General features: G+C 42.9%; 1 protein-coding gene, 1 non-coding gene and 1 pseudogene across 3 annotated transcripts; 2 read left to right on the top strand and 1 right to left on the bottom strand.

Moving 5' to 3' along the window:
* Window positions 1–67044: 67044 nt before the first annotated feature.
* On the top strand, window positions 67045–67116 carry Trnat-cgu (transfer RNA threonine (anticodon CGU)). Its single transcript has one exon. It is a non-coding gene; the product is annotated as a tRNA-Thr (tRNA).
* A 44897-nt stretch (window positions 67117–112013) lies between these two features.
* Window positions 112014–342288, bottom strand: LOC126282106 (glucose dehydrogenase [FAD, quinone]-like). 2 transcript variants are annotated; one of them, XM_049981568.1, is made up of 8 exons: window positions 342160–342288; window positions 306559–306935; window positions 289318–289576; window positions 276467–276723; window positions 225839–226041; window positions 204398–204634; window positions 134642–134890; window positions 112014–114351 (listed from the first exon to the last, which is right to left on the bottom strand). In XM_049981568.1, the coding sequence occupies exons 2-8, from the start codon at window positions 306904–306906 to the stop codon at window positions 114003–114005; spliced, it is 1902 nt and encodes a 633-aa protein (XP_049837525.1). In that variant the 5' UTR covers window positions 306907–306935; window positions 342160–342288; the 3' UTR covers window positions 112014–114002. The 2 variants fall into 2 exon arrangements, with proteins under 2 accessions (XP_049837525.1, XP_049837524.1); XM_049981567.1 differs by lacking the exon at window positions 342160–342288 and adding an exon at window positions 330197–330336.
* On the top strand, window positions 334313–334430 carry LOC126282570 (5S ribosomal RNA; annotated as a pseudogene).
* Window positions 342289–576716: the final 234428 nt, after the last annotated feature.

Raw genomic sequence — 576716 nt, forward strand, 5'->3', positions numbered from 1 at the left:
CGTCGCTGAAGACGACACGTCTCCATTTGTCCCTCCATTCACGCCAGTCGCGACACCACTGGAGGCGGGCTGCACGATGTTGGGGCGTCAGCGGAAGACGGCCTAACGGTGTGCGGGACCGTAGCCCAGCTTCATGGAGACGGTTGCGAATGGTCCTCGCCGATACCCCAGGAGCAACAGTGTCCCTAATTTGCTGGGAAGTGGCGGTGCGGTCCCCTACGGCACTGCGTAGGATCCTACGGTCTTGGCGTGCATCCGTGCGTCGCTGCGGTCCGGTCCCAGGTCGACGGGCACGTGCACCTTCCACCGACCACTGGCGACAACATCGATCTACTGTGGAGACCTCACGCCCCACGTGTTGAGCAATTCGGCGGTACGTCCACCCGGCCTCCCGCATGCCCACTATACGCCCTCGCTCAAAGTCCGTCAACTGCACATACGGCTCACGTCCACGCTGTCGCGGCATGCTACCAGTGTTAAAGACTGCGATGGAGCTCCGTATGCCACGGCAAACTGGCTGACACTGACTGCGGCGGTGCACAAATGCTGCGCAGCTAGCGCCATTCGACGGCCAACACCGCGGTTCCTGGTGTGTCCGCTGTGCCGTGCGTGTGATCATTGCTTGTACAGCCCTCTGGCAGTGTCCGGAGCAAGTATGGTGGGTCTGACACACCGGTGTCAATGTGTTCTTTTTTCCATTTCCAGGAGTGTAGATGAGTTGGCTGATAATTTGTAATTGTTGAGTAACTCCAGAATATAAGCAACCTGATTTGTTACGTATAGATATTTCACTTTTGTAATACATCTATGATTTGTTAAGAGAGCTATATGTAATTTGATATATTTCATTTATTTTGGGTTTGTGAGGTTAGATAATACTTGCTGTTTAAATCTCATCTTTTGTGATTCACTTCTGAATAATGTAATTTCAATTGTCAGATGTTTGTGAAAAGACAAACTTAACTTGCAACATAATTTTCCTAAAAAAAACCTCAGTGTTAGTAATTCACCGCCTCCCTGTCCAGGTCATTTGTTATTCAAGGAAGTTGGATTTTTCATATATGTTCTCGTTTATGAACCAAAAGGATTTCTTGTGCAGTTCAAAGTATTACAGCCAGCACTGCACATAGTTGAGCCAGTAGCTGGCAAATTTATTTTTTTGTATCATGAGAGACCAGAATATATCGCATTCCACCGTTGCTGCTTCAGAGATAAGACAATTTAATTTATTTGTTATGTGCAGAGGGACCAAAGTTATCATTTTTGTACAGGGCAAGATGATTAAGTGTCTAAGCCGCTGAATGTATATAGCAGTGATTGTATTTCTTTATTGGTACTGGGAGTTGCATTGCCCAATCAATTCGTGTAAAGTTTTGCTAACAATAACACAGAGTAAGCACATCACTTGCACTTACAACAAGCTACACGATAATTCGAGTTCAGTACCAATTCCAAAGAACAAACATTCATTCAACACAATTTTTAAAAGAACGTTACAGTTTTACACTCGTATTTACAAATCTGTTCTGTGTAATCGCATCAGAAAAAAAAAAACAGATCATAAGACTCACTTTTAACACTAGATGCTCTAAGCAAAGTAATTAGCTCCAACTGTTAGACACATACGTACAAGTCCAGTGATATGAGAAAAAATAGTCATGACAAATTTAATATAATATTCTGAGCAACTATGTGTTATACATGGAATCAGAGATACGATGCGAAATAAAACTATTTTGTTTTTGATTAACCCTTTCACAGATATCCGTAATTTCATGAATGACATTTGTTTAATCTACAATTACAATTGTTTGCACTTATTTCTGTAGTTATATGTGCTATCATAAAAAGTAATCTACGGAAATAACATTTTTCGCTACCTAATGACTGAAGAAAATTGTTTATAAAATTTAATGCTTTTGTAGAAAGATCTATGCATATAATTTATTTATACATAATTACTTTCAGTTTCTCAGCTCTTCAAATTGATCGGCAGTAAAAATTTACCAATGTCAATACTATGCAAGAACATACTGTAGCAGAACTATATTTTGAATGTCCATACGAGATGGAGCAGTGGTTAGCACACTGGACTAGCATTCGGGAGGACGACGGTTCAATCCCGTCTCCAGCCATCCTGATTTAGGTTTTCCGTGATTTCCCTAAATCGTTTCAGGCAAATGCCGGGATGGTTCCTTTGAAAGGGCACGACCGATTTCCTTTCCAATCCTTCCCTAACCCGAGCTTGCGCTCCGTCTCTAATGACCTCGTTGTCGACGAGACGTTAAACACTAACCACCACCACCACCACCACATACGAGTTGGAGTGCGCAAGGGGCTTCAGTTGGAAAACGCAAATGCAATCTGATTTACATAAGATCTACATGAAAGTATGGTTGTCACGGTTTGTATGTATCGGTCGTGTGTGAAAATTGCTGAGTTTAGAATCAGAGATTTGTAGCATTTTGTCGTTTTCCCCCCTGTTGTCTGTTTGCTGGCACATGATAACGTAATTTTGCAGAACGACGCAGCTAATGATAAGCACACACAGCAGTAGTTTCACTGATATTTACTTGTTCTACATTTCCTGTCATTAATGTTACTGCGTTTCAAATGGCACCTGTACAGTACACTATAAGCCTGTAATTTGGATTTCTTTTCCTGCTTCACACTACGTTTCGGTCATACCGCTCCTGCAAGAACCTGAGGGCATCAAATTGTATAAAGTCGCATGTTTTGTCCGTTTCCCGCACAAACGGAATATTTCAAACGATCTAATTTGTGAGCCACCAGCGATTTGTTTGGCCGTTATTTCTGAACTGTCAGTGTGCAAAATTCTCCTACTTTTGGCCATTCTTGCACATGGCCTTCCAGGGGGTGTTCTTGCTAAAACGCACTGAGGAAGGTTATTGTCAGCAGTGGCTGAAACGTCGGAGAAGTTTACACATTGGTAATGCGGTCACACGTCCAGAAGAATTTGACTGAATCTCAGTATCTTCAGAATGAAACGAAACAGGGCTGTGTTCCAGAAGTCGAGGTAATTCATATCACTAGGGTCACGGGCAGCAACCGCACGGAAAGTAATTAGCAGCAGGCTGCGAACGATTTTGTGGCGACTCCTAGACTGGTGCTGTCTGCGGAACCCTACTCAACAATAAGTGACGCCAAAACTCGTTTACTGGAGGATGGCTCAGACCTGTGTGATTGCTTTTTGTGAGTTAGGAAAACGAAATCAACCTGTACTTTTCTGTCTGTATACTACTGGCTATCATAATCCAAAAGAGTAAGCTGAATTTTACCTAAGAGATTGACATACAACCTTTTACATAGTGAAGTCAGTATCGTAGCCAAGACAGACACGAAGACAACAAGCACCACAGTAATACAACAAGCTCCGCAGGAGCTTGAAAGAATGTATGATGAGATAAAAAAATATCCAGATAGTTAGAGGAAACGAAAATTTATTTGCGATTTGGAATTGAAATTTGAAGGTAGGAAAAGGAAGCGAAGGAAAAGTAGTAGGAGACGGGATCGGGGTAAGGAGTGAAAGTGGAAGCCGTGTGGCAGAATTTTGTATAGATCTTAAGTTAATCATCAACTAACACCTTTTGAAGAACCATGTAAGAATTTTGTATACCTGGAAGAGACCTAAGACAACGGAAATACTTCACATTAATTATATAATGGTAATATACATATTTATAAATTCGATTTTAAACCATAAGACATTCCAGAGGCAAATGCGGACCCTGACGATAATTTATTTGTTGCGCACTGTAGATTAAAATGAACAAGTTGCAGAAAAGTTGGAAAGTAAGGAGATGAGACCTGCATAAATTGAGAGAATCAGAGGTTTTCGAGAGCTTCAGATGGAACATTAGACAACAATTGACTGAAACAGGGGAAAGGAATACAATGTAAGACGTTTGGGTAACTTTGAGAGATGAAAGAGGAAAGGTAGAACCAAACAAGTAAAATGGCAGGGTTTGGTAGAAGTGATGACACAAAAAATATTGAATTTAATAGATGAGGGCAGAGAATATAAAAAAGGAGCTCATGAAACAGGCGAAAAAGGAATACAGACTCCTACAACTGAGACTGACAGAGAATGTAAAATGTCAAAACAGGAATGAGTAGAGGACAAATGCAAAGCTGTAGAAACATGCATGCCTAGAGGAACTAAGAGACCTTTGGAGGAAGAACAGTTGTGTGAGTATCAAGAGCTCACATGGCAAGCCAATACTAAGCAAAGTAGGGAAAACTGAAAGATGGAAGGAATATATAAGAGAAAGAATATATACAGGAAGCAAACTTAAGAACAGTGTTATAGGAACAAAAGAGGAATAAGTGAGGATGAGATAGGAGATGTGAACCGCAAGAAGAATCTGACAGAGCTCTGAAAGACCTTAGTAGTCTGGAGTAGACGACATACTCTCAGAATTACTGGGATACCTGGAAGAGCCAGACATAAGGAAACTATTCCATCTAGTGTACAAGATAAATGAGACAGGCAAAATACTCTCAGACGTCAAGAAGAATTTAATAATTTCAGCTCCAAAGAAGGCAGATGCTGGCAGTTGTAAATAAACTGAGGTGACGAAAGTCATGTGATAGCAATATGCACAAGAGCAGATCGCGTTAGTATAAAAGAGCAGTGCACTGGTGGAGCTGTTACTTGTACCCGAGTAATTCATTGAAAAGATTTCCAACGTGATCATGGGTGTACGACGGGAATTAACAGACTCTGAACGCAGATTGGTTGTTGGAGATTGACCCATGCGACATTACATTATGGAAGGTGTTAGGGAATTCAGTATTCCGAGGTCCACACTGTCAACAGCGTGCTGATAATACCGAATTTCAGGTATTACCTCTCACCACAGTCAATGCAGTAGCTGATGGCCTTCACTTAATGACCGAGATCATCGGTGTTAACAAAGAGTTGTCAGTGCTAACAAACAAGCAACATGGTGTGAAATAGCTGCAGAAATCAGCGCAGTTTGTCCAACGAACGTGCAGCGAAATTTGGTGATAATGGATTATGGCACCAACGCGAATGCCTGGCTACCAGCACATCATCTGCAGTGACTCTCCTGGGCTCATGGCCACATTGGTTGGACCTCAGATGATTGGAAAAGCTTGGCCTTGTCGGATAGGTCCCATTTTCAGTAGGTGCGAACTGTTGGTAGAGTTCAAGTGTGTCACAGACCCCACCAAGCCACGGAGCCACGTTGTCAACAAGGCACTGTGCAAGCTGGTGGTGGCTCCATAATGATGTGGACTGTGTTTAGTTGGAATTGACTGGGTCTGCATCTACATCCATACTCCACAAGCCACCGGACGGTGTGTGGCGGAGGGTACCTTGAGGACCTCTATCGGTTCTTCCTTCTATTCCAGTCTCGTATTGTTCGTGGAAAGAAGGATTGTCGGTATGCGTCTGTGTGGGCTCTAATCTCTCTGATTTTATCCTCATGGTCTCTTCGCGAGATATACGTCGGAGGGAGCAATATACTGCTTGACTCCTCGGTGAAGGTATGTTCTCGAAACTTCAACAAAAGCCCGTACCGAGCTACTGAGCGTCTCTCCTGCAGAGCCTTCCACTGGAGTTTATGTATCATCTTCGTAACGCATTCGCGATTACTAAATGATCATGTAACGAAGCGCGCTGCTCTCCGTTGGATCTTCTCCTTCTCTTCTATCAACCCTATCTGGTACGGATCCCACACTGTTGAGCAGTATTCAAGCAGTGGGCGAACAAGCGCGATGTAACCTACTTCCTTTGTTTTCGGATTGTATTTCCTTAGGATTCTTCCAATGAATCTCAGTCTGGCATCTGCTTTACCGACGATCAACTTTATATGATCATTCCATTTTAAATCACTCCTAATGCGTACTTCCAGATAATTTATGTAATTAACTGCTTCCAGTGGCTGACCTGCTATATTGTAGCTAAATGATAAGGGATCTTTCTTTATATGTATTCGCAGCACATTACACTTGTCTACATTGAGATTCAATTGTCATTCCCTGCACCATGCATCAATTCGCTGCAGATCCTCCAGCATTTCAGTACAATTTTCCATTGTTTCAACCTCTCGATATACCACAGCATCATCCGCAAAAAGCCTCAGTGAACTTCCGATGTCATCCACAAGGTCATTTATGTATACTAGGAATAGCAACGGTCCTACGACAATCCCCTGCGGCACACCTGAAATCACTCTTACTTCGGAAGACTTCTCTGCATTGAGTATGACATGCTCCGTTCTGTTATCTAGGAACTCTCCAATCCAATCATACAATTGGTCTGATAGTCCATATGCTCTTACTTTGTTCATTAAACTCTAAAGATTCATGGTGGTGTCTGTTTGTTCTATATCGTGTCTCCCTACCACTTTTGCGCAACGACGCTCTGAGCGTGTTTTTTTAGGGAATTAACTAGTTTGAACCTGGGACCTGTTGCTGGTAAGGAGACGCCAGACCACACATGACATGTAGAATTCAGAAGAGTTCAGTGAGACTAGCGATGATACAACCGAATACTTAATGATCTCAGCGTCAGCTCCACTGCACTCCCTGTAAAAGAATCTTAATACTAACTAAATTTAGTGGAAGGGGTTCAAGGCTTTCCTATTTTTAGTTAGCTGGTAAAATAACGTCGAAAAAGCAGTTAAGTTTACCATTGGAAATTTTATTCTACTCACAAAACATCGTTTATAAATTGCACTATTGATAAAAGGAAATGTTTTAATACAGGATGGTAAAAATCAACTGCGTTCAACAAAAATGTGAACGAATATTCCCTGAATGGGTTTCCAAGTTCTACAATCGATCGAAGAATGAACTATGCCATATCACATCTATAATCTAGGTTAAATTTAAGTTTCACAAAAGAGAAAACTATCAAAATGGTCTACAGTGACCCTCAATTATCTTTAATTACTTATCTAACTTGTCGTAAATTACAGTGGCGGATGCGGCTTTTCAATAACTATATAAAAGAAAAATCATCGCGTTTCATATCTATTCTTCAAGTAGCAAATGTGAACACCATGACTTTTAATTAACGATCGACACTAGTATTACGCAAAAGGGGGGTGTAACAGATGAGACTTCTGCAGTTCTGAGTGAAGCCTTATGCGCTCAAAAATGCGGCATCGTGTGCGTTCATTACCTTGTCGGTGTTTACGCAGCGTCAGGGCAGCGGCGGGCAGCAGATCTCCGCTCACCTCGCCATCTCGGAAGCAACTCTCTCCTAACTTCTCCTTACTACAATCTACCAAAGTTGATTTAAAGAAACTATCTGGCTGAGTTTTCATCTGACCAATCAGGGTCTCAATGTTAACCTTAAGCTCCGCCTACAAAAATTCTGTCTATGCAATGAGAAACGTTATACTTTTCGTGGTGGGGCAATGTTTTTAAAGTTTGCAACGTAACAGAGACGCTAAAAAGTCTCACGCTAAAACCTACAGCTAGTGTGGAACTTTTATCGTAAGATCTATACTGTTCTTCTGGAGGGCTCTAGCTTTTAACATGTGCTGGGGGGTGGTTCTTGAGGTAACAGGGACGCGAAAAAGTCTCACGCTAAAACGTGCGGGTGGTAGTCTTAGAGGTAGGCTGCCGACGTGGGTGTCCGGTCCGTCCCTTATCTTAGGGCCTTCTAGCTTAACACGGTTTTGCTCTCGGCTTCTGCTCTCGTTTCTCCCCTCGGAACTGCATCTGCCTCATGGTGGGAAGGTACGACATGCATTTAGGCATTCTTGTGTTAGTCTGTGGTATTCCATTTGCTCACTCGTTACTCATATTACTTTGGTTAATTTAATGTCACGATTTATTCGGAGCTATGTGACATACTACTGGATTTGCTTATCATGTCAGGGTTTTCATGGAAGGTGTTGGGTTTGCCTGACACCTTACATATCAGCACCCTTCGAACTTAATTTTTGCACTGAATTTAGGCAATGATTGAATCGTTGTCTAAGTCAGTCAAAAATTTTCTAATTTATCTAAATTTTGTTGCGTACGGTTCAGCCATGTTATTCTGTTCTATGCTAGTTTGTATTACTAATTTATATTTTTATATTCTTCCACATTATAATTAAAAATGACAAGAGAAGAATATTTTTATGCTATTATTAATTTTTAATTATTTTCTATCTTTATTTAAGTGTGAAGTTTGTTTTTTAAGATGTTTGTTATCGAAAGTGAGGAGTCTTTCACATCGATTTTCTTAGGAATATTTTTTTATAAATGTCTTAATTAAGTAAAATCTATTCCTAACACATTTTCTAAATGTCATGTGCAAGTAAAAATGTTTTTGTTTCTAGACACTCGTTTCAACATTTTTACACTAAGAAATAAGAATTATTTCCAAGAATTGCTTTGACAAAGAAATATACATACATTGAGGTATTATCCTAACAAATGGTACGAATGTTAAAAAAAAGGGAAAAGATTCAACAAGATAATTTTTTATTCTTTGTTTTCATAAGGAGAAAATAAGTAAAATATAGTTATTCTTTTATTTTTTGTGAGGAGAAAATAAGTGGCATTTTGTTTCTTTATATACTGTCCATTTCAGAACTAATGACTTATTTTTATCGATAGTCTATTTTTTATTTAAGTCCATAGAAAATGACTGTTATTTTGTAGTTTATTAGCTGTCTGGTGTGCTTAACTTATTTAGTTTTTCACACGTTTCTTTTGCACAATTCCTACATCGCATAATTTGATTTCACATGTTCACACAATCCTGTGAATGTTTAAGCAAGAGGTTGGCGAATGTTTTTGCATGAAGGTGATGGACTTGAGCGAGATGGATGTGGGCAAGTATTTGATGTACAGCTTCGTTCGTCGTTCCTTGTTGGCTTTGCAAGTTGTGTGTTGCTGTGAGTGCAGAATCTCGTGGTTTACTGGCTTGTATGCATGAAAGTCATTGTTATATGTCGCTGAAAGCGGTCGTTTTTCTTTGTAATACTTCGCAGACGACTAGTTTACAGTAGGATAGGGATTTGGGAAGCTATGTCGTCTATTCTTCACCCATCTTCTTTCTTGGTCTCAATCTTGCGAATCTTCAACTTCTGTTCTTCCTGCTTTTTCTCTGCTTCTTACTTGCTTCTTGGTTCTTCTCTGGGCAGGATATGGAAATATTTATTGATAACTTGTCGCTTTGAAGCTCTCCTCCTAGTAACAGTTTGATAAATTGTTTGGGCGTGTCATTTTTACTGTGTGGAACTTTTCTTCAGTTTTGTGCTGTTTAATAGCATTAATGTGACTTTTATGCATATTTTTTGCCAGTGGTGGCTTGCCCAAGCGGTCTTCTCGTCGGGCCGTTTCTTGCTCGCTCCGCTGTGTCGGGAGCGCCCTGGGGTTTACGAGTGGCGAAAGTGGGGTGTCTTCTTGTCTGTCCATACTGACGTTAGGCGTTCCATCGTGTCTCTACAGGGGTCTGTCACTGTGCGGCTCGGAGTTCCATCCCAGCAGGGTTCCTCCTAGCGGGCAAATTTATTGCCCACTTTCTATACAAGGGCCTTCTGTTGGCTTCGCTATAGTTTCCCTTCTTTTGACGCTCCTGCTATGTAGGAATCGTGTCTTGCTAAGTACATCCTTTTCTTTCTTGATACATCTCGAGTTGCAACTTGTGGGGCGTTGCATCTCTTTCTTGCTGGAGTTTTTACCATGGTTCTTACAAAAGTTTTACTTATAATCATCTAACATATGTCTACTATCTACTTGTTTTACGCCTTCTTAAAAAGCTTTACAAATTTCGGCGCCCCTTTTCCATGTTACAATTCCAAGATATTTTGAGTCTTAATGTCTACTCCAGAATCCTCAAATTCGTTTTTTATTTTTGTGTAGTGTCGTGGTGTATGGCATTTTAGTATTTCATGCTGTTAGACTATTTACGCTTTATCCCTTCACCTTAAGCTATGGTAATATTGGTATTATTATTGAAACTACTTTCTTTTTCTCACCTTCCTCTCTCTTCATTCTTCTTTCTCCTGACGATCTTATCTGCAACATAATGTTGAAATATTGTGGTGATTATTTACCAGTAATAAAATTAATCTTCAAACTTTTTGATATGGCTCACATGGTGAAGTCCTAAGGTTTTGCCTGTTTTGGGTTCATTAGTTCCACAGCATTATCATGAGCAATTCGGCTAATTATGACAGGTCCTTTGTATGCAGCGTAAAACTTATGTATTTTGTGTTTCTGTTTGCTGGAGCGATGGTGTGTTTTTACAAATACTTTCTGGCCTACTGAGAATGTTTTTTTAATTGCTGTTCTATCTCCTCTTTCTTTTCTTTTAATGGCTGCCTTTCAGATGTTGGAGAGTGCTGTTGCTATGATTTGTTTGTGCTGTCTACGTGGTACAATAGGAAATCTAACATTTTCTCTGGTTATGTTTGGGGGTTCAATATTTTTAAGTACAGTAACTGGAGGTAGTAGTGTTGTGCTATGTGGCATTTCATTTACTACTTCTTGAAAATCTTTAAGGTATATATCCCAAGTGTTGTGTCTTTTGCCTGTATATAATCGGCATAAAGTGCCTATGTCTTTCATAGATCGTTCTGCTGGATTTACGGTAGTTTTGTACTTAGATATGTAGACGGGTTTTATTTTGTGTTGGTTTAACGTGTTCTGCCATTGCACTTATTTGTATTGTGGGCCATTATCGGAAATTATTCGTTCCACTCGACCTACTTGTCTGAGAAAATCTTGTCTAAATGCTTTACTTATAGCAAGTCCTGTTGCTCTTTTTAATGGTGTCAAGGTAACATATTTAGAAGTAAGTTCCAAAACGACAAATATGAAAATGCATCCATTTTTTGTGCGTGGGAGGGGCCCCATCAAATCTGTTGCAGCTATTTGTTTTAATCTTTTATGGATTATTGGAAACATAGGTGGTTTGGTTTGGAAAGTGACGTCTTTAGCCCTCATACATTTTTTGCATTTGACTAATACTGTTCTGATTCGTCTTTCTATATTAGGAAAATGGCTTGTTTGTTTTATTTTTAAAAAGCATTTCTTTGGTCCAAAGTGGCCATTACTTAAATGTGTATACCATATGTACTTATTAATTAGTTCATCTGGGATATAAATTAGCCATTCATTCGTTGCAACATTTCGTCTAAAAAATAAAACGTTGTTTTTTACGAGATAGTGCTGTCGAATGTCTGGAAAATCCTTACTTCTCCACTTGTGTTTGATTCCTAGTATTTCGAGATCTTTGTCCTGTTCTTTGCCTATGTTTTTCAGTACTGTCGTAATGTAGTTTTCGAAAGGTACTTGTTTCATATAGTACATTGTAAACTGGTCTTTTGCTTCTTCCAAACCTATGTTTTTTGATGCACCCTGTGGACATCGTGATAAAGCATCTGCTAATACATTCGCTGGTCCTGGTGTGTAATAGTGAAGTCAAATTCTTGTAGTATTAACATCCATGTGGCTAACCTCCCATGAGTTAGTTTGGCGGATAACAGAAATTCTAATGCTTTGTGGTCAGTATATACTTTTGTTTTTCTTCCGAATAGGAAGTATCGAAAACGTTGGAAGCCCCATACAATGGCCAATGCTTTCAGCTCAGTGACTGAATAGTTTTTCTCGCTTTTTGTGAGTACCCGACTGGCAAAGGCAATTGTCCTATATGATTTTAGCCCTGCCTGTTCGTATTCTTGGAATAACACAACTCCTAAATCTGTTTTCACGCTATCAGTGGCCATACAAAAATTTTGTGCTACATCAGGATGTGCTAAAATCGGTGCTGTTGTTAGTGCGTTTTTCACTTTTAAAAATTCTTCATTGGCTTGTTGATCCCATACCCATGGCGTGTTTTTTCCAGTCAATGCACATAGGCGTGGTGTTGCGAGAGAGTTGATCCAAATAAATTTTTTATAGAATCCGGTGAGACCTAGAAATCCTCTGAGAGTTTTCTTATTATATGGAGTACAGAATTCTTTGATTGCCGTTAGTTTTTCTGGGTCGGGCATTACCCCTTTCTCGGAAATTATGTGTCCTAGAAATTTGACCTCTTGCCTTCCAGATTTGGATTTTGTTATATTTACTGTGACCCCATGCTCTGTCATGATCTGTAAAAACTGATTTAATGTGTCGTTGTGATGTTCCCAAGAGGGTTCTGCTATAATAACATCATCAACATAACAAGTAATTTTTTGTAAAATTTCAGGACTGAGTATAGTATTAAATCCCCAAATAAACGCTGCTGATGATATGTTTAAACCAAATGGCAATCGTTTAAACTGGTAACATCTACCGAATACGATAAATGCTGTAAATTTTTTACATTCTGGGGCCAATTCTATTTGCCAGAAACTACTCCGTAAATCAATTGATGAAAATATCTTAGCACCGTGGAAGTTTTGTATCAATTACTCTAATTTTTCTGGGCGATCTGTCTCAGTGATTATGATTGTGTTGATCTGTCTGGAATCAAGCACTAACCTGATGCTCCCATCTCGTTTTTGTACAATATGGAGCGGGCTGTTATATGTGGAGGTAGCTGGTTCAATAATATCGTCATCTAACATTTTAGATATCTCCTGGAATACTTTATTCCTGTAGCTTAATGGGATTGTATAGGGTGGCACTCTAAATGGTTTGTGCTGTTTTACTTCAAACTTGTACTGAAAGTGTTTAATACTGCCAGTCTTAGGTAAAAATACCTCTGCTTTATCTCGTAAAATACCCTCTAATTCTCTTTTACTGTGTTCCGAAATACCTTGAACTTCTTGTAATTTTTCGTCGATTTCTTTATGGACTTCTAACATGAGTTGAAGCGATTCCCCCTTTTGTGCATACCGTTCTAATTCTTCATCCTCTGTATCTCGCATCATTCTTAATTGTTTATTTATAACTGGTATTTCTTCTAATTTTAGCTTTTGCTCAAAGAGAAGTGTGACATTCCCGAATGTTACGCTACCTTTCCCCATATCTATCATCGCTCGTCTCTTATTTAAAAAATCTGCACCTATAATCAAATCTACAGTTAGTTTAGGTATAATCACGAAGTTGGCTTCGATCTTTTGACCTTGGCACGAAAGAGTTAACCTTGTTTGTCTCGTAGCTTCCGCAGCATTGTTTCTAATAGGACGTCTTACTTTAATCTTACGCGTTTTCAGAACTGGTAATTCCTCATTGGCATTACACTGCATGAATAAATTTTCTGAGATCGCAGTCAGTTCACTTCCGCTATCAATTACAATATTGACTGGGATATGCTTTACCATGGCCTTCACAATTGGTTGAATTTGAAAGGGTTGGTTCTGTTCTTCTTCTTCTTGCATCAACGAATCGTCCACTGAATCATACAGTAGTCTTTTTAGGAATTTCCCTTGTGAATTCGAACTGTCTGTAGGATAAGCTTCGACTGCTACTTCTCTCTCTTTTATCTCCTCTTCTCTATTTCTTCCTTCATTTACGCTTTCTTCAACATCCTCTACTTTTTCCTCATCCTCGTTTATCTTTTCCTTTTTCGTCGCTACTTCCACATAATCGCATCTAAATGCACTAATTATCGCTTCATAACTTCATCATTATATACGTTGGGTTGTGTGCCCACTTGTAACTTATTTTCAACTTCTGTCGACTGCGCATTATCCTCATTGAATTCGCTTTCCCTGGTTTCCATCTCAAGTAGCTCTGCAATACTCATGTTTCGTCCTTTCCTCCTACATTCGTTGTGCATGCCTCTGGTAATTAATCTTCCTCGTCAGTATTCTCCCAATTAATATCGTCCCAACACGATATTGTTATTTTCTTGTCTTCGTTTTCATCTGGTCGCTGCTGATTTGTTTCTTCCTTCTTCTCTTCTCGTGATAAGATTTTTATTTCTCCGTTCAAAGTGCTGCAATTGTCCTGGGTCGGTGCGTCATTCTCTTTGGCATGGGCGCTTAGCTGTCAAATCGAACTTTTATTGGGGTTTGGTGGTCTTACCTCCACGTCTTCTATCTCTATTCGTTTTTCTTGTTCAGCTTGTTGATAGTGGTTTCTTTGTTGATAGTTTGTCGGTCTATTGGTTCTCCAGTACCCGTTCCACTTGTCGTTATTCCCTCTGTAATAGTTGTTGCCATTCCTGGGTGAATTATAGTTATTGCCATATTCTCTTCTAAATCCATAACCGGTTTTTTGTTGAAATCTACTGTCGTTTCTAGGTGCGAAGTTATCACGTGGTTCGTAATTATTGTTTCTTCGTACTGTGTCTTATGGAGTCCACTGCTTTTTGCTTTCGTTTTCACGTGCGCTTCGTCTTTTTCTTGCGTCATCTTCCGAAAATATGAACTCTAGTTCCCTTAGAATACCTTTAAATACTTCGACGTCATTGCCTCCGCGACCTACTAATGATTGCTGGTATTTCAATGGTAGCTTCATCGCCCATAATTTAATCAACTCTCCGTCACTGTATGATTTTTGTTTGCCATTACTTCGAAAAATTTCACGGGACTCTTCACCCCTGAATTTTCAAAATATGGGTTCCGTAATAATTCGTACTACATTCTGTTCTGTGCTTCGCTGGACCAATATCGTGAGAGAAACTTCTCTCTGAAATCTTCGTACGATCGGCAAGTGGCTGCAACATTCTGCATGGTTTGTGCGACTGTTCCTGACATGCGTGCACATATAAAGTCTAATTTGTATGCTTGCGTCCAGTGTTCTGGTAATCCTACTCGGAATTGATCAATGAAAGTTCGTGGATGTAATGAGTTTCCTTCTCGAAAGTGTTGGAATCTTCTGACTGTGAGGAAATGATCGTTGTCGTACTTCGTCATAGTTCCATATGAAAGTCGCGATTCTTCGCCACTTTTGTTTCTGATCATTTCTCCCGTCGTTCTTTCCGGTTGTGGTAGATCCGTTGGAAATTGTCCACTGTAACTTTCGCCTACCGTTGCGTAGTATCGTTGGAGTGGTACGCAATAATTTTCTTCCATCGGTTGTGAACGTGTAGCTGAATGCATTGCACTGTACTCTTCGCGACCTGGCTTTCCATTGTCACGTATGTTACTTTCCGTCTGTGATTGGAATCGCAAATGCGTAATATCTTCGTCAATTGCTTGTTTCTCCGGTGCTGTTACAAATACTGATATGGTTGCAGACTCTGTGCTTGTTCGATCCTGTTCACTACGCTCTTCAATGGTTTGCAACAACGCTGTTCGCAATTTCTGAAATTGTCGCTTCGTTTGCGGTTCTATTTTGACTATGCTGTTATCATATCTTTTCAGCGCTGCTTTTGTGATACGTTTGTGTAACACACTGTTTTCAACAACTTCACGCGCTGTACCTGCTGCTTGTCTAGTAATTTTGTTCATCTGTTTCTCTACTTTCTTGACTTCTCCGTGGGTGTAGTTACGTAATGTTTTGATCTCGTCCTGAATGTCGTTACGCAATGTTTGTACGTCCGCTTTTACCTTGTCAATGTCTGTTCTCAACTGATTGTGACCTGTTATTAAGTTTCCTATCACTTCTCGAGATTCTTTTGCCTCGTCTTCATTATGACTTAGGTGTAACTGAATTTTTTTGTTTTTTCTTTAATCTCACGCATTTGTCTCGTGGTTTCTGCATTCTGAATTTGAATTTGGTTCGCTATGTCTTTATTTTGCCTTGTCATGGTTTCTGTAATTTGTTGTAATAATTCTGCCAGATTGGTGGGTCCTATTGCGGTTTGTTCCGACGTCCTACACTCTGTGTTTTCGCCCAAGTGTTGGTTCGCAACCGATTGCATTGAACTGTGCTGTGAGACGTTTCTGCTCGCATTCCTTGTACTCTGTGGTGAGGGAGCTCTGATTACTTGTACTATGGGTTCTACGTATTCAAGACGCAAGTTAGAATCCTCATCGACTGTCTCTCTGCTTTCCTGCTCCTCTGTCGTATGCTGACCTAGGTTTTCTGTGCCTTGGCGCACATTATCCTCGTTATGGTGCGTTATATATCCTATTTCTCGCGATACTGCATCGTCTGTTGTGCTGTCCTCTATTCTCTGTCCATTTTCATGCTGGGTCTCTACCTCAATTTGTCAAGGTCTCGATCTGCCATTGCTAATCTTTCTGAATCCCTTATTTTCTGTTTTAAAAGCAATTCACGCGCCCTACGTCGCGTCAACATGCGCTCATACGATCACATGCGTTTCATAAACTTTTTGTTCACACGACTTGACAAACTTATTGAGTCAGAACCAACTTGTCAACGATGTATCCGCCACCTGTGCGCTTGCATTGGAGAGAAAACTTAATTCTAACAATTTTCAATATTCAAACTTAATTATGCTATTGTTTCTGCTAGAATTTTTTTTGAGTACTTTTACTACCTATGGCTGCAGCTACTGTTTTCGACTATGTATAGCTTTAGGAAAAAAAATTTTTTTCCAAAAATTTTTCAACAAGATATTTTTCTGACCTAGTTAGGCATGTGGTCGACCTTCAATCATGGTATTTTACCATCCTGGCAGGGTCGCCATTTTCTAAACATTCATGGTGGTGTCTGTTTGTTCTATATCGTGTCTCCCTACCACTTTTGCGCAACGACGCTCTGAGCGTGTTTTTTTAGGGAATTAACTAGTTTGAACCTGGGACCTGTTGCTGGTAAGGAGACGCCAGACCACACATGACATGTAGAATTCAGAAGAGTTCAGTGAGACTAGCGATGATACAACCGAATACTTAATGATCTCAGCGTCAGCTCCACTGCACTCCCTGTAAAAGAATCTTAATACTAACTAAATTTAGTGGAAGGGGTTCAAGGCTTTCCTATTTTTAGTTAGCTGGTAAAATAACGTCGAAAAAGCAGTTAAGTTTACCATTGGAAATTTTATTCTACTCACAAAACATCGTTTATAAATTGCACTATTGATAAAAGGTAATGTTTTAATACAGGATGGTAAAAACCAACTGCGTTCAACAAAAATGTGAATGAATATTCCCTGAATGGGTTTCCAAGTTCTACAATCGATCGAAGAATGACCTATGCCATATCACATCTATAATCTAGGTTAAATTTAAGTTTCACAAAAGAGAAAACTATCAAAATGGTCTACAGTGACCCTCAATTATCTTTAATTACTTATCTAACTTGTCGTAAATTACAGTGGCGGATGTGGCTTCTCAATAACTATATAAAAGAAAAATCATCGCGTTTCATATCTGTTCTTCAAGTGGCAAATGTGAACACCATGACTTTTAATTAACGATCGACACTAGTATTACGCAAAAGGGGGGTGTAACAGATGAGACTTCTGCAGTTCTGAGTGAAGCCTTATGCGCTCAAAAATGCGGCATCGCGTGCGTTCATTACCTTGTCGGTGTTTAGGCAGCTTCAGGGCAGCGGCGGGCAGCAGAGCTCCGCTCACCTCGCCATCTCGGAAGCAACTCTCTCCTAACTTCTCCTTACTACATTCTACCAAAGTTGATTTAAAAAAACTATCTGGCTGAGTTTTCATCTGACCAATCAGGGTCTCAATGTTAACCTTAAGCTCCGCCTACAAAAATTCTGTCAATCCAATAAGAAACGTTATACTTTTCGTGGTGGGGCAATGTTTTTAAAGTTTGCAACGTAACAGAGACGCTAAAAAGTCTCACGCTAAAACCTACAGCTGGTATGGTCCTTTTAGCGTTATAGTAAGATCTATACTGTTCTTCGAATGTCGTGCTCCACCTGGTGATTGGCTCGTGCTAAAGTGGGTGTAGTCTAAGCATGTAAATATGCCGAGCTGAGGAGGAAGTAGACAGAAAGAGAACAACTCACTCTTGTACTGGCGCGCCGCTAGAAAAGAACTGCGGGTCTCTACCTAAACGTTGAGACTTAAAAAATGGTTCAAATGGCTCTGAGCACTACGGGACTTAACTTCTGAGGTCATCAGTCCCCTAGAACATAGAACTACTTAAAACTAACTAACCTAAGGACAGCATACACATCCATGCCTGAGGCAGGATTCTAACCTGCGACGGTAGCGGTCGCGCGGTTCCAGACTGTAGCGCCTAGAACCGCTCAGCCACTAACGGCCGCTGAGACTTGTGTTTGTGTCCTTTGCTAGTGTACCACTTTGAGCCTGTGCCAGTCACCTTCTGAACCGTCAGCGGTATTGCTTTTAGCATCATGCACACAACGAGTGATGCGTGCGTGTACTTATTGACTTTGAGTCGGCCGTCTATACATTTGACATATTCTGTCACGCGTAGTTGTGTCATGGAGTCGTATTGGTTTAGCAGACCAGCAAACGGGTCCACCTGCACACTGTAATCCACTGGGGTTTTGGTGGCTCGGAGGGAAGTATCTGCGTTCCAAATCTGGGCACGTGACGTTAATAACAGATTGCCACCGTCTATGACTGCAGTCGCCAAGCACATTGCGATGTGCCCTCTGACCTGCAGAAGGGTGAAGTATTCCTGTTTTTGGAACCATATTTTTTCTTTATGGGGTAACAGAGTTTGAATGCTTGATACTAGCGTAGTTTTTGGCCCATATCATGGATTCACATCTATAAAGTCAGCTAAAGCAATTAGTTCTGGTAACTGTAGTGTGTTGATCCCCAGCTGATCAATTTGTTAACCGTAGAGCGCATTTCATTGAAAGCGTTTGTCAAATAAAAATGTTTGTGTGGCGTTTCTTTAGCCATTTTTTGTTGTGATGTTAAGAACGGATAAATCTATTGTTATTTAGACCACAACTCCACCCAGTGTTCTGATTAACATTACCTTTGCCATTTTATTAAAGTATTCATTGCAATTAAAAGAGTCGGACCTTTGCAGACTATTGTTGACAATTCAAGATCGCCCGATATAAATCTCGTCGAACATTCATAGGACATAACCGAGAGGTCATTTCCTACACAGAATCCTGCACCGGCAACACTTATGCAGTTATGGATGGCTCTAGAGGCAACATAGCTCAATATTTCTTCAGGGGGCCTCCAATGACGTTTTGAGTCCATGCCATATCGAGGTGCTGCACTATGACACGCTAAAAGAAGTCCGACACGATATTAGGAGGTATCCCATGACTATTGTCCCCTCAGTGTATTGACGAACTGTTAGTTTAGTAACACATGGTTGTAGGGTACTGAAGTGATTGTTTCCAGATGAGTGGAAAAACGCACAGAAGCTGACATGAGGAGGATCAATTTAGGTTATCAATTTAGATTTCGAAGGAATGAAGGAACACACGGGGCAATACTGACCCAACGAATAACTAAGAGGACAAGTTACAGAAAGGCTAATCTACATTTACAGCATTTTTCGATTTAGAGAAGGTTTTTGACAATGTTGAATGGAATACACTGTTTGAATTTCTGAAGGTACCAGAGATAAAACACAGGGAGTGAGAGGTAATTCACAACTTGTACAGAAAGCAGGCGGCAGCTATAAGAGGCGAAGGGCTTAAAAGGGAAGCGACCGAGCGAGGTCGCGCAGTGGTTAGCACACTGGACTCGCATTCGGGAGGACCACGGTTCAATCCCGTCTCCGGCCATCCTGATTTAGGTTTTCCGTGATTTCCCTAAATCGTTTCAGGCAAATGCCGGGATGGTTCCTTTGAAAGGGCACGGCCGATTTCCTTCCCAACCCTTCCCTAACCCGAGCTTGCGCTCCGTCTCTAATGACCTCGTTGTCGACGGGACGTTAAACACTAACCACCACCACCACCACCACCACCACCACCATTAAAAGGGAAGCATTGGTTTAGAAGACCGGGTTGAGCCCATCTCAGATATTATTCAATCTGCTGATTGAGTAAGCAGTAAAGGAAACTAAGGAGAAATTAGGATAGGGAGTTGAAGTTGGAGAATAAATAAAAAAATGAGATCTGACACTGAAATTCTGTCAGAGACAGCAAAGGATTTGGATAGCAGCTGGAAAGAATGACTGCGTCTTGGAATGAGATTATAAGATGAACATAAACAAAAGTAAATCAGTTTTAGTGGAATATAGTCGAAAAAACAGGTGATACTGAAAGAATTAGATTAGCATACGAACACACTAAAAGTAGAGGACGAGTTTTGTTATGTGGGCAGCACAATAACTGATGATGGACGATTTAGGGAAGACATAAAATGCAAACTGGCTATAGCAAGAAGATCATTTCTGAAAAAGAGGGTTTTGTTACATATCATATAAATTTGAGTGTCAAGAAGTATTTTCTGAAGGTATTTTTCTGGCGAGTAGCCTTATACGAAAGAATATGTAGACGGTGAACATTTCAAACAAGAAGTGAGTAAAAGCATTTGGGTTGTGATGCTGTAAAAGAATGCTGTAGGTTATGGGAGTACATCGAGTAACTAATGAGGAGATACTATATCGAACTGCGCTAAAACGAAATTTATGACACAGTTGGACTAGAGGAGTGGATCCGTTGATACGAAGCATCCTGTGACGTGAAGGAACCGTCAGTTTGGTAATGGAGGAAATGTGTGTGTGCCGAGGAGGGGGGCAGGGGGGAGTGGGCCTCGAACACAGTGAGCAGAGAATTTAATGCATGTAGGTTGCGGTAATTACGCAGAGATGAAGGATAAACTACCGCGAAGAGCCACATCAAACCCAGCCTACGGACCAAAGACTACAATGACAAAACCAGCAGTTTATCTATTATAAGTGTACTGACGGAAATTATGTACACAGTTATTTTAATTCGACATAGTAAAGTACTAGTCGTCACAAGCTCGGGACTACCATTAACAGTGGTTCACACATCCTCTCAGCTAGTATTCTGCAACAAGTTCTAGATTTCTTCTTCTTTCGTCGTTACAAAATATTCTCTGCTTATCCTTCATTAGCGACTGAGTGAGTATGGACGGCTAGTAACATGAGAGAAACAACTGAACCACTTTGTAAAGATAAAAATACCGTTAACGTTTCACGGGACGAACACTGGTTCAAAGTATAACTTTGGAGCGGTCGATGTTGAGATAATTTAAGGCGGAAAACAACCTAAACTGACTATAGAGTGGGAAGGAAGCAACCGTGGTTTGTTCGGAGGGCCGTCTCGACCTCTACAGGCAATAATCAAGAAATCTCCTAAATCATGATTGGTTTGAACTCCGCTCAAACATGTGTACCCTATGTTGAATATACAAGGGGCGATCAAAAAGTTTTCGTTTGTGGGCGATGTTGCAGTGTACCTGCAGCCCAGCGGGACTCCGATGTGGGTGTATTATCAGTGACATGTAGGAAAGGGGTTAGTGTGGTATAAAAACAGAAACATCTTGATCGCCCCTTAACTTATCCGACAAAAACTGTTATTCCAGTGGGTTCAATACCGAGTATATTAATCTTCATACAGCAATAAAATATGCAACCACCACTCTTAATTGGAGACAGTGACATGGAACCAGACCTAAGTTAAGTGCAGTCTTTTAACCTGATCATGTGCGTGAGCAGCACTATGTACAAAAACAGTACTCTAGACATAATGTTGCTACAAAAGAACTTGAAGTCTGCACACTTCACTTAAAAACAAGAGAGATTACAGCTCCAAGTATGGTAGCGATTACAGACTAATTCTCTCTCTCTTTCTCTGTCTTTCTCCCCCCCCCCCCCCGCCCTCTCTCTCTCTCTCTCTCTCTCTCTCTCTCTCTCTCACACACACACACACACACACACACACACACACACACACACACACACGCGCGACGCAATGGATCACTTGCGAGTCGCTAGTCGCTAATAGCAGCAGTAGTTTTATACATTACGGCGCGATACCATACCCAGAAAACTTTTCTGTCGACTAATAATGACATGTTCTATAGATAAAAGTAAAATTCAACATTGACTTAGTAGAGGACTTAATCTGCTATTTATATGCATATTTGTCAAAAGACAAACGGCAGACAAATGGTATCCGTTACAAGCTGTGCTCAAGTAGTCCATGATTCCGAACTATGTGATGGGTAACTGACATAAACGAAGAAACAGTTACAAACTGACAGCCGTAAATACATGTCTGAGCAACCATCAGAAATTCTACAGCCTGCATTAATAAACTTCCGGATAGTTGTCAACTCAGGACATCACCACGCCATTTTCAATGGGAATATGCAGTCTGAATTAGAAGACAAAGTGGAATGTTCACTGACCAGCCAGCCACTACAGATGAAAGGGATAACGGAAAGCCCGACTATCTGTGTCGTCCAAACTTGGCAGTTATCCCTCCAAAACTCTATGTCTCGCGTTCTTGGTTAGTCTTGCGTTATTATCCTTGCTTGTCCGCTTGTCTTTTCTTTCCTTCGCTGCCGACAATTCGTGCATCGCCCTGCACTCTGCTTCCTAGAGCACGGGTGTCTGTTTTTGACGCCACAGCCTGTGTGTAAAACAGTTGTCTGACCGGAGGTACCTCGGTGAATCGCGGGTGTTCGCTGGTCCCCGTGAGCCATACTTCTGTGCGGAAAACCAGCCAGAGATTATGTTGCCACATGGTGGCTTCTGATCTTTCAAAGATCGTAAGTTGATACTGACATAGCTCGACGTATCTGAGAAGGAGACAAAGAGAACAAGTACATTCTTCCACTGTTCTTAGAAATCTCATTTCCTGAGCTTCTATTCTACTTTTTTTGGATTCTTGTTGTTACCCATGGTCCACTTCCATAGGTAAGGTTTGATACTGCTGTTGTTTTATAAAACTTCGGCTGAGTTTCTTTCCTGGCTTTATTCTGCAAACTTTTTACGATTGTTCAACATTTGGAAGTAATTTTTTTTTTAATTTTTGGTCCCCATTATGGTTGTATTCGTAAGTAATGGCGCATCCTAGATACTAAAAATGTTTCACTTGTTACAAGATTTTATAACTGAACACTATCTTAGATCTTACTGGTAGTCAGGCCTGAAATGTCATCACTTTAGTTTTATCTGTCGATAATGTTAGGTTGTAGTCTGAGGCTGTCTGCTACAACTACAGACTCCTGTCTGAAGGTCACCTTCATTCTCTGTAATCAGAGTTAGCTCAACTGCATGTAGAATTACATCTAGTCTTGTTGTTCATATTTGTTGCCCATGTCGTATCCCGGTAATCCGACATGTTTCTGAGGCTAGACTGAGTACTGCAAGTACGTTTATATAGTCCCTGAATGGGGTACTGGTCCCTTGCTGGTAAGACTATGGTGATGGGACTGCCATCTCTGAGCTTTATCAGCCACAGCTTCTTACTCACTAAGTGAATATGGCACAGAATTTCCTGTGTATTCGATGTTAGGATTATACCGCCAATACTCGAACGTCAGAGCCTCGTCAACTTGACAGTGTGCACCACTGGCAGTTAAGGATGACAGTTGGATGAGAGGGGGCTGTATATTCCCGTCATCATCCCATTAGAACGACGTCATTAGGTGTGGTGTGCGTACTGTGAGACCTTCGGTACACACACCATCAGATTATTTGACTTGTCGCTCTAACGAAGTAGGCGAGTGTCAGCAATATGTCTCGTGGTCTTATCGTGGCGTGTTCATCTTCCGCCGTTAGGTCAGACAATAGAAATGCCACTAGCACGCTTAGAGTAGCAGATTGACGGTGACCAACTTTAAACAGAACTTGATTAATTTTCACACACATTTATTAAAATAATAAAAAGGATAGACATAACGTAACTTGATTCTGGATGCTGTTTACAATTGACAATCTGAAGTTCCTTTGGTCTTGGTACGTTAATCTTATTCTCACATATTTCTGATACTTGACAAAGTGTCTATACATTTCTCTTCGTGGCTATGTAGAGGAATATGATAATCGTATTAGGCGCAGACTGAAACTTGACTATATACTGGTACAGACTAATGCAGACTGGTACAGAATAATGAAGACTAATGCAGACTCGTACAGACTAATGCAGACTGGTACAGACAAATGCAGACTTATTAATCGTAGGTCTCTACACTCGCTATAATACCTCGTGCGTTCCTGTATCACTGCGCTAGTGTGATCCGCAAGGAGAATAGGTTCTACGTTAGCAGCAATCTGATTGGGCGCGTTACATATTAATACGCGGATCGGCGGAAGCAGAATTTGGTCCGTGTCTAAGACAGCGCCATCTCGTAGTTCGGAGACGGACGAGCGCTGCGCCTGCACACAACATTAGGTTTATCTGTAGATGATGAAATAAGCTCAACATAAGAAGTAAGGAGTGAAACGGGCTCCTGTCACATTGTGTAGCTAGTGTCACTTGCAGAGCGCGCTGTGATTTTGTAGACAGGCAAGAAACAAACAGAAAAAAGGAAGACGATTAGAAACTTTGTAAGTGTGCACAAAAGAAGAACAGTAAAAGACGCCAGTGGTCTCTCTCAGGCTCTATTCAAAGCCAGAACAGCCGATTACAACAAATGCACATGTGTCAGAATATCTAAAAGACCACCGCCTTTCGAAGGGAAAGTAATTCGTTTTTACGGCCCACCGCCGACTCGCCTCGCATTCCGAGCGCTCAGATTTCTCAGGCTGTTCCGCAATTTTCTCTCCCGTCAGCCGGCCGTAGGAGTGCTGAATAACTCGACTATACAGCGCGTTAATTAAAATCTGTTGCCTGTACATTACACGTAATTGCTACGTCATTAATTACAAAGTTAAATGCCGCCGCGGAGATTTCCTGCGGCCGGCGAAGGAAGTGTAAATAGCGGCAGAAACAAAACGAACCAGTGAGGGGCTCCGGAGCTACGGCAACCACCTTCTGCCACCCGCCCGTGGCGTCACAACACCTCCCCCGCCTCCCACACCCCCTCCCACGACACAGTTCCGCACCGCCGCCGCCGCCGTTGCCGCCGATGCTGCCCTACTCCCCGCCAGCTGCACTCCTGCTAGCAGACGTCGGCCGGCAAAAGTTTTTAATTCATTCCGGTGCCGGGGCTGGCGGGCTTTTAACCAAATTACAAGAATCGGTCCATTATTTGCGCGCATTCGAGTTCCAGACGACACTTCGCGGGCAGACGGTACCGCCTCTGCCCGTGGTGGGTTGCAGACGCCTCGGCGCTACGCCTTTCTGTGCTTCACGAGTGAACTTTGTCCTTGTTCTGGCAGAGTGAGATTGTGACAGTACGGGAAAAAAATAAGTAACTGACTAAAAATGTGGCTGCACTCCAATATTTGCCACATCATTGGGTCAGCATCCCACAAATGTCAAACTGGGTTGAGGTGTTTTACATGCGTGTATACGTCAATGATATACTTTACAGTGCAACTGTATCAACTGTATAGTATTAACACTACACGCTTTCTGTATAAGTGGTGCTCCACTAATATGGGCATAAACGAGAGTGACGACGACAATGAAACAAGCGAATAAAACACAGGTTTGAAGCCAATGATTTCGCCGCGCGGGATTAGCCGAGCAGCCTAGGGAGCTGCAGTCGTGGACTGTGCCGCTGGTCCCGGCGGAGGTTCGAGTCCTCCCTCGGGCATGGGTGTGTGTGTTTATCCTTAGGATAATTTAGGTTAAGTAGTGTGTAAGCTTAGGGACTGATGACCTTAGCAGTTAAGTCCCATAAGATTTCACACACATTTGAACACTTTTTTAGCCAATGATTTCAATGTTACATTACGCCAGAGCTACAACACTGTTAATGTCTAATGCTATGTTCCTTTCGAAACACCGTTGAAGCTTAAAATATAAAGAGCACTCAAACTGAAACGAGATAGGTGAAAAAAAAAACAAGTAAACTGTATGTCACTTCAAAAACCGCCGCTGTAACTGTTAATAGGTTCATTTACACGTTGTGAGACGAGGCGGTCAATGGCAAAATATCTGCGGTTGCTTACCGAACAAAGATTGCACCCAGGCGTGCACTTCTTTGTCCAAAGCATGTCGATGACGATGAAGGTCTTTTCTCAGGGCTTGTACTACTTTAAGCTCTGGATGATGTTATTGTCAATGTTCGTGTAGCGCAAGAAATAATTAAGATGACTTATTCTCAGTATCAATGGTGAATGCAGTTGTAAATGCAGAATACTCAATACTACTAACACGTAATGATGTTCTCTGATATGAAAGGTTGCAAATTAGAAATTGCAACACCATGAAAGTCACCTTAATTGAGCCTTGCTATTTTCAATAAAAAGGAATGTACTTTTCATAGGCGCCTTGGCCCCACACGCTTTAGTTTTCTGAAGGCCTGTAGTTATTAGAATATTATGTTTCACGTACTTTTCGTCGTTTGCAGAAGCGCAGTGCCGCTCCGCAACACGAAGCTGAAGTACTGCGTTAAAGTGCACCAAAATCTTGACGGTTACGTGAAAGGCTTTGATTGTTGTGCGAATGACGTTAACTTCTTTTCTACCGCGAGTTTAAGCAGTCTAGCTTGTCTGTGTTTAACGTATTAGACATGAATTGTAGCAAAGCTAAATGTCGCGCACATTAAAATCCGACCAGCTTCATTGTTCTGTTCATGAGAAGAGACTCTGGGCTTTTTGCGAGGTTCGCATTGAAATCTTGTTATGGCACTGATTAAAATTCTTTGAAAGCTATTTTTTATTTATAACTGAATTACAGTATTTTTTTTACGTAGTGAATCGCGTGTGACCTGATAGGTGCTGACTGGTCCAGACTAACACAAAAATTGTTTCTACTATGAAATATTAATTCACTTTCAAGTGAAACACTTAGGCAGATAATTACCAGCGAGTCAGTTCCTACTTTTAAGCCGTGTGGCGTAATGAAAAACTTAAAATTATGTTCTCGCCCGTAATGGCGTTGTTGAAACAAAATCAGCTCAATATATGGAAACTGCAGTATTATTCAGTAATAATTATGGGATGCCTTTCCCTACACTACTGAAAGGAGAACACAAGTTTACACATGTATAGACTTAATGATTATGATCATGAGAATGCTTTTTCTTACAGTATTAGTAACACACACATATCGTCAATGGCGTCCGTCTACACTCAAGAACAAAACTAAGAGTAGTTAGTTTTTTCTCTTTCTTCCTCGGCAGAGGACTGTCTATCCATTTTTATCTTTGTTCACAGATTATCCTTGAAATACATGGTTTTCGTATTAGTAGTAATTTTCATTGTTCTTTTTCTATATTATTTTACAAGCAATAATTACAACACATCGTCTTTTTGGCTTGAATCGATATTTTCGTTATCACGATTGTTTTTATATCGTCTCACTAGTTTCGTGTATTTTCGCAATAACGTCATGGGGATGGCAGAGTCTCCATAATTATAGTACTCGCATGGGAAGAGATCGGAATGTGTGGAGGATACGTAAGGGTTTCCCACTATAGCTGAAACATGTGGGCCCACCCACAAGTTGCTAAAGTTGTTTTGAGTACGTTGCAGAAGTTTGCCTCGGAAGTTTTTACTCAACTTTCACACAGACCCGATTTTTCACTTTTGGAGCCCCGAGAAAAGATATTCGTTACCACCGATTTTCTTCAGGCGAAGGGGTACATTATGGTTTTGTAAGCAATCGTAAACGTTTCTCCATTAAGGTCTTGACCGCCTTGTCCACAACAGCATAAACGTATTAACAGCTATGGCGATTTCTTCTGAAATAATAAACAGTTTACTCACTTTTTTCCAGTCTTTCTAGTTTAATTTGACTGCCGCTTATATAAAGCAACATGTGGCTCACAAGTACCAGGACCAACCCTAGCCTCTAACTTCACCACGTTGGATTCTTTTTTGCAGGGATATTTAAAAGCTTTGGTGTATTCCAGCCCTGTTAATAGTGTCGTTGCCGGCCGCGGTGGTCTCGCGGCTAAGGCGCTCAGTCCGGAACCGTGTGACTGCTACGGTCGCAGGTTTGAATCCTGCCTCGGGCATGGATGTGTGTGATGTCCTTAAGTTAGTTAGATTTAAGTAGTTCTAAGTTCTAGGGGACTGATGACCACAGATGTTAAGTCCCATACTGCTCAGAGCCACTTGAACCACTTGAATAGTGTCGTTGAACTCCGAGAATGCATTGTAGATGATTATCGATACATTCGCAACACTCCTGGGATTTCGTATCGTGTACTGGCGTTGCTGAGGAGATATGCTGAAGCACATTTTCGCATTACAGTGCGCCAATTTGGATGCACACTGTCCTTACTTCTACGTCGTAGCGGACTTAGGTACATCCTGTTTACGTGAAAGATTTTTGTGATCAGTTTATATTAAAAATGTATACTAAAACGTGTTTTTTGTTTGTTGCATGAATTCGAGGAAGTTTCCGACAAGGTGTTCCAGCAGTGTTCTCCCCGAATCAGCGTCTGGCGGTGCGGGGCACTCCATCCGATAGAGCTGACGATTGTTATCGGCGAGAACATCGCTCCACCACTGTTAAAATGCTGTGAATTTATTGTAAAAAAATGTATCACAAAGAATGTAGTAAAATTATCACAAACATGTTGTAACATGTAAAGACTTCTAGTTGAACTGCAGAACTATACAGATGTTAGCCTAACATTTATGGCTGTACGTTGTATCGTGAAAAATAAAACTCTCAGATCATCATTAAAATCCTGCTGTCGTCGAAGTCTTTATTTGGATAAGGTAGTGAAGAATTATTTTTCTTAACACTGACTTTGCTGAAGTGTCTGCAGTAACTTCAAGTTGAAAATCAATATTGAGATCTATCGTGAAATAGCGGCCTACAGAGATTGTTGAAGACATTTCTCATAATTAAACTGTGTTTTCTGAAAAGTTTCGTATCACGCAATTCACGAAATCGAAGCAGGCTGAACATTTTCACGAATTTGATTGTGGGACAGTTTTTAGTGAAAGTGCAGTAATATCAGAAAGGCAAAAAAAAGTCAGAACTTTTGAAATTGCTTTGAGATAAATAATTGACGAGCTTAATTTCCAAAAAAGTAATTAAGGTCAATTTTGATCTACGTAGTGACTAATTATCTATCTGTTACAAGCTATGTACTATAACTTTATCTTTCGTTTCTCAAGATTTTAACTAGTACACCAAATCAGATGGGACTTTCAAAACTAATTAAAGGCATAAAGCTCTGTTTAATCAAGTTATAGCGACTAAATATTTACGATAAACGGCGTTTGAACATTGGGAGTTATCGTTACGCTAAAGAGCAGTTAAGAAAATCGCTGATAGCCAGAGTTTTGCTGACTCGAGGCTGCGTTGTTTCACGTCACATTGTACAACTAGAGACGTACGGTGACGCAGTATAAGCCGCAGTTTGAACCTCTCCTTCTCTCAAGGTCAGAAAAGCGATCCTGCAAAGTTTAATCAATTCAATCCGGAATAAAGTTTCCAATCAACTATATCCCCAAGCGATGATAAAAAGATTTCGAGAGAGATTTCGTCCCACTACGACACACAAGGTCATGATTGTGTGCAGAGAAGTGTATTAAGAAAGAAGACAGATGCTTAACGTCGTAATCGAGCATTTAAAGGGGCGGGGTACCTCAACATTCACGGTAGCCATGTGGAGCATCTGTTTGTCCTTATGCGCATACCTGCAATTTCGATCCTTGGGGTCTCTGTTATAAGCTGTACATACACTCAGTTGTAATATATCAAATCGGGGAATCCACTGGTTTCCGGTTCTACGTTTAACGAGGGTCTTTGCCTCTCTCACAACCCTATAATTGCCTGTTTCGCTTGTACCCATAAAAATCACTGTATTGACAGTCATTAGCATTATTTGCTTGTTTCAGCGTACTCTCCTCACCCTTTTCGTTTGTACCTCTCAGAGTCATACACCGTCTAAAATAAAATGTTATGAAAAGTATTGCTTATATAGAAACAGCATCTGAATGCGGTTTGTTTGTGGAATGACCTCGTCTAAGGAGAACGTCTATCAGCATATGTTGGAACTCGACAGCAGCTGAAAACTAGTTTATCTTTGCGCTATATTGGTGCGCGCTTTGGCGAATATGGAACTGATTGGTTTCGGAGTGCCATATCCACCTGCATGCAGGATATCAACGACCGCACCCAACTAGCGCCCGAAAGGACAGGCACATTTTTCGCTCGGCTGTACAGGGTCGTACTGCCACGTCATGTAACTTAAGACAGGAAACTGCTTGCTTGCATCAAAACAAGCGGACAGTGTGCTGATGTTTGGACCGCCATAGACTATAAGTACGGTGGCCTTGTTGCAGCTTCCCTTGTCGCGTTAGCAGTCAGAGATGCGCCGACGGTGGTGTGCCCAACAATAACACTGGATATAGAAACGGAATCATATCGTCTTTACAGATGAGTTCTGCTTCTGTGTACAGCATCACGATGAACGAACTCATGTGCAGAGACTCCAAGACAAATGAACATTGTATTCGTCATACTCTCACAGATCTACACTCCTGAAAATGGAAAAAACAACACATTACTTGCTCCGGACACTGCGAGAGGGCTGTACAAGCAATGATCACACGCACGGCACAGCAGACACACCAGGAACCGCGGTGTTGGCCGTCGAATGGCGCTAGCTGCGCAGCATTTGGGCACCGCCGCTGTCAGTGTCAGCCAGTTTGCCGTGGCATACGGAGCTCCATCGCAGTCTTTAACACTGGTAGCATGCCGCGACAGCGTGGACGTGAACCGTATGTGCAGTTGACGGACTTTGAACGAGGGCGTATAGTGGGCATGCGGGAGGCCGGGTGGACGTACCGCCGAATTGCTCAACACGTGGGGCGTGAGGTCTCCACAGTACATCGATGTTGTCGCCAGTGGTCGGCGGAAGGTGCACGTGCCCGTCGACCTGGGACCGGACCGCAGCGACGCACGGATGCACGCCAAGACCGTAGGATCCTACGCAATGCCGTAGGGGACCGCACCGCCACTTCCCAGCAAATTAGGGACACTGTTGCTCCTGGGGTATCGGCGAGGACCATTCGCAACCGTCTCCATGAAGCTGGGCTACGGTCCCGCACACCGTTAGGCCGTCTTCCGCTCACGCCCCAACATCGTGCAGCCCGCCTCCAGTGGTGTCGCGACAGGCGTGAATGGAGGGACGAATGGAGACGTGTCGTCTTCAGCGATGAGAGTCGCTTCTGCCTTGGTGCCAATGATGGTCGTATGCGTGTTTGGCGCCGTGCAGGTGAGCGCCACAATCAGGACTGCATACGACCGAGGCACACAGGGCCAACACCCGGCATCATAGTGTGGGGAGCGATCTCCTACACTGGCCGTACACCTCTGGTGATCGTCGAGGGGACACTGAATAGTGCACGGTACATCCAAACCGTCATCGAATCCATCGCTCTACCATTCCTAGACCGGCAAGGGAACTTGCTGTTCCAACAGGACAATGCACGTCCGCATGTATCCCGTGCCACCCAACGTGCTCTAGAAGGTGTAAGTCAACTACCCTGGCCAGCAAGATCTCCGGATCTGTCCCCCATTGAGCATGTTTGGGACTGGATGAAGCGTCGTCTCACGCGGTCTGCACGTCGAGCACGAACGCTGGTCCAACTGAGGCGCCAGGTGGAAATGGCATGGCAAGCCGTTCCACAGGACTACATCCAGCATCTCTACGATCGTCTCCATGGGAGAATAGCAGCCTGCATTGCTGCGAAAGGTGGATATACACTGTACTAGTGTCGACATTGTGCATGCTCTGTTGCCTGTGTCTATGTGCCTGTGGTTCTGTCAGTGTGATCATGTGATGTATCTGACCCCAGGAATGTGTCAATAAAGTTTCCCCTTCCTGGGACCATGAATTCACGGTGTTCTTATTTCAATTTCCAGGAGTGTAATATACAGAAGAATCGAAAAGAAAATGGAAGATCGCTTGGATGACGATCAGTCTGGCTTTAGGAAAGGAAAAGGCACCAGAGAGGCAGTACTGATGTCGCGGTTGATAATGGAAGAAAGACTGAAGGTAAGTCGAGACACGTTAATAGGATTTGTCGACCTGGAAAAAGGGTTCGAGAATGTGAAATGGTGCAAGATGTTCGAAAATCTGAGAAAAATAGGGGTAAAGTATAGAGAGAGACGGGTAACCATAAGACTAGAAGATCAAGAACGAAGTGCTCGCATTAAAAAGGGTGTAAAACAGGGTTGTAATGTATCGCTCCTGCTGTTCAAGAGTGGATTAAAATTAAAGGTGAAATAGTATCAGTGATAAGATTCGCTGATGACATTCTTATCCTCAGTGAAAGATTTACAGGGTGAATGGAATGAACAATCTATACAGAATATAGATTTAGAGTTGATGAACGAATACTGCTAGATAGGTAGCAAAATAACCCATAATCGGCAGAGAAAGGGCATGAACAGCAGACTAGCACTGACAAAAAAACATTCCTTGCAGAGAGAAATCTGTCAGCATCAAACATAGGCCTCAATGTGAGGAAGAAATCTGTAAGAATTTGTATGATAGTGAAACGTGGATTGTGGGTAAACTGGAACAGAAGAGAATCGAAGCATCTGCGATATAGTGGTACAGATGAATTTTGAGACTCAGGGGGACTGATAAGGTAACGAATGAGGAGGTTCTACGCAGAATCGACGAGGAAAAGGATAAATGGAAAACATTGACATGAAGAAAGGAGAGGGATGCGCGGACGTGTGTTAAGACAGGAAGGAATAACCTCCATGCTACTAGAGGGAGTTGTGGAGGATAAAAACTGTAGACGAAGACAGGGGTTGGAATATATCCAGTAAATAATTGAGGATGTAGGTTGCAAGTGCTACAATGAGATGAGAAAGAAGAGTGATGACAAAAAAGCAGAATAAGATGTTAATGATGTGAGATTTTTTTAAATACATACAGTCGGAAAAAGAGAAGATATTTCATCATGAAGTACTAGCTATCTGAATGAGGGCTACTTTTTTCCAAGGTCCCATCGGTCGCGAAATTAAAAAAAATGTTCAAATCCGTGTGAAATCGTATGGGACTTAAGTGCTAAGGTCATCAGTGCCTAAGCTGACACACTACTTAACCTAAATCATCCTAAGGACAAACACACACCCATGCCCGAGGGAGGACTCGAACCTCCTCCGGGAACAGCCGCACAATCCATGGCTGCAGCGCCTGAGACCGCTCGGCTAATCCCGCGCTGCGCGAAGTTTAACCATTGCGAAAATCCGATGAAACTTTGCACAAATGGGTTGCGGAGTGTCTCTATCATTCCCATTGATCGTCTCACGTCGCACTTTTCAGTTCTGAGTGCACAGTGAGAAGTAAAGATGCCTAGAAGAACAGTTTCCCACCATGTGTGAAGTGTGTGCTGTCATTCGATTTCTTCATGCTCAGGAGTTCCGCCTGATTTCATGCAGGCCACATAACGTAATTTCCAGGCATGAAGAAAGTGCGGCAATGGTGCAGGAACTTTGAAGCAGGACGTAGAGACGTTCATAGTGCAGGGGTTCAGGGAAGGGAGCGGGTGTCAACCGATAGCCTTGTCCAGCGAGTGTATCAGGCGATTCGAGATAGTCGTCTATGAAGGACAATTCAGAACAAGCGAAGATGAATGTTATTATCTGGAAGCTTCCTTTGTGAGAATGTTCGGTCGCACACTGCTGCCGCAACGAAGACGTTCCTGGAGCAGTTTCGATCAGAAGTGTTTGATCACCCACCATACATCACAGATACAGCTCTCTCTGATTTACATCACTTTGCTCACAAGAAACGATGGTTATGATGACAGCATTTTGGTATGGAAAAGTAGCTGCAGACCTGTATAGAGAATTGACGGAAAACATCTTCTGTGATGGGGGTTTGGGGAAGTTGGTACAACGCTGCGACAAAAGTCCAAGTCGGAACACCTACTGTTTAGGGAATTAGCTGGAAGGTGTACTTAAATATTGCAAACAAATTTGCTTTTCACTGTGGTTACCATTTCCTGGCTGCTCGAACCTCGATAAAAAAAATAGGACTCGTACTGGGAACAAAACAGCACTGTTCACTCTATCGAAATGTATCGGTCTGTTTAAGAGGGAATCGTAAATATACATCCACTAAGAGGAATGGTCATTGAGTTTTGTACTTTCAGTAGAAAACACTTGTTTTAATTTCAGTCAGTTTAATTACTTTCGTTGTTATTTTAGTGTACTTTGTTGGACAACGTGGTGATTTCAAAGAAAATGACCAATACCGTGTTCCATATTGTGTTAAAACTTGAAGTGAGGAATAAATACTCTCAGTCAGCCAATGAACAGATAACGATGTTGCCAGAGCTCGACTGCAGTGCCGAGCATGGACGAGTGCCTTTATTTAAAGTTAAGTACTTTTATTAATGGCCTGCACTATTTATTTGAACAGGAGCACCTGTATAATGGTATACATATAACTCTGCTGTTAGTTTTATATTTTATTTGCGAGTCATAAATATTTTTACGTAATGTAAGATCTCACTGGTTGCATTTACCGTAATACAGGAAATTGGCGCGCTATGAAGCACTACTTAACGCTTTCCAGGACAGCCACTAGCAGCAATTATTATCTTCACATCACGCAGGGGTCTAGTGAAGTAGGGGATACAACCCGTCGGCTTTGACCAATGACGTGAGGATTGGCCAGAGAGCATTTATTACACAGATGAAAGAGCTGACAATACTGTTCAGAAACAAAGGAATACGAGAGACGAAAAATACGGTTGACGTATATCAAGGCAAGTAGTATTTTCACGTTAAGGATATCGCGTGTTTGTATTATATCATTTCTGTGGAAAATGAAGGGGAAAAAATGGATGGGAATATTGGTAGCTTAGAATACCTCACGTCACATTGTAAGTAGGCTGTTTAGGTTTTTTTATTGGTAACGCCGCCGCCACATAGCGCTCTGTATAAAAATCACTGGCTGTGCCGTGTGCAGTCTGTGGCTGGTTTGCATTGTTGTCTGCCATTGTAGTGTTGGGCAGCGGCAACTGGATGCTTACAGCGCGTAGCGTTGCGCAGTTGGAGGTGAGCCGCCAGCAGTGGTGGACGTGAGTAGAGAGATGGCGGAGTTTTGAAATTTGTAAGAATTGGTGTCATGAAGTGATATATATATATATTATCACTACTAAGGTAAATACATTGATTGTTCTCTATTAAAATCTTTCATTTGCTAACTATACCTATCAGTAGTTAGTGCCTTCCGTAGTTTGAATCTTTTATTTAGCTGGCAGTAGTGGCGCTCGCTGTATTGTAGTAGCTTGAGTAATGAAGATTTTTGTGAGGTAAGTGATTTGTGTAGCGTATAGGTTAATGTTAGTCAGGGCCATTCTTTCGTAGGGATTTTTGAAAGTCAGATTGCGTTGCGCTATAAACTATCGTGTGTCAGTCTAAACACAGTCGTGTATAAATTGTTCTAAGGGAACGTTTCAACATATATATATATATATATATATATATGGGTTTTATCTCGAACCTCATTCGTACTGTATTGGTTAACTACAGTTCAGCGTACGCCGATTTCTTCGTTTTCGTTAGCATTAATATCCTGTTGTTGAGATGAACTATAAAGGTCAACTAATGCACGGGATACAAATTTTACACGTGTTGTTTCTTTCGCCTCCGCTACCACTAACAGTCTGTTCTTACGTAGATAGTAGTACTACCGATGGCAGAAGGAGCTCTGAACACAATATTTGTATCCCATACTTCCGTCGACCTATACACAGGGCGTCCCAGCTATCTTGTCCATCCAAAATATCTCTGGAACAATAGCAGCTATTGGAAAACGACTTTCACCGGTATCAATGTCGGGCTGGGGCCCATGAATGAACATAATTGGAAACATTCTAAAACGAAAGCATATGTGTTTTTTAACACAAACTTATGTTTTTTTAAATGGACCTCCTATATTTTTTCTTCAGCAATCCATAGAATGACAAAGCACATACACAATGCCGTTGATTGCATCGCAATATTCCCATTACATCCCGCGATATTGAGACGCGAAGTTGACGCTTGAAACACCCGACATGCGCTGCTAGCGCGCGTCCTGAGGCTCAGGCATGAACCCCATGCTGCCCGTAATCGCGATGGTCCGAAACGAATAATACGGTCTGCTGCCATCCTTATCATAAGTATGGAGGTGTGATTACATATGTCAATCACATCGCGATTACGGGCAGCATGGGGTTCACGCCTGAGCCTCAGGACGTGCGCTAGCAGCGCATGTCGGGTGTTTCAAGCGTCAAGTTCGCGTCTCAATATCTCGGGATATAATGGGAATATTGCGATGCAATCAACGCCGTTGTGTATCTGCTTTGTCATGCTATGGATTGCTGAAGAAAAAATATAGGAGGTCCATTTAAAAAAACATAAGTTTGTGTTAAAAAACACATATGCTCTCGTTTTAGAATGTTTCCAAATATGTACATTTATGGGCCCCAGCCCTACATTGATACCGGTGAAAGTCGTTTTCCAACAGCTGTTATTGTTCCAGAGATATTTTGGGTGGACAAGATAGCTGGGACACCCTGTATACGTACACTGCTAAAGAAAACGTGGAAATGGATCTAAGTTACATTTGCAGCCAGTACCTCAGTTGAACTACGCGAAGAGGCAATAAAACGACACATATTCAATTTGTATCCCGTACTTCTCTATGGGGTCCAGGTTTTTTCGCCTTCGATGCTAATAGTATCGACTGAAACCTAGTTTTGGTCACACCAGTGACAATAGTATCCCATTCTTTAAATGAGAAATATAGCTATACACAACTTTTTATCCTGCTCTCCAGTTGACATATATAGGTAAGTCTCATCAATGTTACATATGTCGTTCTTTTCGAATGGGTAGTGCCAGTCTAAAAGTCGACTGAAGGACGGCATACAAATTTTAGTTGTGTCGGGCGTTTCGCCTTTAACATCGCTAGCACAGATTCGAAAAAATCGTACTGATACTTTTTGTATCCCGCCTGGAAGGCGGCGCGTGGGTCTGCTCCTGGAAACTGAAAGGTTGGCCGAATGAAGGAAGCGAGTAGGAACAGGTGAGGTAAAACACGTCGGTACTACGTTTAAAATTATAGATGTTTACTGTAGGCAAAAACAAGTTAATAAATCCAGAATGAGATTTTTCACTCTGCAGCGGAGTGTGCGCTGATATGAAACTTCCTGGCAGATTAAAACTGTGTGCCCGACCGAGACTCGAACTCGGGACCTTTGCCTTTCGCGGGCAAGTGCTCTACCATCTGAGCCACCGAAGCACGACTCACGCCCGGTCCTCACAGTTTTACTTCTGCCAGTATCTCGTCTCCTGCCTTCCAAACTTTACAGAAGCTCTCCTGCGAAACTTGCAGAACTAGCACTCCTGAAAGAAAGGAGTTCTTCAAGTTTCGCAGGAGAGCTTCTGTAAAGTTTGGAAGGTAGGAGACGAGATACTGGAGGAAGTAAAGCTGTGAGGACAGGGCGTGAGTCGTGCTTCGGTAGCTCAGATGGTAGAGCACTTGCCCGCGAAAGGCAATGGTCGCGAGTTCGAGTCTCGGTCGGGCACACAGTTTTAATCTGCCAGGAAGTTTCAAGTTAATAAATGGTTACACAACTTTGTAATGAGGCGTCAAGTGTCCCGGCCGTCTGCTCTTGATCACATGGGCTGCATCTGGAGCGGAGCTCGTAGATCTGCAAAGCACCGGCTAGAGCGCGCTGTCGTCGGTGTCTGTCGTAGTGTCAACTTAAGAACTTTAATACGCCGTGGCATCGTTGCTAACGATACCACAATACTAGTGCTGGGAAACGAAAGAAGAACGACAGCTACTAAATTTCTATAACGTACTGGAGCACATGAAAACATACGTAATGCTGTAATACAACAATGAAATACGTCAAAATAGTCAAATACAGTAAAAGAAAAAATTGGAAAACTGAACTTACCACACGGGAACTTCTTAAAAGAACCGAAGCTCGTCTAAAAGGACATCAACAAAAATCACATACCCACATACACAACAAACAAAACATTACGAAAACACACACACACACACACACACACACACACACACACATACACATATACATATACACACATAGACACACACACTCACCCCTCACCCCCCATCCTAATATGAAATTAGCTAACATATTTTGGACGATATATTTGCCCAACGCATTTAACAAAACACTTAAATCGGCAGTATGTTTGGGGAATAATACGCCTCCATGAATATTTGTCTAAGTGACTTTGAAGTGTGGAAATCCGGCGTTTCCCCTTCCGTACAAGAGATTTCACCGCTGACCAAAAACCCTCTATGCTATTTTGTGCAAGCCCCTGTGGATAATGATCTGAACTCAATATTGTGGTTAACTACGAAATGCTGACAACCCCTTTCCCTTAAATCCCTGTATGAAGATAAACCGTCTGAAATTACAATGGAACCCTCTGCAACGTGATCAACAATTAAGCTGACCAAAACTTCCTTCCTTCGATTGGTTACTACTTTAAACACTACATCGTCACACTCTTGACCTGAAACTACAGCCCCTCAAACCCATAATCCCACCGGAGGTTCTCCCCTCCACCCTTCCCCCTGTTGTACTTCCTTTTGCCAAAATGTGACTCGTCATTTCGACTATAACACCCCCCCCCCCCCCCCCCAACGGCCCCCTATATTTCATGTATTCCCCACGAACTTCTCTACAAAAAGAGTACCATCTACAACTATACGCTTACACGACATACATGGACACACATCCACACATGATATCTCAAACACCAACAGTACGTGTTTTTCATAATGTCTCTCAAGCGAGCTTAGATTTTTCGAACCACGTCCCTCTTCTAATGGACCACCACAACCGATCTTTGCTGCAGTGCCATAAGTCGTGATACGGCGACGGGATACACTTGTGAGGCGCATATGTTCGCCGCACTCACGACATCGAACGTACTCGGCAACGACACAACACATTTATAAAAAACAAATCGTGGCCAACGTGTCTACGCCCATAGCCTCTCTAAAATCATCCAGGTTCATCGGGAACAGATAAATCCATACCTACAAACGAAAATGAGATACTAAAAATTGTCCTAAAATAAGAAACTAATATTTCAAATTACCTCAATATCTCTAAGAATGAAATGAAGTACCAAATGATTTGCAAACAACCAATTATTTAAATAAATGCACATGAAGAATATTTTGAGCAATATGTAGCGATCTCTTTTAAAATCACATTCAGTTATTTTAATGTACAATGACAGCGCTTATCCGGAACACAGATCTGTTTTATTATCTGTGGCTGAAAGTGAAGACATTGTTATCTATGAGTAACGTATGACGTCATTGGTCATAGTCGACGGGTTGTATCTCCTGCTTCACTAGACCCACAAGCAGTTGCTCAGCACGTCGCCAGCTCCAGCAAAGGCGTAAAACATCACCCCTTTTTAGTTTAATCTTTGTACACTTGATGCAAGCCTGACTTCCCTAATTACGATGCACTTTTATAATATTGACAGTGCCATGAATGCGAAGATGGCCTAGTGTGGGTTCCGAAACGGGTCATTTTAAATAAATGTTTTGCGATCGTGACTGTTTCTTCATAAGTAATTATAACGAGTAAGCTCGATGACCATACCAACCAACTGTGTTGTTTAAAATCATGTGTTTCGTATCTCTTCGGGGACACAGCACTATCGCATAAAAGCGGAAAATAGAGCCACAAATTACAGATCAAATGGCAGCTGCGCCGTTCAAAATGCAATCAATGGAAACGTTGTGCCGATGAACGTACAAACGTAATAAGGCAGCTGAAGATGTTCGAAAGTTCGAATTGCGTCTTTTGGTACAGGTAAGTCTATGGTTACTAGGTAGAGTACACGATGGATATCACGAGCTGATGTGTTGTGAGCGATGACGTCACCGCTGACCCTCTCGCCTCGCCACTCCTCACAGAAGCTTATAGGCATATCCCATACAGTTGTTTCACTCAAACACTAGTTTGATTTCAGTCAATATTTTTCGTGTTCAAATTTAGGTAGTAACTTTGACTAGGTTTTCATAATATCATGACTTAAATCAATAAAACCTGGTGGAAGTATAAATTGCACTCTTTAATAGTGATGGCGCTAGAAAGAGTAAACTTCAAAACATCCCTGATAAAACATTATACTTTGTGAGATACACAGGGTAAAATTGCAGCACTTACAATATATTTGGAGAGTCGATTAGTATACTGTCCTTTCATAACCGCTTGTTGTTGACAGTGTGACAACAATATCTGCAGAAACCTCCGATATCCGCTTATATTTCATTCAGTGACGAACGAACGATTATAATTTGTATATGTAAAGTAACAAGTAATTTAACCCTTAACTCACAACCTAGAGTATGAATCAGTTTGATTAGAAAAAATCACTACTCTAAAAACGAAATTATGGAAAGGGTATTGCATTTATCGTTAAACAATATGAAGCCATGTGTTATACTAAACGGCAATCCTCACACATGGCTTAGGGGCGTTACAAAATGACGTCAGCCTAGAAGGTATAAACCTAGGGACTGATGCCAAGTAACAGACTTGGGGATGGACCTGAGTAGAAGAGAGACTGTGGCTGAACGTCGTGGGTGGACACTGGCCAGTGTAGAAAAATAGTGAGATAATGATCAGTTCCGGAAAATAGTGAGATAATGTACAGTTTAATATTAAATATAACGATACTCCAACAAGATTATTTTTAACTAAGTGTAACACAGCAAAAACACGTGGCGCAATAAGTAATGAAATTTTATGGTAACACTCTTGTCGTAATATAACAGTGGGGATAATAATTCATAATACACACATAATAAAATTTTTTTCATCAGCCCAGTTCCCAGAATTCCTGAAGATAGGCGTTGACTGTGGGTATTGTATCACAGACACAGTCCCTTTGACTGTTCAGAGATGTCACTAAACCCACCCAAAGATGTGAACAACCATGCATGAGCAGCGCCCATTAGACGGAGGGGGTCCGACAGCCAATCAGTTCCAGTCATTCCACCAGGAAAGAGGTACATGGCTCTTGTTGGCTGTAGTTCAACCGTGCCTAGGCAGTCAATACCGCGGTTCGATCGCGTCCGCATTGTTTCTTTGTGCCAGGAAGGGCTCTCAACAAGGAAAGTGTTCAGGCGTCTCGGAGTGAACCAATCCGATGTTGTTCGGACGTGGAGGAGATACAGAGAGACAGGAAATGTCGATGACATGCCTCTCCCAGGTCGCTCAAGGGCTACTACTGCAGTGGACGACCGCTCGGAGGAACACTGACAGCAACGCCAACATGTTGAATAATCCTTTACGTGCAGCCACAGGACTCAAACTGTGCGCAATAGGCTGCATGATGCTCAACTTCACTCCCGGCGTCCATGGCGAGGTCCATTTTTGCAACCACGACTTCATGCAGCGCGGTACAGATGGACCCAACAACATGCCGAATGGACCGCTCAGGAATGTCATCACGTTCTCTTGGCCGATGAGTGTCGCATATGCCTTCAACCAGACAATTGTCGGGGATGTGTCTGGAGGCAACCCGGTCAGGCTTAACGCCTAATACACACTGTCCAGTGAGTGTAGCGAGGTGGAGGTTCCCTGCTGTTTTGGGCTGGGATTATGTGGGGCCGACGTATGCCGCTGGTGGTCATGGAAGGCGTCGTAACGGCTCTACTAAACGTGAATGCCATTCTCCAGCCGATAGTGCAACCATATCGGGAGCATATTGGCGAGGCATTCGTCTTCATGGACGACAATTCGCGTCCCCATTGTGCACATCTTCTGAATGACGTCCTTCAGAGAAAACGACATCGCTCGACTAGAATGGCCAGCATGTTCTCCAGACATGAACCCTATCGAGCATGCTTGGGATGGTTTGAAAAGGGCTGTTTATGGACGACGTGACGCACCAACCACTCTGAGGGATCTACGCCGAATCGCCGTTGGCAGTTAAACAATCTGGACCAACAGTGCTATGACGAACTTGTGTTTAGTTTGCCACGACGAATACAGGCATGCATCAATGCAAGAGGACGTGTTACTGGGTATTAGAGGTACCGGCGTGTACAGCAATCTGGACCACTAGCTCTGAAGGTCTCACTGCATGGTGGTACAACATGCAATGTGTAGTTTTCATTAGCAATAAAAAGGGCGGAAATGATGTTTATGTCGATCTCTATTCGAATTTTCGGTACAGGTGATGCAAAACGTTTTTGCTGCGTGTACAAAGGGAATGATTGCGACTCTACCGTATTTCAATAAATTTGCCTACAAATTTACCTCAAGAAAGGATCGATGGACTTTTTCGCAGTTCAAACTCCTATTAAGGTAACAAAGAACTGATTTTATTGCTTGAATAGCAGCATAGTTCTTCAGATGGTAAATATACACTCCTGGAAATGGAAAAAAGAACACATTGACACCGGTGTGTCAGACCCACCATACTTGCTCCGGACACTGCGAGAGGGCTGTACAAGCAATGATCACACGCACGGCACAGCGGACACACCAGGAACCGCGGTGTTGGCCGTCGAATGGCGCTAGCTGCGCAGCATTTGTGCACCGCCGCCGTCAGTGTCAGCCAGTTTGCCATGGCATACGGAGCTCCATCGCAGTCTTTAACACTGGTAGCATGCCGCGACAGCGTGGACGTGAACCGTATGTGCAGTTGACGGACTTTGACGGAGGGCGTATAGTGGGCATGCGGGAGGCCGGGTGGACGTACCGCCGAATTGCTCAACACGTGGGGCGTGAGGTCTTCACAGTACATCGATGTTGTCGCCAGTGGTCGGCGGAAGGTGCACGTGCCCGTCAACCTGGGACCGGACCGCAGCGACGCACGGATGCACGCCAAGACCGTAGGATCCTACGCAGTGCCGTAGGGGACCGCACCGCCACTTCCCAGCAAATTAGGGACACTGTTGCTCCTGGGGTATCGGCGAGGACCATTCGCAACCGTCTCCATGAAGCTGGGCTACGGTCCCGCACACAGTTAGGCCGTCTTCCGCTCACGCCCCAACATCGTGCAGCCCGCCTCCAGTGGTGTCGCGACAGGCGTGAATGGAGGGACGAATTTAGACTTGTCGTCTTCAGCGATGAGAGTCGCTTCTGTCTTGGTGCCAATGATGCTCGTATGCGTGTTTGGCGCCGTGCAGGTGAGCGCCACAATCAGGACTGCATACAACCGAGACACACAGGGCCAACACCCGGCATCATGGTGTGGGGAGCGATCTCCTACACTGGCCGTACACCTCTTGTGATCGTCGAGGGGACACTGAATAGTGCACGGTACATCCAAACCGTCATCGAACCCATCGTTCTACTATTCCTAGACCGGCAAGGGAACTTGCTGTTCCAACAGGACAATGCACGTCCGCATGTATCCCGTGCCACCGAACGTGCTCTAGAAGGTGTAAGTCAACTACCCTGGCCAGCAAGATCTCCGGATCTGTCCCCCATTGAGCATGTTTTGGACTGGATGAAGCGTCGTCTCACGCGGTCTGCACGTCCAGCACGAACGCTGGTCCAACTGAGGCGCCATGTGGAAATGGCATGGAAAGCCGTTCCACAGAACTACATCCAGCATCTCTACAATCGTCTCCATGGGAGAATAGCAGCCTGCATTTCTGCGAAAGGTGGATATACACTGTACTAGTGCCGACATTGTGCATGCTCTGTTGCCTGTGTCTATGTGCCTGTGGTTCTGTCAGTGTGATCATGTGATGTATCTGACCCCAGGAATGTGTCAATAAAGTTTCCCCTTCCTGGGACAATGAATTCACGGTGTTCTTATTTCAATTTCCAGGAGTGTATATTCCCAAAAGATGGACTGGGTAATGTTAGTGAAGTTCGCATGTCTCAAAGTCTCTAAACAAATTCCGTTCGTAAATGCAGTCAGATTCAGTAATATGGATAGAGATATAAATTCCGTTGCAACTGAAGATTAACATTTTTTAACGAAATTAGAGGTAAGCATAAAATACTTGTCTTATCATAAAAGAATAAGTAGATATAAAGAAGGGGCATGTTAAACTCGTAATCCCACAAACATTATGGTAGTCCGAACTTGCAATCCCATTTTGAAACTCTTTTATTGTAACATCAAGAGAAACGATGCTGTAAATCTATATTCTTTTGCTAAAGTTTTTGTATTTCTTTTTCTATAATTTCTAACTGTTGTCACAAACTAGCATTTTTTTGCATTTACAGCATCGTTTGTTTTTATAGTTACAGTTTTTATCCGAATTTTTCTCTCATTGGTAGTCTCGTTACTACTCCATAAATTAACTCTGGAGGATGGAAGATATGGAGTTGGAAGAGCATCAGGTTACAAATTGTGTTTTGAAAAAAAAAAATTCTACAGTTCACTTTCAAATTTCTTGACCTAATAAACCTAAAACAGCAAAGTGTTTTGGGAAGACACAAGCATTGGCAACTGAAAATAAATTCGCATATTTGCAAGCATTTATAAATTTTTGTTTACATTATACATGAAACAGCTATTTCACAGCACGTCTGAATTACAACCTGTCTAGCAGTCCATGTCATGCAGTCCAGCGGCCCTGAGAGCGCTTGTTTCAGCTTATGGGCGATTGTAGTGCCAAGTCAGGAGTGATGTGGCAAGCTGGCAGAGCAAAAGTCAACTGGAGGGACCAAACAAAAGTGACGACATCAACTTGGAACCAATGCTGCTACGCTGTGGCCCGTTGCAGGCGAGGCTTGTTTTGGGGCCGAGGCCATGTATGTGTGTCCGCCTGCTTTGCTTATATTCTGCTGTGGCTGGCCCAGGGGTTGGTCGCTGTCGACTAAGGAGGGAGCAATAGTGGGGATGGGGTCTGGAGTCTGAAGGAATGAAACTTATGATATGCCAGTGGAGGTATACAGACCCTGGACAAGCCCAACAATGCCATGGAGTCGGAGAGGCAGTATGGAGGCAGCGGTTGTACTGCAACATTCAACACAAGGTCTCGCTGGCTGTAGTGTGAGACACCATTGGGCTGCAGGAGCACACAGCATTTACTTCCGTACATCCAGAGGATATGGCTGATGGAAACCAGGAAGGAATTATGTAAGAGAATTTCCTGGACGACGGGTGGCAAGTGGCGCATAGAAGTGAGTTGCGCCATTGAGTGCTGTTCTTAATTGCATCAGTGTGTGACAAAGAATTGTCTTCAAAACATAGTGGGACCTCTGTTGCATCTTCATCGATTCATTGGTGGAACAGTGCCTTGAAAAGGCACGGCGAAACTGTTGTGTATTGTAATTGTATTAAATTACTGCGCTACCGGTACTTGACTTAATGAATCACGGAGAGGACGTGATATGAGTTATTAGTTTCCTATTTATAAGTTTTAGTGAGTCCGTTGTCAATTGACATACCTTCATAGTTTATTGTGTCAGTGTCGCCTGTGTTGTCTGGTATATGATTATGGTATTGGTTGTAGTTTGGTGTTGTTGTACTATCCGGTGCGCAAGTGCTATTCTTGCAGAATTATTTCAGTGCCCTCTCTGTAAGGAACTTTGGGTAGAGAAAGGCAACATTTCTTACGTATGAGATGTATCTGATGGTATGTTATTTCATACCCTTTTTAGTTTTAATTAGTGTATTACTATGGGGCAAGAAATAATTTTTATCAAATTTCTATTGTTATATCAGAAATTAACTAATTTGCAAAATTTGGTGCAAGTGATTGCCTTGTTTTTCATGCATGTGTATGTTTCAAATTAATAAATCAAAGTACTTGGTTAGAGTAGACGCTTGCACAGCCACCAGCCAGCCTCCATTCCAGCCAAAATAGTGCGCCAAGTACAAATTGTGATTTCACGGTAAACTATTGTTTTTTCACTGAAAACTCTTCAAAAACATTCTCAGAACCGCCCAATACAATGATAACTGTAGCGTAACTGGCCACTTAATGGACTATCATCGAAAAGAACTCACACTCACGTACACAACGCTGTATTCACTCAAATACGCGACGACAACACAATAGTTTATAACAGCGGCAGGCTACTGAGCTCAGGCATAGTCGGTTGTGACGTCAGCGCCGTAGCTTACTGCTGCCCACGCACCCCTTGATCACTACCGTGTATTCCAAGAACGGTGGATAAAGTTACAAGATAGGTGACTGGTTCATGGACGTCCTCAGAAATTTGTCCAACAGGGAGTACAATTCTAAAATTGTCTCTGCTGATATAACTGATTCAGTGAGTTTGAAAACGTGTCGAACTCCAGGAACAGATGTCAATAAAAGTATAAAACACTGAATGCATTCCAAACGATTGACGATTATATACTTAGCACTATTAAGTACGTTTTTTTGACACGTAAACAGTATGCGTGTAGCAATAGTGTATACAATATATTCAAATTATTAATATCAATGTGTAAGCTAAATTTTTTATTCAAGTTTCTGAAATTTAAGCATCATATCGTTACATACAGGGCAACCAATGAGTGATGAAATGTAAACAGAAAGTATTCACAGGAAGTTTATTATATTCCAATAGTATTGAGCTAACACTGAAATTAAAACTCTGAAATATAATGATTAAGAAGGACTGAGAAAATTCTGTTGGATATCAACTAAAATCACCAACAAAGAGTGTAGAACAGGGAATAAACTTAAAATAATTATTTAAATAAAAACGTTTTAATGCAACACGTTTTTAAAACCGACTAAAAAGTATAAAACAAATTCTCGTAACCGCACACGGATTTCTAGCCCTGCATAGGTAATCTTGAAAATCTGTACTTGTGAATTTGTAACAGCTATGACAACACTTCAAAAATTTTAAACGAAAAACATGTGACGTATGCAACAGATCACTGATGTCATTTTTGTTTTGCCCCATTCAAACATTAGGTGTTAAAAATTTTCTTGCACTACAAATGATATGAACTGTTATTATTCTTACTATTATACACCACACACATCTCGCGTTTATCGTTTTAAAAGTATTTTTATAGCTATTAAAAATTATAAGCACAAATATTCATCATCATATTTTATAATTTTTTCCCTCTCTTCTATTGTAGAAAACGGCATTATTTTAAAAGGCCACAACTCATGTGAGGTATTATGTGCATTAATGATGTCACTTTGGCACCAAATTTCATTACAGCTCTGCCCAATGCGACGATGAACGTGTCACTCGACGAGAACGTCTTCACACTCTTCTTAACCACATTAAAAAAAAAGGTGCAAATGGCTCTGAGCACTATGGGACTTAACTTCTGAGATCATCAGTCCCCTAGAACTACTTAGCTAACTAACCTAAGGACATCACACACATCCATGCCCGAGGCAGGATTCGAACCTGCGACCGTAGTGGTGGCGCGGTTCCAGACTTTAGCGCCTAGAACCGCTCGGTCACACCAGCCGGCAACCACATTTAACTCCTTCTTTTGACTCCTCTGCCACAGGCGTCACAATTGCGACGTCCAGCGCTGAAATCAAGCGGTTCTCTTATTGGCGACCGAGAAAAACATTTCAGACACACAGCTGCTCAAAATCGACACTAAGAGGCCTTGGATGGTGGCATAGAGGGCTTCAGTGAAACTTCCTCTTTTCTTGGAGTGTTGAATCTTACACATTTAGCGGTCGGAAACTACATTTCATGATGTGATGAGCAACAGGGCGACGTTCAACAACTGTTGACATTGCTGACACCACTCGGACGATTCAACCCTTCTCTAAGGACTTCGTGCGACAGTAACACGATCGAATGTGATCGCACCCCTTTGGAGTGCAGCACGACTGCAACTCTTGCGCCGGTGTACGGGGTGAAACCTCTAGGAACCGTCTAAAATCAGTCGACGAAATTTGAACGCGAGCTGAAGCAGCAAAGAGTGCTTGTGCTTTTCCAGCACACCTGTTTCGCACTCTCCTGTGGAGTGATCGCAGAGGGATGTGACATTGACACATGCGTGAATAAAACAGCAAAGTGTCCTTCAAAGATCCCCAGTTCGGATATACCCTTGGTGCCACCCTCACGCCTTAGAAACGTACTTATACAGACAAAACCCATGACGAAGTCCAAGCCGCCTGCAGGCAGGCTATGCTGCCGCTCTTCAGCCGCCATGATGCTGCTATTGCCATCCGCAATGGTTGCTGAAGCCATTCGTAATCGGAGAGCATCAAAAGGGTCGCCAGAACCTTGTAGACACTTTTGAACCAAATTTCAAACTTATGGGTCAGTGGGAGAGAATTAAGTGGTTTCGAAAACGTAGCCCTTTAATTGTGTTGTGCAGTGTATAAATGTTCACACCTGCAGTATACAATGGTAATGTTACCCAGAGAGCGCTAGAGTAACTCTGCCGTGTTTTATTCTGAGAGCGCTAGAATAACTCTGCCGTGTGAGGCCGAATGCCGGTGGAATCAGCAAGTGATCAGGGGTCTTCTTCGTCCACAGTAAGTGGTAAACTTCTGTTGTGTTTCTGTTGTACAGCAAAGAGGAGGAGCACCCTAATGGAAATTGGAGGACTCATGATGGTCATGTATACTGCTACTGAATGGCGGCAGACAACCCAGTTTCCATGTAATTTTGCTTATCAAGTTCTGTAGGGTGCTTGTATTTTCTCATACTTCTGTCATGCCAGGAGGGAAGATCATACTGTGGACTTAACTGCTTTACTTATCTCCAGTTGTATTACATCTGATATTCAGCATCTGATGTAGCTTTAAGAACCTTTTCCCAACAAGGACGATTGCTAGATTACATGACTGTACGTGCAACTGCAAACGCATGCACGTTGGTAAATTCAGAGGGATTTCTTGGTTCAGTTTTGAAGTAGGGCCTGAGGACAGCCGTTGAGTAACTTTTGGAGTCAGGGAAGGGGCGCCAGTTCGTCCAGACGCTTCTTAACATATGGTCTCGTGATTGGTTCCCTCAGACCTACCCACAAGCCAAGTGCTTGTTCAAATTTTAGATGTTGAACCTTGGAATATTTTGGGGAAAGGAACCAGGCGTCGTGTCTCCTATCTTCTGTTTCTAGGAGACGCCTGGCATCTCTGGGAAGTTCGTCTTGTCGATTGGTCAGTTAACCCCTCCAATTTTTTTTTCTGTCTCTGTCCACGAAGATGAGGCTGGTTGGATTCTGTTATGAATAACATTTTCTGTGCTGGGTTCTGGTCAATATGATTCACTGTTTTTGTGCGCTCTTGGAAAGGGATTTGCGATGGAAGTTAGTTGAGATTTTCATGTTGGGAACTTCCTAGATTTTTTAAAGTCTTTTGTCTGAGCATCATGGTATTCTCGCAAGTGATAACTTTGTTATTGTTTAATCAGATGCAGATAGGAGCAGCTGTCGTTTACCTAGTCGTGATTCACCTGATGCATCGTGATATCGATTAAGTTTAGTCCTTCCTTTCGCTGTGAGTCAGAAGGCAGTTTTGATGACTCAGCCTTAACTAGAAAATGGTGATTTCTGCCTTTAGTTATTCTTTGCATGCTTGAATCTTCGTGTGTGAACACGTGATCAGTCATGTTGCGTTCCATAGTTAACCTAATTCTCGCTGATGAATTACGATTAATACTATGATAAACAGTTTTCCCTTATGAAAGTATAGTACTACGCTTTTATAAAAGTTAGATGTTCACTGAAGTAGAAGAGTATGCTCCACTTTGGGAATAAATTTCAGTGTGGGCTCAACTTACGAGGTGCTTTCAATAAGTAATGTAACACTTTTTGTCTCGGCCAATTTCGGTTGAAAAAACTCAGAATTTGTTGTGGGACATCGTGGAATATTTTCACTTCAGCCCGTATAGTTTCCTGAAGTTAAGACGGGAGGTGGGGTTATCATAGCCTTCAAAATGGCGTCTGTAATGGAGGAGCGTTCCAAGCAGAGAGCTACCATTAAGTTTCTTTTGGCGGAAAACCAAAGTATCGCAGATATTAAAAGGCGCTTTCAGAATGTCTATGGAGACATGGTAGAGAACAAAAACTCGTTGAGTCGTCGGGCGAAGCCTCTGTCATCATCGCAGCAAGGTCTCGTGCAAACCTGTCCAATATTCCGCGTGCTGGCCTGACGCACACAGCTGTGACTCCAGAAATATTGGGACGTGCGGGAATTCTAATTCGAGGTTTGACGGATCATAATCAAACACCTCGTTGCTCGACTTAGTGTCTCTGCTGGTCTGCGTACTTTGGCTCACAAAACCTCATTGGACTGTTCTTCCTCATTCGCCCTACAGCCCTCATGTCTCGCACTTTCCGACTTCCATCTCTTTGGGCCAACGAAGGATAGTCTCCGCGGGAAGCACTACGTGGATGATGGAAAGGTTATTGATGCAGAGAGCAAGATGTTGGCTCATACGTCGACCAGTAACCTAGTGGACGGCCGTCGCATTGAATGGAGATTATGTTGAAAAATAGGGTTTTGTAGTCAAAAGAATCGAAAATAACATGGTGTGTTGGAATCTCGAATAAAACTAACCTCCTTTCTGGAAAAAAAAAATATATTACTCATTGAACGTTCCTGCTAGTTTGTTAAACTTTTTCCCGATGTGCATACCAGCACGCCATTTCATCTGCAGTGGTCATTAACCTAATTTAACCGATTCCCAAGCAAATTAAAACCCCCGTTTTTTACATATATGTAAAATAGGTTCAACAACTACGAAACGGGCAGTGACGACAGGCTGCCCTGGGTAAAAGGTGACTTCAGTTAAAATGCCGGATGTAGCAGACCAGCCGTCCAAAACAACACCTAAACGCCGGGGCCCAACCGGGAGTCACTTCCCATTAGACGACAAGTCACAGCTTCTGTGCACCGAAGCAGAACGTGGCGCCGCTCTCACATACCCCAACTCGCAGGAAAATGGAACACAAACAGACCGCAGAAAACACGACAAACACCAAGCAAACATCAGTTAATATAAGTTAAGAGATCAATAAACATTATAAATGAAGAACCAATAAATGCTTTCAATAAAAGTGAGTCAAATTTTTCAGCAATATGAATGCTGTAAAACATTTAAACTAAGAACTGTACACAAATCCAATGCTGAAAATACAGTATCAGGCCTTTACACTCACATAGTTTGTCAAACAAAATTTCCTCACATGATTAAGGCCGACAATGTGTGCAAAAATGAAATGGAAATAATTTCAAGATAATATCACGTTACACTGCACTTTAATTTCGTATCATAGGTCTGCGGTGTAGCTGCCAATTGTGTATGCTTGGCATTCAGAAAATTGCAACTAGACTACGACCTACTATCTTGAATACTTCACATTTACTGCATTTTTTGGGAACCCTGATATTTTAAAGGAGGTAGTGACTGCTGGTCTTCATGTGGTCACATACCTTGCCAGCTGCTCTTACTTCAGCAACACGTAAAGTCGTGGACAAAACGAGCGAGACCCCTCGCCTTTTCGTTATGCTTTAAAGTCTGCTACACAGTATAAGAGGCAAGGCGACGAAGTGCTACCAACATACTATGCACAGGCTTGAAATTGAAGAACTATCCGAACTTGGTCAGACTGTTTTCAATCATCCTTAAGACTATACTAATGCTGATTAGTGTGTTAAACACAACACGTAAATATAAGATATAAATGAAAGATGAAACGCTAATTAATATGAACTCTATTAGTGAAAATGAATGTCAGCTTATCGAGATAACATAACTGTTTTAGTAAGACAAAGTACTCCAGATCGTTACGAATTAGCAAACTGTGTCATCGTTCAGACCAGTCACACTGGATCCTAACATAGAAGCTCACTTTTTTTACACCACCAAGGGATCAAGGGATCGCAGGAAGCGCGATACATTTCCGCTTATTATGTCTACTCGAGTTAAACGCGTTTTAAGAGGTGGGTAGACAGACAGACGGTCAAGAAAGTGAGACTAGCAGGGTTTCATTTTTACCGATTTAGGTGACGAAATCCTAACAAAGAAAATAGCTGCGACAGTTACTGAAGATGAGGGTCGCATAAATAATTCCCCCTACTCTTTATTCGAAATTTTCTAGTTGCAGTCGATGTATCAGCATATTAATCGAAGCTGCGCTTTCGAACCAAAACCCGTTTACAGGAATGCAAATAAAGTCCATTTGCCTATAAACGTGATAATTCAGATACCAGTATTAATGCCAATGTGTTTTAGAAGTGCGAGCTTTCCCATTGCTAGCTAGCTTAAGAAACACTTCGGCTAATGAATGTTTTCTCGCTGTGACGAGTCTAATGGAGAATTCGTAACATTGTAGAATACGTTTGGCAGCTATGTCGCCGTTTATTTCCTGGGGTGGTGCAGAATTATCCTACTAAATTTACTCGCTAGTAACGGTATTTTGTTATTTCGAACATTCCGAATGATTGTCACATGAGCGGCGACATAAAGGTAGAAAATTCATGTTCCTGAGTACAGAAAGCTCGATGCAACAGAAACTGCAAATCATTTTGCCATTTTAATTGCGAAATTGTTGGCATTTTCATGTCTGGGGTAATAATAGAGGGCTGTTTGCCTGGGTTGTTTGCTAGTGTAGTGAAAGGTGTTTGCTACTGCAAGGAAGGTCTGGTTTGTTTTCTGTTCTAAACTCTATGGAGGCAGATAGACTATCAGTACAGCAATTTTAAGAAATTCTCGCGCCCTCAATACGTTTTATTGCTACTTTTATTCTGTACCGGCTCCCTGTTGATGTCAATATGAAACTCTTCTAGAATTTCGTACTTGTTACTGCCTTCTTTTTCTGCTTCTGTCAATAGTTGAATTGACTTAAGTGTGGCACAGAAATATTTTTAACTGAATTTCGTTATGAATCTTCACGCATTGCTAAATCTGCATACTTTCATGGTAGGTCAGCTACAGTAATCCATTATGACCGTTCCGCGGCCGAATGCGCATAATATTTTGCTAATTCCTAACGATTTGGGGTACTTTGTGTTACTAAAACAGTTATGTTATCTCAGTAAGCTGAATTTCATTTTTATTAATACATTTCACACTAATTAGCGTTTCTTCTTTCACTTATATCTTATATTTACGTGTTGTGCTTAACATACTAATCAGAATTGCCGGCCACTGTGGCCAAGCGGTTCTAGGCGCTTCAGTCCAAAACCGAGTGACTGTTACGGTCGCAGGTTCGAATCCTTCCTCTGTCATGGATATGTGTAATGTCCTTAGGTTAGTTAGGTTTGAGTAGTTCTAAGTTCTAGGGGACTGATGACCTCAGATGTTAAGTCCCATAGTGCTCAGAGCCATTTGAACCATTTGAACTAATCAGCATTAATGTAGTCTTACGCATGATTGACAATAGTCTGACAAAGTTCGGATAGTTTTTCAGTTTCACGCCTGTGCATAGTATGTTGGTAGCACTTCGTCGCCTTGCCTGTTATGCTGTGTAGCGGCCTTTAAAGCTGTGCGAATCAGCATAACGAAAACGCGAGGGGCCTCGCTCGTTTTGTCCACGACTCTACATTAAGGCAACGAACAAACAAGTACACTCGATACAACGCAAATCGTTCAATGAAACCAAGGCACCAAAACCACTTACACCTTCGATGGCGAGCGATGTTCCAGATGGTCTCGAGGCATGGGTCTCTCCCAGAAAACAGTCACCGAAGCAATGCGTCGAGCAATGCCCGGAGTTGACATCAGGCAGGTCCCCCACAAACTCGCGCTAATCTTGTAAGGTAGACTGGCCACGCCGCTGGTGACCGAGCCCGCGTGTTTACCTCCTTCGTCCCTGCGACCACGTCCTCTCTCCTTGAAGCGAGTCCGGCCCCAACACTCCGACCGCCAAAACAGCCGCCAGATCACCACAGGGACAAATATCGTATTACAGCCGGGTAATCGATAGTCACCACGGCTCATTTCAATTCCGCAGTTTCTTTGTGCTAGAGCATAGGGCCAAACTCAATGTTCACGTGTCTTCAGCTGGCTTCACATCGAATAGTGGAGAATGATAAGCACCGTTTTGTTCAATAGGAAGGTCATGGCTACAGAAAATGCTATTTTGTATAGCAAAAGAACGTTCCAGCTACGAACGTTTAGACATTTTCAGCATTTTATAAGTCTTTTTTGTTTAAACAATGGGTCGCTTTTACTATCAACTGCAGGAAAGTGCCGAAATCGCCACAGCGTTTAGGAATCGCCATAATTACCCGTGAACACAATGACAAGCAAAATCCAGGAGTTATAGTGATTGCCAAAGTCAGTGTTTCCTGACGCGGTCAAAGGTGTAATCGGTAGAAAGTCGTGAGAATTTTATAATGAATAATAAGGCGCCTATGGACCGGTTGCTTATACACTGGCTGCAAAAAATCTCAACATCAAGAAGGAATTGTGCGGCATAAACGGAAGTTTTTCGGCGTTTTTCTAAATCTGAAAGATGATCTCCAGTCATTAAATACACGCTGTAATGGTCGTGAGCATTAGTTACCTTAGAGATTGGACGTGGTGCGTTTATTTGTGTCAAGAATTGTCTTAAGGCTTCAAAGATGACACTATGAGCACCTCACTGAGTTTGAACGAGATCGTGTAATAAGGAGCTGAATGCTTCTTCTGCTATTCTGCAGAAAGACTTGGCAGGTATGTAGATGATTGCTGGCAGCGGAGGTCTGAGTATGTACAGTCACAAAAAGACCGTGCTCCGGACGGCCACGTGGCAGTACCGAGAAGGGAGACCATAGAGCTCGGTGTTTGGCTCCGGCGCATAATAATGGATGTGCAGCAGCAATACGAGCAGCGGTTGTCACCGCAGTGTCACAAAGAACTGTTACGGTGTCAAGCGAGAACTCGTTGGAGGGCAGTGTGGAGGTCTTTTGTGTTTTCTAGTGAAATCTGGAACTACCTCGGCAGGCCGCTGTGGCCGAGTGATTCTAAGCGCTACAGTCTGGAACCGCGCGACCGCTACGGTTGCAGGTTCGAATCCTGCCTCGGGCATGGATGCTTGTGATGTCCTAAGGTTAGTTAGGTTTAAGTAGATTTAAGTTCTAGGGGACTGATGACCTCAGATGTTAAGTCCCATAATGCTCAGAGCCATTTGAACTATTTGAACTGCCTCGGTGTCAGTGATGACCGCGTGTTGATTAGAAGGAGGCCAATTGAGGGCCAACAGACAACCGGTCTATGTGCTAGACACAGTGCACCTACGCCTGGAGTTACGATCTGGGGAGCGGAGGAGGAGGAGGAGGTTAGTGTTTAACGTCCCGTCGACAACGAGGTCATTAGAGACGGAGCGCAAGCACGGATTAGGGAAGGATGCGGAAGGAAATCGGCCGTGCCCTTTCAAATGAACCATCCCGGCATTTGCCTGAAGCGATTTAGGGAAATCACGGAAAACCTAAATCAGGATGGCCGGAGACGGGATTGAACCGTCGTCCTCCCGAATGCAAGTCCAGTGTGCTAACCACTGCGCCACCTCGCTCGGTCTCTGGGGAGCGATTTCGTGGTGACAACAGGAGCACTTTCGCGGTTATCCCATTCAGCCTGACTGCAAATTTGTACGTCAACTCGGCGATTCCACTAGTTGTGCTGCAATTCGTGAACAGCATTCCGGAGGGCGTTTTCCAACGGGACAACGTTCGCCTATATACCGCTGCTATAGCCCAACATGCTCCACAGAGTGTCGACATGTTTGCTTAACCTGCTCGATCACGAGATCTGTCTCCAGTCGGGAAAATGTGGGGCATTATCGGACGATAACTCCAGCATCGTCTACAACCAACGTTAACCGTCCCTGTGTTGACCGGCTAAGTGCAACAGGCATGGAACTCCATCCCACAAACTGACCTGCATAAAACAATGCACACGCGTTTGCCTGCTTGTATGCAACATTATAACGGTTACACCGTTTATGAATGTGCCAGCAATTAACATTTGGAATGGTGTTTACGTTAATCTGTGATCTTTCAGTGTTAATCACCTATATATGTGTTCTCCAAATTTCATTACTGTACATAGAAACCCTTGGGTATCAGAAAAAATATTGAATTTAATTGATGAAAGGAGAAAATATAAAATTGCAGTAAATGAAGCACGCAAAAAGAAATACAAACGTCTCAACAATGATATCGTCAGGAAGTGCAAAATGGCAAAGCAGGGATGGCTAGAAGACAAATGTAAGGATGTAGAGGCTTATCTCACTAGGGGTAAGGTAGTTACTGCCTACAGGAAAATTAAAGAGACCTTTGGAGAAAGGAGAACCACTTGCATGAATATCAACAGCTTTGATGGAAACCCAGTTCTAAGGAAAGAAGGGAAAGCAGAAAGGTCGAAGGAGTATATACAGGGTCTATACTAGGGCGATGTACCTGAGGACAATATTATGGAAATGGAAGAGGATGTAGATTAAGATGAAATGGGATACTGCGTCAAGAGTTTGACAGAACACTGAAAGACGTGAGTCGAAACAAGGCCCCGGGAGTAGACAACATTCCTATAGAACTACTGACAGCCTCGGAAAAGCCAGTCATGACAAAACTCTACCGTCTGGTGAGCAAGATGTATGAGACAGGCGAAATACCCTCAGACTTCAAGAAGAATATAATAGTTCCAATCCCAAAGAAAGCAGGTGTTGACAGATGTGAAAATTACCGAACTATCAGTTTAATAAGTCACGGATGCAAAATACTAACGCGAATTCTTTACAGACGAAGGGAAAAACTGGTAGAAGCCGACCTCGGGGAAGATCAGTTTGGATTCCGTAGAAATATTGGAACACGTGAGGCAATACTGACCATACGACTTATCTTAGAAGGAATATTAAGGAAAGGCAAACCTACGTTTCTAGCATTTGTAGACTTAGAGAAAGTTTTTGACAATATTGACTGCAATACTCTCTTTCAAATTCTGAAGATGGCAGGGGTCAAATACAGGGAGCGAAAGGATATTTACAATTTGTTCAGAAACCAGATGGTAGTTATAAGAGTCGAGGGGCATGTAAGGGAAGCACTGGTTGGGAAGGGAGTAGACAGGGTTGTACTCTCTCACTGATCTTATTCAATCTGTATATTGAGCAAGCAGTGAAGGAAACAAAAGAAAAATGTGGAGTAGGTATTAAAAACCATAGAGAAGAAATAAAAACTTTGAGGTTCGCCGATGAAATTGTGATTCTGTCAGAGACAGCAAAGGACCTGGAAGAGCAGTTGAACGGAATGGACAGTGTCTTGAGAGGAGGGTATAAGATAAACATCAACAAAAGCAAAACGACGATAATGGAATGTAGTCGAATTAAGTTGGGTGATGCTGACGGAATTAGATAAGGGAATGAGACAGTTAAAGCTGTAAAGGAGTTTTGCTATTTGGGGAACAGAATAACTGACGATGGTTGAAGTAGAGAAGATATAAAATGTAGACTGGCAATTGCAAGGAAAGCGTTTCTGAAGAAGAGAAATTTGTTAACATCGAGTATAGATTGAAGTGTCAGGAAGTCGTTTCTGAAACTATTTGCATGGAGTGTAGCCATGAATGGAAGTGAAACGTGGACGAGAAATAGTTTAGACAAGAAGAGAATAGAAGTTATTGAAATGTGGTGCTACAGAAGAATGCTGATGATTAGATGGGTAGATCACGTAACTAATGAGGAGGTATTGAATAGAATTGGGGAGAAGACGAGCTTGTGGCACAACTTGACTAGAAGAAGGGATCAGTTGGTAGGACATGTTCTGAGGCATCGAGGGATCACCAATTTAGTATTGGAGGGCAGCATGAAGGGTAAAAATCGTAGAGGGAGACCAAGAGGTGAATACACTAAGCAGATTCAGAAGGATGTAGGGTGCAGTAGGTACTGGGAGATGAAGAAACTTGCACAGGATAGAGTAGCATGGAGAGCTGCATCAAACCAGTCTCAGGACTGAAGTCCACAACAACAACAACAATATTATTTTTGGTGTTGTCATTTTTTTCCCTTCCTCGACAAAGTTACGTGCTTCCTTTGGCTACTATCATTCACCAAAGAGCTCTTGAAACGTTTACGAAATGAATAGGGCGATGCAGCCTGTGCGCACCTGTACGGCGTAAGCTCCGCGCGCAGTGAAAGGAGCAGCTCGGAAGTGTGACGTCACCGAGAGGACCGCTGCGGGCCCGACAGCTGCCTGCGGCCGCGCCCTGAGACGCGCGTAATCCCGGCCGCCCCCGCTGTTAAGCCCCGGTAATAAGGCCGTGAATCACCATTACCCAGGGGAGGGAGGCCGTCTTTAGCGGCCAGATTCGGCAGCGCAACTGCCGGCGCCGGCGTCCGCTCGCCTGCCGCCCATTCGTCGCGATAAACGTCCGGGAATTATGAATATTACACCGGGCGCCGCGCGCCGCGCACGACAAACAACGCACTAATCCACTTTTGCGAGCGCAAAAATGTGGCGCCGCCGCCACGGGGCGTAATGCGATTACCGCGCCGCGCTGCAGGGCTGCACAAAAACGGCACGTCGATGACGCTAGCCGTGCTCCAGCCAAAGGCCGCGTCGCGCGTTTACAGATATGACCAACTTGGTGCACGCCTGAGACACGCCCTGACCGACTTTCGTAATTTGCTTTATTCGTACGTATTTATTACTGCCCCCGTTCCTAATGATCGATCCTGGATATATATATATATATATATATATATATATATATATATATATATATATATATATATATATATATATACATTATTTTGCTTGATAATAGCAGTCAACCTTTCGTGACAAACTTGTCTCTTTTATGTGGCATCAAATTTTAAAGTGTGTCTGATAACATATATTTCGTGATAAGCTCACAACCCACAAGACGATTTTCTAGAGCAGGCAGCTTACCCATTTCTCATATGACATCCCGCGAGATGTGTACAACTTCATGCACAACGGTAAGGAGAGGTCGGCTGTAGAATGGTACAGCAGTTGTCGTTGTAGGGAAACTGGATGAGATGGAAATGATTGTTGTTGTTGTGGTCTTCAGTCCTGAGACTGGTTTGATGCAGCTCTCCATGCTACTCTATCCTGTGCAAACTTCTTCATCTCCCAGTACTTGCTGCAACCTACATCCTTCTGAATCTGCTTAGTGTATTCATCTCTTCGTCTCCCTCTACGATTTTTACCCTCCACGCTGACCTCCAATGCTAAATTTGTGATCCCTTGATGCCTCAAAACATGTCCTACCAACCGGTCCCTTCTTTTTGTCAAGTTGTGCCACAAACTCCTCTTTTCCCCAATTCTATTCAATACCTCCTCATTAGTTATGTGATCTACCCATCTAATCTTCAGCATTCTTCTGTAGCACCACATTTCGAAAGCTTCTATTCTCTTCTTGTCCAAACTAGTTATTGTGCATGTTTCACTTTCATACATGGCTACACTCCATACAAATACTTTCAGAAACGACTTCCTGACCATTAAATCTATACTCGATGTTAACAAATTTCTCTTCTTCAGAAATGCTTTCCTTGCCATTGCCAGTCTACATTTTATATGCTCTCTACTTCGACCATCATCAGTTATTTTACTCCCTAAATAGCAATACTCCTTTACTAGTTTAAGTGTCTCATTTCCTAATCTAATTCCCTCAGCATCACCCGATTTAATTTGACTACATTCCATTATCCTCGTTTTGCTTTTGTTGATGTTCATCTTATATCCTCCTTTTAAGACACTGTCCATTCCGTTCAACTGCTCTTCCAAGTCCTTTGTTGTCTCTGACAGAATTACAATGTCATCGGCGAACCTCAAAGTTTTTATTTCTTCTCCGTGAATTTTAATACCTACTCCGAATTTTTCTTTTGTATCCTTTACTGCTTGCTCAATATACAGATTGAATAACATCGGGGAGAGGCTACAACCCTGTCTCACTCCCTTCCCAACCACTGCTTCCCTTTCATGTCCCTCGACTCTTATAACTGCCATCTGGTTTCTGTACAAATTGTAAATAGCCTTTCGCTCCCTGTATTTTACCCCTGCCACCTTTAGAATTTGAAAGAGAGTGTCCCAGTCAACATTGTCAAAAGCTTTCTCTATGTCAACAAATGCTAGAAACGTAGGTTTGCCTTTTCTTAATCTTTCTTCTAAGATAAGTCGTATGGTTAGTATTGCCTCACGTGTTCCAACATGACTAGTGAACATATAAATACAGTAAACAGAAGTTTTTCTTATATCTTTGTGAAGGAATTTTACAAAAGAACAAACAGCAATGAAGTCTAGCAACTAAAGTACATCGTGCAGTGCCTGGCTCCCACTGTTAATGCAAGATTGAACTGTCGAAGGCTGACTAAGACTGAAAACTGACAAAGATTGCGACTGAGACTGGTCTGTGTAGCTGCTGCCGGTCTTCTTATATTGCAGTGGTAGGGGGGGGGGGGGGGCGCTTGTAGATGGATTTGCTAAAGGTGTGGCTCAGCACGCGCGTCATTGGATCCGCCGGGTCCCATTGCGACCGGTGACTGTAGATGGATACAGGATGACTTAGACAGAACTTCTATTTGGTGCAATGAGTGGCTGCTTGCCCTGAATGTGAATTAAATGCCTAGTTGTAACGTTGGATAGCGATATGAAATGGAATGGCATGTAAGGAAGGTAGGCGGGAAGAGGAATGCTTGACTTCGGTTTTCTACAGGAATTTTGGGAAAGTGTAGCTCATCTATGAAGCACATCACATGTAGAAAACAAAATCCGACCCATTCTTATGACTGCACGTGTGTTTGGGACGTCAAAAGATCGGATTAAAGGAAGACATCGAAGCAGTCGACAGGCATGCTGTTAAATTCGTTACTGGTAACTTGGATCAACACATGTGTACTACGGAGATGTTACCTGAGTACAAATAGGTGTTCCTGGAACGAAGACTGCGTTCTTTTCGCGAAAATCTGCTAAGAAAATGTACAGAATCAGCATTTGCGGCTAACTACAGAACGATTCCAATGCCGCCAATGTACATCTTTCGGAAGGACTGCGAAGACAGGACAGAGTAGGATTCGTACGGAGGCATACAGACAGTCGTTTTTCCTAAGATACATCTCCGTGTGGAACAAGAAAGGGAGTGACTAGTTATGCTGCAAGGCACCTTCCGTCGTAGTGGTATAAGGCACCCTCAATCATGTACCATATGGTGGCTTATGGAGTATGTATGAAGATATAGATCTTCACGTAAAATACCTTCACAGAATAAAGAAAGCATTAAAATCATCAGGTAAAACAGTTTCCGCCTTATTGTACATTCAGTTCTTTTCATATCCTGCTGGCACTTCTGATCTCACACGCTTGTTTCTTTCGACATCGCCTCGTCGCACGTCGCACGACGTGCTCTGCTGCGTGTTTACGGGGAATGTTGATCAGCGGCCTAGTGCGGCCTTGACGCGAGTCACGTATTTGCTGTTACTTTCACAGTCATGTAAAAAAAGGAAATTTTCCACTGTGGTGGCGGTATGGTATACGAATTCTGACTGCAAGTAGTAACTGAACTAAAGTTTTATGCACAGGTCTCCCGTATCTCAGGAGAGCAGTCACGCTTATTATATTGATCCAGTCATTGCGCCTTCGGTGACTACGGACGTGGAAGAGTGGTGAACTGCTAGCGTCAACAGCGATAGGGGTGAACCTCTGAGCCATTGACTTATTGTGATGGTAAAATTCTTTTTATCTCTGTTCTTTTCCCGTGCGAGCCTAAGATTTCCTTTTCATTTATCAGCGCAATGTATCTCAGCACTCAATATAATAAGAATATAAGTGAGGTACTGCTAGCGTCAACAGCTCAGATTTCCTGTTTACTTCGTGTGTAGTGAAGACAGAAAAATCTAAGTTGATTGCCTCGAAAGTAAACAGAGGCTGGAGGAAATTAGTCAGTGTGGAGCTCTGCAGTCAACTGTAAGTTTCGTGTGCCACAAAATGTTTCTGGGTCGCCACCCAGTTTATTTAAAATGGGGAAGTTTTAATATAAGAACTAGATTAATCACTGAATTGGTAAGCATTACTAAAGTGTTAATATTAATAAAAAGATCCAAGTGAATACATGGAATGAGCATGTGGAAACAGTTAAAGCATAAACGTTAAATCAAATGATTCAGAGCAAGCAGGAGCTAGAGCCTCAAAAAAATGAATAAGATAATCAGACAAAAGTCTAAAAATACAAGGCCTGTCTTTTGCACTTCAGAAACTCCAGGTAGGATGTATTAAAAATAATCTTATAAAAGGAGACCGGTTTGTGTGAGAAACAGTCATCACAGTTTAACAAAGTTTATTAAAATAAAACGCCATATTAAAAATTCACAAAGTAATTTTAAACTATGATCTGTCGTTGCCTGTTATTTAATTAATTACCTCACTTACATTATTATTATACTGAGTGCTGAGATACATTGCGCTGATAAATGAAAATTAAGTTTTAGGCTCGCATGGGAAAAGTTCACATAAACAAACACGATTGACACACACAAGAACAGAGATAAAAAGAATTTTACCATCACAATAAGTCAAAGGCTCACGGGTTCATCCTTACCACTGTGATTGACTTATAGTGAATAAGAGTACTATGGAATACTATCCGACAAAGAAATTTATCTGCATCACATTGCACACGAAACTAAGGTACGCTGTCGTGAAACATCGGCAATTGCCGTGAGTATTTATGAGGAAAGCAAAATTACATAAGACTCGTGAAAATTTCTGGAACACAGATGTAAACGGTATAGACACAAGTAGCTATAAAATTTCAAGCGGAATCACTAACAAAACTTATTGAAGGTGGTATGGAAACTACACACCGTGAAATTACCACCACGTGGTATGCAAAAAGCTACACAATCTTAAAACTGAAACGAAACGAAAAGTACAGGAAATCACATACACACGAGGGAAGTTCACACACACATTCCAGTTAAAAGAGAGGTCAGATACCTGAGTTCTAAACCCGTGCTGGAATAACGAACTTCCTAACTACGAGTTCCGCTTACACAAAGCGAGGACCGGAAAAAGTTTCTACATGCAGAAAAATATACTCTGAAAAATGTAAGAATCTGACTAACTAATTTGAAACTCAACTATCAGATCAGCGTGTGCACCAATTGGAATAGTTACACACCATCACACATGAACACACTCAACAGCTTCAAATCTCTCTTAAGAGTATCGCCTTCACTCACGAAAGTTCCAGTCCCGAGGGCCGAGACCACGCTCTCCCTGCAACGAACTTCCTCCAGATAGTCGGAAGAGACCAGGGTGGTCCTTTCTGCCACCAACTGAACTACTTTCGAATGACTACTACAAGGGTACAAATCTCTTTGCCTTGACTTAGAAAGCTACGTTGGCAACACTATTGCTACCACAGCAGACAGGCGGATGCTGTTATGCTACCATATAAAGGACAAATTTAACATACACTCTCCCTCACTCGTTTATACGGATGATAAAAGCAGAATAGGAATTTGGGAGCACGAAATGTAGGTAATGTGCCTAGGTTTAGGTGCGTACTGGAGCAACTGATTCTTTAATGTAACTGTGTACTATTGAGTGGGTACAAACACGAAGTACGATACTAAATTACAAATTATTGAGCGTGACACGACGAAATACAAATTAGATACTAAGAAACGAACCTAACAGAGACGTTTCAACAGTATTAAGAGTGCAAGTAGGCTGTTTACGATTTTATATTGGTAACGCCACATAGCGCTCTGTATGAAAATCACTGGCTGTGCTGTGTGCAGTCTGTGGCTGGTTGGCATTATTTAAATATGCTCTATTGTAGTGGGCAGTTGGCTGTTAACAGCGCGCAGCATTGCACAATTGGAGGTGAGCTGCCAACAGTGGTGGATGTGGGAAGAGAAATGGCGGAGTTTTAAGAGCGAATGATCTGGACGTGTGTCCATCAGAACAGTAAATTTGCAAGACTGGATGTCATGAACTGATATATATATATTATGACTTTTGAACACTATTAAGGTAAATACATTGTTCGTTTTTTATCAAAATCTTTCATTTGCTAACTATACCTATCAGTAGTTAGTCCATTCAGTAGTTGGAATCCTTTATTTAGCTGGCAGTAGCGGCGTTCGCTGTATTGCAGTAGTTCGAGTAACGAAGATTTTTGTGAGGTAAGTGATTCATGAAAGGTATAGGTTATTGTTAGTCAGGGCCATTCTTTTGTAGGGATTTTTCAAAGTCAGATTGCGTTGCGCTAAAAATATTGTGTGTCCGTTTAGTGTTGATCAAAATGGTAAGGAGCGAAGTGTCTGAGTACGTTCAGTTCTGCTCAGCTGTTTGAAAATCAAATAATGTAAGAGGTTTATCAGCACAGTAATTCATAAATTTTTTCTGAGGGGACGCTTTAAATATTGTGAACAACGTCGACAGTATTCCAGTCCAAGACGAAGATAACCAGACGACAAGCCCTGAGAGGAACTCACAGAAGCGATTGATGAACGACAGCGATAACGAACAGCAGAGGAGCAGGTTCGATATTATGTGTTTGTGTGGAAGCAGAAAATCAGAGCCGATACCTTTCTAATGGTACAGCCAAACATAACACGAAAACTGCAGCAGCACATGCCAGATGCGGTACCGGTAAGTGGCAGAGCTCAGCATGTACAGCAAGTGTTCACTGTGTGAGCTGAATGTGATGCTGGCGTGTTTCACATCTTTGTTGAAAGCAAGGATAAGAATTTCGGTCGGCTACACTCTTTGTCTTTGGGTAAGCTGCTACATCGTGAGTCCAAAGCCATGAATAAATATGTAACAAAAATGACATCGTAAGGCACCAATGGTGTAAAAGCAGAAACTTGCTCTGAAGAAAGTGCAAACGATTTAGTTCTGGATCAGATTTTTCAGAATAATAACATGGAGGCTTGCGTTACATTGTCTGCAGAGGAAATATTGGTAATTATCCAGTGCAGCATACCTGCAATAAAAGTGAAACTTTTCACCGAACATATTCATTAAGAGAGAATATTTCGAATTGATCTGTTCCAATAAATAACAGAAAAGTCCCAATAAAGACTAAACTAAGTTTCTATATATGGAATACGATGGGAGGGGGGGAAGCTCTTTGTACAGTTTGCCTTCAATGTCTGAAGTGTTTGAGATTTATATGTGTGGTGTCTATTCTTTCGGACATGTCTGAAAGAACAGACGCATGTACCGCATATACAACGAAAGAGAAATTCTAGCTGCATACGAGAAATGCATTAGAGGCAATGGCGACATTTGGAAATGTGTGACACACCGGGAATCAAACCTAGATGCTCCGCTTCTCTAGAACAGGTTGCCCTAACCACTTCGGCACATTGACATACTGCAAACCACACTCGGTCAGATAAAACGTGAACAGTAACAGTGCACTGAAGACTAGCTGAACTGGTGTGTTTACACAGATGCTGTCCATTCCTATCCCAACTGCAGTCTAGCAATCAAAATAGCCTTGCATCAGCTCAGAGTGGTGGGAAGGGTTACTGAGTTGAAAGTCACTCTAAATGCCGTATTATTCTCTCATCGTAAAGCACTTGTTATCGAATTATATGGGAAGGTATAGCACATGTCTTGTAAACAGCACTCTGCTGGGAATAAAATGATGTTTTTTTAACTCCATGGAAGACTGCATACGTTGACAACCAGTGGTAAGATCATTGCGTAATCATGGCATCATATTAAGAGCGGACCTAAGTGTGGCTGATGTAGGGAAAAAAAGAAATATATTCAATGATAGTGATTTATTTTCCACAATGTGTAGAAAAATAAATATTAAGATAATAGTATTCCCTACAAAAACGATGTTTTCGTCATAAATGCTCTTGCTTTAGCTGAAACAGGCTTCTGACACACAGTACAAAAGGGATGGGAAGGTATTTATTTAACACAAGCAGTAATATATCTGCATGGAGGTAATAACACTCCAGTTTCTTCCCGGAACCATAATAGACACAGGCGAGCATTGTCGGAAGCTCTCAGCCACGTAGTGTTCTGATACTGCTTTCAGAAGATTTTCTGCATCATTTGCAGTAAAAATCGCATCTCCGTTCTGAAAATATCATCTACAAAATATTACCCTTCGTAAGAATCCACACTCTCACATCTGGAACAACAAACAGCACGTTCAAACCAAGGATTATGCGTTTCTTTCCAGAAACGTAACCCACCATCACAATAGATACAGACGGTTTAATCTCTGTTAGTGGTATAAAAGTATCCATTTTCACTTAGTTAGTCAGGACACTGCATAATAGCTAACGACCAAGCACCAAAGGTTGCAAGCCTCCTATCAGATGTTCTATTTTTAGAGTGAGCTAACCCAATCACCTATTTTACACGTGATGAACTGCACAACGACGCTGATTTGGGAAATGAATGTGGGCATATTTGGATTTTGAGTGATTAGAAGTATTGTACAAAAAAAGGTTTTACCCAGCACCGATACACTTTCACAGGTATGCCTCGCCGACACCCTCAGATATTCCCTACGTTTCACAGAGACTTGCTTTCAAAGCTCCCTAAATATAGTCTACCCTAAAGAGCCCAGACATCGAGAATTCTGTTCCTGTGGTAATGTCACTTCTGGTCAGTATTCTACATCTGCTTGTTAACGCAGTCCATTTGTAAACAGCTAGCACAATTGCGCTATTTTTCTGCATATGTGTATATACGTTTGTTGCACAGGGTCCCCTGGAGTCCATTGTAAATCTGGGGTAGTACTCGAAGATGGATCCACCAAGTGCCACATCTGGGATGGGAGTTGGTTTTTTTTAATGGCGGGACTGAGTGAGTAAGTGAATATTCATAATAAGCAAATTATTTCAAACTCGGTATGAGATGTTTATAAATGCATATAGTCTGGAAGACTGTAGTTCTACTGAAAAATTTGTTAATGGTGTGAGGGAGTACCATACTCAACGTTACTGTACTTAAATGAGACTGATAGACATTTAGAAACCATGCGGAAAAAAATTTATCTTACAGACATCTGATCCCATTGATATACTGGGTGACTAAGTATTGTTTAGAAACAAACGTTGTAGCTTGTAAAATGTATTAAATTATTACATGTTTTAGTGGAAATATACTGACAGTTTAAGACGGGGAAAATAGGCTGAGGGTGTGAATTCAAGTTTGTGTTAGGTTCAAATGGCTCTGAGCACTATGCGACTTAACTTCTGAGGTCATCAGTCGCCTAGAACGTAGAACTAATTAAACCTAACTAACCTAAGGACATCACACACATCCATGCCTGAGGCAGGATACGAACCTGCGACTGTAGCGGTCGCTCGGCTCCAGACTGTAGCGCCTAGAACCGCACGGCCACTCCTGCCGTCAAGTTTGTGTTAGGGAGGAGGGTATTCGACTATGTTAGCCCATGAAGTTCAGTTACCTACTCTGCCGCAGTGGTGTAATGGCTAACACATCTGCCTCGTAAGCAGGTGACCAAGGTTCAGGTCCTGGCTGTGGCACAAGTTTTAATTCATTTCTTTAGCTTCCATCGTTATTGGAGACATTTCTATTGCTGACTGTGAATAGAGTACTGAACAACATTACATCAATTTTTACATCATGTGCAGACTGTTAATTATAGCTTTTACAAGTTGTATGCTTTTAGGTTGGTTAGTACATCCAAGTGTGTGTGACAGGAGCAAGCAATTAATGCTTATTCTCCCATGTGCGGCAGGTCAGATGTTGAAGTGTGGATGCATGGACGCAATATGGTTAGTGTATACTGACAGGCGTAGTGGAGCAGTTACAGCCATTCAGAAAACATTGGGTCCTAAATAAAGTTTGTGACATGTCTGTGAGAAGAATGTTTGATGCAGAGAAAAACGAGCAACACACTGATATATGTACATATTAAGGTACCACATATAAAAGTATCTGCGCTTACAGCCTGTATACACAATCCTCTGACATACTCACATCAATGATCATACATATTGGAATTCCACATCAATCTCCATTCACTATGCGAGGTGTTTCAAAAATAACAGCTTTTTATATGGTGTTCTGAATTCCACAAATATTGCACCCAAAACTTTTTGGAGTAGGTACAGCATCTTGCCTTGAACTTTCGATGCATGCACTTATAAACTGAGTAGCTCAACAAAATCATCATCATCAACCTTATATATATATATATATATATATATATATATATATATATATATATATATATATACTTTACAATACTGTCAACAAGCGTTTTAACACCGTCTCGCCATTGACTTAGTCTATCCTCTGTAGCACATACTGCATCACGCAAAACACACGTTAGAAATACGCTCTGCAATGACTCTGACGTTGTTAATATTAATGTAGAAACACAAAACACAATGAGTATTGAAGCACTGACTCTGCTGCTTTTGAACATGGGAATGCAGAAACAGAATGCGCTTTACTAAGTTGTCAACTGATCCTCAATATACACCAGTTCGCCGCGCGGGGTAGCCGTGCGGTCTGGGGCGCTTTGTCACGGTTTGCGCGGCTTCTCCCGTCGGAGATTCGAGTCCTACCTCGGGCATGGGTGTGTGTGTTCTCCTTAGCGTAAGTTAGTTTAAGTTAAAGTAAGTGGTGTGTAAGCCTAGGGATCGATGACCTCAGCAGTTTGGTTCCATAGTCCAAACCACAAATTTCCAAAAAAATTTACGCCAGTTCCAGCTTCGTATCTCGCCATACCTTCTTAGTTTCCACTATAGCTTTAAAGTCAATGTAAGTTGATATCACAACATTAACACAGATAGACCCCTTGGTGGTTAAATGGCGAACAGGATCATTTTCTCGACAGCTCAGTATTAACTACATGGTGGACTGTTGGGTCGATATATATATATATATATATATATATATATATATATATATATATATATATATATTCCCCCTCCAAACAGAGGTGTTATCTACCAATCATCTACATGGCTGATTGGTGAAGTAAGCACATCATGTAAGTGCTGTTAGTATCTTGTAGGTTAGTATACTTCATTGGTTTATGTAAGAGAAGGGAAAGATCTGGTAAAGACGACGTAATTCTCCCGAGAAAATAAGGGTGGATTATGGTATGTATATATGAGTGTATATAAACAGATATTTCTTACTCGATTAGTGCTTGGAAAAGGTTTGGAACTGTCTACAAGAAAGCAGGAAGATCTGTGTGGGAATCGGAGTTGGTGGTAATATAGGGTTTGGTAGTTTATCTGAATGTAAATAAATCCAACTATTGAACATGAACAGAACCAGAAATCATCTACATAATCACCAGGAAACATTAACTGCCACACAAGTATCTAGGAGGGAGACAAAACGGAAGAATATTTCGGGTTCAGATTCAAATGCAAGACTTTTCTTAAGGGAGGATGTAATCCACTCAATGATAACTGACAGTTTGACTTGCGTGTAGCAGCTACAGTCCTCGGTCAACTCTCGAATAGCACGTGAGGAGGAAAAAATGTACGAGATTGGGAGTAAACAGAGAAACTCTCTGCACTGTTACAGTACCTCTTAATGTTGCGTGGTTGTATCGGATCTGCAGAGCAGCTGCACCAATGTATGATCAGACAGATAGCGCGTCACACTGTCATGGCCGTATTACGATATATACTCCTTTTGAAAAAAAAGGATTACTACTTCTCACAAAAACGATATGCATTCGACTAAGACTCTGATGACACTATGCTGCCGCCATCATATATCCAATGTAGTGATGATGTGAATACGTCAAAGGGGGCTAGGATATGTACAGAGACATACATAGATAATCATTCGATATCGATGAACTGAATGTGTTATGACTGATTTTCTTGGCTTAGACCTTGCATCTTAAAACTGGAGCAGCAAGAGTTCTTCAGAAAGCTGAAATGTACACTCTAGAAACGCAAATGGACGTTCACTGAGAGGCGACAGGTGGCGTTTTCTGAGGAATCACGTTTTATGCCCCATGGATAGTCCCTAGCTCATCTCGTCATTTTGAAATGCACAGTGGATTAACACAAGTGAGCATCTATCGCACTTAAGTATCTAACGTTCGAAACCATGTCCACCTCTACACGTACTTTTTTTTCTTTTTTGCTTGGCACCTGCAGGACAACGCAGCCTGTGAAACAATTCGCAGCATACGTGCGTGGTTCTAAGAGCACCAGGATGAGTTTACAGTTCTCCACTAGCCACCAAACATCCCCGGATTTAAACTGAAACGAGAATCTGTTGGATAACTTCGATAGGGCTGTTCGCGATTTGGATCCTGGGGAATTGTCCCCTATACCCTCACATTAAAAAAAAAAAAAAAAAAAAAAAAAAAAAAACAAAAAAAAAAAAACAAACTATATCTGGTGTAGCGATTCGTAGAGAAGATTTAGGGTATGCAGCATATAGGCAATCAATTTGCTTCTCGATATATTTGTTAAAGTGGGATATGAAATAAAGGTGGTACACTACTATACTGTACAGCTGTATATCGATGGCTGAAGCTTTAATGGAGGAAGTGTTGAAGGCGAAGGAGCGGCGTATAAAGCACGTTTTCAACTCATTACAGCACCATACACGTGTCTCACGAAATGACTAGCACGGTAAGGACATTCTTCCCATGCACAACTTATGTGTGTTTTATGTTGGTAGAAAAGTCATATTCCGGCGAAACGATACTGGCTGAAGAGACTGCATTCAGCTAAGGTTCTGATCGGAAATCCCTTATGTGAATATTGGACCTGTCTGCCTATATCAAATTAATCTTATCCTGAGCTCTGACTGGTTGAAGAATGTAGGATTAGGGTGGGTACACTGTTGGATGATCGCCCTGAATTGTAGTGTAACAGTTTCAGAAGTGCCGGTGACTATAAACCAATACTATTTCAAAATCGAACATTGGAAGATTCGTGAATGGTGCGAAGCATATTAGTTCCTCCCACATACGTCTCGTAAAATGACTGCAGCGAGTAAATTGGGGCTAATACAAAGGTTTCACTCAGATACATTTAGCAGCATAGGTTCCGTATAATACCCGATAAGTATCTTAGAGTGGGATAGGAAAGAAAGGCGATATTACTGCTGCATTCAATGGAGTCATTGTTATCGGAGAGAATGTGGAGGAATGACATACAAGGAGTTCGGATACTTTTGATCACACAGTGTATTGAATACGCGGAATAATTGCGTGCATGCGTGTGATCGTTTGTTCCATTACATTTGTAAAAAAAAGCGGAAACCAGGCACGTGCGAGTTGCACATGTTCTTGGCTTCACCTTTAAGTGCTACCAAGCGTTTAAAGGTCTATGAGGGGCTATGAAAACAAGAGCGTTAACACCGCTGTTCGGTGTTATTTTTTCTCCGATGCTTAATATGTCTTGTTGATGTCTAAACACGAGATGCACAGACACGGACGGTGCCAACCGTCACCTCCTGTGGCGCCACCTGGATCCGCACAAACTGCGCCACGCAGATTACAGAGCTGGACCGCGCCAGCTGCCTCCGTCCGTGACGTCACTGCTATTCCAGTCCGTACTGCCCTGTCGCGTCGGCTGCTATCTGCCAGCATCCGTGACGTCACTGCTATTCCAGTCCGTTCTGCCTTGTCGCGCCAGCTGCAATCTGGTAAGTGCTCCTGTTGGCTTCCTGATATCGTCTGCCCGCTCCCAAACTGGGTTCCTGTCGGAGTACAGTGTAGGTTAAACAGAGGTGTTTGCAAAGGTCACTCTCACACCCATCTGGAGTTTTGTACAGGCTCCAGACAGACCTAGCATTGAAATGCTGAAAGAAAAATTAAGTACATTGACGTGGATTTGGACTGATTTTAGCCGGCTAAAGTACAGCTATAATTTAAGACGAATCGGTCGATCATAGTACCGATAGAGCAGATTTCAGGATTTATCGGGTTTCGTTGACTTAGCTATGAAGTGTTTAATGAAGAGGCAGGCTCACTATTACAACGCATGAAACCATCGAATCCGTTAGGCAACCATCTATTATCTTAACAGCCTTTGAAGGGGATCGCCTTAAGTAGACTTCCTGCATGGATGCATTTTTGAATTGAATAGGTTCGTTCGAATAACGATCACAAGTGTCATGATACCGCGAACGCGTTCCGCGAGACGTTCTTACAGTTCCGAAAGCTGCTAAGAGTATCGCACACGGATGCTCACCTCTAGTTTCAACTGATCAGAGGAATTTCTTCTGGGGTCTCCGTAACGTTTAATAACCTTGCTATAAAGCTGTTTGTGTTGTCTCTTGTTTTTTTTTCTTTTTTAGAAAACAAGAACTAGGTTCCTGCTAACCTTTTAAAGAGACGGTATATCTCAAAATTGTGGAAATTTAATCCATCCTACTGTAATTTTATTCCCTTAAGGTGTTCTTTTGCTGCTAACCTTTTCAAAGGAATGCAAATATCGCCCTTACGATAATTGAATACATCCTAGCGCAATATTATTCCCTTGAGGGATTTATCTGCAGAAATAAGTTGCATGTATGAACCATGGGGAACCAAAACGAAAAGGGTCTCACCATCGTGTGTCAATTTCACTTTCAAAATGAATAAATTTTTCCTCTTCCATGTAAAAATCGGATCACAATGTCCGATAATTGAAGATCACGTGGTATACTCATTGCTATAAACAAGATGCACTACTTACCTTGGCTCACCTTAGATGGGAGATGGCATACGTATTAATATGCATCCGATAACGTTACAGATATATTGTGGAAACGAAGCTGAATACCAGATTCATAATCACTGGACACACTGCAGTTCCCTATAAACTAACCAGTGACAATTTCCAGTATTTGTAATGTTTCTGATTTACTACTTTGTAATTTATTAATATTGACAATACATAACAAGTCAGTAGTACCAACCAGAAACAAAATTAATTATGTTACTAAAATCCATGAGAGTCTAATCACATTTTTGTTATATGTATGTAATCGAAATATGTGACAAAACAAAATGTTAATGAGGAATGTGGTACGTGTTAGGAATAACTAAGAACTTCTTAACATTTTGTATAATTGCTGCTCCAGTGAGTGCCGATCACAAATTGGAGACGAAACGTTTGACTCAATTTCATTCCTAATAATCGATATTTTTGGAAAGTCTGCAAGTGTGTTACTCATTTAGATAATAAGACACTGTAACACTTACGTATTTATCTCATGTTAAGCACGACGTATTTCGAGAATTTGTTCTCGCTGTCATAAGCAAATATTTTCATATGTATTTTGTGTGTTGTTCTGTTTCTCTTGAAACGTAGTCGTCTATTCGAGGTTATAAGGTACCGTGTCTCCTCCATTTTGCAGAAAAACACACACACGGAAAGCATCATTCATACTCTTTGTGAAATTTCACACTGTCTTAACATCACACGAAATGCTTCTGCAAAAATTTTCAGTTGACAGTGATAATACTCAAAACACTAAGTGCTAAGTAAGAAAAAAATTCGTACCCCTGGTGCAATGTTTCATTACTCAAATCAGAAACGTTTGAGCAACGTAAAGAAAACAGAGGTGTTAGGTCGCGCTACAGGAGGCCAACTTACGAAACACGCCAAATATACGTTCGAGTAACGCAAAGGTTTCATGACGATCACAATGATCACACAACGAGGCATGAAACGGATGCGACCAGTCTTGATACCGTTACACGAACGAACCCAATAAATCAACTGATAGTATATACAAACTCCACTGTCCCGATTCTACTCTGAAAAGTGAGGGGAAAAACCTGTTGAGACTTATATCTTTCCCATCAGAAAACCTGACAGTTGTGTGAGGGCTTATCATGCAGAAGTATGATAATCCGAAAAAAAAACCTGCGGTCAGGCGTGGAAAGGCTTTGTTAATGTTACCTACAGTAAGCCATATCGTTGCCAGCGATTTTAGACACTTGATTAATCAAGTATGAAGCCAACTGCGGCCTTGGAGTCTTTTAAATCTAACGTCTCATTTCACGAAGCTAATTTCTAGGAAGAAATTCTAGCTGGTTTGCGACCCACAGATCGTCATGATGGTTAAAACGTCGCCATCTACATTCATCTCCCTAAATCAACCGGTGAATTTTTTCGAGGTAGAATGTCAATATCTCGAGTTGGATAGATTCTGGAACAGCACTTCAGTACCATAAGTCAAATGAAACATATGAGGGAGGCATATGTAACTTGTGCTCACAAAAAAGAAAATTGTACATTTTGTATGGAACATAATGCTGTGACCACATGCAAGAGATTTCAAGCACTAGCTATCGACGATCGACGGGGACGTGTTACAAAAACAAACTGTGGTTTTTGTAAATCTGTCCTGGTCACATCGCTAGCAAATTCAAGGCTCTTACTTGTAAGGTAGGCAATGCAAAGCCCAGCTTATTGTTCCATAAATCTGCTGATACAAGTTGCAGTCAGATGGTGAAGCTAGAATCTGCTCCTTGTTTCATCGGGCCATAACGGAGAAACCAGATGACAGTTCTGATACGTTGTTGGCAGCAATCGTTGTCAACATTAAGGACAGTATGGGTAAACAGCAATCTTATAGAGTGTTACTAGACAATGTGACTCAACTATCTTTTACATCTAAAGCCATGGACGATAAACTTAAGCCGATACTTTGTACACGATCATTTCCTTTGAATGGCATAAACAACAGCTTTACCATTTACAATTGTACCGTCGATATGTCTTCCAGGCTAAATTACTCTCACATTAAACCTACTTGTGCTGTTGAGGACAGTGTCAACAGTGAGTTGCCATTTAGATAGAGTGACAAGAGTTTGGAGCATTCCGTTTGGTCTGTCATTTGCTGATCCAGATTTCTAGAAACCTCACAAGAATAAATATAATTCCGGGGCAGATGTTTCCTTGGATACATTCCCACACTGACTGATACAAAATTTGGTTAGATTTTATCGGGCACGATTCCTCTAGTTCCACGCAAGGCTTTGTGGACACGAGATAAATCGCGTGAAGTATGCAGTCACCAACATACAGCTTATCACGGAAACGTATATGCCGCTTTGGTGACTCGCAAAAAAATCTCTCCGAACTGGACTATTCTAATTTTTTGACGTTATTGTGGAACAACAGCGATCGTACTTAACATTAAAAAAGTCCAGATCGAAATAATTTTATAATTTTTGACTCTGGTAGGCGGTTTTGGGCTGTAACACAATCCTCGGAGCAGAAGGTCTGAAATATATAACGTATATAATGGATCACGTGTGCCAAACTTATCCACCTTAAAGTCTAATATAAAAGCAACATCAGTTACGACATAAAATTACCCGTTACCCAGGTGGCGTGAGCAGTCGGTACACAGAGTCGACTTGCAGGGCCGAGTGGTAGAGCCGACTGGTAGCTGTCAAGAAGCGCTCACTAGCTGGCAAAGACTAAGCGACACAAAAGAGAAGTTTGTCACGTGATCCATTATAAAGACCATCAAAATACACAAATAGCGTGTACATAAGCAGAAAAACATCATGTCGTACATGAAAACATTGTACAATATTGCTTGCTATCTACCAACACATTAAATAATCTAAAAGGTCGAGCTACGTATGTAGTTGTAGCTATCTAATTGTACCTCACCATAGTGGCTAGCATAGGAGATCCATTCAGCCATGGAGAGACGAAGTTGTGCAGGACGCCAACGGCCGTCAGGGAGATGCATGTCATCTTGCACTGCCGGCCCAAGAGCAGCTTCTTACTCTGGCAGGCCGGTGTAACGACTGCTGTACTACATTCAGATCTTATGAAGTGTCGTTTCATCCTGCTCCTAGAAACAGTTCGTCAAGAAGGTCCTTTTAAGCGTATTCACCTTTAAGCGGTCTCTATGGAACGCAACAATCACATTGTAAGTAGGCAGTTTAGGTTTTTATGTTGGTAACGCCATGTAGCGCTCTATATGAAAATCACTGGCTGTGCTGTGTGCAGTCTGTGGCTGGTTTGCATTGTTGGAATTTGCTGTTGTAGTGTTGGTTAGTTGGATGTTAACAGAGAGTAGCGCTGCGCAGTTGGAGGTGAGCCGCCAGCAGTGGTGGATGTGGGGAGAGATATGGCGGAGTTTTGAGAGGTGATATGGACGTGTGTCCATCAGAGAAAGTAAATTTGTAAGACTGGATATCATGAATTGATTTTATATATATATATATATGACTTGAAAATTATTAAGGTAAATACATTGTTTGTTCTCTATCAAAATCTTTCTATGCTGACTATGCCTATCAGTAGTTAGTGCCTTCAGTAGTTAGAATCTTTTATTTAGCTGGCAGTACTGGCGCTCACCATATTGCAGTAGTTCGAGTAACGAAGATTTATGGGAGGTAAGTGATTCATGAAAGGTATAGGTTATTGTTAGGCAGGGCCAGTCTTTTGTAGCGATTATTGAAAGTCAGACTGCGTTGCGCTAAAAATATTGTGTGTCAGTTTAGTGTTGATCAGAATAAGTAAAGAGCGAAATATCTGAGTACGTTCAGTTCTGCTCAGCTGTTTAAAAATCAAATAACGTAAATATTTTCTGTCTACAGATCAATGAAACAATAATTTTATGACCTACTTTCTTAAAAAACAAAAAAAAAGGGACCACAAGTTGACATTTCCCTTCACAGGAACTGAATAAATAATTTTTTTACGATTTGATAACTTGTCTGCTAGAGTAAGTTATCGTGATGCATCACTCTAGTGTTAAGATGTGACATAGGTCTTAGTTTATGCATCTGAGCTCAGTAGATTTAAGTTAGCTTAAGATGGGGTAGGCTATATAAGAGAATGAGTTGTGGTGAATTGGAAGTAATGCAAGGGACCACAAGTTGACATTTCCCTTCACAGGAACTGAATAAATAATTTTTTTACGATTTGGTAACTTGTCTGCTAGAGTAAGTTATCGTGATGCATCACTCTAGTGTTAAGATGTGACATAGGTCTTAGACATGTCCCATGTTTTCTGTAATATTTTTTTCTGTTTGAGCTTTGTCATGTTTAGGTATAAGTTATTGCATTTGTTGCTGCTGTTTGCCAGGCATAGTGCTACTGAATTTGGTGTTACTCTGCTAAGCCAGTTTTGCTACTGACTTTTTTTTTTGTCGCAGCACATTGGCTCATATTAGCTGTTATGTTGCATTTGCTTTGCTAATTTAGATTTACTGCTCCTAGCTTCGCCAAATTGCATTTTTTTGTCATTGTTGTTTGTGTTAATTGTTTTGTGCTGCTGCATTTCCTCGCCCCTTAGTTTATGCATCTGAGCTCAGTAGATTTAAGTTAGCTTAAGATGGGGTAGGCTATATAAGAGAATGAGTTGTGGTGAATTGGAAGTAATGCAAGGGACCACAAGTTGACATTTCCCTTCACAGGAACTGAATAAATAATTTTTTTACGATTTGGTAACTTGTCTGCTAGAGTAAGTTATCGTGATGCATCACTCTAGTGTTAAGATGTGACATAGGTCTTAGACATGTCCCATGTTTTCTGTAATATTTTTTTCTGTTTGAGCTTTGTCATGTTTAGGTATAAGTTATTGCATTTGTTGCTGCTGTTTGCCAGGCATAGTGCTACTGAATTTGGTGTTACTCTGCTAAGCCAGTTTTGCTACTGACTTTTTTTTTTGTCGCAGCACATTGGCTCATATTAGCTGTTATGTTGCATTTGCTTTGCTAATTTAGATTTACTGCTCCTAGCTTCGCCAAATTGCATTTTTTTGTCATTGTTGTTTGTGTTAATTGTTTTGTGCTGCTGCATTTCCTCGCCCCTTAGTTTATGCATCTGAGCTCAGTAGATTTAAGTTAGCTTAAGATGGGGTAGGCTATATAAGAGAATGAGTTGTGGTGAATTGGAAGTAATGCATTGCGAAGTTATATGAAAAAGATTTGGGCCAAAATGAGTATTGTACAATGAGAAATAATCATTTAGAAAGAGGATATGAACAAAACAGTAGGGTTTAGGGACAACAGACATAGATAGGACTTCTTGGAAATAATGATGAATGAAGGCAGATCTCCAAGAAGTAAAGAAAGTTTTGTTTGCAAAATACTGCAGTAAAACAAACCCTGTCCTTTCCTTTTGTGTTATTCCGCTAGGTGTTCGTGTACCCTTGTGTATTTGTGTTGTTCCTGTCTTTATATGTTTATCTGATAAGAGATATGTTGTAGAATTTTTCTAATACTATGTTATTTACTTTGTAAAGATATTTAGACATTATTAATTCTGTTCTGTTTCAATGCTCATGTGTGAAATTAATGTTTCGAAAACTTTTCTCATTATTTTATTTATTTACTTGTGCCATAATGCCTGTAACACTGATGTATCTGTTTATTTCTATTCTTTTGTAAAGCCTGTACTACTACAAATGTTATCTGTGTTGTTCTGTTTAGTTAATGATGTATATTGTTCCTTTGTAACTGTATTCTTATGTTGTAAATTTATAATTGCATATACACCAGTTTTTCAAATTAAGTTTCATTGCACTGCACACGTTTCTGTTGGTCATAGTACACGCAGAATATGCACGAAAAAAAGGGGACTGTTAGCATTTGCACGTGTGTTGATAATTCAGCAAGGGACTGGTTAACAGCATTGCAGGTTCTAAGGTCAATTTAAAAAACTTTGTGAGCGCACAAGTGGTGTTTATGGACTTGCTATACTGTCCACAAGACTCTTCGATGGTGATTTTGCACCTGCACAGTCGCAACAGATGGCTGCTGGCCGTCTCTACAAGCACTGCAATGGGTCTACACCTTTGATGACTCACCAATACCATTATTTCTACAAGGACTGCAATGGGTCTGCACCTCTGGTGCCCCACCAATACTATAATCTCCACCAGGACTACAGTGGGTCATCTCTGTGATGACCTACCTACCAATAGTCTTCAACTTCGACTGACTCTGCTGTGTGTTTGCTCTGTTGTGGACCATTACCTGTCTGCATGTCAAGAGTCAGCACTGTCTTTCCATTGGAAGGACAACACTACTTCTTCAAGACTGCATGGAAATCCACTACTTCCTTGTGCATTTCCTTTTACTGCTCAGACTTTGAGAAAAAACACTGCAATTTTACTATGATGATCAGGACTGTCTTTATGGACTGTGAGAAAATTTTAGCTTTTGACCAATATTGTATCAATAAGTGTGTGTATTTGACTTCTTTGTTATTGTAATTATGAAATTCTTTTTCAAATCTGTACTGGCCACCGCCCAAAAGAATTTGTAAAATTTTTGTGGGGAGCATGTGTGCTACGTAAGTACGCTGTTTAGGTTTTTATGTTAGTAACGCCATGTAGCGCTCTATATGAAAATCACTGATTGTGCTGTGTGAAGTATGTGGCTGGTTTGCATTGTTGAAATTTGCTGTTGTAGTGTTGGGCAGTCGGATGTCAACAGCGTGTAGCGTTGCGCAGTTGGAGGTGAGCCGCCAGCAGTGGTGGATGTGGGGAGAGAGATGGCGGAGTTTTGAGAGCGGACGATCTGGACATGTGTCCATCAGAGAGAGTAAATTTGTAAGACTGGATGAACATTATTAAGGTAAATACATTGTTTGTGCTCTATCAAAATCTTTCATTTGTTGATTATGCCTATCAGTAGTTAGTGCCTTCAGTAGTTAGAATCTTTTATTTTGCTGGCAGTATTGGCGCTCACTGTATTGCAGTAGTTCGAGAAACGAAGATTTTTGTGAGGTAAGTGATTCATGAAAGGTATAGGTTATTATTAGTCAGTGCCATTCTTTTGTAGGGATTATTGAAAGTCAGATTGCGTTGCGCTAAAAATATTGTGTGTCAGTTTAGTGTTGATCAGAATAAGTAAAGAGCGAAATATCTGAGTACGTTCAGTTCTGCCATGGCCCGCACGTTCACCGGATCTGACGTCCCGGGATTTCTTTCTGTGGGGAAAGTTGAAGGATATTTGCTATCGTGATCCACCGGCAACGGCTGACAACATGAGTCAGCGCATTGTCAATGCATGTGCGAACATTACGGAAGGCGAACTACTCGCTGTTGAGAGGAATGTCGTTACATGTATTGCCAAATGCATTGAGGTTGACGGACATCATTTTGAGCATTTATTGCATTAATGTGGTATTCACAGATAATCACGCTGTACAAGCATGCGTTCTCAGAAGTGGTAAGTTCACAAAGGTACATGTATCACATTGGAACAACCAAAATAAAATGTTCAAACGTACCTACACTCCGAATTTTAAAAAAACCTACCTGTTATCAAACGTTCGTCTAAAATTGTGAGCCATATGTTTGTGACTATTACAGCGCAATCTATCACAAAACGAAAAAAGTGGTCCAACTAAAACATTCATATTCCTGTACGTACTACACGCATATTGTACGATGGTTTTGAACTTTGTCCACTGATCCTCAACACTATCTGTACTTGAGACAAAACTTTTGTGTTGAGCCGTCAGGTACACTGTAATCTGCTTTTTGTCACTTCTGCTAAACAGAAAATCTTCCTACCTTTTTTTAATATTTTTATTTACGGCTGAAATCATCGATGCAGTAACCGTTTTATGATCGCTGATTGCCTGTTCTGCATTAACTGATTCAAATAGTTCGGGTCTGTTTGTCACCAGAAGGTCTAATATGTTATCGCCACGAGTCGGTTCTCAAGAACAAATTGGCAAATAGTAAAAATTCAGTTTTTTTAAGGTGGTGGCTTGACGTTGAAACTGCTGGGAGATACAGTTTTCAACCTCCAATTAGTTTATGTATTATGTTTGAAAGCAAAGTCGTGTTTTTCTAGACTCAGTCCCACTTCTCATAACTACAATGAACTAATAATGCCCAAAACAAATTATAGTCCTAAATAACAAGCAAAACTGCGTCTAAAATTTAATAGCTTTTGTACCAAAACTGCAGTGTCCCAGTGCTTTCATTTGGAAACCACTCATAAAAGTAGAAGTAAATATTGAGATTTACGTTAAAATAACTTCAGAAGTACTCACTTTCATCTTCGTTCGTATCATCAACATGGCTACCACAAAAAAGACGCTTGTCACAATTTCCTACATTCACGTTGCACAATCTCCACGCGACAGTTGTTTTCAAAACGGAACGTGACTGCTACATTCGTAGAACTTCCTCAGTGTACCACTAACTGTGTATGTTTTGCAACAGCATCGGTGGTTTCATTCTAAAGGCAGTAGTACTTTAAAACAGAATTAATAAAATGATGATTTCAGGGAGAAACCACTGGTACTCAAAGAGTTAAATCGGCCCTGAAAATAACCATACAATTATATCCTTCCTTTTCCGACGCCCACATGTGCTCTGTCTCCAGTCGACCGGACGTCAAACCTTAACCTTCTTGTGCTCTGCCGATGGTAGTGCCAAACGCACACCGCTCTGCTCGGCCTACATGTGTGGCTGAAAATTGCAGCTTGTCTGCCATCACTGTGAACAGATCTGAGTGGGTTAAACCTCTGCACCACGCTTTGCGTCGAGAATTAATGACCGCGCGGCACGAAGCAGCGTTGTTCGCTTTCCGAGCGATCTTCATTATCTTTTATTACAAGTGTTTCGACATGCACGAGTATGGTTAAGCATCAAGTGCGAGAAGGAGTGTGCAGAACACGTGAGAATCGGTAGTTCTGCGTTCAACATTCACGTGAGCGTAATTGTCGCTGTTAATGGTTTTCGTATTGTAATATCGTGCTCGGGTAGATGCAAGGTTCCAAAGGAAAAGGACGCCAGCGCCAGAGTTTGTGCATAACGTTGCCTTTCAGAATAAAAGTGGAAAGACTTAGAGCACACGAATGAGATGGATAGGATATTTAGTAGTGACAGATAAAAGGTACATAGATAACAGTAAGAAGGAAAAATATGTACTGTATTCGAATACAAGGCAACAGAACAGAATGGCACTCTTGAGCTGTCAAGGACTGAAATGATGCAAAAAGTATAGTAAGCAAAATAAACTGATGTCTGAAAAATGGTACAGAGCTTTGCAAGAATTATTAGTTGCAGCATATAAATTTAAGAAAGTGAAACATGGAAGTGGAATGATTCTAAATGCGAAGTTTGTGAACACGTTGCTCGTACTAAGTTCAAATGGTTCTGAGCACTTTGGGACTCAACTGCTGTGGTCATTAGTCCCCTAGAACTTAGAACTACTTAAACCTAACTAACCTAAGGACATCACACACATCCATACCCGAGGCAGGATTCGAACCTGCGACCGTAGCAGTCGCACGGTTCCGGACTCGCGCCTAGAACCGCGAGACCACCGCGGCCGGCCCGTACTAAGTAGTATTATTTTTCCTCCTCCTTTCGAATTTATGAATTATGGTGACAAAATATACACTGTCCAGTGACATTAATTTGACCACTCGTCTAAATCCTGAATAACCACATTTTACAGCGCACACCACTGCGAGACGTGCAGGAACGGTCTCAGTGAAGGTCAGGAAGGTACCGACAGGGGTGTGGAACCATGAGAACTCCAGTGCTGTGGCCAGCTGCCCTAGGTTCTCCGGTTGACTATCCATGGCGCATGTGACCCTATCGAGATGCTCCCATAGATTCTCGGTTGGGTTTAAATCCGGGGAGTATGGTGGCCAGCGGAGTTCGATGAGCTCATCCTACTGCTCTTCTAAAGAAGCACGTGCACTGCGGGCTGTATAACATGCTGCATTGCCCCGCTGGCAGATGCCATCGTGCACTGCGGGCTGTATAACATGCTGCATTGCCCCGCTGGCAGATGCCGTCGTGCCGAGGAAAAACAAACTGCACATAGGGGTGGACATGGTCCCCAAGGATAGATGTATACATGTGTTGATCCATTGTGACCTCAACAAAGACGAGGTCATCCAGCGAGTACCACGAAAACATTTCCCAGATCACAATGCTCCTTCTACGGCCAGGACCCTTCCGACAATTGTTGAAGGGTTGTAAGAAGGCTGTTTAGGTTTTTATGTCGGTAACGCCACGTAGCGCTCTGTATGGAAATCACTGACTGTGCTGTTTGCAGTCTGTGGCTGGTTGGACGCATTGTTGGAATATTCGCTATTGCAGTGTTGGGCAGTTGGATGTGAACAGGACGTAGCGTTGGGCAGTTGTCGTGGGCCGCTAGCAGTGGTGGATGTGGAGAGAGATCTGCCAGAGTTTTGAGAGGTTACTATAAGCGGAGGATCTGGACGTGTGTCCGCCAGAAAAACGAAATTTGTAAAGATGGATGTCATGAGTTGATAAATATATATATATGATGACTTTTGAACACTATTAAGGTAAATAAATTGTATGTTCTCTATCAAAATCTTTCATTTGATAACTATCATTAGTTAGTGCCTTCAGTAGCTAGAATCTTTTATTTAGCTGGCAGTATTGGCGCTCGCTGTATTGCAGTAGTTCGAGTAACGAAGATTTTTGTGAGGTAAGTGATTCACGAAAGGTATAGGTTATTGTTAGTCAGGGCCATTCTTTTGTAGGCATTATTGAAAGTCAGATTGCGTTGCGCTAAAAATATTGTGTGTCAGTTTAGCGATGATAAGAATAAGTAAAGAGGAAACTGTTGAGTACATTGAGTTTCGCTGAGCAGTTTGAAAATCAAATAACGTAGAAGTTTACCAGCACAGTCATTCATAATTTTTCTAAGGGGACGTTTCAGGGTACACGCCAACGGCCATATCTCCGACGGAGCATATAGCGTCATTCATTGGAGAGGGCGACCTGTTGCCTTATGGTGGATGTCGAGTGCGGTATTTGCCAGCAAATTACAGCCATCGTCGTCAATGAACGGCAGTCAGCAAGAGTACATAAACCAGGAACTTGCAGCGGAGGTCCATAAGCAGCAACGTTCGCTGAACGATCGTAGAGGAGACACTGTTGGTAGCCTCCTTAGTTCGTCTTGGTGACCATCTACACAGCCGTCGCACGACCATCTATGGTCCGTGGTGCTACACAGTTGTCTTGGCACCGGTTCTGGATAGCGCCATTGTGCCATGCAGCGGGTACTTTAAGCCTGGCTTAGTTCCGGAAATCCAATGTTCAAGTTCTTTTGGTCGTTAGATAAAACGATACGTTTCCGACATGTGACAACGACTGCACTCTTTCCTGCGTCCCCCACGCACGTTTTATATACCTTAGTGCTACGACCTGCCATCTATCAGTGGTTATTACACGTAGATGTGGAGCCTAACGGCGGTCACAATGTGACTGGTCCCTGTTTATCTGTCCCAGTTTATGTGGTGTTCCGTCTTAAGCCTTATTGTAAGAACATATTTGGTATTATTAATAATGCGATGTTTAATCCCTTGTGTGCAGTATCCCCTTTTAATGTCTCTTTAAAATACTTCAGATAAATGTAACACATACTTAAAATTACTGTGCAGGGGAGAGAGCGTGGTAAAATATCAGGCAATAGGCACTGTGACAGTGTGCGGGCAGAGACGTGGTTGCCAGACAGCTAGACTTGCGGCTTCGTTGTAATGTTAAGCAGGTTTGCAATAAAAGGCGAGAGACCAAAGTAACAGTCTCATGTGGCGAAAATATTGCATTCTCAAATGGTAATGTAAACAGAACAATAGTGCTTGCTTCCAGCCAGCATTTATTCAGCGGAAACGCATACGAGGGAATTTCAAGAAGTAAGTTATATGTTGTTATGTCTAACCAAGTAACTATCAACGATGCATTACACTTCAAAATGACACGCAAGAGCCATTTTAACGCCCAAGCGACCCGAGGCGCTGCTTGGGGTACCAAGGTGAGAGAGATGCGTCCTACTGCAAGATTTATAAACAGTGCGTATCACTATTAGTAGCGGAAGCTGACATGGACAAAAGTTTACGAGAAAAAATAGTTGGGGGTTAGAGGTCGCCAAATGATAAGCTGTTTATGTGAAAAATGTTCTCGAACCGGCCCCGGTGATACATGTACATAACTGTCTCTGCAAAAAATCTCTGAAACGTTTTACCAATCGTTCGATACTAGTAGAATAACAATCCGCTCCTTGGTAGTGGAGACATTCGAGAACCGCTGTGTGAACGTCTTCCTCTTTGGAAAACAGCTTTCCCCCCAAATGTTCTTCCCCAGTTGCCTGGAAATCGTTCTCTGTTCGATTTCGATGGCATTTATTCCCGATTGGCATTACCCACGTCCGCACAGCTTGGTTAAATTGTTGGCATCATTTCATTATGACTCGGTGCGACATTGTATTTCGTATTATACTCCCAGAATTTTGCGGTGAGTCTGTGTGCAATTTAGATGCTTTACCGACGACAATCATATGACATTGAGAGTAAGCACGCAACTCTCCCACTTTGACAGCATTGTCAGTCATCTTAACATTAATACTTTAGGTCATGATCTTGGTGTTCCTTGGTGCTACTTTTGCAGTGTGTAGTTAATGACTCTTTCTACATGAGGAAATTGTGGGCAGAATGCTCTTGTAACTGTATGTGTAACCTGTAGAGAGCTTGTGCCTGGAGAGCCATAGTGGAGGCGACAAACGATATGGAGCTTGCAAAATTGGGGGCCATAAATGCTGAGTGCCACCAACTGGCTATGCGAGTGATTCTGGAAAACAGTGTTTAGTGGTTCTTACCTGCAGAGGGACCTCTGGCCGAAGCTCTCTTCTCCTTCTGCTTAGGGTCGGACAGAAGTGTGTCTATTCCCAAAACATTTTACATGGGCCAGGTGCCAGTCCATTGTGGAAGATGGCTGAATGGCTACAAGTGAGTCGAGGAACCTATTTAAGAGAGTCTGCTGTAAACTGAGCTTTGGAGCAAATGTTGGGAAGGTCACAAAACTCTGTGTATTCTTATGTTGGAAGCTGGGATGACAGTGACAGTGGTTAGTGTAGATATCAAGTGTAGTTAGGGCCATAACGCCCCTGACGCCAGGAAGTCGACAGTCTCATTCAGTGAATGTCACAATCATATATTTCATGTCTGGGAAGCTTACCAGCCTTGTTTCAGAAATTGGAAATGGTCAGCCCAGAAAGATTAGACCTCTCTGTAAATGAAGGACTGTGGTCCCAACTAGGTAGAAGTGTTTTGCCAGGACATGGCTATGCTTACTGTGAGAACACAGCTAGTCTAGTCTTCTTTTTTATACAAGAGAGATTTGAAGATGCCGATGGACTCCCCTCAGTATAAGCTAGGTAGAGGCTTGCTGCTCGGCATGAGGACCCCAGTACTGTGTCTGGATTGGCTACCAGACCAACAGAACAGTAAGGAGAGGAGACTGAAGGAGTGGAGCGTGGTTCGATTGGTCTGTGCAAAATGGGGGACGTTACATTTTGCTAATTCGGCTCCTGTACCGAGGCTTGGTGGAATGTGATTGTGATTATTCGAGGCACTTTGTCTTCAGGTCTTCGCCTGCGAAGAACTTCATTTCCTCCCCAAGTGGGTGAGAGATGGAGTCTGTATGCAGTCTGTATATTGTGGTGAACGAAGAGCCTGTAGCAGTTTCCAACTGTACCGACAGTGGAAATGCATATCATCTCAGACATATTGTGTGTCACGGGGTGAACTTGTTTGTCCTCAGTTGGCCGTCTGTCATTTGACAATTCCAAAAAGCACCGTTGTGCTTTTGAGTCAGATGGGTTTGGCCAAACCAGCGAATTGGTGTACCTCACACGGATATCTGCCGTGAGTTCAACACTCTGACAGCGTCTTAAGTCAAGTGGGCACCAGTCTCCCACACTATAAAACTTGAGAATATTACACCTTGTTCAGAAGGAGAAAAGCTGAATCTGCTTGAGGAGGTGGAAATTGTGAAAAATCTCTATGTTGATAAAGACAATTTGCTAAACGATCAACTGGTTAGTAGAAACCAAGTATACTATGAAACAATATTACCATTGTTTACAATGTTGCTGCAATGATACCTTTTATTTTTTATTGACAGAAATTTTTTTTGACTTGGTCATTCTGTTATGAAGTCAGAGGAATTATTTTTCAAGGGGGGCTTATTACTGACCTTATTTTCTCCTAGGTGACTTTACTTATTTGTCTGTCTATTTTTAGTAATTAAAAATATTTGTTTATTTACGACTGCTGCTCCTTATGCTGACACCCTGATGTTTGGGTTTGTTGATCTTGAATGCATGCGATGTGCATGCACTTAAAAATTTATCTATTTTACTCCGTATTACAGAGGTTTAATTTGATATTTTGAAACGATGTTCTTCGTAATATGTTACCTATTTTAAGTAGGGATACCTTAATGTATTTTTGGTTTCATGTGATTGCAATTGTTTGCGTATATGTACCTTAATTTATTTGTTTATGAAGTTTTTGTATTTCGTAAATGTGCCTAACGCCGTTCATGCACACTACGTGGACACTTCTTACCACACTGTACGTGGTGGTTGCATCCTGATCTGGCGCAGTAATATTTGTGTGCACCAAACGGACGTTGTGCCGTGTACGGCTTGTACCGCATTTATTTCATAATCATGGTCATATTCTTTGCCGCTATGGCGGATTCAGTCGGTGTGCTTAAGATAGCCGGCAGCTGTGGCCGAGTGGTTCTAGGCACTTCAGTCTGGAACCGCGCGAGCGCTACGGTCGCAGGTTCGAATCCTGCCTCGGGCATGGATGTGTGTGATGTCCTTATGTTAGTTAGATTTAAGTAGTTCCAAATTCTAGGGGACGGAAGACTTCAGATGTTAAGTCCTATAGTGCTCAGAGCCATTTGAACCATTTGAACGAAGCTTAAGATAACATGCGATAGACGCTGAAATTTTCCCACCACCTTCATGTATCTTCCTGATGATATACTGGCGGTATTCTTTCCTTTTAACTAAGTCCACTTTCCATTTCATATGTTTTCATGACGGATGGGCTACACATCCAGTTACTTTTGTGACCATTTTACTTTTATAAGGCCTACATTTTCAGATACTTTTACATAAGTTTCAGTTACTTTTAGTTCATTTTACCTGCGAGGTCGTACAAGATGGGACGATGCCCGATCCTCTACTTATTGCTAATAGATTGGTTTTTAGTTTTATAGACAATTAGATGATGCCCCAAAAGGATGAAACGTATTATTGATGTTAAACATCTTTGCAACCGAGATTGTTTCTATTCTGAAAGTTCAACTGATGTTAAGTCCGTGGTACCATGTGCTATTATATTTACAATGACTCATCATGACTTGGACATAACTGCACTGAAGATATCTACACAGTAGCTGAAATCGATTTACGATAAACAGATGAAAATGTACGAGTATGCTGCCTCGGCTATCTTGGAATCTCGTTAACACAGTCTTGGAGCACGCTATTCCTGGCGAAAGCAAACATGATTAATATTATTAAATGTTGAAATAAATCATTGTCATAGTTCGTAATCTAATGTGACCTTATGCAACAGTTTACCGCAACAATCGTAGTTTCTGAGTCACAAAGATGGAAAATGATTTTTTTGTACTATTTTAAACTATACTGTTACAAAAAGTCTGCTAAGATTCTAGGCCAAATAGCGAAGACCAAGGTCAGGAAAAATATCCAAAACTTACGTTCATCTTAAACGACTTTCCCTAATAATAATTGAACAATGCAAGTAGAAACGATCACGTAATTAATACTGACGTAAAAACTGGAGAAATGAGACAACGGTCTGTTGCACAAAGTGCGAGTTTCAAAGAAGTAACTCACGCGTTGCGTACAAAAAATTTACTGCCTTAAGTTAAGATCCATGGCCTGGTTTTTAGATTGTTGGGTCGTTGAGGCTGGTCACAGCTGCGCCACGATGCAGCTTCAGACCTACAGACCCACAATTAATGTGACTGGTGGAGATCTACATTGTTCCTATCTACCAGCCATTACCCCTCTCTTCTGACTGCCACATCGTCGAAGCCAGTTCGTGTTACCCTCCGTCACGTATCCAATGCAGGAGATAATTTACTGCAGCAGTATTATCAGGAAGTGTGCTTGTTTCCGTGCTGTAAGTCGCTGCGGGTTGGTAATCACCTGTTTCCTATCGAGGAGCGAACGGTCTTGGGAACTTCACAGGGATTTCGAAGTTATTTTACGACGCTGGCAGTCACCAACAGTGCACTATGGAAACTGCGTCATCGACAGGGGAGGGAGGGGGGGGGGGGGTGGGTGGAGGTGGCAAGAGCCATCAACTATCGACAAAGCTGTCTGCACACAACAAAGAGACCACCGGCAGCGTGCGGTTGAAGATATCGCACAACAGGCGCTAAGTACTTCACGTATAAGCCTGTCAGACCAAGAAATTAATGGCTAGATAAACAATATAGTAACAGGAAGGAACAGCAGCAGGTTGCTTCAAAAACACACAAAACGTGAGTATAGAGCAAGCAGAAAAATACTATCCGAACGTGGCCATTAAACTGGATGCTCTGTTCGATCAAATGAAGACCATTAACTGGAATACTGCGAGGCCAGGGGCTCGCATTGTAATGATTTTGCAGCAAGTCATGATACACTTTATAGAAAGGCATTCTAACGTTTATACACTTTGCGTGTGAAGCTTATATTGAGATAAATATTCCTAATGAATAACTGTCTTAAAGGGACTGTAAAATTAGAACTACAGGTGTGACATAGTTTTCTTATACAGGGTACCTTAAAATTCCCTTCGAGGACTTTTAGAGGGGAATGAGTAGACAATATTTTGAATTGGAAACCATGTCTGAAAACGCACCGTCCCCGTGCTACAGCCGTTTGGAAACATGTTCACCAGGTAGGGTGCAACAGGATTGTCGTGGGGTGGGGTGCTTACTTCGGATCTGCTGATGCCATTTGACGTCTGTCTATGACGTCTGTCTTACCTCTCTCACCTGGTTAGAGACTCCTTCACACGTCCGTGTTAGAGCAACAGGGTTGAGTACACGTTTGCAGAATACACCGACATGATCCTTCTCTATGAGTAGAACTGTAAAACAAGCTATATACTGGAACACGTCTAATAAATTAACTGTAAAAGTGGTCGTGTCACCAACGTGGTTTGAAATAGTGGATTCCATTTCCAAATATTTTCTATTCAACCCCCAATACAAAGCCTAGAAGTTTGTAAGGGGAATTTTAGAGCACCCTATATAAAGGCGAAAAAATTACATGTAAGGCGTACATGAAGCGAATTAAAATGTATTTTAGTAGTTCTCGTGTGCAGGAAGTATTAGAGAATTTGCGTAAATTGTTTGGTCACTGATTCTACTCCCACCTTGTTTAGAGGATTTGTTGAGCCAGTGTGCTACGTTACTCGCACCTGAAATTGCTCTAGAGTTCAGAGGGAACGAATGAACAAGAAGCACAAGTAGTTTGAAAAAAATAAAACTGAAGTACTGTCTTGGAGAATAAGTGATAGACAAGTTTTTTTATTTTACTATTACATTTCGATACGACACAATTACACGAACATTTCACAATGCTGTAACCCATCTCGACCAGTCAGTGGCTAATTTTAAATTAAATGCACATCCTGCCAGCGGTTTCCGTTGCATTGTTCATAATACTTGTCACTGAATAATTATTGTGGACAACGTAAAGGAAGCCGTTTGTAGAGTGTGTTTTTTATCTGAAGGCGACCACTGGCTGGTCGAAATAGGGTACGGTTTTCTGAACTGTCCATGTGGCCATGTGAGAAGATACGTTGTTTTCGTTGCGGTCTTCAGCCCAAAGACTGGTTTGATGCAACTCTCCATGCTACTCTATCTTGTACAAGCCTCTTCCTCTCCGAGTAACTATTGCAGCCTACATCCCTCTGAATCTGCATAATGAATTCATCTCTTGGTCTCCCTCTACGACTTGTACCTCCCACGCTTCCGGCAAGTATTAAATTCGTGATCCCTTGATGCCTCAGAATGTATCCTACCAAACGATCCCTTCTTTTAATCAGGTTTTATCACACATTTCTCTCCTCCCCAATTCTATTCAGTACCCCTCCTTAGTTGTGTGGTCTACCCATCTTGGCTAGCACACTGGACTCGCATTCGGGAGGACGACGGTTCAATCCCGCGTCCGGCCATCCTGATTTAAGTTTTCCGTGATTTCCCTAAATCGTTCCAGGCAAATGCCGGGATGGTTCCTTTGAAAGGACACGGCCGACTTCCTTCTTCGTCCTTCCCTAATCCGATGAGACCGACGACCTCGCTGTCTGGTCTCCTCCCCCAAAACAACCAAACCCCAACTCTACCCATCTAATCTTCAGTATTATTTTGTAGCATCACATTACAAAAGCTTCTACTCTCTTCCTGTCTAAACTGTTTACTTTCCATGTTTCACTTCCATACATGGCTACAATCCATACAAATACTTTCAGGAAGGACTTCCTGACACTAAAATCTATACTCGATGTTAACAAATCTATCTTCTTCAGAAACGCTTTCCTTGGCATTGCCAGCCTACATTTTATGTTTTTCCTATTTCGATCATCATCAGTTATTTTGCTTCGCAAATAGCAAAAATCATTTCTTTCCGCGTGCTATACGAGGTTGGAATAATAGAGAATTGTGAAGGTGGTTCGATTAACGCTCTGCCAGGCACTTAAATGTGATTTGCAGAGTATCCACATAGGTGTCATTTACTACTTTAAGTGTCTCATTTCCTAATCTAATCCTCTCAGCGTCACGTGAGTTAATTCAACTTCATTCCATTATCCTTGTTTTGCTTTTGTTGATGTTCATTTATATCCTCCTTTCAAGGTACTGTTCATTCCGTTGAAGTGCTCTTCCAAGTCCTTTGCTGTCTCGGACAGAATTACAGAGTCCTCACAAATCTCAAAGTTTTTATTTCTTCTCCATGGACTTTAATTCGTACTCCAATTGTTTCTTTTGTTTCCTTTACTGCTTGTTCAATATACAGATTGAATAACACCGGGGTTAGGCTACAACTTTGTCTCATTCCCTTCTCAACCACTGCTTCCCTTCCGTACTCTCCACTCTTACAACTGACATCTGTACAAATTGTAAACAGCCTTTTGATCCCTGTATTTTACCCCTGCCACTTTTAGAATTTGAAAGAGAATATTCGCGTTAACATTGACAAAAGCGTTCATTAAGTCTAAAAATGCTATAAACCTAGGTTTGCCTTTCCTTAAACTATCTTCCACGAGAAGCCGTTGGGTCAGTATTGCCTCGCGGGTTCCTACATTTCTCCGGATCTTCCCCAAGATCGGCTTCTACCATTTTTTCCATTCTTCTGTAAAGGAAGATATATAAAAATAAGTAACTGAAAGCAGTTAATTGCTTCGAAAAGTGGAATGGTAAGGAGTTCAGTCTTGACTCGGAATCCTCAAGTAGCACGTCCCTCCTGGCTGCGTGAGGTAGTTCTCTTTTAGAGAAAGGTGTCGCACGTTCACTGCCTGTCCGTCTTCGAAGACGTATTGCTGTTTCGTTAGTCGACTTGCTCTCAGTCTTTCTTTCACACTTACTCTGAATAATATTTCACTGTCGTTAAGGTTATCATTTTGGTTATTACTGTGGCTATTACTCTGGTTTTAATTGTGATTATTACTGTGGTTATTTTTCTATTACCGTTTTCAAGAACGTCGAAACGAAAGAATACTGAAAACTGTGTTCTCAGTGAATAGTGGGAGACTAAATACTTCTTTGAACACAATTCCCATGAAAAACCCAAGTCTTCAATATGTAAAAAAAAAAAAAACAAAAATGCTTAAGTCAAAACAAATGTAGTAATCGTGTTCGACATGCGGACGTTACCCTCGTGTCGAACGGCGCACTTTAGCGAATAAGTTGAGCAAAGGGACGGAAGGGTTGCTTGAACGGTCAAATCTTAATGAAAGAGTTTCGCTGCTTCTTGGGTGGTATGTTTAAAATTGGCAAAACGTCAAAAATGCGATGGCGTGCTTGTGAAAGAACGTGGAACAGAAATGATGTTGCTGAGCGCTTAAAACATTTGCTGTGTCACATAACACAGTAAAAAGTGACGTTCTTGATATGGGAAATAGCATGAAAAATAAACTAAACGGTTCAGTTGCAAACTGTCCCATTATTCATCGTGTGTGGACGAGAGTGCTGATTCAACAGATCTTAGGCAATTACTAATTTTTTTCACCTAATAATGGAAGACTTTTCTGTACATGAAGAGTTACTCGCTTCAGTTCCATTGCTCAGACCAACAGGTTCGGATATTTTTCACGCAGTTAAAAAGTTTGTTGACAAAATTGGTGGTTTTAAAAAGTGCTCTGCAATCGCACGGATGGTGCACTAGCTGTGGTCGGAAGCAAAAGTGGCTTCGTTCGTCAGTTAAGTAAAAACAGAATAAATTGTTTAACTTTTCATTGCATTATACATCGGGAGGCAGTATGTGGGAAAACTGTCAGAATTCTGTCCGCAGTGAATGGTGAGGCGAAAATTGCTAACGTAATACGAACAGGAAGTCGATCGCCATCTCACCGAAAATTTGAACAATTTTTGGAAGAAGATGACGCCGAATACGCATCTAGAACTGCTCGGTCACAGCGGCCAGCGCTAGCTTAAGGTCCAAGCGACATAAGCCTCCACTTGGGGCGCCAGGTTGAGAAGATCGACAGAGTCGTCACAGCTGTAAGATTTCTATACAGGCCGTATCACAGCTATAGTCCGATTAAAATTACTTGATAGTTGACGTCTGTCAATTGCCGCTACAGTGTTGCCATCTGTCACTTGCCGCTACACTGTTGCCACATAGGCTGCCAGCCACTGCTCGATTACACACTGAACAGCCGTAGAAGCTGGTACACCTGCTGAATATCGTGTAGTGCCTCCGCGAGCACCCAAAACTGCCGTAACGCAGCGTGTCATGGACTCGACTAATGTCTGATGCTGGAGGGTATTGACACCATGAACCCTGCAGGGCTGTCCATAAATCCGTAAGACTACGAGGATGTGTAGATCTCTCCTCAACAGCACATTGTCTGTCCCCAGTAGCTGAATGGTCAGCGCGACAGAATGTCAATTGTAAGGGCCTGAGTTCGATTCCCGGCTGGGTCGGAAATTTTCTCTGGATGTTCTGTTGTCCTAATCATCATCATTTCATCCCCATCGAAGTGCAAGTCACCGAAGTGGCGTCAAATCGATAGACTTTCACCCGGCGAACGGTCTACCCGACAGTAGGCCCCAGTCACACGACATTTACTTAACAGTACGTTGCAAGACATCCCACATATGCTCAATAACGTTCATGCCTGGGGAGTCTGGTGACCAGCGAAAGTACTTAAATTCAGAAGAGTGTTCCTGGAGCGACTCTGTAGCAATTCTGGACGTGTGATGCATTATCCTGCTGGAAGTGCCCAAATCCGTCGGAAAGCACCATGGACTTGAATGGGTGCAGGTGATCAAACAGGATGCTTACCTGTCAGAATCGTATCTAGTCGTATCAGGGGTACCATATCATTGCAACTGCACACCCCCCACACCATTACAGAGCCTCCACCAGCTTGAACAGTCCTCTGCTAACATGCAGGATCCATGGGTTCATCAGTTTGTCTCCATACTCGTACGCGTCCATGCGTTTGATACGATTTGAAACGAGACTCGTTCGACCAGGTAACAAGTTTCCAGTCATCAACAGTCTAATGTCGGTGTTGACGGGCCCAGGTGAGGCCTAAAGCTTTGTGCTGTGCAGTCATAAAGGTTACACTGGTGGGCCTTCGAAAGCCCATATCGATGGTGTTTCGTTGAACGGGTCGAACGCTGACAATTGTTGATGGTCCAGCATTGAAATCTGCACCAATTTGCGAATGGATTGCACTTCTGTCACATTGAACGGTTCTCTTCCGTCGCCGTTGGTTCCGTTCTTGCAGGATCTTTTTCCGGTCGCACCGATGTCTATATTGGCGGTACCCACGTGAAATAGTCGTACGGTAAAATCCCCCATTCATCGCTACCGCGGAGGAGCTGTGTCCCATCGCTCGTGCGCCAACTATAACACCAAGTTCAAACTCACTTAAATCTTGATAACCTGCCATTGTTGCAGCAGTAACCGATAAAAAAACTGCGCCCGACACTTGTTGTCTTATAAGGGCGTTGCCGACCGCAGCGTCGTATTCTTCTTGTTTTCATATCTATGTATTTGAATACTCATGCCTATACCAGTATCTTTGGTGCTTCAATGTAGCTAACACACAAACACGGCGGGTCGTTTCACAAATGCTGTTAATGTGTGATGCGGAGCAGTGTTGGAAGCGGCTGTCGCGAAGTATGATGGAAACTGGAGATGCTCTATCGACAGCTGATTTCGTATGACCAATGACTGAACTGCGGCAGATGATGCGTTGCATACCGCTGAATTGAAAGGTATGTCTTAACAAAGCCACAACCTGATGTTCAATGTATCCGAGAAAACGGCGGTCAACAGTCAGCTGCAGAACTAAAGTTACGATCGCCTTGTTCATAGCGATCAAAGCTAACATCGAGAGGAGGGGCGGCCAAGATTTCAGATCGCAAGTCATTTCCGCGGAACGAGTGCAAAAGTGCTCAGCCTCAGTTCACATTACCCACACCGCCACGCAACGCTGTCTTACCTCGAGGAGGGTGAAGAGGGGTAAATAGCACACGCGCTGCATTTAAATTTCAGTACAGGCGCACTGCACACTACTTGGTTTTATATTTCACGTTTCTCAACAACATAGATCACAAAAAAATCAAATTTTCAGTGTTATTTAAATATTTTTGGCGTGCTGAAGACATATTATAATTTTTTAATGGTATAAACTGCCGGTAGCTGGACAGACGTAGAAATTTGACAGAATTTCTCACTCAAGTTGTGATGTAATCATGAGTCATTTAGTTTCGTAATAGAGAAAAAAGGTGTTTTTCTGTCATTCCCATTCATTTTAAAGGACTGGACAGCTTTAAAGTAAAATGATTTGTCATTAAAACTGGAATTACCTTGCACATCAAACAGCTGCTTCTGCATATGCACAGGAGCGATTTCAACTGAAACGGCAAACGTTGTACAAACAAGCTTGGGAACAGCTGTAAAGTTGACAGTATCCTCAAAATCGTTAAAAAACTATCCTTGTAATTGTTTCAATGCCACAAAGAGTTTTCCAGACCTTGCATTTTCTTCAACACCAGTGAGCTTAGGAAATTGGACTGTCTTTGTCAAAATGCGATTTTCTTTTTAAATCGTCCTAGTCAAATGGAAAAGATGTTGCCTTGCTATGTCTTCCTGTGGGTAGTGTGCACTGATGTCCACTTAAAATGCGAAGTCTGCACTTCATTCCGGGTTCCTAATCCTCGTTTCTGCGCTCCTTTACCCTCATAAACCCAACACTAGCGAGTTTTAAATCGAGAAATAGTTCCATGCACGCCTCTTGACGTAACCAACATACTCTGCAGTAATATACGAGGTCTCCATACTCTTTTTTTCAATTCTATTGAAAACTGTTGCCACTGCCAATGGAATAATGTGGGCGGCTATTTGTACCATGAATTTCTTCGCGTGCTCCAGACCTGTATCTTTAGCACAAAGTACTTTTTTTATGTGGAGAACAATGAACCCCGTCTGTCGACCGTTGCAACTTTTTGCTCTTTTATTGAGAGGTTCTATGCTCTCTTTTGCATGTCGCCTCTCATTTTCATCAATTTTATTGATGTTCTATGTCACTGGACGGTGGTAACAGACCAAATAAGGTTCTTGTAACGAGAGTATTTGTTTTGAGAGCTTAAAGTACTTTGCATGTTGGGTTACTTCCCTGGGTGGCCTGTGCAAGGCGAGCATCGGAGGACGAGGGCCACTGCGTTTCCGTTTGGGGGCTGCACTTCCCCGAATTCTGAGGGGTTCGTACAATAGGCTTAAGCGACTGGCGGAATGACTGACGTCGGTCGAGTTTCGCCTGTTGTATGCAGGGCGAAACGACCTGCGAGACATCTGAGTGTCGCCGCAGTCTATGTGTTTACCAATCCGGCGCGTCCGGAACTAAGACTTCTGGCACTGACTGACTGCATCGTCCTTTTGATTCTCAGAATGCTTGTGGTCCGTGCCGTGCTGGGTGCGACTGTCTGGCGCCGGATGGCCGGTGGTCTAGGCAGGTTGTTTTCGTAGCCGGTCAAGTGGCAAGTTCAGTGTCCTCAGCTGAATAGCAGTGGCACGATTGGTCAACTTAAACTGAGGCTAGTTGACTTCATAAAGCCCTGCTCGAAATTGGAGGGAATAATCTCTATTGGCGTGAATGATGTTCTGAGGCAGAGTGGGGGAATTTTGGAATCAGAACTGAATGCAGATTCGCAGTTTTCAAGGATGATAGGGAGTTGAGTGATGTTGACTTCGCTCTTGCACTGTGTGGGCGCTGGGATTCGGGATCTGATCTTCGTCTGAGTCGGACGCTCTTGTGACTAAAGCAGCCCATACACAGCCGGCCCGGTCCGCCGACCGACCCGTCGAGAGGGTTGGCCCCGACCGGCTCCCCTGTGTGTGGGCGGTGGGCTGGCGCTCGTGTCCGAAGCTCGGGTGCGTCGTCTCCACCGGCGAGCCGCTACCTGCTACCTGCTTCCCCGACCGCCACCTGCTGAGCCGGGGCCACAGCTCAGGCCGGCCGCTTCTTCCGAGCCCACATTCCGTCACTGCGGTGTCCGACTCTATGTTATTCACTACTTCTTTCGTTGTCACTGTTTTTTATGATAACGTTGTTCGACAAAACAAAGACTTTTGGGCGTGTTTCATTAATAATGTACAGACAATGGCCATGTTTGTGGGAGACAAAAAGCGAAGGGCTACTCCAATAGGAATATGAGGAACAAAGCCTACGAAGTTCTTATAGCACTTTCTTCGGCGGAACGTAGAAGTCTCGGACAGTCTTCCAGGCTACGGGTTGAAAAAGTCTTGCAGCATACCAGAAGTCAGCGCCTACATCATCTGAAAGCTGCCTACCGACTACCTGCTAAAAATTTCAGGATTGGTAAAGTATTTTGCGGTTGCGGCATTGTAGTACTTATCAATTTTATACTGAAGTCCTCAGCAGCACTCGCGCTCGCTTTACCACAGGTCCACGTTGCTTGTTTCTCGATGTGATCCTATGTGAGCTCTCACTACTAATCGCGATGCTACAGTATAGTCGAGAGAGTAATATTTGACTGATTAGGACCTCCAGTCATTATCATCAAGCTATTGCATCAAAGAGAGTAGGAGCCCTTGTTCTCGAGCCAACTCTTATTCGCATAATAGTTCAGTATACCCTATCCTTTAACCTACTGTTTGTGTCGATAATCATTTGCCTTTATGTTCTGATGTATAATAAATCTCATTGTAATATTTAAGCCGCATAGATATGTGCAGAATCCCATTTCCTGTTGTTTATTATGATAAAGTTCTCTTTTTTTTCTCTATGAATAGATTACGATTTTTATTAAATTATTGTGAGTGTGCACTCCTTATAAAAAAATACTGACTAGCAGGGTCCACCATCATTTCCTTTCGTCACCGATGTGCGTTTAATTAATTATGTGATAGGTAAGGAGGGGGTCGAGTGCATGTCTCGTTGTCATGCAAAATTCGACAGGATTAAAGATGTACAAACTCTTCTCCACCCCGGCATCTCGCATCATTGTCAACAAAATCTTTAAATTCTTTCTGCTATGTACTGTACTGTCGTTCCCTAAAAACACGCAATACCAATCCCTTATGCGAAATGAGAGTTCTCATCACTTTCTTGTGTCATTCCCATTCGTATTGAAGGATTGTACGATAGAGCCCTGGACTGCCTCTTTTTGTGCAAACAGCCACTGGGCCTGTGAACGTCCTTCATACCGCGAACAAGTCGCGAAGGTTAAAAGGCGCTGACGTCACGATTCTGCTGAACTCAGAGAGTTGCGTCGGCCGAAGAATGCCGCACCGCAATGCTACATGAAATGTCGCGCTGTACTCGGCACTTCCCAGAAGGACCGAGCAACGTCAAGTGATATCCCGCCGGACCTTGGTCCGCCCCTGGCCCACACACGCTGCACGCATCATATGGCCAGATATGCTAGACAGCAAACTCAAGACAGAAAACTTTCAGTATCTGCGCTAAAAAAACCTGTTACTGCTCGCTATCTTTCATTGGTTACCTGAAACTGTTCTCACACGGGCTACAAGGACTGCTGCTTTAGCAATCGATAAACAGTCCTGACTGGCACTTGATAGCAGACGATACAGGCAGATTCTAGACTAAAAAAGGATGGTAGGACGTAAAATCAGAACAAGTTAAAAAGCCAAATAATGATGGAAATGATGCAGCAAAGTATAAGAATTTGAAGGAAACATTTACATCAATTAATTGAATAGAAATCATGATGAAAGTCTTCCTATTAGATGTAGAAATAAGAAAGTTTTCGTTGTATTTCACGAGGTTTGAACCTACGACATACTATATGAGAGATTTCTGCTCTAACCGCTGCGCTCTGACACCATGTTGCGTAGGTCTCTTACATTTGCGGCTTTGGTATCCTATAAACAATGACGAATCGCAGCCTTAAAAGATTCTGCTTCACATAAAGTCGTGCAGAGCTTATGTAATGTAAGTCGAACCCTGTGATTATAATAACTGTATGCATCTTGTTGAATCACATCTAGTACAGGAGGATCAGTAGTGTTAGTTAGTGGTTAGTTGAACTAGTTAGTTGGTTAGCGCTGTGCGTGAAACGCGTGTATTCCATTAGCATCGTTGTGTATGTGTGTGTTGTTTCTGTGTGGTTATCATGTGTAATGAAATACGAAATAAAACGGTCAGATCCAGGATTCGAGATTCAAACATAACAAGAAAGAAAGACGGAAATTGTGAAGTGACCAGTTGTTGTGGCAGTTTGGCAAGAGCGAACCGTTCGGGCGTGACGTTGAGCGCACTGATTGGAGGAGATCAGTTCCAGCGAGTGAAGTGTCGACTATCAAGTAATTGGACAATAGTGGTGGCCACTTGAGGTGCCAAACTGAGGAGAGCACCCAAGTGCAAGGTTTGTATACAGTGAGTATAACAACTAGTAACGAACACTGGTCCGGATGAAAGTGTACAAGGGAAATGTTTGTGTGTGTAGGCGGGAGGGGGGGGGGGGGGATGAGAGAAGGGGGAAGTAGGCGCCAAATGATGAGATGCTTGTGTGAAAATCATCTTGAGCCGCCCGCATCTCGTGGTCGTGCGGTAGCGTTCTCGCTTCCCGCGCCCGGGTTCCTGGGTTCGATTCCCTGCGGGGTCAGGGATTTTCTCTGCCTCGTGATGGCTGGGTGTTGTGTGTTGTCCTTAGGTTAGTTAGGTTTAAGTAGTTCTAAGTTCTAGGGGACTAATGATCATAGATGTTAAGTCCCATAGTGCTCAGAGCCATTTTAACCATTTTTTTGATCTTGAGCCGGTCGTGTCTGTAGGCAGTTCTAAGCCACGCTTAATGTGATTTGAAGAACGACGTCACTGGAGACGGGAAATGATTATGAGTGCTGAATCACGCTGTACTCTGTGATAATCCGATGGAAGGGTAAGGGTTTGGCGAATTCCTGGAGAACATTATCTGTCATGTGTGGTGCTAGTCCCAACAGTGAAGCACAGAGGAGGTGGTTTTGAGGTATGGCAGTGTTTTTCGTGGTCAGGTTGTGGTCCGCATGTTGAGCTTCAGAAAACGGTAAACACGGAAGGAGAGGAAGACATTTTACAGCGTTGTGTACTATATACAGAAGAGGAACATTTGTGATATGATGACTGATTGTATCGGCACGAAAATGCATCATGTCATAAGACAGCACCTATGAGACGATGTTTGATGGAACCAATGAAAAACATCTGTAATCAGTTGGAACTTTGACTTTACTCCACAGGCCAGCGTCCAACATAGCTATCAACTCCAGCTCTGATTCTTGAGACAGACTAGGCCGTCATTCCTCAACGTTCATATGCCTCAATGAAAGTGTCCCCCAGTAGAGTGCAAGCCACCATGAAGATAAAGGTTGCTATTCCCCATATTAATGTCCACTAACAGGTGCCCAGAAACTTTTGATCACATAGACCACAGCCACACTTAGCACCAAGCCACGCAATACACTGCAGTGGTTGAACAGGCCTCTGTTTGCTGGCTGTTTTATTTTAGAATTTACACTTTCACTGCATATGAAGTTGTAAAAGGTCATGTGACAACAAACCTTTGAAAAATATTGTGGTGAACATAGTGACTGATGTGCCCCGAACCGATGCGGGAAAGTGCAAAGAAAGATAATATGTTTGTTTGCACAGTCATCTTCTGCAGCTACTAATTTAAATAAATTATTATTGATTTTTAGGTCTTAAGCTGACTACAATTAACGAGTAGTTTTCGCCAGATGCGTTTCACATTTATTTACAAAGCATCTTCTGAGATCCTACCGAAAATATGATACGTAACATGCCTCTTTATTTTGGTATTTATAGGTTGAAAACAGAATTCGTTTATAACATTAACCTACAATTTACTTACAGTATTTTGTCTCTTGTGTATATATTCTAAAGTCCACGGCCTTTTTTTCTTCGTTGTTAGCCGATGTTGACGATGAAAACTTTTGTCGCACATCCACTTATTCGTAAATTCTTGTCGTTTCCGAACTAGTTTTTCTCCTTTCGCTCCATTTGCGTTTTTTTCCGTTTCATATGAGGAATGACAGTTGCAATGACGGTGCGTCGCTTAAGTTACACACGAGCAAGTACGAAATAAAGCTACATGAAAAATGCACATTCTAACAGAAAAATAAAAATAAAGAAAGGACGACGCATGAAGGAATTATCCGAATTCGGAGCTTAGTTCAAAGCGGTACTTATCAGTGATGGTCTGGGGTGCCATTTCTTTTCGTAGCAGAACTCCTTTGGTTGTACAGCGGTAGGCCGACGATATTGTTTCCTTCGTGGTAAGCCACCCTGGGGATTCCCCCCCAACAGAGAACTTTCGGAGCCTTATGGGCAGGACCATCCAACTATCTCGGGATTTTAACTATCTAACGTTCCAATTGGAAAGAATTTGGCACGATATTCGTCAGGAGGACATACAACACCTCCATCAATCAACGGCAAGCCAAATTATTATTTGCATAAGGGCCAGGGGTGGACCAACACGTTATTGACTTGCTCAATATCTGAAGCTCTTTCTCTTGAATAAATCATCCAATTTTTCTGAAATTGCAATCATTTGTTAGTTTGTAAATGAACATCAGATCTGTTTCCGTCCCATTGGGATAATTTCTTTGTGGCGCGTCGTTTTCTTTCCTGAAGTGTAGTTATAATACTTTTTAAACTGCTCTGGAAACTAGAAGCTTTTGATCGGGCAATGCTTCAAAGTAGTTGAAAATGTCGTGTAATTTGGATCGAGAAATATAAGTACCCGTCCTGTCGACCGTCAATCACATAAGTTTAGAATTACATCTTTTGATATGCAGCTCCTTGTATTGGCCGTGTTTGCAGTTAAAAATCTCAGCATGATGTGGAGTATGGAAGCGTTTGCCACACTAAAACATGACAAACTACCTGTAGTAATTAACACAAAAGTGATCCAGAAAGTTAAAGCACACCAAATGTAAAGTATATTAATAAAAAAACCAAAACCCACTGATGATGGCACAGTGGTGACGAAACATGTTTGGGTACTGAGGAAAACGGTGTTTTGCAAAACTAACGGTCTTCACATCCCAAATTTTAGAATTACAATTCACTATACATCATAACACGATGCCATTAGACGAACTTCATATGTATACTAAGCTCCTAAAGCAAGGCGTTCGTATCGCAGTAAGCAAACGATCTTTTGAATCAGGTTCCTCGGCACCCGACATGCTGCTTTTACTATGCGCAATTGTAAATTTTAGTCTGCGAGAGAAAATGTCTGTAGTTAATTGTAAACCTAGTTTCTCAAATCAACATTAATCAGACGGGCGACGTTTTATTTGCAGACAGAATTATGGGAAATTGATCAATGATGAGTTAATGAGCTTACTTGTCTCCTTATTCGACGAGACGAATGTAGTCACCCAGTACAAATATCCGGTAGTAATTACTGTCTCATTCTATACAGAATTGACATCTGACTAAGCTTCCATTTTAACGATATTACACCGTAGATTCCATGAACATTAAACAGTGCCCAGTCACTCCAGTGAATGGAAAAAATCTCAGGTCACATCCCTGTACAAGAACGGTGACGGAAGTGATCCACAAATCTACTGTGCAACCTCACTGACGCCTGACAAAAATTCATGTTTTTAACCTCTAAAATGTCTTTTCTAAATCAACAATTTTTATAATTTGGAAAAGACGCAAAATAACCTACACTGTCCTTGGTTTGCGACTGTGAAAATACGTCTATAATCTTTACCAACAGCAACCATGTAAATAAACAGTTGTCGACCTGAAGATGATATTGTGAACCATCGAAATGCGTAGCGGAAAAATAGTTAAGTGACTGTCGCAGAAACTGTTTACTGATCAACAGTCGCAGCCCTCAAAATGTCGCCCCTGAAGGACGAAATATTCATTCAGTAGTGACAATCTAAAAACAACGACACGATTGAGAAGTCGAGATTGAATTGATGGTTATTAGGGACTGCCTTCGTGAGTTTGACACGACTGCTAGCTTTTCCTAATGCCGTTCCCACACGTGACGTGTAATCGCGAGGCTCGCCAGACGTGGTCTCCGTCGCGTTGGCGCGTCTTCTGCAACGACCTGCTGCACCTCACGGAACGTGCTCCTCGTCGTGAGTTACGAACTCACCACTCTCCAGAGGTAGGCTGCAGCATCTGGCACGTGAGTCATACATTTTTCTTACGAAATAGATGCGCTCAAAATCGCTGCGTTACCTCTGTTAGCGACTGCCGAAGAAAAGCGGAGGAAATCGAGAAGACATTTCTGGACTTGTCGATGGCTTGATCAGCGAATTGCTGGTAGAGCAACACTACATAATGCTGCACAACGATCTGACATACATATTAGTAGAAGTTATTCGTAAACTCTGTTGAATCTTCATCCCATTTGGTTTTAAACTGGGTATAGTGAAAGCATAGTGTCTAACGTCAGTTCGTGCGTGCATGATATCCGTATGCTAGATGTTGCACTGACTACGTTCAATCTCAAGTACTGTATTTCATCACATAGATTTCAAATCGAGATTGGTTTCGTAGTTTCATGTGAAGAGGAAGAGGAGATTTTCTTTCGCAACTGGTCACCACCAGTGAAAAAGATATTTACCGACAGGATACAAACATGAGGCAGTCCATGAAGCCTAGAGATAGCTGTATATACACACATAAAAAAGTAGCTGTATATTCACACATCAAAAAAAGTTTTGAGTCACCTCAGTTCCGAGAGTTCCAGAACCTGTACTGAAAACTGGAATAGAGATCAACGTAAACATCATTTCCGCCCTTTTTTATTGCTAATGAAAACCACACATTGCATGTTGTACCACCATACAGCGAGACCTTCAGAGGTGGTGGTCCAGAATGCTGTGCACACCGGTGCCTCTAAAACCCTGCAGCAAGTCCTCTTTCACTGATGCATGCCTGTATTCGTGCTGACATACTATCCAAAAGTTCATCAAGGCACTGTTGGTCCAGTTTTTCCCGCTCCTCAACGGCGATTCGGCGTGGATCCCTCAGAGTGGTTGGTGGGTTACGTCGTCCATAAACTGCCCTTTTTAGTATATCGCAGGCATGTTGGATAGGGTTCATGTCTGGGAACATGTTGGCCACTCTAGTAGAGCGATGTCGTTACTCTGAAGGAAGATGTGCACGATGGAGGCGCGAATTGTCGTCCATGAAGACGAATGCCTCGCCAATATGATGTCGGCCGGAGGGTGGCATGCACGTATCGTACAACCGTTACGGCGCCTTCCAAGACCACCAGCGGTGTACGTCGGCCCCACACAATGCCACCCCCAAACATCAGGGAACCTCCACCTTGGTGCACTCGCTGGACAATGTGTCTAAGGCGTGCAGACTGACCTGGTTGCCTCCAAACACGTTTCCGACGATTGTCTGGTTGAAGGCATGTGCGACACTCGTCGGTGAAGAGAACGTGATGCCAATACTGAGCGGTCCATTCGACATTTTGTTGGGCTCATCTGTACCGCGCTGCATGGTGTCGTGGTTGTAAAGATGGACTTCGCCGTGGACGTCGGGAGTGATTTTGCGCATCATGCAGCCTATTGCGAACAGTTTGAGTCGTAGCACTACGTCCTGTGGATGCACGAAAAGCATTATTGAACACTGTGGCGTTGCTGTCAGCATTTCTTCCAGCCATAATCCGTAGGTAGCGGTCATCCACTGCCTGAGTAGCCCTTGGGTGGCCTGAGCGAGGCATGTCATCGACAGTTCCCGTCTCTCTGTCTCTCCCGCATGTCTGAACAATGTCGCTCTGATTCACTCCGAGACGCCTGGATACTTCCCTTGCTGAACGCCCTTCCTGGCACAAAGTAACAATGCGGACGCGATCGAACCGCGGTACTGACCGTCTAGGCATCGCTGAACTACAGACAACACGAGCCGTGTACCTCCTTCCTGGTGGAATGACTCGCACTGATCGGCTTCGGACCCCCTCCATCGCTACTCATGCATAGTTGTTCACAAGTTTGGGCGGGTTTAATGACATCTCTGAACAGTCAAAGGGACTGTGTCTGTGATACAATGTCCACAGTCAACGTCTATCTTCAGGAGTTCTGGGAATCTGGGTGATGCAAAACTTTTTTTGATGTGTGTGTTTTCGAGAGAGTTTCATAATACCAAAATCTTCTAGTATGTAACTAGTGTTTGCTTCCTGACATATACTGGCAGTTACGATAAGATTTCTGGCCACTGTGGGAACATTCCAGTCGGTGGCATTTGCAACAAGAACTGCTGCAAACACATTGCTTATAATAAACAGCATCGACTGCTGCAGGCAAACCGAGCGAGGCGGCGCAGTTCTTAACACTCTGGACCCGGGACCCGCCTTCGGGAGGACGATGGTTCAAACCGCGTCTGACCTTCTGATTTACATTTTCGGTGATTTCCCTAGGCAAATGCCGGGATGGTTCCTTTGAAAGGGCACGGACGACTTCCTTCCCCATCCTTTCCTAATCCGATGGGAGCGATGACCTCGCTGTTTGGTCCCCTCCCCCAAATCAACCAACTAACAAACTGTAGACAATACTTCAATAAAATTAATAAGAAAGACGTCTCTCTTTACTGTTCATAGTGATATCAGCTAAGCTACGGTCTTGACATTGGCAGCCAGCCCTCCGCATACGGTTTACTCTGTGCAGAGACTGTACCTACAAATATGAATAACTTTGAAAAACTGTATAAAAACGACGCACTTCTGATAATCAACGCTGCGCCGTAGCATAGAAACGGTATCCTTCTGTAACAAACAAATATTAACACTAAAAATATCAAATACAGGAAGCCTTTATCTAATGCCATGTGGTTCCCTGTCATTTGATTATAAAAAATCGTAGGTAAAATGACGAGTTTTTGAAAGATTCTCAATTTGCTAACGCTTCGAAACATTTTACGTTCATACCAAGTGCTGTATGAGAAAGAAAACGTACCAAGAACGTTTTTCAACTCAATAACATGGCTGCACCAAAGTTCTGCTTGGGATGTGAAAACAATCTCATTGGACACGTCTACACTTGGCAAACATTTACATGCCAGATTTTTCATATCGTGCTCAGCAGTACACTGGAATTCGACCGGAACCCACGAGAAATACGGGCCCCGCAACGGCCTTCTGAAATCACACTAGTCGTCTTGTCTACCATACTTTACGACTGCTTCGCTCCGTGTAGGGTCCACGAGAAATAAAAGTGTCAGTGATAAGGTACCCACTAAAGGTCTTATCTTTGTCGTGTGCCATGGAGAGGTTGCAAGCAGTTAAACGCTCAGTTAAGAAATACTAATCTCGTGCGAAATAGTGACTCTGTCCACGACGGAGACGGCTGCTGGCACTCTTAAGACTTTTGGTGCCACCTACTGTGACGTACGCGCCGTGGTTTATCTTTCTCGTAGACCTCGAATTCCACGCAGTCAATTCACCAATTTCATCTCCACGTGCGTTTTCACGTCGCGTGAGAGAACGGTTAACTGAGGACGTAGCTGCCAATAGGGCTCCCTTTCGGCAACATCTCACACCAATTCGTTACGGTCAGGTGCGTCATGCCCTCCAGGAAGGCGCTCTATGAAAAGCACAACCGGAGATTAGTCTCGGCGGAGAATTTCGGTGCTTGCAGGTGCGTTCGCCAGAGATCAGAAGTAATCGTGGGAAATTTCTACGTACTGAATTCCACAGGAGACATGAAGCAACACCCAGTCATTGGTTTCATGTCCAGTCGCGTCACTCACCAAGGAAACTGTGATAGCCTGATACGAAAGCCGAGTGACGGACAAGAGGGACGAAGAGGTTTAGTGGTCTGGTGAGGAAAGGTTTCGGCGGTGTCCTGTAAACTGCACACAATGAAAGATGCACACAATGAAATTTTCGCTCAGAAAAGGCCAAGAAAAGGTCGGGTGAGGTAATTTAAAAAGAAAACAGGACTTGTAATTAATTACGAATCTCTGTGGAAAACCTTCCTCAGCGTAACGGATGTCTATGTACAGAAAATCCAGACACGAAATCCAACATTCATTCCCTCCATTCAGCTATGCATGTTGCGACCATTACTGCAGAGAATCTCGGTTTATCGTATGAATGCATGCATGCATGTATGTATGTTTGTTTCAGAGAAGAACTTCAATCTTATTCCCACTGAACGCTATTGTCGAAGGTATGGGAATGGTGTCAGGTTGCTCCCTACATAATAGTTCACGCGGCCACTGTATGTGGATCCGTGGATACCCGTCACAAATTCTTTTTCATTCACCTATAATCTTCCGAAGATGGTCGTCCAGCAAGGATAATTCTCTCTGCGATTGATGGAAAAAGGATATGCAAATCACTTACTGTTTTCCTGCGGTTTCTCCGAAGAACAGTAAGACCGTTTACTGCAAAACCTCGTGAAACTAAAGGTCCGACTTCCAACTAGTGCTGTTGTTTTATTAAGCTGTAAAGATCCTCAAATGCGCAAAACTTATTTTGTTTCACGTTACATAGTGAAGTTTGTATACGAAATTTGCTATACTATCTGTGGTTGTATTAACGCCATAAAGTTTAGTAGTATGCTTACAAATCTCTGTTGAGTTCTACTTTACACTCCTAATTGTCTACAGTTTATTCAGGGTGTTACAAAAGGGTACGGCCAAACTTTCAGGAAACATTCCTCACACACAAAGAAAGAAAATATGTTATGTGGACATGTGTACGGAAACGCTTACTTTCCCTGTTAGAGCTCATTTCATTACTTCTCTTCAAATCACATTAATCATGGAATGGAAACACACAACAACACATCGTACCAGCGTGACATCAAACACTTTGTTTCAGGAAATGTTTAAAATGTCCTCCGCTGGCGAGGATACATGCATCCACCCTCCGTCGCATAGAATCCCTGATGCGCTGATGTAGCCCTGGAGAAAGGCGTATTGTAACACAGCCGTCCACAATACGAGCACAAAGAGTCTTTACATTTGGTAACGGGGTTTCGTAGACAAGAGCTTTCAAATGCCCCCATAAATGAAAGCCAAGAGGGTTGAGGTCAGGAGAGCATGGAGGCCATGGAATTGGTCCGCCTCTACCAATCCATCGGTCACCGAATCTGTTGTTGAGAAGCGTACGAACACTTCGAATAAAATGTGCAGGAGCTCCATCGTGCATGAACCACATGTTGTGTCGTACTTGTAAAGGCACATGTTTTAGCAGCACAGGTAGAGTATCCCGTATGAAATCATGATAACGTGCTCCATTGAGCGTAGGTGGAAGAACATGGGGCCCAATCAAGACATCACCAACAATGCCTGCCAGACAGTCACAGAAAATCTGTGTTGATGACGTGATTGCACAATTGCGTGTGGGTTCTCGTCAGCTGACACATGTTGATTGTGAAAATTTACAATTTGATCACATTGGAATGAAGTCTTATCCGTAAAGAGAACATTTGCACTGAAATGAGGATTGACACATTGTTGGATGAACCATTGGCAGAAGTGTACCTGTGGAGGCCAATCAGCTGCTGATAGTGCCCGCACATGCTGTAAATGGTACGGAAACAACTGGTTCTCCCGTAGCACTCTCCATACAGTGACGTGGTCAACGTTACCTTGTACAGCAGCAACTTCTCTGACGCTGACATTAGGGTTATCGTTAAGTGCACGAAGAATTGCCTCGTTCATTGCAGGTGTCCTCGTCGTTCTAGGTCTTCCCCAGTCGCGAGTCATAGGCTGGAATGTTCCGTGCTCCCTAAGACACCAATCAATTGCTTCGAACGTCTTCCTGTCGGGACACCTTCGTTCTGGAAATCTATCTCGATACAAACGTACCGCGCCACGGCTATTGCCCCGTGCTGTAAACATTGCACTGACTGCAGAACCACGTTCGTGATGAACACTAACCTGTGGATGCTACGTACTGAAGTGCTTGATACTAGTACTGTAGAGCAATGGGTAGCATGTCAACACAACCACCGAAGTCAACATTACCTTCCTTCAATTGGGCCAACTGGCGGTGAATAGAGGAAGTACATTACATACTGACGAAACTAAAATGAGCTCTAACATGGAAATCAAGCGTTTCCGGACACTTGTCCAAATAACATCTTTTCTTTATTTGTGCGTGAGGAATGTTTCCTGAAAGTTTGACCGTACCTTTTTGTAACACCCTGTATATCTAGATTGCGTAGCTACAAGTGCAGTAATTATGTCCGTATTGTAAAGTAATATTGAATAATTGTTCGGCCGGCCGGTGTGGCCGAGCAGTTCTAGGCGCTTCAGTCTGGAACCGCGCGTTCGCTACGGTCGCAGGTTCGAATCCGGCCTCGGGCATGGATGTGTGTGATGTTCTTAGGTTAATTAGGTTTAAATAGTTCTAAGTTCTAGGGGACTGATGACCTCAGATGTTAAGTCCCATAGTGCTCAGAGCCATTTTTTGAATAATTGTTCAAGCTATTTATATTGTGACTTCTGTGTATATGTGATTTGTTAATTGTAACAAGCTGTTCGCAGTATGATGAGGAGACAAGTCACGGGATAGCTATATGCATATATGCAGATGGCGGTATTATTGCGTACACAAGTTATAAAAGGGCAGTGCATTGGCGGAGCTGTCATTTTTACTCTGGTGATTCATGTGAAGAGATTACTGGCCTGAATGTAACTTCCCGACTGGAATTAACAGACTTTGAAGGCGGAAAGTAGAATGGAGCTAAACATGTGGGACATTCCATTTCAGAAATGGGAGTTCAGTATTGCGAAATCGACAGTGTCAAGAGTGTGCGGAGACTACCGAATTTCAGGCGTTACCTCTCACCTAGGACAACGCAGTGACTGACGGCCTTCTCTTAACGACCCAGGGCAGCGGCGTACTTGTAGAGTTGTCGGTGCTATCAGAGAAGCAGAACTGCGTGAAATGACCGCAGAAATCAATGTTCGGCTACAGGGAGATCTTTTGCAGCCGCCGGCCGCGGTGGCCGAGCGGTCTTAGGCGCTACAGTGTGGAACCGCGAGACTACTACGGTCGCAGGTTCGAATTCTGCCTCGGGCATGGATGTGTGTGATGTCCTTAGGTTAGTTACGTTTAAGTAGTTCTAAGTTCTAGGGGACTGATGGCCTCAGATGTTAAAGTCCATAGTGCTCAGAGCCATTTGAACCATTTAGAATATTTTGCAGCCAAACCACGATGGAATTTATATGGACAACAATGAGCCATGTCACCGGGCCACAATTGTTTGCGATTGGTTTGAACAACATTGTGCACAACTCGTCCGAAAGCTTTGGCCACCTAAACTGTATCGTATCGAGCATTTATGCGACATAATCAAGAGGTCACTTCGTGTACAAACAAAAAAAAAAAAATCTGCACCAGCAACATTTTCGCAGTTATGGACGGTTATAGAGGTTTGCGGCTCAGTATTTGCGCAGGGATTTCCAACGACTTGTTGAGTCGATGCCATGTCGAGCTGCTGCATTACGCCAGGTAAAAGAGGCACCGACACGATGTTAAGAGGTATCCCACGGCTGTTTTCACCTCAGTGTATGGTTCAATAATCTCAAGTCAAACAATAAAAAAAAAACACTTTATAGCAGAAGCAACACATGGCTGTATATCCTGTGTATCTGCTCATTAGCAGTTACAGGAGCGTCTAGGGTCGACGGAACTCATCTAGCAGTGTCCATCCACCGCTCTGGAGTCTGAAGATGACTCTTTCATAGAGTCGAAACCGGTCACTCACTCCAAGGAAAAAATATTTTAAGAAGATTGCGATCAAGACTGTTTTAAAATTTAATTTTAATGTTCAAAACACCAGTCACATATCCTTCCAGAGCGATGGACTTTGATTTTGTCTTCTTAATGTACCCGTGTAGGCAATGGCCTCTTGCAAGGTGACCGACTCCAAATGTTTATAGCATGCAGTTCCTGTCGCAATATTCTCTTACTGACAGATTTCGGAAGCGACTTTGACTCACAAGCCGTGAAACGCATATCCAGTCCCCCTATCACATCACTTTCCAGCCACAATTCTGACGTAGTGTTTCAGTGGTCACGTGTGTCACACCACTGCTTGTAAACTCGATGAACAGTCCGTCGCGAAACACCAACAAATCCAGCAACTTCACACGCCCTTTGGCCATGAGCACGTCCAAACACAATTGCCCCTTTTTGCCACTCTGTCTCGTCCTTACATTAATCCACATTTGCGTCTCACTGATAGCTACTGCCTTATGCTCCCGTAGGGGCAATGCGCGTGCAGCTGAGCACGTGGCGCGATCGCATCGACATCCGTAACTCTTAGCAATTAATCTTTGTGTCCGCACTGGGGTAAATAATTTTTTGTCCATTGACCCGTAATGACTCCAGTAAGAGAGACTTATTGTCTACGTGTGCTCTGAGTCTGTTACCTTCTTAGTCCTTATGCACCGTACATAATACATCGAATTTTTTTTTCTATCTCAGGGAACAGACTAAACTCTCTGCGTCTGATCGTACTTTACAACAGGTGCTTTCACTGCAGCACTTGTTACCAGTTCTGCGTGTCCCCAGCAGGTGACAGCATCTGCTTAAGGAAAGCTGTTTATCGCACTATAAGCATGTCTTCGAGGAATAAATTTCTGTTTGTTTTTAGTAATTTTGGACAGTAATATGTTTAGAACACGCTGTATTACGCTAATGTAGCATCCACTATGTAGTATGTCATGTTTTCACTACAGCAATAAAACGATATATTTCTTTCAATGTGGAACTGGGACTATATTGGGCCACGAAATATACTTTCGCACTCCACTGGCACTGTGTTTAGGTGTTCAATATTGAGTTTTCTGAGTATTGGACATATTTTAGTTATTTTCCAAAAATCCATCTAGTGATACATATTTTTCCATGCAGCGCTGGGCTTACATTCAGCAATGACCAGTAATTTCACATTCCAGTGACACTGTTTTCATAATTTTTAGGTTTTATTGTCGAGTTTCCTGAGTACTGTATGCGTTTAAGTTATTTTCTAACAATTCAGCACAACAACACCTTGAAATATATTTTTAAAATGTAGTTCTAGGGCAACATCTGAAAATGACCAATACTTTCATTTTCTAGTGGCATTGCTTTTGTAATTTTTGGTGTTTAATACTGTGTTTTCTGAGTATTGCACGTATTTCAGTTATTTAATAAAGTAAACAGTATTCAATTTTTTAAATTTAATACGATGGGCATTGAGTTAGTAGTGCAACACATTGATTTTTCGGCGAATTTCGCTTGAAAAAATGTCAAATTTGTTGTGAGACGTCTTCGAATATTCCCGCTTCAGCCACTGTGGTTTCAAGGAGTTCTGGAAGGCGGCGGCGCTGTACGTAGCCTTAAACATAGTGTCTGTTACGGAGGTGCGTTTCAAGCAGAGAGGTGTCACTAGCAGAAAACGAGAGCAGAGCAGATTTTCATAGTTGCACAATTTCTACGGAGACCTGAAAGTGAACAAAAGGACGGTGAGTCGCTGGGCGAGGCGTCTGTCATCATCGCAACAAGGTCGTGCAGACCTGTCCTGTATCCCACTTGCTGGACGGCTACACACCTGCTACTCTTGCATTGTTGGAACTTGTGGACATTCCCCTTCGAAATGCTGGACTGAGGAGAATCAAACGCTTCACTGCACAACTGGGCGTCTCTGTTGCCTGTGCTGACACTAATGCATACATGCATTCCGTTCACGTGTTTAAGCCAAGTATTACGCACATTTATGAGATCGGTAATGTTCAGCAGCAGCCAGGCTACATGTACATTTAACAATTAAGCGCCAGCAAGGAGCATTAGTGATAAAATCATAGGAGGCAATGTTGTGCAATCTTAGTAGGGACAAGATCCGAGTATTCGGGAGTAGGATCTTACAATCTGAGACAGTGTTGAGAGACAAACTTCCGTCACAATGTCCGCAAACGTGACATCAGATCCGCGTAGAAAAAACGCACGGTCGAGTAACCGGGGCGGCTCTAAAAGAAAGGTCGCGAGTGCGTATCTCAGCTGTTAAGGAAGATATAAAGTGAAGTTACTAGTTATCAGAAGGCCACGTGTCGTGGGCAGTGTCTATCGTTATGGAAAGTCAGAAAACGTTGTTAACGTGTGTAAAGGGTCGAATATAACTGCGTATTCCAGAGCCGCCATATTGCAAATGCTGATTCTGTGACGTGTGTAACAAAGCAATTTCTGTATTAAAACAAGTATAGTACAAACATTGTAGACAATTAACAACTGGCATCCCTAAACACTCCACTTCAGAAGGATCACCACCCACATGGAACCAGGTGACTGAGCGCTACTACTGTGCGACGAGGGACTTACTGAAGCAGTAAGACAGCAGGTTAGTGATACCGTCCAGAGAAGCTCTTCCTTCTTGCTACAGTGCCAATGAGGGTGTCGTAACAAACACATCGAACAGTTGCGGTACTCAAAGGTGTGTGCCCGCTGGGTTCCTCGCCGTCTAACAGAAGCCTATAAAGAGATGTTACTCCACAGCGTTGGAACGTGCGGACACTCTCATTCGAGGTGATGAAAGGATCACAACTAAACACCTCGCTGCACAACTGAATGTCTGTCTGATATTGATGGAGCAAGATGTTGGCTCAGATGTCGACCAGTCTCCAAGTAAGGGAGCGTAAGACCGTCGCAATGAATGGAGGTTATGGATTATGCAAAAAGATAGTGTAAAAGAGTGAGGAATAATATGGTTTATTAGAATCCTGAATAAAACCAATATGCTTTCAGAAAGAAATGTGTTGCATTACTTACTGAACGCTCCTCGTACTTTTATCTTATTTTGTCCTATAACAACGCTTTAACCACGAATATAATTTTTTCATTCATATTATCCAGCCTCAGTACTGAGGAAGCCAAGCAAGCAGCGTGACTTGGACAGCTTATTGCGGTCGGAGGCGGACGCCTACTCCCAGTCCTCGGCGAGGATGTCGGCGGCCTTGGTCCCGATGGCGATGCTGGTGGCGTCGAGCGGCCCGCTGACGATGGTGGGCATGACGGAGGCGTCGGCGACGCGCAGCCTGCTGACGCCCCTGACGCGCAGGCGGCAGTCCACGACGGCTTCCGGGTCCTCCGGGGCGCCCATGCGCGCCGTGCCCGCCGGCTGGTGCAGCGACTCGCTGAGCAGCGGCAGCGCACACCGCCAGTACGACTCGGACAGCGGCGAGTGGTCGCTGCACGCCGCCAGCGGCAGGTCGCGCACGCGCAGTTGCGCCGCGCGCGCTGCTCTGGACCGGCCCAGCTGCAGTCCGAACCTGAGGGGCAGAGAGGCAGTGGCTCGAGAGCGGTGTGTTCTAGGGTACCGTTATGTAGCACGAATGCGAAACAGCAGTGTCCGCTATTTCGTATCTATACTGCCTACAGGAAAATTAAAGAGAACCACTTGTATGAATATCAAATATGTATGGAAACCCAGTTCTAAGCAAAGAAGGGAAAGCAAAAAGGTGGAAGGAGTACATAGAGGGTCTATACAAGGGCGATGTACTTGAGGACAATATTATGGAAATGGAAGAGTATGTAGATGAAGATGAAATGGGAGATATGATACTGCGTGAAGAGTTCAACAGAGTACTGAAAGATCTAAGTCAAAACAAGGCCCCAGGGGTAGACAACATTCCGTTAGAACTACTGACGGCCTTGGGAGAGCCAGTCCTGACAAAACTCTACCGTCTGGTGAGCAAGATGTATGAGACAGGCGAAATACCCTCAGACTTCAAGAAGAATATAATAATTCCAATCCCAAAGAAAGCAAGTGTTGATAGATGTGAAAATTACCGAACTATCAGTTTAATAAGTCACGGCTGCAAAATACTAACGCGAGTTCTTGACAGACGAATGGAAAAACTGGTAGAAGCCGACCTCGGAGAAGATCAGTTTGGTTTCCGTAGAAATACTGGAACACGTGAGGCAATACTGACCCTACGACGTATCTTAGAAGCTAGATTAAGGAAAGGCAAACCTATGTTTCTAGCATTTGTAGACAGAGAAAGCTTTAGACAATGTTGACTGGAATAAAAATGGTTCAAATGGCTCTGAGCACTATGGGACTCAACTGCTGTGGTCATTAGTCCCCTAGAACTTAGAACTACTTAAACCTAACTAACCTAAGGACATCACACACATCAATGCCCGAGGCAGAATTCGAACCTGACTGGGATACTCTCTTTCAAATTCCGAAGGTGGCAGGTGTAAAATACAGGGAGCGAAAGGCTATTTACAATTTGTACATAAACCAGATAGCAGTTATAAGAGACGAGCGGCATGAAACGGAAGCAGTGGTTGGGAAGGGAGTGAGACACGGTTGTAGCTTATCCCCGATGTTATTCAATCTGTATGTTGAGCAAGCAGTGAAGGAAACAAAAGAAAAATTCGGAGTAGGTATTAAAATCCATGGAGAAGAAATGTAAACTTTGAGGTTCGCCGATGATATTGTAATTCTGTCAGAGACAGCAAAGGACTTGGTAGAGCAGTTGAACGGAATGGATAGTGTCTTGAAAGGAGGATATAATATGAACATCAACAAAAGCAAAACGAGGATAATGGGATGTAGTCGAACCAAGTTGGGTGATGCTGAGGGAATTACATTAGGAATTGAGACCCCTAAAGTATTAAAGGAGTATTGCTATTTGGGTAGCAAAATAACTGATGATGGTCGAAGTAGAGAGAATATAAAATGTAAACTGGCAATGGCAAGGAAAGCGTTTCTAAAGAAGAGAAAGTTGTTAACATCGAGTATAGATCTAAGTGTCAGGAAGTCGTTTCTTGGCGCAAAAATCTGGCTGTGATTCGTGCACGGATGGCCGAAGCGCTGCAGTCTGCCTTTGGCAGGGCAGCAGTGCGGAATGCACCCGCCGTCCCCGCTGCTGCGCGAGCGAAGTGTTTGTGTACTTCTGCCTCAGTCGAACAAACTTTCATGCCCAACTTTTAAAGGGAAGAATACTCCTATCTTTTCGAATGAATGCCCATGAACCACAGCACTGGCCGTCGAGCACTTCCTACGCGAAGACCCACGTGACGAATTGGCCGACATACACCTACTGAGCATTAGCAGCCTCGTTTACGTGAAGATGACTTCCGACGCTGCCTGCAACGATATTATCCAACGGACGCGACATGGTCTAAGATTTCGACACATGAGGGCAACGTCTGTCCTGTGTATGTGGACCAGGCAGAAGTTGGCCTTCGAAAGATCCGTGTGTTCGAACGGCCTTTCGAGGTGCATGAACAAGAAGTCATCGCGGCGCTAAGCCGTTATGAAAAATCCACAGTCACATAGCCGAAAAATGGGCACAATTTACGACGTATCCGATACTTAATGGTGTGAGATAAATCCGAATAGATCTCAAGTGGCAGGTCTCGCCATGCATCACTATAGATGGCTGCCGAGCAGTGGTGATTTATGACGGACAACCTCGAACATGTTCTGGTTGTGAAAAGAATGCCAAGTCCGTAATGAATGCATGCAACGACGCATCACACAACTATGGAACGGTGACACGAACACTGACCGAACCACAACCGCCATTCCAATCACCTATGCAGCGACACTGCACGTCCAACCCCCGCAAGACGCAGTTCGTGAGGGTCTCTCAGGGCTGATACACCCGGAGGCAGTGCCGCCCCCGAACATGATTTACAACCGGACACGCCCGCACTCGAAGTTCACAAGGATACCCCACGAGATTCTTACGGAGACCCAAGACCACATAATAGCTTTCGTACCGGAACGACGCAAATCTCTTTATTCCTCAGACATCGATATATATTGCCGGAAGAAAAAGTCGCCTAAACGCCACAAGACATCAGAATAGACCACTAAGCCACCTTCGCAGGACGCAGAGGTGGCGCAAAAATTTGACGGCGTGCATGATACATTTTTTTCTGCTGCCACGGAGACGAGTCCTTCACAAGATGGTGAGCAGTCCAACAGAGACTGTGAACAATCATATGTGCTGCTTTTTGTGGATATTTTGCATCGTGGTGGCACCATTACATCCACAACTTATTGTGAGACCTTAAAACAAGGTTTCCGTGCAATCCAAAACAAAAGGCGCATGCTGAGAAAGGGGATTGTTTTGCTCAGTGACAATGTTAGTCCAGTCGAACGCAAGAGCTGATAGGATCATTTGGCTGTGAACAACCTGGTCACCCTCTGTACAGCCCGGATCTAGCACCCACTGGCTAACGTGCGTTGCTGCATTTGAAGATGCAACTTCTTGTCAGTGACAAGATGATAATGAAGATATAGAACGACCGTGTTGCAGTGATCGTCTAATAATGTCCCAGATTTGTACGAGGATGGTATTCAAAAGTTGGTGGTGCAGCGATACGATAAGTGCCTTAATCCTGATGGGTATTTATAGAAAAGTAGATTAAAGTAGAGACTTTCAAGTGAAAATAAAATTGCCGAGAAAAATATTCTTGTTTTAATTCACTAACATGAGGAGGACTTTCGGTTGGAATGACTATGTGGCATGTTGGGGTTCTATTCCCAGTTGTTGCGAATTTTTAGACGAAGATGCATGTTCTACGAGCATTCCCGTGAAATTGAAATACTTAAGGATGTAAAAAAATAATTTACAATCCTTGTCATTAAGTAATAAGTAATTTAGAATTTATGTTTGCAATGAAAATTGGAATTTTATGTGCAATATGTAATTATAAATAAGAAGAATTGACTTGTCATACAAACTACTAATACAAGTATGTTAATTTGCATATATTTGATGAAATTGATGTTTGAATGGCGGAAAAAAGAAAAAAAATAATGGCCTTAACGAGACTCGAACCAGCGGTTATCAAACTCGAACACCACCTTTTTGTTTTCCTCATTATCTATTTAAGGCTTCAGGGAAATAGTCTGAAACTCACATTTGTTTAAAAATTTCCAATAGTTGGAAATCGAACCGGTGGTACCCATAAAGCATGCAAACATTCTAATACAGTGCCATACGGCCCATCAAAAAATCGTCCAAGTTTTAAAGAAAACTTCAAACTTGATTTTCTAAAAAAAAAAAAAAAAAAATTAAGAGGCGTGTCACACAGATTTTGGCAATTGGCAATTGAGTTCTAGCTTCAGGTACCATAAATAGGAAAAGTTACAAAAATCCGATTTTAGTGCGGCCTCCTTGTAAAATCTGACAGCCCTGTGGTCTGTAAGTTGTATAAGGAGTACTGGTGCTTCTAGGTCTTCAAAAACGAAAAATTCATAGAAACGAAACCATCAACTTTGCAAACTCTCTTCTGCATGACAGAATCATTCATTATCCAAAGTAGGCAGTTTCGTTATGTCAGTCTCCTTAACGGTATGCGTTCTCATGTTACAGTTAACACTTGTTGGGTGGAGCGACGTGTCAGTGAGCCCAAGGCAAAGAGAGAGAGGACAGAGCGAACCGAGCTGTTACCCTGTTGCGTTCCGACCAGGACTACCCTAGGCAATGTCTTTCACTTACATAAGAAAATTTATTCACTTGTGTATTATTCCCAAGACTTTAAAGGTTCCCTTTTACAACTTTCAGGAATGTCATTTAACTGTGGTCACCTCCGTAACTCAGTGGTTAGCGTGTCAGGTTGCTATGCTTGGAGGACCCGCGTTCGATTGCCTGCGATTTTTTTCATCGCGAGAGGACCTGTACGGGTTGCACTCAACCTCATGACGTCAATTGAGGAGTTAGTTGAGTGACAAGTAGCGACTGCAAGGTGAAGGAAGCTGACAATGTCCAGAAGAGGAGTGTGCCGACAACATGACCCTCCACATCGTATCGAGTGACGCCACAGGCAGAGGATGATTCAGAGATCGGTTGGTCCCGATTGGCTGCAGGATTTCTTTTTTGCTATTGCGTCAAACTGCCATACTAGCTGTGTGGAAAATGATGATTCATTGGGAAAAGACACGAGATCTGCCATAGGAGCTGGGAAGCTGTGTAACTGAATCTTTATATCAACATTAAAGGCAATCACCAAGATCGTTCGACGTTGATAAGCGAAAATATACAGATTTCATTAAAAAAGTGACAATTATTTCTACACTGCACATGCTATTGATTGAAATACAGCAACTAAAAGTTGAAGGGCATGTCGGAGTTTATTTGTGGAACCGATTACCAACTACTTCAGAAGATAAAAGCCGAATGTAAAAGTCGAGAGTCCGGTAAGTAATTTGTTTATGGATTCACAACTTAAATGTTAGCAGCGCGGGGTAGCCGCGCGGTCTAAGGTGTCTTGCCACAGTTCGCGTGGCTTCCCCCGTCGGAGATTCGAGTCCTCCCTCGCTCAGGGGTGTGTGTGTTGTCCTTAGCGTAAGTTAGTTTAAGTTAGATAAAGTAGTGTGTAAGCCTAGGGACCGATGACCTCAGCTGTTTGGTCCCACAGAAACTTACCACCACCATAAATGTTATGTATAAACGCACGATCTCGTGCCAATGTGAATCAGTAAAATCTTCTTGAATTCGCAAATGCATCAGATGGTCAGAATCTCACGTTCTTCCGACCGAAATCTCCTCGGCCATTGTCAGACGCTGAAAGATTCACGTGTTGCCGTGGCCTCATCGTTATATAGCGGCTCTGCTATCTGTGACGTGAATGGAGCTCGCTTTCTCTCCACATATGTTAATGTTTTCGTCCCGCATCCCTCTCACCTTCAAGCTCGTGGCGGTCGGATTCCAGGCTGTGTTGAGTTTCGAAACGACGTCGGATTGATGGCGTTTTCAGATATTTTTTATCTATGGCTTGTTTCATAACGGTATCCCAAAATCCGTTTGTCCTCGTATTGACAGATGTTTCGTAGGAACATAATCCACTGTCGATTTCACCGGCCGGTGTGGCCGTGCGGTTCTAGGCGCTCAGTCTGGAACCGCGTGACCGCTACGGTCGCAGGTTCGAATCCTGCCTCGGGCATGGATGTGTGTGATGTCCTTAGGTTAGTTAGGTTTAACTAGTTCTAAGATCTAGGGGACTGATGACCACAGCTGGTAAGTCCCATAGTGCTGAGAGGCATTTGAACCACTGTCGATTTCCTAAAGCGTGTTCTGTCACGGAGGATTTTTCCGCATAGCGCAGGCGCAAGCATCTTTGGTGTTGCATATTGCTTTGCTCTACACTGCGTGCTTTTTACCTAACGTAGCTACATCGACGTGATATTTTGTACACTCTAGGCTTTCTAAGCCCTAGATCGTCCTTCACAGGCCTCATGAGGTATTGTATTTTTTCTGGGGGCCTCTCTAGGAGGCGACTGATCTCTACCAACACCGTGCCAGGCAAGGGCAAATCCGGAAGTACTGTATCTAGCTTTCTTGTTTGATAGTGTTTTTCCTTAAGTCTCACCAGAAATGGCCTGTGATTCCTGGTGTTGACGGTAGGCATTTTCTCAGAAGACTCTTTGGAGGTAGGTAAATTCTAGCGGCAGGTCATAGGCTTCTGAGACGACTTCAGCAGTATGGCCTTGCCTAGGTAATATACAGTTATTACAGTCTTTAACCAGTCCATCTTTTCCTTCATCCCCTCGTGTCCATCTCCTCCAGACTCTTTCTCTGTCTACCTCCTCCACCCCTTTCTCTGTCTATCTGCTCCTCACCCGTCTCTCCCTATGCTCCTTTCCGTTCTGTCCACCTCCCTCGTCCTCCCCACCCCCCTTAATTCATCTCCTCCCTCCTCTGTTTATCCATCTCTTCCTGCTCCCTTTCTCCGTCCATTTCCTCGCCCCCTTCTCTCTCTCTGCCATCTCCTCCTTCCCACTATCCCTGCTCATCTCCTCCTTTCTTTCTCTATCTATCCCTATCAGTGTCCGTCTCCTCCATTCCACTTGCTGTCCATCCATCTCCTTCCCCCTCCCCGCTCCCATTCCCTCTCCACATTACCATGCTCACCCCAGTAAGAGGTTGGTGGTTTTAACTCCCCCCCCCCCCCCCCAATTATTTCTTTCCTAATAGTAAGCAGTATGTATCCCAGGTTTATGGATACTGACTACGAAATGTGTTGCGAATAGAAATAATAGTAAAGAAGTAATAAATTAAAACGCCACACTTGATGCAGCAATTTCTCTCGCAACTCAGTATTTAGCGTCATACCTTCTGATCTTTTCATCCTACAATGATATATATTTGCAAGTATATTCAGCGACATATGGAGATACTGTCTACGAAGCATGTCAGTAGAATTAGTAGTAAAGAAGTAATAAATTTAAAGTCTGGCATGTTGCGGCATTTTTTCGCTCATCTCAGTGTTTATAAACTCGTATCTCCTGAACTGTCTGTTGTACGATGATATAATTTTGCTGGTACATTCAGTGGCATATGCGAATACTGTCTGCAAAAGGTGTCACGAATATAATTAATAGGAAAGATGTAATAAATTAAAAGGTCGTGCTTCATATGGCCAGCTTTACTGCATGAACAGCGAAAATGTAGTAAGTGAAAAACTTTTCTCTTTTCATTATTTTGTGGTGGTTGTCAGCAAGAAAAAGTTTCGTAGAGGTTTGAAATTAAATGTGAAATTTGTTGCAGGTCATTGAGTGCTCTCATTCTCAAATATTGGATGACTGAAGTGTGGGCATTCGCGCATCGTGGGCTACAACGATTTTCGCCCCCCATCCCTTTGATAGTAAATGATTCTTTTTCAGACAGTAAATGATACGTGTGCCAAGTTTGGTTGATATCGGTCGAGTGCTTTATGAGGAGTTGTGCAACATACGTACACACATACATATTTTTTTTAATACTCTTATGTATGGACGGATCACATGCATATATATTTCTGTAAATAAAAGTAAAGAAAAATTAATACTCATTCAGCACTAATAATTTTATATTTCGGTGTTTAACTTGCTGTCGTTCCGTTATTAGTGTTAACTTCAACCTTTCTAGCGAAGCTGCGTCTCGAGCAGTGTCTTTCCGTATTTCAGGGGCTATCCAACATCTCATCACTTCTCACTTGGGGTTTACTCAACTCATTTTCTGTACCCATTAGTCTGCTCATGCCACTCAGAAGATTCTATAATTTTTCTTCATTTTCACTGAGATCAGCAATGTCAGCAGCAAATCTTGCCGTTGACATCCTTTCACCCTGAATTGTAATCCAACTCTTGAATATTTCTTTGGCTTCCGTCATTGGTTCTTCGGTGTGATTTTCTCAGAATTTTGAATGTATTACACCGTATTTACATTGTCGGACGCTTTTTCCAGGTCGAAAAATCCTATGAGCTTTTCTTGATTCATCTTCAGCCTTGCTTCCATTGTTGAGTGTAAATTCAGAACCGCCTCTCTGGTGCCTTTACCTTTCCTAAAGCCAAAGTGGTCGTCATCTAACAGATCCTCAATTTTGTTTTCTTTTCTTTTGTATTATTCTTTTCAGCAGCTTGTTTTCATGGGCCGTTATGCTGACTATGTGTTACTTTTCGCACTTATCTGCCCTCTCTATCTCGGGATTTGTGGGGGTGACATTTTTTCGAAAGACTGATGGTAAGTCATTGGTCTCATAGACTCTACACATCAAGTTAAGTAGACGTTTGGTTCACCCCAAAGACTTGAGACGTTCTGACGGAATATTATCTATCCCTTCTGCCTTAGTTTATCTCAAGCCTTCTAGAGGTCTTTTAAATTCTGGCTCTCATACTGAATCTCCTATCTTTTCCATATCGACCTCAATTTCTTCTTCTCTCACATCATCAGACAAGTCGTCCCCCAGTGTACTCTTCCCATCTATCTGCTCTCGCCTCTACATTTCACTGTGGAATCCCATTGAACTCTTAATGTTACCGCCCTTGCTTTTAATTTCCCCGAAGGTTATTTTGACTGTTCTATAGTCGGTCAGTCCATTCAACAGTAACATTTTTCGATTCCTTCACATTCTTTATGCCGCAATTTCGCCTTAGGTGCCCTGTACTTGCTATTTATTTAATTCATAAGTGATTTATATTTCTGTATTCCTGAAATTCCCTGAAATGTTTGTAATTCCTCCTTTCGTCGATCAGTTCAAATACTCCTTTTGTCACTCAGCGTCTCTTCGCAGTTACCTTCCTGTGTTTGTCTATCCAGCATCTGTGATTGCACTTTTTAGAGATGTCTATTCCTTTTCAGCTGAACTCCCAACTGTGGTGTTCCTTATCGCATTCTTAACAAACTAGTCATTCTTCAGTACTTCAGTATCTCACATTCTTCCACATTGTCCTTCTGACGATTCTCTTAAACTTCAGTCTTCTCTTCATCATTGCTATGATCTGATTCTATATCTGTGCCTGAATACGCCTTGCAATCCAATATCTGATACAGGAATTTCTGTCTGACCATGATACAATCTAGCTGGAACCCTCCAGTTTCCCCAGATCTTTTCCGTGAACACCTCCTCCTATTGTGATTTTTGAACAGTGAATTCGGTATTACCATTGCAGAACTCAATTAGTCCTTTCCCCTTTCTCATTCCAACCTCCCAATATCATATTCTCCCGTAACCCTTCGTTCTATTCCTTCCCCTACAACCGCGTTCCAATCGCCTATAATTATTAGATTTAATTCCCCTTCGAGTACTGAATTACCCATTAAGTATCCTCGTATAATTTCTCTATATCTTCATCCTCTGCTTGCGACCTCGGTATGGATATCGTAACTATTGTTGTCGGTGTTGGTTTGCTGTCTATTCTGATAAGAATAACTCTATCACCGAACTGTTCACAGTAACTCACTTTGTACCCTACTTTCCTGTTCGTAGCGAATCCCACTAGTGTTATACAATTTCCTGCAGCTGTTGAAATTATCCCATATTCGTCTGATCAGGAATCATCTTTCCATTTAACATCTTTAACCCACTACATTTAAATTGAGACTTTGCATTTTTCTTTTCACATTTACCAACTGTTTCGTTCAAACTTCTGACATCCATGCTCCGATTCGTAGAATGTTATTCCGTCGTTGGTTCTTCCGTCTTCTTCTCATGTCGCCTCTCAATTGGTAGTCCCCTCCGGGAGGTCAGAATGGGCGATTAGTGGGGAATCTTTTTGTCAATACAGAGTTCTTCGTGACACATTTTCAATTACAGGTCGTATGTCCTGGGGATACACATGTGTCTTTAATGCAGTGGTTTCCATTGCCTTCTGCATGTCTTTGGTCATGAGTGTTTCGCCTTGCAAGGGCAGTTTCTCACGTCAAGAGGAAGAGAGTGCCCAGTCCTCTATCCATTTCTCCGACCTCTTGACAAGACCTTTGGCAGAACGAGTGTGGCTTCTTATGCCGGAAGTCTTCGGCTGCCATCACTGATGATATTTATCCCAAACTTAAGCAGTGTGGTCTTTAGAGCCCAGGCCACAGGACGTTTTGATTATTAGTCAGCCACGCTACAGTTAGACCACAAGTGAACCTCAGTTATTACTTGTAGAACGGAAGATTGAAAGTATCCGAAAGTACACTGATTTAACTCATCAGCCGCTGGCCAAATTAGCGAGCCAATGGTGACCTTGTCATACATCCAATGACAACCAATGACATCTTATCCCTATGGCGATGATGAATGGAATACGGTGAAATTTGGTGTCCTCGGAGCTGCCACACGCTGATACGACCAGCATCGTACTGTACACAGAACCATGACACGCCTGAAGAGATTACTATTGTGTGGCTCCCGTGCCCAGTGTGGTCGGCGCGGCTGTCGCTGCTGCCGCATCGTTGGAAGCCACAACCATGGTGTCCGAGCTGGTAGCCCGTGGTGCTCCAAACGTCGTTGTACTGCACGTGTGGGTACTTGTCTTGCTGAGAACACGCCCATTTCCTGACGTAAAGTTCACGACTTGTCTGTAAGATTCTGTAGGGCCGAGTGAATATTATGTCTGTCCTCTCGGGCGCTAGTCGTGCCGGCCACTGAGACTGTGCATGGCGTTGAGTATGGCTCTCCTGAACACACAAATTCCATATTCGCATGACAGTCGTGGGATACCTACTAACGCAATGTAGTGCAACGCAGACTGCAGGCTTGACACACTACAATGCTGTCGAAGACGAACGCTGGCACGCGCTAGCAGATGTTTCTCCTTCTTACACGAGGCATAACACGGTCTTCACACAACAATCAACGTTCTCATGCTATTCCTGAATGAGAATCACTCTGCGTAACCTTTCCTTCTATTCAGAATGTAGACAGTGTCACTGCCATCTACTTTGTGCGGTTATGCTGAAATGCCAATGATTTGAATATGCTGATTTGACGTCTGCTGCACACCGTCTTCATGGGACTATTATCGCAATTGGCAGCAGCTGTCACAGGATAAGCCTGGATTGAAAAGAAGAAAAATCACTGTTCATCAGCAGGGAACATCTGCAAACAAAGATATCTTGACAGTGGCATGATGGGTATTTAGGGTAGTAATTGTTGCAGCATACACTCTGGTCACCTGATTAGCGATTCTCTGAATTTCATCTATTTAAACAGTTAAAGACATTTGTAGCTGGGAAACGTCTTCAGGCTAACGAAGGTGCAGCTGTAGAGACGTGAGACTCTGCCCGCGCATGGCATATAGAGCGCGCGGGCAACTGGCTCCGGCGGATCGAATCCGGGACGAGATAGGTTTCAGTCTCTTCCTTGGAAGAGTGGGAGAGAGGAGCGAGGCGCTTGCATTGTACCCCGTCCGGGACGCATTTTCAGATATTACGCGGTCAGCCGCGAATACTATTTTCGGACAAATATTTAAAAAATGCTTGCTGATGGTATTAGTGGGCATTAACACACTAAATTTCAAACAACCTGATGTCCTGCCTGTGGCCAAAAATTGTGAAGTTACTAACTGCTTGACCATTGGAGTTGTTGGAGTTGCCTATGTCATTGCCGTATTTTGTTTTTCTTTGCTTTCTCGTTTTAACACAAACAATAATTATTATTCGTTATTCATGTATTAGAACACTGCAACCATTGAAATTGGAGGTAATTTACAAGCAACTAGCTGTAACCCGTTGCTCTTATAGGCTTTTGTTTTCTCATGATAAAATTAAAAAAAAATGTTCAAATGGCTCTGAGCACTATGGGACTTAACATCTGAGGTCATCAGTCCCATAGACAGCTTAAGCCTAACTAACCTAAGGACATCACACACATCCATGCCCGAGGCAAGATTCGAACCTGCGACCGTAGTAGCTGTGCGGTTCCGAACTGCTCGGTCACAGCGGCCGGCGAATTTCAAAATGCCTATCATCCCCTTTTCAGAAGTTTATATTTATGTACTTGTCATGAGTATTGTTTCTTAAGTAACGATGTTGTAGAATTTTGCAACGGAAGTTTTTAAGACAGCTATTGTAAAACAGGAAAAGAAACGCGAACCTACGTTTATAGTATTTTTAGATTTGGAAAAGAGCTTTGACAGTGTTGACTGGAATGCACTATTTGCATTTCTGAAGGTAGCAGGGGTAAAAATACAGGGAGCGAAGAGTTATTTACGACTTGTGTAGAAAACAGTCAGCAATTATAAGCGTCGAAGGGCGTGAAAGTGAAGAAGTGGTTGAGAAAGGAATGAGACAGCTTTGTGACATATCCTCGATGTTATACAATCTGTACATGAGTACACTGTGGAGGAAAGCAAGGAGAAATTTTGAAACAGAATTAAACTGGGAGTTGTCAGTTTTGTAATGTTTGTGTTGATGACCCTGTATATATTTGACCAGAAATGCTGTTTTTCCTGCCACCTTACTTCGCTAGTTTTCATTACAGTTAACTACCACCTACATATTTCTCTTCTCAAGATTAAGTGATCTAACAGTCCGGTTGTCTGTATCTAAGCACGCAAGACGATCCATTACACTGAGGTCAGTGGTTCGTTGTTAGATTATACTGTTTCATTAAGCTGAAAAACACTGCAAAATTCTAAACATATTAATACTGTCAAGGTTACGGAAGATACGTAAGTGTGTGTGTGCGTGCGTGCGTGTGTGTGTGTGTGTGTGTGTGTGTGTGTGTGTGTGTGTGTGTGTGTTTGCGACCTTTCTTCAGCATCTAAAGAACAGATGCAAACTGATAAGCTCGAACGTCTGAATAAATGGCCAAAAATTACTTCGTCGTTGTTGTTGGATGTCTACTATAATGATAAGGGCTTTACGGATCTATTAACTTAGTCATGACAGTATTCGAGTAATTTGGAAGTGAAATCATAGAAACAGTGGCCAAGAAAAATTGAAACTGAAAAGAATCATTTTGTTTGCACATCAATCATAACTTCACTGGAGTATGGGGTAGTGCAGAGGATGTTTAGTGAACTGGAATATTGATGTTGTGCACTTGTGAAAGAGGAAAGTGACTAGTGTAGATAATAACGAGAGAAGTGGCATTCTCTGGGAATGCTGTGAAAGTGAAAAATGTAACTGGTAATACACAAATCGTTACAAAACTGCTTAGTGCAGAATTTCAAAACCTCTGGTAGGTTATGAAAGTGTGAATCATATGTCTTCCAGTTTTCAATCTAGAGTTTTTATTAATATTTTACCTTCAGCCGATTGTGTCTACGGTACCATTTGATACTTACATCTTCGCATTGACCCAACCAGTTCTGCTGTCTTAACAAAGTCTAGTGCTGTTTGGGCAAAGTTTAAAATACGCTTCGCTTCCTGCTTGTTTTTGCTTGCCTCACGACTAAACGAGAAAACGATTTCTGCTAACGCACTTTTTATACTGGAAGTTCACGCAGTTTGGGATTCTAAAGGTTGAAATCCGAGCTACGGTATCAGGATTAGCGGAAGTAACGAGCGGTGTGATAATTAGCCGACGTTCTGCGAACGCCAACACACAGCTACAGTCGAGGGTAGGGGGCTCCTCAGAGTAACTGAAAAATAAACGTAAAGTGCAGAAGTGCCGACTGAACGGCAACCATTAAAATACTGTTTGCCTCAGGGTCGAACAAGCGATGTTGCGCTGTTTTTAAACCATTCAGGAATCAACGAACAGGGACGTCATGAAGTTCTGATCTATGATCACCAGAAAATAATCTGAGAATGTAAGTCAGAAAAGCGCTCGTCACACTTCATAGTATGCAGCATCATTACAGTGAATAAAGCTTTGCGATATACCTGTGTGTTGTTTACGGTAATAATATTTTTGATAGATATATCATTCTAACAATGTGGGGTTTATATTTCCATAATTATGTAAGTACTAGGAAACGTTTGCAATGTCAGACACGGATAAATGCAAGATAATGCATGTAACAAATGGAAAGTACTCTACAGTATCTGATTACAAGATCAGTGGTGAACATTTCCAGCATTTCACTTCGTATAAGAGTCTGTTGGTAACACTAAGAAACGATATGAAATGGGACAATTAAGAAAAATCAGTATTAGAGAAGGCAAATGGAAGACAGATTTGTTGTAAGCGTTCTGATGAAATGCAGTGTGCTAAAAAACAGAATCATCCACGACTAGTCCTAGAGTATTGTTCTAATGTTTGAGTCCTTAGTGTGTAGGCATGACATCACAATCTGCTGGATGTAATTAAAGTACGTGGTGACATGAATAATCCATTTTGAACAGAAGCTATACCTACGCTAGTAAGCGTGTGTGAAGTTCCTTAATACCTTGAAACTTCCTGGCAGATAAAAACTGTGTGCCGGACCGAGACTCGAACTCGGGACCATTGCTTTTCGCGGGCAAGTGCTCTACCAACTGAGCTACCCAAGCGCGACTCACGACCCGTCCACACAGCTTCACTTCTGCGAGTACCTCGTCTCCTACTTTCCAAACTTCAAAGAAGCTCTTCTGCGAACCGTGCAGAACTAGCACTTCTGGAAGAAAGGATATTGAGAAGACATAACTTGCCCGCGAAAGGCAATGGTCCCGAGTTCGAGTCTCGGTTCGGCACACAATTTTAATCTGCCAGGAAGTTTCACATCAGCGCACACTCCGCTGCAAAGTGAAAATCTCATTCTGCTTAATACCTTAGTTTGAAGAGCTTAATCCGAAACAACTGTTATCCACCCACCACGAAATAAGATGTTAAATCAATAATGTATTAATCATAATAATGGTAGTCTTATGTCCACTTTTTGAGAATTATTTCTGAATGAATTGACTTAAATGGAACGATAGTAGACAGACTTCTAGTAGAATGCTTTAGAACAAATCTTTGAGAGATCACATGTTGGTATTGACTGTATAATGTGACTCCTGGTGTTGTAATTTTCAGTGCGAAGACTGATTTGTCGCCACTGAATGTGTCCTATCAACTGATCCGTTATTTTAGTCAAATTGTGCCACAGTCTCCATATAAGACCAGTACCACATTAGCAGTTATTCTGTCTGGCCATAAAATCTTCAGCATTCTTCTGTAGCACCACATTTCAAAAAATTTTAGTCTCTTCTAGTCTTTATCATCCAAGTTTCACTTTCTGAGAGCATTACAATCCAAATAAATGCCTTCTGGAAAGAATTTCTAACATCTAAATTTGTATTCAGAGCAATTTTTTTTTTCTTGGAATCTTTGTGTTGCTACTGATTGTGTTTTACATCCTGTCTACTTTCGCTATTATTAGTTGTTTTGTAACTCAAAGAGCAAAACTCATTACTGCAATTACTGTCTCATTTACTAATCTAATTCACTCATCATCACTTGATTTCTTTTTACTACATTCCGTTACCCTTTTTATAATCTTGTTTTCATTCATCTTTTAATATCTTTTCAACAACCCTATCCATTCCGTTCAACTGCTGTACCAAGTCCATTGCTGTCTGTGACAGAATTACACTGTTATTAGCACACTTGAAAGTTTTTATTTCCTCTCCCTAAAATTCAATTGTCATTCTAAATTTGTCTTCGGTTTCCTTTAAAGCTTGAATAACATAAAGCATAGGCAAAAACTCCGTTGTTTCTGCTTCCCTTTCATGTCCTTCGACTCTGATAACTACCATTTGGTTTCTGTATTTTATCCCTGCTACCTTCAGAATTCTAAAGACTGCATTCCCGTTAAAATTGCCAAAAGATTTCTCTAAATCTTTAAATGCTGTAAATGCATGCGCACCTTTCTTCAATTCATCTTCTTGGATCAGTATTGCCTCGGCGTTCCTACATTTCTCTTGAACCCTAAGTAATCTGACTCATGATCGGCTTCTTTCAGTTTTTTCCATTCTTCTGTAAATTATTCGTGTCGTTATTTTACAAGTATGACTTATGCACTGCTGGTTCTATAGTATTCTCAGCTGTCAGCACCTGCCGTCTTTGGAGTTGGAATTATTACGTATGACTCCTATATATGCAAATTAATAAGAAGACAACGTCTGTCTCGTTTCCACGAGCGTCAGAAATCGAAAATGAGACTTCCTCCTTGATACTATTTGTAATTGAATGGAAAGAGTAATATAGTGTAACTCTGGATGAGTTATTTGTTGAAATAGCGTCAGGTAACTATGCGCCACAAAGTTTCCTCTGAAAGAAATAGAGAAGAGTATGACTTATCTAATGACTCTCTGGTTAGTCATGATAATATTCATTGTTTCATTATTTTTATGATTTTCGTTACGATGACATTTGGGAACCAGTCTTGTACATTGTGTTATTTTACTCTATGTCCTTACATGTGTTCCTTTGAGCTTATGGTACGTATTGCAGACAGGCATCTTAATTAAAACAAAATAATAAAAGAAATTGTGATCTAGACGAAATTCTGTGCGTAAGATTGCAGGATGCCGATAACACATTAGGTATACACAGCATAAATATGGTTCTGTCTGTATTACCCACGCTCCTAGCGAATGCATTAAACTGTAGAGCAGGCTGGGGTGGCCGAGCTGTTCTAGGTGATACAGTTTGGAACCGCGCGACTGCTACGGCCGCAGGTTCGAATCCTGCCTCGGGAATGGATGTGTGTAATGTCCTTAGGTTAGTTAGGTTTAAGTAGTCCTAAGTTCTAGGGGACTGATGACCTCAGAAGTTAAGTCCCATAGTGATCTGAGCCATTTGAATCATTTTTGAAAACTGCAGAAAATATATTATTTGCGCAATAATTCTTCGGTAATGAGTTTCTCAAAATTCAGTGTGCTCCTCTTCTTTTATTTCATCTTGTAGACTGCCGGATTTGTTCATTTCCTGACTTTCGTTTGCGACCATCAGAGTCGAGTCTATGAGATCGGAGAAGAGAGTGGCATCAGCTGAAAGAATTCAAGACCAAAATTCATGATATCTCATTTGAGGCGTTGCAGCGCAGAATGAGAAATTTTAAGAGCAAGGCGTATGGAAGGACACGTAGAAGTGGATGCTACATAATAGTCGTAGTTTCACTACAAAGCGAGGGTACAAACCGCAGTCCAGTGCGCGCGCGGGCAGAGTGTTGGCGCCCAGTTTAAGTGGGCGGACTCCGAATTTTCGACTTTGTCGACTCGGATTCGTTCGTCTGCGGCTCAAGATGCCTTAATACCAGTAATGCTGGTTCTATACCTTGCTGAGTTGAAATCCCGGTCTCCATAAATCAGGTCGTTACTTATACGTATTTCGAGTGCTCCTTTAATGATCGAGTCCCAGTACGTGAGCCGGCCACGGTGGCCGAACGGTTCTAAGCGCTTCAGTCAGGAACCGCGCGACTGCTACGGTCACAAGTTCGAATCCTGCCTCGGGCATGGACGTGTGCGATGTCCTAAGGTTAGTTAGTTTTAAGTAGTTCTAAGTTCTAGGGGACTGATGACCTCAGATGTTAAGTCCCATAGTGCTCAGAGCCATTTGAACCATTTTTCCCAGTACGTGAAAGTTGACGACAGGATCTTTGTATATCAGTAACTCATGGTGTGTCACGTTCAAGATGGTGTTCAGCCACAGCTGACTTTTCTGGTTGACGCAGTCTGGTCTGACGTCTACGTTCAACGCATCTATCCTCAGCAGTGCTACACGTCTTTCAAATGTATGATTTTCAATGCTCGCACGGGATTTTATACATCCCTGGTCTCCTTAGATCAGGTTGTCCTTAATGGAACCTAGCATAATTTGCTATTGCTCTGGAGGACCTATGTTTCTTGAACAGCTTTCCAATCTTAAAGGACACACCACCAACATAGAGTAGAAAAATTATCCTCGTAGTGTTCTCCGTTTCCTCTTGAGCTTTAGTGCGAGCAGGTTGAAATGCATTACGGATCTGTTTATCAGAGTACCGATTTTGTATAAGCATAGACCGAGGATGGCTAAGCTCCGCTGATAAGCTCCCTGCATCTGAGGTAATTCTAGTCCTATGAACGAGAGTCCGTAATAGCGACTGCCTTGAGATGGGTGACAGCAGCTCGTACCTCGTAGATATAGCTCAGTGTGAGTCTGTTCACAAAACAAACTTTTAGCCAAGGAACTTCTTTTCTCCGGACCAAGACATCTAAGAAAGGGAGGTCTCCATTTTTCTCCACTTCTATGGTGAAGCAGATGGTCTGGTGAAGGGAATTAAGGTGTTCCAAAAATGCAGGATGCGTTTCTGCTCCATGTGGCCAAACTACAAAAGTGTCGTTCACAAACCACGCGAAACATTTAGGTTTCAATACCGCTGACTGAAGAGATTTTCCCTCGAAATTGTTACGCCAGGGAAGTCTCAAACAACACAAAATAACCCATGACGGACAAAGCAAGAAGAACATAAAATGCGGACTGGCTGAGGTAAAGAGGTCGTTCCTGGCCAGAAGACGTTTGCGAGAACCAAACATAGACCTTGATTTTCGGAAGAAATTTCCGAGAATGTACATTTCGACCATAGTATTGTACGGTGGTGAATTAAAGACTGTAGGAAAACAGAAGAGAATTGAAACGTTTAAGATTTGGTGCTACAGAAGACTGTTGAAAATTAGGTGGACTGATTTAGTAAGGTAAAAGGAGATTCTCGACACAAGCGCTGAAGAAAGGAACGTATGGTGGTGGTGGTGGTTAGTGTTTAACGTCCCGTCGACAACGAGGTCATTATAGACGGAGCGCAAGCTCGTGTTAGGGAAGGATTGGGAAGGAAATCAGCCGTGCCCTTTCAAAGTAACCATCCCGGCATTTGCCTGAAACGATTTAGGGAAATCACGGAAAACCTAAATCAGGATGGCCGGAGACGGGGTTGAACCGTCGTCCTCCCGAATGCGAGTCCAGTGTGCTAACCACTGGAACGTATGGATAACTCTGCCAAGGAGCAGGGACAGCATGATAGGACGTGTATTAACACATGTGGAAGTAACTTTCATGGCTGCAGAGGGAGGTGTAGAGGGTAAGAACTGTAGGGGAAGACGGAGATTGGAAAATATCCAAGAAATAATCGATGGCGCACGGTGTAAGTGTACTCTGAAATGAAGAAGTTGGTACAACAAAGGAATTCGTAACAGGCTGCATCAAACAAGTCAAAAGAGTGCAGTCACCCTTATAAAATGTCAAATCAAAAGACCTTTATTCGTCTCAATTTCCAATTTTATTTTATTTTTGCTAGAAGTTTCGAATTAAGTCGGGTGACGCTGAGGGAACTAGATTAGGAAATGAAACACTTAAAGTAGTAATTGAGTTTTGATATTTGGGGAGCAAAATAGCTGATGATGGTCGAAGTATAGGGGATATAAAATGTACACTGGCAATGGCAAGGAAAGCGTTTCTGAAGAGGAGAAATTTGTTAACACCGAGTAAAAGATTTAAGTGCCAGGAAGTCGTTTCTGAAAGTATTTGTATGTAGCGTAGAAATGTATGGAAGTGAGACATGGACTATAAATAGTTTGGACAAGGAGAGAATAGAAGCTTTCGAAATGTACTGAAGATTAGATGGGTAGATTACATAACTAATGAGGAGGTGCTGAACAGAATTGGGGAGAAGAGAAATTTGTGGCACAACTGGGCTAGAAGAAGGGCCTGGTTGGCAGGACATGTTCTGAGGCATCAAGAGATCACCAATTTAGTATTGGGGGCAGCGTGGAGGGTAAAAATCATATAGGGAGACCAAGAGATGAAGGACGTTGGGTGGAGTAGGTACTGGGAGATATAGAAGCTTACACAGGATAGAGTAGATTGAACAGCTGCATCAAACCAGTCTCTGGACTGAAGACCGCAACAACAACAAGTTTCAGCATTACGCTACAGCATCTTGAGACACCCTGACCGACATGTAGGAAGAATCTCACCTTTTGTACAAAACAAATAGAGGACAGTGACAGACACTGGCATCCGTAGACTTCTTTTTGATAACACGATTCCTTCGAACTTCCCTCACAGACTGTTAGACTGTTGGATAAGCATTTCTCTGAGAGTCGAAGGGATCGCGTTGTTAGAAAGAAGTCTACGGATACCAGTGACTGTACACTGGCTCCCATTTCGAAACTACAAGAGGTGTTATTCTTGATACAGGTGAGTCAGGTGTGTATCGCTGAAACGTAGCACAAACACAATAAAAATGTCCATTTAGACGACTGAAGGTCTTTTGATTTGACATTTTGTGTTAACAGCCGGGGTCCCGCAAACATCCTGTGTAAAAGTCCATCCTTATGGATGGACTTGTGGAGCCACTCTTGTTTTGACGACAGAAGACAAGCCAGAGGAGCTCGTTTCAGTGCCACCGCGGTGTTACATCTCTATGCGTTTGGTATGTTTGGTGATGCAATGCTTCGGTACCTGATACCCGCGAGCATGGTGTCCACGTCCCTGGGGTCTTGCAGGTAGCTGGGCTGGACGCGCGGCGGCAGCGTGGGGTCGGCGCCCCGCAGCAGCACGCGCCCCCTGCTGTAGGGCCGCAGCGGCGTCGGCGCCACCACCAGGGCGTCCCCCCTGTCCAGCAGCTCCTCCAGGCCCGACAGCGCCTCCTCCGACCAGCCCAGCTCGCGCTGTCGCTGCAGGATCCACTCCCGGTGCCGCGACTCCAGCCTGCAAACACCAACACACACACACTCATTTTACAACCGACTGAAACCTGCTACCAGTCTCTTTGTAAGGTACACTAAGAAGATGACAACAGTTTGCAAGGAAACTGAAAACTGTAGTCTTTCTGTAGCAGTCTATACCAGTCGTGGCACATGGCGTGGGTGGGGGTAGGGGGTCCTCTGTCCAGCCTGAAAACTCGGACTGTTAAGTTCCAAAGACGATGAAGTGTTGGGCCTCTCCTATTCCCTCAAACTCCTTCCCTCCTCCACCCCCATTTCAACTTAGAGAAGAGAGAGGTAGGGAGACTTTGAATGCATGGAGAAACCGTGGGAAGGAACTAGGGCATAAAATAATGTATCCTAAATTGCGAAATACCCGGTCCAGTCACATCAATGTGACCACCAGTCAAAGGCCTGTTTAGCTAACTTTTGCAGTGCGGACATACAGAAAGAGAGCCAATGAAGTTCTGGAACGTACTGCCAGGGATGTGGAGCCATGCCGATTCCAGTGCCGTGGCCAGCTGACGATCCATGAATAGATCGAGATGCTCTTTCAGACTCTCCATTGCGTTTAAATCCGGGGAGTTTGGTGGTCAGGGAAGTTAGCTCAACTCATCCTGGTGCTCTCCGAGCTATGTGCGTAGACGGCGAGCAGTTTGACAAGCTGCATTGTCTTGCACGTAGATGCCATGATACCGAGGAAAAACAGGGATGCATAATTGTGTGCCTTCACTGTGCCTTCCACAATGACGAGATCACCCAGCGAATGCCACGAAAACATTCCGCAGACCACAATGCTCCCTCTTCTGGCCTAGACACTTCCAACGATTGTTACAGGGCCGTACACGTCAACGGCCATTCGTCCGATGGAGCTCATAACGTGATTCATCTGAAAAATCAACCTGTCGCTATCCCGTGGACGTCTAGTTGTGGTGCTGGCGTGCAAATTCCAGCCTTCGCCGCTGATGAGCAGCAGTCAGCATGGGTGCATGGACCAGGTGACTGCTGCAGATGCCCTTACTTAGCAACGTTTATTGAACAGTCGTTGAGGAGGCACTGCTGGTAGTCCCTTGGTTCATTTGAGCGCCCAATTGCTCAACAGTTCCACGTCTTTTCACCATTGTCATCTATGACCCTTGGTGCACCAGAGTTGTCTTCAGTTTTGGATAGCGTCTGTTTGCTACGCACAGCAACTTTAACCGTGGCCGCTTCGGAAATGCTTCCTCCCTTGGCCTGAAGGATAATGATGATACCCTTTTGGACGTCAGATTAATCGCTCCGTTTCCGCATTAAGACAAGAAGATGCTTTACATACACTGCAGTGCTAGTGCTGCCGCCTGCCGCCTGGGAGTTGATATTGCACGTTGATGTCGGACGTACGCGTTGGTCAGATTAATGTGACTGGCCTGTGTATGAGCATAGTGAGCGACTTGAAATAAAAAGAAGTTCCAAAAATTAAAGGCCCCCAGTGAAAAGGAGCGGAAGGGGAGAGTTGTCTAAATTTTACCACTTTGGAGATTTTGTTTATTGTAGCCTACACAGTAAGCTACAAAATTATTTAAACAATGTTATCTTCAACTGCAGGGCTTTGTTCTTCGTATCTTATTTAAAGAATATACATTCTGACAACAAGAGACATCCTGCATTTAGATTTCTTAACATCTGCAAGTTGTAGAAATTGGATATGTTTTTCCTAATTTCTACCAGTGGGTTCATAAATAGTACCACCTTCACTATTTACAGGCAACTTTCCCACTACTTTCCCAACCACTGCACGCTTCGCATGGATCCACATTTTGCGTTTCACACATCCTTTTCACAGATGGAGCTGTAGTTCTAGATTTCTTCTCCTCTGCGCCGCTTAATCTTTTTTTTTTTTTTTTCTTCATGGGCAGCTCGTGAGCTAACAGGCTCCTTGCCTAGGTCTCGACATTTTGCTTAGAGCTTTCGTCATATCGTTTCCCTCGCATTCGGCGATGATTCTTCGATGAATTTCTTCAACACACTTTTCGCCTGTCATGGCTTCTATTGAAACTCCCCCTTTCGTTCTGCCATTTCGAAAGCAAGCTTTCTTACATTCGAAATATTTAAACCGAACATCATATCTTCAACTGTAAGAATATTCTTTTCAAGTTCGTTTTCTAGCTCGTTGACAAATACTTTACTGCGACTAAATAGTTTTATATTCCTGTTTGCATTTTTGTTTTATTTTCAGCATTCCTCTTAGTTGTTAGGCACATCATATATACATGTAAGTTTATTGACGCCTTGATATACATTTTGATGCACTGTTACAGCTACATACCATTCATTTGAGCTCTGCTTTCCATAACGCGTTTCTGTTTCCAAACTACAAAACAAACTAATTAGTTGATTAATAACTGAGTATAAAGGACGCAGTAGAAAATTTACCATTTCATTTGTAAACATTATGTTTCACTAATAATCCTAAACGCGCTTTTAAAAATTTTCTGGAAGCAAATTTCTCAAATTGTCCTCTGCAAATATTAGTCACTTACAGCGGTACGTCATAGGCAACTTCGCCATTTCTTCTTTGTTAATTTCCTACCAATGGATTAAAACGAACCGAGATTGTTGACTGTCTGTAAACTAAGGTTGTTTCACGTATATACATCCATAAATATCACATTATGTTGCCACTTACCTTATAATGACAACTCTCCTCATCAAGTAAATAAAAAGTTAGATGAAAACTATAACGAAATCAACGCTTTCTTCAGACGATCATTTCCTCAACATATAAAATTCAAAGCTGACAATGTAGCCCAAACAAGCAGGTAGTCTGCGCTACCTCACTAAATGTCGGATGGTGCAAGTGGTAAGAATTCTATAGTAGCGGTACAAAACCAAGTGCCGATACAATACAGGTAACTCATCCGTTATATTGTACATATAACGTAATAAGTCATTATTTGCAGAAAAAGGAGGTGACGTGATTTAGGGTGGGGAATATGGAGAACGCCAATAGGCTCTGTTCAAAATCATGCATTTAAGTGCGAGTGAATGTCAGTCCACTAAAGCCTGAGACCAGTACTTCACTCTTGGCTGTGATGTGATAAAGGAAGGGCGTGTCCTATACTTTCCACTGGAATGGCTACATATAAGTTCAATGGAAATAATATAGCAGACGCAGACTGTCTGCTTTTTATTTACCTGGTGTATTATTTGTATGTGTTCATGCAAACACTCATGGTCTAGGGATATGGTCTTTGATTTAAAACGTTTTCGATCCTGGTTTCGAACCCCGCCGCTGCTTAAATTTTGAGTAACAACCAGCGTTGGCAGCAGAAGACTTCCGGCTTAAGAAGTCACCCTCATTCTGCCAACGGCCTTGTCAACGAGGGTGGCGGAGGAGCGGACAGAGGATCAGGGCACTCTCTTGTCCTAGGGATGGGAAACTGCCCCTAAAGACGGGAGGACCAGCAATGATCAACGACATGAGGATGCAGAAGGCAATAGAAACCACTGCATTAAAGACATGTAACGTGTATCCACAGAACATGTGGTCTGTAGTTGAAGAAGTGTCTTGATGATCTCTCCATTGGCAAAAGATTCCGGAATAGTCCCCCATTCGGATCTCTGGGAGCGGACTGCCGAGAGGGAGGTTACAGTGAGAAAAAGACTGAATAATCAACGAAAGGATAACGTTCTACGAGTCGGGGCGTGGAATGTCTGAAGCTTGAACGTGGTACGGGAACCAGAAAATCAGAAAAGGGAAATGCATAGGCTCAATCTACAGTAGATATGGTAGGGGTCAGTGAAGTGAAAAGAAGACAAGGATTTCTGGTCAGATGAGTATAGGGTAGAATCAACAGCAGCAGGAAATGGTAACTGGAGTAAGATTCGTTATGAATAGGACTGTGAACAGTTTAGTGACAGCGTTGTTCTTATCAGATCGACAGCAAACCAAAACCGACAACGATAGTTCAGGTATACACGCCGACGTCGTAAGCTAAAGATGAAGAGATGGAGAAAGTGTATAAGGATACTGAAAGGGTAATATGTAAAGGGGGATAAAAATCTAATAGTCATGTGGGACTGGAATGCACTTATAGGGGAAGGAGTAGAAGAAAAGGTTACAATAGAATATGGGCTTGGGACAAGGAATGAGAGACAAGAAAGACTAATTGTGTTCTGTAGTAAATCTTAGTTCGCAATAGCGAATGCTCTGTTCAAGAATTACAAAAGTAAGAGGTATATTTGGAAAAGTATAAGGGAAGATTTCAGTTATATTACATCATGGTCAGACAGAGATTTCGAAACCAGATACTCATTTGCAAGGCGTACCCCGGAGCAGATATAGACTCAGATCACAATATAGTAGTGATGAAGAGTAGGATGAAATTTATGAACCAAATTTAAGAATCAGTACACAAAGAAATGGGATACGGAAGTACTAAGAAATGACGAGTTACTGTCGAAGTTCTCTAAGGCTATAGATACAGCAATAAGGAGTAGCTGAGTTGGCAGTAAGGCTGAAGAGAAATGGATCTGTCTAAAAAGGAAGTTGGAAAGAGATACATAGGTACAAAGAAGGTAACCGCGAAGAAATGCTTCAGTTGATCGATGAAATGTCCAGGGAAATTCAGGAATACAGAAGTACAAGTCGCTGAAAACGGAAATAAATAGGAAATGCAGGGAAGCTAAGACGAAATGAGATTAGTCAGGAAGACAAAATACACAAAGAAGTGGGATACCGAAGTAGTAAGTAAGGGTTAGATACGCTTGAAGTTCTGTAAGGCTATTGATACAGCAATAAGGAGTAGCTCAGTAGGCAGTGCAGTTGAAGAGGAATGGACACCTACAAAAAGAGCCGTTACAGAAGTTGGGAAGGGAAACGTAGATAGAAAGAAGGTAACTACGAAGGAAGCATGGATAACAGGAGAAATACTTCAATTGGTCGATGAAAGGAGGAAGTACAAGAATGTTACAGGAAACTCAGGAATACAGAAATACAAGTGGCTGAGGAATGAAATAAATAGGAAGTGGAGGGAAGCTGAGACGAAATGGCTGAAGGGAAAAGGTGAAGAAATCGAAAAAGAAATGATTGTCGGAAGGACAGACTCAAAATACAGGAAAGTCATAACAACCTCCGGCGACATTAAAAGGAAGGGTGATAACATTATGAGTGCATCGGGAATTCCACTGTTAAATGCAAAGGAGTGAACTGATAGATGGAATGAGTACATTGAAAGTATCTAAGAGGGAGAAGAGTTGTCTGATGTTATAGAAGAAGAAACAGGAGTCGATTTAGAAGAGATAGGGGTGCCAATATTAGAATTGGAATTTAAAAGAGCTTTGGACGACTGAAGATCAAATAAGGCAGGAGGGATAGATACCATTGCATCAGAATTCCTAAAATCATTGGGCTAAGTGGCAACAAAGTGACTATTCACTTTGGGGTGTAGAATGTATGAGTGTGGCGACATACCATCTGACTTTCGGAAAACATTATCCACACAATTCCGAAGACGGCAAGAACTGACAAGTGCAAGAATTATAGCACAATCAGCTTAACACCTCATGCATCCAAGTTGCTGACAAGAATAATGTACAGAAGAATTGAAACGAAAATTGAGGATGCGCTAGATGACGATGAGTTTGGCTTTAGGAAAGGTAAAGCACGAGAGAATGAAGAAAAATTACATGATCTGGTGAACTAAATGAACAGTCTAATGTGTACAGATTATGGACTGAGAGTAAATCGAAGAAAGACATAGGTAATTAGAAGTAGTAGAAATGAGAACAGCGAGAATGTTAACTTCAGGATTGATGGTCACGAAGTAGATGAACTTAAGGAATTCTGCTACCAATGACGGACGGAGCAAGGAGGATATCAACGGCAGACTAGCTATGACAAAAAAAGCCATTCCTGGTCAAGAGAAGTCTATTAATATCAAATATGGGCCTTAATTTGAGGAAGAAATTTCTGAGAATGTACGTCTGGAATATAGCATTGTATGGCAGTGAAACATGAACTGTGGGAAAAACAGGACAGAAGATAATCGAAGAAGCATTTGAGATGTTGTGCTAAAGACGAATCCTGCCTCGGACATGGATGTGTGTGATGTCCTTAGGTTAGACAGATTTAAGTATTTCTAAGTCTAGGGGACTGATGACCTTAGATGTTAAGTCTCATAGTGCTTAGAGCCATTTGAACCAACTGAAGTTATTTCTCTTCTATTTTGTATCGATCTTGTAAACAACACTTATGTAAGCGGACGGACCAGTCCACCCCTGTTTCCGAATTTTTTTCGGCTATCTACTTCTGTTCCCCAACTTACTGACTACTACGCCAGTAGCATACACCCCGTGCTCAGCTGGCTACCTGGCCGTGTGCACTAGGCACTTCCGTGTCTTGCTGTGGAGGTGGGGGCCGCGGTTGCTGGTCCAACAAGATACAGCAATTACTTATTAATTTTTTATTTATCGAGTTCCTTTCTGTACATATTCCTCCCTCTATGTTAACGTCTTTGTTCCAGACCCATGCGTCTGTATGATGCGGGTGTGACCTTCCTTATGACTGACTGACCCGGCCTTCACATATTTATATTATATCTCTATAATTATGTAAGTACACCACTTTTCATGTCTTTCCTTTCATTTTTGTATGTCAAACCCACAGTTCTCGTATGGTAGTAGCTCCTTCTCTTGTTCACAGTTGGTGGCAGCTGAAGATAAAGCGTTAGGCTTCGAAGGCGGTAGTGCAATAAATAATTACTGGCAACTGAAGCAGATTTGTTATTCTGTTAATCGTACTTCATGCCGGCCGCGGTGGTCTAGCGGTTCAGGCGCTCAGTCCGGAACCGCGCGACTGCTACGCTCGCACGTTCGAATCCTGCCTCCGGCATGGATGTGTATGATGTCCTTAGGTTAGTTAGGTTTAAGTAGTTCTAAGTTCTAGGGGACTGATGACCACAGATGTTAAGTCCCATAGTGCTCAGAGCCATGTGAACCGTACTTCATGCAGTTAGACAGCGGCGCTAGTTTGGAAACAGCTGGGAGATTATCAACTGCTACTCTTTTGGTTTTTTCGTTTTAAGCTTACTACAGTTCTTCCTTGGTCATTGTACGTTTCTACAGTTTGCTATTTATAAAGTAAAACAGTTTTCCTTCATAAACTTGGGGTACAATGTCCGCATTTGGCTGCAATGCCATACACATCTCTGCAGTGAGTTACGAATTCTTTCAAACACCATCTGATCATCTTGCAAATCTTGTCAGGACATAAAAATCGCTGGCCCAATTCTTCAGTCGTATGAAAGGGAGTGCTGTACACTTCAGTTCCAAGAAAGAAAAATCCAGAGGACTGAAAGGAGGTAACACATCCCATCCGTGCCGGGAGACCCCATCTGGGGTTGTTCAGCTGCCTAGCGCAGGTCTTTTTATTGATGCCAATTCGGAGACTTACACTTCGATTGTAATAAAACGATGATGAGGACAAAACAATATCCATTCCTTGAGAGGATCAAATCTCTGACCCGGCCGGGAATCGAACTCGGCACCCCGGCATCACCACACACACACACACACACACACACACACACACACACACACACACACAAGCATTTAATGTAACTAATGCAACATAATAATAATAACAATAATAATGGTAAAAATTGTACCATTAACTGTTATTTTATTTGTTATTTACGCTTCGTTGCTTCTAGTATGTCGTCTTTGCTAATTTCAATGAAGTGAATACAAAGTGTATATGATACATACACGACAGGAAGAGAATTGAGGCTATATAATTTTTTTTCAGTTTGTCTTTGCAACCAAAAGTGTCCATAAAAATGGAGGCGTATACTAAAATAATATTTTATTTTTGTCTTCTTCTACTAGACTGAACCACATATTATCCCATTGTCATTCACACAGCACATTTATTTATTCACGTAAGTCCACCAGTGGATGGAAGTTCACCCTCTGAAAACCGTATTGAAAATAAAATTCGAGGGGCATTCAGTAAGTAATGCACACATTTATTTCTTGACCAATTTCGGTTGAAAAAAATGCGGTGTCTCTTATGGGACGTAGTGCAATAGTTCCGCTTCAGCCACAAAGTTTCATGAAGTTCCGACAGGTGGCGGCGCTATACGTAGCTTTAAAAATGACGGCAACGGAGCGTTCCAAGCGGATAGCTGTAACTTATTTCTTATGGCGGAAAACCAGAGAACCGCAGATATTCATAGGCGCTTGCAGAATGTCTACGGAGACCTGGAAAAAGCATGGTGAGTCGTTGGGCGAGGGGTGTTTCATCATTGCAAAAAGGTCGTGCAAACCTGTTCGATGTGGCTGTCGATGTCGACAAAGAGAACACCATGTTCGTTGCTACAGAAATGCAAACTAACTTGTGCTTCTCCATGACACCGCAAGCTTCCATACAAGTCTGTACATCCGAGAGGCGCTAACAAAACTGCAGTTGACCATTCTTCCTCATGCACTCTACGGCGAGGATCTCGCACTTTCCATTTGTTGGCCCAACGAAGGATACACTCCGCGGGAAGCGGTGCTTGGATTGTGGGAAAGTTATTGACGCAGTAGGACGCTGGCTCCGACGTCGACCAGTAGAGTGGTGCCATGTGTGAGTACAGGCCTTCCCAGTAAGATGATACTAAATTCAGTGGAGGTTACGTTGAAGAACAGAGTTTTGTTGGCAAAAGAGTTGGGAATAGTATGGTGTACTGCAATCCTCAGTAAAACCAAACTGCTTTCAGAAAAATAAAATGTGTTTCGTTACTTATTCAACGCCTGTCGTAAAATGACTGGAAATAGTAAATGTGTAGCTTCAAACGCTATTATTAACTGTGAAACGTCTCTGTGAAGTCGTTTCATAGACGCTTGTCTCACTGAATTCTGTGCATTCTATTCTGTCCACCGCCTGATTGCGTTTTAATTTATTAACTCTCCCAGAAAGACTGAGCAATCAAAGTAAGGCTTATTAAATGATATTATGTTTTTGTGTTACATAGGAAGTCATGGCTTGTATTTATTACGTTTTTCCCTTCGCCCTACACTGTGTGTGCGTAAATGTGACTGAATGAGTGTTTTTACAAGTGGTTTCTGGTTTCTTTTGTGGGGGACGCTGAGTTGGTTGTCGTCTGCTAGGAGCAGGTGATGTTTGCTTCTCGTTTGCAGGGTAGCACGGGATGACCAACTTAGGATACCAGTACCTGGACGGAGAGGTTTACCCCTTTTAGTCTGAGGTTTGTTTGTCTGTCAGGTTGGTGGCGGAAGCCTACCCCTCTGGTAGCTTCCGTTGCACCGGTAGTTAGGTGAAGCTCGGTGGACAAAAGACACTCTGCAGCTAGAGGTTGTTGAGTACAGTTCGTTGTTCCTAGAGATGGCTTGTGCCTTGCCGAGCTAATTTTATTTTGTGACGGCAAAATAATTCTGCCATTGACCCATTAAAATTTCTTACATTTGTGCCTGGTTTAATGTATAATTTCTGAACAGTTTCGTTTACCAAGTGCTGAAGTTCGGCCGTTCGTAAGCGTCAGCGCGGATTCCATGTCGTATATCAAACCTTGCGAATCGCATAAACCTCTTTCCAAGTTAGTGCATGAGCATAATTGGGATAGGTATCTCTCTGAACTATTTCTGTCGTGGGTACGCAGATGGAATGATTGAATTATTGTTTTCCACTTCCCTTTCGTGTGTTTTTCCTTTTTTAATTGCGCTTTCCTACCATTTTTTGGCGAAATATTTAGTTAAATTTTCTATTCAGGCACCAGTCATTTGTATTCATAGGATGTGCATCAAATTAAGTAATGAAATAAATGTGCTACGTAAAAGATAAACTCTGCGTCCTTTATTTTTCTCATTTATGCCAGTTTTAAAATTAATTTTCTATCCCTTGTTTTATTTTAAGTTAATCTGATGAACAAAAATGGGAGGAAAAATCAATTTAATTAACAAGCTCACTGACATACGACATACAATGCTGTTCATCTCGTTAGTGTCTTTAAAAAATGCGTTCTTATAATTAAATTCTTAATTTAACGGAATTGATAATTTCCAGTTCGGTCTTTTCTCAATTGTTAGGGAGGACTTGGGTTGGTGGCGACCCTCTAATTTTTAAATTTATAATTGTCCTTGTGAGGTGGCTTAACCAGAAATTGCGCACAAGAGTTATATTTCCATTATTCTTGGTACGTAACGTATGTTGAGCCTTGATTAGGATCCGTTAACAGTTCTGCATACATACTTTACTGTAATGGTTAAACCTAACCTAAAACGTTCGCAATTTCATTCTGTTATTACTAATTAAATGAATTTCATTATATAATGAGAAAAATGTGCCTATGGCGACACATGCACCAATCGCCAGTCTCTCGCCAAGCGTAAAGTTCCAAGCGACTGGAAAAAAGCGCAGGTGACTCCTGTATGCAAGAAGAGCAAATGAACGGACTCGCAAAATTATAGACCAATATCCTGAACAACGGTTTGCTGAAGAATTCTTGAGCATATTCCAAATTCGAACGTACGCTGCCAGAAAAACGACGTTGATTTTGATCCGTTGACGGAATATGCCATCTGCGGTATGGCAGACGTACTGATGTTGGAATAATTGTTTCAGCGTCGTTCGCCAACAGATAGCGTAGTGGTATAGCTATCAGAGCGTGATCTGTCTCTACCCTTCAATAGAGAATGCCACAGCGCGGGGTAGCCGTGCGGTCTAGGGGGGTCTTGTCGCGGTTCGCGCGGCTCTCCCCCCCCCCCCCCCCCCCTCCCCCCGGCGGAGGTTAGAGTCCTACTTCAGTCCGCAACCGCGCTGCTGCTACGGTTGCAGGTTCGATTCCTGCCTCGAGCATGGATGTGTGTGATTTCCTTAGGTTAGTTAGATTTAAGTACACTCCTGGAAATGGAAAAAAGAACACATTGACACCGGTGTGTCAGACCCACCATACTTGCTCCGGACACTGCGAGAGGGCTGTACAAGCAATGATCACACGCACGGCACAGCGTACACACCAGGAACCGCGGTGTTGGCCGTCGAATGGCGCTAGCTGCGCAGCATTTGTGCACCGCCGCCGTCAGTGTCAGCCAGTTTGCTGTGGCATACGGAGCTCCATCGCAGTCTTTAACACTGGTAGCATGCCGCGACAGCGTGGACGTGAACCGTATGTGCAGTTGACGGACTTTGAGCGAGGGCGTATAGTGGGCATGCGGGAGGCCGGGTGGACGTACTGCCGAATTGCTCAACACGTGGGGCGTGAGGTCTCCACAGTACATCGATGTACAGTACATCGGACCGCAGCGACGCACGGATGCACGCCAAGACCGTAGGATCCTACGCAGTGCCGTAGGGGACCGCACCGCCACTTCCCAGCAAATTAGGGACGCTGTTGCTCCTGCGGTATCGGCGAGGACCACTCGCAACCGTCTCCATGTAGCTGGGCTACGGTCCCGCACACCGCTAGGCCGTCTTCCGCTCACGCCCCAACATCGTGCAGCCCGCCTCCAGTGGTGTCGCGACAGGTGTGAATGGAGGGACGAATGGAGACGTGTCGTCTTCAGCGATGAGAGTCGCTTCTGCCTTGGTGCCAATGATGGTCGTATGCGTGTTTGGTGCCGTGCAGGTGAGCGTCACAATCAGGACTGCATACGACCAAGGCACACAGGGCCAATACCCAGCATCATGGTGTGGGGAGCGATCTCCTACACTGGCCGTACACCTCTGGTGATTGTCGAGGGGACACTGAATAGTGCACGGTACATCCAAACCGTCATCGAACCCATCGTTCTACCATTCCTAGACCGGCAAGGGAACTTGCTGTTCCAACAGGACAATGCACGTCCGCATGTATCCCGTGCCACCCAACGTGCTCTTGAAGGTGCAAGTCAACTACCCTGACCAGCAAGATCTCCGGATCTGTCCCCCATTGAGCATGTTTGGGACTGGATGAAGCGTCGTCTCACGCGGTCTGCACGTCCAGCACGCACGCTGGTCCAACTGAGGCGCCAGGTGGAAATGGCATGGCAAGCCGTTCCATAGGACTACATCTAGCATCTCTACGATCGTCTCCATGGGAGAATAGCAGCCTGCATTGCTGCGAAATGTGGATATAAACTGTACTAGTGCCGACATTGTGCATGCTCTGTTGCCTGTGTCTATGTGCCTGTGGTTCTGTCAGTGTGATCATGTGATGTATCTGACCCCAGGAATGTGTCAATAAAGTTTCCCCTTCCTGGGACAATGAATTCACGGTGTTCTTATTTCAATTTCCAGGAGTGTAGTTCTAAGTCTAGGGGACTGATGACCTCAGATGTTAAGTCCCATAGTGCTTACAGCCATTTTCTCGTGTCCTCCATCGGGCATGGGTGTGTGTTGTGCTTAGCTTAAGTTAGTTTAAGTGAGGTTAAGTAGTGTGCAGGCTTAGGGACCGACGACCTCAGCAGACCTCAGTAAGACCTTATCGCAGATTTCCAATAGGGAATGCTCACAGAAGGCTCAGTGTCTTGCAAACGTGTTAAGCAACGAGGCAACAATGCTACGGAGACGCACTCGTGCATCCTACAGCCTACTGAGCGGCTTTGAAAAGGCTCAAATTGTGGCTTTCGGAGAACTGCCACACAAGTTGGACGTGCTTCGTCAGTTGTGCAAAGATACCGGTACCAGGGACCATGTGAACATTCTCACACCCGTAGAGGAGTTTCTGCACATACGCGTAACACTTGCGCCCGCCAGGATCATCATATCGTAAGGGCAGTAGTCGCAGATCATACAGCTACCACAGCATAGATAAGAGACCTTGTGAGCCCAGACGTTTCCACATGAACTCTTGCGAACGGGTTATTAGCATGCGACTACTAGCACGTACACCTCTAGCGCGTCTTCCACTCGCGTCACAGAATCGACGTGCGGGGCTCCATTGGTGCCATCAGAGGATTATTTGGAAGATGGAGTGGTGCGCCATGGTCTTCAGCAATGAAAGCAGATTCTGTCATCACGCAACTGATGGTCGTTTGCGCTTTAAACGTAGGAATGGTGGGCGCTGTCTCGCAGAGTGCATTCGTCCAAGACACACTGTCCATACCATAGGCCTTATGGTCTGAGGTGCAATAAGCTACAGTCCCCGTTCACCTTTGGTGTTTCTGGAGGGGACACTAAGCTGCTCTCTCTACATGCAGAACGTTGTTGCACTTGTTCTTTTACCGTTCTTGCAACAGGACGAATATGTAGTGTTCTAACAGGATAATGCTCGTCCACGCACTGCTCGTGAAATTCAGCGTGCTCTGCAAGACGTGCAGCAGCTTCCCTGGCCAGAAAGATCACCGGAGTCGTCTGGAATCGAATTGATATGGGATACAAGGGACGACAAGCAAGCCGTGCAACTCATCAGCCAACAACTCTTACAAAACTACGTGAACAGGTCGAGTGAGCGTGGCATGACGTATCCCAGGACACTATTCGCTATCTGTAGGATTGACTGGATCCCACAATCAGTGCCTGCATTGATGTCCTTGGAGGCTACACCACATACTAATATGGGTGTTTCAGCATGGATCTACGCCTGGTACCGCAGAACTACTAGTTCTATTGATCTGTAAATGTAATCATTTCATATACTCCTTACGTAAAATAAATCTTGAATGAACTGGGACCTTCTGAATGGGAGTCCGAATTTTTTCCAGCAGTGTAATTAATTTCCTTGAGGTAGATAAGTTTCTGTCTACGAATAAACACGGTCCTAGAAAGCGTCGCTCATGTGAAACTCAGCTTATGTGTTCTTTTCTTACACGATATCAGGCACCATGAATGAAGGGCAATAGGTTGATGTATGTTTCTAGACTTATGGAAAGTGTTTGCGCATACGGAAAAGGTTCGCAGAAATGTGAGTCGCTGGAGTAAAGCCAGTATTACACGCCACACCTAATGTGTACAAGTCAGATTTAGATGCCCTGTCAACCGCTGGTAGAATGGGTGACGCGACGATTTTAAGCAGACGGTTTATACACCAGGGAGAAATTGGAGCCAACATCGTTTCGCACGGGCTTTCTGCTTTTTATTGTTTTCATCAGTGGGCAGCAGAAGGTATATACGTGAGTTCTGGAGGACTATTTTCGCTGTTGTGGGAGGTATTTTACAGATTTTTCATTGAGTAATTTTTCATAACGACTTGAATAGAAGAAATGAAAATTCTCTTTTTGTATTGCCAACGAGAAAGTTCGTATTCCTAATGAAAGCTTCTTATTGTAGAATAGCAAAAGGAATAAAGAAAGAAGAGGTACGCTTAGTGAGCTATACCGAGGTGTAGGGGTGCGAACACGGTAGTTCAGCTTGTTCGGTCAGAGGGTCATCTGCCCTCTGTAACAAAAAACTGAGTCAACGGCTCAATGCTGAACTTGAAAATGTGTCATGGGACATATGCAACGAAAAAAAGGGGGTAGAATCTTTGGTTAGTAATCAAAAGTAATAGAACCCATGTTCGAAACTCGCCACGACTTAAATTTTAATCAATAACCAGCATTGGCGGCCGAAGACTTTCGGCATAAGAAATCATCCTCATTCTGCCGACGGCCTTGTCAAAGAGGGCGGAGAATCGAACAGAGGTTCTGAGCACTCTTGTCCTTCGGGTGGGAAACTGCCCCTAAAGGCAGAAGAATCAGCACTGATCAATGGCATGAGAATGCAGAAAGCAATGGAAACCACTGCATTAAAGACACATAAAGTTTACCCACAGGGCATGTGGTCCGTAAAGAAAAAAATTGTCATGATTATCTCTTCATTGGCAAAATACTCCAGAATAGTTCCCTATTCGAATCTCAGGGAGGGGACTGCCGAGGGGATGGGGGAGCATGAGAAAAACATTGAATAACCAGCGAAAGGATAACGTTGTACGAGTCGGGGTGTGGAATATCAAAAGCTTGAATGTGACAGGGAAGCTTGAAAACCTGAAAACGAAAATGCAGAGACTCAGTCTAAATGTAATACGAGTCAGTGAAGTGAATCAGAAAGAAGACAAGGATTTCTGGTCAGATGAGTATAGGGTAGAATCAACGGCAGCAGAAAATTGTAAAATGGGAGTGGAGTAGCTATGAATAAGAAGGTAGGGCGGAGAGTGTGTTACTGTGAACAGTTCACTGATAGGGTTGTTCGTATCAGAATCGACAGCAAACCAACACCGGCAACGATAGTTCAGCTGTTGATGAAGTGGTAGAGAAAGTATATGAGGATATTGAAAGGGTGGTACAGTACGCAAAGGAAGATGAAAGTCAAATAATCGTCGGGGACTGGAGTACAGTTGCAGGGGAAGGAGTAGAAGGAAAAGTTGCAGAAGAATATGGGATTGGCAGAAGGAATGAGAGAGGAGAAAGGCTAATTGAGTTATGTACTAAATCTCAGTTCTTAATAGCGAATGCTCTGTTCAAAAATCACAAGAGGAGGAGGTATACCTGGAAATGGCCGATGATACGGGAATATTTCAGTTAGATTATATCATGGTCAGACAGGGATTCCGAAATCAGATAACAGATTGTAAGGCGTACCCAGAAGCAGATACACACTCTATTTTGGTTGGTTGTTTAGGGAAGGAGACCAGACAGCGTGGACATCGGTCTCTTCGGATTAGGGAAGGAAGTCGGCCGTGCCCTTTCAGAGGAACCATCCAGGCATTTGCCTGGAGTGATTTAGGGAAATCACGGAAAACCTAAATCAGGATGGCCGGACGCGAGATTGAACCGTCGTCCTCCCGAATGGGAGTCCAGTGTCTAACCACTGCGCCACCTCGCTCGGTCACACTCAATTCACAATGTGGTAATGATGAAGAATAGGCTGAAGTTTAGATTAGTCAGGAAGAATCAATACACAAAGAAGTGGAATACGGAAGTACTAAGTAATGGCGAGAAGCGCTTGAAGTTCTGTGAGGCTATAGATACAGCAATAAGGAATAGCTCAGTTGGCAGTACAGTTGAAGAGAAATGGATCTCTCTAAAAAGGGCAATCACAGAAGTTGGAAAGAGATACATAGATACAAAGAAGGCAATACAAAGAAGGCAATACAAAGAAGGCAACTGTGAAGAAACCATAGGTAACAGAAGAAATACTACAGTTGATCGATGAAAGGAGGAAGTACAAAAATGTTCAGAGAAATTCAGGAACACCGAAATAGAAATCGCTAAAAAGTGAAGTAAATAGAAAGTGCAGGAAAACTAAGACGAAATGGGTGCATGCAAAATGTGAAGATATCGAAAAAGAAATGATAGTCAGAAGGACTGACTTAGCATAGAGGGAAGTCAAAACGACCTTCTGCGAAATTAAAACCATTGGTGGTAACATTAAGAGTGCATCGGGAATTCCCCTCTTCGAGGGGGAAATATTTGTGTGGTGTAATACAAGAACAAACAGGAATCGATTTAGAAGAGATAGGGGCTCCCGTATTAGAGTCAGAATTCAAGAGAGCTTTGCAGAACTCAAGAACAAATAATGTAGAAGACTGATGACTCAAACAAAAAAAAAAAAAAAATAAAAATAAATAAAAAAAGAAAGCCATACAGCAGAGAAAAATGTCTGTCTGATTCCCTAGAAAAACTGTATCATAATAAGGTACGTCTACAAATGTTTGATACTGACTTTACAAGTTTTACGTGAATACATACTTTCTATGTGTATGCGTATCACCTTAATTCCTGAAAGTACTGTCCGTGTTTGATTTAATTGTACCTTTTGTATTATTTCAGATTGCCAGGGCGGACATTGATGAGAGAATTGCCACAAGCATCAGAACAGCTGAGCCGACCGCGTCCAGTGAGGACTGTAAAAGGCGTTTTGCAAATTTGTGGTCGCATTACTCTGCCGAGCTGAGAAGAGAGGCTGAAAGGAGTGACACGGACGCGATAAATGTGCTTAAACAGAGTGTGTGGCGGCTCCCTCATTACTGTGTTATTTACGCGATTCCTGTCACGTAAATCGATTGAAGCTGGTCAAAACATGACACATCCATTCTGCTGAAGTTCTAAAATTCCCGTGGATATCTTTCGTTAAAAGGGGGCATATGTCCCTCCCTATACCCCTTCTTCGCAGTCGGGGTAGAACCCAATACCTTCGCCTGGCATTACGTCGTCGTTCTTCTCTTTTACTAACGACTACGGCGGCCAACATCATGGCATGCGCTGCATAAATAATTGCGTCCTTCATGCCCAAAATATTGTGAAACCATAATGCAATTTCATTATAGATGCACAACATAAAAATAACTGCCTAATAATTTTGAACCTAGACCTCTCAGAAGTTTCAGTATGAGCGGCTTTACAAAAGGGCCATCTTTCACGTTCAACGACGTAAACAAGCCCGCATTTTCGAATATGTACCTTTCGTACGCTAGTGCAAACTTACACGTTAGGTGTATCGTGCAATTTGTTTTGATGGAAGTACAGTTTATGTGCACACACACACACACACACACACACACACACACACACACACACATATATATATATATATATATATATATATATTAAATCGGACATCGCTTCATCGAACCTATATAATATATGTTTCTGAATAACAGAAACATATATAGGTTCGATCAAGCGAAGTCCGATATAATCTTAGTTTTGTTGAGGAAATTGCATTTTCTGGCGCTATATGATACATCCGTATTGTTTCCTTTGTTTTTATTACATCTTCCTTCAATTTCATGTTACAGATCAACAATTTTTGGATAAAACCTAAATTAAACATTGACAATTTCAATTTTGCTATAAATTCTGTTTACGTTTAGTTGACGAGAGCAGAATAACTAAGTAGAACAAAAATGTTCCATAGGTTACATGGTCCTTTGTATACCCCCATTTACACTCCTGGAAATTGAAATAAGAACACCGTGAATTCATTGTCCCAGGAAGGGAAAACTTTATTGACACATTCCTGGGGTCAGATACATCACATGATCACACTGACAGAACCACAGGCACATAGACACAGGCAACAGCGCATGCACAATGTCGGCACTAGTACAGTGTATACCCACCTTTCGCAGCAATGCAGGCTGCTATTCTCCCATGGAGACGATCGTAGAGATGCTGGATGTAGTCCTGTGGAACGGCTTGCCATGCCGTTTCCACCTGGCGCCTCAGTTGAACCAGCGTTCGTGCTGGACGTGCAGACCGCGTGAGACGACGCTTCATCCAGTCCCAAACATGCTCAATGGGGGACAGATCCGGAGATCTTGCTGGCCAGGGTAGTTGACTTACACCTTCAAGAGCACGTTGGGTGGCACGGGATACATGCGGACGTGCATTGTCCTGTTGGAACAGCAAGTTCCCTTGCCGGTCTAGGAATGGTAGAACGATGGGTTCGATGACGGTTTGGATGTACCGTGCACTATTCAGTGTCCCCTCGACAATCACCAGAGGTGTACGGCCAGTGTAGGAGATCGCTCCCCACACCATGATGCTGGGTGTTGGCCCTGTGTGCCTCGGTCGTATGCAGTCCTGATTGTGGCGCTCACCTGCACGGCGCCAAACACGCATACGACCATCATTGGCACCAAGGCAGAAGCGACTCTCATCGCTGAAGACGACACGTCTCCATTCGTCCCTCCATTCACGCCTGTCGCGACACCACTGGAGGCGGGCTGCACGATGTTGGGGCGTGAGCGGAAGACGGCCTAACGGTGTGCGGTACCGTAGCCCAGCTTCATGGAGACGGTTGCGAATGGTCCTCGCCGATACCCCAGGAGCAACAGTGTCCCTAATTTGCTGGGAAGTGGCGGTGCGGTCCCCTACGGCACTGCGTAGGATCCTACGGTCTTGGCGTGCATCCGTGCGTCGCTGCGGTCCGGTCCCAGGTCGACGGGCACGTGCACCTTCCGCCGACCACTGGCGACAACATCGATGTACTGTGGATACCTCACGCCCCACGTGTTGAGCAATTCGGCGGTACGCCCACCCAGCCTCCCGCATGCCCACTATACGCCCTGGCTCAAAGTCCGTCAACTGCACATACGGTTCACGTCCACGCTGTCGCGGCATACTACCAGTGTTGAAGACTGCGATGGAGCTCCGTATGCCACGGCAAACTGGCTGACACTGACGGCGGCGGTGCACAAATGCTGCGCAGCTAGAGCCATTCGACGGCCAACACCGCGGTTCCTGGTGTGTCCGCTGTGCCGTGCGTGTGATCATTGCTTGTACAGCCCTCTCGCAGTGTCCGGAGCAAGTATGGTGGGTCTGACACACCGGTGTCAATGTGTTCTTTTTTCCATTTCCAGGAGTGTAATTTCTAGACTGTTCACTGCTTCCACTTTTTAGGGGAAGATAGGAAGACACTGATCGCATATGCAAAGAAAGAGATAATAATGAGGTAACACCCGATAGGTATGCAACTCACATAACAGACAAGTAATGTGCATACGACATTAACTACCACAGACTACACTCACTTATGATAGTTTACTGTAGTTTTAGAACTCTAGCTCTAGAGTTGTCTCCTGAGGACGATGAAAGAATAAGTGGATTGTTCCCCACCGGGTGTTTTCGTCAGCCTCAAGACGTTTTGGGCATGGATGACCCTACAGTTAGCTTAGCCACCGACGGCTATAGAACACCTCTGTTTCACAGAGAGGGAGTACAACTTCAATTTTACAAATGGAAAAAGGTTACTCAGCTGTGTTGTATGAGACTGAGAGACTGAGGAACTACACCGACGAAGTATATCGCAGATCAAAGTGACATGGTGCTTGTGAATTCAATAAAGATTTACACAAAAAACTATCACCTTATAGATGTTTGTTATGGAAAAGAACTGAGCACTTGTTCCCACAGAAATAAAAATTTAATATATGCGGAAGGCACGACAACACGGCTAATCAACACTGTCGACGAAGGTACTTCCTGGACGGAAGGTGGCTCGGTAACAGCCGGGGAACAGAAGCCCGGGAGAACAACGAACTCGCCGCGTGAACTGATGTTTCAAAAGCCTCTGAGCCATCAGTCCTCTAGAAGTTAGAACTACTTAAACGTAACTAACCTAAGGACATCACACACATCAGTGCCCGAGGCAGGATTCGAACCTGCGACCGTAGCAGCAGCGTGGTTCGGGACTGAAGCACCTAGAACCGCTCGGCCACAGCGGCCGGCATATAAAAAAGAAGAACGGAACGTTCCGATATAATAAGCGTCAATGTAAATCACATACCTATATTAGGATTTAAGATCGTGGAAGAACACAGAGGTAGACTTCAGATGGAGCAAGCCAGATAATGTAATCCATAAAACTGCTTCTGATGATAAAAAAAAGAACGACTGAAGTAAATTATACAATAGAGCTCATAAGGCTAGCAGTAACATAAGTGTTACGACTGTCAAATTGTGCAAAAGGCGTCTTACTGCAGTTTCGTTAATGTTACGCTCCCATTTTTACTGGCTATTCAGACGCTGCGATAGAGCTCTAAACTTACACTCTACGTTAGCTCTCTTTTCACGTTCAGGCGTTGTCGTGCTATTCCTTTCCAGTATACGGTTTCATGTACTCGTATTTCAACATTACCACGACATTTATTCGGCCCGTTTCCTTCACTAGTACGCGACTATGTCGTCTGAATAATTTACAGAATGTTACTGTTCGATGCTCCTCTGCCTGTCCCGACTCGATTTCATGAGAATCAAATCAAATGTTACTTTTGTTCCGTTAAACTGTTACATTTGCGTCGTAACTGTCTGCCATACAGACGAACAAAATTTCATGAGAGCTTCCGCTGAAGGGTAATTTACGTCATGTAGCTGCCTTATAAGACAAACTTCGTTTATTGAGCTTAGAAGTACAGTAGTTTATTTCACAACCAAATCACTTACTAATAGTGAACACCACTAACTGCTCTGGAAGTGAAATGCAAATATGGCTTGGAAAGCTGACATCAAACTTAATTCATTGCAAAGAGAATCCCAAACATATGATACAAATGTCGTTGGTTTGAAAGAAGCTTTATCGTTGGTGAGCAGTGTTTCCACTACTGAAGCCAGAGCATTTCCCTGTGAACTCTTGAAAACAGGGGGATAGTACAGTGCGGAAAGCACTACATTTCATGGACGACATTGTTTTAGAAAAAGGGTAGATGAAAAGTTGCGCCATTAGGTACTTTTCACATTGTGAGCAAATAATCAGATGAATGTCAGGCTTCTAAGAAGCATCAAGGAACTGAACTTCGACGTCAGATCAGAAAATATAAGTTAGTAAATTCGAGGAAATTACAATTTAAAGCATAATACCCTTGGATGTTGTTGATGTGCCAATCCTCGGTTGCTATTAATGATTTTTAAGTTATGACAATTTGTATGCAACTCGATATTTCATTTGCCAGACGCGTATTGTCTCAATTTATTTAAGGAGCCACCAGTGACCTGAAGTTCAGATAAATTGTCATTTTCATAGGCAGCATTTTCAGCTTACATATTCTGTTATTGTACATCTAAGTTACAGCCCTTACCTGGACACTTAAACGGAGGTTTTTTTGTTCATATGCACCACCAATGTGTATGTACAATCATTTGTTCAATCTGCAATTCTCTTTGTTTTTTGAAAGTCTAGTAAACCCTTCAGAAAATCGAAATGAAAATAACTTAAACAAGATGTTTGAAAAGTGGCGATTGACCCTAAACAAAGATGTGCGGTCTTCCGCATGAGAAATGAAAGGAATCCCGTTACGTTTCGGATTGACGATAACTTACACAAATTTAAAACTTGTCTATTCAACTAAATTCCTAGGAATTACAAGCTTAGGAGATGCAAAAAAAAAAAAAAATCCTAAAGACGCTGCCGACATCACACTTGTCCATCCGCGAAATAGGGGAGAGTGCCACAGAAATGTGTGATAATCTTTAAAGCAAAGACGTTTTTCGAAGCTGTGAGAACTTTTCACGAAATTTCAGTTACTAGTTTCCTCCCCCAAACGTTGAAACATTTTGTTAACTCCCATAACTACATAAGGTAAATGATAATCGTAATCATTGCTTGAACGTAAAATTTGGGAGTTCATTTTTCCCACATTCTACTGGAAGAGGAATGGTAGAGAAGTAATCTGTAAGTGGTTGTATAAACCCACTGCCGTACACTTAAATGTGAATTACAGACTGGTCATGTAGATGTAGATATAGAGAAGTCCGAAAGCAACAATAATTCTCCTAGCGAATACATTTTTGTGACTGATGGTACTTACTTTTCAAGTATGACTCTTACGGTGGTATGATCTATTGTAACACGTCTAATTGTGCTGTAGAAGTAAATGCAGCTCGGAAAACACAGCAAGTAAACAATGGCAGAACATCGCAATGAATCTGCCGAAGCTACAGTGTGTGGAGAAAAGTATAGAAACCCCGCGAGAAATTGATGCTTGACCTTAAGTGTAGATTATAGCCAAGTATACAGGTGACGCTGTGTAGGCAGGTGCCAGGATGTATCAAAAAAAAAAATCATCCGATTTAAAAAAAATCGTAACTGTTATATTATTTGAGATATGTGCGTTAAAAGAGTTCTGTTGGAAAGAGCGAACTCTCAAGTTTTTCATGGTTCCCGCTAGGTAGCAGCAGTGTGCGTCCGCTTCTGTTCTAATTAAAATGGCATCGGGACAGCAGAAAGCGGTTTGCATTCAACGTTTGGCCCAGTGCGAGTCAGTAACATCTGTTCAGCGCGACTTTCGTACTAGGTATGGAGTGTACCCTCCTAAAGCACGGCACATTAGATGATGGCACGAACAATTCCAGAAAAGGTTGTTTGTAAATTTTGGAAATTTGTGGTAAGTTCCTATGGGACCAAACTGCTGCGATCATCGGTCCCTAGGCTTACACATTACTTAATCTAACTTACGCTAAGGACAACACATACACCAATGTCCGAGGGAGGACTCGAACCTCCGACGGAGGGAACCGCGCAAACCGTGACAGGACACCTAAGACCAGGCGGCTACCCCGCGTGGCTACAGGATGTTTGTGTAAAGGCAAACAGTGGGGCCGTCATCGAGTGTCTGATGCACACGTAGAACGAATCCGCCATAGCTTGACAAGAAGTTCGAAGAAATCCGTTAGCCGTGCAGCTCGACAACTCAACATGCCCCCTATGTCCGTCTGGCTTGTGTTGCGTCGACGTTTACACATGAAACCATACAAAATTCAGCTACTGCGAGCTCTTCGTGAAGATGACAAACAACAACGTATGGAGTTCTGTAATTCAGTTCCTGGCTAATGGAGGATGAAAATTTTCTTCCACGCTTAATGCTTAATGTGATAAGGCAACATTCCATTTAAATGTAAAGGTGAACCAACGTAAGTGAGAATATGGGATACGGAACAACCACACGAAGTTGTACAACATGAGAGAGTCTCTCCAAAATTTAATGTGTTTTGTGCGGTTTCACGGGAAAAGGTGTATGGTCCACTTTTCTTTGCCGAGAACACTGTTACAGGAAACACGTATCTCGATATACTCGTGAACTTTCTTTTCCCACAGTTGGAGACTGAGTCGAACGACTTCATCTACCAATAGGATGGGACATCGCCTCACTTGGATTGGGAAGAGCGGGAATTTTTAAATCAAAGAGCTGCTGAATGATGGATCGGTCACACTGGACCAAATGAGTAAGCCTTACATTACTGCCCTCCAAGGTCACCGGACCTGACTGTATGTTATTATTTTTTGTGGGGGTTTATAAAAGAATCTGTTTACGTACCTCCGTCACCAACAACAATGAATGAACTGAGACATCGCATAGCAGCAGCTGTGGATGCTGTAACTCAGGACAAGCTCGCTGCAGTATGAGAACGGTTTGAATACGGCTTTGACATATGCCATGCATCTCAAGGGGTGGCATATTGAACATCTATGAAAAGGAAGTTTTGAGTTTCCCGTTAATCAAGAAACAAAATTCATTGCATGTGTTTATTAGTTTCAGAAATATGGACGTACAAAATGGTATGATTCTCTTTGATATACCCTGTATTTGACCACTAACGGCACTTGTACAACACCCTCAGTACGTTACAAGTGTCACTCGTGGTCAGAACTGTGTGTTGTGTAGTCCTAGTTGCATCACACATGTCGGAGATAAGTGAACCATAAGATGGGAAATTGTTGGTGCTCGTATCGTAGGTGCTTCCGTAACCAAGGCAGTCACAGTGTTTGGAGTTAGAGGGGCACCGCATCGAAGATCTATACAGCATACAGGGAAAGCGGAAAACCATTATGCACCAAGGCACAACGCCCATGAAAGTCTGTGTTGAGTAATCGTGACAGACGATCGTTAAGAGGATAGTGACGCAAAATAAGAGGACGACCGCTGCAAAAGTCACCGCAGAACTCAGTGTCGCACTACCAATCCAGCCGGCCGCTGGTAGCCGAGCGGTTCTAGGCGCTTCAGTCTGGAACCGCGCGACCGCTACGGTCTCAGGTTCGAATCCTGCCTCGGGCATGGATGTGTGCGATGTCCTTATGTTAGTTAGGTTTAAGTGGTTCTAAGTTCTAGGCGACTGATGACCTGAGATGTTAAGTCCCATAGTCCTCAGAGCCATTTGAACTCACTACGAATCCTCTCAACGCCAAAACAGCTCCATAAGCGGCGAATTACGGGACGAGCTGGAACTCCGATCCAAAACTGTTAATCAGTAATGCAAATGCCCGTAATGGCAGAACGTGGTGCCAAAGCCGTAAAATCTGGACTACTTAGCAATGGAAGGAAGTAATTTGGTTCGACGAGTTTTGTTTCACACTGTTTCCAACTTCTGTCCGAGTTTACGTCTGGTGTACGTCGGCCCAATCTTACGATGCAGACTGCTCGCTGCCAAGAGCGAAATATAGCGCGGGTTCCGGTGATGATTTGAGCAGCCATATCGTGGTATTCCACAGGCCACATGGTTACTCTGCAAGGTCGTGTTACTGTCAGGGACTGTGTAGCCGTTTCGGCTGGTCGGGTCCATCCCATGGTACAATATTTTTTCTCATATGATAATGCTGTTTTCCAAGAGGACAGAGGCAAAGTTCACACAGTTCGCGTCATCCAGACTGGTTTTGTGAGCAGGAGAACGAATTCTTGAATCTCCCCTGGCCACCGCAGTTGCCAGATCTCTGCGATCGACGTCGGAGAGGAGGTTCAAAATGAGTCAGAGCACTATGGGACTTAACATCTGAAGTCATCAGTCCCCTAGAACTTAGAGCTACTTAAACCTAACTAACCTAAGGACATCACACACATCCATGCCCGAGGCAGGATTCGAACCTGTGACCGTAGCAGCAGCGCGGTTCCCTACTGAAGCGCCTAGAACCGCTCGGTCACAGTGGCCGGCTCGGAGAGGAGGGCTCGATCGATATCCACCTCCATCATCGTTGCTTGAACTTGCCACTACCTTGAAGGAAGAGTACTATAACGAACTCTTACACACGGCTGCGAAACAGCAACTGTGTAGATCTGAAGAGGTTGAAAAATCAGTCAACCAGTTGCAAACAAAGGTTTACTAGCCCTTGACCCAGGTTTATATATTTGAAAAGATATCTTCTGCAGAAGCAGTGTAGATTTACCAAGGCCCACTACTTCTGAAGAAGTTATTTTTACAAACAACGAAACCTGTGTCAAGGGCTAGTAAACCTGTGTTTGCAACTGATTGGGTGATTTTTCAGCCTCTTCAGAATAGTATACGTTTCCCTTGAAAACCATACAGGACATGTATTTATCCATCCAGAGACGACTGGAAGCTGTTTTGACAGCCAACGGACCTCCAACACCGAATTAGGCACGGTAATATGTTGTGTTTTTGGTGTTTCCGTATTTATGTCGATCCCCTGCATATATTCTGCGCATTTATTTACCTTCAGCAGGACATTGCGAAGGGTAATTTAGACAGCGATTCAGTGTGTCAACATGATTATCGATTGTGCGTACAGCTACCGGCAGCTAGCGGCCTTCTGGGTGATAGGGCACACGAGCAAACCCAGGGGAGCGAAACTAAACATGGCGCACCGAACTGTGTTTGTCTTTCCCGTCACTGAACATTGGCAGAGTTATATCACATCAGGGCAACAATTCCTTCTTCATTCGACAGCATTAGCTAATACAAATGAAACGTTAATTAGCAGCGTGTTAGGAACTCAGCTTCTCCCATCGCCCCCTCCCCCCCTCCCCCTCTTTCCCAATTTTGGCATCAGTTTACTGAGAGGTTAATGTCTCCCAAGCAGTGGTCAGTTTCTTTGTGGAGCATTCAGATGAACGTGCATTAAGCGTGACTCCATTTCGACCAACTTCATTTTAACTTTATCTTGATAACGCATTTATAGTGTAGCTAAATAACACAGGAAGCCCTGGAGCAGTTCATCGATCTCATAAGCAACATGCTTGTGAACATATGGTTATCTGTCGAGAAAGAGAGAGAGAGAGAGAGAGAGAGAGAGAGAGAGAGAGAGAGAGAGAGAGAAGAGAGAGCTGCCATTTTTACATATTTTGACTGAACGAAATTCGGATGGGTGGTCTGTCACTCTGTAAACAGCTAAGTGATTAATATCGCGACGCACAGAGTTCTCACCACTATGTCCAGAACATGCTGTTTTAAATACATTAATATACAGAGCTACAACAGTTTGTGACAAGAAACGCCTGGAATCCGAGATCAATCGTATTAAGGACTTGCCCCGAAATAGTGGCTGTGGGGTTCGAAATACACACTAAGACAAAAAGAAAAAAAAGTCACACCATGAAGGAATTAACCGAATGGGACGCAAATCACTAGATGTAATGTACGTGTGTAGAGAAGCAAATCAGTTTCATATATTTAAGAGAAAGAGCTTCACACATTGAGCAAGTCAATAATACGTTGGTCCACCTCTGGCACTTATGCGCGCTGTTATTCTACTTGATTGGTAAGAGTTGTTGGATTTCCTCCTGAGGGAATCGTGGCAGATTCTGCCCAATTGGCACGTTAGATCGTCAAAACCCCTTAATGCTCCAAATGTTCTCAGTTAGGAAGAGATCTGGAAATGCTGGCCAAGGTAGGACTTGGCAAGCAGTAAGATAAACAGGAGAAACTCTCGCTGTGTGTAGGAGGGCATTATCTTGCTGGAATGTAAGCCCACGATGGCTTGACATGAAGAGCAACAAAACAGGACGTAGAATATGGTCGACGTACCGTAGGGCCATAAGGCTGCAGTGGATGGCAACCAAAGATCACTCCAGACCATCATTCCTGGTTGTCCTTGGAAATGCGTCTATATTAATTTTGCCGGTCGTTTCTGGAACGCAAGGTGGCTAATTATTGTTGATACATACAACATATATCCATTTGTCTTTCCAATGCATTCGTCAACTCGTGGCAGCACCATACATTCACTCGGTTCTGGCTTTTGTTTAGAAGGTGGGCCACAAACTATCCTTTCGTGGAATGGTTCGCAATTTATTCTTTGAAATTTTAGTAATTTTGGCAAAAAATGGAATTCACCACATCCGAAAGGCTCCATTGTTTCCTTTTTTTGCACTTTCAAGGCTAAAATGTCCAAACTTCGTGCTTAAGGCTAGAGGAATAATGCTTTATTGTTTCTCACAATCAGACCTAGTGCACTCTGTCTTTCCACGCAACTTCCCTGGCAATGTTACTACCTGGTTATGATCACCGCAATTTGTTGCAACTATTACACCCTCGACAGTCAGATTCCAATGGTAACTTCACAGCAAAGTCTAGCACAAAGGGCAAGATCTTGTATCATGTCTATAACAAGCCTAAAAACTGATAATCTGGTATCGTCACTCAGATGACTGGCCAGCTTGAGAGGTGGCATGCCACTCTGTCACTTTAACGACAATGTCAGCCGGATTAATATCCATATTTTAGGCCATGATCTGGCGTTCTCCAGTACTACATTTGCCATGTGTGGTTTATTACTATTTTACATGAAGAAACTGTGGGCAGAATGTTCATATAACTGCATGTGGAGCCTGTAGAGAACTTGTACCTGAGGGGCGGTAGTGGAGTCGAAGGAGAACAGGGACAGTGGTGGATTGCATATCATAAATGGTGAATCCAGTGACCTGGCTGTGCGAGTGATTGTAGGAAGCAGCACTCTGTCGACTGTACCAGCAGAGGGACTCCCCTCTTTCCACTTACGGTTGGGGCAGGGGGGCGCCGGTTTGCAAAATATTTTATCTGGGCCATCGTGAAGGTGGCCAGTTGGCGGGAAGTGGGTGCAGGAAACCGCTTAAGAGAGACTGCTGCAAATGGTGGGCGGGTCATAAAACTCCGAGCATTCCCATGTTAGAAGCGGGGACAATACGATCCCCAGAGTGGGTAGACTGTAACTCCCCTGACGCCTGGAAGTCGACAGGATCTGTCAGCGAGCGACAGAAAGAAATATATCATGTATCATGAGCATGACTATCTGGGAAGCTAAACAGTCTTCTTTCAGAAATTGGAAATAGTTGGCCTGATGAGATTAGATCGCTTTGTAAATGAGGGACTGTGATCCTGTATAAGTAGTTTTTTTTTTTTTTTTTTTTTTTTTTTTTTTTTTTTTTTTTTGGCGAAACATGCCAGGCTTACAGTGAGAACGACGACTCCCTAGTCTATAATCACCTTTTTTCAGGCACAGATTGAGAGTCGCTGATTGGCTTCTCACAGGATATGCAAATTGGAGGCCTGCTCCATCAGTGTGGGAACCCGGTGCTGTGTCTGGATTGGCTACCAGGCCAATAGTACGATCAAGGGGAGAGATTCAGTGTTTAGAGGATGGTTCGATTGGCTTGTGCAATGTGGAGGCGGTTTCGTTTTTTCTAATTTGGCTCCTGTACTGAGGTTTGTCAGAAAGTGGTTGTGATTCTTTGTCTTCTCCATCATGTGGTCCACCCGTGGTGGAGAATTTCAGGTCTTTCCCTACTGGGTGAGACTTATGGTCTGTATCTTGTGCTGGACTAAGAGTCAGTGACAGTTTGCAGCTGTACCAACAGTGGAACTGCATATCATCTGAGTCATATTGTGTGTCATAATGTTGAACTTACTCATCCTGAGTCAGCCATCGGACGATTGACAATTCCAGCAAGCACTGTCATACCTGTGAGTCAAATTGGTTTGGCAAGACCAGCGACCGTGGTACCTCACACTGAAATCTGGCTAGATTTCAGGGCTCTGGTAGGGAAGTTTCCGGCATTCTGATAATTAGATCGCCAGTCCGCATAGTTTGCAAATTTTCGTGGACCCATCAGAACATTACAGCTGAAGGACGCGCCGCTCCTCGCCCACAGCGCGCTGATTTCTGCTGTCCGTCTTGAACAAGGAGAAACTATTGCTCCAGCGGCGCACGGTAAATGATACTGACAGCTCCCTGTTTTCTGGTGAACCCCAGTCTGTGGTGTACTGCGTCGTAGTTGGTTCCATTTGGACTCACGTAGACGAATTCAGATTGCGTTGGGGAGGGGGGACACCGCGCTGCACACACTGCCGCATAAGAAGATACTTTTAAACAGCCTACCAGAGCACCACTGGGCTCCTCGCTCCTTCAGAATTCGCCGTCGTTCAGCGCCACGGACGCCAACAGAAGACGGGGTCGTCATTTCGGCTCATTGCATGCACGTGTAGCCCGCAGCGCGCCTTTTTAAGAAGTCGCACACCGAGCTTCGCACAGATCTCGGGACTCTCGCACTGAGACTAAAAGGATCTAGAACGACGAGCACTTAAAAACCTGGACAGAATATAAGTAGAACAGATACCACGCGGAATCCGCACCTGTGATATATCTGCGTTTGGAGGGGGAAAAAGGAATTATTGGTGACAGCTACATCAAGACTTGATGGGGAATCAGCGACGCCAGGAAATGTGTGCTTGACTGGGATTCCCCAAGACCCTGCTTGTATTGCATTGTTTGGTACTGGGGACCTGCAAACGACGGAGACGCTTCGTTCCCGCCGTAGCCCGCAGCAGTACACAACCCCACAACAGGCCAGAGCAGTCCACTCACCCCACCGCCGCCCCACACCGAATCCAGGGTTATTGTACGCTTCGGCCACCAGTGGACCACCCGAGAACGTCTCATACCAGACGAGTGCAACCCCAAATGTTTGCGTGGTAGAGTTAGTATGGTTTGCGTGTACGTGGAGACAGTGTTTGCGCAGAAGATAAACAGATGACACCTGAGGTCTGCTTGTCGAACTGTCTGCTAGTGGACAACCAGACAGCAAACCTTTCGATAGAGACAGTGACGCAAGTGACGTATGTGTGCGATGTGTTTGTTGTTGCGGTCTTCAGTCCTAAGACTGGTTTGATGCAGCTCTCCATGCTACTCTATCCTGAGTACGATTTAGATTGAAAAATGTGAAATACCCAATAAAACATTACAATCAGGCGGTATCCTCTTCTAATTCGTTATCAGCGACCTCAAAATATTTTATACCCTAAGTTTTACTCGAATCCGCTAAATTTGTAATTTTCCTATGTCAAATTAGATCCAACATTTTGAATTTTGTAATTCCGTCATCGGATTCGTAATTACTGACCTTAAAAATCTAAAAATAACGCATTTCTGTAAACCAATTTTTCTATTGCGCCCAGGTTTTAAAGCGAGTTTGCCCACAGCGCAACGCTACTAATCTGCCAACAGATAGCAAGGGATTGTGTTTTGACCGTAAACCTGCTTTCTATAGCACTGAGCTGAAAAAGTATGAAACAGTTACTGTCAATGGTAGAAAGTAATGCTGAAGTACATCTATCTTGTAAATAGTGTAAATAAATATATTCATACGTTAACCATTTAATAATTGTTGAAGGGTCTGTGTCACCACGTTCAGCAAACGATACGGCTTTGTCAATAAGCGTCAAATGCTTTTATGAAGTCAAGAAATACTATTCTTTGTGACTGTCTTGATCCATTGCTTTTACGATGTCACGTCACCTGAGTCTTACGTAACCGAAGCTTTCAGAATCCGTAATGGTCAGCATGGAGGTGGTAATTCTATCAACTATGGTAATTCTATTAACTATAAGTTATATTTACAACTAACTGTTATCCGGGACTGTACTCGCTTATCAGCAGTTTTTTTTTATGTTGAGTGATGGTGAATAAGTAAATCGCATGCGTTCGGGTAAGAGTAGCTCATGATGTGCGTCTCTCCCTTCACCCTCGCAACGCCACGATGCGTCGCTACTGAGCAGTGCGTACAGAAGGCATGGGCAGTAGCTGCCATCTATGCATCGTGCTATTGAAGTACCTATTAATTATGCAAAGGGTAACACAGTGCAACAAACAACGTACAGTTATGGATTAAACACACTGAAGTTAGTGTAATCGTTGCATTCATTACTTTGAATCATATCACATAGCACATATCGATAAATAGAAGCAATTTCACAAATGCGATAAATATCAAAAGTAAAAAAGTAAACTTTTTTCCTAATTCACGTAATATTCTTCAAATCAATACACACTTTTTAAAGTGGCCTATGTTGCTCTTAAGGGTTCATGCTATCTCCATACCAATTTCATCGAAATGGGTTCAGTGAAGACGTATCAGGTACAGTTACTTTTGCATTTATAGAACTCAGTAACGATAGATTCTTTTCCGCTGCCCGATTTTGATTAAAAGGACCCTATACAGTGCCCCAAGCTATGCTTCAGGTACGTGTAAAGACCCCATGAAAGAGATTAGTGTGTACGGCCAATCAGCCAGATACGATGGTTTTAGATAAAACTTTAAATCACGATACTTTTTTGCTGCGAACCGATGTTGATGAAATAAAATCGATACTGTGCCCCAAGATATGCTCAAATTACCTGCAAAAACCCCATGATAGTTCACCCAGTAGTTTTGGAGAAGCGTGTTCAGATAAACTGACAGACAAGACAGTCTTCAAGAATTATCATTAGTTACAAGACGAGGCCGTGCCTTATATTATCGCAAAGGTCAAATGCCTGTTGCTGTTCCTCACCTCAATAAAATTCTTATCCAAAATAATCGCAACACTCCTCGCTTGTACATAAATGCTGCGTTATTAACTGACTTTTTTATCGGTCGAACAGAACAACAAACGTAAGTAGAAATTACTTTCCTAATGTGCTGAAAAGTATTATTTTATGTATATAGACTGAAGCGCGGAGTTAAAATTTGTACCAATGATGGGAATCGAAGGTGGGTCTCTTGTTTACTAGGCAGGTGCATTGGTCACTAGGCCACCTTGTTACAGCATTTCATACAACTGCACGGATTACCTTGACATGCGCCCCCTTCTAGATCTAAATTCCCCGTTGCACATGAAGAGAATTGCAGAGGCTCTCCGTGTTGTGGAACAGCACCTCACCGTTGAACATAAATGGGGGATCCAACCTGAAACCCAGGCACAGGTACTTATACAAATGAAATGACACAATTTCAGACATTTTACTGCTCTCATTCAGATATGATTTTATGTATACAGACTGAAGCAGAAAGTGAAAATTTGTGCCCAAGGCCCGAACCGAAACGGGCAGGAGCATTAGCCACTAAGCCACCTTGCCACAGCGCTTCACACAACTGTGCGGATTACCCTGGCACACCTCCCTTTGTTAACGCACCTGCCTAATAAGCAGGCATAGGTTCGAGTCCCGACGTTGGTAAAAATTTTCACTCGGTGCTCCAGTCTATATACATAAAATCATTTATGTATGAGACCAGTAAAGTGTCTAAAATTGTGTTATTTCATTTGTATAACTACCTGCGCCTGGGCTTCAGGCTGTATCCCCCATTTATGTTCGATGCTGTGATGCTGTTCCAGAACGTGGAGAGCCTCGGAAATTCAGTTCAGGTATAAGGGCGAATTTAGATCAAGGAGGGAGGCATAACAGAGTGATCCGTGCAGTTGTGTGAAGCGCTGAGCCAAGGTGGCTTAGTGGCTAAGGCACCTGCTTAGTAAGCAGGAGAACCTGGTTCGCTTCACATCTCTGGTACAGATTTTCACTTAACACTGCAACCTATTGTAAGTAGGCTAATTAGTTAGGTTTTTTTATTGGTAACGCCACGTAGCGCTCTGTATGAAGATCACTGGCTGTGTTGTGTGCAGTCTGTGGCTGGTTGGCATTGTTGTAATACTCGCCATTGTAGCGTTGGGCAGCTGGATGTTAACAGCGCGTAGCGTTGCGCAGTTGGAGGTGAGCCGCCAGCAGTGTCGGATGTGGGGAGAGAGATGGCGGAGTTTTGTAATTTGTAAGAATGGATGTCATGAACTGCTATATATATATTATGACTATTAAGATAAATACATTGTTTGTTCTCTGTTAAAATCTTTCATTTGCTAACTATACCTATCAGTAGTTAGTGCCTTCCGTAGTTTGAATATTTTATTTAGCTGGCAGTAGTGGCGCTCGCTGTATTGCAGTAGTTCGAGTAACGAAGATTTTTGGTGAGTTAAGTGATTTGTGAAAGGTTGATGTTAGTCAGGGCCATTTTTTTGTAGGGATTTTTGAAAGTCAGATTGCGTTGCACTAAACATAATATGTGTCAGTTTAAGCACAGTCATGTAAAATTTTTCTAAGGGGACGTTTCATTATATGTATATAATCATATCTATGTGAGACCAATAAAGTTTCTGAAATTGTGTAACTTCGAAATATTTACTAGCTGCAATTCCCGGCCTTATCCGTGAGGTTTAATATCTGCAACACAATGTGAGTGGCCTTGAGCCTTTTTGTATGGGAAACGGTAGTCGCTTTAAACCAAAGGCGTATTTGAAACACTGGGTGTCAACGGAATGCGACGAATGAATACATCTTCATCTGCGACATTAATTAAAGCCAGGTTCTCGTCTTCTGGTTCTGACTTTTGCAAATACAAAGTGTTTCGGAAATCCCTGTTACAAACGTTAAGGAATTGTAGAGGGGAGTGAATATGTAGTATTCTGAATAGCAACTCATGTCCGAAAACAGCAGTTTCTGTGCTTCAGCCGTTTGAAAGCATGTTTGTGGATAGGTTTGCAACAGGGTAGTCATAGTATTGGGGTGTGTGGGAAGGGGGGGGGGGGGGAAGGTGCAACGTTGGAGTGACTGATGTTATTTGAAGCTTATCCTATCCTTTTCAACTGGTATACGCCATTTATTTTTTCTTCATTGTTTTACGTGAATGAAGAATATATATATATATATATATATATATATATATATATATATATATATATATATATACACTACTGGGCATTAAAATTGCTACACCAAGAAGAAATGCAGATGATAAACGGGTATTCATTGGACAAATATATTATACCAGAACTGACATGTGATTACATTTTCACGCAATTTGGGTGCATAGATCCTGAGAAATCAGTACCTAGAACAACCAACTCTGGAACTCTGGCCGTAATAACGTGATACGCCTGGGCATTGAGCCAAAGAGAGCTTGGATGGCGTGTACAGGTACAGCTGCCCATGCAGCTTCAACACGATACCACAGTTCATCAAGAGTAGTGACTGGCGTATTGTGACGAGCCAGTTGCTCGGCCACCATTGACCAGACGTTTTCAATTGGTGAGAAATTTGGAGAATGTGCTGGCCAGGGCAGCAGTCGAACATTTTCTGTATTCAGAAAGAGAAGTACAGGACCTGCAACATGCGGTCGTGCATTATCCTGCTGAAAAGTAGGGTTTTGCAGGGATAGAATGAAGGGTAGAGCCACGGGTCGTAACACATCTGAAATTTAACGTCCACTGTTCAAAGTGCCGTCAATGCGAACAAGAGGTGACCGAGACGTGTAACGAATGGCACCCCATACCATCACGCCGGGTGATACGCCAGTATGGCGATGACGAATACACGCTTCCAATGTGCGTTCACCGCGATGTCGCCAAACAGCGGGTGCGACCATCATGATGCTGTAAACAGAACCTGGATTCATCCGAAAACATCACGCTTTGCCATTTGTGCACCCAGGTTCGTCGTTAAGTACACCATCGCAGGCGCTCCTGTCTGTTATGCAGCGTCAAAGGTAACCGCAGCCATGGTCTCCAAACTGATACTCGATGCTGCTGCAAACGTCATCGAACTGTTCGTGCAGATGGTTGTTGTCTTGCAAACGTCCCCATCTGTTGACTCAGGGATCGAGACGTGGCTGCACGATCCGTTACGGCCATGCGGATAAGATGCCTGTCATCTCGACTGCTAGTGATACGAGGCCGTTAGGACCCAGCACGGCGTTCCGTGTTACCCTCCTGAACCCGCCGATTCCATATTGTGCTAACAGTCATTGGATCTTGACCAACGCGAGCAGCAGTGTCGCAATACGATAAGCTGCAATCGCGATAGGCTACAATCCGATCTTTATGAAAATCGGAAACGTGATGGTACGTATTTCTCTTCCTTACACGAGGCATCACAACCATGTTTCAGCAGGCAACGCCGGTCAACTGCTTTTTGTGTATGAGAAATCGGTTAGAAACTTTCCTCATGTCAGCATGTAGTAGGTGTCGCCACTGGGGCCAACCTTGTGTGAATGCTCTGAAAAGCTAGTCATTTGCATATCATAGCATCTTCTTCCTGTCGGTTAAATTTAGCCTCGCGTCTATAGCACGTCATCTTCGTGGTGTAGCAATTTAAAATACATAGCCTATGTTCACCCAAATGTTCATTAGGGGTTCGTGTAGAAATCTGAGGTAAATTTCCCAAGAACTTCTAGGGACGTCTGATAAACCTATCCCGTTTATATATTACATACATATTTGTAAGATTACGAAATATTATGTATACCCTGGTCTTCCTCTTGTCCTGAAGGTAAGATGTGCACCACTTCATCAAGATCGGAATAAAAAATTATGAATGTTGCCAGGTGCCAAATGAATGTAGCAATGACAGAAAAGAAACGTCTACATGCTTCTGCACTTACGGTAATCTCCTCAGCTGGTATTTCCACAGGTATTATAGAGTAGTTTCCTTCTCTATCAAATACAGAAATTTCGTCTCTATTGATATTGTTAAATACTCGTACTTCGCCCACAAATAAGCATGCATGAGAAAAGTCACGAACCTTAGTGTGGGTGGTAGCTTGCTTCAGATGTTTTGTTAGGAAAGGAAGTGCCTTTGGCCAGAGTAGGGACAACTAGAACAGGAAGCGCCTGGTGGTTGCCACCTCCCTCTGCAGAACTCCAGTGTGTTGCCGTCTGGAAGGGTTTGGAGGATTGCTGTGTATGCTGTGTGTTGGAGAAGGGGGGGGGGGGGGGGGGAGAGAGTTGGGCAACGATTAACTCTGGCCAGCCCTCTCCGCTTTCCGGGGAGGCGCGGCGAGCGGCGGCAAGTTATGGCAGCGTTATTCAGAGTAATGCCCGGCGTAATCATAATACATCATCTGGGACGCGCGCGCCGCCGCCTCGCTCGGCACGAGCATTACTGCGTGTATTTATTCTCGCCGTGCTTTCACATGTATCTGTGCAGGCGATTCCATTACGACGGGCCCGCGCCACCGTCTCCAATTCGCCGGCGGCGTGGCAGTTTTAAGGCTGTTTTGTACGTTGTATGTTTTTTTAGCCGTCGAGATTTATGCGATTTACCGTAATGCCTCCATGATGAAAATTGCAGGGAAAGATCGCGTCTCTCTTTCCACCTTTTTGTCTCGTTCCGTAACTAATGTCTCGCTGCCATGAAAGCAGTAATTACAAAATATCTAACGACTTTATTCTTCGTTATAATGTGCTGGCGCATTTTTGCCAGTAGCGGTCAGTTTACTCGTTTATTCCTGCGAAACATCAAAATGGACTTTGCGGTTATACAGGAATAGGAGGCAGCTTACCGAGAAACGAAAAGTAAGCTTAAATAAATATTTCTTGCTGTTATAGATAGAGAATAAATAACGATTAAACCCTTCCCTAGCCCCATTCTGGAAAATTTCTAAACCGTGTCCAATACACATTCCATGTTGCAATACTGCAACATTCCCTCTACTAGAAATTGTTGTTGGAAACGATACTACATAGTTTTATAGCACACAGTCATAATTTTCACTCCTACTTGAAATTTAGACGTATCTGAAAATAGCCTGCAGCCGATGGCTTTGGCACAAGGGTAACACCATTTCGTCAGATCACAGAATTTAAGCACTGCCGGGCTTATTTACCACTTGGATGGGTGACCGTCCGTGACTGCCGAGTGCTGTTGGCAAGTGGGGTGCACTCATCCATTCTCTGGCCAAATGAACTAATCGACTGAGAAGTAGCGGCTCCGATCACGAAAACTGACAACGGCCGGAAGAGGGGTGTTGACCATATGCCCCTCTGTACCTGGATCCAGACCGCATATCGACTCAGGATGACACAGCGGTCGGTCGGTCTTATTGGCCCTTCGATGCCTGTTCGGGAGGAATCATAGTTATAAAAATAGCCAGAGCTTGAGGCCAGTTTTAGGGAACCAATTTGTTTGGTAGTTTAATGTTTCAATGTTTAAGAGCGAGCATTTCGTGGTATAAAATCCTTTACGAAGCTGATTTCCAATGATAATTCGTAAGTGCAGCTATCCGCAGAGCCTGGCACAACCTACCAAACACCACAATATGTCAGACAAACCGTCTCCAAACCAAGTTCCACACTTCCTTTGAAAATGCTGTCGCTCGTTTTATTTCATAGCCTTACTACGACACTTTCTTTCATCTCTTACAGACAAGCCCCTCTTGCCCACGGACACTCAGTAATGACCCTTACCTTCTGAAGATTAATAGCGTTTATAGAATGAAATTTTCACTTTACAGTGGAGTGTGCGCAGATATGAAACTCCCTCGCAGATTAAAACTGTGTGCCGCACCGAGACTCGAACTCGGTACTTTTGCCTTTCGCGGGCAAGTGCTCTACCAACTGAGCTACACAAACACGACTCACGATCCGTCCTCACAGCTTTAATTCCGCTAGTACCTCGTCTTTTACCTTCCGAACTTCCCAGAAGCTCTCCTGCGAACCTTGCAGAACTAGCACTCCAGGAAGAAACGATATTGCGGAGACATGGCTTAGCCGCAGCCTGGGGGTCGTTTCTAGAATGAAATTTTCACTCTACAGCGTTGTGTGCGCTGATATGAAACTTCTTAGCAGATTAAAGCTGTGTGCCGGACCGAGACTCGAACTCGGTACTTTTACCTTTTGCGGGCAAGTGATTTAGTAACTGAGCTACAAAAGCAGGACTCACGTGCCGTCCTCACACCTTTAATTCCGCAAGTACCTCGTCTCTTACGTTCCAAGCTTTACAGAAGCTCTCCTGCGAACATTGCAGAACTAGCACTCCTGGAAGAAAGGATATTGCGGAGACATGGCTTACCCACAACCTTGGGGTTGTTTCTAGAATACCAGGAAATTTCATATCAGCGCAAACTCCGCTGTAGAGTGAAAATTTTATCCTAGAAACAACCCCCAGGCTGTGGCTAAGCCATGTCTCCGCAATATCATTTTTTCCAGGAGTGCTAGTTGTGCAAGGTTCGCAGGAGAGCTTCTGGGAAGTTTGGAAGGTAGGAGACGAGGTACTAGCGGAATTAAAGCTGTGAGGACGGATCGTGAGTCGTGTTTGTGTAGCTCAGTTGGTAGAGCACTTGGCCGCGAAAGGCAAAAGTACCGAGCTCGAGTCTCGGTCCAGCACACAGTTTTAATCTGCTAGGAAGTTCCAATAGCGTTTATGTTTGTCAAACTCATTTTTTTGCACTGCGACACTGAATTATTTCCGAAATTCAAGTGCTTTGTTAAATTTTAAGAGTTGAAACTGGTCTGTATGTAGTTATTCACTGAGACGCCATGGGACACTGATATGCACATACACAGATGGCATTAGTGTCGCGTACATAAGGTATAAAAAGTAGTGCGTAGACGGAGCTGCCGCTTGTACTCAGGTGATTCATGTAAAAAATGTTTCCGACGAGAATTTGCAGGCTTTGAACGAGAATGGCAGTTGGAGCTACACGCATGGGACATCGTTTGGGAATTCAGTAACTCAAGATCGACTGCGTCTAGAGTGTGTCGAGAATATCAGATTTAGGCATTACCTCTCACCACGGCCAACGCAATGGCCGACGGTCTTCATTTAACGATTGAGAGCAGTCCTGCGTTGAGTTGTCAATGTTATCAGAGAAGTAACACTGCTTGAAATAAACGGAAAAACCAATATGGGAAGTGCGACGAATGTATCCATTAGGATAGTGCTGCGAAATTTGGTGTTATGGGCTATGGCTGCAGACGATCGACGCGAATGCCTTTCCTAACAGCACAACATCGGCTGCAGCGCCTCTCCTGGGCTCCTGACCATATCCATGGACCCAGCTTGTCAGCAATAGTGTAGGCTGTGGATACATGGAATGGACTGGGCCCTCTGGTCCAACTGAACCGATCATTGACTGAAAATATGTTCGGCTACTTGAAGACCATTCTCATCCATTCGTGGGCTTCATATACCCAAGCAACGACGGAATTTTTATGGATAACAATGATCTATGTCACTGGGCCAAAATTGTTTGCGATCATTTATGGCACATAATCGAGAGGTCATTCGTGTTCAGATTCCTACACCTGCAATACTTTCGCAGTTATGGACGACTACAGAGGTAGAATGGCTCAATATTTCTGCAGAGGACTTCCAACGACCTACTGAGTCTAGTCGAGTTTCTGCACTTCTCTGGGCAAAAGGATGCCCGACACGATATTAGGAGGATCATCGTATGTGGTCGAAACTTGGCAGATTTCTAATGCGTCGATGCGGAACCGACTTAGGCTGGAAATAAATTAGTTACGATTTTGGCTACCAGGTGCAAATCTGCTGCAGTACAGCATCTCCTGGACGTCTCCGATGCTAACACTGAATAAACTGAATAAAGAGGCTGTTAATACGAGGGTTGGAACTTAAATAGTAGCAACTATTTGTTCGCAACCGATACAAAAGAGTTAGATGTTTGCACCCGTCCTTCAAAGTAGTTACCAGCGTTGTGCAGAACCCGTTGCCAGCGATGTGGAAGGCGTAGTATACCGTTAGCAGAACCTGTTCTGTTGATGGTGCGAATGGAGCGGTCTACTGCCTGTCGAATCAGGCACAAGTATTTGAGTCCCATCGACCGAACAGAGCAGCCACAGATTGTACTGTATGCGTCCGCGCATTGTCGTGCAAAATGATGGGTGGGTTGCGCAGAAAGTGACGCCTCTTCTTTCGTAAAGCTCGTCGCAGGTGATGCTCCAAAACCGATCAGTAATACCGTGCATTGACGGTCTGCCGTGGAGGAACGTAATGCGTTAGGATAACAACATCACAGTCGTACACGAGAATCACCATAACTTTCACCATTCTGTGGCTATGACCCACTTTCGACTTTTGCGGTGACCCATAATGCTTTGCGAAAGAAGCGGCGACATTTTCTGCGCAACCCACCCATAATTTTGCACGAAAATGCGCGGGGACATACAGCTCAAGCTGTGGCTGCTCTGTTCGGTCGATGGGACCGGGAAGTACTGTACCATCCAGCATACTTCCCGGACTTAAGTCCTTGTCACTTTCATTTGATTCTGAAGATGAAGGAACCACTACGTGGCATTCTCTTCAGAACTGTTCCAGAGATTCGACAGGCAGTAGACCGCTCCATTCGCACCATCAACAGAACAGGCTCTGCTAACGATATACTACGCCTTCCACATCGCTGGCAACGGGTTCTACACAACGCTTGTGACCACTTTGAAGGATAGTAGCAGGTGAAACATGTAACTCTTTTGTATCGGTTGTGAATAAATAGCTGCCTCTACTTAAATTCCAACCGTCGTAATAAAATAAACATCATACCTTTCTCACTTGTTTGATGTTTTCTGCCAACATCCCGTTCCTAATCCATTACATATAGAAATGTTTCTAGACGTTTTTCTTGCATTCATAGGGTCAGATTTGCACAAAGTGGCCAAAACTGGAACTATTTTCTTCCCAGCGCAAATTGGTTCTGCTTTAACGGATTAGAATATCTAACAAGTTTCGCTCTCATACGCTAATTACAGCGCTCAGTGGACTCTGTAAGTAGCTACACTCTAATTATAACCTCCCAGTATATCTCTACTTCGCTTGATAATTTACGGTATATAGCGGTGAGTGCTTCTGCTACGGCTATCACTTACTTTCCTTTTCTTTCCTTTCCGAACGCCTGCTCGAAATATACTGGTGCAGTCACAAGTGGACTGGAGCACAGGTTCGACGCAAATTGTTAAACATTGTGCTCTGCAACAGGCAACCCCTACCTGTTCCCATGTCATCTCAACGTAATCATCAACTATGACTGCAGTGGGCATGGAATCATCAAGATCGGACCGTGCATCAATGGAAACTCGCCGTTTGGTAGAATGAATTGCACGTTCCTCGCCACACCACATTGTCGGTCATGTGTGGACACTCCGTCATCAGCGCCAAGTCTCCTTGAAACATGCACTGAACCACGGTCACAGGCAGTGGGGACCACTATTGCGGAGCGCATTCATGCCTTCATGCTTGATGTCTTCCCCAACGGCAATGGTATCTTCCAACGGGGTAACGGTACATGTCACAAGAGCAGAATCATGGTACAGTATTCTGAGGAGCATGATAGTGAAATCTCCTCCATGTCTTGGCTACCAAATTCGCCTCATCTGAGCGTGATAGAAGAAATCCGGGATGATGTCGACCGCCAGCTCCGCGCCCACAACCAACAGGCCCCTGGAGTAGACGACAGACGGTCAGCCTTGGATGAGCCAGCCCTAACAAAACCGTTCCATTTGGTGTGAAAGATGAGACAGGCATAATACCCTCAGACTTCGAAAAGAATCTAATAATTTCAATTCCAAAGAAAGCAGGTACTGACGGTTGTGAATATTACAGAACTATCAATTTAGTGAAATATGGTTGCAAAATACTAACACGGTTTCCTTACGGAAGAATTGAAAATCCCGTAGAAGCTGACCTCGGAGAAACAGTTCGGATTTCGGAGAAATGTCGGATCACGATAAGCAATAGTAAGCCTACTACTTCTCTTAGAAGACACGTTAAGGAAAGACAAACCTACGTTTATAGCATTTACTGACCTGGAGGAAGCTTTTGACAGCGTTGACTGGAATACTCTCTCTGAAATTCTGAAGGTAGCAGGGCAAAAAAACACAGGGAGTGAAAGGCTGTTTACCACTTGTACAGAATCCAGACGGCAGTTTTGAGTCGAGGAGCATGAAAGGGAAGCAGTGGTTGACAAAGGAATGAGACAGGGTTGTAGCCTGTCACCGGTGTTATTTAATCTGTACATCAGCAAGTAGTAAAGAAAACCAAAGAGAAATTTGGAGTAGGAATTAAAGTTCAGGGAGAAGAAATAAAAAGTTTGACATTTGCCAGTAACACTGTAATTTTGTCAGAGACATGAAAGGACTTGGAAAAGCAGTTGAACGGAATAGACAGGACGATATAAGATGAACATAAACAAAAGCAAATCAAATACAATGAAATGTAGTCGAACTAAATCAGGTGACGTTGAGGAAGTAAGGAAGTGAGATACTTAAAGTCAGATGCGTTTCATGGTTTCCAAGCTTGGGTAGGCTGCGACATTTACAGATCAGGACTAAGCTACACCTTGGTGTGTACTACAGCTCAGTCTGTCTTCACAACCAAGATTTCAGCAGGGGTGGGGGTGGGGAGTGGGAAGGAAATATTTCACACTAACCAAACGTTTACGTATTGTATCTCCTTTTCTTTTTTCAAAATGAACTACTAATAAATATCAAAAGCTAACTCCAATGTAAATTCCATAGGTAGCATATCTCCCAAGGTCACATTTCCGAACAGTTTACAGCAACAAATCGTAGTAAAAGGCGCGGTTTCGGAGAGATCTTTAATGCGGTGAGTGTTAGCTTCGATGCATGCTAAATATTTTTGGTATTTTCATTTCTAACTTCAGACGATCAATGTTTTGTACGCTCAAACCGCTGCATTTATGACTTCACGAGACGAAACAGTGATGTTTCCGTGACGTAACGGATATTGTACTGTGATTGGCCTACATGTCCAACCGAGCAAACGCCATGGTAATTTACACACCGTATTTATACTTGTGTATTACAAAAATATGCAATTCAACTGACAAGGGTCACACAACCACTTAGTTGCATTGTACATCGTTCTCTTAAAGTTGTGTATATTGCACATACCTTGCCGTATTAATACTGTTTTTGTTCTTGATTCATGTTCAGATCGGGTCAGGGCGCACCGAGTTCCTTCACTTTCAACCTAACCGCATGTTCTAAAAATTTTTCCTGATAAATCGCTCACTGAAATCATTAACTCGTGATATGCTGCTGCTATTCGCAACGAAGTAAGTCAGTAAGCCAAGCATAATACACCTGCAAAAAGAAACTCGCTAATAAAAGCCTTACCACAGTCAGCAAGCAAATAAACCAAAGTAACGGGATATATTTCACACAGGTTATATTTCGCGTGCTTTTTCCACTAACCATTCACGAAACTCTCGCTAAGTGGTGATACATATGTTACTCTACTCTAGTGCACCCTGGCGAGACATTTGGAAACTTATTCCAAACGGTGGATAGAGCAGCCAATAGCAGAAACAAGAAAAATTTCTAACACTCTATCAGAACAATAATACTAAACGTCAATTAATGACGCATCGAAGCGTAATGAAGATATACAGAGACAGGAATTCGATAGAAAATTTTCTATAACTCTGTTCATTCCTTTCTGATGTAAGCAGTGTTACATGAAAATTGATTGCTCGTTGGTAGGACACCCTTAGGCTGAAACCCCAGAGCCTTCGGGACGCCTATAAGATTTGAACTGTGAAGAAGCCACTCCCCCAAACCTCTGCTGCATTAGAGCAAGTGTCATTTCCAGGCGCAGCCTTGAGAGTAGCTACTACCTATGGAAAAACTTACCACGATATCACATATCAAAAGTTCCACAACAGTTCACGGGAATGATTTAAATCCGTGTGGGAAATTAAATTCTGTAATACATTTCTCTGAAATTTATTTTAATACATATTTTGAGGCAGCCTACAGCCATTAATTACGAGCCGCATCTGCTTAAGGTAACAGATACGTTTTCTTATTTGGGAAGCTAAATAACTGATGATGACGAAAGTAGAGAGAATATATAATGTAGACCGAGAATGGCAAGAAAAGCGTTTATGGAAAAGAGAAATTTGTTATCATCGACTGTAGATTCAAGTGTTAGGGAACCTTTTCTAAAAGTATTGGTGTGGCGTGCAGTCATATGTGGAAGTGAAACTCGGAGGATGAACAGTTTCAACAAGAAAAGAATAGAAGCTTTTGAAATGTGGTGACACAGAGGGAGGCTGAAGATTAGGTGGGTTGATCAAATAACTAATGAGGAGGAACAAAACAGTACTGGGGAGAAAAGAACTTTGTGGAATAAAGTGACTAGAAGAAGGAATCAGTTGATAGGACACATTTTGAGATATTAAGGGGTCATCAGTTAAGAAATGGAGGAAAGTGTGGGGCAGGGGATGGGTAAAAGTTGTAGAGGGAGACCAAGAGAAGAATACAAGAAGCACATGCAGAAGGATGTAAGTTGCTGTAGTTATTCGGAAATGACGGGGCTTGCCCTGGATAGAGTACATGGAGAGCTGCGTCAAACCAGCTTTCGGGCTGAAGTCAACAACAAGAAGATGGTTAGACGTCTGGTGCCCCTATCTCTGGGAACTTACCGAAGACTTGTCGAATCTGTGCCACGCATAATCATTGGTGTCATGTGTTTCAAAGGTGGACCAACCAACTCGCTATTGAGTGGAGTGGGCATAATGCTTTGACCCATCTGTGGGTTACAGACTATCACAGGGAGAGAGGACCTATCAGACGTAGGCCCTAACTGAGTGAGAATTATCTCAGTATTTACTTTTGTAACTCACCTTCGTTTGGAACTGAATAATGGATTTTGGATAAACCCGAAAAGAAGAGAATCAAATCGTTTGATATGTGAGTGTGTGTTTGAAGTTTATAGATGGTAAACGGAGATGTTATCAGAGCTCTTACGCACATTAAAACAAATGTGGGTAAAATCCTAAAGTTGTTGCACACATTGAGGAGGAAATCTGTACAATGACACTCATTCACTCACTCTCACCTCACTCACGTTGAGCCACACACTCACTGCATCTCACATGTCTGAAGACAACTGAGAAAGTGTGGAAGGTCCTACACCTGGAGCTACAACAGATGTAAGGCAATAGAAGAGCTAAAATAAAGACACAAGGAAATGTGACAAAAACATTGGTAAGCCCTTCACTCTGTTAACACATTAAAACACTTTTAGAATGGTTTCAACAGGAGGATATTAATACATGGATTGATCAGATAAGAAACAAGGATTTTTCTGGAGAATCGGTGTGGAATGGGATATTGGAGTATACTGACTGGAAGAAGGGACCGATAATAGGATGTATCTCAAGACACAAGGAAATAACACATTGAAGAAGCCGATAGGGAGACGAATGACAGGCTACTCCTTAGTAACCAGAAGGTCACTAAAGAGTAACAGTTGTCAGTCTACATTTGTGGAGCACCATATGAACGTGGATCTTACGCCTACAGACATAACAATGACCTACAAATTGTAACATGCAGCAACAGCCTTCACCAGCAGCTGGCTATTAAAGAAAATTACCATGCACAAGTATCCAACAAGTATCAATAGGAGAGGGAAAGCAAATATTAATAGGAATACACAGCTCTCTACTGTGGGAATCGTCTCTCTGCTCTCAAGGAACTATCAGCAGATTCAAACACACAACAGAAGTGAGTCACTCTCTCTCTCTTGTCCCCCCCCCCCCCCCACCACCACACACACACGGGGAGAGAGAGAGAGAGAGAGAGAGAGAGAGAATGTGAGGGAGCGCGCGAGGAAGGGGGCAGAGAGAGAAGCGCGCGCTCGAACACACACACACACACACACGTCCTGAGAGCCGATTGTCGACACAAAGATCGAAATTACTGCTCAGAACACACAAAACAAGATGGTGGATCAGTTTCATAGACAAAGAAAGTTGGAAACGACGAATAGTAAATGAAAACAGAAAGTGTTAATTTTTCGTTCCACCTTCATTCATAAATTTACAAGTCCCAGCAGAAGTAACATTTTCTCGCAACCAATAAATAGAAATATTTCCGAACGCAATTACAACAATCTAGTAAACAAGGTTAAGAGATAATGAAAAAGTAGTACTGACAGCAGAATGTAACATATAAATAATTGCAATTGGCTCTGAGCACTATGGGACTTAACATCTTAGGTCATCAGTCCCCTAGAACTTATAACTACTTAAACCTAACTAACCTAAGCACATCACATACATCCATGTCCGAGGAAATAATTGCACTAATATAAAACGAGCATTAACAAAGCGCAAAATAAAAATGCTTATAGTTTCGTTTTACACCAACATTTTCATCAGTAAAAGTAATGTACTGTGAAGAAATTCTCAATTAGTTGCTGATGAAAAATTGTATCACAATATCAGCAGCGCTGCAGATGACTGTCAACTACACGAACATAAGTATGTGCTACTAACGCAAATATTTAATTAAAATGTTGTGAATATAATGATCACAAGTTGTGTATACAAGTATTATCATGCAGATGCTTATCTGTTGTTCAAAATGCCGCGTGCAGTGGCCGCGCAGTTTGAGGCGACATGTCACGGATTGCGCGGCTCCCCCGCCTGAGGTTGGAGTCCTCCCTCGGGCATGGGTATGTGTGCTGTTCGTAGCTAAAGTTAATTTAAGTAGTGTTTAAGTCAAGGGACCGATGACCCTAGCAGTTTGGTCCGTTAGAAGTTCGCACACATTTGAACCTTTTTTTTCTTCAACGGTAAAATAAAATGAACACACTGATGATGGAGAAATTTCACCGAAATGTGTTTGAGTGAAAAAGGAGAATTGCCTCTCAAGGCATAATCCTCTTTCAAAACATCTTCATTTGAAAACATATAAGCTGGTCGCTGTGGTCGAGAGGTTCTTGGCGCTTCAGTCCGGAACCGCGCTGCTGCTACGGTCGCAGGTTCGAATCCTGCCTCGGGAGTGGATATGTGTGATGTCCTTAGGTTAGTTACGTTGAAGTAGTTCTAATGCTGTACCAGTGGTCTAGGGGTAGCGTCTTGGATTCATAATCAAAACGTCTTTGGTCCCGGGTTCGATCCACGCCACTGCCTAAATTTTGATAAATAATCAGCACTGGCGGCCGAAGACTTCCGGCAAAAGAAGTCAGCCTCATTCTGCCAACGGCCTTGTCAAAGAGGGCGGAGGAGCGGATAGAGGTTCAGGGGACTCTCTTGTCCTAGGGGTGGGATATTGCCCCTAAAGGTGGAAGAATCAGCAATGATCAACGACATGAGGATGCAGAAGGCAATGGAAACCACTGCATTAAAGACACGTAACGTGTATCCACAGGACATGTGGCCTGTAGTTGAAGAAGTGTCATGATGATCGCTCCATTGGCAAAAGATTCCGGAATAGTCCTCCATTCGGATCTCCGGGAGGGGACTGCCAAGGGGGAGGTTACCATGAGAAAAAGATTGAATAATCAACGAAAGGATAATGTTCTACGAGTCGGGGCATGGAATGTCAGAAGCTTGAACGTGGTAGGGAAACTAGAAAATCTGAAAAGGGAAATGCAAAGGCTCAATCTAGATATAGTAGGGGTCAGTGAAGTGAAGTGGAAGGAAGACAAGGATTTCTGGTCAGATGAGTATCGGGTAATATCAGCAGCAGCAGAAATTGATATAACAGGTGTAGGATTCGTTATGAATAGGAAGATAGGGCAGAGGGTCTGTTACTGTGAACAGTTCAGTGACCGGGTTGTTCTAATCAGAATCGACAGCAGACCAACACCGACAACCATCGTTCAGGTATACATGCCGATGTCGCAAGCTGAAGATGAACAGATAGAGAAAGTGTATGAGGATATTGAAAGGGTAATGCAGTATGTAAAGACGGACGAAAGTCTAATAGTCATGGGCGACTGGAATGCAGTTGTAGGGGAAGGAGTAGAAGAAAAGGTTACAGGAGAATATGGGCTTGGGGCAAGGAATGAAAGAGGAGAAAGACTGAGTTCTGTAACAAGTTTCAGCTAGTAATAGCGAATACCCTGTTCAAGAATCACAAGAGGAGGAGGTATACTTGGAAAAGGCCGGGAGATACGGGAAGATTTCAATTAGATTACATCATTGTCAGACAGAGATTCCGAAATCAGATACTGGATTGTACCCAGGAGCAGATATAGACTCAGATCACAATATAGTGGTGATTAAGAGTAGGCTGAAGGCATTAGTCAGGAAGAATGAATATGCTAAGAAGTGGGATACGGAAGTTCTAAGGAATGTCGAGATACGTTTGAAGTTCTCTAACGCTATAGATACAGCAATAAGGAATAGCGCAGTAGGCAACACAGTTGAAGAGGAATGGACGTCTCTAAAAAGGGCCATCACAGAAGTTGGAAAGGAAAACATAGGTACAAAGAAGGTAGCTGCGAGGAAACCATGGGTAACAGAAGAAATACTTCAGTTGATTGATGAAAGAAGGAAGTACAAACATGTTCCGGGAAAATCAGGAATACAGAAATACAAGTCGCTGAGGAATGAAATAAATAGGAAGTGCAGGGAAGCTAAGACGAAATGGCTGCAGGAAAAATGTGAAGACATCGAAAAAGATATGATTGTCGGAAGGACAGACTCAGCATACAGGAAAGTCAAAACAACCTTTGGTGACATCAAAAGCAACGGTGGTAACATTAAGAGTGCAACGGGAATTCCACTGTTAAATGCAGAGGAGAGAGTAAAAAGGTGGAAAGAATACATTGAAAGCCTCTATGAGAGTGAAGATTTGTCTGATGTGATAGAAGAAGAAACAGGAGTCGATTTAGAAGAGAGAGGGGATCCAGTATTAGAATCGGAATTTAAAATTGTTTTGGAGGACTTACGGTCAAATAAGGCAGAAGGGATAGATAGCATTCCATCAGAATTTCTAAAATCATTAGGGGAAGTGGCAACAAAACGACTATTCACGTTGGTGTGTAGAATATATGAGTCTGGCGACATACCATCTGACTTTCGGAAAAGCATCATCCACACAATTCCGAAGACGGCAAGAGCTGACAAGTGCGAGAATTATCGCACAATCAGCTTAACAGCTCATGCATCGAAGCTGATTACAAGAATAATATACAGAAGAATGGAAAAGAAAATCGAGAATGCGCTAGGTGACGATCAGTTCGGCTTTAGGAAAAGTAGGACGAGAGAGGCAATTCTGACGTTACTGCTAATAATGGAAGCAAGGCTAAAGAAAAACCAAGACACGTTAATAGGATTTGTCGACCTGGAAATAGCGTTCGACAATATAAAATGGTGCAAGCTGTTCAAGATTTTGAAAAAAAGTAGGGGTAAGCTATAGGGAGAGACAGGTCATATACAATATGTACAACAACCAAGAGGGAATAATAAGAGTGGACGATCAAGAACGAAGTGCTCGTATTAAGAAGGGAGTAAGACAAGGCTGTAGCCTTTCGCCCCTACTCTTCAATCTGTACATCGAGGAATCAATGATGGAAATAAAAGAAAGGTTCAGGAGTGGAATTAAAATACAAGGTGAAAGGATATCAATGATACGATTCGCTGATGACATTGCTATCCTGATTGGAAGTGAAGAAGAATTAAATGATCTGCTGAACGGAATGAACAGTCTAAAGAGTGCACAGTATGGTTTGAGAGTAAATCGGAGAAAGACGAAGGTAATGAGAAGTAGTAGAAATGAGAACAGCGAGAAACTTAACATAAGGATTGATGGTCACGAAGTCAATGAAGTTAAGGAATTCTGCTACCTAGGCATTTCTGGCCAAGAGAAGTCTACTAATATCAAATACCGGCCTTAATTTGAGGAAGAAATCTCTGAGGATGTACGTCTGGAGTACAGCATTGTATGGTAGTGAAACATGGACTGTTGGAAAACCGGAACAGAAGAGAATCGAAGCATTTGAGATGTGGTGCTATAGACGAATGTTGAAAATTAGGTGGACTGATAGGGTAAGTAATGAGGAGGTTCTACACAGAATCGGAGAGGAAAGGAATATGTGGAAAACACTGATAAGGAGAAGGGACAGGATGATAGGACATCTGCTAAGACATGAGGGAATGACTTCCATGGTACTAGAGGGAGCTGTAGATGGCAAAAACTGTAGAGGAAGACAGAGATTGGAATATGTCAAGCAAATAATTGAGGACTAAGGTTGCAAGTGCTACTCTGAGATGAAGAGGTTAGCACAGTAAAGGAATTCGTGGCGGGCCGCATCAAACCAGTCAGTAGACTAATGACCAAAAAAAAGTTCTAATTCTAGGGGACTGATGACCTGAGATGTTAAGTCCCATAGCGCTTACAGCCATTTGAATTTGAAAACGTACAGGGACAAAAAAAATTGCGTTAACTTCGAGACGAATATCTGTTAAAACAGACTGATCTTAAGGTAACCATCACTAATTGAAGATAGTTACCGTATCAATTACAATGCAGTACAGTAACTTGAGTTGCCTACATCGAAGGTACCGCCACTGTGACGACTTCACACTTCATCAGAATAATGGAAATGGCTATTTGTATGGGCAAGGTTTTCAGATGTAGAGAACACGAATGCCAAGTGCGCAGGAAGTAAACCACTCTAATTTAGTGGTGCAGCTAATCTGTCCTGAAATTTATTACCTCATTTAGCTGCCTTGGGTCTGTCTCGTTTGGCTGTAATGGTACGTTGTATTAACAACGTTCTTATTGCTGTGGACATGTGTGTGGCAAATCTGAAAAGTAATGGAAATTCCTGGATGGAGCAATCATATACACTTCTGGAAATTGAAATAAGAACACCGTGAGTTCATTGTCCCAGGAATGGGAAACTTTATTGACACATTCCTGGGGTCAGATACACACATGATCACACTGACAGAACCACAGGCGCATAGACACAGGCAACAGAGCATGCACAATGTCGGCACTAGTACAGTGTATATCTACCTTTCGCAGCAATGCAGGCTGCTATTCTCCCATGGAGACGATCGTAGAGATGCTGGATGTAGTCCTGTGGAACGGCTTGCCATACCATTTCCACCTGGCGCCTCAGTTGGACCAGCGTTCGTGCTGGACGTGCAGACCGCGTGAGACGACGCTTCACCCAGTCCCACACATGCTCAGTGGGGGACAGATCCGGAGATCTTGCTGGCCAGGGTAGTTGACTTACACCTTCTAGAGCACGTTGGTTGGCACGGGATACATGCGGACGTGCATTGTCCTGTTGGAACAGCAAGTTCCCTTGCCGGTCTAGGAATGGTAGAACGATGGGTTCGATGACGGTTTGGATGTACCGTGCACTATTCAGTGTCCCCTCGACGATCACCAGAGGTCTACGGCCAGTGTAGGAGATCGCTCCCCACACCATGATGCCGGGTGTTGGCCCTGTGTGCCTCGGTCGTATGCAGTCCTGATTGTGGCGCTCACCTGCACGGCGCCAAACACACATAAGACCATCATTGGCACCAAGGCAAAAGCGACTCTCAACGCTGAAGACGACACGTCTCCATTCGTCCCTCCATTCACGCCTGTCGCGACACCACTGGAGGTGGGCTGCACGATGTTGGGGCGTGAGCGGAAGACGGCCTAACGGTGTGCGGGACCGTAGCCCAGCTTCATGGAGACGGTTGCGAATGGTCCTCGCCGATACCCCTGGAGCAACAGTGTCCCTAATTTGCTGGGAAGTGACGGTGCGGTCCCCTACGGCACTGCGTAGGATCCTACGGTCTTGGCGTGCATCCGTGCGTCGCTGCGGTCCTGTCCCAGGTCGACGGGCACATGCACCTTCCGCCGACCACTGGCGACAACATCGATGTACTGTGGAGACCTCACGCCCCACGTGTTGAGCAATTCGGCGGTACGTCCACCCGGCCTCCCGCATGCCCACTATACGCCCTGGATCAAAGTCCGTCAACTGCACATACGGTTCACGTCCACGCTGTCGCGGCATGCTACCAGTGTTAAAGACTGCGATGGAGCTCCGTATGCCACGGCAAACTGGCTGACACTGACGGCGGCGGTGCACAAATGCTGCGCAGCTAGCGCCATTCGACGGCCAACACCGCGGTTCCTGGTGTGTCCGCTGTGCCGTGCGTGTGATCATTGCTTGTACAGCCCTCTCGCAGTGTCCGGAGCTAGTATGGTGGGTCTGACACACCAGTGTGTTCTTTTTTCCATTTCCAGGAGTGTATATTATTTTTCAAGTTAACATCCCTTTTTTTAAGCACATAGTAATCGCTCTGGGACGAAGGTCTTTTAAACGGCTTTTGATGCTGCATAGCCTTTTCACGCTAGAACTTACGATTTGTGGATAATTTCAACATAAAAGAAGTTTTTAATTATCATAGTGAGAAGGGCATCAGGGATACTGAGCTTCATACGTGTATCTTACGAAGCTAACTTATTAGTTACGAACAAGAGGCTCTCTTTTCATGTTATGTTATTAGAAATACGATTTTTTTTGTAAACACTTACTAATTTGATAATTTGTATACAGCATTGTCATAGATAATAAACATGAATATTGCGGTTGTCTTTTGGTTCTTCCCGTCGCGTAAGTTGACTTTTCTAAATGAATATACCCTTCATTGCCGTCTTGAATTATGCTTTGCCTATTGCTACTACGGCCTAACATGCTTAAGTAATGTATGAACTGAAGTTAAAATAAAAAAATACAACTAGAGGTTATTGAGGCCTTAGTGCTATACCACGTAATAAATGAACACTACTTTGTAAAGGATACATTTCACATTTATTTTCCTCCTTGTATTTTACATTCGTATTTCTCATTAAACTTCTCTACAACAGGTAAATGTAAATATTACGGTCAAAAGTTAGAAATTACAAGCGACTGATGACAGCCGAATATTGTCATGAGACGATTACATTCTTACGTCAAATATCATTTACGCCGAGGTTTGTAATGCTCTGCAAAGAAAATGTGTATTACAAGGATGTATTGTAAATTCATGATTATTATTTCTCGTCTTTCAGATCATTTTTATAGCTGTTTTCTTTTCATCCCCACGAGTACCCTTATCGCAACGACTGAACTTACTCCAAATACCGTCATTATTTACGACTATAAAAGTGCGAAAGTTGCACACGCAATCCCCGGCACCTAGAATAAGGAAAAGGCACACGATGTGTGGTTGTGTGTGTGAATGTTTGTGCTATTGCCGAAAAGACCTAGTGTTCGAAAACTGGCGTGAATGCTGTTTTCTGTTGCGTGTTACTGTGCACAATATACTGCGCTCCACGTATCGATCCGCTTTTGGTGAGTGCATAATAAGTCCAGTGCATAAAGAGGCAGCTGACGTGAAGACTCATCTACCTTGTTACACACACTTCGTTATCACTTTAAATACTTCGAAATAACTTTCCATAGATTGTTTCAGTGTAGAAAAACGTACTGCAAACTGTTGAACTTCAAGTAATGAACTATATGAGGTCGTGAGGCACAACGACGTAAATGAACTACATTACAGAACTTTAAATCAATGAACGCCACGACGTAGCACCGTTCGGTACTTGAAGCTATCAGATTACACTTTAATAGCTCTGACAGTGTAGCAGAATATGCAATGTGTAGTGGTGGTATATTCCACGAACGGCGAGAACCAGAATTGGCTTTCGTACAGTTCACTTCCGCATCGTTATAGCAAATACTTGAGGTTTCTCTCTTGTGCTCTCGTACTCCTTAGATTTTCTTCTCTAGAGCTTCTTCATTTCTATCACACACATGTTTTACTCATGCTAAGAATATTTCGGACATTCGGAAGTTACAGCGACTTTTCGAATTTTGATTAATCTGTTTGACGTTAATATCACTACGAACAAGGTAAGTGCTACTTATTATGGCAATGTCCTTTTTTCTCCATGCTGCATTTTGAAGGCATGTGTTTATTTTATTTGCCAAACTGCAGTGGAACTATATGGTTCCAAAATATTACGTGTAAGTTTTCAAAATTCATCTGGGTTATTAGTATGTCAGAAAAGGTCAGGGGTTGATCATTTCAGAACTCAGTAACATGAATGTTTCACACGTCTGACCTATTTCACCAATTTTATTTAATTTAAACACTGAGCCGCCCAGTAATGGAAGTGAACACTTTCACAATTAGGATTTCTTAGGTACGAGGACGTAACACCTCCGACTTTTGCGCAAAAACTCTTAAAGGTTTTTAAATAAAATAAACGTTATTAACATTCTACGTCTTTATTCTTCATGTCTACATATTTATTTCACAACGTAGTCACAGTGAGGACAAACACATTTATCCCAACGAGAAATCAGTTTGTTGATACCGTCGCTGTAGAATGTGTGACTCTGCGGAGGGAGCCACAGCCTCACATCTGCTTGCACCACTTTATCACTATCAAAGTGAAATTCTCAAAGGTGATCTTTAAGTCGTGGAATCAGGTGGAAATCGGAAATGTGCAAGTCTGGACTGTTCGGAGGATGATCGATGGTAGAGAACCCAATGTATCGTATTTTTGCATATGTCGCAGCGCTCTTGTGTGGTCTGGCATTATCATGCTCAAGGAGAGGGTGCCCCGTGTGTGCACCAACTGTTCGAATTCGAAATTCGATTGCAGTGCATTGTTTCTCACGGAACGACATAGTTACATTACACACGTCACACGCAGTATTCTGACCCCTCTAACCGCAGAGGGCGGCAAACATGTAGGCTGAAGAAGGAAGATGTAGAATGTTAATAACCACACCGTCTACAGACCACAAGTGGCCCATCGGGACCAACCGGCCTTCGTGTCATCCTCAGAGGAGGATGCGGATAGGAGGGGCATGGGGTCAGCACACCGCTCTCCCGGTCGTTATGACGGTATTCTTGACCGAAGCCGCTACTATTCAGTCGAATAGCTCCTCAATTGGCATAACGAGGCTGAGTGCACCCCGGATAATGGCAACAGCGCATGGTGGCCTGGATGGTCAACCATCCAAGCGCCGACCACGCCCGACAGCGCTGAACTTCGGTGATCTCACGGGAACCGGTGTAACCACTGCGGCAAGGCCGTTGCCCTGAATGTTAATAACGTTTGTTTTATCTAAAAAGTTTTGAGACTTACCGCATAAAAAACCAGAGACATTACATTTCAGCAAGCTCTCGTACATGGGTACTGATATTTTCATCTGAATGCTCATATTTGTAGTTGATAAAATGAAAATATTCGAACTGTGTAGATGAGTTACAACTACTGAGAGTGATAGAAATCTATAATTTCTTAATATGATAGAATAAAACAAATTTCCATTTCCTTTTATGGCCCATTGCCAGCTCACTGCAAGTTGATTATTCACAACAAATCCACCAAAGAAGTTGAAAAGTTTAAGTTCGTTAACCGAACACTTCGACTCTTTCTGGGCCTTAATATCCACAAAAATCAAGAAATTTAGTTAAATATGTCACTAAATAATGGATATTCGAGCTGAATTCATACTGTTGTTCAGTGCACGTCAAGAAACTCAGCAACATCACTGAACATTGCTGCTATATATATCTGACATCATTCGCTAGTGCTTCATGTCTTTATACCATAAAAGAATAATAGAACGCACATATAACAACTCCTTCATTATGTGTGTCGGAAATATGTAAACAACGGAGGATTCATGAATGTTTGGAGGTGATCTTGAGTAGCTTGTTCAGATTAGAAGAACAGACAGGAGTGGTTGAGATATTTCGTTTGCCACATACTGTAACAGAGGACGCATCTACAAAAAAAAAATGTTCAAACGTGTGTGAAATGTTATGGGACTTAACTGCTAAGGTCATCCGTCCCTAAGCTTACACACTACTCAACCTAAATTATCCTAAGGACAAACACACACAATCATGCCAGAGGGAGGACTCGAACCTCAGCCGGGACCAGCCGCGCTGTCCATGACTGCAGTGCCAGAGACCGCTCGGCTAATCCCGCGCGGCGACGCATCTACAACCGCAAACGCAAGTATAGCAATGCTGAAGAAACTTGCACTAAAATCTCAATTCGCCACAAGACTTTCCCTGGAATGGAAATGTTGTTGTGTGTACCTTCTCGCGAACGTTGAGAAGGACTGATGGGAGATATTTCTGCAGTACTTACAACGTAGGAAAAGTTATTGAACTTTTGGAATTCAGATCGTGGCACTGTGTTGTCACTGTCTGTTTGTGGAGGACAGGGCTTATCTTGCTGCATTCGTTACGTAATGGCTCCGCAGAAGACTGGCCATTCCCACATAGACACGTCCGATTGTTGCTTAGTCTCTATTCTTTTACAGTGCTGCACTGGTTGACACTATTCCAAGACTTTACGGTAGACAGGTTGTGAACGGTAGAGCAGAAAATGTGATTGCCCTCATCAGTGGCAGAGCTGTATCATGATACGTGTAAGTTCATCGGCACAGAATATGTGGAAGTTTCCATCGTCAGGACAGGGGCTAAGCCTTCTAACGACTCTACATGTATACTCTACAGAAACGCCCAAAAATACTTTGAATTTGCCACCACTGTGGTCAGATGAGGTATCAAACGCAGTTCTGAAAAAAAAGTGTCACAACATATAGACTGGAAAGATAATTTCGAGAATTGCAGCTGTATATAAATTGATTATTGATGGTGGAAAGTTCGAGAAGGAAACAAAATCAAATTAAAAAAAAATACAAATAAAAGAGGGAGAGGCAGATAGTGGGAAATGAAAATTGTTGGAAAGTTGCAGAAGGGACAGTGCAGTACTAGAGCATTCATTCAGTACTTGTAAATTGTAAAAACTATGGAAGGACGTAGAACATGATGTTGAATTAGAAAAATTGGATGAAGATTGTCAAAAATAATAAAAACGTATGGAAATTACAATCATTGCAACACAGACCCACATGGGAAGTCTACTGCTTCAAGTGCAAAGATCACGAAAGAGTATTAAGTATAAGAAACGGAGAAAAAAAAATGCCAGACCGCCAACGCATGACTTCTCTGCAAAAACTCCGCACGAGGTTGTTGAAAACTGTAAGTGGGTAGGTAGGTTAGGATTCTGATTTAACATCCAGGGCTCTGAAATACCAACACTGAGATTGTAATCCGGTTTCCTGAGGCAGCTAACAACACTGGTGTTACATTCGGCGCAAATATCACTATCAGGCATCGCAACTAGCACTACATATATCGTAAACTCGTCCAAAAGTACGTCTGGGACTTAAATTTGAAAGGTTTATGGTATCTTTCCTTTTTGTTTAGGGTAATGAATGACACTGGAACATTTGCCACAAACTACACTTTCATTTCGCTTGACAAGACACATTGTTATGTTAACTCACAACGTTCCATCTGCAGACTGGTTTCGTAATGAGATGTAATTACTACCATAAACGTGTGACGTCTACGTAAGGCCTTCATCTTGACACTACTTTGATCAATTTGTTGAATTTTTGTTGCTTTATAATGGACACGCGAAAATAATAAAGAAGTATCTTGAAATCGAAGTATCAAACAATTGCTTGTGAGGTAATTATTCGGAGAGCTACATTTTCATGACTAATAGTTGTGTAATACCTATGCGATAAAGCAGTTTAAAATATTCTGAAAGTGTTGTCCTATAACCTCTTTGATCTCGTCGTGGCATCCTAACGAGAGGGAAAAATTTTATAGCTCCTGTAACAGCTTTGGAAAACTATTAGCGTTGGTAGCTGCTGGCAACTGCGATGATACTACAGCGACGGCTGTTCTTAAGAGCACACATTTATTGAGGATGCCCGGAGTAGTTGGTGTTTCGTAAGTCAACTAAAGAATCATTAGTATTAAATAAATAATAGCGAGCAACGTTAACTCGTGTGCATTGTAAACAGGGAAACTGTGGAGGGAGTCTACAATTTGCCATAACTGGTAATTTATCAATGCTGCTTTATGTTACCTGACATATTTAAAAATGCGACTGACAATGGAGCCTTTTATGCTCCGAAATCAAGTCAAAATAGTCAGAAACAATAAATAATGCTGATTGGACCATTAATTATAGTTTTTGCTCTCTAAAATAAGAAATGTGTCAGCTGACGTCCCAATCTCTTGCAACGCTATCGAAGCAACAGTATACTCCTGAAGTACGAGTTAATTTTTGAGGATTAAGTAAAAGCAGTTTTAGACAGCCGTCTTCACATTTTCAATAACTGTATGTTCCTTAGGGGACAAACATGGCAAAAATTGTAGACTAAGTAGTAGCCAGAGCCTAAAATGATTTTAAAAGGCATAAGTTTCTAAGAATTAAGCTGTATGTGTTGGAATACGCTAGCAGGTTGTTGCAGCAATTTGATGGTATGGAGCTCCCACCTGTTGCCCAATGGTAATTTTTCGGCTCGACACAGTGTTTTGTGAATCTGCAGAACACAGCTTTGTAATACTGACGTCGTATGTCTTACGCAACTATTCGAAAATGAGATCGGAATCTTGAAATAAAATAAACCAATTCTTGTAAACGGCTGAGGCAGACTCTTGTAACTCGGCATTCCACTTTCTACAGTAGCCTAAGTAGTCATCTGTGACGATTAATAACTTATCTCTAGCGATTCCTTGACTAGTGTTGCAGCATTGCCTCCGGTAAAAAAAAGGAGTATAAATAGGTTATCGATACGTAACAATACAGAAGCGTGAACTGCACTCTCCGAATCGAAATAATTATGATCTTTGTCCATTTGTATAAAAGAAAATGAGCGTTTTTTGTTTCATTGTCTTCTCGATTCTGATGTTCTAGCTGACGGACGCTAGTTGTTCACGGCCTGTAATTCATACAATTATCCGTAGCAATATTAGAATTTGTTTGAATATATATGAAACTACTTGTTATAAAATGTGTGTTTGTCAGTAGCCAGTGCCTTTCCTGAATATGATTTATTTATGTAATGATTAAATGTTGCCCTGGCCATTTTTGTGTTGGCTCGTTGTTGCAGCGACGCCATTAATGATAAAATGATATAAGCTCTTTTAATAGTCATTTCATGCTAAAAGTATTAAAAAGAAGAATCTCAATAAATCGAAAACGGCGATTTGTAATATTTTCCATTTCATATTAGGCCAGAGGTATAGCTTTTTATTAACAGGAATTTCTATAAATGCTTACGCTGCCATTGCACATAGGCAGCTATCCTGGAGCATCAAGTCTCACAGAAAAAAATTAATCATTGTGTTTAATGGATTATTGCGTAATATTAAAGAAAGATTTTTAATCCACCGTGAGTAAGACGGATGTCTTCACGTTGGGATACGTATGATAATTCTGGCAATATCGCCCTGAGAAAATTTAGCCGTGGCTTTTAATAAACATAAAAGAGTATTTTCAAAACCATTTCACACAACAGGAATAACGGGACAGTTATTGTTGTATGAATTAACAGCATTTTCATAAAGTTACACGGTAGTGTGCACATTTAACTTACGCAGTCTCTCCTACAGGCTGAACATTCATTTACACCACAACAAGATTTATTGACGCCAAACTCACAGCTCTCGAAACAAGGGTTTTCTAATACCCGCTTAATTTCAGCGTAGTCTAGATTTCGTCTATGAAAAGGCAAAGCATATAAAAAACAATTCCATTACGCACTTTCACTGAATCAGGGGGCTGGCTGCATACTGCACGGAACGACTTACCTCTTGTTACATATCTTTGTCGATACATCGGTGTTATTATGTTGCCCAGTTAACGCTGAGATTTTACTTGCAATTTCTTGAGGAAGACACTGTTCTGTGGAATGTGCACGGCATGATATGTAACAAATTTACCAAGCAAATCTATCAATCATATCCTCACTAAAATTGGCATTACTTCAAAATACTTAGGCAGTTATCATGGTGAACTGAAGTAAAGATGGCAGCGACGAATCATTTGTTAGGATTGTGGTAAGAACCACTGAAAATCAGTCGAAACACCTAGAAATCATTTTGACTGTATACAACTTGAAAAGGTACATGGCAGAAATGGCTACGGGAAATGTTAACAACAGACGCGGAAGTTCGCGTTCGAAATGTAACGCTAGCAGCCGAATCAGTTAGTGTTGTGACAGTGAAGAGAACGTGATTGGCCAACTGGTGGTGGGGGCGGGGTGGGGGGAGGGAATGCTAGGTCGGACTAGCTTTGTGGTGCGTCAGTAGGTGGCGGCATCTCTGAGGTGCGGTGATTAGAAGCCTCAATATATGAGAAATCTTGAGTGCAGGTCACCTAGCAAAAGACATAGGCCGTTTGGTGGGGAAAATCCCACCGTTTGAGTGGACTTGGGAGAGTAGCGGTCATAGCTGAACTGATGTAATAAGGAATACATTAAACGAGGGAATTTGTAAACAGAAACAAGTTACATGGTTTTGGCTAAAAATGGCTCTGAGCACTATGGGACTTAATATCTGAGGTCATGTGTCCCCTAGACTTAGAACTACTTAAACCTAACTATCCTAAGGACATCACACACATCCATGCCCGAGGCAGGATTCGAACCTGTGACACTAGCAGCAGCGCGGTTCCGGACTGAAGCGCCTAGAACCGCCCGGCTACAACGGGCGGCTTAAATGGTTTTAAAGACATAAATTACATAAGTGCGTGAGTAAAGAACCTCCATAGCTAAGACATCAGATTTCCAGCTATTTAGTATACGTTTCAAGTTATTTAGTATTACATGTTTTGGATATAAAATGAGCTTTAAAAATTAATAACTTGCTAACGCCTTACGAGATTCAGATAAATCTAGCGTCAATGATTAGATCTTAGTGAGTACCATCGAATTATTATTGTATATTTTTGTGAATATGATGTATTTTAAATAACAGGCGACAATGTAAATTCAGTGCTTGATAAACTGAATTTTCTCGTAAATAAGTAATGAAACAGGGAAATTAGCGGCAGCATTAGTAAATAGACGTAATTAGAGATGTACGATTGTAATTAGTTTGTTTGATATTTATGGATGATATAATGACGCAAAACATTGCCCTTATGAACAAAAACCGCTTTTGTGGCCAAACCAAAAATGATACAGAAACAAATGCAATATGCGTCCAGATTGATGTGTAATATGATATAAAACATTAAGTTTATAGTTTATGTATGGTTTGGGAAATGTCCAATTTTAACTCACATCAGTGCGAGGCTATAAGTAACGGCGCCCATTTTACTGCGGGGGCGTTTTGTATTCGGCGGTCAGATGGAGTGGAATACGCGAACAGACCGGACGTACATCTACATCTACATGACTACTCTGCAATTCACATGCTTGGTAGAGGGTTCATCGAACCACAATCATACTATCTCTCTACTATTCCACTCCCGAACAGCGAGCGGGAAAAACGAACACCTAAACCTTTCTGTTCGAGCTCTGATTTCTCTTATTTTATTTTGATGATCATACCTACCTATGTAGGTTGGGCTCAACAAAATATTTTCGCATTCGGAAGAGAAAGTTGGTGACTGAAATTTCGTAAAAAGGTCTCGCCGCGACGAAAAACGTCTATGCTGTAATGACTTCCATCCCAACTCGTGTATCATATCTGCCACACTCTCTCCCCTATAACCTGATAATACAAAACGAGCTGCCTTTTTTTGCACCCTTTCGATGTCCTTCGTCAATCCCACCTGGTAAGGATCCCACACCGCGCAGCAATATTCTAACAGAGGACGAACGAGTGTAGTGTAAGCTGTCTCTTTAGTTGACTTGTTGCATCTTCTAAGTGTCCTGCCAATGAAACGCAACCTTTGGATCGCCTTCCCGACAATATTATCTATGTGGTCCTTCCAACTGAAGTTGTTCGTAATTTCAACACCCAGGTACTTATTTGAATTTAGAGCCTTGAGAGTTGTACTATTTATCGAGTAATCGAATTCCAACGGATTTCTTTTGGAACTCATGTGGATCATCTCACACTTTTCGTTATTTAGCGTCAACTGCCACCTGACACACCATACAGCAATCTTTTCTAAATCGCTTTGGAACTGATACTGGTCTTCGGATGACCTTACTAGACGGTAAATTACAGCATCATCTGCGAACAGTCTAAGAGAACTGCTCAGGTTGTCACCCAGGTCATTTATATAGATCAGGAACAGTAGAGGTCCCAGGACGCTTCCCTGGGGAACACCTGATATCACTTCAGTTTTACTCGATGATTTGCCGTCTATTACTACGAACTGCGACCTTCCTGACAGGAAACACGAATCCAGTCGCACAACTGAGACGATACCCCATAGCTCCGCAGCTTGATTAGAAGTCGCTTGTGAGGAATGGAGTCAAAAGCTTTCCGGAAATCTAGAAATACGGAATCAACTTGAGATCCCCTGTCGATAGCGGCCATTACTTCGTGCGAATAAAGAGCTAGCTGCGTTGCACAAGAGCTATGTTTTCTGAAGCCATGCTGATTACGTGTCAATAGATCGTTCCCTTCGAGGTGATTCATAATGTTTGAATACAGTATATGCTCCAAAACCCTACTGCAAACCGACGTCAATGATATAGGTCTGTAGTTAAATGGATTACTCCTACTACCCTTCTTGAACACTGGTGCGACCTGCGCAATTTTCCAATCTGTAGGTACAGATCTATCGGTGAGCGAGCGGTTGTATATGAGTGCTAAGTAGGGAGCTATAGTATCAGCGTAATCTGAAAGGAACCTAATCGGTATACAATCTGGGCCTGAAGACTTGCCCGTATCAAGCGATTTGAGTTGCTTCGCAACCCCTAAGGTATCTACTTCTAAGAGACTCATGCTAGCAGATGTTCGTGTTTCAAATTCTGGAATATTCCATTCGTCTTCCCTGGTGAAGGAATTTCGGAAAACTGCGTTCAATAACTCCGCTTTAGCGGCACAGTCGTCGATAACAGTACCATCGGCACTGCGCAGCGAAGGTATTGACACGTCTTGCCGCTTGTGTATTTTACATATGACCAGAATTTCTTAGGATTTTCTACCAAATTTCGAGACAATGTTTCGTTGTGGAACCTATTAAAGGCATCTCGCATCGAAGTAAGTGCCAAATTTCGCGCGTCTATAAATTTTAACCCATCTTCGGGATTTCGCGTTCTTCTGAACTTCGCATGCTTTTTTCGTTGCCTCTGCAACAGCGTTCGGACCTTTTTTGTGTACCACGGGGGATCCGTTCCATCTCTTACCAATTTATGAGGTATAAATATCTCAATTGCTGCTGCTACTATATCTTTGAATTTGAGCCACATCTCGTCTACATTCGCATAGTCAGTTCGGAAGGAATGGAAATTGTCTTTTAGGAAGGCATCTAGTGGCACTTTATCCGCTTTTTTAAATAAAATTATTTTGCGTTTGTTTCTGATGGATTTGGAAGAAATGGTATTGAGCCTAGCTACAATGACCTTTTGGTCACTAATCCCTGTATCAGTCATGATGCTCTCTATCAGCTCTGGATTGTTTGTGGCTAAGAGGTCAAGTGTGTTTTCGCAACCATTTACAATTCGCGTGGGTTCGTGGACTAACTGCTCGAAATAATTTTCGGAGAAAGCATTTCGGACAATCTCGGAAGACGTTTTCTGCCTACCACCGGTTTTGAACAAGTATTTTGGCAACATACCGAGGGTAGGTTGAAGTCCCCACCAACTATAACCGTATGAGTGGGGTATTTATGTGTTACGAGACTCAAACTTTCTCTGAACTGTTCCGCAACTGTATCATCGGAGTCTGGGGATCGGTAGAAGGAGCCAATTATTAACTTAATTCGGCTGTTAAGTATAACCTCCACCCACACCAATTCGCACGGAGTATCTACTTCGACTTCACTACAAGATAAACCACTACTGACAGACACAAACACTCCACCACCAATTCTGCCTAATCTATCTTTCCTGAACACCGTCTGAGACTTCGTAAAAATTTCTGCAGAACTTATTTCAGGCTTTAGCCAGCTTTCTGTATCTATAACGATATCAGCTTCTGTGCATTCTATTAGCGCTTGAAGCTCAGGGACTTTTCCAGAGCAACAACAACAATTTACAGCTATAATTCCGACTGTTCCTTGATCCAAGCACGTCCTGTAATTGCCAAGCACCCTTTGACATTGCAGCCCATCCCGCACTTTCCCGAGGCCTTCTAACCTAAAAAACCGCCCAGTCCACGCCACACAGCCTCCGCTACCCGCGTAGCCGCCAGCTTAGTGTAGTGAACTCCTGACCTATTCAGCAGAACCCGAAACCCCACCACCCTATGGCGCAAGTCAAGGAATTTGCAGCCAATACGGTCGCAAAACCGTCTGAGCCTCTGATTCAGACCCTCCACCCGGCTCTGCACCAAAGGTCCGCAGTCGGTTCTGTCAACGATGCTGCAGATGGTGAGCTCTGCCTTCATCTCGTAAGCAAGACCGGCAGCCTTCACCAAATCAGATAGCCGCTGGAATCCAGAGAGAATTTCCTCAGATCCAAAGCGACACACGTCATTAGTGCCGACATTTGCCACCACCTGCAGCTGGCTGCACCCTGTGCTCTTCATGGCATCAGGAAGGACCCTTTCCACATCAGGAATGATTCCTCCCGGAATGCACACGGAGTGCACACTGGATTTCTTCCTCTTTTTAGCCGCCGTATCCCTAAGGTGCCCCATTACGCGCCTAACATTGGAGCTCCCAACTACCAGTAAGCCCACCCTCTGCGATTGCCCGGACCTTGAAGGCTGAGAATGATCCTCTGAAACAGGGCAGGCAGCTGCATCTGGCTCAGCCAGAGACAGTGCCTGAAACCGGTTTGTCAGACGCACCGGGGAGGCTTTCTGATCAGCCTCCGGGGACGCCTTTCGCTGCCTGCCACGCCTTGGAACGACCTCCCAATCAACCACAGGCGAGGGCTCAGCCCCACTGCGGGCAGCAACCGGGGCAACCACAGCGGCAGACCGATCTGGGGACAGACGGGAAGAGGTTGACATCCCCGTGATACCCAAGTCCGGCTCCCCACAGTGGTGCCCATTGGCAACAGCCTCAAGCTGCGCGACCGAAGTCAGCGCCGATTGCAGCTGTGAGCGAAGGGATGCCAAGTCAGCCCTCATCCGAACACAGCAATCGCAGTCCCTGTCCATTCTAATCGATGTTGAACAACAGTTACTGAAACACGAGTCCGTGCCTAGATAACGCAAGCGAAACACGCAATGAATGTATCAACTAACCTGTACAAATGCCTAACGACTGCGCTACAGTCTGCTGAATTTACGATTACAGTAACTAAAACTCGAAATTGCACCTCCTATACGAAACTCACACGCAATTTAAATAAGAATCTACGAAGTAAACACTAAAGCGCGATGCTACAACTGTCAAATACTATAATACGCCGGAAATATATGAATTAAACAATGCAAGTACCCAAAAACACGCAAAGAAATTAATTAAACTATCTAACAAACAAGTAAGCTAGGGTTATGCGACTTGCTGCTGCAGCTGCTTATCCAACGGCGGCAGGGAGCACACTGACTGACCAACCGACACTGGCTGTTCAAACCAAAAACAGAAGACAGACGACTACGCGAATTTACACTATTCAGGTACTAAGGCGCGATGTTATAACCCTCAAATACTATAATACGCCCGAAATATATGAATTAAACAATGCAAGTACCCAAAAACACGCAAAGAAATTAATTAAACTATGTAACAAATAAGTAAGCTAGGGTTATACGACTTGCTGCTGCAGCTGCTTATCCAACGGCGCCAGGGAGCACACCTGTGGCTGTACGTCGCTTCGTGTGTGTATCAGAAATATTTTCAAAATATTTGGTCGTGGACTTGTAAAAATCTCGCGTGTTACGATCATGAGGGCTCTGAAACATTTTTAACTCGTGTGAACTTACAAGGGAAACTGCCATCCCTCAGGTTTAGTGGTAAGATGGCACATTGGGTAGCTCGTCCAAAACTGAACACAGATCATGCATGAAAACAGGAAGAATGTGTACTGGGAAGTGGTAAAAAGAAGCAAAATAGCAGCAGCGAACAGTCCAAGAATACAGATGCAACATCATGCAACATTATGTGGTCACGGTGTTGGACCGCGAAGGAATATTTTAGTTTTCTGCAACAAATTCAGTTTAAAAAAAATTAGAACATTGAGTGACGAGAACATTATTTCCTTTCAAATTCCTGTCTGCATTTATTAAACTTGTGACTGACTTCATTCACGGTTAATGCAATGCATGCGTTCGTTGGCTGCTGGGTAACGATGTAGCCAATAATTTGAAATCCAACCACGCGTTAGAGGCCGTAAGAATAGCACGTTTTCTTGCTTTTACTCAATTTCTTTATTCATTCAGATGTATATGAAGGCTCTAAAGTTATCTTTGCTGAAAGCAACTGATTAACTTCGCCATTACACACTTATTTCTCTGATAGGAATGAGCTGTAAGAGCAGTGTGAACATTCATGATCAATTTCGATACTCTAATTATTAGCGCAATGTCGCAAACTGTTAGTAAACTGCTGGTGGCTGTATTAGTGTGTCAACTCGTAAGGTGTGAATACATAAGCACATTTGAAGACTGAAAACAGAGCGTCTGGCCAAACAATGACACCACAGACTTCTTTCCCAGCAAGGCATTATACACTCCTGGAAATTGAAATAAGAACACCGTGAATTCATTGTCCCAGGAAGGGGAAACTTTATTGACACATTCCTGGGGTCAGATACATCACATGATCACACTGACAGAACCACAGGCACACAGACACAGGCAACAGAGCATGCACAATGTCGGCACTAGTACAGTGTATATCCACCTTTCGCAGCAATGCAGGCTGCTATTCTCCCATGGAGACGATCGTAGAGATGCTGGATGTAGTCCTGTGGAACGGCTTGCCATGCCATTTCCACCTGGCGCCTCAGTTACACCAGCGTTCGTGCTGGACGTGCAGACCGCGTGAGACGACGCTTCATCCAGTCCCAAACATGCTCAATGGGGGACAGATCCGGAGATCTTGCTGGCCAGGGTAGTTGACTTACACCTTCTAGAGCACGTTGGGTGGCACGGGATACATGCGGACGTGCATTGTCCTGTTGGAACAGCAATTTCCGTTGCCGGTCTAGGAATGGTAGAATGATGGGTTCCATGACGGTTTGGATGTACCGTGCACTATTCAGTGTCCCCTCGACGATCACCAGAGGTGTACGGCCAGTGTAGGAGATCGCTCCCCACACCATGATGCCGGATGTTGGCCCTGTGTGCCTCGGTCGTATGCAGTCCTGATTGTGGCGCTCACCTGCACGGCGCCAAACACGCATACGACCATCATTGGCACCAAGGCAGAAGCGACTCTCATCGCTGAAGACGACACGTCTCCATTCGTCCCTCCATTCACGCCTGTCGCGACACCACTGGAGGCGGGCTGCACGATGTTGGGGCGTGAGCGGAAGACGGCCTAACGGTGTGCGGGACCGTAGCCCAGCTTCATGAAGACGGTTGCGAATGGTCCTCGCCGATACCCCAGGAGCAACAGTGTCCCTAATTTGCTGGGAAGTGGCGGTGCGGTCCCGTACGGCACTGCGTAGGATCCTACGGTCTTGGCGTGCATCCGTGCGTCGCTGCGGTCCGGTCCCAGGTCGACGGGCACGTGCACCTTCCGCCGACCACTGGCGACAACATCGATGTACTGTGGAGACCTCACGCCCCACGTGTTGAGCAATTCGGCGGTACGTCCACCCGGCCTCCCGCATGCCCACTATACGCCCTCGCTCAAAGTCCGCCAACTGCACATACGGTTCACGTCCACGCTGTCGCGGCATGCTACCAGTGTTAAAGACTGCGATGGAGCTCCGTATGCCACAGCAAACTGACTGACACTGACGGCGGCGGTGCACAAATGCTGCGCAGCTAGCGCCATTCGACGGCCAACACCGCGGTTCCTGGTGTGTCCGCTGTGCCGTGCGTGTGATCATTGCTTGTACAGCCCTCTCGCAGTGTCCGGAGCAAGTATGGTGGGTCTGACACACCGGTGTCAATGTGTTCTTCTTTCCATTTCCAGGAGTGTAGATGTGAGAGGAGCGTCAGCTTGTTTGCCACTGATAATACTCATGGGACAGCTCACAGCTATGACCGAGGTGAAATGAAATTTACTACCCAACAGGACATGGAATTTCCAGACTGAGAGAAGATATCACGAAACTAAACATTATTCAGGAATGGTTTCAGCAGGAAAGTTCTTGACAAATCTATTCTTAATTTAGCATAGGAAAAGATGACTTTAGGAAAGGGGAATGGATAGTCCAACTAGTAATTCGACTGGTGGCTCGAAGAATACAAACTGGCCAATTAAACGTAAGAATATGATGGAAGAGAGATTGGTGATTGTAAACGATGATCATTTGTTACAGTCACTGCCTCAAGTTCCTAGACCAGCTATGATGAGCCACAGACATGCAACTATATTTGCCTGCCCTCTCACTTGAAACCACAGTTACTCCATCCTAGGGCACCTCTAATTGTCCACCTGCTAATATTTCCATTCTCTCAAAATAATAATCAACATATGGTAACTGACACTGAGATTTATCGTTAATGCAATGAGTTACAGTGGGATGGACTCACAGCCTTCATGTAATTATCAAACACGGTCGATTCCTTTTAAAGCTGTGAATTGTTATTCAATTTTTCGTTATGAATGAAAGATACAACACTGGTGTAATATTCTACAGTGTTTGTTATTTATTACACGAACCGGTTTTCTTCTGTTACGCCATCACCAGATGCAAAGATAGGTATGTGGTGCAGGGAAATTTTGTTGGATCAACGATTTTAAACTAGTGCATGTGCAAAGTATCTCCATTCCCACAGATCAAAAATGTTGATTTTAGAATTAGGGAATAAATAAGATGGACTATCCGGTAATAATGGTAATTAATAAACACATGTCCATCAGCCAACGCTTAGTACTGAATGACAACAGTTCCCTTACTTGCGACTATGCCTGAGATTGCGCCTGTGAGGTGAGTAATATTTAAAGTTGCAATAAATAAAATATACTTCACAAGCGTAAGCGTGAACGGCCATGTTTAATACTACCATAATTTGTATGTTATTGTTTTCTTTTTTAACGTGGATGGAAAGATACTGAATGTGTCACAACCCATTATTAACTAGAATCAAGTTAGCTGTGGTGCAAGTAAAAGCAGTTACGCTGATATACTTTAATTATTGCAGCTGGTGCACCTAATTTTTATATTTTCATTGAGTGTAGTTGTTGTATTTAATAGCCTCTTAATCTGAAGGACACAAAAGACTCATCACCACATCAAGTAACTTCCCAAAGTGTGGTTTTCAAAAGTAATAATAGGCATAACAGTTTCTCAATGCGGTGTAACAATTCGTTCACTGCAAGCTAATATCGTGGCAGTCGTGACACTTTACTTATCGACCAACTAATTTGTTGTTACTGACGGTGCTACTGATCCCCGTAAGTTTGCTTCGAGAGCACGATTTAGTCATTCTATTTTGCTGTCTTATAAGCTGGAATTTAGAAACTGAAACGAATTGCTTACCCGAAGAGGAAGATGCCGACGTCGGGGTAGCCAGGGGCGTCATCATCTGCGTCTTCGCCGCTCCTGATGAAGCCAGCCAGGCTGTGGTACCCAGGGGAGGACAGGGGGCCGGCTCGGTACAGCAGGTACTCGTACGCCTCTGCCATATGAAGGAACGCGTCCGAGGACTCCTTACGGCCGACGAACTCCTCCACAAGGAGTAGGCCGCGGTAGGTCACGTGGTCCTGTAAGTTGTACCTGTAACGAGGCCCCAAATACCTCACAGAAATATATGTACAAAAACGCATGGGATAGGTTTTGGGGCTCTGTTTGGAATGTGTATCTACAGGGACATGGACACAGTATTTAAAAGAAAAAAAATTGGGGACCCGTTTGGCTTCAGGAGATGTAAAAGCGCCCGAGAGACAGTCGTGTGATTGCGCTTATAATGGAATAAATAAATAAATGAATAAAAAATAAAAATGGTTCAGATGGCTCTAAACACTATGGGACTTAACATATGTGGTCATCAGTCCCCTAGAACATAGAACTACTTAAACCTGACTAACCTAAGGACATCACACACATTCATGACCGAGGCAGGATTCGAACCTGCGATTGTAGCAGCAGCACGGTTCCAGACTGAAGTGCCTAGAACCGCTCGACCACATCGGCCGACTAATGGAAGCAAGGCAAAAAAAAATAAAGATATGTTCATTCGATTTATTGACCTCGTAAGAGGTCCGTGGCTACGGAATTTATTGCTAGCGCACTCGAGCAGATGTAATTTCGATGGATTGCTCATGCGTTGCCTGCAATATGTAAGCTATAATAGAATCGCAGACCAGAGAGCTGTGTCGGCTGCAGTAGGAGCAGTGTCTGCTGCAGCAGCAGTTGTAGCAGTAGTAGTGGTACCTCGCAGTGGGCGGTTGGGGCGGTCGTGCCTGAGCGATGTAGTATGAGGTAAAAGCAGCCGCGCGCATATCTAATTTGTTACAACTAAATTTGTACTATTGTTGTATCATGCCTCTTGTAAATGTTTTTAAAATATGTTAATAATAATCTTTCTTATAAAATTAACTTTTGACAATCATTCATCTGAATTTAAAGAATTTACTGATTTCTGCAATCCATGGTCATCACAATTATCGTAAAGAAAAATATATTGTTTCTTTTTTATACATGACAAATCTAGCAGCCAGCATTTCACTGCGCTGTGCCAGAAAAATTTCTTATAGGGGCAGATATATACGAGTTATCCGGCGACTTCATTGGAGTAAGAATTTTCAATTTATTCAGAATGATCTTTCAGGGCCATGACGCAGTATTGCTGACGTCCAAATTTACCAGTTTAGATTCACAGTCAGTTAATTACTGAAAGGTTATATATGAGTCCCACTTTTTAATTGGGATGTTAGGCACGTTATTATTGCAAGGTTACGGAATAATAAACTGTTCGAAGGTTGCACTAAATGTGAATGTTATAATTATATATATAATTTTATACATATTTTTTCTGTTGGGAGGTTACAACCTAGAAAAAGAGTTCGACGACGTAAAGGATACGAGATGTTCAAAACTCACGAGTAAACTTAGAGAAAGATGGGTTATGTTCAATATGTACAAGAGCCAAGAAGGGAAAAGTGAGGAGCAAGGTCCAAGAAGTAAGTGCACGGATTAAAAAGTGTGAGACAGGCATGCACTCTTACTGCCTACTGTTACGTCTTTACATCTAGAGGAAAATACGGAAATGAAAGATAGGATTAGGAGTGGCATTAGAATTTACTGTGAAACATGATCAGTGATAAGATTCACCGATTATTTTGCTTTCCCCGCTGATAGTGAATAATAATTGCAAGAGCTGTTGAACGAAGTCCTTTGTTAAGCTCACACTATGGATTGTGCACAAAGCGAAGTAAGGTGAAAGTAATGAGGAGTAGCAGAATGAGATTATCTGTAAACTTAATATAATAATCGGGATCCAAGACCTGGATGAAATGAAGGAACTCTCTTATGTTAGAAATAAAATAACTCGTGACAGACAAAGCAAGCACGACATAAAAGGTTAGCACTGGCAAAGAGGCAAAACTTGTGTCTAATAGTATCAGACGTAGGTCATAACTAAGGACGAAATTTTTGAGGATGTGCTTCTGGAGCACAGTAGTGTACGAAAGAGAATCGCGCACTTGTGAAAAAGTGGCAAAGAAGGGAATCGAAGCGTTTGAGATTTAGTGCTTTGTAAGAAAATTACGCAGACTGATAAGGTATGGAACGAGGAGGTTCTCTACAGAATCAGCGAGGACAGGAACATGTGGAAAACATTGACAAAATAGAAGGACTTCCATAGTAATTGAGAGAGCCGTAGAGGGTGTAAACTGTACGGAAAAACAGATATTGTAATATATTCAACAAATTATTCACGATGTTGAGTGCAAGAGTTACTCTTCGAGATTGTCACAGGAGAGGTATTCTTGGCAAGCAGTGCCAAACAGTCAGAATAAGTCAAAATACTGACGACCATAGATCTTCCATATGTAAGTCTAAAAAAAACCAAAGAAAAGAAAGCGATATGCTCAACTTGTGTGTCGAATAAAGAAAGAGTCTGAAGGTTTTGTAAAAGAAGCAGAAATGTAAAGAGGGCAGTTTCTTGTATTGAAGTTAGCAGATAACAGTGGTTTTTCAGTTGAAATGAAGCAATACTTGAAACATTTATTTAACTCAGTAGAGAGTCTCGAGCAGTGGTTCCCAATATGGGGGTTATTACCTCCTAAGGGGTAAAATAAAATTTTCTGAGGGGTAAGAAAAAGAAACAATTGGATTCTGTTTCAGTCACGAGACTAAATTATTTTCAAAAGATCATTATTGTTATCACAATGTCGTAAGACTCTCATCTTAATTATGTAATCTATGAATAATTACTTTTTCTATTAGTAACATAAATGTGATGGAGATTACAGGTTCCTCACGCAGTCCACCCATCGAACAGATATGTTGTGCTTCGTACAGGATATCACTGATGATAAAAGTGAGACCATACGTCAGAAATGCTAAATATCTCAAGAAAATGTCTTCTCAAGCTGTAGATAGTACCTGCAGTAGTCCAGAAATTGCTTCATTATTCGCTAGGAAACAAATAAATTAATTAATAGACACCATGACACAGCATTAGCTATATCAGGACTACTATAGCGTTGTATACAATAAGTATAGTGTGTATATCCGAACTTGTTCTATTGTGAGTGGGGTTGTAGTGTGCAGTCAAGCAAGTGCCGCAATGAAGAGGAGTAATGCAGGGGAAGTATGTTTTGTAACAACCACTGGTCTAGAGGTACACGAGAGTGAGAAGGCGCAGTGGTTAGTACACTGGACTCGCATTCGGGAGGACGACGGCTGAAATCTGTTTCCAGTCATCCAGATTTTGCTTTTCCATGATTTCCCGAAATCACTTAAAGCGAATGCCAGGGCTGATTCTCTGAAAGACCTCGACCGATTTCCTTGCCCCTCCTTACTCAACCCCAGTTCTGTGTGTAATGGGCTGGTCCCGGCAGGGGTTCGAGTCCTCCCTCGGGCATGGGTGTGTGTGTTTATCCTGAGGATAATTTAGGTTAAGTAGTGTGTAAGCTTAGGGACTGATGACCTTAGCAGTTAAGTCCCATAAGAAATGGCTCGGAGCACCATGGGACTTAACAGCTATGGTAATCAGTCCCTTAGAACTGAGAACTACTTAAACCTAACTAACCTAAGGACATCACACAACACCCAGGCATCACGAGGCAGAGAAAATCCCTGACCCCGCTGGGAATCGAACCCGGGAACCCCATTGTTGACGGGACGTTGATCACTAATATTTATTCATTCCTTAGAGACATAATAATTGGACTCAGGATTCAAAAAGACAGAATTGATGGTGCGTATAGAAAAAGAGCACAATGAAAGTATAAAGTAGAGCACATTAGTGGTAATATAAATTGATCTTCGTTCAATTTGGTTGATTCTTACTTTGATCACAAGTTTACATGTATATTTGAAACTGCTCATTCGATTCATGACAGATGAAGCAATTGAATGACAGTCAGAAATTTTAAAAACTAGATGTAAAGAACACGTAAGACACTTGAAATATAAAAATAGCCCTTCTACTTTCACTGAACAACGAATAAAGCATGGAAATGAATCATCCAACAAGAAACAGGATACGGAAACCGTTAGAATAAACATTCACAGCAGGAAACCCTTAATATTACAAAAAAGCATTTAGACATAAAGAGCCCTTGCAATGAATAAGAAAGTAACGAAATTCCTAATCAACATCAGCAACAAATCACTGATCATGTTAAGCTCGAAAACAGTACTAAACGGACTAAATAAAGCTCGAAAGCAGTAACAAACAGACTAAATAATTAACTTAATTCCCCCTCCCCTCACTCACAAATACACACACACACACACACACACACACACACACACACACACACACACGTAACAAACAAAAGAGTATTAAACTGCATACAGACACCACGACAGGAACAGAAGATGAACGAAAGACACTGCGACGATTGGGAATATTACTAGGGGCGTTCAATAGTTTTTCTGAAGACGCGTTGGCGTTATTCAGGATTCCAACACACCATACTATTCCCAACTCTTCTGGCTACGGAACCCTGTTTTCCAACATAGTCTCCGTTCCACGTGATGGCCTTGCGCCACGTTACTGTGAGGACCTGTGTGCCCGCGTGTACGTTCTACTAGTCGACCGCGGAGCTGACTTGCTGTGTCAACAACCTTCCCATCATCACGAACTGCTTCCCGCTGAGTGCATCCTTCATTGGGCCAAGCAGTAGGAAGTTGGAATGTGCGATATCCGGGCTGTAGGGTGGATGAGGAAGAACAGTCCAATGGCGTTTTGTGAGCTCCTCTCCGGTGCGGAGACTTGCGTGAGGCCTTGCATTGTCATGGAGAAGAAGTTTATTTGCATTTCTGTGGCGACGAACACGCTGCAGTCGTTTCATCAACTTCCTGAGGGTAGCAGTTCAGAGTCGATCTTTGCGGCATGGCGAAGAGAATAAAACGGAATAATCCCTTCAGAGCCCCAGAAGGTCGTTATCATGACTTTACTGACTAAGCGTGCGGCTTTGAACACTTTCTTCGGAGGAGAGGTGGTGTGGCGCAACTCCATTTATGGCCTTTTTGTTCCAGTTCGAAGTGATGAATCCATGTTACACGGCCCGTGACTACGTTTGACAAAACATTGTCATCATCAGCCTTGTAAAGCGCAAACAATTTCGCACAGCTGGTCCTTAGTTTTTCATTACGGTCTTCTGTTACGTGGCAAGGAACCCATTGGACACACATTTTTGAGTACGCCAACTGTGAGACAAATTTGTCGGTACTGCGAACAGAGACGTCCGGCTGTGCAGCGAGGTTTTTGATTGCGATACATCGATCATCTCGAATGAGAATGTCCGCAGAACCCGTACTGTAGGAGTCAAAGCAGTGTGCTGTTGGCCAGCACTTGGGTGACCCGACAGATTTGGTCAGCCTTGTTGCGATGTTGGCAGACGCCTCACCCAACGACTCAGCGTGACTTTGTTCACTGCGAGCTCTCCGTACACATTCTGCAAGCGTCTATGCAGACCTTAGTTGCTTTGGTTTCATCAGAGGAAACTCAATGACAGCTCTCAGAATGGACGCACCTCCATTACAGACGCCATTTTGATGGCTGCGTATTGCACTGTCGCCCATCGGAACTTCGTGAAACTAAAGTAGCTAAGGCGGGAATATTCCACGATGTCGTACAAGAAATACCGCCTTTTTCAACCGAGATTGGCCGAGAAAAAAATGCATTACTTAACGAAGGCCCCTCTTATGTACAGTAGACATATCAAATCAAAATACAGTGAAAGTGAGGTGTTCAGTTGAAATATGTCCCAAAAACGCAGACTATTGGACGACTTGGTGTACAAAGATTAACTAAGTTCAATGTCCCCAGATAGTACATATGGACTCATAAGATCACAGATCGTAAATAAAACCAAATAGTAATTTAAAGTCAGGAAACTTGTGCCGCAAAGATTTGTTTCTTACGTAAGAAGACGAGAATAACACAAAACTGTAATGTAATGGCTCTGAGTACTATGGGACTTAACTTCTTAACTTCTGAGGTCATCAGTGCCAATAGAACTTAGAAATACTTAAACCTAACTAACCTACGGACATCAGACACATCCTGGCCCGAGGCAGGATTAGAACCTGCGACTGTAGCGGTCGCGCGGTTCCAGACTGCAGCGCCTAGAACCGCTCGACCACTCCGGCCGACCTGTAATGTAATAGCAAATCTGTGATTAGTGTATAACGCAGTTATTATATATATAATACAACCATGCACTACAGGCCACTGAAGAAGCTCCGCAAATAAAAAGAAGAGAAACTTTCATGGCACAATGCAAACAGCCTGTCATTTAGTCGCGTCAGACCAACCACATCTCCAAGAAGTAAGTAGGACTCAAGAAGAGATTATAAGATGCAAAGAGAATATTCATAGGCAAAATAAATCAAATAGTATCAAACATATACCTGAATTAGTCAAAGTATTCACAGATGGAACAGAAGTTACTCATGGAATGTCGGAATACCGAAAAACGAAGAGAAACGAATTGTTTGGAATATGGTGTTACAAAAGGATACTGAAAAATTGGAGGGACTAATAAGGTGAAAAATATATAGTGAGACCCAGCAAAATCGACGAGGAAAGGGTTAGTGGAAAAGGTGAGAAGAAAGACAGGATGACGGGAAAAAAGTTGTGGGAAGGTCTTATGGGACCAAATTGTTGAGGTCATCAAATGGTTCAAATGGCTCTGAGCACTATGGGACTCAACTGCTGTGGTCATCAGTCCCCTAGAACTTAGACCTACTTAAACCTAACTAACCTAAGGACATCACACACATCCATGCCAGAGGCAGGATTCGAACCTGCGACCGTAGCAGTCGCACGGTTCCGGACTGCGCTCCTAGAACCGCGAGACCACCGCGGCCGGCGCTGAGGTCATCGGTCCCTAAGCTTGCACACAACTTAATCTAACTTAAACTAACTTACGCTTAGGGCAACACACACCCATGCCCGAAGGAGGACGCGAACCTCCGACGGAGGGAGCCTCGCGGTCCATGACAAGGCACTCACACCGCTCGGCTACCCTGCGCGGTGGGATGATGGATGTGTTAAGATATTGGAGAATGATTTCAGTGACATTACAGAGAGTCATAGAGGGCAAAAACTGTTGAGGAAGGCAGATACTGAAATATATTTAACAATAATCGCTGACTTTTTGTGTGATAGCCGTGAGGAAGTCATGTGCACAGGAGAGGAAATCGTTCCGGCAACATCCAACCCGTTAGGAGACTGATGAAAAAGTGGGAAAGAGAGGCTGAGCTGTCTGTATGTGTCTATTTTTCTTAGTGTATGTGTGTGTGCGTGCGTGTGTTGTAATATTTCTGGCTCAGTCAGCCATCATATTAGGCTCCGAGAAGCTGTTCCCAGGGCAGTGGAGATGCAAGAAGTATATAGATGGCGAAATTTGGTGTGAGGTACATGTGAGAGATGTTAGATTCAGTACCATTCCCGTGAGAAAGACAGCCCACATAATGCTACTGCTCTATGATTGGCTGCTGTGTTCGGAGCAAGGGCGCCAAAACGTTAAAGTATAGTTATTATTGTTAGTTAAACTACTCATTGGAATGACTTCACGTTTTAATATAAATATCTCTCAACAGCGGACTATCAATCAGTCAGTTTAGAATTATTATAAACAATTTAAATCAAAAACAAAAGACAGACTAAATTGCAGACGAAGCACTTCGGAAGCGTTCGGGTCACCTCTTTTCTGGTATGGCGCGCGAAGTATTTCGGGCTGTTCGTCACTCTGGATTAGGCAGTCGAGATGCACAGTCATGTTGTCTGAAACAGTAAGTGCTTGCCAGTATTCAGTATTAAAAGACTCACTCCGGTAGTCATGAGGCACAGACACGTGCCACAAATAGTGTAAAGATACATTTTCGTAAACATTGTGTTTGATCATGTACTTTGCTGTATCAGAAGGTGTTGTATAAGATCTTGTAGTCGTCTCGTGTGGCTATATTAAAATACACTAGTGGCATCCCGAAGAAGTGATACATTATTTGAGAACAGAACCTCGCTAGAAGTCAGTTTCAACCTCAAGATACAGAACCTACGCCTTCGTGCTGTTTTCTGCACTGGGGTCATCAACCTGAAGATAGAAGGTTAGTGGACTATAACAGAACCTTCGTATTCCACACAGTGCAGTGGAAACAACTAGGCGCCTCACGTGTACTGCATGCACAGATCAAATGTGCCCAGTGACACGTCATCTGCAGTAATGCAGAGGAGGTAAAGGGGGATGATCGTTATTAACACCAACAATCAATTCATTCTTCCTTTATTGCCTTAGTGTGTGTGCTCGTGTGACTATGTGTGTATGTATGTGTGTGTGTGTGTGTGTGTGTGTGTGAGAGAGAGAGAGAGAGAGAGAGAGAGAGAGAGAGAGAGACAGACAGACAGAGAGCGCAAGGGGTCAGGGGGTAGGGCAGGGTGTGATGGAATGTTCGTGGCGTCTTCATTAATATAGGGCGATTCAGCTGCCCCTACCGCTGTCGTTTTATGTAGCCCACAATGTTATAGCTGGCCTTCGTAAACCACGAGCGAGATTTTCATGTTCTCTCCCTCGCTATGCGCGAACTGTTAGTCCTACAGAACAAAAATGAGCACGACCTTTTTGTAGGAAATGTAGTTAAATTTTGTACTGGTATATACGTTTTCGCTTCAGGCCACAGATTTCAAGTTATTAAAGAAAAACGTCCAAAAGTGACCTTCAAACGCACCTCCACCCCGTACTGACCCCTCACCAGTCAGAACTTCATGTATGTTGTTCCTGGCGCTTACTGCTACCACTGTACAAAAACTCAGATCAGATGAACTATTCTCCATATTCGAGCTTTTTTGGTCTCCATTGAATTGACTATTACGCCACCAGCATTGTCAACTACTGTGTTAACATCATCAATGTAAAAGCGCCTGCAAGGGTAAATAACGAAAAATGCCTTTCGTAATCATTACGCTAAAACTAATTACGTTGGCAGTTCGACCAAAACGTAGCCCTTAGAAGCGCAGTAGTTTCTTAGTCAGAAGGCTACATGAACACAATGATGTAACTGTCTGTTTTTTGGCTTTAAAATTCACAAAATTGTTTGGTAGAATTCACTCGAATGTCAGTTTTACTATTTTTAAGTGCCATAGCGTAATAAGGCCAGCCAGTGAGGACCAGAAAGGTGGTATGCGAGAAATAATTCGTGCAGTCGCAAATATTTGTACAGTGACCGTTGCCTGCTGCCCGTTTTCGCGGAGGCGGGAGGTGTGGATTCGAGCTGCTGGCAGTTAGGAACGGACATCGTTGAACAGCAGACTTCTCCTGCCTGCTGCAACGTCTGGGATGGATTCAGCGCAAATTGGCAGCGCGTGCAACGAGAGCGGGGCAGAATCGCCGCGGCTACGCTGATGACGTGCAGCGGGTCCTGACCGCGTCTTCCGTCTGCCCCGGTAACTGAGTGGTCAGAGCGACCGACTGTCAATCCAAGGGGCCCGGGTTCGATTCCCGGCTGGGTCGTAGATTTTCTCCACTTAGGGACTGGGTGTTGTGTTGTCCTAATTATCATCATTTCATCCCCATCGACGCGCAAGTCGCCGAAGTGGCGTCAAATCGAAAGACTTGCACCAGGCGAACGGTCTACCCGACGGGAGGCCCTCGTCACACGACATTTCATTATTACCGCGTCTTCCCTGAGAAACAGCTAATGCGTTACACCGGACGGTGTTTTCTTACCTCGACAGTTACTAATGACTGGTTTTTTTCTCAAGTGACTCTGGCGGAACCTGTAACATTACAGGACATATTGGGACATATTGAAGTATTCGATACTGTAGACTTTTAGGGGATGTCGATACAGATATGCAAAATGTAAAGGGAAACTTTGGTGATGTTTAAATATTGTACTGTGTCAATATTAGGACATTTTGCACAGCAAGAACAAAAATAGAATTAATGTAAATATATATTAGTGTTAGTAACCTATTTTCATTCAATTTTGTAATTATATTTCATTTTGTAAAGGAGGGACTCACTGTTTGCTGTGGCTCTGATTAGTTGTGGAAATTATCGGTTTTGAGCTAAATTATTTCGTATAATATGGACAAGATACTTTTGGAGACTCGCCAGCTAGAGAGAGGGTCTGTGAATGAGAGTTTGATGTACGCTTCTGGAACTTTCTATGGAGAAATTCTATATTATGATCGCAAAAATACGAAAACTTGTGAAAACTGTTTCATAACCTAATTTCGAAAGACGATTTGTATCAAGAAATATTGCTAAAAAGATTTATTTACGTTTTGAAACACAATTTAAATCATTTTACATATAAATAGTTGTTCTAAATCACTCAAGAAATATCCAGAATCAAATGTCAAGATATTTCTGGAAACATCGGTACAAATCTGGTGAAGGTTATCCAGAAGCTGGTAGAAAAATGTTATAAAATCTATTTGGAAATTATGCTTGTAAGAATTTATATGTACTGATCCTTTTACTTACTTTAATCTGTACTAAAATTCTGTAATGTCTAATTTAGTTTTAAGTCGTGAATTGCTATCGTATTATAAACAAAACATTGTCAAAGACTCTCATTGTTTGTAAAGATATTAATACACCTAGGAGTTGTCAGTTGCCAGTCCAGTTGGGATATGCAGTGCGGTTAGCTCTGAGAGTCAGTTGTTGAGTCTGTGAAGTCTGTCAGTTCTGTTTGTAAATAAACGTCTGTAATGAAGAATTACTTGTTGTCGTCAATATGATCTCAAGACCTTTTGCACGAAGCAGACACCTCCTAATGCAACGTTTTAATTTGGTGTTGAGGAGCTGAAATGTTATAATTTGGTGCAGAAAGTCCTGGGACGTTATAATGTGGTTGAGGAAGCTGGGATGTTATAAACTGTAATGTTGCTTGTGCGTAGTATTTCTGATACATTGTCTCATCTTGTAAGCCCTTTGTGTTTAGAACTTCTAATGTGACCAGCGGCCGCTGTGGCCGAGTGGTTCCAGGCGCTACAGTCCGGAACCGCGCCGCTGCTACGATCGCAGGTTCGAATCCTGCCTCGGGCATGGATGTGTGTGATGTCCTTAGGTTAGTTAGGTTTAAGTAGTTCTAAGTCTAGGGGACTGATGACCTCAGATGTTTAATCCCATAGTGCTTAGAGCCATTTGAACCATTTTTCTAATGGGACCACGTGCCCCAGCAGGCTGTATTAGTAGTATCAGCAACTTTATTCATCCGTAGATCTCTTTTACAAGGGTATAGGACTTGTCAAAGTATTTACTACTCTAGATAAATTTAATACACATATATTTACAGAATTCTAGTTAAAGACAATCATTAGATTTACACCTGGTATACAATACTTTTCCTACAAATAACTTATTAAATAATGTAATGCCACACTGTTCACTCATATTTCACTATCAATCACTGCAGACTCTATACACACATTGTTTCATAACACTTCACTCACTACAAACTCTCTCTCACACAGACACACACCACACACACTGGTGATCTCTGGGCCGTTTTCTGTACCGCAACTTCAGATTTGCTATCCTGAAAAACTGAGTCAGCATCCCTCCATAATGAGTGCGATGTTGCGCTCAGGTTGTGCTATGCATAGCTTGGGGGTAAGGATTTCTAGAAAGGAAAGAAGAAGGGAAAAAAAAACATGAAGTGAAGATGTTATGTGTTCCTAATTTATGCGTTCCCAATTTAAAGTGAACTCGTTGTGCTAAACTGCGGTGGTGAGCTGCCTGTCGTCATTGTGTTAATTTGTTGATTTAATGGCAGATCTTCATTGCCCTTGTTGCTGCGTGGCTATCCTACGAATGAATTAAAGTTTCCAGCAGTTATAAAAGGATCAAGGGATGCAACACGACTGAGGGCATGTTTTGAATTAATGACTGTTAGATAAGCTGAAGAGTGGTTACTGTTCATACAGTCATCTGTGTCATGAATGATGAATTCTTACCGGAGCTGTGGCTGTTTTACCTTATAGTGTTTTTTAAATGACAAGAGTGAATTTGAGTTTTTTTGTTTGCCAAAAATTTTCGAATTCGGACGTTGGTTTTGGTACATGAGTGGGCTTGCAGGTGGCTCTGAGGTCTTTCCTGTGTTAGCTAAACCGGTCTGCCCGGTTTGTTTATTCGCGCTGTTGAGCCATTGCGCCGCGTTTGTGTGCTCGCGTCATTACCTGCCCGCCAGTTGCTTGCGTGACTGGCTGCCGCGTGGCTGTGCCCACTAACGCTTGTGTCCACTCCCGCCCTGGATTTTCTCAGGTACTCACCGAAGCGTGATAAATGTGTGGTCCTGTTATGTATGCCTGTGACTGAGTTTTGTCCAGTTTGTTACCGCTTGCGTATGGCCAATCTCAGTCTCTTACAGAGGTGGCTACTTCGATTTCTACCGCCAATAGGCTGTTATATGTGGCGCCATCACGGAATCATTCCTGATGAAGCGAGTGATTATTCCACCTTAATGGTGGGACCTCAGCCTAAATTTCTATACCTTGTGACATTTTCCTGTAATGTTTTTTAAAAATTCGATGGTAGTGACTGAATCCTGAAAGGGCAAATGACTATTTCTTAATCCTATTGTGCATGGCTAATTCACCCTCACACTGCATGTCAGAATATTGTAGTTGTTCTATGGGGTTCGGGGTTGCAGTCGGTTCATGTCGACTTCTCGCCACAATATTTCGACTGGCAACCATACAGCCATGTTGAGGTGAGTGTCCGCCACTAGCGGAAATATTGTGGCAAGAAGTGAACATTATCCGGCTGCAATCCCGAAACCTCGTAGAATATTCAGTACGCCGTGAAAACTTCAAGAATCACAGTTTGGTTACTCATTGCCGTGGCCAGGAAAATTGTACGAACTTAAGTCTCATGTTTTAGGTATGCTAGTGATAATACTCTTTTAGACATGCTAGTAGTTTGCCTTTGAGATTGGCTACTTCTAGTGTTAATACTTATTAATCGTTTTACTATTTCTGTATTTCCAGTTTAGATAAATTTGGGAGAAATTGCATTTCTTTGCCTTGCAGTAGCAAAACTATTTTTAGATTGATCCTGTATAACTTGGTCATAGGCGTGGAGAAATTAGCAACTATATCACCCCGTGGGGAAATGAGCAACTATGTCACCCCGATGATTCGGTGTATTTAACTATTTTATTGTTCTGTCATATGTTCGTTTTTAAATTTTTAGAGGACTTTTATGAACTTTAATTATTTGTAAAGGGAGAACATTCATTATTTGAGCCCCGTAAGTAAGTGCAGTCTCAGCATGGCTGTGGTTCGCTGTAAATTTTATTTGCAATTTGAATTTGATACTGTCTGTGAGATACAATGTTATAGTAATTTTGGCATAAAGGGGCTGACAGAGTATCCATGTTTACTTTCCCTGAGGGCTGATATCAATTGTTGCAATTCTCACTGATTGCTTTATGAAATTTGTTATTTATTGTGGTCATTACAACCAGTTAAATTGAGTGATTGTTAATCGAGTTCTGAACTTAAATAAAGAGAGTATAGCTATGAATCCTGCTGTTCCTTTTGTTTTTCGGTTTACCTTCCATTCCAGAGCTACTTGCGCTGCATCCTGTGTCGTCTTAGATCAGAAGAAGCATAAATAAGTATTACCTTCGTTACCTCGATTTAATGTTGGTTTGCATGTATGTATCTGTAAGATACCTATGTTTTATGTTGTACTGGTGATATGCCCAGAGAGAGTATTTGCATAAAATCAGACGATCCGTCAGTTGATGGAAGGTGACTGGAGGGAGAAAAGAACGGTTGCCGTGAAATTTTCTGGGCACTGAATATTTAAGAATGAGGATTAGTACGATCCAAGGACTAAGAATTATCGGAAAAAGTGTATAATGGTGAAGTAAAGAACGTGGAATTCCAAGTGATTAAAGCTGTTTACTAGCGTAGAAGAGCTGATATGTGAGATATAAATGACGAGAGCTGAATTATGCAGAGGACTTACTGATTAACAAATAGTACTTCTGTGAACATCTAATTGCTTTATGTGCCTCTTTTTTTTTTTAAATGAAGGATCGCCTCCATACAATTATAATATGTCGGTCGTTGTGAACCAATGTTGTGGGTAACCCTAAAACATTTGTCTCACCTGGATATCCTTTCCTGTAGTGTTCAGAATTTATTCATACTATTCAAACACGGTGTTTGATTCAAGATAGTTCATCAGTCAGGAATGTCATTAATCATTTTAGTGTGTGTTCACTTAAAATCAGGAAAAGCGCCACGCTATCATAGCAAAAGCAGCGAAGGCAGAGATTTCTGCATCACACAACGTTTTAGTACGTCACGAAGTATGAGCAACGTCGTTGCATATATCTTCCGTCATCAAAAAACTTCGGCAATTTACGTAAAAAGTGAATAAAATACACTGCGTAACGAGTCCACAGTACAAGCTAACGTATAGTTCAAAGGCTACCGAAGAAACAGAAGTAAACACCAGGGCGAAATAAACTGGGCGATTTTCAATTGGCTGTGTCGTATTACGGTGTTCGAAAAGCAACAATCACAATTCATAACTTGCACGAAAACCTTCACGTCGAAAGGAACAAGTCTGTATCCAGTAATGAATTAATGACACGCAATAATGAGGTTTTGATTAGCAGAAAGTATCAGTGCCGAGGTCGCGATTGCTCTGAAGGAGCCAAAGAGAGAAAAAAATCCACTGTCCCGATGTTCCAGTCGAGTTATGGTCGGAGGCTGATGAAGGCGTAGTTGAGCGCCCCACAAACCAAACATCATCGAGTTATGGTTCTGTCAGCATTGGAATGCGGCTGGCTAGCTTATACGGCTTATTGTTCAAAATAGTTCAACCAGTTCATCAGAGAAGGTCAAATACGAGCAGATTGGCAACGGAGTATCCCTGTAGCAGTCTTCAGAAATAAGGTGTTTGAATTACCGCCCGATCATACTACTGAGCCAAGATCTTTTAACGAATAATCGACAAACGATTTGCGAAATAACCCAAATCAATATGGATCAAGTCGAATTTGTAAAAAACATGTGGCAAGACTGACGCAATCTATATTGCTCGGTTGCATGTTGAAAAACAGCGTTAATACATACATACATTAAAACTTGTTCCATAGATCGTGAATACGACATTTCGTAATGATATTGAACGTGTCATCTTAAAATAACTTTACTTTGCACAAAATAACTATTTTTTTTAATACAGTTACTACTTCATATCTAAAAATGCATCTACTGAGTAGAAGGAGTTGTCATTCAGAAATTTTTTAAATTTAGTTCTAAACATTGCATGGCTATCTGTCTGACTTTCAATCATATTTGACAAATGACCAAAGATTTTTGTGTCAGTAAAATTCACTTCTATGTGTGTCAAAGTCAGATTTAGCCCAGAATAGTGAAGATTATCCTTCCTTACAGTGTTGTAGCTATGCACTCCGCTGTTATTTTTGAAATAAGATCAGTTATTAATAACAAATACCATAATCGAATGTACGTATTGCGAAGATACTGTGAAACCCCGATTTCGTTAAATACATGACCGCTAGTTGATCTTGGGTGGGCTCCAGCTATTACAATGATTACATGCCCTTATTAATGAGTAATTTTTTCTTCATGATGAATTACCCCAAAATATGATGTAACACGAAATAAGTGAACGAAAATAGGCATAGTAGGCTAATTTACTAATATTTTTATCACAAAATTTTGCAATAACCCTAAAAGCATTAGGAGCTGAACCTAACCTTTTAGCAGATCATCAATGTTTTACTTCCAATTCCATTTCTTATCAGTGCACACAACCTGATATTTGGAATATGTTACATTAGCAACGGACTTCTGTTCGTAGTCTATATTTATCAATGGTGTTATGCCATTTACTGTACAGAATTATATATACTGAGTTTTCTCAAAATGTAATGAGAGTCCATTTGCTGGGAACCACGTAATAATTTTCTGAAAGACATTATTTACAACTTCCTCAGCTGATCGTTGTTTGTTGGGTGTGATTACTATAAGTGTATCATCAACTAAAAGAACTTTGCATCTTCATGAATAGAGTGTCAAGTAATTAATTTATTTTAAGAACAATAAGGGACCCAAAACTGAACCCTGTGGGACACCATACTTGATACCTCCCCACTTAGAGGACTCTGCTGACTTTTGCAGACTATCTGTACTGTTAATTTAAACCTTCTGCATTCTTCCAGGTAAATATGAATTAAACTATTTGTGCACTGTCCCACTCATACCACAGTACTTAAGCTTCTCTATAAGATTTCATGATTCACACAATCAAAAGGCTTTGAGGGACGACAGAAATCCTAATGGGTGACGTTTGGTTATTCAATACATTCAATATTTGAACAGTGAAAGCATGTATAGCATTTTATGATGAAAAGCCTTTCTGATAATCGAACTGACATTTTGTTAGCGCTTCATTTTTACAAATATGTGATGCTAGTCTTGAATACATTACTTTTTCGACAATTTTGGACAAAGCTGTTAGAAGTGAGATTGGGCAGTAGCTGTCAGCATCATACCTATCCCCTTTTTTATGCAGTGGTATAACAATAGTGTATTTCAGTCTATCTGGAAAAATGTCCTGTTTTAGTGAGCTACAACATATGTGGCTGAGAATCATATTTATCTTTTGGGAACAAGCTTTTAGTACTCTCTTGGAAATGCCATCAATTCCATGTGAGATTTTATTTTGAGTGAATTTATTACTATGCCAATTTCAGTAAGAGAGGTGGGTTGAATTTCAATTTTATCAAATTGCATAGGTATTGCCTCTTCCATATACTACCTTGAATTTTCTAATGAATAACCGGATCCTATTGGCTCTACAACACAAAAAATGATTATTAAAAATGTTTGCTACTTCTGACTTCTTGTTAACAACTTTTCATTGAGTCTGATAGAAATACAGTCTTAGTGCGCTTCTAGTTGCTCTGTTTCCCTTTTAACAATATTCCAGTTGTTTTAATTTTATTATCAGATGTACTAATCTCAAACATAATGCATATACTTCTGGACTTTTTAATAACTTTTCTAAACGCTGTGCAGTAGTTTTTATAATGTTTCACTGTTTTTGGGCCATTAGTCCCCCTAGCTATAAGATACTTTTCCCTTTTCTGTTTACAAGATTTTTTATCCCTTTAGTAAGCCATGGCTTTTTAGATGACTTCTTACAATTATATTTCGCTGTTTTCTTATAGAAACTTCTCAAATATACTTACAAAGGTATCATGAAATAGGTTAAATTTTAAATTTAGCATTTCGTTCCCTTTAGGCTTCATCCCAGTCTAACTGTTGCAAGCTGCCCCTTAAATGTTTGATAGTTAAATTGTTAATTTAACGCACTGCTTTGGAAAACTGTTCTGCGCTACTGCGTGGAGCTATGTCATGTGTTGTAACTACCTGTGCATCATGATCAGACAGACAATTCTTAAGAGGAAAAGTTTTTATTTTATTAAATTTCTCTTGATATATACAAACATTATCTATCAGTGTGGTGCTTTCCTGTACCACCCGAGTAGGAAAATCAATAACTGGCGTAAATAGAAAGAACTAAATAATACTTCAGCGTCAAGTTTTCTATGGGAGTCTTCCAGAAAATGTGCATTGAAATCTCCACAAACAATAATTTACTTCCCTCTGTCTGAAAGATAGCACAACAAAGAATCCAAATTTTTCAAAAATAGCTGAAAATTTCCCATTGAGGACCTATGCACGGCTACAATTATAAAAGTTAAAAGAAGAAGCTACAGCACCTCGCGTTTCTAGACCTCGAAATGGCTATCGACTGAGGGCCGCCTGACTTAGTCTGGTTACCGCTTCGAGGGCGTGCCTTTCCAAAGTGTCTAGTTAAGTGGGTACGGCTTCTGTATGTTGAACAGAGGAGCTAGGACAAAGCGGCTGTAGGGGCGTCGAACGGCTTTTCACATCACGCTAGGAACCCACCAAGAATCGGCTTCATCACTGCTGCTGTTCGTTCTTGCCATGGATGCTGACACATCAGACCTGCTCATTCCATTATCATGGACAACTTTCTATGCCGATGGTGCTTTGTCTCCAGAGCCAAACGGAAAAGTTGTACGAGTGAATTGTGAGATACGGCCTGCGGTAAAAAAAAAAGGCGAGGGGGGGGGGGGGGTGAGTACATGACATCAAATCCACGATAAGTTGGGCCCATTAACATTGACTGAGAAGATTTTCTACGAGTTACAAAATTTAAGTATCTCGCTTTGGCAGTCTCCAGTGATGACCAGCATACAGACGATGTCAAAGCAAGCCGGGATGATATGTCGAGTGACAACAGGAGTCTCCTGCGATCGTCGGATGAATATCATCTGAAGTCAAATATGTACCAGGCTGTCATCCACCCAATCGCTCTCTGCAGTACCGTTACCCAAAGAGGCAGAATGAGGACGGGGGGCCATTGAGAGGAAGATGCTTAGATGGACAAGCGGCATCACTCCAATGGAACAAGTTTCAAACGATACTATAAGGAAACAGTTTTAGGGCCACACCGCCAAATGCGAGAAAGTCTTCTGCAATGGCTTGGGCATGTGTTACGGCAGAGGACGACATTGAAGTGCCAAAAGTCATGCGACAGCGATATGCAAATGTGCAGATGTCGGTAGTATCGCTCGCACAAAGTATAAAAGGCGGAGCTGACATTTGCACTCAGGTGATTCACATGAAAAGGTTTCCTACGTGATTATGGCCGCACGACGGCACTTAATAGACTGAAAGCGGAATGACAGTTGAACTGAACCCATGGAATATCCCATTTTGGAAACCACTAGGGAACTTAATATTTTCATGTCCACAGTGTTAAGAATGTGCCGAGAATTCAGGCGTTACCTCTCACCACGGGCAACAGAGTGGCCGACGGCCTTCAAATAACGACATAGAGCAGCGCCATTTGTTCAGAGTTATCAGCATTATCGGCAAGCAACACTGTGTTGAATAACCGCGGAAATCGATAAACAGTGGGGCGAAATTTGACGTTAATGGTCTATGACAGCAGACGGCCGATGCGAGTTCCTTTGCTACACCGTCTGCAGCGTCCCTCGTGGGCTCGTGACCGTAGCTGTTGGACCCTAGACGACTGCAGAACCATGGACTGGTCAGATGAATTCCGATTCGAGTTAGGAAAAGCTGATGGTAGGATCCGGGTGCGGGAGAGACCCACAAAGCAATGGGCCCAGGTTGTCAACAAGGCAGTGTGCAATCTGGTGGTGGCCCCATAATGGCATGACCCGTGTTTACATGGAATGAACCAGGTTCACTGGTCCAACTGAACCTATCATTGATTGGAAATGGTTATGTTCAGATATTTGGAGACCATTTGTAGCCTTTTATAGTTTTCAGGTTTCGAAACAAGTATGGAATTTTTATGAATGACGTTGTGTGACCGGGTCACAATTATCCGGTAATGGTTTAAAGAACGTTCTGGATAATTTGTGCGAATTATTTGGCTACCCAGATCGCCTAACATGAATCCCATCGAACATTATGGGACATAATCTAGACGTTAGTTCGTGCGCTAAATCCTGCCCTGGCAACACTTTGGCAATTATAGACAGTTGTAGAGGCACAATGGCTCGGTACTTTTGCAGGAGACTTCCAACGATTTATCGAGTCAGTCTCACTTCTAGTTTCTGCACTATGCTGGAGCCTACACAGTGGAAATCATAGGAGAGAGAACTAAGGACTTAGCAAGACGGCGATGGACTGATGTTCTGTAAGACCTGAAGACTGTAATCCTTCATCCAGACGTGGCCCACGATTAAACAAAACAGAGGCAGAAAATCACCTGAATGATCCTGCCACCAGGCAGGACGACCGCTAAAGAATGAGAAGAATAAGAAGAAGGAAGTATAATGTTTTGTAAACTTTACAGGTGTCCACTGTTGTATACAATCATGAAACTTATTTGTGTGTCGTGAATGCAGTTTTGCCGCCAAAGTAAAACTATGTTGTGCATCATCATATTTTCGCGGCGCAAATACTGATCCATAAAATTTGGGGCTTGGAGCCGCATAAATTTGACTTTTTCTTCTAATATTTCTGCTGAATACCGTCCAGGCATCTTCAGAGTGGGCCGAGGTGACTGACGCTCCAGCACTTGCTTCGTCCTTTTAAAGCCGTGGATCGCACCATTGCTCATGCGGCCACAGACGAAAGCTGACGAGAGCAGCCTGGAGGACGAGCTTTTACACCTGAGAAGAGTGAAGCCAACGGGTACTCACGACAGCAGATACATAAGGCGCTACAAATAAAACCATCTGTGGGTCTAAGAAAATCAGAAGAAGACAAGGAAAGTTTTAAATCGATGGCTTTTCTGCCATAAGTGGGAAGCCTATCGACAAAAATAGGACGGATCCTCAGTAAGCATGAAGTAAAAGTGATTTTTCACCCTCCACCAAAGACAGCAACACAACTGGGTTGCTTTAAGGATGATTTGGTTCTTCGGAAGCCTGGGCTTTACAAGATCCCCTGTGAGTGCGGCCGTTCATGTATAGGACGGACGAGAGATACACAGAGCACCGCAGGTACAGCCGGCTCTTACACCCTACGGTGGCCGAGCACTGTATTGAGACTGGGCACTCTATGGTGTACGATAACGTCGAAATTTTAGCCTCGACTTGATCCTTCTGGGACTCAGTAGTGAAGGAAGCAATTGAAATTCGTTTGGCGATGAAGTTAATTAATAGAGATAATGGCTTAAGTTTGGACAAATCTTGGAAACCGGCAATTTCTGTAATAAAATGACAATGACATCACGACGGTGCACTTCGCATTGATACATCGATATCACCGTGTGGATCGACTGTGCAGCCATAGATCTATTTCCATGCATATGCCGTACGTCTTTGTCGCCGATTGACGTCTCTGGCGCCTTGTGTATCTGTGGCCGCATGCGCTGTGGTGCGGTCCACGGGTTTAAAAGGTCGGAGCAACTGCTGGAGGGTGAGTCACCTCGGCTCACTCTGAAGGTGGCTGGACAGTATTCAGCCGAAATATTAGAAGAAGTCAAATTTATGCGGCTGCACTCCCGAAATTTTATGGATTAAAACTTTGTTGTGTGATAACATTAACATTCTATAAATAGAGAGAGACAAAAAGGAAAGAGGTATGCTATTCAGTTATATGATGTGTTAGGGAGAAGTTTTTGACCCTGCTAAAGGACGTTCTTGAAGTGATGTAGGGAACTGCGGGACGCGAACCTCCAGTACTTGTTCAGATTTTTCCTGGTGCCAGAGTGGTGCACGTACCCGACGGGCAGGTCCTTGAGCAGGGGCACGCCCACGTCGTGCAGGTGGTCCGCAGGCCCCAGGCCGGACAGCATGAGCAGCTGCGCCGTGCCCACCGCCCCCGCTGACAGGATGACTTCCCGGGAGGCGCGCACCACGCCCACCTCGCCCTCCCTCTCGTACTGCACGCCCAGCGCCGTCATCGTCTCCGGGTCTATCAGCACCTGCACCGACACACCACTACCTAAAGCTCACGTTACAGGAATCAAAACACTCACAGAGTCGTTGTCTAACATTATATATATAGACTGTTTAGATTTACTATCTGTGAAACAGGAAATCTTCTCCGCTTCTCAGACTTCTTCCTGCATCTCCCACCCCCGGCCCCACTTGTTCTCTCTGTCTTTCTGTCTCTCTCTCTCTCTCTCTCTCTCTCTCTCTCTCTCTTTCTCTCTCTTACTCTCCCTCTCACACACACTCACATAAATGAAATAAGTTCGGGCCCAGCTGATGCACCAAAAAAGCACACAGATCCCCACCAGAAACAAACACAACGAGCAACTGAGCAGCGACGATACCATAGCATCGTTCAATGAGTATGTCAATATAAGCTCTTCTCGAAATTCGTTTTGTGTTTGACAACTTATGATACCAGGTTTTTTTTGTTTTTATTTATGGATTCTTCCGTCGCTTCTTGATAAAACAAATCCATATTGAGGGTTGAATAACACTTGGGCGCTATTTTGTTCTACTGATTTTTATTTGTATGAACTAGTTTTTGGCTTATTAGGACATCTTCAGATAACTACTGGCTATTGTTTACAAGGAGCTTGTGTTCTTACGAACCAAACACTATGGACTAAGATACAACACACTTACACACGATCTTTAGTTGTGGTATTGTCTTTGGAATTGTTAAACGGGTCTTTTGACATTTTGTTCTGTAAAACTGTCCTTTAACATAAAAATCATATTTTATGGTTTGTCAGTACCATGAATGACAACAATTAGAATTATTTAGAATACACATTTCCTTTGGTGGTTACAATTTGTTATTAGGAAATTGTGCATTAATATATACCAAATATTACATTGTTACAGTTGAGTTACAGTTAGGAACGTAAACAGATAAGGGATATTACATTATATAGGGGTGTGAATTTGTTTGCTATTGGATGACTTCGTGGTTAGTAGCAGGTTTACTTTATTGTGTGAAGTTTAAGAGTGGTAATGTGCTCAGTTGCAATTCGTCATTTAGGACCAGCTGGGGATTTAGGGCTAACTGTTTGTTAATTTCAAGTGCTTCTCGTAGGCTGAGTTTCCTGCCTTCGTTTGCTGTATGTAGCACTTCTTTGAGCACATGTTATTTGATTGATTTATTTCACTTTCTGTCTGCCTCTACAGTTTTACCCTCTACAGCTCCCCCTAATACCATGAAAGTTATTCCTTCATGTTGTAACGGGACATCCTCTTCTAGCATTACTTTTCCTCAACGGTCGATAACACTATTATTCTTCGAGTTTTGGACAGGTCAGTATTATCTCGGTTGTGTATAATCTTATACACAGTATCTTATATTCCAAGCTAAAATTTATGGAAAGGAATTACTTTTAAAACTCTTCAATTTCGATGTTATAATCGGTAATTACTAGTTCGGAATGTACAGTTAAAATTAATTTTTTGGAAACACTTTAAATTATGAACTATTGACACACTTAAAATTTCTATTATTAATTAGTACTGTTTACTATATTTATTTCTGGATTCAGTTATGAAATAATAATCGTAATTAGTAATGTAACTGAAACTAGTACAAATTCATTTGTTAAGAAAAATTGTAAACGCTTTGGAATATGGTAATTCCCGCAGAGTGTGGGAGTCGTAAGCATCTCTGATGTGATCTGGCGTGTTTTGTATTTTTATATGAACAATGTAATTCCGGCTTTGTTAATGTGACAAATCAAAATACTGTATGATATATTAAAATGAGAGAAAGTAAATTTACGTAGAAAATGCTGCAACAACAATATTCAAATTTATTTACTTCAGACCAGTTGTGAGGACCTGAGGTGAGATTTTCAGCTTCAAGAATCAGACCCCTAGAAAAGAAGAACTAGAGACACCTCACCATGACAAGCTAAGTAAACTAGAAAGTTTATTGTAATCTTCGCTCCTCTCAAATCTTCTTAAAAGACTTTGCTTATAAATTACTTGGACCAGACATTGTTTAATGTGGATAATAGATAGGAAGAAAAACAGATGTCCTACCACTCTGTTCTTCTTCTTGTCAGTGTTGCCCATATATTCCTTTAATCTCCGATTCTATGCAGAACCTTCTCCTTCCTTCTGTGCAGAACCTTCTCCTTCCGTCCCTTATCGGAAGACCCAATTTTTGTAACATTCATCTATAGCACCCCATCTCAAATGCTTCGATTCTCTTTTTTTCTGGTTTTCCCATAGGCCTAGTCCATGTTTTGCTACTACAAAATGCTACGCTCCAAACGTACATTCTCAGAAATTTCTTGCTCCGATTAAGACCTACGTTTGATACTAGTAGACTTTTCTTTGCCAGGAATGCCCTATTTGATGTTCTCCTTGCTCCGTCCGTTGTGGGTTATTTTGTTAGCTAAGTAGCAGAATTCCTTTACTTCTTAGCTATCAGTCCTAATGTTAAGATTCTCGCTGTTCTCATTTCTGCCTCTTCTAATTACTTCGTCTTTCTTCGATTTACTTTCAATCCATATTCTGTAATCAGTAGATTGTTCATTCCATTCTGCATATCGTATAATTCTTCTTCACTTTCACTGAGGATAGCAATGTCATTAGCGAATCTTATCATTAATATGAATTTTAATTCCACTCTTGAATCTTCGACAAACGGTCGGTGCGGAAGTCTGCATCTCTGTCTTATATCATTTTTAATCCTAGCGTTTCAAAAAAAATGGCTCAAATGGCTCTGAGCACTATGGGACTCAACTGCTGTGGTCATCAGTCCCCTAGAACTTAGAACTACTTAAACCTAACTAACCTAAGGACATCACACACATCCATGCCCGAGGCAGTATTCGAACCTGCGAGCGTAGCAGTCGCACGGTTCCGGACTGCGCGCCTAGAACCGCGAGACCACCGCGGCCGGCCCGAGCGTTTCGTTTATGATCTTCCACTTTTATTGTTCCTTCTTGGCTTTTGTATGTGTTGTATACTACCCATCTCTCCCTACAGCTTATCACTGTTTTCCTCAGAATTTCGAGTATCTCGCACCATTTGACATAATGGAACGCTTTTTGTGGTCGACTAATCTCATGAACATGTCTTGATGTTTCTTCAGCCCTGCTTCCATTATCAACCGTAACGATATTTTCCCGAAAGTCGAATGCGATATCACCAGACTCATACATTCCACACACCAATGTGAATGTTCGTTTTGTTGCCACTTACCACAGTTACTTTAGAAATTCTGATAGAATGTTATCCATCCCTTCTGCCTCATTTGATCGTAAGTTTTCCAATGCTCTTTTAAATTCTGATTCTAATACTGAATCCCCTATCTCTTCCCTATCGATTCCTGCTTCTTCTTCAATGACACCAGACAAGTGTTCACCCTCATAGAGGCCTTTAATGTACTCTTTTCGCTTATCCACTCTCTCCTCTGCATTTAACGGTGGCATTCCCATTGCACTCTTAATGTTACCATCCTTCTTTTTAATGTCACCGAAATTTGTTTTCACTTTTCTATATGTTGAGTCAGTCCTCACGATAATCATCTCTTTTTCTTGCACCCATTTCACCTTAGCTTCCCTGTACTTCTTGCTTATTTCATTCCTAGGCGAATTGTGTTTCTGAATTTCTCTGAACATCCTTTGTGCTTTCCATCCATCAGCTGAAATATTTCTTTTGTTACCTGTCATTTCTTCGCAATTACCTTCCTTGTACCTATGTTCTCTTTTCCAACTTTTGTGATTGCCCATTCTAGAGATGTCTATTCCCCTTCAACTGAACTGCCTTTTGAGCTACTCCTTATCGCAGTGTCTACAGCTTTAGAGAACTTCGAGTGTACTTTTTAATTCTTTAGTACTTTTGTTTCTAACCTTTTTCCTCATTGTTTGTTCCTGATTAGTATTTTAAACTTCGGCTTACTCTTCATCTCTATTTAACTGTGATATGAGTCTATATCTGCTCCTGGGTACATCTCACAATCCAATATCTGATTTCGGAATCTCTGCTCGACCATGATGGAATCTAACTGGAATCTTATCGTATCTCCCCGCCTCTCCAGGTATACCTCTTTCTCTTGTCATTCTTGAACAGAGTATTCCGTATTACTAGCTGAAATTTATTACAAAACTCAATAAGTCTTTCTCCTCACTCATTCCTAACACCAAGCCCATATTCCCCCGTAACCATTTCTTCTACTCCTTCGCCTACACCCACATTCGAATCTTCCATGACTATTAGATTTTCATCTCCCTTTACGTATCGAGTTACTAGCTTAGTATCCCTATATACTTCATCTCTTCATCTTCGGCTTGCCGACGTCGGCATGTATACGTGAACTAGCGTTGTCGGTGTTGGTGCGCTGTCGATTCTCATGAGAACAATCCTGTCACTGGACTGTTTTCAGTAACATACTCACTGTCCTACTTTCCTATTCATAACATTCCTACTTCTGTTATACCATTATCTGCTGTTGATGTCCTGTACTCGTCTGACCAAAAATCCTTGACTATTTTCCGTTTCACTTCGCTGACCCACACTATATCTAGACTGTGCCTTTGCATTTCCATTTTCAGTTTTTCTTGCTTTCCTACCACGTTTAAACTTCTGAAATTCCAGGTCCCGACTTCTTGCTTTCCTACCACTTTCAAGCTTCTGAAATTCCACCTCGCGTCTTGTAGAACGTTATCCTTTCTGTGGTTATTCAGTCTTTTTCTCACGGTAACGTTCCTTGGCATTCTCTTCCGGCATATCCCAATGGAGGCTGCTCCGGAATGTTTTGCCAATGGATAGATCACCATGACACTTTTTCAGACACATGCCACATGTCCTGTGGATACACATTATGTGTCTTTAACGCGGTGGTTTCCATTGCCTTTGCGCCCTCAGGCCATTGATCATTGCTAATTCTTCTGCCTTTAGGGATATTTTCCCATCCCAAGGGAAAGAGAGTGCCCTGAACCTCTGTCCTTCCCTACGCCCTCTTTGTCAAGGCCGTTGGCAGAATGAGAGTGACTTCTTTTGCTAGAAGTTTTCGCCCGCCAAAGCTGATGATTTTTATTAAAAAATGAAGCAGTAATGGGGCTCGAACTCGCGACCGTGGGCGTTATGATTATTAATCAAAGATTCTACCAATAGATCAATGGTTCATAACGATAGGAAGATTTAAAAGGTGCGAAAAGCATTGTATGTAATTAAACCAAAACCCAGGTCACTCTAAAGATGTACAACACGATGTGAAACGTAACCCTGTCAACCCGCCTGTGGTGACGCTAGCGGGGAATATACGAGACTAATTCGGGAAGTAAAATGGAAACCACTGTGTAAATCAAAAGTGTTTTATTTGCAACAGTTAGTTACACCTCCAGCTGTTTCTCTACGTTGTCGCCGCTCCGATTTACACATTTGTCATAGCATTGTACCAACTTTCCAATACCCTTGTCATAGAAGCAAGCCGCCTGTACTTCCTGAAAATTCTCTAAGCTGGTCTATAGCTTGTTGTCTGTGCTAGAATGTTGACTTTGTAGCTAGCAGTTCATGTGAGCAGAGATGAAACTACTATGGCAGATCAATCACTTCCCATGGAAAAAGCGCCTTCGGAGTGCGACTGAGAATTGTCATGCAGAAAGAAACGTGTGACAGTTATGTCATGTGGGTTGCATGACATGAGGCGAAATCTCACATCAGATCCTTATACTTGGTGCGTGACGCGTCTCATACTTGGCGACGTGAAGCGATTGACGAGCATACTAGAGGCACTGTGCAACACAACTGTGCAAAGCTTCATCGGATTTTCACTGTAGTTTCCATATCGCACCCCACCGGACCTTACTTTCCGAATAGCCATCGTATTTCCACACCACTGTGAGGCGTTTGTTCATAAATCTCACGCAAGTAGCACGTGTCTGTTAGGCGATGCAGTGCGGTATATTGAGCGAAAGCATTTCAAGTGAAATGGCGGAATTCAAGTGCTCTATTCGCCAAAGAGTGTTCATGTACGGTTCATAAGTGTGTATAGAATCAGCACGTGCATTAAGGGGATTATTTCAAGAGGAATTTCCTGATGTTGAGGTTCCTCATTGGAGTAAAATTCGCCGAGTGGTGAATAAATTCTGTGGAACGGGGAGTGTTCTTGACAAGAAAACATAGACAACCATATACAGTGCTCACAGAAGCAACTCTGGATAAAACTGGGTATGCTCTGGAAAGGTCAATTAGACAATCATTTCCACGTATTTTCCAGTAAATGGGAATTTCCTATGGTTCTGTTTAAACGGCTACAAAGTTACTTAAGTTAGAGCCCTATAAAATAACTGCAGTTCAGGAACTTAAACTGGATGACCCTGCTAAAAGGTTACAGTTTTATGCATCGATTTTCAATAGGGCGCATGATGGAGACATTGACTCTCACTTAAATTTCTTTCAGGACGAACCATGGTTCCACCTAAGCTGATACGTTAATTCACAAAATAACCATTACTTGATTTATGGAAAGCCTAATGTAATATACGTGGCACCTATGCCTGATAAAAAAATATGAATGTGTTGCACTATTCGAAAATTTTCTTTCAGGAAACAATTAACAGTGAGCGGCATGTGGAAAGCTTTTTGTGACCTTTTTAGACCAATTAACTGAGATATAACGTGCTTTCGCGATCTTTCAGCAGGACTCTGCGACGTCACAGACAGTCAACGACGCCAAACGACGTGTTTGAAGATAGAGTTATCATTAACAACATATGGTTTCCTCTTTCTCCTGAATTCAGCTGTTGAGAGTTTTGTCTCCTGGTGAATGTCTTAAAAGAGAAAGCGTGCGAATAAAGTCCACACACTTCAGATGAACTTAAGACCAACATTCGTCAAGAAGTTGCTGAAGTTTCTCAGATGACAGTGAGTAATTTCTTTTTAAGTGGTTATGTTATGTATACTAGAAATAACTGACGCGACTAATTGTGCTACGTTTACTGCGGACCTCCTGTCACCTGCGCCGCAAAAACTCTCGTAGTAACGACTGGTCACCGTGTTCAAGACATACACAACTTCTACTTTCGAGAAAAGGTATTTAAAAATAATGGCTCTTCGAGCAAATACTTCGACTATCTTTCAGCTGACTTGCAGTTAAGTCATCAAAAGACATACAAGCAAGCCGACATGTACAAATTCAGTTTAACAATTAATGCAATTTGAGGTGTGCAATCAAAACAAAGTAACATACGCGCATGTTGCTGCTTTTAAGTGTGAAATAGAGGAACAGGCATGAATTTTCCTGAATGAATTTTCACTCGGCTGGGGAATGTGTGTTGATTTGAAACTTTCTTGCAGATTAGAACTGTTTGCCAAACTGAGACTCAAGACTGGGACCTTCGCCTTTCACAGGTATGTGCTCTACTGTCCTTTTTCACCGTTATCATAAAAATTATAATAACTGTTTATTATGCAGCACAGAATGAGCAAAGCAACTTCATGATCCTAATTTTCGGAGAATGTAGGAGAAATGTTGAGGCACATTTTGCCTCGTATGCCGAACGTTTCCCAGAGACAGCTCGCTCTCATTCATATTTTTGTAAGGTTGTGAACGCCTTTATGTTTGATGGCAGCGTACAGTCCATCAAAAGGAAACGAAGCAAACGTCATACACCTCATACAGGAGAAACTGATGAAATAGCTGTACTAGCGGCAGTGCACCACAACCCACGGATAAGCGCCCTGAAATTACACCGCGATTTCGACATGTCCGTAGCTAGTATTGTCACAATACTGCATCGTCATATGTGTCATCCATACCAAGTGTCACTTCATCAAGAACTCCATGGTGCCAATTTCCACAACCAGGTAGTATTTTGTGAATGAGCACGTCAGCAAATGGAAGCAATCCTGACGTTCTTTGCCGATGTACTGTCTTCCGATGAGTCTACATTCACAAACCTTGGTAGCCTTAACCGGCATAACATGCCTTACTGAAGTGTAGACAATCCCCGCTGGTTACGGAAAGTTGACTATCAACCTCTTTGGTCAGTTAACGTATGGTTTGGCGTCGTCGTGAACAAACTCATTGGTCCGTATTTCATTGACTTTACATTGAATGGACGCAAATGTCGAAGGTTTTTCGAATGAGAAGTACAGATACTACCGTAGGATGTTGCTCTGGACGTTCGACAACGTACGTGTTTTCTGCATGACGGTTGCCCAGCGGATTACGAAACTGAAGCACGGGAGGCATTAAGCCATCTTTACACCGGTCGAGGATTGGGCCCGCTAGGTCGCCGGATTTGGCGTAGCTGGATTTCTATCTGTGCGGATATTTAAAAGATAAGGTGTACCAGCAAGTGCCAAAAGGCCGTAAAGACATGTTCGACTGCATCAGAAACGCCTTTGGTGACATACCTGCAGATATGCTTCTGTCCGATCATCCTGTACGATCATTTGAAAAGCGGATTACTAAGTGTACTGCGTTTGTGCATTTCCTGAGGCTGTAACTTTCCTTACCCATCGCCCAACTGTACTCCTCTCAACTGCAGCATCGCCATACACCAATCACAAACGTATTTGGATGTTCACCACGGTTTCTTTTTCTGCACACAAGAATTCAATAACAGCACACTGTTTGTAACGTGAGTCATATGTAGACGCCATTTTGACGCTGTACTACGGCTCTGCCATCTGCCAGAACGGTTCGAAACTTCGCCGGCGCACATCAAATGTGAATCACCAACAAGGACGTTTGTATATGTATATTAACGGCTTTTTTTTTAAGTGGTCGTTACTTACTGAACGGTCCTCATATGAAATACTGGCCTGTCCCCACCTTGCAGCACGGAGGTTGGGTCCCACGCGCCATTGAACATTCAAGGACCATTGAGTAACATGTCGTAAATTACGATTGAATATCCATTTATATTTCTCCAATTATAGCGCCATTTGTGATGAAACGAAGAGGATGCCTCAGACAAAACGTAGTTAGATTTTTCCGTAGAATCGTAACCTGAAATAAAAAACGGGATTCCCATCGAAGATTTCAAATTTTCCTCCGCCACCCACTCACGGGATGGAGAGGAGTGTCGAGTGTGGATTAATTCATGTCCCCTTCCGAGACAAACAGTAAATACCGGCACCCAAGTTGTTGCCGTGTTGCTTCACTTGTTCGATACAGTTTCGCACTGTCGGCTCGCGAACAACATACTGAATATCGAACTAGCTTTCCGATTCGATCGAAAATTTCCTAATAAATAGAACACAGCGTATGATTCTTAGCAGCGAGAAATATTCAAATGAGCTAAGGATGTCTTCCAGGTAATATGATTGGACCACTACTATTCAATGCACAGGGAGTTTCAAATAAGGGGTTTTTTCTATTACTTACAAAATAATATCTTAAAGGAGTTTGCACTCAAAGTGGATGATAGGAAGTATGTTGGATAAAATGGATGAGTACAGGAAATGGAAAAATATGACAATTCGAAAGAATGGAGAAGACAGTACAGAAAGCTGAACAATGAACCAAGAAAGTTATGTAACCAGGATAGAGAGGACTGGATGGGGAAACAATTTGAAGAAATAGAAGAATTGGACAATAAAGAAAAATTGGAATAAATGTACAGAACAGTAAAATCGTTAACTAGAAGAAAAGTAAGGCAAGTAATCAAAAAATGAATGTTAAATTAACATGAGAAGAAGTAAGAATGTATAGAAAAGAAGAAGGATGTTTGGGTTGATTATAGGGAACAGTTAGACCTATACAGTACATAGACTTATAACACCAGACTGGTTGTGAAAGATGAAGGGAACAAAATGAGGCAGGCCAAGTCCCAAGGTACTGAAACCGAAACTGTAGAAAACGGTTCAGGAGCTCCGGAAAAAAAAGCAATGATCTGTGACAGAATACCATCTGAAGCAAGGAAAGTCTCAGGTCCAAATTCAATAGACAGACTGAATCAGATAGTAAACAGAATTTATAACAAAGGAATTTGGCCTCAAGGTCCACTTAAGATCGTTGTCTACAGGACTATTTGTTTTATAACTCATGTTGCAAAGGCTATGACGAGTCACCCTAAGGAGATTTGAAAAAAAAATTGAGAATTATGGAGGAGAAGACCATTTCGGGTTCCGAAAGGATAAAGGAACAAGAGACTGGTTGGAAATAGCATGATTGAAATAAAAAACGACGTGTATCTTTATATTATAGAATATAAAATATTTTATAGAAGGATAATAGAGGAGATGTATACAAAGTAAGAAGTGGCATTTAAAATAGGGAATGATGAGACGGAGAAATCAGCATTGTAGGGGCTGTTAGGCAAGGATGCTCAGTGTCACCGAAGCTATTCAACATACATGGACAGGAACTGGTAGGTAAGGGCATAGAGGATGAAAAAGGCATTATAACTTGAGGAGAACGGATGAAGACTATAAGATATGTGGATGATGAAATAATGGTTGCAGCATCAGAAGAGGAGCGACAGAAGACGTTGAAGAGTGTCACGGGAAGGGGCAAGGAGTGTGGAATGAAGATAAATATAGGAAAGACAAAAGTGATGCGAATAAGGAAGAAACAAGGACCTCGACATAAAAGTTAGTATATAAAACTACTGCTCCTGGGAAGAAAACCAACATTTCGGCCACGGTTACAGTGACCTTCTTCTGGGTCTACTGGTCCAGAAAACTTTAATGTCGACTGATTCTGGTCGCGGAATCCTATTCAATTATATCTAGTAGACGTATTCGTAGATAGAAAAAAAGATAGAACAAGTAAAATGCCTTCTGTACCTGCGAAGTTTAATGGCATAGAATGGAAGTTGTACAGAAGGTATCTGTGGGAAGTTGAGCATTTGCAAAGGTGAAGCAATTACTAACACCTGGAAGAAATGAAATAGGACGGAAATATTTGCTAAATGTTATATCCAGAGTATATTGTTGCACAGCAGTAAATCACGGAAAGCTACGAAAGAAGAAGTGGAAGTAATGATAGAAATGAGTTTCCTTTAAAAGCTCCGTTTGTCATTATAATATTTCTTAATGTTTACTACTACAGTCCTTATGCTAGCAGGTCTTCAAGTATTTCATATCTAGACCTCGTGTTACCATGATGTTTATGGTTATTTTGTAATATCTATACATAATGTTATCATAATCATTTCGGTATTGTGTTTACATCACTATATTGCAAATTGTTGGTGTACACTCATTCATTACTTAATTTCTGGTCTTATACTACAGGGTGTTTCAAAAATGACCGGTATATTTGAAACGGCAATACAAACTAAACGAGCAGCGATAGAAATACACCGTTTGTTGCAATATGCTTGGGATAACAGTACATTTTCAGGCAGAAAAACTTTCGAAATTACAGTAGTTACAATTGTCAACAACAGCTGGCGCTGCGGTCTGGGAAACTCTATAGTATGATATTTTCCACATATCCACCATGCGTAGCAATAATATGGCGTAGTCTCTGAATGAAATTACCCGAAACCTTTGACAACGTGTCTGGCGAAATGGCTTCACATGCAGATGAGATGTACTGCTTCAGCTGCTCAATTGTTTCTGGATTCTGGCGGTACACCTGGTCTTTCAAGTGTCCCCACAGAAAGAAGTCACAGGGGTTCATGTCTGGCGAATAGGGAGGCCAATCCACGCCGCCTCCTGTATGTTTCGGATAGCCCAAAACAATCACACGATCATCGAAATATTCATTCAGGAAATTAAAGACGTCGGCCGTGCGATGTGGCCAGGCACCATCTTGCATAAACCACGAGGTGTTCGCAGTGTCGTCTAAGGCAGTTTGTACCGCCACAAATTCACGAAGAATGTCCAGTTAGCGTGATGCAGTAATCGTTTCGGATCTGAAAAATGGGCCAATGATTCCTTTGGAAGAAATGGCGGCCCAGACCAGTACTTTTTTAAGATGCAGGGACGATGGGACTGCAACATGGGGCTTTTCGGTTCCCCATATGCGCCAGTTCTGTTTATTGTCGAAGCCGTCCAGGTAAAAATAAGCTTCGTCAGTAAACCAAATGCTGTCCACATGCATATCGCCGTCATCAATCCTGTGCACTATATCGTTAGCGAATGTCTCTCGTGCAGCAATGGTAGCGGTGCTGAGGGGTTGCCGCGTTTGAATTTTGTATGGATAGTGGTGTAAACTCTGGCGCATGAGACGATACGTGGACGTTGGCGTCATTTGGACTGCAGCTGCAACACGGCGAACGGAAACCCGAGGCCGCTGTTGGATCACCTGCTGCACTAGCCGCGCGTTAACCTCTGTGGTTGCCGTACGCTGTCGCCCTACCTTTCCAGCACGTTCATCCGTCACGTTCCCAGTCCGTTGAAATTTTTCAAACAGATCCTTTATTGTATCGCTTTTCGGTCCTTTGGTTACATTAAACCTCCGTTGAAAACTTCGTCTTGTTGCAACAACACTGTGTTCTAGGCGGTGGAATTCCAACACCAGAAAAATCCTCTGTTCTAAGGAATAAACCATGTTGTCCACAGCACACTTGTACGTTGTGAACAGCACACGCTTACAGCAGAAAGACGACGTACAGAATGGCGCACACACAGACTGCGTTGTCTTCTATATCTTTCACATCACTTGCAGCGCCATCTGTTGTTGAAAATTGTAACTACTGTAATTTCGAAAGTTTGTCCGCCTGAAAATGTACTGTTGTCCCAAGCATATTGCAACAAACGGTGTATTTCTATCGCTGCTCGTTTACTTTTTATTGCCGTTTCAAATATACCGGTCATTTTTGAAACACCCTGTACATACCAAGAAACGAGCACAATGTTACGTTAGCACTGAGACTTCGAGCACCACGTTACATAGAGGTCACGATCTTGTGCCGTACTGATGTTGGCCTATAAAACGTGATTTGAATATGGTATTTTAAGAATGCAATATTTTAGATGTCCCCTTTGTTACCTGCATACGTTATGACATGTACTTCGTGCAGTGCTCTGTGTTCTTATCACCTGCACCTCAATTGATCTTCTATATGCTTATTCAATGGCGATATATTTTCCACATCGTACTTGCCTTGTTACTATCGCGATTGTAAGGGCAGTAGGTAGTACAGCTGATTTAGATTCATACTTTTGTAATTTTAAAAGAATGTTAATTTGAAAAAAATTAAAAGAAATATTTTTGTTATTCCAGTATACTCTGGTTTGGATACCTTGTATTATATAATTACATATTAAAATATATGTATTACATTGCTTATCGACTCCTTGGATGTACACTATGTTATCAAAAGTATCCGGACACCTGGCTGAAAATGACTTGCAAGTTCGTGGCGCCCTCCATCGGTAACGCTGGAATTCAATATGGTGCTGGCCCACCCTTAGCCTTGATGACAGCTTCCACTCTCGCAGGCATACGTTCAATCAGTTACTGGAAGGTTTCTTGGGGAGTAGCAGCCCATTCTTCACAGAGTGCTATACGGAGGAGAAGTATCGATGTCGTTCGTTGAGGCCTGGCACGAACTCAGCATTCCAAAACATCCCAAACGTGTTCTATAAGATTCACGTCAGGACTCTGTGATTGCCAGTCCCGAATTACAGTTCAGCAGTGGGAAGCAAGAAGGTGCTAAAAACATCAATGTAGGCCTGTGATGTGATAGTGCCACGCAAAAAATACAAGGGATGCAAGCCTCCTCCATGGAAAACACGACCACACCATAGCATCACCGCCTCCGAATTTTACTGTTGGCACTACACACGCTGGCAGGTGACGTTCACCGGGCATTCGCCATACCCACACCCTGCCATCGGATCGCCACATAGTGTACCGTGATCCGTCACTCCACACAACGTTTTTCCACTGTATAATTGCTCTTTACACCAAGCGAAGCGTCATTTGCCATTTACCGGCGTGATTTGTGGCTTATGAGCAGCCGCTCGACCATGAAATCTAAGTTTCCTCTCCTCCCGCCTACTGTTATAGTACTTGCAGTGGATCCTGATGTAGTTTAGAATTCCTGTGTGATAGTCTGGATAGATGTCTGTCTATTACACGTTACGACCTCTTCAACTGTAGCAGGTTCTGTCAGTCAACAGACGAGGTCGGCCTATACGCTTTTTTGCTGTACCTGTCCCTTCAGGTTTCCACTTCACTATCACACCGGTAACAGTGTATCTAAGGATGTTTAGGAACGTGGAAATCTCGCGTACAGACGTATGACCCAAGTGACACGCAACCACCTGACCACGCTCGAAGCCCGTGAGTTCAGCGGAGCGCCCTATTCTGTCCTCTCACGATATCTAATGACCACTGAGGTCACTGATATGGAGTATCTGGCAGTATGTGGCAGCACAATGCACCTAATATGAAAAACGTATTTTATTTGGGGCGTCCGGATAGCGTAACTTCCTTCTTACGCTTTATGTGTTACGGTCGCATTTCTGTATGTTTACTGCTACAGTGCCAGCTAATGATAATATGTACATCTTTGCTTTGACTTGTAATCCTCAATCTCCATTCATCTATTGTGTAGACATGAGTTTGTGCAGTCGCTGCGATATGCATGATATTTTACCTAAATCTTGTTTTATTACTGAGATACCATTCTATCATTTTCTACATGTTCCTGAAATGACGTGTTACAACTTTACACGATATATTGGACATATGATGGAGTTTTCAAATGGCTTTGAGCACTGTGAGACTTAACTGCAGTGGTCATCAGTCCCCTAGAACTTAGAACTACTTAAACCTAACTAACCTAAGGACGTCACACACATCCATGCCCGAGGCAGGATTCGAACCTTCGTCCGTAGCGGTCGCGCGGTTCCAGACTGTAGCGCCTATAACCGCTCGGCCACTCCGGCCGGGATGGAGATTTATTGAGGTGTATTCGCATAAGGTATGTTTCGTGTATCCAATTTCTAAAATAGGTAACCCACATTACTATATCTGGTCTGATTATGCTTATAATTTGCGATCGCTATGCTTTATTGATTCTATGATGGCAACTTAAATTTATCGAAACCGATAATCAGGTATAAAATTAATATTACCAATCCTGGCTGTTGAAGTTTTTGCTTCTAATTTTGAAATTACTCTAGAGCGCCCTGTTCTTGAGTGAAGTCAAATTTACACTCTTGGAAATGGAAAAAAGAACACACTGACACCGGTGTGTCAGACCCACCATACTGGCTCCGGGCACTGCGAGAGGGCTGTACAAGCAATGATCACACGCACGGCACAGCGGACACACCAGGAACCGCGGTGTTGGCCGTCGAATGGCGCTAGCTGCGCAGCATTTGTGTACCGCCGCCGTCAGTGTCAGCCAGTTTGCCGTGGCATACGGAGCTCCATCGCAGTCTTTAACACTGGTAGTATGCCGCGACAGCGTGGACGTGAACCGTATGTGCAGTTGACGGACTTTGAGCGAGGGCGTATAGTGGGCATGCGGGAGGCCGGGTGGACGTACCGCCGAATTGCTCAACACGTGGGGCGTGAGGTCTCCACAGTACATCGATGTTGTCGCCAGTGGTCGGCGGAAGGTGAACGCGCCCGTCGACCTGGGACCGGACCGCAGCGACGCACGGATGCACACCAAGACCGTAGGATCCTACGCAGTGCCGCAGGGGACCGCACCGCCACTTCCCAGCAAATTAGGGACACTGTTGCTCCTGGGGTATCGGCGAGGACCATTCGCAACCGTCTCCATGAAGCTGGGCTACGGTCCTGCACACCGTTAGACCGTCTTCCGCTCACGCCCCAACATCGTGCAGCCCGCCTCCAGTGGTGTCGTGACAGGCGTGAATGGAGGGACGAATGGAGACGTGTCGTCTTCAGCGATGAGAGTCGCTTCTGCCTTGGTGCCAATGATGGTCGTATGCGTGTTTGGCGCCGTGCAGGTGAGCGCCACAATCAGGACTGCATACGACCAAGGCACACAGGGCCAACACCCAGCATCATGGTGTGGAGAGCGATCTCCTACACTGGCCATACACCTCTGGTGATCGTCGAGGGGACACTGAATAGTGCACAGTACATCCAAACCGTCATCGAACCCATCGTTCTACCATTCCTAGACCGGGAAGGGAACTTGCTGTTCCAACAGGACAATGCACGTCCGCATGTATCCCGTGCCACCCAACGTGCTCTAGAAGGTGTAAGTCAACTACCCTGGCCAGCAAGATCTCCGGATCAGTCCCCCATAGAGCATGTTTGGGACTGGATGAAGCGTCGTCTCACGCGGTCTGCACGTCCAGCAAGAACGCTGGTCCAACTGAGGCGCCAGGTGGAAATGGCATGGCAAGCCGTTCCACAGGACTACATCCAGCATCTCTACGATCGTCTCCATGGGAGAATAGCAGCCTGCATTGCTGAGAAAGGTGGATATACACTGTACTAGTGCCGACATTGTGCATGCTCTGTTGCCTGTGTCTATGTGCCTGTGGTTCTGTCAGTGTGATCATGTGATGTATCTGACCCCAGGAATGTGTCAATAAAGTTTCCCCTTCCTGGGACAATGAATTCACGGTGTTCTTATTTCAATTTCCATGAGTGTATATAGGATTAAGAACAATGCTCAGAACAGGACACGATGGAGGGCCTCCAGTTGAAACCAGTCAGAAAACACACTAACGAGGAAGGAACGTTACTATTTCTTGCTGAATTGTGAACTTAGTTTATTTAGTTATTCTGCCAGAGAGCTACAGGGACGATTAGTAATTTTTTAATACAACTTACTTTTTTATTGCATCGTGTTGTTGATATATTTCAACAAACTGTATACAAGTGAAGCTAATCAAAGTTCTATCAATTTTGTTAGGAAGCTAGAACCATTTGAAGTTTTAGTGGATGCAACATGCTGCACACAAACGGCTCTGTTCAGTTGGAAGTACTAGCGGCGGAAGTTTCATTTAAATGTGTTGTTGAAACAGTTGGACATTTTCATGAATGCCCAACGTGTTGGCTGCTGGAACTATTCCAGCAGCATACCTCACGGCTGTTTCATTGGCACGTTGCCGTCGTTCGGCGAACATCACCGACATATCAGCGTACTCTTTGGATGTGTCTGCCGTTTTTATTCCATGTCAATACCCGAGACAGACCGAAACTCGTATCGTTTTGCATTCCGACCCGCCATCAAAACGGGATACATTCTGTGAGCCAACAGAACATGACTTCAAACAGCTCATCGAGAGAGCCTGTTGTCCCGTGACTCCAGCAACTGTACAGCTCATCCGCATGTCATTTAGAGGACACACTGAGTTGTACAATCAGGAAAATGAGCACTAGTTTCTACGTCTCACTTAAATGAACATTCTGCCACTAGAACATCCATCTCTACATAGCTAATTATGTGCTGCGTATGGCAGCCACCTCTAAAACTAAGAATTTCCCTAGGTCTCCAACTGTAATTGATATAAATTTGCTTTAATTTCTTTTGTACACATTTGGTTTATATACATGCTACATAATAAAAAAATTATGTTCTGTATAAAAAAGCCTAATTCATTTCTGTAACTCTATGGACAATAATTAAATAACCCTGTGCTCATATCTCCGCAGAAGGAGAATTGGTTTTAGATTTACCAGTCTAAATAAATTATCGGATTTTCAGTTTGTTAATTCAAGGATGCAAAATATTCACACAGTTTGGGCCCTGGAGAAATGATGGAACACGTGAGACAATACTGACCTTAATACACGTCTTAGATAGCTTAACGAAAGGGGAACCTACGTTTACAGTATTTGTAGACTTAGAGAAAGGTTTTTAAAATGTTGTCTAAAATATACTCTTTTACATTCGGAAGGTAACAGGGGTAAAATACATGGAGCAAAAGGCAATTTACAGCTTGTACAGAAACCAGACGGTAGTTATAAGAGTATAGAGGCATGAGAGGGAAGTTGTGGTTGAGAATGCGGTGAGACAGGGTTGCAGCCTATCCCGATGTCATAAAATCTCTACACTGAGCAAGCAGGGAAGGAGGGAAGGAAACAAAAGCAAAATTTAGAAAAGGAATTAATGATCAGAGAAGAAATAGAAACGTTGAGGTTTGCCAATGATGTTGAAAGAGCATTTGGGCGGAATGGACACTTCTTAAAAAGAGGATATAAGAAAAACATCAACAAAATCAAAACAAGGATAACTGAATGTAGTCGAATAAGATCAGGCGACGCTTAGGGAATTAAAATAGAAAACGAGATGGTAGAAGTAGAAGATGGGTTCTGCTATTTCGGTAATAGCACAACTGAGGATGGCCAAAGTAGGGAAGACATAAAATGTATACTGGCGGTGGCATGAAAAGGGTTTTCGAAGAAGAGAAATATGTTAACATCGGATATAGGTTTAAGTGTTAGGAAGTCTTTACTTAAGGTTTTTGTATGGTTTGTAGCCACGTACGAAAGTGAAACGTGGACGATAAACTGTTCAGTCAAGAAGGGAACAAAAACTTTTGAAATGTGATGCTACAAAGTATAGTGAAGATGAAGAGGTAGATCACGTAACCAGTGAGAAGATACTGAACAGAAATGGGGAGATAATAAATTTTAGGCATAACTTGACTAAAAGAAGGGATCGACTGATAGGACACGTTCTGAGATAGAAGCGATCATTAATTTAGTTCTAGAGGGAAGTCTTGGGGATAACAATCGTAGAGGAAGACCAAGAGATGAATATAGCAATCAGTTTTAAAAGCATGAGTTGCAAAGGTTATTCAGAGGTGAAGAGGCTTGCACAGGATAGAGTAAAATGGAGAGTTGCTTCAAACCAGTCCTCTGACTGAAGATGACAACAATTAAGTAATTCTTTCATTTATTGTTGTCTAAGTTTAGGAGAATAACACCTTAGCTGGTACAGCCTGTGTATGTAAAGGACGTAGTACGTATCATCGGGATCTCCATGAGACTGTTCGAGGGTGATAATGATGTACAAGCGTACAGAGGTTGCACCGCTAGAAAATTGTAGCGAAATGCCGGAAGATTTTCAGAGCATCGACGTACACAAATAAGTATTTTTAGGTATAATACTCCATTTATGTGGAAAAGCGCGCACACACTAACACACACACAGCGACAGCGAGAGAGAGAGAGAGAGAGAGAGAGAGAGAGAGAGAGAGAGAGAGAGAGTGCTGCTGTTTAACTCATATATTTTCCTACAGTGTATACCGTAAAATATTGGAAAATATCTTTTCTACTTCATTATCTTTCCTAGTTCACTACCTCTGCAATAAGCAATCTATGTTACGCACGTCTATTTTATATTTAAAACCAGTATCTGAGCAGTGAGTTGTATTTGTATTATCCCTTCACTATGTAGTGCAGCCATACACTAGACAGTGATTTTTATTTTTCACGTCTGAATTTGTGATCGCTATCCAGTTGAGAGACAGTGCTGAAGTTCTGAACAGAAACATGAAACTACGTCTGGTGACGAATACATAATATTTTACAATGTATAATGAAATTATAAAATAAAAGTGACATGTTATACACATTTGTGTACTAAAGTTAACAAACGTAGTGGACACTGGAAGACTGCTTACATTCCTCACTGTTTTAGATATACACTGACTGAGGACAACTTCAGATTACTTCGTATAGTACTCCAAGATTTGTTTACGGAAGGGCTTTCTCAGTGTAATCTCGATTATTTTCGATCTGAAAAGCTTTGGCAATGTGAAGCAGTGTGGGGGAACTAAACATACGGGTCTGGCCTTCGCTTGTCGGTTATAATAGAGCTATTTGAGGTCACTTATGGTACGAATAAACAATTCGATCTCTCCCTACGCCTGTGTTCGTTTATCAACGCTGCGTAGATCTATTGTACACTAACACATAGCAGTTTAATGGGCGAAAAATGGCTTACTCCTAATCTGTACGTTGTCTCCAGAACGGAAAAAAACGTTATTGTATTGTTTGAAAAGTGTTCTTTGATTCTGGTTCACGTTTCTTTTCCGTTTCCCAAGAATCTAAAATGGAAACAACTGCAAATTAAAGTATGTCAGACTTTCTTGTTAGTTACACTCCTGGAAATAGAAAAAGAACACATTGACACCGGTGTGTCAGACCCACCATACTTGCTCCGGACACTGCGAGAGGGCTCTACAAGCAATGATCACACGCACGGCACAGCGGACACACCAGGAACCGCGGTGTTGGCCGTCGAATGGCGCTAGCTGCGCAGCATTTGTGCACCGCCGCCGTCAGTGTCAGCCAGTTTGCCGTGGCATACAGAGCTCCATCGCAGTCTTTATCACTGGTAGCATGCCGCGACAGCGGGGACGTGAACCGTATGTGCAGTTGACGGTCTATGAGCGAGGGCGTATAGTGGGCATGCGGGAGGCCGGGTGGACGTACCGCCGAATTGCTCAACACGTGGGGCGTGAGGTCTCCACAGTACATCGATGTTGTCGCCAGTGGTCGGCGGAAGGTGCACGTGCCCGTCGACCTGGGACCGGACCGCAGCGACGCACGGATGCACGCCAAGACCGTAGGATCCTACGCAGTGCTGTAGGGGACCGCACCGCCACTTCCCAGCAAATTAGGGACACTGTTGCTCCTGGGGTATCGGCGAGGACCATTCGCAACCGTCTCCTTGAAGCTGGGCTACGGTCCCGCACACCGTTAGGCCGTCTTCCGCTCACGCGCCAACATCGTGCAGCCCGCCTCCAGTGGTGTCGCGACAGGCGTGAATGGAGGGACGAATGGAGACGTGTCGTCTTCAGCGATGAGAGTCGCTTCTGCCTTGGTGCCAATGATGGTCGTATGCGTGTTTGGCGCCGTGCAGGTGAGCGCCACAATCAGGACTGCATACGACCAAGGCACACAGGGCCAACACCCGGCATCATGGTGTGGGGAGCGATCTCCTACACTGGCCGTACACCTCTGGTGATCGTCGAGGGGACACTGAATAGTGCACGGTACATCCAAACCGTCATCCAACCCATCGTTCTACCATTCCTAGACCGGGAAGGGAACTTGCTGTTCCAACAGGACAATGCACGTCCGCATGTATCCCGTGCTACCCAACGTGCTCTAGAAGGTGTAAGTCAACTACCCTGGCCAGCAAGATCTCCGGATCAGTCCCTCATAGAGCATGTTTGGGACTGGATGAAGCGTCGTCTCACGCGGTCTGCACGTCCAGCAAGAACGCTGGTCCAACTGAGGCGCCAGGTGGAAATGGCATGGCAAGCCGTTCCACAGGACTACATCCAGCATCTCTACGATCGTCTTCATGGGAGAATAGCAGCCTGCATTGCTGCGAAAGGTGGATATACACTGTACTAGTGCCGACATTGTGCATGCTCTGTTGCCTGTGTCTATGTGCCTGTGGTTCTGTCAGTGTGATCATGTGATGTATCTGACCCCAGGAATGTGTCAATAAAGTTTCCCCTTCCTGGGACAATGTATTCACGGTGTTCTTATTTCAATTTCCAGGAGTGTATTCCCGCAGCTATAGCAAATTTGTTTCTGATCTGAATCTATTTATACTATTTTATTTTTATCCTTCAGTCATTTTTATGTGGTTGTTTTGCAAAGTGAAAACGTGTTTTCATTCTGAATTACTGAATGATTGTTCTGTGTTATCTGCAATTAGTTCGCATAGAAACAAGTAATTTCACTAATAGGTACTAAACCAAGCCTTCAGAGCAAAAGGTGACGACGCGGTGTTCCGTAAACGTCGAGTATTTATACATCAGAATATTAAAACACTGAACCTCACAAGCAATTGCTGTACTTGACAAATGGCCCTACTGTTTGGTTAAAGTAGTGCGAACTCGTTCTTTCGTCCGCTAAAAGCTAACGCCCATCCTCGGCTGTAATATAATTATATTTATTCTGTACAAATAACGCCTCAAATTCTCATCTCTGTTTCAGGAAACTGCCAGTGAGCGTTTCTCGTTATTACACATGTTTTATTTTACACAAATAAAACATGATGAATGTCTGAATTTAATCAGCACTGCATACATTTTTGTTTCATATAAATCCAAAAGTTATTTATTTAAGTGACTGCAATTTGTGTTTCATATTCACTACATACCACGTTCTTTCGTTCTGTTTACCTCCAGCATTTTGGTTTGTTTGCTGCTCGTATATATTGACTTTTGTTTTATTTGTATTTACTACTGTTCAACGCTGCACATTCCTTTATACAGTTATCTGTCAACGCTTTCATTTCCACAGTACAAACAGGCGCATCTACAGTCCCAGTAGTTTTCTAAGTAGATTTCCGCACGACATAAGTATTTTCTTCTTGTTTCTTCGATTGTACGTTAGTTAAACCAATAAAACCCCGATTCTTTAAAGAATCGAACACTCACGCATAGAACAGATTCAAACTACTGATTACTTTACGAATGAATTAAGTCAAGCAATGTGAAAAAGTATGGAAAAGGTTTGAAATTATGTTTGAAGTCTATTGAAAGTCGCTAAGTGCTATAATTATCAAATGCCAGATGAGTATAATCTGGGTAGTGAGTATAACCTGGGTTAGTTTTAAACAAAACCTAATTTTTCACATATTTAAATGATTATGTTTTCATATCTCCTGAACTATGTGGCCTACGGTTATATAATTTTGCAGGAACATTTAGTAGTATGTGCGAATACAGTGTGAAAAATGTGTTGCGAAAGTAAATACACATAGTTTCTGACACTAACGCTGTCTTGTTGTATTAAATATTTGACATAAGACTTAACCTCTTAATGGGTAGATTATGACAATTTTATCGATTTTTAGATTAGGGCAATAACTGTGCGATTTTTGAAAATAAAATTTTTATTCTCTCTGGTAGCCGCTAGATAGACGACCTGCAACTAGAAATGTGAACCGTAACTCGTGATCCATGTACCGGAATACGCGTTTAGTAACACAATTTGTTCATCATATCGTCTTTACCCCGTCGTTGGTCTAAGAAATCTTGATAGAGTTGGAGCGTGATAATGAAAGTAGCGTTCCGTGCTCCTCAAGAATGCGTGGTATCAACCTTACTATTAAACATATAGGTAGAAGATCTAGCAGAAAAAAATTGAGGCTCCTGCTCCATATCAGATATCACCTTTGATGCCATAGCTAAATAAAACTTTTTCGTGTTTCTAGTTTCTTTTAACATATTTTAAGGAAAATATCAGCATTGTTTTACACATTTCTTTTTACAGTGTTATCACTGGCATTACCCTTACTTGAGAAGCGCTCTCAGCCTAACATTACTTTTGTTATTTAAACGAATAACAGAATCATAAGTTGATAACGATCGTATCTTCATGATAGTAAATGCAGGCTCTATAGCAAGAACAAAATTATGTACAAGAAGAGTAAACAATAAGACGAAAATGCGTTGCGAAAGATTCCGGAACAAGCAAACCAAACGAGCTCTAGGAGAAAGCATTATACTGGTCAATAGTGATTTTGTTGGCAATTAATTGACACTGAATTTAGGGTAACTTTATGGTCCTGTATTTGAATATGTCACTCGTTTTGCTAGATTGACGCTATTTATTATTGTAACAAACAATATGGGTTAAATCAAAATTCAAAATATTAATTGAGTCACATTGTGTGCACAGTCAAATGAAAATCAGAAAACATATGAAAAGGTTCACAAAAATGCAGTTTCATCGTTCGTTCAGCATGTAATAGAAGAAGATAGGACAAAACAGACAATATTTTAATAACCTTACAATTAGCATGCGGGACAACTCCGCCTGTGTGATTTTCTATTGTGTTGAACGTCAGGACGGTCACGCTGGAGATTCCAGCATTAGTCTGCCATCATGTGCTTGTCCCATCTAGTTGATATCGTTCTTCCATCACCTGAAAATCTTGATGGAATCTTTCACCTTGTTCCTCGCCTTAGACACGAAGATTGTCCGGAAATCTATCCAGAACGCTGTGACGCTGTGGAGGTAGTGAATCGTAATGCTCATATTAGCCTCCAAGGTTTTGACGTTTCTGAGCATGTTGTGCAACAGTTACTCATAATTACGCGATTTGTGGTTAGCCAAGAAATTCTTGACAACAGCGACAAAACTGCTCCAGGCAGATGCTTCAGTGCAATTCATAACCATTATCAATTCCAAATGATGTACAAGCTTCTGGATCTGAGGACAATCAAATATACCAGCTTCTAATTTTTCGTAACTGAGTTCAGGGAATGATTTGCATATATATATTTAAAACAGTCACTATTTTTGTCCAATGCTTTCACAAATTGCTTTATTAGACCAAGCGTGACATGAAGTAGTGGAAGATTGATTTTGTCCCTGTCAACTAATGGTTCTTTTAGGGTATCAGCTGCTCCTAAAGTAAAGCTAACTCTTGATGGGCATGAAATTTTTTCCCAGTGGTCATGCTTTGCTCTGCTTTCCCACTTGCAAATAAAGCAAGGGAATTTTGTGTATCCAAGCAAAATTTTAATCATTTTTAAATCAACACAGATAGGCCATTGATATCGACTATAACGAAGATTATGGAGAATCATCTGGATAGTTTCGTGTTCGTCATGAAATTTCGTCGAATGGCCAATTGGAATGCATGCACAGCAGTTACCACTATGTAGCAACACACATTTTAGGCTTATGGTTGAGCAATCGATAAAAAGCCTCCAGTCTCGAGGTTGATATTTTGGTAGACCCAGTAAACAAGTGCACCATCTTGACTGAAGTATGGAAGTAGATCTTCTTCTTTCGTCCGATAAGCTGTGATTTTAGTTCCTAGTTGTAGATAATTCTTCTCATTTAGTCTAGATACCAATTCAGAATACTGTATAGAAAGACCGAGGGCCCTTATCAAAACGTTAAGCTTTTCCTGACTGAAGAGCTGTCTTGTGGAACTTCCTTCGTATTTAGATTCAGTAGTACTAGCGTTCAAGTCTTGCAAATCATCATCATCTGAAGGAAGTAGTTTTGGCAGAGTGGTGATCACTGGTACAGGAATGTCTTCGCTATGTGGTACAGTCGCCTTGCTGATTGTAAAGGGGGATATTCCCTTTCACGCTTCTTGTAGCGATTAAACCTTTTACATTGAAAATGCAAAAGTAACAATCATTATGGTGGTTTGTAGGCTCTCGCCACACCATTGGCGCTCCAAAGTTTAAATCCCTTCGTTTACCATTAGTCCACAGTCGTAAAGACATGATACAGCTTTTGCAAACTTTATGAGGTGTCCAATGTTCATCTTGGTCTCTCAGTTTAATCCCAAAATATGCAAGGCAGGCCTGTTTCACAAAGTCAGTAATGTTCTTCCGTTGTTTTTGAGGAGTGTATTCTCCAAGAGTATAGCAGAACACACTCCTAGAAACTGTGAGACACGAGAGGGCGTCTCAAATTACTATCACGTCCCATAATCTCACCTTCTCCTCTATAACGTGTAACTTATAAGATATTACATTTGTACATACGCAGTCACAAAATACAAAATGAATAGGCACACAGAATTATGGAATTCACAACCGATTTACTGATAGTTTAGCGATTAAACGCTACATGTCAGAGATAGCCTGTATCTAAGAAACTAGAGCCAATTGGGCAAATCCGTTTTCAGATTCAGCGTACAAAATATACCAGTATACGTTCAAATATTCCTGGAAACAAGAATTTTTATTTTTTATTTTATTTTATTATTATTATTATTATTTTTTTGTAGGGCTGTGTTACGCACTGCAGGGCTTGGCAACAAAGTTTTCTGGGAGCAATCTTCTAGAGGTACGCATAAATGATTGAGAAATTAAATTTTGTGACGGGTCAAACTGCAATCACAACCACACAAGAAACACACGATAAGATCATACAAACAACGATTCGCCCCAAAAACTAACTAATCAAAACTATTTTTATTTTTACATTTTCGGACATATTTTTAACTTCTTAGCATTTCACAGACGTGATTCCAAAAGCTTTTATCTGAAAAAAGAATTTAATTTTGAACGTTGTATATAACATAGTAATTTTTCATGAGTACCGGTTATGACCTGTAGATTAAAACTGAAGAAACTGCAAACAGGTGGGAATTTAAGGAGATGGGACCTGGATAAACTGAAAGAACCAGAGGTTGTACAGAGTTTCAAGGACAGCATAAGGGAACAATTGACAGGAATGGGGGAAAGAAATACAGTAGAAGAAGAATGGGTAGCGTTGAGGGATGAAGTAGTGAAGGCAGAAGAGGATCAAGTAGGTAAAAAGACGAGGGCTAGTAGAAATCCATAGGTAACAGAAGAAATATTGAATTTAATTGATGAAAGGAGAAAATATAAAAATGCAGTAAACGAAGCAGGCAAAAAAGAATAAAAACGCCTCAAAAATAAGATCGACGGGAAGTGCAGAATAGCTAAGCAGGGATGGCTAGAGGACAAATGTAAGGATTTAGAGACTTATCTCACTAGGGGTAAAATAGATACTGCCTACAGGAAAATTAAAGTGACCTTTGGAGATAAGAGAACCACTTGTGTGTACATCAAGAGCTCAGATGGAAACCCAGTTCTAAGCAAAGAATGGAAAGCAGAAAGGTGGAAGGGTCTATACAAGGGCAATGTTCTTGAGGACAATATTATGGAAATGAAAGAGGATGTAGATGAAGATGAATTGGGAGATACGATACTGCGTGAAGAGTTTGACAGAGCACTGAAAGACCTGAGTCGAAACAAGGCCCCCGGAGTAGACAACATTCCATTAGAACTACTGACGGCCTTGGGAGAGCCAGTCCTGACAAAACTCTACCATCTGGTGAGCAAGATGTATGAAACACGCGAAATACCCCCAGACTTCAAGAAGAATATAATAGTTCCAATCCCAAAGAAAGCAGGTGTTGACAGATGTGAAAATTACCGAACAATCAGTTTAATAAGTCACGGATGCAAAATAGTAACACGAATACTTTACAGACGAATGGAAAAACTAGTAGAGGCCAACCTCGGGTAAGATCTGTTTGGATTCCGTAGAAATACTGGAACACGTAAGGCAATACTGGGCTTATGCCTTATCTTAGAAGAAAGATTTAGGAAAGGCAAAGCTACGTTTCTAGCATTTGTAGACTTAGAGAAAGCTTTTGGCAATGTTGACTGGAATACTCTCTTTCAAATTCTAAAGGTGGCAGGGCTAAAATACAGGGAGCGAAAGGCTATTTACAATTTGTACAGAAACCAGATGGCAGTTATAAGAGTCGAGGGGCATGAAATGGAAGCAGTGGTTGGGAAGGGAGTGAGACAGGGTTGTAGCCTATCCCTGATGTTATTCAATCTGTATATTGAGCAACAAAAGAAAAATTCTGAGTAGGTATTAAAATTGATGGAGAAGAAATAAAAACTTTCAGGTTCGCCGATGACATTGTAATTCTGTCAGAGACAAAAATAACTTGGAAGAGCAGTTGAATGGAATGGACAATGTATTGAAAGGAGGACATAACATGAACATAAACAAAAGCAGAACGAGGATAATGGAATGTAGTCGAATTAAGTCTGGTGGTGCTGAGGGAATTAGATTAGGAAATGAGACACTTAAAGTAGTAAAGGACTTTCGCTATTTGGGGAGCAAACTAACTGATGATGGTCGCAGTAGAGAAGATATAAAATGCAGACTGGCAATGGGAAGGAAAGCGTTTCTGAAGAAGAGAAATTTGTTAACATCGAGTATAGATTTAAGTGTCAGGAAGTGATTTCTGAAAGTATTTGTATGGAGTGTAGCCATATATGGAAGTGAAACATGGACGATAAATAGTTTGGACAAGAAGAGAACAGAAGCTTACGAAATGTGGTGCTACAGAATAATGCTGAAGATTAGATGGGTAGATCACATAACTAATGAGGAAGTATTGAATAGGATTGGGGAGAAGAGAATTTTGTGGCAGAACTTGACCACAAGAAGGGGTCGGTTGGTAGGACATGTTCTGAGGCATCAAGGGATCACCAATTTAGTATTGGAGGGCAGCGTGGAGGGTAAAAATCGTAGAGGGAGACCAAGAGATGAATACACTAAGCAGATTCAGAAGGATGTATGTTGCAGTAGGTACTGGGAGATGAAGAAGCTTGCACAGGATAGAGTAGCATGGAGAGCTGCATGAAACCAGTCTCAGGACAGAAGACCACAACAACAACACCGGTATCTCTTCGATATTCTGAAGTTGTGAAGGCCTCCTCCTGTTTCCAGAATATTCCATAAAATGAGATGCTCAACATTCTATTCGTCCCTAAGAGCGTTTCTAAAAGACGTTAATCCCAAAAATCTCTCTTAATGCTTTCGAGAAGACTGCATAGAAATCTCAGAGAACATGTAACTAGTTATTTATTCGTCCGACGAACGAATGGGAGTTGTTTCACTGCAATTAACCGACCAAAACCATTTATGGTCACTAATACCTACTCACAGTAGCGACTGAAACTGACAACCAGTTTAACCTACTAGTTGATAGCTCAGTGTCATTTGGTTGTTTATAAATGTCAGTCTTAGATGAGAAAGAATGAAATATGTCTGCAGTTCGCTTTCTTTTATTTTTACTGGTCGCTCTCATCAGATCTCCAACCCGTTACCAACGATTGTATGGCTGTCTTTCCCAAAGAGTATTTATTTCTGGTTAAAGATCTACTTGGTTAGCATGTTCTGCTGATATTGCTCCAAACGTTTTAAAGGTTCTTGTAATGTTGACCCCACAAACAGTGACGCTATATTTTCACGTCATTCGCTTCCCTCTACTACCATCACATTTATAGGAGTCTTGGAGTGTATAAGTAATACGATATCTTTTTGCTGATAGAAAACAATATTTGAACATAGTATGGTTTAAATGAAAGCAAGTCAACCATAGTTATGCTTTACCGAACACGTCTTCATATCACCACCCCCACTCTACCTCCGGATTTAAATGTCATCGAGGCTCATCAGTCGTCACACCAGCCCCAAAAATTGTAGGTTCAACGCTTACACTGTCTGAAAAAAGTGAAAAATCCAGAGGAGCAGCAGAAACGAAGTGAAACATCACGGGTTGAGAAGGTACGTGAAGTTATTTCAGTGACTGAGACAGACTGACATAGAACTTTTCAATATGAGACCGTTTATCACTCCTCCAACAGTGCGACTGCTACGGCCGCAGGTTCGAATCCTGCCTCGGGCATGGAATTGTGTGATGTCCTTAGGTTAGTTAGGTTTAAGAAGTTCTAAGTTCTAGGGGACTGATGACATCAGAAGTTAAGTCCCATATTGCTCAGAGCCATTTGAACCATTTATCACTCCGACGTTGTACCTCCTGCGGCATTGATGTATGTACTGATTCGGTTGGGAAGAATATCATAAAACCGTTGTGTATACTTCTGAGACAAGCTCACTCACAAGTGAACTAGTCATGATATCCTAGATACTGGCACTGGGGCGGAGGTGACGCCCAACTCGTCCCACAAAAGATATATCGAGGATAGATTTGGTGATACTGCTGGCCACCGGATTTCCTCAACACCACGCAGACACACCATAGGGTCACGTGTAGATGAGCATTTTCCTACTGAAAAATGGCAGGAAGGCTTGACGTACCGTTTTGCCCTCAGAGTATTTCCAGTCATCACCAATCTCGACCTGAAATCATGCCCGATGGTTCTCCACACTATGGTGCTAGGTTGACGCCACTATGCCTTTCCAAAACACTGGAAAATCGTATCCCCATGTAGCCGCCATACTCGGCGACGATAGTCGTCTGGAGTAATGCAGGACAACGATTCATCGCTGAACATAGTGCGACGTCAATCAACAGCAGTCCATGAATCCTAGTCACGACAACACTCAAATCGCAATCGATGTTTAGTGTTAACGGCAGCCTACGCATGGAATGGTACTTCTCTACTTCGCCTAGTCTTTGGTCAATGGCGAATGATGACACGGAATGTTCGAGCAAATCCATTAACTGTCTCGCAAGGTAGGTGAAGATGCGGAGGTGCTATGATGCGCTCGGTGCACTACACGGCGGTCGTCCCTTGTGATCAGACGGGGCGACCGCAACCTTGACAAGTATGTCCACCGTCATATCAACATGCAGTCCAAAATCTAGCCACTGTCGCGCCCAAAGACCCTACAAATCTCGACATTGCACGATTCGACCAGCAGCCAAAAGGAGATCGATAACAAGGTCCCTGGCAAACTGTAGCAGGTCGTACAATTGCTGTCTCATGCGAGTACGAGGCATCTCCATCACAGTGATCAGTCAACACCTGTCGCTGTTTTCGCCCATTATATAACCTACCAGGCCTGGTAACAACACTAAACCCGAACAGCACTGTCACACTAAGGCAGCTGCTGTCACATAAAATTGCAACTGTAATCATTTACGTACCCATCGATGATATGTACGTATAGGAAGTTAACCGTGATAGGGACCACGAATCGTTGTGGCCGAGCGGTTCTAGGCACTTCAGTCCGTAGCAACTGCTACGCTCGCAGGTTCGAAACCTGCCTCGGGCAAGGATGTGTATGATGCCAGCCACCGCGGCCGGCGCGATTCTGTAACTTCTACCAAAAACACATTAACGATTCCCATGGGGCCTTCAGTGGACTCATAACAGTTTCCACACAGGAAGCCGGCCGCTGTGGCCGAGCGGTTCTAGGCACTTCAATCCCGAACCGCGCTGCTACTACGGTCGCAGGTTCGAATCCTGCCTCGGGCATGGACGTGTGTGATGCCCTTAGGTTAGTTAGGTTTAAGTAGTTCTAAGTTCTAGGGGACTGATGACCTCAGGTGTTAAGTCCCATAGTGCTCAGAGCCATTTGAAACATTTTTTGGGCCACGACTTCTGGGTATCCTTTGGTCAGATAGAGTAGTTATTTTTCGATTAAGTTTACGTATCACCTTCGTCACACCGCCACCCCGTTCCTAAGGCTACCAGCGGTTGTTCTATCATCATAGCACCTAACATACGTATCACGTCACGATTTCGCAATTCTGGGTGAAATAACTCCAAACATTCCAGAATTAAATATTACCACTACTTTACCATCCCTGTCTTCCTACGTAGGAATGTCAGTGATGTATTACTCCCTCGGCCATTGGCTTCTGGTAATTTGTTTACCAAGTTGGGTTGAAATTCCTCCAGGCACCTTAGTTATGAACATGTATACCCCAAATACACAAATAAATACACCCATTTTTAAACAAAGAGTGTGATAAAACGATGCCGATAGAATTCGAGCTTTGTGGATGTTGTGTTGAGGAACAAATTGGCGATAGGAAACCCTATTTTCGAACATCGTCCAATGAGGCCAAAAGCTGTTATGTCATCCACTCGAAAGGAAAACTGAGTTTGTCCACTGATAAAACGCTAACGGAATTCCTCACAAATGGGGCTGACACCACTCAGATGACGTTTAACACTCCAAAATTAGCACAGACCTCTGTGTCGGCGTACTAACTCACGTTTGCTCCCGAAGCGGACACATACCGTTGGCCCAATTAACTTCTACGGTGTGTGACGTAACTGGGTGACGTTTCTGGACACGAATTCCTATCCTGAGTTTGTTCCTAAAAGCTCTCTGTTCAGCCTTTGAAGTTTGTTGGGCTCTTCTTGTTACACTCTGTGTATACAGAGTGTTCGAAAATTCCCGTAACAAACTTCTAGTACTTGTGGCGCGGAGTGAGTACATAATGTTTTGAATACGGACCCATGTTCGGAAACATGCCGTTTCAGTTCTACGACAGCTTCAGATCAAATGTTTAGCTCATCAGCTTCTGCTTAAGGAACTGAATTAGGCGTAACGCAGTACAGTTATTAGGAAACAATTCGAAAGGAAACATAACGAAACATCCACTTATCACTTAAGCTGATTTGCTTGTATTAACACTTGAATAGTACGTGTTTACATTACTCCAAAACAAAACATATCCCAGCATACTGTACGTACGGAACAGCATTGATGCATTACAACAGCAGCTCAATGGGGTGTCCACCATCCTTGTTACAGACATTGTACCTACGAAATATGTTCCGGTACACACTCTCTCTACCACCTGCTGTCTTTTCAGTTTGTAGTGCAGCTGCCAGAGCTCGTGCCAGTAGATTTTTCTCTGTCGCTACAGGAGTCTCGTAAATCAACCATTGCATAAGACGCCACAAGAATCAGTCCATAGGAGTTAAATAGGGTGATCGCGGCGCCACGCGGTCAGCCCATCTCGGCCTATACACTTGTCACTATAGCGTCCGTTGAGATGACTCTGAACCACACGTGAGAAGTGAGGTGGTGCAGCATCATGCTGAAAGCACATTTTCTGACGGACATTCAATGGAACAGCTTCCAAAAACGGGTCCAAGGCGTTTTGTAGAAACCTGTATGCGAAACGAGTTATCTTGAGTGGAACGGCGTATGGCCCAATCATATGACCGTCCAGAATAGCTGCCCTCACGTTAATACCAAACCGGCACTGAAACTGTATTTTCTCATTTTTAGAGTACTGAAAGGCGATCTGTTTTAACTAAAAAAAATCATTCAGCAGCCAAGATCGCAAAAAAATATTTTTTATTTAAGACAACCGGTTTCAACAGACTTTGCTTCATCTTCAGGTCTTAACAGCTTATTGTAAAAAATGTTCATTTTACGCTGAACATCATGCACAAGATGTCAGCTGGATAAAAATCAGCAACTTATAAAAGGTTTGTCATCGATAAAATATTTAAAAACGTAAAGCGTATTATAGGAATAAAACGTTCTCGGTTTTCAAGCCGCATCAATTCGAATATAATCCTCGAGCTTTCGATGACCGTCTCCGCCATCATCGTCAGGAGTTCAGTGACTGCCGGGGCTGCTACAGTTTCTCGCTTATATAGACATGATGACATCATCAGCCGTTAGTGGAGCTATTGCCTGTGGCAGCACCGATGACGTCAGGTGTCGCCAGGAGCAGGCGCCACGTTTGAAACTGCCGCTCCCTTGTCGAGCATCTGTCTTTGCTTTCTTTCGGTGTCCAACGCCCACCCCCATGCCTTGCTGAGTGTGTAGCCCTGGTCTTTGTTGAAATGGTTGTTGTTTAAACGAGTCTCAGCCGCATCCTTTATAACGGAGTCCGAATATGTAGATGCATCAGCCAACACTTTTGTATTTTCGAGCTGTATTTTATGTCCATTTTCTAGGCAATGCTCCGCTATGGCCGACTTGTCAATCTCCTTTTGTTTTATATGGCGCTTGTGCTCAGTACAACGCTCCGCAATCGTGCGAATTATTTGTCCGATGTACATGCTGCCACATTCACAGGGTACACCATACACTTCCGACACTCGAAGAGCAACATATCTCGTATCTTGGGGGCGGGCTGGAACACAGTAAAGCATGGGCAACAGGGAGATTTAAATTATCTAGGTTTGATGATGGGGTATAACAACAAGCTTGAGATAGGGGTTGTTGGTCGTCGTAACTGCCGTCTGCTTCATGTCTGCTGTGTAGCGAGCTACGTTAATTTAAGTATTAACTGTATTTTTCTTACAAGTCACTTCTTCTTCCGTGTGTTTTTGCTTTTAGGAAACTTTAATTGTCGAGTACTAGTAATAGTGTTCCATAGATTTCGTGTTTGTTTGGAATACAGTCAGAGAGAGTCCCTTTAGTCAGCCATAGTGCCAGTAGTTCTAGTGTTTGTTTTCAATACAGTCCAGATACAGGTAGTGCTGTTTTCATTGTTTTCTACAAGAAGTGGCTAGCAACCACAGTTTAGTTAACAATCAGCCGCCTTTAGTGAATTAGCAGTCTAGTTAAAAGTTGATTTACTCTCTACAGTAAATTGATTTCTTAGGATGGATAGGATGTGTGAGTGCTGTGTACGGACGCAGGAGGAGCTGGCCACTGTTCGCGAACAGCTGAACGTGATGATGGCCGCGGTCAGCTGTCTTCAGGCTGCTGCCTCGGAGTGTAGCGGCAGTGGGGAGTCTGGTGCGTCGCAAGGTACACCCCAGGTGTTACATGCTTCACCCACTGTCCCTGCTGTCGAAACATCTTCGCGGGTACCGGGCTCGGTTGGGCCACCCTCTCCCCAAGGGGAGTGGCGGGTTCGGCGGCGTTCGCGGCGCACGAGGCGGAGGGTCAATGTGGAGGCTGGCCATGTGGCATCGCCCGCTCTGCCTGTGAGTGGACATGTGGCCGCTCCTTCAGCCAGGTCCGATCAGGCACACGGGGGGAGGGGTTTATTAGTAATTGGGAGCTCCAACATTAGGCGGGTGATGGAGCCCCTTAGGAAAATACCGGAAAGGTCGGGGAAGAAAGCCAGTGTTCACTCTGTCTGCTTGCCGGGGGGTCTCATCCCAGATGTGGAGGAGGCCCTACCGGCGGTGATATAGAGCACTGGGTGAACCCGACTGCAAATTGTTGCTCATGTCGGCACCAATGACTCCTACCGTCTGGGTTCAGAGGTCATCCTCTGTTCGTACAGGCGGTTGGCGGAATTGGTGAAGGCAGAAAGCCTCGCTCGCGGGTTGGAATCAGAGCTAACTATTTGTAGTAACGTTCCCAGAACCGATCGCGGTCCTCTGGTTTGGAGCAGAGTGGAAGGCTTAAAGCAGAGGCTCAGACTATTCTGCGGAGAGCTGGGCTGCAAATTTCTCTACCTCCGCTATCGAGTGGAGAAATGTAGGGTCCCCCTGAATAGGTCAGACGTGCACTACACGCCGGAAGCAGCTACAAGGGTAGCGGAGTACGTGTGGAGTGCACATGGGGGTTTTTTAGGTTAGAGAATTCCCTCCCTAGCCCCTACAAGACGCCTCCTGAGACGCGGCAAGGTATAAGTAGGCAAAATTCAACAGGGAATAACAATATTAATGTGCTAATAGTAAACTGCAGGAGCGTCTATAGAAAGGTTCCAGAACTGCTCTCACTAATAAACGGTCACAACGCCCGTATAGTACTAGGGACAGAAAGTTGGCTGAAACCAGACGTAAACAGTAATGAAATCCTAACTTCAGATTGGAATGTGTACCGCAGAGACAGGCTGGACAGTCAAGGGGGAGGCGTATTTATAGCGATAAGAAGTGCAATAGTATCCGAGGAAATTGACGGAGATCCAAAAATGTGAAATGATTTGGGTGAAGGTCACGGTTAAAGCAGGCTAAGACATGGTAATTGGATGTCTCTATAGGCCCCCTGGCTCAGCAGCTGTTGTGGCTGAGCACCTGAAGGATAATTTGGAAAATATTTCGAGTAGATTTCTTCACCATGTTATAGTTCTGGGTGGAGATTTTAATTTGCGGGTATAGACTGGGAGACTCAAACGTTCACAACGGGTGGCAGGGACAAAGAATCCAGGGAAACTTTTTTTAAGTGCTTTATCTGAAAATTACCTTGAGCAGTTAAACAGAGAACCGATTCGTGGCGATAACATATTAGACCTTCTGGTGACAAACAGACACGAACTATTTGAAACAGTTAACGCAGAACAGGGAATCAGCGATCATAAAGCGGTTACTGCATCGATGATAGATATATTGAAAAAGATAGGAAGATTTTTCTGTTTAGCAAAAGTGACAAAAAGCAGATTACAGAGTACCTAACGGCTCAACACAAAAGTTTTGTCTCAAATACAGATAGTGTTGAGGATCAGTGGACAAAGTTCAAAACCATCGTACAATATGCGTTAGATGAATATGTGCCAAGTAAGATCGTAAGAGACGGAAAAGAGGCACCGTGGTACAACAACCGAGTTAGAAAACTGCTGCGGAAGCGAAGGGAACGTCGCAGCAAACATAAACATAGCCAAAGCCTTACAAGACAAACAAAAATTACACGAAGCGAAATGTAGTGTGAGGAGGGCTATGCGAGAGGAGTTCAGTGAATTCGAAAGTAAAGTTCTATGTACTGACTTGGCAGAAAATCCTAAGAATTTTTGTTTTATGTCAAAGCGGTAGGTGGATTAAAATAAAATGTCCAGACACTCTGTGACCAAAATGGTACTGAAACAGAGGATGAAAGACTAATGGCCGAAATACTAAATGTCTTTTTCCAGAGCTGTTTCACAGAGGAAGACTGCACTGTAGTTCCTTCTCTAGATTGTAGCACAGATGACAAAATGGTAGTTATCGAAATAGATGACAGAGGGATAGAGAAACAATTAAAATCGCTCAAAAGAGGAAAGGCCGCTGGACCTGATGGGATACCAGTTCGATTTTACACAGAGTATGCGAATGAACTTGCCCCCCTTCTTGCAGCGGTGTCTAGAAGAGGGTAGCGTTCCAAAGGATTGGAAAAGGGCACACGTCATCCCCGTTTTCAAGAAGGGCCGTCGAACAGATGTGCAGAACTATAGACCTAAATCTCTAACGTCGATCAGTTGTATAATTTTGGAACACGTATTATTTTCGAGTATAATGACTTTTCTGGAGACAAGAAATCTACTCTGTAGGAATCAGCATGGGTTTCGAAAAAGACGTTTGTGTGAAACCCAGCTCGCGCTATTCGTCCACGAGACTCAGAGGGCCATAGACACGGGTGCACAGGTAGATGCCGTGTTTCTTGACTTCCGCAAGGCGTTCGATATAGTTCCCCACAGTCGTTTAATGAACAAAGTAAGAGCATATGGACTATTAGACCAATTGTGTGATTGGATTGAAGAGTTCCTAGATAACAGAACGCAGCATATCATTCTCAATGGAGATAAGTCTTACGAAGTAAGAGTGATTTCAGGTGTGCCGCAAGGGAGTGTCATAGGAGCGTTGCTATTCACAATATACATAAATGACCTTGTGGATGACATCGGAAGTTCACTGAAGCTTTTTGCAGATGATGCTGTGGTATATCGAGAGGTTGTAACAATGGAAAATTGTACTGAAATGCAAAAGGATCTGCAGCGAACTGACGCATGGTGAAAGGGAATGGCAATTGAATCTCAATGTAGACAAGTGTAATGTGCTGCGAATGCATAGAAAGAAAGATCCCGTATCATTTAGCTACAAAATAGCAAGTCAGCAACTGGAAGCAGTTTTTCCATAAATTATCTGGGAGTACGCATAAGGAGTGATTTAAAATGGAGTGATCATATGAAGTTGATCGTCGGTAAAGCAGATGAAAGACTGAGATTCATTGGAAGAATCCTAAGGAAATGCAATCCGAAAACAAAGGAAGTAGGTTACAGTACGCTTGTTCGCCCACTGCTTGAATACTGCTCAGCAGTGTGGGATCCGTACCAGATAGGGTTGATAGAAGAGGTAGAGAAGATCGAACGGAGAGCAGCACGCTTCGTTACAGGATCATTTAGTAATCGCGAAAGCGTTACGGAGATGATAGACAAACTCCAGGAGAAGACTCTGCAGGAGAGACGCTCAGTAGCTCGGTACGGGCTTTTGTTAAAGTTTCGAGAACATACCTTCACCGAAGAGTCAAGCAGTACATTGCTCTCTCCTACTCATATCTCACGAAGAGACCGTGAGGATAAAATCAGAGTGATTAGAGGCCACACAGAAGCATACCGACAATCCTTCTTTCCACAAACAATACGAGACTGGAATAGAAGGGAGAACCAATACAGGTACTAAGGGTACCCTCCGCCACACACCGTCAGGTGGCTTGTGGAGTACGGATGTAGATGTAGATGTAGAGATACGTTCACAGGCGCAGTAATTGATAAGACCATACCTCTAAATTTGCGTTCTTCAAAAATGCCATACACAGAACTAATTCCATCCCGCTCCGTCCTCAGAACAAGGTTGAAGAAATGAAAACAATTATACAAATAGCGGTTTGATACAGGTATAATAGATAGGATGGAATTAGCGTTAGAGCACAGAAACCAACATAATCGAAAAAAGGCTAGAGTAATGCCAAACTGGTGAGGTTACGTAACAACAAATGGGTGAAAGTTGCATTCTGGATGGACACCTGGAGCAGATGATGAAGCTTTAAGCCTGGAGCAAGTGAGGTTTGGTTAGGCGGAGTTTATGAAATGAAGTGTCTAGAATGTTAAATGAAATACGTGGGGCAAAGGGGAAGGACGTGTAAAGTAAGGTTTAAAGAGCATAATAATAAGGAGATTGGGTCATCGGCAGTGGCGGAACTTCAGTAGTGAGCAGCATTCGATGGGTAACGTCACAGACAGCATGAGGATATTGCACTTTGATGATAAAGGGAAGCGCGGAGTTTTTTCGCTTCAAGACAGGAATGCATCAGCGAGTTCAATGGAAAGACAAAAGTGTCAAATGGCCATTTCTGGGCAGATTTTACCGACGTCATCCTTGGGAAGAAGCCACCAACGTATTCGAATTAGCAGCGTTAGGTTTTATGTTTTCTATTAACCATTCTACAATGACGGAAAAAGTAGCAGAACGAAAAATGACATTTCAGGAATATATTTGTAGAGGTATCATGTATAATGATTACCATAGCAAGATCACAGGTTAATGTGAACGCTAGATAAAACATTGCAAATGTGAAATGATGATAAATTAAAAACCTATGTAACCGCCAGAATGTCGAATGCAAGCATGAAAACGCGCATGTGTTGTATTGTACAGGTGCTGGATGTCAATTTGTGGGATGGAGTTCCATGCCAGTTGCATTTTGTTGGTCAATACCGGAACGGTTAATGATGTTTATGGATGACGCTGGAGATGTCGTCCGATGATGCCTGAGGCATCAAGTCGACGCTCTATAGAGCACGTTGAGTTTCAATAGCGGAATGTGAGCGAGCGTTATACTGTTAGAAAACACTCTCTGCACTGCTGTTCTTGAATGCCGGAACCAGAGACTAAATTACCAGACTGACGTATAAATTTGCAGTCAGAGTGCGTGGGATAGCCGCGAGAGTGCTCCTGCTATTGTATGAAGTCGCAACACAGACCATAAACGCGGCTGTAGGTCCAATGTGTCTAGCAAGCAGACGAGTTAGTTGCAGGTCATCAACTGGTCTCCTAATCAACGCACCGCGAAAATTGACACCGAAGCAGATCCAGCTTTCATGAGAAAATGCAACAGACCTTCCCCCCCCCCCCCCCCCACCCTCACCCTCTGCCCACCAGTGAACTTCGCTTAACACCACTGAAATTACAAATGGAATTAATTTAGCGTAAGTGGAATGTCCGCTACAGAGCGTCTGGCTCGGAGCTCTCCTTGAAGTAACTGATTCGTAACAGTTCGTGAAACCTGGCAGTCAAGGGAAGGCAGGATTCGGTTACCGTAATAAATTACTATTGGTTGCCTTTTACAATTACAGACAATTTATTCTAAACCAGTAATTGCAGACTCAACAGTAAATAAAAAATACCACACGTTATTAATGAAGGAATAAACAACTGTGTAAATAATAGTGCTTTCAGTGAGTTACAATTTGGTAACTCGCCATTAAATACAGATACAGCAGGTAATGTTTTAAAAGCAAGTCACTGTGATCTGGGCAGAAGGCCTTACACGCCAGGAATGGCAATTAATTAAGAATTTTTTAAAACTAACTGCTATTTACAAATTACAGGTATTGAAATATTAAAGGCAACTCGCCACTAACGCAGCAGAAGGCATCAGACGCCAGGAATGGCCGTAAATAAGGGTATAAGGCTTACTGCTAAAGTACAAATACCAAATTAGAATTTTAAGGCCAATGACCACAATCACGGCTGAAGGCCTTACTCACCAGGAACGGCAATAATATAAAAAATTTAGAAACCTGCTGTAAAACAGCAAATACAATAGCAAAGGTTAATTAAAAAAATCAAGCAACTGATCACCAAACGGGTCAGATAAGATGATGGTAAACTTTGTAACACAACCCTGAACATCCACTGGACACTACACTGCTAGATTTATTCCAGAAGGCGACCAGAACTATTAACTAGGCATATATAACCTTTAATGTGGGAATTACAAGGTATAATAATAAATAATAAAATAATAAAAACCAAGACCAGTACGTAAGTTCCTTAAAGGGTACTGAGGCAGACTATAGCCGCAGAGGGAGTGGACTGAAGGACCGTTACACTGAACTACTGGCCATTAGACCTCCATTTAGAGCACACATGTCTTACAAGAACCAAGGGGCCACAGACGGTGTTGTAGGAATCGACCTCTGAGAAGGTCCGGCAACAAACACTTTCGTGGGCGATGAGATAGGCATCTAAGAGTTGCATTCACTTCACAAGATGCTAACTCAGGCTAGTGGCAGTCTAACGAATGACTAATGATAATCTTGCTGAAGCTACCTGACGTCCGATAAACCAAATTCGACGATGGAACAATAAGCCAAAGCCGGAACTGGCGGCCTGCACTGCGTCCCCAGAATACTATGTGTAGAGCTCCCGGAACGAGAAAGGAATCACTACCACCAGAGTAGGAGAGTCACCAACCGGCCCCTAGGGCAGGTAACTCGGGCGTTAGCGGCCATCAGGCAAGAAAAATTACCGCTGGTTGAACTTAACAAATTGTAACAAGGTGAACGCATTAAACAGTGATAAGAAGTCAAGGAAAGCTAATAAGATGCGCCTTCCCCAAGCACTCCACTCACTGCTCTTCGTCTCGGCGACACTACGAGCAGCAACGCGAACCAAAGTCGTAGGAGAATCGTCAGATTTCACAATGGTGGAGGTTTCTCTACTTGGATTGAAATGCACTCATCTTAAAGCTTGCTTAATCCGGATTACAACGAGGTCGTACACCCTCGTGACCACAGCGCTTCCATCCGGCAGAACGCGCGTGTCCCAGCAGTCCCTGCGTGTTCTGGCACTGTGCGGACCTGGCTCCTCCCAAGTCCCCATCTAGTCCACTCACACGACCCGGAAAAACAACGACGTCACTCCCCCCCCCCCCCCCCCCCCCCAAAGATAGGGCAACAGTTATTATATCTCGACAACGGCCACTGCTGTCACTAGCGGACAGGATACGCTTGCGAAACCGATTGGCGTCAGTCAACACGAAACGAAGACAAACAACAGCAACCATGCCAACTGAACGATACCGCCTGGCCTCTAAGAGAGGGCGGAAACCTACAAACAGCACCAACGCGAGCCACAGCCCGGCTCAGGTCGTTGTGTCACTGTGGTGCCAACTGCTGCTCAGATAGCGCTGCAGATACAGTAGGTCGCGCCACAGCCATTCACCGAATACGATGGTTTTCCCTTTCGGCAGTGCCACGTGGCCGTCTGGAGCCCGGTTTTTTTGCGACCTTTCATTCTCATGATCACCGCTTCCGGAAATCATTTTCATTGGCTACATTCCTGCTAAGTATTTCTGTAATACTGCAGAAGTTCAAATTGAATAAGGTGTTAACAGTGGTGTCTTTGCCGCCTTAAAGGCATTCTTGAGTAACATCCACTCACCACGTCCATTCTCAAAGGTAACTAACGCTCACGATTGTTACAGAGTGCATTTAAGGCAAACGTGATTTGTATCCCCACAGTGGCGCTACTAGTGCCACTTTACGTGACAGGCGCGAAATTTGAATAGACATTATCTTTCAGGTATAAAAAAACTCCTAAAAACTTCCTTTTATGTATCACAGCTCCTTCTCGGTTTGCGATTTTTTTTTTTTCTCAGTGTCTACGGACGCACAAGTTACACCATAGGTGTAGTATTGATTTGCACAATTTATTGGTGCTTGACACATAAAATGTTCATAGATTTTATGATGGACAATTGCAGTGTTGTGTGTGTGTGTGTGTGTGTGTTTGAGGTTTACGGGCGCTAAACAGCGTGGTCATCAGCGCCCAAGCGCATAGAAACAGGAACACAGGCGGTGAAGGGACGAAGACGGACGCCGAACAAGGAGAACGGCTAAAAGACACAGGCCTAACGCAGTTCCAAATGCGCACATACAGAGGCAAAACAAGAGGAGAAGAAACACACTAAAAAAGGAAAGGAAACACAAGGAAAAGAGAATAGATACCGAAGTGAAAGAAGGAGGTAATCGTGACTGGCGGACCTCTTACCTAAAAACTGGGTGAGCCAGTCACCCAGCAGCACATTAAAACCTTCTCCCTAAAATCCGAGGCAACAGATTGGACAGGACACAAAACCGTAAAACCTTAACCACAGTCGCTGCGTCGTCTTGCAAAATAGAGGGCAAATCCGGTGGCAAGGAAACCACCGCCCTCTGGTCAGAGAATAAAAGACAGTCAAGTAAAATGTGGCGGACAGTAATCTGGACGCCACAAGCACTGCAGATTGGGGGGTCCTCCCGCCGGAGTAAAAAACCATGCGTGAAGGGACTGTGTCCAATGCGGAGGCGAGTGAGGAGGACCTCATCCCGCCTGTATGACTGGTAGGACGTACGCCATGGTCGCGTAGTGGCCTTTACCAGACGCAGCTTATTGTCAGAAACTGCCAACCACTCCTCTTCCCATTGATGCATAACACGAAAACGCAAAAGGGAGGTTACAGCATGGAGGGGGACGGCACATTCAACAACGTGAGGGAGGGAACATGCATCTTTGGCAGCCACATCCGCCAGTTCGTTGCCCCTAATACCCACGTGCCCCGGCACCCAGCAGAAAGAAACCACCTTCCCCTGCCGTTGCAGGTGGAGTAGGGCATCATGGATGTTCTGGACGACCGTATCCGCTGGGTACAAGTGTTGAATGGTCTGAAGGGCACTCAGGGAGTCAGAACAGATGAGGAACTTAATACTGGGAACACATCTCATCTGCTCCAATGCCCGCAGTATTGCAAATAATTCGGCATCGAGGATGGTAAACACCGCAGGAAGCCGTAACTTGACGACTCGATCAGGGAAAACAACAGCACAACCAACAGTGTCCCCCTGTTTAGAGCCATCTGTGAATACAGGTACATGGTCCGGATGCTGATTTAAAATATCGTAAAATAAGGAGGTAAAAACAAACGCCGGAGTGCAGTTCCTCCGGTTCTCCGACAAGTCTAAAAGGATGCTGGGCCTCTGGAGCAACCAGGGAGGCAGGCGAGTAAAACCTTGTCGTTGGGGGGCCACACGCTCCACACCAAGGGACTCAAGCAAATGCTTGGCACGAATCCCAAATGGTTTTGTTGCCCTGGGACGACTGGAAAAGAGACGTTCCATAGGCGGTCGGGCAACGGTAGGGTACGCAGGGGAGGTAGGACAGGCAAGGAAATGACACACCCGTCGCACCATGAGGAGTTTCCGCCGGATGGCGAGCGGCGGTTCCCCTGCCTCAGCACACAGGCTGGGGATGGGACTGGTACGGAAAGCACCAGTGGCCAGCCTGATACCCTCATGGTGTACTGCGTCAAGGATCTTCAGATACGAAGGCCTCGCTGACCCATACACGGTGCAAGCATAGTCAAGACGCGATCGGACGAAAGCCCTATAAAACTGCAGCAGACGCGCCCGATCTGCTCCCCAGGACCGATGGCTCAGACACTTCAAAATATTCAGTGCCTTCAGGGCCCGCACCTTGAGGTCTTTAAGGTGAGGCAACCACGACAACTTGGAATCAAAAGTGAGGCCCAGGAACCTCACAGTGTCTCTAAAAGGAAAGAACGGTGTCCCTCAGACGCAATTCAGGGGAGGTAAAAAGACGCCGAGAACGATTAAAATGAACACACACAGATTTGTCTGCAGAAAAGGTAAAACCCGTCTTTGCAGTCCATGCCTCTAAGCGCTTTATCGTAAGCTGTAACTGCCGACTAGCACTGACAAGACTGGAGGAAGAACAGAAAACAGCAAAATCGTCCACAAACAAGGAGCATTGGGCAGGACTCCGGATAGTGGACGTGATACTGTTAATAGCAACGGCAAAGAGGGTGACACTTAAAACGCTGCCCTGAGGAACACCATTCTCCTGCACGTACAAATCCGATAGCACATTACCAACCCGATACCGAAAGAGGCGGTGAGAAAGAAAGGACCGAATGAAGATGGGGAGACGGCCACGAAAGCCCCACTCATGGAGTTGATTGAGGATAAGGCGGCGCCAAGTAGTGTCATACGCCTTATTAATGTCAAAGAAGACCCCTAGACAATGCTGGTTACGTAGAAAGGCCTGCTGGATGGCGGCCTCAAGCAGGGTCAAGTTGTCTATAGTGGAACGACATCTCCGAAAGCCACACTGAGAGGGGCTAAGGAGCTGCCTGGTCTCGAGCAGCCAAACCAGGCGGCGGTTGACCATGCGTTCCAACGTCTTCCCAACACAGCTCGTCAAGGCAATACTCCGATAACTACTGGGATGCGTTCGGTCCTTCCCTGGTTTGAGGAGGGGAATCAAAATTGCCTCCCTCCACGAGTCAGGGTGTTGGGGTCTGCGACATTCGCATTGGAGGAATGTTCTTCTTTGATGGGTGACAGCTGCTGCCTTTTGTTTACAACTGCACTTTGAGATTGTAAAACACCAACATGAGGTCTTCCAAGAAGAGTATTACAATGCATTTTTGATGCGAGGTTTTTATTTTTGACGGTGGCTAATAGCATAGAAGCTTTAAGGCATATGGTAGGATAGGACGACATAAATATTTTTATATATGGCGGCAATTACGTATCGTGTAACGATTTATTGATTTGTTTCCTTGTTTTATATCGCTTGATGATGGAGTAACATAGTCTCGAAACATACTGCGCTAGAATGGTTCAAATGGCTCTGAGCACTATGGGACTTAACATCTGTGGTCATCAGTCCCCTAGAACTTAGAACTACTTAAACCTAACTAACCTAAGGACATCACACCATCCATGCCCGAGGTAGGATTCCAACCTGCGACCGTAGCGGTCACGCGGTTCCAGACAAGCGCCTAGAACCGCACGGCCACACCGGCCGTACTGCGCTATAAATGTCACCCATTTGACAATTGGTGGCGCTACGTTCTCCGTACCGAACATGTAATACTGTTGAAAAGCAGTTCTGTCAAAAGCTGCTGACATGGAGTTCTATATTAAATACGTGAAAGTACGTGAATGCAAACAAAAATGCAGTATAACGAAAGCAATATTCTTATAATGTGTTTAAATCGAGCACTTGGCACACGGATCTGTAAGCAGCAACAAATATGCAGACGTCCACAGAACACCATATGATGAGACCAGCTTCTATTTTACATGAAATTAAAACAAATACAGAATCATATACTCCACACAGTATTACGGATGCGAGCAGAAATCAAGCAGTATACGACTAACGTATAAGGGGCGATCAAAAAGTTGCAGTTCTAAGGCCGTACAATCCAGAACTGTAATGCTAGTCAGGCAAAATCACCGTGACCGTTGAGACAATCGTCCCACCGACACACCGACTAGAAGATATCCGTTTGATAAAACATCATGGCCGGCCGAAGTGGCCGAGCGGTTCTAGGCGCTTCAGTCTGGAACCGCGCGACCGCTATTGTCGCAGGTTCGAATCCTGCCTCGGGTATGGATGTGTGTGATGTCCTTAGGTTAGTTAGGTTTAAGTAGTTCTAAGTTCTAGGGGACTGATGACCTCAGATGTTAAGTCTCATAGTGCTCAGAGCAATTTGAAACATCTTGTCGTTCTGTGTGAAGAAGTTCGTAACTCCCTGCTACACATGCTCGTCATGCAGGAATTGTCCACCCTCCAAAGCGTTCTTGAAGCGACAGAAGGCGTGGTAATTGCATGGGGAGAGATAAGGACTATAGGGCGATTGCTCGAGTGTCATCCATTTGAGTTGGCATAACTTCTGCATTACGACATTTACAGTATGGGGACATACGATATAGTATAGCAGCAGCACCCCTTGTCGTAGTTTTCCCGGACATGATTTTCGATAGATATGCTATCTCATACACATTCTTCATTCTCCGATGCATGTCTGCCGTAGTTTATCCTACTGCAACCATGAAAAGAACAACGGTATGTTGGTCCTTTTTGGATACAATTGGTAATAACGTCACCATAGTTCACGTTTCCGCATTTAGCGCATTCACATCGGAAAGACACGAACGTCACACTAATCTCTTGCCTACATGTTGGTGCTTATACAAACTGCTCACTGAAGACGGTGCACTGAACACCTATTACATCAATATTTGCTTCATTTACAGACTAATGATTATAGCTATTATAAGTTTGTTTCGTTTGTGGGGCGCTCTCTATTACAAGTCGTATGTATGCTTTAGGTTGTTTAGTGGCTCCAAGTATGTGTGGCAAAAGCAAGCCATCAATGCTTATTTTTCCTGGCAGTAGGTCAGGTGTTGAAGTGTGGGCGCGTAGACGCAAAACGGTTGATCTATACTGACAGGCGTCCGCAGCTCTTGGTCGTGCGGTAGCGTTCTTGCTTCCCGCGCCCGGGTTCCCGGGTTCGGTTCCCAGCGGGGTCAGGGATTTTCTCCGGCTCGTGATGACTGGGTGTTGTGTAATGTCCGTAGGTTAGTTAGGTTTAAGTAGTTCTAAGTTCTAGGGGACTGATGACAGTAGATGTTAAGTCCCGTAGTGCTCAGAGCCTTTTGAACCCCTTTTATACTGACAGGCGTAGTCCACAAAATTTCGGGTCTTGTACATGCTTGTAGGAAGACTGTTCAGGACAGAAGAAAACAGCCAACACACTCATGTTTGTATGTATTAAGGTACCAAATATAAAAATACCTATTCTTGTGCCTGTTACACCAGTGGTTCCGTACCTTTCTTAGACCATTATGCATGACTGCAATCAAACATTAGCTAGTACCCCCCCCCCCCCCTTTTCCTTTAATTCCCTGCTGCCGATTGTGCCTCCCACTCCCCCCCCCCCCCACCCAATCTTCAGGATCTTGCTGTAGTAAGAAAGAGTTTTCTTTAAAATGATGGAAGATGAACGATATTTAGTTTATGTGTAGGCGGGAGGGGACTGGGTGGGTGGGTTAGAATGAATGACTAAGGAATTCGTGGTATATCGGAAGTGCTACCCACAACTTCTTCTCAGATAAGAAAGCTCACTGTACACAGTGAGGATACACACTTGTTACAATACCTACGTCCACTTCAAATGGCTCTAAGCACTATGGGACTTAAGATCTGAGATCATCAGTCCCCTACACTTAGAACGACTTAAACCCAACTAACCTAAGGACATCACACACATCCATGCCCGAGGCAAGATTCGAACCTGCGGCCGTAGCAGCAGCGCGGTTCTGAACTGAAGCGCCTAGAAGCACTCGGCCACAGCGGCTGGCACATACTTCCACTGCCTCAATCTTTTCCATTGTCGCGCTTGCTTAACCTGCATACTGCAAATCCATTTAAAACTTTCAAGGTCAAAATGTGTGCACTACACTTACTGTTCGCAAATCACTTGATTGATGCACTTCTGGATGGGCAGAAATTGGAAGACTTCAACTGTTAATGCTATGGGTCTGATCAGAACCACTATTAGTAATAATAATAATAATACTGTGTATAATACTGTAGTAGGCCTTATGTAGTCACTGCTATGTTGTACTGTCAATCAGTTCACTTATCTGCTACGAAGCAAGTAATGATGAAATTTCTGGACTACCACAGGTACTATCTACAACTTGGAGCAGACATTTTCTTGATATATTTAGCATTTTTTACGTATATGGCTTACTTTCATCATCAGCGATGTTCGGAACAAAGTACAACATATCTGTGTGTGTGTGTGTGTGTGCAGTGGGTGGAGTATGTGAGGAACCTGTAACCTCCGTCGCATTAAAGCTTCCAAACGATAACTTGTATAATTACTTTTAGAGTTTTACAAAACTGTGATAGTAGTAATGAGCTTTTGAAAAGTATTTAGTTTGATGACTGAAACAGAATCGAATCGTTTAGTCTTTACCCCTAAGAAAATTTCATTTTACGTGTCAGGAGCAGTTATTGACAGGCTGGGAACCACTGCGTTACACCCTGTACACCCGCATGGTAATCGCGCTACGTTGCATATACCAGGGCATTCCGAAAAGTAAAGATACAATGGGTCGCTGTCCTTAAATAGAACATTTATTTAGAAAACGTCAGTTACATCTTATAACTGGATTATTTGTTATTTTTCGACATAATCACTCCCGTTATCCAAACATTTGTTAAGTCGGTGCACAAGCTTTTGTATCCCACAGTCATAGAAGGTTGCCACCTGTTGTTGGAACCACATTTCAACTTCATCTTTGATGTCTTCATCGTCGTGATTTTCCACCAAGATCAGGTAACGGTAGACATGTAAGTCGGTGGGCGCAAGGTTCGGGTTGTATGGCGAATGGACCAATATGTCCCATTTGAATTGTTTGAGTAGTGCATTGGGTACGAGAGCTCTGTGAGGCCGAGCGTTGTCATGAAGCAAGCGGACTCCACTTGTCAGCATTCCCCTGCGTTTGTTTTGAATTGCCCTTCGAAGACGTTTCAAAGTCTGGCAATATGCAGCAGCATTAATTGTCGTTCCAGGAGTCATAAATTCAACAGAAGCCATGATTTTCTTCGCTGAAATCGACGTTTTGCATTTCTTGGCTTTTGGTGAATTCGAATGACGCCATTGATTGTTGCTTGGATTCAGGTGTATGGTGGTAAATCCACGTCTCGTCACCTGTCACAGTGTGATCAGGGAACGTATCACCTGCTTCAGCATAGCGTGTGAGGAAGTCGAGTGCAAAGCCCATCCCTTTCTTTTTGTGTTCTTCCGTTAACAGTTTTGGAACCCAGCGCGCACACAATTTCCGGTACCCTAACTTGACAGTCACAACATCATCAAGAGTTGTCGTTGACACATCCGGTATGACCTGATGCAATTCTTTCAATGTGAGACGTCTATTGGCACGAATTGCTTCCTCCGTTCGCCGAAGAAGGGCATCAGAGATCACAGGTGGAAGACCTGTTCTTTGTTCGTTATGAACATCGGTCCTACCTTCAGAGAAATGACGACACCATTTCGTTACATTTTGTGGAGTCATAATGTTCCCATAAACAGAAACAATTTCTTTGTGAATATCCGCTGGTCGCTGACCTTTTGCATGAAGAAAACGTATGACGGAGCTCACTTCGCATTTGGCGGGATTCTGAATCGGCGCAGCCATTTTAAACACGACCTACTCCAACCAGAAGCAACGTTCAACTCCCGAAGCTCGTGAATGAGTCGTTCAAATGAACGCTTCACTCCAGTGAAGTGTGAACTAACCACTCAGTTTCAATGAACTGGTACTTCAAACTCTTCACAGGTAGCACACTCCACACTTTTTTCTAGTTCACTCACTCTCTTCCCCTCTTCCTCTCCCACTACATCGGCGCTACATCACTCACCCTCCCTTTACTTCAGTCCTCCCTCTACTGCCTGTCGACGAATCGCGCCGTGTTTGTTGGGAAAGATAGGTTTACGAGGGGCTGGGGAGGTGAGTTGTTTGGGTTGTTTGGGGAAGGAGACCAGACAGCGAGGTCATCGGCGTGGGGAGGTGAGGGGCGAGGGGAAAGCAGCGTCAGTTGCTTCCTGCAGTGCTGACATCATTACCCGTAACTATTTTTGCAGTTAAACTTCGCGTCTACAGGTAGCCTACCGTTGGGAGCGCTTGCAGACAAGTGAATATTAAAGATACAAACGTAGAGGCTGGCTGTGTGAGCACGCACAGCCAACATGAAAATAAATGTGTGTTAATAACAATGAAAGAGGGATTTTACCTGGAATCGTACCAATGGCTACAGGTGACACTTTACGTGTTGAATCTGGAGGGTTATTATTCTCAACAAAAATAAAATCTACAGGAAAACTTCTGAATAATTACTTAACTTAGGTATATAGACTTTGTGACAGTGGTAAACATACTCATTCTATTTTGGATTAAATTTTAAAAGCAACATAAAATTGGACTGCATTTCGTTGGTAGTCCTAGTTTTCAGTCCATGAATACAACAAATAATGTTTCTTTTGACAGATAAAGACTTTTTTGGGAGCTTCATGAGAAAATGTCGAGCAAGATTAAATGCAATACTTTCTTTATATGTGAGAGGCTTCTCTGTTTATCTTTCCTTTGTCCCCTTCGACAATGCTCTATTTAACTCAGACGCTATAAGAGCGCAAAACGTTGCTTACACTTTACTGCATAGTTCGGCCATCTGTTGGTAAAATTAAAGTATTACGAAGCTTTATTCTACGAGCGAGGCGAAGTGAACGTAGCCGCAGCTGAGCGGCGAACTGGGCAACTTCGCCAGGCTTCCGTACTTCACGAATGAACTACTTCATTTGAACGCTTCGCGGCAAAGCTCGAAATGAATGAATTAGTTCACGGGAATGAACGAGTTCGACCCATCTCTATGCCGAACGACCGCGAGGAGAAAGCTAACGTTTCAAGGTTAACACCAGTGTTGCCAACTTGCTCGCCAAAACTCTTCTGTTCCTCTGGCGTCCGGTGTATCTTTACTTTCCGAAACACCTTCGTATACTACAGCAACGCCCTCTGCGGAAACTTTTTGATCGCTGCTTATACGTACAGTACAGTTTAAAGCGGGCAGCTCATACAAGAAGTCGTAATCAGGAACACAATGCGTTGAAACCAACTGCTTTTTACTACGAAAGTAATCCAGACATGGAAGACTTTAAATCACCGAACAGGAAAACGTGATGATGGACTGATAAACTTGCAGCGCCCCAAGTGGCGCGGCAGCGAAATGGGGTCGTGTTAGCGGCAGTCCAGGGCTGTGAGCTCTTACCTTGGTGACTTGGGCGTTCTTGAGCACGTGCAGATTGTGGCGCGGCTTGCGCAGGAAGGCCCTGGCGGCGTTCCACCTGGTGCCGTTGCGCACGGTGCCGGGGAGCAGCCCGAAGCCCAGGACGCCGCCGCCTCCGGCCGGCCACGCGTTCAGGTCCTCCACCAGCGACTGGTTGAGCTCCGACACCGCCTCCAGCAGCGCGCCCAGCAGCGGCTCCTCCTCTGCGAACGACTCCACTGCCAGCTCGCCGCCCACACCTGTGCGTATCGGTGTCACCCACTAGTCCCACAACTCAGATAGACTACGATGTATGACATATAGTACGAGGGTGAGTCAAATGGAAACCTTAAATATTTTTTAAAATGTTACTTACTGTGCAGAAGTGGTACAAAGCTGTATCACTTTTCAACATAATCTCTCCCACGCTCAATGTAAGTCGTCCAGCGCTTACAAAGTGCATAAATCGCTTTAGAAAAAAATTCTTCTGGTAAATACCAATTTGTCCATTTTATTTGGACTGTTGAGCTCCGTGGCCGTGGATAATGATATTTCACTATATAAATACAGTAACCAGCCACTTTTTAATGCGTTTTATTTATGCCATATGCATTTCGGGTTTGCACCTATCTTCAGCTGGCAACAGACCTGGAAATACTCGCAAATCTCGAAATAATGCAGTACACTGTTGTGCAGACACACAAAAACCTCGTAAATTGTCAAAATAATGCATGTTCAAAATGGCTCTGAGCAGTATGGGACTAAACATCTTAGGTCATCAGCCCCCTAGAACTTAGAACTACTTAAACCTAACTAACCTAAGGACATCACACACATCCATGCCCGAAGCAGGATTCGAATCTGCGACCGTAGGGGTCGCGCGGTTCTAGACTGAAGCCCCTAGAACCGCTCGGCCACTCTGGCCGGCATAAAGCATGCAAAACGCTCTGAAAACACGATTACTAATTGTAAACTGCTGAAAATAATGCATTATACAGCCTACAGACATTCAAACTGCTCGTAAATCACCGAAATAATGCATGTATAACGCTCTGCAAACATACTCGCTAACTGTAAACCGCCGAAATAATGAATTGCTCAGCCTACAGACCTGTTCACAAAATAATGCAGTACACTAACGTAAAGACGAGCAAACAACTCGTAAATTGTCAAAATAATGTCTGTAAAGCATTACGCAAATATGCTCACTAATTATAACTATGGAAATAATGCATTGCCCAGCCCACAGACATGTTCACAAAATAATGCAACAGACACGTTCACTACACATAAAATTGGCGAAATAATGCAAATGTAACATACTGCAAACACGCCCACAACGCTTAAACAGCCGAAATAATGCAGTGTAAACCACTCATTGCATGTAAAAACGCTTTGGAACTATCGTTAAGAAATTCAACTGCGACATATCAGCAAACTATTCCCTACAGAAGCACCAAGGCGTGCACACTGGGGTAGCGTGGGCACATCGCTCCGGGCTGTGAGTTGCCTTCAGCTGAGCATGTGTTCACCTAATTACCGTTGCTGGCACAATGATGCATAGCCTTTGTACCTGCGGTCCAGCAAAGACCTAATTGCTGAGCAACTCGCCGTCACACGTACAGCTAAAAATTTCTCAATGTTATACTGACATCGCATGTGTATGTAAATAAGATGCAGTATAACAATCTTTTCTTATACTTATCAGAATGACACAGGATTCATTGTTCCTAGCGATCCTAATGAGATAACCATCCAACAAACGAGATGCGTCTGCCATTGCATACTTGTTTACCCAGCCTCTGCACTTTCCTGCTGGTCCAGTGTAGGCATAATTGCCAAGAGAGAGATGTCTGCATAGCGACTCTCCCACACAGGCGCAGATAAAAGGGTCTCAGTGTTATACTGATGTCTCACGTCTGTGTAAACAACAGCGAAGTTTCCCTGTGGATGTGCTAGAAAAATCTACTGGAGATCGTGACATTATGGTTTCAACAAGCGCCTCTGAAATGGTAAACATCGTCACCGCTATGTAGAGGTCCCATGTGCCAGCACAAAGGATGTCTTGTGAATGAATGGAGCATTCTGATTGGCTCTTACAAACTGTTGCTGCTGTCGATGCGGGGGCACCGTCCACCATTCTTTTCTGTAGACGAGACTTTCATCAGCAAAACTATTTTGTGTAGATCGCCATATTGCACTGACAGTTAAACCCGGCAAAAGTGGTCTACAGATCGTCAAACATGGAAAGAAACTTTCTTAACTACACTGCTCTGTCACGAGCATGGAAGCTGTAATATTACAGCGTGACCGATCTCCTACCTGACTGTATATCACATCATACCATGTCGATGTAGAAAATATGCAATTCGTATCCTGCGCCATACAAAATCACCTCTTCTGCATCAGACACATAGTTATCGATCGCCAGACACTCGTACATATACTGTGAAGACAGATAGCATAAGTACATGAACCGTATATACTCCTCGCAGCACTAGACATTTCACGGGAGGTCGGGTGGTCATCCACTGCAGCCAACAGTCACAAGTCATTCGCCCCAACACACATACTAGTTGACACATAATAATAGCACCCTCAGCGGACTTACGTTACTCTCTGAACTGTTGTACAAAGGCTGGGTCGGTTCTCCTCGGCACACAGACGTTACTGTTCCTGGCCCCGACCTGCTTGCTTGCTTGCTTGCTTCTACACCCATCTCTAGACTCTGGGATTACAAGACGTATGTAAGTTCAGATGATTGGCCAGAATATCATTCCGTTTTCGCGATAGTGCTCGATATCAAGCACATAGCAATATCACTTTCATTGCAGTTTCACTTATGCAGCATAATTCCGAAGATGTAGACTGAAAAATATTTCTCTAGAAACTAAAAACTCTAGCGAGGGGGACGTTCTGTAAACCACTGAGTAATTAGAAACTTATCTGATCTGTGAAGACCTTTACGTGAAAACTCGAAAAAAAAAACCAGAGGAAACTGGTATTTCCACTCGCGAATATCGATGTAGGTGATATAACAGATTCAGGAAAATTGAGGATGTATTTCATGTCTTCTGGTAAGCGAAGAAGAATTCTTGTACTTGGGAACGAGTATGCGACAATAAAAGGAAAACGAGAAAACGTTGACATGGAAGCATCGGGAGCCAGGGAAACAGTCATTGTTTTCGTCGTAACAGCATTTTTCTGTATTTCTTGTGACGCACACGAGATGATTGCTGTCGTTGATGCTTTTCTGGAAAAACAGAGAACCATCTGCGTCTAAGGTTACTTGCATCAGCATTAAAGGATGAGGGAGAGTGGATGGAATGGTCGGTTGAAACAGAGTTGTAATGAGGTACGATTTAATAGCAAACTAATGATACGCTCTAGAGAGAGTGGGAGATGTCGGTGCAGGTCATTTGACCACTTTTTTCCGACGTTCTGTCAGGATGCGACAGTCATGTGGCATAGCTGGCGTTCGACTTGTATACAACTACCTGTTCTCTGTGTGAAATAAAATATGGCGTTTCAGTCTTCGATCGAAGATGCCATATTTTATTTAATGAACGATCGCGGAATTCCCATTGAGACAATCTGTTCTCTGTGTTTCTTACAGCACTGTCTACTTGCGATCCTTAACAGCAAATCTCTGTCATCAGAGGACTTCCATCTCATGTGTGATGAAATGTGGCCATCCTGTTTGGATACATTCCTCTAAACGAACGAAGATTTACGAGATGTATTCCACTTCCCTGTCGCATCTTGGGCATAAAATCGAGACTTCAGCTCCTTAAGTAAGACGATTCTAAGTTAGCGATAGTTTTTATGAGGCGCTGCAATCCCCATGTATACATCTTCTTGACAGATTTACTGTCTACAGAGTTAATTGAGGAATGATGTGTAATTTCACATGTCAAACGCCGCTGCTATGCGTTTATTTGTTTCCTTGTAAGAGGTATTCTTCGTTACTAAGGATTATTTTATGTAGTACTATTTTATATAGCATAATTTATGAACCGCGATCGAATGTGAACAGTGGGCGCTAAACATCTCTGGAGAGCTATATTCTGCTTGTATCACACAGAACCGATATTTTAAGGAAGTAGTTTATTCGTTTTAGAGTTTGTTACCAAAGTTTATCGTAGATAAACCTGCAAGAAGCTGTACGTCATGCACTGGAATATATTTCTTACATTCGAATACTAACAACGTTGCATTCCACACAACTAATAGGTCGGAAACTGAAGCGATCTAACATTATAACCTGTTTTAAGTGCAGAACCCTGTAGCCTTAGGAGTGCATGTGTTTATGTTCCTGATTCCAGACACTAGAACAATACTTCAGAATTTATAGCGTAGCTGATTTACATAAAGTGCTTCAAATCTGCTAGTATACACCGATAAGGGGTGCTAACCTCCTCAATATACGCGCATCTGGAAAAATCTTGTGCGCTTTTATGGGTGCTGACTCGGCAAGCTCCATTCATTCACGAGACGCGGGATGTAGCAGTCTACTCCTGGTCAGCTGCAGATTGAATCGGTAAGAGCGCTGAAGGGTGGGTTGGTCAAAGACAGTGCGAGGGAGTCTTTCAGTCTCCAACTTTATCCTAAGAATGCCCTGTGACTCCCATCTGCATAGAAACAGATCGTAAATTACGCACTATACTCGAGGTGCTAGAAATATGTAGATCTCTGTCTGTAATACTTTGATGATGTATATATTCGTGAATTAACTATGAAAGGACATAATACAGTCATATATCTACATTCGCAATGGTACTTGCAAAATAGAGTAGGTAGGGTTTACTGATGATACTGAAATTGGGTGGCATGCTGACGCATCATTGGTCAGTGCTGAAATTACTGTAAAGTTGCTAACATTGTTTGCACTATCAATGATTATTATTATTATAGTACATCCACGGGGTCTTTTTCATCCCATCCATCAACTTTTATGCTGTTGATGACTGAAATGGCTTGTTTGAAATGGGAAAGAGTCTTGGTGGAGGGGCAATACCTTCTAGGGCTGGTTAGCACCGAAAACGTGATCATGTACATGATTGCAATATGAGGAATCAATTGAAAGGGAACACAGAGTCATCAGCTTTCCTGTTTCTGTGACAGACGAGTTTAAATGCAGAGATCCTCAATCACCTTTGGACAGGAGTTTGGTAATGTTCCACAACACCACAAAACTCATCCAATTTACTGATTTTGTAGCTGTCTTTTATTTAAAATCATCCAGTGTGCGTCTGTGTGTTATTGTAGCAGCAGCAACGACATGCTTTACACAGTACGATGTCTAGTGTTCTGTGAGAGGCAATGGATCATAACGTTTTAATGTCAGTTTAGAACCTGACACAGACCTCAAAGTCGCAGCAGTAAAAACAAAATGTATGGCACTGTACAAAGAATGTTATAGCAGAAAAAAAAAGTTTCAAACAATGACACGGGGAGCCTCACTTTCGACTGACAGTGGGATACACTCATCCTCCTACAGTAAGGGAGTTGAAGCTTTGCACACTGAACTGTGCAAGCGACTTCGATCACTGGACACCTACTCCAATGAAACAGTGCCTGTATATTTAATAGCATCGCCACATGTGCTCGATGCCGGCATGTAGATGGTATTTGTTTTCAATATATGGGAAGAGAGAGATGCAGTAAAAATTTTGTCGAATTCTCTATCCGATGAAGTTAGCAGAGCTTTTATGGTTCATAATTTTTTTCTGTTGGATGGCACGCAATAACGACGATAGAATGTTGGGTTGATAGACGTGAATGGACCCTGAGGGACACGGATCTGCTTTGGATTGCAGTACCTGTATGAGGTTGAGTTTTCCTAATTTTCCCGATAAGAAACACCGCCGTAACTGTTTGTACTGTCTTTGTACTACCTAATGTTTCAGGAGTGGGTTTCCTTTGGTGCGGACCTTGCACATTGTACACTGTTGGCGGAGCTATAACAACATGTTCCCATTTCCATCGAATGGTTAAAACATGGTCCTGTCGCACTAACTCAACCTGTTTCTACATGGGTTGAAGAATGTGGCAGATGTAGCTCTCTCCGACTTCTGCTCACTTCCAACTTAAACTGGAACGATCACATGCGCAAAGCTTCAAGGTGACAGCTCAGAGTCTGCGGGGCAGTTGCAAGATGCATAGGGACTATCTATTTTCACTGTAGCAGATAGGTTCGAAAAAGATGATTCACTCTGAGATATTATTCACTAACGGCAGTAATCATTAAAAAACTTCTTCATAAGATGCAATGCAGGTATATAGTCGAATAGAAAGACTGGATTCCAAATTACAGACGTCATTTCTACTGGAAAGCATAGCAAGAGACCTGAAAAGTTACGGTACTTTTCTTACGAGCTCAATGAACACGCCATCTACTGTTTGTGATTCTTCTCAATCAACCATCGCCTATAACCCAGTGGATATATCATAGTACCTCTGACATGGCAACGAGACAGAATGTATTGCAAATACTGGAGAAATATCTAGCGGAGGCAAGAGGGAGTTGCAGATACCGGCTTAAGTTGAAGCACTTTCTAAATTCGGTAATTTTACTAAGAGCTTTAACCTTTCAGCTTCGTGTACCTACACTGTTCATCTGATAACATACACTCTGCTGAACCCTATTAGACTGTCAGCGAGAGTGCACTGCCAGTTCCTGCTACTAATAAGGCGAGTACACTGTTCGCTTGTTACATATTTAAACGAGCTTCAAACAGGAGCGACTTATTTTCGGTTATCTGTGTAGTTACTAGTTTATTTTTGTAATTTCTTGCGTGAAATGAAATGACCGTTTGGCGTCACTGGCCGGCAAGCCCCTTACGGGACAGGTCCAGCCGCCTTGGTGCAGGTCTTATTACGTTCGATGCCACATCGGCGACCTGCGCGGCACATGGGGATGAAATGATGATGAAGACAACACAACACCCAGTCCCTGAGCGGAGAAAATCCCCGACCCAGCTGGGAATCGAACCCGGGCCCGCAGGATGGCAACCCATCACGCTGACCACTCAGCTATCGGGGCGGACATTTCTTGCGTGTTCAAGTGGTTACTAGGCACAACCTTTTATTTCAATAACAGTGTAGTGTCCAGTACCGCTGTTACTGTTGACTGTTGTATCGACCCTCATATCGTACAGGCTTTTCTTTGTTTGGTTAGAACAGCTCAGTGTTGGTTAGACCATCAGTGAGAGAGCGCTTCATTTCTCGCTGCTAATAAGGCGAGTACACTGTTTGTTTGTTGCATATTTTTACGAGCTTCAAACAGGAACGACTGCAGTAATGCATAGGAACTGTGACTGTTGTGTACAGATGCGAGCCGAGTTGGTAACCCTTCACTCACAGCTCCAGGCTGCATGGCTTCTGTCACACAGTATGAGGCTGCTGCTAATGGGCGTCACTGTGGAAGATCGAACACAGGGATGTGAGGGAGGTAGAGCACGTCCCACATGTCCTCCGATCGGTCCACTGCTGTGACTGCCCTGGGTACTGCCTGCACTGAGGTTGACCCCTCACCCCTCATAAGCTGGAACAACATGCTCGTGGCGTACCAGCATGTGCACATTGGGGCCTCTGTAGGGAATGGTTCACTTGTAGGTCGCGGTTGAAATTCTTAACGTTAGTTCGAAAGCGATTTTACATGCAATGAATGTTTTACACTGCAATATTTCGGCTGTTTAAGCGTTGTGAGCGTGTTTGCAGGGCGTTATACACACATTATTTCGCCAATTTTACACTTAGTGAATGTGTCTGTTGCATTACTTTGTGAACATACTTGTGGAATGTGCAATGAATTATTTTGACAGTTACAATTAGTGAGCGTGTTTGCATAGCGCTTTACAGGCATTATTTTGACAATTTACGATTTGTTTGTGTATCTGCGCATCAGTGCGCTGCATTTTTTTGGCGATTTACGAGTAGTTTTCAGGTCTGTAGGCTATTTACTGTAACCACCAGCACACCAGGACGAGTACACTCTTTCCTCTCCCTAGAAGCTGGACACAGACTGAGTTCTTTTCCCGCCATATTCCCCAGACTGCCATGGGACGACAGCGCCGTCTGGTGGCAGTACTGTGTACTACGTAAGTAGGACTCCAGACTTCATGGTGAACCCTCTGGGCGGCGCTACTGCCTACGACAATTCGAACTGTTTAAAGAAACACTGCATGCACAATAAAGACTTATGTCCATTATATCCAGTAGCCCAGCACAGGCTGCGTCCTTTCCTACTAATTCCAAGGAAGAGATGGTGGTCAGATGACTTATGTTAGTGGAGACAGCCCAAGTGATCTATCTTCCCGCCACTTTCATAGTTCATTGGAGGTAGCCCAGGTATCCTTTTTTCCACCACCATTTGAATTTTGTGACATTTTCTGGGTGAGGGTGAGGGAGGGTTGGGGAGGCTGGAGGGGAGAGGGTTAGGTTAGTGGACGTAGTCCAATTGACCTATTTTCCCGCCAAAATTTGAACTTCCCGCCATGACATCATTGCTACATTGTCACTTCTATCGCCGCCATCTTGAATAAATTTATCAACAATGCAGAGTGTAGCCATATGAAGGTTGTCCCCCTGCTGAGGTGATCTCATAAATTCTCGATTGGGTTAGATCCAGGTAGTTTGGTGGGCAGTAGAGAATGGTTAGCTCATTCTGGTGGTCGTCAAACCTTGCATGCGTACTGAAAACTGTGTGAACAGTTACTTAGTCCTGCCGGTAGAAGCCGGCCGGAGTGGCCGAGCGGTTCTAGGCGCTTCAGTCTGGAACCTGTGACCGCTACGGTTGCAGGTTCGAATCCTGCCTCGAGCACGGATGTGTGTTATGTCCTTAGGTTAGTTAGGTTTAAGTAGTTCTAAGTTCTAGGCGACTGATGACCTCAGATGTTAAGTCCCATAGTGCTCAGAGGCATTTGAACCATTTGAACCTGCCGGTAGATGCCATCGTGTCAAGGAATAACAAACTGCCTGTAGAGATGGACATGATCTACAAGGACAGTTTCATACTTGTGTTGATCCATTGTGCATTCCAGAACATCACCTGGGGGAAGTCTCGAAATCGTTTCCCAGATCATAAAGCTCCCTTCTTCGGCCTGGTCACTTCCGATGATTGTTGTAGAGCTTTCGCTTTAAGACGTTTCACGTTGTACACGTCAGCAGCCCTGTGTCCTATGGAGCATAAGATGTGATTCATCTGAAAAAGGCTACCTGTCGCAAGCAAGTGGATGTTCAGATGGCATCCTAATTCCTACCTTCGTCACCGATGAACAGCAGTTATCACGGTTGTACGAACCAGGCGCCTGCAGTGGACGGAACGTTCGCTGAACGGTCCTGAACCCTTTGGTTCATTTGGGCGATCAGTTTCTCAACGGTCGCATTTCTATTCGCTCGTACAGATCTCCACAGCCATCGTTCACCTCTGTTATCTATGGCTCGAGGTGCACTACTGTTGTCCAAGCCCCGGTTCTGGATAGCTCTCTTTTGCCATGCTCTGTATTCTTTAATGACGGTGGCACGAGAACTGTTTACCACATTCATCCGTTTCAGATATGGTTCCACCTTTGGCCCAAAAGCGAATCATCATGTTCTTTTGGACATCAGATAAACCGATCAGTTTCTGTATTATGACAGCGGCTGCAATTTTTTCTGCGTGCCTGGTAGTGCTGCCAGCAGCCGTCTGTGAATGGTTATTGAACGTTGACGTCGGATAGAGATGGTGGTGCATTAATGTGAGTGGACCGTGCAGTATTGCCACAGTTTTTTTGGAGGATGGGTCTGCTCTGGGCACTTCCATATTCGAGGGCAATAACAGCTGTTTCCACAGGTGTGCACGCATACATTCCTGGTGTGAGGAACGTGCAGGCTGCCGTTCGCACCTCGACTGCCCCAGTTAACTGTCCCACCTCAATACCACAGAAAATGTCACGGAATTTTGGGGACGTAAGATGAAAGCTAATATTTAATTCCCTGCAATTTTGTAGCTCTTACCGTTTATCAGAGGCTTCACTTCGATACGTGCTCCCTGGAAAAGAGTTGATAAAGGTGGTATTAAACAGTATTAGTGAGATGTATCTGGGCGTGTATCATTTTTTGGTCGGACTGCTCATAGCTGCAAGCGTTTACAACACTTCATTAACTCGACACATACACTAGTGCCTTTAATAGAAAAAAGTTTATAGAATTCTACATGTAGTTATTTACTCGCTTATTGGCACTTTTCATCAATACATAAGCACCAGTTTCCATCTTTTCCACTTTGGTAATCTTAATTTTTGTAACTGTTCCCATGTCGGTCATCGCCGTCCTTTTTAGGGTTTCGTGCCTCAATCGGTAGAAACAGAGTCCATAGGGTTCAAATGGCTCTGATCATTATGGGACTTAATATCTGAGGTCATCAATCCCCTAGAACTTAGAACTACTTAAACCTAAGTACCTTAGGACATCACACACTGGGACCGAGCGAGGTGGCGCAGTGGTTAGCACACTGGACTCGCATTCGGGAGGACGACGGTTCAATCCCGTCTCCAGCCATCCTGATTTAGGTTTTCCGTGATTTCCCTAAATCGTTTCAGGCAAATGCCGGGATGGTTCCTTTGAAAGGGCACGGCCGATTTCCCTCCCCATCCTTCCCGAACCCCAGCTTGTGCTCCGTCTCTAATAACCTCGTTGTCGACGGGACGTTAAAAAAAAACACTAACCTATCTAACATCACATACATCCATGCCCGAGGCAGGATTCGAACCTGCGACCGTGGCGGTCGCGCTGTTCCAGACTGAAGGGCCTAGAACCATTCGGCCACAGGGGCCGGCACAGTCCTTAGGGAATAGCTTTGTTGTTTACCTGTCTGCCCGACTGTTAAAAGCACTTTTTCTCTGGGATGTTTCCGGTTCCAATTTATATCACATACTGAGGTCTATGATTCCTTGGTGACGTAAAATTTTGTAATGCAATCACAACATACGGACTTTTAATACTAGCAAACTTACCCCTCAACACTTATAGGGTACTTCCCGTTGGCCTAGAATCATGAAACTGGCAGAAAGGAAGGTTTCACGGCGAAACCAAAGAATAAAATCCTAAAACTGTAAATCTGTAGTTGTACCACACGAAAAAATTTCATTTATCATTTGTTATCCACCATCAAAATTGACACTGAAAAAGTCAGTAGTTCTGCATTCAGGCAGATTGTGTCGCAGTGGTAAAAGTCAATAATCAGGCAAGGAATGACTTCATTGCTCATATGAGACGTTTCGGAATTTATCCACCATCAGATACACAGGAGCGATTGCTGCACGTACACTCCTGGAAATGGAAAAAAGAACACATTGACACCGGTGTGTCAGACCCACCATACTTGCTCCGGACACTGCGAGAGGGCTGTACAAGCAATGATCACACGCACGGCACAGCGGACACACCAGGAACCGCGGTGTTGGCCGTCGAATGGCGCTAGCTGCGCAGCATTTGTGCACCGCCGCCGTCAGTGTCAGCCAGTTTGCCGTGGCATACGGAGCTCCATCGCAGTCTTTAACACTGGTAGCATGCCGCGACAGCGTGGACGTGAACCGTATGTGCAGTTGACGGACTTTGAGCGAGGGCATATAGTGGGCATGCGGGAGGCCGGGTGGACGTACCGCCGAATTGTTCAACACGTGGGGCGTGAGGTCTCCACAGTACATCGATGTTGTCGCCAGTGGTCGGCGGAAGGTGCACGTACCCGTCGACCTGGGACCGGACCGCAGCGACGCACGGATGCACGCCAAGACCGTAGGATCCTACGCAGTGGCGTAGGGGACCGCACCGCCACTTCCCAGCAAATTAGGGACACTGTTGCTCCTGGGGTATCGGCGAGGACCATTCGCAACCGTCTCCATGAAGCTGGGCTGCGGTCCCGCACACCGTTAGGGCGTCTTCCGCTCACGCCCCAACATCGTGCAGCCCGCCTCCAGTGGTGTCGCGACAGGCGTGAATGGAGGGACGAATGGAGACGTGTCGTCTTCAGCGATGAGAGTCGCTTCTGCCTTGGTGCCAGTGATGGTCGTATGTGTGTTTGGCGCCGTGCAGGTGAGCGCCACAATCAGGACTGCATACGACCGAGGCACACAGGGCCAACACCCGGCATCATGGTGTGGGGAGCGATCTCCTACACTGGCCATACACCTCTGGTGAAGGTCGAGGGGACACTGAATAGTGCACGGTACATCCAAACCGTGATGGAACCCATCGTTCTACCATTCCTAGACCGGCAAGGGAACTTGCTGTTCCAACAGGACAATGCACGTCCGCATGTATCGCGTACCACCCAACGTGCTCTAGAAGGTGTAAGTCAACTATCCTGGCCAGCAAGATCTCCGGATCTGTCCCCCATTGAGCATGTTTGGGACTGGATGAAGCGTCGTCTCACGCGGTCTGCACGTCCAGCGCGAACGCTGGTCCAACTGAGGCGCCAGGTGGAAATGGCATGGCAAGCCGTTCCACAGGACTACATCCAGCATCTCTACGATCGTCTCCATGGGAGAATAGCAGCCTGCATTGCTGCGAAAGGTGGATATACACTGTACTAGTGCCGACATTGTGCATGCTCTGTTGCCTGTGTCTATGTGCCTGTGGTTCTGTCAGTGTGATCATGTGATGTATCTGCCCCCAGGAATGTGTCAATAAAGTTTCCCCTTCCTGGGACAATGAATTCACGGTGTTCTTATTTCAATTTCCAGGAGTGTATATTTGTCCAATGAATACCCGTTTATCATCTGCATGTCTTCTTGGTGTAGCAATTTTAATGGTCAGTAGTGTACAAGCTAGTAAGGGTTATATTCCTGTGCCTGAGCCAGCCGGCTACTTGCCGTGGTGGTCGCCGGCGGCGTCTGCGGGCTGGTAGTCCTCGACGTCCTTGAAGGCGCGCAGCATGTGCTCGGCGGCCCAGTGCTGGCAGCCCTCCGGCTGCGCCCAGCGGTCGAAGTCCCTGCGGCTGGCGCGGTGGTAGAGGCCGGGCCCCACCGTGCTGCTACCGCCCAGCACGCGCGCCCGTGACCACGGGCAGCCGTGGTCGCCGTACGCCTCGCACGACCCGCGCTCTGGGTCGGTGCGCAGCTGCCAGTCCATCTGCGTACACAGTCGCGCCACGCGTCTTATTTATACACAGAGTCCGCCAGAAAAATGTATACATCCCTTTTTAGGTTCTATCGAGGTATCAATATTGTCGTTTATTTATTTATTTTTATTTATTTATTTATTTATTGTTACGCGGGACTAAATTAAGTAGAAGTCTCCATGGTCATGGAACGGGTCAATACATGAAATTATAACACGATTGTAGAAACAGATAAAATGAAATATAAGAAACATATTCAGGCGACAAGCCCAAGTTTCAACACTGTAACACTGAAATTTGCTTAGTTTTTTTTGCTGTTTCAGGAACTCCTCGACAGAATAGAAGGAGTGAGCCATGAGGAAACTCTTCAGTATAGACTTAACAGTGTTTGGGCTACTGCTAACATTTTTGAGTTCTTGTGGTAGCTTATTGAAAACGGATGCAGCAGAATACTGCACTCCTTTCTGCACAAGAGTCTACGAAGTGCATTCCACATGCAGATTTGATTTCTGCCTAGTAGTAACTGAGTAAAAGCTGCTAACTCTTGGGAATAAGCTAATATTGCTAACAACAAACGACATTAAAGGAAATATACAGGGTGAGTCACCTAACGTTACCGCTGGATATCTTCCGTAAACCACATCAAATACTGACGAATCGATTCCACAGACCGAACGTGAGGAGAGGGGGCTACTGTAATTGGTTAATACAAACCATGAAAAAATGCACGGAAGTATGTTTTTTAACACAAACCTACGTTTTTTAAAATGGAACCCCGTTAGTTTTGTTAGCACATCTGAACATATAAACAAATACGCAATCAGTGCCGTTTGTTGCATTGTAAAATGTTCATTACATCCGGAGATATTGTAACCTAAAGTTGACGCTTGAGTACCACTCCTGTGTGTATCGGAGAGCACTGAATTACGTAGGGATCCAAAGGGAACGATGATGAACCTTAGGTACAGAAGAGACTGCAACAGCACATTACGTCCACATGCTAACACCTTTTTATTGGTCTTTTTCACTGACGCACATGTACATTACCATGAGGGGTGAGGTACACGTACACACGTGGTTTCCGTTTCCAATTACGGAGTGGAATAGAGTGTGTCCCGACATGTCAGGCCAATAGATGTTCAATGTGGTAGCCATCATTTGCTGCACACAATTACAATCTCTGCCGTAATGAATGTCGTACACGCCGCAGTGCATCTGGTGTAACGTCACCGCACGCTGCCAAAATACGTTATTTCATATCCTCTGTGGTTGTAGGCACATCACGGTACACATTCTCCTTCAACGTACCCCACAGAAAGAAGTCGAGAGGTGTATGATCAGGAGAACGGGCTGGCCAATTTGCGGGTCCTCCACGTCCTATGAAACGCCCATCGAACATCCTGTCAAGGGTCAGCCTAGTGTTAATTGCGTAATGTGCAGGTGCACCATCATGCTGATACCACATACGTTGACGCGTTTCCAGTGGGACATTTTTGAGCAACATTGGCAGATAATTCTGTAAAAAGTCGATGTATGTTGCAGTGCTCTCCGATACACACGATCGAACAGCGGAGGAGTGGTACTCAAGCGTCAACTTTGGGTTACAATATCTCCGGATGCAATTAACATTTTACAATGCAACAAACGGCACTGATTAGGTATTTGTTTATATGTTCAGATGTGCTAACAAAACTGACGGGGTTCCATTTAAAAAAAAAGTAGTTTTGTGTTAAAGAACATACTTCCGTGCATTTTTTCATGGTTTGTATTAACCAATTACAGTAGCCCCTCTACCTACGTTCGGTCTGTGGAATGGGTTCGTCAGTATTTGATGTGGTTTACGAAATATATCCAGCGGTAACGTTAGGTGACTCACCCTGTATACTGTGAGGGCAATGCCAGAATTCCCAGACTATTGCATAGGGGTCGACAAGAAGTCCTCGAACTTACACCACATATAGCTCGAACACCCCGTTTTTCAGCAAAAAATACCCTTTTTGAATCAGAAGAATCACCCCAAAAGATAATACCATACGACATAAGCGTATAAAAATATGCGAAGTAGACTACTTTTCGTGTTGAACTGTCACTTATTTCAGATACTGTTCTAATGGTAAATACGGCAGCATTTAGTTTCTGAACAAGATCCTGAACATTGGGCTTCCCATGACAGCTTACTATCTATCCGAACGCCTAGGAACTTCAACTGTTCCTTCTCGCTTATAATATGCCCATTCTGTCTGATCAAAATATCGCTTCTTGTTGAATTGTGAGTTAGAAACTGTAAAAACTGAGTCTTACTGTGATTTAGCATCAAATTATTTTCGACAAGCCACGAACTTATTACATGAACTACATTACTTGATACTGTTTCAATATTACACACAAGATCCTTCACTACCAAGCTGGTGCCATCAGCAAACAGAAATATTTTTGAACCACCCGTACTACTAGAAGGCATATCATTTATATAAATAAGAAACAGCAGTGGCCCCAGCACCGACCCTTGGGGAACGCCCCGCTTAACAGTTCCTCATTGGGACTGAACATCACTACCACTCTCAATATTGCGGAGAATTAACTTCTGCTTTCTGTTCTTAAAGTAAGAGGCGAACCAATTGTAAGCTACTCCATTTACTCCATAATGGACAACTTCTGCGGTAATATTTTGTGGTCAACACAGTCAAAAGCCTTAGTTAAATCAAAGAAAACACCTAGCGTTCGATTTGTGTTACGAGTGTGTTATAGTACGGTCTTTGGCTCAACAGATGTTAGTTTTTTCATCTCGGTAATGAGAAAACAAGATACCTGGAGCACGCTTGACACTTGAGCAACGAAAATGTATGGCGAAGTGGTTTTTCAAGTTTGGTAATGTCGTCGAAGTGCAACGTCAGTGGAGATGGGAGTTTTAACAGAACCGCTAACCCACCTAACCAATTGAACGCATCATTGGCAAGTTTGAATTGAATGGAACCATTTGTCATTTTCACAAAGGAAGATCAGAAAGACAGCATACAGCTACAAGTCCTGCTTCGTAGGCTCTCGTGTTGGAAACGTTTGTTAATTCTCAACAGAAGTGTGCTACGCAAAGTGTACGTGAAGTGGGGATTAGTAGTACAAGCGTATGAAGAATTCTGAAAGCTGCAAAGTTGAAAGTTTACATTCCAAGATTACTGCACGTGATTAATGATGGCGATCCTGATGCCGAATTCAATTTTTCAAATGGTATCAGCAAATGTTAACTGATGACGAAGAATTTGTGACAGAGGTAATGGGGAGTGACGAGGCACAATTTAAACTTAATGGAGCCGTAAATCGGCATAAAAATATGTACTGAGCACCGGAAAACCCGCGTGTTTATGTGGATAAAGCGGTCAATCTACTAGGAGTTCACGTGTGCTATGGACTATCATCTAGGGGCTTAGTAGGACCCTTTTTCTTTGATGCTACTGTCACTGAGTAACTGTACCTTGAAATGTTACGCACATCAATTTTGGCAGGTATACACCGCTTTATGGAGCTGATGAAGAGGTCTTCCACCAACAGGACGGGGCGCCCCCACGCTACCCCCTAGCCATACGAACTTTCCTGGATGACAATTTTCCGGCACATTGGATTGGACGTAGAGGGCCCACTGAGTTCCCTCCACGGTCGCCAGATCTAACACCTGTGGACTTTTACTTGTGGGGATCTGTAAACGATAACTATTGACGTTAGCCTCCCACGCTGGAGGAACTTTGCCAGAAGATTACAGCTACATGCGCTGCGATCTCCGCTGTAACTCTGACTGACGTAACTGCGGCGACCCCTCGTCGTTGTGTTATGTGTATAGCCGCCAACGGTGAACATTTTGAACATTTAAAGTTACCATGTGCTAAACTGAAGGATGTACAACATGTGTCATCAATTACTAATGTAAAATAAACACATAAGTAGAACTTGTCGTTCCTTAAAGTGTGTATACATTTTTATGGCGGACTCTGTATTTACTAGCTGAGTACTCGGCATTGACCAGGTACATATTTATTCCAATCTTCTCTTAGGTATCTCCTGTTTCCCCATCCCCTCCACTCCACTCTCTGTCCATCTCTTCTGGTCCTCTCTCTCCATCGGCTCCTCTCCCCTCTATCCATTTGATTCCTTTCCCCACTGTCCGTCTTTCTCCTCCTCATCCTACTACCTCCCCCCCGCCCCCTCTGAGACCATCTCCTTCTTCGCTGTCCCTTTGTCCATCTCCTCTTCCTCCTCACGCTGTCAATCTCCTCTTCCCTTCTCTTTCTGTTCATCCCCTCCTCTTCCCTTCCTTTGCTCATCTCTTCCTTTCCCCTCTATCTGTTGATCTCCTCCCTTTCTGTCTATTTCTCTTCTCTCTGTCTCCTCCTCCCTCTGTGGCCATCTCCTCCCTTCTGCTTCCTCTTTCCATTTCCTCATTCCCCTTTTTTCTCCACGTTATCACCGCTGTTGATCTCCTCCTCTTCCCCTTGTATTTGCTCCTCTCCTCTGTCTCCCCCCTCCTGAATCCGTCTCCTCTTTCACCCTATTTTCAGTTCCTCCTTCCCATTCTTTCTCCATCTTGTCACCCCCATCCCAAAAGAGGTGGCCGGTTCATACTGTCAAAATGCTCGTATTTCTTTCTGGATTGTAAGTGGTATGTGAACCAAGTTAGGTGAAATCGATACAGGGGTTTAGAAGAAGTGTTTTTGCTATCTAAGGGTTTGCTGGAATACGCATGTGTCACTACTTTCACATATACATAACACATTTCACACATATTTGAACGCATGTTTATATCTTCAGCAAATTTCGCGCTGCAGATTAATGTTTAAGCAGCTCAATGTTTATCACGTTATATCTCCAGACCTATGCGTCGTGCAGTTACATATTTTTGCAAGAACATTCTGTGGTGTATGTGAATACCGCCTGTGAAACCAAATTAGTAGTGAAGAAGTAATAAATTGAAAGGGCATGCCTGATGTGACACTTTTTCATGAACGGTGAAACTGTACTAAGCCATAAACTTTTCTCATTTCATCGTTTTGTGGCCTGGGTTGGGGGGGGGGGGGGGGGGGTGCGAATTGGGGTGTCAGACGGAGAAGGTCTTGTATCGTAAAGGTTTTAAGTTATGGTATGGTGACAAGTTAGTTGCAAGTCGCTAAGAGCTCTCATTCTCAAATACTTGATGAATATAATCTATTTGCGCGGTGTGAGCTACTGTCCATTTTCACTGCCACTCCCACCCCATAGAGAGCTTTTTACCCCACAGAGGTTCTTTCCAGACAGTAACCGATATGTGTACCAAATTTTGTTGAAACCAAATCGGCGGTTTAGAGAAGATACGGAATTTGTGTATGAGTAGCGTTCAACAAGAAATGCCAGAAGTTTGTTGTGGGACACCCTGGAGCATTCCGGTTTCGTGAAGTCCCAGTAATTGGTGGCCCTATAAGTAGCCTTCAAAATGGCGTCTGTAACGGAGGTGCGTTCCAAACAGATCTGTTATTGAGTTTCTTTTGACAGCGCATCAGAGTATGGAAGACATTCATAATTGCTTGCAGAATGTCTGTGGAGACCTGGAAATGAAGAAAAGCGCGGTGAGTCGTTGGACGCGGCGTCTGTCATCGTCGAAACCTGGCCGATCGTCCTCGTGCCGGTCGGCCGCACACAGCTGTGACGCTCTCATTCGTAGTGATCGACGGATCACAGTGAAACACCTCGCTGCTCGACTGACGTCTCTGTTGGCAGTGCTGACACGGCTGGTGTATACAGACGACTAACTGCTGGGTATATATTAGAATAATCACCAGTATAACAACGGAGTTCGCTTCAATTTTTTTCTCAGGAACGCCCCTACAGTGTAGGCGTTGACCACGAGGAAATCCTTCAGTCTTGTGCTAGTTTGCTAAAAGTAGATGCAGCCTCTGCCAGGCACTTAAATGTGATTTGCAGAGTATCCATGTAGATGTAGATACTGTATGCCTTTCTATACAAGATTCTAGGAGGTGCGAGCCAAATGCAGACAGGATTTCTCCCTAACATTAATATAGTGAAATCTGCTAGTTCTTGGGAGTAATAACAGCAAGTGTCATTATAGAAAATATATATTGAGATAGTTCAGAGTCAGAATTCCCAGACTCCTGAAGGGGAGCAGACAAGAAGTTCGTGAACTTACAACGTATATGCCCCAAACTACCCTGTTCTGCGCCAAAAATTCCCTTTGTATACGGGAAGATTTACCCCAAAATATAATTCAAATGGTTCAAATGGCTCTGAGCACTATGGGACTTAACTACTGTGGTCATCAGTCCCCTAGGCGCGCCTAGAACCGCTATATAATTCCATGTATCATAATTAAAGTAGACCTATTTTCGTAGTGGTCTATCACTTACTGCAGGTACAGTTCTAAGGGTAAAGATATAACAGCATACAGATTTTGAACAACCTCCTGAACATTACTATCACTTAATGCAGATACTGTTCTCAGGGTAACTATGTAACAGCATACAGTTTTTGAACAACCTCCTGAACATTACAGATTACACTCTATCTCAACATCTCAACATATAGGAATTTAGATTGTTCAGAGTCAGTAACTGGATGCCCATTCTGCGAGTCTAAAAAATAAAAAATAAAAGGCAAAGCGTGGCTGTCCGTGTGTCGAACGGCTGGCGCTTTCTGAACGGTATAAACAGAATGTGGAAATATTTCGGTGTGTCAGCGACAGAGATTTCCTAATTTTATAATTTTTTGTACAGAATATACCGGTATTTACGTCAATGAAGTATGACATATTTTCCCCAGCAACTAGATTTCATATATGAAGTGTTATTTAATATCCTACTGGTTGCAGGTGGGAAAAAGTTAAAATTGGACTGGTGGAACAAGCGGTTGCTACGAGTGTTGGGGAATCATGTTATCGTAACACTAGGGAAATACATGTACGTATTAGGTGTTTTTTCTTATGGCCTGCGAACTACATTTTCTGCATTGACTGTGCACATACGCTAGTTGAAAGGTCTGTGGTGCCTTCTGTTGGCCGTTTATGCAACTTGTTGGAATACGTTCAGATTTTCTTTCAATATTTATGCGTGTGGAAACACTGGCCATGAAAGTATAGTAACACAATGAAAATTTTTGGACCGTAAAACCTTCGTGAACGACGGTGATGGTCAACAGAGCACTGTAGTCTTTTGAAATACTATTTGTTGCCTGAGGAGCAGTATTAAGAGGTGTTATGGTGGGGCACGAAGCACACATATGTGAAGTCTTGTGGAGTACTCAACAGTAGTGTTTTTTATTTTACAACTTAACAGAGAAATAGAATCCATTTCGTATCCCAGGAAAAATTGGCCATTCAATCTGGTAGATGAAATTCTCGCATCTCTGCTGTTTTATCTCTGTCAGGAAGATGTGGACCAAGTTTTAGACCATGTTCTCATCCGAAGTAATATATTGTCCCATAAAATCAGTTTGATTCGTTTATAAATGTTTCAAATATCGCCAAGAAATTATAATTAATATTTCATTTCAGTTAGAATTCAAAAAATGAAGGATCGTTGTTACACAGAACCATGTGAAGACGAGGATTCCGTTTCTCGACGATACACTACTCGCAACCACAACGAGCAGGGTATCTGTGGACAGGCCACACAAACGTGTGGCTCCCGAAAGCTGCAGCAGCGTTTTCAGTAGCTGTAGAGGCTACAGACTCGATGATTGTCTCATCTGACCTTGTAACATCAGCCAAAAAGGGCTTGCTCTGCTGGCACTGTGTACCACTGAAAACTAAAACCGTTATTTTCCAGAGAGCATCTAGCACTACTGTGTGGTTAAATGATGATGGCACCCTCTCGGGCAAAATGTTCCTGAGGTTATCTTTTTCCCCATTCAGCTTCCTGAATAGGAATTATTCTAGAGCATGTTTTCATCACGAAGTAAAAACTCATTCTAGGTGGTTAGAGTGCGGGATCTTAGATCCCTTATCTGGGAATTTGTGAAGTTCAGTGGTATATTCAACCGGACATTTGGTCAAGTCCATGCAGGGTTATAAATACAAAAGCAGATGGGGGTTATGTGGGAGTAATAAGGAATAAGAAAATACTAAAGCGGGGAGGGTACTGTGAACAGCACACTGCACGCATTATCATAGCCAAGAGGGAGCCAGGAAGCCAAGATTCATCATATCAGTACAAATTTATGTACCAACTGGCTTCACAGACGATGAAAAGACGGAAAGAATGTACGATGAAAGAAATTATTCGTATAATTAAGGGAGAGAAAAATTTAACCCTAATGGGAGATTGGAATGCGGTAAAAGAAAAGGGAAGACGAGGAGAAATAGTAGGAGAACATAGGCTTGGGACAAAGAATGAAAGAGGGTGTCGGGTGACAGAATTTTGCACAGAGAAATTTTAGGAAGCAAGAAAGCAGGTATTATACATGGAAGGTTTCAGATTGATCGTACAATGATGAGACACTGACGTCGAAACCAGATTTTAAACTGCAGTATTTTTCCAGAGGCATATGTGGACTCCGGTTGTAATTTACTGACTATGAACTGCAGACAGTTACTGAGGAAAGAGTAGAAACGCAGAAAACGAAGAAGATTGGACCTTGATGAACTGAAGGAGCGAGAGGTTGCTGAGAATGTCAGAAGGAGCACTGGACAATGTTGAACTGACACAATCACATTACGAATTTCGAGGATAGGCTCTCCCCAATCAGTGTGTACAATAATTTTAATAATTAACTGCTGTGAACACGACTCAAGAGGTAAACAGTAATATAGTGAGAGGCGTCCACCACAAACGTACAACGACTAGCCTGGTGCCTCAGAGTTCCAAGCAGCAGCCTCCAGATGGCCCTCGCTAATTGGGACCTCTTCCCGCTTGCACGCCACGTCCATCAGGGCGTCGCCAGCCGCCAGGGAGTGCGCTGTCAGCTGGGGACTACTTTGCTTCCGTCTAGTATTGGTGGAGATGGGGATCCTTCCACCAACAGGCGGAAAAGATGAGGCAAGGCGGACACTTAATTGAGTTAAGCGCCTATGGGCAGCTCACTAGGGTACCACGCCTACTCGTCATCATCAATTTTCTCGGAGTTCACGTTACGTCGCACTTTTTGACCAGAAACGAAAATGACAGTAATGGGAGCGCCAGATGGCCAAGAGTTTCGAAAAAATAGCACGACGGCACGAATCGAACCAGACGTGAGCCATTCATGCTAGCGCAGTTTCCCAGCAGCAATCGACACTCTGGAAGCTGTATAGAGCAGTAATTGGAGCGTTGTGGAGGCCGAATTCCTATGTGACAACACTTTTCTCTTTTCATTATTTTCAGATTTTACGGTACTTATGCTGCATATAAACCGAAATAGTGCTCAGTATATTGTTCTGCCACATTTCCGTTGCTGAGGTAGCTAACGCGCGACTGTGTAGTGGCGCACGGTGTGGAGGTAAGCTGATTCGAATCCTGGCGATGTATGAAATTTTCAGTGCCAGTATTGTGCTGGAAAGGGCAGGAGAGTTGATAGCGTAAAGTTCCTGGTCACAGTCCTCGCGCCAACGTCCTGGGCTACACTTGTCGAGACTATTAGGCTATGTGCCGGCACCAGCTTTCAGAATCTCCCTTCTCTACAAAAACCCAACCATGTATGTATATATGGCATGAAAGGGAAAGGCACTCGGAAATTTGAGATTGAAATTATGTTTCCAAGATGAATTGTAATTCAAGTGTAGAGAATTTCGTTGTGCGTTGTTTGTTCCCAAACTGTCCATTGAGGAAGAACCTTTTATGAACGTAAACCACATTTGCTTTCCTACAGAAATTTCAGCGGCATTTGTAGCATGTGGTAGATGCTGACAATTACTGCTTCTCCTGTTTTTATGAAGAATATCATTCAAAGACGTGTCAGTCATTAATTGAAAAATAATAAATGTATCTAATTTTATATCCGAAGTGAAACGTCCCCTTAGAAAAACTATACAAGACTGAGCTTAAACTGACACACAATATTTTTTTAGCGCAACGCAACCTGACTTTCAAAAATCCCTACAAAAGAATGGCCCTGACTAACATTAACCTATGCCTTTCACAAATCACTTACCTCACAAAAATCTTGTTCACTCGGACTACTGCAATACAGCGAGCGCCACTACTGCCAGCTAAATAAAAGATTCAAACTATGGAAGGCATTAACTACTGATAGGTATAGTTAGCGAATGAAAGATTTTGATAGAGAACAAACAATGTATTTACCTCAGTAGTGTTTAAAAGTCATAATGTATATAGCAGTTCATGACATCCAATCTTACAAATTTCAAAACTCCGCCATCTCTCTCCCCACATCCACCACTGCTGGCGGCTCACCTCCAACTGCGCAACGCTACGCGCTGTTAACATCCAGCTGTCCAACACTACAATGGCAGACAACAATGCAAACCAGCCACTGACTGCACACAGCACAGCCAGTGATTTTCATACAGAGCGCTATGTGGCGTTACCAATAAAAAACCTAAACAGCCTACTTACAGAAGTTCTTGTATAGGCTCGACCATCTCTTTATGCAAATTTATTTGCAATCTCAGGTTTTCCTTTGCATTCTGTTTCCATGCTTTTTATGAAAATATTAATGCAGACAATATATTGAGCATTATTTCTGTTTATTTTCAATGTAAGTAACGTAACAACTGAAAATAAAAATGTTGTTGTATAGAGACTCGACCCCTTTACACTCGGTTACACTGTCACGTATTGTTTCCACCCCGCCAGCTGCTGACAGGAAATTACGCCAACATAAATGACTCATGCGTCTCCCGACACGCTCCAAAAACGCAATTTTTTTCGAAACACTCGAACTTCCGGAGCTCCCAGTTCTGTCGCTTATAAATTTCTGCATATAGCATAAATTTTGGAAAAATCGGTGAAGACGAGTAGGCGCGTTCCTCTCGTCAGTACAGTCTATGCAGTTACCCTGCCGAGCACAGTTCAACCGAGTTCCGCTTTGAACACCACATTCCGACTTGGCCGTCGGTATTTACGGTGACCTAGGGTAGCTAAGGAAATGTGTACTTTCAGTTTTAGTGAGAAAACTATAGACTTGCAACAGACAGCCGTTATTTAACTTCCATCTACTACATCTGTACACATTCTACGGAAGACACCGTGCGGTAGTGGTGGAAGGTACCCTGTAGCACAACTAACCATTTTCTTTCCAGTTCCACTTGCAAATAGAGCGAGGTAAAAACGATGATTTCTCGTATCTTATCTCCGTGATCCAAAAGCGAAATATGTGACGGTGGCAGTAGAAACGTTCTGCAGTCAGCTTCAAATGTCAGTTTGTAAGCGTACTGTCATACCGCTGGCTTGGTTGCAAAGTATCTTTGCGGGCAGCGCGGTTTGCAGAATCGAGCCCAGGACATGGAACTGTTACGTATGTGCAGCTCTGCATGTGAGAGGCACTGTTATTATTGAAGTTTAAGTATTGCTGCAAGTGCTATTACAGTAAAGTGATGAAATATGGAAGTGATTCAGAGGAAGGTGCGTAATGATGTAATTAAAAATAAGCGGTGCCACCGATAACGTATTTGTGTATTCTCACGTTGCGTATCGCACAGCATCAATCATCTGCGCCGTACTCGGTCTCGCAGATGAACTAATGTGAATCAGTAATATTATTTACCACAAAAGAGTGCAATCAAGTTCCAGTATCTTGTAGCGAGCATGAGAACGTGCGTTCGGTTATCACGTTTCCGCAAATCAACAATCAACCGCGCTGCGACCCTTACGTGTACGCTCTTACAATTGAGAACTGTGAACTGTAAATTTTACTTTGTGAACAGTGTTACGTTATTACTAGCGCCGAGGAGGACTGGTACCAAATATCTGTGTAAGCGTGACAAGCTTAAGAACTTTCGTTCTATCATTCGGCTTCCGCATCATCAACAATCACCCGCGTCGTGTCGGTTACACGTACGCTCGTCAGAATGATATTGTGGACTGGTAACCATCCATCAATTAGGATAAACACTTATGACTGAGAACGTAAATAGTGCAACCTGCTATTTTCTTTTATCGTCTCAGAATATAGTTGTTCATACCAGACTTAGAACAGTGTTGTATTTTAACGTTGAGTGGCTCCCCTAAACCTACTTGCATAATTCGATGGATAATTTCAGGCAAGCCAGCAACAATGTGCAGCAGGATATCAGGTACGTGGTGTGGTAAGGGGGCACGGTCTGAAGTGAGAAACCAATTTAACTGTCCCCCACCTATTTGTGCCCCCGGGCGTGTTACAGGTTCTGCAAATATCCCCAAAAAGAACGACACCTTCCCTCCAATGATTCCCAACTGATTTCCCGAAGCATCTCCGTAAAATTTGCGTGTTGTTCGAACCTGCCGCTAATGAGTCTAGCACCCCGCCTTTGAATTGCTTCGACGACTTCCTGTAATCCAACCTGGTACGGATCCCAAACACTCGAGTAGCACCAAAGAATAGGTCGCACTAACATTCTATATGCTGCTCCTTTAAACATGAAACACACTTTCCTAGAATTCACCCAATAAAGCGAAGTTAACAATTAGCCTTCCCTGCGACAATCCTACCATGCTCAATCCACTTCATATCGCTTTGCAACTTCACGCTCAGATATTTAAACGACTGACTGCGTCAGGAAGGACACTAATAATGCTGTATTCGAACATTATGGGTGTGTTTTCCTACTCATCCGCATTGACTTACAGATTTCTTCATTAAGAGATAGCTGCTATTGATCACAGCAGCCAGGAAATTTGTCGAAGTCGTCTTGTATCCTCCTACAATCACACAACTTCGACACCTTCCCCTGCGCTACAGCATCATCAGGAAACAACCGTAGATTGCTGCCCCCCGTGTCCGCCAGATCATTTATGTATGTAGAAAATAATAGCGGCGCTATCACACTTCCCTCAGACACTACTTACGATACCTTTGTCTCTGTATTAGATACAGGACACAAGTGCCATTCATCAAACTGTTAGCAAAGTCACCTCAATTTCTGTAACAGGCTCTTAATAAATATTATTGGTTATTTCTTATTGTGTTGCTTCATTACTGTTCTAGTGCCGCCCTGTCAAGCTGGTGTATAATGTGAAAACACTTGCGTGAAATCTGTCATCCACTTTATTGACCCATGCAAGAATTAAATTTTCTGTTACCGTTGATGTTAGGGGTGAATAGTAAAATCTATTTACAATATCCCAACATAAAAAACAAAGGAAAGAACTTGCAATGAGAGCAGCTCTCGAAACGCATCGTGTGACTGGTGACCTTGTCATGAGTTTTACGAGCTCGAGCCAAAGTTTAATGCTTCGCAGATAATTTACAAGTATCACCGCGCCTCCAAGTAGGGATGGCTATTATCACTGAAACATCCAGTTACCGGTTGTACCTTTTTTGTTTTCTGCACGCCACGTTGACCTAACTGCTGAAATCGCTCTGAATAACCTGTTTATGAAATAACCGATCATCGTTTTTTTAAAAAAATGTCTATTATATCCTATAATAATCGTAGAAATCGAACAAAAACTGAAAAATTTTGACTCTCTCAGTTTCAAGATACATACAATAAAAATATTAAATTAAATAGGCAAATAAAATTAAACAAAGTCCGTCCAACAAATGCTGCTTTTCTCTAAAGTCCCTCCATGGATTCCCATATGAGTCCCGAAGCATCTGCGTAATACAAGCGTGTTGTTTGAACCTGTCAGTAACATAGCAGTCCGGCTCTGAATTGTTTCGATGTCTTCCTTTAATCCGTCCCGGTACGGATCACAAACACTCGAGTAGATTTCAAGAACAGTCGTACTAACGCCCTATATGCGGTCTCCTTTACGGATCTGCCACAATTTCTTAGAATTCTCCCAATAAACCGAAGTCGAGTATTCGCCTTCCCTACTGCAATACCCACATGCTCGTTCCATTCCATATCGCTTTGCAGCGCTACTCCCAGGTATTTGAACGACAGGTAGGACACTACTGATGCTGTATCCGGACATTACGAGTTTGATTTTCCTACTCATCCGCATTAATTATATTCTTCTACATTTAGAGCTACTTACATTCATGACACCAACTGGAAATTTTGTCTCACCGACGACACCTTCCAGTACAGCATAGCATCATCGGTAAGCAACAGTAGATTGTTCCGCACCCAGTCCACGAAACCATTTATTTATATAGAGATAATAGCTGACCTATCACCCTTCCCTGGGACACTCCTGGTACCCTTGTCCATGATGAATACTCACCGTCGAGAACAATGTATTGGGTTTATAACTTAAGAGACTGTAGAAGTTTCCAAATCTATTAAAAACTGTGGTAAAAATTGAGGTAATTAAGTATAAAATTCATTTTTTTCTAAACATGAAGTTTAAAATATAACATTTCATTTGTTTTTCATAAATTAAATAAATTCTAGAGTTTCATACACCCGTGAGTATGGTATGTATGCTGTGAAAAATTCATCGAAGAGTCTCTCTAACTTATGAAGAAAAGTGTACCTATAGCAACAAATGCAGTCATAAGTAAGTGAAAAAATGATGAAATTTCGCACGTAAAAAAATTATTTTGTTATGTTTTCGAACTTCCACTGCAATGGGTGTGAATCCTGAATCCTTCGTGGTGATGCTGACAAAGTTTTATGAATTTATTTGTAAAATTATAGACACTGGAAATTAAAGTGTCCTGAGTGTGAGGTGATTCATATGAGTTCCAAAAGAAATCCGTTGGAATTCGATTAGTCGATAAATAGTACAATTCTCATGGCTGTCAATTCAACTAAGTACCTGGGTGTTAAAATTACGAACAACTTCAGTTGGAAGGACCACATAGATAATATTGTGGGGAAGGCGAGCCAAAGGTTGTGTTTCATTGGCAGGACACTTACAAGATGCAACAAGTCCACTAAAGAGACAGCTTACACTACACTCGTTCGTCCTCTGTTAGAATATTGCTGCGCGGTGTGGGATCCTTACCACGTGGGACTGAAAGGGTGCAAAAAAGGGCAGCTCGTTTTGTATTATCACGTAATAGGGGAGAGAGTGTGGCAGATATGATACAGGAGTTGGGATGGAAGCCATTACAGCAAAGACGTTTTTCGTCGCGGCGAGACCTTTTTACGAAATTTCAGTCACCAACTTTCTCTTTCGAATGCGAAAATATTTTGTTGAGCCCAACCTACATAGGTAGGAATGATCATCAAAATAAAATAAGAGAAATCAGAGCACGAACAGAAATGTTTATGTGTTCGTTTTTCCCGCGCGCTGTTCGGGAGTGGAATGGTAGGGAGTATGATTGTGGTTCGATGAACCCTCTGCCAAGCACTTAAATGTGAATTGCAGACTAATCATGTACGAGGTGCATTCAAGTTCTAAGGCCTCCGATTTTTTTTCTCCGCACTGGAAAGAGATGGAAACATGCGCACTGTTTTAAAATGAGGCTGCGTTCATTGTCAATACGCCCCAGAGATGGCAGCACCGTACGGCAGAGATGGAATTTTACCGCCAGCGGCGAGAATGAGAACTGTTTTAAATACTTAAAATGACGACGTTTTCCTTACTTCAACAGCGTACAATCGTTTTCTGAATTTGCGTGGTGTGAAACCAATTGAAATTCATCGACAGTTGAAGGAGACATGTGGTGATGGAGTTATGGATGTGTCGAAAGTGCCTTCGTGGGTGCGACAGTTTAATGAAGGCAGAACATTGTATGACAACAAACCGAAACAACCTCGGCCTCGCACAAGCCGGTCTGACGACATGATCGAGAAAGTGGAGAGAATTGTTTTGGGGGATCGCCGAATGACTGTTGCACAGATCGCCTCCGGAGTTGGCATTTCTGTGGGTTCTGTGCACACAATCCTGCATGACGACCTGAAAATTCGAAAAGTGTCATCCAGGTGGGTGCCACGAATGCTGACGGGCGACCACATGGCTGCACGTGTGGCATGTTGCCAAGCAATGTCGATGCGCAACGACAGCATGAATGGGACTTTCTTTTCGTTGGTTGTGACAATGGATGAGACGTGGATGCCATTTTTCAATCCAAAAACAAAGCGCCAGTCAGCTCAATGGAAGCACACAGATTCACCGCCACCAAAAAAAATTCGGGTAACCGCCAGTGCTGAAAAAATAATAGTGTCCATGTTCTGGGACAGCGAGGGTGTAATCCTTACCTGTTGCGTTCCAGAGGGCACTACGGTAACAGGTGCATCCTACGAAAATGTTTTGAAGAACAAATTCCTTCCTGCACTGCAACAAAAACGTCCGGGAAGGGCTCCGTGTGTGCTGTTTCACCAAGACAACGCACCCGCACATCGAGCTAACGTTACGCAACAGTTTCTTCGTGATAACAACTTTGAAGTGACTCCTCATGCTCCCTACTCACCTGACCTGGCTCCTAGTGACTTTTGGCTTTTTCCAACAATGAAAGACACTCTCCGTGGCCGCACATTCACCGGCTGTGCTGCTATTGTCTCAGCTATTTTCCAGTGGTCAGAACAGACTCCTAAAGAAGCTTCGCCGCTGCCATGGAATCATGGCGTCAGCGTTGTGAAAAATGTGTACGTCTGCAGGGCGATTACGTCGAGAAGTAACGCCAGTTTCATCGATTTCGGGTGAGTAGTTAATTAGAAAAAAAAAACATCGGAGGCCTTAGAACTTGAATGCACCTCGTAGATGTAGAGATGCCTCTCCTGCTGCAAGTCGGCCCGTTTGACGTCCTACCCGCTTTAAGACGTCAGGGAATAACTTGCATGGCACCAGTGGGAGCTTTAGGGGGCAAAATCGAAGACAGAGATCGGAATACATCCAGCAAGTAACTGAGGTCGTAGGTTGCAAGTGCTGCTCTGAACTGAAGAGGTTGGTATAGGAGAGAAATGTGCGGCGTGTTGCTTCATATCAGTCAAAAGACCGAGGTCTCAAAAAATAAAAAAATAAAAAGAATCTTCGAAGTAAAATTCTACCTGCGTGGCGTGCAGCCTGGGGAAGAGCCTCGGGACGTCGGCCTCGGGCTGCGGGTCGCCGCCCGCGTCCAGCAGCAGCACGCTCCAGGCGGGGCTGTGGTCGGCCAGCCTGGCGGCGAGGGCGCTGCCCGCGGCGCCGCCGCCCACCACCAGCCAGTCGTACTCCTCCTGCAGCCGGCCCGCCGCCCACGCATCCGCTGGGTAGCTGCGGCGCTCCGCCTCGTCCGGAGCCGCCGTCATCTGCACCAGCGCCGACAGCAGAGCCGAGTACACCACCGCGTGCACGCCATACGAGGCGCACGGCGCCGCCGCCGCCGCCGCCGCCGCAGTCGCGTTCAGCACCTCCATCGCCGTCCGGAACGAGAGCCGCTCAGCACCTAGCGGTAACCCAGGCAGTAGGACCGTTCGTATTTATAAAAATAGAGGGAATCCGATACATCGATATTTAATTAATGTCATTATCGGTTCTCGGTATATCAAAACAGCGTCGACATGTCAATCGCAGAAACATCGACCTACAAGGGCGTTTGAAAAGTCTGAGCAAACGTAAAAACTACTTATACAGGGTGAGTCACCTAACATTACCGCTGGATATATTTCGTAAACCACATCAAATACTGACGAATCGATTCGACAGACCGAACGTGAGGAGAGGGGCTAGTGTAATTGGTTAATACAAACCATTAAAAAAATGCACGAAGTATGTTTTTGAACACAAACCTAAGTTTTTTAAATGGAACCCCGTTAGTTTTCTTAGCACATCTGGATATATAAACAAATACGCAATCAGTGCCGTTTGTTGCATTGTAAAATGTTCATTAGATCCGGAGATATTGTAACCTAAAATTGACGCTTGAGTACTACTCCTCCGCTGTTCGATCGTGTGTATCGGAGAGCACTGAATTACGTAGGGATCCAAAGGGAACGATGATGGACCTTAGGTACAGAAGAGACTGGAACAACACATTACGTCCACATGCTAACACCTTTTTATTGGTCTTTTCACTGACGCACATGTACATTACCATGAGGGGTGAGGTACACGTACACACGTGGTTTCCATTTTCAATCACGGAGTGGAATAGAGTGTGTCCTGACATGTCAGGCCAATAGATGTTCAATGTGGTGGCCATCATTTGCTGCACACAATTGTAATCTCAGGCTTAATGAATGTCGTACACGCCGCAGTACATCTGGTGTAATGTCGCCGCAGGCTGTCACAATAGGTTTTTTTCATTTCCTCTGGGGTTGTAGGCACATCACGGTACATATCCTCCCTTAACGTACTCCACAGAAAGAAGTCCATAGGTGTAAGATCAGGAGAACGGGCTGGCCAATTTATGCGTCCTCCACGTCCTATGAAACGTCCATCAAACATCCTGTCATGGGTCAGCCTAGTGTTAATCGCGGAATGTGCAGGTGCACCATCATGCTGATACCACATACGTCGACGCGTTTCCAGTGGGACATTTTCGAGCAACGTTGGCAGATCATTCAGTAGAAACGCGATGTATGTTGCAGCTGTTTGGACCCCTGCAATGAAGTGAGGACGAATGAGGTGGTCGCCAATGATTTCACACCATACATTTACAGTCCACGGTCGCTGTCGCTCTACCTGTCTGAGCCAGCGAGAATTGTCCACGGACCAGTAATGTATGTTCCGTAGATTCACTGCCCCGTGGTTTGTGAATCCCCCTTCATCTGTAAACAGGTAGAACTGCAACGCATTCTCTGTTAATGCCCATTGACAGAATTGCACTCGATGATTAAAGTCATAACCAAGTAATAGCTGATGTAGCGACACATGAAACGGGTGAAAGCGATGACGATGCAGTATGCGCACGACACTACTTTGACTCAGTCCACCGGCTCTCGCAATGTCCCGTGTACTCATGTGTGGGTTCATGGCAATATCAGCTAACACACCAACTGCACCCGCTTCTCCTGTGACGGGCCTGTTACGGACCCGTTTGCGTGCTACGACCATACCTGTTGCTCACAGTTGGCGGTAGATGTTTTGCAATGTTCGGCACGTTGGATGCTCTCTGTCCGGGTACCGTTCTGCATACACCCTGCAGGCTTCAGCTGCATTTCGTCGACACTCGCCATATATGAGTATCACCTCCGCCTTTTCAGGGTTCGAATACACCATGGTCACAGTTCCTATAACACTGCACTATCACACACGTCTGGTAACACGGTGTACTACAGTTGGTCTGCATGCGGAGACGAATGCAGAATAACAATAGCAGCAAGCGCTACATGCGGACACTGCGACAGCTAGACCAAACCACAACAGTGCACTACAGCCGCACTCGTAAACACGGTCGTCATCGTAAACATGGCCCTGCAGATGCTGCTCACCGACCGTGGCCTGTGTTTGTTACAAAACGCAACTGAACGTCGGAGGTTTCAAGCGTCAACTTTAGGTTACAATATCTCCGGATGTAATTAACATTTTACAATGCAATAAACGGCACCGATTACGTATTTGTTTATATGTTCAGGTGTACTAACAAAACTAACGGGGTCCCATTTTAAAAAAAAGTAGGTTTGTGTTAAAAAACATACTTCCGTGCATTTTTTTATTGTTTGTATTAAACAATTACACTAGCCCCTCTCCTCACGTTCGGTCTGTGGAATCTCTTCGTCAGTATTTGATGTGGTTTACGAAATATATGCAGCGGTAACGTTAGGTGACTCACCCTGTATATACTAATATGCAGGGTTTTACAAAAAGGTACGGCCAAACTTTCAGGAAACATTCCTCACACACAAATAAAGAAAAGATGTAATGTGGTCATGTGTCCGGAAACGCTTAATTTCCATGTTAGAGCTCATTTTAGTTTCGTCAGTATGTACTCTACTTCCTCTATTCACCGCCAGTTGAAGGATGGTAATGTTGACTTCGGTGCTTGTGTTGACATGCGACTCATTGCTCTACAGTACTAGCATCAAGCACTTCAGTACGTAGTATCAACAGGTTAGTGTCCATCACGGACGTGGTTTTGCAGTCACTGAAATGTTTACAAATGCGGAGTTGCCAGATGCCCATTCGATGTATGGATTAGCACGAGGCAATAGCCATGGCGCGGTACGTTTGTATCGAGACAGATTTCCAGAACAAAGGTGTTCCGACAGGAAGACGTTCGAAGCAATTGATCGGCGTCTTAGGGAACACGGAACATTCCAGCCTATGACTCGCGACTGGGGAAGACCTAGAACGACGAGGACATCTGCAATGGACGAGGCAATTCTTCGTGCAGTTGACGATAACCCTAATGTCAGCGTCAGAGAAGATGCTGCTGTACAAGGTAACGTTGACCACGTCACTGTATGGAGAGTTCTATGGGAGAACCAGTTGTTTCCGTACCATGTACAGCGTGTGCAGGCACTATCAGCAGCTGATTGGCCTCCACGGGTACACTTCTGCGAATGGTTCATCCAACAATGTGTCAATCCCCATTTCAGTGCAAATGTTCTCTTTACGGATGAGGCTTCATTCCAACGTGATCAAATTGTAAATTTTCACAATCAACATCTGTGGGCTGACGAGAATGCGCACGCAATTGTGCAATCATCAACACAGATTTTCTGTGAACGTTTGGGCAGGCATTGTTGGTGATGTCTTGATTGGGCCCCATGTTCTTGCACCTACGCTCAATGGAGCACGTTATCATGATTTCATACGGGATACTCTACCTGTGCTGCTAGAACATGTGCCTTAACAAGTACGACACAACATGTGGTTCATGCACGATGGAGCTCCTGCACATTTCAGTCGAAGTGTTTGTACGCTTCTCAACAAAAGATTCGGTGACCGATGGATTGATAGAGGCGGACCAATTCCATGGCCTCCACGCTCTCCTGACCTCAACCCTCTTGAATTTCATTTATGGGGGCATTTGAAAGCTCTTGCCTACTCAACCGCGGTACCAAATGTAGAGACTCTTCGTGCTCGTATTGTGGACGGCTGTGATACAATATGCCATTCTCCAGGGCTGCATCAGCGCATCAGGGATTCAATGCGACGGAGGGTGGATGCATGTATAATCGCTAACGGAGGACATTTTGAACATTTCCTGTAACAAAGTGTTTGAAGTCACGCTGGTACGTTCTGTTGCTGTGAAACGTCCCCTTAGAAAAATTGTACACGACTGTGGTTAAACTGACACACAATAGTTTTTAGCGCAACGCAATCTGACTTTCAAAAATCCCTACAAAAGAATGGCCCTGACTGACATTAACCTATACGTTTCACAAATCACTTACCTCACAAAAATCTTCGTTACTCAAGCTACTGCAATACAGCGAGCGCCGCTACTGCCAGCTAACTAAAAGATTCAAACTACGGAAGTCACTAACTACTGATAGGCACAGTTAGCAAATGAAAGATTTTAATAGAGAACAAACAATGTATTTACCTTAGTAGTCATAATATATATATCAGTTCATCACACCAATCCTTACAAATTTCAAAACTCCACCATCTCTCTCTCCACGTCCACCACAGCTGGCGGCTCACCTCCAACTGCGCAACGCTACCCGCTGTTAGCATCCAGCTGCCGCTGCCCAACACTACAATGGCAGACAACAATGCAAACCAGCCACAGACTGCACACGGCACAGCCAGTGATTTTTCATACAGAGCGCTACGTGGTGTTGGCGTTACCAATAAAAATACTTAAACAGCCTACTTACAGCTGTGTGTTTCGATTCCATGTGATTTGAAGTAATAAAATGACCTCTAACATAGAAAGTAAGCGTTTCCGGACACATGTCCACATAACATATTTTCTTTCTTTGTGTATGAGGAATGTTTCCTGAAAGTTTGGCCGTACCTTTTTGTGACACCCTGTATATACTAAGATGTTACATACTAAAGATGGTATATACTAAGATGATACCATCTTAGTATATATGTAGTTAAGGCTCACCGACCACTTGACCATCTTCTTCTTCTGTGCGAATGCACAAACAGAGCCCGAACTCTTACGGGAATCGGCAACGCGCCGCAAGTAATAAGCATAATGGGCAGGGGCACTACGAATGTAGTGCGGGACAATACGTTGAGAATGTGGGTTTAGCGGGAGGCGTGACAGAGACAAATCCCTGCAGTCGCGCTATCCTCTGTATCCTCGGTGGCTCAGACGCCGGAACGGTAGCTCAGCGTGTTCGCCGGCACGGTAGCTCAGCGTGTTCGGTCAGAGGTTTAACTACTCTCTGTAATAAAAAAACTGACTGAACGGATCAACGAAGAACCTAAATGGGTGTCATCGGGCTTCCGCCCCCAATAAATTCCACGAGCAATATAGAGCAAAACGAGATCATAAAAAAAATGCGTGTTCGGCCAGAGAGCCGGTTGGCCTCTGTAATAAAAAAAAACTGAGTGGAAGGATCAACCACCGAACTTGAACAGGATGTCTAGCGACGTCCGCAACGACCGAACACAACGATCAACAGTGAACAAAATTTTAAAAAAAAGATGGATAGAGCGTCTGCCATGTAAGCAGGAGATCCCGGGTTCGAGCCGCTGTCGGGGCACAGATTATCATCTGTACCCGTTGACGTATGCCAACGCCTGTAAGCAGCTAAGGGTGTTCATTTCATTGTAAAAAGTACTTACGTTTTTGGGGTAAACATTTTTTATTTTTCGACACCGTCTCCTTTTAGACTTATACACTTCGTCCAACGCTGTTCTAGTTTGTTGATTCCTTCCGAATAATAGGAATTGTCCATGTCAGCAAAATAGCTACAGGTTGCTGCAATCACCTCCTTGTTTGAATGAAATCTATGTCCCGCCAGCCATTTCTTCAAATTGGGGAACAAATAGTAGTCCGAGAGAGCCAAGTCTGGAGAATAGGGGGGATGTGAAACGAGTTGGAACCCTATTTCCATGTCCATTATAGCTATCCGGGCTGTTATGCCGTGGCTCTAGCAAGCCAGTGGGTGTGTTGGACCTTCCATCGAGCTACAGACCCCCTTGAAGATGTCTCCCGCAGACGGGGACGAAACGTTGGGAAACAACACAGAATTCATCAACCGACCACGGCATAACAGCCCGGATAACTATAATGGGGATGACATTCCCGGCCGTGAGAGTCTACAACCCTGTTTCCATTAATTTTGCTACCACAACTGCTGAGGTGTGTGCTGCTGCACTGTCGAGATGAAAAAGGACTCTTTTGCTATCCAAACACCGGCGTTTTTCTTGCAGCTCGTTTTTCAAACGGTCCAATAACGATGAATAATATGTACCTGTAATAGTTTTATCCTTTTCCAGATAAGCGATAAGGATTATCCATTGCGAATTCCAAAAGACTGTCGCCGTAACCTTTCCGGCCGAAGGAATGGTCTTCGCCTTTTTTGGTGCAGATTCTCCCTTTATGTAGATATTTCTTTGGTCTTAGGAGTGTAGTAATGTATCCATGTTTCATACACAGTGACGAAACGACGTTTTAAGTCCTGCGGATTCTTCCTGAACAGCTGCAAACCATCCTTGCAACACTTCACCCGTTTCCGTTTTTGGTCGAGCGTGGCAATCGCGGAACCCATCTTGCAGATAGCTTTCTCATGTTGAAATGTTTAGGCAAAATATTATTTACCCTTTCATTCGAGATGCCCACAGCACTAGCAACCTCACGCACCTTAACTCTGCAGTCGTCCATCACCATATCATGGATTTTATCAATGATTTCTGGAGTTGTAACCTCCACAGGGCGTCCAGAACGTTCAGAATCACTTGTCCCCATGTGGCCGCCTAGAAAATTTTAAAACTACTTATAAACTGTTCTAATCGATGGTGCAGTGTCACCGTAATGTTTATGAAGCTTCTCTTTAGTTTCCTGAGGCATTTTGCCTTTCATTAAGTAATGTTTAATCACCACACGAAATTCTTTTTCGTCCATTTTTTGACGATCACTCGACTTCCTTGATTGACACGTATGCCAAACACAAAGAAATAGACCAATATGGCTGAAACTTCGTGTGCGTTCTTTTCAAAGATGCTACTAACTAAACATGACAACGATACGCGCCAGTGGTGCAATCTCTCGGACATTACTCCGACTTGAAACTTCCTGGCAGATTAAAACTGTGTGCCCGACCGAGACTCGAACTCGGGACCTTCGCCTTTCGCGGGCAAGTGCTCTACCAACTGAGCTACCGAAGCACGACTCACGTCCGGTACTCACAGCTTTACTTCTGCCAGTATCCGTCTCCTACCTTCCAAACTTTACAGAAGCTCTTCTGTAAAGTTTGGAAGGTAGGAGACGGATACTGGCAGAAGTAAAGCTGTGAGTACCGGACGTGAGTCGTGCTTCGGTAGCTCAGTTGGTAGAGCACTTGCCCGCGAAAGGCGAAGGTCCCGAGTTCGAGTCTCGGTCGGACACACAGTTTTAATCTGCCAGGAAGTTTCATATCAGCGCACACTCCGCTGCAGAGTGAAAATCTCATTCTGGAAACATCCCCCAGGCTGTGGCTAAGCCATGTCTCCGCAGTATCCTTTCTTTCAGGAGTGCTAGTTCTGCAAGGTTCGCAGAAGAGCTTCTGTAAAGTTTGGAAGGTAGGAGACGGATACTGGCAGAAGTAAAGCTGTGAGTACCGGACGTGAGTCGTGTTTCGGTAGCTCAGTTGGTAGAGCACTTGCCCGCGAAAGGCGAAGGTCCCGAGTTCGAGTCTCGGTCGGGCACACAGTTTTAATCTGCCAGGAAGTTTCATATCAGCGCACACTCCGCTGCAGAGTGAAAATCTCATTCTGATTACTCCGACTTTTCAAACGCCCCTCGTATATGCTACTAAAAATATCGACTTAACATAATAAATATACTGCCAGGTTTAGAGCTGTATATTTAAGCATTAATTTATTAGTAGGTATTCTGTACATCAACATGTTAGAAGCCATTGTATTCTTCTTAGAGCAAGAATTGAAAGGAAAACGATGCATGCTCACGCTTGACGATAACCACTTTGTTAACAATGATAACTGCATGTAAGTGATAAAATAAAAGGTGTCCGACGGGTCCGTCGTTCAGTTTCGTCACATATCTGATTAGTTCCGAACACTTCATGACGACTTCCCTGTTTACTTCATGTCTGCCAACACCAGCAACCTAGCAGTTGTAGTGTCAAAATTCCGTCGTCAAGATAAACGTTACAGTTATGTTGGTAACGCCGAGCGCCTATTATGTCCCCTCACGTCTCCTCCCATCGCAGAGACCAATCTTGTCATTTAGATTTTTGTTCATCATTTTGAGCATCTGGTTTTGAAGAATGCCAGTGCGAAGAAATAGCACACTAGTTGTCTTAAAAATTGATGTGCCATTTTTTCACATCGCAAATCTAGGTACTCCATTCACAACGTCAACCCATCCCCCTTCTCCTCCCCAGTGCAATCGGACTTCCACTTTTGTGTCACTTATATTTGCTTCACGTAGTCAAAGAACATGATTGACGTGATGAAAGCTCAAAAAATAGTAAGACTCCTTCACACAGTGACAGTAAAATCATGTTATACTACAATTTCAATTCTACTACAAACGTAATATAAAATAAAAATATTGGCAATCGATATTGCCGTTTAGATGTCGATATATCGTCGAAAAATTTATTTTATATGCCGATATTTTATCGATATGTATCTATATACAGATATATTGAAATTTTATCAGCTACCCTGTCAGGCAGTGCCACAGAATCATTCGCCAAATTCTACTCGCAGTATTACCTTTACGAGAAATCGAGATCTAGCAATGAAATGTATACTCTTGAGCCAATATAATACGAGCACCTGCTTAAGGGGCTTTTCCGGTGGCTAGATTAAAAAAATTGCGTTTTTTGCCTCATAGTCTAAGGTAACCCGGCCGTGAATCAGCTTCAAAAAACCGATTTTTTGTTTTTCATCTAGTGAAGATACTGATTATTCACATATCGCTGTGCGATCTTTAATAATTGCATTATGTTTTGTACTGATTGGGACTTTCTGGGAGGATGACAGGGCAGGTGTAGGCGGAATTCTGCGTTCCCTATAATCCCCCCACTGGTGGGACAAGAAGCGTGTCGCCCACACGCTTGAGGCTTCCTGTCGCTGAATACACCTTCTCGAGATGTTCCCAGAATTTTTCGTATGGGCCAACAGAGTCGCGTGACAGCCGGCCGAGCGGGCCATTTTCTGGCCGGTGGTACGTTAGCCAAGTTTCTGTTGCGTGCCGGGCTGTTTTTCGGATGGCTTCTGAGGACATTGAGAAACAGAGTTGGGCATTTACTGAAACCGCCATATTTTCTCACATTGTATGGCAAACGAGCGGCTTTGCGCACAGTAAATATGCAGCCAACAAGGAAACAGAGCACCACCTACTGTCAGATTCTGTTTACAGCAATACGACGAGCGCGAACTGGAAAATTTAGGCAAGCTTTCCCCAAAAAGCAGTGTGAAAAAAGAAATTGCCGAGATGGCAAACCCGAGGACTGGCTCTCACCGGGTGTGAGAACAGAGCAAAGGGAACTGAGTAGGCGAAGAGGCAGGTTGCTGAGAGTTCCTGTCTGGTGCCGCAGAGCCATTTCTTTACTGCAGAGGTTACCCTTGGTGTTCAGTCCAGTCTGGTTTGTCTTGTTGCTGTTACGGGTAAGTGTAGCGAGTAGTGTCTGCGCTGCTAGTAGTCTGCGCAGCTCTCAACCATCGAGTGCTTCCCGCAACTTGCGTTGTTGGTACTTGGTTCATATTTTGTATTGAGAAGATTGTGCTCCCAGTTTCACCAGTACTGGTGCATTGCAAGCTGCCCAGGTTTTGATAAGAAGTTTGTCCAAGAATTTAACAGTCTTTCAAATAGCTTTCAGGAGCCTTCTGTTTTTGAATATTAATTCCGAAGTTAGTTTTAGTTAATTTCTCCGAGTAATTGTGATTCATCATTGTACTTCATGCTCAGTGATTTTAATTGGTTGAGGGAAGATCTCATGTTTGGCAAGACTTGATGTGTAAATCAAATTAATTTTAGTCAGTAAATTCATATTTTTTAATTATTTTATTTTTAATTATTATTTTCATTCGAGCTGCCCTACAACTACGCTGAACAGGCCAGACCGAAATCGGTAAATATGATGTACACTGTACATGTGCAGAGAAACAATTTATTACAATTTCAGAAAATTTTTTTGATTTATTCAAGACAAAGAGCTTCACAAATTGACCAAGTCAATAATGCATTGATCCACCTCTGATCATTATCCAACCTGTTGGCATTTATTGACTTCGTTGTTGTCCTGAGGAATATCGTACCACATTCTGACTAACTGGTGCATTATATCCTTAAAATCTCAAACTGGCTGGAGAGCCCTGCCCATAATGCTTCAAACGTTTTCAATTTGTGAGAGATCCAGCGACCATGCTGCACAAGGTAGGATTTGGTAAGCATGAAGACAAGCAGTAGAAACTCTCGGCATGTGCGGGAGGGCTTATGTTGCAAAAAAATAAGACCAGGATGGTTTGTCGTGAAGGGAAACCAAATGCAGCGTGAAGTATTGTCGAAGTAGCACTGTGTAGTAAGGGTGGCGTGGATGACAACCAAACGGGTCCCGCTATGAAAAGAAATGGCGCCCCAGAACGTCACCGCTTGTTGTCGGACCGTGTGGCAGTCAGGTTAGTATTCCACCACTGTCCGGTGCGTCTCCAGATACGTCTTCGGCCTGGAACCTCATTCACTGGAGTCTTCAGTAGTGAGTCCTGCTTCGAATCGAATTTTTATTTCATAGCATGAACCATGTGGTTGACATCCATGGCACGCTTACATCACAGCGGCACGTCGACGATATTCTACGCCCCATTTTGTTGCTCTTCACGGCAAGCCATCGTGAGTTTGCATTGAGCAAGATAACACCCGCCCACACACGACGAGAATTTCTACTGCTTGTCTTCGTGCTTGCCAAATAGTAACTTGGCCAGTAAGGTGCCGGATCTCTCCCCAATTGAAAACGTTTGGCTCATAAAGGGCAAGGCCCTTCAAGACGAAGGTATTTTGACGATCGAACACTCCAATTGGACAGAATTCGGCACGATATGCCTCAGGAGGACATACAACAACACTGTCACCCAATGCCAGGCCGAATAACTACTTGTATAAGGGCTAGAGGTGGATCAAAGTGTTATTAAATTTTACTTATGTCAATCTCTTTCTCTTTAAATCATTCAATTTTTCTGAAACTGTAATCATTTGTTTGTTTGTACATTTGCGTTACATGTGCCGATTTCCGTCTCATTCGGATTATCCCTTCGTAGTGCTTAGTTTTTCTTACCTTACATTGTATTTACTGTGCACTTTCGAGAAATTGTGTGCAGTCATTCTTTTTACTGAATTCCCTGATGCGACCACGGCCCTAGACTATGAAGAGTTGAACAGAATTAGTGCGGTTGCAAGTTAGGTTCAAGGGCGATTTTGGAGCCGTATTTTAGGTAATATTATAATTAAATGTTTCCCTGAGCCACTGAAGTCTCTTTTTATTATCTACGATAATGATCGAAGCAGACGAAATGAATGAAAATTTGTACTGCGGCCGGGACTTTTTTTTTTGAAATCTCATTTTGTCTGCTTTCGTTCGTTGCATCTGCTCGGGACGGCCGTCGTAATAAACCGGTTTAAGTTGATCGATTAACTCAGTTTTTTTTTATTACAGAGGGTAGCTAACCCTCTGACCGAACACACTGAGCTACCGCGAGGTGGCGGGACTCGAATCCGGGTCTTCTTGCTTGCTAGGGAGAAATGCTAACCATTACACCACCGCAGTACGATGGTCAACGTTGCTGCAGGAAGTACCTAAGCTGAGATATTATAAGATCTATAAGATCGCAAAGACAGAGACAGAGAGAGAGAGAGAGAGAGAAAACGACGTCTCATTACGTCCAACGCAGGTGTGCTTGCCAATATCGGAGAGCCCTGGCAGTAGGAATAATATGTAAGGGAAAAATAAATTGAAGTTTGTGTTGGGGAGGGCACTGAGCTTAGGTACTTCGTGCAGCAATGTTGATCATGGTACTGTCATGGTGTAACGGTTTGCATTTCTGCCTAGCAAGTAAGAAGACCCGGGTTTGAATCCCTGCCGCGGCACAAGTTTTAGTTCATTTTGTGTGCTTCGATCATTAGGTAAAATTTTACTTACGTTTGATTGTCGCTAAGTAACAGTTAGGCATCAAAGGTTAATAGTTGTTCGCTTCTTCCAACACTGAAGTCATTAGAGACTTAACGTTATAAATGATAGTGATGCAAATAAGGATGTGGTATCGTTCAGATATTCATTTTAAGTTTCTTAGGACTATCCTTAAAGACTTAAACATTAAAGAGCCGCTTTCTAATCGAATCTCAGTTCAGTGTTATAATCGCTGCTTTTCCTCGCCCAGTAGTAAACGAATACCCAAACCATCTAAACAAACTCACTATTAGGTTATATGAATCCGTGATGTCTTTTCTTTAATCAAGTACTCTGAGAAATGAGTACGAATTTGTGAGTAATATACATGGTGCTTGTAATTAAACTTTCGTTACTTGAGCCAGTGTAGGCAGAAAACTCTTAACCATATGGGTTGCCAACTTCATAGCGATGATATTGACTGTGCGCTGCAGGACTCGTTGGGTTAGTAGAGTTAATGTCATGACTTGCCATTAGGCACCGGTACTGGTATAGGAACGTACGGTTGGAACACGAGTATCATTCTCCATTACATTTGCAGACAGTCAGTGCGGGCCTGGACAAGCTGAGCAGGGCTTTACTTCTAAAGCTGTTTCAGCAAAACAACAGCAATGGCGCTGCTGCTCTTTGTATCGACACATTGAGGAAATATGGAGAGGTTCACTTTCCGCACCGGGTTGAGGAGCGTGATTAGGAAGCTCGAATAAACTAAGGATTTGGGAATTGCTCCCGGGAGACACCGACGACTAGTTACTCTAGAAATTTGCTGAAGAAGTTGCCACCGCCGTGAATACTGGACGCAATGTGCGATTTCGAAGCAGTGCACGAGCTGTGTCGCTGTAGTTGAATGTTCGACAAGTGCTGCGAGCAACTGTGAAATGGCATCCTTACAAACTTCACGTTACACCTAATTTTGCCACTTGATGCAAACTTTCGAGCAAATTTTGCTCTCAGTTTCTTGAAGGGGTTGAAGTTGCCGACATGTTGCCTTGGTACATTTTGTGGATTGGTGAAGTACATTTTATACTCACTGGGACAGTGAAGACAAACGGTTGTCGCTTTTGGGGATCGTCACCGCCAACGAACGTTCATGAGGATCCTCTGCATAATGAACGCGTCCCCATATGGTATGGGTTTACGGCTCAGTTGATGACTGGTCCAATTTTTCTTGAGGAACGCTGATACCAAGGACATACATCCTGAACGGCACACGTTACTGTGAGATGCTTCGACAACACGTGATCCCTGCTGTACAGGATGGAGAAGAGTAGAACTCAGCTACACTCCTGGAAATGGAAAAAAGAACACATTGACACCGGTCTGTCAGACCCACCATACTTGCTCCGGACACTGCGAGAGGGCTGTACAAGCAATGATCACACGCACGGCACAGCGGACACACCAGGAACCGCGGTGTTGGCCGTCGAATGGCGCTAGCTGCGCAGCATTTGTGCACCGCCGCCGTCAGTGTCAGCCAGTTTGCCGTGGCATACAGAGCTCCATCGCAGTCTTTAACACTGGTAGCATGCCGCGACAGCGTGGACGTGAACCGTATGTGCAGTTGACGGACTTTGAGCGAGGGCGTATAGTGGGCATGCGGGAGGCCGGGTGGACGTACCGCCGAATTGCTCAACACGTGGGGCGTGAGGTCTCCACAGTACATCGATGTTGTCGCCAGTGGTCGGCGGAAGGTGCACGTGCCCGTCGACCTGGGACCGGACCGCAGCGACCCACGGATGCTCGCCAAGACCGTAGGATCCTACGCAGTGGCGTAGGGGACCGCACCGCCACTTCCCAGCAAATTAGGGACACTGTTGCTCCTGGGGTATCGGCGAGGACCATTCGCAACCGTCTCCATGAAACTGGGCTACGGTCTCGCACACCGTTAGGCCGTCTTCCGCTCACGCCCCAACATCGTGCAGCCCGCCTCCAGTGGTGTCGCGACAGGCGTGAATGGAGGGACGAATGGAGACGTGTCGTCTTCAGCGATGAGAGTCGCTTCTGCCTTGGTGCCAATGATGGTCGTATGCGTGTTTGGCGCCGTGCAGGTGAGCGCCACAATCAGGACTGCATACGACCGAGGCACACAGGGCTAACACCCGGCATCATGGTGTGGGGAGCGATCTCCTACACTGGCCGTACACCTCTGGTGATCGTCGAGGGGACACTGAATAGTGCACGGTACATCCAAACCGTCATCGAACCCATCGTTCTACCATTCCTAGACCGGCAAGGGAACTTGCTGTTCCAACAGGACAATGCACGTCCACATGTATCCCGTGCCACCCAACGTGCTCTAGAAGGTGTTAAGTCAACTACCCTGGCCAGCAAGATCTCCGGATCTGTCCCCCATTGAGCATGTTTGGGACTGGGTGAAGCGTCGTCTCACACGGTCTGCACGTCCAGCACGAACGCTGGTCCAACTGAAGCGCCAGGTGGAAATGGCATGGCAAGCCGTTCCACAGGACTACATCCAGCATCTGTACGATCGTCTCCGTGGGAGAATAGCAGCCTGCATTGCTGCGAAAGTTGGATATACACTGTACTAGTGCCGACATTGTGCATGCTCTGTTGCCTGTGTCTATGTTCCTGTGTTTCTGTCAGTGTGATCATGTGATGTATCTGACCCCAGGAATGTGTCAATAAAGTTTTCCCTTCCTGGGACAATGAATTCACGGTGTTCTTATTTCAATTTCCAGGAGTGTATTTTGCTATTTTGATGCACTATTGACCTCCACCTCACATTGCTCGTGAGGTTACTCTGTTACTCCGTAACACAGTAGGAGAAAACCGAATCATTGGCCGATCGTTGCAAACTGCGTGGCCAGCAAGATCACCATGTCTGAACCCGTTTGGTATCTGGCTGTGAGGTTATCAAAAGGACAGGGTTTGTCATAGGAATACTAACACACGATCGAGGTTGAAGATAAGCATAGCGATGGAGACAGAGATCATACCACGTGAGATGTTTCGAGCAGCAATAGAGCAATCTGTAGGGCGGTTCCAGGCTGTAGCGGATGAAATTGGTTGTCACTTACGACATTTTAACAAGGATTCTAGGACCTTGATCAACGAATTAAAAGTTGCGAATGTATTCACTTTGTTCGCCAGATTTGCCATCTTCCGACTTACGCTTATTCACACACCTAAAGAAATTCGTGGGTGGTTCAAAATGTTTCAAATTGCTCTAAGCGCTATGGGACTTAATAGCTGAGGTCATCAGTCCCCTAGAACTTAGAACTGCTTAAACCTAACTAACCTAAGCACATCACACACGTCCATGACCGAGGCAGGATTCGAACCTGCGACCGTAGACGTCACGCGGTTCCAGACTGAAGCGCCTAGAACCGCTCGGTATAGCTGCCGGCGGAACTTCAATATGATGTGTAACAAAAAAATGTTACTCTCTCATGTGGAAATTAAAACGTAATTCTTTCAATGGTTTATCCGTTATTTCTCTTCCGACTGTACTTACAAAAGTTTCCACGAAGTTTCATTGCCTTATCGTCACTTGTTTACCATGGGTACCCAAGTAGCGAACGTTTAATAATTATAACCACCCTGTGAAACGTCCCCGCACAATGTGTGGTATATTGATCTAAATGATACAGTTCATGGTTTTTTCGAGGCACTGTAATTTTAGTTCTCTTCACATTATGAAATGCTTCCCGGAAATTCAATATCAAAGATGGGCAATACAGCTGCCCATACTTGTTCGTTTTATGCAACCCGCACTATGTCTGTATTAGGAACGGTATAAAGACAGGCGACAGCCACGTAATAGGTACCTACATCTACGTATACATCCATACTCCGCAAGCCTCCTAACGGTGTGTGGCGGAGGGTACTCTGAGTATCTCTATCGGTTCTCCCTTCTATTCCAGTCTCGTATTGTTCGTGGAAAGAAAGACTGCCGGTATGCTACTGTCTGGGCTCTAATCTCTCTGATTTTATCCTCATGGTCTCTTCGCGAGAAATACGTAGGAGGGAGCAATATACTGCTTGACTCTTCGGCGAAGGTATGTTCTCGAAACTTTAACAAAAGCCCGTACCGAGCTACTGAGTGTCTCTCCTGCAGAGTCTTCCACTGGAGTTTATCTATCATCTCCGTAACGCTTTCGCGATTATTAAATCATCCTGTAGCAGTATTCAAGCAGTGGGCGAACAAGCGTGCTGTAACCTACTTCCTTTGTTTTCGGATTGCATTTCCTTAGGATTCTTCCAATGAATCTCAGTCTGGAATCTGCTTTACCGACAATCAACTTTATATGATCATTCCATTTTAAATCACTCCTAATGCGTACTCCCAGATAATTTATGGAATTAACTGCTTCCAGTTGCTGACCTGCTATTTTGTAGCTAAATGATAAGGGATCTATCTTTCTATGTATTCGCAGCACATTACACTTGTCTACATTGAGATTCAATTGCCATTCCCTGCACCATGTCTCAATTCGCTGGAGATCCTCCTCTATTTCAGTACAATTTTCCATTCTTACAACCTCTCGATGCACCACAGCATCATGTGCAAAAAGACTCAGTGAACTTCCGATGTTGTCCACAAGGTCATTTATGTATATTGTGAATAGCAACGGTCCTATGACACTCCCCTGCGGCACACCTGAAATCACTCTCCCTCGGAAGACTTCTCTTCATTGAGAATGATATGCTGCGTTCTGTTATCTAGGAACTCTTCAATCCAATCACACAATTGGTCTGATAGTCCATATGCTCTTACTTTGTTCATTAAACGACTGTGGGGAACTATATCGAACGCCTTGCGGAAGTCAAGAAACACGGCATCTACATGTGAACCCCTGACTATGGCCCTGTGAGTCTCGTGGACGAATAGCGCGAGCTGGGTTTCACACAACCGTCTTTTTCGAAACCCATGCTGATTCCTACAGAGTAGATTTCTAGTCTCCAGAAAAGTCATTATACTGGAACGTAATACGTGTTCCAAAATTCTACAACTGATGGACGTTAGAGATATAGGTCTATAGTTCAGCACATCTGTTCGACGTCACTTCTTGAAAACGGGGATGACCTGTGCCCTTTTCCAAACCTTTGGGACGCTACGCTCTTCTAGAGACATACGGTACACCGCTGCAACAAGGGGGGCAAGTTCCTTCGCGTACTCTGTGTAAAATCGAAGTGGTATCCCATCAGGTCCAGCGGCCTTTCCCCTTTTGAGCTATTTTAATTGTTTCTCTATCCCTCTGTCGTCTATTTCTATGTCTACCATTTTGTCATCTGTGCGACAATATAGAGAAGGAACTACAGTGCAGTCTTCCTCTGTAAAACAGCTTTCAAAAAAGACATTTAGTATTTCGGCCTTTGGTCTGTCATACTCTGTTTCAGTACCATTTTGGTCACAGTGTGTCTGGACATGTTGTTTTGATCCACCTAGTTCCCTCTCTTAACTTTGGGCGACTTAGCAAACGGAATCATGCTATAACAAATGCAAGTGGGGATTGGTCATGAGTTACACGATATTTTTGGACCAAGGCATATCTTACTTCTGCCATACAAATCCAAGTGTCTTCAATCGTTCTTTATGTAATTAGCGGTGCATTCATTATAGGTTTTTTTAGTCTCTGTAAGTTTATTCCGTTTATAGTACTTAATTCAGAAATGCCTCCTTTCAGCATTGGAAATAACTAAATTAAGAGAAGATATGAAAATGGGGAGCACTGTAGTAACAATTTTCAGGTATATAACCTCTGTACTATTTACTAAAAATTAAGTACTATAAACGGAATAGACTTTCAGGGAAATCCAAAACCTGTTTTCACTAAACCGCTAATTAAACAAAGAACGATTGGAGACATTTGGATTAGTATGGAAGAAGTAAGGCACATCTTGGTACAAAAATACCTTGCTACTCATTCCCAATCCTCACTTGAAGTTTTTACAATACGATTCCGTTTTCTAGCAGTCGCCCATATCAGTGATAGGCAACTTGTATCAATTTATGGATGCCATTCTTATTGCATGGATGAGGAACTTCAGCTGATATAAATGAGAAAAAGTACCACTACAGCTGTATTTTGAGAATGTCTTTTTCTATCACACGACTAGTTTCGGCGACACATTACCGCCATCCTCAGACCCTGTTTACCAAAGAACAATTACAAACGCCAGTATATGAAAACTAGACAACTATAAAGCAACGAACACATTAAATTGTGGTACTCTATTGTATTAATTAAAGCAACCTTAAGGTAATATTTCACGCAGTACCAATAGAGCACATAAGTCAATTCCTTTCTCTCTCTTTTTTTGTGTTTTTTTTTTTGGCTCTAGTCCAGAAATCAAAAATATATAAGCGTATGAAACATAAACACGGAATAAACCTGAATCACAGCCACAAAACACATGACTGTCATCATATGTAAACACAATGGAAATCTAGAAAGGCAGCTTTCGCTCCTTTCAAACTAAATCATTAGAAAAATACAATGTACAACGGTATAAATTTGACAACTGGTCCCAAAGATCAGACATGATCCAATAAAAAATGTTCATTGACGTTTAAAGTATGCCAAAGGCATAAACGTGATGAAAGAACCTAAAAGTAGAAGTGAAACAAACCTGGTAGAGGCTAACCACAGACCCATTGCAGGTGTACATGAACCACACAATTATGTGACAATCTGTCTCCAAGAACTGATAAGGCCTTCCTCTCAAAGCCCTTGATAACTGCGTACCCTTAAATAACCAAATACACCCGACCTCAAATATTTATGTTCTCTACTACCCCATTGTGTGATAAAAACAAACACCTAACCGCAAGAAACAGAACTAAACAACCCACTTCAAACAGTGTATTTCTCCATAGTAAAACCATCGTAGAAATAAAACCCCGGAACCTGAAAATACTTTTAAATACCTACAATCTAACTGCTATAACCTCATTGTCTCAGGGTTCGGCAAAGGTGCCTAAGACAATTTGGCACCCTCTAATGTCTTGTATCGTTTACTTTGCTGTCGCCTATCTGGATACTGTACTTGATACAGATGTAGTACAGGTTGCTTAAACGAATCCGCAAAGGCAACTGAATCATCCTGTATAGTAACGTAAAACCCTTACACAGTGCGATATGTTGGTCGAATTGATATCAGTTCACGGATTTTAGCTTTTCTTTGGATTATCAAAAACGTCATACAAATTTCCTTGTCAAAGATGTATAGATATACACTACCTCAAAAATTCTTACAAACCTTAGAACACCTACAATTGTCGCAAGAGTCAGAAAATGAGACGTGTGAAATAAACTAGAAAAGTTATGCACGACGGTGTACAAAGTATCAATAGGTAACTCACACAGAACATCTTCGTTCTTCCCAGGAAAGTCGATCACACCCACGCGCTGATTAACTACGAGCGTAAAAGGGAGCTCACGAAACCTGCATCGACAGAAAATTGCGAAGTATACGCTTCTCGCAGATAATTAGGGTATCAGAAAATAACAAACAAGAGCAGTGCTTCTCCCGGCTGTCGTTACATGATACCGCTGCCGGGCACAAGTTTAGGCTTAAGTTTCCGGAGCGCAGCAAAAAGAACGCGCCGAAAGAAGCGGGAAGGAGGACAAGGAGAAGCACGGCGAGGCGATGCGGGTCGGAGCGACATCCAACACCGGCGCCTCGCAACTTTTTCTCCATTTCGAGGCGCATCCCTCGCGGCTGCGGTTCTCTCTTGTTTCGGCGCCTAAACTAGATCTAGCAGTCCAGCCCCACCCCGTCTGTCGTCCCCACCCTTCTGACAGCGGCTCACGTGGCGAGCCGACGGAGGTGCCCTACAAAGACCTTCTGCCAGGGGCGGGCAACAACGTGCGGCAAGTTGGCTCTCTAGACTAGGCGGCCTATTATAGTCTGGCGGTAAACTCTTAGCGGAGGAAGTGGTTTTTCCCGGAACACCCCTGCAGCTACAGTACAGGATCCACAAAAATCATTTTCCCGTTACCTGTCTAGCGGCTTACTGCTGCGTGAGGTCATTTGCATCGATGCTGTTTGTGTGATTATACTCATAGTTCCCAGCCTCAGTTACTTAGGTTAGTATACGGAATGTTTCAAAAAGAATGAGCTGATTATAAAACTCCATATTTATTGATAAAAACAACTACAAACACGAGATAAGCCGCAAAATACAAAATGTTGAAGTATTAGCTACGCTATGTTATAAAATTGTAATTGACACCAGTTCATCAAATTAAGTAACTTGTAAGCATTCATTTCACTACACACATTTCTGTTGGTCATAGTATGTGCACAATATGTGAGAAGTTGGGACTGTTAGTGTTTGCATGTGTGTTAATAATTCTGCAAGGGACTGGTTAACAGCACTACTGGTTCTAAGGACAGTTCCAAAAACTTTCTGAATGCACAAGTGGTGGTGGTTTATGGACTTCCTATATTGTCCGCAAGACTCTTTGATGGTGATTGTGCACCTGCACAGTCGCAAACAGATGGCTGCTGGCCTACTCTAGAAGGACTACAGTGGGTCTGAATATTTGATGACCCACCAATACCATTATTTGTACAAGGACTGCGGTGGGTCTGCACCTCTGGTGGCCTACCAATACCATAATCTCTACTAGGACTACAGTGGGTGTGCTCTGTGATGACCTACCTAATAATATTCTTTAAAACTTCGACTGACTCTGCGATGGGTTTGCTCTGTTGTGGCCCATTACCTGTCTGCATGTCAGCACTGTCTTTCTGTTGGAAGGACAACACTACTTCTTCAAGACTGCATGGAAATCCACTACTTTCGTGTTCATTCTCTTTTACTGCTCAGACTTTGAGAAAAAAAAGCACTGCAATATTACTGTCATGAATGATTAGGACTGTCTTTATGGACTGTGAGAAAATTATAGCTTTTGACCAACGTTGTATCAATAAGTGTGTGCATATGATTTCTTTGTTATTGTAATTATGAAAAAAATTTCAAATCTGTATTGGCCACTGCCCAAAACAATTTGTAAAATTTTTTGTGGGGAGCATGGGGGCTATATAAGTAGGCTGTTTAGGTTTTTAGGTTGGTAACGCCACGTAGCGCTCCGTATGAAAATCAATGACTGTGCTGTGTGAAGGCTCTGGTTGATTTGCATTGTTGGAGTATATGCTATTGTAGTGTTGGGCAGTTGGATGTTAACAGCGCGTAGCGTTGCGCAGTTGGAGGTGAGCCGCCATCAGTGGTGGATGTGGAGAGAGAAATGACGGAGTTTTGAGAGCGGATGATCTTGACGTGTGTCCATCAGAGACAGTAAATTTGTAGGATTGGATGTCATGAACTGCTATAGATATTATGACTTTTGAACACTATTAAGGTAAATACATTGTTTGTTCTCTATCAAAATCTTTCATTTGCTAACTATGCCTATCAGTAGTTAGTGCCTTCAGTAGTTAGAATCTTTTACTTAGCTGGCAGTAGTGGCGCTCGCTGTATTGCAGTAGGTAAGTGATTTGTGAAAGGTATAGGTTAATGTTAGTCAGGGCCATTCTTTTGTAGGAATTATTGACAGTCAGATTGCGTTGCGCTAAAAATAGTGTGTGTCAGTTAGTGTTGATCAGAATAGGTAAAGAGCGAAATGTCGGAGTACGTTTAGTTCTGCTCAGGTGTTTGAAAATCAAATAGTGTAAGAGGTTTGTCAGCACAGTAATTCATTAAGTTTTCTAAGGGGACGTTTCACTATTACAAGTGGTATGTTATTACAGCAGCACGAACATTTATTCGATAACTAAGTTCGCCATAAATTTTTCACAGTATATCTGCTTTTATGGAAGTTATTTCTCTACTTCACAAAATAAAGGGAAGATGAACGCACTTTCCTTCACATATCCCCACAAGAAAAAATTTGCCTAGAGTCATATCTGGCGATCTTGGAGGTCAATGATGCAGGGCAGTAGTGTCTTCCGTGCGCCTTATCCAGCGTTGAGGCAGTGTCACTGAGAGACTGACGTACTTTGTTGTACCGGTACGATGGAGTTCCATTGTTTTGGAAATGAAGTCATTGGACTCCTCCTGAAGTTGTGGAAAAAGCCAATTCTTCAACATATGAAGACAGCTCATTCCAGTCACTGTGTTTTCTCTTTTTGCGAGAAATGGCACAAAAGGCGTTCACTTTAGGTGATTCTCTCTCGTTCTCAGTAGTATCTTGAGCATTGTCCCTCTATGCGCACTTTATATCGGTTTACTTTACCACTAACATAAAAAGTTGCTTCGTCACTGAAAATTAACCGTTGTAAATATGTATTTTCTTCCATGTTCCTCAGCAGAGAATTGTTGAAGCAAAACAGTTTCCTTTCTCAAAAACCCGAAGATCTTGCACTAAATGTACTCTCCATGATTTATCGACCAAAAACTCCTTAAAACTCGCCAGACAGTGGTGTGAGGCATTGCCAGTTCTCTGTGCTGTGAGTAGATTTTCGGGGACTCCGCTCAAAGTTTTGCCCAGTTCTTTCCACCATGTCAACAGATGTGCGAGGCTGACTTGGACTCTACCTTTACACAAGCACTTAGTATCTTCAAATTGTGGATACCAACGACGAATGTTTTTGGGTGCAGGCGGGTCTTATTACCGTCCAAAATTGGGTAATTCTTTTTGAAACACTCTGTATTTAGTGATATACACGATTGTTATAATTAAACTTTCGCTGTTTTCCGTCATTGTTGGCTGTGATATCTCCTGGTGTTTCAGTCGCTCAAATCGGAAAGTCTTCGCACATTTGCTCAAATCGAAGTCTTCGTCCATTTTGTACACCTTTTTCTTTGAGGACAGTTACGTCCAATATGTTTCTGTTTATTACTGGTGATTGCGGGAGTGTATGTTAAATGCCATCAACAGTGTCATATGTCCTCACATTATGAGACGTTGCAGAGGCGTTCTGAATTCAGTCCGGGACATTAACCCAATATCTAGTGGTCAGGAAGTTAACGCTATCACCTTTCCTACCGGTCGAAAACTAGCGGTTAAAATTTTTTCCACTACCAGCATTCGAACCGAATACTTTCGATTCGAGAGCGATAGGCTGTGCAAACGGATTTGGTCTTGATTATAAGGCCCGTGTTATCCGTAACCTTCTTACTGTTTCGAGCTGTATAAACTTCTTGTTCTAATTTTCCAACGATATTACATGGTGATATAAAGGGAAGAAGAACGGAAATTTTTACATCTGTTACTGTCTTAATCACTATTAACTAAATTATATGGTTAAGCAGCGATTGAGTCAACACATGCTGCATATTTTATGGCAAAGAACAAGTGTTTACAGCTGTCTTGGGATAATTGTCTAATAGGTAGGAACAATATTTCAGACTTCTCATTGGGTCTATAGTGTCAACTTCTGTATTGATATATCTATTACACGCCATACTGGTTGATTTCTGGGCACTTACTCAGAATAAGTGAGCTAATCAGTGACAATCTACCGCAGTATCCCTTTTATATTACTACCGTACCTGTTACAGAAGCTGGTGTTAGGAACGGTCGTAAACTTGATCCACCTCTTGAAAGTGATAAACGGAACAGAGCTCTCACTGAAACTGTTTACCGCACTGCTGCTTGGACCCCTTCTGAATGAAGCATCATTTAGCTCAGCAGGTACACGTGGTTCAGAATCTTATCTGCAAACCTCTTGGCGTATTCCACGTATCTAGTTGTGACAGATACATTCCTTATCTGCGGCCATTCCTCTTTCCACTTCATAACGCAATAGGCCACGTTTCTTCATACGTAGGCGTTAAATAACAGTTGAAAGGATATTGCAGTATTCTGTCTCTTCGACGGTACCTATGTATCAATCATCTGTACTGGAACGAAGAACGCGCTCGTTAAATTTAGTAATGTTATAGGCGTGATAACAGATCACGATCACACTATTCTAATTCCGGTTGTTTAAGAAATAATAGTAGCCAGCATTTGTTCACAATGGGGAGAAGACGCGGTGGGACATAATATGCATGAAGAAGGAGAATAATTATCAACCTGGCATACAAAGACGACTTTTTAATACTATATACACACTGATATAGTTCAATTTTATGTTAGTATTCTTTGTAAAATGTTTCTGAGTAAATACATATCATCTGTGAGCTGCGATTCGGTAAAAAAAAAAAAAAGGGTTCAAATGGATCTGAGCACTATGGACTTAACATCTTAGGTTATCAGTCCCCTAGAACTTAAACTACTTAAACCTAACTAACCTAAGCACATCACACACATCCATGCCCGAGGCAGGATGCGACCGTAGCAGTCACGCGGTTCCGGACTGAAGCGCCTAGAACCGCACAGCCACCGCGGCCGGCGCGATTCTGTAACTTCTACCAAAACACATTAACGATTCCCATGGGGCCTTCAGTGGACTCATAACAGTTTCCACACAGGAAGCCGGCCGCTGTGGCCGAGCGGTTCTAGGCACTTCAATCCCGAACCGCGCTGCTACTACGGTCGCAGGTTCGAATCCTGCCTCGGGCATGGATGTGTGTGATGTCCTTAGGTTATTTAGGTTTAAGTAGCTCTAAGTCTAGAGGACTGATGACCTCAGCTATTAAGTCCCACAGCGCTTAGAGCCATTTGAAACATTTTGAACCACCCACGAATTTCTTTAGGTGTGTGAATAAGCGGAAGTCGGAAGACGGCAAATCTGGCGAACAAAGTGAATACATTCGCAGCTTTTAATTCGTTGATCAAGGTCCTAGAATTTTTGTTAAAATGTCAGATGTATGTGAGTTCTTAAGGGACCAAACTGCAGAGGTAATCGGTCCCTAGACTTACACACTACTTAAACTAACGGACTGCTCAGTCTGTGTCGCCTGGCCACTAAGAGCTGTTGCAGGACGATTGATTCACGAATCCAGTTATATGACTCCTTACGTGTATAGCGATTTTACGACTAAGACGAGTGGGGCCTGAAGATGACATCAATGTAATGCCGAAACTGGTAGCACATACAAGTTCATAAAGTAAAATAAACTTCTACAAATCATGCGGCTATTGGTAAATTATTGCATTAAGGAGAGAAAACACTGGCACTACCTTTATGGTTAATGAAATCGACTTTGTCACATTTTGCTACAGGACTACGGGTTTCTACGGATTGTTTCTGTTGACTTTGTGTTTTCAGCAAGTGATAAATCCATCCTTTATCTCGTTCGCACCAACAAATCGGCGAGCGCAAACCATGAGCCAGATTATCCGTGATAAAGTTAAAAAGTAGTTCAGAAACACTTTTCACTGTATATGAGACTGTTACGGATACAACATCTTGCACGTATTCTGGTAGTTGGTTCTTAATGTATAATGTACGGCAGTCTTGCTTCAGGTAGGCCTATGCCCTCGGCTATACCATCCGCCTATAAGCTTTGATTTAGGAGCATCATGTTCAATACTTTCCCGGTGTTTTAGACTTTGGTTGCAAGCTTTGCGAGATTCTTCGTTACTGTTATCTCCAAGAGAAGTTATCCACAAGTAAGTTCAGTTGCACACTTTTTAAGTGTAGAAAATGGAAAGAGTAGCATCATTAAACATACGACAACTTCGAACCAATTGCTGTTTTCGTAAACTGTTCAAAATCCCAAACCTCTCTACACACTGTGTCATGGCATAAATGTACGTAACACTTCCGAACGTGATACGTTCACTGGAAGAGGACGCTAATATCGGTGGATGTGTTAGCCATTCTTCTTTCCTTTCACTTGCATTTACACGGACAACAGAAAAACCACAATGCAGCATTACTCTGGAGAAACAATATAGTACCACACGCGACTCAATACCCTCTCGACACACCACGCGGGTGAACGAAATCAGGGTCTGCGTTAGCATTTCAAAACCGTCCATGGCCATCGGTGACGGTGCAAAGGATATTTGTCAACGATTGGTAAAGACTACGTACAAAACACTGATATTGCCTAGAACCAAGCTCAATAAGCAACTGGACATAATTAGTTAGTTTGTGCTTCATGAAACACCAGATTGTTTGTAAATTTCGTGTTTTCGCCACAAAAACTAACTGTGTGATGCTGTTCTAAACTGCTACTTTGAATTAGGCAACAGGTCTGCAATTAAAAACAAGTCATTTTCGAGCGTACACTCTTACATTCCTTGAGAATGGATCTCTGCATATCGCATCTCTTTCTCGATTTTAATATATGGGTGATATTAGTTGAGAATCATCAGAATTCAAGACAGATAGGCACTAATATTTTAAGCTTTGTCGATTTCGAATTCACTGGAGAAGCACTGGAGTGGCATTCGCCTGGAGTGAAACTTTGGATAGCCATAGCCAGAATATTCAAACTGGCCTTGACGCAGTGGTAACATCGGTTCCCGTCAATTCACCCAAGTTAAGCGCTGTCGGGCTGGGCCAGCACTTGGATGGGCGACCATCTGCCGAGCGATGTTGGCAAGCGGGGTGCACTCAGCTCTTGGGAGGAAAACTGAGGAGCCACTTGATTAATAAGTAGCAGCTCCGGTCTCTTAAACTGACATACGGCTGGGAGAGCGGTGTGCTGACCACATGCCTCTCCATATCCGAATCCAGTGAAGTCTGTGGGTTCAAGGATGACCCGGCTGCCGGTTGGTACCCTTGCGCCTTCTAAGGCCTGTTCGGACGGCGTTTAGTTTTTTATTTTTATTTCAGACATTACCGAACACTACAGACGTGGAGCACAGAATGCTACAACAGCATGGGAGAATACTATTCAGTTCAGAAACGATCGCCGGCCGCGGTGACCGAGCGGTTGTAGGCGCTTCAGTCCGGAACCGCAGGTACGAGTCCTGCCTCGAACTTGAGTGTGTGTGATGTCCTTAGGTTAGTCAGGTTTAAATAGTTCTAAGTTCTATGGGACTGATGACCTCAGCTGTTAAGTCCCATAGTGCTCAGAGCCATTTGAACCATGAGAAAGGACCAACAGATTCCAGTTATTTAATGGTACCGAAGCTGACTTTCGATAAACTCTGGAAGCCATAAATATTACGAAAGTGTGTGTATGTATGTATGTATGTGTGTGTGTGTGTGTGCGTGCGTGTGTGTGTGTGTGTTGTGTGTGTGTGTGTGTGTGTGTGTGTGTGTGTGTGTGTGTGTGTTCCATATCTCTTCCTAACCCTTGGAACGATTTCAAGCAAACTAGGTACAAATATCCTTTAGTGTCGGGTAACGATTGCTGTGGGGGTGAAAACCACCTGCCTATCATAGTTAAGGGCAGATGACGCCATAAAATATGAGATGCGTGAAGAACTGCCGCATTGTGAATGACGTTTAAAGTTATTAGCTCTTTGCTACTAACTCTATTCCCAACACACTTAGCAGACAGTATCCACATAAGCCTATGAATGTACCTACGCAAATACGTCGTTGTACGGCAGATAGTTCAAGACATATGCCGTTATTAACACTGAGGCGCGTGAAAAAGATGTCGTTTCATGTATGAAGTTATAATATATTTATTCTTTGCTACTGAGACTCTCGTATAGTCAAATCAACCTAAGGAAATCCCTAATACCTGCCAGCTCTTTTAACGGCTTTCAAATGTAAACGGCTGTAGGTGAACAAATAGCCGCCTATAGAGTTATGAGCCAACGGCCTTTCCGCAGTGGTAACACTGGTTCTCGTCAGATCACCGAAGTTAAGCGCTGTCGGGCTGAACTAGAACTTCTATGGGTGACCATCCGGTCTGCCGAGCGCTGTTGGCAAGCGGGGTGCACCCAGCCCTTGTGAGGCAAACTGAGGAGCTACTTGATCGAGAAGTAGCGGCTCTGGTCTAGTAAACTGACAAAACGGCTGGGAGAGCGATGTGCTGACCACATACCCCTCCGTATCCGCATCCATTGACACCTGTGGACTGAGGATGACACGGCTGCCGGTCGGTAACGTTGGGCCTTCATGACCTGTTAGGACGGAGTATAGAGCTATGAGGAGCGTTACCATGGAGACGTTTAGAAAATCGCTCTGTAGCTTCTGGACATGTAACTACAAATATTGTTTATAATCAAGTTCTGAGTTGAATAAACATTACAGAGAATTTGGATACTTAAAACACCCCCGTTTTGTCCTTTATTGGGTTTTGTGTGATTTATCGAAGCCACCAAAAAATTATTATGATTATATGACCGTGTGCTTAATGGATGAGAGGCTATCGGTTTTTCTGCTGTGGTTTCGGGTTGTTCTGAGACGGAATAGTTAATGATTGAAAGTTTGTCTATTACCAAAGACCATAAAGGTTTGCAATGTAGAAACTACTACCCTCACCTTACACGTTTAATTACGGTTATATCTTTTATTGGTTACTGATTTTAAGTACTTTGTCACACGCAATGATGGTGGTTAACATTCACAACAATCCTCACTGCAATCCATGGTTGTCGCTGGCCGACGCGGTTGACGCGAAACACGTGATTCGACACTTATCACTTTTGGTGTCGCATCACTCGCGAATCGGTATCGATGAGGGTCAACCCCACGACGATTAGGGGGACGCGCTCACTCGTCATATTCCGGTGAATTTACCGTTTCCTACTCACTCGACCACCACTTTTGCCCGTCTCTCCAGTACTACTGCTCACTCAACACTCGTCTCACTGCCTCCTGCAGCGCTCGACAATCGACTCCTGTCTGCTATCGACCTGGGTGTCGGATACTAATATCTATGTTCGTGGAATCACGGATTCCTTACATACTGTAGTTACATATCTGTACATTACGCACATTTCTTTGTTTGTCGTTTTCATAATTCCAAAGGTGTTTTCATCAATATATTGAACTGAAATTTTTTCGGTATTGGGCTATAGACGAAGCTCGTTTTCCGTTTTCGTTTATAGCAGAAAATTGGCAAACGAATACCATGGCAGTGCCAGGTTTGTCAGGCAGCTATTTAATAATATTGTCAGCGGATAGTTATAGTAACTAACATACAATGGGGGAGTTAGTTTGTTTTGCATAAGTCGTGAGTCATATTTGTCATAACTCGTTATGATACAATAAATACGATTATATATTAAAGATATATTCTCTACGTTTACAGAGTTTTACGTTTTGGGCACGCCGTAATTGGATTTTTACTGTAATTTCAATCTGCAATAAAATTTAATATAGGCATCTTAACCGCATACGGATATTATCTTCTTTTTGGAGACGTGGTTCGTCTAATCTAATTAAATGCTTTAGGCGCACCACATTTTCAGGGACATAAAAGCAACTCAGGAACGACGGAAAATACAAAAAAATTAAGATATTATCTGTTCAGAAATTTGTGGTGTAAAAAGTGGTGTCAAGCAGAAATTATTTCATTTTGTTTTTGAAACTGTTTTCCTTACCTGCCAGCACCTGTAAAGGGAAGTGGTTAAATATCTTTGTGACTTTGTATTGTGCTCTTATTCCGTTAAAGAGAGAGACTATTTCCTTCTAGTGTTACGCTACAGTTATTCTCAGATTGTTCCTGATTTTTCACAGCAAACTTCATCAGAGAGTATATTGTGAGGTTGTTGCTCATATGCTTAGTTTTTCCAACATTTCTCTACATGAAGCTCCAGAATTAGCACCAGTCATTGTCGCTACATTATGTTTCCATACATTGAATTCTTGGCGTCTATATGTCGAACTGTACGAGAAAAGTACTCCATATGTAAATCAGTAAAGGAATTATGTAAAGTAAGGTAACTTCCTGATGCTTTCATCACAAAAAACTAGCAGTTATTCTTGGAGAAAATAACGAACACAAGAGTTTCAAACCATGTTCGATATGTGATTTCGATTTCAAGTACTAAGCAATACGGACGTCCAGTAATGTAGATTTTTCAGTTGTAGATATTTCCGTAACTAATTGCTCTGTTGTTGTTGATGATGATATCTCCTGTCCTAAAGGCAATTTAAGAAATGGTTTTTTGTCTTTTCTTTCTAAAGATAATGAATCTGCAGAGAAGCAGTGAATAATTTTTCTGAAAATCTAATTTATTGTTTCTTGTGTTGTCGCCATTCTATTAGAATTAGCTGTGGTACTCTTGTCATGACCGAAGGGCACTGTACAGGGTGTCCGGAAAAAAGGTTCCAATATTGACAGAGGAATTAGTAGGCATCTAAGGAAGAAAGAATGTGCCTATAAACATTGGTCGTAAGTCTCATATCTTCGGAGTCACGTCTTACGTGTTTACGAGGAGCATATCTTGCACAACGATCAGTTTAGCACGAGACAAATGAGGAAACAGCATACACGTTAGACGTTCGTGCAACAAAACGTGTTTGCGTTGGTGCCAAGCAAGCACCAAACACAGGAACACGTACCTATTCCACAGAATACTAAATTGCGTTGTGTATCGGTCGGTTAACGTCATTTGCACCTGGAGTACCCATGGTGTTCATACGGAGATCAGTTTGTGATGACATAGCAATACATTACCGTAATTTCCTTCGGGTCCGTCACTGGACGTACAGCTCGCAATGGAGGTCTACTACTCAACACAGGAGATGGCAGACATAGTCTTCTGCTACGGGCAAGCCTATGGAAATGTAACTTATATGTTGCCACATATCGTCGACGCCGTACACCGTCTGTAAAGATGTTGAATATCTTGTTCCAGCGACTTTCAGAAAGAGGATCCTTTGCACCACGAACACGGAATCATGGAAGACCTTTAACGACTCGCACACCTGATATGGGGCAACGGGGATCAGAACATGTGGAGGACAACCCTGGAACGAGTGTCCGAAGAATAGCTACATTGGAAGGTATTGCCAGGTCTGTCGCCTGGACGGGCCACCTTGAACAACATCTGGAGCGAGTACTAGCTCTGCTGCTACACGATCGGCCTGCCAGATGTTTCTCCAGATGTGCGCTCATGATGTGCAGTTCACTGGGAAGGTGTTTTTTAAGTTGTTCACTGATGAAGCGGCTTGGCGGGAGGAGGAATCGTAAATTAGCATAGTACGCACATCTAGGCCTACCTGTATGCCAGCTCGCACTCACTTACAGACAAACGACACAAGCACATATTTAATATCAACGTTTGGACAAGCATCCACGGTGAAAGCTTGTCGGGTCCCTACACAACACACTGAAGGTGCTATCGTTACTTCCTTCAGAACGAATGACATGTGTTGCTGGAGAATGTACATGAACGACTGAGAACGTGGTCACGCATGACGGGGCAGCGGCCTATTTTCAACTTCGGGTGAAGCGACACGTGACACGACTCATTCAGGAGCGACTTATTAGTCGGGGAGGGTCAGTACCTCGGCGTGCCCGTTCCCTTGACCTTAACCTCGTGGAGTCTTGCTTGTGGTAAGATGTAAAGACCTTGGTGTATGCTGTTCCAATAAATGATGTGGATACACTACGAAAACGCGTGTACGTACTTGTAACATTCTAACGAATGCGTGATTCCATGAAACGTAGGATTCAAGGATGAATTGCAATAGATGGCAGTCAAATGGAGCAAATGTTGTGGAAAGTAAGGCAGAGACATGGGATCAGTCACAGTAACAGTAGTAGGCCATAACTCCCAAGCTATGAGATCTACGACCAATGGTTGTAGGAACATTTTTTGTCCCTTTGTTGCTTACTATATCCCCTGTAAATATTGGAACATTTTTTTCAGATACCCTGCATATAGGGTGTCTAGAGTGTCTCTTTGACTATGACTTTTTGTGCAGGAGCAGAAAAAAATTATGTAGCAATTGTTTTTAGCTGTCAGGGGCATATTAACCAGCTTGATAGGCTTTTTGTTCTTTAATATACTGATCAGTCTTTTTGTTCGTTAATACACTGATCACCCAGAACATTATAAACACCGACCTACTATCAATACAAACCCATCCAGGCGATAGCGAAGTCACCTGGCGAGGAATGACAGCTAGTGAGACATATGCACGGTGCGTGTACTATCAGTGAGTGTGCTCTTCGTAGAATGGGAAGGCGCGCCATCTACCTTAGTTTGACCGATGGCAGATTATAATGGCCCGGAGGCTTGCCACAGCTGGCCGTTGTGGCCGAGCGGTTCTAGGCGCTTTAGTCTGGAACTGCCCGACCGCTACGGTCGCAGGTTTGAATCCTGCCTCGGGCATGGATGTGTGTGACGTCCTTAGGTTAGCTAGGTTTAAGTAGTTCTAAGTTCTAGGGGACTGATGACCTTAGATATTAAGTCCTATAGTGCTCAGAGCCATTTGAATCATTTTTAGGCTTGCCACAAAGAATTTCGGAAGCTGCACGACATATCGGATGGTCGAGCCTTACTGTAGTGAGTGTCTTCATAAGGTAGCGAAACCATGGTGAACACACGTCCAGACGTCGTGATGTTCGGCGCCTCCTCTCACTACAGATGTAAGTCGTCGTAGGCTGAGCAGACTGGTAAAACAGAACAAGCGGCGAACTGTGGCGGAACTAACATCAGACTTTAATGCTGGTCAGAGTACAAGTGCACAAGTGCTCCCAACACTCCTCATGATGTACTTTCGCAGCCGACGACGCATGCATGTGCCAATTAAACGGCTGTGATGTGGGATCTGAGTGGGATACTGTCAAGTGGGGGGGGGGGGGGGGGGGTGCCTCAGGGATCAGTGTTGGGGCCTCTCCTGTTCCTTATTTATATAAATGATGTACCCTTTAGTATTATAGGTAACTCTAAAATATTTCTGTTTGCTGATAACACTAGCTTGGTAGTAAAGGATGTTGTGTGCAACATTGACTCGGTTTCAAGTAGTGCAGTACATGACCTCAGTTCATGGGTTGTAGAAAATAAACTAACCTTAAATCACAGTAAGACTCAGTTTTTACCGTTCCTAACACACAATTCAACAAAACCTGACGTTTTAATCTCACAGAACGGGCATATGATTGGTGAAACTGAACAGTTCAAATTCCTAGGTGTTCAGATAGATAGTAAGCTGTCGTGGAAAGCCAACGTTCAGGATCTTGTTCAAAGACTTAATAATGCCATTTTCACTTTTCGAACGGTATCTAAAGTGAGTGATATTTCTACTTTGCTTATTTTAATTCACTTATGTCGTATGGTATTATGTTTTGGGGTAACTCTTCCCATTCTAGAAGGATATTATTGACTCAGAAACGGGCGGTTCGGGCAATAAGTGGTGTGAGTTCACGAACCTCTTGTCGATCTCTTTTCACGAGTCTGGGTATTTTGACATTGGCCTCGCAATATGTATATTCCTTGTTGTCGTTTCTTGTTACCAATATTAGTTTATTTCTAACAATAAGCAGCTTTCACTCGGTTAATACTCGGCAAAAATCAAACCTCCATTTGGATCGGACTTCCTTAACTCTTGTGCAAAAAGGTGTTCAGTATACTGCTGCATCCATTTTTCAATAAGCTGCCACTCGAATTCAAAAATCTTAGCAGTAACCCACGCGCTTTCAAATTGAAACTGAAGAGTTTCTTCATGGGTCACTCCTATTCTGTCGAGGAGTTCCTGGAAAAATTAAGCTGATTTTCATTGTATTGCTGATAGCGTTTGCTTAAACTTATGGACTGATTTTCTTTCAGGTTCATAAACATTTATTTTTATCTGTTATTACTTTTTATGTTGTAACTTCATGTACTGACACGTTCCATGACCTTGGAGATTTGCTCCTCAATTTGGTGCTACGGAACTTGACATTTAAATAAAAAATAAAGTAAAAACGACGACATCGGTAACTAGTACTAAAATTAGGACGTGACCATCGGCACTGGATGTTAGCGCAGTGGCAGAGCGTTGCGTGGTCTGATGAATACCGATATCATGCCGATAGGAGAGCGCGAATCCGTCTTCCAGAGGAACAGCTGCTTGATACCTGTTCTGCGGGACGGAATCAGGCTGGCGGCGGCTCAGTTGTTCTCTAGGGAACAATTATTCCCGGGTCCAGCAAGGCACCATGACGGCCAAGGACTATCGTACGCTGACTCCAGACCACGTGAACCGCTTCATAACGATCATGTTTCCCGACGGCACTGGCATTTTTCAACAAGATAATGCGCCATGCCACAAGGACAGAAGTGTGATGGACTGGTTGGAGGAACACAGTGGCGACTTCCATCTGATGTGCTGACAACCCTCCCCCCTCCCCCCCCAACTCGCCAGATCAGAACCTGATCGAACAATCGCCATATCAGAACCTGATCGAACACATCCGGGATGTGACTGAACGTGGGGTCAAAGCTCATCGTTCTCTCCCCCCTTCCCCCCAGAATTTACAAGAATTACGTGACTTGTGTGTGCAGATGTGGTGTCGACTCCCTCCAGCGACCTGCCAAGGTCTCACTGCTTCCTTGCCACGAAGCGTGGCTGCTGTTATTCGTGCCAAAGGTGAACATGCCGCTTATTAGGTAGATGGTCATAACGTTCTGGCTACTAAAAGTATTATTTATTACGTAATACAATTCCTCTCCTCATGAAATGTTCAAAAACTTATCACAATGTAGCATTCTCGTACTTATGATGTTAAAAACATAACACAATACTGGAACTTCCCGGCAGATTAAAACTGTGCCGGGCCGAGACTCGAACCCGGACCTTTGCCTTTCGTGGGCAAGTGCTCTACCATCTGAGCTACCCAAGCACGACTCACGCTATGCTATGCTGTGAGGACGGGGCGTGAGTCGTGCTTGGGTAGCTCAGATGGTAGAGCACTTGCCCACGAAAGGCAAAGGTCCCGGGTTCGAGTCTCGGCCCGGCACACAGTTTTAATCTGCCGGGAAGTTCCAGTATTGTGTTATGTTTTTAACAACATCATAAGTACGAGAATGCTACATTGTGATAAGTTTTTGAACACTCTGTACAGCACACAGCGCAGGTGCTAGTGATAACGTAGCTCGCACACTTTTTGTAATGCTTCTTAAGGATCAAAATTAAGAAAACGCAGCCAGTCTTGTTAATGTTACCGTTGACAACTAATCAACATTTGCTTGATACATTTTTATTTTGCTTCTACACAAAAATATATTTGGGGTGCCCAACCATAAACTGGACAGCCTTCATACCACGTATAGCAAGAACAGGAGATGTCGTAATATCGAACCCTGGGAAATTCCACCAACAATTTGTCCCCTGTCAGAAGAACATTTGTGATGAAAATAAGATCAACTACTTACGATAACAGATCGCTTCCTGTCAATAAAACATGAAGTGAACCATACGTATAACACGTTGATTGTATCAGACTGAAATGTAATTGAGAACAAACGTATATTTGTGGCGAGGTGAAACTACTTTCATATACTGAATTACATCTTGCTCATTTTTTGTTTTAGAGAATTTCGGGGCACCGAGGAAATCCATACCACATTGTATCCACTTAGTCTGAGAAATACAATACACAGTTGTGCTTAAAAGTAGGCTCACAATTTTGTAAGGAAATTTAATTAAAAATAAAAGAGGGACAAATGAACGAAGAAGCGTTCGTCGATACGGCAGCGATGCTGTTAGATCGCGTACCTGAGTATCGCCTTCGGGATGGCGGACGATTGTGTATTCAGGTCGCCCGCTGTGTCGGTGAGGTTATCGCACGGAGCGGACCAAGTGAGCTCGCTCTGTGCGGCGTGCTCTGCCTCCTTACAAAACTGAGCCCTCGTCATACCGGACCGCTGATAAGCGCTATCAGGAGGAGCCATTCGGTGGCGTTCTCACCAACTGTGAAGCGCGCTGCGTTTTTCGCTTTCTGGCGCCACTTCGTAAGATAAGACTCGCCAGACAGAGCTGTTCTGACGGAGTACAACTAGACATTCGCCGTTCCATGTTCAGGGCGCTCAGTGCCTCTATGATAGAAGAACAGCGCAGCACTAAAGAAACTTGTTTCTCTGTTTCTCATCGAGCAAAGAGGAGCCTTGTGTATGATACTTGGCGCTTAGTCTCGACGCACAGAGTTCTAGCACCTGTTCGGCCGTCACTACATAGGCTACTGTTGGGATTAATATAACAAGTCTACAGTCTCTTCCCTTCGCATTCATTGTCCAATTGAATGGTGAAGGCAACAGAAAAACAGTTTCATATATCCGGTGAGAGACCAATCTTGAATTTTTTTCGGATTATGCCATAGAAAAAACATTCAAAGGAGTTAGTCACACAATTTTTTAAATATAAAAATTAGTCAATTTATGTATTGACAACGATCTACAGGCAAATTGCGTTTAATTAAGCCGCTACAAATATGTCAACACCCTGCAGGTTTATGCCTATCAGCTATTATTCAATGACATAATGTTGGTCTACAAATATTGTGTTACAAACTGATTCAGGTACAGACTTTTCCACCTCTCCTACCTTGATTGGCTGAAATAAGACAGTGGGTAACTTACTCTAATTTGGCGGGTTAAAAAAAGAAAAGAATATGAGCACACCTGAGGAATTTGAAAACATTACGAAAGTGTTTCCTATTTAGTTAGATTTCATTAGATGCATCGCAATAAATTTAATGATAACTGTGTTTTCCTTTGTGAAATCGAGGTTTCCAGTTCCAGATCACATACCAGAAATTAATTTCTATATGATTTGTATTTATGAAAGAAGAAAATATAAAAATGCAGTAAACGAAGGTGAAAGAGTATAGGGCGTCTAAGAATGAAACTGATAGCAAGTGCAAAATGGATAAGCAGGAATGGCAAGAGGTGAAATGCAAGGATCTAGAGTAGTGTATAACTGGGGGAAAGATAGATACCACCTATAGAAAAATTGAAGTGACCTTTGGAGGAAAGAGAAACAGCTGTAGGAATATCAAGAGCTCAGATGGAAAATCTGTACGAAGAAAGTTGAAAGGTCGAAGAACCTCTCTACTCTTCTTCGTCCTTTCGACTTTGATTTGTATAGATAATGTGCTATACTGTGGCGCTTTTACATCCGTGACAGAACCTGCCAAAGTTGCACCCCTTCCCCCCCCCCCCCCCCCCTCCTCCCACCCTTCATTGTTATAAGCGAAGCAAGCTCGTTGTTATGTCACTGAAGTCGGGTTTAGCAGCTGTTTCATAGTCCATCGACAACACATTTACCAAACAGTCGTGCGCATCAAAAATGACATTACTAATTAATACCCAAACAGCTCTGTCCATGACCATGAAAGAAGGCCTATACTGAACTTACATTCACCAAGAAAGAATGAACATAAAACTCAAACACCATTTTCTACAATAAATTACCAAAGGAGATTAAAGAAATTGCTAAAACAAACTTATTCAAAAAGGCAGTTAAAAAGTACCTGTTAACCCAAATATTCTATGTACTGAAGGATTACTGAGATAACAAAGAGTAGGGCTTTGGTACAAAATGTAATACAAGCAATAATAAGGATAATAAGACTTCTAATATTCCACATAATACTTTCACACTATACTTTTTCCGTTTTCTTTCCTTTTCTGGAAAAACTTACTTTCAAAGCTATACAGTGGATAATAATAACACTTTATCCTCTTTATGAACTCAACTTGGTGAGTGGCCAGCGCGACAGAATGGCAATCCTAAGAGCACAGGTTTGATTTTCCGGCTGGGTCGGAGATATTCTCCGCTCAGGAACTGGGTGTTGCGTTGTCCTAATCATCATCATTTCATCCTCATCGACTCGCAAGTCGCCGAAGTGGCGTCGAATCGAAAGACTTGTACCCGGCGAGCGGTCTACCCGACGGGAGGCCCTGGTGACACTACATTTTTTTAAATCAGTTCAACATCTCACTCATTATACAGGGATGCTGACTCAGTTTTTCAAGGTAGCAGATGGAAAATTGTGGTGCTTAGAATGGAATCAGCTGATAGCATGTGTAGTGTGTGTACTGTTATGAAGCAATGTGTGTACGGCACGGGCGATGCATGCAGTGACAATATATGTGCTCGCTTTCGTTGTTGAACACGTGGACAGAAGTGACAGTTGCTGTTCAACAACGAAAACGAGTACATATAGTGTACTATAACGTGGAATTAGATGTAAAGATGAAAATATGAGTATTACTGCACGCAATAAGCTTTCTGACGCTTTCACATTAAGTGCTCCGTTTCAGACAGTTTATATCGCCGTTTATTAACAGGATGATCATACAACATATCGACAACCACTGGACATGAAAATGGCCCGTAAAGCTGAAATTGGCTAATCGTGCAAGGTATAATAAGCTGAACACTTACGAAAAACAACCGAAGTGGAAAACTTCAAAACGTCATTTAATTAAATTTTGTATTGAGCGAATGGACTTCCACCAAACAGTGTATGCAGTAGTGGGATTTGGAGTGGAAATTTTTCTGGGAATGAACTTGGTTCGAGAAAAAGTCAATTTCTTTATTGGGATTTGAAAATAAGTTTGTCTTATGAGAGAAATAGAGAGGAAATAAAAATTTTGTATGATGAACTAGCGTTGGAGGAGAAGATTTCAGAGAATGATGTATGGCACTTCACTGTAGCAGCATCTGGCCAGCATAATGATTTAGTAAATAAACTAAACTAAACTCCGTCCGAACAGGCCTTGGAAGGAGCAACGCACCGACCGGCCGCCGTATCATCCTCAGCCCCCAGGCATCATTGGATGCGGATATGGAGGGGCATATGGCCTGTAGACCGCTCTCCCAGCCGTACGTCAGTTTACGAGACCAGAGCCGCTACATCTCAATCAAGTATCTCCTCAGTTAGCCTCACAAGGGTTGAGTGCACTCCGCTTGTCAACAGCGCTCGGCAGCCCGGTTGGTCACCCATCCAAGTGTCAGCCCAGCCCGACAGCGCTTAGCTTACGGTCATCTGATGGGAACATGTGTTACCAATGCGGCAAGGCCGTTGGCGATTTAGTAAAGAAGACAGAGGAATTGGCTGTAAATGATGTAACTGCAGGTGAAAAATGGTCAACAAAGCTTGAGGATAGTGAAAAGTTAAAACCAGTACAGTGAAAGTAATTAATCAAAGCGTTAAAACAAAATCAGCAAGTTTTTTGGAATGGCCTGGATTTATCGCAGAATACAAATGAAAACTTAAAAATGAAAGGTAATGAAAACAGCACAAAATGTTTCACAAAATTCGATGTTCTATACATTTGAACACTACACAACAAGTACTAGCAGGAATCGATAAAACGTTGATGTGGGGATTGTTGAGGTCAGACAGCAGCTTTAACAAACATATTACATCAGTCAGGAACGCAAATAGTGATATTCAGTTAGTGTTACATGTGAGGAAATGAAATCAACATTTGAAGCAGAAGGAGATCGACTACGAAATACTGAGCAGCTGTTAGCAACATTTTCTGGAGTGAGGAACTTAAGTACCCTGGACTTCACTGCAGATTACAGGTAGATGTCATTAGTGGCTGAATCTAGAAAATATGCTGCCTTTTTATTTGAAGAGGAAAATTTTCAGTTTAAGGTGCTGCCTATTGGCTTAGACGTGTCAGTCTCAGAGTTTGCATGAACTCTCGCCCAAGCACTTGGGATGGAGATTCTAGAAAGAATAATTTTATATGCAACTGAACATCGATAAAGGGAAGAGATTTTTTATGTTGAAAATTATGTGCACTATAGATAGTGAGATTGGTTCCAGAAGCACATCCATCAAGAGAAGACATTAACTGTATAACAATCGGTGTCAGACTGTAGCAGCAATGGTAATATTTAATTGTAGTGACTCTGGTAGATATGTTCCTGGCTTCCAATATCGTTGTGAGTATTTGATGATCTATAGAAAAATTTAAGCGATTAATTGTCAATGCACTTTAGCAATGTGTGCAAAATAATTTTACCGCTGAAAGTCCAAGAAGGAAGAGGTGGATGATGCTTGGATACCGGCGTCATCAGTAATTCGGCGAGTAAATTCGATAAGAGCCAATCATAATGCTCGATTCATTCACATCCTTTGTTCTGGGATGTGGGAGCCTCTACGTAGCTGTGAGAACATTTGCGTATGTTGAGAGCAGGAAGGGTATCACGTGATGGAGTGGGTATCACATTACTTCCGGGAGGAAGACTGCATTTCGACGCTATTGCGTGTTATTTTCGTATAGAGGTTCTGTTAGGGCAAGAATTTCCGTGCATACAAGCTGAGACAACACGAGAACTCCTACAAAAGCACACGTTACGTACTTCTGAGAGACTATACAGTTTACTAGAGTTCGACTTGGTTATTATTTTATGTAGCAATGTGACTTTAGTATAACATTGAGAACGGTTCTAGATACGCTTGCGATGGTAAGTAGCTACGCGCGACGAATCATCAGTCAAACGTCACGCATGGTCCGTTAGAATTGCTAAGGAGAAAGCAGCTTGTTCTGTTCTAGAATGGATTTGTGCAGAGTCTTCGCCGGACCGCAGTTAGAGTGAGGGTAGTGACGAACCCCCCACGCGCGTGGCCCTGTTTGGAGTCTGTAAATAAGTCTTCGCTGTCGTTCGATCGCGTCATCCATGGCACCTAAATGCAACTTTCACCTGCGTTCGGCGGCAGCTCACGGTTGCGCTCCCGGCCGATCACGTCAGCGTGTGTATCTAAGTGAACACGTACCTGGATAGGAATTTGTCAGAAATTATGTATGAATGAGATATCGCCGCTTCATGCTTGCGGGACCTGGGCGGGGCCTGTGCGTGGTTTGACAGCTGACAGCCGCGCCACTTCGTTGGGGTTGCCTGTGCGCTCTACCGGTCAGGGATTGGCGGAGGGTGCTAGCGCGTGTTGATGGCATTATTTTGCGAGCTGGTCTGTAGGCTGTGCTATGCGTTATTTGGACATTTTACAGGTATTGAGAGTGTCTCCACATCACTGTGCTGCATTATTTAGGAGGAGACTGCACGTCTGTACGTAAATTATTTGGGTAAATTACGAATTGTTTGCATGTCTGGAGAGCGTTATATGGGTGTAGTTTACAGATCCATGGGCTGTGTGGCGTGACCCCAAGCATGTCTTTTGTATCAGTGTGATAAATAAAATGTTCCAAAATAATAGAGTGCACTCCTTCCTTACTGCACCCAGCAGCCCACCGCAGCCTGAGTCATTTCGCGCCGTTTTCCCCCTACAGACTACCATCTGGGTTTCTATGACGTAGAATCACGTGACTAATGCAGTAGCTAATAGGAGTGCAGCGTTCCAGGAGCGGGGGATGCTACGTCATGAATGAATGAACACTGCGCTCCTAGTGGGAAAATGTGAAAATTCTCATTTCATAATTGAATATCGAAATGGTACATTCAGTAACTGAATATCATTAAAATTGAAATGCTCTTAAGTACTTAGGTATTTCATACGTTAGATGCGCGATGTGGGTGTTATATTCGTTAGGATATTTCCAGAAGACTATCTTTGGCGCCTGTGGGCTCTACACGCACGACACACCACACTGTAGATGCGTGAGAGAGTAAGCATTACAGCATATCTCTCTCTCTCTCTCTCTCTCTCTCTCAGCTCTTAACCACAGGTGTGGCGTTTGTTTGACGTACTGCGAGCGACGATCTTGGATTACGTAATGGGATCGTGCAGTGGCCGTGTCCTAGAGCACATGGCGAACAAAATGTATGCAGCGATCTTGAATAGTGGTACTTGCGTCATTACCCGACTTCACGGTAGTGCCATCTGACGGCGATGAAATGTACTAAGACAGCTGGGCTCTGGACTCAGTGGTGAACACACATGCGTGAAATTGTTTAAATAATAAAAATATGTACTTTTCTCCCACAAATCCTTAGAAGGAGCTGGGGTTTGGCCGACTGAGGCTAGTACAAGTGTCCTTTCTTTCACGCCATTTTCTTAGATGAGCAGCGCAACGCCAAATGACCTTTGTTTACCGCCAAAATTCAAACTTGGCTGCAGTTCATAGGAAGAAGTGGTGGTCGGGTGAGTTGGGTTTGTGGAGGTTGCCCAAGTGACATATCTTCCCACGATTTTCTTTGCTTAGTACAGATAACCGGGATGTGGTGCATTATCCTGTTGGAATTTGAACTTCCCGCCATTTTTTTTGGGGGGGGGGATGGGGGCATGGCACTTTCCCACCAAGATTTGAACATCCCGCTAAAATCCACCATCATTACTGGCGTCACAGCCGCCATCGTGGATGACGTCATTAACACCATCTTGGATAACGGTAAAAACACCCTTGTCCTAATACTATTGTGGTGGGGATGACCGGTGCATCTTCATCCATTGTTTCTTTAATTAGCTTTGGCTCATGTCTAGAAAATGCATCTATTGGGAACTGAAACAAGTCGACCTGTAAGTGTCATTGCCGGTCTCATTACTTTGTTTTCCTTTATGAATGTTAGCAGTGACGAAGGTTCTGCTTCAATGTCCCTGGTTCTAACAGTGATAGGTAAACAGTTTGCTGGATTGAAGACTCCATATTGAATTAACAAAACAGCAAGTAAAAAATTACTGAAAGTACATGAAATTACTGTGTTACAACGTAAACCAACACTATTTCCATACTAAGGCACTAACTGGTGAGTGGCATCCAGGCGTGATAAAAAAAATGGTTCAAATGGCTCTGAACCTTATGGGACTTAACTTCTGAGGTCATCAGTCCCCTAGAACTTAGAACTGCTTAAACCTAACTAACCTAAGGACATCACCCACACCCATGCCCAAGGCAGGATTCGAACATGCGACCGTAGCGGTCGCGCTGTTCCAGACTGTAGCGCCTAGATCCGCTCGGCCATCCCCGGCCGGCAGGCGTGATCAATAATTCCTATAGCGACAGGCCTAACGGTAGTTATGGCTCTACGTTTGCAAAACGTTAGCAACATCAGCAGTCCAAAAGTAGCTAGAAACTACATTGGAGACAGTGCTTCAGCTTGAAGTAAAGCCTCCATTTTACGTGCACCTTGGGACACTCCAGTACCAAATTCAAGATAATGTTGATACTATTACCTAAAACCATTACGTCTATACATCGGAATAAAAGTATCGATACCATCAGTATCGTATCAGGTTGACAAATTTTTATGAATTTATAATTTTTTTCTTTCTTTTTCTGATATGGAACGACTTCTTTGGAATACAAGACAAAGTTTTAAAATTTGTGGAACAAAGATATCTATGTGTACAAAACTGATTACTTTTTGTATATTTTTAAGCTTTTTGTCAACACCAAAGGACTTATTTAAATAGAAAGCGATAAATGGGAACCATTCTATTGCTGCATGAACAGTGCTACGATTCTGGTGGATAATGTACAGGTAAATATGACTCACGAAAATTCCCTGTGCTGTTGTATGATGATAGAAATTATAATTAAACACAAGATCTATCATGAAGTTCATAAATATCTTAGTAAACGAGAAATAACAAGCTCGTGGAAAACTTCCTGACATAAACACTCATCAGATTTACTGAAAGAAGACGAATTCACAAGTGCGCCATCCAATCCGCTTCCCATGTCCTCAGTTTGCAACAATTTTGAAGCGCTGGGACACCCCCCCCCCCCCCCCCCCCATGCGATGAGCTGCTATGTCACCGTTAATGTGGAAGGAATCTTCCTACAGTTGCTGCACGGAGAAAGGGGCATCAAGGTTCCTAGTCATTTAGTACTTCCGAGCAGGAAAAGATCGTTGAAAAGTATTGTTCCATTAAGTTATTAACCTCTTCCTTTAGGTACACGTAGTTCATTTATATTTGAGTACTTGAGTCACTTCTGATCACAAGCATCTGGATACCAGTTATTAGACAGTAATGTGGGGTGTGTCCACTCCTTCGCTGGGGACACTTTCAATGAAGTCTGGGGAGGAATGGCAGCCCACTCTTTCTCAAGAGCCGAAACCGGGAAACATAGAGATATTGGAGGCTTGGGTCTGGAACAAACTGAACATTTTGACTCATCCCAAAGACGTTCCACTGGTTTCAGGTTAGGGCTCTGGACTGACCACTCCATTTCAGGAATGCAACTGTCCACAAACTATTGCCTCACTGATGCTGCTTAAGGACAGTGTGCATTGTCATGCTAATTGTTTATAACAACAAAGCTATGTCAAGAGAGTAAAATACACGTAAAGTCGCTCTCTCCCTAAACATAAAAGCACAGCATAAATTTTATTTGTGAGTTTATTAATTTATGTTCGTAATAATCCCTGTAACCTTTCAAAGCATGCGCCACTATCCGGAGGATGTAACCAATAACGCAGTCTGATGTTAGTGTAACGAATTGTTTGCACAAATATTGCCATTTTTCTCTGAACACTTAAGAATTCGAGAATAATATGAGTTGTGTAATGAATTTTGACTAGTAATCAAAAATCCCTAGGTCCCGATTTCGAACCTCGTCATTATTAACATTTTCAAAAATTTTTAAAAATGATATCTCCATTGACAAAAGTCCCCTTTTTCGATCGCCGGGAAGGGACTGCAAAGGGGGACATGACCATGAGAAAAAGTCTGAATAACGAACGAAAATGTAAAGTTCTACCAATCGGAGAGTGGAATGTTAGAAGTATCAACATGGTAGGAAAGATGGAAAATCTGAAAAGGGAAACGCGTCGGCTCAATATATAATAGGGGTCAGTGAAGTGGAATGGAAAGAAGAGGAAGACTTCTGGTCAGAGGAGTATAGCGTGTATAAACAGAAGCAGAATATAGTATAACGGGAGCAGGATTCGTTGTGAATAGGAGAGCACAGAGTGAGCTGCTGAGAACATTTCATTGACAGGATTTTTCTCATCAGATTCGACAGCAAACCAGCGATAGTATATGTACACATGCTAAAGTAAATGATGAAGAGACACGGAAAGTGTATAAGGTTATGGAACGGGTAATTCAGTACGTAAACGGAGATGGAAATCTGATAGTCATGGGAGATTGATAGGGGTTGTAGGGGAAGGAGTAGAAGGAAGTGTTATTGGAGAATATGTTCTTGGAATTAGAAGTGAGAGAAGAGAAGGACTAACTGAGTTCTGCAATAAATTTGAGCTAGTAACAGCGAGTAGTCTGTTCAAGAATCAAAAGAGGAGGATCTATATTTGAAAAAGACCTACATATACGGAAATATTCCAGTTGGATTACATCAAGGTGAGACAGAGATTTCGAAGTCAGTTATTTGATTAGAGACTAGCTAGGAAGTACCAGGGCGCAAAGAACTGGGACAGTGCGGAACGGAGAGGTATGCTTGACGGTCTCTGAAGCTATAGATAGTGCGACAATGAACAGCTCACTAGGCAGTTCAGTTGAAGAGGAATGTACATCTCAAAAAAAACAAAGAGGAGTTGGAAACAAAAACATGAAAGGAAGGTAACTGCTCAGAACCATGGGAACCAAAAGAGACGCTTCAGCTGACAGGCGAAAGAAAACAAAAATGTGCTCGGAAATTCAGGAATACAAGTCAATTAGGAAGGAAATAAATAGCAAGTGTAATGAAGCTAAGTCCAAATGGCTACAAGAAAAATGTGAAAATATCGAAAAAGAAATGGTTGTCGGAAGGACTGACTCGGTATACAGAAAAGTCGAAACAGCCTTCGGTGAAATTAAAAACAAGTACGGTGACATCAAGAGTGAAATGAAAATTCCACTGTTAAATGCAGAGGAGACAGTGGATAGATGGGAACAGTACACTAAGCGGCGATGTATCATCATACTTTGGAAAAACATCGTCCACACAGTTCCGAAGACAGCAATAATCGGCCAGAGCGAAACTTATCGCACAGTCAGCTTAACAGCTCATGCATCCAAGATTTTGGCGAGAGTAATATACAAAATAATGAAAAAGAAAATTGAAGATCTGTTACATACCTATCAGTTTGGCTTTAGGAAAGGTAAAGGCACCAGAGAGGAACTTCTGACGTTGCAGTTGTTAATAGAAGCAAGGCAGAAGGAAATCAAGGATCTGTCGACATGAAAAAAGCGTTCGACAACGTAAGATGGTGAAAGATGTTCAAAATTCTGAGAAAACTAGGGTAAGCTATAGGAGAAGACGGATAATTCACTACATATATGAGAACCAAAAGAGAAAATGAATACTGGGAGAGCAAGAACGAAGTACTCGTATTAAAAACGGTGTAAGACAGGGATGTAGTATTTCACCCCTACGGTTCAATCTATACATAGAAGAAGCAAAGCTGGAAATAAATGAGAGGTTCAAGAGTGGGATTAAAATTCAGAGCGAAAGGATATCAATGGGTTCTCTGACAACATTGCTATCCTCATTGAAAGTGAAAAAGAATTACAAGATGTATTGAATGTAATGAACAGTCTAGTCTAATGAGTAAAGAATGTGGACTGAGAGAAAATCGAATAAAAACGAAAGCGGTGAGAAGTAACTGAAATGAGAACAGAGAAGAACTTAACATTAGATGAAGTTAAGGAATACCACTACCTAGGAAGCAATATAACCCATGGCGGACGCTGCAAGGAGGACACAAAAAGCAGACTAGCACAAAAAAAAGAGCATTCCTGGCCAAGAGAAATCTACTGGTATCAAACATAGATCTTAATTTGAGGAAGAAATTTCTGAGGATGCTCCTTTGAGTACAGCAATGTGTGGTAATTAAAAACGGATTGCGGGAAAAACCGGAACAAAAGAGAATCTAAGCGTCTGAGATGTGGTTCTACAGAAGAATATTAAAAAATTCAGTGTACTAAAAGGTAAGGAATGAGGAGGTTCTCCACAGAATCGACGAGGAAAGGGGTATGTGGTAGACCGTAAAAGTTATAGAGGAAGACAAAGTTTAGAATACATCCAGCAAATAATTGGGAAAAAGATTTGCACAGGAGAGAAATTCGTGGCAAGCATTATCAAACCAGTCTGAAAATAGGAGACTCCAGGCAAAAAAAAAAAAAAAAAGTTATTTCAGAAGTTTAACTATACAGAAATGTAGAATATGTGTTAAAAGGAAACGAAGTATTTATCGTCCTTGTACGATAGCTGCAGTAGCTAGTGAGAGACTTTTTTTATCGAAACAACTTTGAGAGAAATAGTATGTGGCAATCTGTTCTTGGTGTTAATAGTACGTGTCCTGTGTAGAACCGTGAGCATTCTGTGATGATCCATGGAATAGGCATGGACCAATATTTATAGTGTGGCTATATATGGAGATACTGTAGGACGAAGTGTGACACTATGGGATAAATCGTGACAATAAAGGAATGAGGAAGGATGTGTAAATTACTTATTTGACACTAAACTTCGTTGTCACAACAACTATTCAGTTAAGTCGTATTTACTTGTAAAGAGCAGTTTCTCGATAACAGGTTGCGTTCACATTCTGAAACTAAAGAATTAAAGAGAGTGTAAACAACTGATTTCCTTCATTAACTATCTTCACAATCCTTTATTACAAAATATTTTGTCACTAGTATAAAGTTTCATTACGAGCATGCCGTCTCCGTCATTGCAGTAAACTACGAGAGTCAGTCAATAAGTAATGCTCCACATATATTTAAAAAGCCGTTAATATACATAGACAAACGTCCTTGTTGGTGCTTCACATTTGATGTGCGCCGGCGAAGTTTCGAACCGTTCTGGCAGATGGCAGATCCGTAGTACAGCGTCAAAGTAGCGTCTATATACGACTCACTTTACAGACAGTGTGCTCTTATTGAAGTCTTGTGTGCAGAAAAAGAAACCGTGGTGAACATTCAAATACGTTTGTGTGCAGTGTATGGCGATGCTGCAGTTGATAGGAGTACAGTTGGGCGATGGGTAAAGAAAGTTACAGCCTCAGGAAATGCAGAAACGCAGCTCCATGATCAGCCACGCTCGGGGTGCCCTGTCACAGTCATTGCCCCAGACATGTTGAATCGTGCGGATGCAAATCACAACTCGACACTTGGCTCTGCAGTTGCCGGTCAGCATTGGAAGTGCGTCTGCAATTATCGAGACTCTCGGATATTCGAAGAGGTGCTCACGACTGGTTCTACGAATCCTCACAGAGGATCACAAGATTAAAAGAAAGGCCATTTCATCTGAATTTTTGGAGCCTTCTGAGACCGACAGAGAGGCTTTTCTGTCACGGATCGTTACTGGGGACGAAAGCTGGATGCACCACTTTGAGCCGGAAACAAAAAAGTAGTCCATGGAGTGGTATCATCCTCATTCACCCCAAAAGAAGAAATTCAAGACATCTCCCTCTGCCGCAAAAATCATGGTGACAGTCTTCTGGGATTGTGATGGCGACATTCTCGTGGATGTGATGCCAAGAGGGTCAACTGTCAATTCAGAGGCATACGTTAAGACTCTGAATAAACTCAACAACCGTCCGTTTCTGACGTGTTTGATCGGACAAGAAGCCAGCAGAAATCTTGCTCCAACACGGTAATGCACGCCCACATACAAGTCTGAGAACCCGGGAAAACTTCGGCAAATTGGGTTGGACATCATTGCCTCACCCAACCTGCAGTCCAGACCTGGCACCCTCAGACTTCCATCACTTTGGGGTGCTTAAAGATTCTCTACGGGGAACACACTGAAGCTGCCGAGAGCGTCAGTCACGCAGTGAAAACAAGGCTACTCCTACAGGACAAGAGATTTTACCAGCAGGGAATACATGCTTTTCCACAACGTTGGCGTACGCCCATAGAAAGTGATGGAGACTAAGTAGAAAAAAAAATAGGACACGGACAATACATGTTGATGCATAGCGTCAGCAAGTTCTGACACTTAACAGTAAAATTGTGCAGAGGAAAAAAAAGTGGGGGATTACTTATTGAACGACCCTTGTATTCATGTTAGTCAGATTCTGCCTCTTAACAATAAATATGTGCAGGAAAAAAGAAATGTGGGGCATTACTGAACGAACCTCATGTTCCGTTTAGTAAGTGCACTTCATTATCTGCTATTAAAATTTTTATATCCGCCTGGTAGTTGACTTCTCCATCACATAACAGGCTCGCGGTGCGGGCAGCCGTCCCACCAGGGGGGCCTATGTAAATAGCGCTCATAAACACGGAGATATGACCTCGACCGTTTACCACGGAGTTACGCGTCGCCTCTATAACGTATGGGGACGCCAAACTCGCCGACAGGTAGCGTACTGTCTCAGCAGAGAGCGCTATTGTCAGGGCACTATTATACTACGCCAAGTCAGGCAGTGTCGCGCAGATATCAATCCACGCCATGCTACTGGCGGACCTTGCGAAGTCAGTTACACCCTACGTCTCAAGTCGTCAGCGCTGTCCGGCCGCATCAGTAGTTCAGTTCCAGCAGTACCAGCAGTTTCGTCTAAATGCTGCATGCCGCCAGGCCTTGACCATTTCGTCCTGGCCATCACACGACGGTTGCATCGGGCCAGTAATGTCCCAGATCTTCACGCCGCCTTCTACCACGTTGTGAAGACATATCACAGACAACGTCATAAGGAAGACATTTGTGCTGCGTGGATATTCATCCGATGACATTATAATTGGGTTTTATTTTATTAATAAAGTTTTCTTTTAAAGTGTCTTCGATTAATACTAAGGAAGAACATATGTCTATATTTATTAGTTCATGAATAGCATTTTAATGTGGATGTATAATGGTGTGAATGACTATTGTACTTATTGTTGTTGTTGTTGTGGTCTTCAGTCCTGACTCTGGTTTGATGCAGCTTTCCATGCTGCTCTATTCTGTGCAACTTTTTTCATCTCCAAGTAACTAGTACAGCCTACATCCTTCTGAATGTGCTTAGTTTATTCATCTCTTAGTCTCCCTCTACGACTTTTACCCTCCACGCTGCCCTCCAATCCCTAGTTATGTGATCTACCCATCTGATCTTCAACATTCTTTTGTAGCACCACATTTCGAAAGCTTCTATCCTCTTCTTGTCCAAACTATTTATCGTCAATGTTTCACTTCCATACATGGCTATACTCCACGCAAATGCTTTCAGAAACGACTTCCTGTCACTTAAATCTGTACTTGATGTTAACAAATTTCTCTTCTTCAGAAACGCTTTCCTTGCCATTGCCAGTCTACATTTTATATCCTCTTTACTTTGACCATCATTAGTTATTTTGCTCCCCAAATAGAAAAAACTCATTTACTACTTTAAGCGTCACATTTCCTCATCTAATTCCCTCAGCATCACCAGACTTAATTCGACTACATTCCATTATCTTCGTTTTGCTTTTTTGATGTTCATCTTATATCCTCCTTTCAAGACACTGTCCATTCCGGTCAACTGCTCTTCCAGGTCCTCTGCTGCCTCTGACAGAATCACAATGCCATCGGCAAACCTCAAAGTTTTAGTTTCTTCTCGGGGATTTTAATTCCTACTCCAAATTTTTCTTTTGTTTCCTTTACTGCTTGCTCAGTACATAGATTGAATAACATCGGGGATAAGCTACATCCCTGTCTCACTTCCTTCCAAACAACTGCTTCCCTTTCATGTCCCTCGACTCTTACAATTGCCATTTGGGTTCTGTACAAATTGTAAATAGTCTTTCGCTCCCTGTATTTGTCCCCTGCCACCTTCAGAATTTGAAAGAGAGTATTCCAGTCAATATTGTCAAAAGCTTTCTCAAAGTCTATAAATGCTAGAACCGTAGGTTTGACTGTCCTTAATCTATCTCCTAATATAAGTCGTAGGGTCAGTGTTGCTTCATGTGTTCAAGCATTTTCCAGCAATCCAAACTGATCTTCGCCAAGGTCGGCTTCTATCAGTTTTTCTATTCTTCTATAAAGAATTCGTGTCATTATTATGCAGCTGTGACTTATTAAACTGACAGTTCGGTAGTTTTCGCACGTGTCAACACCTTTCTTTAGGATTGGAATTACTATATTCTTCTTGAAGTCTGAGGGTACTTCGCCTGTCTCGTGCATCTTGCTCACCAGATGGTAGATTTTTGTTAGGGCTGGCTCCCCCAGATTAAGTACTTGTAAGGGAATGTTGTATACTGCTGGGGCCCTGTTTCGACTGATGTTTTTCAGCGCTCTGTCGAATTCTTCACCTTTCTGCTTTCCCTCCTCTGCCTAGAACTAGTTTTACATCTTACAAGTAGTTCTGTTTTCCCGAAAGGTCTCCTTAAATTTCCTGTAGGCAGTATCTATCTTACTCTTAGTCATATATACCTCTACATCCTTTCTTATTACGTTAGTAAATTGTTGTATGATTCAGTGGTGGAACAAAACTCGTCTTCTGCTCTTTGTAGGTCTTCTATGTGTAATAGCCGTAAAAACTTAATTGCAAAAATTCAGTACTGAAATTTCGTTTTATCCCGGTTTTGGTTCGAATGATGTATTCAAAGCCATATTTTCAATAATTTTACAAAGCCAAGAGGGTTGAGGCCAGGAGAGCGTGGAGGCCAAGGAATTGGTCCGCCTCTGCCAATCCATCGGTCACCGAATCTGTTGTTGAGAAGCGTACGTACACTTCGACTGAAATGTGCAGAAGCTCCATCGTGCATGAACCACATGTTGTGTCGTACTTGTAAAGGCACATGTTGTAGCAGCACAGGTAGAGTATCCCGTATGAAATCATGGCGGTGAATCGAGGAAATACAGTACATACTGACGAAACTAAAATGTGCTCTAACATGGAAATTAAGCGTTTCTGGACACATGTCCACATAACATCTTTTCTTTATTTGTGTGTGAGGAATGTTTCCTGAAAGTTTGGCCGTACCTTTTTGTAACACCCTGTATATTCGTCTGCCGTACGCGATACACAGTGATATCAAATCCATGCACATTCAGCGTTTTTTCAAGCACAATAAGAGGACCACGCCATAACCACGAGAAATCTCCATACCGTCGCACCATCACCTCCGTGCTTCAGTGTTGGCACTTCAAGTTATGGCAGGTAACGTTCTCGAGGTATCCGCCAAACGCGAAACCTTCCATAGGATTCCCACACGGTGTAACGTGCTTCATCACTCCAAATCTCTCATTACCAGTCATCCACTGTCCAGTGGAGTTGTTCATTAGAGTCTCGGTTGGCAGTAAGTTCAGAAATTTGTGGCGTATTGAAGAGTTACACGACCATTGTAACTCCTTATTTTGTAATTCCCTACTCACAGTCATTGTGTCTGCTGGTAGCAGTTTTGAACTCACGACAGATTCCTTCCGGTGATTTCCTGTGATTTTTCACAGTCACCCTCTGCATTGCCTTACGATCCCTGTTCGTCAGTACATGAGGTGTGCCTCCTCTTGGTCTAGCTGTGGTTATTTCTTCGCGTTTCCACACCTGACTTACAGTAACAGTAATCGATTTGGATAGTCTTAGAAGAGTTGAATTGTCCCTGTTGACATTCGTGCTAACCTTACTTCGATATCTAGTCCGTGTTGGAAGTCACTGAGCTCTCCTGACAGACCCATTTTGCTCTTGCTGTTTCTAACACTCCCCTCCTTCCTTTGTACTAGTGGGTCGGCCTCCAGTGTTAATTGCGGACTAATCTAGCTGTATGGATACTTTCTATCGGATCTGCAAGATCTGATAAGTGCGACAATTATCGCACAGTCAGCTTAACAACTCGTACATCTAACAATATGCAGAAGAATGGTAAAGAAAATGGAGGAGATATTAGATGAGGAACATGAGCCGTGCATGGTGCGTATTCCCGTCATGTGTTTAACGTACTTCCACCTCACTACGTTAAATTACTACTGTCACTGAGTTGCTGGTTTGCTCGACTGCTATTACTTCCCGGTCGTTGTCTGTCGTGAGCTAGTTCGGGTCGCGAGTTCGGGCTGCAGTCAGTTGGAACGCGTCTGGAGCGCAGTCCGGACCTGCTAGTCAGGGAGTTGCAATGTGGTACTTGTGCAGTTGGGTTGGAGCAGCAGTAAGGTATGCGTCGACATGGCTCGCCTGACATTGCCACCACGCATCACTTGAGCTGGGCCACAGTCTTGGTGGACTTCCGGTCGGTCGTCCTACTGGACGACGCGTTTTGGCTCGCCGATCGTTCAAGAGTCGGCTGTGTGTGCATCGACTCCCGATTTGTCTTCGTGCGTGCTTGGTTACTGTTGGGTATCATTCAGGTCATCGTGCAAGTGTTTGTCAGGTTGTGTGTGTAGTAGGCGTTATTTCCACTGACGACTGTTTTAGATGTTGTCGGCATTCTAAGAGGAGTCGGTCGGTTGCTGCAGGCCAGGGCAGTTATCTCCGCACACGCTGCAGTCGGCTGGGTCCGCTGGCGGTCCCTGCGGTCCCTGCACAGTCTCGGAATGTGTGTGGAGCTATCTGATCGCTGTTCGCTTCGTGGTTCACCGACCCAGGACGTCAAAGTTGAGGAGGGGTTTCAACTATCCAAGCCACGTTCATTCATGTTGTGTGTTTCATTTCAGTGGTTCGATGTTGGGGAGGTTTTCCTGTGAACGACACCGAGTGTTCCTATTGCTGAAATTTAGCCGCCATGCGGTGCAATTAACTATATTGGTTGGCTACAATTCGAGTGGACCAGCGAAATTTTCTGCATTGTGGCCATTACTGTTCCGGCTACCTGCCCTGGCCACTAACGTAGTTTCATGCAGCGTTCTTTCCTCACCTGTTGTTTGTGTCCAACGTGGTGTGTAATTTTGACAGCTAATACATATTTCATTGTGGATAATCGCGTTCGTAACCTTTTGTGTTTGAGTTCACATGTACTGATTGGTGGCAAGCAAGTCGTTGTGGCGATCGGTCCGTGGATGTCCCCTGGCTGGATTCCGACGGATCAAGTATAGTTGGGCTCACCACCTGTCTCCCCTAAGTGAGCGAGGGCAGACCGACCTCCTTGGATGCTTCTGAGTGCCGTTTCTTTATTGTCCTTCTCACCGGTGTTTAATTGTCTGATTATAATGTATCATAGCCAATGGTTTAAAAATTCTAGTTTATACTGGACTTTATGTATTTTGAATTTTGGAAAATCAATGGTGGGCCTTAAGCCGCTTAAAACCTTATTCTTGAAATTAACCTTTAAGCAAAAACATTACGGCCTTCCACCTTAAAAGATTATGCTAATATACTTTAAAATTTTCAAATTTAATTGTGGCCTTCAGCCGCTTGTATTGCACCTTCCATATGTTTGATCTGTCTACCTTTGCCTTGAGGCTTTCCAGCCTAGCTGTGACACCATATGTATTTTAATTATTTTATTTCGTATTTTAACTGCGTTTTCTTTTTGCGAATTTTAAGATTTCTTGTTTGGAGGCCTTTAGCCGTGAAATAATTGCCCTTTGAAACTCATAGAAGTTCGGTTATGTGCAGTTTTGGTGTAAAGGTGTTACTAAATTACAATAAATTACAATTCTGAGTGAACCTGACCGACACCTTATTTGGCCCTTTCCACAATCCTAATCACCTGTTCTGCCCTGCGGGATTAGCGGGCGTCTCAGAACAGTTTGGCTCTATAAAAGGTAAAGGCACCAGAGAGGCTATTCTCAAGTTGCGTTTGATAACTGAAGCAAGGCTAAAGAAAAATCAAGACATATGCAGTGGATTTGTTGACCTGGAAAAAGCGTTCCACAATGTAAAATGGAGTAAGATGTTCGAAATTCTGCGAAAAGTACGGGTGAGCTATAGGGAGAGACGAGTGATGCACAGTATGTACAAGAGCCAAGAGGTGTGGAAAATCAAGAACGAAGTGCTCAGATTAAGAAGGATGTAAGACAGACATTTAGTGTTTCGCCCATACTGTTCAACCTGTACATCGAAGAAGCAATGATGAAAATAAGGTTCAAGATTAGAATTAAAATTAAGGGTGAAAGGATATCAATGATACGATCCGCTGATCACATTGCTGTGCTGAGTGAAAGAGAAGAAGAATTACACGATTGCTGAATGGAATTAACAATCTAATGAATACAGAATACAGACTGAGATTTAATGGAAGAAAGACAAAAGTGACAGAAATGAGAAGAGCGAGAACTTAACATGAGGAGTGGTGGTCACGAAGTACATGAAGTTATGGAATTGTGCTATCTAGGCAAGAGAATAATCAATGACGGCCGGAGCAAAGAGGACATCAAAAGAAGAATAGCGCTGGCAAAAAGTCTACTAGTATCAATAATAGGCCTAATATGAGGAATTTCTGAGAATGTATGTTTTGAGCACAGTGTTGTATGGTAGTGAAACATAGACTGTGGGAAAACCGAAACAGAAGAGAATCGAAGCATTTGAGATCTGGTGCTAGACGAATGTTGAAGAATTAGGTGGGCTGATAAGGTAAGGAAGGAGAAGGTTCTGCTCAGAATCGGAGAGGAAAGGAATATGTAGAAAACACTGATAAGGAGAAGGAACAGAATGATAGGGCGTCTATTAAGACATCAGGGAATGACTTGCACGGTATTAGAGGGAGCCGTAGAGGGCAAAAACTGTAGAGGAAGACAGAGATTGGAATACATCCAGCAAATAACTGAGGACGTAAGTTGCAAGAGCTACTCTGAGATGGAGAGGAATTCGTGATGGGCCGCATAAAAAAAGCAACTTACTATTACTGTCATAAGTTGCTGAAACCTTATGTTTTCATTACAGATTGTACTTGATATATTGTGTTTACTTCTGTGTGCCTATTCTGTCCACTGTTATGGACATTAGTGTCAGTTTCTGGTGTCAGGGGGACAGGGGCTTTTATTTGACTTCGAGATCAGGCTTTCCATAGGTCCGGACACTGTTGGCTTCTTTCTCTGTTGTATAAGCATAGATCATTATCGACACTGTAGCAGGAGGTATGTTGATCATACGTGGGGTTCGTCTGAGAAGAAGAACAGAAGCAAAAGTTGACAATGAGAATAGTCAGTTTGTTTGCAGCATTTCATTTTCCTAATGCTTACCGCAACAGCGCCACAGTAGATTGTACATTGTACGGTACATTTCACCGACCATTGCAGCACTAGGGGGAGGGGGGGGGGGGGGTAACAGCACGACTTCCTGTTTCTCTGCAGATGCAAAGTTATATTGCATCACAACAATGGATGCACGAAAAATACAAAGCACGTGCTGAACTAATGTCTTGGAGGTGTTTCAGGGCGCTCAGTCCCAGATGCCGAAAACAAATTTTTCGTGGCGGTTTTTCACGGGGCGGTCGCGTTGTTTTTGCGTAATTCTGAGATAAACTGAGCACTTCATTTTAATGCGCTGGCTGGCCGGCCAGCAGCGCCAACAATCCACTCCGGCGGCCCACGGACTCCCTATTTACGAGCTGCACGGAACGTTGGCCATCCGGGCCGGGCGCCGCGCAGCCGTATCTTACAGCCAAATTAAATTACAGTCGGAGGAAGCGCGGCGAAGAGTGGAAGGGAAGACGTCCGAGCGGGCCGACTCCATACATCTCCGGGGGCTCCTTGGAATTGCTAAATAAACAGATCCGGCCAGCCAACAAGGCGCGGCGCGCGAGGCCAGCGACAAATGGCGCGGAAGTTACCCGTCTTGTGATACGCCTGCAGGCGGAGGCGGATGCACAACGCCGAGTGCAGCGCCAGCAGTCACGTCACCGGCCGAAGAGCGACGGCAGCTGCCGAAGCCACCCGACGATCTCCGCTGGCAGCCGAACTAGGCATGGGAAAACGCTACCGGTTAAAACCGTTACCGGTATTTTAGCTTAAATAAACGCTAATTTTCGGTATTTGTTTGGTCTCGGTTATAACAGGAGTTGTTATTTTTTACTAATAATTGAGTAAAAAACTCGAAACATCGATTAGCCATAGCAGCAGTGCTAAAATTTTTCGTTCTTAAATGAAAATGTTTTAAAAGATAAGTATTAAAATCTGCATTTGTTTGAAATATTCCGTTGTTATACAAACTGGAAAAAGGAATCAGTGCTGTTTCAATGACGTCAGAGACAGAAACGAGCAATAAACGACACGTGGCGTAAGAAATTGTACACCACTGCTGAGACAATAGTGTTCCTGTTGCCGTGTGTCGCGGCTTAAGGTATGCCTGTACGAGCAATGTGCAAAACATGAACGTCTATAGTGCAGTTTCTTGCTGTCGTGGCCAGGCTTCCGTTACACTGCAGGTTGGCACCACAGGAAATATTTTCACGAAGTGAGGTAGCAACGAAGCACAATAGCAATGAAGTACAATGCTTCATTTGTTTTAAAAGATTAAACATTTGTCTCCCATTTTTTTGAAATAACAAAAGAGGAAAGAAATGAGGGCCACAGTAATAAATCAACAACTTAACAACAGTTCATTAGTAGTATACAATGAAAGCAGAAAATAGCTGATCTATTGCCTGTACCTACACAATATGCATTTATCTACATGTAGCTCTTGAAAATGGGCAAATTAACACGAAAAACAGAGTTCTTCAACCTCACTTTTCACCCTGTAGTACTGACTATTCGTAATGTGTAAATAGTGGTATGATCCCCGATTACAACATGATTTTTGAAAAGAGTTTAAAAAATTACAATCAGTGGAAGAATACAGGTGGTTTTGTGGTATTCGTCTACTTATAACTTTGCGAAAAAAGCAGCGAATGGTGAACGCACTAAGTTTTCTTTTATTTGCCAATTTAATTTAATATTCTGATTCTACGTATCTTGAAACTGAGGAAGTCAAAATGTTTCAATCTTTGTTTGATTTATACGTTTATAACAAGAAATAACAGGAACGGAAATCGAAAATCGATTAATTGAGTAACCGGTTACGTTGGGAGGTTTAAGCAGCCAGTTCTAATTTGCGTGGAAAGAAAGCCGATATAACCTAAAAGTGGTTGTTTCAACTTTAACCCCCGTGCCTAGGCTAGTCACTTGCCGGGGCGGTCATCGTTGCAACAATCTCACTGTTAAAAGCATTTTCTGAAAAAAAACGATTTTGGTATTTTTGTGGCTATTATTTCTGCAGACATCGAACAAAGATTGAAAAATTTTAAGACTCACTCGAAATCTTGCACTGTATGTTTCATGATTCCTAGTCAAAATATCGAACAAAATAGGTAAATAAAAGACAACTTAGCCCATATACTATTCGCTGTTTTTCTCGAAAAGTAATGAGGTGTTGAATACTACAAAAAATTGCCAGTGTTCTCCTATTGATGTCAAATTTTTTGAAATTCTGCTCAAAAAAACATGTTGTAAAGGAGGATCGTACAACTATTTGGCCATTACGAGTAGTCTATGTAATGGGTGAAAACTGAGATAGGAGAACAATATTTTCCGTGTTATGTCGTCCATTTTCAAGGGCTCCAAACAGATAATTGTGTACTATGTAGACACATTCAGCAGATACGTTGCCTTCTATTTCCTTTATAAACAATGAATGAATTGTTAACTTTTTAATTTATTACTGTTCCTTAATTTCCTTTCTCTTTTATTATTTAAGAGAAATGACAGACAAATTATAAGCTTTTGTGTGAAATTTGTAGCGTTTTTTGTCTTTAATTATTTTGAATGGAAACACATTTTGCTGTCGAACATATGTATTTATTTATTTTTAACTCGAAACTGAATACAACTGTTTTTTTAATGACATAACTGGAAACGCTCCTTCAAAAAATTCAAATGAATAATTTGGGTGCTAGGCAAAATAGAATATTTAGTATGAACAATAGCTTGACATCACTTAAAATCTCAGTAATGGATTAATCCATTGGGAAATATTTACTGTCCAATGTTTTCATAATATGGGGATCTGCATCTCCACTCCTTTGATTAGATCGTTCAAAGATGATACCAATCCTTCAGAAGCCACAGAACTCCCTACCAAAGGTAAATATTTGAAGGCAACAAATGAGAAGCCTGACATGCACATTCCACTCTGAACCCAAGAAACGAAAGGATCACTGCTTCTGTACTGAAAAGAACAACATGTACGTTATTATCTCATCGATGCTGTAATGGTTGTTATTGATATAGTGCTGATTGCTTTTTCTGTTTTCTATGATTACCCAATATTTCAAAGCAATGGAAATTTCAAATAAATATTATCCTACTTCTTTTTAAAAAAGTTACATTTAGCAACCAAAAAGTTTATCTCCACTACTATGAGCAATTAATGTACCGGTTTTCAGCTAATTATTAGTAAAAAAAGACCTGTTATAGGAGAGACCAAATACCGAAAACACCGATTATTGAGAGTATTTGTTTTAACCGTTCTGTTCTTTCCATCGTTGGCACTGCTCTTGGGGACGGGCCGATGTTACTAGTATGAATACGTGTCGCTACTTTCGTTTATATACCTGTGATAAGGAGAAAAACAGTAACATGTAACTGCATCTTTGATTAGAATTAGTTCTTGAACAGTTTATTTCGTTCGTCCTCGGAACTTCTATGGCGTTGTGCGAAGTCTCAGCAGCAGCAGCAGCAGCGGCTACAATGCACACACTTTATCGCTCCCTGGTGGTACGTGGCAGAAGCAGAGGCAGTTGTTCACGCGGCGTTAATGCTGCACGCGAAATTAAGTGTTCCCATCCCAAGTGGCAGCAGCCAGCGGTAACCAATAATACACAAGGCAGAATACTCCATGGGAAACAAATGAAACACAGTTAAGAACTGGCATTCCGAACAGTGATGAACACACCAGTACGGCTCGGAATGGTGAGTTATGGCTATGTAGTTCCGGTAAATCTAAACGTCTCCATGTCGTCCGAGGATTATAAGACTTCTGCAAGTAAGATAGTGGATATTATTAACTATACCATGAAACTGTATGAGAGAAAGACGAAGTTGGGTGAAAACATACCAACTTTTATTCTCTTTTTGATGTATTCTTTCACGTATTTCACTATTCGTGTTCTCTTGTCTTACCGCTAACAGATTCGATGAATTACCCGTTTATAATTGTGCTCTGTCTCGTTCCACGTCAACAATATTCAGAAAACTCATCATTCGGAGAAGAATAACTCGTATGATGCAATTAAGCTAAAGTAGGTAAAAGTTCTCGTTCTTGTCCTAGGTGGTACAATCGAAGCCGACCGACCGCCGATGGCTTCATCGGACGCGATGTGGAGGGGCATGCGGTTTATCGGGTTTCTTGACCTTGGAACCACTACTAATCAATCGAGTAGCTCCTCAGTTGGCCTCACGAGGCTGAGAGCACAAAGATGATGAAGAGATTGAAAGAATGTTTGCTTAGGGTAAAGAATTTATGTTGATCCTTACGGGAGATAACTGATTTGTCATGGTTATTGGAGTTCAATAGTAGGAACAGTAGAAAGAGGGGAAATTACAGTGAGCATGAACTGGGGAAAAGGAATAAAAGAGGAAGTCACCTTTTGTATTTCTCACAGAGCCGATTTTTAATCGCTTCTAACTCCTGGTTTAAGAATCGTGAAAGAAGACTGAGTACAAGTACACACTGGAAGGTTTCAGATGCATTACGTAATCGTATGATAGAGTTTTAGAACCCAGATTTTATATACTAAAATATTTCCAGAGGAAGCTGTGGACTGATCGTACTTTATTGGTTGCGAAATGCAAATTAAAACATAAAATTGCAAAACTTTAGGAAATTAATACAGTGGCACATCGATAAGTTAAAAGAAGTAGAGGTAAAGGAGAATCTCAAAGGGAGCGATAGACAACGACTGCCTGAAACAGGAGAAAGGTGTTATCTCGAAGACCAGTGGGTATCTTTGAGAGATGAAATAGTAAAGGCAGCAAGGTGTTAAAGTGGGACAATATAAACTCTTGGATAACACACGAGAAATTAAATGTAATTGACAAATGGGGAAATATAAAAGTGCATCAGATGGTGATGTCAAGATGTAATACTGCCGTCTAAAACTGAGGTTGGCAGAAAGTACAAAATGGGAAAGTATGAATGGCCAGTGGAAAATGCAAGGTTGTAGAAACATCCATGCAAAAGAAAGATACTACATATAAGAAAACTAAATTAAAAAATTTTTGTGGAGGAAACAAACGCAGCTGTACGAATTTCATGAGATAAGATAGCAATCTAGAACGAAGCAAGGAAGGCTGGAAGGTGAATGGAATATATAGGAGAGCTATACAAGCGATCCTGCGACTTTAGAAGACAGACTGAAGAAAGGTGGTGCGTGGAGTGCCAGAATTCTAAATGTGTTATGAAACCTTACTTACTTACTTACACTGGCCACACAAACCACAGCTGGTCCTGGGCCTCACTCATTCCAGCCTTCCACACCTTCTTGTCAGCTGCCTCATCATCTTCCAGATACAGTATCTGCATATCTCTCACGGTGTTATCGTTCCACCTCGTTCTCGGCGCTCCTGGTAGTCTCTTTCCTTCGGCTTCTCCATCCACCACTGCCTTTACTACAGTGTTCTTCCCTCTCCTCCTTACATATCCGTACCACCTGAGTCTTTTAGTTTTCACACTCGTTACTCTTTCTGGTAGTGTGTATAATTGTCTGAGTCCTCTGTTTCTCCTTATTCTCCACTGCTCATTTTCCTTCGCTGGCCCATATATTTTTCTCAGTACTTTATTCCAAAAGTCATGAGTTTTTTTGGTCAGGGTCCGTGTCTCGCTTGCGTAGCACACTGTTAGCTTGATAATGGTCTGATACATTCTTATTTTTGTCTGCCTGGATAGTAACTTAGATCTTGTGTTATGTACAGCTCCTATACGTCATCCACCCGCTTGAATTCTCGTGTTCTATAAGGTTTTGTTGGTGACTGTGTCTGCCTACTGTATTGTAAGCTTCCTGATTGTTAGGTGGTTTGGCCCTGAATGAGATTTTCTTCCAGTTACCATGAACTTTGTTTTATTTTCATTTATACTTATATATATTTTCTTAGCTTCTTCCACGAGTACAGTTCTCATTTTCTCAAGGTTTCCCATGCTCATTTCTATCACCACAGTATCATCTGCAAAAGTCAGGATATTTATCTTAATCCCTATGGTGACTGCTGCAGATTATTGTGTTGCCCTCCTCAGTATGTTGTTGAGTGACAAATTGAATGGCGTTGATGATATAATACCTCCCTGTCTCAAATGTTTCTGAGAACTCCCCCTGTACTTTCATTCTACTCTTTGATTCCATCACACACATTATGTTTAGCTCCAGGACATCTTATGAAACCCTGAGAATCTAAAAAGGAAAAGCAGAGGCGCAATATATTGGTGGTCAGTGAAAAGAAATGAAAAGAAGATACGGATTTTTGGTCAATGAATATAGTGTAATATCAGCAACAGCGGAAATGGTATTACGGGAATAGGATTTGTTACAAATAGGAAGGTAGAGTAGAAAGCGTATTACAGTGAACATCTGAGTGACAGGATCCAATTTGTCATAACCAAAAGCAAACCATGCCAAACAACAAGAGTTCAGTTGTAATTGGCGATGTCAAAGGCAGCAAAGGACATCACTGGGTAGCTCAGTATGTAAAAGGGGAAGACAAGATAACCATAGGAGATTGGTAGGCAGTAGCAGGGAAATAAATACAAGACAGAGTTACGGGGCTGTATGGGCTTTGTATTAGGAAGACTAATGGCATTCTACAATAAATTTCAGATATTAATAACGAATAAATATTTCAAAAATCTAAAGAGGAAGGAGTGTACTAGGGGAAGAACTGGAGACGTGGAAAGATTCCAGCTCGATCACACCATTGTCTGATAGAGATTCTTAAATCAGAAATTTGTATTCTAAGATGTACGCAGGATCAGATGTAGACTCAAACCACAATTTGTTACTGCAGTTCGCCACCAGGCACTCAGTTCAAGAGGGATCCACTTAGGCTGCAGGTGCAGCTGAAATTTACGCAAAAACCAGATAGGTACAGTTCAAGCGAAATGTTTGCTTCACTCTCAAATGGAGCATCATTTAAAGATTCACTGACGGCAAGAGGGGTGATGCAGAGTCCCAAAGGTCTGAGGGCACTTGAATGAAGCCCAGGCATTCCTGTTACAAACAAGCACGTTTATTGTTGCATTGCCACCTCCTTGAAGTCTCAAAAATGCATAAGAACACTTGAAGCAATTTCTAGTGGTGTACAGTCCGCCAGAGAGCGAGCAGCCGACGATGGAACGTACCACGAGAAGGGGCCAGTGTCATGCGGAATTTTCTAGGTTACATGCCAGCCACCGCAGGATAGGAAAATTTTGCCACCTTGAGCGAAGACTGGGTGGTGTGGTTGCACATTGTTGATCATTCATTTGGACAGATTTCAGACGGAGCCTGTAAACGACACAGATGATACAATGGGAAATTCAGCATCGTAGAGGACACAGTGGTGCTCTGTTCACAAAACTACTAAGTAGGACCAGCTGTGAGATCACTTAGACGGGGAATGACATTGATCAATCGGAGTGAGAGGGAGGAGAAGAGATCGGTTGGGCAGTAACTGTTCAGTAAGTAGAGGAGAATTGTGACATCCTCTGTATCGCGCCGTTTGCGCCACTGATCCTCAACCGAGAAATCTAGAGCAGCTGGCCATGGCGCTGGTGTCGGAATGGCTTCAAAACTTTTTCGGTACGTTCCACAACCTCACTGACTCTTTACCTGTACGTCTCGTAGCTGTACCTCTCCAAAATTTCGTTATTCAGGCTTGTAACAGGTGGTCACAATAACAAAAGCGGTCACACTAACTCACTGGACAGTGTATAAACGATCCAGACTATACACGAATGTCTGAAAGCTGAATCTAGTGGAGCATCTCGACGGATGATTCACGTAGACTGTTGATCCTCCCAGAGAAAAGCATCTTAGAATACTCATTAGCAATGTCGCTCATTTTCTGAGTATCACTTCAGTGATATGTACTCGCAGTGCAAAAAGTTTTGTCAGTGATTTCGTGGTTCCAGATTTTCATGGGTTGGCACTCACGATTCCATTTAGTGTCTCGCCCGAAGCCAGTGGAGAGCATTTGGACTGCCTCTTCACATGCTGGTCTTCGGGATTTGATGAGTTTCCAAGGCAGCGATAGGAAATTTACTTGAAGAAACTAGCTAGTGTAGGGAGCTGACCTCGACGAAAATGGGCTGGACAGATTTTTGTATGGTATGGATAGCTAGCATGTACTTATGTATCCGACAGTGACACTCTTGGTTCTTGTTATGCAAGAACCAAGGTACCCCTGAGGACCGGCAACCCATATTACATCACAGAGGATGAGGTTGTCTATTTCCAAGGCGTACGAAAAGCACCGCCGGCTGGAGTGGCCGTGCGGTTCTAGGCGCTACAGTCTGGAACCTAGCGACCGCTACGGTCGCAGGTTCGAATCCTGCCTCGGGCATAAATGTGTGTGATGTCCTTAGGTTAGTTAGGTTTAATTAGTTCTAAGTTCTAGGCGACTGATGACCTCAGAAGTTAAGTCGCATAGTGCTCAGAGCCATTTGAACCATTTTTGAACCAAAAGCACCATGGAAAACATCGGCTATTTACATACAAGATAATGGAAACAGACATTCCTGCAGGGGGAGCTCCATTCACGACCTGCAGGAAGTATCACTACGCCAAAACCTGATTGGCTGAAGACAGCTATTTAGGAGCTAGAACCAGTCCTGAAGTTTAGTTCACTCTGGATGCCAACCTCGTGCACTTCGACCACTGAAGATTACGTCTTCGTCTCCGAATTGGACTCTTACTAGTGTGTTACCACGAACCTTTGTGGAAAATTAGAAGTGAACTTTTTTTGCCTCAATTAGGAGAATTTTAATTGCATCGTTATTGTTACTTTTTGTTTGTTGTTCAGTCATCTACCTTGCGAACTTAACATCAGTAAAAGTTGTGTTTGTGAAGAATTGCGAATTGTCAGTCACAACAGTTCTCATAGCTGCATTCAAATAGACAACACCGTTCCTCATATGAGCGCTGCAAAGGCAAACAAATCCGAAATATCCTGCAGCACAGGTTATAAACCCGAGGGATGCTACTGGAGAACTGATGTATATGCTGTCCACCGCATGTGCTACCCGTCAGCTAGCACACCAGGTTCACTCCTGTTTGCACCTCCTCAGCTGTGATGGAAAGGTGTTTACGGCATGTCAGTATTCTGCCTAATGTGACACCATGGTATTTTGGTTTAGTTGTATTTGACCGTGCGAAGAGGGCCGAACTGGCGGATGACCTTCCCGACGCTAGGCTATTAGAGCGGTGGAAAAGACGTATTTTGTATTTTAGAAAAAGGTTTAAATCGTCTTAAAGTATTCACAGAGGTTAATGAGGCTGTTTGTTAGGCTTTCTTCGGATTTAGAAAGATCTTCGCTATGGTATGAAATTGCAATGTCATATGCATACTGGAATTTCCGGAGGTCAAGTTCGCCAAGTGTGCAGTGCAGAAACTGAATAACACAGGAGGAACAACAGAGCATCGTGGCTCCTCTTTTCGCTTTGGTGTACCTTAAACTGCCGATTGCTCAACACGTTGCTGACTACGTTACCTCGAGTTTTACAATGTGCTATTTTCAGAAATTTCAACATTAGGCCCTTGAGCTCCGCCGTGTCATAGCTTGCTGCCAGGTCAATGAAAACTACCCATAGGATTAATGAACTCTAGCGTATAGTCGAAATAGCATGGATCCGTCATTCAAGGTCAGTTAGTTCGATGCTCTGCTGAGTTTGAGACAACGTGCAATAAATTTGGCATCTTGTATTCCGCCATACACCCGATAAGTAAAATTTAGTTTTTTGCTCTGCTTCTTGTTGTTACAATTTTAACGGCCAATAGCGTATGTGTTATGTTATTTGTCTTTAATATGTAACAGCATGGCATGTCCGAAACCCTTGAAAAAGCGATCGGCGGAAGAGTATAGCTTCTCCGAATTTTCACTGTGCAGGGGGGCGTGCGCTGGAGTGAAACTTCTTAGCAGATTAAAACTATGTACTAGACCGTGACTACAAAGTGGACCTTTGTCTTTCGTGGGCAAGTGCACTACCAAGTGACCTAACCGAGCACGACTGACAAACCGTCCGCAGAGCTTTAATACCGCCAGCGCTACCCCTCCTACCTTCCACATTTCACAGAAGCTTTCCTTCCTAACTTACAGTACTACCACTCCTGGAAGAGGGAATATTGCAGAGACATGGCTTAGCCACAGACTGCGGGATTTTTTCCAGAATTAAATATTCAGTCTGTGGCGTAGTATGCGCTGATATGAAACTTCTAGGAAGACTAAAACTGTATGTCAGAACGGGACCCTGTAGTATCCTTTCTTCCGGTAGTGCTTGTCCTGCACGTTAGGCAGGAGAACTTCTGTGAAGTTTCGAACGTCGGAAATAAAGTACTGGTGGATGTGCAGCTGTGTGAGTAAGCTGTTAAGTCGTTATCGGGAAGCTTGGTAGAGCACTTGCCCGCGAAAGGCAACTGTCTCGGGTTAGAATCCCGGTCTTGCACACAGTTTTGGGAGGTTTGTTCCGAAAGTAATGCCTCCTATTTTTCTGTGATGACATTGGATATCCGCGCCAGATGTCATTTGTGTAGTGCTAATGCTTGAACCTTCCTCTTTCATTTGCAGGTGGTTCCGTTTCTCTGCGGCATTTTGCGCCAGCGGAGGAGTGTTCCAAAACAATCTTATATGGAGGCGCGTAAAAGCAGCGATGTGTGAATTCCTCTCTGCTGAAGGAATTGCTAAAGATGCATGGAGACGATAGAATAGATGTGAGCAACGTGAGGCGATGGGTACGGCATTTTCAAGGGGCGAAAACGGTGTGCACAACATGCCATGGACCGGTCGATCCTGTACAGCTGTCATCCCTCACAATGAAGAGCGTCTTGATCAACTCATCCGTGCTGATTTTCGGATAACGACCAGAGATTTGTGTGCAAAGCTGAATGTCGGCAGTACTGCCTTGGAAACAATGTTGGAACATATTGGTTATCGCAAAGTCTGTGTGAGAAGGGTCACACAGATGCTTAGAGAAGAGCAAAAAACTCGTCGAATGGGAATTTTTCGGGACCTGCTGGACCAATATGAATCTGAAGGCAGTGGTGGATACAGAAAAACCTCAATGAGGAGGCGCTGAAGATATCTTGAGATACCTTTACTTTTATCGTAATAAAAAATAATCAAGCCACATGCAAAGTTTAAGAAAGTTTTATTTGAACTGATTATACACATACATTCGACAATGCCATCTTATAATATAAAAAAGTTGGAACTGTGGTTCTCGTCCTTAAATAATGTATTCTATGCGCCTATTTTTCTCGGCAGTTTGATTAATTACGTCGTCAATAGGACAGTCAATGTCAGGGTGAGTGTTTAACAGAGGTAAGTCATCATGTCGATCCTCATTCATTGTCGACCTCAACTATGTCTGCAATGTTGAAAAACTTCTTTCTACTGTAGCAATAGATGCAGGTAGACAAGCAAATACTTTGTACAGTGTGTGCAAATTAGGATAGTCAGATCTAGGACAAACAGACAACGCTTGCATAACAGAATCACTATAATTAAGGGCATTTCTGCTCGTTTGCTTGTATTGAAGGATCTCTTCCATTAGTCTCTTTTTAATCTTCAAAGAACGGGTGGCAATGCGGGCGGCCCTGCAAGGGGAGGGGTGGTCTCCGAGCCCCCCCCCCCCCCCCCCCCCCCTCTCCCATATGTATCCGCCACTGGCTGAAGGTGACAATTTTCTGAATAGCATCTTCGCCGGAGATAAAACGTTGTGTCACTACTACAGGGTCCAGAGACAGTACATGGAAAGGTGACGTGCTATTTCTCTACCAAAGAAGACACAACCGTCCGGAGGTAAAGCGGTGTGTCCAGTCTTCTGGCACAGCCAGGGTGTGGTTCTTTTGGATGTCCTGGAGCAAGGAGGAACGGTCAGTACAGCACGCTACAAGACGGCATTGACTAAGCTGAAAGTCCGAATTTCCAGAGTAAGGCCAGTGAAAAAGAACAACTTTCACGTAAAACATGATAACGCCAGGCCCTACACCAGTTTTGCGACCAAGCAACTCATTGCAAAATTCGGTTGGACCCTCTTACCACATCCACCGTATGGTCGCGATTTAGTGGCTTCAGGCTTGCATCTCTTTGGGCCTTTGAAAGGTGAATTACGTGGCGAACGTTTTCAAGACTGGCATGGAGTTGTGAAAGTTGTAAGGAAGTGGTTAGCCTCAACTGTTCCGATTTTTACAGGCGAGGCAAGTAGGCTTTGGTTCATCGTTGGCAAAAGTGCATAACGAATGGTGGTGACTATGTGTAAAAATGACAGTCTGTACCTGAAATATTGCTCTATTTATCTGTGCTGTTGTGATTTATGTACCTCTTGCAGTTTCCATGAATAAAAATAGTAGGCTTTACTTTCGTAACGATCCTTGTAATCTGCCAGTAAGTCGTAAGCCCCCCACCCCCATCAGCTCCAACAACAATGGCACGAGTTCTGTCTGCTGCTCTGACAAGCAGTGTGACTTGTCTCCTGTCGCTGCCACCTACGCTAGTTCGCTTACAAGGGTGGTCTACTCAGCAGCCCCGCCCCGCGCGCCTGCGGAGAATTGGGAGAGTGGCACTCATTACGGACGCTACCTCCAGCGCCCACCTCCAGCTGAACCCCCAGCATCGCGTGTGTCCCCGCTTTTCCGCGCACTCGCTCTCTTTGTGACTCTCCGGGCACGCTCGCCCACACTACACAGGAGTGCTTCAGAAAGATAAAAACTGTGCCGCCAAAAAAAGGAAAAAAAAGGGAAAGTTACAATGGCGTTCCCCCCGTCGCAGGTTGTGCTGAGTCGAGCCCTCCTGTGGAACCGAGAGCTGACCACTCGTCCCGTTATTAAATCCAGTTTTGCACGCTGCTTCACCAGCTCGGCTTTGCCGCACTCCAAATATTCGTTTGCGCCGTCCACCCGAGTGCTGTGCGTCAGTTTCCATTTCTGTTCGGGGTTCCGACCGTACAGCAGTTACTGCAATTCTCCACCCCTCTCCCACCCCACTCCCTGGTTCTACCCCCTCCCCAAATCCACTCCAAATTTTTTTTCTGCTCTTCATCTGCACTTCATAACCATACCTTTCCTCTCGTCGAAATGAAAATTGTTTGATCACGTTTCATGAGTCACAGAATTTAATCTCGCCGTGAATGCTGAATGTGAGCGGCATGCCACAGACATAGCAGTGTAAAACAAATAGAATGGTGAACTTTAAGGGGTCACCGATTGTTAACAATGTTTACGGAAACATCGTTAACCATACCTCTTCTTCCTCTTTCTCCTTTGTTCGTAAGCTGAGCCTATTTCCCTCGATATCCTTCAATCTACTTCGACGTTGTCACTCCATCTTTTCCCTGGACGGCCTATATTTCTTCGTCATACTGATGGAAGATAATCCTAAACCGAATACAGAAGAGCATCGAATATCGGAAACAATTGAACATCGGTAGTGACCTGCGTAACATTTGTGACATTTAGAGCCGTGAATGCGACTGTGCGCTGAAAAGTATAGCCCACTATCTTCTATGTGCAAACTCTTGGTGCTTTTTAAATGAAACACACTTTATAAACATTCTACACTTTTATTCTTGGCGTCTTCGTATTTATTTCCCAACATAGCCATCATTGCGACGAACACTTTTTCCCGACGAGAGGCCAGTTTGTTGATACTGTCACTGCAAAAAAATGGGTGTGAAATATTATGGGACTTAACTGCGAAGGTCATCAGTCCCTAAGCTTACACACTACATAACCTAAATTATCCTAAGGACAAACACACACACCCATACCCGAGGGAGGACTCGAACCTCCGCCGGGACCAGCCGCACAGTCGCGTGGACCGCTCGGCTAATTCCGCGCGGCTGTCACTGCAGAATGTTTGACAATCTCAGCTCTCCTCGCACTGCTTCGTCACTGTGAAAGTGAAGTTGTCGAAGGTGTTCCTTAAGTTTTGGGAACAGTGTGGACTGCATGGAGGAGGAGCTATGTCAGTAAACACAAGGAGTAGAATTGCTGCACATGTTTCAGCACTTGCATGTGTTCTGGTATTATCGTGCTGGAGGAGAGGATGCTCCATGTGACGAAATCAAATTCGGAAATGGTTGCAGCGTTCAGTTTCTCGCGCATTGACATAGTTACGTTACACACCGTGATATTATACGCTGCAATTCGGAGCCCTCTCGGCGACATAGGACTGCAAATATGTAGTCTTGAATAATGAGGCTATAGAATGTTAACAACGTTTTTTTTAGCTTTAAGAGTTTTCATATAAAAGATTGGATGGCATTACTTTTCACCACGCCCTCGTACTGAATTTCCAATCAGAGCATTCTATTATGTAATGCACGGTGCAACTGAGGTCATTAGTAAGAATAGATTGCTGAATACGACTAAAGAAAGATACATCTGTTGGTTTTCACGTGGCCACAAAGTTTCGTGGCCGCCTTCGTTTAGCTGACGTGGCAGAGACGCAGTGATACTACACACTGATTGGCTACTGGCGTGCTGCAACTTTATAAATTCATTACTTTTCATTTGGTAAATATGCCGCAAAATAGGAATTTGAATACGTGGAAATGGTCTCTAATCAGTGTAGTCATTATCACTTCATAATGACTATACTGATGAGAGACTAATGAAAATAATCTGACTGTTCTATTTGAAACATAAGAAAATTAATGAACAACTCGAATCACCTTGTGCATTGCCGTGTTATCAAGAATGATGCCCGACGAGTGAATTTCTCGCTGAAGTTTCAAGTGTTGACGACAACCATTCAAAATATGGCTCTAAGCACAATGGGACTTAACATCTGGGGTCAACAGTCCCCTAGACTACGTAAACCTAACTAACCTAAGAACATCACACACATAAATGCCCGAGGCAGGATTAGAACCTGCGAAAGTAGCAGTAGCGTGGTTCTGGATTGTAGCCCCCTAGAACCGCTCGGCCACAGCGGCCGGCACAGCCAGTCAGATTGTGTATTGGCTAGCTAGGCGGACTGAGTTAAGAGTTACTGGCAACTAATAAACGTATATTTAGTGCTGTGAGTCAATGAGAAGTGCAGACTTAGTACATACTAGAAAGTTGAATGTATTATTTATTTGTGTATGAGAAGTACATTAATTACATGTATGGATAAATTTACGCGTGGATGTGTAAATCACCTATCCATGTGAACACACGACAATGGTCTTTAACCCTCCCATGCAAACAGAGGGATGTTTTAAATTTGACTTGTGTATCTGTGTATCTGTCTGTGACATCGTAGATGACAAAAAAAGTCCGATTTTAATGCCTTTTTTAATTTGAAAGCTCGTTTAATGGGGATGGTTCTTACCTATGTTCCATGAAAATCTATTCAGCCATTCAAATTCCATCAGCCAAATTAATTAAAAATGTTTCCCGCCGCGAGCTCTCTTGATATACGCTACGTAATACGTAAAAGCTACATAAATATACGTAGTATGAAATTGTGTAGCTCAAAAAGATCCAAATAAAAACCCTCAACAAAATATGTTTACGTCTTACGACCAATAATGATGATTTTTGTCTTTTGAAGTCGCCAATTTCAGCAGTTATCAAACAGAAAAATGGTGATGGTGACTCAACTGTAAAAGAAAAACATGTGCTCTCGCAGACATTTTTGTAGTTCTTTCTACAATTCAGTACTAACTTAAATGATTTTGCCCTAATAGTTTGGGCAGCCTATTGCAAGAGAGCGCAACGGCAGCACATAATCCTGCAACCTGATTTAGAATTATCGCCATTGCTTATTGCTTACGTTACCTAAATTAGCTAAATATACATTACAGTATAGTCAATGAATAAATGCATAACTTAGAACTAGAAGCAGGTTAAGTTGAAAAAGGGGAACAAAATATAAGAAAAAGAAAAAATTGAAATAATAATTTCAGGTTGAAACTTAAAACCGCACGTATGATACTGCATTGCCAAAACCTTGCAATCGTAATAACATTTACGAAAATACATATATTGTCAGAATCCGCAGACTGCGCCGAGGCAACATCTCGCGTCACAATTTCGTGTTTCGTCTCGGAAAGTACTTGTGTGAGTGTGGGGATAGTGTGTCGATCGTACTGTCTAGTAGTAAAACAGAAAGTTTAAAAAGCATGAAATGAAACTAAAATAACGTTAAAAAAGATACAAAAAACCTATAAAAGTAAAAATAAATAATATGTGTATCCCCTATAATATAACCGCTAAATACACTATGTGATCAAAAGTATCCGGACACCCGCAAAAACATATTAGGTGCAATGTGCTGCCACCTGCTGCAAGGTACTCCATATCAGCGATCTCAATAGTTGTTAGACATCGTGAGAGGGCAGAATGGGGCGCTCCGCGGAACTCACGGATCTCGAACGTGGTTAGGTGATAGGCTGTCACTTGCGTCCTAGGTCTACTGTTTCCGATGTGATGGTGAAGTAGAAAGAATACAGGCCGACCTCTTCTGTTTCCTGACGGAGACCGTCGACAGTTGATGAGGGTCGAAATATGTAATAGGTAGACATCTATCCAGATCATCGCACAGGAATTCCAGACTGCATCAGGATCCACTGCAAGTATTATAACAGTTTGGCGGGAAGTAAGAAAATTTGGATTTCATGGTCGAGCGGCTATTCGTAAGCCACACATGACGCCGGTATATGCCAAACGACCCCTAGCTTGGTGGAAGAAGCTTAAACATTGGGCGACTGAACAGGGGAAAAACGTTATGTGGAGTGACGAAACACGGTACACAATGTGGCGATCCGATGGCAGGATGTGGGCGTGGCTAATGCCCGGTGAACGTCAGCTGCCAGCGTGTGTAGTGCCAATAGTAAAATTCGTAGGTGTTGGTGTTAGGGTGTGGTCGTGTTTTTCGTGGAGGGGGCTTGCACCCCTTGTTCTTTTGCATGCACTATCAGAACATAGGCCTACATTGATGTTTTAAGCACCTTCTTGCTTCCCACTTTTGAAGAGCAATTCGGGGATGGCGATTACATCTTTCAACACGATCGATCACCTGTTCATTATGCACGGCCTGTGGCGAAGTGGTTACACAACAATAACATCCATGTAATAGACTGGCGTGCGCAGAGTCCTGACCTGAATCCTATAGAAACACCGACTTCGTGCCTGTCCTCACCGACTGACACCGATACCGCTCCTCAGTGCAGAACTCCGCGAAGAATGGGCTGCCATTCCCAAGAAACTTTCCAGCACCTGACCGAACGTATGTCTGCGAGAGTTGAAGCTGTCATCAAGGCTAAGGATGGGCGTTACCGATGGAGGGCGCCACGTGTAAGTTATTTTCAGCCAGGTGTCCCAATACTTTTGATCACATAGTGTATTTCCATAGCAACTTTCGTCCCCTAACAAATATTTCTTTATATCTAACCGTGAAGTGAAATACTAATTTTTATAAATTTAATTTTTTTTAGTGTAACGAAATATTTTCTTAAAAATTTTCATCCCCTACTGCACTCCCTTAGGGACTGAATTTCCAGAAATACACACAGACACACACACACACACACACACACACACACACACACACACACACACATATAAATTTCTAAACGGGAAGTCAAATACTAGTTGTCACTGATGTAACGTTAAAAATCCTGTAGTAGGTCTTTAGTAATTACTTATTCGCAAAAAATTTCACCCACTAATTTGAATTTCCAAAAAATGCTGAAACATGTAATTTTTGTCTTCTGAGTGAGAAACCAAATACTAGTTTTCGTAAACCTAGCTTAGAGATTCCCTGAATAACGACACTTACAAAACGTTTTATCCCCTATTTCACCGTCTCAGGTGTGGAATTTAGGACAGTCCTTCCTGAAATGATGCCTACAGTATGAGCTCCACGCACTCTCCAAACTTCAATTTCCATTCTTAGCCGCTCGGTTAGAGGCGCCGTGTCACGGATTCCGCGGCCGCTCCCGCCAGAGTTTCGATTCCTCCCTCGGGCATGGGTGTGTGTGTTGTCCTTAGCGTAAGTTAGTTTAAGTTAGATTAAGTAGTGTGTAAGCCTAGGGACCGATGACCTCACCAGTTTGGTCTCGTAGGAACTTACCACAAATTTCCAATATTTCCCATTCTTAGCGGTTTGTGCTGCACGATGATGTGTCAGTCAGTCAGTCAGGACATTGCCTTTTATGCATTAAAGATTTGTTTTTGGTTCAAAGATGCGATTTTTTCCAGTGAAGTATCGCAACTGTTGTTCTAACCACTCCACCGCCGTCTGAAGGCAGCGAGAAGGTATTTCATTGGATATTCGTCTTCAGTAAGGTCGTTGCAAGGGTCTTAGTAATCGGCAGCACTGGCAATCATTTCGCCATCCATCTGGTTGATTTCAAGAGTCTTTTCACAAATCAAACTGTTCTATTGTACGTTTGTCGGATACACTAAGAGCAAAGCGTTTGCGTTTGGTCACCACTGAGAACCGCACAAAAACAGCTAGAAGTGCAACGAGCATATGTTCAGACGTCGAAGAAGAACAACATTAATGACGGCTGTTAGGGAGAGGGAATCTGCTTAATTAGGCAGCAATAGCACCAGGGTCTCTTCGACCTGGTGTGCGGGCAAATCGGAAGTGTACATGGGAATAACGATCCAAATGCAATTTGGAGGACTGTGGGAAAATAAAATTTTGAATTTTGAGGCCTGTTATCAGGTTTAACTATAAGTAATTTGTAAGTTTTTCACCTAAACGGCTTTCTATCATGATATCATAATTACTTACAAAAGTCGACTGCAAAAATGCAAAAAAGTATAAGTAGAACAACACACAAAATTTGCTACTCCAAAGTCCATTCACAAATGAATCTGAAGTCTTAGAACATATTCTTTCTTTTCTATATCGCTTATATATTTGAAGCACAGGGTATATTCCGTTGAGCTGCGGGAGTCGCCAGAGGAACATCTGTGAATGTACAGTGAAACGCAGTGTTATTCTGTAGCGACGGGCACTCGAACAATCTGCTTTACTCTTGGATCTTTATTTGTATTTTTTGTATTGAATTAGATTTTTCAGTTGACTGATGTTCGAGTTTAAGGAAATAAAAAGTTGTTGACTACTTCGTAGTATGTCTTTAGCAGACAGAGACAAGCTGACAGAGATAAGCTGTAGTTGGTTAAAGTCGTGACCCCGACGGGACTGAATTCCATTTTAAGCGAGCAGATGCAGCAACGTTCGGTATCGTCGAGGGCAGAGCCGGCACGTCCGCGCGACACACTGCGTACTACGGATTGGCCCGACGCTTTGTTGAATCACACCGAAGATCTATGATGCGATATTCAAAACAAGGAAAATGCAGCGTTGAACTTTTCTATTGCGTCAAGGAACTGCCATTCGGCGGACAACACTAACAAGACGAAGATACGCCTAACGTAGTTTATTCCTGATAAACCTAAATTATGGCTTGCAATGCTCAATCTGACTTTCCAGCACCACGCATTGTAAACGAAGATACCAAATTTATGATCACTGTCACAGCGCTCGACAGTAAAACAGCAACTATCAGCACAGATATAATACTCCGCCCGCCAGCCACGAAGAAGTATACGCGTTTTAAACAGTTACTGCTTGAGCGACTACTCGTACGTCGGCCAGTGGAACAACGTAGCCAAGAAGCACTGAATGGTGAAAAGGGATAAAGATAAGTTGCCTTCGGAATCCTGGTGGCAGCTGCGAAGCTTAGTCGACGATACCGAGTTGCCAGATACGACACTGCAATATGTATGACGCGCACAGTTGCCAGAGGCAGTTAGAACGTTTGTGGCGCTTTCCGACGAACATAATATTTCATCTTTGCCCTCACTAGCTGACAAAGTCTATGCCTCGTTAGATGCAGGGTATAAGTCGCCTGTGACGTTTGAACGCAGCCATACAGACCTTCAGGAAGCTACAGCGATACAGCGGCGCCAACAAACGGACGTTACTCATCAACTAGACGACCTACGAAATCACATTGATGACTTGCGGCGACAGATATCACGTTGCTCGGAACCACATACAAGGCGACGCGATGCACAACAGCCTGTACTCAACCAAATGGCACAGTGATCGGCGCTATGCGCCCCTGGTCGCGAGTTCGAGCACCAGCGCCTACCAATGCGAGTTGAGAGCGTTGACGGGCAACTACTGGTGAGTAGACTTTCTTCCTTGCCCTCGCTATCCCACTGACTTTTTGTCACAGACGTTAAATCCGGCCGCTCTTACCTGCTCGACTCAGGCTCGGACGTCAGTGCATCGCCTGTTAGAAGTTGCGATGTGAAGGTTCCTCCATCTCAATCAAAGCTCACTGCAGCAAACCAGGCTTCAATAATGAGTTATGGAAAATGTCAGGTAGACGTAGACCTTGGTTTCCAAGATAGTTTACCATGGACTTCCGTGATTGCTGATGTGGCAGACGCAATATTTGGTGCGGATTTCTTGTTTTATTGTACAGTTGAAGTAGATACTGGATCATTAAGCATCCATCGGGGTAAGCAGTGCATTAAAGGCACCCTTGGACGAGGTACTCTGCCTTCGTTTGATGACAGACGGGGAGTGACGCCACACGTAGCAAACTGCGAATACGTTCCTTGTACGCAGAAGTTAAGCACAACGTGGTCCATACATCAGGACTACACCCGGTCAACCAGTATCTCAGCGTCCGCGCCTGTTAGCTGCCATTCGTTTCAATGCAGCGAAGGTAGAATTCGAAGGACCCTTCCGCTCGGGAGTCGTACGTAGATCCGACAGCCCGTGACCATCTCCACTTCATCTAGTAAAGAAGAAAGGCGAGATCTGGAGACTCAGTACCCGTCCTATTCCCGATCGCTATCCGATACCACATATTAGGAGTTTTACGTACAGGCTGGCAGATGCTACCATGTTTAGTATCATTGACTGCCGGAAAGCATCTCACCACATACCCGGAGCGCCTGCTGATGTAGCAAAGAAGGCCGTCACGACACATTGACGCACATGGCATTTCGGCGACGTCAGTTGCCGTTCTTGAGATACTCAGTGTACATATTTACTTAGATTACTAGATTTACTAGATGACTTAGATTTTTCAGTTGATTTGCGTTTGAGCTTAAGGAAATAAAACGTTATTGGTTAACGTCTTCTTTGTATCACTTCAGGAGACGGAGATAAGTTATAGTTGGCTAAAGACTATCTTCTATCTAATCTAATTCTAGGTCTACTAGCAATAATGCTTCTACAGTGAAAAAAATTAATACAACAATATGCAGGTTCCCTGTTAACACACTGACCTCACTACAATTGTTTCTGAAATTAGTTCCCAAATTTCCCATCGGTAGCGCCACTAGTCGTTCGTATTAAATTATTTTATTTAGCATTAAATTTGCTTATGCACCCTTATATTTTCTTTTATGCCCTTCTTTAATTACTTTATAGTGCTTTTATTCCCACCCAGAGATCTACCTCAAGATATGCTTGTCATTAGCTGATTAGCTCAAGTTCTGACATGACGTCTGCACTTGTTGTTTGTTTTCCTTATACCATTTTTATCCAGGCACTTCGAACCACATGTAAGCATTCCGGAGCTCATTTGATTTAAATGGATTCATTACAGTATTACATACTGTCCCAGAATTTTCTTAGTATCACAGCAATCTGCTACAAGCAGCTTACTTTTGCCACTCGCAAATAATGCAGTATTTATAAATATGTACCATTTACGAGCTTTAAATTTTTAAAAACTTTAAGCTTTTCGTTCTTAAATTTAAATTTTATATTTTTCTGTACAGCGTTATGAAAAAGGATACTAGGTGCCTGAAACCGGTAAAGGAAATAAACTTTCTTTTGTGCTGCTGGTTGCTGATTATTAAAATAAGTACAACAATGTTCGTGAAAATCGTTTTAAAATACAGGTTTTCGTTTATGAGTGTTTTGGATAACCAATTTTAGCAATGACAATTACATTTTTTTTATATGGACCACATGTATCATGAACTTCCATAGGCAGGATCATTGTTCTCACGCAATCTTGCCCATCAGGCATCAGAGGTGGTCGGGTGTAGTAGGTGGTCGAGACTTCAGAGGGCTGTCTTGGGTCGGTTAGTAGAGAAGGAATTGCTAGGTTCGCCATCCCTCGTGAGGTAGCGATGAACACGAAACAGTCAAATAACACAAAATTCGCAACAAACCGTGCTTAAAATTTCTTGCTGAAAGAACATGATTGTCAACTATATACAACGGTATTTGTATTGCCCTAACTCACTATCCTAACCTACTTTCTGGAATCGCAGGCATAATGTATGTGGTGTCTGATCTTTCGGACATATACGAAACAACAGACATATTTTGATCCTGCAGCCTTCATGAACAAAGACACAAAGGAATTAATGACATAAGCAGCTAGTGGGCACTGAGTTAAATCAGTGGGGGAAGTTGAAAACTTGTGACGGACAAGGATTCTAACCTGAGTCTCCTACTTCCTAGGCGGATGCGCTGACCGCTGCATTATTCGGACACAATGGTCACTGGAACTGCACGGTTTACTCCAGCACGCCTCACATCAGTCTCAGATTTTCAGCTTACTAACACACTACTGATGTAGTGCCCTACGCCCATTATCCTCATTACTTGCAGCATTTCCCTCATTTCCATAAGAGTTAAGTAGTTCTAAGTTCTAGGGGACTGATGACCACAGCAGTTGAGTCCCATAGTGCTCAGAGGCATTTGAACAATTTTTTTTTTGCTTCTGCAAAAGCTAAACAAGGCCCTCCCATCTGAATTTGTTTAATTTCTATGTATACATTTACAGCTGTGACATGATATTTGACTGAGTGTGGCACTTCGAAGTATTAGAACATAATTTCTATCGGAAATCACTAAAATTGTCATATCTTACAAACTTAATTACTTTCTTTTTATCCCTACCCCATTTATTCGACCTACCGTTGGGGACAACACATCATCAAAACTAGTTTATCGGCTAAGAAATGGATAGCTGATTACCACCATACATACAATTCCCGACCGATTTAGGACTCTGCCAGATAGAATTCGTGTTATGAGTGGCTGCTTGGTTGTGCCACTACAAATTGTTCTGCCTGTTGGCATGTTCAGGATTGAACCTATGACCCTGTCTCCTTTGCTTTGTACGACTGAAATGTTATTGTTATTCTTGATATTGTGATCACCGTTCATATTATGTTAGCTGTGATTATCTTCACGATTTTTATATTTGCGTTGTCATTATGATGATTATTGTTGAGACGAAGAATAAGGATTGGGGTTAATGTAAAGAACACACGCGAAGTGTGGCACAACTTGATGTGTCATTTGTCATTCCCCGACAAGTATAATTATTTAATAACTAATTAATCATGAGTCAACTGACAGTTATTAAGATTATTGCAAAGTTCATACAAATAGCTGAGATTTTTAAATGAAATTCAAAGTATATAAGGAAATTTGAACTATACATACAATTACAAATAGTACTCAAAAATGTTAATTGTGCAACACGGTCGTGGCCCGACTACAAACAATTAATTAAATAAACCTTCGGCGGCACTCCGTCCCCGCAACTGGATGACAACTATGAACTAATCCCACAAGAGGACTTGAGTGTAAATTCAACATACATCAAATAAAAAACATTAAGATGCCTACGTCTCCACTGGTTATTTCGCTCTCATTTAGATAAGATACGGCCAAGCTGCCCAAAGACTACCCACATGTAAAACCGAAACAACAGTAGTACTTCACTGACTGGCCTCAAACTTTTTCTACCTAAATCACATTTTAAGCCAACTTAACGCTGTTATTATCATTGTGTAAGATTGGAAATAAATAAACACTCAGATATCGATAGTAACAATCTGAGGGTGAAACGTGGGAACGCGATGCTAAGTAGTGTCGATCGAGAGCTAGGAGATAGAAGGCGTGTCACGCTGTCCTCACGCCGGTGATGGCAGATCTTACGACAGTCAAGGCCTTATTTCAAGGCCTGAAATATATATGTAGGGTGTCCCAGCTATCTTGTCCACCCAAAATATCTCTGGAACAATAATAACTATTGGAAAAGGACTTTCACCGGTATCAATGTACGGCTGGGCCCCATGAATGTACATATTTGGAAACATTCTAAAACGAAAGCACATGTATTTTTTAACACAAACTTATGTTTTTTTAAATGGACCTCCTATATTTTTTATTCAGCAATCCATAGCATGACAAAGCACATACACAATGGCGTTGATTGCATCTCAATATTCACATTACATCCTGAGATATTAAGACTCGAAGTTGACGCTTGAAACACCCGACATGCGCTGCTAGCGCACGTCCTGAGGCTCAGGCGTGAACCCCATGGTGCCCGTAATCGCGATGTGATTGACGTGTGTAATCACACCTCCATACCTATCAAGAGGTCCGAAACGAATAATGCGGTCTGCTGCCATCCTGCATTAACGTCGTACATTCCAGCAGGTATTTATCCCATAGGCTAGGGGTGATGCGGTTCTGTGACATATCTGTGTACCGCAACGTTATTCACAAAGTTAACTCCACTTATCGTTAATCCGTTACTAAAAAGGTACTGCCGTTCAACTTAAAACTTTACTTTACTGTAGACTAGCGCAAATGACAGTTAATCATTCACTTGAAATAGTAAAATTCGTGTTGATGGTTTTAGTGATATGAGAAAGTGGACTAAATGTTTTACCGTTGTTAAGGTAAAAATATTTTGATTTGGGAAGTTCAGGTAGGACATAGAAGATGAATGTAAACATATTTAACCAGTTAGTTTTATTATCACATAATTATCAATGTTATGTTTATCTAATGCGTTAAATGACAAATTGTTGCAAACAAATGTTTCTTAACATCACTGGGTAAAATGGCCCTTTGTAGAAACTTCCACTGTGACACCAGAACTACATATTAAACATAGCGTTTACATCTCATGCTCAAAGTGATGCCCATTGGCTTGCATACGTAGGGTCACTCTGCGGATGAAGGATGCCCTACTTCGTGCTGCTGTTTCCTCTTTGATGGCTGTACAAGCATCAATAATGCGTTGCTTCATGTCCTCTGGTGTTGTTGGTTCATGTTGGTAAACAGCATCCTTCACTGCTCCAAGAAGAAAATAACCCAGTGGTGTAAGGTCCGGAGATCGGCAGGCCACCGAAATGGGCCATCTCGTCCAATCCACCTACCAGGGAACTTACCGTTCAGAAGTCGTCGTGTTCGTAAGGCGTTATGTGCAGAACATCCGTCATGCTGATACCACATGAGCATTCTCCGGTTCTCAGGTACGGTGTCCAAGAGAACAGGAAGATTGTGTCGTATAAATCTGGAGTATTGTCTGCCATTTTGGATGCCATGTATAAAGAAAGGTCCGATAATGGTATCTCCAATAATCCCACACCAAACATTAACTTTCCACGGACGTTGATGCTCTACCTGACGGAGCCATTTTGGATTGTCTACGGACCAATAATGCATATTCCTCATATTGACAATTCCTTTGTTGGAGAATGACGCCTCGTCGGTAAAGAGAACATTTGCAAAAAAATTTGGATTAGTCAGAAGGTTTTGCTGAGCCACCGACAAAATGTTACCCTATTGCGGAAGTAATTTCCATGAAGATCCTGGTGTAAAAGAACATGGTAAGGATGAAATTTATGACGTTTCAGAATACGCTGTGCACTTGATTTCGACACACCAACTTCACGTTCAGTTTAACGTGTGCTGATTTGAGGATTCACATCTATGGAAGCGAGCACAACAACTTCAGCACGTTCATTTGTGCGTGTTCTAGGACGATGTCGAGGTCTTGGATTTAAGCTTCCCGTTTCACGTAGACGAGATGTGAGACTACCAAACATCCGGCGCGAAGGCGATGGCTTGTCAGGGAATCGTCTTCTGTACAGTCGTTCTGTGCGAACAGCATTTCGTCCACCTACAACAGGGTACAGTACAGGTATGTAGAGTAGGGTAGAAAACAGACATATTAACTTAATAATCACAATGTTCGCTAACAGTACTATCAACAAACAAGCAATCTCATAACGTATTTCCCGTCAACGTACATTCACCATAGATCAGCAGCATTTCTACCAGATCTTCATGTGTGTACATGATACTTTACAGTATAAGTTCCCCAACACAACGTTTATGCACAATGTGTACTAACTCCGTGCCGTCACTAGATTACTCTGATGCACGACTACACTGGCAAGCGGTGTACTGCACGTCAAAGCAACAACAAATGGGATGCTCGGAGGGTGGTGGAGTACAGGAATTTGCATGGGTCGCAAATCATAAACAAGGCACAACGGGTCATATAACGCATTAGATAAACCTTATTTTGGGTGTGCAGGATAAATAAGACAACGTGACGGGTGTACACCGATCGGTACTGGTTCTTATTCTGTACGTAGATACGTAAAACGTGCACGAGGGAAACCATTATGTGCTTATGAGAGTTGATGGCAGTAGACCGCATTATTCGTTTCGAACCTCTTGATAAGTATGGAGGTGTGATTACACACGTCAATAACATCGCGATTACGGGCACCATGGGGTTCACACCTGAGCCTCAAGACGTGCGCTAGCAGCGCATGTCGGGTGTTTCAAGCGTCAACTTCGAGTCTTAATATCTCAGGATGTAATGTGAATATTGAGATGCAATCAACGGCATTGTGTATGTGCTTTGTGATGCTATGGATTGCTGAAGAAAAAATATAGGAGGTCCATTTAAAAAAAAAAACATAAGTTTGTGTTAAAAAAAACACATATGCTTTCGTTTTAGAATGTTTCCAAATATGTACATTCATGGGCCCCAGCCCTACATTGATACCGGTGAAAGTCGTTTTCCAATAGCTGTTATTGTTCTAGAGATATTTTGGGTGGACAAGATAGCTGAGACACCATGTATATTATGGCTCAGTACCTTTCCACTCCACACCGGTTCCCTACCGCATTTCAGATGGAAATATGACATGATCTAATGACACCTTTGGTGCCGATTCCAGACGATCGCTTCGATGGTTTCTTTTTCCCATCCATAAGCCTCGAGGTACCTCACGGAAATGCGATTACCGCCTCTTGATGTCACCAAACAGCAACACAAAGATCTTTACCCGGCTGCTGGCTACGTGGCTTAAACTGACAGCTCGGTTTACCCCATCAGATTCTTTGGGAGGTGCCAATAACATACGCACAGCCCACTGTCACTATTGGTATATAATCGCTCTTACTAAAGCTCGTCATATGCTTGGACTCTTGGCAGTTTTTGACTTCATCAGGCGTTCGATCGGGTCGATCACGACTACCTGGAAGGGGTGTTCCGCAGTATTGGTTATATTGACACTAATGTTGACGTCGTAATGCGTCTCCTTCGTGGAGGTACGTCTCGTGTACTCTACAACGGCCGCCTCACTTCTCCCATTTCGATCCATCGTGTGACAGGCTGCCTGCTCTCTGCACTGTTTTAGGCTTTCACCATGGAACCGTTGCTCTGCGGCCTCCGTCAAAGCCTCTACGGAATGTCTCTCGGTGACCATGTATTCAGCTGTACCGCTTATGCAGACGATATCATCGTATTTCGTAGCGGCGCTGAGGCCAGGGAGTCACTGGGATGGTTACTATCTACGCTGAAGCTTCTTGTAGCCGCGTTAACGTCTGCAAATCTAGTTCCATGAGTGTAGGTGCGGGGTTTCCTGCGGACAGTGCTGCTCGTTTGCGTGTAGCTGATACTATCCAATGCTTGAGACTCGATTTCGCAAGTGAACTGCTGCGAACCATAGCCCTCAACTGTCGGCGCCTACTTTTCCAACTACGAGCTGGGCCCTTAGATCACTGTTTACGAGCACTTGATCATCTGCAACGGACACAATATGTCACGTATATTAAGCGTCACTTATCCCTCCATTATTTGCCGTAAGCTAAAGATCTGGTACTGACAACCTCTAAGAGGCCTCAACCCAAACTGATTTTCATCCAGTTGGTCCTCATCTAATACTCGCACTTTCCATTCAACAATACCTGAGAAGATTTTACCCACAACGCTGATTAAAGAGATACATCTGTAGTTGTTACAATCTTTTCTGTTTCCATGTTTAAAGATTGGTGTGATTACTGCTTTTGTCCAGTCTGATGGAACCTGTTCCGACTCCCAGGCCACTTCAATTATCCTGTGTAGCCATTTAAGACCTGACATTCCACTATATTTGATGAGTTCCGACTTAATTTCATCCACCCCAGCTGCTTTATTGCACTGCAATCTATTGACCATTTTCTCCACTTCCTCAAATGTGATCCTATTTCCATCATCATTCCTATCCCATTCTACCTCGAAATCTGAAACATTACTGATCGTATTTTCACCTACATTGAGCAACTCTTCAAAATATTCCTTCCATCTGCCCAAGGCACCCACAAGATTCACCAGCAGTTTCCCTGACCTGTCCAAAATACGTGTCATTTCCTTCTTACATCCCTTTCGAAGTCTGCTAATTACACTCCTGAATGTTTTTCCAGCAGCTTCACCCATAGTCTCCAACCTGTTTCCAAAGTCTTCCCAAGATTTCTTCTTGGATGCTGCAATTATTTGTTTGGCTTTGTTTCTTTCTTCAACATAACTTTCTCTGTCTACCTGAGTTCTAGTATGTAGCCATTTTTGATACGCCTTCTTTTTCCTTTTACAGGCTGCCTTGACTGTGTCATTCCACCAAGCTGTTTGCTTCTTCCTACTTTTACACAGTACTGTTCCAAGAGATTCTTTAGCCACTTCTAGTACTGTGTCCCTGTACCTTGTCCATTCCTTTTCAAATGACTGTAATTGACTACATTCAACTAACTGGTACCTTTCTGAGATCGCTGTTATGTACTTGTGCCTGATTTCCTTATCCTGAAGTTTCTCCACTCTTATCCTCCTACATATGGACCTGACCACCTGCACTTTCGGCCTCACAATCCCAATTTCACTGCAGATTAAATAATGATCAGTGTCATCAAAGAATCCCATGAATACACGTGTGTCCCTCACAGCCTTCCTGAATTCCTGATCTGTTATTATATAGTCAAAGACAGATCTGGTTCCCCTGCCTTCCCAAGTATACCGGTGAATGTTCTTATGTTTTAAAAAGGAGTTTGTGATTACTAAGCCCATACTGGCACAGAAATCCAAGAGTTGTTTCCCGTTCCTGTTGGCCTCAATATTGTCTCCAAATTTAGCCATAACTTTTTGATACCCTTCTGTTCGATTTCCAATCCTGGCGTTAAAATCACCCATGAGCAGAACACTGTCCTTGTCTTTCACTCTAGCAACTACATCACTGAGTGTCTCATAAAAACTATCCATCTTATCTTGATCTGTCCCTTCACAATGCGAATATACTGACACAATCCTAATTTTCTTGCTAGACACTGTCAAATCTATCCACATCAGTCGTTCGTTTACATACGTTATTGCAACTACGCTGGGTTCCATTTCTTTCCTGATGTACAGCCCTACACCCCATTGTGCTATTCCTGCTTTGACTCCTGACAGGTAGACCTTGTATTCTCCCACTTCCTCTTCTTTCTCACCCCTAAACCGAATGTCACTTACAGCTAAAACGTCCAGCCCCATCTTACTTGCAGTCTCTGCCAGCTCTACCTTCTTCCCAGAGTAGCCCCCATTGATTTTAATAGCTCCCCATCTCATTACCATTTGTTTGCTAAGTCGTATCTTAGGAGTCCTTGGTTTGTCAGTTAGAGGTGGGACTCCGTCGCCTCCAAAGGTCCGAGGCTCTGATTGCTGCCAGCATCATATTTAAAGTACCAGGGAAACAGGTTGCTAGCCTTACTTGCCCTGAGTCCCATTAGGTAATACCCCTAACGGTTGAGGGACTAACCGGTGGATTTGGTAATTTTTGCCGTATGAGCTCAAAGGTGACCACGACTCAGAATATGTCCGAGATGCCCTGCCTTATTCCAAAGTAACTGGTACCCCGACTGTCGGGACCACTTACTTGGCCACTCATACGTTGCCCGTGGTTCATGTACTAGGACATGACTACAGGAACCCATTCCATGAAAGAGAGAGTATGTGAGAATATTGATAGGATAATAAATAAAGGGCGATGAAAATATAATAGTTATGAGGGACTGGAATGCAGTTGTAGGGAAAGATTAAAAGTTATAGTTAAATTCTTTTATCTTGGCGGCTCGCGCATGCCCGCCCAGACGCGGGAGATTGCTGTGTTGCCAGTTGCACACGACGCACGAGCCAATAGAAGCAGCGCCATAGTATGGCATAGCTCGCAAGCTTACGTTTAGTGGGGAGTGCGCAGTACACGAAGTACAGCCACCACGGTCGCATTAACCCTTTCGCTGCTCCAAAGACGTGCTCCCTGCATTACGCACTGTGCGCGATTTTGTCACTGCACTGCTCGCCTGTGCAGACACATGGTGTTCCGACTGCTTTGACATTCTTATCATTCGATTCCACAAAAACTATTTGGCCCGAAAATTAGATTTTTACACATTTTCTTGACTGATACCTTCCCCCCATAAATGACATAATTTTATTTCGATGTTCAACGCAGTTATTATGCAGCATTAAATATAGTAAACCATTGCACGAAATTTTGAAGAGTTTGCAGAGGTAAATGTCCATAGAGTATACTTTCCGTATGGTCGATTTTAGTTGCCACAATGTTGAGAATGAAATTTGGACAAGGTACCTAAATTTCATATAAAATTTCCTATATAACAATATCTCATTTAAGTATCACATATGTGTCGTATGTAATATAGAGAAATATTCCAAATTTCGCAACTGTAACAAAGTGCAAAGAAGGTAACTGCGAGAAAACCACGGGTATTAGAAGAAATACTTCAGTTGATCGATGGAAGAAGCATGAGCATGTTCTGGGAAAGTCAGGAATACAGAAATAGAAGTCACTGTGGAATGAAATAAATAGGAAGTGCAGGGAGGATTAGACGAAATTGTTGCATGAAAATGTGAAGAAATCGAAAAATAAGTGACTCTCGGAAGGAGTGACTCGGGATATAGGAAAGTCAAAACAACATTCGGTCAAACTAAAAGCAAGGGTGATAACATTAAGAGTGCAACGGGAAATCTACTGTTAAATGCAGAGGAGACAGCAGATGGGTGGAAAGAGTACATTGGAAGCCTCTATGAGTGGGAAGATATGTCTGATGTGATAGAATAAGAAATAGGAGTCGATTAAGAACAGATAGGGGATCCAGTATTAGAATCAGAATTTAAGATAACATTGGTAGACTTTTGAGCAAATAAGGCGGACGGGATAGACAAAATTCCATCAGAATTTCTAAAATAACAGTGGGAAGTGGCAACAAAACGACTATTCACGTTGATGTGTTAGAACGTGTGAGTCTGGTGACATACCATCTGATTTTCGGAACAATATCATCCACATAATTCTGAAGACTGTAAGAGCTTGCAAGTGCGAGAATTGTCGCACAATCAGCTTAACAGCTCATGCATCCAAGTTGCTAACAAGAATAATATACAGAAGAATGGAAAAGAAAACGGAGGCTGTGCTAGATGACGGGCTGTTTGGTCTTAGGAAAGGGAAACGTACCCGAGAGGCAATTCTGACGTTGCAGTTGGTAATGGAAGCAGGACTAAAGAAAAATCAATACACATTCATAGGGTTTGTCGACCTTGGAAAAGCATTCGACAATGTAAAATGGTGCAAGATGTTCGACATCCTGAGAAAAACAGTGGTAGGCTATAGGGAGAGACGGGATATATACAGGAAGTACATGAGCCAAGAGGGAATAATAAGAGTGGACAACCGAGAACGAAGTACTCGGATTAAATAGGGTATAGTCTTTCCTCCCTGCTGTTCATTCTGTACATCGAAGACGCAATGATGGAAATAAAAGAAAGGTTTAGGAGTGGAATTAAAATTCAAGGTGAAAGGGTATCAATGATAGGATTCGCTGATGACATTGCTATCCTGAGTAACAGTGAAGGAGAACTATATTATCTGGCATATCGAACGAACAGTCTAATGAATACCGAATATGGACTGAGAGTAAATCGAAGAAAGACGAAAGTAATGAGAAGCAGCAAAAATAAGAACAGCGAGAAAATTAAAGTCAGGATTAAGGGTCACGAAGTAGATGAAGTCAAGGAATTCTGCTACCTAGGCACCAAAATGAACAATGTTAGATGGAGCAAGGAGGACATCAAAAGCAGACTCGCTGCGGCAAAAAAGGCATTTCTGGCCAAGAGAAGTCTACTAATATCAAATACCGGCCTTAATTTGAGGAAGAAATTTCTGAGAATGTGTGTTTGGAGCACAGCATTGTAGGTACTGAAGCAAGGACTGTGCGGAAAACTGAACAGAAGAAAATCGAAGCATTTGGGATGTGGTGCTACAGAAGAATGTTGAAAATTAGGTGGACTGACAAGGTAAGGAATGAGGAGGTTCTACGCAGAATCAGAGAGGAAAGGAATATCTGGAAAACACTGACAAGGAGAAGGGTCATGATGATAGGACATAAGACATCAGAGAATGACTTTGATGGTACTAGAGGGAGCTGCAGAGGGCAAAAAGTGCAGAGGAAGACAGAGATGGGAATACATCCAGCAAATAATTGAGGACTAGTGTGTCAGTGCTACTTTGAGATGAAGAGATTGGCACAGAAGAGGAATCCAAGGCGGACTGCATGAAACCAGTCGGAAGACATGGATAAAAAAAAAAGTTAAGATCCAGGGTATCACACCTTGCAGCTGTTCACACTGATGGGCTCTCGTTTGCCAGTAATTGACGAAAAAATTTCAGAATTTCGCGTGATACTTAGTAATGCTAAAAAGAGTCATATTGTGGTTGTTGTCATTTTGTGAGTTGCAGTGGACAGGATAATAGTTTCACGTGCAGAAGGTTGTGGGTACAAATCTCGTCAGATGCAGGAAGTTTTTCTTAGTTTTAATTCCTTATCGATACAACTTTAATCAAAAACGTAATACAGTTTTTGATTTATATTCCTTTGTAACATTATTTTAATCACCGTATGAACTTTTCCATTTCTAAAATTGTTTCATATCATTCTTTTTCCACTACTTTGTGTATATGAATTAAATTATATTTATGTATTATGATATTCAATTATTTGAAAATTCCGATCCATCAGTTAAATATCAAAAGACGAATCACTTTGTTTTTACTGACTGTGCAGTGGTGTGAAAAATGTATTTTTTGTTACCAGGTGTCCAATTGTCTTTTGTAGGTAAATGTCTTACAGATATTTAAAACATAACCTAAATACCTACTGCATATAGACAGAATAACGCACATGCAGATTTAAAAGAAAGAAGGGTTTATAAGTAAAACGAAATTCAAGCAAAATTAGAAATAGGTATAATGAAGTCAACAACGTGGACAAAAAACAGAATGATTAAATAAATTAAATCTAAATTAATACATAACATGATAGGAACACATGAACAAAGATTTCAAGTGGATAAAGAATAATAGGAAGAAAAATGAGAGGAAATGAAGACGTTGATATTATCAAAAAATTATCTGATAAAGGAATGGAAATGAAAAATTGCATTTCAGTCAATTAAATGAGTAAAAATGATGATCAAAGTCATTTCGATACAGATTTAAATGTTAAAAAATAACTGCACTGTACTAGATTCAGACCCACAACTTCCCGCAAGTGAACTTACGCAACCAGAGAATATCATGCAAATTTTTTAACGCTACAGAGAGTCACACAAAATTCCGAAATTTTTTCGTCTATTACACGCAGACGAGTGCCACCAGGGTAAATGGCTTATCCTACATATCCATAGAGGTGGTTTCAAGAAGTCGATCCCATCACTGGCGACCTCTCTTTTTTAATTTCAGTTATTACCTTACTGAAAATGCTATAGTCAAGCAATAATAAGTACACCATAGTTCAGTTTGTTATAAAAACAGTCTCTGAGTTCTTGAGTGACTTTTGCGCTACGCTACAGTAGAAATCGAAACTACTTAAAAATAACTCTATCTGCAGTGTGTCTACGTGCAAAATATTGTAAACCACGCTATCCAACTGTGAGAGATTCTAATACACGTAACACAGGACAGCTTTTTTCAAAAAGTATAAATTTACTGGAAATGACTACTGCCCCGCCGACATTCTTACCGCTGAAGCGTGCCGGTTTTTTGACCTTTTACATTTTTTTTTCTCCACTCATTTTTATATTGAGTCAATCCCTGAAACAGAAAGTACAGTTTTGTTAATATAAATGAAATAAATACGCATAAATTTTTAAAGAGTTCTCTAACGTGCACCAATTACAGCGTATCCTGTATCGCACGAACTGAAAATACTCAGTGGCATACGCGTTTCGTCCGATACGGTATAAATAAATTTAATAAATCTGAATTTTAAAGTAAATTTAATCTTTAAATCAAACTCGTTAGAGAAGTTCGGGTTCGATTATTGCTAAATGAAAGAATAGTTAAGGCTAATGAAAGGTAGCTGACACCAGACGGGATAATTATACCCGACAAACCGTAAATTTTAACTGTTCTCTCATGTCAATGTTGGACATTAAGTCTTTCTACAAGTCTATTAAATATTTCATTGATTGGGGTTGAGGAACTAGGTAATATAACTCCACGCATACTCTATACAAGCACTTTACTATATAAAGATAGCTACACCGCCATACCTTTCTGTTAATAAGATCAGTGCGTATCAGAGACCAACGACAGAATAAGTATTAGTGAGAGGTAGACATTAGTGGTAATGTATTACATTACTTTATGATAACCAGCGAGTAAAGTAAACAATAGCTCGGAGCCCTAAATTATCATTGCAGTATAGTATTCTGGTTTCTCCTGCTCCAAGAAGAGATAATCGCAAAGCGCGCATTCCTAAATGTGAACTACAACCTGTATACAGGGTTGGGACCGACTGCCACTGTGGTTACTGCAGGGTAATTTTAGATTTCGTGTGACACAGTAGATGTTGCGCTCTGTAACTGTTATGTTTTATATTGTTGTTGCATGCTTTGTTGTAAACTAAGCGGCGTTCCTATCCTTAAACTTTCGTCTCTGTTGAATGTGAACGTGAACAATGCAAGTAGTATGATTACGTAAACGCTGTCTAATAGGAAGAATTACCAAATAGCTGACATCTTGTAGCTATATTGTAATTAACTTTTACCAAAAATAGTTAGATAACCTAAAACTGTATGCTAACGAAAATTTCCTGTGAAATTCTGAACCGTGCAGTGCAGTTAACAATACTACAATGTGCGACGTCACAGTAAGTGACCTACAGTTCCAGCATACGAAAACCGAGCGAGGCGGCGCAGTGGTTAGCACAATGGACTCACATTCGGGAAGAGGACGATTCAAACCAGTGTCTGGCCACCTTGATTGAGGTTTCCCATCATTTCCCTAAATCGCTTCAAGTAAATGCTGGGATGATTCCTTCGAAAGGGCATGGCCGACTTCCTTTCCCAGCCTATGACCTATGACGTCGCTGTTTGGTCCCGTCCCCCCAAATCAACCAACCAACACACAAAACTAACGGACTAAAAATTGGACCACCTGGCAGATTAAAACTGTGTGCTACAGCACGACTCAAACTCGGCTCATTTACCCTTCGCGGCCAATGCTTTACCGACATTTTTTTATCTCATCTTGTTCTATACAGTTCGTTGAATTTGTTCAGGGTGGACATCCGAAGACGCCCGTTTAGGTTCTTCGTTGACCTGTTCACTCAGTTTTTTTGTTGCAGTGGGTAACTGACCCTCTGACACACGGTGAGTTACCGTGCCCACGAAAATTCATGGCGGACCGGGACACCGAGTGAACTGCCCACGCACGTATCGCGACTCTTCTTCACAGCTTTACTTCCGGCAGTCCCACCTTACAAACTCCACAAAAGCTCTCCTGCGAAACTTGCAAGACTAGCACTCCTGGAAGAGAGGGTATGGGGAAGACAAAGCTTAGGCATAGCCTGGAGGGTTGGGGGGGGGGGGAGGGGGAGAGGGGGGGGGGGAGACGGGGGGAGATTGGGGGAGGGGGGGGTTGCAGTATGCAATTTTCACTCTGCTGAGTGTGCACTGATATGAAACTGTCTGGAATGTTAAAACTGTGTGCTGGACCGAGACTCAAATTCAGCACCTTTGCCTTTCGCAAAACAAGTGCTCTATGGATTGAGCTACGCAAGTACGACCCACAATCCGTCCCCACAGCTTTACTTCTTGCAAGTACTACGTCTCCTGACTCATGTGACGTTTGGAAGGTAGAAGACGAGGTACTGGCCAAAGGTGCGAGTTCGAGTCTCGGACTGGCACACAGTTTTAATCTTCCAGGAAGCACACGCTCCACTGCAGAGTGATAATTTCGTTGTGGAGAACAAAAATTCTACCTAAAATTACAAATTCGGATTTTGAAGGAATAAGTGTTCTAAAATGCTTTTATTACAATACCCTGGAAATTTACATACACCAACTGACTCAACAGAATTCCAACATTAACTGTTACACAACACTATAAGGCTAAGATCGTACCGTAGTAAGATCTTTGGTGGTAACGGTGTCGCCACCTGTGGGCCACGCTGGGGGCACCTGAGCCCGGAGCTGGACAGTAGTGAACCAAGAACGAGGTAGTTCGGGAATTCTGATAAGAGCTGTGAGTTTCCGAGCAGAAAACAGGGAAAGTGTGTTGTACTCGGCCCGGTATGCGGTCTGGTCACTTGGGCACAGAAGTATGTTGGATTGCAATTGGCGCTCCTTGTTAATGTTGACGGACTGGGAAAAGAATAGTGGATTCAATCACAGCTAAACTTCCTGGAGGGGAGTCATATTCGTGTACAGCCTACAGCAGTACCCGGAGCTGTGAAATTAACGGTCCGCCAGTTTATTAACTGCAGTTACAGTGTTTGAGACATTTCACTGATCCGACCGTTACTTTAGACGATTCTGATACAGTGCTCCCAGACGGCGCCTCTGTTTAATGCTTGTGCAGTTTGTGTAATTAGTACTTCTTGAAACTTGTATTGCCCTTACGTCGTTGTAAGTGTAAATGAAATCATGTGCAGGTGACCAAGACTAGCAAGTGGGTCAAGGCTCAGTGAGTATACAAGCAATTACTATTAAAGCACTTACGTAACACGAATGGTGATGGTTCTTCGAACTGTCAAAACTTAATTGCCCAGTGTAAGTTGAGTAATGTATAAGGAGCAGGGCAAAGAAAAGTCGTCCGGACGAGTGGGTACGATTGGTCGCGAATGTATGCATGTAACAGAGAAGGGAAGGAAGTACAGTTGTTACCAACGGGATGAAACAACTACCCATACAGCCGGCCGAACTTTAGAGCACATTTACGCAATCTTCAGATCTGACAGAGTTATTAGCAGTGGCCAGTCTGGTTGTGGCCCTGGCTGGTCACCCAGGTCACCTGACCTGTCAGTGTGCGGTTGTTTTTGATGTGGGGAGCCCTCAAGTGTAGGGTGTATCGCAACATTTCGAATGAGAGTGCAGCAATTTCTGCAGTCCACATTCGATCCGCCCATGGCAACTTTCGAACCAGGCCCTAAAAGTGCCAAGACATGAGCGGTGGCCACTTTCAACATCTGCTATAGTCACCTTAATGCTGCATTTCTTTTCCTCTGCTGTGTTTCTTTGTACCCTGGAACTCTGTTCTTCTTCGGGTCAATTTTATTTGCCCCACCTTGTATTAGACGCTTTGGTAGTTCACGAAAAGTTAAATGAACTTTGATTTCTATACTCAAAGGACCGTGGACTTCTCTCGGCGGTTGTTGCTAAGCATTGTGAGCGTTTCACAGTAAACATAATACATCCAGCCCAGATTGGTTCTGTAGAATTATAATGGTTATTGGTATGCAATATGTAAGAATTCTTTTCAGATTACTTGAGCTCATGTATTGTGTCCACTGTTATGTGGCCGTGCAACTTGTACAGTGAATTGTGTGGCCTATGATGCTCTCCAGTTAGTAATATTACGTGCCACTGTAATGGTTCATCAGATGTCCGCTGCAACGACGGAATAAACAATGAGGCTGTTGGAATTTATTTCTGAATCGGTTGTATATTGTAACTGTCATATTTAACTGGTGCATCTAGGTATTTTACCAACGTTAGTTCAACTATTAGTTGAACTTAAGCTCATTTCTTAAATATTGGTGTACTGTGTTTGCTTTAACTGTAAATCATTGAGTTGTGGTTTTTTTTTTTTAAATTTAAATTCAAACTACTATTTCATACTGCAGTTCATTCTCAACTGCTTGTGATCTGAATTGTGGTAAAGCATTAAGCTGATATGCAGCAACATCTGCATTCAGTTCCTTTCGCAGACCGTGGACGATATGCATGCCAGTTCTGTATGTCTTTCCTGCGTTTATGCAAGATGTCGTACCGCTTCTATACGCATCTGGCATCTAGTGGTAATCCGCTCCACCAGCTGTGGTTTTATTTGTTGTGAAATAATAACTTTTAGGAGTGTACATACCACAAAGTAACGTTGTTTTAAGGGCCCTTGGGAAGCACTCCTATCACCAAAATAGTTTCTCATAGAGGCTTGGAGAGTAAAACTTCACACAGAATTAGTATCTTAGTGGACCTTGTGAATATTACTTCCACTAAGTTAGTGGTTTTACAGATCTTTTGCACATGTCCTACCACATGTGGATCTGTTTGACATGTTGTGTCGATGCATTACACCAGGTGCATAAAAACTGATAGAACAGTCAGTTTCTCTTTGTCGTGAGATTCCTACGGTTGGCACTTACGAAGTGGGAAACAACTGCTTCGTTTCTACAGTACTGTCGAAATAACAACTTACAAAAGGGTTGTGGAAGATATATATACTATCATCGTTTTTGGACTTAAATTATTTTTTCCCTTTATTATCATTTTAACACTTAATACAAGGTAGGGCGGCAGCGGCAATACTAAGTCGCTCTCCTACCACAGATAATACAAGCAGAACATAGGAAGACATAGGAAATACAAGCAGAACATAGGAAGACATAGAAAACCAAAGTAAAATGATGGACAAAAAACAGTAGACACACTAAGCAGGAAACATGGAGCCGTTCACAGGGGTAGGAAAATAAAAAACGTTCAGCACTGGTACACGAACACAGGCGACTGCAATGACACACGTGAACGATGGAGCAAGGGCAGTGAAACACTAAGGCACTAACACGATGGCACATAAAAAACTGATGGTGATTATCTCTGGCTCACGAATGTTCACTGCACCTGTACAAGTCCAGGGACCTACCAAAGCGGAAAAAGTGGGGAAGGGGGGAGGGTCCAGATGCCAGTGGTAGAGGAGCTGGGAGGGGGAGGAAAGAAGGTAGGGGGTAGGGGAAGTCTGGGGGAGAGGAGGGAGGGAGGAAGGGAGGAGGGAGAGAAGGGAGAGAGGGAGCCCTTGGGAAAAGACACATTTGGTGGAAGGGGAGGATCAAAGTTGGTAGGAGGAGTATATGGAGGGGATGAGGGCATCATCAGGGAGGGGGAGTTGGCGGAAACCACCTTGGGCGAGGGTATGGAGAGTGGAGAGATGGAGAGCAGGTGGGACGTGGAAATACAGGCTCGACAATAGACGGGTGTGGGAGAGGATGGGGGAGACAAGCAGGTGAGGGGGATCAAGTTTATGGAAGGTGTAGAGGATCGGTATCTGTTTGAGGAGAAAGAGGAGGTGTGGGAATGGAATGAGGTCATACAGAATCCATGTGGGGGAGGGAAGGCGGATGTGATAAGCAAGGCGAAGCACATGGTGTTCTAGGATTTGAAGGGATCTGTAGAAGGTAGAGGGGCAGAGATCCAGAAGGGATGGGCTTAGCAGAGGATAGGGCGCATGAGAGATTTATAGCTGTAGAGGATGGTGGAGGGGTCCAGTCCCCATGTGCAGCCAGAAAGGAGCTTGAGGAGATGGAGTTGGGAGTGTGCCTTGGCTTGGATAGTCCAGAGATGGAGGGTCCAGGTCAGGTGTCGGTCAAGTATGACGCCAAGGTACTTGAGGGTGGGGGTGAGGGTGATAGGATGGCCATAAATGGTGATGTAGAAGTCGAGGAGACTACAATGATCGCCTGGGTCTTGAAAGAATTGACATTGAGCAACCACTGGTTACATCAAGTGGAGAACTTCTCAAGATGGGATTGGAGAAGGTGTTGGGAGCGTTGCCGGTGGGGCTGAGGGCAAGAAAGGCTGTGTCATCGGCGTACTGGAGAAGGTGGATGGGGGGGGGGGGGGTGAAGGCAGCAGCACGTCTGCCATATATAAGAGGGGAGAGGATGAAACCTTGGGGCACACTGGCACAGGGATAGAAGGTGTAGGAATCCATGTTATGGATGGTAATATAGGAAGGACGTTGGGAAAAAAAGGACCCAATCAGACAGACGTAGTTGATAGGAAGGGCGAAGGTTTGGAGCTTGAAGAGTTGACCAGAATGCCATACACGGCCATAAGCACATTCAAGGACGATGGTGGAGAGACGGGAGTGGAGCTGTGCGGAGAGGAGATGAGTGAGGTGAAGGAGAAGGACATCGGCAGAGAAGGACGATCGAAAGCCACACTGGGTAGTGGCAAGGAGGTGGTGCTGGCGGAGGTGCTGGTGAATATGTCAGGTAACGATGGATTCCAGGACCATGCTGAAGATCGAGGTAGGGCTGATGGGACAGAAGAAGGAGACAGCAGATGGTGGTTTATCAGGCTTGAGGAACATCATGATCCTGGAGGTTTTCCACAGGTCGATGTTGTCCCACATTATATAGCTTGGCCAGGGTGGAGAGGAATGAGACAGGAGCTTCACAGAGGTGGCTATAGGTAACACGATCGTGACCGGGGATGGTGTTGCATTTCATGTGGAAGGTATTTATGATATCCTGAGTAGTGATGGGGGCATTGAGTTCATTGTGTGTAATGTTGTCCAAGTACTGGAAGCCAGGAGCAAGTGGAGGGACAGAGGTGTCAGTTCGATCGAGGATGTCTGGGAAGAGGGAGTAATCTAACTGGGGATCGTCAGGGAGGGTAAAGATATCAGAGAGGTAGGAGGCAAAGGGATTGGCCTTGATAAGGTTGTCAGTGAAGGGGTTGTCATCATGAAGGAGAGGGTAGTAGGCGGGGGGTTAGATCTGGTAAGGTGGCAGTAGGCTGACCAGTACTTGGACGAGTTGATAGCTAGGGTAGCATTAAGACGGGTGCGTGTCTGTCGCCACGCCCAGCGTTTCTTAGCTGCGAGCAAGTTTCTGATGTGTCGTAGTTGCTGGTGGCGTCGTAGTGTGCCCCAATCATGCGTGTGAAGGAAGGCATGGTAGAGATGGTGAGATTCACAGAGGAGGAGGACCGTCTGTAGGGTAAAGTGTGACGTTACGGGTGGATGGCGACAGTAGGGATGTGGGCCTGCACAGCCTCGGACAAGGTCAGCTAGAGAAAGGTGGTGGCAAGGGTAACGTCATCAGGGTGGTGGTAGGCGAAGGGGTGGCTCTCGACCTGGGTAGAGAGGGTATCCCGGTAGGCATTCCAGTCAACATGGAAATAATCATGGACATATTTCGGAGGACGGTCGATGTGAGCATCGGGACGAGGGCGACGACCATCTGAAATGGCGAGGAGGACAGGGAGATGGTCACTGCCAACAGTGTGAAGGACGTCCACCGCTATGTGGCCAAGGAGGTTAGGGGAGGAGAGGACGACATCTGGAGTGGTATTGGATTCAGGGCGGGTGTGCTGGGGAATATGAAGGAGGTTACCTTGGAGGGTGGAGATGAACCGATGACACCGCTGTAACTGTGCGGCAGAATGACTACGGATGTTGAGGCCGGCTGCAATCACGTAGGAGGAGAAGGTATTGTCAATGTGAGAAAGGGAGTCAAAAGGCAAAGGGCAGTACGGTGGACATAGATGGTGGCGCAGGTAATGGTAAGGCAGGGGAAGAAGAGACTGAGAATTAGGTGTTCTGTGGGGTCGGGAAGAAGGAGTTGGAACAAAACAGGGATCTGGAGGTGGTAGCCAATGGCTACTCCACCACGCGCTATCGGGAGAGGATTATTGGAGCAGTGGAGTAGGTAGGGTGATGTGTGTACGGTATGCTGGGCCTGAAGAAAGGTTTCGTTGAGGCAAAAGGCATCCATGTGGTGGGTTGTGAGGGTATGGAGGAGGAGGTTTTTGTTTGCAGGAAGGGAGCGGATGTTACTGAACAAGATATGGTGCTGTCGCGCCATGACAGGAATTTAGACAAGGGTGTCGAGATGGGAGAAGGTGAAGTGGGCTTGGTTATGGGAATAGGTGGAATAGGTATTAAGGTGGAAGACGGATCGAGCGGCGAGGGATATCTGCTGGAGTGTTTTGGGGCACTGGAACTGGTGAATGTTCTGGAGGACAATGGTGCCAAACCTGATGATGTCCTCAGCAGGGGGGGGGGGGGTGCAGACGAAGGGAGTTGCTAGGAGGGGTGGGGGTTTGCAGGGGGCAGACGGGGATGGTGGGGGGCTGTCAGGCCTTGCACTTCTGGGAGTAGGTAGGGTGTGGGAGGTTGCAGATCTTGCAGGAAGGAGGTGACAAGGTTGGGACACTGCCTGAGGAAGTGCTCCTGTCTGCAGTGTGGGCAGACAGGGCCCTCATGTTGGGTGTGCATTATAACGCAGGGACCTCTGGAAGCAGAGGGATTGAGGAGGGGAATGGGAGGGGTCGATTTCATATTGGCATTGGAAAAGGAGGGCACCCTTCTTCAGAAGAAGGTCGATGGAAGGGGCATGTTCATAAAACACCCGCATAAGGTGGGTGGGTCAAGCAGGGTTGAAAATCCGGCATACTTCACGTATTTCCAGGTATAGGTGTGCCTTAAGCTCTGCCAACACCTCCTCCTCCGTAATCGTCGGACTAAGCCGAGTGGTGAGGGTCGGCGGGCGACGCGGGGGTAGGGGTTGGTGGGAGGGGGACAGGGATTGAGCAGGGGTGAGGGAGGCATTGAGACCAAAGCAGGTGAGTGGGATTCTGAAGAGGATGTCAGAGTGAAGCGGGGGTGGGGGGCTAGGGGAGGTGATGAGAACGGAGTCCCGACGGGGAGCGAGGAGGGCGATGAAGGCTCCGGGATAGTGTTGGCGGAGGAGCAGGCTCAGTTTCTGGGCCTCAAGGAGTGCAGGATCAGGATGGGACAGGAAGAATTTGTAGGAGGATGGGGGGGAGGAAGAGGAGGCGGTAGAAGGAACAGGTTGGGAGACATCCATGGCATCCGGGGGGGGGGGGGGGGGAGGAGGAAGGAAGAGGCTGGGATTTTTTGGAAGCAGAGTAGATGGGCAGGCCACTAGAACTCCTGAGGATAGACGCTGACTGTGGATATTGTATCACAGACATAGTCCCTTTGTCTATTAAAAGATCGAAACAACTGTGCATGAGCAGCGCCTATTAGATGGAGGGGGTCCGACAGCCGATCAGTTCCAGTCATTCCACCCAGATGGAGATACATGGCTCGTGTTGTTTGTAGTTCAACCATGCCTAGACGGTCAATACCGTGGTTCGAAGGCGTGCGAATTGTTGTTTTGTGCCAGGAACGGTTCTCAACAGAGGGAAGTGTCCAGGCGTCTCGGACTGAACCAAAGCGATGTAGTTTGAACGTGGAGGAGACATAGATAGACAGGGACTGTCGATGACATGCCTCGTTCAGGCCGCCCAAGGGCTACTACTGCAATGGATTACTGCTACTTACGGATTATGGCTCGGTGGAACCCTGACAGCAACGCCACCATGTTGAATAATGCATATTATTCAGCAACAGGGCGTCGTGTCTGAAGGAACAGATACCATCTTTTTATATATAGTTAATGCTGACCGGCCGTTTGACTATCTTCTTCTGTGCGGATGCACAGACAGTTCCCAAACTCAAACTCATACGGGAATCGGCAAAAAGCCGCAAGTAGTGAGTATAATTGGCAGGGACACTATGAACAAAAATTTGCGAATGTGGGTTACCGGAGGCGTGCCAGAGATACGTCCCTGCAGTCGCACTATCCTCTGTGTCCTCGGTGGCTCAGATCGATCGCCGGCACGGTAGTTCAGCGTGTTCGGTCACAGGATTAGCTACCCTCTGTAACAAAAAAACTGAGTGAACAGATCAACAGAGAACCTAAATAGGTGTCTTCGAATGTGCGCCCCGAACAAATTCAACGAACAATATAGAAAAAAAGAAAAAAAAGATGGATAGAGCGTCTGCCGTAAGAAGGAGATCCCAAGTTCGAGTCCCCGTCGGGACACACATTTTCAACTGTCCCCGTTGACTTATATCAATGCCTGTATGCAGCTAGGGGTATTCATTTCGTTGTAATTAGGTATTAGATTTAGGAAATCAACTGCCACGCACCAAACTGTACCAAAATTAATGTTACAATGGCATGCTATAAAACAAGTGTTTAATAAATGTAGTGTGGAAACATTTAAGAAACTATATCAGGGAAACATTTCTCTGCTACTGTGGATCTTTGGGCTGAATTACTAGTAATATTCAGTTACTATAATCGCAACAGTGTACAGGGTTAAGAAAAAAAATGGCGCACTTGGATGTCTGCATGAGATTTCTCGTCTAGATTCAAGAAAAAAGTTTATCTAGCAAAATCAGGTTGGATACATGCTGGTAACACGTGTATGAAAACAAGAAGCTGGCAATACTGCTACATCATGCAGCGCATCAAAACGTACAGAGGAATATGAATCACGCAGCATTCCACACCAACCATCATAGGTAAGTGAGTAGACTGCTGGGACATAAAATCCCCACCCAACCTGGAGTTACGGTTCGAATCTTCGTCAGGTTCACTTTTTTCTCATTTTTATAAGTCCGTTCCCCATTTCTCGTCTCTTATAAGCAGAACATCATTTGTCACATGACAGTGGGATTCATTAAACTGCACGCATGTGTCTGTAACCGCACAGTGCACAGCCATAACTGGTCCTGTCAGCTTCATGTAGGGTAGCACACAAACATTAACGTAGGAGCTTTTGGTGCTGGCTGTATCCATTAATCAAACTGCCGCTGCTGCTTGTGCGAATGTTGCGCTGTACCCTCAAAGGCGCCGTCCCAGTGAGAATGGTTTTCGTCGCGTGGAGTACCGCCTTCGAGAAACCGGTAATTTTCGTCCGCAAGTAATGGACAGAGGTCGTCCAAGGACTACAGGTACTCCACAGAGGACGCGATTCTTGAAACTATTCACCAATCACCTCAGTGAAGTACCTGTGTTATTGCAGGGCAGTTCCAGATATCTCAAACACTGGTCGTTGAAGTGTTGCACGCCGAACAACTGCATCCATGTTATTACACATTAACTCAACACCATGGCCAGAAGACCGTACAGAGCAGTTTTGTGGATGGCTTTTGCACCATGTTGAAGATAACAAAAAAGTAAACAATGTGATATAGACTGACGAATCTAGCTTCACTCGTGAAGGTATTTGCAACCTCCACAACAGCCACTATTGGTCGGGACACAACCTACACATCACCTGTGAACGTGGCTTTCAGGCATGCCTGGTATACACCTGTGGGCTGCAATCGTGAGAGGAGTGCTTTGGGTCTCTTACCTATTACCAGGCAAATTCAATGAGCACCTGCAACGTACGTTTATTAGCATTACTTTGCCTGACGCATTGGAAAACTTTCTACTTGGTGTTCGCTGACAACTACTGTTTTAGCATGATGGTGGACTGTTACACTTTGGAATGAACGTACGTAACTATTTAAATGAAGAGTTTCGAGGAAAATGAACTGATCGTGAAGGAACAATGTTTAGGTCTCCACGTTGTCGGGACCTTAGTGCACTAGATTTTTATTTGTGGATACACTTAAAGTAACACCTTTACAGTACACCACTCATGGGTGCATACGAAATAATCGCTCGAGTGCATGCAGCTTCGGCAATGGTGGATGCGCCTGTGTAACGTGGAGTTCATCAAAGTACGACCAGCGAGTGACGTAGTGTATTTAAATGCAACGTGGTCTTGAATTGGGATGAGGAATCGCACACCAATCACCAAGTGTGGCATTTTTTCGTCATGGTGTGTAAATCATATACACTAACGACACACATAGAACGATACATGGACATAGATTAAATTAGAACAGAATAGTAATTAGCACAGAACAGCATAGAATACAGACATGAGGCAGCGGCTCCACGTTCATTCAGAGATGATTCCACACAGTCAGTCACGAAGATTAGAAATCAGTATGATACATGATGCAACTGGCTCGAAGTCAGTACCGAGTTCGCCGCATTATGAATGACGCAGATGATGGGATCTTACACATCCTAACATATCTCCTTCTTGTTTCCTTTCCGAATCAAATAATCTTAAGTTACATTGTTCTAAATTATCAACCTAATGTTATTTTATTTTAATTGTTCAAAAATGAGTATATTATAGGAGCAAATAAAAATTTATTTTGTACAACATTAAAGAAATGAGATGCAGAAAACCTATGTGGAGAATTGTCAATAAACGCAAATCCTAATAAATCCCACGTGACCGCTTAGATCGCAGGTTCGAATCATTCCTCGGGCATGGATGTTTGTGATGTAATTAGGTTAGTTAGGTTTAAGTAGTTCTACGTTCTAGGGGACTGATGACCTCAGATATTAAGTCCCATAGGCTCAGAGACATTTGAACCTAATAAATCTTATCGGTTTTGTAACATTTTAAATGATTATATGCCTTGGTTTTCTTTATTTAATTACCAAAAACATACACTAATTTCACTTAGAGATGCTGTGACACATGTTAATGGATGATACAAGTGTTCAGTGTGATTCCAATATAAACACACGTGCATGATGCTACTGTTTTACTTCAGCTATTGATTGCTGCTACGAGTGCTCTAATCGTCATGATTGCAGGTAATTCGAATAGAGACAAAAGATTAAAACAGGCCAGAGAGACGTTTGAGAAGTCAAGTTTCTTTTTCGTAATGCACTACGTAAGGCTTGGGGCTTTGTAACGTTTTCCTTTCGAGCGGTGACGCAGCAGTGCCACTGATTTCTTCTGGGCTTAAGAATTTCACTTGTGTGGCTCTTAATGTTCTATGGGCATGTGAGAAGGTGCACTTTAAGCCAGATTTCTCATGCTGTGCTACGTAACTTTCATGTTCAGGAAATTCCACTTCTAATTCAGTTCGATTTTATGTAGCGGGTGAAATACAGAGCAACACGCAGGAAACTCGCAGGCTTGGTAGAAGCCGCCTCAAAGTCTGCGCTGCCGCCGCTGCGTAAGGTTTATGGGGCGGTTTGGTTGGCTGGCCTGGTTTGGCGCTGTTATTTAAAGGGAGGCCGGCATTCTTCAGCGGCCACGGAATGGGCCGCCCGCTGCGGAAGGCGGGCGTTAACGCGGCCTGCGAACAGCGGAACCAACTTAAGCCGCGCCGCGTTCATCAGGAGCCGAGGCCGAGTGCTTAAGCCGGCGGACGCTGGGGAATTCCTCACCGCGCGCTACGAGGGCGCCTGAGGTCCGACCTCCCCTCTACCCCCTCAGTCCGCTTCTTCTTCTTTTCTTTTCATTCCCCTGGTACTCACAATCCCCGTACACGATTTCCAGGGGGAGCAAACTTTTATTCACTCTTAACAATAACCGAAACACTTGTGAAATTCTAGTGTACGATTCCACCCGTTACCTTTCAGCAGTGACGTCGCATCGCTCCAAAGGTGCATCACACACAATTTAAAAAGGGCCTTGGATCTCACTGACTGGAATAAATGGAAATCAGCGTTTGGCGTCATTGGTCAGGAGGCCCCTTGTGGATCAGGTCCGACCGTCTTGGTGCAGGTCTTATTACATTCGACGGCACATAGGGTGAACTGCGCGACGGATGGGGATGAAAGGATGATTAGGACAATACAACACCCAGTCCCTGAGGGGAGAAAATCTTCGACCCAGTCGGTAATAGAACCCGGGCCCGTAGGGCGGCAATCCGCCACGCTGACCAGTCAGCTATCGGGGCGGACATTGACTGGAATTTAATTGTATTCAGTGATAAGTACCACTTCGAACTGAGGCCTAGTGGCTAGTAAAGACGTGTCTGGAGACTCCCTGTACAGCGGTGGGATGCCAAGTTGACTGTCGTTCTCCGTACTGCACGACAACCAGGAGTGATGGGCTCAGGTGACATTTCATTTCATAGCAGGACCTATTTGGTTGTCATCGGCGACACCTCTACAGCACAGCGTTATGTCGATGATATCGTAAGCTCCGTTTTGTTGGCCCATCCTGGGCTCACATATCAGCAAGATGATTTCGCCTGCACATGGCTTGTCTTCGTACTTACCAAACCCTACATACCAGTGAGGTTGCCGGATCTCTCCCAGTTGAGATCGTTTGGAGCATTATGGGCAGGGCTCTTCAACCATCTCTGAAATTTGACGATCTAACGGTCCAATTGGACAGAATTTGGTCCGATATTCCTCAGGAGTACATCCAACAACGCCATCAATCAATGCCAAACCGAATACTTTCTTGCATAAGAGCCAGAGTTAGTTATTGATTTTCTCAACTTGTGTAGCTCTTTCTCTGGGATAAATTATCGAATTTACTGAAAATGTGTGGCACTCGCAGTCGAGCAGCCGACCCGAGCGGAACGCTGCTCTCTGCACCTGGCGTAGCTGTCTGCCTGATAGCTCCTCGAAGTGGTCACAAATAAGCTGCAACTGGCGTAGCTGCCGGTGACGCTCATCTGAGCGCCACAAACTCGCGCAAGCCGCTTAACGCTTTCGGGCGGTAAGCGCCAGGAGCTTCGGCTCAACTCTCAATAACTTTGGTTGCAATACCCCGAGCGGGACTCTCCCGTTCTTTGGTAGGGTAATCTCAGTGGCAGGGGCTCGTTCACGTCGGATAACCACCCACACTGTAGGCATTTCTCTTCTTCCCGCACCTTCTTCAGGTGCCGCGCATTGCACTACGCGCAACTAGGTCGTAGGGACCCCCAACTTCTGTAGGGCAAACTATTCTTCGCTCTTCTTTCTTTTCAGAATAAAAAGCAAGATTGTCGTGACCGCTCCTACCTACAATAAATAATCCTTCACACTGGGAAGATGTCTGATCCTCCCATCCTCTCACTCACCTCATGGCGGCATGGCGGCAGCTCAAGCGGCGGACGAAGCGGCTGCTCCTGCCGCGCTGTCCCTCCCACTCGCCACCTACCAGGAAGAGGTTGACCTGCGTGATCGGCGAATAGCCGAGCAGCAGGCGATCATAGACCTGATGGTGGCGACTGACATTTCACACCCAAGACATGAACACGTCGCACACAGTGCAACCTGGCAATACTAGCTTACCCTCGCTCTCGCCTCTGACGTCTCCCGCTCCGGTAGTAGCACCGGAACCGGACACCCTAGAAGCCACACAAAACACAGAAGACGGACCATGGCAGCAGGTCAGTCCACACCTCAAACAGGCCACTTCCACACCTACAAGTGAGGCACACTCACGCGGCAACCGCCCAGTGCTGTTGCCTACTACACACACACCAAAACAAACACGCCACACAGGGACCAACGCGAACAGCCCTGCGGCCGCCGTCACACGAGCACCAAACACGGCAGCTACGCAGAACCACGCAACACGGACCGGATACCCACCGGTCATCATACGAAAGCCAATGTGGCCAACTACAGGGGGTGCACAGCATACCTCAAGGCTCTGTGGCGGACAAACAACAAAAACACCACCGCTATCACCCACACAGCGCTAAGCCCCCCCCCCCCCCCGACCGGTAAGGAGCGGAGTCTCCTTTGTTGGCGTAGTCAGTGGAAGGGGATGGGCAGTGGACGCGCAGAGCCCGGAAAACACAGCCAACACATCCCCAACAGCAGAAATACAGACCATGCAGACAACACAAGAAACTGCACCTGCACACAACCTATCATAAACAGCACAGTGCCAACGCCTGATACCACTGACTCTGACACACACGAGAGCACAGTAAACGCACCTACACAGGGAAACCCGAGACCCCCAGTGTAGGAGGAGGAGACAAAACAAAAATCCTAGGAATAAAACGGGCTCAGAAAAATCACACCAGCAACAGAACACCAACAAAAGGGAACACAACCCAGACAGACAGACCAGTACACCCACGACCCACCCACTCACCACAAATGCAACACAGGCGCCAATAACAGCTACACAAACAAGCAACACCCAAGCCAGCCCATCCCCAGCACCAAGACGTATTCCAGCGGCCGCCAACACAGCACCAAACTCACAGGCCGACACAAACAGTACCTTCACCAACATTGAGAGAATGCTGGAAACAACATTCCCCCAGAACCCGATCGTCGGCTACCTCGTAAGAGCGATCCTGATCATCACTTCACTCATCTCACAGCTTACGTCAGCCCCAACAGGCCAGCATTTGGCTCACATACTAAACGCAGTAACAACGCTCTTTACTACCTACAATGGCTAACACACCAAATTCTATTACAGATCCTGTTCTAGAACGCAGACGGGATCGAAAACAAAAGAGCCGAACTCGTGGCGCTAATGGAGAGCAGGGGTATCCTCATCGCTCTCATAAGCGAAACTAAACTCAAACCGCACAACAACTTAAACTTCACCGGTCATTGCGTCTATCGTACCGACCGAATGGACGGCAGCGGTGATGGTGGAACGGCCATCGTAGTACACAGAAACATAGAGCTCACGAACATCGAGCTCCCTGTACTTGAAAAACTAGAGGCCACGGCCGTCAGGGTCAAGTTCAACGGAGCTTACACAGTGCTGATATCGGTCTACAACACACCTAGGAACATCAGCACACGAGATATCAGCTCACTACTCAACATAGCACCGCGATCGCCGATGGCGATCTAAACGTCAAACACCGCGACTGGAACTCACGTGTACGAAACGCCAACGGCAAAAAAATATACGAACATGTTCTAGATAGAAACTACATCACTTTTGCACCGGTTGAACGACTTATATTCCTTACCAAAGGAATCATAGAGCAGACGTGCTAGACATGGCCCTCATCAAGGGCATAACAGTAACCCTCAACCTTGAGGTTGTAAACGATCTGCCCTCAAACCACACGCCTGTAATACTGCACACGGAAGAAACACTGCAGAACAACGAACCACGCAGGATACTGAACTACAAGCGCGCGAATTGGACGCTGTTCAAGGAAACGCTTGATAGTCGTATTCTTGAAACTCACGAGATTATACAAACAGAACAAATCCATGCACCTGTTGTAGCTCTTACCACTGCTGTCCAAGATGCAATGGCTGACGCCTTACCAATTCGACCACCACAACATCACTCAGCGGCGCTGCCTCAGGAGATACTGAACACTATCTCATTGATAAACCGTCTCAGGAGATATTGGCAGAGGACCCGGCACCCGTTGTATAAACGGCACGTTAACAGGCTCCAGGGAATCATACGGGAAAAAATACATAAAGAACACACAGTAGGATCAAAAACTCGCAGGGATGGATATCACACGTGCTGGAGTGTGGCAGCTAGCCCGACATTTCACCAGGGAAAAACACTACACCCCAACGCCACAGGGACCGGACGGCCCCGCCTACTCCGCGGAGGAGAAGGCAGAACCCATGGCCACTACACTAGCAGCGTCTTTCACACCGAACCTGGTTCCTTCCAACCCAGCGTTCATACTTGAAACTGATCCGGTGGTTACACAGCTTGTAGCCCAGCCAGCACGCACCGAAATCAGACGCACAACAACAAACGAAATCACATGGGCTATTATGCACTCCACACCTAGGAAAGCCCCTGGCCCGATAGCATTCAGAACGACGTTCTCCAGGAGCTCACGGTCAAAGCCATAGAGTATCTCACCTACATTACGAATGCCATCCTCAAACACCAACACTTCACTGCCTGTCGGAAGGTGGCCAAAGTCCTGATGTTCAGGAAGCCAGGGAAAGACCACTCCCTCCCACAAAATTATCGACCCATCAGCCTCCTGAGCGCGCTCAGAAAGGTTGTTGAGAAGGTAATTATAAAACTATTCACTCGGTTTCGCATTGACAATGACACCCTGCGCCGGAGCAATTCGGATTCAGGAATACATAACACACGGCTACAACACGAACAAAGCAACTGGGTCAGTGTTCTTTGACATCGAGAAAGCCTTCGATCGTCTGGCACAATGGCCTCATCCGCAAACTCATGGACGCTGGGTTCCCCGACGGACTCGTATGTCTCGCACACTCCTACCTCACCAACAGAAGTTTCAACACTGACATTCAGGGTAAACAATCGACACAACATATTATCCAAGCAGGGGTACCCCGAGGAAGCATCCTAGGGACCCTCTTCTTTAATCTCTACATTAATGATATTCCAACGAAACAAAACACGACGTTTGGCATCTAAGCGGATGACACGGCCATCCTTGCGCAAGAATGGAAACGATCAAACATTAATAACAGACTACAGACAGCACTCAGAACTGCTGAGCCTTGGTTGGAGAAGTGGCGTATTAAAGTAAAAGTCGACAAGTGCGTGGCAGTTCTGTTCACTCGCAGGCCGATATTACTGCGCAAACACCAAAACTGCAGACCAATAACACTACATGCAAGTGCAATACGCTTCGCTGCGAAAGTCAGATACCTCGGTGTTTGGCTAGACCGGAAGCTCACATGGGGGACCACATACAACACATGACCAACAGGGCAAACGCGAGGCTCAAACAACTCTATCCTATGCTCAACAGCTACAGTACACTGAATAGGAGGATGTCTAGGACATTATACATGACACTGATTAGGCCGCTGATGACATACGCAGCTCCTGTTCAAATGGTTCAAATGGTTCTGAGCACTATGGGACTCAACTGCTGTGGTCATTAGTCCCCTAGAACTTAGAACTAATTAAACCTAACTAACCTAAGGACATCACACACATCCATGCCCGAGGCAGGATTCGAACCTGCGACCGTAGCAGTCGCACGGTTCCGGACTGCGCGCCTAGAACCGCGAGACCACCGCGGCCGGCCGCAGCTCCTGTCTGGGGGTACGCAGCGTCCACACACATGGACCGCCTCCAGAAAATACAGAACAAGGTATTACGTATCATAAGCAATGCTCCCCGATACACACGGACAGCGGACCTTCACCGAGAATACCGAGTGGAAGCTCTCCAGGAGGTATTCAAAAAACTCGCCACACAACTGTACAAGAAATCAAGTCACTCGAACAATCCTCACATCCTACACTTAGGCGACTACGATCACAACCATAGATGGAAACACAAGCGCCGAAAGACACTCCTTAGGGACTAGCCATCTATGGTGACTTCGTAACTACGCAAACGACACAATGAGGCGAGCCCCTGCACTTCAGCCACTGACTAGCTTGCTAGCTGAGCCTCTGCCATGAGAACTGGCAATCGCAGGGAAGCCACACACGACACACAAACAAACTCCCAACACATATCACACTGCCAGTTCCTTTGAGGACCATCGAACTGACAAACCTACAACGACATGGCTATGCTACAGGCTCAGCAGCAGCAGCAGCGCAGCAGCGCTCACCTCCTCGACAGGACTGATCATTCCATGACAATCTGGCTTTGCTTCTATGGTACTGACGCATTGCAGCCAACCGCTAACATAACCCTACCTTGCACGATTTGTAGCAGTTAGCAAGAAACCGCTACTGCCCTTACTACCCAACCTGAAACTGCCGCAGAGGTTTTTTCCCTTGGCACTTGCCTTGGCACTTTTTTCCCTCTGCCCTTAAAACCACTCTTCTTTCAAGCTTGACTCTGTCGAGCTTTTTCGACCACTTCTATCATCCTGATGCGCCCGTATTAATGGGTAACCCTACCCAGACGTACGGATCTCCTCGATGTAATTACTAACAATGCAGAGGTGACAGTAGACTTTTTGAGTTAATCACCATGCTCGTACGAGCGTGGAGGGGCTCACATCTTTTTAAAAAAACTGAAAATGTAATCATTTGTTTGTCTGCATATGTACATCCACCGATTTCCGTCCCATTCGGATAAATGCTTCGTGGTGCTTTGGTTTTTAGTTTTTGGTGAAACTTATTGGTTGTATGGTCGTGGTCCATGAAGCTTTGTTATTACTGACGTTTAGTCCAGAGCTTTCGTCCAGAGCTTCCGTCCAGAGCTGAATATGCCATACGCAGCTTCGCATGAAATGGCAGGCGCAATAAAGTTTCGTGGGCCGCGGCCGTACAACACGCAAATTTCAACAGCTACTAAGGCAACCGGCCGTCAAAGCCTTTTTGTTGTCTATTAGGTTGTTTTTCGACCAGCATATAATAAGGGTCACTAAAAATCAATCAACGTAATGGCAGTGGAAGACCTTGACGGCTACATACACGTTCTTGAAGCTCGACGGGAGGCAAAAACATGTAGATCACCTGTCACCGAAATTTAGAGGCAGAAATGTTTTCACCAGCGGAAGGGTCGATTTTAGACGTAGATGAACGCTAATTGGCAATCGCCAAAACCAGAACATATTTAGTAAGTACACAAATTTATCAGCGTACTTCCTTAGAGTAAGACGCTGTATACGCCATTTCTCAGTAGTCTGTAGTAAGACGCTCATCCACAAGCTCTGGGATTAACTATTTTGTTGTACACAGTTCTACGTCAAAAGAAAGTTGCACCTATTACGCCATGACAAATAGTCAGTAGTAAAGCTATATGTCCCTGCCTGTTTGCTGTGATGTAACTGTACATACGGATTGTGATTAAATAATACCATTTCTCATTAATACACTACCCGACACCAAGTGTATTTTTTCACAGTTGCAACAATTGAATCCCAGGGAATATTTTATTCCACTACGCTAGCACAGCTACATGATTCTAGTTGTTTTATACTGATTTAGTGTTATTATAGGTGTTAACGTATTAAATTTTAGTCTCATTAACAACTGCTCCTGAATGAAAGATATGCTTTCTTCCGTTAATTTACGAACAAACTTTTAGAATCCACAAAAAAAATAAAGATCATTTATTCAGAAATGTAAGGAATGACGTGTAAAGATTGTGTATGCGTTAGCACTAAATTTGGAATAAATTTATATGTAAAAAAATAATCAATACAAAATATGTATTTTTTTATTTGTTTATCTACGAAGAGCTGTACTTTCGAATATTAGAGCTGAGATGTAGTCATATAGAAACAGTACGAAAAGTTTGTAATAGTTTAAACTGCGTTTTTACATGTGAAAGATAATATACGGTTCTGTACAATTACAAATTTTATTTATAGTCCACGCAAATGTTTCTGATGCTTGAGTGTTTGTTTGGCTCAGTATTTTGTTTGTGTCAAGAGATAGTATCTCATTACCTAGTTCAGCTGTGGTTTGGATTTGTTGGGTCAGTGAGATGATGAGCAGCTGTAATAGAAGTTTCAAGTAATAGGAAGCAGAAATATTTTTATTTGTGTTTCAAGTCACACACCACGTTCACACAATCAAAAATCATCCTCTGACTGAGCTAACTGAGGTGTATTTATTTCGTGTTTATAATGTACCACTCTGAAAATAATTTTAAAGCACTACATTAGCAGTTACATAGAACCAGCGAAAAGGTGCTTGGGTGTAGAAATTATTTATTTGAAAAATGTGTTGTGGGCAGAAATCGGCAACGTGTAATACCGTGGTCGGCTACCACAAGAGAGACACCTCGTTTGCTCTGGACGTAACTGGTTCCAATCTTGATAACGAAAAAACTTTGACGGTAATGATGGCAACGTGAGCAAACCTTTTGCAGTGACCCATCAAACCTACGACCTCTAATCGAATATGTTCACGAAATGAAATACAAGAAGGCCAGCATCATGGTGCAAACGCTAAGTGTCTGTGACTGTGCAACTGAAGAGTACATTGAAATACAAAGGACAGGAAATCGAATAAACAGGGACGACATTTCAGTTTAAACAAGGGCTCAGGTCAGGCACTCAGTTTATTAAGATCTCGCTGTCACAGTTTCTACCAGAGCCGGGGAGCACTGAGCTAGAGTGCATTTAACGGAATACCCGCACGGGCTCTGAAAAACAAGAGTGGGCAGAGAAAAGAAAGGTTTAGTAGTGGGATTAAAAATCAAGGTGAAGGGATATCAATGATAAGGTTCTTTCACGCATTGCTATTGTCAGTGGAAGTGAGGAAGAAGTGCAAGTGAAGGTGAAATGGAACGAATAGTCTAGGGAGCACACGATATGCACTGAGAGGAAACCGAAGCAAGTCGAAAGTGACGAGGAGTGGTAAAAATGAGATCAGCGATAAACGTAACATCAAAACTGAGCCGACGTAGTAGATGGAATCTGCAAGGCGAAGACGGTTGAGAAGCTTTCCGTCTATGTTGTTACCCTTCTGTACCAAGGATAGACACTTCAACACACAATTACTGCGGTGTACTGTAAGAAGCCATTGTCGTAAACACTATGATATTCCAAACGTTTTTGAGGTGTTTATTTCTTCATGAATGAGTTGTAAGTTATATCACTGAATCACTATGATGAGGCTATTTTCACATGCATTTCACGATAATTCATGTCTGTTGGTAACTTACCAACGCATGGAACGCAAAAGTATAACAACTACCCCGTTAATTAAGTAGAAAATAATTAAAAACAAACATTACCCTTACGATGCATATGACTGCTTTCTCGCCGCTTGGAGCGCTAGTGTCGCTCCAGCTGTCAAATGATAACAACTTTCGCACCAGAGAGTGTCATGACTGTGTATATGGTTGTAGTAAGGCTACAGAGAGAACGCAAGGATTATGTTATTCTGTCGTCTTGCTCCCAAGGAGACATCCTAGGCATCAGTACACTGTAAAGGGAAATATTATAATATTCCTTGGAAGCCCTGGTTTCACACTATTAAAACGAATAAGGTCTATGAATTGCATGAAATTTTATCTTGGGTCATTCCTGAACCACCTTCATCGAATACACCATCGAAATAATCCTTGTTGTGAATGTGATGGAGTAACAGTAGGAGATATGAATGGTAATTTCTTCGAATGCATACTACATGAAAACCAGCAATCGATTTCATGCAACAGTTAATTAGATGTCGCTAATCATTATCAGATAATATATCAGTTCACTGTCATCAACATACTACCTTAATTTTAAAAATAGCTATGAAAATTTGATCTAAATGAAAAATTATCTTGTAGCATCCCATAAATTTGCTAAAACACGCTGTATGGTATACAGGAAAGAAAAAAGACAGCAGTTAGAAGAGTACCTCAATGCGGAACATTGTCTCATTACTAATATACAGTTTCTGCCAAGAAGCGAAACGACATGACACAACTTACGTTAGTTATCGTTCATTAGAGCAAGTGCCCGCCTCCGGAAGCTGAGTGGTCAGCGCGACAGAATGTCACTCCTAAGGGCTCGGGACTGGGTGTTGTGTTGTTCTAGTCATCATCATTTCATCCCCCTCGACGCGCAAGTCACCGAAGTGGCGTCAGACCGAAAGACTTGCACCCAGCGAACGGTCTACCCGACGGGAGGCGCTAGTCACACGACATTTCACATTTCATTGGATCTAGGACTTTATCAAGGTTTAAAGACAGACCAGTGCTAATGAACAATCATGTACATTGCCACGTCTAATCTCCACATTCCGCTTATACATTGAAAAACATCTTTCAATATTCTTTTAATAAATGGTTCAAATGGCTCCCGGAGTACTATGGGACTTAACATCTGAGGTCATCAGTCCCCTAGAAGCTAGAGCTACTTAAACATAACTAACCTAAGAACATCACACACATCCATGCCCGAGGCAGGATTCGAACCTGCGACGGTAGCAGTTACGAGGTTCCGGACTGAAGTGCCTAGAACCGCTCGGCAACCGCGGCTGGCTTTTAATAAATCATTGGAAGTTTTTATTAATCTATGCTTCAATACCTGTTGCATTAAACTGTTTGAACTGAGATGTTGTATATTCACACCGCCACATCTCGTATCATAAAACACTGATTTCAGTAATGAAAGAGGCCAAGAGCCATTTATTTGTCCATGTGTAATATTTAACAACGCATTTTAATTATCTATGTTGACAAATTTAGAAGGAGAAATGAATCCAACGCCCCTGATGCACCTCAGAGACTATAGACTAATTCAGCGCGCATGTAAAAACATCAATATTAAAGACAGACTCTGAAGACATTTGAATATTACAAAAAACAACCCATCGTCCACTGCCGGACGATATCACTGTTTTTATCTCCTGTATCATACGGACGCAACATTACATACGCGTCATTATAAGATGTGTAATTTGTTCAAATCTGTTGAGAAATACGGTTACTTTGTTGCATGTGACACTAGTATTTGTGAAAAACACAGAGTGGTGTAATTTTTTACGTGATTTGTAAACTTTTCAAACCACCCAAACTCTGTCATTGTTATTGACGTTAGCGTTAACATGTTATATATATGTTAAGTCCAAGTTGTTAGTTATAGTGCGTACTCTAAATTTGTGTTTGCTAAATCATTTATTTTCCATGTGCCAGGATTTTTTTTACAGAGCCAACCGTGTCCGACGGGTCATTGAGCGGACAGAACAGTCGAGGGCGACGTTAACGTACTACTTACATTCCCTCCTTGTAATGTTCTTCAAACTCAGTTTTAAACTGGCCCTTAGGTACATTTTCAGTGTGAGTGACGTCCGGGAACTTCTTAGCGAACTTTACTTCTCCAACCGCACATCGCTCGCACAAAGCCTCACTGTTCCACAATGGTACGCGGCACTTTCTAAACGGTAAGGGGAGCCACGCAAGTATATGTTGCTTCCCCTTCTCAATCTGATGCTTAATAATAATGACCATAAAAATAGTAATAATAACATTTACTTACAAGAGGCCCTCTGATAAAACAGTATTGTTGCCGCTTGGAAGCGAGGCATGCCATAATAACAACTAATCGGTGGTAAACGCCAATCCTCCAGCCACACATACACAGAGTGTAACGAACATATATAGCCAAACTTTCAGTAAACATTCTTCACACATAGAGGAATGAAATGTGTTGTATGGGTCCGGAAACGCTTTATTTTCATGGTAGAGCTCATTTCATACTTGTCTTCATAATCAGTCGTGGGAAAACCACAGAAAAAGAACATACGAGCATTGCATGAGACGTTTTCTTACATGGAATGTTCAGAGTACCGTCTTGGTTAGGTTTACTTAAAGTGTTGAACTTTTAGGTTCACTGCCAAAATTTGTTGTGTGATGTCCTTAGGTTAGTTAGGTTTGAGTAGTTCTAAGTTCTAGGGGACTGATGACCATAGATGTTAAGTCCCATAGTGCTCAGAGCCATTTGAACCATTTGAAAATTTGTTGCTTCAGTTCAACGAAGGTAATGTTGACAAGTGACTCACTTCATTGCTTTCGTTGACATGCAGCTACCTTCATTCCTCTACTAGCGTCGAGCACGTAGCAACAACTATTTAGTGTACCTCATGAGTTGGTTTCCAGTACAGTGCAATGGAGGTGTACTCAAATTCGGACTGGCAGTTGTCCATTTTCTGTAGGGATTAGCAGATGGCAATGGCTATGACGCTCAGCTTCTGTATCGGGGGAGACTTCCAGAGCGATAGTCCCTCAACAAGAAGACGTTTAAAGCAATTCATCGTCGCCTCATGGAGAACGGTACGTTTACGCCCACTACTCGCCTCTGGGGGAGGCCTAAGATGAGGAGGACACCTCAGCTTGGGGGGGAACTTCCTTACGCAGTTCGCGACAGCTCTAGTATCAGCTCCAAACAATTATCTGCAGCACGTAATGTTGACCATACGACCATCTGGAGAGCGCTAGATGGGAACCTGCTGTATCGTTCACGTACAGTGTGTGCATGCACTATCAGCAACTGATTTTCCTGCACAGGTACGCTTCGAGAATGTTCGTTCAGCAACGTGTGAACCCACACTTTAGTGCAAATATGCTGTTCACGGACGAGGTAACATCTCAAAGTAGGTGATTAATGTGTAGAAGAGTTGAAGAAACTAAGCTTTAACACGGAAATTAAAGTTTCCTGGCGTATATCCCTATAGCAAATTTTCTTCCTCTACGTATTAGGAACGTTTCCTGAGGTCTGTCCATACATTTTCGTTACATCGTATATGCTTGGCGCCATATTTATACATTTGGTGAATACAACACCAAGAGATTCGGCTACTTTATTGTCGCCGTGCCACGGACTTGTCGTAATACATACACTCCTGGAAATGGAAAAAAGAACACATTGATACCGGTGTGTCACACCCACCATACTTGCTCCGGACACTGCGAGAGGGCTGTACAAGCAATGATCACACGCAAGGCACAGCGGACGCACCAGGAACCGCGGTGTTGACCGTCGAATGGAGCTAGCTGCGCAGCATTTGTGCACCGCCGCCGTCAGTGTCAGCCAGTTTGCCGTGGCATACGGATGGCATACGGAGCTCCATCGCAGTCTTTAACACTGGTAGCATGCCGCGACAGCGTGGACGTGAACCGTATGTGCAGTTGACGGACTTTGAGCGAGGGCGTATAGTGGGCATGCGGGAGGCCGGGTGGACGTACCGCCGGATTGCTCCACACGTGGGGCGTGAGGTCTCCACAGTACATCGATGTTGTCGCCAGTGGTTGGCGGAAGGTGCAAGTGCCCGTCGACCTGGGACCGGACCGCAGCGACGCACGGATGCACGCCAAGACCGTAGGATCCTACGCAGTGCCGTAAGGGACCGCACCCGCCACTTCCCAGCAAATTAGGGACACTGTTGCTCCTGGGGTATCGGCGAGGACCATTCGCAACCGTCTCCATGAAGCTGGGCTACGGTCCCGCACACCGTTAGGCCGTCTTCCGCTCACGCCCCAACATCGTGCAGCCCGCCTCCAGTGGTGTCGCGACAGGCGTGAATGGAGGGACGAATGGAGACGTGTCGTCTTCAGCGATGAGAGTCGCTTCTGCCTTGGTGCCAGTGATGGTCGTATGCGTGTTTGTGGCCGTGCAGGTGAGCGCCACAATCAGGACTGCATACGACCGAGTCACACAGGGCCAACACCCGGCATCATGGTGTGGGGAGCGATCTCCTACACTGGCCGTACACCTCTGGTGATCGTCGAGGGGACACTGAATAGTGCACGGTACATCCAAACCGTCATCGAACCCATCGTTCTACCATTCCTAGACCGGAAGGGAACTTGCTGTTCCAACAGGACAATGCACGTCCGCATGTATCCTGTGCCACCAAACGTGCTCTAGAAGGTGTAAGTCAACTACCCTGCCCAGCAAGATCTCCGGATCTGTACTCCATTGAGCATGTTTGGGACTGGATGAAGCGTCGTCTCACGCGGTCTGCACGTCCAGCACGAACGCTGGTCCATCTGAGGTGCCAGGTGGAAATGGCATGGCAAGCCGTTCCACAGGACTACATGCAGCATCTCTACGATCGTCTCCATGGGAGAATAGCAGCCTGCATTGCTGCGAAAGGTGGATATACACTGTACTAAGTGCCGACATTGTGCTTGCTCTGTTGCCTGTGTCTATGTGCCTGTGGTTCTGTCAGTGTGATCATGTGATGTATCTGACCCCAGGAATGTGTCAATAAAGTTTCCCCTTCCTGGGACAATGAATTCACGGTGTTCTTATTTCAATTTCCAGGAGTGTAGCTCCATTGTGTCACACCTATACTTCGAATCATCTTACTGTTTTGATTCCATTCAACCGACTAATACTTTCACAGCAGTTCCCTGTCAGCATTATTTGTTTATTTACTGCTTATTTATCCTGACAAGATCAGGGCCTTAATGCCCCCTCCTACATCTAACCAGGGACAAGCAAAAAATATTACGTAACATTCACAATAAAACACTTAACTCCATCCGAAGACGTTATGGAAAGCCCAACGGTACCGAACGACCACCTTGTGTCGAAAGACATCTCTGGCTACGGATATGGAGGGACATCAGGTCAGCACACCGCTCTCGCGGCCTTTGGTAGCTTTCGTGATCAGAGGCTCTTCTTCTCAACCAAATATGTCCTCAACTGTCCTCACAAGCGATGAGAGTCACACTGATATGATGATAAAGAATGATACTGATTACTAATTACATAAAAGCTCAATAACAGTAATATGCACAGGCAATAATAATCGTGATAATATTAATAACACTAACAATAATAATAAAATAATGGAAGCATAAGTATGATATTGATTAGTTTAGTCTTTAGATGGTTAGTTTGGTATTAGAAGAAGTGGACGGAAAACTAGAAGATGAGCAAGACGTGAAAGGGTCGACGGTCTATGTTGGGCTGCATGCTCTCTGAAAAAAAAAAAAAACAAAAAAAAAAAAAAAAAAGCCACTGAGTCAAGGAATGAACGATCAACTTGAACGAATGTCTTGCGACGTCCGCCCAGACCAAACGCAACGACACAAAAAAAAAAAAAAATTCGATTCCCTGGGTCGGTGATTTTCTCCACTCGGGAACTGGGTGTTGTGTTGTCCTAATCATCATCATTTCATCCCCATCGACACGCAAGTCGCCGAAGTGGCGTCAAATCGAAAGACTTGCACCAGGCGAACGGTCTACCCGACGGTTCAAAATGACTCCGAGCACTATGGGACTTAACTTCTGTGGTCATCAGTCCCCTAGACCTTAGAACTACTTAAACCTAACTAACCTAAGGACAATACACACATCCATGCCCGAGGTAGGATTCGAACCTGCGACCGTAGCAGTCGCGAGGTTCCATACTGTAGCGCCTAGAACTGCTCAGGCACTCCGGCTGGCCTACCCGACGGGAAACCATCGTCACGCGACATTATTTTTTACCACCTACAGAGCTTCGGAGTGACCGGTGTGTTCTTTCGAGGGGCCGACTAAAATTTTAACTGTTGAGCTTTTCTCGAAATCACTTTTTCCACACGTGACAATGAATACCTTATAAAGCTAGAGATATGGCCTTTAGGTCGTTCGCTCTGCTTGAAACGTTTTGGTGTAGATGGCTGGTGCCTCTGGTATTACCTTATGAGCGACTCGTGCAGAGACGGCAAAGTGAGTTCTCGTCGTTAGCGTGAGATCGCACACCTTCCTCGGGAAGTTCAGTGCGGCTGGCCCCCTGTACTACAGGTGCTTTTGTGGCCGCCTCGGCGCCAGCGACAGCCTCGCCGCTGTTGCGCCGCCACAGAAGTCTCGGCCACCAGGGTGCCTTTCATCCACCGCGCCATCCGACAAACGCCTACTTCCGGAGGCACCCGTCCCATTCCTCCCCCCCCCCCCCCCCCCCACTCCTTCCCCTCATGCCTTTGCCTTTTACGGAACTTAACAGACTCCGGAGGAGCCGCGGCGGCATTTTAAGGGCCTCCCGTCGCTTCTGCGCCCGCGTCCTTTGTACGCAGCTGTCCGCCAGGCGCTCGGGCGAGTGTGCAGAGGTATGGCCTCCACTGAAAGGCGCCACGTGTCCGCCTGGGCACATCGAGCTGGCTCGCGATTCCTTTTTCTCTGAAGCCACAGACATTCTCTATACCCAACAGTGTGGCTGCTCCGTACAAAATAAATTAAGATTGAAAATGTGGGTATTCGCAACAAACTTGTGAGTAAAAACGTAAACATAAACTCTGTCCACTGCCCTGGCGGGCCCATCAGTACCGACCGAACGCCGTGTCACCATCCGGCAATAGTCTCGTTGGATGCGATATGAAGGAGTGTGGAATCGGCCCACCGATTATTCGGCCACAGTCAGTTCTCGTGATTGGTCAGCCAAGTCACATCTCAATTGGCGTGGCGAGGCTGAGCGCACGCCTTTCACCAAGGAAAAGTCCATAGAACTATCAACCGAATCCGAGTCCTCTGCAAGGCAATCACCTGCGCTAGCAAAGAGGTGGACTCAAGATCGTAAATAAAAATTAAATCACGTTTTACTTTATCGACCCCTTGCTGAGAAACCCGGCGTTGCCTGGGTATTTATTTATTCCAATCTTGTGTTAGAGCCAGAGGTCTCCAAACTACGGTCCGCGGGCCGAAACCGGCCCGCGAGGGCCGGATAACCGGCCCGCGTTAGCTGGCCGGACATCCCCGGTATCCGGCCCGCCAAATATTTGAGGTGGTACCTATACTCGCAGTTATTGAGTTTCGAGGCCTATCGCGACCAATATACCGCCACATTGTCGGAGCTCTATCTGTACAAAGCGGAAGGCCGTGGTTAAATCTGTGGCTATCCACAATAAACAGACAGACCATTATCCATGCGATAGTGAAAAAAAAAACGGTTAACAGACTAGTTTGGCGAAAACGTTATAAGTAAAAATATTCTTTGCATTTTATTCTACTCACGCGTCTGGTGCAAGTCTTTCAAATGGACGCCACTTCGGCGGCTAGCCTTAGTAATCAATCATTCTGGGAGATGCTGCTTAAGCGAGGTTTCACTTTCCTTTGATTACGTTGTAAAATACATACAGAATGTGCAGTGACATACTTTTTTGTGGGTGAAATTCGCCTCAATAAAATACACCAGAATTTCGGTCAGGTACGTCCACCAATCAAAATTACGTAAGTAAATAAAAATCGTAGTTCGTTCCAGTGCTAGCTATTCCCACAACCTTAGATTTTTGCGATTTCATTTTTCCTTTAGCCTCACATTACGGTGATCATGGAGTGCTAGGGTGTTTTAATCCCACTAGGTAGGTCTTGGCCCTTATGACTTCGTGGAGGAGTCAATGTGGCCCGCAGACTAAAGAGTTTGGAGACCCCTGTATTAGACCATCTCCTCCTCCCATCTCTCTCTGTCCATCTCTGCCTTCCCCCCATCTCTGTCCATCTCCTTACCCCCTCTCTCTGTCCATTTTCTCCTTCCCGTTCCCTCCATCCATCTCCTCCATTACTCTTGTCCTTTCTTCCTGTTCTCTCTATCCATCTTCTCCACTCCCCTCTTCCTATTTCCCCCTCTTCCATTCTCTGTCCATTTCCTCCCCCTTCTCTGTTCATCTCTCTACCTGTGCTCCTCCTTCTGCCTCTGTACATCTCTTCTTTCTCTGTCCATCGCCTCCTCTCCCGTCTCTCTGTTAATTTACCACTCCCCTATCTCTCCTCCTATCTGTGTCTATATCCTCCTTCCCCCTAGCTGACAGTCCACCTCACCATCATAGAGTTCTCATTGTTCTTACCCCTACAGTCTTTCCAGCAGTAAGTAATACAGGGTGAAAAGTATTTAAACCGCCAAACTCTGGGAGGTTTTAGGGGATATCAAAACAAATATTTTTCCCTAATGTCTTTTTTTCTTATGAGGGGTGTTTAAACCGGTAGAGGAAGATTTATCTGGCGGCAAATTAATTAAAACAACAAACACTTTTCCATTTTTTTATGACCAAGAGACAACACATTAACACAACCCAATTTCAATTACAGTAGATTTTCAAAAATGCCTCTTTTGACATGTAAACGAAGGTTACACTGTCGGATCATGTTCTGTCCGACACGGGCAAAAACCCCATGAGTATTCTAGATTGTTCCTGCTGCTGCTACTATCCTGGCAACCAGATCCTCTTCTGATGCAAAAGGAATTGCGTAAACAAGGTTGCGCTTCTCTCCCCACATAAAAAATTCCAGAGGGGACCTATCTGGGGATCGAGCAGGCCATGGTACAGGACCACCTCTGCCAATCCACGTTTCTGGAAACCGTCGGTCCAGGAATCGACGCACACGACGACTGAAATGTGCCGGCGCCCCGTCATGTTTGAACCATATGCGTTGTCTTGTAGGGAGCGGGACTCCGTCCAGCAATTCTGGCAATGCTCTGGCGAGAAAATTTAAAAGTGCCTGCCATTTAATGGCCTAGGTAGCAGATACGGCCCAATTAGACAGTCCCCAACAACACCGATCCACACATTAACGATGAAGTGCACTTGATGAGCGCTAGTAACTGTGGCATGTGGGTTATCCTCACTCCAGACATTGGAATTGTACATCTTGATGACTCCATCACGCCCGAACGTTGCTTCATCGGTAAACAACACAGAAGTTGGAAATGTAGTTTGCATTTCACACTATTCCAGGTGCCACTGCGAAAACTGTGCTCTGTGCGGATAATCACATGGTTCCAGGTTGTGGACACGCCTTAAGTGAAATGGACGTAACAATTGCTCTCGATCTACTGTTCTTACTTTCGTCTGATTCGTTCCCATGTTACGTGCAATTGCACGAATGCTGATTGAAGGATCCCGTTCCACATGCTGCAAGACAGCTTCCTCAAGTAGCAGCGTTCTTACCGTGTGACGCTGTCCCTGACCAGGTAATCTGCTAAATGATCCGGTCTCACGCAGACGCTGGTCCACAGCAGTAAAGGTCGTATGATGCGGGATACGGCGATTAGGATACTGTTGTTGATCAACTCGCTGTGCAGCTCGTCCGTTGTGGTTCGCTACGTAGTACGCACCGACCATATCGGTGTACACACTCCAGGTGTATCACTCCGTTAGTAAACAGAGACAATGCACTAATACACTGGTGGACAGCAGTTGCCTACAACTGAAGAGCGTAATACGCCCTCTAAAAACTGAAGATTGTAACACTGCCTCTAACAATTGAAGAGCGTAATACGGCCTGCACCGGTTTACATAATCCTCATAGGAAGAAAATGACATTAGGGAAAAATATGTGATTTGATGTCCCCTACAACCTCCCAGAGTTTGTCGGCTTAAATACGTTTAGGAAGCGGTTTCCGCCCGGGGCTTTGATCGCATATGCACATGTCAAATATGTTTCACACAATTTTAATATATTTCACATGTATTTTTACACATATTTCACGTGTATGTCTACAGAATTTTGCCCTGCAGTTTCATTTTGCCACAAATTGTTTTTATGAGGTCGTATCTCTTCAACTGGGTTCTACACAATGACATAATTTTGCAGGTACATCCAGTGGTGTATGTGCCATCTGTCTGCGAAATGGGTGTGAATAGAGTTAGCAGTAAAGAAGTACTAAATTGAAACGTCATGCAAAGGGCGGCAATTTCTCAGGCATCTCAATGTATGTGACGTCATATCCCCTGAACTATATGTCGTGAAATGATACAGTTGTCTGGGTACATTTGGCGGCACACATGGATGCTGTCTGTGAAATGTGAATTGAGTTAGCAGCAGAGAAGCAGAAAATTAAAACGTCATGCAATATGCGGAGTTTTATCTCGCATGCCGTCAATTCTCCTGAACTATGTGTCGTACAATGATGTATTTGTGCAGATACATTCCTTGGCAAATGCGGAGAAAAGTGTTCCGAATAGAGTTGGCAGCTAGGGAGTAATAAATTTAAATGTCTTGTATGATGCATTAGTTTTTCATGCATTTGTTTATGACGTCGTACGTCCTGAACTAAGTGTCGAAAAATGATGTAATTGTGGATGATGTACGTCAGTATGTCAGTACTGTCTGCAAAGCGTGTCAAGAATAGTTAGGAGTAAAGAAGTAATAAATTAAAATGTCATACTTCATACGGCAGTTTTACTGCATGAACAACGAAAATGCAATAAGTAACAAACTTATTCCTTTCATCATTTTAACGGGGTGGTCTGGATAAATAAAACATGGGTATTTTTGCGTGTTGGGCTACACGGATTTCTCACTCCCATTACCCATCCCTTGACAGGTGGGTCGTTTTTACCCACACAGTGATTCTTTCCTGACAGTAAATGATATATGTACCTTTGTTTGAAATAAATCCAGTAGTATATGAGTATGTGGAACATGCATACGTACAACTAGTTTTGTAATTTGTCTGGAGTACGGTTTAAGGAAGGTAGTAGCTCTGTGACAACTGACTGGACATGCTACTCTCAGAAGATACACCAGACAATGAAGACGAACTCCAGAAAAAATGAAAGGCGATGATATATTAGTTCACACCCTCAAAGCCGTTCACTAGAAAACGTCTTCCACATAAATTATTTATACGTGAGTTACTAGTTTGCTTGTTACTTTATTTAGACGCTGTGTACGGCTGATGAGTCTGAGGGAGCGCTGATTACAGCTCCCTCCATCGCTTATCGATAGGGACAGTTCTGCCCGAAATAAGAATAACCAAAGCATTTCACGACATTCGGATCAGGTCACGTGACGTCACTCACCTGCTACTTTGGTGACACTATATTCAATTTCATCGTATTTTGATTTTTCTGTATTATGACTTAGGGGTTATAACAGTATGCCATCTCATGACAATGGTACATTAAAGATTGAGCACGAAAGTCACTCTAGATACGATTTGTCACAATTAAATGTCAGTTAGCGTCGTATCAGTGGTAAAAGGACTTCAGGAGATGCTAACATTAACCATGTTGATGGAAATAGTTGTACGTGAATGGTGTGGCCTTATGGCTAGAGACGTTGGGGAAAGTAGGCTGCATGCTAATATTTTTTTCCATTTCCGCGTTTGTAACAGTTTATGGTTCTTTTTTATTCATGTAATATACGTTCTGAGTATTTCGTGGTAAACAGATATAAGAGCGTGCTCTTTCAGCAATGAGTTTCTTCGGTTTTGTGACTTCAGTCTGATTAAAAAATGAATCACCTGCAAGCAAAACGACCAGCAATGATATTTGTATTCTAGTTTGTTATGAATAATTTTCAATTTATTCCGAACGTGCGGACAGACAGGAACTTAAGAGGAGAGTTTAAAATGCGGCGAGCGAAACAAGCAGAAGTCATGTTTTTAATCTTACATATCACAAATATTTTGCTGTTTATTCCAGATACGTCGCGATCCCCGAGGGTGTGGTTAATCAGTAATCTAAGATTATAGTATAAATTGCTGCGAGAGAAAATAACAGCAATGAAATTTGTAGTCTTGCTTCCCATAAAAATTAAGCTGCGATCAAATCAATAACAACACTTTCGTAAATTCAGCAGTCAAGAGAAAGGTCGCACCACACAGTGAGAGACAATGAACTTTGTGCAAAATAGAGAACTGACATTGAGGTTATGGTGTCCGACTGTTATCTGAACCATAATTTCCATACCTTGCATTTTAAGTCTTACTAAATGATTATTTGAGGACAAAATGTAAACTGTAGCAAGTAACACTATTCAGCAAGACCACTATTCGATACACTAACTAGTATAAACTACAAACAGGTTTTCGTGAATCCTTACAATTCGTGTATGTTCCAGGAGAAGATGCGAGAAACACAAGCACTCAGGTATTGAAAATATGGACCTAGTCTTATTTTCCTACCCCTTTTAGCAAAAGTAACTGCAGTTCACAAAATACACTATTCCACGAAATACTTGCTGACAAATTGTTACCACAGTGTTTCACACGTACGCATTCTGCTTTCAGAATGTCCACCACAACGCCACAGATAATGCCGCTGAGAGCCAGGTCTAGGCCCACGCGAGGTGTGGGATTGGGCCCTACCTCCAAATACAGTAATCCATTTTTATTTTTATTCTGAAGAAGGTTTGACATTATTTAAACGTAACATTATTCGGGGAATATTGGAAATACACAAAAATACTCATTCTGATCAAACGTTGAATAAATGTAATTTCTTATTAAACACTACACATATCTTCGTAGATTCAATTAACCTAAGATACTGTACGTTGTACAAGTTACTGTCGGCGGTATTCGAGCGAATTCGCAATATGGCGCAATACATTGAATCAGAGAGCACAGGAGTACGCAGATGTGTATCATCGGAGTGCCATTAACAGCGCTAACTTCGGTTGCATGTTGGATACGATGTTATCTTGTACTGACAGCCCTTAAACATTCGGGGAAACTGTACAGACGGTGACATGGCATTGAAATTTGTATAGAAAGCAGATGCCCCAGAAGAAATAGCGAGAAATGTCCCGGCGCAGAACAGAATGTTTATATACAGCCGTATCAGAGTAACTGTTCCTGATTTATCTGATGTCGTAGAAGATAAGAATGAAACAATACTTACCAATAATAGAGAATCTGCAAATACTTTGTTTTCTGTGCACAAGCCATTCCTCATCTTTCAGATTGTAGATGCTTTTGTTTCAGCTCCTATCACGGAGATGCTTTTGTTTCAGCTGTTATTCCTATCACGGAAACATTGAGCTAATGCAGTTTGTTTGTTATTATTGGTCACTGAATAACTTCTGCGTAACTTCAATACTTAGTTGTGGGTATTAAGATACGTAACATTGTGAGTGCGAAAGACAGGCTTCCTGATTACTCAACAGACGCTGAAAGATTTGCTGCCGCCAGTATGTAATGTTTTTGTGAGCACTTTTTCTGCATTCATATTTCTGATTTCTACACACATTTTCAGTCAGAATTAGAGTAGAATACAGTAGCTACAAATTCAAATAAAGCTTATAAATAAATTTTAAATTTTCATTATATTTAATTATAACAATTTCATAGAAAGAAAACAGTTTTTAGTACACCTACGTGATGTGCCCTTGCTAAGATCGTGTGCTAAATTTCAGATTAGTTTCTCAAGGAAGTCCTTCCAGCACTTCTATTAGAATATACAGTTTCCCTCATCCCTGTACAAGGTCCAAGTGACACATTACTGCACATTGCTTTATTAAGGAAAATGTTTAATTTTGTGCCTTCGATTACTCCAGGAAACTAGAAGTAGCTATTACGATACGGTACACCTTTATAAAGATCTATTACAGTCAGCATTAATTGGAATTAGTAAAACGAAAATAGTCGTAAGAATTGTCTCCAGTTCCCCTCTGCGGCTCTTTAGATCTAACATGGTATTAGATGAACCAGGTATGAGTGTACAAAGATAAAATATATCGAGATAGAATACTAGCCCCTTGACGCATTCATGGATAAGGGAATTGAAAGAATAGTAAAAAACTGGTTGGAAAAGTAGTGATGAAGACGATCGCAGCTGGGGAACTCATCCGAGACATACACGACGACGGGGGAAAACTGATTCGCTAACAATCTTACAAGTTTGGCTGCAGATGCTACTCAGTAATGAATTATTGTAAAATATATGTATACTTCACTTGATTTTTTAAATCTGGTTTAGTTTAGTCTCACTAACTTTAAAACAAAGGCTAAGTTTAACTGATTCGTATCTTGAAAAAATGAAAAAAGTCTGGTGACAGTAACGCTGCGATATGAGATGTTCTGCCCCAACTCATACCCTGGCGTGTCCACATATTTCGGTAACTAAACATTAGCATACACACCTGCAAACCACCATAAATCATGCAAAGGATAACATATTATAACCCACTTGCTTGTAACATTATCAATGGTGCTTTGGGAGCCTTTCGTTCAGCAAATGTTTGAACCGTAGCATACAGATCTAGTTGCTAGCCAAAATATATTCCGTTGTCATGGTCCCCAAATCTGTGAGCCATTGTTGATGCATCGTTGATGTGAGACGAATTTTAACACGAGCCTGAGTGCTGAATGATCTTCTTGCTTCAGCTACAGTCACCGGAAGAGTGTAAAAGATGCACACAATTACGCATGCATTCGGTAAAAAAAGCTTCTTATTGAACTGAAGGCTTCTAATGGTTCCAAAATAATGTATTCGAAGTTAGTAGTACGAACTGCTTACAAACATTTAATATCTTCTGCCAAATGTGTCGTGATGTTATTATGCTATTCATTTGTAAATAATTTTTACGCTTCAGTGACCTGAACGTCAGTCGTATTTGAGTACATCTACATCTACATCCACATCCATATTCCGCAAGCCACCTGACGGTGTGTGTTCGAGTATTTCCATAAAACTCAAATGTATCCCCTAAAATGTTCACTCTTACATATCGAGTTCTCAAGTTAGACACTAGACTGTCAATAATGAAATGAAATACATTTATTTTGAATACATCTTCTGAAATCACGACTGTCACATCATTCCTGATTTCATCATGAGGTAATTTCCTCTTCTTAGCGTGAACCTCCGGAAATTCACGATCGATATTAACTGCACTGGCATAATTTTTAGATCAAGAGATATTTTATGTCATTTAGCAAGCTCTATAAGTGTTTCATCTCAAGAATTTCGAGGTTCTAATGCTTTGCTTCTGTAGTGAATCAGAGCCAACAACATTAACTAAATGAATGCCATGACTGAACACTTCAAAGATCTCATATACTCCAAAACTTCCCCTACCACAAAAGTTTTTCAACGAACAAATTTAACTTACTGAAAGTTTTAACAGCAATGGAAATCTTATCCATATGAGCTGCGATTGGTTTTGCAGCGTCAACATGAGCACTCAAGTGGATATCAGACATGGAATATAAGGAAGTTCCAAAACACTGCTTCAGAATTTACCATCATTGTGGACTGAAACTAAACAGATTGTAAAAAATCTGAATCACTTCGAGAAAAGTATGTTTCATGAAAACCTTCACCTCCGTGTATTCCACATGAGGCTATGACAAACACACAAAGAAAAAATTTTCCAAACTTTTCCACTGAAGAAAATGTGCCTGTGCTCTTTCATAAGAGACTCCAATATTACTTCCGTCATGATAAATTTGTCCATTTTCTGGTTGGGATTGAGTGTTTCACAAGTGTTGGTCGAATTAAATGTGTAATAGCAACTCTTGTTTTCCGCCTACAATCTACGATATCCAAAAACCGTACATTTATTTAATATTTATCAGTTTCCATCTTGAAGTAAATGTAACAAAGGATGAAAGTCTTTTGTTCAATATTATCATAAATGGTGAAGTCCAACGCTTGGAGACAAGGTTTCAAGGACGATGAAGAAGGAGATAGGGTATTTGTTAAGGTGACGATAGGTAATACGATTGTGACCAGGGAATGCGTTGCGTTTCCTATGGAGGACTTGTTTTATGTCCTGTGCTGTGACTGGAGTTTTTAATTCTGTTCCTGGTAACTTGTTCTAGTGTAGGAAGCGGGGAGTCAGGGTTGTGACTGGCGTATCTGTGTGTTCATGGACAGTAAGGAATTGGGAGTAATCAAAGTGTACGTCTTCAGCAGTGAAGAAGATGGAGACATGATGCAAAGTGATTGGCTTTGCTCAGGTCGTCAGGTAGGGTAAGGTTGTTGTGAAGGATCAGATAGTGAGGGATGGGATGGGTGCCAGTAAGGCAGTGGAATGCTTTCGAGTACTGGGGAAAGCTGACTGGGAGTATAGCTTTAGGTCTGGGGCATGTCTGGCGCGAATACCGGCATTTTTTGGCATTAAGTAAATTTCTAATGTGTCACAGCATTTACCAGTAGCGTTTCAGTGCGTCCCAGTCACAAGTCTGGAGGAAGGAATGATATAAGCCATGAGATTCACGGGTAAGGACTATAGCTTTTGATGGGAGAGGGCGCAATGAGAATATGTGGATTTAGTAGGGATACAGGCAGAGAGGGCACCTGATAAGGTCTGTTGCAGGAAGGCTGTGGTGTGGGGGAAGGTTAGGGGATGGCTTCCGTGCATAGTATCTATAGATTCCCAGAAGGCATTCCAATTGCACAGGAGTAGTTGTGATAAACTTTTGGATGGAGATTAGGATGGGATGCATGGGGAAGGGGTAGTGTGTAGGATTTGTGGAGGAGGATAGGTAGGTGGTCACTTCCAATAGAATTTAGGACTTCTGCAGTGAGGTGTCCAAGGAGGTTGGGAGATGCTAGCTAGGGCAACACTGGTGGTAGTGATGCTTTCAGGGTGTGTGTGACAATGTCATGTAGGAGAGATTCGGTTATGAGACGCCACTGTTGAGTTCTGAAGGGGATCTGCTATGGATGTTGAGGTCACGGGCAATAATATAGATGGGAAAGATATGATCAATGTCATTCAGGAAATGGGAACGAACGAGAATATTAAATCAGACGTGTGTAGTAGCACAGGTTACAGTGAGCTCTTTGAAGAAGACGGTAAGGAATTGTTAAGTGAGTTTTATGGCCAACAGGGTGTTTTCTGTGATGACCAATTGATACCAGTGGGAGAGAGCTGTCAGTGCTGTGGAGGATATAGGGAGAGGTACAGATGGTGTGGTTTGGTTGCAGGAATGTTTCATTGAAGATGTAGGTATCTATGTTGTGTTGAGACGATGTATGCATAAAAAGGGTTGGTGGGAAGAAAGCGGTTTTTTATAAAGGAAACTGTAGTGCTGTTCCGCCATGATGAAATGCTAGGAAACGGGTTGTAGGTGTTAGGGGTAGAGAGGTTTACATGAGGATGCTGAAATAGGTGAAAACGGAGCGTACCTGGTTTCAGGAGATTGTTGCTTTGGTGTTCAGGTGGAATAACGAGTGGACAGCAAGGGAGGGTTTCTTGGTGGGGATCGTTGGAAGGGATGGATATTTTGGACTATGATTGTAAGGGGGCGGGTGTGGAGGGAGTAGTTGGTATGAATTGGATGGTAAATAACCTACAGGATTCGGGATGGAGATTTTAACAGTTCGATCTTGTGATAGCAGTTGTAGATAGGGTCACCTAACTGAAGATACAGTCTGTGGTGGGAAGCTCTGTGAATACTCGTACATGGGAAGTGGGACCAGGGTGATTACAGACACAGTGGGCAATGTGAATTTCTATGGGAGGATTGTAATTGAGTTCTGTGACCACCACTTGTGCTATAATCTTGGGGCCATGCTATGTAATCATGACAGTGATGATGGGGGGACTGTGAGAACATTGGGGTTGTTTGTATCTGTGGGAGGTAGCGAATGGAGTAATAGTGGCATGAGAAACAAACATAACATGGGAGACTTCGATAAGAGCTGTATGGAAGCTGGTATTCGTTGATGTGATGAGGACTGAGTCTTTGCTGGGAATGATTTTTATGTTAGGATTTTGAGAATGAGGGATTAGGCGTTTAGGAATTGATGGTCAGGCTGGATTGGAGGAAAGTGTGGACAGGTAGGGAGAGGATGACAGGGGAGGGGGGGGGGGGTTGTGTTTAGTGGAGTTTCGGTTGGTTTCAGGTTTTTGGATGGTAGTAGTGGCTGTTCTGGGATTTTTGGGGACTATGGGGTGGGTTTGGATATGGTACTGGGCAATTCCTTCCAATGGGCTGGAGCCAGTACAGCTGCTGGTGCTTAGAGTTGTGGCATCTGGTGTACCGACTGTGGCGTGGTGAGATTTAACTCGTGCAGGTGTTGCAGGTGAGTGTGGCGAAGTTAGGAGTGGAGAATGGGCAAATGGAAAGGTGGAGAGTAGGGGTTATGATGTGTGTGTGTGTGGTGGTGGTGGTGGTGGTGGTGGGGGATAAGCAGTTAATGTGATTGAAGATATGGTGGCGAACATATGGTAATGGACTGGAGGACTATTGGTGGTGGAAGCATGGTGTGGGGTAGTGTAAATGACAGAGGTGGTGTGTCAGTGGAGGCAGGGGACAGAAGGTCGATGCCAATAACTGGCGGCAGAGCGTCGTCTGAATAGTAGAGGGTAATGACAGTGCCGTCCAGTGTGATGTAGTGGCAGCAGATAAGGGTGCTGGTGGCGGCAGTGAAGACTATGTCGTAGGCTGCGGCGACGAAAGAAGTGGAGAGATGAAGGCTGCGCTGGTGATGGCTATGGCACTGGGAAGACAGCTGGAAGCGATGACAAAAGCGACAGTGATAGGAAAACGATGAGACAGATTGAGATGATGTACACAGACAGCAGGAAGTCTCGATGACACAAGCAAACTAAGTGGCAAAATAGACACGAATGCAAAGCATAGGGGAGTGGCCCCTACCAGTCTACGTACAAGAGTAGCAAGAAACGAAAACTAGAGGCAGAACCTTCCAGTCAGTTGATGGCAATGCGAATGTTTACATATCGTCGGAAGATTCTTGTTAATATGCATACCTGTCACCAATGCATTGAGAACACTTTCCACTCATCGGAAATGACATCACATTGGCTTGACAGACACGCAAAAATATAACATAAAATATCCACTGCAGCGACTGTGTGCTCAGAGGTGGATGTGAGTAAATACAATGAGTTGTTGTGAGCCTAGCAAGTCACAGAAAAAACTGAGAGGGCAAGCAGCGTACTGCAGAGCAAGCCATTACATGAATGGTCGACAGGTAGTGCATATCGATACTTGATATTCTTACAGAAATACACTGGACATTAATTGACATTCTTACAAAAACTACATTGGAGAATCATTACATTAAACCATATAAAGCACCAAGTAATTGACATCCACCTAGATACTAGCCTAAATCAGTTACTTCCAGCTCTAGTCTGAATAAGCAGAACACATCATAAGCTAGGACAATATATCCTGATTTGCACACCATAGCGTGGGGGCATTAACACAATCGACTAAAAGTCTTTGTCCCTAGTTTCGTTTGTTGCTACTCCTGTTGTGCATAGACTGGTAAAGGGCACTCCCCTCTGATTAGCGCCCATGTCTGTTTATCTATGCAGTGCTTTGTATCCCTGTAGTTTTTTGTCTTGTGTGATCGAGACTCTCTTCTTCATGTATATACCAGAACTTATTCATTACCCGCATCTCGTGGTCGTGCGGTAGCGTTCTCGCTTCCCGCGCCCGCGTTCCCGGGTTCGATTCCCGGCGGGGTTAGGGATTTTCTCTGCCTCGTGATGGCTGGGTGTTGTGTTTTGTCCTTAGGTTAGTTAGGTTTAAGTAGTTCTAAGTTCTAGGGGACTGATGACCCTAGATGTTAAGTCCCATAGTGCTCAGAGCCATTTGAACTTACTCATTCTTTACCTTACAAGTCCATCTAATTTTCAACATTCTTCAATAAAATCACATCTCAAATGTTTCATTTCTCTTCTTTCCTGGTTTTCCAACAGTCCATGTTTCACTACCATACAATGCTATGCTCCCACGGTACCTACTCAGAAATTTCTTCCTCAGATTAAGGACTATTTTCGATAGTAACAGACTTACCTTGGGCAGGAACGTCTTTTAGCCAGTGCTAGTCTGCTTTTGGTGCCCTCCTTGATCAGAAAAATCAGGGACCTAGGCCCCTATAAAGCCCCTAGGAGGCCCCTAGGAAGCAGAATTCCTTAACTTCATCTTCTTCGTGTTCACCAACACTGATATTACGTTTCTCGATGTTCTCATTTCTACTACTCCTCACCACTTTCGTATTTCTTCCACTTACTTTCACTACATATTCTGTAGCCATTAGACTGTTTATTCCATTCAACAAATCCTGTATTTCCTCTTCACTTTCACTGAGGATAGCAATCTCATCAGTGAATCTTGTCACTGATATCCTTTCACTTTGAATTCCAATCACACTCTTGAAAATTTCTTTCATTCCCGTCATTACTTATTCGATGTATAGATTGAACATTTTGGGCGTAGCGTTGCATTCTCATCTAACACCATTTTTAACCTGAGCACTTCTAGGTCTTTCACTTTTATTGTTCCCTCCTGGTTCTTGTATATATTGTACAGGGCGAGGCAAATAAAAGTGGCCTGGACGGGTGGATACGATTGGACCGTCGTGGCAGCATTAACGGAAGAGGAAAAGACCTGCAGTTACTTCCAACAGAATGGAACTACTGCCCACAGAGAGAGCCAAATCTTGGAACACATTTACTCAATCTACTCGTCCGATAGAGTTGTTAGCAGCCAATCTGGTCAAGGCCCTAACCGGCCACACAGATCACTTGATCTGTCATTGTGCCACTGCTTTGCACGGGGAGCCCTCAAGTCTAAGGAGTATCGCTACGACCCTCATTGTCTTCAAGATCTGCAGCACAGCATTTCTGATCAGAGTGCAGAAGTTCCAGCAGTCCATTTTCGACCTGCCTTCAGTAACGTGCTGACGAGGGCCCAAAAGTGCCGAAAAATGAATGGTGGTCAGTTTCAGCATGTGTTATAGTTAGGTTAGTACTGTATTTCCTTTCTTCTGCTGTGTATCTTTGTACCCTGGAACTCGGTTCTCCAAGCCACTTTTATTTGGCCCACTCAGTGTATTACTCTTCTTTCCCTATAACTTAACCGTTTTTTTTCTCAGAATTTCGAACATTTTGCATTATTTTACATTGTTTTAAGCTTTCTTCAGGTCGACAAATCTTATGAACGTGTCTTGATTTTTCTTCAGCCTTGATTGCATTATCAACCGCAATGTCAGGATTGCCTCTATGGTGCCTTTACATTTCCTTAAGCCAAACTGATGCTCTCCTAACAGACCCTGTTTTCTTTTCAATTCTTCTGCATATTATTCTTGTCAGAAACTTGGCTGCAAGAGCTGTTAAGCTGATTGTGCTATAATTCTGGTACTTGTCGGCTCTTCAATATTCGCAATTGTGTGTATGAAGTTTTTTTGAAAGCCAGATGGTATGTCACGAGACTCATACATTCTGCACAACGTGAATAGTCGTTTTGTTCCCAGTTCCCCCAACGATTTTAGAAATTCCGATGGAATGTTATCTATCTCATTTGCCTTATTTGATCGTAAGTCTCTCTTCTATATCGACTCCTGTTCCTTCTCCTATCACATCATCAGACTAGTCTTCTCCCCCATAGGGGCCTTAAATGAACTCTTTTCACCTATCCGCTCTCTTCCCTGAATTTAACAGTGGAATTAGCATTGCACTCTTAATGCTACCGATCTTGATTTTCATGTCACTGAAGGTTGTTTACTTGGCTATATGATGAGTCAGTCTTCCGACAATCATTTCGATTTCCTCACCTTTTCCTGTAACCATTTCGCCTTAGCTTCCCTTCACTTTATATTTATTTCATTTGTAAGTGATTTATATGTCTGTATCCCTGAATTTCCCTGAACACTTTTTTACTTCTTTCTATCACTGTTTAACTGAAGTATTCCTTGTGTTACCCATGGTTTTTTTAGCAGTTTTATTCTGTATTAGATGCTTTGTCGTCTTGTATGCCACATGGTCTGTTGTAGGACGTATGGAACCCCGTTACTGAATTCTGTTGTCTATTTAATGAATAATGTACCAAAGTTATGTTAAAATCTGAGTCACTCCGTATTTTATTACGTTTTTCCTCAGATGTTCTCACGTAAACAGCTAATATTTTTTAATCGATAGTGGATGCGAACTGTATTTACAAAATACGTTTTTCCTTCTGCGACGTCGTTATCCAGACAACCTACCATCGGTAGAAACAGTTTTAATTTCTTTGCATTCGTTCGCTGTATGGTGCTGAAAGTATGCCTCTGGGGTGGAGAGACGTGAGTCGTGAGAGTGAATCTAAGTTTGCCATTCTAAATGACCAGATGTTCTCACGTACACAGCTAATCTTTTTAAATCGATAGTGGATGCGAGCTGTGTTTACAAAATACGTTTTTCCTTCTGCGACGTCGTTATCCAGACAACCTACCATCGGTAGAAACAGTTTTAATTTCTTTGCATTCGTTCGCCGTATGGTGCTGAAAGTATGCGTCTGGGGTGGAGAGACGTGAGTCGTGAGAGTGAATCTAAGTTTGGCATTCTAAATGACCTGCGACGTACCCATATTTAGATATGAAACTAAGAACGTTTGTATATCAAATGTTTGTTACTAAAAGCCACCGTTGATACAATAAATGCTGGGAATAGCCTACGAACCATCAAGACTTTGTTACCTAATTCCACTATGTCGTAAACTATTTATATCGGGAAAGAACGCTGGTTTTATTCAGCCGACAGCGTACGAATTATTCCAAAGTAACATGGTGTGTACTTGAAATTTCAGTGTACTTGAAATTACAGTATGCTACAAGATCTGCTACAAGGGACTACAAATGTCAGGACAATGCACAGAACACGTGCGAGGAAGTTGATTTGCAAAGGTTACCCTGTAAATTATTAACTCAAATTTCGCAGTTTTGAGTGGACAGGAATGATCAGTTTTACTGTACTTCGCGTATACCACTTTCTACCAATTAGTTGCTAGACTAGGGAAAATTTATGGGGGTTTAACGCTCCCAAATGTACTACTAGGTTCTCCCATCTTCTGACAGCTGTATTGTGGATTCTTCGAACTCTCCCTCTATTCCTTCCTCAGAGGTAACTGCGTGAGTGTTTATACTCGCTGAACTAGTAATGACGCTTCTCTTTCAATTAGCTATCCAATGCCGTCTCCCTTTTTTGTTCAAATGGTTCAAATGGCTCTGAGCACTATGGGACTTAACATCTATGGTCATCAGTGCCCTAGAACTTAGAACTACTTAAACCTAAGGACAACACACAACACCCAACCATCACGAGGCAGAGAAAATCCCTGACCCGCCGGGAATCGAACCCGGGAACCCGGGCGCGGGAAGCGAGAACGCTACCGCACGACCACGAGATGCGCCCCCCCCCCCCTCCCTTTTTTGTTCCTCGCATTTAATTTCCAGTGCATCAATGAATCCTCCCAGGTCCGCAATAGCCCTTCTACATCTGTTTATGAAATTATGACATTAGTTACCTCTAATAATGATTTGTGATCATTGAATTTTGTCTCGAATTCTGTTCACATACTACTTATATCAGTTTGCAACTTTCCTATTTTATCTTAATTTCCAGTTTTTCCCCTTAGGGTAGTTTTCGTTTCCCTACTTCCAGGCCGGCCTGGATGGCCGAGCGGTTCTAGGCGCTACAGTGTGGAACCGCGCGACCGCGACTGTCACAGGTTCGAATCCTGCCTCGGGCATGGATGTGTATGATGTCCTTAGGATAGTTAGGTTTAAGTAGTTCTAAGTTCTTGGGGACTGATGACCTCACCTGTAGTGCTCAGAGCCATTTGAGCCATTTTTTTTATAGAGTGGAATTAAAATTCAAGGTGAAAGATATCAATAATAAGATTCGCTGATGACATAGTGCTCAGAGCCGTCTGAACCATTTGAACCTACTGTCAGGGCTTAATTACCACTGTCCATGAGTTCTCTGTAGCCAGATGCACAATCTATTCTGCACTTCCTCTGTCATCATTCGACGCCTTGATACCATCAGCCAAGGATAACGATTTCAAATGCTACAAAAACAATAGCGTAGCTGTTAGTTGCTCAAACTTATCCGTTGCTGCGTCCACCAGCCAATGACAACTCATCTATTGGAGAGACTTAAGGCACACCGCCTCAGCACATCTGCCGCTCATAAACAACCACCACTTGGCCGCTTAATTTTGGTGTCATGCGGCTTGTACATATCTACTTTTCGTCTAACGAGGGTATCTCCTCGATAAGTCACAACTGTCACCAACAAATTACCGAAGTTGAAATTTAAGAACGAGACTCTAGCCTCTTTCGTGCCAAAGTTTTCTATTGTATCTTGGGAAAGATCGTTCTAAAATGGAGGAAAATACTGGACAGAGAAGGCAATGAAGGTCGATTCTAGGTGGATTCCAATTAGGCTTCGTAGCCGAAGCGGTATATGTTGACGTTCTTGTTTTCACCGACTGATGATTGATCATTTTTCCCAACAACATCAGCTTATGAATCATGGAGATAAACCATTCTCAAGAGACAGTAGAAAGGGAGAGACAGAGTGAGAGAGAAAGAGAGAGAGAGAGAGAGAGAGAGAGAGAGAGAGAGAGAGAGAGAGAGAGAGAGATAGAGAGAGAGAGAGAGAGAGAGAGAGTAGGACTAGACACCTGCTTCGAGAACGCGAAGTACACGATGAATATCGGTGATGGGGTTGCAATGTACCAACAGACAAAAACATCTATGATACGGACTACAGCACCACCTAAGATATTACACAACTATTGTAAAAGCAGAATATTAGTATACTTCGAGAACCTGCATATGAATTAAGAGGAATAGGTTAAACAGTTAATTACAGGAGAAGACAGTACACTACGTAATAACTTAGGCAACAGATAGGTTGAGGGACAGGATTTATTGTTATGAAATAAAGTAGTGTGCAGAAGATAGTGTGCAGAAGATGGAGCCAATGTCAATAGTTACAAAGAGAAGGTTACAGCGTTTTGGTCGCATCTTCCGTCTCAGGAAGATAATATATTGTTAGAAAGATCTACGACAGATAGGCATCTCCGCACATAAAACACGTGACACAAATGGTTACAGGAAACCTTTTACTACAAGGGATATCCACATACATAACATCCCACATCTAACATCTAAAAAACATCACTGGAATGTTATGTGTGTTCTATGCAACTATTTGTTTTTATTTGTCCCAAATCTGATTTTATCTTTAACAAACTTGTGTGGAATTTGTTAGGGTTTCATGCTGGAGTAAGAAAGACTTGTGCTTTGCTATATGAGTGAAAGAATGCGCTGTTTGACGGGCTCTGTAGATACTGGCAGGCTTTGACAGCAGACCGATGAACAAGATTCGGACGCTGAAAATTAGATTGGTTGTTGTCATGCATACTACAGAGTTTAAGTTACAATAAAAAAAGGTTCACCTACTTCAAATATACAGATGATTCCATGATAATGTTACAACTTTTCACGGATGGTGGAAAGGGAAAATATATCAATTTGTTGTATGCGACTCTGATCCGGAAACAACCGAGTGGAAAGCTATAAGCGTAAGTCATTTTGCTACTTCTGACAGTGGACCTCTTCTACTGCAAACTCTTTGCTTTCCATATTTTGGGTGAAGGTAGTGTGGACCAAAACAAGAAAAGAATATCCTGTAAAGATAAGCTCTACATACCTTAAGAGCTTTGAATACTGATTCATCTTTGCTACTGTGAAACACATCCCTTCTGCTGGAAAAGTGCTCATGCTTCTGAAGGTGTTTATTTTGGAGCCTATTTTTACTACAAAATTTCTTTTTCATTTGTTCCATACTACCTCGTCACATAATATAGAAAGCAAAGAGCTTGCTGTAGGAACGATCCACCGTCAGAGGTATCAGAACGATTTTCGCTTATGGCTCGCGACTCGGTCGTTTCCGGTCCAGGACCGCTTACCTCGAACTGATACATTTACCCGTCCCGATCATCCGTGAAAGCTTGTGACAACATCACGGAATCACTCTGTATTTTATCAGTCACTGAAAATCAGTAAATAACCTCAGTCGCTAAAATTATAGGTTGCGGCGTCAATTGTACACTGTACTATGCACATGTCACATCTTTTAGTTCTACCTTTATATTCTTACAGCAGCGTTGGTAGTACTTCGGCTCTTCCTATCTGCAGATTAAATGACACTTGGACTGCTAGTAAAAGAGCTATTATCAATTGATTCATTCAGCCTCCAACTCAGGGACCAATCTCTTGGTTTGCTGATATGGTTCTACCGTAACAGCACTTTTAGGTTATTGGTTTCTATTCGTGTCGAATGGGTGGCATGCAGGCACTTGCAGCCATTTCTACCCAACAAAAATAATTACTGTAATTGGTAATCTTGAATGACATTGTGGTACTATTACTATACGTTCTCCGTAATCTGAATTTGTACTCATGTTCTAGAAGATCTGGCAATCGATACATCTGCAGCAAGTTTATGATTTCAGAGGAAACAATTAATTAAGGAGCTTGAAGGAAGTTAATGTATACACTTCAGTGTAAACAGCAACGTTAAATTCAAATTTCACGTAATTAGAGGTTGGTAGGTGCGATCTGTATATGACTTGAAGAAACTATTAATAACGGAGATCGCATTCGATCCTATTTATTCCTGATGACCGGTTTCAACAGTTAAGATCTTCAAAAACTTGTTGTTACACGTTCTGTTCCATTATGATTGTATCACATATGCCATGTTGACATTGTAGTGTATAGTATGTAGGACATTCCACATAGATTCGTTAAAAATAGAAACAGGCTTGCCACAATTAAAAACAATACACTTAAAAAGCACATTTTGTTAGAAGGGATATTCACACACATAATATTCCACATCTAACAAGCATCATTGGAATGTTATGTGTGTTCTATGCAACTGTTTGTTTTTATTTGTCCCCAACCTGCTTTTATATTTAACAAACCTGTGTGCAGCGTGCTATATACTGAACACCATTATGTCACCATGGGATGTGTGATACAGACATTATGGAACAGATTGTATATCAAGTTTTTTGAAGATCAGGAATAAACAGTACCGAATGCGATCTTGGATATTAGAAGTTTCTTCAGAGTGATATTAAAGCCAGTGTTTAATATACTGAAGGATTGTCAAACGTAGCAACAAGATCTATCTTAAATATAAACAGATGGTCTTCCAGTGAACTGTTCGTGTTACATACGAGGTTCTCTGAACGGATGGAACACCCAACAAACTGACAGAGCTCACTCATCCATAGTTGTAGTCAACAAAATTACCTGAGAAACAGTCGGCAGACGATATCACTTCAAAAAGCATGTGACGTGGTAGGAAAAGGGTAGAAGGCCTGATGTGACTACGGTCGTAGTAGGGCAGTCGACTGAGTGACAGAGATGGACTAAGGAAATCATTTTCTTGCCTTTTCATGACTAAAACGCTCAAGACTAACAGTTAATGAGTTATGAGTAACTTTGTGATAAAAGAGCCAATTGGGGCACTTGCAACCGCAAATCGTAATATTTGGGGAGTTTAGGAAGATGCTTTTATCCAGCTGCAGATGGAAAAGGACTGGTGCGACGGGAGGCATAGAGAATGTGTACCAAACCAACTTATATTGAATACTGTAATCATTAAGCCGACCACGGCTTAATAACCAAGGACGTTCTACATTGTGCAGTTACATTAATATGGCCATCTGTAGAAAGCCAGAATAACTACCTTTTACAGCTCAGACCGCCGTGAGACGTGCAGGAAGAGATTAATAAGGTTTTGGGAGGTATTGACATGGACGTGGAGCATGTCATGTACAGTGCCACGGCCAGATGCCCTAGGTTTCCCGGTTGAGGATCCATGGAACGAACAGCCTCATCGAAGTAATCCCACAGATTCTCGGTTGGGTTTTAGTCTGGGGAATTTGGCGGCCAGAGAAATAAGGTAAACATATACTGGTGCTCCTCGATCCTTGTACGTACATTGCGACACGTTGTATTGTTCCGCTGGTAGATGCCGTATTGCCGAAGAAAAACAAATTGCCTGTACTGTGGACGCGGCCCCCCTAGGATATATGAATATATATGTTGATCCATTGTGCCTTCCAGAATAACGAGACCAACTAGGGAATGCCACGATAACATTCCCCATGGCATAACGCTCACGCATGCCACTGGGACCGAGCGGTTCTAAACGCTTCAGGCCGGAACCGCGCTGCTGCTACGGTCACAGGTTCGAATCCTGCCTCAGGCATGGATGTGTGTCATGTCCTTGGGTTAGGTAGGTTTAAGTAGTTCTAGAGGACTGATGACCTCAGGTGTTAAGTACCGTAGTGCTTAGAGCCATTTGAACCATAACGCTCACTCCTCGACCTAGACACTTCCGACATAGTTGGCGTGTGTTGGCTTTCAGACGTTTCACGCCGTACACGTCGACGACCATCTGTCATCTGGTAACGCCACCTGTCGCCATTTAGTAAACACAAAGTTGCGGTATTGTCGTGCAAATTCCAGCGTTCTCCACTGATGAAGAGCGTGGGTGCATCAACCAGGCACCTGCTGTGGAGGTCCATACACAGCAACGTTCTACAAATGGTCATTGAGGAGAAGATGTTGATATTTCCTTCGTTCATCTAGGTGTTTAGGTGCTCAACAGTTGCACATCTCTTCGCTCTTACACGTCCACAAAGATGTCGTTCACCCTTGTGATCTGTGGACCGTGTTGCACCACTGTTGGCTCTGCTCTGGTTTTGTTTAGTGACATTTTTGCTATTCACGGTACACTTTAACAACGGCGGTACATAAACAGTTTACAGACTTAGCTCTGGTTTTGGATAGCGCCATTTTTGCTGTTCACGGTATACTTTAACAACGGCGGTACCTCAACAGTTTACGGACTTAGCCATTTCAGAACTGCTTCCAGCCTTGGCCTAAAAGCCAATAATCATTCTCTTCTGGACGTGAGAAAAATCATTTCGTTTCCGAGTTATGCAAACGAAAGGGCTGTTTTCCACGTTCCCTTGAAACGCTAGTGCTGCCACCTGCCGTCTGTGAGTGTTTATTGCGTGTTGTCGTCGAACATCGCCGGTGGTCACATTAATGTGACTGGAGCACTTATCCCTATCTATATCTTCTATATATACATTCAGAACTTTATGTTAATATATTATAAAAATGTATGTATGTATCTACATATGTTCAATATTTCCTCCTAAACCACTTGGTACGCACATTAATTACTGCCTAGAAAGAATCACTGTGGGGTAAGGACACCTACCTCCCATAGGTGTTGGGGCAGATGCAAAAAAATAGTTCTTCCATACTATGATGTATGCAGTGCACCACCTGTCCAATATTGGTTTCCGTATGGGACTGGCATGTTGTGGAGGAAGTATCAGAATGCGTTCTGAGTGTATGCGCAGAAAGGCATGGCTGTGCAGAGATAGGGGAACAAGGGGAAGGATATTGGGAGGGGAAATGAAAAGATGAAGAGAGAAAGGGACAAAGGAGGTGCACCGAGAGATGGTGGAGGAGAAAATGGAGGAGATGGACAGATATTGGGAGGAGGTCATGAAACGGAGACGGTGGATGAAGAGATGTGTGCCAATACGTGTCATGTGAAAGTGTTGGCATAACTGCCGGTAAATCAAAATGTGTATCTGTAAATTGCAGATCTCCTAATAAACCACTAGATCGAATTCAACCAGACTTGCTGCTCATATCATTTGTTACCTGTAAGTAAGCACTTCATGAGTAAGCACCATCTACTTTCCACAGGGTTGAGGGTGTGGGTGCAAATCACCAAATTTCCTAAGGGGTGGGGATGGGGTGACAGGAAGGGTTGATGTGTAATGTGGGAAACAGTATAGGCAAGCTGCCCAGCACATCTTTTTTTCGGGTTGCCAGCACACTCGGAGGTTGCCTATGAAGACAGTAGTAACTAATCTGCTCATGTTTCACCACTAGCTGTGGTTGGAGGGGAAGGAGCGGGAAGGGGGGAAGGAAATACAAAGACAGTGAAACATTACCCTATCTCTGTAATCTCTGACGCAAAGTCTGTTACACTGGGCATATCTCAGTGGTGCCTGGAGCAATTTCAACCAGTTTTACTATACGCATGACTTAGTGTTTGTGTAAAAATACTGTGGAAGTAACCCCCACTACTCCTAGGGTTGGGGATGGAAATGAGAAAGGCGTGACTTGTGAAACTATATGAAAGCGATCTGTTGGTATTTCTCTTGTGGGCTTACTCAACTTAGAATATTTCTAAAAGCAAGAAATGCGATTTGTCTCTTATTTGAGACGTTCAGTGTGTCGATTAGGTCGCGAGAATTGGCTGTGCAACGAGTAAAATAACTTTGTCAACGAGTTTCGGGCCACATGGCTGAATACCACCGATAAATTAAAAATCATCTATGGAGTCGTATGGTATGAAACAGCAGAGAATCAATATATATGTATGCAATATATGTGGCATATGAATTAATGTTGTAAACTACGACGAAAGTTCGAAAATGAGGACCTAATAGGTACACGGTCGCAGCAGTTAATCGCCATTTTTCATCCGAATGTAACTCTTTCGCTCTGCAATAAATAAATTACGATGGTCTTGATTACATTTTAAATATGGCAGGTGACACTCTTTGTACGTATGTTAATTTTGACAGTTATTAGAGAAGTAGCATGAAGACTCTTCGTTGTTGTTTGATAGCTTCGCTTTTATTCGGAACTTACTTGTTCTGGGAAATTGCAGGATGGAGTATGGAATAACGACAGGTTTATCTGCGCGAGTTCCAACTTCGCACTTCAGAGTGGCAGTTAATTACGCTGCCATTTCGTCCTCGACGTCGATAATAGCGAGGGTGGATATCCTTTGTTCCGGCGAATTACAAGGCTATGCTCCGCCTTAGTCGGCTCCATTGTTGTTTCCAGGTCGGTATTTGGGAATGCACAATACCAGTTCAGCTGCGGTGACATTGTCTTGTGAAGTAATTGCACCTCTGCACAAACACTTATTTTACGAAATACCAGTTTAGCTGCGGTGACATTGTCTCGTGAAGTAATTGCACCTCGGCGCAAATACTTGCTTTGTTACCTGGAACTGCATTCCCCTTTGAAAATGGTAGGCAAAATAATTGTTAACAGAGTATTAATGTCATTTCTACCATTACATATATGTGGTAATGGAGTTACTTGGCAGACTGAGCACAACAGAAAAGTCTACATATCTTTCAGTGTAATTAAAGCACGAAAGTCAACATTAAGAGTGCAAGAGGGATTCCAGGAATGAACACGAGAGGGGGGGGGGGGGGGGGGGAGGTTGCAACAATACACTGAGAACTTGTAAGACGAAAAGAGGAAGAAAACTCTCTGTTGACATGATAAAAGAAGAAATGAGTGCCAGCCAAGAAGACATATAAGAAGAAATAGAAGAATAAGAGGGAAAAGCATCGCTATTGAGGCCACAAACAGCCAATCGGGTTCGACCGACCGCCGTGTCATCCTCAGACAATGGCGTCATTTGAATGGGGTATAGATTGACGTGGGGACACCACAGCAATCTCCTGATTGTTGTCGGGTTAGCACAACTTGCGGATAGACGTAGGCGATCCAGTATTCTCAGAGATTGAGAAAGCTTCGTACGACTTGCGATCACACAAGACAGAACATATAGATGGGATTCCCGTGGAATTTCTGTAACCATTGGGGTAAGTGACATCCAAGTGCTTGATGAGGTTAGTGTGTGGAATCTGTGAACCTGGAGACATATCATCGCACTTCACTAAGAATTTCATATATTCAATCCGAAAGATCTGAAAGGTAGGTATGTGCCAAGCTGTCGTACCATCAGCTTAGCAGCTCATGCATCCAAGTCGCAGAAAACTGTAAAATAAAATAATGCCTCTGTTATATGACAATCAGTTTGGCTTTAGGAAAAGCAAACGTGTTAGAGAGGCATTTCTGACATTGTGCTTCATAACAGAGGCAATACTTACAAAAATAAAATCTCCTTCGTCGGATTTGTCTACCTATAAAAAGCGACCGTCTTTGTAAAATGCTCAAAAATGTTTAAAATTATTACGAGCATAGATAACAAAACCAATAGAAACAGAGAAGTCACATTTAAAATGGTGAAAGGGAGGGATGCCGTTTTGCTTCTCTATTGTTCAACCTCAGTTCGAAGAAGAAATTACGGAAATAAAAAAAGTGAGACCAAAATTCATTGTGACAAGATCAATGACTACTTTAGCATCCAATATAAAAGCTAAAAGAACTGCAGGAACTGTTGACAGCCTATTTAACACAGCACATGGCCTGTGAGTAAACTGAAGAAAAACGAAAACATTGTGGTTCAGCAGAAGTTCAAAAATCTTTGGACGCAAATAACTCATGACAGACGTAGGAATAATAACTTTTTGATACAGGCTTACACAGGCAAAGGTAGCATTTCCAGGTGAAATAAATCTATTAATATCAAATACTGGCCACAATTTTAGGAATACATTTCTGGGAACGCACGATTCAAGGAAAAGGTAGAGAATAATGGATAGTGGGAAACTAGTAAAAGTTTGAGATGTGATGTTACAGAAGGATGATGAAAATTAAGTGGGTGAATAAGGTAATAAATGAAGTGGTGCACTGCAGAATCGCAGAGAAAGGAATATATAAAAACACTTTGAAAAAGGGACGCGATGACAGGACATAAGGAAATATCTTTCATGGTATATGAGGGCGCCGTAGAGGGCAAAAACTATAGGGGAAGCAGAGCATGGAGCAGATCCAAGAAATAACTGAGAGGATGTTGGGTGCAGACGGTTATCTGACATGAAGAGATTGACCTGGGGGAGGAAACACGGCGGATTGCGTCGAAGCAGTCAGAAGACTGGCGAAAGTAACAAAACTCTTACAGATACGATGTTGGATATCAAACTGAAAATCGTGGAATAAACAAGCAAATAAAATTCTGAACGTTGAAAGGGATGTTCTAATGCCTAATGTTGTGCTCGGAGAAGATGGATGCCCAGAGCCTCAAAAATATTAAAAATATTTCGTTAGTGTCGGACTGATAAACGTATCTTCACGTTAAAATGTAACTTATACTGCGAGCAACCTCGAAACAAGAGATTGTTTGTTCTTGACGCTGGTGAGATGGTGAGTAATTTGCACACAGTTGGCGATGTACTTTGATAAAGTTGCGCCACATTCTTAGTTTTACAAAATTTTTAAGGGTTTCCTGGGCACTTGTTGGCAAACTGCCTGTTGGCTTTTGTCTCGGGTTCTTCGGCCGACGTTCGTCTGCTGATTTTTCTGACGTTTCGCCAGCACGAATGGCTGACATTGTCAAAGTTTTACCATCCATTGCCGGTGGTAGACTGGAGCCGAGCTATCTCCCGCAGGCTGTATGTAGCTGGCGCGCCAACGTCCAAAGGCTTCTTATTTCTAGTTGAAGCTTTTGTCATGTTTGTGTATTTCTGTAGCTTCTCTGAATAAGTGGGTGTGATAGTTCTTCTCTACAGCAAGAACTTCCGTGTCACCGAATTTTACCACGAGGTCGGTCTCACACAGTGTGTGAGCTGCCACAGCCTATTTCTCCACCTGTGCCAACCAGCAGTGTTGTTTATGTTCCGTGATCCTAGGGTTGATGGATCGTCCAGTCACTCCAACATAAACTTTTCCGCATGTGCATGCTATGCGGTATATTCCCGTAATTGCAAGTGGGTCTCTTTTCTCCTTTGCCGATCTGAGACACTCTTTGATCTTCTTTCTCTTTGTAAATAGTCTTTACGTCGTGTTTGCGCAATATATTGCGGATTCTGCTATTCTGTCCGTCACTATGGGAATATAAGGCATTTCTTTTTCTAATTTGTCACTTCGCCGAGCGTTTGGCTCTGTTATACTTCTAATATAACCAGTGGACTACCCAGTGCTCCTCAGAACACTTTCCAAGTGTTGTATTTCGCGTCTGAGTGCTGTGGCTTATTCGTCTTGCTCGCATTACAAGCGTATTAATCATGCCTCTTTTCTGGCTCGCGTGGTGATTTGTTAGTTTGTGCAGGTAACGGTACGTGTGTGTCGGTTTTAGATTCACTCTATGGTTCAAATGGCTCTAAGAACTATGGGACTCAACATCTGAGATAATCAGTCCCCTAGACTTAGAATTACGTAAACCTAACTAACCCAAGGACATCACACACATCCATACCCGAGGCAGGATTCGAACCTGCGACCGTAGCAGCAGCACAGTTCCGGACTGAAGCACCTACAACCGCTCAGCCACAGCTGCCGGTGATTCACGCTATGTTTCCACCAGTTTTGCAACATCCCTTGTCACCAACACATTTAGAAATGGTAGCTTTTTGTCCTTTTCTACTTCCATGGTAAATTTTATGTTGGCATGGAGGCTGTTCAAGTGTCTTAGGAAACAATCAAGCTGTTCTTCACCATGGCTCCTTACAGAGAAAGTATCATCGACATATCTGTACCACACATTAGGTTTACATGGCTCCAGGTCCAGCACCTGTGCTTCGCAATGTTACATGGTGATGTTGGCCGCCACTGGACTGAGAGGACTACCCACGGCGACGACTTCCAACCTTTCGTGGAAGGTGCCATTCCACGTGAAATAGATCTTGGTAAGACGTGCACTAAAGTGTTTTGTGATGTCTTGCGGGAAAATGGAACCGATGTGCTCCATAGAGTCACTGAGTGGCACATTCTTAAACAAAGAAACAACATCAAAGCTGAGCAGCATGTCGTTTGGTGCAAGTAGTGAAATGTCCTCAGTCGTTTATGTATCTGCTAGTCTTCCCTTCGTGCGGCTGGAGCAGAGAGGCCAAGTGTTTTGCCACTTTATACGTCGGTGACCCAGGAGCGCTAACAATCGGTCTTAGTGGAATGTTATTCTTATGGATCTTAGGTAATCCATGCAGCCGAGATGGTAGGGCTTCTGTGTTGCGCAGGACATGCAGAGGAATCTGTGCAACACAGACGCCTTCCCCACTGGGCTGTATGGTTTACCTAAGACCCATAAGAATAACTTTACCGTGCTGCAGTGAAAGACCGTCGCAGGTAGCAAGATAACCACACCGGAAATGACGGCGGAGAAGCCTTTGGACATTGGCGTACCAGGTACATATAGTCAGCGGACGCGATCTAGGCTCAAGTTCATTACCAGAAATGGTCGGTGAAGCTTTGACAATGCCAGCCACTCGTGCTGGCGAAATGTCAGAAAAATCATCAGACGAAAGTCGGCCGAAGAACCCGAGACAGAAGCCAACAGGCAGTTTGTCCTTTTTGTGTCAAATCTGTGACGAGCCACCTAATTTGTAGGGACCGTAGCCGGTCTGCCCGGAAGATGGGCCATACAAATCATACAAAGACACCGAAATTGTTTCCAGAATGGAGTTTCCACTCTAAAAGGGTGTGAGTGCTGATATAAATCTTCCTGACAGATTAAAACTGTGTACCAGACCGAGACTCGAACTCGGGATCTTTGTCTTTCGCGGACAAGTGCTCTACCAGCTGATTTACCCATCCACGACTCACGAGCCGTCCTCACAGCTTCAGTTCCGCCAGTACATCGTCTCATATCTTCCAAACTTCACAGAAGATCTTCTGCGAACCTTGCAAAACTAGCAGTCCTGGAAGAAAGGACATGGCGGAGATATGGTTTAGCCACAGCCTGGGGAATGTTTCCAGTATGAGATTTTCACTATGCAGCGGAGTGTGCGTTGATATGAAACTTCGTGGCAGATTAAAACTTTGTGTCGGACCGAGACTTGAACTCGGGAACTTTGTCTTTCGCGGGCAAGTGCTCTACCGACTGAGCTACCCAAGCACGACTCAGAACCCGTCATCACAGCTTCAATTAAGCCAGTATCTCGTCTCCTACCTTCCAAACTTCACAGAAGGTCTTGTGCGAACCTTGCAGAACTAGCACTCCTGGAAGAAGTTTTAATCTGCCAGCAAGTTTCATATCAACGCACACTCCACTGCAGAGTGAAAATCTCATCCCGGAAACATCCCCCAGGCTGTAGCTAAGTCATGTCTCCGCATACATGGAAAGGGGAGAAACATCTTTCCCTAAGACACAACGCGGACGGAAGTGATCGTGACAGGGGATCATTGAAGAGAATTCTGCCGAAAAATAAGACAGCTGTAAAAGTCACCGCAGAACTGAATGTCACACTCGCGAACCGTGTCAGCACCAAAACAACACGAAGCGAGTTTCATAAGTAGGGAGTTACAGGACAAACTGGAACTCCAAAACCACAAATCGCTGATGCAAATGCCCATAAGAGGAGAACGTGGTGCCGATACTATGAAACTTGGGCTATGGAACAGTGGAAGAAAGTCATTTGGTCAGATGAGTCTTGTTTCATCCTGCTTCCAAACTCTGGTCGAGTTTATGTCTCAATAGTGAGTGGGGCTTTGGCGATGATTAGGGCAACCATATTGTGTTGTTTCATGGACCTTATGTTGATTCGGAAATGTCGCATTACTGCCGAGGATTCTGTCACTATTCTGGTTGATGAGGACTATCCAATGGTACAACGTTTGTTCCCCAGTGATGATGCTGTGTTCCCAGACAATAGGTGCCCTGTTCACACACCTCGCATCGTACAGTACTGGTTTTGTGAGCACGAGGATGAATTGTTCATATTAAGCCTCGTTGTTCAACTTTTGAGAGAAGAACGCGTTGTCGCCATCAGCCATCATCGTTATACGAACCTGCCACTATTTTGCAAGAATGATATAAAATTATCATGAAAAATTTATTCCAAGATGACTTGGAGGTGTTCTAAATTTAGAGTTTCCAACAACGTATTAGGCATGGTAATGAGTTGTGTCTTTTCATATTTCTGTCCACCCCTTGTAAGTGGAGAAATGACTGACATTCGTATGTTGAAATCATGTTTTCCCCAGCTTTTTTACTTTTGTTAATTGTATCAGTAGTTGATGCACTCCATGAGCAGCTTCTCTTAACCCCACCAATTTGCAAAGGAGTATAAGCAGCTGTAATCGAGGGGGTAGTAGTGGATCACATGTTATGCAAAGAGTTGGTTTTCGCTGGGAAAGTCTGCGGAGGAGAAAGCGTCGTGCGTCGTGTGAGGTAAAAAACGGAACTTTCTTCTTGAGACTGATTGATGCCAGACCGATCTGACTGCCAAGAGCGTCCGTTGGCTCAAGGACTGTTAATATCTCTAGGCTAGTCGCATGTGATTAAGAATTTTTCTGTCTCTGCTGTGTTAAATACATTCTTAATAGTGCTGTAAGATTATAGCCGATATTTCGTGACCATATTTTATTCATTTTAACAGTTGATTCCTTTCTGAATTTGTACAACTGGAACTAAGCGAATTTTTGTACGTACCATGGTCTTATAGTTCTATAGAATGCGAGAGAAAGCACAGACTCTATCACCATAGATCACTCTTTAAGATCGGAAAGTACTGAAGTCACGATTGACGGTACCCTAGCGTTGTCTTCGTGTCTTATAAAGACTGCCAAGCGCAGGAATACCAGAAAGTGGCTGATATCACGCGGTTCGCGAATGTGAAATAGTGCCGGCTGTGTCCGGTGACTGTGGCGCCTCGTTAGTGCACTGGATGGCACAGTGAAGACGAAGTCAGCTGCAAGAGTATGGCGTGACGGCAACCCACAGAGCATTGATGTGTGGCGGGTGTGCCGGGTCATCAGGCACCAGCCGTAAACGCAGATTGTGTAAGTGGTGGTAATGCGTGCATCATTAATGAGAATAAACATTAATATGGTTTTTCAGGCCTTTTCCTTTTTGAAATTCTAATAATAAAATTCTCCTATTTTAAACGATTTAGCGACATAATCGAATTGCATTGTCGCCATCTCACTATAACTGTACGCCAGAGCCTCTAGCTATAACCAACTCCTATGTGGGCTATTTCTACATACTGGGCAAATGATAGGACAATAACTTGTGTTTACTGGCTTGATGTAGAAAACAGACAAAGCTCCGAAATTCAATTTTTTTGTTTAGCTGAAATCGGTAATCAGTTATATGAAAAGACTGAACTTCCCAGCTTGGCTGTTTTCTACATCAAAATTAAATGTATGTCGACCCTCCCAAGAAATTCCGTGCGTCTTACCTACATGAAAAACAGTTTCAATCACACTCTCCAGTGGCCAAGCCATTGCACATTTACTAGGTCCCTACTGCTCGTGATCGCATCTGGACCATACATAATATTCCTTGGGTGTACAAGATCTGTAGAGTGTGAAAATGGTCGGACCAAGTAATAATATCCAGTAGTCATCTGGCAGACTGCCACTCACTTTCGCTCCGGCCGGTGTGGCCGAGCGGTTCTAGGCGCTTCAGTCCGGAACCGCGTTGTTGCTACGGTCGCAGGTTCGAATCCTGCCTCGGACATGGATGTCTGTGATGCCCTTAGGTTAGTCTAGGGGAATGATGATCTCAGCTGTTAAGTCCCATAGTGCTTAGAGCCATTTGAACCATCACACTTTCCACATGATCCCCTGAAAGTTATCGTAAGGGAACACTGTCTTCCAATTCACAGCTGGGTTGGGAGATTAAACCAGAGGCTCTGCCGGTTTCGTTGAACGTCTTGGAAACAGATCCTTTGATGTGTTCTGTAAGGTCGAGTACTGTCTTCTTCCTTTAAAGCATTGGTAGCGCTCTATTAGAACCAGTGTTTTTAGAAAAACCAGTAGACTAGAAGTGCTCTTCCTAGAGACTTGTCTGTAATGACCACGCGATTGTCGAAATGTCAAAACCCTGATTTTCCCTCCTCTCATCTCCAGTAAAACGACTATTTCAGTTATAACTTATACTATAAACTGTTATATCCTTAGCCGACTGGTGTAGCAAAACAGTATTGAAATTCTCATTTTCCAATAACATTTAGAATCGCTGCTTGATCGATAGCTCTCCTGAAACACGATGCTAGGAGAAAAGGGGACGTGTCACGTTCTGCTGCGCGTGGCGTTGAGCCTGTTTTCCGGTAGAGGAAGTGTGTGTGGAGCTGCACGGACAGAGCAAGTCTGCTGAGCAACGGGTTACTGTTCTGCCACCAGCGTGACTTCCAGTTTTTCTGGTTGAGTATCCTCTGAACACGAGATACGTGGGCCGAAACCGGGAGTGGACACATTATTCCCTTGGCCGACTGTTTCTGGAGACGGGTGGTGGTCATCATCATCCACACATGTCCTGGTGGCTCCAAGATTTTTTCTCTGTTTGTCATCGCACACCGGCTTTAGGTGCTCGGTGAACTATTTTAGTTTGTTGCTTCAGCAGGGCGAGATCACGCGGCATTCTTAAAGACTGATCTTACTCTCTACTGTGTGCGTGATAATTGTCACTGGTTCGGTTCCTGCGTTTGTTAGTGCCTTGCTTCCTCTAAGTCTGACTCGGTTCAGTCTCCTGTTGTTGTTCCCTGTTCCTGTGTCTGGCCAGGGAACTTGAAGAGCGTGTCGCTCGTATGAGAACATAATAGCTTCAGTTTGGTAATTGCCATAGAGCAGTGATTTGATTGTGTGTTTTAATTTATTGGGGTTTTTGACTGCTTGGGGTTATGTAATTTTTTATGTTCAGTGTGTTATTATTCGTCTTGGTACGCTGTGTACTAAATCGCCAATGCGGTATCTTTACTTGTTTTGAGCCCACAAGGTTATGTGTCTTACGAGGCCAAATATTGTTGCATGTATTTCGGCGGGTTACACTTCCAAGCCAAGCTTGTTTTTAAGGTAGGTGATGTTCGTCAGCCAAATGTTCTCGTCTTCCTTCTACGTATGCTTCCGCCCCCAGCGCCGGTTAAGTACTTATCATTTCCAATTCGTAGAATGTTTTGAAGCTGAATCTCGGTTGGCCGCTGAAGTTCTTTAAAATCAGGTGTAACTGGGGCGGTGGCGGCCATGATTAATTACCTTATCATCTTCTAGCGACTTGTTCCAACAGTTTTGTCTGTGTTGCCAGTGTGTAAAGTGATGACTTAAGTATTTCCTCGTTTCTCTTAAAAGTTATTCCTCTGTTCATCAAGCTATCATTGTATGTGTGTGCCTTGGGCAGTGTAAAGACTTATTGCTTAGAAAAGGAGTGTGGTGAGCAGCGTACCTGACCTGCCCTAAATTCGCCCGGACCACATTTTCGGATGCGTGGTGGTGTCATATCAAGAGCAATAATTGGTTTTCTTTCATTATAATGAATTCCTTTTAGACAAACCTGAATTATTTCTTGTATATTAGTCAAATAAACTCTAAAGATGTTTATTTTCTGTTTCCTATCATAAACTTTTGAAAAAAAAACTGCTATTTGGAGCATTCTGAAGTTTTGTGCTTAAATGTTTTTCCTTTTAACAAAGAAAATGAACCTTTGAAGAGATTATTTTATCGATTATCAGTAACTGTTCTTAAATTGTTTTATCTAATTGGGTGGTTTTGTCTTGATATGTCAAGGTCCTGTTGACCTAACTGGTAAAATTACTTTTGCTGAGGAATGTTGATAAATATCTTGATTCTAATGACGTCAGTCCTTATTTTGTCCGGTCCTTCCACTCCTAGGCAACCTTACACCAGTAGTGCGAACCACATTTATTTATTTGGCGTACAGACCTACAAATAAAATAACTCAGTAATATATGAAAATATACAAAGAGTCATAAATGTAGGTAACCCATTTGAAACTGGTGTATTCTAATGTACAGTCTACTTATCCAGTCAAGGTTTGATGCTGTGGCCATGAAAAAGTAGTTTGGGTCACCCCGGTAAGCTCTCAGTTTACACTCCTCGGAAAGACGCGCTCCTGCCGTCGCTCCGGAAGGAGCTCTCAGCCGGTGATGGCCGGTGCAACGGTACCTATTGGGGTTTAGGCCTCGCTGACCGCTCTGCTCTACAGAGAGTTCCCTTTTGAAGCGCCAGTAGCGCTCGGTGGATCGGCGGAAGGTTGAGCTTGATCTCTTTCGTCGAAAAGCCGCGTAGCTCGCGGAGAAGCTCACAGCAACGCGTAACCTCGGTTACAAACCTAGCGAGACTATCTCGTTCTGTGCTAGGGTTAATCAATGCCAGGGGCCCGTTCACGCCGGACCACCGCGCGTACTGTAGGCCACTTCTCTTCCTCCGCACCTCCTTTAGGTGCCGCGCCACTGCACCAACGGCGCACGCTAGGTCGTAGGACATTCCCCCCTCTTCTGTAGGACCTACTTATAGCCTTTTCTTGTCAGAAAAAGCATAATTGTCGTGCTCACCCAAACCCAATAAAGCTCCTAAGCACGAAGATGGCAGATTCCGCCGGTGTTTCCCCCGCCCTAACCCGCAGCAAGGCTGCAGCTAGAGAGGTGCTGGAGTCGGCTGTTCCCGTCGATGTCAGCGTCCCACTTGCCGCCGTTGAGGATGTGTTGGCCGACAAGGACCGGCAGATCGCTGCGCAAGCGCAGGAACTGCTGAGCCAGCGTCGACTGATAACCGACCTCTGCGGCCCAAGTGATTCCCCCACTCAAGCACACTCCATATAACTTTACATTCACCTGCAACTGGTGACTCTTGTACGACTATCCCACTGCGGCAGCTGACTCCAACGGCGGAGCCAGCAGCTGCAGATGCGGACACCGAACAATACTACACTGGGCCCTGGCAGGTGGAGGGCCCACGCCGCAAACAGAAAAACACTACACAAACAAGCGAGCAACCACACTCGCAAGGTAGCCGAAAGGCGCTGCTACCTACACCAACACCCGCACTTCCGGTCAGGAACACCAACACAACAATAATCACGACCCGACCTGCGGTCAGCAACACCACACAAGAACCAATCGCAACTACGCCCGCACAGCAGAAGACTGGTTTTCCCCCAGTCGTAATACAGAACTACGAGGACCTCAGCGTCCTCAACACAACATTTGCGGAAAGGCACTCACCTTGCACGCTACACACGAAGTACTCTGGGGATAGGGCCTCACTGTACGTATCTGCTAGCAACGAATACAACGTTCTTCTTATCTTCCTCAAAGAAAAAGGGATCGAACATTATACGTACAGGACCGCAGAAGAACGGACACAGCAGTACGTGGTAAAGGGAGTGGATCTCAGCACCCCAAACAACACAGTACAAGCGGCGCTCAACTTCCTAGGTTTTGACTGCAAAAGTGCTTCCAGGATGACAGGCTTCCGCTCTCACCACCGTCTACCACACTACCTGGTCGAGATGGCCGACACGGCCGCCTCCCGCGGCCTTCTGCAGATAAGAAGCCTTCTGCGGATGGACGTAAGGGTAGAGATATACGAACCGCCACAGGTCCCGCAACAATGTAATAACTGCCAGCGGTTCGGTCATTTGGCCTACCGCTGCGGCGTGGCACCCCGTTGCCGCGGATGCGCTGGCAAACACGCATCCAACGCATGTACACACATCTAAGAAAACATACGCCGTTGCGCCAACTGTGGCCAAGGCCACGCGGCCAACTACAGGGGCTGCAACGTATACAGAGAGGCGCAGAGGCGGAAAAGTCAAAGCCACCCAACGTCATGACACGTCCACGGCCCGCACCTAACCCTGTAAGGAACGGAGTGTCGTTCGCCATGGCTACACGCCCTGGAGGAACCTCTGCGCCCAGCACACGCACCTCAAATAACCGCTGCGACAACAACACAGTCGTCTCAGGCAACACACGACACTGCAACCACACCGTTACCAACACCAGCTCCCAAAAACAACACAACCCCACCCCCTGAAGCCACTGCCTGCGAACCCACACATGACACACAGGTAAACACACACACACAAAGAACCCCAGAACCCAAAGCCCAGAGAAGGCGCAGGCGTTCACGCGGAAACAGGAACGGGAACACACGTGCACCACATCAAAACACCCAGCGACAACATAACAATGACACACAGACACACAGTCAGCAAGCCAGCAACTCCAGCACACACACCACGCTATCCCCCACCACATCTGACACACAGGCACCTCAGAATGTTACGCATAACAGCAACACAAGCGCCAGCCCACACGTAACGCCAACACCCGCGCCAGCGGCCGCCAACACCTCAACTGAGCCACAGGCCGACACACACAACACCAACACAACATTTGAGGGTCTATTGGAAACAATATTCCCCGATCACACGACCGCTCAGATCTTTAACAAGATCATGGCGGCCGTCGCCACACTCTTCACACAGCTCATGTCTGCTCAACCTGGGCAGTACTGGGCCGCCATAAAAACAGCATTCACCACACTGTTTACACCCATACATGGATAACACGCCACATCCCGCCCCCAACGCAAACAACCGAACACTAACACGGATCCTGTTCTGGAATGCAGACGGGATCAACAACAAAAAGGCGGAATTTGCCGCGCTCATGGAGCGTAAGGGTATCCTTATCGCACTACTGAGCGAAACTAAGCTCAAACCACGCAACCAACTAAACTTCACCGGCTACTGCGTCTATCGCACCGATCGACGGGACGGCTCTGGTCATGGCGGAACAGCCATCATCATACACAAAGACATAGAACACACAAACATAGTACTCCCTGAACTTGAAAAACTAGAGGCGACCGCCGTCAGGGTCAAGTTCAACGGAGCCTACACTACATTGGTGTCAGTATACAACAGCCCTAAAAACATTATAACACGCGACATCAGCACAATACTCAACATATCACCGCGCGTAATCGCCGCTGGAGATCTTAAAGCAAAACACCCGGACTGGAACTCACGAATACGAAACTCCAACGGCAAGAAACTATACGAACACGCACTAGGACGAAACTACATCACACTAGCGCCGACCGAACCGACGCACATTCCCTACCGGAGGGGACACAGGCCAGACGTGTTAGACATGGCCCTCATCAAGGGCATAACAACGACACTCTACGTTGCTGTTGAAAACGATCTGCCCTCAAACCACCAACCCATTGTACTGTACATTGAAGAAACACTGCAGCACATGGAACAACGCAGGATGTTAGACTACAGGCGCGCGAATTGGACCCAGTTCAAGGGAACGCTTGACACCCACCCACGCGATTAACGAGACAGTCCAAATTGACGAGGCAGTTGAAACCCTCACCGGCGCCGTCCAGGACGCAATAGCCGACACCATACCAATCCGCACGCCACGACAACACAGTGCAGCCCTGCCCCAGGAAATCCTGGGCCTAATCTCAATGAGGAACAGCCTCAGGAGACATTGGCAGCGTACCAGGCGCCAGCACTTCAAACAGCACATTAACAGGCTCCAGGGTATAATCCGGGAAAAAATACAAACATTCAAAACACAACAGTGGGACCAGAAACTCGCAGGTCTGGACACCACGCGACCTGGTGTGTGGCAGCTAGCCCGACACTTCACCAGGGAGAAACTGTACACCCCCACGCTACAAGGTCCCGACGGACCAGCATATTCTGCGGAAGAAAAAGCGGAACTGATGGCCCTCACACTCGCAGCGTCATTCACACCGAACCTGGATCCCTCAGACCCAGCGTTCACACTTGCTACGGACCAGGAGGTCACACGCATCTTGGCCCAACCAGCGCGCAACAACATCCGACAAGCTAGTACAGCCGAGATCAAATGGGCCATCATGCATACCACCGCTAGGAAGGCCCCTGGTCACGATGGCATTCAAAACCGTGTCCTCCAGGAGTTCACGGACAAAGCTGTAGAATACTTAACACACATAACGACGAATGCCATACTCAAGCACCAACACTTCCCCGCCTTTTGGAAGACGGCCAAGGTCCTGATGTTCAGGAAGCCGGGGAAAGACCACTCCCTCCCACAAAATTACCGACCCATCAGTCTGCTGAGCGCGTTCAGCAAGATCGTTGAGAAGGTAATACTTAAACGACTCACGAGGCACTGCATCACAAATGACACCCTGAGACCGGAGCAATTCGGTTTCAGGAATCACCACTCAACAACACAACAACTCCTCCGCGTCGTTGAATACATAACACACGGATACAACACAAACAAGGCAACTGGGGCGGTGTTCCTGGACATCGAAAAGGCTTTCGATCGTCTATGGCACAAACGGCCTAACACGCAAACTTAGTGACGCAGGGTTCCCCGACGGGCTCGTACGTCTCATACACTCATATCTCACGGACAGGAGTTTCAACACCGACGTGCAGGGCAAACAATCGACACGACATGGTATACAGGCAGGAGTACCCCAAGGAAGTATCCTAGGGCCCTTACTGTTTAACCTCTACATTAACGACCTCCCAGCTACACATAACACGACGGTAGCAATCTACGCGGATGACACTGCCATCCTCGCGCAAGGTTGGAAGCCGTCTAACATTAACTCACGACTACAGACTGCACTCAGAACGGCGGAGCCTTGGCTGGTGAAATGGCGTGTTAGAGTAAACTTCGACAAGTGCGAGGCCGTTCTGTTCACTAGAAGAGCGAAGCAACTGCGCAAACACCAGTACTGCAACCCAATAATACTACACACACGCCCAATACGTTTCCGCGAGAAGGTCAAATACCTCGGTGTCTGGCTGGACACGAAACTACTCTGGGGGGACCACATCCAACACGTGACCAACAAAGCTAACGCGAGGCTCAAACAGCTTTACCCTATGCTTAACAGGCGTAGCACACTGAACAGGAGGGTGTCCAGGTCCATGTACATGACACTTATTAGACCCCTGATGACGTACGCAGCCCCTGTCTGGGGATACGCTGCGCCAACTCGCCTGCGCCGTCTGCAGCTCATACAGAACAAAGTGCTCAAAATCATAAGCAACGCTCCGCGCTACACACGCATCGCGGACCTTCACCGGGAATACCGGCTAGATACCATCTTGCAGGTATTCCAAAAACTCTCCACACGACTGTACAATAACACGAGACACTCGCGCAACCCGTTTATTCTTTCTCTGGCTAACTACGACCACAACCGTAGATGGAAGCATAACAGACCAAAGACATTACTGGCTAGGAACTAAACATCTATGGTCCATAGAACGCTAACACGACAGTACTGGCGACCCCCTGCAACACAGTTATTACTGGGAACCCAGATGTGCAACCAGCCGAAAATCAGGCAACCGGAGGGAAACCGTACTGTACATAGCACGCAAACCAGCCACACACACCCCCTACACCGTCTGTGAGCCGATCTATGACCGATCGCCCACTAATCTACAACGACCTTGAACTGTTGCAGGGACGCATCAACCGCAGTAAGCGCCACAACAAGCTCCAACAACGACAAAGGTAACGATGCACGATACCTCGAACTAACACAGCCACACCTTGCATGCACTGTCGCAGATAGCAAGCCGCTATTGCCCTTACTACCCGTCCTACTGTCGCAGAGGTTTTTTTCCCTTGGCTCTTGCCTAGACACTTTTTTTCCTCTGCCCTTACAACCGCTACCCTTCAATCGTTTTCGACCACTTCTATCTCCCGATGGACCATGTTAATGAGTAATCTTACCCAGACGCATGGACAACATCACAACCCGCATCCTGTGACGCCAGATTAAAAAAAAAAAAAAAAAAACAAAAAAAACTAACTTGTTTACGGAGGTGACAGTAGAACTTTTGGTCTGGTCACCACGTTGGTGTGGGCGTGGAGGGGCCCCATCCTTTAAAACTCCTCGGAAATGTGCCAGATGGTCTTATTCGTTGCTCCTCGGTCACAGCTCCGGATGGGCTGCTTACCGTTTAAGCAGGCTATATGCACACACTCCGGGTCTTGTTTGGATGCAATTTATGTCCCTCCACTCCAGCCATGGGGGTTTAAAGCCCTTGGGTCTCTGCAGAGGATCAATATCATATTGCACCGCAGGTGGAGCATTTGTAGTCCAGACTTCAACAGCAACTTGTCTAAGATAGCAGCTTAAATAAATGTTAATTTCGCACCTTACGTGAGATTTTATACATCATAACAAGTAGATGGATATGTCACTGACATACTTTGGTGATAGTGAGCAGATTTGCCTACCAAATGTACAGCAGGTTAAAAAAGCTCCTGGAAGAAATGCTTTAGTTTGGGACAGACTCGAGGTGTGAAGCCACATCCCGCATACAAAGAAAGGCTTTTAACAGGGATTGGTGACCGGCAGTGCGGGAAACAATGAATGCACCAGGTGATACATCGAAGGGAGCAGGTAACGGTCCACCGGTGCCTGCGACGGAGAAATCCTTTAGAAAATTGCGTTGTGGAATTTTCAGATGGATACAAACAGGCTGGAGAGGCAGTTAAAAGGTCGCATTTACTTATCTCGTGAAAGGCCCAGGGTAGTCTCCTGATGTACGCATGTAACTTCTAGGCGTCAGGAGTGGGCGCAAAACGTCCGATTGGCTGAAATAAACTTGTACTCGTAAGGAGTACAAGTGGCGAGAGTGCGGCACAGTTTAAAGGTACGCCTTTTGTGATTGGCGGGGGTAGTTTCCACAAGATGAAAGGAATGCTCCCATTGGTATGAAAAGGCTGTGATGAGAAGCACAAGAGGACAAATGTAGTTGGGGGGAGGGAGGGGCGGACAGTTTTTGCTAAGAAAGACAGAATACCGAGAACTTCAGGGACACTCCTCTGAACCTTCGTTAAGTGTAGTACAGGGCGCATAATTCTAGAGACCACAGTTCACTACCGTACAATGCCACGCTCCAAACGTGCATTTACAGAAATTTGTTCCTCAAACTGAGGCCTGTGTTTGATTCTAGCAGCCTTCTTTTGGTTAGGGATGCCCTCTTTGCCTATGGTAGTTTAATTTTTGTGTCATGTTTGCTTCGTTGCCATGTGTTACTTTTCATCTAACGCAGGAATCAACTAAATAATAGGAAGCAGGGACTTAGGAAGAACAAGGAGACAGTGAAAAGTGAAGACATGCACAAGAGTTTAATCCACAAATTACAGAGAAGAAGGTATCAAAATAGCTCAACTTAAGGCACCCAGATACAGAAGAAGTATTTCTGAACCCTCTTAATTCTATTCACAGGGACTGATGACCTTAGCAGTTAAGTCCCATAAGATTTCACACACAGTTCTATTCACCGACAAATCCTATTCATATTGGAAATCGAGAAGGTGGGATGCCTTCCTTTTTGGATGTTTTGGTTCAGCGTAAAGAAAATGACAGTTTGGAGCATGCAGAACATCGGAAACAGACACATACGGATAGCGGCCACCGTCCATCTCAGACCTGTGGTTTACAGAGTGTACATGATTGCTGACGAGAGCAGTCTCCAAGACAAGCTTTTAAACTTAAAGAGAGTGTTTAAAGCCAATGGATATTTCCACAGGAAATACATACGGTGCGACGAATGAAACCAAAGATGGACACAAGACATGCGCAAGAAGACAGAAAGATTTATATCCATAACTTTTCTGCCATCTTTGGGAATCCTGTCGGTAGTAACCGGACGGATCGTCAGCAATTGCAAAGTAGAAGTGGTTATTCTTTCTTCTCCGAGGGCAGTGGCTCTTTTGGGTTTCTTTAACGCTTATTATTTTGATGTACTATATGCATTGTGCCTCAAGGGAACACCGAGAAACTTTAGAAACATCTTCCTTAAACAGAAGCAAGTAAAAAAGTCTGGTAAACAGCGAATCTAAAATACATAACTTAAAAAAGATGAGCACTTACTCATTTTCGATACTGTTAAACGGAACTCTTTTAGTGCATGGTCTTTGCTGTGCATACTTTGAAAGTATTGATCAGAACAAGGAAAACCTGTGTAGTAAACACACAGCTATGAGCTCATGTTTATCTCCGCTAGTGTGAAACATCTCTTTTACTGAACAGGTGCTCATAGTCTTTAGAGTACGCATTTTACAGCCCATGCTTACTAGACTTGTTTCGTTGTTTTGGTTCATACTAGTTCCTTGCAGTGGAAGAGATGTGTCTCATAGTATCGAAGATAAACAAGTGCTCATACCTCTCTTAAGGTATGCTCTACAGAGCCCTTGTTTACTACAACATTTTTTCTTGTTTTGTTGTATGGAACTTATCCCTAATTTTGTCGTAGTTTTTGGGACACTATATATATTCCCTCGAGAGACTCGGACTCTGTTGTGTATCCGACTGCTGGCGAGTGACAATTGGGAATTTTGGGCATTTGGGCAGACGAGTAACAGGTAGGGCGTCCGTGTTGCCGAGGTGGTTTAGGCAACCGCTCGCTTTGAAAGGCAGAGAGGCAGATCCGGGTTCGGGTCCCGGTCCAGAAAAAATTTCCAACTTTCACCACCGAATTATTTCAATGTCCAATTGCGGCTGGCGTCGACCTTTCCTTTAAAAAAAAAAATAGTTTAATGCTCTGGAAGGCTTGGGTTTACGAGATACCGTATGAGTGTGGATGGACGAATCGCACAGACCATGAAAGATGCATATAATACAGCAGGTACGTGCAGCTTGCTCAACCTATAAATCAGCTGTGGCAGAACACTGTACTGCTATTGGTCACTTTATGCTGTACATGCGCGGTTGCGCTGTCCGCGAATTTAAAACACAGGTACTAGTGCTAGAGCTTCAGTCTTCCTGCTAACTCTTAAGATGGCCAAATGGTATACAGCCAACATATTGGAAAAAGAACTGAAATTTATGCAGCTGCAAGTCCGAAATTTAAGGGAGCTGTAATGAGGTTATTCAAAAGAACTGGCTTTTACTCTTCCAGTTTTGGGTAACATATCCCTGGGATAGTCTGAGATGTATATCCAGGACTGCTTACGGAGTGTGACATTTGGAAGCCAATACGATTGGTGAATGCCTTGTTCACGGCACACCTGTAGCAGGGCTGGTTTTTCCATATTCCGTATTCCAGTATGCGTCGTTACTTGATGGGACGATCTGCTTCGCCAGAAAGGACGATGCACAAATCATCTGCATGTGATTACGCTTCATATTTATGTCCGAATAATAGGAAGCATTCGAGGTTAGCATGGAAGTGTTCCAGAAATCGCCCGCAGTGGCTAACATATATAATGTCGTCGATAGCGGCGGCCTTGTCTCAGACCACGAGATGAGAGATGTAAAGAACTGATTACACACTGTTCTGGTTTCCTTGTGCGAGATGCAGCCCATTATGATCCAAACGAAGTGGAGCTCAAAGCCGATAGTCCGACTACATTATTTTTGATAGAAATGCTCGATACGATCATAAGCATTTTGTAAAGCCTAGAAATACGAAGAGTATGGAAGCATTTGTACACGACGCCATTGATGTAACGTCTCTGTACAGTACAGGAACTTTTCCCGTGGATCGACCCTGTACCTCATTCTACTAATTGTCTCCCCGTATTAGGACAGAATAAATCAGTAGGAGTTGTTGTCCCAGTACGTGCGAAAACCGTTCATAAAAGCTCGTGGAAATACCGTCTGTTCCAGGCGCCTCATTATTTGGAGCCTGTTGTGAGATTTGCACTAGTTCTTCTATGTTGAGCATTTGAGAAGATTTGGGGATACTATACTCCGTCATCTACAGATGATCTGGGCTTCGAGTAAACCAAGTCGGCACTTGTGTAGCAGGGGCGCCTGTGCTGGTGTAGGATTTTTGAAAAGGCCGGGTATGTTGTCTTTTGTGTATTATAAAACTGACCCTGTAGATCTTCCAAGGTGACAATGAGTTTTATTTTTTAATTTCATGTTATATATTTAACGTATGGTAACGCTGTATCTCTCCATGTAACTGCTTATCCCTTTGTGGCTACCCAAGTAAGCCGGACAACTGCAGCCTTTTACTGTCTGATAAATGCTATGTTCTGTCGTAGATGATCAAAATACCCATGTAATTGTCTGAGCACTGCAAAACAGTACTCTTAGTGGGTCGTCTTCATTGAGTCTTCAACCAAATGTAACGCTTTAAATAACTGCAATGCTTTAAATAATTGGTGATTTTCGGCTTGGCATAGCTGAGCGACTTTTCAGTTCTCTTTTTCTATCTTGAGTGGCAAAAAATTCATTTGTCCTAAAGTGATTCTATCCCACGATGTAATTCTCCGTCTGTTGGGCAACTTTTGTTTACATGCCACAAATTTTTTAGCTCTGTAAATAAAATTGTCATGTATGGCTTTACGGAAAGTGACAGGCGGAAAAAACTGAGAAATTAAATGGTAGTATTTCACGGTCAACCACATTTGTGTGTGAGAATATAAGCAATCAAGGCAGCTAACCGCGGTAGCTGCGACATTGGCAAAGACCGACTGCAATAGGTGCCATTTGTGCCACGCATCCACCAACTGTAGTTTGTTCGTAATTCAAATTAAAATTAGAATTTTCCTGCCCTTGCTCGATCGCCCCCTATAGTCGCAAGCGAAAGTTGTGAGAAGTTGGATTAGCTGTACTGTAAATAACTTTTTTCTCTCCCTTCGAGCCGTCGAGCCTTATTGGGCATAAACATTCTCAGTTTCTACATCAAAGATATGGAAAGTTACGCCTCTACAGAATGGGAGTATAGCTGTAGGTATGCATGGTATTCCTTGGGTGAACTGATATAGTGCAGCGACTTTCGACGTGACATTGATAACTGAGTAAAATCTGGTGGCCTTCCCAGCCACACGAGAGTATACTTTCTGGAAAAAGGCCACATCGCCGTAGATGCTTCAATGTCTACAGTTTATTTGGTGGTAAAAGATATGCTATTTACATTTATAGTAGCAAAAAGGAACGTTTGCGCATTGACGATTGTTACATCAGCAGAAACGTCTTCAGATCAGAGAACCTTTCGGTCATATTCCAAGTCCGAGTGTATAATTTTATGTTCCGTTTGTGATTCAGCTGGAGAGTGCGTGTTCACTGCTGTATTCACATTGGTATCTTTTTTAGCTGGCATTGGAAGATCTCTGGTTTGTTTTTTAATGATTTCCTAGTGTCTTGTTGTTTTCATTCCTGTTATTTATGCTTAACCTCTTGATTTTATGCCAGGTCTCCTTCAGCTCTCGGTTGTCTCTAGTCTGTACTCGGCTGAGATGAAATCTGTAATAAATTTTTCTTGTTTAATTAAGTACTATGCAGAGATGTACGTATATCCTTGATCTCGATGGATTAATTTCGTTCTTATTTTATGTGAAACAAAGGAAGTTGTCAGAGTCTCGCTTACTTCCCGCTCATTCTGACTAGCTGGATGTAAGAACGCCATATTTATGTCTTTAAGGTAATTACGAATAATAATTTTGATACTGAGTTAAAATGACTTACTATTATTGACTGTGTATCTTACGTTATACGTTTCAGCAGTTTCATAGAGTTGGGAAGCGGAAGTACGGGGATGTGATGATTACGCGCCGTCAGCATAGTACCATATACATGTTTGTATCCTTTCTCTTAGAACCTGCAGTCTAAATTGTTTTTTATTCGAAGTCCGATAATTCTAGGTGTGCAATGAGACATATTCCATCGTATTATACTACTTTTAAGACGGTCAACCCTCATCCAATTTGTCGCTCTCCTACAGCGATCTCCTCACCTGGTTTCATAGTAACGGGAAAAATAGCGATAAGACGCTCAGAATTAGCTACAGTGGGAGTTTGTTCAATTCATGTCTCAACTGAAAACTAAACAAAATCATCTTCACTTTCGCTGCGGCCTTCGTGATTTTCCGACCTCAGAACAGTTACCATTCTGAGGCACTATGCAATCTAGCATCCTACCTTTATTCTGACTACACATTTCTCGTGGGAAATACCACACTGGCTCCCTTGAGAGCATATTAGATGTTACCGCATTGTTGTAATTTTTATGTCTTTATTTCATATGTGATTGACCAGTGTAAAATATGGGAAAAACGTACGACAAATACGACAGTTAGGTGCAGATTGTAAAGAGGAACAGATGGTCAGTAATAGCAAAAAGGTTTTATTCAAGCAACTAGAAAAAATTATAAAATTAAAAGGATTGTTGACTGAGCTCAACGTTCAAAAACGGGAGAGCACGATGCCGTCTGTTAGAACAGTTTATGTGTGATTAGATTCAATTGCAGTCATTACTCATTCAATAGACTTGCTTATCACTGTAGAACTAATAAATTCCTTATCAGCGAGTTATAACAACAGTAGGTAATTTGCGATACAAAATGGCTAAATTCACGTCGCTGGTGTGCCGTAGTGGCGCAGTGCTGTTTCACTGTTTTAGCTGAGCCATATACATCTACATCTACATGGTTACTCTGTAAATCACATTTAAGTGCCTGGCAGAGGATTTATCGAACCACCTTCACAATTCTCTATTATTCCAATCTCGTATAGTGCACCGAAAGAACGAACACTTATATCTTTCCGTACGAGTTCTGATTTCCCTTATTTTATTGTAGTGGTCGTTTCTCCCTATGTAGGTCAGTGTCAACAAAATATTTTCGCATTTGGAGGAGAAAGCTGGTGATTGGAATTTCATGAGAAGATTCCGTTGCAACGAAAAACGCCTTTGCTTTAGTGATGTCCAGCCCAACACTCTCTCCCGTATTTCGCGATAATACAAACGTGCTGCCCTTCCTTGAACTTTTCGATGTTTCCGTCAATCCTATCTGGTAAGGATCCCACACCGCACAGCAGTATTTTAAAAGAGGACGGACAGGCGTAGTGTAGGCAGTCTCCCTAGTTGGTCATTTTCTAAGTGTCCTGCCAATTAAACGCAGTCTTGGGTTAGCCTTCCCCAAAACATTTTCTTTGTGTTCCTTCCAGTTTAAGTTGTTCTTAACTTTAATTCCTAGGTTTTAGTTGTATTTACTGCCTTTAAATTTGACTGATTTATCGTGTAATCTAAGTTTAACGTATTCCACTTAGCACTAATGTGGATGACCGCACAACTGCCAATTTTCGCACCATGCAGATATCGATTCTAAATCGTTTTGCAATTTGTTTTGATCTTCTGACGACTTTATTAGTCGATAAACGACAGCGTCATCTCCAAACAACTTTAGACGCCTACTTAGATTGACTCCCAAATCATTTAATTGAATAAGGACCAGCAAAGGGCCTATGAAACAACTTTGGGGACTGCCAGAAATCACTTCTGTTTTACTCGATGACTCTTCGAGGTAATTCATAATGTATGAACACAATATATGTTCCAGAATGCTGCTGCATATCGATGTTAATGATATGGGCCTGTAAGTCAGTGAATTACTCCTACTACCTTTCTTGAATATTGGTGTGACCTGTGAACCTAGCGAACGGTTGTATATGATTGTTAAGTATGGAGCTAATGCATCAGCACACTCCCAAAGGAAGCTAATTGGTATACGGTCTGGACCAGGAGACTTGCTTTTATTAAGTGATTTAAGTTGTTTCACTACTCCGAGGATATTTACTTCTACGTTACTCTTTTCGGCAGCTGTTCTTGATTCGAATACTGAAATAATTACTTCGTCTTCTTTTGTGAAGGCATTTAAGAAGCTGTGTTTAGTAATCTGCTTTGGCAGCACTGTCTTCGATAATACCTCCATTGTTATCGCGCAGAGAAGGCATTGATTGTGTCTTGCTGCTAACATACTTCACATACGATCAGAATCCCTTTGGATTATCTGCCAGGTTTCGAGACAAAGTTTCATTGTGGAAACTATTATAAGCATCTCGCATTGAAGTTCGCGCTAAATTTCGCGCTTCTGTAAAAGATCACCAATCTTGGGGATTTTGCTGCTGTTTAAATTGTACTGTGAGATGTTTCTTGTACAACAGAATTAATTACATAGATGCTAAGGTTTATTTGAATTGCAAGTGAATTCATAGTGTATTGTTATGGTAAAGACAGGAAAAGTGGCACAGTGGAGCCAGTAACACAACATAATAGTGAATTTAGTGCTGATGAGTTTCATGACATAGTTGCTTATGTTACGTAGGTCACATATAAAAGTAGAAAATTTTACTGTAGAACAACAGGCTAACACTAAATTGCAATTAGATGCATAACCAGGAAACTTTGACGAAGATTATTCTGAGAGGTTTTCTAGTAAAGATAAGTTTGTAAACGAATGTTTGTAATTGAAATTTGACCAATCCGTTAAGAGTGATGTGCTACGAGGGGTGGAATTCACTTGGACTTTGGAGGATACGTTCTTGTATTGTTGGCTGTCTCCAAGGAATTGAGGAACTGAAGCTAGAGTCTGCGAATATATATTTCTAATGTAATGTAAACTATGCTGAATACCAAAAACACCAGTCAGCACCAAGTTTAGTTGTTCTCTCGTCTGCTATGTTTTCCATGTTTTTCCACTTTCCATCGCTACACATAAATTCCATTTTTCCAAATCCTCTGTGAAAACGTACAAGAATATTTTGTGCTCTTATGCTTACTCTACCAGGTTTCTTCAGCATCGACCAGTGATTCATAGGAGCGCCACTATGAGGATGCAAATCAGATTTATTTTAAATACAAGCTGTAATTGTCATGTGCGTTAGTTACCTTTGTGATTGGATATGGTGAGTTGAGTTTAGTCAAGAATGCCTTTATAGCGACAAAACCACCATTATCAGCACCTCAAGAAAGTTTGGATGAGGCCATGTAATAGAACTAGAAGCTGGGTGTCCTTTCTGAAATTTTAGAAAGACTTGGAGGAATTTACCCACTGTACATCATACTGACAGCGTTGGTCACGAGATTGTATATTTCGCAAGAAGGCCGGACTCCAGATGGCCACGTGACATTATCGAGTGGGAAGACCATTGTGTCCAATGTATGGCTATGGCGCATCGTACTGCATCTGCAACAGAAATTTGAGCAGCAGCTAGTACCACAGTGATACAACTAACTGTTAAAGGACAACTCCCAGTCAAACTCCCTGTATCGGCATTCCACTGATCCCTACCAGTGTCATTTGCAACTTCAGTACTATCAAGCGAGAGCTCAATAGAGGGCAGGGTGGAGGTCTGTTGTGTTTTATGATGAAAGCTGGTTGTGCCTCGGTGCCACTGATGCCAGTGTATTGCGTAGAAGGAGGCAAGTTGAGGGCCTTCAAGAGACCCGTCTGCAACTCCAGCCTTAACCATCGCCATATTGACCGACTAAGTGCAGTAAGTATGGACCTCTATTCCGCAAACGGACATCCTGCCACTTGTACAACACAATTAATGCATATCCGTATGCTTGCACTCAACATTCTGGAGGTTACAGTAGTTATTAACTTATCACCGTCTCACGTTTGCAATGGATATCTCACACTTACATTGACCTGTGATCTTGCAATGTTAATAGCTTAAATGTTACCTAGACAAATGTATTCCCGAAATTTGATTACTCTACATTAATTATGTTTTGGTGTTTATATTTTTTTTCGTCAGTGTGAATTCCTCTTATTCGTCTGATATAAAATTCATACCTTGATTCCCCAACCCAGTCACTCAGTTTTGAGGGATCAAAATCCATTTATTTTACTTAATTTGACCTAAAATACTAGCATATAATGAAATACAAATATGAACCTAATTCTTTCGCAGTGTCAGGAAGAGATGGTATATATACATACTTCAAAGGCATATCACTGGTGCACTGGTATGGGGCAGACTCAACATTGGACATTCTGTGTGTCTCGATATGGTGACTAATCTCTGATGATGTTTGATGTTGTTGATTGACCAATGCAAAGGGCACAAATGCTGTCTCATGATAATGAATAGCATTCCCAGATGAGAGGGGGAGGGGTCACACCAATGTGGCTATTTCCTGCTGACCTAGACGAGTGGAGTGGTAGGGAAACCAATAAGAGCACATGCCACAAGATTGGAGTGGTGACAGGTGATGCACTCATGAACCCACCCAATAGGAGAAAGACCCTAGTTTTTTACCTGCAGTTTTCAGCCACACTGTTTATGTAGTGATATGGAGAGGGGAGGTGCATGGGGTGAGGTGAGCTGGTAGTGAGAGGCGTTGACCTTAGGCATGACTTAATGGGGTAGCTTGGGACATGTCATGGTATGTGACATAGAGTTACTACACACCTTTGCCCTGGAGGTGTGGGTGGAATATCAGGCTACATTGTGCCCTTGAATTTGGTGCTTGAACCAGGACTGATCGACTGCTGATGTACCCATCAGCGCAAATTCCTTTCTGTCTCACTCCACCATTTATACACAGTAGCAGGACCCCAATTCTATAATGATGTTTCTCACTATGTCAGAGACTTGAATAACATCTTCAGCTTCAACAGACATTTTAAGATATATCCATTAAGAAACAATAATGTTTTCTTATGAACGCCACTTACACCTCGGCTTCAACAGACATTTTAAGATATATCCATTAAGACAACAATAATGTTGTCTTATGAACGCCACTTACACTGTTAAAAGTAAGTCTCCTTCCGCATTAGACCTTTCTTATTTCTCAAAGTCCCTAGCTGGTAGAGTATATTTATATTTAACTCCATCAGAACACATCACTTTTGCTCAGAATCTGATCAAAAGCATCTGGGCACCTTTTACTGGACACTGATATGGGGTGTGTCGACACTCTGCCTTTATTTCTACTTTAACTATGTTGGCAAAATTTTCAGTGAGGTGTCTGATTCTCTGCGGAGGAAGAGCAGTCCTCTGTTCCTCAAGAACCGAAACCAGACAAGGTTGTGAAGTTGGACGCTGGGGTTCTGGGTGTACACGAAATTATAATTCGTCCCAAAGATGTTCTACCGGATACAGATCGGGACTCTGGGTAAATCAGTCCGTATCAGGAAAGTTATTGACCACAAATCATTGCCTCACACAGCTTGTTATCTGAAGAGGGGCATTTTCATGCTGGCACAACAGTCATCGTCTCCGATATCTTTTCTATCAGCAGTACACAACACTGTAAATTGTGTTCGAATCCTTTCGCATTTAGCGTTTACTTGCGCGAAATAAGGGAATCCTACCCTAATAACGGAAAAAGATCCATACTATAACGCCACCTAAGCCGTTCTTCACTGTTGCCACTACACATGATGGCAGCTAATGGTCTCCGGCATTTCTTTTATTTTACGTGATCTTGTATGTTATGTGTGCTTCTGAGCACGAATTACAGCTTTGAACGCATACGGCATTATAATTTAGTTGTAGTTACAGCCATCCATTTCTTGCTTCGATGACTTTACGGTGGTTCAATATGGCAAGTAATGAGGTTGGTGCAACTGCAGTAGACAGGGAGAAATTTGAGAAAATTTTGCGATATGCTAGTTAAGTCAATGTTTCTAAGCAAATAAAATCCTATGTTCATTATGGCCGTTCGGAAATTCTTGTCCCAAGGTGTTCCTTATTTTTAATGTGCTCTGATGTTGAGGAAGAATGTTATTTTGCTGCAGCTGATGATCCTCATAGAAGAGTAAATTCGTAAGATTCTTTCTATATATAGGAAATACGATTCTAATGCTTTTTGCTGTCAAGCAGCTACATGCGTTTTCAGCATCTTGGCATACTGCACCAGTTCTTCACTCAGGCATTCTTCCAGATCGTGTGGAAAGCACTGTCGATAATTTGGGTTCATTTCAAGATGCCTTCTTCTGTTAAGGAGTTAGACTGCCGAAGTTTTCCAAATACATTAGTCACTTGATGGTATGTTTCAACGCATGTAGCTAATCAAGACAACACTTTATCAGTTGTGACAAAAAAGGACAGGTGTTTGATTTTCTCCAACTTCATCGAATGTAACAGAACCAATGAAACGGTCGTATTTCGCTTGACTCCTGTTGACGTTCGTTAATTATATTCTTCACAGCCGTTCACCATCATCGTTTTCCCTTCATTATCTGAAAAGATGGATCGCACTGCATGGGCGTACCCGTGTAACGATTTGTAAAGGCTGTTAGCCATGTTAAGGTCTTGAACAGAAGGCTGCATGTCTGCAGCCAACCAAATAGTCGCCTGCAAAAGTTCTAAGTGTCTCACGAGAAATTATTTCGGACGTTTTTTTTCAAAAATGAGGACCCACCAAACTGGATGGTTGCACTGTCTGAAACTGGGCACCAAATTCTCCACTACTGTGAGGGTGGTTTCAAAACGTCAATCTCATACCTGGTGTCTCAGTGGCAAATAAATCTTTACAGCATTCGGAAGTGAAAGAATGATAACAATAACATTTTATTACTATACACCGATAATTGATACCTACATTGTTGTACACGGTGCTTATAGAACCTTTTTAACATTTAGTTGCTTATATAAGCCTTGACCTTCAGGTCTTGTTGTTTTCCCAGGCCAAATTTCGCAGTCACTAGGTAAAACTATATTTTACTCTCTTAATATCCTCTACTATAGTTAAACAGCAGCATTGAATCCTATTAGTCCAAAACGACTAGCAATGAAACGACACAGGAATCACAAAACGAAACGTTATGCAACAATAGTCCACTAATAAGAAAACACCGTTCACTCCAGATTCCTCGTATTTGCAACGAAAGGAAATACACTGTAGATAGAATGAATGACTATAACGGTAGACATTCAAAAATAAATACGGTATCCATTAATTACTCTCTTCTAAGTAATCAATAGACCTTTATCCTAATTGATCGTGGTATTACGACTGACTCGGACTACGGCTGGGAAATCCCCTGAAGTTGTGCGGTGGTGTCAACTTTCGACACGTAATAATGTATAATGCAGCCAAAACTCACTTTTGGAAATAGCTAAAATTGTTTCTGTTCACTGTAGATTTTGACACCAACATCTTGCCACTGGACGACAGGCAGAGTACCATTCATAGCTAACTTTTCTTTCTTTCGCCCAGGCGCGGGGTCCTTTAATGAGCCTGGCCCGTAGCATTTGCTAACTCTTGCTACGTGGCTTAACCCGGCACTGCCTCAGGCGTCGTATGGAACTAACTCCAGAAACGCATAGCCTATGAGGAGCTGCTGTTCCTGAGCTATATAAATGACCTGGGTGACAATCTGAGCAGTTCTATTAGGTTGTTCGCAGATGATGCTGTAATTTACCGTCTAGTAAGATCATCCGAAGACCAGTATCAGTTGCAAAGCGATTTAGAAAAGATTGCTGTATGGTGTGGCAGGTGGCAGTTGACGCTAAATAACGAAAAGTGTGAGGTGATCCACATGAGTTCCAAAAGAAATCCGTTGGAATTCGATTACTCGATAAATAGTACAATTCTCAAGGCTGTCAATTCAACTAAGTACCTGGGTGTTAAAATTACGAACAACTTCAGTTGGAAGGACCACATAGATAATATTGTCGGGAAGGCGAGCCAAAGGTTGCGTTTCATTGGCAGGACACTTAGAAGATGCAACAAGTCCACTAAAGAGACAGCTTACACTACACTCGTTCGTCCTCTGTTAGAATATTGCTGCGCGGTGTGGGATCCTTACCACGTGGGACTGACGGAGGACATTGAAAGGGTGCAAAAAAGGGCAGCTCGTTTTGTATTATCACGTAATAGGGGAGAGAGTGTGGCAGATATGATACACGAGTTGGGATGGAAGTCATTACAGCAAAGACGTTTTTCGTCGCGGCGAGACCTTTTTACGAAATTTCAGTCACCAACTTTCTCTTCCGAATGCGAAAATATTTTGTTGAGCCCAACCTACATAGGTAGGAATGATCATCAAAATAAAATAAGTGAAATCAGAGCTCGAACAGAAAGGTTTAGGTGTTCGTTTTTCCCGCGCGCTGTTCGGGAGTGGAATAGTAGAGAGATAGTATGATTGTGGTTCGATGAACCCTCTGCCAAGCACTTAAATGTGAATTGCAGAGTAGTCATGTAGATGTAGATGTAGACCTTTGTAATAAACGGTCCTACCTACTATTATACACATCTGCCTATCACTACTGTTATTGGTTCTATTCAGATAACTTTGCATAGTCTATGGAGACAGTAAATCGTTGACGTGCCCTATGATAGCTCAGACTGAAATTAACAAGTGCGGGCGGAATCAGTATTCTGCCCCCAGGGTGTATGATCCTCTGATAATATAAGTTCAGTATGCTGACAATAATACTAAATATCGTACAATGAAGACCCAAAGAACAGGTATAGGCATGCGTATTCAAATACACAGGCATGTAAACAGGCAGAATACGGCGCTGTGGTAGGCAGCGCCCATACAAAACAACAAGTGTCTGGCGCAGTTGTAAGAACGGTCACTGCTGCTAGAATGACAGGTTATCAGGATTAAAGTGAGTTTGAACGTTCTGTTATGACCGGCGCACGAGCTATCGGACACAGCATCTCCGAGGTAGCGATGAAGTGAGGATTTTTCGGTACGACCATTTCACGAGTGTACCGTTAATATAAGGAATCTCCGACATCGCTGTAGTCAGAGAAAGATCCTCGCAAGAACGGGAGCAACGACGATTGAATATAATCGTTAAACATGACAGAGGTGCAATCCTTCCCAAATTGCTGCAGATTTAAATGCTGGGTCATCAACAAGTGTCGGCGTGCGAACCATTCAACGAAACATCAACGACATGGGCTTTTGGAGCCGAAGGCCTACTCGTGTACCCTTGATGACTGCACGAAACGAAGCTTACGCCTCACTTGGGTCCATCAACACCGCCGTTGGACTACTGACGACTGGAAACATGTTGCCTGGTCGGATGAGCCTCGTTTCAAATTGCATCGAACGGATGGTCGTGTACGGGTATGGAGACAATCTCATGAACCCATGTACCGTGCATGTCAGCAGTGGACTGTACAAGCTGGTGGAGGCTCTGTAATAGTGTGGGTCGTGTGCACTTGGAGTGATATGGGATCACTGACAGTACCTGCATCCATTCGTGTCCATTGTACATTTCGACGGACATTCCAGCAGGACAATGCGACACCCCATACGTCCAGAATTACTACGGAGTGGCTCCAGGAACACTCTTCTGGGTTTAAGCACTTCTGCTGTCTACCAAACTCCGCAGAGATGGTCATTATTGAGCATATGTGGGACGCCTTGCAACGTGCTGTTCAGAAGACGTCTCCACCCCCTCCCACTCTTATGGATTTATGGGCAACCCTGTAGGGTTTACAGTGTCAGTTCCCTCCAGCACTACTTCAGACATAGTCGTTTTCATGCCATGTCGCGTTGTGGCACTACACGATATTAGGCAGGTGTACCAGTTTCTTTTGTTCTTCAGTGTATGTTGACAAGTGTAATTTGTTGTTGTTATCTTCATTCCTGAGACTGGTTTGATGCAGCTCTCCATGCTACTCTATCACTTTAAATTAACTTCCTATCGAATGCGTGTCTTGAAATGTGAAAACACGGTCCAGTAATTTTAATGTGACTACCGCCCGTGTTCAACGTTAACGTGCAACAACTACTCGGAGCCGGCAGGCAGCTGCACTAGCAGAGGAGGCTGTACAAAGCCTGTCGCGGGACACGGTAATCAGTGCAGCTGTTGTAATGCAGGCACGGAGCGAGTTATGTGACGTCTCACAACGGCATGATAATTGGCTTACGCATTTAGGTTAGAAGCTATCTGCATCTACATCTACATGGTTACTCTGCAGTTCACACTTAAGTGCCTGGCAGAGTGTTCATCGAACCATTTTTATACTACATCTCTACCATTCCACTCTCGAATGGCTCGTGGGAAAAAGGAACACCTAAATCTTTCCGTTGGAACTCTGATTTCTCTTATTTTATTATACTACCCTACGTAGGTGGGCGTCAACAAAATATTTCCGCATTTGGAAAAAAAAGTTTGTGATTTAAATTTCGTGAATAGATCTCGCCCAAAAAAAAAAAAAAATCTCGCCTTTGTTTCAGTGACTGCCACCCCAACGCGCGTATCGTATCAGTGACACTCTCACACCTATTGCGTGATAACATGAGACGGGCTATCCCTCTTAGCACCCTTTAGATGTCCTCCGTCAATCCTACCTGGTAAGGATCCCACACCGCGCAGCATTATTCCAGCAAAAAATGTTCAAATGTGTGTGAAATCTTATGGGTCTTAACTGCTAAGGTCATCAGTCCCTAAGCTTACACATTACTTAACCTAAATTATCCTAAGGACAAACACACACGCCCATGCTCAAGGGAGGACTCGAACCTCCGTCGGGACCAGCCGCACAGTCTCTGACTGCATCGTTTTAGATCGCTGGGCTAATCCCGCGCGGCAATATTCCAGCAGAGCACGGACAAGTGTAATGTAGGCTATCTCTTAAGTGGGTTTGTCGCATCTTCTAAGTGTTCTGCCAACAAAGCGCAGTTTTTGTTTCGTTTTCCCCACAATTTTACCTATGTGGTCTTTTCAATTTAAGTTGCTCGTAATTGTAATTCCTAGGTATTTAGTCGAATTGACAGCCCTTAGGTTTGTGCGATTTATCGTATAACCGAAAATTATCGGATTGCTTTTAGTACCCATGTGGATGACCTCGCACTTTTCTTTGTTTAGTGCCAATTGCCACTTTTCGTACCATACAGAAATTCTCTCTGAATCATTTTGTAATTGGAATTGATCGTCTGATGATTTTACTAGACGGTCAATTACAGTGTCATCTGCAAACAATGTAAGGGGCTGCTTAAATTATAACCCAGATCATTTATGTAAATCAGGAACAGCAGAGGTCCTATAACACTACCTTGCGGAACGTTAGATATCACTTCTGTTCTGTTCAATGATTTACCGTCTATCACTACGAACTGTGACCTCTCTGAGAGGAAATCACGAATCCAGTCACACAACTGAGACGATACTCCATATGCACGCAATTTGATTAATAGTCGCTTGTGAGGAACGGTATCAGAAGCCTTCCGGAAAAATAGGAATATGGACACGATCTGAAATCCCTTTTCGACAGCATTCATTACTTCATGGGAATAAGGAGCTAGCTGTGTTACACAAGAACGATATTTTCGGAATCCGTGTTGGTTATGTATCAATAAGTCATTTTCTTCAAGGTGATTCATAATGTTCGAGTACAGTATATGCTCCAAAATCCTACTGCAAATTTAAGTCAGTGATATGGGTCTGTAATTCAATGGGTTATACCTATTTCGTTTCTTAAATATTGGTGTGACCTGCGCTACTTTTCAGTCTTTAGGAACAGACATTTTGTCAAGTGAGAGGTTATATTTGATTGCTAAGAAAGGCGCTACTGTAACTGCATATTCTGAACGGAACGTGATTGGCATACGATCTGGACTGGAAGACTTACCTTTCTTACGTGATTTGAGTTGTTTCGTAACACCTAAGATATGTACAGTGCTGGCCATTAAAGTTGCTACACCACGAAGATGACGTGCTACAGACGCGAAATTTAACCGTCAGGAAGAAGATGCTGTGATATGCAAATGATTAGCTATTCAGAGCATTCACACAAGGTTGCCACTGGAGGCGACACCTACAACGTGATGACATGAGGAAAGTTTCGAACCGATTTCTCATACACAAACAGCAGTTGACCGGCGTTGCCTGGTGAAACGTTGTTGTGATGCCTCGTGTAAGGAGGTCGGATTGTAGCCTATCGCGATTCCGGTTTATCGGCTCGCAACATTGTTGCTCGCGTTGGTCGAGATCCAATGACTGTTAGCATTATATGGAATCGGTGGGTTCAGGAGGGTAATGCGAAACGCCGTGCTGGATCTCAACGGCCTCGCATCACTAGCAGTCGAGATGACAGGCATCTTACCCACATGGCTGTAACGGATCGTGCGGCCACGTCTCGATCCCTGAGTCAAGAGACGTTTGCAAGACAACAACCATCTGCACGAACAGTTCGACGACGTTTGCAGCAGCATGGACTATCAGCTCGGAGACCATGGCTGCGGTTACCCTTGACTCTGCATCACAGACAGGAGCGCCTGCGATGGTGTACTCAACGACGAACCTGGGTGCACGAATGGCAAAACGTCATTTTTTCGGATGAATCCAGGTTCTGTTTACAGCATCATGATGGTCGCATCCGTGTTTGGTGACATCGCGGTGAACGCACATTGGCAGCGTGTATTCGTCATCGCCATACTGGCGTATCACCAGACGTGATGATATGGGGTGCCATTGGTTACACGTCTCAGTCACCTCATGTTCACATTGACGGCACTTTGAACAGTGGACGTTACATTTCAGATGTGTTACGACCCGTGGCTCTACCCTTCATTCGATCCCTGAGAAACCCTACATTTCAGCAGGATAATGCATGACCGCATGTTGCTGGTCCTATACGGGCTTTTCTGGATACAGAAAATGGTTGACTGCTGCCCTGGCCAGCACATTCTCCAGATCTTTGACCAATTGAAAACGTCTGGTCAATGGTGGCCGAGCAACTGGCTCAACACAATACGCCAGTCACTGCTCTTGATGAAGGGTGGTATCGTGTTGAAGCTGCATGGGCCATGAGCCATCCAAGCTCTGTTTGACTTAATACCCAGGCTTACCAAGGTCGTTATTACGGCTAGACGTGGTTGTTCTGGGTACTGATTTTTCAGGATCTATGCACCCAAACTGCGTGAAAATGTAATCACATGACAGTTCTAGCATAATATATTTGTCCCTTTTATCATCTGCATTTCTTCTTGGTGTAGCAATTTTAATGGACAGTAGTGTTCTTTTATGTCATTCATGCTAACAGCTGTTCTGGTTTCGAATTCTCGAATATTTACTTAATCTTCTTTCGCGAAGGAGTTACGGAAAACTGTATTTAGTAACTCTGCTTTAGTGGTACCATCATCGGTAACATTTCCATCGCTATCGCGCAGTGACGGTATTGACTGCTTTTTGCCACTGGTGTACTTTACATACGACCAGAATCTCTTTGGGTTTTCTACCATATTTTGAGACAATGTTTAATTGTGGAAACTATAAAAAGCATCTCGCTATAGTTAAAACGGCACTATGTAGAATATGCGCCGAGACGATTATGATGCACCAGACTCATAGGTGAAAGGGTGGACGGACGTTGCGGTGCTGTGAATTAAAGGTGGCCTATTCAGACGAATCGCGTTTTATGCTCCACCGGAGAGATGGCCGTTGGCGTTTATGACATGAAATGACTGAAAGCGAACACAATGTAACAATCATCGGAAGGGTCCTGAGCGAGGGGAGGGGGAGGGCACCATACTCACTCAAGCTTTTGATAGGTGGTCACATTAATGTGTATTCACTAATGTGTATTCAATAGTGCAACGTGGTGCAGCTACTGCCTCAGTGAAGTTCTCCAGAGCATTCGCTCTCGAGTTCTTGAAGGTCGCTGATTTGCAGCAAGATGGCGACATCAGTACCGTTAGTAAACAGATTGACCACCAAACATGAAATAAAGCTTTGTCCCTGTTCCAGCGTGTCTTTAGTAGCGACTTGTAAATAAAATTTTTAACTATTTCGAAATAGGATGCAGGGGTGTGACACGTCAGGTTAGTAAATTTTGCAAACAGGTTTTGCTGTTACAAAATGACGTCTGCGTAGCGAAGTTTAACTAGGAGATCGTCCGTTTATTTCACTCAAACACAAACAGTGGGAAGCTTAGGCCCTCACAGGGTTCATTCTAACTTTTGAAAACAAAGCAGTACGATCACACACAATTTCGGTCAAGTTCTTTTCGTAAGTCAGTACTACAGTAAAATTCAACGTCTTAACGATCACGGAAGGTAGTTTGGATTACTGTTCGAATAAAACGCACTAATGCGACTGCTTCTGTTTATTGATTGGAGCATTTCGGCTTCTTCTTATCTTGGTTTTCTGCGATGATCTTGAAATATCTCCTCTTATTTGGTTCTGGATTCATCTCATGGTTCTTTACCAATGATGCTTCCTCTCATGCACTGATATTTGAAGTGAATCTTGTCCTTGAAGTGTTAGTAATTATAGCAACAACTGTGCATAAATTATCTTTCGCACTGTTCTTATTTCTACATCTCACGACAGTGTTCCTGATATCTCCAAACTTCTCCTCTGTGCACCACAAATGAAACTGTACTGCTTTCCAGGAACTAACGATATTTCGCATATTCACTCCATACTCGCGTCTGACCGTCTTAATGCTTCAGAGACCCACCGTTAGTCTGACTCTCTCACAAACTGTCATTTCCTCGGTGATAGTTTTCTGTTCCCTACCCGGCCGGATCTTCGAGGAATACACTGAGGAAGTACATACGATTACACTGAAAATAACAACGTTATTAATGTACATGACTATTTCTCATTGTCATATCATCGCACACTCCGCTGCAGAGTGAATATCTCATTCTGGAAATATCCCCCAGGCTGTGGTTAAGCCATGTCTCCACAATATCATTTCTTCCAGGAGCGCTTGTTCTGCAAGTTTTGCAGGAGAGCTTCTGTAAAGTTTGGAAAGTAGGAGACGAGGTATTGGCAGAAATAAATCTGTGAGGACGGGGCGTGTGTCGTGCTTGGGTAGCTCAGATAGTAGAGCACTTGCTCGCGAAAGGCAAAGGTCCCGAGTTCGAGTCTCGGCCCGACACACAGCTTTGATCTGCCAGAAAGTTTCCTATCAGCGCACACTCCGCTGCAGAGTGAAAATCTCATTCTGGATCTGTTCAGATTTTAAAAACTTTATTATGAGTAAAAGAAATTTAAAAGAAAGAAGAAAGAGGAAGGATATATACTGTGCAGATTTACAATGCATTCCTACGGAATATGAAGATGGTGGGGAGGATGTCGCTTACTCGTTAATTAATCTAAAACATCCTCGTCACAGCACCCCATTCTTCTTGAGTCACTACACACGCTTATTGTGCTAGGTGGACCGCTGGGAGCACTTTGTCACTCACGACTTGTTCCTTTCGCTGATCTGGAATGACTTTTTACAGCCATCCCTCTCAATGCTCCGTGGTTCCTGTCCATCAATATATGAGGTCTGCGTGATCATGATTTATCTGTGGATGTCTCTCCACATTTCCACTTCATAGTCACATCACCACCAGACAAACTGGGCAACTTTAAAGGGATTTAAATGTCCCTCGTGGATTTGTTACTCAGGTGACAAATAACGATAAGCCCAACTTAGAAGTCTCTGAGCACTACTGACTACTGCTTGTTTACTGACGGCACAATACTTCCCGAGTCCTTTTATACTGGTGGGGCGGCACCTTGCGACAAAACAATATCCAGTTCTACGATACTAAGGAACTTCTGGTTTCTTTTGATCAGATAGTCTAAACCTAATTTTGCATCAGCTGCTTTCATTGTTATTATTGTTATTATTAATATTATTACCTGCAGTAGTAGCAGTAGTTGTAGTAATGTTAGTATTAATGCTACTAGTTCTTACTCAATACCGTTGCTCACATTGTCATTAAATACATCAAAAACTTGTTTCGAATAATTTTAAACTTCATTACTAACCATTTTTTTTACTAATTGTCATATTAAAATGATACTAAAGTGTGTTTAGTTACTATGATGTAAAACGCGTTAAGTGTGTAAAATGCTGCTGCGATGAAAGTGATCGCCTAGGGCCCCAATCTGAACAAGTTAAATAAATACACTACGGGTCAAAAGTTTTCGATCGCCAATTACAACTATGGACTTGTGGTTGGAACAGGGATTTCGTTTAGAATATTCTATCACATCCATGTTATCATAATAAAACAAGCGTAAACATATAAAGACTAAGCGCCTCTATTGTGTATTTGAGTAATTGTTCTCATAGAGGGGCGCTGATAAGTATTCACAACAACAGTCACATGCCTTTATTTAAGACGTTTCCATTGGAATAGACCTCAGTCTTTCAACTGTCTGTGTAGCAATCAATTCGCATTTGTTTACATATAATTGTATGCATCTAGCAGTGTGTTTCTATACCTGATCTAGTTCATACCATATTTCCCTCTAATTCCAAGGAAGCAGGAGGCTGGCATTGAAAATCAAGCTATAGTTGTAGCTCTGCACTACGAAGGCAATTCTAAAACGACAATAACAATGAAGTTTTGCGTAGCCCAATTTACGATGGTGTATACATTGCAGCAGATCAAGCTAACCAGTGAAAATGCAAGTGTTTCGCGATCTGGAAGACTCCGAGAAGCATTATACAGGAAAGCTCTTTTCAAATGTGTTCTGAGTAAACTGCACAGGACTTGTACTGCTCTTTAAATTCTCGAGGACGTTTCTGGTATCCGAAGAGCTCTAATTTCTGTCTCAACAGTGCAACGTCGTCTTTGTGAACAAGGTTTAATGAGGTACATTGCGGTCATAAAACATCTATTACGCAAACAATACACGGTGAAAACACTGAAATGGCCACAACAACATAAAAACTGGAGCGCAGGGCAATGATCCAAGGTGTTATTCACGCACGAATCGAAGTATTTGGAAGCCATCATCAAATGTTTTCTCGTCGAATTCGCGGAGAACGTATGAAGAGTCAGCGTGTCAAAATGGTTCAAATGGCTCTGAGCACTATGGGACTCAACTGCTATGGTCATCAGTCCCCTAGAACTTAGAACTACTTAAACCTAACTAACCTAAAGACATCACACACACCCATGCCCGAGGCAGGATTCGAACCTGCGACCGTAGCAGTCGCACGGTTCCGGACTGCGCGCCTAGAACCGCGAGACCACCGCGGCCGGCAGTCAGCGTGTCAACCAACGGTGAAGTACGGTGGAGGTTCGGTTATCATGTGAGGATCTTTTTCGCTTGATTAAGTCGGTAATCTAACGAGGGTTAATGGAATAATAAGAATAATAAGAAAGGAAGTACATCACAAATACTGATCAACCAGAGAGTTCCTTCTGGCAAGAAACATAAACTGAGGCGACAAAAGGCACAGAGTAGCGAATGCACATAAACAGAGCGCGACAGTATCGCGTACACGAGATATAGAAGAGTAGTGCATTAGCGGAGCTGACATTTGTACTCAGGTTATTCACGTGAAAAGATGTCCGACGTCATTATGGCCACACGATGAGAATAAATAAACTTTGAAATCGAAACGGTAGTTGCAGCTAGACCCTCGCAAGATTCATTTCTGAAAATTGTTAGGGACTTCAGTATTCATAGATTCACAGTGTGAAGTGTGTGCTGGAATACTAAATCTGAGCCATTACCTTTCACCATGGACAACGCAGCGGCCGACGGACTTCACTGAACGACCGAAAGCAGCGGCTTTTGGGTTGTCAGTGCTAACAGACAAACAACGCTGCATGAAATAACCGCAGGAATCAACGTGGGAAGTAGGACGAAAGTATCAGTTAGGACAGTGCTGCAAATATTGACGTTAATGGTCTATGGCAGCAGACGACAGATGTAAGTGCCTTTGCTGACAGCACATCGCCTGCTGTGCAGCCTCTCGGCTCGTGAACATATCGGTTGGACCATAGAAGACTGGAAAACCGTCGTCTCGCCAAATGAGTCTCGGTTTCAGTTTGTAAGAGCTGCTGGTAGGGTTCGAGTATGGCGCAGACATCACGGAGCCATGGACGCAAATTGTCAACAAGGTACTTGCAGACTGGTGGTGACTCCATAACGGTGTGGAATGTCTGAACCGAGCACTGACTGGAAATGGTTATGTTCGGATTTTTGGAGACCATCTGCAGTCTTTCACGGACATGTTCCAAACAACGATGGAATTTTTATAGATCACAATGAATCATGTGGCCAGACCACAAAAGTTCTTGATTGGTGTGAAGAACTTCATGGACCATTTGAGCGACTGATTCTACCACCCAGGTAGCCCGATAAGAAGCCCTTTGAACATTTTTGGGGGGCATGAAGTAGGTCAGTTCGTGCCCCAAATCCTGCACCGGCAACACTTTCGCAACTACGGACGGCTGTAGAGGCAGCGTGGCCCAATATTCCTGCGGAGGACTTCGATTTGTTAAGTCTATGCCACTTCGAGTTGATGCAGTACGCTGAGCAAAAGGAGGACCGACACAGTATTAAGAGGTATCCCGAGATTTCTGTCACGTCAATGTTCTGATCATGTGATTGTACTGCAGCAGGACAATGATCCCATCCTTGATTTTAAATTGAGCATAAGTTATGTCAATACAAAAGAGAAATGTGGGGAACTGAAGACTATGATCTGGCCAAGTCACTCACCTGGCTTAAATCCCATTGAATTCTTTGTGGGATGAACTTGACTGGCAAGTCAGAAAATTCAGGTCTTCTAATGCTGAAGATCTGTCTAATGATGAAGATCTATGGAAAAATTTAGAGACGTTTTGGGCTGCGCTTTCTCCAAAAACACTACAAAATCTTGTCTCCAGATTGTCAAGGTTTCGTGCAGCTGTTCTGAGAGAAAAGGGTGGATGCTGTGAAGAGACTGAACTCTAAACCATATTGTATTGTATTTAATGATAGCCATAGTAAATATTAATTTTTTTGATCTAACGTGTTTCCACAGTGTATTTGTAGACTGAGATAAAGTGTAGGTTTTTATCATGGGTGAAGTAACAGTTTTGACCGGTAGTGTAAATAAACACAAATCTCATATCTTGTACAAAAGGAGGATACATTCTCCAAACGCCGGCCGTAGTGGCGAGCGGTTCTAGACACTAAAGTCTGGAACCGCGCGACCGCTACGGTCGCAGGTTCGAATCCTGCCTCGGGCATGGATGTGTCCGATGTCCTTAGGTTAGTTAGGTTTAAGTAGTTCTAAGTTCTAGGGGACTGATGACCTCCAGTTAAGTCCCAAAGTGCTCAGAGCCATTTGAACCATTCTGCAAACTTTCAGATGTGAAAAAATGTAAGTATATCACAGCTTGTAATAAAGTGCGTGTCGTGGAGTGTAAAACGAAAACACAAGCATCAGGATGTGACACAGACTTATTTTGTAAATGATTGGTGCAACATACTTTCGAATTATTAGTATTTGAAAAATTCTCGAACTAGTGGAAAAAGAGTGAAGAAGGTTCGGTCAATATTGCTAGGAAATCCATGGGGTGGGGTATTCTTCACTGTCTCCTACGGAATCTTTTGACCTTGTTTCTGCTGGCTTCTGCAAAGACGATGCGAAGCGTTAAGGTCGGAATAAAGTGTAGCGCATCCTTGGGAAACTCACTGGCTGGGCCTCCGCTAATGAAGCCGCACAAATCTGTGTACAGGAGCCCCTCACTGCTGGCTGTTTTTAATTAATTGCTGAGCCCTGTGAAAGGCCGGTGCGTTCCGCAGAGCGCGGCAGCACGGCTTCCTATCAGTTCACTTGCGTTCGGCAGTTCGTAGACCTTGCTGCCCTTTCACCTTCTCTGTTGTGGGAGAACAAAGGCGTGGTTAAAAGTTCCATTCTGTCTCGGCTCACTAGAATGTCTTCTCATTCACTCAAGATTTCATGACGTAGCTTACCTCTTCATTTTTTTGTTGAGTTATCAGTCTTCTGAGTTGTTTGATGCGGCCCGCCACGAATTTCTCTCTTGTGCCAACCTCTTCATCTCAGAATAGTACTTGCAACCTGCGAACTCCATTATTTGCTGGATGTATTTCAATCTTTGTCTTCCTCTACTATTTTACCTTCTACACCTCCTCTAACACTGAGGCAGTTGTTCAGTCATGTCTTACCAGATGTCTTACCATCCTGTCCCTTCTTCTTCTTTGTGTTCTGCGTGTATTACTTTCCTCGCCGACTCTGCGGAGAACATCCTCGTTCTTTCCCTTATCAGTCCATCTAATTTTCAACATTCGTCTGCAGCACCTCATCTTAAAAAGCTTCGATTCTCTTCATTTCCGTTTTTCCCACAGCCCAAGTTTCACTACCATACAATGCTGTGCTCCAAACGTACATTCTGAGATATTTCATCCTCAAATTAAGATCTATGTTTGATACTAGTAGACTTCTCTTGGCCAGTAATGCCCATTTTGCCAGTTCTAGTCTGCTTTTGATCTACTCACTGCTCCGTCCGTCATTGGTTATTTTACTGCCTAAGTCGAATTCCTTAACTTCATCTACTTCGTGATCATTAATCCAGCTCTTAAATTTCTCGCTGTTATCGTTTCAGCTACTTCTCGTTACTTTCGTGTTTCTTAAATTTAGTCTCAATCCATATTCGATTCGCATTAGCTGTTCAATCAACTCAACACTTCATGTAATTCTGCAGATAGCCACGTCATCAGCGAATCTTATTATTGATATTCTTTCACCTTGAATTTTAATTCCGCTCTATAAAAAAAAAAAAAAAATGGCTCAAATGGCTCTGAGCACTACAGGTCTTAACATCTGAGGTCATCAGTCCCCTAGAACTTAGAACTACTTAAACCTAACCAACCTAAGGACATCACACACATCCATGCCCGAGGCAGGATTCTAACCTGCGAACGTAGAGGTCGTGCGGTTCCAGACTGAAGCGCCTAGAACCGCTCGGCCACATCGGCCGGCTTCACTCTATAATTTGCTTTTATTCCCATCATCACTTCTTCGACGTATAGATTGACTGTAGGGGCGAAAGGATACTTTTCTGTCTTCAATATTTTTTAATCGGAGGACTTCGTTCTTGGCCTAAATCCATCTTTCCCTGCAGCTTACCCGATTTCCCTCTGAATTTCGAACATATTTCACCGTTTGATATTGTCGAACGCTTTATCCTAGTCGACAAACCTTATGAACGTGTCTTGATTTCTGTTTAGTTTTGCCTCCATTATCAAACGAAACGTCAGAATGGCGCCTCTGTTTCCTGTACCTTTCCTCAAGTCAAACTGATCGTCAGTTAACACATCCTCAGTTTTTTTTCGTTCTTCTGTATAGTATTCTTGCCAGCAACTTGGAGGCGTGAGTTGTTAAGCTGACTGTGCCATAATTCTCGTCCTTATCAGCTCTAGCAGATCCGATAAAAAGTATCCATACAGCCTAATGTAGCGCACAGTTGACTGTGCGATTTGTCAGTTCTCACAGTATTCGGAATTGTGTGGATGATATTTATCTAATAGTCCGATGGTGTATCGCCAGACTTGTAAATATAGATACCAACGCGAACAATATTTTTGTTGCCACTTCCGCAATGATATTAGAAATTCTAATGGAAAATTATCTGTTCCTTCTACCTTATTCGATCTTAAGTCTTCCAGAGCTTTTTCAAACTCTGATTCTAGTACTGGATCCCCTATCTCTTCGGTAACGACTCCTGTTTCTTGTTCTGTCACATCAGACAAGTCCTCTCCCTCATAGAGTCTTTCAGCATACTCTTCCGCTTGACGCTCTTTGCTCTGGATTTACAATGGAATTTCATTGAATTCTTAGATAATCACCCCTGCTTTTAATTTTACGGAAGATTATTTTGAGTTTTCTATATGATGAATCAGCTCTTCCGACAATGATTTTTTTTCGATTTTTTCATTTCTCTTTCAGCCATTTCACTTTACCTTCTTTGCACTTCTTTTTATATTATTCCTATGTCAACTACAGTTCTGTATTCTTGAATTTCTCTGAACATTTTTGTACTTCCTGATCAATTGAAGTTTTTCTTACATTACCCATGGTTTCTTCGAAGTTACTTTCTTCGTACCTATGTTTTTCTCTCCAAATTCTGTGACTGCTCTTTTTAGATTCAAATGGCTTTGAGCTCTATGGGACTTAACATCTATGGTCATCAGTCCCCTAGAACTTAGAACTACTTAAACCTAATTCACCTAAGGACATCACACAACACCCAGTCATCACGAGGCGCTCTTTTTAGAGATGCCCATTCTTGTTCAACTTTACGGCTCACTCAGCCTACTCTTCATCACTTCTACGTTGTGAACTGGGTCTATATCTGTTCGTTTGTACGTCTTAGCTGATTCCGAATCTCTACCTTATCACTAACTGAGATCTGCTTGCATTTTCAAAGTGTACCTACTCCTCTTGTAATTGTTGAACAGAGTATTCGCTGTTACTAGCTGTAATTTATAGCAGAACTCAAGTATTCTTTCTCCTCGTTCATTCCTAGTACCAAGCGCATTTTTCTCTGTAACCGTTTCTTCTACTCCTTCCCCTACAATCGCATTCAAGTACGCTATAACTACTACATTTTCGTCGCCATTTACGTACTGAATTACCTGTTCAGTATACTCATATATTTTCTGCAGCTCTTCATCTTCTGCTTGTGACGCTTGCACATGGAACTGAGCTTAGTTGTTGGTGGAACAATCCTATCACTGAACTGTTCACAGTAACTCGCTCTCTGCTGTTTTCCACTTCATAGCGAATCGTACTCCTGTATTATTATTTTCTGCTGATGTTGATATTACTCTATACTGATCTTACAAGAAATCCGTGTCTTTTTTTTTGTTTCACTTTACTGACTCCCACTATATCTAAAACGAGCCTTAGCACTTCCCTTTTCAGATTTTGTGTGTTTCCTAGCACTTTCAGACATCTGACATTCGACGCCCCGACTTGTAGAGATCTTCCAAATACCTGCAGAAACCCTGTGTCCTAACTGACTATCTGAATGACTATATTCGTGAAGAATCTCCGTAAAAGCATGCCAGGCGGGCACAATGTCAGTAACATTGTTTAGGGTTTATAGTGTTAAATTTTGGAATTCACTTAACAATTGTAGGAGCCAGCACCCGTGGCCGAGCGGTTCTAGGCGCTTCAGTCTGGAACTGCACGACTGCTACGGTCGCAGGTTCAAATCCTGCCTCGGGCATGGATGTGTGTGATGTCCTTAGGTTGGTTAAGTTTAAGTAGTTCTATGTTCTAGGGGACTGATGACCTCAGATGTTAAGTCCCATCGTGCTCAGAGCCATCTGACAAACTGTATGTCGCAAACACATACAGCAAAACGTGAATGCGTTATTTTCTTTTTCTCTGCGTTACTCATGAAACATTTATGGATGCGTTGAAAAACAGTATCCATCGACCGCCCGTAATTCGATTTCCGATACGTATTGTAAAGTGAAAATTACATCGTCAAGGTTGGAAGCTTTCCTCAAGGTTATCTGTCATGACTTGGCGATGCAGTCGCACTTGTGGATATTGTTTTGTTATATAGATGGAAAAACGTTTGAGCCCAAGTAAAAAGAAGCTTCAGCACTATAAAATACCTATACACTGAGAAAAATTGGTTCAGTTGCGTCGTCGGGGTCTTTCGCAGCGGCATGCGTGGATAAAATGTCCTTAATTTTCAAGCTGCGTCATTTGGAATAGGAGATTGGAGGTTTCTATGGATATCTCTGGCTTCTCGTCAGGAGCAAAAACAACAGGAGAGGATAAACTTGATGTTTCTTGCCATACTTTGGGGCATCAAGCAGAAATTTAGGCTGTGTGCTGCAGAGACATGAAGTAAGACATGTGTTCCGACCCGCCCCCAAGATACGAGATGTGTGTCAGTCATGTCTGCTGATAATTTCCCGGAAAAGCAGCATAAACATACCAGAAATACAGAATATTGAACCCACTACACTACACAGTTTAAATACGAATATGGTTAGAACTAACACATCACAACGCTATCATACGCAGTTTATATGATCACAGATTTAGAGAGAGAGAAAGAAAGCAACATATGGGCCTAACATTTATCGACGATTGTCACACGCAACACACTACACTCATGAACGCACATTTAATGATGAATATTAAAATTAACACACTTAACACTGCCTGGACAGGGGGAGGTCGCTGCTCCAGGGTGGCAATGGTAAGGGAGGGCTTGGGCAGCTATTGGCAGCATCATATGTGACGTCCATTGCTGTAGAAATTATCTGCTAACCTCACGTTGTACAGTAACATTAAGCTACCTCACGCCATGAAACAAACAATGAGCGCCCCATGACAATTCAGCCTACTTACATGTAAAGGTAAATTTAAAAGAGAGATAGCTGTGGCCACCCTTACATGAGCGTGACATACAAACTTTTGACATAATTTTATGAGACCCAATTAGCAAAAATTTATCCTTAAATCAATGTGATGTGTCAATATTTGGTAAATAATGAGTAAGAGTAAAATTAAATGATAAAGGATATCACATTACAACCTAAAGTAATACGTTAGAACACAGCTTACACTACATTTTCTCAGTCCATCACAGTCTTTAGTGAATGCAGTGACATAAAATAACGTTCACATTAGACACTCCTATAGTAGGGCTTGACATTTTCTACATGATGTTTCCCTTGACAGTTTCCAGAACTTAATACTTCTAAGTTCCACTGTATGTGATCCTTCAATGCAAATTATTTTATATGGTCCATTATATTCTAAGTTGAATTTTTTTATTTACCATGATGGCGTTTTCTTTGGTTTGCCTTAGCTTCTAGAGTCCGGATTGCTAATTGTACTTTATCATCCAAGGTCATCGTGGTCTTGGTGACATCCTTCAGTAAATACTGACTCTGGTTCCTGGTTTAACAACATCTCACAAGGTGCAAAACCTTTGGACATATGTGGCATGCTGTTAAGTACATCCTCAGTCTTTCAAATAGTACCTCCAGTGGCTATGTTTATGGTTCTGCACATACAATTAATCTCCTTCATGATCCGTCCTGCTGGATTCGAGGCTGGTCTATATTTTGCATTGCAGTTAAGACTTGTTCAATGCTATTTTGATGTAGCATCTCCTGCCACTTTTTGGAGATAAATTGTGGACCACTGTCTGTAAGTATCCTCTTTGATTTAAAAACATTTATATAATAGTCATCAACCAACTCCTCATCTTGTTAACGGCTCTTTTCAGTGGGTAAAATTTTGATCCTACATCCAGTAACCGCCTTAATCTGACTAAAATTTCGAAACTTTGGCAAAGGGCCGAGGAGATCAATTGCAACTACATCCCCAATAGCATATGGAATGATTGGATGCATAGGGCCTTGATGTCTAATTATCGTAGTCTTGCCCGCCGCTGTGACTGAGCGGTTCTAGCCGCTTCAGTCTGGAACCGCGCGACTGCTACCGTCGCAGGTTCGAATCCTGCCTCAGGCATGGATGTGTGTGATGCCCTTAGGTTACTTAGGTTAAAGTAGCTCTAAGTTCTAGGGGACTGATGACGTCAGATGTTAAGTCCCATAGTGCTCAGAGCCATTTGTTGTAGTCTTTGCCCTTTGGCAGACATCACAAGTTCATAATAACCTCGATACCTTTTTGCTCATGCCAAAGAATACACACTCTCTCTTCTTAATTTCTCAATGCATTTGTCGGCACCAAAGTGTGCATTGCAGTAGTGGGTGTACCAAACCAACCGCAATATAGTATGCTCTGGAATACAGACTCTCCATTCTTGTTTCATTTCATCAGTACGTTTATACAGGGTGTGACAAAAAGGTACGGCCAAACTTTCAGGAAACATTCCTCACACACAAAAAAGAGAATATGTTATGTGGGCATGCGTCCGGAGACGTTTACTTTCCATGCTAGAGCTCATTTTATTACTTCTCTTCAAATCACATTAATCATGAAATGGAAACACACAGCAACAGAACGTACCAGCGTGACTTCAAACACTTTGTTACAGGAAATGATCAAAATGTCCTCCGTTAGCTAGGATACATGCATCCACCCTCCGTCGCATGGAATCCCTGATGCGGTGATGCAGCCTTGAAGAATGGCGTATTGTATCACAGCCGTCCACAATATGAGCACGAAGAGTCTCTACATTTGGTACCGGGGTTGCGTAGACAAGAGCTTTCAAATGCCCCCATAAATGAAAGTCAGGAGGGTTGAGGTCAGGAGAGCATGGAGGCCATGGAATTGGTCCACTTCTACCAATCCATCGGTCACCGAATTTGCTGTCGAGAAGCGTACGAACAGTTCGACTGAAATGTGCAGGTGCTCCATCGTGCATGAACCACATGTTGTGTCGTACTTGTAAAGGCTCATGTTCTAGCAGCACAGGTAGAGTGTCCCGTATGAAATCATAATAACATGCTCCATTGAGCGTAGGTGGATGAACATACTGACGAACCTAAAATGAGCTCTAATATGGAAATTAAGCGTTTCCGGACACATGTCCACATAACCTCTATTCTTTATTTGTGTGTGAGGAATGTTTCCTGAAAGTTTGGCCGTACCTTTTTGAAACACCCTGTATAAGACATTATTATGAATTAGGTAGTATTTCCGAAATTTCTCTTGACCTGCCCAACCATACCTTGTCTTAACTAGGGTCAGTGCTGGATCCATGTCCTGCTCACGTCTTATATTCCTAATAAAATTCTTCACATAGGTCTCATGTGGAACACCTTTCGTAAGACTAACACAAAATATATTTTCTTGCGGTCCTTTTACATTAATGTCTTCCATACCAGGCGGCATTCTGGACAAAGCATCTGGTACAATGTTTTGGTCCTCTGCTCTGTAAATAATAGCAAATTGATACTCCTGAAGTGCAACATCCCATCTAGTTAATCTCCTATGATATAATTTACTTTCAGTCAGGAAGGAAAGTGCCTTATGGTCTGTTTATCACCTTTGTCACTCTATGTGCCAAGTAATATGTGCCAAGTAATACCAAAATTTACTGAATCCCCAAAGAATTGCTAATGCTTCCCGTTCTGCAATTGTATACTGGCGCTCACACTTCGTCAGTGGACGACTTGCGAAAGCTATTGTCCTTATTCTTCCTTCAATCTTGTCACCAATCTGATATACGCGTAGATGCACGCCAAGTCCGTAGTCTGATGCATCACAAGCCATGTAAAAGTCCTTTTCTAAGTCAGGTGTGACAAAATTTGTGGATTACACAGATGCCTCTTGATATCCTCAAAATCCCTCTGATAGTCTTCGGTCCATTGCCATAGTGTTTTAGCTTTCAGAAGATTCAGTAAGTGAGAACTATTTAATGACTGATCACTCACAAATTTTATATAGAATCCAGCTAATCCAAGGAAAATCATGAATTGTTTCTTGCAGCGAGGCACAGAAAAATCCTTTATAGCCTTCAACTTTGCCTCATATGGTTCAATCCCTTGTTCACTAATTATGGGTCCCAAGAAATGAATCATGTCTTTACCAAATTATGATTTATCTATGCTCCTACACCAGCAATCTGAAATTCGATCAAGACACCATCCAAAGTCTGCACATGTTCTTCCCACGTCGTTGTAACGATGGGAATGTCATCTACATAAAACTTCCTTTAGAAGCTGCTCTCCTAACACCCTGTCTAATGATCGAATGAAGACTGATGTAGAAATGTTGATCCCAAAAGGTAGAACACAGTATTGGTAGCTTTTTCCTTCATATAGGAACGCCGTATACTGTCTTGATTCCTTATGCGGTGGAATCTGCCAATATCCAGATTTCAAATCGATGCTGCTGAATAATTTTGCCCCATGAAACTTTTGAAGCAACTCCTCCAGACCCTGAGACCTGTCTCTCTGTGGCAGTATGATTTTATTCACTGGTCTAGCATCTAGAACAATTCTGACATTCCCATTTTTCTTCTCCATGAAAAATAAGGGATTATTATTGTGGCTTGATGAACATTCAATAATTGCCATTTTCAACATATCGCTAAGCTCCTCATCGACAGCTTCATATTTGGCTTGTGGAATAGCATATGGACACACCATTCTGCTACCTTGATTACTCCAGGTTCATCTGCAAATACCTAACCTAACCTCCTCAAAACATCTGCAAGTGTTTTGATTCCCTTACGCCCAACCTGTTGCTCTTCTTAAGCGATCTCTCAGAGGGTCCCATTCTAATTTGATGTTCCCATCTCTGGTGCCTTTTATTCAAGTCTGCGATGTCACATTTGTATACATGTTGTGGTACAGCCTCTGACTCCACGCCAATTTGAATCTTAGCCAATCTTATTTCTGCACATGCCTACATGGCACTCTTGAATGCAGTAACCTCCTCTTCTCCTTTATTAACTATCCTCACATTCCCATTTCTAAAATCTAAGTACGCTTGCTGGTTTGCTAACCACTCTATGCCAAATATCAAAGGCAATGCCAGTCCAGGCACAACCAGTGCTTAAACATCATAAGTCTTCTCACTAAACTTTACTGTAATCAGGATTTGCTACTTTACATTTTTACCTTTTGTGCCAACAGCACCCACTATGGACACACTATTTACAGGAAAATTCGGTATTTCTCTACCTTGTTCGAACCATGTTGTATACAATCTTTGTGACACTACATTAACTGGACTTACTGAATCTAGAAGAATTTCATATTTTACATTGAAAGTTTCTCCTTGTACAATTGGTTGCACAGCTTGCTCCAGAACATCAGCATCTTCCTTTAGCAAGTCATTTAAGACTTCATACCTTTATTCTAATTTCATAAGGTCAGCACTCTCAACTCTCTACTTCTACCAGCCACGAAATTCTCTTCAAGCTTTACTGCACATTGCTTGTGCAAAGCTGCATCAAGTGGCTTCCCTTTTCTTGTACTTCTAACACTCCTTACACGCTTATCCCAAAGCTGCACATTTTCACACGTTTTTTTAAAGTCTCTTTTCACTCTGATAACTCTCATCATCTTCTTGGCTTAATGGCAACATTGTCGTTGGAGATCCAATATCAGAATGCATTTCCACACCTTCACTCCTATAGTATAGTCAGTGTTCTCAACATTACCTGTGACCTCATACACACTATAATCCTTATGATCTTCTAAGAGACATACATAGTCACCATCTTCACACCAACCATATCTTCCTTCCTTTGACACATATCCACTAATGTGACTGGGTTGGCAGTCTTTCATCGTATCAGAACAATCTTCATTGGCACCAAAAACCCTTTTGTAGTATTGTCTTCCTCATAATTAACAATTTAATCAAAATCGTCATGCTTACTGTTTTGTTCAATATTCCTCTATCTCTTCTCGTCTTTCTAGCGTTATACCTTGCTCCTTATGTAACTGAGCATCATACATTTTAACAAACTACACCATCCATGATTCTGTTAACCCATCACTACTTAGAACATCATCTCTCTTTAACTGTTGGAGATCTTCTCCTTGGCATTTAGTCTCCACTACCTCCCCATTATGAATATTAGTGACTTGTACATAATTTATATGGCCATCTTGCATATTCCTTCACTACTTGTTGCATTATCTGCCATTCTTCGTTGAAGTTTAACTACCTTCTCCATTACATCCTCTTCACATTTAACTCCAGTTCTCCTTATTCTATCACTCTCAAGTTTATTGTTCTGAACTGTTGTCCAAGCCTGTGGTCCTGTTTCTGGGATTCCTAACCGGATCTCTTCAGAAATCACAACCTCTCCTCGTGGTTCATGATTTTGTTCCAGCTCAGTCTGTTCACTGAATCCTGTTCTCTTATACCTATCATTGTAAAATGCAACACCATCACCTCTACCTCTGTGGTCACTATGTCTTGCTCTGAATCTGCACCCATGTGATTCTTGATAATTATTGTACCATTGTTGATATCATGTCTTCTGTCATTTATTGGTCTGCCCCTTTGGCTCCATCAATAATTCTTGGCTGTGTTGGTTCAGATTCCACCTTATGATTTCTTTGTTCCAAACTGTCTCGTTGTTCCAATGCTAGTTTAATTGCATCTACATCATCCCTTGATATAGCCAGTAGCTTCTCCTGTGTTGTTGGCATCTTACTAATGATCAACTACACTAATGCTTCCTTACCTATTTGTTCATCCAGGTACATGTTTTTATCATATAGTTTTTGAAAAAACTTCTTTAAACCTCTTTCACGTTCATGACTATATCTTCTGTGCTGATAAAGTTCATTCTGAGCCTCATTCTGTTTCCTTTCTGGTCAGTATTCATTTAGGAATGCTTTCCTAAGACTTTCATATGTCTCACATTCTCGTCCAACTCTTAATCTCCATGTGCCTGCTTCTGTTTCCATATATGACACCACAAACATATTTTTGCTACAGTCATCCCACAATACTGGTAATACATCCTCAAACTGATCCAAGAAATCACATGGATGCCAATTCCCATTAGGACTGAATTTTTTGAAAGTCTCCATAACGTTTTGCATTCCTACCAAATTTTTGTTAGTTACAACGCTATCAAGTAATAGTGCCCTAACCTTGGCTTCCACCTGCTCCCCTACCTTTTGCTTCATGGTTCCTATGTCAACACTTACAATATTTACTCCCTTCACACATCGCTTTTGTTCCAACTCCAACAGTGAAAGATTATCATTCAGCTTTTTCACATAGTTCATCTGCTTGTTTACCTCCTTCTTAACGTCTGTCATCTGATTAGTAATCATATTACGTAATTGTTCCGTTTCTTCCCTTTGAAAATTGGCACTTACCTATTCTATATCTATTAACCTTCTGCATTCCTTGTCTGTCTTACGTATTTCATCTCTAAGTCCATCTGTCACTTGATTCAGCTTTTCATCTTGCTTCTGGAGTTTATCATCAAATCCTTTCAATTCAGCTTTGAAATTTTCTCGGACCCTTTTGCTCTCTTCTATCAGGAACCTTTGAGTTTTATTACTCTGTTCCATCTCTTTCTTAGTCTGCCCATTGGATGCCTTAAGTTGCTTAGTATGCTCATCAGTTTGTTTATTAGATGCCTCAATTTTCTTACTAGGCACCAAAAGCTCTTACAGTAAGACATACAAGTTTAAATTTTGAAGTTGTTGTCCTCATTTGGCTGCATCCAAATCTGAATACAGATGTGCACTAGAATTCCCTACAGCATCTATCATGGTACATAAGAAAAACTACAATCAACTGACGCCTCATTCTTCGATATCTCATTTTCAGTATACAGTGATACGGGTAAACCAGAGTCATTTAACACAACATCACTCAACACTTCCATCTTTAACTTCTTTACATCTACCTCCTCAGATTCAGATTTAAGTGACATCATGGTATCAGAATCAATTGACATGTCATTGTCATTTATTTTCAGATTTATCCCCTTTACATTATCCTTCAGATGTTCCTCATTAAACATCCCTGGGATACCATCCATTCTGACATATATTCCCCTTGCTACTTCTATAAAACAAATTGGTACCTTTCGTAACTCTATTTATCTGACAGAGCCTATTCAAACATATAGCAATAACACAACTCAAATAGCACCTATGTTGGCAGTGCTGAAATTTAACACCATATTCCTTAACAAATAGTAAACGTACAGTAACAGTGTAAGAGTCCTTGAAAAGTTAATATGTTAAGCAATTATATTACAATCAATCAAATCCAGATCTATTTGGGCGTGACCACAGCTACAAACAATTTTCCTTATGGGAAATAAACGATTTACATGCAACAATTCAGTCGAATTCAATCATATCCTTATTACTGGGTACGCTACTCTTGTTAGTTTCGCTACGCACACATCGCGACACTTACGCCTGCTATATTATGTGTCTGCTGCTCCTATTCCACGCAGCCAAGATCACGCGAAGCAATGCGGCGCGTGACTCTCCGTTGTCTCGATCTCCACGCTTCAGTGCGAGACTACGCCGAACTGCTATGATCTCCGATGCTTGGTTCCGCCGTTAACGGAGATGAGGCGCTGCTGCAACTTGCGATATTCCGTTGTCTCTGCGTCAACTCTTCCGTAGCGCTGCACCGCGAACGATGATTGAATTACACACCATCCGTTATTTGCATCAGTGGTGGGGTTAGAACACGGACCATGTTTTTCTGCTGTCTTGACGTCAGCTCTTCAATAGCCCCGCAGTACGAGCGGTAACTGAACGGCTGCACCTTCACTTGTCAACATGCAGCTTCAGTCGGTGGTGGGGATATAATATGGTTTACGACGTTCAGTTGTTAACACGTCAGCTCACTTTGATACTGCTGTATGCAATATTACCAACTGCCATGATTGTCACTTATTCGACTACTGTCGTGGGAAGTTGCCACTTCTCTGACCTCACGTTCTTTGCACCGCATTGCCGTAATACTATCTTATGATGTCATCACTGCGCATGTGAGATCACTACCAATTGAATATTAAAATTAATTTTCAGTTACTGCTTTCGGCACTCCTAACCAAAGATTGCAAGTCCTAAAGCGCAGTTGCCATGTAAGCGAATTGGGTGGGAGTTATAGTTTCTTCTGTTTTTAGTATTCCTACCCACTCACCTCGTAAATCCAGTCGTCATTCGCTTCTTCCCTTGCAGTCTAGGAGCAGCAGCTTGAGTATTGCTGTGATGATAACTAACAGAGGGAATAAAGGAGTACCAATTACCGAAATTTAAGTTTCAGCCTTGTATTTTTTTTTAACACCTGCACTATACAGGGCTGCATTGTTACACGCTTCACAAAGGAGCAAATATGTTGATACACTGATAAATACAGTAACACTACACCACGGTACATCATCCCACACTGCAGTCCAGATGCGGCGTTCGTGGCAATATAGGTAATCCAGGTTTCATTGACCGGCGCCGATGTTCGCGGCATCTGATTATGTTCTCGCGATTGTTCTCGTAGTTTTTTGACTTCGCGAACCGTGGATTACGTCTCGTGAGGTACACGAATGATTACACACCATCAAACACCTTTATAGTTAGAAAATTTACTTCTTCTGTTAGCCTGTTTCCTTAACGTCTTCACACCAAGCACACGGTTAAACACTTCCACATTACTCCCTAGCTCGTTTCCGGCTAAAAAAAAAAAAAAAAAAAAAAAAAAAAAAAAAAAAAAAAAAAAAAAAAAAAAAAAGCGACCATATAGCTGTCATCATAATCGATATCAGCGCTATTCGATACATGCTTACAAACAGAGTACTTGCAGTTACTAACAGTTATCTACTGCAGATCTCAAGTAATCTTCCTCCTCTCTCTCACTACTAGCACCAAGGCCAATTCCTTTCGTAACCCTTTCTTCTACTCCTTCCCCTACAACTGCATTCCTGCCGCCCACAACTATTAGCTTTTCATCTGGCTTCGCGTACTGAATTAATCGTTCAGTATCCTAACATATCTTAGCCCTTCATCTTCAACTTGAGACGTCGCAACGTATGCCTCAACTATCGTTGTCGGTGTTTGTTTGCTGTTTACAGTAATACATTCACTGCCGTACCTTCCTATTCATAAGGAATCCTAATGCCGTTTTAACATTTTCTTTTGTTATTGATTATACCCTGAACCTAACTGATAGAAATCCTCTTCTTCTTTCCACATCACTTCTTTAACCTCACTGTACCTAGATTGGGCCTTTGCATTTCCTTTTTCAGAGTTCGAACCTGGTCGTCGAGCAGATTCGCAAACTTTAGGCCTATATCTCTGACTTCGATCAGTTGTAGAATTTTGGAACATGTTTTTTGCTCTCGTATCAAGTCATTTATGGAAACCGAGAATCTACTCTGTAGAAATCAACATAGATTCCGGAAACAGCGATCGTGTGAGACCCAACTCGCTTTATTTGTTTATGAGACCCAGAAAATATTAGATACAGGCTCACAGGTAGGTGCCATTTTCCTTGACTTCCGGAAGGCGTTCGATACAGTTCTGCACTGTCGCCTGATAAACAAAGTAAGAGCCTACGGAATATCAGACCAGCAGTGTGGCTGGATTGAAGAGCTTTTAGCAAACAGAACACAGCATGTTGTTATCAGTGGAGACACGTCTACAGACGTTAAAGTAACCTCTGGCGTACCACAGGGGAGTGTTATGGGACCATTGCTTTTCACAATATATATAAATAACCTAGTAGATAGTGTCGGAAGTTCCATGAGGCTTTTCGCGGATGGTGCTGTAGTATACAGAGAAGTTGCAGCATTAGAAAATTGCAGCCAAATGCAGGAAGATCTGCAGCGGATAGGCGCTTGGTGCAGGGAGTGGCAACTGGCCCTTAACATAGACAAATACAATGTATTACGAATACATAGAAAGAAGGTTCCTTTATTGTATGGTTATATGATAGTGGAACAAACACTGGTAGCAGTTACTTCAGTAAAATATCTGGGAGTATGCGTAAGGAACGATTTGAAGTGGAATGATCATATGAAATTAATTGTTGGTAAGGCGGGTACCAGGTTGAGATTCATTGGGAGAGTCCTTAGAAAATATAGTCCATCAACAAAGGAGGTGGCTTACAAAACACTCGTTCGACCTATACTTGAATATTGTTCACCAGTAAGGGATCCGTACCAGATCGGATTAACAGAGGAGATAGAGAGGATCCAAAGAAGAGCGGCGTGTTTCGTCACAGGGTTATTTGGTAAGCTTGACAGCGTTACAGAGATGTTTAGTAAACTCAAGTGGCAGACTCTGCAAGAGAGGCGCCCTGCATCGCGGTGTAGCTTGCTGTCCAGGTTTCGAGAGGGTGCGTTTCTGGATGAGGTATCGAATATATTGCTTCCCCCTACTTATACCTCCCGATGAGATCACGAATGTAAAATTAAAGAGATTCGAGCGCGCACAGAGGCTTTCCGGCAGTCGTTCTTCTCGCGAACCATACGCGAGTGGAACGGGAAAGGGAGGTAATGACAGTGGCACGTAAAGTGCCCTCTGCCACACACCGTTGGGAGGCTTATGGAGTATAAATGTAGATGTAGATGTAGACTAAGGGCTACCCCTAGACCACAGGTGCCCCGCCCTCAAGCCTATGCAAATATTTTCTCCTACTGAAAAACTTCTCACTCAGCACTTTTAAGTGAAAGTGGAGTGCTTCAGAATTTCACCTTTTTCCAATGCGTTTTTAATATGTATATATTTTCGGTTATTTTTTGCTTTTCATCACTGATTTTTAATTTAAAATTGGAAAACAGACCCAATATTTTTTCATATTTACTATATTTTTTAATTGCGTTTGTTGAAAAGCATAATATTGTGCCTACCATATGGGCGAAGAGCCGGCCACAGTGACCGTGCGGTTCTACGCACTTCATTCCGGAACCGCGTGACTGCTACGGTCGCAGGTTCAAATCCTCCCTCGGGAATGGATGTGTGTGATGTCCTTAGGTTAGTTAGGTTTAAGTAGTTCAAAGTTCTAGGGGACTGATGACCTCAGATGTTGAGTCACATAGTGCTCAGAGCCATATGGGCGAAGAGCATGAAATAAAAATAATGAAAAAAAAGAAAAGGACAGCACAGCCCCAGAAGTCACTGGTTGTTTACTCCTGACGAACATAGCGGAGACATCCATCGAAAATAGAAAGCTGCTTGAAATGAGAGAAGGTTTTATACTGTTTCAGGGGTAATACATGCAGAAATCCCCTTAATAATTTTTAGATTTCGTTGCACATATATAAAGTACGGAAGTATGAAAGCATTTAGCTGAAACAACTTGTGTGACCAATGGTATTTTATGAAAGCAGCCCTGTTCTGGAGATACGTTATATTGGATCAACAAGACTACTGGCAAAGACTACTTTTCATGCTACTGTCAGAAGCTACGTCAATCGTACTGAAAATAAGTACAGAGTATTTTTAGAAGTTATTAATATTTGTGATTAATTAGTTTTGAAGGGAAACAACAAGCTAAGATGAAATATGGACAATGGGAAGAACACTAAGAGCTGACGTTTTTTGAAAGCATTGAGAGCATCAGAGTATTCCCTGTCCGTTTTTCGATGAGTAAATGATGTGGTTAAACGAATTTGTGCCTGAAAATGAATAAATGTTCTTTGTAGTTCAGTGTTTGGCTCTTTTTTGGACATACAGGCCAAAAAATTTTTACTAGACATCTATCTGACCCATGTAGCTCCTACAATAGTTCTCCTAACCTCCGGCTGTTGTTTAGGGAAGTGAATTCACGGGAGTAGGTAGTAGTCACTCTCACAGGTGACCTTGGTACTGCCGCTGGGCTCCCTACTTGATATTTTAGATGGCCATATACGGGGTGTCCCTTTTTAGTATTTGCTGTGAAACTCGGTTTGATGACAAAAGTTTTTGTGGTAAAATTTATTGAAAACGAAAGGGTCACAAGATAATCATACTAGTTTCATCCTAGGTGGGAATATAATATATGAAAATGGGGTTACCTCAGTTTATAAAATTGTAAGTAGGATGTTTAGTTTTTTTTATTGGTAACGCCGCCGCCACTAGCGCTCTGTATGAAAATCACTGGCTGTGCCGTGTGCAGTCTGTGGCTGGTTTGCATTGTTGTCTGCCATTGTAGTGTTGGGCAGCGGCAGCTGGATGCTAACAGCGCGTAGCGTTGCGCAGTTGGAGATGAGCCGCCAGCAGTGGTGGATGTGGGGAGAAAGATGGCGGAGTTTTGTAATTTGTAAGACTGGATGTCATGAACTGCTGTATATATTATGACTATTAAGGTAAATACATTGTTTGTTTTCTATCAAAATCTTTCATTTGCTAAATATGCCTGTCAGTAGTTAGTGCCTTCAGTAGTTTGAATCTTTTATTTAGCTGGCAGTAGTGGCGCTCGCTGTATTGCAGTAGTTCGAGTAACCAAGATTTTTGTGAGGTAAGCGATTTGTGATACGTATAGGTTAATGTTAGTCAGGGCCATTTTTTGTAGAGATTTTTGAAAGTGAGATTGCATTGCGCTAAAAAATAGTTTGTGTCAGTTTAAGCACAGTCTTCTATAATTTCTCTAAGGGGACGTTACATATGTCGACCCTTAGCCGAGGATACCTCACTGGAATCTTCTGATTTTTTTCTTGTAGTTCGTGTAATTAGAGTAGCTTTTGTTTATTGCTAGCGCGTAATTATAGAGAGAATTTCCTTTGTAGTTGTAGTTTTTCATTGTTGTACAGTAAAACAGTTGTGGCATTCATGTAGGTTTACACCAAGTATTTCGCAACTGCGCTTGCAATTAACTAGATATTATTTTCAGTGCTACGTTAATGTGTTCTCTTATTTTTGCTCTTCAAATTGTGTTCTCTTATTTTTGCTCTTCAAATTGTGCTTTTCTGTGTTATCGTGTGAAATAGTGTGACAACAATGGCGTGTGAAAAACGTAATACTAGGCTCCAAAGTAAACTGAGAAATGACAGTGAAGACGTAAGCAGTGTGTTAGCGCCACCATGTAATGAATTCACTAATGTTCGAAGTAGTAATTTGGTAATACTGCATAGGGAAATGGAGCGGGCTGCAAATAATGGTGTAGGCAGTGAAACCGTTAGTGAACAGGGAGGCATTATCGATCGATTGGTCGGCAACAGCTCGCGTCAGGAATCCGAAATGACAGGACACAATCTTGCGAATACTGTACATTCAGGTTTTGCGTCCTCACCGTTTTCTCAAATAAGTCAAGACACATTTTCTGCTTGTCAAAATGTGAATGTTGCCGGTGCAAATGCACTGCCGAAAAGCATAGAGGAACAGATTCCAGACACTAATACACTATTATTGCAATTAATGCAACAAATGAAACAAAATCAGAGACAAACACAGCAACAGTTAGACACAATGGAACAAAATCTTCAAAAATTAGACACAATAGAACAACATCAGAGACAAACACAGCAAAAGCTTAGAAAGTTAGACACAGTGGAACAAAATCTTCGGAAGTTAGACACCACACTTGAACAAACAAGTGAAGATTTAACTACTGAGTTACATAACATTGAATCGAAATGTCAAAAAATCTGTAATGACGTAAAAATACAAACTTGTGAGCATTTTCAACCTATTTTATCACGGCATGAAAATTTCATTCCAGAATGACAAAGCAGCCATAAAAGAAACGCAAACTATTTTTCGTGAAAATCACGACACCTTGCAAGCTAAAATGGACTCAGTTGCATCTACCGATTCGGTTAAGCAACTTGCAAGATCTCAGAAAAACTTAAAGGACACAGTAGATTCTATTTCAACACAAATGGACACTCTGAAACTTGGTTCAGAAAAACACAATGAGGAAATGTGTTCACTATCGGAGAAAGTAGCCGAACTTTCGGATCAGTTTACTAATTTATCTGCAAAGGTAATGGATCTGAATGACACAAGGCCTGTAGCCATCACTGACACAGAAGCGTATGAACAAATTAAGAAATTCAAACAAAATCAGAATCAAATTAATACGCAATACAAAATAGATATCCGGGAAGTACAATATCAGTTGACGCAGGTTATACAAAAATTACATATTTCAGAGGACCCTCGCGCTCCAACACGGGAAGAGGAACTTAGAAATACGGAAAAGCCACAAAATAATAACACAGGGCATTTCGTAAATCATGAAAGAAATTGGCAAGGTGCACCGAATTTTGAGATGGAACCGCCGACACGACGTAACAATGACCGATATGCTACTCGCCGACACGATGATTTTGAGTATAAGGTGTTTATTAGAACACGTAAATTAAAAACATTTAATAATTCCGGCAACGACATTCATCCACAAGCGTGTCTCCATCAATTTTCTCATTGTTTTCCTCCCAGCTGGTCATTAGAGCACAGATTAGAATTTATGTGTGGCTACTTGGAGAATGAACCAGCTGTAAGAATGCGATCGGTCATTCACGATTGCCACAGTGAAGCAGAATTTTACCTTGCCTTCCTCTCAGCATATTGGTCTCAAGCCACACAAGACCGAGTAAAAACATGGCATCATAATGATGAAACATTTAGAACAATCTGAGAAATTTTTTGAAGACATGTTGCACAAGAATCAGTACCTGTGAAACCCATACAGCCCCTCAGAACTCATCCGCATTTGCTTAATCAAACTACCTGAACATTTACGACATATTATTTTGGCAGGACGTTGCAAAGACGATATTGAAACTTTTCAGGGACTCTTACAAGAATTGGGAATCGACACTGACAATCGCGGGACGCGAAAACAGGAAAACAATCACTACAGGTCACATCTGTCGCAATTCCGCGATGAAAGAAACAATAACTGGACACGACAAAGCTATTCTCACAACACAAATCGTGACCAAAACAGACACCACCCATATGACAACCACTGGCAGAGTAATAGTTACAAAGATCACATTTCCGTAGTAATGAATATTACATAGACAATCATAGACAATATGGCAACCAACACTATTATTAACAAGGGGGACAGAATAATTTCAGACGCAACGGTCCAGCGCGCAGTTACGATTCAGGGAGGAATTCTCCACCACTTAACCGACAAGAAAGAAACTACAGAAACTACCGACAAGACGACAGACGATATAATCGTAACGACAGACCTGAATTTCATCAGAACTGGCGGGATTCAAACAGAGCTGGGCCCTCTCGGCAATGTGAATTTGTAGAAGTTAGGTCTTCTAATCCCAATAACGACGCACGCCAACAAAGAGGTAGCAGACAATGACTCGCACAGCAGGCAGCCACGTGCGGCCGCTGCCTCCGAGAAAAATAACATAAGACGGTAGCCTCGAGAAACATTTTAGCTTTCCTTATTGACGTATACAACGTTATAATTGCCTTGAAGCTGAAACTCTGAGTACTATGAAGAGTAAAAGATTGTACCACATTTCAAACGTAAAACCGTTTATTGAAATATAATCTGCTTTTTAACTTTGTCTTTGCAATATAACTTTTCACTTTACATTACTAGTAAGCTTTGTCACACTGAGAAACTGTTAACATGCAACAATGTTTTGAAGTTAACCATCCAGTTTAGAACCTAGGGAACATTTTTGAACAGAAATTACTAATTCATTGTTATAGTGAACAGACGACACAGTGTTATTGTGTGTGTACATTCTTGCTTGTTAGTTGCACGATTACGTAACGACTATCAGGCTTACATACTTAGAACATTTACCAGTACTGCTAATGAGATTTTAATGCAACATTTTGGTTTACATGAAAATACATTCTGGATTTAAAGTACTTTCTGCAAGATACCAGATGACACAGTGGTTAGTTTATTTGACAGCTACACGATTATATCAGGACGCTACTAATGAGTGACATAATTTACAATGTTGCTTTTGCGGTGTATGTGTTTTATGTCTGCACAGTTTTTCTGTTTTCTTCTGGAAAGGAAAACATGTTTTAGTAGTAACTTTGTGGTATAGCTACAATGAGACAGCCCTTTCTGTAGCACAACAATATGTTACAGCACAGTACTTACTTCATCACAGCAGTAAGCGTAGCAACTACGATATCTATGCACAAAGCATTTCACTTTTGTTTATCATGAGGTAAGTACATTGACTTCTGCAGAACTTAGCTTTCGGAGGACGATAACTACGACACTTCGACAGAGATTATCTTATAGCAAGATGCACAGTTTAGCGCTACAGTACACGTATTTGAGTGACTAATTTTGTACTTAAAACATTTATTTTTAAAGATATTAGAAGTACAATGATACAAAGGTTTTCCGTGATACATTTCATTCCATTGCTCTAATCTGTAACACCTGAGGATATAATTACATTAATCCTCAGGGGGGTACACGCCTACTTTGTGTACCATGTGTGTGGCAAGCACAAGGAGCCCTAGCTAATATGGTATTTGCTTATACAACTTTACACATCGGTACCATATTAATCTAACACATAAATTACAAAGCGATCTGATTATTTAACAGAGAAACAAACTTTTTTTTTTACTACGTCAGTGACACATGTTTACGTAATTACACCGTTGGATAACTTCACACTTACGAAATGGTATTTTATCTGTACTTTGTGAACTGTTCATATATTTTTCGGAACCATTATGATACTATGAGAGCTCTGAATGACACTTTTTACATGAGCAGCGAATTTTTTTTTAGATTTTGATATTATTGCAGATAGCTATGATGTTTTTGAGAATTTGACTAAGGTGTTATGATGTTATTATTATGACGACGATGTGAATTATGCTGCTGAGGTATGTTTAAGCTGATGCTGTATGAGTTATTTGATTATGCTACGTATCTGTCATGATGAAATACTGAAGAAGTGTGGACGAATAAGGTAAGGAATAATGAGTAGTGGTAAGGGACTCTGGTTTGTGAAAAAGGTTGTTGGAAACCAAGAATCGTACTTTAAAAGTTATGAAATGTGTGTAAATACTTGAATGTATTACAATGCTGTCGAAAATTTTTTGGACACTCTTATAATTATAGGATTTTATTTTCTACACGTTTGTAACGCAAATTCTCAACCTGTGACAATATTTTTACATGAGACTGTCAATGTAGCGGAAACTGCTGTCGTAAATCTTTCGGTAAGAAAGGTAGGTGACCGTGACGTAATGCGTTGCGAGCGGCCAGGTGTGCCAGCCGCCTTGAGAAAAAGTCATTAGTGTGTGCCTTTCAGAGGCACAGGTGGAGAAAAAAGGAGGGCATTAACCTCGCTATTGACATTCCTTTGTAGAAAGCACCGCAAATACGACACGCCCAAACTTGTAAACATATGATTACACTGTGAAGCTCTTAATTTATGATATTTACTGAAATTAAATGATGAGAAACATTTTATATCTATTGTCTTTCTAGCTGAGACATTGCTCATTTTGTTTAATACCTAGTTTCTAGCTGCACTGCAGGATTGGTTACTATAAAATTTAATGGATGTACTAATATAAATATTTTATACCTACAGATCCAGTATATAATAACTTTATGATGTACTTAAAAAAAACGAAGGAGCACAAAAAGACATTGCTCTTCACAGGAATTGCAAAAATAATTTTTTACGATTTGGTAACTTATCTGCTAGCATATGTTCTCGTGATGCATCACTCTAGTGTTAAGATGTGACATAGGTATTATACATTTTTACTGTAATATTTTTTCTGCTTCAGCTTTGTCATGTTTAGATATAAGTTATTGCAGTTGCTGCTGCTGTTTGCCTGGCATAGTGTTACTAAATTTCACTTTGTATTACTCTGTTAAGCTACTCCTGATTTATTTTTCTTGTTGCTTCAGATTGGTTCATATCAGTTGTAATGTTGCATTGCTTGGTAATTTAGATTTACTGTAGCTTGCTTTGCCAATTGCCATTTTTTTATCATTGCTGTTTGTGTTAATTGTTTTATGCTGCTGCGTTGCCTCGTCCCTTAGTTAAGCATCTCAGCTCTGTAGGTTTAAGTTAGTTTAAGAGGGGGTAGACTATATAAGAAACTAACTATGATGAATTGGAAGAAAAGCATTGAGAAGCTATAAAAAATGATTTGGCCTAAAAAAGTAGTGTACAGTGGAGAAAAACTATTTTTTTAAAGAGGATGTGAACAAAATACAGAAAGCATGCTTGGATAGGATATTTTTGGTGGAAACAAATGTTGAGATACGACGATAGATCTACAGAATGAAGTTTGGGTTGGACTGCAGTACCAAATTTTACCCTGAAAACAAACCCTGTCCTTTCCTTTTGTGTTATCCCACTATGTGTTTGTGTACCCTTGTGTATTTGTTTTCTTCCTGTCTATGTGTACTGTTTCATAGAATTTTTTCTCTTCTAATACTAAGCTACATTCACTATGATGAGATATACTGTTATACTCAAATATAATTTGAATTAATAACATGCTATTTACTTCGTAAAGATGTTTAAACATTATTTATTCTGTTTTGTTCTAATGCTCATGTGTGAAGTTGATGTTTCAAAAGTTATTCTGATCTTTTGTGTATGTACTTATGTCGTAATTTTTGTAACACTGATGTATTTGTTATTTCGATACTTTTGTAAAGCCCCTATTACTACAAATGTTATCTGTATTGTTATGTTCTTTAAAGATATATTTTGTATCTTTGTTATTGTATTCTCATGTTATAAAATTGTAATTGACACCAGTTCATCAAATTAAGTAACTTGTAAATTACATTTCACTGCACACGTTTCTGTTGGTCATAGTATATGGACAATATGTGAGAAGTAGGGACTGATAGTGTTTCCACGTGTGTTAATAATTCAGTAAGGGACTGGATAACAGCACTGTTGGTTCTAAGGACATTTCAAAAACAATTTTTGTGAGTGCACAGTTGGTGGTTAAGGACCTGCTATATTATCCGCAAGACTCTTTAATGGAGATTGTGCGCCTGCACAGTCAAACAGACGGCTGCTGGCCATCTCTACAAGGACTACAGTGGGTCTACACCTTTGATGACCCACCAATACCATTATTTCCACAAGGACTGCAGTTGGTCTGCACATCTGGTGGCCCACCAATACCGTAATCTCTACCAGGACTACAATGGGTCTACTCTGTGACGACCTACCTACCAATATTCTTTAAAACTTCGACTGACTCTGCTGTGGGTTTGCTCTGTTGTGGCCCATTACCTGTCTGAAAGTCAAGAGTCAGCACTGTCTTTCCATTGGAAGGACAACACTACTTCAAGACTGCATGGAAATCCACCACTTCCATGTGCATTTTCTTTTACTACTCAGACTTTGAGAAAAACACTGCAAATTTTACTTTGATAAATGATCAGGACTGTCTTTATGGACTGTGAGAAAATTTTAGCTTTTGATCAACATTGTATCGATAAGTGTGTGCATTTCATTTCTTTGTTATTGTAATGATGAAAAAAATTTTCAAATCTGTATTGGCCACTGCCCAAAACAATTTGTAAATTTTTTTGTGGGTAGCATGGGGGCTATGTAAGTAGGATGTTTAGGATTTTTTTAATTGGTAACGCCGCCGCCACTAGCGCTCTGTATGAAAATCACTGGCTGTGCCGTGTGCAGTCTGTGGCTGGTTTGCATTGTTGTCTGCCATTGTAGTGTTGGGCAGCGGCAGCTGGATGCTAACAGCGCGTAGCGTTGCGCAGTTGGAGGTGAGCCGCCAGCAGTGGTGGACGTGGGGAGAGAGATGGCGGAGTTTTGTAATTTGTAAAACTGGATGTCATGAACTGCTATATATATTATGACTATTAAGGCAAATACATTGTTTGTTCTCTATCAAAATCTTTCATTTACTAAATATGCCTGTCAGTAGTTAGTGCCTTCAGTAATTTGAATCTTTTATTTAGCTGGCAGTAGTGGCGCTCGCTGTATTGCAGTAGTTCGAGTAACCAAGATTTTTGTGAGGTAAGCGATTTGTGATACGTATAGGTTAATGTTAGTCAGGGCCATTTTTTGTAGAGACTTTTGAAAGTGAGATTGCGTTGCGCTAAAAAATATTTTGTGTCAGTTTAAGCACAGTCGTGTATAAATTTTTCAAAGGGGAAGTTTTATAAAATGTGTTCCCCAACATTTTATTGCGTAGTAAGATTGTGTAAAATTTGTTTAAAGTGATCTGTGGCGCTGGCATCAAGGAATGTCTCTCATATACCTACTTCTCTATCGCTGTTCCTGTTTACCAAATGAACACATTCCCATTTGCTCGTTATGGTCTGAAAGGTAAAGTCTTTGTAATAGGTTTAGTACCGATCTCGTTAAAATGATTTCTATAGCTACAGAGAGGGACGATTTTTTTTAAAGACGGTGTTTATGATAGTTCCAATGTACTGAGAGGTTTTATAAGGCGAAAGTCCTAGACAACCGGGAATCCCCGAGAAAAACTTAGCGGATAGCTGAGAGAAGCTACATGGAGCCAATGGATGTCTCTATGTGACACCGGTTCACCTCATTGCACTGTTAGTGGTGTTCTGAGAATTTGTGTGAGGATGAAACGGTACAGAGTACCGTTTATTCAGGTGCTTACACTTGATGACAAAGTAACAGTTTCCAGTTTTGCCGAGCAACGCTATAGAAAGCTTAACGAGAAGAACCTTTACTTCCTTGTGTAAATTGTAGATACTGAGCGACTTTGAGCGATATTGAAGGGCATGCAGACTCCAGTTTCTCTAGTAACTTACCAATAATGACAGAAGCAACAAGATGCAGTTTTGGTGAGCAGTGCTTCTGTGGACTTAATGCGAAGAAGCTTTACTTCCTTGTGTAAATGTTAGATAACAGAAGACTGGGAACTACGCTGAGGCGCCGTTCCAATAACCTTGAGTACGGCTGAGCACCAGCAGGATCCCCTCAGTTGAAAATGTGCTGTACTACGAGGAAAGACGGGATTTATGGTCCCCTTTTGCAATCGGACGTCGGGCGACTTACGTGTTTACTTGACGTCTTTTTCAATGGTCACTAACGACGTAAATTTCGCCACCATTGCAGAAATTTTTGTCCCACCCTACAGGGAACGCTTTTAATATATTCGTAAACTGTATGACCAGTGCCGAAAGCTCTTATCCGGAGGCCGAAGGGTTTTGCACCATGTGGTTAACAAGGAATGAAAATTACAAGCTATCTCGCATTTCTTTAGAACACGCAGTTGTGAGACAGAGTTTACAGAAAGACAAAACCTGCATATTTTATAATGGTTTTAATACTTGTCATTGTTATGACAGAATTCGTCTGGATGTACAGTTCGCATAAATACGAAAAACGTATCGCAGCCTATACACACTTTGAAACGTCCCCATAGAAAAATTATAAATGACTGTGCTTAAACTGACACACAATATTTTTAGCGCAACGCAACCTGACTTTCAATAATCCCTACAAAAGAATGGCCCTGAGTAACAATAACCTGTACCTTTCATGAATCACTTACCTCACAAAAATCTTCGTTACTCGAACTACAGCAATACAGCGAGCGCCAATACTTACAGCTAAATAAAAGATTCTAACTACTGAAGGCACTAACTGGTGATAGGCATAGTTAGCAAATGAAAGATTTTGATAAAGAACAACCAATGTATTTACCATAATAGTGTTCAAAAGTCATAATATATATATCAGTTCATGACACCCAGTCTTACAAATTTACTGTCTCTGATGGACACACGTCCAGATCATCTTCTCTCAAAACTCCACCATCTCTCTCCTAACATCCACCACTACTGGCGGCTCATCTCCAACTGCGCAACGCTACGTGCTGTTAACAGCCAACTGCCCAACCCTACAATAGCAAATTCCAGCATTGCAAACCAGCCACAAACTGTACACAGCACAGTCAGTGATTTTCATACAGAGCGCTACGTGACGTTACCAACATAAAAACCTAAACAGCCTACTTACAACTTCTTGACACAAACGCGCGCGGGCAGTTTTGTTTTCCGCTCCGCTGTCCCCGTCTACACACTACTTGTCACTCCATACTCACATCCCCCTAAAGAAACTGCTGTGAGCTCTCAACTCTGTGGGGTTGGGACGTAGGAAGATGTTTTCAAACACTCTCAGAACTGTTTCCTTGAATTATAGTTTTGAAAAGTAAAGTTATTCAGTTTCCACAAGCAGAATGGCGCTCAGTGACGTAATTTATCTCGGGAAAGCATTACCCGTACCAAACTAGGAAATTCTGAAACATTAACATATGCGCAATTCATGGCACAATGTAAGTAGTAATTCTTGATTAAGCCACAATTAGGTTTCCAAATTCATACACCTAACACTCGTATCTGTAACAGATGAGTTAGCCCTACAGTGCAACTAGCTAAATACTATTTTTTGTTTGTTTGATAATTCTGTGGGAACTGACAGTAGCAGAAGACGTGCTGTGCTCGCCAATCATAGGCGGCCAGCGAAGCTCCTGTCAGCCAGCGGACCATCGTCTTGCTCCTGATCGGGAAGCCACGAGCTCTTAGCCGCCACGAGACTCAGTCCCTGCACCTGCTTCAACGAGTCAGCATCTCCCAACCGTGCTCTCGGCAGCTCAGAATCACATAATGCAAAGTGCCTTGTGACCTTAGCTACTACGTCTCACGAGAGTCTGTTTCATCAGTCAAGTTTCATACTCACGATCTGGTGTGCAGAAGGTATTCTAAAGCGTCTTCCACGCTACCGTTTTGAACTGCATTTTCTCAGATGTTTTCACGGTTCTGCGCTTGACGTAAATTCTGAGCAGCATTTCACTGAACAGGGGAAGCTGAGCCGTGTTCGTGCCGTTATTGCTTGACATTTTGTCTTGGCGGTACTCCCGTCCCGTTTCTTATTCGATTTATTGTCGTCACTATGTTGCTGGCTTGCCTGCCCGTGAGTGGCAGCAGCAGCGCTTATCGATGAGAGCGATGGAGTGTCCGCTGTTATTTCCCGGTTGTCGTGTGTCGGGAGTTAAGTTGGGACAGAGCAGCAGTGGTGTCCGGACAGCCATGACTTCCCCGACCGTTGCCGGCACACATGACTTCAGTGGGGACGACCTTGGTTGGTCGTTCGGTCGGTCGTCTCATCAGACGACATGTATTTGGTCGCCGACCGCTTCCAGGTCCTCTGTGTGTCTGCCAGGACCGCTGGTGGCGTCCATTCATTGTCAGACCATGAGGCACTAGCTGCGAGAGCGAAAAGTCCCTTGCCCACCGAACATGGACACTGAAGTTGAGTGGTTAACCTGTTCTGAAACCTAAGCCGTTGTGATATGTCTTCGTTCATTTGCCCGTTGATGCTCCCTGGGCCGTTCGGGCTAGCAGCAACGTATGATGTGTTGGAGTCGATGAAATCTACATCTACATCTACATTTATACTCCGCAAGCCACCCAACGGTGTGTGGCGGAGGGCACTTTACGTGCCACTGTCATTACCTCCCTTTTCTGTTCCCGTCGCGTATGGTTCAAAGGAAAAACGACTGTCTGAAATCCTCCATGCGCGCTCGAATCTCTCTAATTATACATTCGCGATCTCCTCGGGAGGTATAAGTAGGGGGAAGCAATATATTTGATACCTCATCTAGAAACGCACCCCCTCGAAACCTGGCGAACAAGCGACACCGCGATGCAGAGCGCCTCTCTTGCACAGTCTGCCACATGAGTTTGCTAAACATCTCCGTAACGCTATCATGGTTAGCAAATAACCCTGTGACGAAACGCGGCGCTCTTCTTTGGATCTTCTCTATCTCCTCCGTCAACCCAATCTGGTACGGATCCCACACTGATGAGCAATACTCAAGTATAGGTCGAACGAGTGTTTTGTAAGCCACCTCATTTGTTGATGGACTATATTTTCTAAGGACTCTCCCAATGAATCTCAGCCTGGTACCCGCCTTACCAACAATTAATTTCATATGATCATTCCACTTCAAATCGTTCCTTACGCATACTCCCAGATATTTTACAGAAGTAACTGCTACCAGTGTTTGTTCCGCTATCATATAATCATACAATAAAGGATCCTTTTTTCTATGTATTCGCAATACATTACATTTGTCTATGTTATGGGTCAGTTGCCACTCCCTGCACCAAGTGCCTATCCGCTGCAGATCTTCCTGCATTTCGCTACAATTTTCTAATGCTGCAACTTCTCTGTATACTACGGTATCATCCGCGAAAAGTCTCATGAAACTTTCGACACTATCTACTATGTCATTTATATATATTGTGAAAAGCAATGGTCCCATAACACTCCCCTGTGGCACGCCACAGGTTATTTAACGTCTGTAGACGTGTCTCCACTGATAACAACATGCTGTGTTCTGTTTGCTAAAAGCTCTTCAATCCAGCCACACTGCTGGTCTGATATTCCGTAGGCTCTTACTTTGTTTATCAGGTGACAGTGCGGAACTTTATCGAACGCCTTCCGGAAATCAATCAAAATGGCATCTACCTGGGAGCCCGTATCTAATATTTTCTGGGTCTCATGAACAAATAAAGCGAGTTGGGTCTCACACGATCGCTGTTCCCCGAATCCATGTTCATTCCTACAGAGTAGATTCTGGGTTTCCAAAAACGACATGATACTAGAGCAAAAAACATGTTCTAAAATTCTACAACAGATCGACGTCAGAGATATAGGTCTACAGTTTTGCGCGTCTCCTCGACGACCCTTCTTGAAGACTGAGACTACCTGTGCTCTTTTCCAATCTTTTGGAACCTTCCGTTCCTCTAGAGACTTGCGGTACACGGCTGTTAGAAGGGGGGCAAGTTCTTTCGCGTACTCTGTGTAGAATCGAGTTGGTATCCCGTCAGGTCCAGTGGACTTTCCTCTGTTGAGTGATTCCAGTTGCTCTTCTATTCCTTGGACACTTATTTCGATGTCAGCCATTTTTTTCTTTTGTGTGAGGATTTAGAGAAGGAACTTCAGTGCGGTCTTCCTCTGTGAAACAGCTTTGGAAAAAGATGTTCAGTATTTCAGCTTTACGCGTGTAATCCTCTGTTTCAATGCCATCATCATCCCGGAGTGTCTGGATATGCTGTTTCGAGCCACTTACTGATTTAACTTAAGACCAGAACTACCTAGGAATTTCTGTAAAGTCTGTACATAGAATTTTACTTCCGAATTCACTGAACGCTTCACGCCTAGCCCTCCTTACGCTAACTTTGACATCGTTTAGCTTCTGTTTGTCTGAGAGGTTTTGGCTGCGTTCAAACTTGGAATGAAGCTCTCTTTGCTTTTGCAGTAGTTTCCTAACTTTGTTGTTGGACCACAGTGGGCTTTTCCTGTCCCTCACAGTTTTACTCGGCACGTACCTGTCTAAAACGCATTTTACGATTGCCTTGAACTTTTTCCATAAACACTTAACATTGTCAGTGTCGGAACAGAAATTTTCGTTTTGATCTGTTGGGTAGTCTGAAATCTACCTTCTATTACTGTTGCTATACAGATAACCCTTCATTCAATTTTTTATATTCCTATTAACTTCCATATTCAGGGATGCTGCAACCGCTTTATGATCGCTGATTCCCTGTTCTGCACTTACAGAGTCGAAAAGTTTGGGTCTGTTTGTTATCAGTAGGTCCAAGATGATATTTCCATGAGTCGGTTCTCTGTTTAATTGCTCGAGGTAATTTTCAGATAGTGCACTCAGTATAATGTCACTCGATGCTCTGTCCCTCCCACCCATCCTAAACATCTGAGTGTCCCAGTCTATATCTGGTAAATTGAAATCTCCATCTAAGATTATAACATGCTGAGAAAATTTATGTGAAATGTATTTCAAATTTTCTCTCAGTTGTTTTGCCACTAATGCTACTGAGTGGGGAGGTCGGTAAAAGGAGCCAATTATTAACCTAGCTCGGTTGTTAAGTGTAACCTCCACCCATAATAATTCACAGGAACTATCCACTTCTACTTCACTACAGGATAAACTACTACTAACAGCGACAAACACACCACCACCGGTTGCATGGAATCTATCCTTTCTAAACACCCTGTCCCTTTGTAAAAATTTCGGCAGAATTTATCTCTGTCTTGAGCCAGCTTTCTGTACCTATAACGACTTCAGCTTCGGTGCTTTCTATCAGCGCTTGACGTTCCGGTATTTAACCAATGCAGCTTCGACAGTTTACAATTACAATACCGATTGCTGCTTCATCCCTGCATGTCCTGACTTTGCGCCGCACCCTTTGAGGCTGTTGCCCTTTCTGTTCTTGCCCGAGGCCATCTAACCTAAAAAACTTCCCAGTCCACGCCACACAACTCCTGCTACCCGTGTAGCCGCTTGCTGCGTGTAGTGGACACCTGACCTATCCAGCGGAACCCGAAATCCCACCACCCTATGGCGCAAGTCGAGTAATCTGCAGCCCACACGGTCGCAGATCCGTCTCAGCCTCTGATTCAGACACTCCACTCGGCTCTGTACCAAAGGTCCGCAGTCAGTCCTGTCGACGATGCTGCAGATTGTGAGCTCTGCTTTCAAACCGCTAGCGAGACTGGCAGTCTTCACCAAATCAGATAGCCGCCGAAAGCCGGAGAGGATTTTCTCCGATGTATAGCGACACACATCATTGGTGCCGACATGAGCGACCACCTACAGATGGGTGCACCCTGTACCCTTCATGGCATCCGGGAGGACCCTTTCCACATCTAGAATGACTCTCAGCAGACGTTACACAGGGTGTACAAAGTGCAGGGGAGCACCATCTTGCATAAAAGTGATTATTCCTACACTTCCATTCTGTCTGAAGGGTTTGAAACGACGTTGGTGTGCAAAAGGTTCTCATAGCGTTTACCAGTGACGGTAAAAGTAACAGCACCCTCGGGACTTGTCTCCTGGAAAGAAGAGGAGCGTAGGATAAAAGATGCCACTAACTAGCATAGCACCTTTGCAGAATTACATGGTATCGATTAATATGCGTGCGGGTTTCCCGTTGCCCACGTTCTGCATATAGACATTGAGATGTCCTTGGCAATGGAAATAAGTTTCGCCTGTCTACAAAATGCTCCATGACCACTCACTGTCCGCTTCCACGCGAGAAAGAAATTCCAGAGCGAACGTTTGTCTTGATAGTAGGTTAGCAAGAAGCCACTCCTGAACTCAGGCGATTTTGTATGGGCAGCAATGCAGGATATTTCGTAGAATTTTATGCTCCAAGCTCGTAGGCATGTCAAGCGTTCGGAAAACTCCCCGTGCACTGCTCAGCCCCTTCTTGCAATGGTGCGGTCGCATCTTCGGCAGACGCCCGACAGTCCCTCTGTGACAATAAACTTCTGCACTTAAGAATATTGTACTCATTTTCTGCAGACTGTGGCAGACGTCGGACCAATGTCTTTTATCAAATCCCTGAGTGTCCAGAGACCTGTCGGGTTACTGACACACTATCATCATTATCGTAAATGAGTTTTACCAGCAACGCACGATCTTTCATGGAGACAGTCATGTTGAGAATCTCGGACGCAAAATAAGTAACAGTCAACTGCCGCGCGTCTGTTGATGTGCGTATTATGACGGTTGTAGCACCCTCTGTTAGTAAGATTTGTGTTAATCTTCTTTTTTTCTATTTGTTCCATGACGTTTCCCCCGGCGCCAATAACTCGCTGTTGGAATTTCACGTCATTCTGAGCAGTGGTTCTCTTTCTAGAGCGTCTTGAAGCTGGAACTCTAATTATGGGCACCCTGTATATGAGAATATTGTGACGGCGATATTGAAGTTTCGCTCTACTTCAGTGGTTCCCAACCTTTATTAGACATTAGCTAGTACACTCGTCCTCCTGCCCTCTTCCCCCCCCCCCCCCCCCCCCCCCCTCCTAGCCATCAGCTGCTGCCTCTCCCTCACACTGTAACATAACTAAACTGTCGAATGAAATATTTTTCTTGGAACACTTTTATTTTTAAAACGATGAAAGATATAAAAGATGAATGATATTTAGTGTGCGTGCATGTGTGTGTGTGTGTGTTAGAAAGAACGATGAAGGAATCAGCAGTGCGTCGCAAGCACTATGCACAACTCCTTGTTAGCGCCATGAAATCCAGTATCAAGGGATGGAATACGCCATTAAAGTCAAAGTTGTAAGCGAGGCGCTGCTTGGGAATAGGAATTGAGTAGTTGGCGCAATCGGGTATCCAAATAGCTACAGGATCGAGTCCTCCCTAGGACATAGCTATTTGTGTTTATCCTTAGGTTAATTTAGGTTAAGCAGTGTGTAAGCTTAGGGACTGATGACCTTAGCAGTTCCATAAGATTTCATACATCCGCAACGTTTCGATGAGTGACATTCTCATCATCTTCTGGCGAAGTGTCGATGGACCGCGTCCGTCCTCTATATATAGCTGGTCAGCAGCACGCGGTAGCCGTCCCTCCCCACTCCTCCTACCAGTGCTGGACCGCTGGTGGTGGTTGTGGTTGGGCGGGGAGAGGGGGAGGGGAAGCCGCGTAGAGCCGGGCGACGCCAGCCGCCCGCTGCGTTTAAGGCCGGTTCCCACTAGGGCTGACGCACGTCAAAACCGCGCGTCAGCGGCGTGGTTGCCATGGAAACGGCGTCAGCGGCACGGCGCGGCGGGCTCTGCGTCGCGGTTTGACCATGTCGAACCGCTTCCGCTGCCGCGTGCCGCGCTCCAGTTGCGCGCCGCCAATCACAGAACGCGCTGAGCGTGACGTCAGGTACGGAACCCCGGGCCACACGAACTTTCGCCGAACCGCTGGCGTGGACGCGGCGGCAGCTATGAAATACTTATCATCCGATTCCAAGGAAACTATTGGGTAGAAAAATTTGATCCTTGGGCATGTTACAGCCAGATATCTTTTCCCGATAAAGGACGGAATTTATTTTCGTTATTCGTCGTGGTTACTTGCTGTACCGCATTTACGTAAACCTTTACACGAACTTTTAATGAGTGTGCGGAGGTAAAAATGCATTGCGAGGACTTTGCGTACAGTTCATTTTAGGTAATACATTATGGCGTATGAAATTTAGTCAACATATCTAAATTGTTTTTAAAGCTGAGAGCAGAACGATAGCTATCACCGTTCTCGAGATATTGAATGATATGTCGGCGGACGGGCTGTGCGGTGACGCCCGCGGGTCGCTCGCGACGCGACCGATACTTCGTCCTGCTCGTCGTAAACCATGTGGTTGTATCAACCGCAAATTTCGTAAACGGTTCAAGAAATCGAAACGTTTTTTTTTTTTTTTTTTTTTTTTTTTGCAAACGATAACTTGCAAAAAATCATGTATTTCGTCGCATGATAAATTTCCAAAATCTTTTTATCTACCGAGATATGAAAGTAACTACAGTTTTTCAGAAGGGATAGACGAATTTTTTAAACGGCATTTAATAGCATGTGGAATTAGAAGTTAATCCGAAACTAATTTGCTGGTATTTCATAAGATGTAATTTGCTATGTATCTACAGCTATTGATTATTTCCTTTGGTAAGTAACAAATGTTTTTTTCTTGATCCAGCGTACTTTATTGGTTCAAAAGGCGTTTCGCCTTTTACTTTAAGGCATCTTCGGTGGAATCTAGAATGATTCCGTTTTGTTTTAATATGTGATACTTGCAGATTATAAAACAGTTCACGTCTTTTTTTTACGTGAATAGCTGTTTACTTACAGTGAATCGAGTTTTTGACGGACATATATGCTTCCCCTCACCTGGTCACATGCTGGAGGTTGAACTAAAACTTAGATTATGGAACATAAGCACATTTTCATGTTCGCTCTTTTTTCTTCTGTCTATACCTGTAGACATTCTACCGAAAACTCTGATTTGAAGTCATAACTACAGTGTGTTCACCTCATGTCCCTTCCTGTTTGGTTTGTTTATGTACATGTTGCCAACCTAAAGAATTATATGCCGAAAAGTAATGTTTATTTATTTCTGTTCTCCTTATATCTGTATGTATGTGTGGCTAGCCAGTGATAGTTGTAGAAAGTTGAAAGTGAATGCAGTAGTTGTCAGACAGTGGTTGAAAGATTTGGAGTTCAGCTGATTTCAGTTTTGGTTTAAATGCTTTGTGGAGGACTGAATGGAAGAGTAAATTCAGTGCTTACATTAATAGATAAAATAGTAGAATACCATTTCAACGGATGATTATTATCAGAATACTATCACCCAACTCCATTGTCCTCACTCTTTGACGCCTCATAATACGTCCTGTCAACTAACCCCTCTTGTAGTCAAAGTTGTGCCGTGATTTCCTCTTCCTCCTCTATTTAATTCCGCACCTCTTCTTTAGTTACACGATCCTCGTATCTAATCGTCAGCATTCTTATTGATCACCACGTTTTGAAAGCGTCCATTGCCTTCTTGAGAGAACTGTTCATCGTCTACGTTTCACTTACATACAAGCCTGCACTCCACACAAATACCTTTGTAAAATAGTATCCAACCATTAGAATTTACACTCCTGGAAAATGAAATAAGAACACCGTGAATTCATTGTCCCAGGAAGGGGAAACTTTATTGACACATTCCTGGGGTCAGATACATCACATGATCACACTGACAGAACCACAGGCACATAGACACAGGCAACAGAGCATGCACAATGTCGGCACTAGTACAGTGTATATCCACCTTTCGCAGCAATGCAGGCTGCTATTCTCCCATGGAGACGATCGTAGAGATGCTGGATGTAGTCCTGTGGAACGGCTTGCCATGCCATTTCCACCTGGCACCTCAGCTGGACCAGCGTTCGTGCTGGACGTGCAGACCGCGTGAGACGACGCTTCATCCAGTCCCAAACATGCTCAATGGGGGACAGATCCGGAGATCTTGCTGGCCAGGTTAGTTGACTTACACCTTCTAGAGCACGTTGGGTGGCACGGGATACATGCGGACGTGCATTGTCCTGTTGGAACAGCAAGTTCCCTTGCCGGTCTAGGAATGGTAGAACGATGGGTTCGATGACGGTTTGGATGTACCGTGCACTATTCAGTGTCCCCTCGACGATCACCAGAGGTGTACGGCCAGTGTAGGAGATCGCCCCCCACACCATGATGCCGGGTGTTGGCCCTGTGTGCCTCGGTCGTATGCAGTCCTGATTGTGGCGCTCACCTGCACGGCGCCAAACACGCATACGACCATCATTGGCACCAAGGCAGAAGCGACTCTCATCGCTGAAGACGACACGTCTCCATTCGTCCCTCCAATCACGCCTGTCGCGACACCACTGGAGGCGGGCTGCACGATGTTGGGGCGTGAGCGGAAGACGGCCTAACGGTGTGCGGGACCGTAGCCCAGCTTCATGGAGACGGTTGCGAATGGTCCTCGCCGATACCCCAGGAGCAACAGTGTCCCTAATTTGCTGGGAAGTGGCAGCGAGGTCCCCTACGGCACAGCGTAGGATCCTACGGTCTTGGCGTGCAGCCGTGCGTCGCTGCGGTCCGGTCCCAGGTTGACGGGCACGTGCACCTTCCGCCGACCACTGGCGACAACATCGATGTACTGTGGAGACCTCACGCCCCACGTGTTGAGCAATTCGGCGGTACGTCCACCCGGCCTCCCGCATGCCCACTCTACGCCCTCGCTCAAAGTCCGTCAACTGCACATACGGTTCACGTCCACGCTGTCACGGCATGCTACCAGTGTTAAAGACTGCGATGGAGCTCCGTATGCCACGGCAAACTGGCTGACACTGACGGCGGCGGTGCACAAATGCTGCGCAGCTAGCGCCATTCGACGGCCAACACCGCGGTTCCGGGTGTGTCCGCTGTGCCGTGCGTGTGATCATTGCTTGTACAGCCCTCTCGCAGTGTCCGGAGCAAGTATGGTGGTCTGACACACCGGTATCAATGTGTTCTTTTTTCCATTTCCAGGAGTGTATATTCATTCGATGTGAACAAATTTTATTTTTCAGAACGCTTTTCTTGCTATTGACAGTCTTCATTTTATATCCTCTCTACTTCTGCCTTCTCAATTACTGTTTCCCTTTCAAGTCATTGAAGTCTTAGAAATGCAGTTTGGTTTCTGTACAAGTTGTCGATAATCTTGTGTCCTGCGTTTTATCGATGACATCTCCAGAGCTTCAAAGAATGTTTTAATTAAGATTGTCAAAACCTTTCACTAAACACGCAAATGCTATAAACAGTGTCACAGGTCTTCAGTCGGTCTACTTAGCTAAGTCGTATGATCAGTATTTCCTTGCGTGCTCAGACATTTCAGAAGAATTTAACGTTGTGCTTATGTCAGTTTGTACAACATCTCCCCCCTCTCCTCTCTAGGTATTGCTTCCGCTTTCTAGCCTTCTCTTATTTGCTTAGTTCTTGCTTGCCAAGTGAGTTCTTGAGAGTTGCTTCTCCTTTGAGCTAAGTTTTCTTTCTTCTTTCTCGTTTTCATTCTCATTTTCATTGCGATTTTGGAATTTCTGTCAACGTCATGTTTAGACATTTCTATTTCCCATGGACTACTTTATTTGCTGCATTTTTATATTTTTCCCTCTTGTTATATTTAATATATCACGTTTTATCTATCGATTTCTACTGCACCTTTTCCCCATTCACATACTCTGCTGCATTCACCACTTCTTCTCTCAAAGATATCCATTCGTATTCCAGCGGATTCCTTCCTCTGTTCTGGCTTGTCGAGTGAGTTCTTGAGAGTTGCTTCTCCTTTGAGCAAAGTTTTCTTTCTTCTTTCTCGTTTTCATTCTAATTTTCATTGCGATTTTGGACTTTCTGTCAACGTCATGTTTAGACATTTCTGTTTCCCATTTACTACTTTATTTGCTGCATTTTTATATTTTTCCCTCTTGTTATATTTAATATATCACGTTTTATCTATCGATTTCTACTGCACCTTTTCCCCATTCACATACTCTGCTGCATTCACCACTTCTTCTCTCAAAGATATCCATTCGTATTCTAGCGGATTCCTTCCTCTGTTCTGGCTTGCCAAGTGAGTTCTTGAGAGTTGCTTCTCCTTTGAGCAAAGTTTTCTTTCTTCTTTCTCGTTTTCATTCTCATTTTCATTGCGATTTTGGACTTTCTGTCAACGTCATGTTTAGACATTTCTGTTTCCCATTTACTACTTTATTTGCTGCATTTTTATATTTTTCCCTCTTGTTATATTTAATATATCACGTTTTATCTATCGATTTCTACTGCACCTTTTCCCCATTCACATACTCTGCTGCATTCACCACTTCTTCTCTCAAAGATATCCATTCGTATTCTAGCGGATTCCTTCCTCTGTTCTGGCTTGCCAAGTGAGTTCTTGAGAGTTGCTTCTCCTTTGAGCAAAGTTTTCTTTCTTCTTTCTCGTTTTCATTCTCATTTTCATTGCGATTTTGGAATTTCTGTCAACGTCATGTTTAGACATTTCTATTTCCCATGGACTACTTTATTTGCTGCATTTTTATATTTTTCCCTCTTGTTATATTTAATATATCACGTTTTATCTATCGATTTCTACTGCACCTTTTCCCCATTCACATACTCTGCTGCATTCACCACTTCTTCTCTCAAAGATATCCATTCGTATTCCAGCGGATTCCTTCCTCTGTTCTGGCTTGTCGAGTGAGTTCTTGAGAGTTGCTTCTCCTTTGAGCAAAGTTTTCTTTCTTCTTTCTCGTTTTCATTCTAATTTTCATTGCGATTTTGGACTTTCTGTCAACGTCATGTTTAGACATTTCTGTTTCCCATTTACTACTTTATTTGCTGCATTTTTATATTTTTCCCTCTTGTTATATTTAATATATCACGTTTTATCTATCGATTTCTACTGCACCTTTTCCCCATTCACATACTCTGCTGCATTCACCACTTCTTCTCTCAAAGATATCCATTCGTATTCTAGCGGATTCCTTCCTCTGTTCTGGCTTGCCAAGTGAGTTCTTGAGAGTTGCTTCTCCTTTGAGCAAAGATTTCTTTCTTCTTTCTCGTTTTCATTCTCATTTTCATTGCGATTTTGGACTTTCTGTCAACGTCATGTTTAGACATTTCTATTTCCCATGGACTACTTTATTTGCTGCATTTTTATATTTTCCCCTCTTGTTATATTTAATATATCACGTTTTATCTATCGATTTCTACTGCACCTTTTCCCCATTCACATACTCTGCTGCATTCACCACTTCTTCTCTCAAAGATATCCATTCGTATTCTAGCGGATTCCTTCCTCTGTTCTGGCTTTCCAAGTGAGTTCTTGAGAGTTGCTTCTCCTTTGAGCAAAGTTTTCTTTCTTCTTTCTCGTTTTCATTCTCATTTTCATTGCGATTTTGGAATTTCTGTCAACGTCATGTTTAGACATTTCTATTTCCCATGGACTACTTTATTTGCTGCATTTTTATATTTTTCCCTCTTGTTATATTTAATATATCACGTTTTATCTATCGATTTCTACTGCACCTTTTCCCCATTCACATACTCTGCTGCATTCACCACTTCTTCTCTCAAAGATATCCATTCGTATTCTAGCGGATTCCTTCCTCTGTTCTGGCTTGCCAAGTGAGTTCTTGAGAGTTGCTTCTCCTTTGAGCAAAGTTTTCTTTCTTCTTTCTCGTTTTCATTCTCATTTTCATTGCGATTTTGGAATTTCTGTCAACGTCATGTTTAGACATTTCTATTTCCCATGGACTACTTTATTTGCTGCATTTTTATATTTTTCCCTCTTGTTATATTTAATATATCACGTTTTATCTATCGATTTCTACTGCACCTTTTCCCCATTCACATACTCTGCTGCATTCACCACTTCTTCTCTCAAAGATATCCATTCGTATTCTAGCGGATTCCTTCCTCTGTTCTGGCTTGCCAAGTGAGTTCTTGAGAGTTGCTTCTCCATTGAGCAAAGTTTTCTTTCTTCTTTCTCGTTTTCATTCTCATTTTCATTGCGATTTTGGAATTTCTGTCAACGTCATGTTTAGACATTTCTATTTCCCATGGACTACTTTATTTGCTGCATTTTTATATTTTCCCCTCTTGTTATATTTAATATATCACGTTTTATCTATCGATTTCTACTGCACCTTTTCCCCATTCACATACTCTGCTGCATTCACCACTTCTTCTCTCAAAGATATCCATTCGTATTCTAGCGGATTCCTTCCTCTGTTCTGGCTTGCCAAGTGAGTTCTTGAGAGTTGCTTCTCCTTTGAGCAAAGTTTCCTTTCTTCTTTCTCGTTTTCATTCTCATTTTCATTTCGATTTTGGAATTTCTGTCAACGTCATGTTTAGACATTTCTATTTCTCATGGACTACTTTATTTGCTGCATTTTTATATTTTTCCCTCTTGTTATATTTAATATATCACGTTTTATCTATCGATTTCTACTGCACCTTTTCCTCATTCACATACTCTGCTGCATTCACCACTTCTTCTCTCAAAGATATCCATTCGTATTCTAGCGGATTCCTTCCTCTGTTCTGGCTTTCCAAGTGAGTTCTTGAGAGTTGCTTCTCCTTTGAGCAAAGTTTTCTTTCTTCTTTCTCGTTTTCATTCTCATTTTCATTGCGATTTTGGAATTTCTGTCAACGTCATGTTTAGACATTTCTATTTCCCATGGACTACTTTATTTGCTGCATTTTTATATTTTTCCCTCTTGTTATATTTAATATATCACGTTTTATCTATCGATTTCTACTGCACCTTTTCCCCATTCACATACTCTGCTGCATTCACCACTTCTTCTCTCAAAGATATCCATTCGTATTCTAGCGGATTCCTTCCTGTGTTCTGGCTTGCCAAGTGAGTTCTTGAGAGTTGCTTCTCCTTTGAGCAAAGTTTTCTTTCTTCTTTCTCGTTTGCATTCTCATTTTCATTGCGATTTTGGAATTTCTGTCAACGTCATGTTTAGACATTTCTATTTCCCATGGACTACTTTATTTGCTGCATTTTTATATTTTTCCCTCTTGTTATATTTAATATATCACGTTTTATCTATCGATTTCTACTGCACCTTTTCCCCATTCACATACTCTGCTGCATTCACCACTTCTTCTCTCAAAGATATCCATTCGTATTCTAGCGGATTCCTTCCTCTGTTCTGGCTTGCCAAGTGAGTTCTTGAGAGTTGCTTCTCCTTTGAGCAAAGTTTTCTTTCTTCTTTCTCGTTTTCATTCTAATTTTCATTGCGATTTTGGACTTTCTGTCAACGTCATGTTTAGACATTTCTATTTCCCATGGACTACTTTATTTGCTGCATTTTTATATTTTTCCCTCTTGTTATATTTAATATATCACGTTTTATCTATCGATTTCTACTGCACCTTTTCCCCATTCACATACTCTGCTGCATTCACCACTTCTTCTCTCAAAGATATCCATTCGTATTCTAGCGGATTCCTTCCTCTGTTCTGGCTTTCCAAGTGAGTTCTTGAGAGTTGCTTCTCCTTTGAGCAAAGTTTTCTTTCTTCTTTCTCGTTTTCATTCTCATTTTCATTGCGATTTTGGAATTTCTGTCAACGTCATGTTTAGACATTTCTATTTCCCATGGACTACTTTATTTGCTGCATTTTTATATTTTTCCCTCTTGTTATATTTAATATATCACGTTTTATCTATCGATTTCTACTGCACCTTTTCCCCATTCACATACTCTGCTGCATTCACCACTTCTTCTCTCAAAGATATCCATTCGTATTCTAGCGGATTCCTTCCTCTGTTCTGGCTTGCCAAGTGAGTTCTTGAGAGTTGCTTCTCCATTGAGCAAAGTTTTCTTTCTTCTTTCTCGTTTTCATTCTCATTTTCATTGCGATTTTGGACTTTCTGTCAACGTCATGTTTAGACATTTCTATTTCCCATGGACTACTTTATTTGCTGCATTTTTATATTTTCCCCTCTTGTTATATTTAATATATCACGTTTTATCTATCGATTTCTACTGCACCTTTTCCCCATTCACATACTCTGCTGCATTCACCACTTCTTCTCTCAAAGATATCCATTCGTATTCTAGCGGATTCCTTCCTCTGTTCTGGCTTGCCAAGTGAGTTCTTGAGAGTTGCTTCTCCTTTGAGCAAAGTTTTCTTTCTTCTTTCTCGTTTTCATTCTCATTTTCATTGCGATTTTGGAATTTCTGTCAACGTCATGTTTAGACATTTCTATTTCCCATGGACTACTTTATTTGCTGCATTTTTATATTTTTCCCTCTTGTTATATTTAATATATCACGTTTTATCTATCGATTTCTACTGCACCTTTTCCCCATTCACATACTCTGCTGCATTCACCACTTCTTCTCTCAAAGATATCCATTCGTATTCTAGCGGATTCCTTCCTCTGTTGTGGCTTGCCAAGTGAGTTCTTGAGAGTTGCTTCTCCTTTGAGCAAAGTTTTCTTTCTTCTTTCTCGTTTTCATTCTCATTTTCATTGCGATTTTGGACTTTCTGTCAACGTCATGTTTAGACATTTCTATTTCCCATGGACTACTTTATTTGCTGCATTTTTATATTTTTCCCTCTTGTTATATTTAATATATCACGTTTTATCTATCGATTTCTACTGCACCTTTTCCCCATTCACATACTCTGCTGCATTCACCACTTCTTCTCTCAAAGATATCCATTCGTATTCTAGCGGATTCCTTCCTCTGTTCTGGCTTGCCAAGTGAGTTCTTGAGAGTTGCTTCTCCTTTGAGCAAAGTTTTCTTTCTTCTTTCTCGTTTGCATTCTCATTTTCATTGCGATTTTGGAATTTCTGTCAACGTCATGTTTAGACATTTCTATTTCCCATGGACTACTTTATTTGCTGCATTTTTATATTTTTCCCTCTTGTTATATTTAATATATCACGTTTTATCTATCGATTTCTACTGCACCTTTTCCCCATTCACATACTCTGCTGCATTCACCACTTCTTCTCTCAAAGATATCCATTCGTATTCTAGCGGATTCCTTCCTCTGTTCTGGCTTGCCAAGTGAGTTCTTGAGAGTTGCTTCTCCTTTGAGCAAAGTTTTCTTTCTTCTTTCTCGTTTTCATTCTAATTTTCATTGCGATTTTGGACTTTCTGTCAACGTCATGTTTAGACATTTCTATTTCCCATGGACTACTTTATTTGCTGCATTTTTATATTTTTCCCTCTTGTTATATTTAATATATCACGTTTTATCTATCGATTTCTACTGCACCTTTTCCCCATTCACATACTCTGCTGCATTCACCACTTCTTCTCTCAAAGATATCCATTCGTATTCTAGCGGATTCCTTCCTCTGTTCTGGCTTGCCAAGTGAGTTCTTGAGAGTTGCTTCTCCTTTGAGCAAAGTTTTCTTTCTTCTTTCTCGTTTGCATTCTCATTTTCATTGCGATTTTGGAATTTCTGTCAACGTCATGTTTAGACATTTCTATTTCCCATGGACTACTTTATTTGCTGCATTTTTATATTTTTCCCTCTTGTTATATTTAATATATCACGTTTTATCTATCGATTTCTACTGCACCTTTTCCCCATTCACATACTCTGCTGCATTCACCACTTCTTCTCTCAAAGATATCCATTCGTATTCTAGCGGATTCCTTCCTCTGTTCTGGCTTGCCAAGTGAGTTCTTGAGAGTTGCTTCTCCTTTGAGCAAAGTTTTCTTTCTTCTTTCTCGTTTTCATTCTAATTTTCATTGCGATTTTGGACTTTCTGTCAACGTCATGTTTAGACATTTCTATTTCCCATGGACTACTTTATTTGCTGCATTTTTATATTTTTCCCTCTTGTTATATTTAATATATCACGTTTTATCTATCGATTTCTACTGCACCTTTTCCCCATTCACATACTCTGCTGCATTCACCACTTCTTCTCTCAAAGATATCCATTCGTATTCTAGCGGATTCCTTCCTCTGTTCTGGCTTTCCAAGTGAGTTCTTGAGAGTTGCTTCTCCTTTGAGCAAAGTTTTCTTTCTTCTTTCTCGTTTTCATTCTCATTTTCATTGCGATTTTGGAATTTCTGTCAACGTCATGTTTAGACATTTCTATTTCCCATGTTGTTGTCTTCAGTCCTGAGACTGGTTTGATGCAGCTCTCCATGCTACTCTATCCTGTGCAAGCTTCTTCATCTCCCAGTACCTACTGCAACCTACATCCTTCTGAATCTGCTTAGTGTACTCATCTCTCGGTCTCCCTCTACGATTTTTACCCTCCACGCTGCCCTCCAATGCTAAATTTGTGATCCCTTGATGCCTCAAAACATGTCCTACCAACCGATCCCTTCTTCTAGTCAAGTTGTGCCACAAACTTCTCTTCTCCCCAATCCTATTCAATACCTCCTCATTAGTTACGTGCTCTATCCACCTTATCTTCAGTATTCTTCTGTAGCACCACATTTCGAAAGCTTCTATTCTCTTCTTGTCCAAACTAGTTATCTTCCATGTTTCACTTCCATACATGGCTACACTCCAAACAAATACTTTCAGAAACGACTTCCTGATACATAAATCTATATTCGATGTTAACAAATTTCTCTTCTTCAGAAACGCTTTCCTTGCCATTGCCAGTCTACATTTTATATCCTCTCTACTTCGACCATCATCAGTTATTTTACTTCCTAAATAGCAAAACTCCTTTACTACTTTAAGTGTCTCATTTCCTAATCTAATTCCCTCAGCATCACCCGATTTAATTTGACTACATTCCATTATCCTCGTTTTGCTTTTGTTAATGTTCATCTTATATCCTCCTTTCAAGACATTGTCCATTCCGTTCATCTCCTCTTCCAAGTCCTTCGCCGTCTCTGACAGAATTACAATGTCATTGGCGAACCTCAAAGTTTTTACTTCGTCTCCATGAATTTTAATACCTACTCCAAGTTTTTCTTTTGTTTCCTTTACTGCTTGTTCAATATACAGATTGAATAACATCGGGGAGAGGCTACAACCCTGTCTCATTCCTTTCCCAACCACTGCTTCCCTTTGATGCCCCTCGACTCTTATTACTGCCATCTGGTTTCTGTACAAATTATAAATAGCCTTTCGCTCCCTGTATTTTACCCCTGCCACCTTAAGAATTTGAAAAAGAGTATTCCAGTCAACATTGTCAAAAGCTTTCTCTAAGTCTACAAATGCTAGAAACGTAGGTTTGCCTTTTCTTAATCTTTCTTCTAAGATAAGTCGTAAGGTCAGTATTGCCTCACGTGTTCCAACATTTCGATGGAATCCAAACTGATCCTCCCCGAGGTCTGCATCTACCAGTTTTTCCATTCGTCTGTAAAGAATTCGCGTTAGTATTTTGCAGCCGTGCCTTATTAAATAGATAGTTCGGTAATTTTCACATCAGTCAGCACCTGCTTTCTTTGGGATTGGAATTATTATATTCTTCTTGAAGTCTGAGGGTATTTCGCCTGTCTCATACATCTTGCTCACCAGCTGGTAGAGTTTTGTCAGGACTGGTTGTCCCAAGGCCGTCAGTAGTTCTAATGGAATGTTGTCTACTCCGGGGGCCTTGTTTCGACTCAGGTCTTTCAGTGCTCTGTCAAACTCTTCACGCAGTACCGTATCTCCCATTTCATCTTCATCTACATCCTCTTCCGTTTCCATAATATTGTCCTCAAGTACATCGCCCTTGTATAAACCTTCTATATACTCCTTCCACCTTTCTGCCTTCCCTTCTTTGCTTAGAACTGGGCTGCCATCTGAGCTTTTGATATTCATACACGTGGTTCTCTTCTCTCCAAAGGTCTCTTTAATTTTCCTGTAGACAGTATCTATCTTACCGCTAGTGAGATAAGCTTCTACATCCTTACATTTGTCCTCTAGCCATCCCTGTTTAGCCATTTTGCACTTCCTGTCGATCTCATTTTTGAGACGTTTGTATTCCTTTTTGCCTGCTTCATTTACTGCATTTTTATATTTTCTCCTTTCATCAATTAAATTCGATATTTCTTCTGTTACCTAAGGATTTCTAGCAGCCCTCGTCTTTGTACCTACTTTATCCTCTGCTGCCTTGACTACTACATCCCTCAGAGCTACCCATTCTTCTTCTACTGTATTTTTTTCCCCTATTCCTGTCAATTGTTCCCTTATGCTCTCCCTGAAACTCTGTACAACCTCTGGTTCTTTCAGTTTATCCATGTCCCATCTCCTTAATTTCCCACATTTTTGCAGTTTCTTCAGTTTTAATCTACAGGTCATAACCAATAGATTGTGGTCAGAGTCCACATCTGCCCCTGGAAATGTCTTACAACTTAAAACCTGGTTCCTAAATCTCTGTCTTACCATTATATAATCTATCTGATACCTTTTAGTATCTCCAGGGTTTTTCCACGTATACAACCTTCTTTCATGATTCTTAAACCAAGTGTTAGCTATGATTAAGTTGTGCTCTGTGCAAAATTCTACTAGGCGGCTTCCTATTTCATTTCTTAGCCCCAATCCATATTCACCTACTATGTTTCCTTCTCTCCCTTTTCCTACACTCGAATTCCAGTCACCCATTACTATTAAATTTTCGTCTCCCTTCACTATCTGAATAATTTCTTTTATTTCATCGTACATTTCTTCAATTTCTTCATCATCTGCAGAGCTAGTTGGCATATAAACTTGTACTACTGTAGTAGGTGTGGGCTTCGTATCTATCTTGGCCACAATAATGCGTTCACTATGCTGTTTGTAGTAGCTTACCCGCATTCCTATTTTCCTATTCATTATTAAACCTACTCCTGCATTACCCCTATTTGATTTTGTGTTTATAACCCTGTAGTCACCTGACCAGAAGTCTTGTTCCTCCTGCCACCGAACTTCACTAATTCCCACTATATCTAACTTTAACCTATCCATTTCCCTTTTTAAATTTTCTAACCTACCTGCCCGATTAAGGGATCTGACATTCCACGCTCCGATCCGTAGAACGCCAGTTTTCTTTCTCCTGATAACGACATCCTCCTGAGTAGTCCCTTCCCGGAGATCCGAATGGGGGACTATTTTACCTCCGGAATATTTTACCCAAGAGGATGCCATCATCATTTAATCATACAGTAAAGCTGCATGTCCTCGGGAAAAATGACGGCTGTAGTTTCCCCTTGCTTTCAGCCGTTCGCAGTACCAGCACAGCAAGGCCGTTTTGGTTAATGTTGCAAGGCCAGATCAGTCAATCATCCAGACTGTTGCCCTTGCAACTACTGAAAAGGCTGCTGCCCCTCTTCAGGAACCACACGTTTGTCTGGCCTCTTAACAGATACCCCTCCGTTGTGGTTGCACCTACGGTACGGCCATCTGTATCGCTGAGGCACGCAAGCCTTCCCACCAACGGCAAGGTCCATGGTTCATGGGGGGCTATTTCCCATGGGCTACTTTATTTGCTGCATTTTTATATTTTCCCCTCTTGTTATATTTAATATATCACGTTTTATCTATCGATTTCTACTGCACCTTTTCCCCATTCACATACTCTGCTGCATTCACCACTTCTTCTCTCAAAGATATCCATTCGTATTCTATCGGATTCCTCCGTCTGTTTCAGCCAGTTGCTGCATTACGGTAACTTTAATATGATCGAAGAACTGTGGGTCTTGCCTTATTCAAGTTGCATCTCCTCAGTGGCTGTCCGTCATTGGCTACCGCTAGCGTCTGCCGCTTCCAGATGGGAACGCGAATTCCGCGAGCCGCCGCGTCAAAGCGGAAAACGCTTGCCGCTGCCGTTGCTGCACCGACGCGCTGCCGCACTCTAGTGGGAACCGGCCTTTAAGTCTGGCTTACAATGGCGGAGCGTTAGCAGACGAGCACGGTCCCGGCGTATAGCTGCTATTGTAGGGTTCCACGCCAAACTTAAATGGTAGCCCTCATCGCTGTTGACGAGATTCTCATGTAACCTTATTTCGACTGATTCCTTGATGTCGCTCTCCCAGAAGCCATTGGCTCAGCAAAGCATTTTCGTTTCTTCAAATTGGAAGGTGTGCCCCTCATCAAGTCCGTGTTCTGCCACTTCCGATTTGTCCTTGGGCCCCTGTCGTACGCCTCTAATGTGTTCGTGGCAACCTGTAGCTGTAATTTGTCATTCACCAAGCTCAGTAAGTCTTTCGTTTTTGGAGGTACTCGTAAAATAGCTTTGGTGTTGTTTTTCCCCATTATTCTCGCACTTTTGGCTGATAGGAGCCCAAGGTATAAAGGCGAGTTTCTTTTCCTCTTCTTTCAAAATGGTTCAAATGGATCTGAGCACTATGGGACTTAACATCTGAGGTCATCAGTCCCCTAGAACTTAGAACTACTTAAAACTAACTAACCTAAGGACATCACACATTTCCATGCCCGAGGCAGGATTCGAATATTCGACTGTAATGGTTGCGCAGTTCCAGACTGAAGAGCCTAGAACTGCTCGGCCACGCCGGCTGGCTCCTCTTCTTTGTGGATGGCTGTGTCACTCTTTTTCTTCCTCAATGCACATCTAATGTGTGCTTCGCTGTAACTATGCAGATGAAACACATCCTTAAGGTGCTGCAGCTCAGCTGGAAGGCTGTCTTTGGCACAGATGACTCTTGCTCTGTGAACCAGCGTCGTTAGAACGGTGTGCCACTGCACTGGATGATGGTAGCAATTTTTCGACCACCTCCAAAACGAAAGAGTTATTGGGCTTCGTGAAGGACAAATTGCAACTGCAAGTTCCCAGTATATATAGTATACCATGCGAGTGTGGGATCCAGTGGACTGGTCAAACACAACATTGCATCTCGCAACGGTGCCAGGAACACATTAGGTGCGTCTGGCTGGGGCACAAGGACAAATCGGCTGTGGCATAACACAGCCTTGATGAGGGACACACCTTCCAATTTGAAGAAACGAAATGCTTCGCCGAGCCAGTGGCTTCTGGGAGAGCGTCATCAAGGAATCAGTCGAAATAAGATTACAGGACAATCTCGTCAAGAAGGAGTCGCCTCGCTACAAGGCGTACTTCCCCTTGCTTTACTCCTTTCCATTGCGGCCCTTGCTAACCTGCACAATCAAACAAGTTCAGATGTGCACGCTAAAGTTACTGTTTGTGAATCATCTGATTGATAGACCACTTGCTTTTTAACTGGCACAAATTGAACGACTTCAGGCTCTTAATACTTTGTGTCTAACCAATATGATAACAATAACAACAATAATAATAACACTGTGTACATACTTAGGTAGTTAAGTTGTGTTGTGCAGTCAGTTAATTCATTTATGTGTTTCAAAGTGGGTAATTAAACAACTTCTGGACGTCTGCATGTACTATCTACAACTTGGAGAAGGCACTTTCTTGACATATTGAGCATTTATTAAGTATATGTCTCACTTTTATCGCTAGTAATGTACAGGGAAAAGCTCAACATACGTCTGTAGTGGGTGGACTACCTGAAGAACCCTTAACCTCCGCCGGCCGGTGTGACCGAGCGGTTGTAGGCGCTTCAGTCTGGAACCACGCGACCGCTACGGTCGCAGGGTCGAATCCTGCCTCAGGCATGGATGTGTGTGATGTCTTTAGGTTAGTTAGGTTTAAGTAGTTCTAAGTTCTAGGGGACTGATGACCTCAGCTGTTAAGTCCCATAGTGTTCAGAGCCATTCGAACCTTAACCTACACCGAATTAATGCTACTGATTGAGGAAATGTAATTGTTGATAACTTATAGAAACAATATTAGAGTCTTAAATAATTGTGATAATAGTAATGATATTTTGAAAATAAATTAGTTTCGTGACTGAACGCCAGGTTGGCTACCACTGCTCTGGATGCAATTGACGTCATAAGTCCTAATTACGGTATAGTCCCTGATACGCTATGATATATTATCCCTTATTCAACATCGGTTATCTTGCTGACATGCCCATTTCACATCTGCCTGATAGACCATACATATTCCAGTGGGGATTACTGTCTGTCTGCATGGATTTGGGGTAAACTGAGTGGCCTAAGAAGCCACCTTATTTCTGGAAAACCAGCACACAAAGAAAATTTAATCTCCCACCAGCATCCTCTTCCGTTGTAAACTGATTCTTCGTATTGATACCGTTGAGATGTTCGTGAAAACACCAAGTTCCTCTCTTCCTTATCTTCACAAATCAAACGTATCATCCACGTACTGGAACCAGATATTCGGGATTTTGTTGGCAGTTTCCAATGGCTGCTGCTTGAATTTTTATGTAAAGATATTCGCTATTACTGGGTTTAAGGGTCTCCCCTTATCCAAGCCATCAGTCTGTTCATATCACATATCGTTCCATTTGAAATACGAGACAGTGAGGCAACATTTCAACAGTTCAGAAATCTCGGGAAGAAAGATCCGATTCAGCCTTTGCAGCTCCTCATTGAGCGAAACCATAGTAAATAGCGATACCAGATCAAACTAATCAGCATGTCATCCGGCTGGACCACTCTACCGTTTAATTTAGTGATAAAATGTGCCAAATTCTTGATATAGGAATCAGATCGTCCCACATACGGTCGTAATAATGTTCTCAAGAACTTGGCAATCGAATAGGTGGACGAACCGATAGCACTCACATAGTCTTAGAGGAACATGTTCTTCATGCACTTTTGGCAGCACATAAAGTCTTGGTTTTAGTGCAACTAAAATGAACAGCATTTTCTGAGCAGTCTGTTCGACAGGTGGCGTTTTCAATCATCCGTGTAACAGTTGTAAGGACTTTCTCAGTGAGATCTTTACTCAGATTCCTGTATGTCTGCGGATCTAATAAGTCGTTCATCTTCCTATGACAGTTGGTCTCATTAAAAACAACTGTTGGATTTCCCTTGTCAGAGGGGAGAATGATAATACTATCGTCATCATTCAGGCGTTTTATGGCTTTCCTGTCACCGACAGTTAAATTACTTTTTGGAGGCTCTGCGCGAGCCAACATTCTCACAGCTTCTATACGGGTTTCTTCGGTTGTAACAGTGTCCACACTACGAATGCCTTCTTCTACACTATTATTTCTTTATAATTCACCCTGAAAATGTCCTCCACATATGGGGACGGAACGTTGGGAAACAGTTCGACCACAGCATTTTATTAACTGTGACGTTTCCGGCCGTGGAAGTTCACATTTTAAAACTATGCTTTGAGTCTAACCGAAATTATGTATGCCTCTGTACAGAGATCGTAGCTACTGTATTTGCAAAGGTAGTGTTGTTAGTGGGTTGATATTAGTGGTGCTTTGTGTGCAGCTGGTGATGGAAGTGGTTGGTAGATCCACATTTAATTTGAGTGTATATTTAAGAGATCCCAATCAAGTTTGAGGGTGTGTTTTGTGATTCATTAGTTGTAATAGTAACTGTAAGCTGAAGCTGTGGTCGTTCGTAGGAGCGGATATGTTTGTTTGCCAAAACGTTTCACTGAGGGAGGAGGAATTTGAACCGGGGCAAATGGATCCCCACTTTTCTGAGGAACTTTTAAAGATGAGCATATTCACCTTTTTTGTGCTCCAACATGAGTTTCGTTTCCTCAGAATCTTTCCAATGATCCCAGGACCTTTGCTACGTTTTCACTGCGTCGTTTTAAAACTACATTTACGCTTAAGACTGGGTATTACGTGCATATATTATACAGATGATTATGGTAACCTGTGGATCGCGATAACTGATAATGAAATCGAAATTCATTTCACGCAACCCCTGCCACCCCCCCCCCCCCCCCCCCTCACCCGGAGAACATCATCTTAAGAACACATTGTAATAATGTTTTTGATCTGCCATGAATAGAAATTCCTACAACTGGTACTTTTGCTACCCAAAAATCATATATTTTCAGGGTTTTCTCAGGAATCGCCCATAGAAAAATGTTGCTTTTATAAGCCCTTTGAGGCCCATTTTAGATTATAGCTATTGCAAAGGAATAAATCTATTTGCTCAATTTTCCTGGGCTAGAAGAGACAAGTAATATTTAAAATTTTACTCTGTACTGTAGGACAGCTACACTATGCCCGTTGTTCCCATAGAACAAGAGCTACTCAAAAGACTTGACCCCTGAATTGTCGAAAGAAAGCAACTTCAGTCCCTTTGAAAATTCGCATTTTTGCTCGGGGATTTTTGGAAGATTTCTTGTGCCGTGCATGTCGAGCATGGGCCAAGTTTGTTAATAAAGTTGTCAAAAAAGATATTTTTTGTTTAATAAAACTGTTTGTTAAAGTTAAGCTCACGCCTGCACATTACACCGAAATCCTTCGGTACACTGTTATAAAAATAGAGACTGGTTCTGGACTGGAAACGTACTGTTAACCGTAGGAGAAGCTCTGGGCAGCACAAGACCTCGATTTGTAAGAGAAACACGAGACGTGCAGTTTAAAAATCGGAAGGCCAACCTAAAACGTTGTCGTTAGTTGGGCATAATTACTAACCGTGGTGTGTGGAAAGCTTTAAGTACCTCTGTGTGAGTCTCTGTTACTGCCCACACGTAATCGATATATTTGCTTAACTACAACAAGAATGTGACGGAACCATATAGATTCAAGGTCAGTCTCATTATAACTCTCAGTCCTCTTCATCGGGTGCGAGGGGGAGAGAGCTTCGGCGTTCCTAGAACTAGGTGATGCTGGATGTCGGAAGATCAGACTGCTTATAACTGTCGGTTCTAAGAAGGTAACCCTTCACCTTCATCGGATGCGAGTGAGAGAGTCTGCAGCCTGAGAACAGACGGAACTCGATGCGCGCAAGGTCAGGCTGCTAATAACTCTCAATTCTAAGAAGCTAACTTCTTCAACTTGTTCATCGGGTGGAAGAAGAGAGGGCGTTGGACTTCCGAGAACACTCCATGGCTCTGCTTATAACGACGCCTGCGAACTAACAAATGAGGACAGGTGTATGTAATTGACTGCCGCAGTCGGCAAAATCTGGAAAAAATGAAGAACAATCGTACAACAGTCTGCAAATGGTAACGAGGAACCTTCAAGTGCACTTGTGTTTGCAGATTTAAGCAGTTTACGCAAAATTACTGTGTTAATTGGAACTTATGTGATTACAAAGACTGTTAACGTAATTTTTCAATTTAAAACATTGGTGGAAGAACTTTATCAGGGTTTCATGAGATGTATTATGATCTCATGTCATTACTAGTTTAGAGCGGACAGCGTTTCATATCGTAAATGTGATGAGAAAAGGAACATGGAGCAAGGTCATTGAAATCTGATTTCGCAGGACAGAGCGGATCAGGTTGTGGAAAGGGGCCAAGATCATTTACTGTTAGTTACACAAGAAGACAGAACTTTATTCCTAGAAAACACAATGCACAGTGTCCTCTTTAAAACAACAAGGATCAATTTACGGCTGAGGGCAGAAGTAAATTCTCAGTAATAAGGTCTAAATAATTCCTTCTAAAAGACAAAGATTTAGAGAAACGGCTGAAGGCCTTACTATATAAAATTAAAATATCGTTAAATATTTCCTTTTAAGGCGCAAGAATTGAGACAAAGGGCTGAAAGCCTTACTTAAATAAAATTGAAATATATTCCCGAATAATACTTCAGATCAACAAAGAAAATTCCTTAAAAGGCAAGCATTTACCAATTTCGGCTAAAAGCTATATTAAAGAAAATTTGAATTAATTCCTTGGCTGAATGCCCAATAATACTTCAAAATAATAAAAAGCAACCTTTAAAGACAAGCATTTACACAACACAACAGAAAACCATCTTAAGAAAACTTGAAACATCTTAACGGCAGAAAGCCCAAACAATTACTCAAAATGATTAAAGACAAACCTTAAGATGGGCATTTACACAGTACGGATGAAAGTCATTTTAATAGTTCAAGATAAGTAAAGAGAAACCTTACATACATGAATTTACACATTACGTCTGAAAGCCATAAATTAAAAAAAAAACACGGCTGAAGGCCAAATTTTAAAATACTTCATATAAGATTCGGCTAAAGGCCATACAGAGAACAGACAAAGTTAACAGAGAGTTGAAGGCCTGGCACAGTACTTGCGACAAAAGAAAATCACAATCACAAACAGCTGAACAATGGTGCCCAGAAGTGTTCCAAGGGTCGGACTGAGGAGGAAACTCTAACAGTTTAGGCGAGACAGGCAGCCAAGCGTAACACTAAATAATAGGGTGGCAGTACGACCAAGGGACGGCAGAAGCACCAACCAACTACCAAACTGGTTCCCTTCCTCCCAACCAACGGCACGACAACCGAAAGTACCAGCGAGGACGAATACAGCACCAGTATTGCGTTTTGGGAATTGGCATCTACACACAGTCAAGGCACGCTCTCTCTCAACCGACAGACTGGCTACTACAGTACGCAGACAGCATTCATCTGCTCATCGGAAATCACAGAAGCTACACACAGTTCCACGTAAACACTTGCACCAAGAACTCCGACAATCCTAAAACCAATCACCGCAGAACAACAAGTATAAATGACGAGACACACACACACACACACACACACACACACACACACACACACACACAGAGTTTCCATAAGCGTCCGGCGACCAAATACACGTCGTCCGATGAGACGACCGAACGAAGGACCAACCAACGGTAGGGCGAGTCTTGGCTGTCCGGAGCTGATTGCAGCTCCATCCCGACTCAACACAATCTCCGTTTGGAGCTCGGAAACACTTCGACCGGGTACACTGGCTCGGAGCCAACCATGCAGAGGTAACCCTTGCCCATTGGCGATGACATCTCTGCACATGGAAGGAACCGACCCACGCCCGGCAAGATGACCAACTGACGAGGCCCAGAGACGGCCAAAAGACCAAATACATGTCGCCCGATGAGACGACCAACCGAACGACCCGATGAGACGACCAACCGAACGACCAACCAACGGTCGTCCCGGCTCTAGCCTCCTGCCGTCGGACAGCGGCGACAGAACCATAAAAAAAGATGACGAGCAGTAAACGGCATGACCTTGAGCCGCGCACGGCTCAGTCATTACAGTTAGGATGTAATACATATTGATGTATTTTGTTATGGAATTAAATTATAAACTAAAATAAAGGAAACCTAGTCTACCGATTTTCTGTATGACCCGAGAGAAGAGTGACACGGAAATTTCTTAGTATCTTTCACACTAAACTAAACTTCGAACAGGGATCGGATGGCATAGCGGAACCGACTGACCGCCGTATCATCCTCAGCCGACAGGCGTCACTGGATGCGGACATACAGGGCATGTGGCCAGCACACCACTCTCCCGGTCATGGTCAGTTTTCATTCATTCCCATTGAATAGGAGTAATTTTAGGCAGTGTTAATTTTAATGGAACGCCTTGCAATCTGTGATTATTTGTAATCGCCTGGATGCTAATACCCTTATAAAAACTCATTGGTTTGTAAGGATGGCAGGAGCACACGGATACATTCTGGGAGGTGGGTAATGTCAACTTCGTAGACCTGGAGAGATCCCTCAGAAGTCGCTTGTAAGACAGATATAGTTATCAAATTCGCCAACAGCCCCCATATGCATCTCTAAAAAATAAACGATATTGCAATACAGTGCCATATGTTCCTGGATGTCGTGAATCCAGAAACTGAATCCCTATAAACACGCTGTTAAGGTTTTTTTATTGGTAACGCCACGTAGCGCTCTGTATGAAAATCACTGACTGTGATGTGTGCAGTCTGTGGCTGGTTTGCATTGTTGTTCGCTATTGTAGTGTTGGGCAGTTGGCTGTTAACAGCGCGTAGTGTTGCGCAGTTGGAGGTGAGCCGCCAGCAGTGGTGGTTGTGGGGAGAGAGATGGCGGAGGTTTGAGAGCGGATGATCTCGACGTGTGTCATTCAGAGACAGTAAATTTGTAAGACTGGATGTCATGAACTGATATACATATATTATGACTTTTGAACACTATTAAGGTAAATACATTTTTTTTCTCTACCAAAACCTTTCATTTGCTAACTATGTGTATCAGTAGCTAGTGACTACAGTAGTTTGGATCTTTTATTTAGCTGGCAGTATTGACGCTCGCTGTATTGCAGTAGTTCGAGTAATGAAGATTTTTGTGAGGTAAGTGATTCATGAAAGGTATAGGTTATTGTTAGTAAGGGCCATTCTTTTGTAGGGATTATTAAAAGTCAGATTGCGTTGCGCTAAAAATGTTGTGTCAGTTTAGTGATGATCAGAATAAGTAAATAGAGAACGGTCTGAGTACATTCAGTTCTGCTCAGCTGTTTGAAAATCAAGTAACGTAAGGGGTTTACCAGCACAGTAATTCACTAATTTTTCTAAGGGGACGTTTCATCCCAAATTCTTCATTCGAAGACTTGATTGCACTTGGCATATAGTTTTGAATTGACGACATCCAGGAATTTATGGCACTATATGACAATATCGTTTATTTTTGAGAGACGCATGTGGGGCCTTAAGATAGCATGCCAAAACTGGTAGTCAAAATAAAACAAAATAACAACTCAATTACACATCTCTTGGCGAATTTCATTCGTTATTAGTTGCTCAACCAACGTCCTATGTCCATGATGGGTTAACAGAGATTCAGTTGAAGTGTTGAACCACCGGCGTGTTGGTTCACCTTTGAAACGCAATACAGCAGGTTTATTAGGTATCCGGACGTATCTGACAAAAGGTATTTATGTACAGTTTGCGCAGTTCTTGTAAATTATGGGACGAATTTGGAGGCCGAGACATCAACGTGAGTTCACTTTCACGTGTCTCAAACTACTGTAGTACGATGTTTGGGTTTTTACATGGACAGTTATCCTGCTGGAAGATGCCGTCGCTATCGAGAAGACAAGACACCTGCAGATGCACTGCAACAATGTTCACATAGTCCACACAATTGAAGCTAATTAACTCACGACGGACGGAGCAAGGAGGGCATAAAAAGCTGACGAGGACATTCAAAGAAGGCTCTGGTGGCCGAAAGGAGTCTACTGGTATCAAATAAAAGTCTTAATTTGAGGAAGAAATTCGCGAGAATTGACATTTGTGTTATAGCATTTTGTGGTGAACCGTGTAGAGTGGGAAGATCGGAACAAGAAAGAATCTGAGTTTTTCAGTTGTGGTACTACGGAAGAATTTTGAAAATTAGGTGGACTGGTAAGGTAAAGAATTTTGAGTTTTGTCCACAATATCGGAGAGGAAAGGAATACGCGGAAAACACTGGCAAGAAGGGACAGGCTCGAACATGTGTTATGACACCGGGTAATCACATCTATCGTACTTGAGGGAAGTGACGAGGATAGAAACTGTAGCGGAAGACAGACATTGGAATACATCCAACAATTAATTATGGATGTTGGGTGCAGATGCTTCTCTGAAATGAAGAGGGTGGCACAGGTTTGGAATTCGTAGCGCGCTGCATCAAACAGTCATAAGACTAGAAGACTGATGATACCTCACCTCCCCTCTCCCCTTCCAAACCTCCCCATAAAAAAAGAAGATGTGGTCCTTCGATTATTATCACAGGTCCAAAGAAAGCCCAGATGGACGTTCCCAATAGTCTATTACTGTCGCGTCCGTGACGTGTCTCATATTTCGGACAGCCATTCACCATGGTGCTGAAAGAGTATTCGAATAAGGAGACATGTGATTCAACATAGGATTCAACGTGGGTTAATGTGGGAACAAGTAGGGATTGTCTGCTGTGGAAACCCCATATTAAACACTAAATGTTGAACGGTGCTTTTCGAAATACTTGTGAGCGCAACCAGTATTCTTCTCTGTCGTCACATCGCGGGCTATCTCGTTTTAGAGAACGGGCAAGGCGTCGGCCAACAAGGTCCCTCACTAAACGTGGACGTCCAACGCTTTCTCGCCTACTCAGGGCGTCACCTCCAACGACATTCCGTAGGTACTCACGACAGAAGCTAGCGAGCAACCGGTCTGCTTCGACGTTTCCGAGATACTGCTTCCAGGCATCGGTTGTAGTTGTCTTCCCTTTTTCGCAGTCGCTTATATCAGTATTCTTCCGCACTGCGGCTTGCATCATCACTAGTATGATTCCATCTCTGTTTCGCTTAGATACCTTCGGTACTGCGTCGCAAGGCCGCAGCGCCAACGGGTGACATTTAATATCAAGCCTGCCGGTGGTCACCATTGCATAAGGAATGGGAAACCAAGTCCATAAACGTAAAGAGACTATTAACAACATGTAATATATCACTTTTCCTGTATAAGTGGACCGTGGAACTTCAACTACTCAAATTAAACTAGGAAAATGAGTACAATGACGTTTATTAAAACATTAATATTACATTTATCTACTATGATACCTAAAGCCTCATAACAAAACCCTCATAGAAAAGATTACACGATTAGGGTCAGGAGCAGGAGCAGTTTATGAACAATAAGACCTCACAGAAGGATAAACTCCACTTAAATTCGAAAGCAGAACCACACCGGTAACTTAACATTTATTTCACCCCGTAATACTAACAGGACACAATGGATCCAAAACGCGCTCAGCTCAGTATTACTTCAACACAGATTTTAGTGTGAACCTTTCATGTATTCCCAGTCATTGTATATACACAAATCACTATAATTTTCTACAGGTGGCCCCATATACGCTTAATACCAGTAATAGCATTACTAAATTCTGAACCCAACAATAGCATCCCTCAATACAAAACTGCAATCTAATTCATTCATTAATAAATGGAAAAGAACATTAATATATAACATTGTGACCATTAAGATACAAAACGTAAATTTACGTAACTTGTGAACATCTGCGAAATGGCTCATGCAGCTACATCTTTTCTTAACAGCGTGGTACATTTCCACTCATCTAACTATCGTTACTTGGCCGGCCGGTGTGGCAGAGCGGTTCTAGGCCCTGCAGTCTGATGTCCTTAGGTTAGTTAGGTTTCAGTAGTTCTAAGTTCTAGGGGACTGATGACCTCAGATGTTCAGTCCCAGAGTGCTCAGAGCCATTTGAACCATTCTGAAACGCTGTTACTTGTTTGGGACTCTGTTTACTGTCCACACAGATAACTGGTAGTTACCACACCTAAGATTCATCTGGAACAGAGATACTTTACGACACAGCTCTTGCTGTTCATCAAGGTACAGGAAAATCCACGTGAGTTTGAAGGACACGGTTACAACAACACTTTTAGGTGCAAATCATTTGTTACCAAAAATGTACTATAATCCAGCCCCACGTCACCATAATGTGAACTGTATTCTCGCAACACAGCACACACACAAACACGAGAGGCAAACAATCACCAATAGCGTCTGTTCCATTGCTTAAATTCTATAATACTTTGGGGGGCCACAAGGCAAAGAGCAACTACACCGCCTATAAGTTTGCGGCAAAACACAGTGACACGAGCTGTGGGGTCTTGACCAATCGTTGCTTACAGGGTGCCTGAGGGTGTTGCGTTATTGGTATGCTATACAATAATTCAAACAAATAACATTAGTAGTTTTATTTCTAGGAAGCAAATTGACATTACTTAACTTTGGAAATTTACAAGTAGTAGTCAAAGCGAGGGGTGACACGAAAACAGGTGGTGGTGGTGGTTAGTGTTTAACGTCCCGTCGAGACGGAGCGCAAGCTATTCCTTTCAAAGGAACCATCCCGGCATTTGCCTGAAACGATTTAGGGAAATCACGGAAAACCTAAATTAGGATGGCCGGAGACGGGATTGAACCGTCGTCCTCCCGAATGCGAGTCCAGTGTGCTAACCACTGCGCCACCTCGCTCGGTGACACGAAAACAGTAAGGTTCTTACTATATACAAAGTCCAAGTAAGCACTTGATACGGGTCATGACGATCTGACAGCGTAGCACTAATGTTAGTTGCAGCTTCGGGCGATCTGAGCGGCCGAGGCTAGCAGGAGCGACGCTTATACACTCCTGGAAATGGAAAAAAGAACACATTGACACCGGTGTGTCAGACCCACCATACTTGCTCCGGACACTGCGAGAGGGCTGTACAAGCAATGATCACACGCACGGCACAGCGGACACACCAGGAACCGCGGTGTTGGCCGTCGAATGGCGCTAGCTGCGCAGCATTTGTGCACCGCCGCCGTCAGTGTCAGCCAGTTTGCCGTGGCATACGGAGCTCCATCGCAGTCTTTAACACTGGTAGCATGCCGCGACAGCGTGGACGTGAACCGTATGTGCAGTTGACGGACTTTGAGCGAGGGCGTATAGTGGGCATGCGGGAGGCCGGGTGAACGTACCGCCGAATTGCCAACACGTGGGGCGTGAGGTCTCCACAGTACATCGATGTTGTCGCCAGTGGTAGGGGGAAGGTGCACGTGCCCGTCGACCTGGGACCGGACCGCAGCGACGCACGGATGCACGCCAAGACCGTAGGATCCTACGCAGTGCCGTAGGGGACCGCACCGCCTCTTCCAAGCAAATTAGGGACACTGTTGCTCCTGGGGTATCGGCGAGGACCATTCGCAACCGTCTCCATGAAGCTGGGCTACGGTCCCGCACACCGTTAGGCCGTCTTCCGCTCACGCCCCAACATCGTGCAGCCCGCCTCCAGTGGTGTCGCGACAGGCGTGAATGGAGGGACGAATGGAGACGTGTCGTCTTCAGCTATGAGAGTCGCTTCTGCCTTGGTGCCAATGATGGTCGTATGCGTGTTTGGCGCCGTGCAGGTGAGCGCCACAATCAGGACTGCATACGACCGAGGCACACAGGGCCAACACCCGGCAGCATGGTGTGGGGAGCGATCTCCTACACTGGCCGTACACCTCTGGTGATCGTCGAGGGGACACTGAATAGTGCACGGTACATCCAAACCGTCATCGAACCCATCGTTCTACCATTCCTAGACCGGCAAGGGAACTTGCTGTTCCAACAGTACAATGCACGTCCGCATGTATCCCGTGCCACCCAACGTACTCTAGAAGGTGTAAGTCAACTACCCTGGCCAGCAAGATCTCCGGATCTGTCCCCCATTGAGCATGTTTGGGACTGGATGAAGCGTCGTCTCACGCGGTCTGCACGTCCAGCACGAACGCTGGTCCAACTGAGGCGCCAGGTGGAAATGGCATGGCAAGCCGTTCCACAGGACTACATCCAGCATCTCTACGATCGTCTCCATGGGAGAATAGCAGCCTGCATTGCTGCGAAAGGTGGATATACACTGTACTAGTGCCGACATTGTGCATGCTCTGTTGCCTGTGTCTATGTGCCTGTGGTTCTGTCAGTGTGATCATGTGATGTATCTGACCCCAGGAATGCGCCAATAAAGTTTCCCCTTACTGGGACAATGAATTCACGGTGTTCTTATTTCAATTTCCAGGAGTGTATTTACTTATTCGAGGTGTCGCTCTTGGCGCAACGTGATCCATTGGCCGACGTTTCCTCACCACCTTGTCTGCTCTTGCATGCAGCATCTTTGTTCCGGCGCTTGTGGTTGCGCCAGAACACGAGCAATGAATAATAACAGTTCAGAGCAGCAAATCCCCTTCCATTCGGAATTGCTCAGAAGACCCACCACATAACAGTTCCTTGACACAGCCCATCCGTACTACAGCGTAGGAAACTGGTACCATCTACTAAGATCCATAAAATCAAAATACCATCATGGCCATAGTAAACGCGCCTCGATACACTCTGAATCTGTCCAAAGACTTAACCACAGTAATCACCGCAAACTTTCACGTCAGTGACAGAAGGCCGACTGCCGTAGCACCACCTGTTAGACACAGTTGCATTACGTCGTACTTGTCATCGCTCCGCGGTCCCCCATGTAACAACCGCCCCGTTGCCGCTGCCTATCGGCCGCCACAAACCTATCCACAGGCAAAGACGCTCCACCCGGCAGATAAGGGGTTCAAATGGCTCTGAGCACTATGGGACTCAACTGCTGTGGTCATCAGTCCCCGAGAACTTAGAACTACTTAAACCTCACTAACCTAAGGACGCACATCCATGCCCGAGGCAGGATTCGAACCTGCGACTGCAGCTGTGACAGGGTTCCGGACTGCGCGCCTAGAACCGCGAGACGCGGATAAGGGGTGAAGCGACTGATACGTTGGGAATTCAGAAGGAAACGACGTGCGCGAGAAGTATACGAGGTGGTATGGGCTGTTCTCGCAGCCAGTCGCTATTGTGACAGCGTCCTCAAGAATTTGCAAGTAAGCTAACCTCAATATGGCGTTCCCCCTACTAATATCATTAAGTTTCTTTTCACACATAGCGGGAGACCTCCTATTGATAAATATCTAAATTCTGCGATATATAAAATTCAGTGCAGCGTATGTCCAGCCTTTTATATAGGACAACTAGGAAGGGCTTGGTTCTGTGAACATTTACTGAACAAGGACGGTGAGAACGTTTATAAGTCAACGTTCGCAGAACATCTTAAAACTGAAAATAACTACACCCATCGCTTTGTTACTTAATATGAAAATCTTACTCATAGTGGATAAAGGATACATCTCTTCTAGATAAAGGAATTTTTAAGCGTCCTCGTCCAGGCTCCAAAGACCAGGTGAATAACCAACGTAGAAACAGGTTGTTTTTTGATTTTATCTCCTCTCTCTTCAAATTAATGTAACCTGCCTACTTGCGTAACAAATGGTTTATATCACATACTAAAAACGACCATTTATACCTATCGATTCAAATGATTCTTAACATCCCTATTTGCTTAATACTTCTTACTGCATATCGAGAACGACCATTTCCATCAGTCGTTTGCTCAATTTTTCCTTAACTTCGTTATCTAGTGAAGATTTCTTAGTAGTTTACATAATTTATTTTTTTATACATTTTAAAAATATGTTTTAACTGTGATAGCTAGTCAGAGCCGCGGGCCATCTACAGGGTGTTTCAAAAATGACCGGTATATTTGAAACGCCAATACAAACTAAACGAGCAGCGATAGAAATACACAGTTTGTTGCAATATGCTTGGGACAACATTACATTTTCAGGCAGACAAACTTTCGAAATTACAGTAGTTACAATTGTCAACAACAGGTGGCGCAACTCTATAGTACGATATTTTCCACATATCCACCATGCGTAGCAATAATATGGCGTAGTCTCTGAATGAAATTACCCGAAACCTTTGACAACGTGTCTGGCGGAATGGCTTCACATGCAGACGAGATGTACTGCTTCAGCTGTTCAGTTGTTTCTGGATTCTGGCGGTACACCTGGTCTTTCAAGTGTCCCCACAGAAAGAAGTCACAGGGGTTCATGTCTGGCGAATAGGGAGGCCAATCCACGCCGCCTCCTGTATGTTTCGGATAGCCCAAAGCAATCACACGATCACCGAAATATTCATTCAGGAAATTAAAGACGTCGGCCGTGCGATGTGGCCGGGCACCATCTTGCATAAACCACAAAGTGTCGTCTAAGGCAGTTTGTACCGCCACAAATTCACGAAGAATGTCCAGATAGCGTGATGCAGTAATCGTTTCGGATCTGAAAAATGGGCCAATGATTCCTTTGGAAGAAATGGCGGCCCAGACCAGTACTTTTTGAGGATGCAGGGACGATGGGACTGCAACATGGGGCTTTTCAATTCCCCATATGTGCCAGTTCTGTTTATTGACGAAGCCGTCCAGGTAAAAATAAGCTTCGTCAGTAAACCAAATGCTGCCCACATGCATATCGCCGTCATCAATCCTGTGCACTATATCGTTAGCGAATGTCTCTCGTGCAGCAATGGCACCGGCGCTGAGGGGTTGCAGCGTTTGAATTTTGTATGGATAGAGGTGTAAACTCTGGCGCATGAGACGATATGTGGACGTTGGCGTCATTTGGACCACAGCTGCAACACGGCGAACGGAAACCCGAGGCCGCTGTTGGATCACCTGCTGCACTAGCTGCGCGTTGCCCTCTGTTGTTGCCGTACGCGGTCGGCCTACCTTTCCAGCATGTTCATCCGTCACGTTCCCAGTCCGTTGAAATTTTTCAAACAGATCCTTTATTGTATCGCTTTTCGGTCCTTTGGTTACATAAACCTCCATTGAAAACTTCGTCTTGTTGCAACAACACTGTGTTCTAGGCGGTGGAATTCCAACACCAGAAAAATCCTCTGTTCTAAGGAATAAACCATGTTGTCCACAGCACACTTGCACGTTGTGAACAGCATACGCTTACAGCAGAAAGACGACGTACAGAATGGCGCACCCACTGACTGCGTTGTCTTCTATATCTTTCACATCACTTGCAGCGCCATCTGTTGTTGAAAATTGTAACTACTGTAATTTCGAAAGTTTGTCCGCCTGAAAATGTACTGTTGTCGCAAGCATATTGCAACAAACGGTGTATTTCTATCGCTGCTCGTTTAGTTTTTATTGTCGTTTGAAATATACCGGTCTTTTTGAAACACCCTGTATTTGCACAGTGTTCAGTATGCCTAGTACATTTTCCTTTGTTACAACGTTATTTGCCTAAGGTTTGAAGTTACTAACGTAGATGTGGGATATCGCGCCTAGTATTTATGCATAAAAGCTGTAGGTAGAGGTCCTAAACGGAAAGTCAGCTTGTAAATACGCACTGGGACCTCGCGCTCGTCGAGTCGGATGTCTCAGCCAAAACGGGCCCATTTACTTGCTTCGCTGAAAACTCGTATCCAGAGGCCAGCGTTTGTGTCAAAATATTAACCATAAGCTGGTTAAGAAACAAAAATGATCATTGTACCCATTCTACAGCCCTTTTTAAAAGCTATGTCATTTTGGTGTAAAAATTTATACTTTATTAGCTCTTGATATTAGGTCTCAATGTTCTTTCGTTTCTTTGAGATTGATGTCAATTTCGTTTGACTTTTCTTACAAAAACGAGCGCTCTCATTGTGTTAAGTCTTCATACCCTTTTAGGAACACTGACGCTCGTTGCTTCTTATATAAGTGTACTCTTTTATAGTCACTCTGTTAGTGTTAATCATCATACGTCACGTGGTTTTTAACATTTTACTTATGGTGGAAATTGTTTTGGTCAACATATCTTCCCATTTTTTACTTTACTTTTTAATTGCTTGAGAATACTGTGGACAATTTTTAACGAGGGTACGTTTATAAACTCTTTATTATTGTACACTTATTGTTATTAATCTGCTGTTACTTGTGATCCAACCCTTGTAATCACTAAATTCTTATTCTATACCGATTTTTCCAGGACTCTACCGTCCAGAGTTTGCTTGACAATTGCTTTCCGATGTAAGCTTAATTGTATCTTCTGAAGACGACAAATTAATTTGCATGAACTTGTCAAGAAGTTATTTAATAAAAATTTATGCAGCTGACAACCGGTTATTTCTATTCTTAAAGTAAGCTGAGACAGTTTGCGTGTGTGCACCGGCCTAGTCTGCCAGCTTAGTGAATTCTGATAGCTCTAAAACTACAATAGACGACCACGATAACACTGGTACAATTGAACGTGAATCTTCCCATCGTTGCAATTATCAAAAAGGTTGCAAAGGCATAAAGAAGGCATTACACAAAGATAGTGCCTTCAAAACTTTGCAGAGCACGGGAACAGATACACCAAAGACAGAAAATTATTATTAACAAGTCTGAGGCAGCCAAACTGTTGTAAGTAGGCTGTTTAGGTTTTCTTATTGGTAATGCCACTTAGCGCTCTGTATGAAAAATCAGTAGCTGTGCTATGCGCAGTCTGTGGCTAGTTTGCATTGTTGTCTGCCATTGTAGTGCTGGGCAGATGGATGTGAACAGCGCATAGCATCTTGCAGTTGGAGGTGAGCCGCCAGCAGTGGTGGATGTGGGGGGAGAGATGGCAGAATTTTGAAATTTGTAAGACTGAAAGTCATGAACTGCTATATACATTATAACTTTTGAACACTATTGAGGTAAATAAATTGTTTGTTCTCTATCAAAATCTTTAATTGGCTAACTATGCCCATCAGTAGTTAGTGCCTTCCATAGTTTGATTCTTTTATTTAGCTGGCAGTAGTGGCGCTCGTTGTATTGCAGTAGTTCGAGTAACGAAGATTTTTGTGAGGTAAGTGATTTGTGAATGTTAGTCAGGACTATTCTTTTGTAGGGATTACTGAAAGTCAGATTGCGTTGCGCTAAAAAAATATTCTGTGTCAGTTTAAGCACAGTCATGTACAATTATTCTAAGAGGACGTTTCATATGGCGACCCTGCCCAAAAGGCGAAACCATCGACTGTCTCACATCGTGCTCCGATGTTTCCTATCATTCCTTGTAAATTGAAAGAATTTGCTGCTGTTGATCTCTTGGGACCGCTTGTCAGAACATCTAATGGATTTTCGTACGTTCTAGTCGCTGTTGAAATTATTTCAAAATTTGTTTCTTTCACTCCGTCACGTAAAGCCACTGCACGGTCTGTGTCCAACGCCTTTGTTAAAAAATTTCTTACGTGAAGTTGGACACGTTAGTAAAGTCATTTCAGATAACGGACCGCAATTCAGATCTGCTGTTTGGTCACGCATGCTGCGTAACCATAAAATCAAATCTGTTTTTATTTCATTGTACTCACCACGTTGTAACCCGTCTGAACGGATTATGAAAGAAATCAATAAGCTTTGCAGACTTTATTGTCACCGAAAGCATCAGCATGGGGACAGATATTTACACTTATTTCAAAATGTGCTGAATGAAATGACTCATGATTCCACTGCTTTACCACCTATTCTTGTACTGAAGAATATAGAACCACCGAACGGAATCAGAGAGCTTGTACCTTTTCCCAATACACGTAAACTTCGACACAAAGACATAATTGAATTGGCTATTAAAAATATAAATTCTGCTGCAGACAGAAGGAGAAAATTACACTGTAAAGCAAATGCAAAGAAATTATATATTGGTCAGGAAGTTCTCATTAAAGATCATTCATTGTCACATAAGAAGAAACACTTGAGTCACAAATTCTTTCTAGTTTACAATGGACCTTACAGAATCCGACGTATAACACGTGATAATTGCGTTGAAGTTGAAACTCTGCGTACTAGGAAGAGTAAAGGTTTACACCAGATTTCACTTGTAAAACCGTTTATTGAAAGATAATCTGCTTTTTAACTTCGTATTTGCGATATAACTTTTCACTTCACATTACTAGTATGCTTTGTCAGACTTATAATCTATTAACATGCAACAATGTTTGAAGTTAAATATCCAATCAAGAACCAAGAGAACTTATTTAAACATAAATTACGAATGCATTGTTATTGTGAACAGACGACACAGTGTTATTGTGTGTGCATACATTCTTGCTTGTTAGTGGCACGATTACGTAATGACCATAAGGCTCACATACTTAGAACATTTAACAGTACTGCTAATGAGATTTTAATGCAACATTTTAGTTTACTTGAAAATACATTCTGGATATAAAGTACTTCCTGCGAGATACCAGATGACACAGTGGTTAGTTTATTTGCCTGCTACACGATTATATCACGACAATACTAATGAGTGACACAATTTATATTATTGCTTTTAGCTGAATGTGTGTTATATATGCACAGTTTTTCTGAATTCTTCTGGAAAGTAAAACATGTTTTACTAGTAACTTTTGTGGTATAGCTACAATGAGACAGCCTTTTCTGTAGCACGACAATACATTATATTATAGTACTTTCTTGATCACGATAAGGTACGTAATAACTACGATATCTATACGCATATCATTTCACTTTTGTTTATCATGAGGTAAGTACATTGAGTTCTGCAGAACTTAGCTTTCGGACGACGATAACAACGACACTTCCACAGAGATTATCTTACAACACGACGCACAGTTTAGCGCTACAGTACACGTATTTGAGTGACTAATTTTGTACTTAACACATTTATTTTTGAAGATATTTGAAGTACAATGATACAAAGGTTTTCCGTGATACATTTCATTCCATTGCTGTAATCTGCAACACCTCAGGGAGGTACACGCTTACTTTGTGTGCCATGTGTGTAGCAAGCACAAGGAGCCCTAGCTAATATGGTATTTGCTTATACAACTTTACACATTGGTACCATATTTCTCTAACACAGAATTACACAGCTATGTGATCATTTAACTTAGAGACAAATATTTTTTTTACTACGTCAGTCACACATGTTTACGCAATTAGACAGTTGGATAATTTCACACTTATGAAATTGTATTTGGTCTGTACTTTGTGAAAAGTTCATATTTTTTCGGAACCGTTGTGATACTATGAGAGCATTGAATGATGTATTTGGTATGATGATATTTAAAGTACGTTTGAGGTAGATGACACTATTGAAAGGGGAAGAGAAAATTTTTTAGGTTCTGAAATTATTGGAGGAAGCTACGACGATTTTGAGAATTTGACTGAGGTGTTATGATATTAATACGATAACTATGTGTATTAAGCTGTTGCGGTATGTTTATGATCAATAAGCTGATGCTCTATGAGGAATTTGATTATGGTACGTATTTCTTATGGTTAAATATTGAAGAAGTGTCGACGAATAAGGTAAGGAATAATGAGTAGTGGTTAGGGACTCTGGCTTGTGAAAAAGGTAGTTGGAAACCAAGAATCATGCTTTAAGAGTTATGAAATGTATGTAAATGCGTAAATGTATTACAATAGCGACAGAACTTTTTTGGACACTGTTATATCAATAGGATTTTGTTTATACAGATTTGTAACGCAAATTCTTGACCTGTGAAATTTTTTATATGAGACTGCCACTGTAGCGGAAACTGGTGTCGTAAATATTTTGGTAAGACAGTTAAGTGACCACCTGCACGTAATGCGTCGTGGGTACCCAGCTGCGTGACAGCCACCTGATAAAAGAAAGCCATTAGGTGAAAAAAAGAGGCCATTATCCTCGCTGTTGACATTCCTTTGTAGAAAGCTTCGCAAAACCGACACGCTCATTACTTGGACTTACTTACATCTGCACACCTGATAACGACAAGCGTCTTTCTACGAGGGTTGAGAGAATTTGTACTAACTTATGAAATGTCAAATGACTATTGAATGATATTTTTATACTTTACCTTTCATAGTTGCTTATTTCATTTGATATCTAGTTTCCAGCTGTGTTGCAGCATTGGTTTTATAAAATAAAATTAAATGCATTTGCTAATGTGAACACTTTCTGTCAACAGATTTATTAAATAATCATTTTATGATGCACGTTCTTCGAAAAAGGAGCACTTGGAAAGGAAAGAACAATAGGAAGGGATTAATAACAGTTACTGCATACTTAATTTTCTTTTCAACTACTTGGTAAAACTTTTGTCGAATTAGTTTTGTGGTGCACCACTTTAATGACATAGATATTAATATGTGAATAGACATTTCGCTTTTCTGCACTGTTGTCTTTACCGTAATATTTTTTCTGCTTGAGCTTTATCATGTTTGGATATAAGTTATAGCATTTGCTGCTGCTGTTTGCCAGGCATAGTGTTACTGAAATTCACTTTGCATTACTCTGTTAAGCCAGCTTTACTACTGATTTATTTTTCTTGTTGCTGTTCATTGCTTCATATTAGTAGTAATGTTGCATTTGCTTTGCTAAGTCCTATATTGCTGCCTTTATTTGCCAATTTGCATTTTTTTGTTATTGCTGTTTGCGTTAATTGTTTTATGCTGCTGCATTGGGTCGTCCCTTAGTTTAGCATCTGAGCTCAGTAGGTTTAAGTTAGCTTAAGAGGGGGTAGACTATATAAGAAACTAACTATGATGATTTGGAAGAAAAGCATTGAGAAGCTATAAGAAAATGGTTTGGCCAAAAAAAGTAGTGTAGATTGGAGAAAATCTATTTTTGAAAGAGGATGTGAACAGAATACAGAAAGCATAATTGGATAGGACTTTTTTTTTTTTTTTAGCTGGAGCAAATGTTGAAATAAGAGGGACCATCTATGGAATGAAGTTTTGGGGTTAGACTGCAGTACTAAATGTTACCCTGAAAACAAACCCTGTCCTTTCCTTTTGTGTTATCCCACTATGTGTTTGTGTACCCTTGTGTATTTGTTTTCTAACTGCCTCTGTGTACTGTTTTATAGAATTTTTTCTCTTCTAATACTAAGCTACATTCACTATGATGAGGAATAATATTATCCTCAAATATAATTTGCCTTAATAACATGTTATTTACTTTGTAAAGATGTTTACACGTTATTTATTCTGTTTTGTTCTAATGCTCATGTGTGAAGTTGATGTTCTAAAAGTTATTCTGATCTTTTATATATGTACTTATGTCATAATTCCTGTAACACTGATGTATATGTTATTTCGATTCTTTTGTAAAGCCTGTATTACTGCAAATGTTATCTGTACTATTATGTTCTTTAATGATATTTTTTGTAGCTTTGTTATTGTATTCTCATGTTATAAAATTGTAATTGACACCAGTTCATCAAATTAAGTAACTTGTAAATTACACTTCACTGCACATGTTTCTGTTGGTCATACTATATGGACAATATGTGAGAAGTAGAGACTGATAGTGTTTGCATGTGTGTTAATAATTCAGCAAGGGACTGGATAACAGAATTGCTGGTTCTAAGGACATTTCAAACAAATGCTTTGTTAGTGGACAATTGGTGGTTTATGGACTTGCTATATTCTCTGCAAGACTCTTCGATGGTGTTTGTGCACCTGCAAGGTTGCAACAGATGGCTGCTGGATGTCTCTACAAGGTCTACAGTGGGTCGGCACCTTTGATGGCCCACCAATACCATTATTTCTACAACGACTGCAGTGGGTCTGCACCTCTGGTGACTCACCAATAACATAATCTCTAGCAGGACTACAGTGGGTCTGTTCTGTGATGACCAACCTACCAATATTCTTCAAAATTTCGACTGACTCTGCTGGGGGTTTGCTCTGTTGTGGTCCATTACCTGTCAGCATGTCAAGAGTCAGCACTGTCTTTCCGTTGGAAGGACAACACTACTTCTTCAAGACTTCATGGAAATCCACTACTTCCTTTTGCGTTCTCTTTTACTGCTCAGACTTTGAGAAAACAAACGGCAGTTTTACTGTGATGAATGATCAGAACTGTCTTTATGGACTGTGAGAAAATTTTAGCTTTTGAGCAACATTGTATTAATAAGTGTGTGCATTTGATATCTTTCTTATTGTAATTATGAAAAATCTCTATTGGCCAGTGCCCAAAACAATTTGTAAAATTTTTTTGTGGGGAGCATGGGGGCTATGTAAGTAGGCTGTTTAGGTTTTCTTATTGGTAATGCCACTTAGCGCTCTGTATGAAAAATCACTAGCTGTGCTGTGCGCAGTCTGTGGCTAGTTTGCATTGTTGTCTGCCATTGTAGTGCTGGGCAGATGGATGTGAGCAGCGCATAGCATCTTGCAGTTGGAGGTGAGCCGCCAGCAGTGGTGGATGTGGAGGGAGAGATCGCAGAATTTTGAAATTTGTAAGACTGGATGTCATGAACTGCTATATACATTATAACTTTTGAACACTATTGAGGTAAATAAATTGTCTATTCTCTATCAAAATCTTTAATTGGCTAACTATGCCCATCAGTAGTTAGTGCCTTCCGTAGTTTGAATCTTTTATTTAGCTGGCAGTAGTGGTGCTCGTTGTACTGCAGTAGTTCGAGTAACGAAGATTTTTGTGAGGTAAGTGATTTGTGAATGTTAGTTAGGACCATTCTTTTGTAGGGATTACTGAAAGTCAGATTGCGTTGCGCTAAAAAAATATTCTGTGTCAGTTTAAGCACAGTCATGTACAATTATTCAAGGGGACGTTTCACTGTTGGCTGGTGAGTGGAGAAGTTGAAAGCTCAGGGATCAAGAGAAGATTGTTGGAGCTGAAAGAGGCACTTAGTTGAAGGATACAAGGTGGAAACTGCCAAGCACGTGCGTGGGTGGCGAGAGAACGGAGCTGGTAAGTGGGGAACGTGCACAAGGCTGGGCAGAGAACGGCAACTGGACCGACACTTCATCAGCAGCAAGTTCGCTCTCATCCTTCTTTCAACTATATATAAGCACACATAACACAGCACTACAAACACATCCATTGTATTCACCTACATTCCGTAGATACAAATATCCTCAAGGAAAGCGGTCAATGTGTGTGGAGGAATGCACTCTGTCCAACAGGCAACTATACCCACCCTGTGGAATATTACAGCCAACAATATGACATTTACATCATCATCACAAGTTTTTGTGCTATTTGCTGAGAGTCACTGACCCCATGAGCCAAGTGTCTCTATCCTGGACTGTTACCAGCTCCTCTCAGAACCTGTTAACAAGGCAGACCACAGATCTTGATTTCATGTCTACATCCTCTAGCTGTTCTTCCCCTCGGTCTTTTGCCCTCGACGTTCCCTTCCATGATTATTTTCTACGTGTTTTCTCCATATCTTTTCACAATATTGCCAAAGAACTCGAGAATTTTTGATTGACATGAGAAGAAAGGCGCCTGGAAATACTGAATTGCTCAATAAGGTACACAGTTGTTCTTCTTTCATTTCAGTTTTTTGCGCAGCATCTTGTATTAGCATTAAAGCTAAAATGCATCCGTATACTGCTTATCTCTGGCCTTATGTGTCGATGTTTTGCAGCTATAAAAGAAAGCTGGGATCACGAGTGTTTCAACAAGCCAGACCTTCCTGGAATCTGTTATTGCTCTCTTCTGCCTCATCTTGGTCAGCTTCTCCATAGCTACTTACCGTAGCTTGATCCATCTTCCTATATCATCTTCCCGTGTTGCAGATGGTCGAGCCAAGATAGGTGAATGAATGTCCTGTCAATTGAACCTGTGCTTCTGGATCAGTTAGACGAGTTTGGACTTGCAGAGATTGAAGTACAATCCGTATAACACTCTAACGTCCTTTATTTTTGTTTGTAGATTAGAGAGTTCACCTTAACTGCTGCCAAAAAACACGGTGTCATCAGCGAATCGGAAGTTCTACAACATACTGAGATGCTGGAAGCAGATGAAGAGAGCAACATAGAACTCTCGCGTTTCCTCTATTATCTGGCTTATCTTGAGAATCTGTTCTTGAGTTCCTTTGTCTTTAACAGAAGCTGCTTGTTTTGTGGATATATGAGGCTGAATCTATGGTTTCAAACACTGGTTCAGCAAGTAGAGCAAAATTTTGATTGCATGTGATTTGAGAGCAGTAGTCCGGTAGTTAGCGTAGTTCCTGATTAAAACTTTTTTGTGTATAAGGATGGAAAGTGATCAGCCTTCTGGCCACTCCACAATTTTCCATATTCTTGTATAGATTGATTGCAGCACACCAACACCTGTCTGCCCAGATTCTTGTACCTGTCTTGACCGTGAGTTGTGTGAACACCAGTTTTCTTCATACTGCTTCTCTTTTCAGTTAGTTGTAGTGTGGGCTGTGATATCCAAGAAGGTTTTTACACTTTGTAGTAGTTCTAAAATCAGAGGTGACGAGGAAATTATCTGCATCACTTGGTCGATTTTTACTGATGCTGGCGTATACTTAACAAGAATGATTTAGAAGTAAACTACAGAGCTATATCCTCTGTATTAGATGAGAAAGGTTGGGTGAAAATACTTAGGTAGTCTGTCGTAGGGTTAGATGTACTAGTGGCTAATTGGATAAATGAGAAGGTGAGCATCAACTGGATAGGAACGCGCTACAACTTCAATAAGACTGTGTGGTGTCACCGCCAGACACCACACTTGCTAGTTGGAAGACTTTAAATCGGCCGCGGTCCGGTAGTATACGTCGGATCCGCGTGTCGCCACTATCAGTGATGGCTGACCGAGCGCCGCCACACGGCAGGTCTAGAGAGACTTCCTAGCACTCGCCCCAGTTGTACAGCCGACTTTGCTAACGATGGTTCACTGACTTCTACGCTCTCATTTCCGAGACGATAGTTAGCATAGCCTTCAGCTACGTTATTTGGTACGACCCAGCAAGGCGCCAGTATCCGTACTATTGATATTGTGAATCATGTACCATAAAGAGCGACGTTCTTCATTAATGGATTAAAGTTAAGTATTCCACCAGCTACGTCCGTTTTTCTCAATTCAAATTCCCTTGTCATGTTCCAGACCTCACGCCAGCCTGCGTGAGCTAAAACGCGTGCATTTCGGCCTCCTTTAGTTATACGGGTTGGCTCTCCTGCCAACCACAAGAAACTGTATTACTGCTGATATAAATGTGACAAACCCCCCGCTTCCGAAGAATGCGCTCTGTGACTGCTTTTTTGTTTTCTCTGATGTTTTAACACGTGTCCTCTCGTCCTGTCGCAACTTGTTGACAGTGTTTCCCACGTGTTCCTATTGTCACCAGTTCTTCGGAGAACCTCCTTATTATTTTATCGGTTGACCTAATTTTCATTGTTCTTCTGTATCACCACACCTCAAATCCTGCGATTACGCTGTCCGTGATTTACTATCGTACACTCCTGTACTCCAAACGTATATTCTAACAAATTTCTTCCTTAGATTAAAATTGGTGTTTGACACTTTTAGGCTTGTGTTAGTCAGGAATGCCCTTTTTGCCTACGGTTTTCTGTTTTTATGTCTTCCTTGTTTCATCTGTTGTATGTTTCTTTGCTTTTAAGACAGCAGAAGTCCTTCACTTTATCTACCAATTTTTCTGGAAATGTCGAGCATCTTAAAACGTTTTAAATTGTAGAATTTTTTTGTAGGTCGAAAAATGCTTCGATGTTAAGGCTTGTTTCATTATCAATCATAACAACTGCCTCTCTGGTGCTTTCATCTTTCCTAAAGCCAAACTGATTATCATCAGGCAGATCTACAGTTTCACTTTCCATTCTTGTTTATGTTATACTTGTCAGTAATTTTGACGCGTGAGCTGTTAAACTGATTACTCGATACTTTCCGCACTGAAATGCACTTGCTGTCTTCGCGAATATGTGGTTGATATCCTGAAAACTCTGATGGCATATATTCCGTATCAGAGATACTACAAACCAATATGAATAGTCGTTTGGTGGTCACATCCCCAAGTGATGTTTGAAATTCCGCGAAAATGATGCCTATGCTCTGCACCTTAACTGATTTGAAGTCTTCCAATGCTCTTTTAAACCCTGAAATACTAGATCCTCCACATCTTCCTTAACGACTCCAGTTTCGCCTATCATGTCATAAAACAGTTCTTTCCCCTGGTAGAGACCTTTAATGTACACTTTCCGTGTATCCGTTTCTTCTTCTACGTTCAACAGTGGAATTTTTATAGGACTGTTAATGATGATAACCATTGCTTTTAATTCCGCCGAAGGTTGTTTCGATTTTTCTATATGCCGAATCTGTCCTTCCGACGACCTTACTTATTCAAATTCTTCGCTTTTTTCTTGCAACTATAACTTTCCTGCAATTCCTTTTATTTCATTCCTAAGTGGCTGTTTTGTATCTTTTTTTAAAATACATGTACTTCTTTCTTTGGTCTTACGTTCTTATTGTTATATCTTGAGTCTTGTGCGTATTGTATATTACCTGTCTTCCTACAGCCCATAGTATGTAGCTCTGTTAAATTTGTTGATCTTGATGTTCTCCCACGCCCTGCGCTGGATGTAGTTCCCAGACTAGCGAACACTCCCCCCTGCAGCTTATGTTTTCGCTGTTATACGGAGAGGAATCTGCTCCTTCTATATCGCGTGCCCTCAGCGCCTCCCTTCTTTACAACGGGCGTTCGCTGAGGAAAGAGGCCCTTCGGACAGGGAGCGTAGTCGAGGAATGCCGCTGCTAGCACACCGAGCACGTATTTACGAGGCCGTATTTCACTTGGCTACACGCCGGTCCTAGCGGTTGTTCGGCGCCGTAATAAGGGAAGCGAGATAGCATTTAATATGCAGCGCGTGATCTCTTTATATTGCCCCCGCGCTCTCCGCAAAATATCCGTATAAAATGTTAAATTATGAAAGGCGCGGAGCAGCGCAGCCCTCAGACCCTACACGTCGGGGGCGCCGGGCACCGGCTCGGCTATTCGCGAGCAATCTTGGCGTGGTAGTGGGGGCGGGTGGGGGTGGGGGTGGGGGGATGAGAAGGGGGACAGGGAGCGCCAGGCGGCACCCCTTTGTGAGCACGCGACCTAATGAAGCCGCCGCTGGGCCGGCGGACGTCAATTTAATTTAATTAGCGCCTTTCGCTTTGGCGCTTCGCGACGCGTGCGGTTTATTAACGTGCAGGAACCGATACATGGCGCTGCGCGTTTAATGCGTTAAGCGAGGAGGAATAAGGGTGGAGCTCGCGCGGGTTGCGAGCACTGCGGCGGAGGGAGGGTGTCCCGGAATAGTCATTCTCCGTACTGACACTAATTAGTCGAAACGAGGCAGCTGCGACGACCGCAGAACGACTGGACGCGGCGCACATGTAGCGCGACGAGCAAGTTTTACTTCTTTCTTTCCTGGCTAAGGCAAGATGAAAAGTATGGAACCTATCGATACCAAACTCTTTGACTCGTGACATCGCCAAAATGGCGGACATAAAACGGTTATCGAAATCTTATAAGCGTATAATAGAAACATAATAAATAATAAACAGAAATTTTGAGAACATTTGGAAAACTGAAAAGATTCCAGTTGAATGGCAAACAGCATTAATCTACCCGCTACATAAAAAGGGACACAAACAAAGTATCAGTAATTAGAGAGGAGTGTCACTTCTGCCAGTGGCATGCAAAATATCAAAAATTCTCCTCAACAGGGTGGTAGATACTTTAGACAAACAACTAGGAGACTATCAGGGTGGTTTTCGGAAGGGAAGATCCTGTGCAGAACAAATTTGTAACTTAAAGTCAATATTTCGCCACAGAATTATAACCAGCCAACCGATACTACTGTCATTTATAGATTTCAAGAAAACATTTGACTGTAATGACAGAGAAACGATAGATACGGTCATTAGATAATTTGGTGTTAAATCAAAACTAGCAAATATCATTTGTGAAACACTAAGAGGTACAGTATCTAATTTTATGGGAGAAGTATATCAGTCTTTTGAAATAAAAACTGAAGTTAGACAAGGTGACGGTTTATCACCTTTACTGTTTAACTGTGTTCTAGAAAAAATTCAAAGGATCTGGAATTCGGAGCTAAAAAATCACAAAACTGAACCAATAATTCTGGGAAGGAAAACAAATGGAATTAAGGTAAAGTGCTTGGCTTTTGCGGATGATTTCGCAATACTTTCAGAAAACCTAACAGAAGCAGTTACTCAAATAAACATTCTGGAGAAACCAAATTTCAGCTGAAAAAATAAAATTCATGACAGATATAAAAAATGCACCTATATACATAGAAACACAAATAGGCAAAATAGAGCGAGTAAATAAATTTAAATATCTTGGAGAAACTATACAACAGAATGGACTAGAAAAATCTGCAATAGATGTAAGAATTAACAAAATGGAAAGAGCATATGGTTTGATCAAAAATATTTACAACAAGAAATGTATATATAGAAAAACAAAACTAAAACATTACACCACAGCGGTACGACCAGAATGTTTGTATGGATCTGAATGCCTAACGATGAACTATAAGAGGCACAAACTAGAGTTACTGGAAAGAAGGATTATTAGAAAAATTGTGGGTGCCATGGAAACTGCAGATGGTTGGAAAATTAGAAGTAATGAGGAGATCTACAAAAATATAGAGAAAATATCTGAAGTAATGGCCAAACGAAGTTTAACGTTTTTTGGACATCTCTACCGAATGGATGGAAATAGACTAACAAAAGAAATACTCCTATATTTCTGGAAGAAGAAATCGACAATAGCATGGATTGCAGAAGTAAGAAAAGATCTTGAAAGAAACATCAGAGAATCAGAAATAGCAGAAAGAAACCGTTTCAAAAACAAAATACTAAATTTGGCTGGCTTTCAAAGCAGAAGAAATAAAAAATCGGGAACAACATGGACAGAAGAAAGGAAGAGACTTCATGGGCAGAAAATGAGGGAATAATGGAAAAATAGGAAACAACAACAAAGGAAGAAGAGGGACTGAAGTTGTTAACGTTATCCTAGTTGGTCATTACGATTGTAAAAATAAATAAATAAACAGAGATTAGCATCAAGCGGATTTTACTTCGGCTTTCACCAACGACTAAGACCCTAAGACGTTTTGGTCTAATGTAGAGTCAAGAAGGGGATCGAAATAACTATTTAGTCTCTCAGCGACGATATTGTGCAGAAAATGTAGGGAACCTTCTAGGAGAAGGCCAGTAAATCCAGGCATGTAAAACGTTTAAATACACCCTAAGAAATAAAAGCAAAACGACGCATAACAAAGGGATTATCCAAATGGGACGGAAATAGGCAGGTGTGACGTCTATGTACAGATGAACAAATGATTACAATTTCAGAAAAAATGGATGATGTATTCAAGAGACGTGCAAGTCAATAACGCTTTGTTACACTTCTAGCCCTTATGTAAGCAGTTATTCGCCTTCACCTACATTGATAATCTTTCGATGTCGTCGTGGGGGACATCGTGCCATTTCTGTGTCCAAGTGGCGCGTCAGATCATCAAAATCCTGAGCTGGCTGGAGGGCCTTGCCCATAATACTCCAAACGTTTCGACTGGGGACAGAGCCAACGACCTTGCTGTTCAAGGCCGGACATTATCTTGCTGAAATGTAAACTCAGGCTGCCTTGCCACGAAGGGGAACAAAACGGGACGTAGAATATCGTTGGCCTATAGCTGTGCTGTAAGGGTGCCACGGCCAACAAAGAAAGGGGTACTGCTGAGAAAAAAATGGGATATCTTGTAAAACAAAAAGAAAACTGTATCTGTCAATCCAAAACAGTTCCGATGTTGATACTATAGCACATTACAAGAAATACTTCAGAATATTAAAGACTTTAATACGGATGTCAAAGTAAATGTATTACAAGGAAAAGATAGTCATATCAGATAACAAAATGAATACAATATTGGAGATAATGAAGGAGGAGACCGGTAGAACCAGACATGAAGAGGAGCAAATAGCATTAAGAATATATGGTAAATTGGTGACAGATGTGTATAGTGTTGTAGAACTTTTTAACAAACATTTTATAACTGTTACTGAAAAGATGGGGTTATCAGGTTCAGTATATTCTGCTATGGAATACCTCAGACCGGACATTTCAAGTAACTTCCATTATATGAATTTGACCCTCACTACCCCAACAGAAATAATGTCCATCATAAAATCTTTAAAATCAGAAACATCTAGTGAATATGATGAAATATCAACAAAGTTAATTAAAGAATGTGACTCAGAGCTAAGTAACATATTAAGCTATCTGTGCAACCAGTCATTTATCAGTGGAAAATTTCGTGAATGGTAGAAATATGCTGACGTTAAGCCACTGTTTAAGAAGGGAGATAAAGAAAGAGCATCAAATTTCTGTCCAATTTCACTGTTGCCAACAGTCTCAAAAATTTTAGAAAAAGTAATGTACAGTCGGCTTTATAACCATCTTATCTTAAATAACATACTGTCAATGTCACAGTTTGGATTTCTAAAAGGTTCTGATATTGAGAAGGCTATCCACACTTACAGTGAAAATGTGCTTAATTCATTAGACAAAAAATTGCACGCAACTGGTATATTTTGTGATCTGTCAAAGGTATTTGACTATGTAAATCACAATATTCTTTTAAGTAAATTATAATATAATAGTGTAACAGGAAATGCTTCAAAATGGCTCAAATCTTATATCTCTGGCAGGAAACAAAGGGTGTTATTAGGAAACAGGCATGTATCAAGCTATCAGGCATCACCCTACTCGGAACTAATTACATGTGGGGTCCCACCAGGTTCCATTTTGGGGCCCTTACTTTTTCTGGTGTAACCCAATGACATTTCATCAGTAACATTACCAGATGCCAAGTTCGTTTTGTTTGCCGATGATACAAACATTGCAATAAATAGCAAATAAAGTGTAGTCTTACAAAGATAAGCTAATAAAATATTTGTGGACTTTACTCACTGGTTCCTAGCCCATTCTATGTCGCTAAACTTTGAAAAAACACACTATATGCAGTTTAGAACTTGTAAGGGGTGTCCCACGAGTATATGTTTAATATATAATGACAAGAAGATTGAAGAAGTGGACAGTGTTAAATTCTTGGGATTACAGCTTGATAATAAATTCAACTGGGAGGGGCACAACACAGAACTGCTGAAGTGTCTTAACAAATCTCTGTTTGCAATGTGAACTTTGTCAGACATTGGGGATATAAAAGTGAAAAAGCTGACATACTAAGCTTACTTTCATTTCATATTGTCATATGTGATTATTTTTTGGGTAATTCATCAAACCAAGCTTAAGTTTTCCAGGCACAAAAACGGGCAGTTAAGAGTTATATGTGGTGTGAACTCAAGAACATTCTGCAGAAGCCTGTTTAGGGAACTAGGGATACTAACTACTGCTTCCCAATATATCTATTCCTAAATGCAATTTGTCATTAAAAATATATCACTTTTTCAAACCAACAGATCAATTCATGGAATCAATACTAGAAATAAGAATAATCTTCACAAGGATTTAAAGTCACTTAGTCTTGTACAAAAAGGTGTGCATTATTCAGGAACACACATTTTCAATAACTTGCCAGCAGCCATAAAAAGCTAAACAAGCAATGAAATTAATTTTAAGAGAAGCCTAAAAGATTTATTGGTGGCCGACTACTTCTACTCCATTGATGAATTTCTCAGTAAAACCAATTGATTTGTGTATATATAAGTAAAATATAACTTCTGCACAATTTTAGTGCAGTAATGGGTTCATTGTAAATATGAGTGTGTTTGTATGTGTGTAAGTACAATCTAACTTCTGCACCATTTCAGTGCAGTAATGTATTCATTGTAAATAAGTATTACAGTAGTTGTATTACATGTTGATTACCTTATAAATAAATAAATCAACTTTTTTATTTCGAATTCGTTGCATTAATATTTGTAAAATGACGTTTTCATATAGTGTTCATTAAAAAATGATGACCATTCCACTTGGGACCTGTGGAATGGTACATTAGCTTATTTGTTTTCGTTTTAAATATTTGTCATGTATTGTTGTTTTTCTGACATGTTCCACGTCCTGGAGGACCTCCTCACTACAGATAAATTGGAATGAAAGTAAACCTAATCTAATCTAATAGTGCTCAGAGCCATTTGAACCATTTTGAAGTAGCTTGTAACTGTCCTGTGGATACATTGTGCTGTTTCGACAATACCACCTTACGCATAAATGTTTCTATTGTGGTATGTGTTGACTGGATATGCTCTACATCCGGACAGAAAGGTTTCAGACAAAAAAGAAAAAAAAAAGAACAAAAAAAATTCAACATAAAAATTCCAAAAGGAAACCTAAAGAGGGTGAGGTTGATGTTTTTACAAAATTAATGCACTTGCTTTGTTGGTTATAGATCTGGAAATAGATTCTGACAAGGCAAAACAGTAAAAGTTAAAATGAAATGCGAGTATGGTTTTATTGGTCGTTGACCCTGACTGGCATGTCTGGCCGACTGGTGCAAGTCATTTCATTTGACATCACTTCAGCGACTTGCACGTCGATGATTATGAAATGATTATGAAGAAAACATACATATACCTAGTCCTGAGTGAGGGAAAACCCAGACATAGTCGGGAATCGAGCCTGGGGCCCTGTGATCGAGAATGATCAACGCTAACCAAAAGACCGTGAGCTGATGACCAATTAATGCATAGATGTTTTAATCAAGTAAGGTATACATTGTCTTTAATGTGGAACAAGGTAGCCGTATTGAGGTCTTTCGACTCAGGTGCTTTCGAATGCTTTTCAAGGAAATAATTTTTTTTAAAAAAAAGGGACATTCAATTTATCAGTGCTCTAACGTCAGCCTTTGTGGGATTTCTTCATGGACTCTGTATCCCACAAAGGGTATTGTGTCACGGTAACCAAAGGTGGTTCTGACCTACAATGAATGGTAGTAACGTTGGGAATACTTTATAAACAGGAAAACAAGTGCGAGAACCTGAATGACGTGGTAAGAGCAGATAATGCCAGCGTAAGTAAAAGGACTGATACAAAAATAAGAGACGCATGCTTTCAGCATTTTATATTGTAGCCCAAATTGACTTAAGTTACATCACAAGAAATCCTCATTATAAGGAAATTTAGAATATAATGAATGTAATAAACGAAGAACAATCTGGACAGTACTTGCAGTTAATCGTAGATTGACAAAAAGACGGGGAAACGCGACAGACTAGTGTTACAATCATCACCAGCATCGTCAATGAACCCTTCATACCTCTGCACTGAGTTCATCAAGGAGCGTGTTAGTTATAGCATTTATGGTAATATGCGATGCTTGGTTTTCTCTTTCTGTAGGTTAGTTTTATCTAGTAATTTTCTTTTGTCTTATATTCACAAATATTTATCTTGGTATTCTTTATCTTCTTGTTTTCTCGTTACTTCTTCACTGCTCCATGTTCCAGAATGGCTATTGTGCACGCCCTGCGAAGAAAATAGATTTCTGTAGACTATACATCTTTTTGTCTTATATGTCGTTTCTCCACGAGTTCTATACCCTACTTCTTACGTGTCTGATTACGTCGTTTTTCGCCACTACAATAAAGTTAAGGTGTACTGGTCTATGATGCAGTTAAATCATGTGGTATGGGTTTACTCTCGTTATAAATTCTGTAAGAAGTACTAATTAATGTTAACTTACTCGCAGGGTTATTCGTAAGTAGTTCGGGGATTTCAGAAAACAATTCTATGGAAACTAAAAGGAATACAGAAAAACGACACACACACTAGGTGGTTGTAATTAAACTGACGGTGTTCCGAGTGCTGCAATGCAGGCAGTATACATCGCAGGACGCTGGAACATCATAGGTATTTTCATCATTCGGCGAGCTCGTGGAATATGCTGAAAATAAATAATAGTTCGTCTTTGTGCAAGCGGGTCAACATATTCCGCTGTAGGCTGTCAAAATGCGAAATGTTTCCGTTTTGATAACAGTATACTGTTTGGGGATGCGTGTTGATTTTGTTTGTGACGTGTCTGTTGGTGTAAAGGGTTAAGAAGGGTGATACTTTCCGTACCAAACGCAATGGTAATAACAAAGGAGACCAAAAACTGTCAGTAAAGTTGTTTCATCAGAACGGTAGCAACAGGAGCGCTGCATTTCGAGAATATCGCCAACAGAAACAACTGTGAAGAGGCCTTATGCCAATAAATGCACTAAACAATATGATCAAGAAATGTGAAGAAAGAGATGAATTGAGTGGTGTAACAGTTAGAGGGAGGCGGCCAATTCCAATGGCAGCTGTTGATGAAGTTTTTGTAGTTATGGCTGAGCGTGTAGCACACGCTTCAAATTCTGAAGACAGTGCTCGAGCTGTGTCAACAGTTCATGAGATTATGCGACATATTTTAACTGGTACCCCTACAGAGTTCAGAATGTGCACCAAACGAAGCCCCAAGGTAATAGGCTAGAACGTCGTGGCCTTGCCCTTCGTTTTCGAACATGCATGGAAATAGAAGCTATGCTAATGGTGAATATTTTTTGGATGAGGACGAAGCACACTTTACTCTCCACGATGCCGTGAATGCATAGAACTGTTGCATATCGGGTCCTACTGGTTCTACCCCGCCACATATTGTGCAGGAACACCCACTGCATTCAGCATTTTATGACTGTGTGAAATGGTTCCGAAGCTCCTTCATCCTTGTTCCGTTTTTCTTCGAGGAGATAACACCTCACTAACGTGTTAGGTCTAAACTGACATTTGCAATTCATAAGGATCCCCTTGTGCATCACTTTACTACAGCTTCACAAGAACGTATCTGCGTCCACACCACTATTTTCATGCAATATGGGGTGACATCACATGTCGCTTGCGAGGTGAAAGAGTTGCTGTGAGAAATCCTAGGTAACAACCGCATCGTTTATAGGCAATTTCAAGATATATGACCTTCCAGATCCCCCGACCTAAATGCATGATTTCTACTTTGAGAGATTGTGTCCGTCAGGGATTTATCCGGACTCTTCCTGAACTGAAGGAAATCATACGGTGACATACCACTCTTATATTACACCGGATATACTGCGAGCAACTGTCGACCTTGTGGTGGTACGAATACTGCATGTTGCTGAGTTTGTGGACCATATTGAACAAATGTTGTAAATTGTGACCATAACCTAATAAAAGTGCCAGAACCACCATTATCGTGTGTTTGAACGTTCCCCTCATTCTGCTGCACCCACACCTCATTCTGACTGCTCACAGCCCAATATAGCCAGCTGGTGACAGAAAGTGGAACTTTTAATTTTTCGGTATACTCTGCGAGCCCACCAATTAATGAATTTACATACGATGTACTTGCGTCCTGCGATGTATACAGCCCGCACTACAGCACTCGGACACCGTCGGAGGCAAAAAAAGAAAATCTGAATTGAGACGAAATCGGTAGATGTATTGAACAAACAAATGATTACATCTTCAGCAAAAATGGAAGATTTATTCAAGATAATGAGATTCGCGGATTGAGCAAGTCGATAATTCATTGGCCCACCTCTGACCCTTACGCAAGCAGTCATACTGATTGGTATTAATTGATAGAGTACTTGGATGTCCTTCTGAGAGATATTGTACCAACTTCTGTCCAGTTGCCACGTTAGATTGTCAAAATTCCGAAGTGGTTGGAGGGTCCTACCCACAATGCGCCAAACGTTCTAAATTGATGAGAGATCCGCATAGCTCGCTGGCTAGGTAGGGTCTGGAAAGCACGAAGACAAACAGCAGAAACTCTTGTTGTATGTGGGCGGTCATTATCTTGCCGAAACGTAAGCTTAGGATGGCACCCACGAAGGGCAACATAAAGTCGCGTAGAATATAGTCACGTACCACTGTGCTCTAAGGGTGCCGCGGATGACAACCAAAGGAGTCCTGCTATGAAAAGAAATGACACTCTAGACCACTAATCCTGCCGGCCAGAGTGGCCGAGCGGTTATAGGCGCTACAGTCTGGAACAGCGCGACTGCTACGGTCGCAGGTTCGAATCCTGTCTCGTACATGGATTTGTGTTGTCCTTAGGTTAGTTAGGTTTAAGTAGATCTAAGTTCTAGGGGACTGATGACCTCAGCAGTTATCCCATAGCGCTCAGAGCCATTTGAACCATTTAAACCACTACTCCTGGTTGTCAGGCCGTATGGCGTGCGGCAGTCAGGTTGGCAGCGTTCAACTGTGCGAGGCGTCTCCAGACATGTCTTTTGCGTGGAATCTTATTGACTAGTGCAGAATTGTTTTCAACGATACGTCCCGTTTCGTAACGACTCTGATAACTAGCGAAAACGTGGGCTACCTACCTGACTGCCCCCGGCCATAAGGCCCGACAACCAAGAGTGATTGTTTGGGGTGCCATTTCATTTCATAACAGGACACGTTCGTTTGTCAACCGCGGCAGCCTCACAGAGCAGTTGCACGACGACGATTTCTATGCCTCGTTTTGTTGTCCTTTTCGGGAATCGATCCCGGTCTTACATTCCAGCAAGATAATACCCGCTCGCACTCACCGACAGTTTCTAACGCTTGTCTTCAAGCTTACCAACCGCTATCAGCAAAGAAGACGGATCTGTCCTCAACTATGAATGTTCGGAGAACTATGGCCAGCCTCGGGATTTTGACCTTATGACGTTCCAATTAGTCAGACTTTGGCACGATATCCCTCAGGAGAACAAACAGCACCTCTATCATCAATGAATATCAAACCGAATAACTGCTTGGATACGGACCAGAGATGGACCAAGCCGTTACTGACTTGCTCAGTTTTCGGAGCTCATTCTTTTACACTACTGGCCATTAAAACTGCTACACCAAGAGGAAATGCAGATGATAAACGGGTATTCATTGGACAAATATATTATACTAGAACTGACATGTGATTACATTTTCATGCAATTTGGGTGCATAGATCCTGAGAAATCAGTACCCAGAACAACCACCTCTGGCCGTAATAACGACCTTGATACGTCTGGGCATTGAGTCAAACAGACCTTGGACGGGGTGAACAGGTATAGCTGCCCATGCAGCTTCAACACGATACCACAGTTCATCAAGAGTAGTGACTGACGTATTGTGACGAGCCAGTTCCACCATTGACCAGACGTTTTCAATCGGTGCGAGATCTGGAGAATGTACTGGCCAGGGCAGCAGTCGAACATTTTCTGTATCCAGAAAGGCCCGTAGAGGACCAGCAACATGCGGTAGTGCATTATCCTGCTGAAATGTATAGTTTCGCAGGGATCGAAAGAAGGGTAGAGCCACCGGTCGTAACACATCTGAAATGTAACGTCCACTGTTCAAAGTGCCATCAATGCGAACAAGAG

This window comes from Schistocerca gregaria, chromosome 7, assembly GCF_023897955.1.
Source record: "Schistocerca gregaria isolate iqSchGreg1 chromosome 7, iqSchGreg1.2, whole genome shotgun sequence".
In the NCBI taxonomy this organism is placed as follows: Eukaryota; Metazoa; Arthropoda; class Insecta; order Orthoptera; family Acrididae; genus Schistocerca; species Schistocerca gregaria.

What these genes read in the sequence shown, in the direction of transcription:
- LOC126282106 (XM_049981568.1), bottom strand. Translation starts at nt 306,906, where the DNA reads ATGGAGGTGCTGAACGCGACTGCGGCGGCGGCGGCGGCGGCGGCGCCG. An exon ending in CTCAAGGACCTGCCCGTCGG is followed by an intron (nt 204,635 to 225,838) that starts GTACGTGCACCA and finishes GCCTCGTTACAG; the next exon opens with GTACAACTTACAGGACCACG. An exon ending in GTCGGCATCTTCCTCTTCGG is followed by an intron (nt 134,891 to 204,397) that starts GTAAGCAATTCG and finishes TGGTGTTTGCAG; the next exon opens with GCTGGAGTCGCGGCACCGGG.